Source organism: Astyanax mexicanus, chromosome 2, assembly GCF_023375975.1.
Source record: "Astyanax mexicanus isolate ESR-SI-001 chromosome 2, AstMex3_surface, whole genome shotgun sequence".
Lineage (NCBI taxonomy): Eukaryota > Metazoa > Chordata > Actinopteri > Characiformes > Acestrorhamphidae > Astyanax > Astyanax mexicanus.
This window is the reverse complement of record NC_064409.1, coordinates 37084528-37652235: the sequence shown is the minus strand read 5'-3', so window position 1 is coordinate 37652235 and position 567708 is coordinate 37084528. Positions and strand designations below refer to the sequence as shown.

The following is a 567708-nucleotide window of genomic DNA, read 5'->3' as shown; positions in this document are numbered from 1 at the left end:
ATTATCATCAACTAAATATGGCTCAAAAACTTGATGATACAAAATTGTCTGGCTTTCAAATAAAAAATGTGCAATTTAAATATATATTGTTTATTAGTACAGTGATGCAGAATACTGAATGTACCCTTTGGCTGGTTAAATGGTACAAATTTGTACTTATTGCTGTTAGAAATGACTTTGTACTTCAGAGGGAACAAATCTGACCCTGTAAAGACCAATATTGTACCTTTGAGGGTACAATTATAAAGAGTGTACCTTCGAGTACAAAAAAGTACTCATATCGTACCTCTGTTTTTTAGAGTGTGATCTACTATCTAATATGTGTGTTTTCTCTGGTTCTACCCCTTATTAAATCAGAGTATCTGCACGGAAACATGAAACCGTAGATGTCGATCGGTGAGTTAATTACAAGGCACAAAAGTGTAAAAGTATTCACATTCATCACTCAGGTAAAATATAGATACTAGGGTTGTAAATGATAAGTAATATAGGGGGGGGGGATATAGTTGTAGTATTTTAAGGGGAGATTCAGTTCTAACTGCTTGGGCTGCAGTTTAAGGGAAAGGAGCATCATTACCTGTAATAGGGCTGCTGTGAGTACCATCAGTTATCTACATGTATAACCTGCTGATCATTAATGCTTTGTTGTTACAGTTAGATATTAAGTGTCCATATTTTTCTGTGGTGGCGTCCCAGTAGCCAAGCCTTTGGCTCCTCCTCCGCGAATAGCTGGATAAAAATATTAACAAAAATAATAACTATATACTAATCCTCTGTTTCTCTCCTTACAACTGACATCTGATCATTCTCCATCTCCATCAGTAATGTACATCTCTCTCTCTCTCTCTCTCTCTCTCTCTCTCTCTCTCTCTCTCTCTCGGTCTGTAAGTTTCCGCTATCATATTAAATATTGACTAATGCATATTTGCCCTGCCAGTCAATAAGGCATATTTGTTTAAGGGCTCTCTGAATCTCTGTTCGGATTGGATTTGTCTATCAGGGGTCGTCTGTAATCAAAACTTCACACGTCTGCTCAGTGATCTGGAATGGCAATAAAATCACCACAAGAACAGACAAGATATTCTAATGGCCAAATATGCATCACATGATCACATGACCACATCTTATACAGAAAATTAGCTTGTGTTACATCAACACTATTAATGCAAGTATTTTAATTTAACTCTCACAGTGTTAATTTCATACTAAAAGTGCTGAATTGACACAATTTACAAATTTTATACATAAAGATGCTGACTCTTACTGAATTTCAGTTTAGGGCAAAGAGAAGTTCCAACAAGACTTTTACTTTGGTTTTGTGATTAGGAAAGGCTTTATTTTAGAATATTCCTTTGAGATCTTAATACATACAATCTGTGGCACCTAACTTCCAATGTGAGATCTGCCCAGAAAAATGCAGAAATGTTTATCCGGACAAGACTAAAATAAATTTGAATGTATTTCTGTCCTAATAGGTTTTATGTGTGCATGTGTGTGCACAGTGAATCTTCATGATAAATGGGCTAATATTAATGCTTTAAAATAAAATAAAATAATTTACATTTTTAATTTAATTCTAAGTGAAGAATGTATTTTCTTCTCTTGTGAAGGTGTCCTTTTTGCTATTTCTTTAGCAGCAATTATGTCATTTTTATGTATAAATTATGTACTACATAATGAAAAGAAAATTCATTCATTTTCATTTCCCTCATTCTTTTGCACCACCACTCTCTCTTCTGAGCTCTAATGGCTCATTATTAATGCTAACTGGCTCTAGTATTTGAGTATATGGTTGTTTTCACACCAGCTGGTTAATTTGTACCCTTGGTGCAGATTTATAAGATAATTAGGATAGCTGTTAAAAAAGGCATCTCTGTGGCGGCTAAATGAAAAAATTGCACAGAAATATGTGCCTAATCCAGAACACATGAACTTCTCCTTCTTCCTGTAGTTATTTTTCTGCTCCTGCCCCAGACAGCTCTGACCAATAAGCATCCTCACGTTGTTCGTTGCGACACAATTTGGTGTACTTGCTGTTTTCCTTGTGTGAAATTAAACCAATAAAAAAAGCCCTAAGTTGTGAACCAGCTATATGCTACATTTCCAAAAACCATTAGATGAGCTCCTCTGTCGGGTGACACCAGACAGCCTCTGCCATGCAGAGGATGTTGAACATTGTCCACGATGTTCAGTATTATTTAGAATGGGCTTACATAATACTATTACACCATTTTACAGTTAAACTAACTTTTTATTATTAAGAACAGACTCTGGGCTTCCAAGATAAAAATATTTTAATATCGTAAATAACTAAAACAAATAAAGTACAATCACCCTGGGACTCTGTGGGTTCTGAGAAAACGGCACTAAATATTAAACAGACCTTTAAAAAAAAAAAAAAAAAAAAAAAAGTTACAACAAATAGATTAAAGTAACATTTACATTAATTATTATGTTTTTTAACTCTGTATATAACACAAAGGCACTTTGTGTTATAAAAAAAAGATTCTTTTTTCTGATCATATATGTATACGCTGTAAAAGACACATTAGCTCAAAAACACATGTGTCCATGTGCAGGCCTGAGCTCTTGCTATAAATGTATTTTTTATTGTAACTGTCAGAGAAATTCAGAGCAAGGAACACCAGCATGTTTAACGTGTAAAGCTTGAGGCAGGAACAATATTCATATTCAATATTCAGCTTGGAAAATAGGGCTGGATGGTTGTGCTTTAAATGAGACCTCAGCTTCGTTCCACTGTTTTGAAACAAAGTCAACATACTGGCTCGTTCACGTTGATGGTTCTTCTCGCTCATTTGGCTTAAAGCCAAAATACTCCAACACAGAAGCAGCTTCGCTGTAAAGGGTGAAGCCGAAACCCCCCCTCACATGAAGAGAAACATGAGAAGAGAATAAAATTAAAGAAGGAGGAAGATGGGGAGGAGGTGGGTGCAAGGTTTGTTCAATGAGCAGGTAGAGAGGAAGTGACGGTTTAATTAGGGAAGGAAGTGGGAGGAGTGAGGGCGTGGATCAACTCCCAAACTTAGATACATAACTCCACTTAATGCGACCGGCCTAATGACACTGTTATATGATTGTCTATAAGGAAATTGACTGGTTTTCTTTGCTAAAATTCTCAGTACTGGTCTGTGCTTTTCACATCCATGTGAATTCACACGATCACACTGATGGAGGACGTGTCCATAGATCATGGTTCTGTCAAAGCTTGTTCAATGTAGGTCGTGGCTGGGTTCTTAGATAAGGAGAACAAAAGGAGGAGTCTTTTCATTGTATATGTGTGTGTGTGTGGGTGTGTGGCTCTGTGCATTGAGGCAGAATTACATTAGGACCCCATATTGATCCTGAGGATGACATCAGTGTCTCCTGTGTGCGTTTCCCATGCATGACCTTTTGGGAACGGTGAGGTGTGTGTGTGTGTGTATGTGTGTTGTACTGGCTGGTGACCATTTAGGGATTCTCTTTCAGTCTGGAGCTTTACTATAGGTTTGGGTTTCATCTAGTCGGCCTGGAGAAAGGCGCCAATCGAACCTCCTGCATTAGAGGGAGCGGCGGAAGCAGGGCTTTATTCAGGAGGATGACATCATTACACTGCTTTTCTCAACGCCGCTCCATTGAGATCAGGTTTAATAGAATATTAGCGGACTTGCGGCGGCGAGAGCACTGAGGGCTACTGATGAGCCATTTGACTTCTTAGCGCTGTTAGCCTGATTTAAATGGACGGACGGAACTGGCCTTAGATCATCAGTCTTACTGTAAGCAACTTAACATTGATTGTAAACATGATCTTCATATCTGCTGAAGGAATTACCACTCCATCGTGCCAGCAGTGTGAGCACTGTAGCTGAATGAAGCTTTTAGATAGAGTATGATGATCAATGACCAGTGATAAATGCCAGTATATATGTGTGTGTGTGTGTGTGATATGATGGAGTTGGCCCAAATTAGTAGTAGGCCACAGAGAAGTAGGAGGACATTTTTATTCCATTACCACATGTGCTCTTGTAATTTGATTTGTTTATCAAATGTGTGTGTGTGTGTGTGTGTGAACCCACAATTTCACTGAAATTACATTCTTGGAAAAGTGAGAGGATTCTGCAGAGACAGCATATGCCAGGTATAACATCATACTTTCTGTGAGCGTTTGTATACGCGCGCGCGTGTGTGTGTGTGTGTGAATGTGTGTGTGTGTGTGTGTGTGTGTGCATTTGTGAGATTTATGTGCGTTTTGTTGAGCCTGGTAATTGATTTGTTCTGCACTTAGGGAGAGTAAACATGATTATCGGGAACACTGTGTTCTCTCTCTCACTGAGGAAAATGACCAAAAGCGAGCGGTCAGTGTGGAGGCTTGTGGGTCTGTGGACAGTAGGGGTGGACGATATAGCTCTAAAATAATATCATGATATTTCAGGGTATTTTTGCGATAACTATATTCTTGGCGATATAATAAAACGTTTTTTTTTTCTATTTTTTTTACAGTTTTACATTATTTAAATTTCATTATTCTTCCACAGAAATAGACCAATAGTAATGCTGCAAAATTACTTATATTATTATTCTTTTTTTACAATTTTATTTTAATTTGTTCCCATTTTCCTCCCAATTTACACGGCCAATTACCCAACCCACTTATTAGCCACCGCTATCACTAATAATGCCCCAACACACCAGGAGGGTGAAGACTAACACATGCTTCCTCCGATACATGTGAAATCAGCCACCGCTTCTTTTCGAGCTGCTGCTGATGCAGCATTGCCGAGTAGCCAGCACGCTTGGAGGAAAGCGCAGCGGCTCGGTTCTGATACATCAGTTCACAGATGCCCTGTGCTGCAAACATGTGATTTGGGAAGAGAGCGCCATCTACCCACCCGGAGGGAGCAGGGCCAATTTTGCTCCCTCTGAGCGCCGGCAGCTTGATGGCAAAGCTGCATGAGCCGGGGTTTGAACCTGGGAGCTCCTGCTCATAGTGGGAGTGCTTTAGACCGCTGGACCACTCGGCGCCCTACACTGATATTATTTTTAAAATTAAGTTATATCACCATTTTGGGAATAGAATGTGTTTGGGTGGCATAATCTTTATATAAGCCTATAAACTTAACACACAGAAACAGACAAATGTTGTCCCAACAAAACATTTTTTCTCAAGAATGTTTTACTACTATAACATAAACATGAACGTTTTATTCATTTATTACTTATATATTATATATTGAATATAATAAGAGTATCATACATGACCAAAGAAACAAACAAAAATGTTTGTTGTTAACATTTTATAAACAATAATCTAACAAGACCCGGATTTTGTATAAAATAAAAAATACAACACAAATAAAATAAGATAGCAACAAAAATCTACCACAAAACTGAAGTGCAGCATATTTTGTGCATGCATATAAACTACAAATATTTAAAAGCAAGTACAGTAAATATTCTTGTTTTAATAATGTTAGAATTTTGGGCAATATTATTGCAATATGATAAAACATGGCACACCCCTAGGAATCATCTAGTAACTTAAAAGTGTTAAATAAACCAAAATATTCTGTGAAGTATTTAGATGCTCTGATCTGGGTGCTGTTAACTTGTGGTTTTTAAGGCTGTTAACTTATCTTATGCAACAGAGGTAACTCTTGCTCTTCCTTTCCTGGGCCGGTCCTGATGAGAGCCAGTTTCATCATGATATTTTTGATGGCGTTTGTGACTGCGTTAGAGGAGACTTTCAAAAATTGACTCACCTTCATTTTATAGAGATTGTTTCTATTTAGTTGAGTAATTCTTGCCATAATATGGGTCAAAGCATTACTCAAATAGGGCAAAAACAGTAAGTGGAGTTATGTACATAACCTTTTTTGGGAGTTTTGGGAGATTGATCAACGCCCTTACTTCTCCCACTCTCCATCCTATAAACCATCTCTTCCTCTCCACCTTCGCACCCACCTCCTCCTCATCTTCTGCCTTCTTTCCTTCTCCATTTTCTCCTCTTCCCTCTTCTTGTGTGGGGGGCTTCAGCTTCACGCTTTTTTCCTGCCTGAAATCCAATGAGTTTGCCCCCTCCCTTTTCCTTCTTATTCCAGTCCAAGGGCGTGGGAAATACTGGACATTTTTTTCTTGGTTTCAATCATATTGTGATTTCATAATATAGAGTTTTTTTATTGTGTTAGAATTTTTGGTGATGTTTTTGTGTACGATGCAATATGGTCCACCTCTACTGCACAAACAAGGAGAAAAAGACCTTTAACTACCCCATCAGCCCCCTGCAGCTGTGCCAGAGCAGCGTCAATAATAAGGATGCTAACAGATTACACACTCTTTCTGTAATGAGAGAGATTGGGGTGGGGTGTGGTGGGGCTGTCTGTGGGCCTATTGAATTGCAGGACAGTTCAGCATTAGATTAATGCCTTTCTCTCAGAGCCTTCATTGAGACAAATAGTGATCAGACACAGATTAGATAGAGTTTATGTTTACTGCACCATCACATGTCACAGCACTGAGAGAGAGAGAGAGAGAGAGAGAGAGAGAGGGGAGCTAAAGGTGAAGATAAAGCTGTGCTTCCTAAACGAGTAGTTTATCATCAGGAGTTTATACTATATGAAGAGCAGGCAGGATCTCCCCTGACACTGCAGTAACTCTCACAGTCTGCCCTACATACTGAGAGAAAAGAGCAGGATGATCACACACACACACACAGTAATCACTACCAATAACACTGAAATTAAATGCCAATAATGCACAGATTAATAAACTAAGAAAAAGAGAAAATAAAGAGAGGGGGGTATACAGAGTTAGTAAAACAAAGACTTAGCAGGTGATCACTATGTCTGATACTTGATAATCAGTTGCACTACTTACATTTTTATATTCACTTTGTTTACTTTTGTATTATAATTAGTATAAAGTATTATTATTATTATTTTTGTTGCATGTCCATATTTATTGTATGCTTATGATATTTATACCTTATATAAAAACATTCTCATTGAATGCTTTCCTTTAAATGAATACTAAAGTCAACACATTAGGAATCATGTAGTAACTTAAAAATGTTAAACAAACCAATCTGTGAAGCTTTTATACGAGTTCTTATCTGGGGTGCTGTTAACTTCTGGTTTCTGAGGCTGGTAACTCTGATAAACTTCCTGGGTCAATCCTGATGAGCGTTTTTGATGGTCTTTGTGACTGCACTTGAGGATACTTTTTTACATTTCTTAAAGTCATTTTTATTTAGTTAGTTAAGTGGTTCTTGCCATGATTGACTGTATACCAAATCTACCTCTTCACAAAACAACTGATAAAGTTCAGCACAGCTGTTAACTAAAAGCCATTCATAAAGCTGACTGAGAAAATCCAGCCAAAGGTGCAAAACTGTCATCTAAACAAGAGGGACTGATTTGAAGAATGTTAAATATAAAATAGATTATACATCACCTGCTACAATGTATAAAATATTTAAATAATGAAGAACTACTGAATTTAAGGTGTGTCAAAACTTTTGGGTGGTACTGTATTTGTTTTTTATCGTTATGGAACTTTTTGTTTTATTGTTAAAAATGTCTTTGGTAGAACTCAGTACAACATGCAGTATATAGTTTTGGCAACATAGGCCTCATATCCCGTCATACCATTAAAGCATATTTGCAGTTAGAGTGGATTTAGAAGAGATTGTGTGAAAAAGGATCAGAGAGGAATAAGAGACAGTGATAGAGACAGCAAGAGAGAGACAAAGTAAAAGACAGCAGGAGAGAGAGGTGAGACAGAGTGAGATAAAACTAAAAGACAGCAAGAGAGACAGAGAGAGAGACAAAGTAAAAGACAGCAGGAGAGAGAGGTGAGATAGAGTGAGATACAACTAAAAGACAGCAAGAGAGACAGAGAGAGAGACAAAATAAAAGACAGCAGGAGAGAGAGGTGAGACAGAGTGAGATAAAACTAAAAAAAGACAGCAAGAGAGACAGAGAGAGACAAACTAAAAGACAGCAGGAGAGAGAGGTGAGACAGAGTGAGATAAAACTAAAAAAGACAGCAAGAGAGACAGAGAGAGACAAACTAAAAGACAGCAGAGAGAGACAGAGATAGACAAAGTAAAATACAGCAGAGAGAGACAGAGAAAGGCAAAGTAAAAGACAGCAGGAGAGAGAGGTGAGACAGAGTGAGATAAAACTAAAAAAGACAGCAAGAGAGACAGAGAGAGACAAACTAAAAGACAGCAGAGAGAGACAGAGATAGACAAAGTAAAATACAGCAGAGAGAGACAGAGATAGACAAAGTAAAATACAGCAGAGAGAGACAGAGAAAGGCAAAGTAAAAGACAGCAGGAGAGAGAGGTGAGACAGAGTGAGATAAAACTAAAAAAGACAGCAAGAGAGACAGAGAGAGACAAACTAAAAGACAGCAGAGAGAGACAGAGATAGACAAAGTAAAATACAGCAGAGAGAGACAGAGATAGACAAAGTAAAATACAGCAGAGAGAGACAGAGAAAGGCAAAGTAAAAGACAGTAGGAGAGAGAGGTGAGACAGAGCGAGACAAACTAAAAGACAGCAAGAGAGACAGAGAGAGAAAGTAAAAGACAGCAGGAGAGAGAGAGAGAGAGAGAGAAACTAAAAGACAGCAAGAGAGCGGTGAGACAGAGCGAGACAAACTAAAAGACAGCAGAGAGAGACAGAGAGAGGCAAAGTAAAAGACAGCAGGAGAGAGCGAGAGAGAGAGAGAGAGACAAACTAAAAGACAGCAGAGAGAGACAGAGAGAGAGACATTAAAAGACAGCAGAGAGAGAGAGAGAGAGAGAGAGAGAGAGAGTTAAATGCTTGTTTGCTGGTTTAGTAAGTAGAATCTCAGGTATGTTTGTGAGGGGTATAGCAGAGGGTGTGAAATTATTATTGATCTTTTCTTCTTTCTTCTGTATTTTCTGGCTGATTTACGTGTGGAATTAAACTCTACAGTCAAAGTAGGGCAGAACCCCTCTGTACTCCACACGCCTCTCCTCTAATCCCCTCTGAAAGAGCACGCTGTCTACCCACTGCCACACTTATCACACACACACACACACACACACACACACATACACACACAGAGAAAGAGAGAAAGTCGGTGGCGGCAGGTCACGAGGCTCTGATTGGGGGGTAAATTTGATTGATTTCATTAATGGTTCAGTACACAGAGCGACAGCACAGACACATTAATAAATAAATAAATGGGAGAATGACTATAACACAATTAATGACTCACCTTCATAAAGCGCTGATGGAGCTCCACAGAGAGCGCTGTTAGTGGAATAGAATGTGTTGCAGCGTCCCTGAGGATGAGCTGCAGGATTGGGTCTAATGCAGTGTGATTTACTGTGTGGTACACACGCTGATATAATGACCTCATGTCCCGTAACTGTGGGATTCTATGGAAATATGGATCATTTCATGCAAACACTACAAACTACAAACTGCCCGTAATACTGTGGGTTCACTTAACACTGTAGCTCTTGTGAGTATGTGTCTGTTTTTCCACAATCTCAAAGAAGTGATTTAAAATCTAGCTGCATATTTCATTAAAAAGTCCATAATTAGTCATAATTAGTGTTTTTTGGATAAAAAACAAAATCAGTGTATAATAACTTAGGATAAAAAACAATACAGTATTATGTTTTGCTTATTCCTGCAAAAAAAAAAAAAAAAAAACCTAAGTTGTTTTTTCTTTTAAGTCTACAAGCATAATGAATCTGATCAAGCTAGATAACCAGCATGACCAAGCTTGACCATACTGGTTGACCAATATGTTTATGCAAGTGGACCAGCATAATTAAACTTAGCATATGTTATGTTTTCACCTGGATAAGCAGCTAAGAATCTAAAAGCTATTGATAATAATCTTTTACAGCAGTTATAGTATTTTTTTATGGTTGTTGTTTTTTTTTTTGGCTTTTTTTAATCATAAAGGACCATTAAGGATTATATTTTCTGTAGTAACTCATAACATGATCAGGATGTATCATCAGATATTAAGGAAACATGCTGAGTTTAATCACTGGCAGCTCTTGTCAGCAGAATTTCAGCCAGTATGTTTTTAATCTAACTGTGTGGTAAGTCACAGAAGCCTCCGTAGCCTCCGAATATGCCCACTGCCATTCCCCCAGTCCCATTTCCACACTCAGGTTTGCCAGGTAACAGTGTGCTGCAGCCATAGAAACAGGGGAGCTGGCTATTCTTCTGCTGAACAAGTTTTCATTGAGCTTCAGTAAGGTTGCTTACCATAAAAAAATGTAGAAAATGTATCACCGCCATTAGCATAGTGGACATTGCAAACGTGTGTTCACTGATTAGCTACAGAGTGAGACTACAGAGACGTTGCTTGTCACTGTGTGTCAATCTGGCAACCCACATGAGTGTTTGGACATTGGTCTCCTGTAGCCATTTTACTCACTTGCTCACATTTATTAATGATTGTTCCTTTAATTTACAGTATCAAACATAAGATACATGTCATGTAAGTAATATTATATTATTGCTATATTACTCACCTGACAAGTAGTATCACTGAAAATCATGAATGATCATGAATGAGTTGCCTACAAATAGTTTTTAGACACCAACATGCTCTCATCATGTCTGAATCATCTTTAAGCCTTTTGGCAGAACACACCACAGCTCATCTCACTGTCAGTTAATTTTTTGTTTATTTTCTTTTTGCCTTTGATGAGTAACATTGCCTCGAAACCACCCTGCCACTATTGCATCCTTATAGATGACAGAAAACACAGAGGCTCCTTGTTGTTTATACAGTACTCTGATGTGAACTTCACAAATTGTCAGTTTTCCACAACCTTTAGAAATGTATAAAAGCCTTTATATAACACTATAAAAGATATTCATAACTTATGGAACCTTGGCAGTGCTAAAGTTGTTGTTTAGAGAAGCTTTTTTATAAACTTAAATTATAAGACGTAACTTGTGTATTATAATCAGGTACTATATTCATAAATGTTCATATTCATAAAGTTTTAAGAGTTCATAAATCAATATTTGGTTGAAAAACCCTGGTTTTTAATCACAGTTTTCATGCATCTTGACATGTTCTCCTCCACCAGTCTTACACACTGCTTTTGGATAACTTTATGTCACTCTCGGTAGTTCAGCTTGGTTTGATGGCTTGTGATCATCCATCTTCCTCTTGATTATGTATTAGGTTTTACTTTTTTTTTATTGGTATTGCTTTAAGGATTTGATTGCACTCAGAGACAAGAGTGTTACTGAGGCTCATCAGACCACCTCATCCCAAATTCCTCAACTCATCCAAAAAGTGCTGGATGGAGCATTATCGTTCCAGATAACCTTCCTAGTTCCACAGCTCCATATTGGGGGGCTTTAGACCCCTCCATGGCTGTGGGCTACAGATTGCGTTATGATTCAGTGTTATATCCTGTATAGCGAAGAAGCCTATAGTAGTTCTGTCAGTGTTTTATATCATCAACAACTAAAAGACAAAACAAATTACACTATTATACTATTAAGGCCTGTCATTATAATTACATTATCAACTCATCATACAAAAATGGAATCACCTTCAATAATTTAACTTATCGAGTCTATTAATGTGAATCTCTATGTCAACTTTTTTTCAAAATGATATATTTATTCTATTTGGTTTCATTTATATTAGATTTAGGCCTGCCTGCCATGATAATTACATGAATGACAAACCGTACAATAAATGGAGAAACTTGGCCAGAATATAAGCTTTGTTTAAAAACAGCAGTTTTATTTGATTTAATATTATTACTGTTAGTATGTTGTTTAAATATAGTATTCAGTTGTGCATCATCTAAATTAGCCTTTCTCGCTTTATTCTCCGACTGCAACTTTTGTGTGCTTCGTCTGTGTGATCTGATTGGCAGAGGACAGCGCTTGGTGATTTTACAACACGTGTGATTGGACTGTGAGTTTACTGCGCCGCAAAGCACAAGAAACATCCCGCCGCTTTAAACAAAGACTGTCAGAATTAAATCCTTTTCTGTAGTTTATCGATTTGGGCTCACATCGGACAACGTCTGGGTCCGGACCCGGACCACGGTCCGCCTATTAGTGACCTCTGCTGTACCATCAGGACAATCTGGTGAGCGCTTAGACAGCTGTGCCACTTTGAAGTCCCCTTTTTCCCACATTCTAAAATTGGATGTGATCGGAAGTTGTAGGATGGAGCCTGTGTTGCCTTTGATTGACTAATTAGATGAGTGTATCAATGAGTTGATGTACAGGTGTTCCTTATATTTTGTGAGGGTACTACAATTACACACGTAAATATGACTTGAACATTGTTGTGTATGCATGTGTGTGGAGTGTGTGTGTGTGCCAGAGAGAGAGAGAGAGAAAGATAGAGAGAGGATGAGATGTGGATAAAAGCTTCCCTCTGAATGGAATAACACTCCATAATTGTTCTTTTATCAAAGGCTGAGTTTTTGTCTCTCAGTGCTCTGCTATTTTTGCCTGGTGAGTCAAGTTAGCCCATGAATAAATTATGGATTATGGATGACATTTCAGGGACTGAATTCTTGGGCAGGCTCCAATGCGTCCGGCAGACAAAAAAATCTGTAAGGCTCTTGTGTGGAAAGCCCATATGGAGCTGGATGGAACGTCTTCCACCCTTTTCTACAACAATAGCTGCTAGCATGGCACAAAGCAGGGCCTGTGTTTCATGGGAATAGCTGAAGTGAGCTGTGCATTTCAATGAGATGTGATTATTGCTGGTATTAAATGTTATCTGGGGGATTCTGCTTGTGTTCTGCCATGTGAATGAGGCTTTATGGCGTTCTGATTGCTGCTCCACTGAGACTCTGGAGCATTGTGAAGAACTCTGAAAGGCTTTGCCTTTTTTTCCATTAGCCCCTATTTTACTGGGCACCATTTCCCCGCACAAAAAGGAAAAACAATCTCCTGAACTCTCAGCTCCTTCGTAATGTAATCCTCCCGTTTCGTAAGAATATTTCGACACAGATTTCCGAGTACTGAAAAGCTTTTTTTTGTGATGTGATAGGGCCATGAAGTGACAATATTTGGGTCCATTTCAGGGCTTGGCTTGCTAATAAGCAGCTGCTGACACCGTATGATTACACACAGAGGACAGAATGTGAACATAACTCAACGATTAGCTGAATCCAGTCTCATCCAGTGATTAAAGCACTTCTAATTGTCAGAGAGCAGCTTGGTTTCATGTTCAGAAAGAGCGTTTTCACAGACCACTTTGCAAAAGTCTGTGTTTTTACTGCCCACGTCACAAGGCCCCCTGTGTAGAGGAAGCTCATGAATTAAACAACTGTGAACTCTGCATGGACAAGGAGCTTTGTTCATGCTGGATGAACAGCTCTGAGATTAAGGGGGTGGTTATTTGCATGAGGTAACTTTTTAACAGCTTGGCATGGTTTGCACTGTTGCTAATTTATTCTGTACACAGAGATTATGTATAAGAAAATGACAGGGTGACACGGACTTGGGGATAGTTAATTATTTACATTTCTTGGGCAAAAATCTAATTTGCAATTTTAACTAGAGCGGCTGATAATGTTCTTTCAGTAATTCATTAAACTACAGAGATAGCAGATGGTTCTGAGCCAAATACAGCCCAGGTACTGCACAGACCACTCTGCTGTCTACACTACACCAATAAAAACTGCACATATACTGCCCACGCTGTCCATATACTGATCATACAGCCCATATACTATGTATACTGCCTATATACTATACTATGTACACTGCCTGTATACTGCCCAAACTGCCCATATACTGCCCACACTGCCCACATACTGACCATATACTGACCAGATATTGCCTACATACTGCCCACACTCCCCATATATTGCACATATACTGCCCACACTGTGCATACTGCCCATATATTGCCCATACTGCGAATATGTCCATACTATCTATCTACAGGTGCAATGGAATGATGAAAGATAATCTGTGACTGAAGCGAAATGTCTCAACTAACAATCTTTAATACAGTATATTTGTATTGTATTAAAATGCATTCCTTGTCAATAGGCACATATGCGGCTGAAACAGAGCATAGTGCATCCCAATTTTTAAATATTAACATTTTAATATAACATTATGGCTTTTAGAAAAAAGTGTTGGGTGGAGGGGGATAGTGAAATATAGGCTCCTGTAGTTCAGCTTAAACTTTTGTCCTTAATCAAATTTGTTCCCATTACTTTTACTTTTACAATTTTACTTGAGTCAAAAACTTGAGTTGATCTCCAACTATCACAGAGTTATTTTAAACCCTAGTATCTGTACTTCTACATGAGTAATGAATGCTAATAATGTCCAGAATTTTTGCTTGGTGGTCATTTGGGGTAAGGGGATCATTGTGTAAATGAGATATGTGACTGAAGCATTATTGTGCGTAAATGGGAAATATATAAATATAAACGTGTGAAGGGTGTGCAGCATGCATGGCATTGATGGCAGACTTACTGCTATGTCTGTTATCTGCATGGGTGTGTTTTTCTAAATGGAATGTTTGATGTGTGTCAAACACACAGCCAACCATGCAGCAGCAGCAGCCTGTTCTGTCTGGGGCTTTAGTGTTCTCAGACCCTCCACTGGGCTTCTGATCAAGGCTGGATCTGATTGGCCTGACGGCTCCCGCAGGTAAATCCACCAACAGCCTGCTCAGCGTCTGGGTGCACTACACTGCTCACACACACACACACACACACACACACACACACACACACACACACACACACACACACATTGTTCCTAGCCAACCCCAGACCCACCCGTTATTCACATTGCTAAGAGAGACAAACAATAGCACAGTGTGATCATTGGTCAGATATTAATGTAAATTAAGGAAACACATGTGGCCATAACAGAAACACGAGCAGAGAGCAGCTGCTGCCACAAACACGCACCCACATATATTTTAACACATCAGTAAGCTCTTTATTTGAGCCCTTCAAAAAAATTACCATATATCAGCCATTTAAATTTTTTTTTCTGAGAAATCATTAATTTTTTTTTACTATGTATATTATTTTTATAGTCTTATTGAATGAAGAAATATAAGTCTAGATAAAGTATATTTTAGTATTTTAATGAAGAAAATTAACAATTTATATACAGTACCACTCAAAGGTTTGGACATCTTTTTTTTCACTGTTTTTATATTTTTATTTTGTCTTATATTTTTTTTATCTGTCTTATTCTCTGTTTTAACAAGTTTCTAAAAGATCTAAATTGTGAACAAATATACAATAACACAAAAGTTCTATAACTGGAAAAATTAATACAATAAATAATATGTAATAATTATGTAATAACACACAATTTCAGTGCTGAATCCTGAGACTAGGTAACATAAAAAGTCTGTTAAAAAGTAACATAAGTTTGAATGACTGTTGTATTTTAGCAAATATATTGTGCAAAAGCTTTAACAGATGTCTTGTTGAGCCAACAAGAAAACATTTGGAGATACAGTTTGTTACCAGGTAAAATACATTACAGTGTACATCTGGAGGCCAAACAGTAAAGATCAGCATAGCTGAGCCAATATTCATATTATGCCTAGATTTAGAGTATATTATATCAAATATATCACAGACAATACTGGAGGTGACTTTCAGTCATGGGGACACAAAATCATTTGCAAGAAAGTTTGAAACATACTCATATCCACTAACATAGTTTTGATCTCTGTTCTCCATCTAATAGATCCGTTTCTCTTTAACCTGGTTTAGTTAGCTTAACTATGTTCTGATGAAAGGCGTCTATCTGCACCACACTGTTTTTGTTAAGGAAGAACATCAGTGAGAAACAGAAAAGAAAGACCTTATTGCAGGTAATGTGTATGTTTTTGTTTTGCCCCCTTTACATCACTTTCTGATAGGACCTTGTCACAAGGTAGAGCTTGGAGGCAGAGACGAGCATAAATGCATGTTATAATGATTAAACACATAAAACTACAGACCAAAAGAAACAAAAAATAGGTACAAAAGAACACAAAGCTAAAATAACTAACAAAAGTAACTAACCAAATAAACACACTACAAGCTAACTAGCCTTGTATAATAACATGGAAACATGCACAAGACCAGACAACGGTAATGAAAGGGCTGGATGCTAATTAGACACAGGTGGGAACACTAATGACAAGGCGGGGCTTGGGCGGAGAAACGACAGACGTCATTAAGAGCAATAAAGAGCAATGACAGAGACAGAGAAGAAAAGAGACAAATCAGGACAAAAACGTGACAGGAAGTAAGAAGTTACATGAACTTTCTTAACTTAAATTTAGGTCATTTTAAATTTGCAGGGAGTTTAGACCTCCCTGACTACAATTGAAAATTGTAAATCTGTGGTGTGATTTAAAGCGAGCTGTTTATGCTCGGTAACCATTAAACCTGACTGAACTGGAGATGTTTTGTAAAGAAGAATGATCCAAAATACCTTCAACCAGAAGCCAGACTCTTATTGAAAGCTCTAGGAAGCGTTTAGAGGCTGTTATTTCTGTAAAAGGAGGATCTAATAAATATTGATGTAATTTCTCTGTTGGGGTGGCCAAATTTATGCACCTGCCTAAATTTGTTTAAAGAATTATTGCACACTTTCTGTAAATCATATAAACTCCATTTCACTTCTCAAATATCACCGTGTTCATCTGCTATATGATATATTTAACTGAAATTGCTGAACAGTCAATGATCTAAAAAGGAAAATTGTGAAAGTTATCAGGAGTGCCCAAAATGTTTCAGTTCACTGTAACTGGCTGCTTATTGGTTGCTCTGTTGCCTGCTAATGTTAATGTTAATGCAGGGTTAAGCAGACTGATACTTACAGAGAGATTTAGTCAGAGTGCCATTACTTAGAGATACTGACACTTATAAAACATCTCTGATCTAATAACATTGTGACTTTGGAACTAACCCTGTATAATATATGATGATGATCTCACTCTCAAACTTGTAGCTACATTTAGTTCATATTAGATTTATTCTGTCTTTACTGAATAAATAAACATTGAAATAACAAGCTTAGATCTGCTATGGATAGGAACAATAATATAAAAAAAGTATTCCAGGATTTATAATTTATGATTATATGAATGGTGATAATAATATCTAGTAATGTAACACTATCTATGATTCTGTCTCTCTCTAAACATGTGTGTCTTTGTGTGTGTGTGTGTGTGTGTGTGTGTGTGTGTGTGTGTGTTTGTGTGTGTGTGTGTATGTGTGTGTATTTTGCCATCAGGCATGGTTTCCAGTCTGGCCTATTGTGTGCTAGCCTACACTTCCTCTTTCAGTGTAGAAAAAACATCCCCCCTCTCCCTCTCTCTCCCTCTCTCTCCCTCTCTCCCTCTCTCCACTCCTCCTCTCCTTCTGTTCTCAGTCTGTCTGTAGCGGCTTTACTCAGACAGGCCTTTGCTCTGCCTGGCACGGCTCTGAGGGCAGGGGGGCAGGGGGGCAGGGGGTGTCTGGGGTCCGGCGCTTTAAGCTTCGCTGCTGCGGTCGGCCCTTTCTTTCCCTCACCACCACACCAAAGTGCCACATCACTCCAACACTGGAGCTGACCTTTGACCCTGTGACAGACTGGTTTGTCTGTAAAGCGTCTCTGGCAGAACAGAGGAGAATTTAGCTGATGCCTGCAAGCCAAGTCTAAACCAGACTGAAGATCCTTGTTCAGCTGTGAACACTTGATCATTTGATCCTCTTACACTCTGTTACATTCTTATAGCTTTGTGTCTGTGCAAAGAGAGCACAAGCCAGAGTCTGTTCATATGCTGATGTGATGATTGTTTTCTTTTAAATTAAAAGCAGTAGGCTACAATTCTTGACATAGGAGGAAAAAACTTTTCTAATTAATGGCATCAGTGTCCTGACATGACCATCTATGAAGAAAATATCTGAAATTATTAAGTAAAAAAAGTGTTAAAACCTGAATAAATTAGATTCTATTAGAAATGACACCTCTTTGCACATCTTGGCTGGATTTTCTCAGTCAGCTTTATGAGGTAGAGTCAGCTGGAATGGTTTCAGTTAACAGCTGTGCTGAACTTATCAAGAGTTAATTACTTACTTCTCGCCTCTTAATGTGTTTGAAAGCATCAGTTGTAAAGTTGTGAAGAGGTAGAGTTCTATTTGAGTAATCTTCTAATTTGTACTATAGCAAGAACTACTCAACTAAGTGAAGTTCAGTTGCAACGAACATCAAATACAATACGATGAAACTGCCTCTCATCAGTATGTTTTAATTGATACTGTATATATTTGTTCTGAAAACAAAGTGTTTTGGTAGGTTTGTTGGATGCAATTGCTCTCTACATTTTGAACAAAATTAACAAATATATAATATATAATAATACTCTTTCACCTGCACTCTGTACTTATCCATTCTCACCAAAGAGGTCCCCAAGTACTGAATTCTCCCAAACTTACAGACTAACTGTCACGTCCTGGCCTGGTCTCTTGTCTCTGTGTGTTATTCCCACGTGACTTGTGCTCCTCTGTGTCTCCTGTCTCAGTAGTTTTCCACCACGTGTGTCTTAATTGTAACTCCGCCCCTCGTTACCTGTCTCCCCAGGTGTTCATTGTTTCCTGTTCTTATAAATAGTCTTCTTGTGCCACTTTGTCTTCGTCGGTCTTTGCACTAACTTCTGTTGTTTGTCTCTCCACGTTTCTCTGTTTACATTGCCTTCATTTTCATAGCCCTAGTCCCTTGTTCTATTTTGATTTATCTTCTTGTTTATTTCTTGTTTTTCCTAGTTCATTTCTTCCTGTTTATTTCCTTGTACATATCCCTGCCCTATTTAGTTTAGTATTTATTCTGTTCTTCATTTATTTTTTGTTTTCACGTTTATAGTCTATTTCCTTGTTTATTTCTAGTTTATTCCCTTGTATATATTCCCTGTTTATTTGTTATCATTATCTCTTGTTGGTTTAGTTTGTGTCCTCTTGTTTCACTGGTTCGTTTTGGTTATTGGTTATTTGTTTATCTTTGTTACGTGTTTACTTGTTCCTTGTTTCTTTGTTTATTTGTTATTTATTTATTAAATATTTATTTACCTGCATTTACGTCCGCCTCCACGTCTTCCCTGCACCTCATCATGACACTGACAGTTTATTTATAATTACTGATCTATCAGATATATCTCTTTATAGCAACAATTCACCCTTCAGTATCCTTACCAGTCACTGGAGAATTTGAGAAATGTTCTAATCATGTTTTTTTCGCACTTAAACTCTATCACTCCACAGGCATATTGTCAAAAAATGTAAAAGGCTGTACAGAACCTGATTCGTCGACTGTTCTATGGCTCTACCTGTACCACAAATGTTGAGCCTTATAGTCTCAGCAGTTATTTTGGGCTATGTACTAATCTCAAAAGCTACTTTAATGAACCTTCACTTATTTGGTGCTGGTGTTTGAAGAATTAATAGTCTGTCATCTCTTAGTCATTACATATATGAGAAAAACATAGATGTGCTTCACCTGTTACATGTTCAGCAAGTCCCAGTTTAACATCTGCAGACCACACTCAGAAGATTAGCTACAGAATTAGATATTTGCTGTTGAATAGAGTTGGTTGGTAACAGCCAGATGACTTTAGATAAAGTCTAAGAAATTTTGGAACTGATACGCCAGAAGTCATTGGACTGGTATCTGTAGACTTTTGCCATGTCCCATAGAAGTGGGTGGAAATACCTCAGAGGACACATATGACGCTGTGGAACAAGGAATGTTAAATGTTAGCACATCTGAGCAAAAGCAATGTCCCATCCATTTGGTTCCCATTATCAAACTCTGATAATTCATTGCCTTGCCATGAGCACAGTGGCCAGTGTTCAGCATCATGTACAAGATAACACTTTATGACTTATAGATAACAATCCTTAATAAATTTACACACTGCTATTTCATTACTTTAGGCATGTCAGTTTAGTTTGATTACTATCAAATTTGACAATCTGACTTTTTAGTGTACATAGATCAATGCAAATTTACATCCTGAGAATGAGAATGGTGAAATTCCCCTCACTCTCTGCTGCTGTTTATCTGGACCATAAAGCAGGGACTTCTTGCCAGAAGATTATGACCCTGTTCTCCCTGGTTATATAGAAATAATTGAATAAATTCTTCAGATTTTAACTGAATTTATGTTTAACCTAAATTGTGTTCTACTTGGGGGGAACAGGCTTCTATAGATTTGTCAATTCTTCTCCTTTTATTTCGGTTTACTTGGAACAGAAGCAGGAATTTTATAAATAGCCACGGCTTCATGCTCCAGGTCTGCGAGGGATAGAGTTTTAGTCCCACTCCCACAGAAAATTGGCATAATTTGTCCCGCTCCTGCCTGCAAACTAAACACCTCGGCACACTCCAGCCCACACAGTCCTGCAGAGGCTTACTGACATCCAATAGCCTGCTTGTCACAGACTGTAACCAAATTCTCATTTTTGTCTTACAGTTAGAATCATAAATCATAAAATCGTAAGTAATAAAGTCCCCAATCAATTTAATCTCCCACAATTCATGTGTAATGTCTAGTGAACACTGTAGATACCTATATCAGTTTAAGATGGACTGAAGTGAATTGTGATTATTGTGTTACTACACAGTGGATGTTTCTGTAATTGAAGCTGCTAAAAAAAAATTATGTAATATTTATTAAATGAATCTTCCACCACTTAACAGCAAGAACAGCCAGATACAACAGCAGCTATGTGAAGTTAAAAACAAAGACCCTCCTCATCCAGTAGAAATTGTTTAAACTACAGCTTAATACAGTAATAGGCCAACAATAAAATGTACAGTCAAGGTCAAAAGGGTTGGCAACCCTGAAATGAAGTATTTCTCTTAGAAAATGATTGCAGTTACATATGTAATTTCTTATACACAGGTTTATTTTATTTTTGTGCGTTGGAACACACAAAAAACAGAGATAAAAGCCTAAATTTATGTTTGGTTGCACACCCTTTGAAAAAAAAAGTTTGCAAACAGCTTTATGTTGGTCATATTTGAAGAGGTTCTTCTCCTGACAGCAAGTTTAAGATCTCTCCACAGGTGTATAATGAGATTAAGATCTGAACTCATTGCTGTACTTTTTTACGCATTCCCAGTTAGCTCACTTTAAAAATGTCCATTTCTTCTGAGAAACTTAAGAACTTAAAGTGGCAGTCTGTCAGTTTTGGGGTTTTTGGGGATTTAGAGACCTTTCTGGTGAGAATTTTTAATTGCACATAGCATGTGGAACATAGCATAGCATGTGTTTCCCACTTTATAAAGTCTTTATGAGTCTTTGTCTTTATAAATTAAACAAACTTCAAATAAGTAAACACTAATGAATATCAAAGTCTTTGTAAAAAAATTAAATGTTAAAGTAATTTTTAAGAAGAGATTTCTCATGAAGGTGAATGTTGGTAAATAAGGCCCATACTCAGATCTCCAATGTGAGAGTGGATTTATTTGTGTACATCAATTTTATGTTGATTCCACATTATGATTTTTTTGTGTATTGTTTGTTTTTCACTTTAATTAAATATGTACATTAAATATGTGTATCTTGTAAGAATTTTTTCTTATGGCTTATACTGTGTTCTTTTAGTGTAGAAAGAAAATGAGCATTTAAATAATAATGCCATTTCTTCTTCTTCTTTTTATTATTATTATTATTATTATTATTATTATTATTATTATTATTATTATCTGAGGGGAGCCCAAGCATGCAAAATCTTAATATGTAAGTTCAATGTCAAAATTTCAACATTAACCAATGCCTATGAGAGTTAAATAAAGATTCTTTAAAGGTTCCAACATCTACATTAAAAGATAGACTGCAACCAAAAAATATGTTTCTTTAATATTGGTTGCTATCAGAGTAATCATTAGGACTGTTTCATTTTTTATTGTCATGTGATTTCATCTGTTTATTTACTCCCAGTGAACCTATAACTAAAATAATTCCACGGCATGTTTATTTTGGTCGACTGTGCACAGCACTGACCATCTTTCTACCAAACATACATACATACATACATACCATCTGGGAAACATACATTCCAAACCACACGTTTCTATATTCATCCAGACCTGTCAGAGCCATTGTAATTCGAATTAATTCAAGGTATTAATACAAAATGTATTTTAGACATGTGTTGTCTGTGAGCGGAGACAATTTAAGCATCCTTTTTGAACCTGCAGTCTCTGTTTCACATTTATGTGTCCTTCAATCACTGCTTAGCAACCGTTGCTATGCAGCTCATCAATCTTTCGGTTTGTAAGGAGGAGCAGGGATTACCCCTGACTTTAATGAATTCGTCCCCCTGTTCTATTGTGTGTTTAGATATTCCTAAACAAAAACACAGCATCTATGTCCAGAGAAAACCATGTCAAACATCTCCAAACCGATGGACGAACAGGAGAAAACAAAAATATTCCTAACCCTGAATGGAAGTCAATGTAAACTAAGAGTTTATTTCAAGTGATTTTTAGAACATATCTTTTGGTCTATATATTCAGAATGTAGAAATTCACACAGAGCTGTTCAGAGCTGCTTTAGTTTGTAAACACAGGAGAGTAATTTGGTACACAACTGAACAAGAGGACACATTAATTAAACTCATTAATAATTTAGCTCTCCTGAAAGAACTAAAAGATTGATCAGCTCGACAGTAACGGTTGCTACGCAGTAACTGAGAACAAAATAAATGGGAAAAACAGTCAGACATGGAGTATGGCGAGTATAGATTTTAATTGAGGCCTTGAAAATGCAAAAATGTAACTGTAAAAGTGTAAAAATGTAAAAGAACAGAAATCTCTTTATTCCCACTTGCTCAGCTTTTATTAAGATTCATACCTCACTCCCAAGGTGATGTCAGTTCAGTACAGGCAGTTTTTAACCTGATGTATTAGAGCTGGGTCGCCCTGCTTTCCTTAGGTCACAACAGAGGTAACTCTTGCTCTTCCTTTCCTAGGGAAGTCCTGATGAGAGCCAGTTTCATCCTAATATTTTTGATGGTCTTTGTGACTTTTCTCTTTACTTAGTTCAGTAGTTCTTGCCACAATTAAGCAATAATACACTCGAGGTTCGTGCTATAACTGTCGTAAATTAGCACAGTAGTGTCAATATTACACGTTATAGCAGGAACCTCAAGTGCGTTATTACGAGTATACTACAGTTCCATTATCGCTGTTTATTGAAAGATTTTAAAGAGTTAAAGTGGACGGTTTGGTTATAAAAACTCTGTTGGCTTGTAAGATCTGCATCGTTGCTAGGTTACCTGTATGTGGCGGAGTAATACACAAAGAGATTCGGTTACAGTGCATTACCGGCTGATAACGTCACTCATAGAACGCCTCTCAGCCAATCATATTGCAGGGTCGGAACTAACTGTCATATAATATGGATTAGAACTTTACTCAAATTGGGCTGCTCACTGTATATCACCAACTCTACCTCTTCACAACTTTACAACTGATGCTCTCAAACACATTAAGAGGCAAGAAATTATTGTAATTAACTTTTGACCTAATAAAGCTGACTGAGAAAATGCTAAAAGTTGCAAGAGTTGCCTGCTTTAAAGAATCTAAAATGTAAAACTTATTCTGTTTTGTTTACTTTTTTGTTTACTAAATAATTCCATAATTTCTTTAATAGTTTGGATGACTTTAATATTAATCTACAGTGCAGATCAAGGTGTGTCCAAACTTTTCTATTTTTTTTTTCCCCTGTATTTTTTATGAGCATTTTTAATCCATCTTTGTTTGAGTGTGAAAGAGAGCAAATATTAGATTAATTCAATGTTTTTATTTCAAATTAGAGTTGGATTTGGGCTCTGCTGTATTTGCCTAATGACTAGGCTGTTATGGTCTAACACTTCCACACAAAAGAGGAAGAGTGAACCCTGCTCCGGCTGTGAGCGGCTGAACCAAATAGCCAATTAACTTTGTTCTGCAGCCGCCGGACTGAGAACAGCGTCCGAACACTGAACAATTTGCAGGTTGAAATCTAATTTCGGGAGAACACACCTTCAGCCTTCTGCTGGATAAAAATCCAATATGAAATAGCGAGCGTGGCTCGGCTCTCCATATCACATTAGACTCCTCCCTCTTTCTCTAATGGCAAGACTTTGGGGGTTCAAACTGGAGGTCAGACTGCAAACCTTCAATTATCTGATGACACTTTCATAGATGAGCTGCTGTATGGCACTCTATCTATTCTCTCTATATGTGTGTATATGTGTGTGTGTGTGTGTTCTGCTCACATACATTAGAAGAATAGTTTTTTTTACAGTTATCTCATTGAATAGCTGGCACTCCTCTTGCCTTTGGCATCATTCTGAAGCGCTGTCTCAGCAGGAATTCCCACATGTAGCATGCTGCAGCTTCAGCTGCTACTCACAATATGAGCCCTAACATAACTCCTGCATGGGCCCGGTTCATAAAACGAATATTTATTGATGTTCTGTCACTTAGAAGCACTTTGTGGGATGAATCTACAATGTGAGGCCATCAGAGAAAGAGAAAGAGAGAGAGAGAGAGAGAGAGAGGAGCAGAAAGGAGATAGTAAATGATTGAAAGAAGTGAGACGGCTTTTTTTAAAGGAATTCTGCAGACATGACTGCCATCTCATCTTACCTTGATACACCCCCTACACACACGCACACACACACGCACACACACACACACACGAACACCATGAGTATGTCCTTGGGGTAATCTTCTAAGTGCTCTGGCAGGGACAGCCATGTTTTCCTCAGGAAAGGTGGGGGTGGGAGCTCATCACACTGATGTAAACTGAACGAATACTCTGGCCTTTTTTTTTTTTCAGCAGAGCTGCTGCTGTCCTCCGCCAGACGTCATCTGACTGGACGCGGGGTGTGTTCCGAGAGCTCAGACAGCTAAATCTTGGTGGAATGCTCGAATCTGCTCTGATCTCTTGGGTTTCTTCCAGCGTCGGTATTTGTAAGATGTAAAACTGAGGTTTAAAGCCCCTCCTCTGCCGTATTGTTGACTCTGAACAAATGAACATTTCTCAATAAAAAGCCACATGTTCATGTACTTCACGTTGTTTATTATTATGCTGAAGGAAGAATGTAAAAGATTTAGGATCTCTAATGTGTTTGGAATTTGTTTCCTTACATTCTGCTCCAAAACCAAAACACAGGTCCTGCAGGAAGCCAGAGAGCAGCTGGGAGTTTCTGATCTCAGGAAACTTTGTGGTGTTAGAAACTCTGATTTAAAGCACAAGTATGTATGTAAAGAGAACTGAAGATCATGAACATGTGTGCCTCACACTGTTACCCAGCTTACAATTTTTGGTTAGTAGAACGTTTTTTGAATATTGCAATTAATGTCCTTAGAAAGTTTAATCTGCCAAGTTTTCTTGATGTTCTTAGAATTTTTTTATTCTGGTAACAGAGCTGCAATGTCACTTGTGTCAATTTTTAAATTTGTTTGTTTTGGGAATTTTACTTTTAACGTTTCCAAAATGTTAGTATTCATTAGGAATGCAACGGTACAGTGTGGCCATGGTTCAGTTCGTATCGCGGTTCTTGAGCCACGATATCGGTTCGGTTTCGATTAATCAATATTAAAGCTTAGATTCTCTGCCTGAACCCGACCCGACCCGAAATTTCCCACCACATTCCTCGGATCGGGCTCCAGGAAATAAACTGTGATATAGGCATCTGTTTTTAATGCTATTTTTTTTTTATATAAAGCTGTGGCATAATCACAATATAGCCAAGTAACCAAGTATTATCATTAACGAAAACAAACGAAATGACGAAAACTGAAAGTAAAAAAACATTTTTGTTAACTGAAACTAATAAAAACGTTAATTAAAAGAAAAAGGTAACTAACTGGAACTGTATTGAGAGTTTATAAAACTAACTAAAACAAACTAAAATTACTGATAGAATTCACTTCGTTTTTGTGTTTGTTAATTTATTTATAAGCGCTGTTTCCACTGCAGCAGTTTTACAGCGGGCGGGGTTGTGCCGATTTTGCTCTTGAGGCAGAGTCAGATTCAGCAGGGAGTCGAATTCGGCGTCAACAGGGAGTCGAGTGTGGCGGCACCTTGCGGTCCGTGGCGTTAGTTCTTATGTATAACGCTTGCGCTAGCACAAAATAACGACAGAAAACCCTGAGGAAGCTGCAGAATGGGATTAGAATATGAGCGCGAGGGAGATAAAAGCAGGAGATACAGTACCTGTTGTGAGTAGCTCAAACACCAGAACACCCCACACGGAGGATAAACTGATGAATCTCTCACTCTCTCTCTCTCGCACTCACTCATAGTTGATAATTTTAATAATGTTTTTTACTGTGAACAGTTAAGTGTGTAGATTATGGACTGATCTCCAAAAGATCTAAAATAAAAAATCCCAGGAGTCATCGTGGGGACAGACTTTTAAACACCTCCATTTCACCTGGATGACATAAGAGGACACCCACACAAACACAAAAAGAACATGCAGACTCCACAGGGAAGGACCCCGGGCAACTCAGCTTCCAATCAAACCAAGGCCTTCATGCTGAGAGGTCTCTGAAGTCTTCACCACACAATAAAACTGATTTTTTTACAGGAACATCTGAACAAGCTTTATGTGCTTTGGAAACAAGTTCTTTAGCATGATGAATATAAAATAGATAAGTTGGTATAAAGTGAATAGCCCTAATAATATCCATATTCTGACAAGAACTACTCAACTAAGTAAGTAAGATCAATCAATCTAAAAAAAATCTCAAGAATTTTGAAAGTATCCTCAAGAGCAGTTGAAAGTAACATCAAAAACAATATGATGGAATTGGCACTCATGAGGACCACCCAAGGAAAGGAAGATCAAGAGTTGCCTCTGTTGCACAGGACAAGTTTTTTTAGAGTTACCAGCCACAGAAACTGCAAGTTAACAGCATCCCTGCATTCCTTATGTAATCCTTCATAGTCTAAACGACTTGTAGGACAAATGGAGGTCTAAAATGTAATAAAAATGTATGAAAAATAATAAAAAAAAACAATAAAATGAGAAGGTGTGTCCAAACCTTTGACTGGAACTGTATGTATTTTACTCCTGTACGGAGGAAGCTAAAAGGTACGATTAAAAAATTGCACTCATCTGTTTTTGTGAGTAAACTTTTCATATTAAAGTGATTATTTATACATGCTCTGTATATACAGAGAGAGTGAGAGGAATTGAGAGAAAGATCAAATCAGACTGCAGGAAATGTGTGTCCCTGTATGACGTCAGTTAGATTTCAGGGTGGAGGCAGCAGAAAGGACCGGTCTCAACTTATCTTTCCATATTCCATCTTCTGTAACCCAGTCCCAGAAGTGATCTGTGAAACATTTGTTTGATGATAAAATCTAATCTGCACAATTTTCCACTTATCGTTTTAGTGTATTTTTTATTATATGTCACATAAACTGGGGTAGGATATATTTGATTATTTTATTGAACTATTGCAATAACTTACTCTCCACTGAGCTACCTAAATATTTGTCAAGCATAATACTTTTTTCCATTGTAAAAACTGAGCTCTGCTCATCTGATACAGACCCGGAGGCCAACTAGAGTTCACCACAGCCTGCCTCTATTATAGCCCTCTGTGCTCGCCTCTCTTTATCTCTCTGCGTGAGTCACAGGTTAAGACACAGGCAGAGAGAGAGAGAGAGAGAGAGCATTTTCAGTAACAGACTAAGAGAAAAAGAGAGAGAGAGACAGAGAGAGGACAAGAGAGAAAAAGAGAGAGAGTGGGTCAAACAGATATCATTAATTACTCTGCCAGAGAACTTTACAATATAAAGTAAAGAAAAATCCCTGTTAATATATTTCACATTTCTAAAATACAGAAAGGTAGCATTCAGTACAAACTTATTTATTATTTTAGAATGCATTTAGAATGCACAGACCATAAGACAACAACTCAACAAACTACTTTTTTTTTTACAAAGACTAAAGCATGAGTAGAGTTTTTTCTCTCCTGTAAATTTGCTGTTTTGGAGATGCTTGTTTTTCGTTGGACAGCGACGATATACTGTCTGTACTTTGTGTCAGATATTACATGTACTGTAAGTATACAGTAGAAGACTATTTATTTAATGATAATTAATGATATCTGAAAATATCTGGAATTGAGAAGTAATAAAGACTACAGGCTCATTTTGGTGAGGAAAGAAATGATCCATTATCCAATCAACCAGTCGTCACAGTGATTTATCAGTCTACTCATGCTTTAGTGAAAAAAAAAGTTGTTTGTTGCTCTCTTATAGTCAGTGCATTCTAAATGCATTGTGCTAACAGTATAATAAATAAGTTTATTCTGAATACTGTTTCTCTGTATTTCAGAAATGTGAAATATATTAACAGGGATTTTTCTTTACTTTATGACGTATTTCTTTAGGCAGAGTAAGCCATGTTGCAGGTGTGACATTTCTTTTTCCAGCCTAAGGTGACTACCCTGGAAATCTGATAAACCTCCCGCCTCATTTAAATGACCCACCATTACAGCTGTTCTTCACTCCTGTCGTTTTTTCCACGATGTTTACTGATTGCACAGCTTGAGTGGAGGGTGCTTACTCAGAGAGGGCTGGGTGTGTGTATGTTTGTGAGTGTGTGTGTATATATATGTGTGTGTGTGTGTTTGCATCTCTATGGCAGCACTAATAAATTCACATTCAAGTGCTTTGTTTTCCTCTTTGATGTAGTTTCAAAAGCACAAAAGCACATTTTTCACAGCGTGATTAGAGCGATTGTGAAAAGATCCGGGCCCAGGTCGACTTCTGGGTATAATCTAAAATAGAATGACGCTATCATGAATGGAGTCTCTGAGGAATAGAGCTGCTTTACATCTGCTTAGTTTTGAGTTTGTCTTCAACCACATTCACAAGGGCACCCTGACTCGTCTGTAGCTATTCACATCCAAAGCCTTTAGGTCTATAAAGGCTTAATAACTGAATCTCTCTCTCTCTTTCTCTCTCTCTGTGCTCACCCCATCCTGTTTGACAACTAAAAGCAACATGTCTCAACAAATGTAAAACGCCCTTCTTCTCCAGAAGTAGAACAAGGATCAGACTATAAATCTTGTAGGTTGCGAATATTGGAAGCATTATGTTGTAATTCATACTTTTTATTAATATAAAATTAATATTTCTCACTCTTTTATAGCTTTTGTGTTTTTGTCATGTTTTGTTCCTTTCCATAATCCAAGAATAGGTCTATGGGCTATACAAAATCACTCTCACATAAAGAGCTCTCTCCAGCTCTATTCTTCTTATCAGTTTCAGTCCCTTTTCAGAATGAGCTGTTTAGAGCAGAAATCCCAAGTTGCAAAAATTAATCAAAATGCCTTTAGCAATCCATTTAGTCCCCTGTGGGCAATCTAAAATCACTATTACAAACTGTACAGCAGGTAAGATTTTCTTTGTTTTTTACTTTTACTAGACATGGATAAACTTTAGAGTAGTCTGAGGTGAAATGAGTTTAGATGAGAGCCATGATGCTCCTTCTCTTACTCACTCAACGCATCCTGTCCAGGAAGGGAAAGAAACACTGGCCGCCCACACTAAAAACTGATTGGCTGACTCTCGGGCCACTCGTTCCAGGACTCCAGGAGATTTTATCTGACTTGCAGGCAGCAGGGAGCCGTTATTGATATGCGGTAGACTCACGCAACTTAAGGCAACTTTCAGGAGACTTGGGAGGTCTGTAAAGGGCTCTGTCCCTTTTATGTAAATAAGCTGTTGCTTACCATGCCATGATTACATTAAGTGTTTACCAGGTTAGTGTTTGCTTGTGCTAAATGGCAAAACACAAATAAGCTAGTTCTTCTTCATGCTTAACCAAAGACATCGCTAGCCATGCGCCCCTAAGATGAGTCCCAGAACCACTAAAGGTGAGAGCAATGGTTAGATTTTTTATACAGACAAAAATTAAAACCTTACAAAGTGTATTATTAAACATATTTTAACAACAAAAATAGAGGGATTTCCCAATCTGGCAAATGGTATGACCCACTTTCTCTATGCTCTCTGAGCTAAACAGGTGCATTATCAGCTCTTCTCATTAGTATTGAACTCAATCACACAGCGTTACTGTTAGCTCGGTGTGGCAGTTTTTCAGCCACCAGGTTAATATTGCAGACTTTCAAACTTTTTCAATATTTCAATAATATTAAAGAATGATAGAAGAGATAATTCAGCATTAGCCACTAACAGCGCTAGCTCTTTTGCTGTTCAGAGGCAAGTATATCAGACTGTAGCCTGCACATTTGCTGTGTTACGTAGGACAAACCGCTAGCTAATATTGCCCAGGCTTAACGGAACACTTAGGTAGCGCCTTATAGTACAAAAATACAGTAGCTTCCTGCTTTTAGGTAGGTACCCAGATAGCAAAGACTATCCAGCGCAAATCATCCAAATGTTCTGGCCCAGTGTCCTTTTGCACGGTGGGCCAGTACAGATCTGTATCTACTCCAGCCTGCATCCATATGCCCACTGGCCTGGATCTGCATCTCCTAAAATGATTAATATTATTAATAAATTATTATAGATAAATTATTATTATATATAATCTTATCACAAACATGACCAGGACTGTATCCGGGCCACATCCACTAAACGGACGCAACTGTTATGCGGATCTTCCGTAGGAAAAACGGATCTGGATCGGAGTCGCCTGCTGTCTGGGAACTGTATATCAAGCCACACAATGGATAATTTTTTTCATAATGAAAAAATGACTGTGCACCCAAACTATTATTACTTTCTCACCTGCAAAAAAGATGTTTAAAATTTAAAGTACTACTTTTTTCCTCAAAGAAAAAATGGTGGGAGCCCATTTTCTGAGTTCTTTGATCCTAAAATCACCCCTGTGCTTAACTGTGACAGAAACACAAAACTCATTATTGAAAGTATCCCCATCACCCTCATCTGCTGACTTGCCACGGACAGTAGATACAGATCCCTCCATCAGACGAAACACGGTGCTCAACCAGCAGACCGAAGGACTGAAGGTTTCTTTACTGTGATGTCACAATAAGGGAGCCATCCAAACCGCTCATAGAAGCATATGATTCCTGACACCAAGCTTTCAGTTGACTCACAAAAACGCTTAATATAATAATATATCCCCTTTAAAATGAGTATTTCCAATTGATCACCATAGGCCCTTTTCTTCCTTTTGTGAGAAATCAGTTATTTTCTTTTGTAAGCTTTAAGTGTTATTTAAGTGTATGTATCTTCATGAATAAAGAAATATTAGTCTAAATAAAATACATTTCAGTTTTTTAAAGTTTTTAAATGTAAAATGGTTAATATATGGCTATTATAACTTCTATCTGTTTGTGTGTCATTAATTTAGTTGTACATACAGTACTGTTCAATTTCTATCTATGGACAGGATAATGGATAATGCATCTTCATTTCAACTGTAACAATGCTAACCTGCAACTGTGCCGTCATTTCAGTTCCTCACGTTCATATTTTGAGGTAAATAAAATACAGCAGAAATCAGAGATGGGGACTAAAACATATATATGGATATATATATGGACAGAATATATATCCATCTAAATGTAATTTAACTAGTTTAACTAGTTACTACAATATAATCATATAACATATAACCACCAGTCATATTTAAATGCTAAAAACACATAAAAACAATTTCAGCAGAGTAAATACACCATTCAGACTTGTCTCAGCTTCCCTATAGTCACAAGAAATCTTTGTAGAATCTCAGTAGCTACACCCACTACTGTAGCAAAGGCAAAATTCCAGAAAGCAGCTGTGGGTCAGAAGGTGAGGTGTGTTTTGGGGGTATTTTAAAAATGTACGATGGTTGCCAAAAAATAAGACAGCAGAAGAACAGTCATTCAAGAGAGAGAGAGACTGAGTGTAGCACAGGAGAGAGAGAGAGACAGAGAGAGATAGAGAGAGACTGGGTGTAGCACAGGAGAGAGAGTAACTGAGAGACCAGGATAGAGACTAAATAAGAGAGAGAAAGAGAGAGAAAGAGAGAGAGTGTGTATGTGGCACAGGACAGAAAGAGAGAAAGACAGACATAGTGTGAGAGAGAGAGTGTGGCACAGGAGAGTGAGTGAGAGAAAAAGAGTGTGTGTGTTTGTGTGTGTGTGACAGACAGACAAAGTGAGACAGAGAGAGAGAGAGAGAGACTGTGTGTGTATGTGGCACTGGACAGCATGTGAGAGAGACAGAAAGAGAGTGAGAGAGAGATTGTGTGTGTGTGTGTGTGTGTGTGTGGGGCACAGGAGAGAGTGAGAGAGAGAGAGAAAGATAGTAAGAGTGTGTGTGTGTGTTTGACAGACAGAGAGAGATAGAGAGACTGTGTGTGTGTGTGTGTGTGTGTGTGTGTGTGTGGGGCACAGGAGAGAGTGAGAGAGAGAGAAAGATAGTAAGAGTGTGTGTGTGTGTTTGACAGACAGAGAGAGATAGAGAGACTGTGTGTGTGTGTGTGTGTGTGTGTGTGTGTGTGTGTGTGTGTGGGGCACAGGAGAGAGTGAGAGAGAGAGAAAGATAGTAAGAGTGTGTGTGTGTGTTTGACAGACAGAGAGAGATAGAGAGACTGTGTGTGTGTGTGGCAACAGGACAGCAAGTAAGTGAGACAGAGAGAGTGAGGGAGAGAGAGTGTGTGTGTGTGTGTGTGTGTATGTGTGTGTTTGTGTGGCACAGGAGAGAGAGTGAGTGAGAAAGATAGAGAGTAAAAAAGTGTGTGTGTGTGTGAGAGCAAGCGAGAGAGACTGAATGAAAAAGAGAGATAGAGATAGTGTCTGCGTGTGAGAGAGAAAGCGAGAGAGAAGCTCAAGGTGAAGTATATTTTACTAGCCTGATGTGAACAGAGACAAATGAGCAAAAATATTTAAGAATTTGCGAAGATTAAAGGAGTAATTTAAGGAGTTAGGTAAAAGGGAGAGGAGGGGTGGGCGGCACTTTTGGTCATTCTGAAAATTGCTGTTTAGACACAGTAATAAGGTATATTGAGGTATTTTATCCAAAACACTTTACAAACATTCCATTAAGACTCAAGACTCTGTTTTTGAACAGGTTTGTGGAAAATGTGTTTATTATGTCACTTTTTTAAAGGAACAATCAGTACTAAATGAGAACAAGTGTGTGAAATGGCTACAGAGTACAATTTCCCAACACTGGTGAAAGCAGTCCGCCCCACATGACCCTGCGAAGACGTGAACTCCAGGTGTGGAATTGAGTAGGTTTGTAGGTTAAAACCCATACAGATTACTGTGACTTACCACAAAGTTCCAATAAGAACATACTACTAACAATAGATGGCAGTGCTTAAACTCAGCATGTTTCCTTAATATCTGATGATACGTCCAGATCATGTTATGAAGTACTATAGAAAATATAACTCTTAATTTGTTCTTTAAGGTTTCTGAAGGTTAGAGATGTTTCAGTTCCTCACCAGTGCAGAATGCTAACGTGTTTGGTCACTAATGATCACAAAACAAAAAAATACTGAAGCGTTTCTTCAGGTGTGGAGAAACAAGGCCAGATCAAACTTTATATTTAGGCCACAAAACGAGCAGAAGCTCTTTAATAAAATGATGACCCACTGGCTGAGACCCTTATCCTCCTTTTAACCCAACACTGGTGGAATAAATGGGAATAATGCTCCACCAGTGTAACTGCCACAACTAAAGTGAACAAACATACAAACACACATTGCCACGTAACCCAACAACAACGTAAACCCATCTAATCACCCCAAACAAAGAAGAAGTGCAGCCTCCGAGCATGCTGGGAGCTCTCCTAAGAGCTGCTATGCCCACCCCCCATGCTCTGTGTCACCACAATACTTTAAATGAGGTGAAATTTTAGACAATGGATTAGACCAGAAACTAAATAGGTTAATCCTGGTGTCTGAAACTATGACCCAGAGCCTCATTTAGCGTTTTAATGCAAAAATAAATAAATAAATAAACAAATCACGCAAGTGCCCAGTTCCGCTGTTTGTGTGACTTCTACAGTGCAGTTGACTTCCTTGCCCGTGTCAGGAGGCACGGCTCCACAGACAGCAGCAGTTGTGCAAGACTCAACACGTCCCTCCTGCCTCATTTAGCCCGGGTGAGTGTGCCCTCGTCCTGCTCTATTTATAGAGAGGCCAGGGGCAGAGTGATTTGAGGAGGGGGAAGAGTGATGGCTCCGCTTCTCCACTTCAGGGACAGAGGCTGATTGTGTGAGTGGCTGGCCTGGTGTTTACTGACTGCAGTCTAACATCCTTTTAACAATCAGGTGCTGCTGCTGCTGCTGCTGCTGCTGTAGAAACCCAGCAGCCAATCACTCAACACACTGCTGATAAGTTGAAGGAGGAGTTTGATTAAAAAGTTTTTAGTTTTTGTCTTAAAGCAAATGTGGTCGACCACTCAGGATAAGTTTGATGTCTGAAGCTCATTTCTTTCTTTTGTACTGATGCTACGTGGCAGGTTATCATGGTAATGGACAATGGCTAATCAGTACAGATTACAGGCCAAAAGTTTGGACACAGCTTTTCATTCAATGCGTTTTTTTATTTTCATGACTGTTTACATTGTAGATTCAAAATAGCATCAAAACTATGAATGAACACATGTGGAGTTTTATATACTTAACAAAAAATGAGCTGTCCTCCACAGTCACCGGACCTGAACCCAGTCCAGATGGTTTGGGGTGAGCTGGACTGCAAAGTGAAGGCAAAGGGGGCAACAAGTGCTAAACACCTGTGGGAACTCCTTTAAGACTCTTGGAAAACCATTTCAGGTGTTTACCTCTTGAAGCTCATTGAGCGAATGATGCCAAGAGTGTGCAAAGCAGTAATCAGAGCAAAGGGTGGCTATTTTGAAGAAACTAGAATATATATATATATTTGTATTTTTGTGTACTTCTTTCACCTTTTTCTGTTCAGTACATAACTCCACATGTGTTCATTCATAGTTTGGTGCCTTCAGTGAGAATATAAAGAAAATGCATTAAAAAAGAGAAGGTGTGTCCAAACTTTTGGCCTGTACTGTATTTCCCACTAAACAGTATAATTTTTTTTAATGTGTTTTTTACATCATTCACTTATCTTATTTGGGTTGGTTTAAATCTAATGCATAGTTAAAAACAGTGCTAAACTTTTAAGGCCTTATGAATTCTTAGAACAAAACAAATCTGTATGTAATCTTTTCTCAATTGAGTGTTTATTTCCTGCAAATTTAAATTTCCCGGTTAAAACGAACTCTGGTCTGTTTGTATCTTTAGTGCGGTTCGATTGAGCAGGTGTGAAAACAGTAATCGCACTCAGGTGTGGATCAAAAGAACAGGACCGAGGCCATCTAGAGGAGGTGGTCTCGGTCCGTTCCCAAACGAACTCTGGAGTGGTTTACTTGTAGTGAAAATGTAATCCGGTCTTGATCTGACCCAGCTATTAAATAATACCCTTTTATTTGTGCTAAACTGCTGATAAAGTGTAGCAGTTCAGCGCTCAGTGTTAAAGCACAGATATACGTGATGAAACACAGAATCTTCTCGCTATATAATTTTTTTTTGTATATTTATATTTACTCCCACGCCAGACAGCTCTGACCAAACAGAGGACACAACCTGCTCACGTGGTTTATTGGTGCGCATTTTTGTGCGTTTAGGTTGATGCCTGTGTGAAACCAAACCAAACAGTGAGAGAAAATGCTCCAAGTAAACAAACTCATCAACTTATTCGGAACAGAGAAATGAACAACAGGTGTGAAAAAACCCTTATTGAAATGCCAAATAGTGGTGCTATTATAAATAATAAATACACCTATAGAAATAGACTCTGATGATTGACTGTTGTCTAGGTTAATTTCAGTCAGTGGCACACCTGTGTTTTCCACCACCAAAATAGTAACATGCTCAAAAATTACCTGAACACACCTCACTTTCTGACCACCACGCCCATCAGTGGTGGTATCAGGGCCTCGTTGGTGAGTATGAGTATGAGTACGTTAGCATGGTATCAGTCCTGATACCAATACCAGTATTGTATACATGCATCCCTACTAATTAGTAATGTTTGAGTGTCCTGACCTGCCTACTTGTCAGCTACATTAAACTCATTAGCATCAAAGCAATACACAAAGAAAAATGAGAAACATTGTTGCTGATGTTCCAAGACCTTTGGTGTCTGCAACAAGTTTGTTGTTGTGGAGTTTATATTTGTTACACAGTACCACTATATCTACATACATCAACTTATAAATCAAAATAAAAGTCAAGATCTATTGATGACCTATTTTTTTCTATTTGTCCTTCTAAATGAATAGGAATATTGGGTGTATTCCCATCTGTTGATTGTTGTTTGTTTCTTGTGATAATGTAGTTAACATGTACTTTAACCCATCCTGATACTGGTAAACAGAAAACGTTCTAGATATACAGTCTTTAATTAGGATATAAAACAGGTGTTGTGAGTCTTGTTGAGGGACTTAGCCCTCAAGATAGTAAAACATGGCGAGACAGTGGGGTTATATGGCCCTGTATAAGGAAAGGCAGTGGTGTGTGTGTGTGTGTGTGTGTGTGTGTGTGTGTGTATGTGAGATGTTAGTGCTTAGACGATGATATTATCCAATAAAGCAGCTGCTCAGCTGCTTGTAGAGTGAGTCAGTGCTGGCAACCTGATAGCCCCGTCATCTTTTTTATACACACACACACACACACACACACACACACACACACACACACACACACACACACACACACACACACACACACACAGCCTTTTAAGTCCCCAGTAGCCGTGTCATCCATTATGCAAACTTAACCTCAGACAGACCGTGTGTGTGAGCAGGAAAGAGGAGCTGTATTGGAGAAAGAAGGGAGCAGCAGGGCTGGTGATGTGATTTTCTCTATGATTAGCTCTTATCCCTCAGCATGATTCTGTGTGTGAGTTTCTGATAAGATCCTGAGAGCAGATAGGCTGAACTAAGGCTGAACAAGTTTATCGCTGCTGACAGGAATGATCTAATCCAACCGAGCAAATCTGTCATGAAGTGACAGTTTAGTTGTGTTCAAAGGTTTGGGTTCTCTGATCAAGTGACATTTTGTTGCTTTTCTAGATAAAATAAATTAAAATCCAAACAAAAAGTAATGTGAGACACTGTGTACATAAATGTAAATAAAAAAATGCAATGATCTGTAAATCTCATAGACCCATATTTTATACAAAATAGAACATAGCAGAGGTAACGAATGATGTTGAAAATGAAAGAGACACATTTTACCATTTCATGAAATTAAAAAACTTAATAAATGTAAAATAAGGAACACTCTACAAAACAGAGGTACGATGTAAGTCCTTTTTTGTACTCATAGGTACACTCTTCATAATTATACCCTCAAAGTTACAATATTGGTCTTTACAGGTTCAGATTTCTTCCCTCTAAAGTACAAATTCTTTCCTAACTGCAAGAAGCACAGATTTGTACCATTTAACCAGCCAAAGGCTACATTCAGTATTCTGTATCACTGTACTAATAAACAATATATATATATTTTAACTGCACATTTTTCATTTGAAAGCCAGACAATTTTGGATCTACAAGTTCTTGACACATATTCATTTAATGATAATGTTTATAATCTTTATAATTTTACTGGCACAAGAAACATGGGTACAAAAAAGGACTTTCACTGAAAGGTACTTTTTTGTACCTCAATACAAGGTACAGCCCCAGCGACAAGCTTTGTACTTTTTAAAGTACAGAACTGTACTTGTTTTTCTTAGCGTGAATGTAAAATGTAACGTAAATTAGCAAAGACTCTGGATATCCCATCATTTATAGTACACAAATACCCATACCATTAACACGATTCAGAAAATCTGGAGAAATTTCTGTTTACACAAGGCCTACGATCAGCATTGCATGCTGGTGATCTTCGGGCCCTCAGGTGATTTAAAAACAGGCATGATTCTGTACTGGAAATGCCTGCATGAGCTTAAAAAAACACTTGTAGATCTTGCTTTCACAACTGAAAACAGTTCACAGTGTAATCCATAAATGCCAATTAAGACTGTATCTAGCAAAGTAGGAGCAAAAGACCAATACCATCCAATATATACTCTTAATACTGCAAACCTTGTCCCAACAATCAGCAGCCATGGGCTCCTCTAAGTGGCTGCATAACTTTTTGTGTGCTCATTTCCTCAGTTAGTTTTAATGCATATGGAGAAGAAAAGGTGCAGAGTTTTACACAAACAACACTTCTCCAACCGTTAAGCACTAGGGTGGATCAATCATGCTTTAGGAATGTGTTACAGCCAGAAATATGAGAATCATTTCACTTGTTGAGGGAAAATAGATTCCTTTCAATACCAGCTAATTCTGGTAGCAAACATCACACCATATGAAAAAATCTAAAGATGAAAAGAGGATGGTGTTTCCAGCAGGATAATGATCCTAAACACACATTAAAATCCACAATGGACTACTTCAAGGAGCGCAAGATGAAAGTTTCCTCACGGCCTCGCAGTTCCCCAATGTAAACAACTTTGAAAATCTGTGGATAGACCTCAAAAGAGCAGTGTGTGGAAGACAGCTCAAGATCCTCACTCAACTGTTTTTTGTTTTGCAAAGAAGGATGAAAAATCCCCCAAACAAGAAATAAAACACTCTTGTCTGGCTACAAAAATCATTTAAAAGCTGTAATATGGGGTTAGAGGGTTGTACTAAGTATTGATCATGCAGGGTGGCTAAAATGAAGGTTCAGGGTCTTTTTCTTTTTTTGTTATTATTTTGAAACTGTACAAAAAGGAAGTTTAAAACTTAAAGGTTAAAGAATTGTTATCTTTTGGAAATCACATAATCTTTACTCATTTAGCTTTAGCTCATAACATATGTTAAAACTAGCTTTGCAAAACTTTTAAATGCCTCTATAACCCTATTTTCTGTTTAATGTATTTAGTACAGTTCATTCAATAAAAAAAAAAAATAATTGGTCCAACTTTACAATGTGTATCTTAAAACTGTATAATATATGACTTTTTATTCTATAAAACATGAATAATCTATGTAATAACAGTGTAACTACTGATTAAGTGCACATAGTTACAGCTTTATAACATTTGTACATGTTATTCAAGTCCATGGGTCAGTTTTGATTTGCGTTTATCAGGGCACATGTAATATTGTGTGTGGAATAAGTGTATAAATTTCTCCAGTAGACCCACCTGGCATTTCAGCGATTAATAAACGTTGAATCAACGTTGATTTTGAAAAGTGAATCCACGTTGATATGGCAACGTTGTTTCAACGTCATATGTTCAACCTTTAATAAACCTTAGCTCACTAAAATTAGAAAATCCTATGGTTAACAAAATGTTATCAATAAACTTACACCACTGCAGTAAATCTGAGTATAAAGAAAGTCACCCACCACTACCAATCTGATTCAACATCTGATCTCAAAAACACTAAAACAGTAAAACTATTAGAACATGAACATAGGGTTAAATTAAAAAGCAGTTACTGCAAATAGAAGTAAAACACTGTTTCATTTCTCCATCCAACAGTTTTTATAAATGATATGGTGATGAAATGTAAAATGCTGATTCAAAAGGCAGAAGGTTGAGACATTATGTTGATTCAACGTAAGAATTTCAACGTTAGCACAACCATTGAACATTAAATGTTGATTCAACATTGAAACAACAACAGACATTAATTTAGTCATATTTCAACCACATTTCAATGTTGAAGGCCGGTTATGTGCTAGCTGGGGTTGTCTGGTATGTAATTAGGGCCGTGATTGTTTTTGAATACTAGAAATGATTATTCAGATTATTCAGATGTCATTATGGGAAGATGGACAATATATTTTGACATGTCTAACTGGCCTTAATACACATGTGTAATAACATAACCTGGACTGTACTGAACTGTAATTGATGTTTAACACATAAGGAATCATGTAGTAACTTGTTAAAGTGTTAAATAAACTAAAATACTCTGTTAAGCCTTTAGGTTTAGGCTCATATCTGGGGTGATGTTATTAACTCTTAATAAGTTTAGCACAGCTGTTAACTGAACGTCATTCCAGATGACTCTACCTCATAAAGACCAAGATATACAAAGCTGTTCATCTAAGCAAGAGGAATCTAAAATATAAAACATATTCTGATTTGTTTAACACTTCGTAGAAACATACATTTTTCTTCACAGTTTTGTTGACTTTAGTATTAATCTACAATGCAGAAAGTAAAAAGACCCACTGAATCTTAGGCATATCCAAACATTTGACTATATATTAGTCCTTACATGACTGCTTGTAACAAAAACACACTTAACCATGAGTCACGTCCGGATGTGTCTCAGTCGTACAATTATGAAATCAGGCTACAATCTGAAGGAGAGGCCAGAAATCCAGTGATCAGGCTGTAGTGAGTCCATGCATTAATAAAGACACAAAGTTAACATCAGTTAATTCTGAATTAGGCCTCTTAAGTCTATTATGACAATAGTCATGTGTTATCTAAATCTATTTTAACTGCTGATTTCTAGTACTCATTGTCATAATCCGTTGCCACATGTGTGATGAGAAGTCACAACTGTATGTTACAGACAATACAGCTCACACCCAAACACAGACATACACATAAGCTCTGGGGTTGTGACTAACTTTGCATAATAGATGGTTAAGATACTGGGGGCTTAAAAGCAAAGTGTGCTCATTTACATGCAAAAGTTTGGTTGCCTCAAGACAAATGACATACTGACTGTTGATATTTCGAGTGAAACTACTTATAATAAAACACAAAGACTAAAACATTATTCTGTATCACATTTGCTTTGCAGTTTTCTGATATATAGTGGAATCCATTCTTCCTTTATCTACCCAAGTAATGTTTCTTGGGAAACATATATTAATCAATATACCAATGAAATAATCAATATATCAAGGAACTAAGAGCTCCATTTTTTTTACATTAAATTCCCTCACAGTACCTAATCCTGAAATGCCATTGGCTGATGTAAATGTTGTTCTGCTATTTCAGACAATTTGTAATAAGCTTGCAGGTAAGGTTCCCTTCTGGAGGTCCTTCCATGCAGATCATGTTTCTGTAAGAAATGCTGCACAATAGACCAGTGCACCACAACTCCTTGCTTGGCTAAGCTCTCCCACAGCTATTCGCTGTCATGTAAGTGCTGGTTTGCCTGTCTTGTCAGCATATGAACAGTTGTTGTTTCAAAGCTCTTGGGATCTTGATGTTTTATTACTTAATCAAATATAATATATATATATATAATGTTTGTTAATAGTTTTCTGCAGTGATTTGATGTTTGTTTATCTCAACTGGTTTTCATGCAACGATAGACTATATATGCATTAACGTTTATGTGTGTGGGAGTTTTAGGCGTGTTTATGTGTGGATATGAAAAAAATGTAGGTCTAATTAATAATAATGAGACACTGTGTTTAACCAAGCATGGTGATATGGAGATAACTGGTGTGTACTGACCAAAACCTCACCAGTTTTTGTTTTCTGTTTCTTTCTCGCTGTATCAATGACCTAATCCAGAGGTATAATAAAAAAACTGGTCTGAAAATGTGTTAATTAGTTGTACTTAGTGATGGCAACAAAAAAAAACATCATTACAGTAAGATTTTTGTAAGATTCTTTACTGTTTTGACATCCTGCTCAAGTTATTCTTCTTAAATTAAATTTAGTGTTTAATAATAAACATGACTTGATCTCTATGTTTTTGTTTTTTCACATTTTAGATACTTTTAAAAATATTTTTATCTAATATTTTTAGAAAGGGATGCCGTCAGTATTTTGATATGGTTTAATCTGGCCCCCCGGCTGAAAACTGTTTGGACACCCCTGACCTAAACAGTCTATTGGAGCTAGACTTGTCTATAGCTTTAAGCACATTTCCAAAAAACTGGCGGCTCAACGGTTAGAGCTCTGGGTTATTGTTTACAGAGATCAGTAAGCTGCCACAGTTGGGACCTTGAGCAAGACACTTAACCCTCCTAGCTTTGGGGGAGCAGCAGCATAACTGCCCCTGTGCTCTGACCCCAGCTTTCAAAGGAACAGAAGGATTTTGCTGCAGTGTATAAATAAGTATAATAACATGTATACTGGATAAATAGGCAATGCTCCTTTTCCCTCCTTTAGAGTAAAACATTTTAACGTTAAATGAGTTGAAATGAGCAAAATTCTGAAAAATGGGTGGAAAAGTTCTTCATCTGCCAGTATGGAGTTGCCAGTTCTGATGAAGCAACAACAAAAGATGCTCACACAAAAAGAGCACACAACGGAAAAGAATATTCCAGCATAATAACTGCTGGAAATTTAGGAGGCAAAAAAATTTTTAATTGATAGATAGCAGAAATATTTCCAGATTTATTCATATTAATATTAAGAAAATACTTGTAAGACATCATGTTAATCAAAGTGAAATTAGTTTTTTAGAAGCAACAGGAGAAAACCAATTAATGCCTCATGTTCACTATACTGTTCTTCTACTACACTACACAACTTTTGGGACTCTTTTAGTGGTTGATCACAAATGGCACATTTTTCTCACAAAAGAAAAAGATATCCAAGAAAAATTTATTCACCCTACTCTAAAAAATCACAACATTTTTTACACTCCTAGATTTAGAGTTGCCGACAGATCCATATATTTTGCTTCCAGTGACTAGAAGATTTGGGCTAAAATCATGCAGTGTAAACATGGTAACATCTTTACTCTGATTTGTGTGTCTTGGATTAATCGAATAATAAATGGGATTTGGGTAAATGCACTGAACAACAGTACTTGAACTGCATGCTACAGTGATTTTATTTAAATCCTCAAAACTTCACCTCATAATATCATTAGTAACACCATTCACATTTTAGAGAATAAAATACACCACTGGTTATAATCACAAAAAAAAAAAATCTTTCAGTAAGACCCATTTGTTTAGAAGCAGAACTATTGGTATGTAATGCAGACGTTGGTATGTGTGTTGTGGACAGGAGGAGACTATATTTAATGCAAACATGACCTATGTAAATAATAAACTGTCTGCTAAACAGGAAAAGGCCTGATAATACACACACTAAATGGGAACAAATAACACAGCAAACACACACAAATGCTCTCTGTTAAATACAGACAAATGGTTGTACAAAAATGGGGCTGTAAACATTCCCAAACCAGATAGCATAAAGCTGTTTAAATAAACTGCTTTGCACAGCAAAGACAATCAAAGGTACTAATAAATGAATTAGGAAATTAGAATTAGAGGAGCTGAGGAGTAGTGGGTAATCAGCTATACTAGCAAATTAAAAGCTCCTTTATTAATACTCAGTAATGGGCTTTGGATTTAAGTATTTTTTCAGCTATGCACTCTATCAATAAAAGGTAAAGAATAATTCACTTTAATGTTTTTTTCTCCCTCTAATGCTCTGTGACTTTTATTCCCCCTAAGGCAGGGGTCACCAACCCTTCTCCTGCAGAGCTACCATTCAGTAGACTTTAGCTCCAACTACTAATCAATCCCACCATATTCCTCTAATTACTGCCTCCAGGAGTGTGTGATCAGTGGATGTTAGATGGAGGTGGATGCTGCAGGACAGTAGCCCTCCAGGAGCTCAGGGTTGTTGACCCCTGCCCTAAAGATTAGCAATTGGTATCTACATGCAAATCAGTGCAAACTAGCAACTAGCAAGCAATGCCAGTGGGGAAATAAGCAATGAACCACTATTGATCACAAGTTTAAAAGCGTAAAGGTGAAATCTGGTTAAGAAATGGACTTGTGTTGTAGTGAAACATGATAACGAGTACAACCTATATGGTCTAAAAGCCGACGCTCGTTTACCGCCACCATTCCGAAAGACATTGCTTTCATCCAATGCTCCCAACAAAATCCCATGCTGTATTTCAAAATGCTGAGGGTTAATGGGAGTGAGCTATTCAACAAAAGTTTGTACTTATCATTTTTCTCTGCACCCCAAGTCCATTCCTCACTGAATTTCTTCTTTAATAGCTTTAATGGCATTTTAGTGGAGGTATAGGTAGGTAGATACTTTATTGATCCCAGAAGGAAATTCAAGGCATCTAATAGAAGATCCACATTGCACACAGAAGGCATAAAACAATAGAATAGATTTAAAGTAAAATAATAAAATGCAGTGCAGTTAAACAATGTAAACCAGAGGACTGATGTCCGCCACAAAAGTCTACCAAAAGAAAAGTCAAAATATATAACTAGCAGGGCAAATATAAAAAAAAGCATAGTATATTATACCACAGTTAATTCTAACCCTGCAATGTGATTGGCTGAGAGGTGTTCTATGAGTGCCGTTATCAGCTGGTAATGCACTGTTACTGAAGCTCTCCATGTTTTACTCCGCCCCATACAGGTAGCCTAGCAACGATGCAGCTCTTACAAACCAAACAGTGCAGCAACAAACAGAGCAGCAATGGAACTATTTTAACTTGCAGAGTTTTTATCACGAAACAGATTGTATTTTCTTGTCCTCTTTAAATTCAAAATCTTTCAATAAATAAGCAATAATGGAACTGTGGTATAATCACAATAATACAGTCAAGGTTCGTGCTATTAGTGGTTTTATTGGCTCATACCTTCGACTGCAGCATAGCAGTGCCAATATTACAAATTATAGCACTCCCTCTCATGTAGCCCTCTCGTGCTGAGTATAGTATAATATAGTATAGTATAGTATAGTATAGTATAGAGCTTTTTGATTATGAGGCTTGTTTTGTGAATATAGCTTAAAAAAAGAAGTCCACAGCTAAAGTCTATGGGTTAAGTTCAGGGCTTCTTAAAATGGCAGTGTGGTCTGCAACCCCCTAAAGCCAGCAGGTCCTGTAGCAGTGCAGTCCTGCAACTCATGCACAGTAAAAATAAACATGGAGACATGACCCCACTCTAGGACACCCTAGAACTGATATAGATCCATTCACTGTGTGCTTGAGCTAAGAGACCTTAAACAACTAGTCATTAAACAACTTTTTTTCACTTACTTTTATTGATTAATATTTGTTCTGATAGGAACAAAGACTTTAGGAAAGTCTTTGATTTGAGCTGCATGATATAGTTTAGTCCATATTTAGGCCTGTAAATAATAATACACCACACAGAGTAAGACACTTACAGTAACTGCTGTATTAATGCTAAGGGAAAGATGTTTTTTATATTTTTTTAATGCTTTATTCCGGGTTTTGACGTAGTGTGTGAGTAAGACTGGGTTTTTCGGGTTTCTGCTAAGAATGTGCTGCATCATTTAAATGTGAGAGCGAAAGCCAAGATCCACAGTTAAAGGGTTAATTTCCAGCAGCTCTGGGGAGGAAAAAATGAACACAGGAGAAAAGGAGGTGAAGGACAAGGAAGGAGGAAGAAAAGCAAGAAGGCATGACTTATACAATGATTGCAATTTATTATAATGATTTCTGCTGTATTTATGAAGAAGATTACTTCCCTGTCAGGGCGGGGCCTGTTTACGGCCTTTATGCTCTTTCGCTGGCAGGGCTTCTGCTCTACTGTTTTGTTTGTCATCCATTACTGGCTTTGTGTCAACACCTTCACTCTGACCTTTTATGGTTGGATTTGCAATCTCCAGTCAGTGCTAAGATAACCTTTGAACTTTGCTATAAACCCTAGCAACTCAGCTGGGATTGTCTCTGTTCAAACACTGGATGTGTGCTCAGATCTGGCCACACTCAATTTAAGCTAACACTGAGTGATGCCTTTGGAGAAACCGCTTTATTTGATTCTTTAAAAAAAAGTTAATGCTTTTTCAATCAGAGGACACATAACAGGAAGATAACTCATAAATTTACATTTAGTATTTTACTCCAAAAATGACGTAAACAGTTTTGTTCATAGACTGTGTATAGGTGGACAGAGCATCGTCTCTCAAAAGTGGTTTGTTTACAGAAAGCTGTGTAACCCCACCCATCCCCATAGGTTTAAATGGCAAAACAGACAACTTTCAATCACATTTTTCCCAATATACTGTAATTCTACCTCTTTTATTAAAATGCAACAACTAGTGTAACCTCTGCTAATATAATACAATTTTTATATCCCAACAGAATTCATTTTTTAAAACGTTATTCAGCTCTATTCAAAAAGGTGTGGTTATTGTAAAAGGGCTGGGTTACACCTAGCAGGGGTGGGACCAATGACTGTATGGGTGGGACCATAGACTGTGTGAGCTCTGTGGAGTTATTTAAATGAGTAGGTTGTCTCTAAACAGTATTTCTCCCTCCTCTGGTCTCTACTGCGGGTAGACTCAGGTTTCAGGATCGCCAACATGGCGGAAGATTTTGGCTTCATCTTCATTGAATGAAACTGGAAACGGCGCCACGGCGTCCATCTTTTTTACAGTCTCTGGTTTTGTTTGTGTAAAAGCATATAACATATCTACTGTCTATGAAATGTTTGTTTTACAGAATTGTTTTTTTTTACAATTTAATTTTGCATTGATTTTGCAAAGAAATGGAAGTTTACAGGAATTAGCAGCCTATAAACTCATTAATTCATGCAGATTTGCATACAGACCTTTTTTATATGTAATTAAAACAAGATTGACCCCATTTTCACCTGGTCACTTAAACTATGTGACCAGAAACTATACTTTGTCCTGACAAGATTTTAACCACAACCTTAATTTTAATTAAATTTGTTAAATCTGATTGTTGTGTGGGACAGAATATGTAGATCTGCTTGTTATGATACATCAGTTGTTTATCTGTTTACATGCAGTTTTGCATTTCTTTAGAGGAAGGCGTCAGCTTTAAAAATTAATGCAAATTACAAAATGTGTGTTTAAAGCTTTTGAGGTGCATTTCCCAAAAGCTTCGTAACATTAGGAGCTTTGTTAACTTTTGCTAAATATTTTTCGTTAATTAAAGAGTGTCTCCCAAACCCTAAAGTTTCTAAAGAACTATGTAAATTCGCTTGCAAATTACAAGGAGTATCCGAGTAATTGTGTGAGCAGCATATAGTGAACATTGGATTTGGTCAGAAAATCCAGTTTGAGAAACTTTCATCTTATGTGTGAACATAGCCTTAGAGAGATGTATATGTTCACACTGCCATATTTTGTGGCATAAATGTGTCTATGAACACCAAGTGGTTTAATGGAATCAGGTTTATATTGGTTTTAAATGTGTATTTTGTGTGTTTACCCTTTTTCACCTTTTTATTTCAGCCAGCTTTAATAAAATGACCAGAAATAAATGGGATCATGGAGTCCTGTTGTAATTAAGTTTTTTAAGACCTGCTTATTGATGTGAACTTATATATATATTTTAAATTTATAATTATCTGCTCTTTTCCAGAGTGACTTATTTATTTCACATTCTTATATCATGTTACATAGGGAGGTAAATGCAGTTTTAAGACTCTTATTGTAGTAGCTGTGAAATTGAAGTCTGCTACGAGGGACCCATTACCCAACTGGCTACACCGATCACTTACACAGCCTAAAGCCCTGAGTTCTCAGTGGAGGACATTTACATCATTGTTTTCCAGACAGATGTTGCTGCTATGCATCGTATTTAGTGTCTGAGCGCACATATCCAAGAGGCACATATTAAACACTTCCTGAATTGTGTTACAAAAAATAACATTATCCTGGGATTGGAACTTTGCCCCCAAACCGAAATAAGAGCCAGTGTCACTGTTGTTAATGTGATCATGTGATATCTGCCCCAAACATTCAGGTTCCAGAAATAAGTTCATCCTCAGGTGATTTTATTGACCTCCGCATGTAAGAGTTTTATTATGTAGGAAACATTTCAAATGTTTATTAAATATGTCCCACTAATAAACAAATCCAATCTGAATGGGCTGTTTTTACACAACTGTAATGTTTAAAAATTTGACTTTAATCCTTTAATATTCTACACAACATATTACAGCTACATTTTTGTCACTTTATTTTATTGAAGAAGCTGATAAACCTATCTCCGTAACAACTGATTATACCATTTCTACCAATCAGCACTAACTTTAAACTGTCACAGATTTAGAGAGGGACAAGAGTGCAGGCATACAGTAGCATACACATTTAGACACACCTTCCTATTCAATGTTTTTTTTTCTAATTTCTTTATTAAATTCATTTTGTACATTCTAGATTAATATTAAAGACAAAAAAACTATTAAGGGACACATATTGAGGTGATTTGGGATGAGCTGGAGCTTCACAGAGTGAAGGAAAAGCAACAACAATTTTTCAGCACCTCCAGGAACTCCTTCATGACGCTGAGAAAACTATTCCAGGTTTTCTCAGAAGACACACTTCTACCAAGAGTGTGCAGATCTGTCATCAAAGTTACTGTAAATGTAGCTACTTAGAAGATTCTAAAGTATAAAACATATTCTAGTTTGTTTAACACTTTTAGTTTACAACATAATTATTTTGCACACCCTTATAATATTAATGTCTTTAATATTAAATTAACAGTGTAAAAATAATAAAAAGAAAAGAAAAAAGGAAAACACATTGAATGAGAAGTGTTGTTTCCCAACTTTTGACTAGTACAAAACAGCATGACATAATGTTCTGTTGGCAATCTTGTGCAAACAGCATTAATATGAAGTACATTGTGCATTATTGCAGACGGTAGTAAGACAGCTGCAAAAAATGTGTTTATATGTGTGTGTGTGTGTGTGTGTGTGTGTGCGTGTGTGCGTAGTTCAGCATAGTTCAAAAGTGATTTTGTGTGTGTGTGTGTGTGTGTGTGTGGGTGGAATGATGGGCAGGGGCAGAGTGCTGAAGGAGTCGTTTACAAGCCTGAAGGCTTGTGGGTAAAAACATTGTGTGATAGGGGTGTATCTTTCCAAAACTGGCGTCTTTAAAATATGTATATATATATATATATATATATATATATATATATATATATATATATATATATATTTCATAGTTTCATAGTTTTATTCCATAAATTTGATGTGGATTTTAAAAGAGTTAAAGAACTATTTTATGAAAACAACATTAGCATGTGTGAAGATCCTTCATATAGTCTAAAGGTTCTTTATAAACTAGCTTATAGTCACTGACTATGTATGTGTGTATAGAGGGTGTGTGTGCGAGAGTGAATTCACACACTCATCCCACCATTAGTCAAGTGAAACTGTTCTGTGTGCTGCTGATCCTGTCTCTCTCACTCTCTCTGAACGGTGAGTCTCGGTGTTGCTCAAGCTATTCATTACGGTCTCCTCACACCTGGATCTGAAAGTGTGTGAATAGTTGCTTATTTACCCTACAGACTCGCAGGCTCTGCAATAACCCATGATGCATCCCGCACATCCTGCCCATCCCTGTCTGAATATAAGAGTGTTCACACCTCCAGGATTAATAATAATGGGCGTTTAGGTTAATAAAAGCTACAGATTTATTTTTTTTCTTTCATTTTGGTTACTGAAGTTAACCAAGGCATTAGAGTTTAGAACATCATTGTTACATGTAATGTAATGTTCTAATAATATTATATCCCATGTTAGAATGTACTACATATTTTCAGTATGTGATATAAATATTCAGTACTGTACATTATTCACATTTATTTCATTTGCTTTGAGTTAGAAACATGTATTAAGCAGAAGACAAATGAGAATCAGGACTTACTTTCAGGTTTTTTAGTGAAATCTACAAGATACTTTTATAGCAGGTAAAAGTGGCCCAAATTGAACTTTCTCATGACGTCAGATTTTTTATGCTGTGTTCATAATATCTTTTAAATATAACCAATATCTGACATTTGTCTAAACAGTTTGTGCAGTTAAAGTAATGCACATCTGTTAAAGAGCAATGCTTCATGTGAAGTTTCGGTTTCATCTTCATCAGGCCATGGTACCATTACAGGAACCTTTCTTTGTGAAAATCGCAGCTGGGATTATCACAGAGAATACATTTAAGCTCACTGTAAAAATGGCATGTTACTCAGCTATGGCCACTTTAGTTGTTTAGGCTGTTTCATTAGAAAAAACACTCAGAGGTTGTGACAATTCCTTCTAATTTACTTTGAAAGAAAACCTGACCCACAATTATTTGTGAGGCCTGTTACCTCATTGTCCTGCCAATAAATCCCTTGTTACTGCTTGTCATTTTTTTCTTCTTCTCACAGCCTTTTTTCCCTTGGGTAAGGGAACTTTTATTCACTTGACAAAAAAGTTATGTTTTAATACCACATACTGTATATTGAAGTAAGCCTGTCCAGGACTGGCTCCGGTTTCCCTGTGACCCGGAATGGATTAAGTGGGTTTGAGGATTAATAAACCAGTGAATGAATGAATATATTGAAGGGGCCTAAATATCATATGCAATGTGCTTTTTTGCTGTTTATCCTGCCACACAAATGACACATTTGTTTCACATATGATGAAAAAGATTGTATCTTTTGGGTTGCTTTCACCTGTTGTGTGAATGAATCATTAAAAATCTAACCTTCCCAACACATTTAATGATGTTTAGATCTGGATTGTGGGGTGGAGAGTTTAATATTCTGAGAGGAGCAGCAGCTTCAGCAGTTTGATTTGATCAGATGATCTGCTTTTTCATAATCACATCCTTATAAGCTCCATATCCTTTTAAGTCCAAAGTCTTAGGTCTTTTCACAGTGGAGCATTAAACAAAAATAAACCTGAGGATTTTTCCTAAATAGCTAGAACTTACGGCCCATTCCATGTTCACTTGTATAAAAACACAGTCGCATGTGTATATATGTGTGCTTGCACGAATGAGTAAGTGTGTGGTAAGCACATGTGTATGAGTTAGAGTGAGTGAGTGAATGTGTGTGTGTGTTTGAGGGATCCTGAATGTGTGTGGGTGTCACCGGGTGTGAGTAATTGGAAAAAGTTTTTTCATAGTCTGGTTTCCTCTTCGCTCACATTCTTTCCTTCTCCCTCGTTCCATGGCTTTCTCACATGCGAGGCAACATAAAAGACTTTTACTGGACCTCCTGGTGACGGACACCCAGCAGGACCAGCTCACTCTTCACTCAGGCTCAGAACAGGCCGAATGGACTGATCTGTTAATCACACATTCAGCCAGGCCTGCTGATGTGTGCTCAGCTCCAGGAAGCTGTACTGCCATTAACACACCTCCCTTCAACACACACGCACACACACACGCACCTTTCAACCTGTTTATTCATGCTCACAACCGCCTCAGGGGAGACGAGCCCTGCGTTGGAACAGCTGATAGCAGAAATATCCCCCCGAGGGAGAGAGTGCGAGAGGAAAGAGATAACACACACATCAAACTGATGTTTTTTACACTAAAAATGGAATAAAATTGTTTTTGTATATGAAGCAAGTAACAGCTTTTACATATGAGTTCATTCACTCTGAACCTCAGTACTTTAAAGAAGTAGTTCATCACAAAAACTAAATAACAAAAAAACAACTCTCTCGTTCTCTGTACTGTGCAAGTAGTAGATCAGCTAAAACTTGTTTTCCTTTCAAAGTTCTGAATTTATAATAAAATAGATCTGACTAAAGTTAGGCTGGAGGTCTGGCTACCAAAATCTCAACAATGTAAATCTGTTATCAAGCTAACATTAGCTAAGAAGGTAACTATCTAAATAGGTGTGACCAAATTTAGGCCAGAAATCTGGCTATCATTTTTTTTTAAAATCAACAATGTAATTCTGGTAGCATGCTAACATTAGCTAAGATGGTAACTAGTTAAATAGGTGTGACCAAATTTAGGCCAGAGGTCTGGCTATCAAAAATGTAACAATTGGGTTCTATTAGCAAGCTAACATTAACTAAACAGGTACATATCTAAATAGGTATGACTATAGTCAGACCTGAAGTCTAGCTATCAAAAAGTCACCGATGTGGTTCTATTAGCAAGCTAACATTAGCTAACCAGGTAACTAGCTAAATAGGTGTGAGTGAAGCTAGATGAAAGTCTCCCTACCAAAAAGTCAACAATGTAATCCTGGTAGCATGCTAACTTTAGATAAGAAGGTAACTAGTTAAATAGGTGTGACCAAATTTAGGCCAGAGGTCTGGTTATCAAACATTTAACAATTGGGTTCTATTAGCATGCTAACATTAGCTAAGAAGGTGACTAGTTAAATAGGTGTGACCAAATATAGGCTGGAGGTCTGGATATTAAAAATTCAACAATTAGCTTCTATTAGCAAGCTAAAATTAGCTAAACAGGTAACTATCTAAATAGGTATGACTATAGTCAGACCTGAAGTCTAGCTATCAAAAAGTCAACGATGTGGTTCTATTAGCAAGCTAACATTAGCTAACCAGGTAACTAGCTAAATAGGTGTGAGTGAAACTAGATGAAAGTCTCCCTACCAAAACATCAACAATGTAATTCTGGTAGCATGCTAACTTTAGCTAAGAAGGTATCTATCTAAATAGGTGTAACCAAAATTAGGCTAGAGGTCTGGCTACAAAAAAACATCAACAATGTGATTTTTCTAGCATGCTAACATTTGCTAACCAGGTAAGTAGCTAAATGGGTGCGACTATAGTTAGACCTGAAGTCTAGCTACGGAAACATCAACAATGTGGTTTTGTTAGCATGCTACATTAGCTAAGAAAGTAACTAGTCAAATAGATGTGACCAAATATAGGCTGGATCTCTGGCTATCAAAAATGTAACAATGTAATTCTGTTAACATGCTAACATTAGCTAACCTGGTAACTAGCTAAATGGATACGACAATAGTTAGACCTGACATCTTGCTACCAAAACATCAACAGTGTGGTTTTGTTAGCATACTACATTAGCTAAGAAGGTAATTAGCTAAATAGGTGTGACCAAATTTAGGCTGGAAGTCTGGCTACAAAAAAAAAACATCAACAATGTGGTTCTTCTAGCATGCTAAACATTAGCTAAACTAGCTAAATAGGTGTGACTGAAGCTAGACAAAAGTCTCGTTACCAAAACTTCAACAATGTAATTCTGGCAACATACTGATAACAAACTTATATATATATATATATATATATATATATATATATATATATATATATATATATATATATATATATATATTAAGGGTATACAGTTTATGTCTATTATTATTATCATCCATAGAAATTGATAAATCTACCCTAAAGCCATCTGTACTTCCTTTCATTTGATGTTTTTTCATTTCACTGTAAAACATGACACATAAGCTCAACTTTTAATTATAGGGCAACATATTGCACAATTAATTGTTGGGTGTACCAGTTTTTTTTTTACTGCATCCCAGTTACGTAGTTATGAGCTTGTTTGAACATGTAACTTGTAACAGAAAATGTAGCAGACATATCTGACATATCAATTTCACTGAACATGGGCAATGGCAGGACTGTAATTGCTGTTATGTTAACTTATGCAACTGGATGATGAATTTTGGTTAAGGCTGTAAAAATGCATTAAAATAAAGGTAAAACTATTACATTATGTTGGTTTATTATGGACTATTTAGTGCTGTTAGGTATGTTAGTCTCGTAACTCAAGTAAAAAAACAAAAGAAGCAAAACTTAATCACTACGCATGCCTTGCCTGATTTAATTTAAGTGTTGTTATGGAAAAACTGTGTAAAATTAATTTTGGCAGAACGTTTCCTGTAATAGCAATGATTACATTGTATGTTTGTGAGTTTCTTCATTACAGTGAGCCAGAATTGTTTGTAATGGTGTGAGCAGAAGCTGTCTTTATTGCTTGATTCAGTTCCTGCCCCCCACCCCTACCAGGCCTTAATGTTAACCATATGAGAGAAGTGTCATAACTGGGCTCAGTCCGTGCCTGCCAGCGTGCTCTCCGTGTGCGAGGGTTGAAACATAGTGATGGCCTGACTCACCAGAATCGACGCCTCCTTGCACTCGCTTTCAGTCGTGCTGAAATGTTTCGCACTGTTTATGAATGGAGACAGCGGCCTACACTGCTCCTATGTGTATTTCTCACTCGTCATACCTGCCCTGAAATAGCTCAAAAACATATTAACTGCCCCTTACAAGCTTAAACAGCAAGGTGAAGTAAACATCATTAATTCTGTTCCTACACAAATTACAGCACAATTAAAAAAAAAAACCTACCTCTCTTATTTTGGTCATGTTTTCATAAAATGAGTTTTAAAAAGGTTTTTGTTTTTGGAGAGATGACAAAGAAGAACCATTTTTTTTTGTTTTTTTTTACAGAACCTTATGGGTGTGGGAGAGTGTTTTTCCAGAAGCGTACATACAAGCCAATAAACATTTAGGGATCTTTATTATTAAAGGTGCTTAAGTATAATATGCTTTTTAATTACCAAAACAAAAATAAAGGTTTTATAAACAAACCAAAAAAAAATCTGTACAAACACTGTCACTGGGGTGAAACCTTCTGAGTACATGTTCAGATCCTGAGCTAAATTGTACTTTGAATGGAATAATTCTATCCAAAATTATATGTTTAATTGCTTAGCCTAGTCGCTTTTAAAAGTCATTTTATGCACAAATTTAGGCTGGGGGTCTGGCTACAAAAAAAAAACATCAACAGTGTGGTTCTTCTATCATGCTAACATTAGTTAAGTAGGTAACTAACATAGGTGTGAATATAGGTAGACCTAAGTCTAGCTACAAAAACTCAACAATGTGCTTCTTTTAGCAAGCTAACATTAGCTAACCAGGTAACTAGTTAAATAGATGTGACTAAAGCTAGACAAAAGTCTCGCTACCAAAATGTCAACAATGTAATTCTGTTAGCATGCTGACATTAGCTAAGAAGGTAACTATCTAAATATGTGTGACCAAATTTAGGCTGGACATCTGACTACAAAAAACATCAACAATGTGGTTCTGTTAGCATGCTAACGTTAGCTATATAGGTAACTAGCTAAATAGGTGTGACCAAATTTAGGCTGGATGTCTGGCTACAAAAAAACATCAACGATGTGGTTTTGTTAGCATGCTAACATTAGCTAAGTAGGTAACTAGCTAAATAGGTGTGACCAAATATAGGTTGGAGGTCTGCCTACAAAAAAAACAATAACAATGTGGTTCTGTTAGCATGCTAACATTAGCTAAAAGATAACTAGCTAAACAGGTATGACTATAGTTAAACTGAAAGTCTGGATTCCAAAAAGTCAACGATGTGGTTCAATTAGCAAGCTAACATATAAGCTCTATAAATATTAGCCCCCCTAAAAAGCTTAAACAGTAAGGTGAAGTAAACATCTTATTTTTGTTCCTACGCAAATTACAGCATAATTAAAAAAAAACGCAACTCTCTAACTTTGGTCATGTTGTCATGGTCTCATTGAAATGAGGGTGTTAAAAAGGTTTTTGTTTTTGGAGAGATGACAAAGAAGAGCCAGTTTTTTGTTTTTTTTTTACAGAACCTTATGGGTGTGGGAGAGTGTTTTTCCAGAAGTGTGCATACAAGCCAATAAACAATTAGGATTTTTTTTATTTTTAAGATGCTTTAGTGTAATATGCGTTTTATTACCAAAGATAGAGGTTTTCTAAAAAAGAATATTGTCATTTTTAAGCCTTTTTGTGTACAAACACTGTCACTGTGGTCTAACCCTCTTGGGTACATGTTTAGTTCCTGAGCTAAATGGTCCTTTGAATGGAACATTTTTATCCAGAATGATGTGTATTATGGCTTAGCCTAGTCCCTTTTTAAAAGTCTTATGAAGCCTTGCAAAAAGTACATTTTACTGAAAATGAGACCATAACACTTGGGAAGGCCTTTTTTGGTGACAGATATTTATTTTGTGCATTAAAATGATTTTTGTCTATTTAAATCTAAGAAACACTTGAAGTGTTTTTATTGTATTTGTCCTTTCAAAAATGTATCTTTCTTCAGAGTTAATTAGTGTAAATTTAAAACTAATTTAGGCTGTGGCCAGACTGCAGGTAAATCAGATTTTTGTCTCCAATCAGATCTGTTATGATGACTGTCCACAATGTTTTTTTTTGTAAATGATTAGATTGGATTTGCTTTATTTGATTGATGGTTTACAAGAATCTGCAACATTTGATGAGGTCATTGTTTGTTGTGTTGGAGTAATCAACATAAAAGACTTGAAATCCGATTGTAACTGTATTTTAAACCACCTCCAAATGTGGACGTGAAATCTGATTTCATGTGCTTTCTGAATGTCCAGATTACTAATACAAACAAACATGCAATCTAAAAACACAGCCTTAGAACCATGTTTGTCCTTAATGCTACATATTTTACACATTTTTACCTCAGTGATTAAAAAATACACAGTTTTTTTTTCCTCACAGTGAAGAGAACCTCACCTGCCGGATTGTTTTTTACACTTTCACTGCCACTTTCTTGCTGACTTTCACGTACTTCCAAAGAAACCTACTTCAGTGTTTGGGTCTTGTTAGAATGAAGCAGGGCAGTAAATGTTATGATTTAGGATCAGGTATAAGGCGAGAGCGAGTGGGGGCAGGTTAGCTTTAGAACACACACACACTGCTTTCTCAGTGATCACTCAGGGCTAAAACAACAACAGAACAGCCGAGTGTATGTCAGAATGTACTTCATCCTGATTGGGTGTCCTAAGACATGCCCCTTAAGTGCAGATACTGCTGACAAAGAAATATTCCTACACAAGAAAAATATGCTTAAAGCCCAGCCTGAAGCAAGATAACTTGTTTAGTTCAGTCAGCTGTGAACATCATGATGAAGACAACAGGTTTTGACTGATAAAAAACATACAAAAAACTAACTGAGGATCATAAAAATGAAGACTTAAAATGCTCATGCTGTTCAGATTTCTCAATGTAAAGTACAAAAATATAAAATGTATCTTCTGAACAACTTAATATATGCTTTAGGATCAGAGTAAATCTGTCTGAGTAAATAATTGATTTAGGATATGAAATGTTAAAAACGTAGCCTTGGGATTTTCTTTAAAGGTTACATCAAAACTCTTCCCTCACTACCAGTATCAGTTTTGCCTCCACTGCTGTTTTCAGCTACTAAAGAAACAACGCTTATGCTATGTGTTTCACTTCTGAGTACAGATGAGTAGTGTAAAGTGTAGTTAGAAGCAAAATAATCTTATCACAGGCCTCTGCTTGGTCATGAAACTAAGTGTGAAAGCTGAGGGATGACCTTTAATGTGATACTGTTAGCTCAGAGCCCAGGATTTCCCCATAAAGGGTGGGTAATTCCAAATGTGGCATTGCAGGTGTTAAAGTTAAATGTACTTTAGTGAAATGGTGTGGTATGATGTCGGTGTTAGACCTGGTTATTATCATTGTCACTTCTTATGTTAGACTTTCTATATATAGGAAAATGGCGAACTGCATACATAGCTCAAAAAAATAGTGAAAAGTGAATAAACTACACAATGTATATTTTGTGTAGATGTCTGTACTCACAAATATAGTAGAATAATTGCATTTTACAAAAGGTTCACAAGTTAATTAAAACATTGCAGCATTGCTTAAGAACGTCAAATTAATTGTATGTGATACTCTTAGCTCAGTGCCCAGGATTTTCCAATAAAGGATGGGTAAGAGATGTGTGATATATGTGATATATACGTATAGGCTACATTAGGCCTGGACAATAATTCGATATCGGTATTTATCGCGATAAGAAATGTTTCAATAACGGTGATATCACTTTTGTGGTATATCGATATGTATTAGAATCACGGACAGGCGTTTTTTACTGGCGTCAGCTCGCCCCAGAGCTCAACACATTCAGCCCCCGTAGCTGGGCTACGTCAGTGCGTGATGACGTAACCACACAGGCACGTAGCCAAATAGGCTAGGCTAGGCAAGGCTAGGTTAAAATGGCTAGGCTCGGGTCCGCTTCGTTACGCAGCAAAAATGTCTCGCGCTGGAGACAAACGGAGCCGGGACGAGCGGATCCAAGGCTAAGGTAGACTCGGTTCGGTCGGCCCCGGATCCTCGAGGCCGGCCACGGGCCCGCTCGCTCGGCCGCGGGTCCTCGAGGCCGGCCGCAGGTCCGCTCCCTTGCCGCTTTGCAAATTTGCAAATTGTGCCGGAGAGTGCAGCCGACCAGCAGCGGTAATGTTAATACATCTAATCTGTTCCACCACTTCAAGCAACTCCACTACAGACAATATTTTTCTTATACTGACTGAAGCACTTTTATAGCTTATGTTGTAACTAAGTTATTCATAGTTGATAAAGCCTGTAGGTTTGTTTATTTGACGGGAAAATCTTGTTGCTTTTACGTATATAAAGGCTTATTGTATTCTATATCCTAGTTGAAACACTTTTGTTTTAATCTGTTAAATTTGTTCACAAAGAATAAGAAGCTCTGCCTCTGTTGTAATTTAAAGTTATTTTTATTGGTAATAGTTATATAGGCTTATGTTTGACAGGGATGTCATGTTATTATTTTGCTATATGCAAATAATATTGAGCATTAATTTATTTTGACTACTTGTATTTCTAAAGTATTAAAGTTTTTGTGAAAGGAGGTTTCAAAGGCTTAAATAAAATTTTCAGACAGTAGTAGGTACAGATTTCCATTAGATAGATAGATAGATAGATAGATAGATAGATAGATAGATAGATAGGTAGATAGGTAGGTAGATAGATAGATAGATAGATAGATAGATAGATAGATAGATAGATAGATAGATAGATAGATAGATGTGCATATAATGAGGGTATCTGATGCCAGCCATACAAAAAGTGCAAATACACAGTTATATAATAATTTAAATTCGCAGTGCTGCAGGGATTGCAGGGCTTCTTAGCAGTTTTCTGAGGCCTTCAAAGTATTTATATTGATATCGAAATTATATCGTATCGACTGAAATTTAAGGAATATATCGTGATATAAATTTTGGCCATATCGTCCAGCACTAGGCTACATATATATAACAGCCTGTCTTGTGAGGCCTAGTTGGGTCTCATGTAATATAAAGGTGCCCACTGCCCTGTAACAGTAAGATGATGTACATATAGTCTCTGCAGTCAGAACCACTGTCTTAATGTCTTAATGTATTTTACTGGTGTTAAAATCAGGTAGCTAAAAATGCCAGGGAACTTAATATTCGGCCACATATTAATGTCAGTGGGCCATTGATTCCTTGGTAATTTTTTTTATCATCTAAATCAGCACATAAAGGCTTGTTTCAGGGCTTTTTAATCACAGTTTTCATTCTGGCATGTCTTGGCATGTTCTCCTCCACCAGTCTTACACACTGCTTTTGGATAACTTTATGCCACTCCTGGTGTAAAATTTTAAGCAATTCAGCTTGGTTTGATGGCTTGTGATCATCCATCTCCCTCTTTATTTTATTTCATAGGTTTTTCAGTTAAATCAAAGAAACTCATATTTTTTTTTCCAGAGCTGTATCTGAAGTAAATCCAATCATCAATTCCTGCTTTAATATGAATAAATGTATGACAGTAGCTCGTTAAGACTGATGTCTACTTCCTCTGTTGTGTTTATAAGCGTGTTTTTTGTATTTACAGCAGCGCTGTGTTTCTAAAGGGTTAAACTCTCCGTCTCTCACGCTCTGTTTATTTCTGGACGTGTGACGCAGCGTCGCCCCTCCCCCTCCGCTCGGGCAGCGCGTATCTGGGCGCTGATTGGTCGGCGGCTGTTGCTGTTGTTTCTGGTGGAGGGGGGCGGTATAAAAACGCGCTGCCCCCGCTCGTCTGCCCCGACTCTGCTGGAGGATCAGTGTGTGAAGAAGCGATACAGCAGTCCGCGCCGTATCCTGCTGGACCCCCAAGTTTACCAGCCTTCCCCCCGCTGTGATAAATAAATGCCCGGCGGTGGAGCCCTGAACCCCGCTCAGCCCGAGGAGGACTCAGACCCGCTACCCGCCCCGTCCAGGACTCAGAGAGCCGAGCTCCAGCTCCCCGCCGCGCCACAGGCCCCCTCGCTTTCTCCATGCTTCGAGCTCGAGCCACGATGAAGCCGGAGATCACCGCCGCCGTGGGCTTTCTGTCCAGGTTCATTCGAGTGAAGGGCCACGTCAACGACCGCCAGCTACAGACCTTCAGCCAGACCCTCCAGGACATTCTGGCAGGTGAGGATCAGAGTGTGGGGGAGGAGGAGAACACGGCGGTTAACGATCATTCGAGCTGTTGAGCTGAAAGACGGAAACATAAACACCTCAGAGGATTTCACACAGTACAGATAGATCTGCTGCTGTAGCTCAGCAGGGCTCTGTTATTACATAGAAAAAAGAGAGAGAAAAACAGAAAGAGAGAGAGAGGGATAGAGCGCTATGAGAGAGTTATGTAACCCTCAGCACAAACTTCAGCAGCCCCAGACCCTGAATCACCACCACATTACTCACACTTACTCACACACAGACAATATGACCGTAGTTTATCGCACATTGTAACACATTGTCTTATCGTATCAACAGTTATACTCTTTTAAACATACCGAGAGTATCTTAACCAAGACTAAAATAACACTGTCCCTACTGCACATCTCAGTACACGATCTATTTATTAGTACTGTTAAACTAGGGTGAAGTAAAGTATATACTGTCAATAAAAACACTACTTAATAAAGTAGAGTAGTTAAATAGCATTTCACTAATTACTGGTTAATTTATATATGAATAATATTTCTCATAGTTCATGTTGTGTATCACAAAAAAATGCGTTTTACCTTATAGAAATTAATGCACGCTAAGGTTTGTAACATTTCAGCTCAAAGTATGCCAATTGGTTGGTTTAAAATGTTTAACAAAATTAACTACATTTAAAACATGTTGTGTATCATAAAAATAGATTTTAATATTCATATATATATATATATATATATATATATATATATATATATATATATATATATTTTTTTTTTTACAAAAATAAGTAATGCACATTTTGGTTATAACCCTAATTAGATTCATCAGCAATGAAACTCTCAAATTAGAAATAAAATCATGTTCATAACACTGTAACAGACATTTGTAACATTTTAGCTAAAACCTAGCAAGCGTGTTAGTTTAAAATGGTTAGCAAAACTAACTACATTTATTACATTTTGTTTATCATAAAGATATAAAATTAAAATATACTATTAAAAAAAATAATAATTAATGCACATTTAGGTTATAACATTGATTAGATTTCTTAACAATAAAACTCAAATTAGACACAAAATGGCTGTCATAACATTATATTTATAACACTGTAACAAAGACATTTGTAACATTTTAGCTTAAAGTATGCCAAGCTTGTTGGTTTAAAATGGTTAACAATATTAACTACATTAAATACGTGTTGTGTATTATAAAAATATATATTTAAATATGGATATCATTTGTTTTATTTTTAATAAACATAATTAATGCACATTTAGTTTATAACAGTGATTAGATTCCTTAACAATAAAACTCACAAATTAGACACCAAAATACTGTTCATAACATTATATTTATAACACTGTAATAAAGACATTTGTAACATTTTAGCTAAAAACATGCCACGTCTCTTGGTTTAAAATGGTTAACAAAATTAACTGCATTTATTGCATGTGTATGTAACAATATATTCAAATATTGATTCTATTTGTTTTGTCTAAAATAATTAATGCGCATTTAGGTTATAACAGTAATTAAGTTCTTAGCAATATAACTCTCAAATTAATAAATAGCACTGTAATAAAAACCTTTGTATCATCGTAGCTAACAGCATCAGCTGAGTGTGTTGGTTAAAAAGGTTAAGTACTTAATTGCTTTAAAATAACATCAGATAAAATGAAATAAGGCTTCATTCATTATTAGATTGAATTTAGAATAAAAAGATACCTTTTACATTATACATTTCATGAGCAACAGTAATGCAGTGTTGTACTTGGCTAATAATATTTTTACGATTTGATCTTTTTTTTTTTTTTTTTACAAAAAAGCTTATATTCAGTTGTTTTATATTAAAAACAGACTAAACAGTATAAACATCTACACTAAAACAAAGACTGAACAGATGCTTTTTATTTGTGATACTACTTATGTTTTAATGGACTACTCTACACAGTTCACCCATGCAGTTTTAGGCAGGTCTCCTGTGTAAATGTGTTTAAATAGTTTTAGGAGGTTTTATTTTTACTTTACTTCCTCCATTTTATTTAATTCTGGACTCAGCAATGGTGAGTGTTTGTAAACAGCTGTACTTGTGGCTGCTCTCAAACAAAATGGCTGCAGATGGGGGAGGGGAGGAGGAGTCTGTGCAAGTTTCAGTCAGGGGGTTGTTGGTGGAGGTGGGGGTAGGTAGATATGTAGGTAAAGCGAGCTAATAAAGACCCAGATGTATGTAAAGGCTGTTTTTAGATACTTGCCGCTCTTTACTTGCTTGTTTCTGTCTCACTGCAGTGGCCAGAGACCTCACAGATACATCACACTATTGGTCTGTGCAAATCTCCTACTGTTTTTTAAAAGTAGGCCAGTTTTCAATCCACACTCCCCACAATCAGAACACAGTGGTACATGTGTGCAGTCTGATCTACATGAAACGTGGTGGTTGCATAACGGCAGTGAGAAGCGTAGAGCTCTGGATTTCTTTGTTTATTGCTGACCTCTTTACATACAGTGGATTTGTGTCGACTTAACCCTGAATAGCAACTGCGACGTGCTTCATAATGTGGGAGGAAATTTCAATATACCAGACTTTCTCACAAAAAATCAAACAATTCTAGCTTTCATTACAGTGTTTTGAAAGCTACCATTATAATGGAGCAGAGTGTCCCACATGAAACACAGCGGGCATTATAAACCCACGTCTACAGGTGGCCTGTGGGGCCTGGCCTATTTTGGGCCTTTCTAAAGCTGTGGCACATCCCGTCCTCATACTCCCTTCCTGAAACTCACTACTGACTGGGGGGAAAAGAGAGCAGCCCAGCCTACCGAAAGAGCTCTACATGATAAATAAGGCTTTTGTAGGGTTGTGGTTTCCACTCACATGATTTACCCAAGTCTCTGCTACATTTTTTTCTACACTTTACACTGGCAACAAATATTTTGTGCCACGTAAACACATTAAAGTGGGAAATGTGACAGATTGTTAGAGGTAAAGCTGTGTATACATGGTCTTATATATATATATATATATATATATATATATATATATATATATATATATATATATATATATATATATATATATATATATGGTGTGGCTCTATTGTAAATGTGTTTTACTCTTTTAAAAGTTTATGAAGCCATACTCTCCTGCTTCTCTGGCATTTTGATGAGCATCTGGTTAAACTTGGCCTCTCTCTCTTTAAGAGCAGAGCTCCACCCCTACAGCTGCTCTGCCAGGGCCTGAACCTTTTGCTCTTGTTGTTCTGCGCCATCAATTGAGGACTTTGTGACGCTCAGGTCAAAAGGGGATTGTGCAATCAAACGGACCTGTCCTTGTTCGTCACGTAGCCCTTGAGACCGTTTATGACTGTTTATCAGTGTTTCGCCTGCAGTTTTTTTCCCACCACAAATAAAAATCTTCTCAGACATTGGCCTTTATTATGCTATAAAAAAACAATATAGGCCAAAGCAAAGTACGGATTTACAGTAATTTTATCAATGTTATGTTGTTGGTTGCTGTTGATCACATTAAGGCAGTTTCCTAGACAAGGGTTAGGCATAGTCTTAAGCATTATGAATGTTTTTTTTCTGTTAAAAGGAAAACATAGGAACACGACTAGGCTTAATCTCTGTCTGGGAAACTACCTCTACCTCTTATAATCTCTTTTAAAGTATCATTTATTGAGTAGTATGTTGTTTTTTAAGTGTCCAAATACTGTATTTGTAATATGTTAACCGCTCTGTATATAATAATTAAATTAAAATAGCTTGATGTTTGGTTAAAGTATATTTTTGTTGGAGTGTTTTGTTTTTGCAGTATTTTTTTTTTTTTTGGTTTGTTTTTTTCAGTATGTCTTATATATTTTGTTTTCAAAGTGAAATGACAGTCTCTTTTCTTTCTCCCCACAGAACAGTATAAACACCACTGGTTCCCTGACAGACCCTGTAAGGGTTCAGGCTACCGCTGCATACGCATCAACCACAAGATGGACCCTCTGGTGGGGCAGGCAGGCCAGCGCATCGGCCTGTCCATCCAGCAGCTCTACCTGCTCTTGCCCAGTGAGCTCACCCTGTGGGTGGACCCCTTTGAGGTGTCCTACCGCATCGGTGAGGACGGCTCTATCTGCGTTCTCTACGAGTCACAGCCCTCTGCTATCACCAACAACAGCGCCTCCACTGGAACCAGCAACAGCTCCCTGGTGGACAGTCATATCAGCTGCAAGGAAGAACTGCTGGTGCTGGGACGAACCAGCCCAGCCAAACCATATATGATGACCGTGTCCAGCTAAAGGAGCTGTGTCCGGTTGGTTTTTAAGATAACCACATGAAATAAGGAGAAAAAAAAATTAAAGAGAGGAGAAAGGAAAAAAAAGCGGAGGATGTGGCCTAGTATGTTCAGATGATGGAAACCTCGTAGGTTAATTTCAAGCGTTTGGTTTGTCTGTTCTGTTTTTGTGTTGGATCTACCAGAGACTCAGACCCTGGGGCAGCTATGAAGACCATTTCCCCTCCTGTTTCCTGGAGCAAATGGCTTCAGACTGGGGGCTTTTATTCTCAACAGTCAATGTTGACTTTGCACTTTTTCTCACGTCATTTATTTCATCTCACTGCCGCAGACCAGCGCCCTCTAAGTCTAGGCTTTCTGAAGTCCAGGCATGCCAGCAGTTGCACCAGTGCTGAGGGGCCGCCTTTAAGAGCCTTTTCTTAAAAAAAAAAAACTAAAAAAAAAAACTGATGTGTTTTTGGACCACAGGGCGCTATTACCCTCCCCTTTTTATCTCAGCGTCTGGTGCATTGCTGTCGACCACATTTGACCTCTTCTCCTGGGCTTCAGTTTGACTGGCACAAACAAAGTTTCAGAAAGCCTAACTTCTTCTCTATGCTACTGCTCTGGAAAGCAAATGTCGCTTCTGTCTGCCATGGCTGTCGTTGTTGACACTGTGACGGAAATGTTCTCATTCTTTATACCTTTAGAATGAATGTCATTTGAAAAAAAAATTAATTTAATTTAAGCCTTTTTGTGTTGTCATGCCAAAAAAATATGTAGCGTAGCCTAGTCCGGGTCTGCTTAGGAAAGGCATTGAATGCACTTTTGACATTTAAATTTGCGTGGGATGTTTTGATAAAAACAGCCACATTCCAACTTTTTGAATGTCCCAGCATCAGATCACACTATTTCTGTTTATTTAGTTTTTCCCCCCAATTTTCTGTTATTTGGTTGGAATTATGGAGCATAATGGATTATGCTGTATTTTATTTTTTGAAAACAAACACAAAAGAAACAAATATGATTTAAACCAAGAAGCCAGTATAACAACATACATACCATAGAACAGCAAATAGATAAGTGTATGACTTAACCTTTGCAAGGCATTTGTGAAGCTGGCCCCAAGTTGATATTTCAGTTATATGACGCAGGTTAAACTTTCCATCCACACACACACACATCACATTGTGCAAGAGTAGCTGTTTTGCTTGTTTTAATTGATTGTTTTTTTAAAGCATCAGGGAGATTGGAGTATGGATAGAGGTCTGGCTGTGATCTGCACTGGCCTGAAAGCACTGTGTGTATGTTGTGGGACGTTTAGGTTTTGTGTGTATGCTGAGTGAGAGGGAAGAGAACCATCCTGTGTTGAATTTTATCCCTAAACTATCTCAAACCTCAGAACCCACAGGGCTGGGCTGTAGTCCATTTCTCCATCTTTGAGAATTGAAGGGAAAGAGAGATTTTTTTTCTCATGTTTTCTCACACAGCACGCTGAAGCACAGGGCTCACATGGCCAGCAGCTTGGAGACAAAAGAGCCAGCCACCCACTACCCCTCAGCTCGGAGCGCACATAGTACCACGTATATACAATATACATATCATGCCTCTCTCACTCCAGGTTCCAGGGGGGAGGAGGGGGGTCACCCACCAGACCAGAGCAGCTAAATTTCACGTTCCTCCGTGACCCCCCTCCGACACTGTGTACACACTCAAGTAAAAAAAAAAAAAACAGCCTCGGAGGAGAGACCAACCAGCACACACACACTTTAGTGCGCTCCAAACCCCACTGAGCCTTACTTGAGGGTGTGTGAGATTAAGTGAGGGAGAGAATGGAGATGGATGGTACCTCCCAGTCTCTGGTCATGGTGCTGCTGATGGATTCATGTTGAATCTGTTTACATGAGATCAGATACGAACTAGTTCGAGTGCACTTGAGTTGGGGAAGGTCAGGTCATTCTGCAGGATGGAATAGTTGGGGATTGTCTGTAAAGGTGTGTGTGTGTGTGTTTGTGTGTGTTCATGTGCGTGTGTGTTGCGGGGTTCTGGCCTTAGCTCTTAAGCTGCTGAGGCAGGGTGCTGATGATCAGTCCTGTATGTGTGCTAATGCCTCTGACCCTAGAGGATCATGGGTAATGAAGCCAGGTTGTTGATGCACTGCCCTCCCTTCTGTCTCGTCCTCTCTCTCTCTACTGTTGCCCTCCATTGGCCAATAAAAGGCAGAGAACCCCGTTTCTGTTACATTGGACAGCAGCACACATCTGTTCATTTTAATCTCCAACATGGGCTGATGCAATTGCGCGTAGCAAGTTAATGAAGCCACGCTTATTCTTTTGATACTATTTTTAGGCCTTCCTAAAAGACGGTCCGTGCTTTCGGACATATCCCACTGTCCTACTTTTCACAAGGCAGTCTTAAACTCGGACAGGCAGCACTCCCCCAAATTCACCCTCCCCCTGATTCTCCAGAGGGTTGTTTTTATTATTCAGAGCATTTTACCACACTCGGGTGATCTTAACCAAATTCGATTGCACATTTTGGATGTCCCTTTTTATTTTTGAAATACCTACGATTTTAAAACAACTTGCCCTCCCCCATCGTCTCTGCGGCAATAACGGCTTCCCCTTTGATTCTGAGCCTCATATGAGTTCTGTTCGCCTTCGCACAAATGGGTTTCAGTGACATTTATACGCAAAGTGTTTTTGTTTTTTGGATCGTCGGAGGAAAGAGCACATAAAATGCACTATGCTAACATTTTTTAAGTTATGTGACATGGAGATGTGAAAGTCTCCACAGGAATGTATTGCCAAACTCAGGCCTCAGACATTCAACCCTTACCGGAGGAGTGCATGTTAAGATGTGTAAAATGGAAGGGAATTGCTCAGTTCGTTTCTTGTCAATCTTGTCAGCAGCGGCTAGAATTATTGTCACTTTCACATTTGGGGTGTTTTGCGTATTTGTAGAATGTACTGTTATTGTACAACCTATGGTAGAACACATCCACAACATTTACACATGGAAAGTGCCAATAATTAATATTCTGAGATGTTTTTGGTGTGTTCCTTTTTGTATTTCATATTTTAACACAGACTGCTCTTTGATAAGTGAAGCCATTTGTGTCAGGAGTGTTGGCGAGGACCAAAGTTGTTTTGGTAAAAAAAGAACATTAGTTTCCATGATCTGTGCTGATAGACTTATCCTTTGTTGTTTTTTTTCTTCTTCTCTTTTTTTTAACGTATAAAAAAAAAAAAAAAAAAATCTGAGCTACCCAAGCAGAAAAGCTGTCTCTATATTGTGATCTCCAGTCTGTACATCTTTTGTTGTGTTTTATTTTTATTTTCCTTGGGTATGTTGTAATGAACTGCTGTAAATTTGTACAGTTCATGTAAATTGATTGTGCGGAAGTTGTACAGATTTCTATATTTTGGAAGAAAAGTTTTTTTCTCTGTAATAAAAGATTTCCTATCTTGGCAATGTTTCCCAGTAGACTTGGTCTTATTATTTTTCCCAGTCACTAATCTCTCCTCCCTTTTTATGTTGCCGTTGTTTCTCAGAAAGCAGCAGAGAAAAAAAGAGGGTCAGGACATTGTTTTAAAATGAAGGAAACCGGTCCATTCTTTTCAGGCTGCTCTCAGGAAAAGGCAAGGCACACAGCAGATGGTGGATGTGAAAACCCACAGGGGAAGTTTAGCTTGACCCGTGCAGTCCTGCCACGGCTTTGTTTTTAGTCAGAGAAAGGTGAGTGTGTGTGTAGGTGTGGTGCAATATCACAGTTCATTTTTACTGTGACATTTATTATGTTTGTCTCCATGACATTCAAGCTCTTGTCCAGAGTGAGCTGCATTTGAATCATGTTGTCGGTCGGTGGTGGGGGAACGTAGTGTTAGGACTGATACTGGTGGACTGTCGTCTGGATTTGGATTGGATTGCTCAAATGAGGAATCAAAAATAGCTAGTCTGCCACGATGAAGATGGTGTTGCCTGCTACACAGACTACAGTATGCTTATTGCAATTACAGATGCAAGAGCTTGGCTAGACCAGCAATCAGTGTGCAGCTATATGCAAAAGATATGGCACAAATCATTATATGGCAAATTTTGTAATTCTGAAGTAAAATGCATATTCATAAAGAGGACACACTGCTACACATCAGCACTGTCTAGTGCAAAATATGACCCCCTAAACAGTAACTTTACAGGAGAGATAATTTTTTTTTGTAAAAAGAGTTTATTTCTAGTTTATTGGTCCATCATGATATATTGACACAATGTAAGGTGCAGTTTGTGTGTCCAAATTACTATGTACTGTACTAGAAATTTACAAAAAATAAGATATTTTTTTTTATTGGACAGCAATGTTTTATTCTAGTATACAGCTATGGAAAACAATAAGAGACCACTTAAAAATTATGAGTTTCTTTGATTTTGCCAAATTGAAAACCTATGGAATATAATCAAGAGGAAGATGATCACAAGGCATTAAACCAAACTGAATTGCTTGAATTTTTGCACCAGGAGTGGCATAAAGACTGGTGTAAGACTGGTGGAGGCCAAGATGCATGAAAACTGTGATTAAAAACCAGCATTATTCCACCAAATATTGATTTTGAACTTGTGTTATTTGCATTATTTGCGGTCTGAATTTCTCATTTTCTGCAAATAAAGGCTCTAAATTTCAATATTTTTATTTGGAATTTGGGAGAAATGTTGTCTGTAGTTTATACAATAAAACATTTATTGTGTTTATTTTATTCAAACATATACCTATAAATAGCAAAATCTCTTATTTTTTTCCGGAGTTGTATATTACATTTGTCACACTGAACAGAAACAATAAAAACATTTGAGAGGACATATACACACGCTATGGGGCAATTGTAAACTCTTATTTTTCTCCCAGTTAATATCAGCAAATTAAAATTAAAATAAATATATAAAATACTAAAATATTTTTGTCCTATAATTTTGAGTGGAGATGGCTTAGGCTCTTTCACTGTTAATACCAGTCTTTTTTATCAGAGTGCAGAAACGTACTGCAGAAACGAAAGCATTAAAAATGCAGGTCTATTTTGTTTTTAGTGGAAACTCTTTCTTTCTTTCTCTTCTTTCTTTCTCTCTCTTCAGCTCTGCTCTCAGAAAAGCAGAGCGGCCTGTCCGCTACATCAAACACAACAACACACAGGCGCGGGAGGCCCGCTCTGAGCATGCGCAATGCAAAGCGCTGAGTCGTGTGAAAAAAGTGGGCGGATTAAACCGAGCTCTGTTTACAGGCTTCTGACTCCCGAGGCTGAATAGGAAACGACTTCACTGAAGCCGAGAGAGAGAGAGAGAGAGAGAGAGAGAGAGAGAGAGAGAGAGAGAGAGAGAGAGAGAGAGAGAGAGAGAGAGAGAGAGAGAGAGAGAGAGAGAGAGAGAGAGAGAGAGAGAGAGAGAGAGAGAGAGAGAGAGAGAGAGAGAGAGAGAGAGAGAGAGAAAGAAAAGAAAGGAAAGTGGGGGATACAAAGCAGCACATGAGAAGAACGGGTTTATTCTGAGGGGAGAAGATGGCTGAGTTTGTGCTCCAGTTGGGAGAAATCCAGGCCAGACTCTGTCTGTCCAAACACCTCCACTGCGCTGTGAGGGAAGACAGATAGTGTGTTTAGTGGAAGCAGAATGTTTCAGACTGCAAGAAGTATCTAAAACACTCTCACTAAAAGTGTTGTTACTTCCTTTCAATTATTAAGTAGCAAGGCCTGCAAAAATCAGTGAGAGTAGGAGAGAAAAAATATCAGTTCTAAAAAAGAAACTCCTCAGAAGTTTCCCCTCAGACCTAAACAGGCATCCAGCATCTTTCTGTTCACAGAACTTACTGAGAATTCAGTCTTATACCATTAAAAACAAGCAGAAAAAAATGTAAAAAGGTAAAAATCCAGTTTATAAGAGCTGTTACTGGGACTGTCCTTATATTTACATTACTGATTTATTGTACAATAAATGTACACAAATGCATTCATTTTAATAAAGAATCAAATAAACTTTATCATTTACATCACGTAGTACATGAGGTGGAACGAAATTGTTAACTCACAGTCTAGTTACAACCAAAAGAGCAATTGTTAAAATAAGATAAATATAAAAAAAGAATAAAATAAAACAGAATAAAATAGATATCAAGATAAGTTCACAAAATAGGGAGAGTAGAGAGTAGTGCTGATATTGTTGTCAATAGTTCCTGCTTTATTGGCCAAACTGTCCTTTATCCTAAAATTGTGATATTGTCCATTGTGTTTGTGTTAAAAAGCACATGTACTTACAAAAAAAATACAGCTCTTTTCGACCAAAAGAACTGGAACTGGTTCTGTTCAGGCTTATACAAACCTTTGTGCTTTTCAGTGAACCAGCCCACATCTGGAACTGAGGATACCTCAGAATACCTCAAGAACTGAGGGATTTGCATAATGGCTCTTTATTTATGCTGAAGAGCCTACTATAACCTACTTTGATCCAACTAGGAGCTATTCGGGTCCTAAATTAGGTGCACATACAGGAAATGAAAAAGCTCATGGTCTTGTGTTATCATTATATTAGTGGCAATGATACATTTAAGTGCAGTAAATTCACAAAAACAATGTTATTGTGACAGGCTGGCTGATACTATTAGAAACTTTTAAATATTTTAGAGTCATTGGCAGGTCCAGATTTTTAACCTGCTAGATTTTTATCTGAGGTTTTGAAGCATTAATGTTCACTTGCCAAGCTACCAATGTGTGTCCTTCAGCAGTTCCCACATAGCAAATGACACAGCGCCGATTTGCCTTGAGGGTTTTGTCAATGATTTCACAAAACAGTTAATAGCTAATTTTGGTCTGTTATCTGCCCCAGAATGGATGACTTTTTGGTGACTAGGTTTCTGTTCCAGTCCCAGCAATGGCCATTTTGGATGGAGATGCAAACTGAAAATGTGTAGTGTACTGTGGACAGATATGTTTCAATAACTGTGGAATAACTGCCTACAGTTTGATACTGTATATAGTATTGTAACATCTCTGTCTGTCAGCAAAGTATTAGGTTCTGTTCACTTTTTTATTAGTATGTTTAGTAACTAAAATGTTACACAAACGGTGAATTAACAGAACAGACTGGAATTTACTAAAAGAGAACTGAGTAAAACATAGGTTCATTTTCTTACAAATATTCCTCAGAAGGCCTGTTTTACCCACCGTTTACCTGCCACTCAGGCCCTGGCAGACGCAACAACCATTTCAGACATTTGAATTTAAACAGCTTTTAGGGGGATTGAGTCAGGAACCTCTCACTAATCTTTTTTCCACTGAGTGCTAAACATGGCAGACATACAGAAAAGCCAGAGGCATTCTGAGAACCATTTAGAGATTTAAAGTGCAGTTGGCTGAAGAGCCACAGACTTTAGACGTAGTATCAAGTCCACGTGGGAACTACCCATTAACCCTTTTTTTCACCACCATATACCACTAGAGTTCTAAAAGATAGAGAACTCCATTTACAATTAAGTACGGGACATCAGATTTTACAAGGAATGGACAAGACTACTCTGCAATGAAAATGATACAGTCAATTTTTTACCATATATGTGATTACATATAATATGAAAAATATGAGAAAGGCTGTGTACTGAAATTTGCTTGTGTGTCACCTACGTGTTTTTATTCAATACTCAATGAAATATAACTGCCTGACTCTTTCTTAATTTTTTATTCAACAAAAAAGTATAAAGTTAAAAAGTAAAGGCCACTCATGGACAGAAATTGATTATAATCTACTTCTAAAAGATCAGTGTGTTTTTTCTTCTGTGGTTGTCCATGAAGCCCAGCAGCGCCTCTACTTCCTGCGGAGACTGAGGAAAGCACATCTCCCACCCCCATCCTCACCATGTTCTACAGAGGCACTGTAGAAAGCATCCTGAGCACCTGCATTACCGTCTGGTTTGGGAATTGCAACACCTCAGACAGCAAGACCTTACAGCGGATAGTGCGGACAGCTGAGAAAATCATCTCTCTTCCCTCCATCACTGAGATCTACACCACACGCTGCATCCGCAAAGCCACCAGCATTGTGGATGACCCCACCCATCCCTCGCACGGACTCTTCGCTCTGATGCCATCCGGCAGAAGATACAGGAGCATCCGAGCCTCCACTACTAGACTCTGCAACAGCTTCATCCACCAGGCAGTCAGACTTCTCAACGCACAGAGACAGAACTGAACCCCCACCCCACCCACCACTCACCCAACACACTCGCACAAAACTAAACTGTACACCCCCCCCCCTTTACACAAAACTAAACTGTACACCCCCCCCTTTACACTCACAAAGAACTGAACTTCACCCACACACACCCAGTCAGCACACAGAGGCTGACATGACTTTATTTGCTGCACTCTTAAAAACTATAAACTCTACCTCAGTAACTGCTGTGATTATATATGTTCTATATGTTACAGTATGTCACACATCTCTGCACCTTATCCCCACTATACACTTTATTATACCGTATCGGTACTGCACTGTCCTGTCTTTAAATTGTCTCGTCTTTTGTATTTATTGTATTTATTGTTATTTAGTGTTATAATTTTATAATTTTATGTTGCACTGTCGTCACTCCTGCACTTTATGTTGTCTATTGCTTGTGGTTCTATGTTGCACCATGGTTCCGGAGGAACGTAATTTCATCACACTGTGTACCTGTACTCAGATGTAATGACAATAAAAGCCTCTTGACTTGACTTGACTTGACTTGATTATGATTCACAGGGTCAGTTTTGTTTGTGCATTCCCTGTCCTCTCTTACCTTGAAAAGCCTTGGATTTATGCACCAAGAAGTCAGTCAGTCAGTTCCCACTCAGTACATAGGACTCTCCCTATAACATATTGTTTCTTGGAATTACTGGAAGTGTGGATGATTGCATGTGGTTCCTTTAAGTCACATGAAAGCAGCAGCTGCATCTTTTTAAATTGCTGTGAACACAACATCACTGAAGTGTTGAACACGCTTGGAGGAGAATAATAACCCCTCTCTGACAATAAGGAGAAGGAGGGATATTTAATTTTAGTGGATTGCAGTGGCTAGTGAAGCTAGCAGTATAAAGATGATTTAGTTTTTTTTGTAGTCTTGCTATTTCAATATCCTTCTAACAAGTAACGAATGTTCTTCTTGGTTACCAGCTAGAGGCTCATGTAGGTACCATGATGATGATGGTAAAGATGATCTTAGGTTGCATCAATGGTTCTAACTAGAGCTACACGCTATATTATTTTAGTATCTGGTGAAAAGTTCAGTATTTTTTCACAGTGAATAGTATAAATCAAACGTTTGGGCACACATTTGCATAAATATTTGTTCTATATTTGTATGATTTACTACATTCTAGATTAATATTAAAGACTTAAAATCTCTAAAGGAACACATTCAGTTAGGTAGTAGACAAAAAAAACATACAAATCCAACCCAGAGTGAAGGAGAAGCAGTTAACAAGAGCTCAGAACCTCTAGAACTCCTTTAAAACAGTTGGAGAACCATTCCAGGTTCTACCTCATGTTTGTGTGTAAGTGTGTGAGATGTGTATGTGATATATAGTATAACAATGGTCCTGTGATGTAGAACTCTGTGTTCTCACTATGTGACTCTTTTTTTTTCTTTTTTTTTTTTGCACCAAAGGTATCAGGAGATCAAAACATGTGTGAACATGTGCTTATATGTGGTAAGGTTCAGGTTCCTGTGTATATGTACACGTGTGTGTGTTCCTGCACATATGTGACACAGTTGCACAAAACAGTCATCTTTCATGTTGGTATGACCCAGTGGCTTTCCTGTGTGTGTTTCTACCTCCCACTTAAGGCTACCCAAGCTGGAGCTGAGAGAATGCAGCTGTGAGAATGAACATCTGCTCTGTAGGATCCAGCCTCCAGTTGGAAATCTTCCCCCCTGCCTTTCCCCCAGGCCTGGGCATGGTGCATGCCTTCCATAAGAGCTTCTAACGCTGCCCTCACATGTTAGCCACATGCTCATTTTACTCATTTGTGAAGTTGTCATTAAGTCTTTTCCTAATTAAGATATATTACTGTAATTATCAGGTCTTTAAACTCATGTGCTTTGTAGTGAGGAACATAGAGGATATCAGGGAATAGTTATGGATGTTAAGAAAGTCAGCAGGCTCTGATGTTGTAGTGTATAAACAAAAGTATGGGTACATATACACATTACACTTACTGGAGTTTTTATTATAGCATTATAACTATTATAACTTCATAGTCATTAGTGTGGAGTCATTCCCCCCTTTTCAGCTCTAATTTAAGATTTGAAGCTTTGTTGTTAGCTGTTGTCAGCAGAATGTTGAGGTCTTTTATGCACTATGCACATTTTAAAAAATGCTCTTTTTACATGACCAAACACTTAATGTCTGAGTTACTAAGTTGCTAAATGCTTCAATTTATCAATAATATCACTCAATGTTGATGGTGAAATATCATCTAGGAGGGAAGCAATTTTACCAACTGATCTGTTGATAAAAATGGCATCCTGTTATATAGTACTGCACTGGATTTCAGTGAGATCTTTAGAATAAGCCATTCTTTCAATACTGTTTTTTTACTGTAGAAAAAGGAAATAATTAAATTCTTGTGATTAATAAGTTGTGTCCCAGTACATGTTTTCATGGTAACATTACTCTCATTTGCAAAAATGACAAATATGAGGGTTTTCTTTAGTTTCTAGTCTTCAAAAGATCTCACACTTATTGGTAATTAATGTAAATGTTTTGTTGTGTAATGTTCAAAACATGTTGTATGTAAGCTATAAAGGTATCATATAATAATGCATGGTATTGCATTTTTATATTTTGGTTGAAAACAAAAAGGTTACATTTTTAAAAAACAGATGAAACTGATCCAAGCATAACAATTTTGTATGTGGTATCTGGGTAGCATTACCATTGGTTAGGATTTAGACAACATAATTAGTAATTAATAGTAGAATAAACCACACACACTATTAGATGCTTAATCTCAAATGTCTAACCTGGATTCAATTAGAAATAAAGTCACAAGTCACTGTTAAACGGATACAACATAGAATGTTTCTTACAAACTTCTGATCTCCACATTTAATGTAAAATGACAAGCAACATGTTTTTGGATAGCTTATTGCTAACATACTTCACTTTTTTCATGTTTGTTGCACATCAAAAAATAATAATAATAGGTTCTGGGATTCGTAATGATCATTCCCAGCTATTCAGCATGAACATAGAGCTGTTGTGCAACGCCTGCTGTTAATGACATATTCTGTGATGCATCATCAGTAATGTTCTTTAAAGCTTGAACAGAACCAGGTCAAGAACCTGTTTTTTTGTTTTGTTTGAAAAGCTCTATGAGTTATACAATAGATGCACATTTGGTCCCAAAAGAACAAGTTCAGTACAAAAGACGTGTTTGTGTAAAGAGCTTTTACATCAAGTAGTAATTCAAAAGTTTTTTTTACATTAAAAAAATAGTTCTCCTGTAACAATACTGAAAGAAACATTTTAATATTTTAGTAGCATCCTTGAAATACAATTTTCTGATAGTTCTAATGGTCACTAATGATTCTCACGTTTATTACTAGTGCTCCTTCAAATGTCAATTGAAATGCAGCCAGTGGTTACAGATCTCAGCAAACGTCCACAGACTAATGGTTGATAACCAGTGGTGAAATATGATGTGCCTTAAAAAGGTCTGACCACAACTTTCACTAAGCCCAGTAACTCATTGCCTAATTACTGATCTTCCATTTAAATCTGTAACATATAGGAGTAATAGAAGCCTAATAAGTAATGCTAATTTTTAAAAATGTAGATTAGTAATAAATAATGCCATTTAAAAATAAATAGAAACCAGCATTAGTGTAATTTGACAATCGACCAGTAAATCAGTGACAAACAATAAAAAAAAATGTTTACACCAGGGTGCAGAGAGGAACAAAGCCTTCCAGTTTCCTAAGCAATGTTGCTTCACAGAGGTGGTGAGAAAGTGAGTGAACTTTTGCAATCGGCATTAAAAGCTTAATTTCCAAACCTAATGGGAATTTGTGTGTTTGTATTGTGTAGGTGTGATGTCTGGCTTTTGTATTGAACTGTTAGAGGTGTGGGAGATTATCGCTTGTGTACACAGTCTGAACCACATATCTTATCGTAAAGGCCGTTTGGAGGAGTGTGTGTGGACTGTTGTGGCCTGTGGAGATGATAGCTTGGTCATGAAGACACTTTTAGCAGTACGTACAGAATACAGACTCTGCCAAGGACATGTGTCTGACCTAGCTAGGAGAGTCTTCCATTTTTAGAGCAGCTGTTTGGCTTTGGGGCTGGGCTTCCCTCTCATATAGGCAGCAGAAACCCTGCAGCATGCCAGAAATGTCCACACTGCGGTTCTTTTCTCGGCACATCTTTTAAGGAACTTGTGGAACGCTCAGGGGAAAATAGCTCTGGAGTTCTTCCTCTGTCTCTCTTGTTCTCTCTCTCTCCCAGTCTAAAGGTCAGTGGCCTGTGGTATCTACGGGACGAATGCTGACTCAGAAAAAAATCCAGCATATGAAAAATACCCAGACAGTTTTGACCAAAAAGAACAACAACAAACATCTCAAACATTCCCCTTCTGTCGTTGTACTGCTGGCAACAATGCTTGAAGATGTCTGTAGACATTCAGGATTGGTACGTTGATTAGAGATTGTTTTATTTGTCAGAATTATTATTATTATTATTTGTTGAATTTGATGAACTTCGGCTTGATTGTAAAAGGGATTTGACTAGAGCCTCAAGAGCCACAAACCTCGAGTGAACAATATTTCTTGCCCTTCAATGGAAAACTGTATTTATCTTGATTTTCAGTAACAAAGAGAGTCTTGTACCAGAGATGACATGCTGTACTATGAAACTCAGACACTGTGGTGTCTTCCTTCAAAATCAAAATCCATATAAATTAAACAAAACTATAAAAAAAAGGACAATTCCAAAACCCCACATCAAACTGTCACATAAAACCATCACTTGTTTTATCAAAGCCCTTCTCTAAATCTGTACTTTGTGAGAAAATGGAAGAGAGGCTAAAAAAGAAAAAAGGCTAATGCTAAATGCTGAGAGAAAAGCTGCTTTTTTAAATGGTTCTAAGGAGGTCAGTCTGTAAAGTTACAGAAATAATGTTCCAGAAACGTTCTGAAAACCTTTTACAACATTTCACACATAACATTCATAGCTAGATGAATACTAACATAATAGAAATTTTAAAATCCATATCCAAAAACTAAAAATTTCAACATTGACGTAAGTGACATTGCAGAAACAATTAATGTTTTAAGAACATTCAGAAAACTTTAGCAGATTAAACGTGCTAAGATAGTAGGTTGTAACATTCAAAAAGATTTCTACTTACCAAAAATTGTTAGCTGGGATATGAAGGTAGTGCTGCTGTCAGTGGCGCAAAAAGGGGGTATGCAGCGTATGCAACGCATAGGGTCGCTGTACTAAAGAAGGCGCCAAATCAATGCTGGAAAAAGATTTCTAGTCGGCATATTCTGTAAGAGCTGTCGCCTGGCCTGGGCTTCCGGGGCTTTAGTCCCGAATAAATTTCCAGTAGGCCCGAATCGTTTCGCTTTCTCTTGACGCGAATCACGGAGCCAGTTCAAAGATAAAGTTCCGCCTTTCAGGGGAAACAGCCAATCAGCTCGCTGGTTTTGCGGAGCAATAGTATGTTTGCATACACCTTAAAAAGTATGTAGTTGCACCCCTGGCTGCTGTAGGTATCCTTATGTCTCTGCATGTACTTTTCTTACTGCAGACTGGAAATCGAGAAAACACTGAGGAAAGAAAAACAACAGTGACAATATCTATAAAAAATCAGAATTTCTTAAAAAAAACATTTACATTGAAAAAAAACCCAGCTGTGGCAGTATTAGCTATGCTATGTGCCTAGTGTAGGTCATCATAATAACATAAACCAACATAGAAAAGCAAAAGAAGCAAAACAACAATGTTGTAAATAGGCCACAACTAGGCTATGTGTATGGCAAAGAAAAGTCATCACTTACATTTAGCATTTACCTATACTATTTAGATGTAATTGCATAATAATCACAATATATACAGCACCAGAGTTACACTAATTTATGTTCTCCATTGTATATTACTACTAACTGCATCAAATAATAAGGTACACATCTAGAATTACGTAGTAAATTTGAAAAAGTGTTAGTCCTCAACAATTTTATAACCTAAACCCAACTAAGATGCTGATTTAGGATGAGCTGGAGCTTCACAGCATGAAGGAAAAGAGCAAATATTGTTCAGCACCTCCAGGAACTCCTTTAGGATGCTGAGAAAACTATACTCTACCTCATGAAGCCAATGAGAAAATAACAAGCTTAATTTTAAACAGTCTAGTTGTGGTCTCTAGCATGAATGAATGCTGTTTGTTTTGTAAAAAAACAAAAAAGTGCTCCGGTGTTTCTTGTCATTTTATACTCATATACGCATCCACACACAAAGAGATTCTGTGGCCAATTTCCTTATTGTATTTTCTTATCATTTCAAATAATCCCTTAGTGTTAGCATGCTGTCTTTAAGTCTTAAAGTCCTGGGTTAGTCTTAAAACATAGTATTCAGTAACTGCTGTAAAACATTTTTGATATGCAAGCTACATACAGTGTGAAAAAGTGAGACAGTGATACAGTGTAGATCTGCACACTGCAGTTGGAAGGCTTAACTTTCTGTAATTTACTGTAATTTGCTAGCTAGATAAATGGTCCAAACTGGCAGTAAAGGAACAGAGAATGGTGTAAGAACTGCGCCGAAGGCAACACGTGGCAGATTTAAAGCCCACTGCTCGTAAACAAAAACACAACCGCACATGCGATTGCAGCGCTGCATGTTTCTGAGAAGTGAGAAAAAGTCAGCGCTTCAGCTGTTTCCTGTTTTCTGCTGAAGAGGACACCACAAACCTGCAGCAAGTGACATACAGAAAGTGTGAGAGAGAGAGAGAGAGAGAGAGAGAGAGAGAGAGAGAGAGAGAGAGAGATAGCATATAAATACAGACTTGGCCACAGTTTTCCTGTGTACTTCTTGAGGTCTTAGAAACGCTGGTAATGGCCTAGTTTAGACATTGTCTCTAAGGCAGAGCATATCACCTAAACACACAGCAGCACCACTCACCATCACACCCTCCATATCACCTCTATTAAGAAACACTCCCACACACTCCTACACAAACCTCCGAACGCAAACACAAAGTGTGTGTGTGCTTGTGTGAGTCACAATAGTACCACGTCCACTCCCAGCTGGTGTTTTTCTTCTTGACTGTGTTGAATCCATCAGCATTATTATCCCTATATGTGTGCCACACGCTCGCCGTTTCATCCGCTAGACGAGCTGAAGGAAGATCCTGTTGACTGACGCTGTATATCCAGGGCCGCTTTTAGGGAACAAGACAGATCAATATTTACTCAGAGTGTGTTCACATCGTTCCCTGTGCTGTCATTCCTTCAGGCATTGCTATAAACCAGACTGTACCTCCTGTTGTAATGCACAGACGGCTTTTTCTTTCTTCATCTGTGATTGTGTAGGCCCTTGGCTGGGTTTCATTCCAAAACAGTGAACTCTGGTTATTCTACAATCCGGCTGGACTCTGCCAGGCTCTGCTGAATGTCACTTCCCTCTGGGTCACAAATATTTGTGAGCAGACAAGCCCCAATCACTCTTATCGAGCGTGCAGATCACGCTTATCAATGGCTAACAAACAGAGCATCAGTTTATGGATCCAATGAGTTACTTATTCATCCAGATTGCTCACAAAACACTATAGAAGTACAGTGGAGTACAATCAGCTTAAACCCGTCCTCAAGGATTGTGTTGTTTATGAAATTGTGAAACCTGACTCAAGTAAAAGCCACTTTCTACTTAACCATTTAAGACACACAGAAAATGTATTTTAAAATGTCAGATTTACTTATATGGACAAATTACAAACCACAAAAGGTCTTTTCTGAAGTGCTTTCTGTGAGACACAAGTGAGCTTGACTATATCACTCTTTTGATTTAATAATGGTATCTAACTGGAGGATTTTCCTTACTTGGGTGCCATACAGGTTTGTGTACAGTACTGTGAAAAAAAAACATTTGTTTCTTTCGTTTCTGTTTTTTTTTTTTATCATACTTACATTTTTTAGATGATCAAAAAGTTGGCAGTGTGTTTTGCCTTGGATCACTCCCATAGATACCCTTTTTGCCCCGTCTTTTTCTTATTATTGAATCATTAACACTGACCTTAACCAAACTTAAGGCATGTGCGCTCTGCAGTTTTTATATGTTGTTCTTGGTTCTTTTGGGACCTCCTGGATGAGTGGTCCATGCCCTTTGGAGTAATTTTGCTAGACGGGTCACTCCTGGGAAGGTTCAGGTTGTTTTCTCTATTTGTAAATATGTAAATAATAGCTTTCACTGTTTTAAAAAGTTTAGAAATTTTGTAACCTGAGAACTTATTTGCAAGACTGATAGATATCAATTACTTTTTTCTTATCTGTTTCTGAATTCAAATTTCCCCCAAAAAAGTTAATCACAGGTGGGAGATGGGAGCAATTACTTTTCTCACATAAGACAAAAAATCAAATAAAAATATCAGGGTTAACTGGGTGAGACCCAGTTTAAAATCTGAAAAAGATACAGTTCTAATATAAATTTCTGTGTGCTACATTTTAACTGTCCCCAGACAGTTACTGATGGGACAAACATAAAATCTGTAAATGTTACCCTTTCCAAGATCTAAAATACTGTGTCCTTACTGAGTAATATTTGGGAAAAAGACACATTTTTCCTTGATATGGTTTAAATTTTAAATGCCACCAGTCAGATGTGATTAAATTATACAGTATTCCAGACAATTCAAGGGTATCTGCGAATTTTAGTTTACCCTGTTGAAATATGAAGGCATTTTACACAGTCCCTCTCACTTCAGTGAATCATAACATTTTGGAAATTATGGGCACATTTTAGGCACATTAAATCTGTCAATGTTTATTACAATGGCTGTTTGAAGTCTGCAATTTATGGACATCACCAAGTACTGAGTATCTTCTCTGGTGATGCTTTGCCAAGCCTCTAATGCAGCCGTCTTCAGCTCTTGACTGTTTTCTCTTCAGCATATGGAAGACATGTGTAATTGGATTTATCTCGGGTGACTAGTTTGGCCATTCAAGAACTTTTTTTCCCCTTTTTTATTTGAAAAACAATGCAACAGTATGTTTGGGATCATTAACTTGAGCAGATGTTTCTTTGCACCTCAGAATTAATTGTGCTACAGTCTTAGCCAGTACCTGTGACAGCCATATGCTTCACAGATGAGGCGGTATCATGGGCAGTTCCTCTTTGTCTTTACATTTTACACTTTACACTTGTGCTATCACTTTGATAAAGGTTAACATTGGACACATCTGTACACATGTTTAATTTTTAATGTTTCTAGAGATTTCTACTTTTTTAAGTGTTCTTTACCATTTGGGGGTTTTGTATAATGTGTTTTAGCCTCTGCATTTCTGTTCATGAAGTCTTCTGTGGATAATATTCTCTGACAAATAAATACCTGCCTTCTGAGAGCTGTTACTGTCAGACACATGGGAGACCGTGGAGGTCTTCCTTTGCCTACCAGTCCTTTTTCCATTAATGATAACACAGTGCTTTCATTTTCCTCATGGTTCCATGCTGTTTATTTTGGTAATCTCAAAGTTTTACTAATGTTTCTTGTTTTTCAGCCTCATAATAGTTTTCATAACTTTCACTTTAGCCCTATCCAGATGGGATTAGTTTCTCAGGGGGTCCTGGGTAATTTTCTCTTTTCAGAGATTTCCAGAGATCCTCTGTGATTTAATTTCTGTATATTACTGTATATGGCTAGCTCCACAGTGAGGGGGTGGATCAAATGCAGAGCAGTACTGACATGGAAATAAAATAACTGCCAATAATAATAATAATAATAATAAATGTTTCAGTAGACTTTCTATTTTAGACCCTGAACTGGCTGAACTAGTTAAATGAAGCTTTGTTATGGCCCCCAGATTCGAACAAAGTCTTCAAAGTCTTTTCACTGTAGTATCTGAACCCAGTGGAAAGTAAAAGCATGGGCCGGGGTACTTTAGCAGAAATGAAAGTATTATAAAAAAATATTCAGGGAAGTATAAATCTATTTTAATGTATATTCATACATGTGAGTAGAAAGAGGAACTAGTTACTCACCTTTAAGTAAATCATGCAATGCTTTTTCAGAGGAACTTAGCATTTCAAATAGTTTCTAATGCAAATGAGAATTCTGTTGAGAATTCTCAACAGATTGTGCTCTTATCATTTTTAAGGTCAATACGAAAAGTACTGTCTGAAAAATGGACTTCATGACAGTTTGACTGATAAGATGGAAGTCAATGTAAAAAGAGTATATTTTATGTATTTTTTGAGAAATTCTATTGGTCCATTCATGAAGAAATGTTGATGCAGTGTAACAAATAGTTTGTGAGTTCAAAAGATAGCTAAAATTGCTAAAAATAAAGATATTTGTTTTTCATTGGACAGCAATGATATACTGTACATCTAAATATCCTCCTAAGATCTAGTGAATAATTGTATGTAGACTGAATTGGGCATAGGTCTGGGATCTATAAATCAAGCAGTATTCAGAAAGTACTACTGTTTTAGTCCTAGTTTACTGTCAAAATGACATCCTGGGCTTTCCAATGTGGCCTCAATTGCGTGGCCAACAGTGTACCAGAATTTTCGTTTCTAAATACTGAAAAAATCAAAGCTTTCCCATTTTATGACAACAAAAGTTTAGTCGTTTACGTTTTTGCAGATATATATATATATATATTTTTTTTCAAAACGATATTTATAACTAAAATTTGTTAAGGTTTCTGTAATGTACAGTCATTTTAACCACAGCATTTCATACCACAGCATTAAACAGGAAGGAACTCCATTTTACCTAGTTTTGTATTTTAGGAAGCAGACAATAATCCACATATAAAAGAAATACAACATCATTACATAACCCCCACATTTTGAGACCATGCAGAACCTGGTATACAGTACAAAGAACATATAATCAAAATTATACAACAGTTAGTTCCGACCTCACAGTCTGATTGCTTGAGAAGTGTTCCAGCCATGCTGATATATGTGATAACATCACGGCCTTCTCACACTAAACTTGTATCACTCCGCCGACGCGTTGCCGAGTAACGGCGTATACACACAGGACACCCGCAGCAGTGTTAGCTTAGCACAGGCTAGCGCTCAGCCACAGCACGCTCGCCAGCAGCGCTGGCTGTCTTTTGTGGAAAAAAGGGAAAGAAAATCGCTCGGTTACTGCCGCCTGAGAGCCAGAACGCTAACCAGCCAGGCTAGGCTAAGCTAAGTTAATACTGAGCTAAAGCAAGCTACGCTAACCTAACCACAGTCCAGCTGGCTAGCTAAAACCAACACCACCCAGCAAAACAGGCAGAAATGCTCAAAAAATGTGCAGCTTGCACCTAAAGACAACTCCACGGAGCAGGAGAGGAGAGTATTAGCGTTATTCTGCGGTCCTAATGTTACCATCTTCGCTTATTCCCAATTTTAATTTCAAGCTAACTTTCGTGGTGTTAGTCTGTATGAACCGTACACCGTTTTGTAATTAAGTTTCAGTTCTGTTACAGTTTTTGTGGAACTACTTTTTGTTCTATTGCTTAAATACACTAAGAGCATCTTTTTCTGAGATGCTGTGTTATTTTTATGCCAGATGTAATAAGACACACTTTCAAAAAGTTCCTTTTGTCGCTTCATTCAACAGAATATTTTCCCAAAGTCTTGGAGATCATCAAGATGTTTTTTGGTAAATGTGAGAAAGACCTTTGTGTGTTTTTGGTCAGCATTGGTTTATTTCTTGGAACTTTCCTGTGGTGTCCATTTTTACCCAGACTCTTTATATTTATTGAATCATTAACAGTGATTTAAACTGACCTCCTGGATGAGTTGTCCATGCTCATGTGTTCGGAGTAATTTTGGTAGGCCTGTCATTCCTGTAAAGGTTGTTCCATATCATCTCCATTTGTGAATGATAGCTCTTACTGTGGTCCACTGGAGTCCCAAAGCATTAGAAATTACTCTTTTCTAGACTGATAGATAATCAAAATTTGTTTTTTCATCTGTTCTTGAATTTCTTCAGATCAGGGCATAATGTCTTGCTTTTGAGATACTTCATTCTGATTTCTTGATTCTTCAGGTCTGGCAGTAATCAGGTTACTCAGATTACTTTTTCACAGCACTGCGTATATATAAACTGTCATCCTGGTATAGAAGAACTCTTCTCATTGAGTGTAACACAGTCCTCGGTTAACCCTGGCTCTAGAGGAGAGAGAAAAATAGCAGCGACAGGTGTTCGCGAAAAGCGTTAAAGCATTTGTGAAGTGATGTACGCATGACGTAATGCCTAAGACAGGATTATCACACAAGTGCGCACAGCTGTTGACGAATCATTTGATATCCCGTTCTTCAGGGTCGCCGCGTCTCAGCAAGCCCTGGAGCCTGTGGTTGGAGTTGCCATGGTTACCACAGCAGCTCTGGCGCTCAACATTGGATTTGTTAGTTAAGAGCCAAAGAGACAGGGGGTTATTTACGAAGCCCCAAGAGATAATGATGAAAGCTCAGGAACATTCATTACATGTTTAAGCTGTGGTCTCATGTTGTGGATTAATGTACACAATCCAGTCAGAATATTATGACCACCTCATTGTTTTTACACCTTCAGCTGCACTAATCATATAGGAGCACGTTTTAGTTCAGGACCCCACAGGCCCACCACAGAGCAGGTATTATTTGGGTGGTGGATGATTCTCAGGACTGCAGTAACAGTGGCATGGTGGTGGTGTGTGTTGTTTTGTTATTTTTGCCAAAAGTTGACTTTTTGCAAGGTGTGTTTTCCTTTATATCTGGTGTAAAAGTGGTCTGTTTTGTTGCTAAGGGACCAGGAAGACTTGCTGTGATGAATGGAACCATAGATTCCGCTGTCTACCAAATAGTCCTGAAGGAGAATATCTGAACTTAGAAACCAACTTGGGTTCTGCAGCACACACCTGAATGTCTGAAGAAAAACAAAGCGAAGACTTTGGAGTGGCCTAGTCAAAGTCCTGACCTAAATGCTATTAAGATGATGACGTGGCATGACCTTAAAAAGGTGAATTCTGTTTGAAAACCCTTTGATGTGAATTACAATAATTCTGCAAAGGAAAGTGAAGAGCACTGTGAATGACCCAAGTTACCAAAAATAAAGGTTGCTCTAACCAGTTATTGGGTTTAGGGAGCAAACACTTTTTCACACAAGGCCATAGGCTTTGCATTTTTTCTCCCTTAATAGTAAAAACCTAAGTGCCGAGTGGTCCAGTGGTCTAAAGTGCTGCCATTATAAGCGGGAGGTTGCAGGTTCGAACCCCAGCTCATGCAGCTTTGCCATCAAGCTTCCGGCGCTCAGAAGGAGCAAAATTGTCTCTGCTCCCTCCAGGTGGGTAGATGGCGCTCTCTCCCCACATCACTCCTCGGGTGATGTCCACAGCTCAGGGCGTCTGTGAGCTAATGTATAAGAAGTAGTTGGAAAAGAGGCGGTGGCTGACCTCACATGTATCAGAGGAAGCATGTGCTAGTCTTCACCTTCTTCACCTAAATTGTGAGAAAATGTAAGAAAATTAAAATTAGAAATAAAATGATATAAAAAAATATATGATAATAATAAAAACCTTAATTTAATTGTGTTGTCTTTGACTAATATCTAAATATGTTTGATGATCTGAGGCATGTAAGAGTGACAATCATGCCAAAACCCTGCATTCAACCAACACACACCAGCTTGAAGCAGCGGCCAACTGCACACAGCATAATCTCAACTGGAAACAACTCTCCACCAAGAGGACTGCGTCAAAAAAAAAAATAGAAACTGTAAAAACAAAAGCAAGTGGCGCAACTGCCTAACTGTTAATTCCATTATCAGAAAAAATTCAAGATGCCACAGCCATCCGTGGTCTAGGGCAACATAATTGGACTAGCTTGTTGTAGTACATTAGATGGCCCTTGCTGTTCTTTGTCTTTTGTCACAATGGTAGCCCCGCAGACATCTGTTAGCCATCATGACACAACCTGCAGGTTGAAAGCTACATTGACAAACACAAGTCAGAGGAAGCATTGAGCTGTAGGGGACCATCAACTAATCTATATTAGCATTGAGTGTTAAAACTGCTTTAAAAACTATGTCCCAAAGGTATCTGTAATCTGCAGTCTTTTAATGTAATGTTTTGATTTCCGTTTATGCTAGCCTCCTGACGCTAGTTAATTTGGTCTTGTTCTAGGTCTGGTGTAGGTCACTTTTTAGTTTTTGACCATTGTTTGAGCCCTGTAGGTGTTTCTGTAGACTGTAAATACTTTTAAATGGATAAATACTTATTTTTCTTTAGCTCACTATTTTGTTGATACATATTTTTTTATTATTATTATTGAGCAGCGAGGAGATTACTAATGCTCATGTGTGAAAGTAGCTGCGCCACAGTCTTGTTCAGCTGGAAATCTGTGCCCATCTTAGATGCATTTTATTGTTTTTTTCTCAAAGTATGTAAAAAATATCATGATTTCTGTTTGGTAGTTATCTCTTTTCGCATGCCTTTACCAGTTGAAATGGAGAGCCCTGTTGGAAATGGAACATAGCGTCTGTGTTTGTGCTCACTTGTGCACGGATGGGCTCACACATGCAGGCATACTCAGCATACCGCTCCTGTCTGGATTCTCTTGGCCTACTTTTGCTTGCCAGCCTAAACGTAACAACCCCCACCTTCACACAAAAGGATTGTTTTTCTTTGTTAATGAGGGTCGTTATTGATTTCTGTGTTACTGTAGTCAAGTAATGCTCTTACCTTATCCATAACCATTCTAACCCTAGACCTAACACGTACCTTTGGGTAGCTGGTTTTGTATGGTTTAAGCTGGTGTTTGATGGTCACAGTGGTTAAAAAAGCTGGTTGTCTAGGTGTAAACCTATAGTATGCTGTAAAGGTAGCTGGTTAAACAGCTCCTGAACCAGCAAAATGTATTTTGCATCTGATTTTGGTTATACTAGTACAGCTTTTGGTAGGACTAGAACAGCTAAATCATCAAACAATTGAAAACATACCTTTTGCTGGTCAAACTCTAAACTACAGTCAACCAGCTTAAACATTACATTACATTACATTGCATTCGGCAGACACTTTTGTTCAAAGCGACTTACAAAAGTGATGTACAAAAAGCAATAGAAGTTCAAGGTAAAAAAAAAAAAAACTTTTTAGACAGGGCCTAAAGGAGTTCAAAGGGAAATAGTGGGGTAGAGGAGGAAAAGAGGGGAAGAAGGAAATGAGGTTAGAAGTAGTTAGTTTGTTGGAGGTGTTTAAAGATGCTTAAGGTGGCCATGCTAGGCCATTCTAACCATAATATTTACCCTAACCATAACTATACATATCCTAAAGCATATCCTAACCATTACACTACTAAACACAATCTCATTTTTAACCTAAACCAAACCTCAGTGTTGAAAATATAGTTCAGTCTTGCTTAAAAAGTTTAATTTGTTCTGGAAATAATTGTTTAGAAAAGAGGACAATAGGCCAATTTTCCATGTTGGACAATGTTCATTGTGAGGACATTTGGTCCTCATAGAGGTAGCAGTACAAGAACATTCACACACGCACAGGTCACCTAGCGTGTATACAAACAAAAGGCAGCAAAGGGCCGAATTTCCTAATCAGCTGACCAGCTGAATTTGTCTGACCACTGGCTGGAGAGAAGGAGAAGAAATATAACCACACCTTTGACCGTGCATGCAGGGCGTACATGCAGTTCTTCAGCTCTGCTCACATTAACAAACACATTTTTGTGTGTGTGTGTGTGTTGGATTATGTTCAACAGTTCACCATTGCGCTGTTGTGAAGCAGGAAGCAGGTTTGTGAAATAGCCGTTGTGACAGAGTTCATCAGCCGGGATTCAGAATTAGAAGGGCATTGTTTCCATGGCAGCAGGTTTTTTCTGTTTCTCAGGTCCGGAACAGCCCGTATTAGCGAGAAGTAAATAAAGTGAGTCGTTTAGAGCTCGCTGTATCCAGTACTTTTCCATCTATCCCTTCAAGATAGTGTTCTGATCATCCACACAGACTGGTTAGTCAAATCTGATTAGCAGCAGCAAAAGCTGCTTTTCTATAGAGCAGCAGTTTTCTGTGGTAATGTAGTACCAAAACATCTCAAGGTAGTGCACCTTAGTAAGTTTCATGCACTATTTTAGTTTAATAATTAACTCGTTGCACCCTGTATGAAAGCCATGACTATATAGGACCTACAATAGAAACCTTTCGTTACCAAGTAATGAACTCTATTAACCCAATTATATCCGGCCCTAACCATCTTAACCCTAAACCTAACCCCATACAGGTTACCTACGTTCATGAAAAACCTGGAAAAGTCATGGAATTTGAAAAAAGCTATTTTCAGTCCTGGATAAGTTTCAGAAAAATAAAAATAAACCAGAAAGTTTTGGAAAAGTCATGGAAATTTGGTCTACAAATCTTTGTGTTTCCGTTTATCGATAGAGAAAATATATTTTGAACTTACAAATACGTCAGCTCTTACGTCAGTTAATTGAGTAATTCAGCCCTACACAATGGAGCTCTCAGGATCTGACACATTTATTTATTATTAAAGATCTCATTCCATCGTTTTTTTCATTTATTTTAAACTAGTCTAGTGGTGGTCTCTAATATGATATATGATGTATGCCATGTTCTTTCAGCTAAACTAATGCCACTAAACTCTTACCTTAGACTCAGTTTTTCGGTGCTTGGGTAGTTTTACCATGTCAAAGCCCCTGAGTCCGCTCTATATAATAAAATCCAACGCGACTGGCACCCACTTTGACTGGTGTTCTGTTGAGTTGTTCTACTTTGTCAAACCGTGCCTCCCTAGTGTTTATTTGAGGTTTCAGTAAAACACAGAATCATTCAGAGATCTGTTTTAAACCTACAGTTCCCTACACAAGATAGCTAACGCTAACTAGCTCTGTAACCAAAAATCTGTAAGCTCTGTCTGTGGGCGGTCCTGAGCCGAGGTGGGAGAGGCCATGAACTTACTGGTTGATACAGACACCAACGTCTCTCTGATCAACCCGTATTTCTGAGGATTTTATTTTACTAGCTACTGCAGACAATGGAGGCTGAAGAACAGTTTTATATACAGCATCATATACACCTCAAAGAGACCTATAGTATTTCACAAAGAACAAGAAAAAGTGGATTTTAGCGGAAGGAGACCCTAAACGTTGCTTAGCCCTAAACCTTTACAATAAGCATGCTATCACTATCATTTACACTGACCATATTTAATTAAAGCCTAGCTCCAAAAAGTTTATACCTGTAATGTTGCCACTTAACCCATTATACCCTTAAACACACAGATCCTACAGTAAAACATAGAGAAACACCACAAGATATGCTAAATAAACAGGTTTCTACATTATGATTAATAACTGAATTATTAACCTATTGTTCAAGGAGATCCCATGCATACAACTTTAGTTCAGTACTTGGTCTCAAACTTTCTGAAGTAGTAGACATACTGCAGTACCACTGATACCACAAATAAAAGACATGTATGCCTTGTGGAGGCCATCTGGCCTGCTTGGTGTGTGTGTGTGTGTGTGTGTGTGTGTGGCACGCGTTCCAATAAAATAACTAGTAGGAGGTACTTTAAAGCTTTATTTTGATTTTGGGTGGAACGTGCTCTAAAATGTTTGAGAACCAGTGTTTGTTTGACTTTTTCAGACCCTTTGTTCCTTGTGGTGATATGCAGAGAGTAGGCGTGGGTGTATGTGTGTATGTGTGTGTGTGTGTGTGTGTGTGTGTGTGTTTGTGTGTTTTAATGAGTTTGATTATTCTCGAAAAAACTTTATGGTTCGCAGTTGGCATAACCATATAGACCCCAGAACAGTGAAACAGGGCCATATTCTATTAAGCAGCTGTAGTACATGAAGTAAAAGATTTAAATGCAAAACAAGCAGTTAAAAAAGTGAGTTAATGGAACAAGATACCTGACAGATTACCACTTACAGAGTTAAAATGACAAAAACAGAAGCCTTTATATCATTTTTAAGGGATTAATTGTCATTTTAACTGAAAGTTTTTTTTGGCAATAAATATTTTGTAGTACATCAGATGCCACATAATAGGAATGTTTAATTATTTAATGATCACAGTGACACAATAAAATACAAATAAAATATGCCACATTTATTGCAATGTGTGATATAGTTTTTTAAACAGTATTGTTTTTTTTGTGAAATCAAATTTCAGAATTTGATCTTACTTAATTATGAGCAATATGAAAGTCAGTGAAAGCTGCTGCATTAAATAAAGAACTTTAAGGACCCCACAGCAAACTTGTGATGGCCTCCAGTTAGGCCTGTGGCAGTAACAGAATCCTTTTTTTATAACAGAAACAGTAATAATAAATCTAGGTTATTGGACCATTTTTTCCAGTTTTGCTTAATGTTTTTTTTTTTTATAAAAATGAGAAATCATGGCATAAACTACAGAGCTAGATGTATGCACTGCTGTCACCTGCAAAAGCACATGGAGCTATATTTTAGCCATCTATAGGCGAGACGTTAATCGTGCACAACAGAGCTGGATATTTGGCGGATTAATATTTTAACGGCACAGAGCTTCTGAACCTTTCTTTTTATTATTCTTTATTTAACCAGGCGAGTCATTAAGTACACCTTCTCATTTACAATAGCTGCCTGGCAAGAGGCAAAAAGACTCTTGAAAAAAAATACAAACATAGTACAACAGACAATGACAAACAATAGACAGTACCAGACCTGTGACAACAGCATTGACTTAGAAATAAAATATCCTGTTTTAATGTTTTTTTGGAGCAAAAAAAGCTTGTTGAAGCCTAAAGAAGTTATTGTGAAGTAAGTTAGTTACTGTCTCTGGAGACGGACCAGTTAAATAAAGGACTGTGTCATTAGCATAAAGATGAATAAATTAATCTTTAACACAGAGTACAAGATTATTTATGTATATGAAGAATAATGTGGGCCCAGGATTTACAGGAACAGCAATGTTATTTGGCATTCTGGTTGTTGTTCATATAAAAGTTGTGTATGTGCACTGCTGCGCTTCCTGAATGTAAAGCTTGTGCTTGCATACCTGTGCTGCCAAGATAGCAATGAATGTCTGATGGTTGACTGTTGTCTAGATTGTATTCAGTCAGTGGCGCACCTGTGTTTTCTGTTGGCAGGATAGTAATAAACCAGAAATTTACCTGAACAGTGCTCTTTTTGAGACCACCACACGCATCCGTGTAGATTTATTCCTATATATTTTGTAGCTAATCTAACAGCGCAGGCAGATAGCGTGAAAATAGACAGTTTGCAAGGTGTAAGATAGCAATGAACATCGCGATGTGCCTTTCACAAGGGGTAAGATTGGGCCCCATTATATCCAATCTTATAACCCACTTAATAAGTTAATAAGTTTATTTATCATGATGATGTTTATTAATTGTTGTTTGATCAGCTGGTGTTTCAGATGATGTATAAGTTTACAGCATTAATAAGTCCACAATCTGCTTTTGGCTACTGAGGTTCAGGTGAGCTCAGCGTGAGTAGAGAAAAGAAAGGAAACCCCCACAAAGAAAGGAATACGTACCTGTGTCTGCATGCGTGTGTGTGTGTGTGTGTGTGTGTGTGTGTACGTGCATGTGAACAATGCCACTAGTTGCTTGGGGGGTGTCCTGACTGATGCCATGCCAAATAAAGGGAGGGCAGTTCCTTTAGAAAGTTCCAGTGGGTGTGGGGTGGGGGATTGGTATGGCTTGCCAGATGGCACATGCACGAGTGTGTGTGTGTGTGTGTGTGTGTGTGTGCGCGTGTTGGGGAAAAAAAAGGGGGGGGCACTTCACATGTAAAAAATCTTTACTCCTTTTACCTTTTCATTTTTGCTTGTTCACTCTTCTGTGGTCCGTTATTACCGTCATCATCACCATCATCATCATGATCATCATCATACACAAGAGAAGAAGCAAGGGAGAGACAGAGAGAGAGAGGGGGGGGGGAGAGCGGTAGGAAAGAATGAAGACCCTTTGTTCCACCAGCTGCAGGTTGCTGAAAGAAAAGCGAAGGATTTTCCATGTTCCATGTTTACCTCTCTTCACCTGCCCTCTTTCTTTCTCTCTCTCATTCGCTAATTATCTCTCTCTCTTACCGCAGCACTCTTTGACACATTCATCAGTGTCTGTAGATGATAACGTAGCATTTAGCTTAATGTAGCACATCAGCTAGTAGTAGGTGTGTGTGTGTGTGTGTGTGTAGATGCTTGTGTGTATAATGTGTGTATTCTGGAGGTATTTCCAATTGGAGGTATTTCCTTCTGCTCAGGCTTGCGGTCAGGTCTATGTTGTTTTTCTATAAGAGCACGCTTTGGAGGTGTGTCCACTGCAACCACCCCATTGGGCCATCCTCCACACACACCCACACACCCTTACACACACACACCCTAACACACACTCCCTCCTACACAGTGTGTTTCTGTGTCCTTCGAGGGTATTTCACTTGGTTTCTGTACAGCACTCAGAAAAACAATGGTTTCTCAGGGACAGTATATGTTCCATACTTGGTTAATCTGCTTCTTCTATATGATGAGATGAAGAAATTATTATAGATGGTTTGTAAAGCTTTAAAAAAAATATTAACGGAAGGAACCATATAGAACCCCTTTTGCCCAATACCGTTATGAAAAAAAGGTTATTGAAGGCTGAAGGCTGTTGGGCATAAAGCCACAGTTCTAAAAATATTTTATTGGTGAAGAACTGGTTATTCACTGAGAGTAAATGTATACAGTTTAACCTTCTTCAAACTTCCCATGTTAAAAATGGTATCTTTAAGGGTTACCAAACGCAGATCATCTATAACAGTGTTTTTAACCAGTGGGCCACAGTGGTGATAACAGGGGATTTTTGTCCCACAATGTTGTTCCTGTATACTGTTTTGCAAATCGAAGATGTGACAGATATTATGTAAATTATTTACAAACAGTAAATATTATATTTAGGTCGAGCTCAATAATTGGTCTTGAATACTACAGTTACAATAATATATTGTACACTGATTGTTGTGCTGACCACAGAGATCTCAGAGAGAAAGCAAGAGAGAGAGAGAGAGAGAGAGAGAGAAAGAGAGAGAGAGAGAGAGAGCACAGAACATGAGGCATGACGCTGCCTCTATAGAAACAGGCCTCAGCCTCATTTCCATGTGTGATAATCAGTCCTGAGGCAAAGTGGGGCTGTATGTGTGCTTGTTTGTGTGTCTATGTGTGTGTGTTTGTGTGTGTGTGCATGGTTTATCAGGTGTTGCAGCAGATATAAGATAAGGCTTGTTGGCTTGTTCTCGTAAACAGCAGCTCTGCCAACAGTGAAAAGAAAGATTGTGAAAGAGTGCGGGAATCGAGAGAGAGAGAAAGAAGAAAAAAAAGAAAGAGCTATGACAAATGATGTTAAATATAAGCCCATATTTATATATATACAGTTTTCATGCATCTTGGCATGTTCTCCTCCACCAGTCTTACACACTGCCTTGAAATAACTTTATGCCACAAAAATTCTAGCAGTTCAGCGTGGTTTGATGGCTATGATCCTCCATCTTCCTATTGACTATATATAATATACACATAACATATATTATAACATTACGTTATGACTACCTCCTTGCTCCTACACCTATGTTCCATACAGGAGCTTGTTGTAGTTCTATAATTAGAGGCTGTAGTCCTTCTGTTACTCTGCATGCTTTATCATTCTCCTTTCACCCTGTTCTTTAATGGTCAGCACCAGGCAGGACCACCACAGAGCAGCTATTATTATGTATGGTGGTGGTGTGTTAGTGTGTGTTGTGCTGATACTTTGGGTCGGACACAGCAGTGCTGCTGGAGTTTTTAAACACTGTCCTGTGGGGTCCTGACTATCGAAGAACGTGCTGAAAGCAGGATCATAAAGTAAGTAGAGAAACAGAAGGACTACAGTCTGTAATTATAGGACTGTGCTCCTATTGGCTCAGTGGAGCTAAAAGAAAGTGGGAATAACGTTACTGTATAACGTGATTGGTCAAAAGTTTGGACACACCTCATTAAACTCTTTAAAGTTATCCAAACTTTAAAAAACATATGTAATTATTTAACAAACAAAAAGTGTAAAGCAAACCAGAATATGTTTTATATTTTATATTCTTCAAACTATATACAGCTATATACAAGCTCAGCTTGATGGTTTTCAGTTAACAGCTGTGCTCAATTTGTAAAGAGTCTACATATACACCAGGAGGACAGAGCAGTATCTAACAATGGATATATAGCAATTGATTTTTTTTTTTAATCAAGTGAAATCAGGTTTATGTCACATCACAATAAAACAAGTGTAAACGTGAGTGAACAACTTAAGTGTATAGATCATCACTGCAGTAAAAACACAACATATGCACATTAACTTACACTGTACACATATTTATGAACTGCTTTAAATATTTAAATATACAGTTTCAGTCAAAAGTTTGGACACACCTTCTCATTCAGTGTTTATCTGTATTTTTGTATTTATTATTTATTGTACAGACATGCCAACTTGCAAAAATTAATTTCAGGCAGGTACCCCCAGACCAGGACTTGGAATCGCCCAGACTTTTGACTGGTACTGTATAAATTATGAAATATAAACACAATAAATGTTTATGTACATGTACTGTTGTACTATTGTGTTAATGTACAATTACATTGTAGTTACTATATAAGACTACTTTCACATAGGAGTGTAGAAAGTATAGTGAAGCTGTAGTTCAGTGTACAGTAGGTGTGTATGGATTAAGGACAGTGACCCTGTCAGACTGAACACGCTCCTGCTCTGATGTGTGTGAAAGTGAGTGGACTCTGAACGTGTTCACTGTTCACTTACCCTGACAGACAGGCAGGCATCCAGCCTGACCAGACATTGACACTGCCAACGGTATTTGGAGAAGAGGAGAGTCTCTCTCTCTCTCTCTCTCTCTCTGGAAGCAGCTGTGTTCTTCACTATCTGGGCCACAGAAATAGTTTCCTCCACACTGTCTCCTATCAGTCAGCCTGCAGCCCTCCGTTCAGCCTTATACGGCCTGAGCTGGAATGCAACTTCCTATCCAACGGACCCTTTTAGGCAGCATGAACTAAAGCAATGTGTGTGTGTGTGTGTGTGTGTGTGTGTGCATGGGTTCAAATTTGATACCTAAAGTGTTTAACTGTCATGAGTACTTGACTCAAAGCCTACACACAGTCCCAAAGTATCTACAGTGTGGTTAATGTAACAAACTCTTACCCATTTTAAATCAAAATCAACATGAATAAGACAACATGGAAAAAGATGGAATACGAATGAATAATAAATATTAGTGCTCACCCAAAGCCATGTTAACTGTACTGATAAAACTTTACTGAGTTTCTATTGATCCACTCATCATGTAAATCCAACACAATGTACAATTCATGTCACATTGGTTTAACCAGTATGTTTGTAGATCTTGCTAACACTGATCTTGATAAGGCCTTTATTTAAAAAGACCAGTTTATTTTATATACTTTGGAGTCCAAGCAGTTTATTAAAGCAAACATTTATTGAAATTCAGTATACAGTACCGTGGAAAAGTATTTGGCCTCTTATAGATTTATTTTGTTTAATTTTATTTGCCACAACCAGGCCTGATTACTGACAGACCTGTAGAATTAATTTATTAATAAATAATTTAAATATAACCTGTATGACAATATAAAGTAGGCTAAAATATCTCAAAAAGTGATCTGAAAAATTCAAGAACAGATGAGAAAATAAAATCATTAACATCTGTCAGTCTGAAAAAAAGACAACAAAGTCATTTTTAAGACTGTGGGACACCAGCAAACCACAGTGGGAGTTATTATTTACAAATGGAGAAAACATGGAATACAGAACAACCTTGCCAGAAGTGGCCAGCCTACTGAAATTACCCCAAAAGGGCATGGACAACTCATCCAGGAGGTCCCAAAAGAACCTAGAACAATATTTAAAGAGCTGCTCTCTACCAGAAAATCTAGTAGAAGTAGAATATCTGGCCAGCAGTTGTGACCTCAAGCTCAGGTGTACTTGGGTTCTGCAACAGGACAACAATCCAAAGCACACCAGCAAGTCCACCTCAGAATGGCTAAAAAAACAAAAAAACAAAATCAATGTTTGGAGTGGCCTAGTCAAAGTCTGATTGAGATGGTGTGGTATAACCTTAAACAGGACATTTATGCTTGAAAACTCTTCAGTGTGGCTGATTTAAAACAGTTCTCTAAAAAAGAGTGGGCCTAAACGCCTCCACAGAGATGTGATAGTCTCATTGTCAGTTATTGCAAATGCTTGACTGCGGTTGTTAACACAAACAAAGGTAACTCAACCAGGTTTTTTTTACTATATTTTTTGTAATTGTGCTTTACTTAATCAGACATTCTTAGACATTGTGAGGCAACTGGTGCTTGAAATGGGTCATTACTCACTGGTACGCAGTACTGGCAGTTCCACTGGTACTCTATTTTACTTTTGGCCGTACTAAGACTTTTCCCTTGCATTCCAGCACTTGCACTTCTCAGAAGCTGCCAGTAGTTTTATCTGCTTTCTCCACATCAGGTTCTGGGGATTCAAAATGTGTATATGGTAAAGATCATTTGATCTATCTATCTATCTATCTATCTATCTATCTATCTATCTATCTATCTATCTATCTATCTATCTATCTATCTATCTATCTATCTATCTATCTATCTATATACATACATACATATATATATACATATATATATATATATGTATATATATGAGCACTGTGTATCAAATCAGTGTTACTCACAACATTAAAGCCTGTCAGACACACCAGGAGGACAGAGCAGTATCTAACAATGGATACATAGCAATTGATGTATATATTTTTAATCAATTGAATTCAGGGTTATTGTCACATCACATTAAACGTGAGTGAAAACTAAGTGCATAGATCATCACTGCAGTAAAAACACAACATATGCACATTAACTTTACACATTAACTTTAACACTGTACATATTTTTATGAACTGCTTTAAATATTTAAATGTACAGTTTCAGTCAAAAGTTTGGACACACCTTCTCATTCAGTGTTTTTCTGTATTTTTGTATTTATTACTAATTTCAGGCAGGTACCCCCGGACCAGGACGTGGAATCGCCCAGACATTTGACTGGTCCTGTATAAATTATGAAATATAAACACAATAAATATTTATGTACATGTACTATTGTACTATTGTGTTAATGTACAATTACATTACATCTAGAACGTGGATATGATGTGTATTTAAAATGTAATGTTACTAAAGGTTAATGAGTTAAAAAATGACAGTTTATTGTGGGTGAGCTGTTGGTTTCAGTTCCAGTAAGTGAGTAAAGTGTAGGGTACAGAGTGCAGACTGTAATTATATTGATATGAAGAAAAAACAACCCAACTCTCCAACAACTCCAAACAACTGGGGCCAACCAGAAGCCAACATGTAAATGAGGTTTCCACTGTGTTTATTTATTTAAATTGAATATTTCATTAAATTAAATAGTTTCGTAGCTTCTAAACACCAGTTATTATCAATTTAATGTCAATAACTTCTACAGTTATGACTGCAGCTGAGAAGATAAGCAGCTGCATTTGATTAAAGAGTCATATGGGTTAATCAGGCCTAAAAGAAGAGAAACAGGATGCAGGATGTTGAGAGTGAGTTGAGTAGTGAAACAGAAACAGCAGAGTGAGCTGGGCTGAGCTGAGGGGGGTTTTCAGGAGATGTGTGTGGCGCATTTCGGCGTGTGGGTTGTTAAAGTGATGTTTCGGGAAAAATGTTTCGTAATGACAGACCAGACATTCAGCAAATCAGGACCGGACCCGATCTAAACATGACGGACAAAACGCTGCCTGTTTACCCCTGAAGGAAGACAGCTAAACACACAGCCTACGCCTCCACTGTAAAGAGAAGATTAGATAGATAGCACTGTGTGTTTGTGTGGGTGGGTGTCTCTGTTGGTGGGAATTTCTGAGAGAGAGAGAGAAAGAAAGAAAGAAAGAAAGAAAGAAAGAAAAACAACCAGGAAGAAAAAGAAAAAAATAATAACCTAGCTGGCCACCTACACCACTAGCTGTTTATTTCAGATTTAATATTGGTCACCACCTCAAATGACAAATATTGTACGTCAGGATAACATCCAATACTGTTATGTGCCTGCCGGGATAAAGAAGTGGAAACAGAATACATTAAAGGTCTCCTTCTGCTAAAATCCTCTTTTTCTTGTTCTTTGTGAAATACTATAGGTCTCTCTGAGTTGTATATTCATGCTGCACATAAAACTCTTCCCCAGCTTTCATTGTCTGCAGTAGCTAGTGAAAGAAAAAGTTTAGAAAAATGACTCGATCAGGAAAAGCATCATGTCTACGTCAACTCGTGAATTAGTGTTCATGGCCATGCCCATCATGGCTTGAGACCGCCCACAGTCAGAGCTGAAGCCAAGCAACCAGGCACGTCTTATCAGATAGGAGCTAACAGCACTAGGAACAACATAGCAGTTCGTTCTTGTGTTGTTTGTGCAAATAACACATTAGTGTTATATGCTTTGCTCAGTGTTATAATTAGAGCTAAACAAATGATTAGAATTTGTCTATGAAACACCGCCAGCTAAGTAAAATTGAGATTTGAGGTTTATATTTTTGAAAAAGTTCTGTTTACACTAGTTAATATTAAAAATCCACTTTGGAGTTTTGTTCCAACTGCCTTGGTGGCTCTGCTGCGGCTCAGCCAACAAAACCCCAGGGTGGATTTTTACTTTCTGGACCTGGACTACCCACCTCTGTGCGTAAGTAACTATAGGTTTACATAGGATCTCCGGTGGATTTCATGTTTTACAGAGACTCTAAGACTAGGTCACTGTCTGAACTGCACTTAGCAGAGCATTACACATGTTGTAAAGTAGCATATGTCTTTATTGTAAAACATTTCTAACTGCAGTGCTGTTAGCCAATCAAAGGCAATTTGTTTGCATGTATGAATATTCATGAGCAAGAGCCAAAATCCTATCGTTTCTCCCCACTCCACTCCTCCACGGGACTAAAGCACCGTTATATCGGATCACTGGATCATACTAGAGACCACAACTAGACATTTCAAAATGAAACAATGATGCAAATGAGACCTTTAAAGACGAAAATATTGTAAAGATGAATAGAGAAGTGAGAAGAAAAAAAGGCACTGACTGAAAGGCAATGAAGGAAAAGAAAAACAAGAAGAAAAAGAAAGAGAGCGATAGAGACAGAATAAATAATGAGAGATAATGAGAGCAATAGAGAAAGTGAGAGGAAGACAAAAGCACATATTTAAGTAACAGAGCGAGAGAGAGACAGAACAGAAAGAGAGAAAGAGAGAGTGTGTGAGAGAGAGAGAGAGAGAGAGACATGCTTGTCCTTCTCCAGTCTCTTCACCTGAGTGCTCCTCGTTCTTTCGCTTTCACTCTGCTGTGATAGGGCTCTCGGGGGAATTCTGCGCTGTGCTGAATTCCTATTCCTATTGGCACTTTAGGAAAGTCCCTGCGTTCCTCACACTGAGGTGTCGTGGCTGATGAAACAGCGTGACAGTGAGCTGAAATCAGGCCCGCTGCTTTAAGCTCATTTTACTGGAACATGTCACATTCAGCTTACCTCTCTCACAAGAGCAGCTCACAGGCTTTTGTTATACAGTAGATGCTGATGAAATGTCCTGTATTAAAGCTTCCCTGATCTACAGTCTCCAGTCCAATTATGATGGGGTTGAAATACACGTGTGTTTGGAAGTTTACATTTGATAACTATCAGTGGCATGCACAGACATTTTGGGGGGCAAGTGCTCAGGGGGGAAAAAGGGCACTTTTTAGCGCATGTGGAACACTTCATTCTAAAAAAAATTACTTCAACATGAATATCAACCTGCCCATTTAATTTTACTGCCCCCTCAAGCAAATCAGTCCAGAACCGGGGCTGTATGTGGTCGTCCTCACGTTATCTATCATTGATTTAGGCTAGAGCGGCTAGTTTATCTGGTGAGCAGTCGGCTAGAGATGCTTAGTAGTTTGGTGCTGTATGAGACATTTTACTGCACAACAAAATGATTTCACGTTGGGCTTAGAGGGCAAACGGTAGGATTTTACTTGATGTGTATGTTACCTGGCTGGTGGGACACAGGGGAGAAGAAGCCTGTTGCCGTGCGTGCTGTGCTGAAGACTCGCTGAACTGAACTGCTGCTGCAGCGCATCTACAGTGTGCCTTGTGCGGGACTGCACGGGGTCACGTGACAGAGGAAGAGAGAGGTCGGGTGTGTGTGAGCTGATTTCAGGGCATTCTGTTTTCACTCGTTTTTAATCGCTCAGGTTTTCAAAAGATCATTTTAAACCGGCCTCGGTAAAATCTTAATAATAATAATATAAAAAAACAAAAAAAAGACGAAGTTTCAAAAGGGCACTTTGGTTGATAAAGGGCAGAGTTGGTGGTGCTTTTGTCTATGTCTGCACCCCTCTGATAACTATAGATATTATTTAATTATTTATAATAAAAGATGTATGTAGTTCTTTACAGCGCCTTGTCCATCATTTAAACTTACGAAGCCCTTAAATGACACATACTGAACATCCTGAGAGCATCATAGGACAGTGTGTGAATGTGTGATCATCGGAATGTAGGTTTGCTGGGTTAATGCTTTAGATCAATCTCCTTTTAAAAGTTTATTTTTAGCTTCTACAGCTTTGCTTCAAAATATTTTATCAATTAAAATGCTTTAAATAAATGTTTTATGCTCCATATAACTTGTTCTGATACCATTTTTAAACAAAATTCTAAAACCCAAGGTATGAAATTGTTGTCTTTGCATTTGTTACATTTTGATTTTAATTTTAAAACCTCTTTTTTTTTACAACAAGAAAAAACACATGAATGAGCTGTTTATGTTTGAATCACTATTCAGAACTGGGTTTTGGCTCTTATGTGTTAAAAAAACATACAGGGTCAAAAATAGACATACACCCAAAAATGTTAATTGAGTGTTGTAAAAAAAATCTTCAAAATGTGAACCTGCCAAGGCCCAGGCCTCTCAACAGCCTGTTGACTACAGCTGATAGCTTTTCAAATGAATGTGATTATATGACAGTAAAAAGTACAATGGAAATGTCCAAACAGCTCAGTGAAGATCTAAAAATGATGATCCTGATTTACAGGTTTCAGGCATTTATTTCTGAGCCACTTCTGAACAACTGTACATTCCATAATTATCATAACCATAATCATCAAACAACTGTATGAGTACGTACAGCTTATGAGAAAATGTAGCCTCTAACAGCTTTTGCCCCTCCAGGATTGCCCCTGTCTTTAGCTCCATTTATCTTCCCATCAACTGTAACCTGCTTTCCTGTCCCTGCTGAAGAAAACCTCCCCCCTAAAGCATGATGCTGCCACCACCACGTTTCACAATGGAGATGGTGTTTAGGGTGATTTTGTTTATGCTGTTTGATCACTAATGTGTTCTAACAAACCTCTGAGGCCGATGCAGAACAGCTGTAGTTATACTAAGAATAAGGTCACAAAAAAAAAATCTGTTTTTTTGAAGTGTAATAGGATGGAGTGCTACAGACTAGTGGCTCCAGAGGGTTGTTGAACCCAATTGCAGAACAGTTGATCTCAAAGCAGGTAAACCCAAGAAGAAAAAAAACACACTGCTCCTCACGCAGGATCGAACCTGTGTCGTCAGGGTCGCGTACAATACTCTACCGCTGCCCCGGCTAGTGAATTGGGACACGGCTGGGGAAAAATGCCCTTTATAAGGAGATAGGGAGCCCAAGAATGGGTGGAAAAACAAGAGCGGGCAGAAACTAAAGTCACACCGAGAAACAGCAACAAGAGAGGATTGTAAACAAAAGCTCATCAGAGAAGCATTTTATTTGTGTTGTTTTTCATTATCGTTCATTATAATTCAAACAACCTCATGGGTCAGATGCGCCGTGACTAGTGATTAGATATCAATCAATCAATCAATCAATCAATCAATCAATCAATCAATCAATCAATCAATCAATCAATCAATCAATCAATCCAACAACCTTTATTTCCATTCAGTAAATACATTGAGCGTAATCCTCATTTTTAATGCAGCCGAGCATACACAACATTAAAGAAATTAAATTAAGTTTAAATTATAAAAATTATAATTATAAAAACAAGCAAACAATGTAAGATTTTTTTATTAAGAAATAATGAAATAATTAAAAATTCAAAGGATATGCGAAGAGGCTAAAATGTAGAGCAATAAAACAAAAATATAAATACGTAGAACAAAAAAATATCAACAGAATTAAAGAAATAAAGGACTAAAATAACCACAATTATAAAAAAGTAAAAATTGGAATTAAGTTTAAAAAAAAATTATAGAAAATAAAAGAAAGAAATAAATGAAATATAAAGGTAAAAGGCCAAATGTAAAAGCAGTAACAAAGCAAATAAAAGTATGAAGTTAATAAAATAAAAGGGCTAAAATGTAAAACATAAAATTAAATAAATAAAAAGACAAAATAATAAGTTAAAAGAAAAACTCAACTAAAACAGTTACAGATTGTTTGAAGGTGGTTAGATATTAAAAGTTTAAAATGATTTATTGACACCAGCGAGCTGAGGTTTGAGGTGTTTCCTGTAGTGAATTTCAGCTTGTTGGTGCATGTGACAGGGTCAGTGAGACTACCCTATCACTAATACTGCACAGAGACATTGAGCACACTTGGTTTAAGATGGTGTATGTATTTTTTTTGAATGTGTATGTAAACTTACCTGAATCCTTTCTTCTATCCTGTTCCTTAGGGAAGTGTGGCGGCCTTCCAGGGCTACCCTTGTACTGGCCGGCAAGCCCACGGCTGTATGTAGAAGGGGGGGAGGCATAGTCCGAGTACCTGTAAGGGGAGGGAGGAGTATGTAAGGTTATGGGGGAAGTTGTGGAATGTGTATGGTGTATTAGGTGTGTAGTTGTAGGATGGCTGTTTATTGTATTGTGTTACATGTTTGTTTGTGTTATGTTAAATTGTAATCCCCACTAGCCCAGTAGTGGTATTGCCAAGGGGCAAATAGGGGGGGGGGGGGGACTCTGGGATGGGGAGTTCATGTTTTTTTTCTTTCCTTTTTCGTAAGAATGGTCGTGTCTAGGTGGCCTTGCGGTCGACGACACTAGCTGGCCGCTGAATTGCCAGAAGAGGCCATTTGGAATTGCTTGAAAAAGCTTTGGCTTAATAATTCCAGTTTTTGATTTATTTATTTTATTTTATTTTATTTACTTATTTTTTCTTTCCAGTTTTTCTTTTCTATTTTTGTCTGGAGAACTCAAAAATAAAAAAAATGCTCGAGTACAACCTACTGCTGGAGTCCTGTTCATCCTTGTGAAGGGGGGAGCCTCCACACACCGACCACATTATCACAGTGCACAAAAGATAAAAGCAGATTTTCCCAGTTCAGTAAAAACTCTAGGACAGGTGATTCAGTCACTAGAGCGGGTCTGATAAAACATAGCTGTTTCTAATATACATGACTGTTGATTTTCTGAAGCAGTAGCCTCTCACTAAACCTGAATACACACTGTTTTGAATTCTTCTTTCAGTGAAATGATGCAGTGATTTCACTTCACCCCAAGGTCCTATCTCGAGAGCCTCCTTGTTTGTAGAGAGCCTCACCTTGAAAGACTTTTCCTAGCCTTTCACTCTATCTTTCCATGGCTCACAGTGCGTGTGTGTGTGTGTGTGTGTGTGCATGAGAAGATGAAAGCTGGAAACCACTCAGAATACATTAAGTCTGGTTATATCATGGCAGGGGACAGAGGGGCAGTGCTTTATCTCTCGGTGGAGCACCATTAGAAGAATGGCTTCATGCATTAGAGCTGTGAATGGACACTGAAAGGTTTCCGCACTGACTACCTTACACTCCCCAGACTCATCTGCTGCTCCGCTGCCTCATTAACTCACACCATAACCTTTGGATGCCACATGTGCAGGAGAGAGATTACAGTACCACATAAACTGTATACTGCACAGTATGCTGTAATCTGAGACAGTGTGGGTGCATCCCTGTTGTGAACTAATACTAAATACTTTTTCATCTCAGCTTGTTTTCATACTCATCATTAAAAAAAAAAAACACTATTCGGACAAATGTCTTCATGCAGATAGGGAGTATTAGATTGTGATTGGATGAGAAGTATAAGCATATACTATTCTCACACCCTACTGGTTTATATGGACCCCTCACATCTGCACATCACGTTACAAGAACATAACAAGGACATAGCAGACGCATAAGGTCAAGTATGAAGATGATCCGAGCAGAGGCTCAAGAGAACTCAAATAAGCTTCTTTAATATATTTACATTGTACTAAAATACATTCATTTTCAATGGGAATATATAAACAGAAACAGGGAGACTCGTGCATCCCACATTTTTAACATTAACATTTTAATATAGAATTGTAGTCATTATGGCCTTCAGAAAAACATTTTTTGGGGTGGGTTAGATGTAAGCCTTTGTACTTAATGTAATTTTCCCCCCTACATTACTTTTCCCTTAATACTATATAATATAATATATAGTATATATAAGTTTTGAAACCAGTACTACTGGAGTAAAAAAGCTTGAGTTGATGCTTCAACTTCAACAGAACACTAGTATCTATACTTCTACATGCATAATGAATGTGAATACTTTTGACAACTTTGCTTATACTAACTACATTTAAATATTAACTATGTAATAGAGTTAAAAAAAATAGTTAAAAGAGAGAAAAAATGTTTTGTTTATAACCTGCAAAAACCCATACTATTAATATTAGTGAAGTCTATCCCTTTTAGTGTTATGGTTAAAGTCTGTTTGCTTTTACATTTTGCATACAGTTTGATATGCTGTGTGGGCGAATCTAATATATTTGAATTCAAATAAAGTGACAAAACAGTCTTGAAGTAGGCAATCATAGTTTTAAGATTTTTGTAATGTTTTTAATCATTCTTTCTCATTTTAATATATTGTTCTGTAAACCTAAATTAACCAGTTTTCAGATTTTCTTTCATGTTTGAAAGATGTTGGTTCTGTGTGTGGTGCTCATACAGTGCTGGGAAAAAAAAGGAGACCACTTAAAAATGATGAGTTTCTTTGATTTTACCAAATTGAAAACCTCTGGAATATAATCAAGGGGAAGATGGATGATCACAAGCCATCAAACCAAACTGAACTGCTTGAATTTTTGCACCAGGAGTAAAGGCATAAAGTTATCCAAAAGCAGTGTGTAAGACTAGTGGAGGAGAACATGCCAAGATGCACGAAAACTTTGATTAAAAACCGTTATTCCACCAAATATTGATTTCTGAACTCTTATCTTTGCATTATTTAATGTTTGAAAGCTCTGCATCTTTTTTGTTAATTCAGCCATTTCTCATTTTCTGAAAATAAATGCTCTAAATGACAATATTTCTATTTAGAATGTGGTAGAAATGTTGTCCGTAGTTTATAGAATAAAACTATGTTCATTTTACTCAAACAAGTGCTCTCTTAATTTTTTTCCAGAGCTGTAAGTGTGTGGTGTAGCAGCCCTCTCCTGTCTGATTGCCTAGGCGCAGCGTGCCGTCCATACTCATTTGCATAAAGCTGAGCTCTGCTTTGGCCATATGATGAGGCCTCTCTCGATGTTGTGCAACCCATCATCTGCTCTGAAATGAACTGAAATGAATAGGATGCACTGAGGCGAAATGGCAAGTGGACACGTAACACTGGTGTGTAGTGTGCAATTGGGATGCAGCCAGAGACAGAGAGAAAGAGAGAGAGAGAAAGACAAAGAGATAGAGAGAGAAAGAGAGAGAGAGAGAGAGAGAGAGAGAGAGAGAGGGAGAGAAAGGACACATAAACAAGAGTAAACTCCCAATGCCTGGCATCTTTTTACTCTGTTACCCTGAGCAACAGCCCAGCAGCCATTCACAATCCAGCCTGGCACAACTCCACTCTACACACCAACACACCTGCCCTATTACCATAGCTACTACTACTATATGCTCTCACTGTGTGTATGTGTGTGTGTGTGTGTGTGTGTGTGTGTGTGTGTGTGTGTGTGTGTGTGTGTGTGTGTGTGTGTGTGTGTGTGTGTGTGTGTGTGTATGTGTGTGTACAGACGGTTGTTGTTTCCAGGGGCTCTGTCTGAGCTGTTGGACCCCAGGGCATCTGGAACACTGCCCGGTCTGGACGCTCACAAGGGCTTCACTCTGCTGCTTGTGTTTTTTACCTCTTTCTGTTTATGCTCTCAGTCCCATAAGCCCAGCACCGTCTCATCCCGTCTGCATCCTCCTGGCAGAACCCAGATATGCCCTGACACACACACAAACACACACACACACACAGTCCTGTGCCAGCCTGATTTTGTAAGATGCTTTTTTTTTTAAATATATTATTTTCTACATTTATTTGTTTATCTCTGTCCTCTGCAAACCTATGTTTAATTTTACATTTTCTATTGTAATTGTGAGTCTGGCATGATTATTCACTTTTACTTCATTGTAGAGGTCAGTATTTGTCTATTGTAGCTTTATGTGATCCCAACACACTTTATTCAGTAATGCAGCTACACTTTGAGTACAAAAATATTCAGACACCCTTTCTAACTAAATAATTCAGCTTCATGCATGATTCTATAGGCATTGGAATCTGTTTTGCTAAAAAAAAAATAGTCCATAGTGTAACAAAATCATTTGTGTGTTGGGGTTCTTCAAATAATAAAAATGTGATTTTTTTCCTCTTAAGAACACTGAAGGTGATTTTGGGCCCCATCTTACACCCTGCACAAGGCCAAGAGTCTATTTTTTATACATTGAACCTGTGTTGTTATAATAGCGACAGATCATATGGATATATCTATGCTGATGGGTGTGGTGGTCTGCAAGTGAGGTGTGTTCAAGTTTTTGACATATTGCTATCTTGACAACGGAAAACACTAGAGCTCTACTGACTGAAAAAAAAGCATCGACAACAGTCAACACTCAGACGTTCGTAACTATCTTAGCTACACAGGTGCACTGCACACGCTCAACGTGCGTACACCCCTGATCTTCACACACACACACAAGAACACACTGAAGTGCACAGGTCCAACTTTTACATAAACAATAAACAGAATAGAAAAGAAAATAACATTGCATTGTGACCTGCTCACATACCTTTAAGTGCTGTGCTGTTAAAATGTCAATCCACCAAAGTCAGAGCGCACCTGGCTCTTAAAGAGAATGGCAAGAGACAAGTTGATTAGTATGAATGGACAACCTTCATAGTATTTTCTTTTTGATGGACTTTTAAAAGCCTAAGCTGTCCCCCAGGCATGGTAAAATAACATTTATTAAAACAATGACCCATTTCCTATGAAAAAGAAAGAATCATTGTTTCATAAAAAAAATACAAGGGTTATTAAAAAGACTTGCAAAACCACATGATAATCACACATTATTGTGGATGTGGAATGTTCTTGGGCTCAAAAAAGGTTCTATATTATATTTCATTTTCTTCGTTATCTTCTTCTTCTTCTTTTTCTTCTTCTTCTTCTTTTTATTATTATTATTATTATTACATAATAATATAATAATAATAAGCCAATATTTATACATCTTGGAACAACTAGCAGCTCAGAAAATGATGCTTGCTCCTACAAACTGCAGCATAGAAGCCAGGAAGTTAATCAAAATATATAATCTACAATTTCTCACTGACATGCCCTTAATTAATAAATTTAGATTTACACCCTATAGATTAATAAAATAGGGTCAATAGAATGAAAAATGCTGTTTATCTTGGCATGAATAGTAAAACCTTAAAAGCTGTTGTCTCTTTGTGTCTTCTATTTAAAAGAAAATCCAACATAACCAAAACAGTCCAAACCCCAACACTGTTACTGCCTTGACTCATTTTTTAAAAACTCATAAAATTGAAATACAGCCAGCCTACTAGCTAAAACCCTGCTGTACCCTGAGTCAAAGTTGTGTTGTGGTAAAACATAACAGCCATTTAGTGAGTTGTTTTGTTTTTGATGATAGGCTGAGTCAGTGCACCAGACTCTAGTTAAAGGAAAATGGGTTGCTGTGTGAACCTCAATGCCTCCTGACCACAACAGTTCCTGTGCTGTTGTCTTTAAAAGGGCTAAATGTGGTGGATGATGAAGCAAAACCTGAGAAAACAAGCAGGTACTCATGCTAAACTCGATCCCTTACTGACAGACTTTTACCATCTCCTCTCTCTAACGTAGATTTCCTCCAAAACAATCTCGACTACCTCAGCTTAGAACTAACACACATCAGAATGGGAACTAAAGCTAATGCTAGCTGACTGGCTACATTTTGTTTATGTAGTTAACTGTATACTGCATCAAGAGGACACAGAGAGGAGAGAAATTTTATCAGGCAACACTAGTTACACAAACCTGGAAAAAATTACAATTAAGACATATTTACAATGTTACAGTGATTTAAAAAAGGCTACGCTATGCTATGCTCTGCTATGCTATGCTACAAGGGTCAGGTCCTGTAAGCAGTGAGCAAAACCTGGCTAAGTTAAATTTTTTCTTAAAATGGTAAGTTGGTAGTTTTTTAATAAATTAAACATTTCAATTATTAATTTAGCTAACTGCCACTTTAAGAAAGTAACCTTTGATATAACTGACATCACAACCTTCACACTATCTTCTTTTTAATGCTTTTGACTTTTGAAAGCGTAATCTGTCCCCCAGTCATGGCAAAATACCCCTTTTATTAAAATAATGACACATTTTCTACAATAAAAGAAAAATCATATATTATTATTATTATTATTATTATTATTATTATTATTATTATTATTATTATTGTTATTATTGTTATTGTTATTAATAATAATAACAATAATAATAATAACAATAATAATAATAATAATAATAATAATAATATATATCTAATATTTATACTTATATAATCTTGGAAAACTAGTAGCTCAGACAATTATGCTTTCTCTTACAGATAGACCACAACTTCGAAGCCAGAGACTTAATTTATATATATAATCTACAGTTTTACGCAAAGTAGTCTGGGGGAATCACTACACACTGATGGTGAGTGTCAGAAACTGGTGGTCACACCCAGTATGCAAATACATAGGGCCAAAAGCCAATAAAAAAGAAGTGGTCAATGACAACAGACTAAACTCTAAAACTAAGTTGATTTAAAACTAGGATTGCTACAAATGTTCCATTAACATCAAATAATTCAATATTGTTTGCAAAAATCCGACTTTATGTAAAACAGACGTATTTATTTAAGGGTCAAAATAATTGTTTGACCTCATGTGTTACACCTCAGCCCATGTCTGTCCTGTGTTTTTCCCTCTTTTGGTTTTCTGTGCTCCTGCCCTGTTTTCCTGTCTTGTGTTTCCAGCTATGTGCTTTTTTGAGCACATGGCATTGTTTTGTTATTGTTCTGTCTCCGCCCTAGCCCCGCCCTAGCCCTGCCCAAGCCAATAGTGTTGTCACCTTGTGTCTCATTTGTAACTCCGCCCCCTCATTACCTCCACAGGTGCCCCTAGTGTGTGCCTGTGTATATATACCTCATGTTATCCTTTGTTCTCTGTCGCGCTTTTTGTTTGACCTTGTCCCGTGTGTTTGTTATTTTGGTCTACAGTTCTGGTTTGTTATCTTTATAGTGTTTTGTTCCTTGCTTCTCAAGACCTAGTTTATCTTTTGTTTTATAGTCTTTAAGTGTTTACTTTAAGTGTTTTCTTTGTCTCAGTTTTTGGTTTGCTTTTTTGTTATGTTTAAAAAAAATATGACTTGCATTTGCATCCGGCCTCCTCCTCCTTGTTACATCATGTTATTATGTTCAGTTATAATACAATCATACAGTAAACTGTTTATTAAATTAAAATCTTTATATTATTTCCATTCCAGTCACAATGTTGTCGTATTGTGTAGGCCCTACACTGAAGATGTGAGCTTCAGTTGTCTGTTGGTTTGGTTTTTACTGCCCAGTGTTTTTCCAGAATAAATCCGAGAGCAGGATTGGGAAACAGTGGTTTGGATGTTCTGCTGCAGATGGGTGGAAAGGACATGCTGGTGGGTTTTCTCTCACACAAACATGCCAGCTCTTCTGATGCCAGTGTGAACTGTGCTGTTGAACTTCTTCCTCCTGTCCAGCACTGACATGTGCAGAGGAGCAGAGAGGAGCTCTTCTGATTGCTGTGTGTTGGTGCTTTTCCATTTTTCATCTTCTAAAGAAACAGATCATTTGACGAGGGCCGTGTTTATGGTTTGGATATGGATCACTGGCTGAAATACTTCAGTAAAACAGTGTTTAAGAGTTTTGCAATAGGAATCAAATGCTTGGTGTTTTTTGCACAAACAATTTATGGAAAGGTCTCATGAGCTCTAACCACACAGTAACCCTGTGTGTTTGCCTTCAAGATAAATCATACACACACACACACACACAAAAACACACACACACACACCAACACAGCCACAGTGTGTGTCTGAATGATTCCCGGACCCTGTGGCGTGTGGATCAGACTAGGCCTAATCTTTCCATTTGGATAATGACTACTCAGACACTTCTCGTACTTAGTAATTCTGTTGATGTCGAGACAGAATAGCCTTGGCACTTAGGTGTGTGTGTGGTTTGTACTTTTTATAATAATTAAGAAAAACAGCCAGACTAACCCAATATATAGAATCTGTTGCATAAAATATGTGGACTTTATTATTATGTATATTTACTCCCTTAAAAACAAAATTTTACAATTTTGATATCTTGTCTGCATTTCGGCCTCCAAACCAAATAAACGTGTAGGTCACACTTTACAATTTACATCATTACTTAGCAGTACTTGTTACAGAATGTCTCAACCAATTATTATTGAAACTATTTAAGATATTATTATTCCTTTATTAAATTATTAACATTATTATTAGTAATGTTTAATATGTCTTAACTAGTGTCAATTAATACTTTGTTGAGACTTTACTAAACCATTTCATTATGTGTAGTAAGTACTGGTGTAAATACTAATATTTGTGACACTTATTGTAAAATGTTACTCAAATACAAAATGCTTTGTGAAATGAATCTGTAATTGCACTACTTGCACAGTACACTACTTAGTAGTGAGTAATTTTCAAAGGAAAAGTATTCCCTATTCATTATTCAGGTAGATGTATCATCAGTAGGGTGTAAAATACTTCTGTAGATGTTAAAGTATTAGTAATTTGGTCAGTAACTGTCTGTAACTTGCTGTAATTAGCTTACATTGGAATGTAAACTAGGTTATGTTTTTCAGTGTAAATCGAGTCCAACATCTCTTTCAGTCCCTTCGGTTGTTTGTTTATTTCACTGGATTTAAAGATTATGTTCACTGTTTGCTTCATGTAACTTCCTTCTGTTCTCTGGGCAAGATTTGATTGTGATTATTGAAATGATCCTGATTATGGCGATTATTTGGCAGCCCTCGGCGCTGTTGACCTAGTTCTGCCTGGCTACACTGTGAGCATGTTAGCAAATTATAAGCGCTAGCATTATTAGCATTGGATAGCAGGCGTGTTTGCTGGAGTGTGCTTGAGGCCTTAGCCTCGCGTTGCGTTAACTTTGTATCTGTCTGTGCTTGCAGTGCCAGCTTGCTCATCTGTGTGTGTGGACTGAGCTTGTATATATTTGAGATGTGTGTGTGTGTGTGTGTGTGTGTGTGTGTGTGTGTGTCAGTGTGTGGTGTAGGCCAAGGCTCAGGATGTGGTGGAAATGGCCTAGAGAAGCTCCAGTGCCTGCTCACACCTCATTCAGGTGGTCAAGGACAACAGCAGGGAAGAGGACACACACACACACACACACACACACACACACACACACACACACACAACACACTCACACACACACACAGGTCATGCTGAATTCCCAGCCAAACCCATCCCACAACTGCACCAGCCAAAATGTCTGTCCGACATATGGGGCCTAGTACACACACACACACACACACACACATCCACACACACACACACCACAAACATGTTCTATACAGATACGAATAGGAAGCTGCTAGTTATTTTGTAACATAAACATTATAACTCCTGGTTATTAACCCTAGAATGCTTTTCATTGTGTTGCTGCTGTCTGAGTTGCATGGGACTTTGGGGAGCTTTAGGTCGCTCATTGATGTCATTAATGTTATGGTTGATTCCCTGCTCCTATCTATCTTTTTATTAGAGGCAACTGTCTAGATGATTTTCATCTGACCTTAATGATAGAGAGAAACATATTTTATGGGTGTAATTTACATTTACACTTACACGTCCCAGGAATAGGTGGAATAGGTGGTATTTTGTTGTTTTGTTGTTACCTGTTAAGGATTACCTGATTTTCCAATCATTTTTATTTTTTTTTATTTTTTTTAGGGTCATTCATGCTACCTTTTTATTTTATGTGAAGTTGTATGTTGTAAAATTAAATAAGGTTTAAAGGTTTCGCAAACTTGTCATATCGTGTATATCCAACGCTAGTAATGGTGTTACTAATTTTAACGTTGGTGTTCTAGGGTTAATCAATAAGAAACAACATTCTTGTGTTTTAAACTTTCTAGTAATCAACTCCAGACATAAGCTCTGCTATGTGTCTGGGGTTAATATATCTGTGTTTTTTTTTACCTATCCGAGTTGGGTTTAGATCATGAAATTGTGGAGACTAACCACTTTTTTAAATTTACTACATATTTCCATATGTGTCCCTTAATTATTTTCATGTCTTTAATGTTACTCTTCAATGTGGAAAATACGCTTAATAAAGAAATAAAGAAAACATTGGATGAGAACTTTACTGGCACTGTAAACATACTAGATGTGTAAGACAAATAATTAAATATTTAAAATATAATCACTCATTTGTTCTTCATCTTCATCTTCTTGTTCTCATATATGCAGAACAACATTCCACTTAAGAGGAAACTTGAGTGTATTTTGGATTCTGTGCTCTGTAAACAGGCATAGAAACTTCAGAAACTCCAGCAGCACATTCTCCATTCTTTTTTTTTTTTAAGCTCCCTTTCAGCTTTTCCTCTCTTTTATTGTATCTAACTGTTTTTTGAGTGACACTAGTACTTGTATTTGAGGTTTCTTCCCTTATTTAAAGGACACATGACATCCTATTTCAGAACTCCACTGACCACAACAAAGAAAACCAAACCAAGCTCTTTCTCCACTCATCCATTTACCCAGCATTATAGTACATTTATATGTTTTATAAATACCACACAGACAGACAGTGTGGGAAAGGAATTCACATTTTGTCATAAGTGACCATTTGTGTGTGTGTGAGTATCAGTGATTCATTCATAAGAAATCAGATATACTGACCAAACGATGTCTGTCCTACTGTGTAGGTGTGTACTTTATGTGTGTGTTTGTGCATTAGTGTGTGAAAAGACACTTAAAAGCTGTGCTGTACTGAATCAATTAATCACATTACTAATGTTAAGGGCAGTTCCAATGGGCCCTTCATTAGGGGCCCCCAGATTCTATTAGTATGAATACTAACATGGCTGCACACTCATGACTCACAGAAAGATCTTATTTCTCAAACTCATGCCCCCCAGCCTGCTTCCTTCACCACGACACACACATGATCCCCTTTCTATTCATAATACACCCATTGTTGCCTTTTTTCTAGCCTCCACAGACTGAAATATGATATTTACATGAACAGAACACGCCACATGGGTCATGAAGAAGGTGCAACAGTGCCTCTTCTGTGTCAGACAGCTGAGGAGGTTTTGTTTGACTCCCACATCCTCAGGATGTTCTACACCTGCACTGTGGAAAGCATTCAATAAATTCAAGTTCACACAGCAGGCAAACGTGGCCCAAATCCATTTTTTTGTCATATGTGACACACAGAGGTGTCAAATAACGAAATACAAATACTTTGTTACCTTACTTAAGTAGAAGTTTGGGTTATCTATACTTTACTGAAGTAATTATTTTTCAGACGACTTTTTACTTTCTACTTCTAACTTCTTACTGTTTTCAGGCAGTGGCTTGGGTGTGTGGAGCAGGAGCAGGAGGTCAGTAGGTACAGAACCTTGAAGACCAGAACCAGTTGGTTTCTGTAACAGCTTCTTCCCTCAGGCCATTGGGCTGCTTAATAGCCAGTAGCACCAGTGGCAATGTACCAGGCCACAGTTCACACCTGCACCCTATAAGAACATAAAATAATGTGATGCGACAATAAACCTGATTTAATGTATTATTTGTTTATATTTGTTTATATATGTATTATTTTTTGTAAAAGTTTACGCATTTCTTATGGCTTATAATATAATGGGTTTAGTTTATGGTATCCATACATTTAGTTGAGAAATATATTGCTGGTGATTTTGTTTCAGATAGACAAGGATCAGCACACACCGTCTTAACTAGATCTGCAAAAAAAATGAAAAACTGAGTGCACTTCACTGCTCATCCTCTAGTAAATATGAAAAAAAAAGCTTCAAAAGGAATGTATTTTTATTGTTGAGGGAACAGAAATGTGGTAATTAAACTTGTATTTTACTTTTATACTGATAGTTCAGTCTTCTGACAGGTACTTGCTGGACATGCTCCACTTTCCTGGAGTTTTTTATGTTAAGTACACCTGATTTTATTTTATGAAGAGCTTCACAGGGGAGGCTGCTCTATATTATTATTGCTGGTGGTTATATGACTCCTTTTAATATTTAATTTCATTATTTATTAAACTTATAGTAGCCAGTATACAGTGGTACAGAGCCATGTCGTAGCAAACGCATTAATATTGGCAAAAATTCTGACACAATAATAACAAAAAAAATCCTTACAGTGATATGGCAATATTCTTGAAAGCAGTTTATTTATGTATTTATTTTGCTATATACTAAATTTACTTTTAATTGTTTGAGGCTTATATGCAGCACTAAATATTCTACACTTTAGTTTTATGGTAGATTTTTATTGTTACATTACTTTATTCTAATCTTTTTACACTATTATTATATGTTTTTGTTATAACTCTTATATTTTTAATATCTATTATTATATCTCTTTAATATTTATTATTATTTTGCAATAGAATATTCTTGAAATTAATTTGAAAAAAAAAAAACAATGTTTTGTCGTAACGCCAAAAATATAATTATTGCAAAAATACACTAAAATATCATTATTATTTTATTTTAGGGCCAGGTCACCCACCCCTATACGCTATGCTGGTTGTCTAGCTCGTTAACCATCACTTGACAGCACTGGGTATGTTTTTTAAGGATGACCAGCTGTTCTTGAGATGGATTTTTTTCAGAGCAGTGTCAGAATAAGTAATTAAATTTTATTTAAAAACTTCAGTGAACCAAGAATAACACACAAGTATTAAGATTTAAGCAAGAGTCTTGTTACAACAATTATAATAAATAAATCATGGTACCTTTATATTTGGTATTAAGAAGAACATTTAAATCAAATGCTTTTGTAGAGATCTAACAATAAGGCTTCTCCTTGTACCTGAGGACTATTTTTCCTTATTTTCTTTCTGTATCTCTACTTTAACACAACTACGTGGTTTGTTTACTTCTTTATTACGTTCACAACTGCCAGTAAATTATAATGAAACACTCACTGCACTCTCTGGGGTCGCGTGTATGGAAAACACCCAACAGTGTAAAAGCACGTGACAGAGCAGTGGAGACAGAAGGCTACTATTGACACTGTAATAAAGAGTAGTACATTAACAAAGTAGTGCAAGACAGAACACACAGGCCTGAATCAACAGATAACACACACACAGACTGTACACACTGTGCTGAATGGACAGGATAATCACACTATTATGTAACAAAATCTGAATGTGATGCTGGTTACAGTTTAAGCATTATGATATCATACAGTTATATATGTGATTTTTTATGTTACATTTACAGTCACAGGTAGCTTCAATGTATTTGTATGTACACAAATCAGCGATAACATTAATACATAATAATATTCACATTATCAGCTGCTTATCTGAGCATACAGGAACACGTTGTAGCTTTATAATCTATATCTATTCTCAGCAGCTCTATAATCTATTCTCGGCACTGCAGTGACACTGGCATGGTGGTGGTGTGTTAGTGGACAAACACCTCAGTGTCACTGCTGGACTAAGAATACTCCACCAACCAATACTACCCAGCAAACAGGGTCATGTGGTCCTCTGACCACGGCTGAAACACTAGAGGATGACCAACAAAAACTGAGCATCTCAACGGTGGATCAGCTTGGTATGAGTATCTAATAGAGCAGAGAGTGAGTGGACACATTGTTCAAAAACACTTATTATTATTTATTTTTAACACACACTCAATGCACAGATGTGATTGGACTAGTAAACTATACAGTGGCAAGAAAAAAGAATGTGAACCCTTTGGAATTTATTGGTTTTCTGGATAAATGTACCTTACATTTACATTTACATTTAAGGTATTCAGCAGACGCCCTTATCCAGAGCGACAAACAACAGTGCTTCATTGTTACTTAAAAAAAAACATCCGTAGCTAGTTTGTAGAGACTAGGATCAAGAGATACATAGAGCTTGATCATGTTTAGAACCCTAGGAGGATTTTTTTTTTTTAAAGATTAGTTTAGGAACTCTTTGAAAAGATGAGTCTTCAGTCGAAGTTTTAAGACCACGAGTGACTCTGCTATTCTGACACCCAGTGGAAATTCGCTCCACCACTTTGGTCTCAGCACAGAGAAGACTCAGTTTGTTTGTTTTTTTTGTGGGTTTTGAGGGATGGTGGGTCGAGCCGAGTCATACTGGAAGCTCTAAGAGCTCTTGATCTAGTACAGATCTGGCTTTGACCATCATTGCCATCAAGTATGAAGGAGCTGGTCCGTTTTTGGCTTTGTAGGCCAGCATCAAGGTTTTGAATCTGATGCGGGCGGCAACAGGAAGACAGTGAAGGGAATGCAGCAAAGGCGTCACATGGCTGAACTTTGGAAGATTGAAGACGAGTCGTGCTGCTGCTGATTCTGAACTAGTTGCAGGGTTTTGGTGGCTCGCAGTGGAAGACCAGCCAGAAGAGAGTTGCAGTAGTCAAGTCTTGAGATGACAAGACAGAGACTGCACAAGCACCTGAGTGGTTTCACCTTAAAATGTGACCTGATCTTCATCCAAGTCAAGGTTGTTGACAAGTATAATGAGTCTAAAATAATAATAATAACACAAAAAATACAGGATCATTGTCTTCATTGAGAACAACCATATTTGTTGATACCCTTGATCACATTTTATGAAATTCCAAAAGTTTCACTTATTTTTCTTGCCACAGTGGTGTCAATTTTACTGTAATAATTGTAATTTTTAAAAATTTGTTATATGCAATGCTCCCCTTCCTCATCAGTGTGTTATGATGCATATTTAGACCACTGGTTTTTGAAGTGTTTACAGTTGTGATGTGTTTACCAAGCATGACTTGACTCTCTGTAGTGCTTTTGTGGTGGGAGCTAATGAATGGTGGCCATGTTGTAGATGTGCTCTTTCCACCCTGCCCCCTGTGTGTGTGTTGGTGTGTGTGCCCAACAGCCAGTAATTATAGCAATTATCCCAATTAAAAGCTGGCGTAACACTGACATCTGGGCCTTTATCCCTAATGAACATACGCGCGCGCACACACAGACGCGCGGGACCGGGTCAGACATTTTTCTCTGCGTCTGATGGCTTTGTGGTTTCTGCTCGTTGCATCAGATCCCACTGCAGAGCCCCCCTGTCCCTCATCTACATACTGAGCCCGTCTCCTTCATTTAAGCTCAGCCACAGCCTCCATGTAGGGACATAGTGGGGAATGCAAATTGTTGTGAGAAGGCAATGAGTGGACTTTAGTGTCATTTATAAGGTCAAAATGGTATTTAGAGCTACTGGACTGTTACTGACTGATTCAGGCTGACTCTACTCTGGCCTAGGGAGAGTGATGGAGAGTGTAAGTGTGTAGGTGTGGGTGCCCTGGTGTTTTATTTTCCTTGAAGTAGGTCTTTGGCCTTTATATTGATCCTTCTGAAGCAGATCTGCCTTATGCCAATTTCTGTTGTACACAGCAGCGCACCACACTAATGATCATGATAGTCACATACAGTATATTTACCTGTTGACCTAGTTTAAAGCGCCACCTCTAACTTTTTGTGCTTTATATCTGCCCATCTGATACACTATACTACTCTATATGCCCAGATGTTTGTAGACATCCCTTCTAATGCACGCATTCAACTACAGTATATTCAGTTGCACCTATTCTTGTCTATGTTCATACATAAGGTGCACTGGATTATAAGACACTAGTAAAAATGCCTATGTCAAAAATTGTAATTCCCCCCAAAAAATGCTGGATGTTAATCCACACAGATTTTTCTCCTAAAAAACAATTTATTTGGGTGAGTAAAGTGCTTCCGTTTATTTACAGTATGCTTACAATTCCAGTAATTTGTCCAAGAATGAGGGCCAGCCACAGTTAGCAGTATAGTCAGCCCTGGTTAGCAGCGATTCCCAGCTCCAGTTAGCATCGCTACCCAGCTGCGGTTAGCAGTGCTAACTCCCTTATACTCTGTTATTCAGCAAAGTGGCTTTACTGCTCCTTACAACCTGACCAATAGAATTCACACATAAGGCACACTGGATTACAAAGTGCACTGACGATTTTTGGGAAATTAAAGGATTTTAGATGCGCCTCATAGTCTGAAAAATAGGGTATGTGATTATTGCATGCTCTCCATTAATGGAGAATCAGTGCGATTCTTTCAAAGGCCTCTGATAAAGGGTTGTGAAAAGGATTGTAATTTTTCAGCCCAAACAAATTACATATTTAATAATAATATCTCATAAAATCTACTATATCCTCAGATTTCAGCCTCTTTTTTATATGTTTGGATCATTTAAAAGGCTTCGAAGATACACTGGCTTTCTCTGCTCTTCAATTCCAGCATTTGGATCTGAACATTTTTTGGCCTCTTTGTTTCTCTGGTTCACAGCTGCTCCCACAATCTGCCACATGTCTCATAAACTGAGGAAACAATGCACCATTTCCCAATAACATAATCTTACTAATTTGACTATAAAGTGAAGACTATAATATTTAGTTACATGTCTAAAATCATTCCATGAAATACAAATTCACCACAAGCTCAATGCTAAGCTTTTAATTTGCAAGCCTGTTCATTACTGAGAGCACTGTGCAGTTTTTAACACCATGTCAAATGACAGTAATTATTACTTATTATTACTTAGTAAGTATTATTAATTGTTGGACACTTTACACATCGTACTTTCTGCTCTTAGACTGAATTTGTTAGGATGTTCTGACCTGACTATTTTTTCTGACTCACATTTGCATCTACACTCTTTTTCTGAAGGCCTCACTCACTTCAGCAATCAATAGCAGTCAAAACTAATGTCTGAAGTTTAAAAAAGACAGCCGCAGATTCTGTGCTTCATCTGTTTCTAATATTAGACAAAATACATTTCCATTACTAATGTCTATTAAATGAGACTATTCTTCAGTTGTATTTGTTTAGATTAAAGTCACCATTACCTTTAAATGGTGTTTTAATGTTTCATCAGATGCTTTCTCAAATGAATCCAACGTTTTAATGGGGTGTCCAAACATTTCCACAGGGTTGTACAAGGGGGCATTTCAGTTGAGTTCCTCATGTGATCACTGTCTGAGTACAGTGTGTGGAGTGTGTGTGTGTGTGTGTGTGTGTGTGTGTGTTCATGTATGTAGTCAGATAGAGTGGTGGGGAGACACAAAGCGCATTACTTATGGCTGGAGAGCAGCTCTGAGCCCTGAGTAATACACACACACACACACACACACACACACACACAAACACACACAAACACTGACACTGACACACAAACACACACTCCAGTAGACAAGCAGACAGGAGTAATCTGTGCTGTCTGAAACTGGCACACTCTGCCCTCCAGTCTTCACACAGCACCTCCCTCACTGTCTCTCTGTCTGTCTGTCTGTTTGTCTGTCTGCTTTTAGAAGTGTTGTCTGTTAAAATATTTATTATTTTCTTTTCTTTTTTGATAAAAATGTGAACGCTTACATGGCAGGCTTTTATTTTCTATTTTTTTTCCCTTGGTCTCACACACACAGAAACACACTCTCTCTCTTTCTCTCTCTTTCTCTCTCTCTCTCTCTCTCTAATCATACATTCAGAAGGTAACTGACGTCAGTCTTTCTCTTTTATTCTCTCTCTTCTCATCTCCTACGCATTGTTGCGCTTTTGAAGTAAAAGGCTGGAGCTCTGTGTTTTGGACCAGACTGTCCTTTATCATATCTGCACACTGGCATGTGGACAAACACAGTGGAAATGCCAGAGAGAGAGAGAGAGAGAGAGAGAGAGAGCGAGAGGGAGGATGAATATTCTCTGAAGCAGAAGCTCCACTCAGCATACGCTCCACTGAACAACCTAAAGATGTCTGAGTGTGTCTGAGTGCGGCACTAATGTGCCTCGGTGAATGTGTGTTTTTTGGTGTTATATTAAGTGTTTATATTTATATATGTATGTGTATGTATATACATACGTGTACAGTAGTCCGTAGAGTAGTTTTGGCTTTGTTTATTTTTGGTATTAAAATAATAATTTAATTTAAAAATTTTGTTTTGTCCTTTCAAAATATCTGTTAATGTTGATGATGGATGTAAATAATAATATTATTGTAACGTTTACATTACGTTAATATTATTGTTAAGTTTTACTTTATATATCAGATTTACATATTTAATATTAGTTTATTTTAGTTTAATACAAACAATACATATAAAACCATGAATACATGGAATTAATGTAAAATCAACACAAAAGCAATGTGCACAAATAATCGATTTTTTTATATACATATATAAAAAATATATATTTTTTATTTCTATTTTTTTTTTTCACATTTTCTCCCCAATTTTACACGACTAATTTCACAACCCACTCACTAGGATTCCCCTATCACTAGTGATGCTCCAACACCAGGAAGGTGAAGACTAGTGCATGCCTCCTCTGATACATGTGATTTCCATCACAGCTTTTTTTCGAACTGCTGTAGCAGTAGCATCACAACGCACTCAGAGGAAAGCACAGCGACTCGGTACATCTGATACATGAATAAATGAACAATCTGAATTGTGGTCTTTTTAAAACTTCAAACAAAACAATGGGTACCACTAAGGGAACCAATAAGGCTCCTTTATAAAGGGTTTATAAATAGTTGATAAAGGAGTTTATTAATAGTTATGAATTAAGTTGTAAATACTTTAAAAACATTAGTAAGCTTTTAAAACACATAATTAGAAAGAACAACAGTTACAATTTGTCAGTGACTTTTTTAACATGTAATAAAATAATAAACACAGTCATTTAATGTTATTATAGTTAAATTTATAAAGTTTTTTAAAATAAATGTTTATTTAATGATGACTGATGGGAAACATAAAGTAAGATAAGCATCCAGAAAGTCACTGTTGCCCTTTCTATTATGTTTTGTAACTGATTATTAATGATTTATTACCTAATTAATAACCATTAATAAACTCATTTATAAACTATTTAGAAACACTTTATAATGGAGAATTTTTTTTAAATGGTACCAAACAATGTAATAGATTATGGGCTTTATGGACATCTGATACTGTTCTGCCAAATTGTACAATATTATAATGCGTTGCATTGTGGGATATATAAAAAATGATGGAACCCCCAAAGTGCTCTACTGTATATAAGGTACTGTTCAGACACAGTTACAAAAATAAAAACAGCCTGTTTTAAGGAAGGGATAAAAAATGGTCATGTAGAAATGAAGTAAGATTGTTTCTTGCACATAAACCCACACAAACATTGGAAGTGCACTTTGGGGAAGGGGAAAATAAATATAAAAGAAAGTCAGTATGTGGGCTTTGTAAGGTGTCTTCATTAAGTTGAATCCCATATCTAATCCTGAAGATCCCTTACGCAGCATATCCGCCCCTGCACACCCATTTTACACTCATGAGAAACGTGCTAATCGTCTAATGAACTGAACCGAAGATCATAGAAAACTGCAGAATGTGCTCAGTACAGCAGTACCTGCAGAGCAGGATTAGGAATAATAGGAAAATGCTGTTGAATAATGAGCAGCAGCCATAAATCCCGCTTCCCGTGTTTTGGCACTGGTGTATTCCAGGGCTTTAAAGTAAGATACACACTTCCATTCTCTACCACACGCTACTGCACTAGCATATTGATTGAGCGCACTGTACTCGTTCTCTGTAGTCCCCTCCCTCCCTCTCTCCGGGCCCGCGGCAATTGGCTCTTTTTCAAAACCCCTTTATATAAAGGCAAGACGCCTTGGGTTTTAATGGAGGGCCTTTTGAATAAATCCATGACACAAAATCAATGGACTCTGAAAAATGCTAGCATTAGCATATGCTAATGCGCGCAACAAGCCACGCTAACCGCGCGCCACTATGGAAACTGAAAAGGGCGTCTGAAGGTCGTGGCTGACCCTGCTGGCGAAGGCCTTGGCAAATTTATGCACTTAACACGCGTTGTTTAAGACCACCTGGAGAGGGGGAGAGAAACAGAGAAAGAGAGAGAGAGAGAGAGAGAAAGAAAGAGAGGACTGAGGAGAGGCAGCAGAAGAGAGAAGAGGGAAAAGAGGGAAAGGGAGAGAGGGACACAGTAAAGACAGAGATAAAGAGCAGGAGAGAAAAAGTGTGTGTGTGAAAGAGAAAGAGATTAAGAGAGAGAGAGAAGGGAGAGAGAGAGGGAGAAAGGCAGATGGATTGTGTATGCTTGTCTGCACTCAGGCATGGAGTCCAGCAGCCACTCTGGATGTCCAGTGAGCAGCAATGAAACAAAGCCCACAGTTCATGGCTAACATACGCACACACACACACACACACACACACACACATTCATACACACAAGAACAACAAACAACACAGCCTGATCTGATCTCTGTCTTTTCCTGGTACACATAAGCCCGGCATCAAATCTCGATTTGTGGCTTGGCTCCTTTTTTGACTGGATATTGAATTCTTTTATGGAGCAGACGTGTGCATATGAAGAAGTGTGTGTGTGTGTGTGTGTGTGCTTGTGTGCTTGCGTGCGTACGTGCGTGCGTGTGTGTTGAGGGTGGGGAGAGAGAGAAAAAGAGTCTGAGAGAGAAAGAAAAAGAGAGAGATGGAGAAAGAGGGGAAGACAGAGATGTGGGAGAAAGTTAGAGGGAGAGAGAAAAAGAATAAGAGTGAAAAAGATAGTAAAAGAGCAAAAAAATGGAGAGAAATAGTAAAAGCCAACAAAAACAATAAAAGAAAGAGAGTAAAAGAAAGTAAAAGACAAACTTAGATATTGTGTAAGAGAGAAAGATAAAAGAGAGGAGCAACAGAAAGAAAGAAATGAAGAGAAAATGAAAATGAGTGACAGTAAGAAAGTAAAAGGAGACAGTAAAAAGAGAGAGGCGAAGAACAGGTGAATTAAACAGAGAAATAGAGATAGAGAGGGACAATTAGACAGACTGTGGGAGAGAGAGGAAGACAGAAAGAGTGTGTAAGAGAGAGAGAGAGAGACTGAGTGAAAACAAGAGAGTAAAAAGAAAAAAGAGAGAGACACAAAAATACAACCAACTACATTAAAAGACAGAGAGTGAGTAAAAGACAAACTCAGAGATTGTGTGAGAGAGAGGGGGAGAGAAATAGAAAGCAAGAAAGAGAGAGACGGATAGAGAAAGAGTAAGTCAAAAAGAAAGTAAAAGAAAGAGAGAGAGTAAAAGACAGACTCAGTGTGGGTAAAGAAGAAGACAGAGAGAGAGATGAAGAGAGTGTGTCCTTTTTCTTAAGCATTAATGTGAATATTGAACAGGAGACAGAGGCAAAGCATGAAGGCCTTAAAGGCTGTGGCACTGCATACATACGCTTAATAAGGATGTGTGTGTGTGTGTGTGTGGGTGTCCACGCACAATATGGTCAGCATCTTCAGGAGACTGTATGTAAGTGTGTGTGTGTGTGTGTGTGTGTGTGTCCTTGACTAGATGGGGGCATATGGGGTAGTATAAATGCAAACAGGATATGCAGCGAGCCACTGCATAAACATCTCCCTTTAACATTCATAGTAGCGCTGGGATTAATCGCTCATGTTAGCTGACCCCTGGGTCCATTAACCTATTACATTTCTTCTGTGTCCTTGGCATACCTATCGAAACACACACACACACACACACACACACACTTATGCTTACATGGCTGACCTCTCCTTTGTAATGAATTAAATATATCTAAACATTTTTAACGTTTTTTTTAGATGACAAGAATTTAGCACAGTGTAGCACAGTGAACACTGTAGAATGAAGTAACAATGTCAGGCCCTAGTCCTGTTTAGCAACTTTATTTAGAAAAGCAGGTAGTGTGAAAGACTGCTAAACAAGCGGTGGTTCTTTCGTGAAATGAAGGTCCTTCAGTGAAAAACCTTGTTCACACTGTAACCCAACACCAAGAGGGTAAAAGAGGTAAAAACTAAACTAAACAAACACATATAACACATAAACACACACAACATAAAATACCTTAATAACCCCAAACCAAGAAGAGGATGCCAGCCACAAAGCATGCTGGGAATGGGTATCTGCATTATGGGTAGCTACCTTTTGTCTAAACCATTCAGTTTCTGCTTCTGTTTGTTGTTCAGTGCTTGCAGTCTTTGATGTTCCTTAATTCATTTCTGTAACTAAATTACTCAACACTGCTGTCCACTGACAGCAAAGCTCACATATGAGAGAAAAAGAAAGAGAGAAAGAAAGAAAAGCGTCAGACTAATAGAAAGAATTAGGCTGTCTGGCAGCTCTGTTTGTGTCTTTCTTCAAGTAAAGAAAGAGCAAGGATTGCTCTTCTAGTTCTCAGTGTCTCATCAGCGCTGCTCAGACTGCAGTGAAGAGCACTGAATGCTGGAGGACTCGGGAGCTTGATTAGTAGAGGAGATGTGTGAGGCATTATGGGAACTGACTTGCTCCACTCTGCACAGGGCACTCATATAGGAGACAGCAGTATTTTAATCAAAACAATCCCTTGTTCTTTAAAACTTTAATTTGACGTTTATTTACCTTTATATAGTCATAATATATTTTGAGGACCAAAACTGCCAAAATTAAAAATAAATAAATAAAAACTCAATAAAAGTCACTCTCTTTAAAGTAATATGGTGATTAAAACGGTAAAGAATAATTATATAATTAATATAAAAATAAATGCGTATACATAAAAATAAATATCTTAATAAATTGTTATTTATGTGTTTCTTTACTAACATTGTTAATTTTTTCTTTTGATTCATTTGTTTATTTATTTACATAACTATTTCTTTCTGCATTCATTTATTTCCCGATGTATATATTTCTGTAATTATATATTTCCTGATGTATTTTTGTCTGCATTTATTTATTTCCCAATTTATTTATTTCTGTATTTCCTTATTCTTATAAGATAATAAATAAAATGATAAAATGTGACCAATTAATCAATTTTCCAGTTCTGTTTTGCTTGACTTTTTTTTAAAGAGGCACACAAACAAATTGCAAATAAATTACATTTGTATCCTTTAGTGACAAGAACACTACCACAGCCTTGTATTTGCCAAAGTCATTTAAAGGCTCAGAGAACCTACAAATCTGAATATTTCTTTTATTTAGGTTATTCTTCATCATGTAGAAGTAAAGCACATGAATATCATTTCAGTAGTCAATAAATATTTCAGAGCCTGTAGAATGTGTCTCAAATAATGCACTAAAAATGTGGTTCTTTAGCTCCTCAACAGGACTATTTTTTCAGGTTTGCAATATGCGATACGTTTTTTAAACAGTGAAATTTCCCACAGCGAGAAATCGTGTGATTTGTGACCCCGTGTAGCCGATCATTACAGCACAACCAGTCGTGTGGTGTAAACAGCACACTAACTGACGACTCAAAAAGTCGTGTAGTGTGAATCTGGCATAAGAGCCCCAGTCTTTGCAAAATCTTAGTCTGTGACTAAAAAGTCTGTCTTAAAATGTGAGAGGGTGTCAGACTTTAGTCTATTAAAAGTCTTTTTAGTGTCTTTTTCGAAATCTTCTAGTGTATAGTTATCATAACTATAAGTCCAGGCACTGTTTACAACCAGATGGAGTGACAGCGGGGACGGCCAATCACACGTTAACAAGAAACGGCAGAGCCGTTGTGGGCGGTCTAGGGGGAAACAGCCTTCAGCTTGAGCGGTTGTTTTCTGCTTTAGAGTGAATGGTGGGATTCCCCATAATATGGTAAGTGTGGTACATATCATTCATTTGTCATGTTGTAAATACTTATGCATACTTTCCCCTCTGTTACGATAGCAAAGACACACTGACGCCCTAAAACAAGCTGCATGGTTGAAGGCTTGCCTACAGTTTGCTAAAATAGAGCCCAGTACGTTTTTGGTGACACTCTATCTGGAGTGTATGGACTGGGGTGTAAAGGTACATTTTGAAATGTTCATGTTTACATACTACATCAACCCTGTTTATGTATATATATATATATATATATATATATATATATATATATATATATATATATATATATAAGCTAGAATAATATGGTAATAAGCCAGGATTGACTCTTGAATGAATTACAATTTATTGAAATGAAAATAATCTTTTTATTAAGGATGTGCACATAATGGCTTAAATAGATGGAACACAGATACAGCCTACTGAGACGTCCCTCCCCCTAAACTTGTCACTTTGCGCTGGTGAACCGATGCTGTTAGTAATGCATGTTTTTCTGCTGTCTGTTCTCAACACCGCCCCCCAAACTCCCAGTACACACAGTAAAACCAGGTCATGGAAAGAACCCATTTTCACTGTCTGGCACCCCTCCGTTTCTGTATCTTGTGTGTGTGTGAGTGAGTGTGTGTGAGGGCATGGCCACAGTATGTGGATGTGTGTTTGCATGTGTGTCCAAAGGTTATTGCCATCAGCATGTGTGCTGTGGTTAGTGGGGGTGCATTTGCTACAGTACTGCACTCCACACACACAATTACAGAATGTTATGCAGCTGCACTGAGTTTAACCTTCTATTTTCTGTGGGAACTGTGTGGGCAATCTTTTATATTTTCCTTTAATCATTACTGACATTATTATGCAGTTGGTGTAGTGTAGTGGATAACAACACCACACTCTTCATAGCAGTCTGGGGTTTGATTCTCTGTATAAACACAGTCCCTGGGCAAGTCGTCTAACTCTTTATCGTCTACCTGAGTAAAAAAGATTTAAAAGTAAATTACTCTGAATAAGAGCTTCAGCCAAATTCCGCATATGTAACTAAGAATACAATAAAATAAATACAAATACAAACAAATCAAATGCATTTTTTTTTTATTATTGTTTCACGTTGTTGGAGCGACATGGACACAGGAAAAATAGTGCAGGACACCCAATATAAAAACTTTTCTTTTTTTAAATATACTTAAATGAACAATCAGTAAAAAAAGTTGCAAGCAAGTGTGTAAAATGGCTCCAGGAGTTTTCTGCATGCTGGTTGCCAGATTGACACAAAGTGGCAAGCGACATTAAGGCTTACTCTGTAGCTGATGAGAGAATACATACATTTGCAATGTCCAAATGGCCTGTCTCTACTACGCTAGTGATAGTGGCCAGCCCATCTGTTTCCATGGCTGAAGCACATTGTTTGAGTGTTGTGTTCTATACCTGGCAAACCTGAGCGTGGAAATGGGACTGGGGGAGAGGTGGCGGGCAGGTTCAGAGGCCAAAAAAAAAAAAATAATAGTGCAGCTTAAGGCTCTGGTGACAAGAGCAGCCAAAAATTAAACTTCTCATGTTTTCTTAATATCTGATGATGCATATCTGATCATGTTATGAGTTACTACAAAAAATATAATCCTTAATGGGCCTTTAAACATAAGAACATTTGAACAATACTGAATAAATGTTCTGAGAAATTTCTTTAAAAAAATAATTGTGAATAGTAAGTGAATAAAAATACAAGTAAAAGTTGCAGCTGCAGATCATTAGTTGTATATGTTTACTTAAAGAACCATTTCTAAATTCTGTGTAACTTATGATCAAATATAAACGTTTTTCATGAGGTGTCCTATTTTTCTCACAGGACTGTTCGTTCAGGTTTGGAAAGTCGTCTGTTTTATAGTTAAACTTTAAGTGGAACACAGTCTCTTATGCACTGCATCATAATGATTCTAAGTAACTGCAGAAAATTGGCTTCACTTTAAAAAAAGACAGTGAAAATGTAGGCTAAATGATGAGTGTGACAGCAGTTTAAATTTTCCACTTCACTTTTCCATTAACATAATCATATTAGGATGAAGTCAATTTTCTTGGCAAATTTAAACAGACAGTTTTTTGGGTGCCACTGGGGTGGGGTTGGTGGTGTGTGTGTGTGGGGGGAAGGCAGTATGTGACAAAGCATAAACTGTATCTTCAGTTTGAATTCATGGTCTTTCAGTTGAGCTTTAAAGAAAATACAATTTATTTCTGTGAAAAAAGTATTTGCCTTCTTTCAGATTTTTTTCATTTCTATAGTGTGGTTCCATGAAACAGTTTCTTTTAAATATTTGCAGAAATGTGAGGGATGTACTGTAGGGCTGCACAATATTGAAAAAAGTTAACATTGCAAATTTTAACATTGCAATTTTTCTGCGACAATATATGGCGCGATATTAAACAATGCAGGGCCCATGACATCACCAGCCCCGCCCCTATCCGCACGGTGTCTCACGTCCGGACTGAGCTGAGTAAGCGCTGAGCTCTCAAAATCAGCCTTTTAATCAGGCATTTAAATTGATTTTTTTGGATACAGTCCAGGTTAGCACCCAAACATCCCTTTCAGACAGCTTCCTCTTGCGTCCACAGTTAATCCTGTTGGATGTGGTTGGTCCTTCTTGGTGGTATGCTGACATTACCCTGGATACCGTGACTCTTGATACATCACAAAGACTTGCTGTCTTGGTCACAGATGCGCCAGCAAGACGTGCACCAACAATTTGTCCTCTTTTGAACTCTGGTATGTCACCCATAATGTTTTGTGCACTGCAATATGCGATACGTTTTTTAAACAGTGAAATTTCCCACAGCAAGAAATCGTGTGATTTGCGACCCCGTGTAGCCGATCATTACAGCACAACCAGTCGTGTGGTGTAAACAGCACACTAACTGACGACTCAAAAAGTCGTGTAGTGTGAATCTGGCATAAGAGCCCCAGTCTTTGCAAAATCTTAGTCTGTGACTAAAAAGTCTGTGTCTTAAAATGTGAGAGGGTGTCAGACTTTAGTCTATTAAAAGTCTTTTTAGTGTCTTTTTCGAAATCTTCTAGTGTATAGTTAGCATAACTATAAGTCCAGGCACTGTTTACAAGCAGATGGAGTGACAGCGGGGACGGCCAATCACACGTTAACAAGAAACGGCAGAGCCATTGTGGGCGGTCTAGGGGGAAACAGCCTTCAGCTTGAGCGGTTGTTTTCTGCTTGGTCCTAATGCTTGACCCGTCTCCATTCAATATTAAGTAACATTATTTTGGATGGTAAAAACTGCAGGAGAACAAAAATTACTATTTGAAAAGTTAAGAGGACATGTCCCCTCTGCCCCCCCAAATTACGCTCATAGTGTTTGCATAAGTTGTTTATTAATTGGGCTTGCTAATCTATCTGATATGTGTGGGTGGGGGTCTGTGATTTCTAATTGTGTAAAATGATTGAAAAGTGACTCATGCTCTAAATGCTCTGCAGTTTCCTCCTCCGTCATGTAGGAAGTTTTCAACTCTCTGTTGACGCAGAACTGGCTACTTATTGCTGTACACCCTGCATGGAGCTGTGTGTATGTGTGTCTGAATGAGTGTCATTCTTTTAGAAAAAGAAGAGAACTCCCTCACTGTCTGTGAGAATCTGCTCAGCTTACATCAGCTGTCTAACTATACTCATCCAGCACTTTATTAAAACACATGTACAGCTGCTCATTCATGTGATTATCTAATCAGCCAATCAGAAAAGCTCCACGTAATTTACACATCAAACATCAGAATGATGGAAAAAATATTACATTTATGATGTATAGTAAGATTTTCGGTGTCAGACAGGCTGGTTTGAATATTTCTACAACTATTCTGATCTTCTGGGATTTTCAGCATAACACACATCAGTCTGTAGTGTTTTCTTGGCATAATGGCATAAAAAAGAAAACACATTCAGTGAACAGTACAGGGGTTGGACAAAGAAACTGAAACATCTGGTTTTAGACCACAATTTATTGTGGCGACGGACAGTTCTGGTGGAAACAGGAGAGTTGAGGTGCACATTGAATTCTGCTGTGATTTGTTCATCCGTGGTTTTATGTTTTTTGGATACAATCCGGGTTAGCACCCGAACATCCCTTTCAGACGGCTTCCTCCTGCGTCCACAGTTAATCCTGTTGGATGTGGTTGGTCCTTCTTGGTGGTATGCTGACATTACCCTGGATACCGTGACTCTTGATACATCACAAAGACTTGCTGTCTTGGTCACAGATGCTCCAGCAAGACGTGCACCAACAGTTTGTACTCTTTTGAACTCTGGTATGTCACACATAATGTTGTGTGCATTGCAATATTTTGAGCAAAACTGTGCTCTTACCCTGCTAATTGAACCTTCACACTCTGCTCTTACTGCTGCAATGTGTAATTAATAAAGATTGGCCACCAGGCTGCTCCAATTTAGCCATGAAACCTCCCACACTAAAATGACAGGTGTTTCAGTTTTATTGTATAACCCATGTAGTTCTGCAGCCTGAAATCCTTTTTATAAAAACATAAATATTTACTGTGGGTTCCACTTCTATCAGCCAAGAACAGAAAGCTGAGGCTGCAATGGACACAGAATCATCATCACAACGCAAAATCATCTTAAACTGGTTTCATGAGCTTCATGACAGTGAGTTCTTCAGTGCTCTGCACAAGAAGGATAGATTTGCATAGATATCCAAAAAGAGCTTTCAAATGATCTTTACCCAAAATTGTAGATTTACATAAAGCTGGAAAAGGTTACAAAGTGATTTCAGAAAGAAATCTGCTTACTAAAAGAATATTGGTGCTTGAAGTTTGCAAAAGAGCAGACTGAAACTAAGATTGAACTAATACACTGTAGGAAACACTGATTTCTGTGTATCGAGTTATATACAACTTGGCAACCAAAGCCCTCTTTTAAACTCTTCAATGTCAACTACATATAAACAAACTAAAGAGGATACAGATAGTACACCTAAACTCTGTACTTATTAAAACACAAATTACTATGTTGGTAATTTTACAGTGCTAAAAACAAAGCCAAGATATGTTATGCTCCACATCTTCTGTAAGCTGTCATATTGACACAAATCAGCCAATCAAAGCAAAGCACATTTTTTTTATCATTTCAGTCCATCACTAATGAAATTCAGCATGTTTCATTTCTTCATTTCAAAGGCAAATTAACAGGGTTAATAATGGGTGTCTAAAGTTTTATACCCATACAAAGATGTCACAAACATTGTCAGTTAAAATTTTGGACACGCCTTCTCTTTTAATGTTTTTTTCTTTATTTAATTTATTTTCTACATATTAGTTTAATATTAAAGATGTTTAATACAATTAAGGGACACATAGTAAACAAAAAAAGTGTCTGGGCTCTACAATCTCCTGATCTAAACCTCATCAACTGAGATGGTGATTTGAGGTGATTTGTGATGAGCTGGAGCTTCACAGCGTGAATAAAAAAGCAGCAACTATTGTTCACCTATAGTAAATTTCCCCATTGTGGGATTAATTAGGATTATCTTATCTCTTATCTTATATTCAGCACCTCCAGAAACTCCATCAAGACCCTTCATTCACTGAAAAACAAAAAAACAACAGTGTGCAAATCTGTCCTCAAAGCTAACTGTGCTACCTATAAGAATCTAAAATCTGAAATATATTTTGGTTTGTTTAAATCTTTTTGTTTACCAAATTTTTCCACGTATTCCTGTATAGCTTTAATGACTTCAATGCTAAATTTACAATGAGAAAAAATTATAAAAAGTAAGAAAATGCATTGGTCCAAACTGACCATGATCATGTATTTGGTTCTTAAAAAGACATTTTTCAAAAAATAAAAAAACAATAAACGACTCACTATAAGTGAATCTCAGACTGTCATGTCGTTTAGGGGCCAATGCAATAGTAATGTAGTGCTCTTCTGAATGAACAAAAAAATAATGAATTAAATCACGCTGACCTTTTGATTAGGCCTTGAAAAGAACGCCCCAGTCTGCACTCGAGAAGCTCTAATGGAGGGGCACCTCAGAGGGTCAGCCATTAAAGTGACCTGTTATGCTGATGACACCCGAGTGCTCTGTGTTCTTCTGGAATGATGTTTTGCTAGATTTGTCCGTTTCAGCCTCTGCTGTTCTCAAGAACAAAACGTCCTCTCTAAATCTTCACTGACTGTTTCAGTGACCCTGCTGTTAAACAGACCTGATGAGGCAGAGCACATATGATGTCATGGAGAGATATGAATGATAAAATTATCTTTAATGTTCTGTAAATACACTGTTCTGTAAACTCACTCTTCATGTAAAATAGTGCCACTGAGGAATTTCTTATTCTCTATTTTATTGTCTTTGATACAGATTTGCTGAAGTCTGATACTGAGAATCGGAGCCACGTGGCAAATCTGCAAAAGCCTTAGCACATTCTGTGCTTTCCTTTTACGACAGCAATCTCCATCATCTCCATCTCCATATTTCCATAGACTTTCATACCAGGCCCAATTAACATGTCCTTATCCAAATACCATTATTTTTGCACCTAAAATCCTTTAATTGTACCCAAAATTGACAGAGCACTTTTTAGTGCGTCTAATGTATGAATTTTACCAGTCAGGTTGTAAGGAGCAGTAAAGCCACTCCACTTAAGTGCAGCGTTATACAGGAGTTTCAGTTCGGTTCTCCAGCACCAGGCTAGTACTGCTGGAGTAGCATTAGCATTACCCACTATTACCCACAATTCAGCCATTCAGTATCCAAGGTATTCCTTAATTAACTTGTTTTAATCATAGTACATCCTTATTTCATTTTTACCTTTCTTACTTTTTGAATAAATAACAAACAAGTTAATTGAGGAATATCTTGCATACTAAATGACTGAATTAATTTATTGGTATTGGGTCACTCAAACAATTTTGTGTTTTCCATGAAAAGTCACACTTATTCACCACCATACGTTGTGAAATGAATAGAAAATAGAGTCAAGACATTGACAAGGTTAGAAATAATGATTTGTATTTGAAATAACATTGTTTTTACATCAAACTTTGCTTTCATCAAAGAATCCTCCATTTGCAGCAATTACAGCATTGCACACCTTTGGCATTCTAGCTGTTAATTTGTTGAGGTAAGCTGGAGAAATTGCACCCCACGCTTCTAGAAGCAGCTCCCACAAGTTGGATTGGTTGGATGGGCACTTCTGGCGTACCATACGGTCAAGCTGCTCCCACAACAGCTCAATGGGGTTCAGATCTGGTGACTGCGCTGGCCACTCCATTACCAATAGAATACCAGCTGCCTGCTTCTGCTGTAAATAGTTCTTGCACAATTTGGAGGTGTGTTTAGGGTCATTGTCCTGTTGTAGGACGAAATTGGCTCCGATCAGGTGCTGTCCACTGGGTATGGCATGGCGTTGCAAAATGGAGTGATAGCCTTCCTTATTCAGAATCCCTTTTACCCTGTACAAATCTCCGACCTTACCAGCACCAAAGCAACCCCAGACCATCACATTACCTCCACCATGCTTAACAGATGGCGTCAGGCATTCTTCCAGCATCTTTTCATTTGTTCTGCGTCTCACAAACGTTCTTCTTTGTGATCCAAACACCTCAAACTTGGATTCATCCGTCCACAACACTTTTTTCCAGTCTTCCTTTGTCCAATGTCTGTGTTCTTTTGACCATCTTAATCTTTTTCTTTTATTAGCCAGTCTCAGATATGGCTTTTTCTTTGCCACTCTGCCCTGAAGCCCAAAATCCCGCAGCCGCCTCTTCACTGTAGATGTTGACACTGGTGTTTTGCGGGTACTATTTAATGAAGATGCCAGTTGGGGACCTGTGATGCGTCTGTTTCTCAAACTAGAGACTCTAATGTACTTATCTTCTTGCTTAGTTGTGCAACGCGGCCTCCCACTTCTTTTTCTACTCTGGTTAGAGCCTGTTTGTGCTGTCCTCTGAAGGGAGTAGTACACACCGTTGTAGGAAATCTTCAATTTCTTAGCAATTTCTCGCATGGAATAGCCTTCATTTCTAAGAACAAGAATAGACTGTCGAGTTTCAGATGAAAGTTCTCTTTTTCTGGCCATTTTGAGCGTTTAATTGACCCCACAAATGTGATGCTCCAGAAACTCAATCTGCTCAAAGGAAGGTCAGTTTTGTAGCTTCTGTAATGAGCTAGACTGTTTTCAGGTGTGTGAACATGATTGCACAAGGGTTTTCTAATCATCAATTAGCCTTCTGAGCCAATGAGCAAACACATTGTACCATTAGAACACTGGAGTGATAGTTGCTGGAAATGGGCCTCTATACACCTATGTAGATATTGCCCCAAAACCAGACATTTGCAGCTAGAATAGTCATTTACCACATTAGCAATGTACAGAGTCTATTTGTTTAAAGTTAGGACTAGTTTAAAGTTATCTTCATTGAAAAGTACAGTGCTTTTCCTTCAAAAATAAGGACGTTTCAATGTGACCCCAAACTTTTGAACGGTAGTGTATATCATAGAAACACTCAGCCATACATGAAGTTACATAGATATTAATGCCCGTCATTTTCGACCAATGTTGCGCATTAGAGGGGTAGTGATACAAAAAGGGATTTTATTCAAAAAAGTAAGAAAGGTAAAAATAAAATTAGGATGTACTATGTTAAAATAACAAGTTACATTATTTTATTGCAAAGATATAGAAAATTAGAACTCTGCCGGGTCACTTTTGACCCATGTTGCGCATCAAAGGGTTAATAATTGGACCTTTTTTTCTACTGATGCCTGTTAGAATCTGATCACAGAAAAACACATAATGTTTACACTATTTAATTGGGTTTAAGCGATCTGATCATAATCCATTTACATTGGACCTGGCTGTTATTTAAGTAAAATCTGAACATGATGCATGCTAATGCTAAGGGTGATGGTGATCACTAGATTTCCTTGCTGGTGTTACTTAATATAACGCAAAGAAAATTTGTTCTATATATTTAGCAACTGAAGTGCATCTATTAAACACAACACAGCATACAATAAATCATTTCTGTTCACCTTTTCATGCCCCCAAAGTGCCCCGGACACAAACTATGTTGGATATCTTTACGTATGCCATAAATTACTGTTTTGCAAAATTTCCTGTCACTCTTCTCACCCAATCCTGCTGTGCCAGCGAGAACATTCTGCTGAAGGTCACACCTGTGGTCTATGTTAAAGAAGTGGAGACATTTAAAAGGTAAATTGAACCCGTGCTACATGCGCAATGACCCAGGGGGGATTTGGGTAATCCAAAGAGGCTGAGTTTGGTAGAGAATGGAATGTGAGGATGGGGGAAGGAGGGTGAGAGAGAGAGTGAAGGAGATAAACAAAGGGAGATGGAGATAGAGGCTGAGAGAGTGAGAGAGCTAGAGCTTGTATAAAAAGATTATTTCTTCATGTTTAAGCTGTTGTGCAGGGACAGAAATTAGCAAGTGCTGATTAGCTGGGAGCTCTCTGAGCTCCTGGAAACTTCCTGTGTCAGCTAGCTCTTCCTCTCTCTATTCCCCAGCGAGCATTGTGTGTGTGTGTGTGTTTTGTGTGTGAGAGAGAGAGAGAGAGAGAGAGATTGACTACAATTCTAACGTGGCCTACAACAATGCGTCTTATCTCCATATAATGGAGCAGCTCTATGTTACTGATTTTCCCCTGAATAAATAGGGCATGAATTGAGTTTCTGAGTGTTAAATACCTGCATAAATCAGGCCCAGTGCTACATTATGAGCAAAAATCTTTGTGAAGCTTAGAGAAACGAATTATGTACTTTTTTGAAAGAAATTAAATAAACCATTCCTGTATCATGCTACTGAACTAATTATAACATTGAGCACTACTGATAATAAAGCACAGTATAGATTTGTGTGGTCTATTAATCAACAAGACTGTGATTAGGGATGGTCTGATATCCAAACTCACCTCAGTGTTGATTAATTTTCATTTACATTTTGTTGAGGTAAAGGAAATGCATAGATGTAGTTTTACAATCTTATTTACAACCCTGTTATTTTGTGTCTTAATGAAATATATTTTTGACATTTTGATTTTATTCACTTGCGGACAGCACATATTAATATGTAGCATAGCATCACATAGCAGTGTTCAAAAGCAGTGTTCAAAAGCAGTATGTAAGACTGGTGGAGGAGAACATGTCAAGATGCATGAAAACTGTTTGTAAAAATCGGAGTTATTCCACACTCTTAAAACTTTATGAATATAAACTTGTTTTCTTTGCATTATTTGAGGTCTGTAAGCTCTGCATCTTTTTTGTTAGTTCAGCCATTTCTCATTTTCTAAATATAATATATAATATAACATTTCATACATATAATATGTCAAAACCAAGAGTGCCCCTTGCCTGGTCCTGGAAATCCACCCATAACATAAAAGAGATCTACTGAATTCTAATGAGAAAAAATAATGATAAAAGAAATATGCAAAAAAAGAATGCAGTGTACAGTGTGATGATGGGTGACTCCAAGCCATCATTATTCAGGTCAGCTGGTAAAATGGACCAGCCAGTAAAGGAAGGGTACCTACATAGGGGCTTCATTACACATTCATAAGCACTGAATAATACATTTATAAAGCAATGCTTTAATATTTATGAATAGCTTATCTCACTACTCTTAACATGAATATATGAAATAAATATTAATCCTGTTTTATAAGTATTCAATGACATAAATAAATTCATCAAAGCTTAATCACTTTAGTGTAAGAGCATCACATTTCTACATGAAACGGAAAAACATACTTCTTAAAAGGCAAGAACTGTACTTACTGTACTGTGCTGTGTTCTTATATATTTACATACATTTAGTATAAACTTAAATATAATATTCTTCACATATGCATGTTATGTCAATACAGCCTTGTTTCATTACAATGTTATGTCATGTTATGAGCACTGATATAAGCTGTTAATACATATTAATGTGTTGCTCTATAAATGCATTATTCAATGCTTTTGAATGTTTTCCCCAGTGAAAAAAAGTAGATTAAAGTATACAAAGCATTATTATGCTATAGTGCACTAAAGTGTTCTTGTAGCCACATTATTAATCAGTATACTTAAAGAGTGCTAAAATGGAACAACATTTTTGTACTTATTATACTGTAATTGTATAAAAATTATACAAAAATCGTACTTAAATTGTGCTAAATGTACTGAACTGCACTAAAATGAAAATATTTTAAAATATAATTAAGTAACATTTAAACATAATAAATCATGTACATAACCCCATATTTTAGAGAATTGATGTTAAAAATATTTACATTAGAGTACAACTATGCTTCTTGTTTCTGTCTTTTTTAGGTAGCACACTTCTAGTATACTTTGTTGGGTATAAAAATATATTTTAATATAATGTACTAGAATTTTTAGCGTGTTACAAAATTAACTTTTTTTATTTTTTATTTTTTTAATTTGACATTTAAATGTGTTATTTAACACTGTATCCTATAGTTTACTTATATTTATATTTTCTTAATTATAATTACAGAGCACTTAAATGCATGTTGACTGTTATATTAAATGTAATACCTAAATATATATTTTAAAGCATTTTTCCAATGTAGTAATTTAAATTACTTTTTAAAAAGTCACATGATACATTGTACTTTAAGTGAACTACTGTAACAGCTGTTTTTAACCCACTTTGCAAAAATGTACAAAAAGTATATTTGGAAAAAGTATATTGAATTACATTAAACTTAAAGTGTACTTTATAGCAGTCTATTTTTTTAAATATACAATATTGTACTTTTATAAAGTATGATCAAAGTTAACTTTCAAATATTTGATGAAAGCATAATATGAATATAGTTTTAATATATTTAGGTAAGCACATAAATCTGTTAGTATATTTACAGTATACTTAGACATTTCTCAATATGTTTTAAGTGCGATTTAGTGTATTTTTTTCACGAGGGTTATAAAGCCACATAATCTAATATTAAACCTTCTATCTCTTTGTTTTTTATTAATGACAAAATGTTTTTTGCACAGATCTTCAAATTATAAACATTTAAACATGCATACATTTAAATGTCTATTTCTGACTGTAATACTCTATGTACAGTATCAGTCAAAAGTTTGGACATACTTCTCATTTAGTGTGTTTTCTTTCTTTTTATGATTTTTTACATTGTAAGTTTAATATTGAATAAATTAAAGCTATATTGAAACACATAAGGAATTTTGTGCAATCAAAAATTGTTAAACAAACCAGAATATGTTTTATGATTTATCTTTGAGGACATATTTGGTATTTTTTTCTCAGTGTTTTAATAAGGTAAAGTCTTGAAGGAGTTTCTGGAGGTGCTGAATAATAGTTGCTGCTTTTCTTTGGGGTTAAGTCAGTAAAATACTTTTCTGTGTCTAAATGTGTATGTGGTCCTTAATTATCTTAATGTTGTTAATATTAATCTACAATTGAAAAACATTGACTGAGACGGTGTGTCCAAACTGTAGACTGGCACTTTAATCAATGTAAGTTACTGACTCAGCAGGCAGTACTGATATAGAAGTTTCACATTGTTTTTGAAGGTCATTGCTCTCTATTTCAGTTCATGATTTGCACAACTTGGAATTTTGCCTATCAGTACATACATTCCACCCCTGTTGGAGACTGTTTCAGAGTCAGTTTTTCCATTAATGGATCATTCAGGCAGTGAACAGACACAGGTCAGGCTGGGAGAGGCACAGCTGCTGATAAGCTGGAACACCTGTCGCAAGGTCATAAACAGCAAACGGTAAGAAGCAAACAGTAGCAGACGCCAGTCTATTTCTGACCCATGCCTCAGGAATGCACATTTAGGAGGTGCGAATGATACGGGCTCCTGCAGTGAAAGGGCTACAGGCCTCATGTTATTTCACAAGACTATAGGCTTCAGGCTGCTGCACAAGGTTTAGGTTACCGGTGCTGAGTAACCAACAGATGTACACATGCAAAGATTACAAAAGGAGCATCATAGAAATATTAAAAATCCTAGAAATATTAAAATTGTAAATAGATATTGAAATAACACTTTTGTACATGATTTCAATGGTCACTCTTTGAACCCTAGTCTATTTTTATGTTTTTTTTTCTCTGTTTTTGTGAGTTCTCCTTTCACTTTTCACTTTATGAGACATCCACATTCTATTATTTTTCTTAATACCAGAAGACATTGAGCTGCTCAAAAATATCATAATTTGATGTAGATGTAAATGTTTCCAGAATTTGTAAATATTCAGGGACTAAATCAAGTTTTTTAGTTGTTTTTGAATTTACAGATTTCAAATCAATTTCACACTAGGGGTGGGCAATATTATATCGTATACAATATATCGTAACACAGAAATATTATGATATTAAAAATCCATATCGTGATAATAGGGCTGTTCTGTTTTAAAATTAGTCTATTATTTACTGTGAAGCTTTAGGTGTATTTACTGTATAATTGTTTTAGTTTGCAGTTGATATGCATGCACTAAATATTCTGCATTATTATTTGCTGCATTATATTATTTTATGCTATATTATTTATTTTGCCACATTATGATTATACTGTTATACTATTATACTATATTCCTGAAATGAATGAATTATTTTAGTTTTCCTATATCGCCAAGTATCTATCTATCGCAAAAATACCCTGAAATATCATGATATTATTTTAGAGCCATATCGCCCACCCATACTTAACACAAGTGTTTTCTTTTCAGTAATAGTTAGATTAGATTGTGTATAAGTTAAATATATATGGATTTTGATGATAGTTCACAGATAGTGACAGATTACACAAGCAGCACCAGGCGGATTTATTTCCCACCTCTCGGATGCAGATTGCTTAGACCTTGACAGTCATAGCAGGCTAAGAGTTGGAGGTAATTTGGGCCAATATGGCCAATATTCCTATCTAGCTGCTTATAATAACAGTAACTATTATAATAAAGAGTTCTTCAACAAAATTACGATACACACAAAATAAAAAACTATATACTAATATGCAACCTTGAAATGTAAAAAAAAATTAATGTGTGAGCGCTGACCGTATCCAAGTTTTGTTTGAGGGCTGGCAGGTTATAAGCTGTTTCTCTCACCACTACTTTTTTTTTTTAAATGTTATTTGATTTTATACCTCATATTAATATTTTAGAAGCACTAGAAGTATATATTATTGACTGAAAAAAAGCATTTTAAAATTTTTATTATTATTTTTTTATTAATAATATTATTATATATATATATATATTTTTTTTTTTTTTTTGATGAATCAGCGCCAGCAATGACATCATGAGATTTACTGCAGACCTCAGAGTGAAATTAACCACGCAAATTATGGTGTTTTGGGACAATAAATGACTCAGGGGAAGAACCAATAGAGTCAATCAGCCAGACAAATAAGAGTAAAAGGAAATTCAGAACAGGAAGAACTTTTAAACCTTTTCTGAAACGGTTCTGACTCTGCAAATAAAGATATCCAAAGCAAACAACAGTGAATTGTTTGAGTTAGGCACAAGTCAAATCTATTTGCTCCAGGACGACTAGCAGTCTAGGACCACTCTGTTATAAATAGACGTCCAATCAAATCAGGCAGTTGTGTCCCAACAACATGTACTTTTCAAAATTTCAGTGAAATGTCATGTGATTGGTTGTATCGCAATGTGCTATTTCACCTGTCCAGAATAGAATGCTGCGTTCTCACTGACACCAACTGTGAGGAGAAGGGATATCACTGTCACTTTACTTCTGACAATATATTGTCAGTGTATTCCTCCAGACCCTTCACTTAACACCTGAAAACTACTAATATAAAAACTACAACATTACTTACTCCAACTATATAAGTGATGGTGACAATAAACAATAGTCTACATTGCTAAAGGAGTTATCAAATAGATCACATATTAAGATAATTTTATTGACCACTTATTTAAGAGTAAGACCTTAGTTCTCACTGCATTTAGAGCCCTGTGTCATACAGGATGGTCTGTTATGGGATATTGATGTATGGCTTGAATAAAACCACCTGATATTGACAATACATATTGGGCTTTTAAATGCAGGCACATCAGAACACAAAAAAATCCTATAATTTCTATTCAAGAATTACCTATAGCACCTTTTCTTTCTCCACATAATATTTCTGAACTACAGTTTTATTCTAAAACAGGGGTGTCCAAACTATGGCCAAAAAAGAAAACAGGCCGCAAATGGCCCGCGGGCCTTAGTTTGGACATTTTAGAAATAGAATGAAAGTTGGCCCGCTGTTAAGCAGGTTTTTATAATGTGAGATTCAAAGTTTGAACCCTAGGTGTCAGAAAAGGGCCAAAGAGTCTAAAAGCGGCAAGAGTGCACATTTGTAGCGCAAAAAAACGGGCCAAAGAGTCTAAAAGCGGAGAGAGTGCACATTTGTAGCGCAAAAAAACGGGGCAAAACAGTCTAAAAGCGGAGAGGGTGCGCATTTCTAGCGCAGAAAACGGGGCAAAAGAGTCTAAAAGCGGAGAGGGTGTGCATTTCTAGCACAGAAAAACGGGCCAAATAGTTTAAAGTGGAGGGAGTGCGCATTTCTAGCTCAGAAAAACGGGCAAAAGAGTCTAAAAGCTGAGAGGGTGCACATTTCTAGCACAGAAAAACGGGCCAAATAGTCTAAAGCGGAGGGAGTGCGCATTTCTAGCTCAGAAAAACGGGCAAAAGAGTCTAAAAGCTGAGAGGGTGCACATTTCTAGCACAGAAAAACGGCCAAAGAGTCTAAAAGCGGAGAGGGTGCGCATTTCTAGCACAGAAAAACGGCCAAAGAGTCTAAAAGCGGAGAGAGTGCACATTTCTAGCACAAAAAACGGCCAAAGAGTCTAAAAGCGGAGAGGGTGCGCAGTTTTAGCGCAGAAAAAGGGCAAATGAGTCTAAAAGTTGCCGTAATTAAGGAGTTTAATATTAAGAGACATCATGAAATGAAACATCAATTTGAAAAATCTTAGTTTACACAACACTGTCAAAGATAAAGATGGTAAGTAAAGTAAAATGGTGTGTAAATGAAAGTAATCAGTAAAAAAGTATTATTTAAAGTGGTATATTTCATTATTTGCTTTAATACAGAGTCTGTGGCCCGTGACTTCAAATATATTTCTCCTTCTGGCCCCCAACAAAAAAAGTTTGGACACCCCTGTACTAAAAGAATAGTACATAGCAAACAAATTAATATTATGTAAAAATGTATAATTAGCTAGCATTGCTATTCATTCTGACCTCAATACTGACCTCAACCTCAAAGTTGGTGAAAGAACACTTTACACATGTAACGATTAAATAAGGAAAAAACTGATGTCAGTGATGATGGTGATTGGAGGATAATTTTGAACAGGAACATCAATGTAAGTCTTAAAAAATACACAAACATTGGGTCCACACTAATTCTCGTTCTAATAATAACTAGTTGACTATGAAGTATGTAGTATAGATAAAACTGTCAAAGTTGAGTACACTCAAATATTTACAATGAATACTCAGAACTGACTGTTATTAAAGTATGGTTATGCTGAACACTATAATGCCACAATGCAATGCAAAATGAAAAGGGAGGAACAATGGAACATCTGGAACAATATTAAAGAATTTACATACAGTGATGCAACAGATAAATGCCATGAGGTGCAGCAGGTGGCTGGAGAACCTCTGTTTTTTTATACAGTATAGTCATTATAGATCTTTTTCAACAGGTTACAATACTAATTAAAATATTAAAATATACTTACAAATCCTTACAAATATTTTTACTTTTTTAGTCAATGTTTTCTACATTATTTTTCAATTCTATTCTGGCGGGTTTTGGTTGAGGGGTAGGCTGATAAGTTATATAAAAGGATTTTTCAATCAAGTAGTAAAAGACATTGTCTGCTGTTGTCAGCTGGATGAATAAAGGACTGAATTGGGCAAAACAAAAACTGTTCAAAAAGAGACAGTCTGTATGTTCCTCTTCAGTACAGGCCTTTTTTCTGGCTCTGACCTCAATAACTCAGGGTCAGTCATGTGTCTGGAATTGAATCTGTCTTAGCCCAGTGCTTTGTTTGCGTTACACAACAGCAAGAGGTGAAAAGAAAGGTAGAACAAGGTAGGTTGAAATAATCTACAACTGAGGTCAGAACACCCCAGGCCAAACTGCAGAAGCCCAGATGTTTTACGTAACATCCAGACACAGTCAGGGTGACATCTGGAGTAGTTAGACCGTTGTGGCTTTCAGTTTTAGTTGGTTAAAGGTGTCATTTCTCTAGAAACCATTTGGTACATGCTCTTTCTAAAATACAACAGGTCACTCCTAGTTGCATTTGCATGCTGCATGTGACACTGTTCCTATAACCCCATTGCCTGTATTAACCAATAATAAAAAAACAGACAGAAAAACTAGTAGGGCTGGGTATCGAAATTTGAAAATAAACTGACTGAAAAGTCTCTGTGCTACACCGAAAGCTATAAATAAATTTGTTGCTTATTTTTGATACTTTGCATGAAACCATGTGGCAAAACGTGGACAGTGCGGAGAGCACGGCAAGGTAAAAGAAAATCGCAACGGTGCCGTGGCACACAGAAACAAGGAAATTGTGATAAACATGTAAAAGTTTGCTGTGTTGATGTCTCTCTCTCTATTTATACACGATTTTTTTAAGTTATTGATACCACTAATATAAATATATTTAAGTTTTGCCAATCTAATGCTGATATTGCTTAAAAAGAACTCATACAAAACTGAACTGCATCCAGCAATATGCTTAGGGGAAAATAGTTGTAGTAATGCTGTTGTTTTTGTTTTTAATAAAGTCTGCTGTTAAATATGGTGTGGGAGAATAATTATCGTTTGTTTTGTATTTCTTAGTTACAATTTAGAAAAAAGCATTGAAAAAAGTGTAGTTTGGGTATTGGTATCTAATTCAAAGTATCGTATTGGTATAGGAAATTTAAAAATAATACCCAGTCCTAAAAATGAGTGAATCAGGAAAAGCTCCCAGACTGATGTCAACCCGTAAATTAAGATTCATGGCCTCGCCTAACTTGGCTTGCAACCACCAAATGCAGAGCCTTGGAGGTGGCATCGCAGTGCTGTTTAGCCAATCAGAGCTATGTCATGAATATTCATGAGCAATAACTGAAAACCTTTCCTTTCGTTGTTCTTTCCTGCCCACTCCTCCACTGAACTAAAACAGTATGAAACAGGAGCACCGGATAAGCACGGTACTTTTTCGCAAACACCTGCTCACAGGACATTCACTCATACTAGAGATCACTGCAAAATAATGAAAAAAATATGAGACCTTTAAAAGCTGCTAATATCTTCATCACTCATGTTGTGTTCTGCTAAAAAAAAAACACACACGTCATCTCCCTGTTGGAGAGAAACACGTCAGTCGGTGAAATCCGGATTCCGCCAACTGAGCAAACCAAATCAACGCTTGTCATATTTGCCCAGCAGCAAGATGCCACCATTGTGTGCATAAGGAAAGCAATCATTGTCAGTGAAAAAACTGTCAGTGGAGACATAAAATCATAATATCCAAGAACATTGGTATTCACTGGCGCAGTCACACCACTGACAGGCATTGTTGTGAACTCATACTCTCCTCCCAGGAACTGGGTGAAGACAATGGCAATAATACACACCATTGTGAAAGTGATGGAGAGGTATTACAAACAGAAGAAACTGAGGTCAGACAGTGTGCTGGCCAATAGTTCACTCTCTCCACGGGGAGTTAAATGATTTTATAAGCTTTACTTACTTTTTAGTCCAAGCGCTCAGAGATAACGTGATCAGAGTTTAACTGAAAGCAGCAGATCTCCGTGTGTCTCAACAACAGGCCTTCTATGTGATTTTATTCGTGTGTAAATAAGGGTGTGTTTTATGTTGCGTTGTCTTAAAGAGCAGATGCTGGTGTGTGTGTGTGTGTGTGTGTGACCTGCTGAGCCGCTCTAAAGAGAGTGGCAGAGTAAGCAAGGCTGCTGTGGCAACGGGTTCATTGCACTTATGCAAGAGTGTGGAAAAGGCGTGGGGTGGCTGAATTTACTGACATTTGGTTTGGTTAGCAAGAGAGGGAAAGAGAGGGAGAAAATAGAAGAGAGAGAGAGAGAAAGAGAGAGAGAGAATATTGTTTTCTTCTTGCCCTGTAAGTTTGATTTGATCTCTAAAGCAGCTCTCAGCCTTTCTGCTAATCCTCAGGAAGTTTGCCGCATTTATTTATTTATATATTTACGCATTTCTGTGTTTTATCTCTCTTGGCTTCACTCTTGGTTCTGAAGAGCACTTTTCCATTCTAGGAGAAGAATGATCACATCATTTATGCCAAAAAAGGAGCTTAAGATTTATTGCTTTGTTGCACAGCTTTAGTTCTCTGACTCTAGTTTCATCCTCTTTCTTAGTATCACCATTACAGAAAAAAAAACAGTGTTGAAATCAAGGGTCATTATTTTACCCTTATCATCGAAGAGTATCGCAAGAGAAATTCAGAGCAAAAAATACAACAAACATCTGAAACAAATCTCAGAACTCAGAATGGTAAATGGTTCAATCATTTCTTTAAGAAACAACATCACTCAGAGGGCTTTAAAACTCAATCAAATCAGAATTGTTTACAATGGTGAGAACAGAAACCGTTCATCTAATGAGTTTGGGAAGCTGAAGCATGAAAAGTTACAAGTAAGATTTCTGAGACACTGTATTACAACAGTTTTAAGGTAAAGAATGACCTAAATATGTATATTTTACAATCTATCAAGGGAGACGTGTGCAGAATCTATTTTAGTCTAATGATTTGTAAATGATTCAATTCTTTAAGGCCATGACATCATAACACAATTCTGGTTAACCTATTAAAGATGTATGTAATGGTGGCACACCGTGCCAGTCAAAAATTTGGACACACCTCTTCTCATTCTCAATAATGTTTTTCTTTCTTTTTGTGATTTTTAAAATGGAAATTTTTATACACACATGCTGAATTATTTTGTAAAATAAATGTATAAAACAAACCAGAAAATGTTTTATACCTTTTCTAAGTAGCCACATTTAGCTTTGATGACAGATTTTCACATGCTTGATATTTTAATTTTAGTCTCAGTGTCTGCTAATATAGCATAAAAACACTAGAAACATGTCCGGAAACTGTGAGGTGCATCTATTGGTGGAAAAACGCTTTGCATTCTAAAAAGGCTTCTGAGTCTTCTCCAGCCCAGGTGTTTTTGATTCTTGTAAAAATGCTGTTAATATCTGTATTTCATACACCATCTAAAATACAAGTACTAATAACAAACAAACAAAAAACATTTATTACTGTAAAAAAATACTGTAAAAACTTAAAAATGAAAGTTTCTTCACATAACTTCAGAGGACCTATGAACTAGTGGCACAAAGTAATTACAAGATTTTACACAAATATGACTCGAGTTAAGTATGTGGTTGTGACAAATGTTTTACTGCTGCCCACTTCTCCAGAGTTACATAGTGCAGTTAGCACCGTGCTGAGCCAAGAGTAGCAGTGACAGAACAGAGATGCTATTCTCTGTATAACGAGTCAGTGGAGCATCACAGTGGTATTGGAGGGGGTATTTTAATTTGGGTAAAATGTTACATGATGCTGCTTTAACAGTACTATGATTTTTCATATATATAAATCACCTGAAATGGAACTAAATTTCTATAGACGTTTCCGCTTGTCTGATTGTTTTGCACTCTCTAATAAACTCACTACAATTACTCCCTCCCAGCTGAGCACAAGTGACCTCAAGTCTTCAGTTACAAAATGTGTTTGACCAGCTCTCATGGTCTCTGGAACATGGAGATAATTTAGGAGCTATTTACGTGCATACACTCACATTTGGTCTTACACAAAGGCACACACACACACACACACACACACACACACACACACACACGCGTTAGAGGTCACCGCACTCTCTGACTGATATGACTGTGCATAGGTTATGTCTGACTGACCTAATTTGACCAGCTGCTCTGAGGCATGCAGACACACACGCCTCTCCCTCCACAAACAGCCCCTCGGATGAGTTGTGTAACAATTTGGCAGAGGGCCTGTCTAACTGACCTGAAGAGAAATGTGTGTGTGTGTGTGAGCAGGATTTGTGAGGCTCAATTAGACTCAATAGACCCATATTGTTTACTTTCAGTTGTTATTTTATTGAGTCTTATTTTATGACCTGCTTAGTGTGCCTTAAAGTAGAAATCTTTTGTAAAATAAAACATGATAACAAGTACAAACTTTTGTCAAATATCCTCCATTCACCCCCAGCATTCCAAAATACAATGCTTTTAGCAGATGCTCACAAAAGGCTTATAATGCTAATAATAGGGGCAAAGCATTGTCCATGCAAAAAACAAATCACTATTTTTACACCATTTACAAACTCAAAGTAGCTCCACACTTCATTGGTAGAATTCTGAGGACCCGAAGGTTTAAAACGAGGCAATGAGAACTTTGAAAGTGCACAGATAGTTTGTTAAAAAACACTGTTTATACACACTACCTTCAGGTAGTTCTCTGGATGCTGCCATCTTGAAATGCATGAATATCATATATATTTTCAGGAATAGCTGGAATTCATTAATTTACACAGAATTACTTTTCCAATATGTTCTCCTATCCTACCTATTCATTTGTGCACATTAGTCGGCTTTTTGTGACTTAATATCAAGATGGCAGCACCTGGAGAACTATCTAAATGTACTGTGTGTGTATAAACTGTTTTAATATTTTTAAAGCTCTTACTGCCTTGTTTTAAATGTCAGGGCCCTCATAATTCTACCAATGAAGTGTGGAACTACTTAGAGTTTGTTAATGGTGTAAAAATAACTATTTCTTAACTTAGCTTATCTTTTGTGTTTTGCTTATCTATTGTAAGTCTGTTGGTAGCATTGACTAAATGTGCTGTATTTCAGAAAAAAAAACCTGAGTATTTTAGCATTTTTGTTTGGGCTGTTCACTTTAAATCCAGACCAGAAAATGAAGAAAAGTGCCACACTATACTTTTGACTGTGCTGACTAGTCCATGCTGGTGGACCAGTATGACCAAAATCAAATGCATAAACTAGCTTAAGGGTTTTTTTTTTGTCTGGATGGCGGTTTTTATAACTACCTTAACTATCAAAGAGCAATGTAGACCATTCAAAACCCGCTCTCAGCAAAACTAGGCATGTAGTACATCATCATAATATACTTACTACAAAACAAAGTAAAGTAGCAGCAATGCAAATGTTTGTTAAAGTGATGTAAATGTTCTGCTAAGAGTTTCTTCTACATCGTGTCAATATGGCAGTGGTTGTTTTTTGGCTACACTGCCCCCACAGGTTGCAGTATTACTGCACTGTTTCAAACCATATCTGTAATGTTAAGAGAATGTGAACACAAAATTACAAAAATGTATGCAAAATGAGCAAATTGCAACAGGGCAAGCAAACCAATCAATTGCCTAGGGCCCAAGCTGGCCTGGGGCCCCCCAGACAACAACTGGTGATGAATTTAATGCAACAACAAACTGTGTGAGCATTAAATTTAAAACCATTTAAATGATGTAGTTTCAGTGAGAAAAAGTCCAATGACAATTTTAACGGAGTCCCCCTTAAGGACAGTAGCCAGCCAGGTTTGTAGCTGGATTCATTCTAAATCTTAAAATTAGAAAAAAATATAAATAATAGTAACTAAGGTTTGGGCTTAAGGGTGGTGGGGTCATTTTGATTGGGGCCCCCCAAACGCCTTGAAACTGTCCTGTTCATACATATCAGTATACATACATACAGAGTCTTTACACTGTATGGAACTGACTAATCGTTGTCACAGTGGATTCAGAGCTTACATGGAATCATTGACCACAAGTCAGGAAGACCCCCCTGGACAGAGCCAATATACTACATTATCAAAGACTTTTAATGTCTTTGGCATGATGCATTTATAAACCAAAATAAAAAAGAAATGAAAATTATAAGCATATAATTTTACCTCCCAGGAATCATTAGGCCTTCTCTAAAATCCCAGATGGTTCTTCTTTATTTGTTGACATTAAATGAGAGCTTTTAGCTCCCATCTCTGCCGACTCCTTCTTTCGCTTGTTTTTACTCCATCTCTGTGAAATTTCAGTCTGTAAAAGTGAACAAGTGTCTGCCTGCCTGCATCGATTATATAACTGCCATTACTGCATTTTATATAACACGGATACATAATACTGCAGCGGCTCGGGTTCCTACCAGGACTGTTTTTGCCATTTAGTTTTTTTTGTGTGTGTTGCTTGTAAACAGAGTTCACACATCCCTCATTGGGGGGGGGGGGGGGGGGACTGCTGTGCTGAGTGTTGATCTCTGGGTGATGGTTTGGGCGATGGGGACAGGCCGGGTTTAAAAGATGCAGCCGTATCAAACACTGACATCAAACACTGCTAAAAGCGTCACGCCATCAATATTCTAGTGAGTGGGCTGCAGGCGGGTGGCTGCTTATGTGAGCAAGGGTATGGAAACGCTTATGAAAGGCTGGGGGACTTATGAAAACACACAGACAGACAGACAGACAATGTGTGCGTGTGGGTCTGTGTGTGTGTGTGTGTGTGTTTGTGAGCATGTGTTTGAGCAAAGGTGGAATTTACAGGTGAAGCTCAAATGGCAGATGGTACACAGGATGTGTATTATAGACACACACACACACACACACCAAGGTTGTGTTTCCTAAAAAAAAATATATATATGATTATGAATGCAGATCCAAGGTCAGGTTGATTTTGTTTGTTTGTTGTTTTGTTTTCTAACAGATCCTAATCTCAGAACCTAAAAGAACAGCCTACACACTCTAATCTTGTTTATTTTCTGTTAAACAGGGTAATGCTATTGGTGAAGGCTTTGCTCCAAAGCCAGGCTGGAATGCTGAGATGAGATTTTGCTGCTGGTCTGATTGGATTGGTGTGTTTAGACCAGCTATCAGCACAGGTTCAGACTTCATGCGATTTCTGATGTTTCTGAAGTTTAAACTTAAAAAAAAGTGTAGAATTAATGCAATGACCTTGTTCTGCAGTGTAATTTGGAAATGTTGGTTGTTGAACACACAGGGCCTTATTTAACAATCTTCAGGCGAGCCGTAAACAATAAACCAAACACCGTGCAGCTTGATTTAGGTTGTCAGTGTCAGTGTGTCATTGCTATCGTAATGACAGGAAAAGTACACCTTGCACAGAGCTAAAGCTAGTGTTATGGGATGTAAACAGTGGTTTTTAATAAGCTTCTTATGCACTTTTTAAGTTATTAATTTCTCGGTGTCTAGCAAGGAGGTGTGGAGCTACTTTGAGCTGGATAGCGGTGAAAAAAAAACGATTTATGGGGGCAAATTATGACCCGTGTCACCCAGTCTAAAGAGTGTTTGGACAAACTGTTAAAATTTCTGGATCTTGAAATGCTGGGGGAGAACGGAGGTGTGCCATTCATCAAAGGTACATACTTTTTATCATGTTTTACTCCTCCAAAAGTCCATTTTACACCAGAGTTATAATTTAAGAGCCAAATGACTCTTGAAATGGATGGTCTAACTTTGTCAAATTACTAATGCAATGGCACAGTGTCCATGTGTGCGTAACAAGCGAGGGTCTGCATTTGTTGGGCACTCGCCTTTGTTGTGAGTTCACTGCCAATATAGCAATGTAAGCCTGACTAGTGACGTCTGCCTAGGTTGTATTCAGTCAGTGACGCACCTGTGTTTTCTGTTGCCAAGATAACAATAGTTCAGGAATTTACCTGAACACACCTCACTTCCAGACCACCACACCCATCAGCATAGATTTAATCATAACCACCGCTGCTATTTAAACAATGTAGACGGAAGGCGTGAAAGTAGACCATTGGCGCGGTGTAATATAGCAATGAGCAGGATGTAAGGTAAAGCCGTTAATCTTATAGAAAGTCCACATACTCCCATGAGTACATTGAGTCATTTTATTAACTGCTCTGCTTTTGTGATATAAAGACTGACATCACTCTACTATGTCAGTCTAAATGATAATTCTACTTTCAGTGATGTTTCTGGATCTCTCAGCTTGTCCAACAATGCATGTGTATAGCATATCCTTAAACAAACTTAAAACAAGAATTTCACGAATGATGTTGCTTCATGTGGGTGAGATTTTAAGTTTTATTGAAATTGAAAAGTATTATTTTAAGCATTAGTGAGAAACAGGGCTGGACTGGAGAGTACATTTAGTACCTGGCTTTTGTCTAGACCAGCCCACAACAATCACATAGTTTCCACTAAGTGTGCCTGTGATAGTGCATTAACACTAAGCTAGCTGTCTGTAGTCTTCATCTTTACACAGAAGGAATTGTTTAGGTTGTCTAACCATCCAACATGCAGGGCTCATACAAGGCTCATATAGGTGTAATGTGGGCTGGGTGGGTTCAGGTAGGCATGAGCACCGCATGGCTTTGTAATTGTGTTGTTTCTGGGACCCAGCTGAGCTTCCCAAATGTTCCCTATTGTAACAGCCTACCTTAATCCCATCCCATCGAGGCCCCAGTTGCAGAATACAACCCAGATGGAGCCCATGCTTAACCCCAGCTAGTCTTAACTCTGATCCTGATTGGGCCCATTCATACAGATAGAGAGGTCAGTGGTTAATATGAATATTAAGCTAGATGTCTGAAAGTGTGATTAGGTTCGATTAAAAATGATTAATATTAATAGAGTTTTTCTTAGCTTTCTATAAAATCGTTTCCAGTCTTGCAACAGTTGCTATATACAGTGGCTTACAAAAGTATTCATACCACTTAAAATTTTCCACATTATGTCACTTTACAACTTAAATGTATTTTATTGAAATTTTAAGTGATAGAAAACACAAAGTATTGAATAAAGGTGAAAGGTTTTATTTTTATCAAATAAAAATCTGAAAAGTATTCAGCCCCCTTTACTCTAAAAGCCCTAAATAAATTTCAGTGCAATCAACTGCCCTCAGAAGTCACTTAATTAGTTAATAGAATTCAGCTGTGTGTAATTTAGTCTCAGTATAAATATAAACACCTGTTCTGTGGAGGCCTCAGTGGTGTAGTGTTACAGAACATCATGAAGACCAAGGAACTCACCAGACAGGTCATAGATAAAGTTGTAGAGAAGTTTAAAACAGAAGTTATGAAAACATTTCCCAAGCTTTGAACATCCTAAGGAACAGTGTTCAATCCATTATACAAAACTAGAAAAAAGTACACTACAATTGCAAACCTACCAAGTCATGGTCGTTCACCCAAACTGACAGATCCAGCAAGGACAGCACTGGTCAGACAAGCAGCAGTCAAGAGGCCCATGGTCACTCTGGAGGAGCTGCAGAAATCCACAGCTCAGGTAAAAGAATCTGTTGACAGGACAACTTTATGGCCTTAATGGAAGAGTGTCAAAATGAAATCCATTGTTAATAGAAACATATGAATTGCTGGTTGCAGTTGAAGCAAACATGTGGATAAAGGTGCTGTGGTCAGATGAGACCAATGTTGAGCTTTCTGGCCTAAATGCAAAGGGCAAACCTGTAAGAAAACCTGTCAAAGGCAACAAAAGACTTGAGACTGGGAAGAAGATTCACCTTCTAGCAAGACGATGACTTTAAACATACAGCCAGAGCTACAGTGGAATGGTTTAGATTAAAGAATATTTATGTGTTAGAATGTTAGAGCATTGAGCTTCTGTGGAAAGACATTGAAAATGCTGTTTACAGACGCTCTCCATCCAAACTGGCTGAGCTTGAGCTGTTTTATAAGGAAGAATAAGCAATATTCTAGATGTGCAAAGCTGGTAGAGACAAACCCCAAAGCACTTAAAGTTGTAATTGCAGAGAATAGTGTCTCTACTAAGTATTGATATGCTGAAAACTTTTGCATGTCACACTTTTCAGATTTCTGTCACTTAAAATCTCAATACAATATATTTAGGTTTGTGGTTGTAAGGTGACAAAATGTGGAAAAGTTCAAGGGGTATAAATACTTTTGCAAGCCACTGTATATGCTATGTATGCTTATATTGGTGGGCAAAGCAGGGACAGAGCGTTTCTCCTTTGTCAATTCATTCTGCACTATTCTGGAACAGTACAAAGGGGAGTAAAAACAGAAGACTGTAAATTAAACAGACGTTGAAGTGGAGCAGTGAGGAAAGCTGTGTGTGCCTGTTTGAAAGAGATAGCGTGTGAGTGAAGATGTGTGTGTGTGTGTGTGTGAGAGAGAGAGAGAGAGAGAGAGAGAGAGGAAGAGAGAGAGAGAGAGAGAGAAAGAAAGTGAGATCCTATAACAAAGACTGACTCTTCTCATTAGCTGCATTGGTTCAGCTCCATTACAGAGTAATTAATCAATTTCTGTGCAGGAAGGATGGTGGGGGTGGGGGTGAGGGTTCATTCGCTTCTTCAAACTTCACTCACACGCAAATATTAAGACCACAAGCATAAATATAAAGCCGACACACACAGACGCACTGAGTCAACATCTCTTTGATGGTACAAATGATGTTCCCCCCCCTTATACACATTTGCTTTCCCCATGTGATGACCATACACAGAGGATCCAGCACTCCGACTCTCCTCCCTCTGCGTCAGGTTGGTTTCCTCATTTCTCCACACTGTTCTGGGCCAATACCGTAGCTGAGATTTAGTTGCTAGGCCACCAGTGGTGTCTCCTCAAGCTCCAGTAATATGCAAGTGAAAGAGTGTATGCATAAAGGTCTTGTGTGAGTGCTCTGTAATGAGTGTATGCATAAAACAAACAAGCAACAAACAAGATTCAATTAGGCCGTATCTTTATTCCAAATCAAAATATTGTCAGAGTAACTGCAAGTGCAATGTGCATGTCAACAAGAGCTCCAGGCAAAGGTTCAGTGAAATAAAATAAAATAAAATAAAGAAACAGAGAACAGCAGCATTTTGCTAGAAACAAGAAAACAACTGAAAACATTCAGCCTGAACTTAAAATTGAAACTTAGAACTTAGACAAAATATGCAGAAACTCCACTGTAACTCAACTGAAACATGGCAAAATTATATTGAACTTGATTAAGTTGTGAACACAAATGTAAGACCAAATTTGGTCTGAACTCAAATGTAACTCAAACAACTTTGGTCTGTACTTAAATGAAAAAAAAAAGTTTTGTCAGAACTCAACTGTAGGTCAATAAAATTCATAAGTAAATCAAATGTGACATGACAACATGACTGCAATTCAAAATTCCATTTCACATATCTCTTAGTCATCAGAATACCGTCAGAACTTTAACTCAATCAAATCCTCTCAAAACTCGACAAAAATCTGTAGGAGCTCATTTGTAACATGACAAAATTCCATTGAACACAACTGTAACTCATCAAAATTTAGTCAAATGTGACAATTCTGTCAGTACACTACTGTAAGTCAGCACAATTTTCAGGTAACTCAACTGTAACATGACAAAATTCCTCAGAATTTTGACTGTAATGTAATGAAAATCTGGTGACCTTGAATGTCATCTGACTAAATTCCACTCAACGCAACTGTCAGAACCCTGTAATTAAATCCTGTTATTACTATTAATAGTAGTACATCTCTAACATTACAAATGTCTGTTGAAAACACCTTTAACTCAATTAAATTATCTCTAACTCAACTGTAACTAAACTGACAAAATTGTGTTTTAACTTGACTGTAATTTGAAGACATTCTGTATGACCTTGGCTGTGTTTTGATAAAAAATACTGTGGCCTACTTTAGTTGTTGTGTTTTCTTTCGTACTTTGGAACTGCACCGACTACGTCATGAAGATCCACCCAACTGAGGATTCATATCAAATCAAGACATCAGGACATATCAAATTCTGCACCTGAAACAATAACACCTCAATCCTTCTTTGTTTTTCACCACCTCTATCCAGAGATAAATAATAGTATCTATGTCTGTTTTATGAAAGGATTATATAAACTCAATGCCTGCACCTCAGACTGTTTATTGTTAGAGCTGCTTTAACACACCCTGATTGAGTTTGCAAGCAAATTCAAAAGTTATTCAAGAGTGGAATCAAATGTGAACAGAGAAAATATTAACTTTAATACATATTAATACATAGCCCTGTATGTGATTATGTAGCTATCCATAACCTTGTGGTCTTATTTAAAGACACTGGGAGCAATATGATTTAGTACCGTATTTTTTGCAATATAAGGCGCACTTAAAATCCTTAAATTTTCCCAAAAATAGTCAGTGAGCCTTATAAACCAGTGCTGTTTATGTATGAATTTTACCAGTCAGGTTGTAAGGAGCAGTAAAGCCACTCTGCTAAAGTGCAGTGTTATAGTTTAGTTTTATAGTTTAGTTCGGCACCGAGACTTGAGACTGGAGCAGTATTAGCATTACCCCCTAACTGCGCTAAGCGCTAACTATTTTGCCGTTCAGCAGTGTGTATTATCGGCCTGTAGCCTACTCCTAACCCTGGAGCAGCATTAGCATTACCCACTAGGCCTGTCACAAAATTACATTATCAATTTATCGTACAGTAAATGAAAATGACCTCAATAATATATGATAATCGTGATCGTCCATTGTGTTTATTTGTATGTTAGTTCACATATAACAGTAAACAGTATTTTAGCCAATCCTGCTTCAAAAACTAAGCAATTCTTTAAACACAGTGTGAACTGCAGAAGGTTAAGAAATAAGTATATCATTACCAAACTATGATTAATTTAATTTTTATTGTCTCTAAAAGCATATTATTGCTTTTTTATGCTATTCTGTGACATTTAAAATGACAAAAATATCGTGTATCGCAATTTCTGGAACAATATATCGTCCGTTTAATTCTTATCGTGACAGACTTATTACCCGCTAAATGCTAGTTAGCCCTTTTGCCATTTAGAGCTGAGTATATCGGACTGTAGCTTTTCTGTTTATCGTGTTAAAACAAGCTATATGGGACAATCCGCTAGCTAATATTGAGTTAATCAGTGTAGCGCTGTCTGGCTAGCCTTAGTTTAAATCTGGAAATCTAAGCTTAAAGTGAACAAACAGAAGCACTTTAGACCATTATAGTGCATTATGAAAGTGACATTTTAGAAAGAAACACACTTTAAAGCAGGGGTCAGCAATAGGCGTGAAACATCTGGCCCGTAAGGTTTTTTGAACAATAAAGAACGATAACAAAAATAATTAAAATGCTTCTCTGGTAAACTTTAGTTTACACGCCTCCCCTGTCTTTCTGTCGCGCTTGGCGTGACTTTAGTTTCTGCTCGTTCTAGTTTTTCCGCCATTCTTGTGCTTTCTATCTGCTTATAAGGCCTTTTTTCTGGCTGTGTCCCAATTTACTTGTCGTTTTTTTTTTTTCTTTCTTTTTGGGTTTACCTACTTCATTTTACAAAAACAGATTTTTTTTGTGGCCCATCACATAATGGCTTGGGAAATATCTGGTCTGCAGCCAAAACTAAATGCCGACCCCTGCTTTAAAGCCATTGCACTGCCATTTAAAACACTGATTTTACACATCCATAGCAATGAACACAAATACTAGTGAACTAAGAATATGAGAACACACACACCAGGTGTGTGGTGAGCTTCCACCGTAATGTGGAGAGCAATTTGGGGTAGGTGCTTTGCTCAATAAATATCTTTCATTACCCTGCTGCCATTTAATGCCAGTCTATAGGACTGAACCAGTGATCTTTCAGTCCTAAACCCTTTACCTAATCTTTTGGCAATGGCTACTGCCTATAAAGACATATTACACACAGCACAAATATCATTTAATCTATAAAAGCGGTCAAATGGTAAAGTGTTTAGTGTTCATCTTATTTGCAGAGCTGATGCTTTATTTGAATTGTGTCTAGTAAAAACTGAAGTGAGATAAAATAATGTAAATGTTTGATATTTTGTAAAAGCATGTGCATCTCATCAGAGAATGAATGGGATTTTTAAGTGGTAGTCAGGGGACTTTTTTGCATTATTATTATTATGGATTAGTGAATTTGTTTGTGCATATTTCTAAGCCTCATCTTCATCTTGTTTTTATTCTATGTGTGTGTGTGTGTGTGTGTGTGTGTGTGTGTGTGTGTGTGTCTGTCTGGCTGTGTAGTGAGAATCTGGGTCAGATGGTAATACTTGGCCCAGCTGATTGTAAGAGGCTAGTGTGTCGGAGCTGTACTGTGTGTGTGTGTGTGTGTGTGTGTGTCTCACTGCGCAGTTGGTAGCCCTGGGCCCAATGCCTCTTCACTGTCTGAAGCTACAAAGCTAAAGCAATGCAACCCCACCCCACCCCCCTCACCCCCGTCGACACAGACGTTCACCCTGTCGCTGCCCTCCCAGCTCTTAAGAAATGGTGGCAAAATCCTTTAAAAACATGTTATCATGCAGCAGATTACCGTGGCGATTCTGTGCTTGAAAACGCTGCGCCTGCTTGCACCATCTGTGGACTAATTGAATTTGTTCCATCAGAAGCAGTCGGCCACTCTGCACATATAGATGATCACACACACACACACGCACACACACACACAATCACACACACATAGATAACCAGCTGTGTGTGGTAGCAGTGACCTCCAAGGACAAAAGATCTAGCCGCCTGTTTTTCAGTCTCTGGTGAGGATTAGCCGAGCGCGAGTCTCATATATATATTGGAGGTTTTCACACCAACCAACCATCTCATAACATCTAGACACCATGTGAGATTAGGGCCTAACTGCATACAGGTATAACACATCTACAAAGCCCGTGCCCACCTAGAATCCACCTCGGCAAATACATGTGAGCCTTACATGACCTTAATCAACTGGAACATTTTGGACAGTAAATCCACCGAATGTTTCAGCCCTGAAGACATGAACAGTAATTCTGAGTATTAGAATTCCTACAAAATAGTTACAATAAACAACTTATTTCCTCATACCTGAATAAGTTCCTTATGAGTGAAGTGAATCATCTATATGAGGGAATTTCAGTACTTTTTCACAGAACAAAAAGAAAACAGGAACGCTCATTGGCTCTGCAGTTTTGGGTTTCGGGGATATTTTGGTAGTTCTGTCGCTGTTAAAGTTCAACCAGGGTGGTGTCACGTTAATCATCCACTCCTACACCATGTTTATTCCCAGAACCTCCTCAGACTGAAACGCTGGGACTTACCAGATTTAGTCTTACAGCATTTATCACAACAGCCTGACTTCTGTACGAGACACACACTGTATTAGTTAATCAATTATTGAAGGATTTTTCACATTGAAGAAGGAAAAAAGGAGAGAGAGAGAGAGGCTGTGCTGTCTTTTGCACTGTTGTTTCCATGCAGAAAACACCATCAGGCTGTGTAAAGAGGGTAGTAATCATGAAAAGGTTTGTCTAAGTGAAGTGTGTGTGTGTGTGTGTGTGTGTGTGTGTGTGTGTGTTTGAGTGATACACAGTGAACAACATAATGCATTTGAACTCAGTGTCCTCACAATGTTCTGTCCAGTGGCTTTACTGCTAATTACAGGATATGCTGCCTGGTCGCATGCACACACACACACACACTCAGAGTGCATGCTACAAACAGTAAGACAGAGATAGATCACATTTAACCTCACAAGTGTAAGCTGTAATTATGGTTCTTTTCTTTTACACAAGTTGAATGAAAGAGAGAGAGATTAAAAGATAGAGAGAAAGAGAGTGCAGGGAAGATTAAGAAGAAAACTGAGAGAGTTAGAGAAAGGAGGTGAGAAAGAAAAAGAGGTCGACAGAGAGCAAGAATGTAAGAGATATTAAAAGAGAGAGAGAACAAGAGAATCAGAAAAGAGAGAAAAATACTGGAAGAGATATTAAGAGATAAAATAACATAGAGTGTGAGAGAGACAGGAAACAAGTAGAGAGTAAACGAAAGAGACAGAAAGAAATGAGCAACAGTTGGTGATTTTCTTGTAACAAAGTAAAGTGTTCTTTTCTCACTTCACAAGTTTTTTTTCACTCCAGATAAGAATGTGTGCGCTCTTTCTTATCTCAAGCTTTTACCAAACACACCAGACTCAAACAACTGTAAAACTTCATAACACTCTCTCTCTCTCTCTTTTACAATAGACAGTTTTTTTTCAGCAGGTAAAGTCTGATTGGTTAAGACAGTGCCAGTGTCAGCCAATCAGAGGCCAGTTGTCAGGCAGCCTTGGCTGTCTTTGGCGACTCCTTTTACCACAGCCACATGCACACACACATCTGTGTCAATGATTACTGTCAGAGCATAATAGCACATCTCACCATCCTGTTCCCCCCTTACTCACCTACACACACACACACACACACACATTGATTCAACCTGACCTCTCTTTCTCTCTCTCTCTCTCTCTCTCTCTCTCTCATCACAATAGACCTCTTACCTTCCTTAAATACTGTAACTTCATTATTGTTTAAAAAGAGCCATAACCCTCATTGTTTAAATAAGCTGTGTTAATATCTTAAGCCACAAGTTTCATATTTAACCTTTTAATTCTGTTAATCAGAGTCATGTGATGGTTTAACTGATTGACTGTGAAATTAGGTGTTGAAACATGCCTCACACACACATGCTCACAAAAGCTCACATATAGAGTGTAGAAGTGCTGTTTTTGTGGCTTATTTGCACTGATTTCTGTGTTACTGTAGCTGCGTGCTTACTGTATCACTACTGCTGAATACTAATTAACCTGAATTAATATGAAATTCATATAACCATATTAGTGGTTAGGGTGCTGGGTTATTGATGTCAGGATTGTGGGTACCAAGTTGCCTTAAACAAGTGGGCCCTTAAACAAGGTTCCTAACCCTTACTGCTCCCTGCTCCAAAAGCATGTCCTCACAATATCACTGTGTTTGTTTGTGTGAGCTTACTGCACAAATAGGTCATATTCCATCTGTGTGCCCAGCACAAGTATAATGCATATGGTTGCCTAAAACTTGTCTTTCTACTTGGGTTTGTCCCCCATTTTTAGCATCAACTATTCCAGCAGCTATGCAGACTTTAACATAAACACAACAATAAACAGAACGCTCAGTTTCCTCTGTTGTGAAGCATTGGACACGTCAGAAGTTGCTGCGTCCTTAAAATAGCAATGTGCAAAATCAGAGCACATCTGGCTTTTAAAGAGAATGGCAAGTGATGTGCTGATTGGTTTATTGCACCTATTGCCAAAAACACACCCATGATTAATCAAGAGAATTAGTACATACCTTTTCCACGGTTCAATCCACAGAAGGCATACTTTTCTCGTCGTTATGATAGCAAAGCAGACTGACAAGCCCTAAAACAACCTGCACATTGCACAGTTGTCTTTAAAAAGAACAAAAAAAAAAAATAGTATAGCTCCAAACAAAAATAATAAAAAAAACTACTTAGTATGATAACAAATTACATTTACTTAGTTTTTGTCCATCACTGTTTACAAACATTAAGCTTCATAATCTGAGGGCTCATGTTTGACAGTCTTACTCTATTGGCTGCATAATATTTCTATGTGGAGTTTATACAAGCTGTGTGTGCTAAATTGAATGCCATGCAGAATTCTGTTTAATAAAAGCACAGATAATGTTTTCAGCCTGCAGATTATCAGAGCTTCTTCCTCTATCATCTTTTTAATAAAAACTGAACGATGGGTTGCCTTTGATCTGATTAAAAATCAACGAAAAAACACACCACTCTCTCACTTCATTGCCTCTTTTCTTTAAAAGTTGATGACCCGCCGTCTCCAGCGTCCAGCTTCACCACATAAATCAATACAGCGGCTGTGTGTACAGGGTGTGAGTGCTTGTATGCTTGGGTGAGCATACCATTGAATAATCCTGAGAGCGCTCCATTAGACAGATTGGCCTCTCCTTACCTCGCTTAGGAACAAATAGCATGCGTTTTAGACAGACAGAGACAAATGGACGTTCACCTGCCATTCTGCTATCTGGTCATGCATATCCATTACAATCTGTATGTCCAGAGAGTCATCAAATCGAGATCGCATCAAATATTTAAAACACCATATGCACTCTCAAGCAGACTTGCTTTTTTCATGAGTGTCCTCTTCGGCCACAGGGAATAATGACCTTGACCCACCCTCTGAACCCCAGACAGCCATGTGACCTTTGAAATGACCTTACGTTACAAAGCAGTGTTTTTAATTTAGGGTGTTTTCACACCTAAATGTCCAAACCAGGATTCATTACATTGTTACATTCAATATGTATAACAAGTCAGTTTTGGTTTCACACTACAGTTTAGTGAGCAGACTGAAGAACTTCTGAAGAGCTGTGTCCCTATACTTGCCATTGATTGGTTTGTAGAATGTTTTTGTTTTTTTGATGAGTTTCTTTTCTAAGTGTCTGCCACCTTGCCAGAACCTGACTCCCCTAGGGGTTAATCTATAGTTACAGTAGATATAGAAATCACCAGCACAATCTGTTGCACCAAAACTATTAAATGATGCACATGCACATAAATGGCAGTCAGATTTAGGCACAACACTGCACCTTTTTCTTCTTCTATAGTTTAATGGCTGACGATAGCCTGCCTCAAATTCCTGTAATATTAACTTTAAAAAAAGTGTTTTCACTCTGCAGACAAACCCGACCATCAGGGGTCGGCAATTAAGTTTGGCCGTGGGCCAGATGTTTTCCAAGTCATTGAAAATCTGTTTTGGGTACCACTTTAAAATAAGACTACCTCTATAAAGGGTTTATAAATGGTTTACAACGAGTTTATTAAGGGTTAATAATTACGTTGTAAATGCCTTAAAAACCATTAATAATCAGTTATAACACATACATAGAAAGGGCAACAATGACATGTTGTTTGCTGGATAGTGAACCCACAGCCATCTATATTGTTGTTATTTCTATGTATGTGTTATAACTGATTATTAATGATTTTTAAGGCATTTACGACCTAATTAGTAACCATTCATAAGCTAATTGTAAACCATTTATAAACCCTTTATAAAGGTAGTCTTATTTTAAAGTAGTACCCTGTTTTAATAGGTGTTACACTCCATCCTAAGTGTAATAGGATGGAGTGCTACAGACTAGTAGCTCTTCAGCCCAGAGGGTTGTTGAACCTATTTGCAGAACAGTTAATCTCAAAGCAGGTAAACCCAAGAAAAAAGGAAAATAAATAAAATAAATAAACACACTGCTCCTCATGCGGGATCGAACCCGTGTCATCAGGGTCGCTTTCCAATACACTACTGCTGCCCTGGCTAGTGAATTTGGGACACAGCTGGGAAAACATGCCCTTATAAGGACATAGGAGCCCAAGAACGGGCAGAAAAACAAGAACGGGCGGAAACTTAAGTCACGCCGAGTGACAGAGAGACAGAGGAGAGATGTTAACAAAAGCTCACCAGAGAAGCATTTTATTATTTTTTTTTTTTTCATTATCATTCATTATAGTTCAAACAACCTCACAGTCCAGATGTTTCATGCTTGTGGGCCACATCTTGCCCATGGGCCACCTTTGCCGACCCCTGGTTTACATGATACATGGTTCAGACTAAAAAGAACAGTACAAGAGTCTGTACTAAACAAGGCAGGTGTGAAAGCTTGAATGTTCTCTTTGCAATTCCTAACTCAACCTCTGGAACTTTCTGTAACTGTGTGATTGTTACTCTTTATGCTTGATTCTATGAAGTACACAGATCAGAAAAAGTACCACAAAAGGGTTTTTTAACATGTGACTATTTAATGACAGAGTGACATTTTTAGGTGACAGTCCCTGTTTTTGTGGTTATCCCCAGCTGGTGTTGTCCCTAGAAATGTTCCTGTTTTTTTTTAACTTCTTGCTTTCTTAAACGTTTGTGAGCTCATAATACACATTATGCACATTTTGAAACGTAAGCATTTTTACTCTTTTAACTGTAAAGTGAAATCTGAAATTTCTACAAGAGATTTGGCAGCAGAGCAGACGAGCAGATGTCTCACACTGGCCTTGTTTTTTGTTCAGCATGATAAAGCTGGATGTGGTTAATCACTAACCACTTCTGCTCCTTACTTGCTAAAATATAGCAAGAGTCAAATGAGTCCCCAGCATCACCATAAAATGTCTTTTCAACTTTTGTTGAAAGAAAGGAAAAAATAAAGGAGTGACAAATATTGAAGAAAAGATGGTAAAGAAAGTGGAAATGTAAAGAGAAGGAAAAGTTATGACAATTTTCCTTGTTTAGTGTTGCGTAGTATAGCCTCACTTAGCACTGTAGCTTTCCAGGTGTTTCTGACAGAATTAAAAAGCTACTTATTTAGTACCCATTTTTATCATTTGGTTTTTACCACCATACAACAGTAACCATGATAAAAAATACATTCAACTGTTATCATGCACACTTTTTTATTTCACAAATAAAAACATTGGATATTTCTTATATCATTTTATTAACCGCCAAACTGGAAATCTGATCAGAGACCTGATCACCGTACAGAATCATCTGAAAATGTTTTTCTTTTCCACCATTTAAGCCTCCAACAGGTTATTTAATTTGCCAAGGTTCTATGTCTAATTACTGCAGGACAGAAAAGGAGTGCCAACCCTTTGTCCTACAACCCCCTGACCAGAGAAGACACAGGGTTAATGTAAGAACTGCATCTTGTCAGTGAGTTCTTCAGATATCCAATGTAACGTACAGACTGTATATCAACACATTTTTTTTGTTGTTGCAAAAAATGTGTGAAATGTTTGTAAGTTTGCAACTAGGCTTAATGTAAGAAGACTGTCCTGAATTATTATGTAGTAACATTATGTAGTATTATTTAGTTTGTACCAGTTTGTGAAAGACACAAAAGATTACATATTTACTCCCTAAATATCAACATATTTTATATGTAAATATCTTTTGGACATTTAAAGGCATTTATATCCCATGTTTTGTCTTTTTAAAATGAAGGAAAAGCAAGGCTCTGGGGGACTACCAAAATAATCATGCTGAGTTTAAAAAGCGAGATAGATGTTCAGTTAAAATGCTTATATTTGATTCATTGGTTTTTAATGCATGTATTATTTTATGAATTTATTTAATTCTGAAACTTTTTCCCCTTATGGTTATAATTTAGGAACAAATCATATAGTTTGCACTGCTTTGAGCATATTTGCCAAATAGTAACCCTTAGAGAAGTGATTTTCAACCTGTGGGCTGCGAACTCATGGTGGACTGAATTGGTGCCACTGGCCTAAATTGTGTTATCTTATTGTAAGGGTTTCACCCTTTATAGGTAACTGGTTAAAACAGCACAATAAAAAAATTATATATATATCCTGAGGTAATTCAAGCCTATCAATCAGTTTAATACTCTTCCTTGATGTTTGTGTCTTGTACTTGTTACATTTTAAAAGGTTGATTAGATTTTTGTGTGAGCCAAGGAACATTATGTGGTGATTTGCAAAGGTTTGGGAACCCCTGGTCTAGGGTATAACAAATGTCATGGAGAATCATGGGTTAATACCAACGTTAGGCTCTAGACAGCTTTTGTATATTCGTACAGAAGGTAAAAAACAAAATCCTACTAGTCCAGATATTTACTATTTTTTATTTACAGTAACATTTTACATAAAGGAGAAAGTAAAATGCATAGCTTATTTTTTAGTTATCTCTTTATGCTCTGTGACTTTTATTACACCATTTGGATTACTATTCGGTTACTGCAATGCAATACAACTGGATGAGTTGCTCCTGAGTCCAAGAAGATTAAGATTTTAAATGGGGTCCAGGTAACCAAGCAACCATTTAATCAGTATATTTCAGTATCCATCCTAAAAATTCTGTTTTTGTACTGTGGACAGCATAAATGTATTTTTTTTTTTTTTTTCATTTCTAAATTGTGTGTACAAGTCACAGAGTTCACTCTTATTATTTTAATCCCACATTTTGAAAAAGGTAAATAACTCACTGTGAGAGCTAATCAGTCTAAATTGCAGCTTTCATACAAAGGGGTTGGTTTAACATCCTGTCCCCCATTTAAATCAAATTGTTTCAGGTTGGAAAGGTAGTTTGCATGAACAGTGTTAAACTGTATTAATTTAAAGGGTCTAGCAATTTACCAAACATTTACTGACTGTAACAACTAGGCCCTTAGTCTGTTAATATATCTCACCTAACCACCATAGTCTGCACAATGACAATGAGGGGGTCACATTTGTTTAGAACTTGTGTTAGAACTGCCAATGTTATCTTGTATATTACAACAACAGTAACAATAACCATGAATGAGTAGTATTTTTATTTAGTTTCAGGGAGTACAGGCAGCAACTGAAAGTGAAAGGAAGAATTTAGCTTGAACAGCAGTGTTAAACACAACACAGATAGATTTAAATGGATCTGTAAAGCTAAAGTTAAAGCATCCACCTGAATGTCTGGTTTTACCATTCTGTGAAGGAGAAACCAACAACAAAACATGGTTTGGTTCTGAATCTTTGGTGAACGAATGCTAGCTGAAGTGCTTAGGTGCATGGGCATGTGTAGCAGGTGAACTTTACAAGCTCTCCCACGCTGCTGTGCTAGTAGATTAGCTCCTCGGCTAGCATTTGTTCATAGCATCCAAAACATCCACTTCCCCAGAGCAACCTAACAAAGTTTTTTTTTTCCACAGAATGGCAAGAGCAGATGTATGGAGGTTTGGATGGATATTTAAAACTAAATCTTACTCTAGCTTACTTACTGACAAATAAAAACACATCAGGAAGAAGTTTAAAGAACCTTATATGTGTGAATTTAATGATGATTAAAGCTGATGTCTGTAAGTTTTATGATTTAGGTCCCTCTCTGGTGAGAATGGCTAATTGCACAGATCATGCGGAAGAATCATTTTAAACTAGGGGGGTGTGATGCGGTCTCCTTTCCCTTCACACTGATACCATTAAACACAATACTCTGTCTCTTCTCCACTCAGAAATGCTTCTGCTTTCAAACTGTACTAGGACTACAGTGCTCTAGTACACTTTTGGGCCATCCCTCACCCTAAAAAAGCCCTAAATGTTTACATGTGAGCATTGTCCTGCTGAAAAATGTGGAGCCCTGCCATGAGAGGCAACACACGTGTCTGCACATATTGATAAGCTGTTACTGGTCATCATATTGCTACTAGCAGTGATCTATTGTCATACGCGATGGCTTCCCTGATTAACCCACCAGTAATAGGGAAGTGTCGAACTGAGCAGAGCAGTCCAAGATTCTTATTCATGACACCAGTGGTAATGAAGTCGTTGGTGGGTGACTGATGGATGGTCTAGATGACAACAATGAAACATCTATACCTGCTTTTCTTAGTGTCCCCTTATAGTCTTTTAAAAGAAATTCCACGATAGCACCCCACTCCCATTCCACCCGTAAACAAATAGTGCCACAATCTATACAACCCCCCAACAAGCAGCGCTCCAATATATATACTTGCGTCCAGGTCTGGCAGAGTATAACCTGCATTCTCTAGTTAACTAAAGTTTGCATTCAAGCTAAAATCAAGGGGAATAAACAACATACACTAATTATGTCATGACTTGGACATTTTTCACCAAACCTCAAGGATACTTGTCCTCCTCACTCTCAAAGCCATGTTCAGGAGATCCAGGACAGCCCAGATGGAGCAGAGCTTTAAGACTGTGAGCAGGCTGGGTGGCTAGAGCAGGTCAGAAAGCTCCTCAGACTCTTCTCAATCTTTAATGGCTCAGAAAGAGGGCTTTTACTCAGCGGACCTGAGCACTTCAGGCTCTGGGCAGCAGCATGGGCACAGGCCGGCCTTAGGCTGAGCTGGGATTAAATATTTACTCTGGCTTTTCTCTCAGACAGACACGAGGCAGACAAATAGTCATGTGCATGCCTAGTGTCATCATATTGCCATACAGTGAAAGGGGGGCATGCTTTTTTTTTTTTTTTTACAGATTTTGGTTCTTCTAGTGAAATGACAGAACAAGAGTAGGATCATGTCTTTGTGTCATCGATCAGCCACACACACACACATGCATATAAACACATACACAGATGCACTTAGACAGTTCTGATGCTGAACCCGGATGCGCCACCAATAAATCAATCACTGTCTGCGACCTCTTGAACTCTCTGAACCCTGACACCCCCAACAGACAGAGACGCAGCAGATGTGTCTGCAGACAGGGGGATGAGCTCCTCTTCCTTTCATTTTCACTCTTGTTTTGGTCTTTCTGCAATCTGAAATCAGGACACATTAAAAGCTCCAGATTTACTGACTACAGATAAAAACTGAGGTAAAAATGAATAAAGTATCAAATCCACAAATGTCGAAACTAGAGCTCAGAGAAATAAATAAAATGTTAGAAGAATGATAATTATGGACCCTTTAAAAGGAAAAAATATTAATAAATGCGAGTGTGTGAAATTGCTACAGGGGTCCAAACACTGGATAGATTTCTGCCACCACCCAAATGAACACACAGTGTCACGATGAGTCTTAAGGCCAATTTATACTTCTGTGTCGAACTTACGCCGTAGCCTATGTGTATCCAATGAGTGTGTGCTACACAGCCAGCACGTTTATACTTCTGCTCTTCAGTTTAAACCGCAAAGGCACTGCATAGTTACATTTCCAGGAAGGTGCCTATCGAGCTACGGCATAGAGTACACGGCGACGCGTAGGCTACAAGGTTTAAAACAGAAGTACAAACTGGCCTTCACTCTGTTGCTAAACAATGAATATATACAATTGCAAAAGTCCAAAATGACCCTCTTTACTATGCCAGTGGTGGTAGTAAATTACCTAATTATGGTTAGTATACCTCAATGAGGCTCTGTGATGACCTGTTCAGCAGAAAAATAGCCAGCTTGGCTGTTTCCATGGCTGAAGTTTCCATGGTTGTGTTCACTTATCTCCATTTTTAACGATTTTTAGTTTACTACATAATTTGAACAGACAACGGTCCCTTGATGAATGGACCAATAGAAACTCTTCAAAATGACCTGAAATAAACACTTTTTACAGTTTACAAGGTTTTGTCTCTCTCCTGTTTTGGAGATAAGTGTTTTTCATCAGACAGCAAAGATATATACAATATCCCAATTGGTAGGACTCCATATTCACACTATAACATGCACTTTTAAAGAGGTGGGCTATTTTAGGATGGTTTACACCTACCTTGTTTGGTCTAAGCCAAAATAGCAGGTGTGAAAGATGCTGGAAACCACAGCTTAGAACAAAGAACCAAAATTTAATCAGACAAAAAGAGGTGAAATAAACAACAACTGAAATAAAGTCCAGTTTGTCTGCAGTGTAAAAGTACTTTTCTAGATGAATTGGATTTTCAGACTATTTACAGCAAGTAGAGGCAGGCTAGCATCAGCCTGTTTACCAATACAGAAAACAAAGGAACCAGTGTTGTGCTGAAATCCGATTCCCCTTTAAGTGCATACATGTCAGGCGGCAGAATGGTTATAGATTAAGCCTTATTAATAAAGTGAAGGAGAGATGAGATGAATTCTGTTTCAGCACAACATCTGGAAAGGAAACTTGCAGAACTTGTTTAGAACATTCTTCAAACCAATCAATGTAAACCACGATGCAGACCACTATGGTGTATGTTTGTAGGAAGTTTTTTTTAAACTTAGTAAATTGCAGCATGAAAGCAAAACTTACCAGCCAAGTGTAGACGATGTAACAACCAGTGCCCTGCTAAAATATCCAGCTGGGGTTCCAGAAAAACATAACATATGCTGGTCAAAACCTAGTTAACGAGCTGTACAACCAGCATGGTATGGTATTTTCTTGATAACCATCTGGTGTTAAACTGGAATTTTTAGCAGAATGTGCGTAATAATCTAGTTGTAAAATCTATCAGCAAAGCAGTACTAGACTCAGTGTTGGTTTAATCTCTAATTGTTTAAAAAATGTGTGCATGTTTCTGTAGGGTGTTTGTTCTCTGTATTGTCACTGGAGTTATTGGGTGATGTTGATGGATAGAGAGTTTACCTGTGTGCTATACTTAGGGAATCACATATGGACACAAACACACACACACACACACACACACACACACACACACTGTTGGATGATGGATTTGTGGAGTATGTGGTCACAGACAGACAGCTGATTAATGTTATGTTGAAATTCTGCACCAGGGCACAATCAAGAAACACTGTTCAACCTACAGACATACACTTATGGAGTCACACCATCATTCAACACATGCCAAACAGAGCATACATTCAGGGTAATTTCTCCTTTAGAACAGTGTGGACAAAGGACAAAACTAATAGAGTAGAGTTTTTTGTTTGTTGATGTATATTAATTAATCAGAAAAAAAAACCCACATAGAACATCTGGAATCTCTGTGATTGATCAAGATGCATACAGCACATATAAAAAAATACTATTTGTTTTAACAATCATGAAGAGGGAGCAGGCCATAACACATAACACAAATGAATACATAAACCTTTGTAACAGCGACAACAAACATTGTTTGTATATGTATTGAAACACTCTAAAAACAAATAACTAATTGTTTAAGAAAAAAAATATTAAAATGTTTATGAAAAGTGTTGGTGTCAAACATTACACTAACTAATAATTATATAAGGAGTTAATTTGCAAAACAGATTCTTAACACTTGCTATTGTTGAAACTCATCTGTTTTTTTGCAAATTAACTTTTGATGTATTTTTTTAATATGTACGTGACCAAAAAGTGGAACAAGTAATGATGAATTGGTGGATAGAAAAGCACTTCGTTACAACTAAGGAAGATGACAAATTACCAAAATTTAGACCACATATACAGATAAAGTGTTTCTTGAGAATATTACCATGAAAATTCACAAATATATACAGCTCTGGAAAAAAATTAAGAGAACACTTCAATTTAAGAAACAGTTTCTCTGATTTTGTTATTGATAGGTATATGTTTAAGTAAATTGTACATTTTCTATAATTTACTATAAATTTGGTAAGTCTTGGTATGTTCTCCTCCACCAGTCTTACACACTGCTTTTGGATAACTTTATGCCACTACTGGTGCAAAAACCTAAACAGTTCAGATTGGTTTGATTGCTTGTGGTCATCCATCTTAATTCTGTTTATATTCCAATGTTTTCAATTTGGTAAAATCAAAGAAACTCATAATTTTCAGTGATATTTTTTTTTCTTATATTACTATGCTATGGAAATATATGAAGGTTGGTGTAGTGTAGTGTAGTGTAGAGTATAACAACACTGTCCTTTATATGGAATGCAGCAAACTATGCTCCTCATGTTAGAATTATTTGGCAAGAACAGGAATTATACATTTCACCTAGTCTTTTTGAAGTATCAGCCAAATATGTAAATTTAAGGTGACCAAAAGCATATCATGCGTCATCATGAACCTGTTTTACTACATACAATAAATTAAAAATACAAAGGGTATAACACAGGTTCTTGTAGACAAAGTTCTTTCACACTCTTAAATTTTTTTTTTCTCTTTTAGACATAGCAGGGCATTGATTTCTTACTGGACTATTCAAGAAGCAACTACTGAAAATGGTGCCTTCACACTTTAATTCCCCTGCCTCAGAGTCCAGGTGTTCATCACACACACTCTGCTCCACTGGGACAGACCTACCCTGAGCATGTAAATGTGAACACTCTGCTGAGGTCTGAGTATGTGCTCAGATAAGTTTTTGCAGTCTCAACAGGCCCACGCATTTCTGTTAAATCTGCAAGATGTCAATGTTGTGTAAACACACACACACACACACACATCCAGGCACCTCCATGCTACCCTGCTGCCATACTCTACAGACTCCGCACTGTTCATTGTCACTTTTCCATCTGGGACAGGGTGCCCTAGTTTCTCTCCTCCACCAAGCTGTGAGCAACATTAACACTCTCATTCACTTTTCACATGTGTGCACCACCGTCACAACACGTACACCCTGCAGAGACCCTTTAAAAGCTTCCACCACGCCTGCATCCACTGCTACTGTACTAGAAATATATATGTCTAAATGATTCCTTGTTCAAACATGAACAAGAAGTTGTTCAGAAATATTTATACAATAAAGAACCTTTATATTATTTGAAGATTATTTAACCCTTTGAGGCACCAATGTGTGTTTTTTTTTTTAATCTCTACATTTTCTGGAAGTGCAGAATGTTTTCTGGGGACAGTTATAAGGTAGCACACAGGAAGTGATGTCAGAACTGTATGTTTCTCCAATCTGGAGCTGTATTTGGAAGAGTTCGCTCATGAACTCCTTTACTATTAACTATATTACATTACATTAGGCAAAGGATTTTGTCCAAAGCGGCTTACAATAATGACGTACATTTAGGAATAGGAGACATAGAAGTTCAAGGTAAAAAGACATTTTTAGACAGGGCCTAAAGGAGGCCAGAGGTAAATAGTGAGATAAAGAATGAAAGAAGGGGAAGAAGGAAATGAGGTTAAAATAGTTTGTATGTTAGAGGTATTACGAGAGTAATTGCTCTTTTTACATAGCATGTGCTACAGAGTGAACTGATTAGAGAATGATCAAACAACAACAGTGTGACAACAATGGGTGAATGAATACTTTTGGCAATAACATGTATCTGATAACATATATAATGTGTACACAATTTCTGTAATAAAAAGTGATTTCGCCTTTGAAAAATCTCCTTATAAAGGGCTAAGAAGCCCTGTCCTTTCCCCTTACCCCTCCAGCCTAACAACAATCAGGACACCTCTACCCCCTGTCGTGCACACACAAACCGGAGGAATAGGGGTAATATAAGTGGTAGGGCCAAGGGGTGAAATGAATTTGGGCCTATGTATCCAAATCAAAATAAAACTAGAAGTCCTGACTTTGTAGTAAAAACAGTTCACTGCTAGACATGAGCACATTCAACATTCAGCTGTGTTGTCATTAGCTGTTAGCATTTCCTCCAATAATGCCTTGCATTTCTGGCACAGCCTCAGAGAAACAACAGAAATGACCTTTGACCCAGCACCAAAAAAAAAATCACTACCCAAATCTACTTTAGTTTGATGGTTTCTAATTTGTCCATATATATTTTGTATTTTGTGTACCTGAATAAAAATAATTTAAACATTTCTTAAAACTATTAGATTGTAAACAAACAGCTCTATAATAGCTTTACCTTCTTTGAGTTATGTTGACCCTCTTCTAATGCAATATTTTCTTACAGTGTTACCAGCTGCAGTCTTTGGCACGTTGCACCAACTATAAGTTCAAAACTGTGCTCAATGACAGGTGGGATATTTATGAGCTACAGAGCTTAAGGCAAAAGCTAATGTTTAAGTGGAGCAACCTGTTCTAGTACACTGTAAATTAAACATTTTTTTACATTATAACTAGCATATGTTTTCCTTATACCTGAGTTATTCTGATATCTGCTGATCAAGTCTTTCTGAACATGAATGTGTAATGCAGGAAAAAAATCTGTTTTTTTTTATATATATATATATATATATATATATATATATATATATATATATATATATATATATATATTTAGTTGCATTACCTGTGAGGAGCTGGGAAACGTAGTATTGTAGCATTCACAGCCTTCATGAATGAAGAAAAACTTGAATGGTCATGTACCGCCACCTGGAGGTCAGTCATGAGTATGTAACTACATTGAGGGATCCCAAACTTGGATTAGGCCTTTCAGGAGATCCAGCCAGTTCATATTTTCTTCTATTCTGCAATAAGGTGGATCTCTAGACACACTGTACAGCTTTTTATCATTGTGAAATATGTTTGTATAGTTTTATTTTGTATTTTGTACTGAAAGGGATTTTTTTTAGGTATATCTTGTGCTAAAGCTACATGTTCCAGCTCATGATCTCATTATTAATAATCAAATTAGGAACAAAGATATTTAGTTGTAGTTATTTTCTGTATTATTCCACTACGCTGCATCGTCTTCTTGTTAAGTAATTTATCATTAATTTATTTGTTGTACCGTATTTACGGAGACCCCGAAAGGACATGAGGGGGGGGGGGGGGGCACTACACTTTAAATTCCTGCTTAAATTACTAGATTTTTTGTAAAATTAGCCGATTTTTTTTTACAATTTATTTATTTATTTTTAGATCTAAGCTATACCTTCTAGCTAGTGAGCTTATTATTAATTATCAAATAAATATATTTATTTTCTGAATTATTCCACTAAGCTGTATCTAGGTATGTTAAGTAACGTAACTTGTTAAGTAATGTATTATTAATTTATTTGTTTTACCCAGAAAGGACATGAGGGAGAAAAATACATTTTACATTTTAAATTCCTGCTTGAAAATGACTAGATTTTTGTGGTAGGGGAAGGAATAGCGAATAGCATGTTGGTTCCATCTACAGGCCAGAGTGGGTACTTACCTGATTTTTCCTTTTTCGTTAATTACTACTCATTTAAAAAAGAAAAAAAAAACACAGATGACCCTCACTTTCCCTTAAAACGCATGAGTCGAGTGATTTTACAAGCAGAATTTTTTCAGCTATGTAAAATCCCATGTCATTTTATCCTCTTATATCCGTTCAGGGTATATCTTCCGTACGTTTTTGCATGCAAGGGTCAGGGACTTTTATTTTGAAAACAATGACGAATGTCAGTGTAGTCACACCATAGCTGTGTTTACAGCAGCCGACTGTGTGCAGTGTGTAGTGCTGTGTGTTAGTTACTCTGTGTAACAGTAAATAATAAAGTGCGCGTGTGTGTGTGTGGGTCTCACGCAGTGTTAGTGTGAGTGGCTGTTCTGTGAGTCTGGAGCTCTGAGAGACTCTGAGAGAGACTGTAAGAGTTGAGTTAAGGATGGAGAGATAGAAACATTTCTCTCTCTCTCTCTGTTTATTATCTGGTTTTAGTTAGTTAGTCTGGTTGGAGTTGGAGGGATGCGCTCTCTGAGTTTTGTTCAGCGGGTGTGTCTGGACTTCACGGGCACTCTGTTCCCGCACGCTATTTGTCTCGGAGACGCGGATAATGACTCGGTGAGTGAGAGAACACACAGCTTACTGAGCCTCTGCTGCTGCTCCTCTCTGTCTCCCAGCAAAGGAGAGATAATAATAATGCTCTGCCTGATATTATAATACTGACTAAATACTCACTCATTTACACTGCCCTCTACAGTATTACAAATGACCCTTACTCATCCTCTGGAGCATTAAAACTGTGTGATACTGGTGTAAATAAACTGTTAATGCTGTGAACAATCTGGCTGTAAAGTTAATTAATGTAAGATTTGATGTATAGTCTTACTATTTTATGCTCCATTCTTAATTTGAGATTCTGAGTAGGCACATGTTTAATTCCAGTTTATTCCACTTTATAACACTTCTTTGACATCCTAACATACAGTGGGGCCCAAACTTTAAACGTATAGTGTCATCATTTAATAAACTACTTGCTATTGTGCGTTATGTAATACTGTCCTGCTGATCTAATTGTCATATACACAATACTACTAATATTTTAACGTCCTACCTTTAATATTAATTATATTAAAGGCTTACTTTTGTTTTGTTTTTGCTATCTGTTAATGTTTTTTTTAGTTTCCTACCATTGCATTAATTATGTACATCAAACCCTTTAATCCTGTCCTTTAGTTGAATGAGCTTGTGGTTGGTGACACTAGTGGGAAGCTCTACATCTATAAGAATGATGAATCCAAGCCCTGGATGACCAGAACCTGTGTGGGAATGGTAAGTATTTCCGTTGATGATGTTAATATTCCTGAACCCTATCAAGATTACTGTAACATTACTGTAAATGCGTGTCCTGACCATCAATAATGAAAGCACAGTACCAAATAGATGTCTAACTGAAGTCTTTTAGTTACAATTAATATGGTTTCCAGTATAGGCATATACATTTCCAGTATATATACATTTTACAAAAAATCTTCAAACCCTATTAAAATCCTTGCCTTTTGTCACATTATACCCTGAAAATGAAAAGATATTATGTCTTTTTTCCAGGTGTATTTGCACATTATAACCCTCTTCCTTAAAATACACAAAGCTGGCCTGTATGGCCAGGTGGCAAGAAAGAACTCCCCAAAAAACAAAGCATTGGCTTAAGGATAATATTGTAAATGTCCTTCAGTCGGAGCCCTGACCAAAATCCAATAGAATTTTTATGAAAGGACTTGAAGAGAACAGTGCGTTGTCAGTTACGACGAAATTTGAACAATTCTACAAGAAACAATGGGCAAATATTCCCCAATCCAGATGTGCAAAGCTGGTAGAATAAATGTTGTAAGGCAAAGTATGTAAATAAAACTGGAGAAACATTTCTTTGTTGTGAGTTTTAATTTCAGGTTTTAAGACTAAAAAAAAAAGTGATTGTTTCAAAGCGGTATGAAGATTTTTTTTTATAGGTACTGTATCAATTCTGTGGACCAATTAATTACTGACTACATGCACTTTAGGAAACTTAAGCACTTTAGTTTGGGTAATTACTGATTTTTCTCTTGAAGTGAATTTTGTCTTTTTTTTTGTAATGAAAGGTCATACTAGCTATTATCACAAGCAATGTTATGACTTTTTTTTTTGTTCTATTTTCTTTCTAGCTAACCTGTGTTGGAGTAGGAGACATCTGCAATAAAGGCAAGGTAAGTTAGTGGGAATTGAGGAAATTGTCCTCTTTTAGTCTTTACCTCAATAATAAGACACAAGCTTATTGTTGTCTTACTCCCATCATGCATAAACTGCTATGTTGTGTGTGGTAGAACCTTGTGGTGGCAGTAGGTGCAGAAGGATGGTTTCACCTTTTCGATATCGCTGCTGCTGCAGCTAAAGCTGATTCCTCCAGTCAGACAGATGTGGATGAGCAGAAACCTTGCTTTACTCAGCACATCCCTGCCAACACCAAAGTCATGCTGATCAGTGATATTGGTAAGGACACGTTCACTACTGTACTCATTACAGTTATTATTTTGAAGTACTTCTATATAGACTGATATGTGAGCTGACTGACCTGTGTGTTTGCCTGGGTGTGTTAGATGGTGATGGACGCAGTGAGCTTGTGGTGGGTTACACAGACCGGGTGGTGCGAGCGTTCCGGTGGGAGGAGTCCACAGATTCCTCTGACCTGAGTGGTGGTCAGTTGGTCTTTCTAAAGAAGTGGCTTCTGGAAGGACAGGTGCAGTTTGGGCATGATTTTTTGTCGCTGTGTAAAAGGTACAGACCTCCAAAACTATCTTTAAAGTGAAATATGAAGCATTCCTTTAAACCCTACAGTTTAAGCAAGATTAGTGTATATTGGGTTTCTCATACAATATATATAGACGAGACCTCCGGTGTGACTGGAGGCACTTAATAGGACATTCAGTGGACAACAGTGTGAATAGCCTAAAAAACGTACATAACTATTTTTAGTTGGTTGTTGTTATTATTATTAGGTATTAGTAAATAATTAAGTGCTCTACTTAAAATGGTGTTATGTAATAATTTCACTACTATTTTATTAATATATTAGTGGACCATAATGGTAATAAAATGACAACAGTATCACTTATTGCAGTTAATATATTGTCCACAAAAAGTAGTTACTACTGTATGGCTGTACATATGGATGCTTAAACTGCCTGGACTTTAAAACATTAACACTGAGCATGTGCCCAGCACCTCCTCACACTCATAACCTAAACCTATGCCTATGTTGTCTATAGCTCCCATTATCTATCTGCACAGTTGTTTTTGTGATATTATTTAACAATAATATGATAAATGAGGGGGATGGGTTCCTCTTACTGAATCTTGGTTCCTCCCAAGGTTTCTTCCTCTTAATGTGAGTTTTTCCTTGCCGGTGTTGCCACCATCACCGTGGTCCCCTCATAATAAGAGGCTTGGACCCATATCTCTGTAAAGCTGCTTTGTGACAACATTTGTCGTAAAAAGCCCTGTATAAATTAGTTTGAATTTTAGTCTTAGGGCTGACTTGGCTTAGCACTATAAAAAATAGAGTAAAAAGTATCTGTAACTGAATGCAAAGCTGAAAGATAACAAATTCTGAAAGGTACAGCCTTATTTTTGCAGGTGGACAGTTTATCAGTAAATCCAGGTCCAGAGGGCCTGCCTGAACTCATGGTGTCACAGCCTGGCTGTGGCTATGCTAACCTGCTCTGCTCTTGGACACAAGAGGGTGCTGCAGGACCGGGAGAGGATGCCTCAGCTGCCTCTTCAAGGTGAGAAAACACAACCTAATTACCTTCTTTTCTGGGGCTTTTTAGTGAAACTTGGGTTAGTGAGAGGGAGAGTGATATTACCTGTTCATTTTTTTTTCTCCACCTGCTGGTGCATGATCATGCAGAAATGCTTAGACTTCTTAGTTTTTTCATGATCACATGAAATACAACCATGCTCCAGAATAGAGGTGTGCCCTATCATATCGTGTGTAAATAATATTGTCAACATTTTTTAATATCGTGAACAATATTATACCCTAAAATATCAGCCATATCACCCATCCCTAATTATCACATCAGGGTACTACTTTTTTGCTTTTTTTTTTTTTTTTAAGCTGTTCCATTATATGCATTTTCCGTTATATGTCTACTAGAGACAGATCATATATGTCCAGTATCATTTATTTTATTTTAAGCCTGGATATATGGAGATATATGGAGTGCATTATTATTATCATGACATTCTAGATCATTGACTTCTGTTTCAAATCTGATAAAATCATCTCAGTTAGGGGTGTGCGCTATATCATATCATATGCAATAATAAAATTAAAATTCATGTTGTTGCAGTAGTGTATTCTTAAAATATATATATATATATATATATATATATATATATATATATATATATATTTTTTTTTTTTTTTTTTTTTTTTTTTTTAATTCAGTGTTTTGTGATATCGCAAAGAGTATCGTTATCGCGAAAATACCATGAACTATCATGATATTATTTTAGGGCCATATCACCAACCTCTGCTCCAGAATATGTGAAACTATAGTTAATGTTGACTGTTTTTATTCATTGTTGCTAGTTTACAGGCTTATGACTTGGGTTGATGCTTCCTAATGCATCTGGAATGTCTTTATCATGACATTTATCATTCATTGAAAGCCTCTGAACCTTGAAACTGTGGTAAAATTAACCTCAGTTTTCAAAATCAGAGAAGGAGAAGGTCTGCGCATAATCTGCACAATAATGAATACAGTAATTGACCATGCTTGAATTAGATATGTAAAGATTAAATGTATCAGTGATTAGATTAAACTTAGGTGTGCATGCACGTCATTGTTTAAGATATAATCTTTTGACTTAAAGTTAGACTCATTGCTTGTTCCCACATGCTTTGTAGGAAGTCTGTATTTTGTTGTTGCTTTTTTAAGAAAGCTTTTTTAGAAGTGTGTGTATGTGTGTGTGTGTGTGTGTGTGTGTGTGTGCATTGCTCCTGTCACAGTGAAGGGCCCTCAAGAGACCTTATTCTTCACTTGACCACCGGCCGCATCCACAACAAGAACGTGTCCACCCATTTGATAGGCAGCATCAGCAGAGGTTACCTACTGCACTTCTGCTCTCTCATACACACACACAACAGATATTTGTCTGGTACACATACACATACAAATAAGCAGTTCATATTTACACACTTGTAATGTAATCTGCAGTTGTATGTGAAAATGGTGAATTTGTGAGCTGATCTGTGCTCTCTGATTCTGCAGGATCGAAGGAAGACGACTCTAAAGGAGGATTATTTGCTCTCTGCACTTTAGATGGTGAGTGGGATTTGTTATCTAGCTAGCTCTCATAAAACCCCCTTTCAAATCAACTCATTTCATGCCATGAGTTTTAACAACTTAATGTCAAGCAGGTTGTGGTACATTTTAGACTGAACTGAGCTCAGTTGAGACTTAGGAAACAAAAAGTAAGAAGCTTTAATTTGCATGTTAGGATAGCTGACATCAGGTAGATGCTGTTAGCAGCTGGTGAGCACAAGGTCATTTATTTGTTGCTAACTAGTAGCCTTTCTGCATTCAGTCACTTTTAGCAACATAAGCATTGTTTGAAAGAGCTCTTACTTTAATAATATGGCTAATGAGCTGTGCAAATGTCCAAACAGATTTTTGGACAGTTTCTTTGCATATTTTAGTTGAATATTAGTACGTTTGTTTGATGTTTTTATATGGGGGGTTAGACTTTTTTTTGCAAGGATAAAAGTTGAAATAAAAACAAAGTAACTTTGTTAATTTTAGGGTAATTTACCAACCTATACCCTGATGATGGAAAACAGGGGTTGCAATGAATGTGATATTTAGTATCCAGAAAAATCATGTAATGCTAATAGCAAAGCTGTAATGCATCTTATTTTAAAACAAGAGACAAACACAACCATGTTCACCATTTATGTTGGACACAGGGAGAATGAGGTGCAGTGCATTGAAATGTGCGCTCAGATAACACACACATACACATCAGTGCACACAGTGATACTCCAGGGCCCAACAGTGGCCGCTTAGTGAACCCAGTTACCCAGTGCTCTAAATATAGAATAATGAAAATAATCAAATATATAAAGAAATATATACTACTACTAGTGATAATAATAATAATAATAATAATAATAATAATAATAATAATAATAATAATAATAATAATAATTGAATTTAATAAATACCATAGCAATTCCCTATCAAGATAAGCAAAGAATTAAAAAAATGTAATAAGCAATTCACGATTCTGTACTAGGAGCCCAGAGACCAGACTCCAGATGTGAGATTTGGACTGTTTTTTTGTTCGTTTGTTTGTTTGTTTTTTACATAATACATAGATTTTTTTTACTGCCAATGTTTTAAATGGCTAGTTTCTAAGTGAGCACTGTTGTTAGCAATCCTATTCAAATTTCACATTAAACCCCTCAAAACTTAAGCTACACTACAGGGCAAATGTTTTAGAACACCCCTCTTTTTAGTAGTCCAGTAGCAGTGCCATTTGGCCCAGTATTGGTAAGCAGTTAACCAATGAATTGTTTGCGTAATTGTTTGCTCTTTTTTAAACAATATAGGATTTTTATAAAAATATAATTTGACATTATACTAATATATATTATTATTTTTTTAAGCTTTAGTTTATTTGTTTTCCATAAAGGCCCGTTGGCAGTTTACTGCAGCATTTTGTACTCAGGAATTTGTATCATTTTCAGTTATTGACTGGACCTGAGGAGTTTAAATGGCAAAAATATAAAACATAAAATCTAGTGATTAAATAACTGAAAGGGAAATTGGTGTATGTTGAAGAAATGCATCACTACTAGTTAAAATTAGGCATTTTATTTCTTCGCCAATATTTAAAAGACAAAATAAAGGCACATTTTCATGAACACTGTTTGTCACAAATTATACACCTCACAGAACATGTGTTAAAACAGACTGGATTACAGTATGAACTGAAAGCTACGGATGAATGCATCTGTAGTTTTGTGTACGTGTGAGTGAAACAAAGTGCACATTGTCCTCCTGCCCGTGCTCTGCCTCTCTCCCGTGTGTTGTGTGATGTGTTGAGTGTAGTCTGGGCTCAGGTGTGTGATGAGACTCACACTGCCTTCTCTGTGCTGAAAGCTGCTTCTCTGAAGCTCCCTCTCCTGAGGGTCAACGAATCAAAGGAAGCGGAGCAAAATAACAGGAGTAACCCCTCCCAAATCCCCTTACATTCTGCTCATAAAGATATACAGGGGTTGGACAATGAAACTGATTTAGATTTAGAAACACCTAGATTTAGAGCATAATAATTTGTTGTCCCGACAGACATTTCAGGTGAAAACTGGAGAGTTGAAGTGCATATTGAATTCTGACGTGATTTGGGCAGCCGTGGTTTTATGTTTTTTTGGATACAATCCGGGTTAGCACCCGAACATCCCTTTCAGACAGCTTCCTCTTACAGCGTCCACAGTTAATCCTGTTGGATGTGGTTGGTCCTTCTTGGTGGTATGCTGACATTACCCTGGATACCGTGGCTCTTGATACATTACAAAGACTTGCTGTCTTGGTCACAGATGCGCCAGCAAGACGTGCACCAACAATTTGTCCTCTTTTGAACTCTGGTATGTCACCCCTATTGTTGTGTGTATTGCAATATTTTGAGCAAAACTGTGCTCTTACACTGCTAATTGAACCTTCACACTCTGCTCTTACTGCAGCAATGTGCAAATAATGAAGATTGGCCACCAGGCTGCTCCAATTTAGCCATGAAACCTCCCACACTAAAATGACAGGTGTTTCAGTTTTATTGTCCAACCCCTGTAACTTCAAGCTCTCACTGGTTTCTACGTGATATCATGTATAATATTTGTTTGTTTGTTTGTTTGTTTTTTGTTGTTTTTGTTTGTTGTTACAGGTACTCTGAAGCTCATGGACAGTTCTGAGCAGCTGCTGTGGTCTGTGCAGGTGGATCACCAGCTATTTGCCCTGCAGAAACTGGATGTAACTGTAAGTAGGCCAGTGTAGTACCTACTTCAGCACTCTAGTTTCTCTCAATATTTAATTATTTCAGTGGCTTTATCTGTTATATTTGAACATGCACAGCTGTTTTTGTAGGTGTTTTAGTAGACTGTGTGTGTGTGTGTGTGTATTTTAGGGTGATGGGAGAGAGGAGGTTGTGGCATGTGCCTGGGATGGCCAGACTTACATCATCGACCATAACCGCATGGTGGTTCGCTTCCAGTTTGATGAGAATGTGAATGCCTTCTGTGCTGGTATGACCTCCTCTATTTCTAACCCACTTCAATGCTGAAACGTTTAGTAAAGAGTTAAAGTGGTAGTTGAGCATCCAAGACATATTTGATGTCTAATGCTTTTAAATGTTTGCACCGGAGCTACATAATTAGAATTGAAAACACACTTTAGACAGGATTAGTTTTACCTGGAGAGGTGTGGTAAAGTCATTTTTCTACAGGACAATAGGATAATTTATGACTTATTCACACAGGAGAAGAGATGTCAGCATAAATTACTGAATTACTGATTCTAATGGATACACAACTTACACTTCACCTCCAAAGCAATGGGCCTCTTTCATGAACTGTGAGCAAAATGAATTAGCAAATAATTAATTCCATAAATATAAACAAAATTGACACCTTCTCCTGACCACACGTAAAACATTAACTAAAGAATTCAATTAAATAATGCATTTTAATTCAGCAAAATTACACTCAGTAGTCAAGCAATGTTTTGGTATTAGTAAACAAACACACATTATCATAACAAATATGACATTTATGCAGTGTTTGTCAATCTGTATATATATATGCAGTGTTTGTGGAAATCTGTAGGGAAGGTCCATTTTTTTTTTTTGATTGTTTGCTTGTGTATGTGGGTCCGCACACATGCACATATACTTCTGCATGGACAGAAGTAGAAGTAAAAGTAGAAGAGGCTTGAATCCGAGTAGCTTTGCCATTTGCCTTTTGCTGCAATTACAGCTGCAAGTGTTTTGAGGTATGTCTGTACCAGATTATTCTTCTTGCCACTATTTCATAAAGGCCAGACTTGTGAACTTGTAGATGTCCTGTGGACAGGTTCTCCCACATGAGCTGTGGATTTCTGCAGCTCCTCCAGTGTGACCATGGGCCTCTTGGCTGCTTCTCTGACCAGTGCTCTTCTTGTTTGATCTGTCAGTTTGGGTGGGCAATAATGTCTTTGTAGGTTTGCAGTTGTACAATACTTTTTTTCACCTTGCACCTTGGGATGCTCAAAATTACACACAGCTGGACTCTTTTTATTAAGGGATTTCTGAAGTAATTCAGTGATTTCTGAAGGCAATTGATTGCACTGGATTTTATTTGGGGGTTTCAGAGTAAAGGAGCTGAATAATGTTTAGATTTTTATTTGATTAAACCATGTATATTTTTATTCCACCTCACAACTATGTGCTACTTCGTGTTTGTCTATCACTTCTCTCAGCTGCCGGTGCTCAGAGGGAGCACAATTGGCCCTGCTCCCTCTGGGTGGGTAGATGGTACTCTCTCCCCACATTAGGGTGATGTCCACAGCACAGGACACCTGTGAGCTGATGTATCGGAACTGGGTTGCTGCGTTTTCCTCCAAGGGCGCTGTGATGCTTCTCGGCAATGCTGCATCATCAGCAGTTCAAAAAGAAGCGATGGCTGGCTTCACATGTATTGTAGGAGGCATGTGCTAGTCTTCACCCTCCTGGTGTGTTGGGGCATCACTAGTGATAGGGGGAGTCCTAATGAGTGGGTTGGGTAATGGCTATGTAAATTGGGGAGAAAATGGGAAAATGTAGAAAAAAAAGCCACTGTGTTTTCTTTTCTGGGCAATGATTTAATTAACCCCACCCCAAACTTTAGGTATACGCATCTAGTTCTTGTTAAACTAGAAACACTGTGGCTGATTATTAGGTTATTAGAAAATAGTTTAAATTAGATTGAGATTCTGTGGGTCACCACTAGATGTCAGTGCAGACAGATTTAAGAGACTAAAAACAATCTTTCCCTACCCTTTATTTCCATCCCCCTGCCTGACTCATACTTACTTTCTATCTCTCCTTCTTTATTTCTCTCTCCCGCTCAGCTCTCCATTCTCTCATCCTATCCATCCAGTACATTATTACACAAGGATGAGTGCACCTTGGAGAGAGATTATATAATTGTTGCTTTAAGAGGATCAAACAAATGACTGTGAGCAAAGGGGGGAAGAAAACCAAGAATATAAACCAGCGCATGGGTTTAGATGTAGGAGCAAATTTCCAGAGGCAGGTTACTGTAATGCTTATTAGAATTCATTATAAGCTCATGTAAAGCCAGAGCTGAGACTTCTTATACCGTTACATTGGTATGTGCAGAGTCGCATTATTATTCAGGCCTCCGGTCTCATGCTGATTGATGTGGGACTCACAGGAGAAGAGTCTGGGCTTTAAAGCACACATCAGTGACTGCCTAATTCCATACTCCGCCATCTAATAAACACTGGCATCCTCACAGCACCAGTCTACTTAAATGTGAATAGATAATTGTAGCTTTGCCTAGAATAAGCAGCATAGAATTTAGTCAGCATGCCATATCTGTATGCGGACACACTTCCCAAGGCGGGCTTAAAACATGGAAGCGCTTATAAATGATGTAGAAGCCCAGCCTTCATCTCAGTTAAAATGAATGTGGCTGTGTGTTGGAGGCTGTTATGTATTTGCATTCACAGTACATCCCTTAACACCCTCTGAGAAAAGTCAGGCTCAGAGCCTGGTTGTTCTGCATGTGTACACAGGAAATGCTGGACTGTGATTAACTTTCTGTGTACTTTTTTTTCATTGGTAAACGGAGGGTAAAAATTGGGGTGCTTTCTACCTGATCCAAAACTGAATGAATAAATTAATACATTAAAAATTCTATTTTTTTCTCCCACTTTGAATCAATCAGACATCTCTTAAAGCAATATTATGTGGGATTTTTTTTTTTTTTTTTTTACATGGGCTCCCCTAGAGGTGGGCAGTGTAATTCACTTTGACGCCACTGTTGTAAATACAAATTACAGCTGTGTACAAGCTGTACACATGCATTTGTTGACAAACTGAGGGATACAGAACCATAAATGAGGCACTTAATCTGATGCAGATGAGTAATATTACAGTTCGCATTACACAGTTCTCACAGAAGGTCTCCTGCTTGCGCCAGTTAAGTTACATAGTGCAGTAGCTGGGCTACAGAGTGTTTTCCTTAATACAAAACAAGTCAAAATACAATCACTTTGAAGTTGCTATTTTGAGAATTATAAATGCTACATAATGTTGCTTTAGGATGTCTACAATCATTTTGTGATCATGAACAAATTAAGAAATATATAAAAAAAATATATATATATATAAAAGAGTTCACTTAAACTAAATTAAAACTGGAGCTAAGATTGTGAAAATTTTATGTTAAATATATATATATATATATATATATATATATTAAATATTGGATACAAAAACAGAAAAAAGTGACACTATTAACACAGAGAACAAAATACACGTTTTCTATTTTGATCCTAATAATTTAATTTCCTGTTCAGCAGTTTCTGATTAACTCCCACTACTACTTTTACTCAATGATGTGCCGTCTGTAACTGCCAGCTGCTGTCTCTGTGACCTATTTCTGCCAGAGTCTTTTACCATCATGCCTGATGTTTTAAATGTTGTGATTAGTGATTGCTGCAAGAGTGTTCCTGGGGGTGGAGATGAAATGCTGGATAAAATGCTAACATGTTTAGAATTAGCTCTAATAAATTCAGTTTCTGTACAGTAAACCCTGGAATTTTATTACAGAAATACACACAAAAGTGTTTTTCTTTTTCTCCACTTAAATATAGGAAGATATGTATTTTAATCCAGGGTTTGTAGCTGATCTGCTCATAGTAGTAATATTTTTTGACTGAGGGGAGTGTTTATCCTTTAAGTCTTGTAACACTGATTAAATTACAAGTTGAGAGGTTCTGTCTGACCCATGATCTGTCTTGCTGTAGGCCAGTATGCCTGTAAGGAGGGCAGGAATAGCCCATGCCTGGTGTACGTGAGCTTCAGCCACAAGATTTACGTGTACTGGCGAGTTGAGCTGGAGCGCATGGAGCCCACCAGCCTGCAGAGAGTGCTGGAGGAAAGACCAGAATACACAGATCTGCTTCACAAACTAGGAGTGGGTGAGTAAACAGCAAACAGCAAATTCATGTGGGTAAAGATTAATTTAATCTCGCACAGTATTGCTGTTGGACATTTTAAACCTCTGCATTTTAGTCAAACAAGTTGCAGTTTTACCTGATTATTCATAGATACACAGAGGAGCTGTAAATCATGTTTCATGATTCAAAGATTTGTTTAATGTTAGTACAGTGGTTTTACGCCCCATTCAAATATATCTTAATATTTTAAAACTGTGACCTTTTCTTTGTTTTGGCCTCCCATCCACAATAAACACTGTGTATGTTTATTCCACTGAAACGAGCGATTTTTGAAAATGCTCTCTATGGTGCAAATTTTTAAGAACTCAATTTTAAACTCAACTTCAGTGTTTTTATGGCAGTCAAATGCAGTTCTCTGAAAACAGCAGTGAACTTTGCAGTGCTACATGCAACTTAATGTGTTATCTAGCAGACCAAGGGTCAACCACACAGCATAAAATAAAAATACTCTTAATGTGCCAAATGTCATGAGACAGCTGTACATTTATGAAAATCTTTATGGTTGACATCAGGCCCACAGTGCTATAAGCTCTTAGATGTTATCTTGTGATGCTGGACACTGGTCAGCATGCTTACAGCAAAGGCATCTTGAATAATCATAGTCTGAATGAGGTCTGATTATAGATGCCAAATGAATGGAAGGGACTACTATAGCTACTATAGCTGTGCAGGAATTTAACATTCCTTGATCCACAGTGTCACATGTGTTCTGGAAATATGTCATAGAAGGCATTACCACCAGACATGTAAAACGTTTTAGAGTGCTGGATTTAAGTAAAAGTACAAGTGCTTTATCAAAAAAGTGACTTGAGTAGAAGTTAAAGTGTCCTTTAAGCTACACATTTTAAGTAGAATTACTGAAGTATAATTTTTTTTGTACTTAAGTATTGCAAGTAATTTATTGTAAAATGTACTACTCTAGTAGTAAAAGTACAGTACTGTGTTCTGTAGTTGTTACAGAAAGTTGTCAGAGCTAAAAGCAGAATGGGAGCAGCGAGGTTTTCTTATAAGATCAGCTTAATCAATTGATTTATTCAGTGATGAGGAGCTTCATCAAACCCGGTGACAGTGCAGAGCATCTACTGCTCTGGATTTAGTGATAATGTGGTGTTGTAATGATTCCTAACTTTTTTATAATTGTAACAAGTAATGATTCAGAACATAAAAAAATGTATCAATATAAGTACAATATTAAATCTTATCAAAAATTATGTAGTGAAGTAAAAGTGGAAGTACATAAAAAATAATCCTCCAGGAGATACAAATACAGCATTTTAGTACATAAGTACAGTAGTAAAATCGTTCTACTACCTTATTATACATCTCTAACTACTGCCTATAGTGGACAGCGTAGTAGTTGGTTATGATCGTGATCCGCTGCGTTTGCCTAAAATTGACCATGCAAACACACAAGAGACAGTGTCACATCCAGATTCAGTGCACAAGGCCTCACACACACAGTCCAGCATTCTTTATCTTTTATGCAACATGTCAAAAGACATAGGATGTAATAGTAGTATTGGCAAATTAGTGTATATTGGAGAACAAAGATACTATAGATGTCTATAAAGATTTAGACAGAATTCCAGAACTTAATGATGGTTGACTATTACACGAAGTGCCACAAGTGATTTCTTTTTATTTAAAAAAAAAAAAAAAAAAAAAGAATTCCTGAAATGATTAACCACAAACACACAAATCTCTAATAATTACAATCAGTTACATCAGTTATATTTCTCAGTATCATAATATAATATAAAAAGATTTTTACCAGCACATGCCTAATAGCTTTACTAACATAGTGTTCCTGACAGTTCCCAACTCCATGATGCACACTATGAGTTTTTGCATTGAGTTGAAGATTTAGCACAAAATATGGTATCATGATTCATTTTCATGAAGCATAATATGAGTCCTTATTTTGACACATAATTGCTGTACTTTGTTCAGTTATCCAGTAGTTGTTATGCTTTAAATAATAAAATATGTTAGTCAGTGTCTTCAAATACAAACAATATCCACAGTATAAGAAAAGCACATTGCTTATCACGATAAAAAAAATGTTTTCATCTATAGTGACCCTCCCTGTCTCTGTTTAGTACTGTTTTTAATGTATCACCAGTCACGTAAAGAGTCATCATTTTTGCTGTTATTTTGTCCATGAAGCAGCATTGGTTTAAGAACAGATAACTTGGGGTCGACCTCAACAGCTATCAGCTATTAATAAATGAGTAACCTTATAATGAACTATAAACTAAACATGGTAACTGAGTCTGACAGAGCTTTTTCATAAGTAAGGAGGTCAGGCTCCAGAAGCATTAGGTTATTGAGGCAAGGATAATACACTGTTTATTAAGAGGGGTTAGCATAGAGCTTTCAGTGCAAGAGACTCAAAAAACAGTCAATCTTTATAAATAAACAGTACTCTACTGTACATTTTTAACCTTTTCATTAGAATTACGTCCAGTCCAAGTAGAGTGATTTTGCTTGTGTATGTTTGTCAGACACATACTGGATGTTTCATGTGCCTCATACTGTTCAGCCACCCCCCACACCCCCTTCTGGTTTGTGCCAGATGGTCTCTACCTGTATGGGGCAGCTTGAGAATTAAAGAGCAGTTTTTTTTGTGGGAGGGAAGGAACTGCGTCGTGTTCTACTCTACACTGTTAATGCAAGTGTGCAGAAAAATGTATAAGATTTGAAGTAATCAGCATCCTTTGTACTGAACGGCTCTGAGTGGGGGGTGAGTGGGTGGGATTTTAACTCAGAAACTGCTGAGATGTAGAGATTTCCTAATGAAAATTCAGAGCTACTTCCTGTGGCTCTTGTTAATAATTCAATCTCCACATGATTGTCAGAGCTTGATTACCTCAGCCTGCCATGGGACGCAGCTGGCCTGAACGCCTGCGGCTGGAGAGAGGGCTGGAGGGAGGAACAGGGACAGAGAACATCTTGTATTTGTTCTGGTTTTGGAATTGAAAGTGGTCGTGCAAGTAAACAGGGCAAGTATGACTTAGAGGGATGTGCTAGTCTGTTTTTCCCTTAATGGTTAACCTTCTATTATTAGACGCAGTTAATCATGTAACTGGTAACTGGTCCATGCCTGGGAAACAGACATGATAAATAGAATCACGTGCCAGCTTTACACTGTCAACCTAAGCGCAATATATCTTTTCTTTCGTTAATAGATAAACATTTTTACTTATTTAATGTATTTTCTCTATTACATTCTTTAGTTTAAGCTCATGTTAGAGTGTTTTTGATTGTTTTTGGGTAATAGTGCTACAATTTATTTTGTAGTCCCAAAAATTACGACACAAAAATAAACAGTAAATAAAAGGATAAGAAAATATACATATTTCGAAACATCTCAGTATTTTGATTTGCAATACTATATCATTTTTCAGAAACACAGTCCACATTTTTTAAATTACCGTATTTTTCACACCTTAAGGCGCACCAGATTATAAGGCGCACTATCAATAAATGTCTATTTTCTGGTCTATTTTCATACAAGCTAAGCTAAGTTAAGTAAACAAAACTTTGATTCTTAAAAAAAAAAAAAAAAAAATTATGTGAGTCAGACAAGTCAAACGAGCAATGGATGTTAATCTATACAGATTTCTTTCCGGTGTGTGTCCATTTATTTTAGTGAGTAAAGCGCTTCAGATTATTTACAGTAAGCTTTACAGATTTCCACTAAAGCTGGAGCATAAGCATAGCGGCAAACTGCTAGCGGTTAGCAGGTAATGCCACCCGACTGTGCTACACTAAGGAACCCTGAGTCTGATATACTCGCCTCTTGACAGCAACAGAGCTAGCACTGTGGTTAGCGACTAATACTAAAAGTGCACCAGCAGTGCTGTCCGGGGTTAGCAGCAGGGTACAGGCCGATATGACCTCTGGACGGCCAAACAGGACGCTTTGCGCGATTAGCACTAATGCTAATGGTTCTCCTGCTAGAGAACTAAACTGAAACTCTTGTATAATGCTGTACTTAAGTGGAGTGGATTTACTGCTCCTTACAACCTGACTAATAAAATTCATACATGAGGTGCACCAGATTAAAAGGCCTTCCATAGACTTGCTAATAATATTTGTTTAATGTGGGGGAAGAAAAGTTTTTAATAGAAAAACAATAAACGCTTCTTTTAGTATATTAGTAAATATATAAGCATTTTGTATGCAGATCCTACATATGCAGTCATATGACTAAATTGGACATTTCATAGGGACACCCCATTAAAACCTCTCGTCTCGTTTAACATATTTAAACAATTAAATTTTTATTTTGTGATCTTTTTTCACTTGCTCTACAGTGCCCATAGAGTTTTATGTGTTTAGTTATAACACCTCAGTTTCTCAGGATCGTTCAAATGAAGGAAAATATTGATATGTTTAAATATGCTGAACAATACAAAGGTTTCTATGGGGTGACTTCATTTTTTCACATGGCCGTACAGTTGGTCTGCTGAAGCTGATGCTTTCATTGATTGCTGAAGACAGCAAATGAAGTGCAGCCATGTAAGAAATTACCAGTGTAATGGTGTCACTTCATCCCATGTCTAAATGAGTTAAAGGAAACAGGATTGGTTTGGTTCTCTGTCTGTGTTAATGTGAATCTGAAAGTGGGGAAAGATTTAATTTGAAAGATGTGTGTGCTTACACCTGAAAATATAACAGTTAATACCTTTTAAAATCCTCACCAAGAAAAAAAAGAAAATATATATTGTATTTGTGCTTTTTTTTTTGGAGGGGGGAGGTTTAAAAATATACGTATGTTGTATAATGTAACATAAGTTATATTAATCAATACCTACTAAACTGTAATATGTGCAAAATGTTATATTTACTATTGAAAATCCCACCAAAAACAATCATTATGTGCTGCGGTTCAATATAAGAAGTTAAAATCTCAGTAATACTAAGAATACAGTTTGTAGAACAATACTTCAGAAATTAGCAGTAAGGCTTAAATGAGACACTACAGGAAAATATAGAGATGGCTATATTACAACCTAAAAAGTTGAACAGTTTTGCTTTATTGCTTAATTTTGTATGAGTTAAATATAGGTCTGATTTTAAATTTGTTTGCTATTCTAGAGTAAACCAGCAAAAATCTACATGCTACTGGCCACTATAGTATAAAATGAATTAATCAGGGCTGGCAAAATAGAAGTTTTAAAAGTTTTTTTTACATTTGAACTGTCAGTTTTTGTGAAAAAAAAAAAAAAAACGACAGGAGTATAATTTTTTGTGCTGTCATGTTGAGGTCATAACCAATTTCCCATTTGCCTGGATGTTCAAGGCAAGAAGTAAAGCCTTCATCCCAGTAAATTACAGTTTAAGGGCTGCATGTACTAATGATGATAATTACAAGTAAATGTATCTCTGGGTGAATGTTCTAGGTTTTAAATATGAAGGGGCTTTAGGTTATTCTTACTCAAAGAGTGCCTGCACATTTATTATACCCCAAAAAGTGCTGTCTGTCTGCTGGCTTCATTTGCACTGAATATTTGCACTTTTAGTAGGAGAAAGATAAGAAATTACAGGCCTTTCTCTTTTGCATCAGTAAACAACCCAAATGATATACTGTATGTTGCTTTGATCATTTAGAAAGGAACATCAATTAATGATTATTATTTTCTTCTCTTTATATTTGATTACTATTTGTTAATATTACTCTAAAGCAATAAAACGTACATCCAGAGCAGCTTACAATGTTATACAATTATATTGTTCTACAGATTGGTAAATGCAGTTTTGCGCTACTAGTATAGTGTGGTGTGCTTGCTCCACACATACCATGGAATCAAACATAGTCTGTCACTGGAAAGACTATATGCTGTTATTCACTATGATGCCTCAATTGCCACAGGCACTAAAATGAGGGTCTGGAGTTTTGATCCTGATGCTGGGCAGTAAAATCTTACTCACCAAAGTTCCCCAAAAGATTTTCTTTATATACCTCACTTTTTCACAGGAGTGTTTTCCTGCTGAAACTACAAATGAGGCTTTTCAGAAACACAGCAGTGTAAGAATGTCCTTGTCTTTTGTTGAATTTTTCTGTTTTAAATTTTCCATTACTGGAACAAAGCAGCCCAAACGTTAAAAGAGCTTTAGACCATTATTCCTCCAATATTTGATTCTGTGCATCCTGGCAGACATGGTTCTTCAGTATTTGGTCACAAAAAAATTGTGTTTGGAGGCTTATGTCAGTTGTTTGGCTGTGAAAACACAATCTTTAAAGTTGTGTGATGCACAGTTTTTTCCTATCACAGTGTCTTGTTAAAAGACACTGAACCCATTAAAATGACCGATTGTACTGTCAGTGTTAGTATATGGATATTGTATGTAAATAGGCATGAACTATTTGGCTAAACCTGCTTTGAGGGCATGTCCACACACTTAGGCCTCATTTTTGGATTTGGATTAATTTTCTCCAGCCTTCGAGTATTCAAGTCACATATTTACCTCCTCAGCTGTGCTCTGCTGCTCATGATTTTACTTCAGCAGGAGGATATACAAGTCACATTTAACACAAAAAGGAAGGAGATAGGAAAAGGCAGTCTTTAGGTACACAAACAAGGCTAAGCTAGTTCAGTGAATGCTGCTATCCTAGCCCTATACAGCTAGTACAGCTATGTTTCAGGAAAACAGCCAGTATGTAACAGATCAGTAAACTGATACCAAGCTGGTTACTGGTTATGTAAATAGTTGATTGAGTTATATGTTCTTTTCAGATTTTCCCGGGGATAAGTGTATGCTCCTTTTGGTTTAGTCTGGATATATAAAGGGTGTAGATGGAACAAATAGGGGCTTGGAAACAAGAGAGGCTAAATGGGTTCTATTGTAACTGCATCATATTTGTAGAGTGAACATACAGCTTGAGGTAGCCTGTTATGCGTTAGGTGCATAATACCTTTACAATCTAACTTAGTGGTAGACATATTTCACTTTTCAGTCTTCCTCATTCTAACGTGTACATATTGTATATATGACATCATTGTTTTTTTTATTTTGTGTGTTCAATTAAAAGAGCACAGACTGGGAAGCTTCATACCTGATATGGATTTGAATCTTTTCCTAACATCCTGCTATTTAAACAAGGCACTTTTTAACCACCCAACCCTCACTACCACAGTGTCCATTATTATTTTCAGTTTTTACATATTATATTTGGCCATTTTTGCTGGAATAATATTGATTGACAAACATTCAGTGCATCTCCATATCTATCACACCTGCCTTAAGTAGCTGTTTGTCATGAATTAACTGTTCATCAAACTGAAATGGGTTTAGTAGAATTCCCAAAATTCTAATAAGAGTAGTCTGAGTTGGTGCAATATGTGAAAGAATAAAAGCTCATTAAACCTTCTGAGCAATTTCTACATTAATATTTAATTCCCAGCATTTAGAAAATGCTCTTATCTACAGTGACTTGTAGAAGTGCTTTGTTGTTTTGGAAATTGGGATGTATTATTCATACACAGAAAGCTTCCTGACCTTGTTTCATTACAGGGATACACATGCACACACAAATATAGACTAAAGCTTAAAGGATAATTACATTCAGTGCCACCTGCTTTCTCCGCATCTCCGTTGTCTGGCAGGGATATGGTGAGAGATCTGCCTGATGACACGTTTTGACAGAAATGAGGTTAAAATGTAGCAGCTCAGGATGTTCCTTTTCATAATGACAGTCAATGTGGAGAAAAAGAATTTGCAAAGAAAAACTGTTAAATCAACGTCTAAATGTCCTGAATATCTCTTAAAAGAAATGCGAAAGAAGTGAGAAAGAAAAAGACATTAAGTTGCAATTTATATGTTACTGATCTGGCACAATATTATGTTGTGGTGGATCATTGTGTGTGTTTATATAATGTGATGTGTGTTTCTCTATCTGCAGACCCCAGTGACACTGATGCTGTTCGGAGGCTCATTGGAGATGTGCTGTACAGAGACTCAGAGAAGGACAAGGCAGATTAACCCCAGACTTTTTTCAGACACCATCATATATACACTGTAGAATAAATGACAAAATTGTATTAATTTACTCTTTGCCTTTGCTTTTAAAATTGCACCTGTTCACAGTTTGTCATTATGAATTTCTTTTCCAACAAATAAGAGAAACAAATATACGTACAATTACTCCATGCACACCCATGCATAAAAATTTGCCTCAACTTGGTACCAAATCATCATCAGCGAAACTGTCAAAATTTACCATATGATTTACACATTATGGATTTAATACCTTGGATCAGCTCCTGAGTAAGGTCCTGCTTCCCGGGCACCACAGCAATTGCTACCCACCGCTCCAGGCATGTGTGCAGCTTGCAATACATAGGGTGTGTTTAATGCACAGATGGAATAAAGGTGGAGTCCAGAGTCTAAAATAGTTACACAAAGCAATATGATCTTGCAGGTCTTGAACACACTCATTCATTGAACCTCAACCAGGCACCTCCTGCAGCTGTGCATCAGACCTGCATGACTTTAATGAGGAATTTTAGCCCATTCTTTTTGGCAAATCTGTTTTAGTTTTGTCCTTTTCCTTTGACACATCAAGTGTATATCTCAATCTCAAAAGTTAATCTGTAGCATCTGAGGTCAGGGCTCTTGGCCACTACAAAAGACAAATTTTGTTTTGCTTAAGCCATTCTGATGTGGATTTGCTCCGGTGTTTTGAGTCATTGTCCTGTTGCATCATTCTACAGAGTTTCAGCTGACATGCAGACACTCTAACATTATCCTGTAAAATTACCATTAATGACGGTAAGCTAGCCAGACCCTGATGCTGAAAAGCAGGCCAAAATCATGATGTTTCCTCCACCATACTTTACAGTGGGGATGATGATTGTACGGACTGTAGACTCATGAACACAGATTATAACCTGTACCAGTGAAACCTTCTCATCTTCGCCTGTCACTTACGATTGTTTCTTTTCCTCATTGATGAGTCTCTTGGGGTAATTTTGACTTCTTGGCAAGGTAGTTACAGTCCCAAATTGTCTCCATTTGTAGATTTGACTTACGTAGTTTGACTTACTTTAGACTGGTAAATTTCTAAAGTCTTTGAAATTACTTTGTAACCCTTTCCAGCTTGTAAATCATCAGTTTTCGATTATAGATCCTCTGAAAGCTCTTTGTGGTGCAGCATGGCTCAAATATGCAAATCCTTCTAGTGTGGAGAAAACTCAAACTCAAAAGGTTTAAGTCATTTTATCAGTGAAATTAGCTCTAGTCAACACCTGCAAAATAGCACGACTCCAGGTGGGCTGACACTTGACTCTTATTAGCTTTTTCAAGGTCATTATTAGGTTCACATTTTTTTCACAAGCTTTCAGTGGTTTCAATGTTTGTTCTCACTAAAGACATGAATAATTATAAATCATACATTTCTGAGTAGTTATGTTATTTTAGGCACAATATATTTGTCAATACCTTCAGATCACATTTTATGAATTTAAACCATGAAAACCCAAATGGTTCACATACTTTTTCTTTGTACTGTACATTACAGTAAAGTACAATGTGTTTAAATGCTTTGTTGAAGTTTAGCTGTCCAGGCTGGGTTCTAGGCTCGTTTTTGGATCAGATAAAACACAAGGATGAGAAAAGTCCAATAACTACTCTTAAAAAATGTGAATGTAAAAAATCTCTCTAAATTTCTTCTCCTTCTTCTCAACACTGATATTAGCATTAGCCTATTAACATAACAGACTCTGTTAGCTTTGAACAATCTGATTTCCTGCCAGCATATAAAACTGCTTCACATTTGCATAAAGTTAAGATAAACTCAACTTTTAATCACTTTCCTCACATTTGCTGTGCTATCACTCTCACAGCTGCTGACTGTCTCTAAAGAAATAAATGAAAGTAATGTCCACAGATTCACAGAGTTTCACAGTGTGACATCGTGTGCTGTAAAAAGGTCTATGAATGTCATACTGTAATATTGCTGCAATATTTTGCCATATTGCCACCCTCAGTCTCTGGTGTGTAAGTGATGGAGCTGTTGAGTGGAGTCGTATAACTGGCAGAACATAAATGTGCCTAGGGGAGTATTCAGTGTCCCTGTTGGTGCCCTGGAGTGCCAGGGCTTCATGAATTATAAAGAGGGGAGTCCTCTGCTGTATGAATGGAAGAAGACACATTGATTATTGCCGGAGTTTCATTGGAGACAGAGCAACAGAGCGAGCGGGTTTGGAGCTCAGGTGACATTGGGTATTAAAGGTGCCTGTGTTTGTTAGAGGGGACTATAATTTAATCCATCAGTGCATTCAGGTGTGTGACTGTGTGTATGGAAATTATTCTCAGGGGTCCCATATTGCAACACCCTCTAATCCCCAGGTGAGTGTGTGCCCTTGATGATGTCTGCATTAGGCAGAGATCTAGCTTCATATAGTTTATACATATAATCTTACTTTTTAAAGGTCATAGCATTGACAACTACTTATTTTTTTAAGAGAATGTCTTAAAAACTTCAAGATGTACACAATAAACTGCATATAAAAACTACAATTCTAACAACTTTTATCTACACTTTGTGTGCTTTATAGATAATAATGTTCCATACAATGTCAGAAACCTTAAAAAAAATAAAAATAAAATAGATTGAGCTAAAGATGGCCCATATGCTTTTCTAATCATTATTTACCCAAGCCACAGAATGTAAATTAAGTTGATATTTGGAGTAAAAATTATTAAGCATGTGGCTTGAGGTGAAAAATGTCAAGATGCAGGTTTACATGCCTGTTTACAACCCTGTTATTTTGCCTCAAAATGAAATGCACATATTTTAAATTTACAAAATATAACAAGGGCTCTAAACAATAGCTTAGTTTTTTTTTTATCACTGACAAAACAGCATTGGGATATTTCTTTCGTAACCTCCCAGACCGTCACATTATGTTGGTAAAACAAAAGGAACCAAGAAAATTCATCTCATTCTATATTGAGACGTATTGCATTTATTATTATATGTTTTTTGTTTTCCTATTTAAATTTAATCGACTGAGCATCTGAAAATCATGTTTAATAAACATTTAAAATACCCTAGTCATACTGGACAGGCTTGCTGTCACCTAAGTGGCTGGCTAGCTAAAGAGATTGTAGCCAGTTAGCATTAGCTTTTATTCTAACACTGTACTCAAGTTCTTCTCCAGAACTGGCTTCCTCACATGACAAAGTACTTTTTACACAGTGGTTTCTTCTAGTCTAAGATAGCTCACTATGTATTCGAGGGAGCCGATATTGGAGAAAAACTGGTTAGCTTTAGCCCAACATGGCTTTAGCCTTCTTACTCACAATGTTTGAGTTACCCTTTATCTAAAAGTTAAGAGGTTAAAAGGTTCATGTAGCAACATACAGCTCTGGGAAAAAATAAGTGACCACTTAAAAATGAGTTCCTTTGACTTTACCAAATTGAAAATATAATCAATATAATCAATCTGGAATATAATCAAGAGGAAGATGGATGATCACAAGCCATCAAACCAAACTGAACTGCTTAAATCTTTGCACCAGGAGGGGCATGAAGTTATCCAAAAGCAGTGTGTCAGACTGGTGGAGGAGAACATGATAAGATACTTTAAGAATTTGATTAATAACCAGGGTTATTCCACCAAATATGGATTTCTGAAATCTTTAAAATTCATGAATATAAACTTGTTTTCTTTGCATTATTTGAGGTCTGAAAGCTCTGCGTCTTTTTTTGTTATTTCAGCCATTTCTCATTTTCTGCTCTAAATAACAGTATTTTTACTTGGAATTTGGTAAAAATGTTGTCCTTAGTTTATAAAATATATAGCAAAATTAGAATAAAAAACTGATTCAGAAACTGAAGTGGTCTCTTCTACGAACACCGGCGTACTCTTCATTTTTTTCCTTTTGTGCTTACTTTTAGTTCAAATGACTTAAAATAAGGTGACAAGTTTAAGTAAGGCTGATTAGGATCATTATTCCTGAAATATCTAAAATAATCTTACACTTACAATGCTTAGTAAGATAAACATTCCCATCAGAGAAAAAAATAAGATTAATTTGCTTGAAATTAGATAGTTTCACTTGCTAAGATTTTACTTATTTATTTATGTATTTATTTATTTATTTATTTATTTATTGCAGTGTTCCATTGCTTGATAGCTAAATTAGCCTATAGAACACCTAAAATGCCTTGGTTGACTGACTACATTTAGTCTAATGTAAATGTGTATGTTTAACTGGTTCATTCACTGCTGTCAAAGATCCTCTAAAGGCAGTGAATAAAAACATTAGAAAAAAGCAATTTGCTGTTACCAGTCTCCCTTCATCCGTCTCTGCTCCTATAATGGAATAGAATAGCCATATCATGTATCAAGTCATGCTAAGCTGACTGCACAGAGGCTAATGCTGTTGTTTTATTGTGACCTTTACAATCGCTTCAAATCAAACTGCCATTTATGCTGAAATTTGCTGGGACCAAAAAGGATGCTGAAGGGCTGGATGTTGTTTGTCCTTATATGTGCAGACCACACTGAGGACAGGAACGCTCAGCATTCCTGCCACGCCTGTCAGAGTCATTTCCTGTGTGACTGTGAATGGTCAGACACGCCACATGCAGGCATAGGCTGGTGTTTTTTAGCTGTAACCAAATGGAAAAACATAAACAAAGAGACAATCTAAAAAACTGTTCCACAATTAACAATATATGTATATTAAATTGTGTTATACCATCTTATTGCAAAAACATAAATATGAATGAAGTGGAAGGACAAACCTGGAAAATACGCTCTGATTGTAAATCGAGTAAAATCCTTGCTCTTCAAGATTCATTTCCCAGACCTGTAATACACACTGGGTTTACAGTATTTTCTTTGTAGAACTACACTTCCTGGATTTAAGTAAGTAAATGATGTGGGGTTGATGCTGCAGTTGTTCAGGTCTAGGTTCATCAACAGTATGTGCTGAAAGAATGAGGTCAGCTGACTACCTGAATATACTGAATATAGAGCAGGTTATTCGATCGATGGATTTTTTCTTCTCTGATGAACACGAACATATTCCAAGATGACAATGTCAGCATTCATGGGTCTGGAATTGTGAAAGAGTGGTTCAGGGAGCCTGAGATCATTATTTTCACAAATTTCAGATTTTACACTATAATCACTATAATCCAACAAAAATATCCAGCCTAAAGTCAGTCTAAAACCCGCCCTTTAGAAGCTTAAACTACCCCAAAATATACACCTCTGTGAAAAAAATTAAAATGATGAGTTTCTTTTATTTTACCAAATTAAAAACCTCTGGAATATAATCAAGAGGAAGATGGATGATCCCAAGCCATCAAACCAACTAAAAGACTACATTTTCAAACAAGCCCAATTTGGTGGAAAAAACGCAATCCTGGCAGCTCTGACTATATTGACAATAATCCTGTCCAGGGTGTATACTGCCTTCCGCCCGAAGCAGGCTGGGATAGGCTCCAACCCCTAAAATTTACCCAACTCATAATAACTCCCTTACTGCAAAAACAAAATATTAGCAAGTGAAATTATCTCATCTCAATGCAAAAAGTTCATAAAATAAACCACTCTATGCCTAATCTTAGGAATTGTGCTATGGGACTGAATACTGCTTTTGATGGATTGTGTTACATAGTTGTGTGGATTTGCTTGGATCTTTTGTTTTGGTTTTACACTATTTTAAATTCAAATTAAAATATTTTGATAGTACTTTTCACATGTTGGCCCAAGCCAGCTTTACAGATTTCCCATTCCAAGCCTCCAATTTGTGGCATTGTAGTCTGGTTACTGTCTCACTTTAAATTATATATAAAGCAATTACATGTTTGTGTCTAAATGTTTTTTCAGGTTTTTCTTATTTAATTGCAAGGAATAATTGGGTGGTTGAAGTAGTGAGGTACTGTGCTATAGAGCTTCAGGGTCCTGAGGGTCTCTGTCTGTGAGGAGTTTAGTGTGTGCTGTTCTCCCTGTGCCCGTTTGGGATTTCTCCAGGTATGCAAATATCCCCCCACCTCACAAAACCACACATGGAAGATAAATTGGCTGTCCTAAATTGACCCTAGGTGTGAGTGGATTGACTTGACTAGTGCTCCATCTTGTGCCCAGTTATTTTGATTATTGGTTATTTTTTTTAGACCCACAGCAGCCCTGACCAGGAAGATGAATGGAATAGAATGGGGATACCTCCTGTTTCCAACCTCTTTTCTTCTGGGAACGCTTTACACTAGATTTACACTCAGACATACAGTAGGAGCATAAGTACTCCCTTTCAACTCATCCCAAAGTATTGTATGGTGCTCTATCAGTGGTGGTTGCTTATTGTGTTTGGAGTGTGTCTTTACTGAAACATCCTGCGCACTCTGTTAAACATGAAAGGCTCCTGTCGGTTCTTTTCATGGAAATTCTGCTCCTTTCCCACCGCATGTGTTTCAGAATGTCGCCATGCTGTGAGTTCACTGAATGCTTTGAGCTGAACTTTGTGCCCCATGTTTCCCCTCATAGCAGGCAGTTTGCCCAGTCAACATGTCTAATATAGAAGAGGGCAGCAGCTGACCCTGGGAAATGATCACCCCAGGGGATAGTTCCCGGCACCGTCTGACAGAGGTTTAGCTCACTCTGTGTGTATGAGGGACGTTCACGGTGAACGAGAGGAAGCTATTGAGCATGTGCGCCAGCGGTCAAAGGTTTGCCTTTCCTTCAGTGTTCAAGTGTTTCTGTATTGCGAGGTTTGCCCTAACGTTTTAGTGAAAAAAATATATGTATAGCAAAAACATTTTACATTTACATAGATTTTTAACTCTTTCAGACCCTGCATCCATTACAATGTACATCGTGTATTTTCTTTATTTTTTAAATGATTTGTTGTACAAAACAATATTTACACTATTTGAGAGCTGTTGTCCATCAGAATAGACCATGGACCAGCCAATGAACAAGTTTATAAACCAATAAAACAGTAGCTTGACCCCCAGGCACCCGCTGCACTGGAAAAACAGTAAAACAATAGTACTAGAGCCATTAGGGCAAACAAATAAAAAATAATAATAATGTAATGTAGAACACTTTTTAATCATGTGGTTTTTGAAAGAAAAAGGTCAAAATAAAAAAATATTATATATATTACAAAAGCATTCCTACATTTTTTTTCCATTACTGGAGATAAATCAGGGAAGAAAAGGGGACTTACCATAGCTCACAAAAGTGAGTACAACCCTCACGTTTTTGTTAATAATATTTAATCATATCTGTTACAGGACAACAGTAAAGATATGACATTTTGATACAATATACAGTAGTCAGTGTGCAGACTGTATAATTTGCTATGCCCTCGAAATATTTCTAAACGGTTGGCAAAATAATGTCTAACTGGCTGGCAACAATAGTAGGTACACCCCTAAGTAAAAATGGCCAAAATTAGCAATTTTTCACTCCCTAGTGTCATGTGACTCGTTAGTGTTACAAGGTCTCAGGTGTGAATGAGGAGTATAACAGGCGTATAAAATTTAGTGTTTTAGGTACAATTCTCTCATGCTGGCCACTGAATATTCAACATGGTACTTTATCACTTCAAGAAAACTGTCTGAGAATGTGAGAAACAACATTATTTCTCTCCAAAAAGATGGCATAGGCTATAAGAAGTTTTCTAACACCCTAAAACTGAGAAACAGCACACTGGCCAAGGTCAGTACAAGCCTCCCCAGGGTCAAACAAAAAAGTTGAAACCACATGTTCAGCATAATATAATAATATTGACTTTAAAAACACCTTCAATATGACAATTGCTATTTTGAGCAATCTAAAGATAAAGGTGATGGATTGGCCAAGTAGGTCCTCAGACCTGAACCCAATTTAGCACCTCTGGGGCATCCTCAAACAGAAGGTGGAGGAGCGCAAAGTCTCTAACATCCATCCTCTCTGTAATATCATCATGGAAGTGTGGAAGAAAATTGCTGTGTCAATATGTGAAGCTCTTGTTAAGGCAGTGCTGGAAAATAATGGTGGTCAATATTGTTTGGTCATTTTCACTTTTACAGAGTTGAATGTGGAAGTTTGGGCACCACTGTTCAAAATTTTGGATATATTATTATGAATAGCTAAGCAGGTTAAAGATGATCTGGAAGAGATTTGGATTTAGTGGATGGTTAGCAACATTTGTAGCTGTTAAGTGTAGGACATGTCATTTTTCTGTATTTAATTGTTAGTGAGGTGTAAAGTACAATATAGGAAAAGGTAGTGGGATGGGCCCTATGTATAAACGCAGTTGTTAGTTGCAGGATTTTTGTGAGTTTCCTGTATTATGTTACTATTTTAGCACAAGGCAGCTATTGTTTTGTTAGCGTTAGAAAGTGTAGTAGTGTGTGTTGTGCTGGTACAAGAGGATCAAACACAGCAGTGCTGCTGGTGTTTTTAAACACTGTGTCTTCTCACTATATATTCCATTAGACACTTCTACCTATCTGCTCCACCTTTCTTATTCTTTATCCAAGACCCTGTTGGCTGGAAATTAATGGTAGGTGGGCTATTCTCAGTTCAACAGTGACACTGAGGTATTTAAAAACTCCATCAGCACTGCTGTGTCTGATCGTCTCATACCAACACAACACACTATAACGTATAATCCAGGTTTGTCCACTGTTGCACAACTGTTGAAGTCTGTGTACAGTGATATAGCAATGAACGTTTTATGACCTTGTTTCTACCATATTTCAATGTTCAAGGTTTCAGTACATAAATATCATGCTTTCTGTAAATACTGTGAATTATAGCAGTGTATAAATCCTAAATGTAGCCTTGGCAGTTCAAGTATTGAGGCTTGTAATCTTGATTGCAGCTTTGATATGTACTTGTACTTGTGTTTTCACAAGTGTGTGTGTGAGAAAGAGTGTGTGTGTGTGTGTGGAGAAAGAGAGAGAAAGAAAGAGAAACACAGACACAGACTCCTCCAGCACTGGCAGACTGTGTGTAAACCAGAGGAGTAATCCACGCTCTTCATCAGGACCGGGGACTATGGCAACTGACAGCTCGAAGCCAAGCCCTCCGGAGGCTATTCAGTCTGTTTACTCACACAACAGGAGCAAACAACAGTGTGCGTGTTTGTGTGTGTGTGAGAGAGAGAGAGAATGTGAAATCTCAAACACACATCAAAAGTCATTTGCAGTATATCAAGGCTAATTTCTTTAGTGCAGGAGCGTCCATTAGTGTTTACAATGAATTTTTTTATTAAATACACATAACATTAGTTTGGGGCGAGAGGGGGGGTTCTGCTCATCATCTCCGGCAAGACCCCTAATTGCCCCTAAACCAGCATGAGTGAATTTAATTGGAAATGCAAATGAGTGGATGAATTTACTAATCCGTCTTCTTGCATCACAGAAGTTCTGTCATTAGCAGGGACAGTGAGAACCCTGGGGATGCTCACATGGTTATGACAAGACAGACATCTTCTCTTTGAAGCTACTGTGTAAGACACCAATTATTCAGTTTCCCCCGTGCTCTAATATACACAAGCACACTTAACCAAGTATGTGAACAACCCTTTTTATTTGTAGGGTTAGCCATTCCTGCCACAGCTGTTGCTAGCAGGTCAAAAGATACAGCAAACATCTGAGCATTTTCCATTTACCATGTTTTGTGTTTGTGTTCCTTTTTAGTAAATATGGACTAAATACCTCAATGAACACCAGAGTTGCAGGATAGTTAAAAGAGGTATAGACACAGACATACAGGTAAGTTAACAAGACACTCCTAGTCTCATCCAGAGATTTGTGACTCAACTCAGGTTAGCACCAAGAGACCTAAGATTCTAGTTTCTCATCTAGAGACTTTAGACTCAACTCAGAATCATATCCCAAATAATGGACGCTACTCAAACAACAGAAACTTGAGAATAGACTCAGACTTGCTATTAGACTTAGAGTCCTATACAGACACTTGAGACCTTACTTGAGAAGCAACATCAGAAGCATTTTTAACGTGTGGTGACAGACTGGAGAAAAACACTGTTGTTGGTCTTGGGGTCCAGGAAGATGGTGGTCAGAGACTTATCAGCTTATATTTAGCTTTGTTTTAAAAAGATTCCAGTAAAGTTTGTAATGTTATAGAAATAATATTCCAGGAAAGTTCTAAAAACAATGGTTTGCATCACAAGTGTATTACAATGTTTCCCCATAACGTTCGCAGCTAGATCAATACTAATGATATGTGTCGATTGGAAATCGCAGGTAGAGCTCAGTGTGGGGGACACAGGTGTGCTTTCAGCACCAGACATGACAATATGTAAAAAGTAATATTCCCAAAACTAAAAATTAAAATATGACACAAGTGATGTTGCAGCAACGTTACCATAATTTAACCACAAAAAAACCAACGTTCTAAGAACATCCACAAAACTTGGCAAATCTAAGAACATTCTAAGAAAATTAAAACACTCTACTAACCAAAAATCGTTAGCTGGGTTGGGACTTGACTCAGTCTCCTATTTATCTCTCTGTCTCTCTTACACACATTTCAGTGACTGTGTAGAAAATACCATAGAAGATAATGGAAAAGTGGAGAGCTCTGTTCACCTTTTTCTGCCACACCCATCTTCAGGAGTTTATTTTCTGCCTCATTGGTCTTAGTATTTACAGTTAGTTTATCTCAAACAGTTTATGATAATTTCTTATTTAAAGTGAATTTATCATGAAGTAGTTACTGCTGTGAACACTGATCATAAATTAGCTAGCTATGCTAACCCATCATTCCAACAGGCAATTTAACCTTATTTACAGCTATTTAGAGCATATGTGAGTACACCACATAGCTAACTATCTAGCTAACTTAGCTATGTCCACTGCCTTCCAGGGAAGACCTTACCCTTTGAAATGTAAAATAATAACTGTGGGTGTAATCTATATCAGTGATCCACTGCTGCACTGGAAAACCCAACACCAAGTAAACAAACAAACAACTGTCACTGTGGTGCAGAATAAGGTGGATAAAAAGACAAAGAGAGAAAAAGGTAGAGAGAGAAAAAAGGAGGTAGTGGAAGAGAAAAACGGAAGAAAGGACAAAGGATAGAAAGGGAAAAAGAACAAAAAGTGAGGGAGGGGAAAAGAGAGAACGAAATCAGATAAAGTATTAGAGCCATAGATCAGGAAGAGAAAAAACATGAGAAAATGCTAGTGAGGGAGAGAAAAAGCAATAAAGAGAGAGTGGGAGGAAAAACTGGAGAAAAAAGAGAAAAAAAAAGAAAAAAGAGGATTGATGAAGTGATAAAAGAGTGAAAAACAAAGAGAACAAAGAAAACAAAACATAAGAAAGAAAAAATTGAAAGAGAAAGGGAATAAAATTAAAAGACAAGAGCTAGTGCTAGAGAGAGAGAGAGAGAGAGAGAGAGAGAGCGGGGTTTCTTCCTGTTCATAATGAGCTCTGTGATGCTCAGTAGGACATGGTTTTGCAGACTGAAGCTGTGTCTGATCTACTGCAGTGTTTCATAAAGTATTCTAACGACTGATACACATACAGCAGCACGAGCAAACACATTAGATTAACACCCCACTGCCTCCATGATGAATGAGCGGGTTTATTAAAACAGCCACTTACGCCTCCATCCTGAGAAGAGTGGTCCAGAACATCATCAGCCAGTGGGGTATTAAGGCCAGCACTGGAGGAGTCAGATATGTCAGTCAGTAAAACAGGATTTTAGCAAATGCCACATATTGGAGTTGGGGAGTAATCTCAAATAGACATTCCGGACCCTGAGGGGGGATTATTCTGACACTTTGATAAGTGTGTATGTACTCTGTCAGTCAAAAGTTCAGGAATATTGAACTTTTCTACATTTTTAATGCAAAAGGTCAAATATTTGCAGTAATTAACTCTATGTTTCTAAACCCTGGTCCTGAAAACACCCTGCCATGCACAGTTTAGAGCATAACCTGCTTCTAATACACCTGATTTAACTAATCAGATCATTATCCATTTCAGGCACACAGAAAATATCATTCAAAAAACCATATTAACTGATATGGCTTAGGTTGTAATTTTGGTGCGTTTTCCTTGCTTGGGTCCCATACAGGTTAGTTTTGTTACATCCTGGTCCTGTTCCGCGTCTGTCTAGTGCCCTCACCTATGTTTCATCTGTAGCGCTGCCCCCTTGTTATCTTTACCCAGGTGTTCCCTGTCTCCTTTCCCACCTTGTGTATTTATAGCCCTGTTTCCTGCTTCCTTTGTAAGCTCTTGTATGTTGTAGCGTCTGATCAGGTTATGTGTATTTTCTTTATTTTCTCTGTGTTTCTTTATTGTTTAAGTTCTTGTTTTATGGTTTGTTTGCTTTTGTTGTTAATAAATATCACTCGCAAATCCCATCCGCTCTTTGCGTCCTCTCCGTGCTCCAACAATGTCATACTAATAAAAATATTACATAAAATATCCACTGTGCTGGTCCAATCATGGTTCAACCTTTCAGAAAATATAGAGTTTTCCTTTTTTTATCCACCATGCCTCAAAGGGTTAACAAGCTCTTACAGAGTTGCAGTGGTTGTGTTCTGCACATGATGTGACCATTCACACAAGTCTAACATTAGAGGGGAAAGGGGCATCCAGAGTAAATAGCAAGATTATGTGGTTTGCTGTAGAGGGTTCTTGATAGCTGAAGATGGGCAAAAAAGAAGAATAAGCTGCAGACACAAACGAGGGCAAAATCTCTCCAGCGCCTCATTGAAGTGCCATCAGCAGCAGCAGACTGGCCTGCTGCCAGCAGCTGTAAATTAAAACTGGAGGAGAGACAGCCATGGCGAACCTTTTGCATTCTCCAATCGCACTGGAGAAGTATATAGAAAAAGGGTGGATTTGTTGGATATGAGTGTGCCACCTTCAAATGCAGTAGAAATCTAGGTGAGGAATATTTTAGTGAAAACAAAAACAACTAATTAATCACACAATTTACGTAATGTTCACAATTTAATTAATGTTCAAACATCAGTTGAAAGGCAAATATGAAAGGCAGGAGTGGAATCAGAAAACTTCACAGAAGCAGCAACAGTATGTGTGTGTGTGTGGTTTTTGTCATATTTCTACATCTTAGTATTCCTCTCACAGTGGTGGGGGGCCTGTGGGAGGTGGAGTTGTATCCCCCGTGTATTTTTCTCTGTAAGATGGGTAGGAATATGTTTTCTCTACACAGACAGAACTGGTCTCTTGTGAGCAACTCCACTGCTGCTGATATGCGACGGGGGACAGTCTGGTCTTGTTGGAGAGGGAGCGAGTGTTTCTTCTTCTCCTCCTTTCAAGGTCTGTTACATCAAGAGCCAAAGCAATGTGTCAATCATAATCCAGCTCCAAACCCCACCTGAGCAGCGTGATGCATCTCATCCCGCCTGTCAAAGTCTCTTCCTCTGCCTGCCATCATCTTCTCAGTACTGCCAGTATAAGCAAATGTAAACAGGGAGCCTCTGTTATATTATGACTGAATGATGATAAGTAACCATGAACTAATACATTCACAGACACACCCTGCAGTTTCTCCAATATGACTAAAACACATTGTAAATTAAAACAAAAGTATACAACAGTACAAAATACTTCTAGTCCTAGGGACCCCTGTATTTTACACCTTACATATAACATGGATTTTAGATGTTCATGTTTATTTTTATTTGTTTTCCATGATTGTTTCCATTATAAAACATTCAGAATATAACCTCTGAAACATCCTTAAAAATAGACCACTATGAATTACACTTTTAGTTGAATGTAATTCAGTATTTTTCTACTTCTATACTATACTTCTAAACTTTTGTTCTTTATAGGTATATGTTTGAGTAAAATGAATATTGTGGTTGTATTCTATAAACTATGGAGTATTCTATAATATATATATATACTTATATTTAGTTGCTTTTAAACTGTTGTTATTTATAGGTATATGTTTGAGTAAAATAAACATTGTGGTTTTATTCTATAAATTATTATAATTATTAACCATTAATAAACTAATGGTACACCATTTATAAACTATAAAACTAACATTTACATAGTACTACTACTACTAATAATAATAATAATAATAATAATAATAATAATAATAATAATAATAATAATAATAATAATTAAAAAGTACTAATACAAAACTATACAAAAAAAAACAATAAAATAAATAAAAATGAAATTAAAAATCTAAGAGAAATAAAACAAAAAATAAACATAAAAGCTTCAGGATCTGATAAGTGGGTTGGTAGGTTGTTAGGTAGGTAGATCCCTTTGGGAAGGTTCTCAATTAAGTATGCAAAAGAGTATGTCAACAATGGATTTCATTTAACATAAACAATTCATTTGTTTATAAAATGTTCTTTTACCTCATATATCACACTGAAACTAATTATTAAAATAAATACGGATGAAGTCAAATTAGTCCTAAGGGGCCTACTCTATTAATAACCTTTAATCAATACTACTTACTTTTGATCAGTCCAGTCCTGATCAGTTCAGTTCATTTCAGTCAATTTTCTCTCTTTCCATCTCAACCATCTGTTCTACCCCTTCTAAATAATAAATTACACCACAATACTTGAGATTTAAACAAATTCTAACAACTAAAAAACTGTCTCTATAGTTGCTCAAAACATAAAATTACAGTAAAAAAAACCTTTGGATTTGTTGGAATCCCTCTTTTTACTCAGGACATGTGGTCTTACAGTGGTGTATAACTGTGATCTATAAATGAACAGAAGTCACATTAGATTAGTGTTTCTCAATCCTGTTCCTGAATATTCTACTGCATATTTCCACTGTTCTGTATACATACTAGAGCTTCCTCTGCTTTAAATTGGTGGTGGTAGTATGTGTTTAATACACTGCTGGATATACATAATGATTGATTTATGGTCCATAGGGGGCTAAGAGATTTTAACAGGTAAACTCAATAAAGGACTGTTTATTAGCTGATCAGTTGGATCAGGTGGAAAATACACAGGTCACAAGCTTTGGGGGGGCGGAGCTACAAACAAGACACAGGTGGAAACTAGGGGTGTCACGATTCTCTAAATCCTCGATTTGATTTTATTCCAGATTTTAGGGTCACGATTCGATTCGATTCAATTGTTGATTTTCTTTTTTCTTTTTTTTTACAGCAGAGAGGCCTCTGCCAGTTTTAGATTAGTCTATGGTCATTCATTGGTTTGATTTAGCAAATTTACAATATCTTATTTCAAAAGGTGGGCTTGATATAAGATAAGTGTTGCAAAGTGATACAAGTGAAGGTTGTATATGAAGGGTTTATAAATGGTTTACAGTTAGTTTATTAAGGGTTACTTTCTAGGTTGTAAATGCCTTAAACATCATTAATAATAAGTTATAACACATACGTAGAAACATTATAGATGGCTGTGGGTTCACTATTTGGCAAAGAACAGGTCATTGTTGCCCTTTCTACGTTTGTGTTATAACTGATTATTAATGATGTTTAAGGCATTTACAACGTAATTATTAACTGTTAATAAACTAATTGTAAACCATTTATAAACCCTTTATAAAGGTAGTCTTATTTTAAAGTGGTACCGAAAAACCCAACCAAATCTCATTCAAGTCTGATTCTGTTTCCCTTCAAGGGCCATTAAAGGTGTAAAACATATTAATGTCCTGTACATTATAATGCACTGTCAGAGGAGACTGTTCAAAATACATATTTTTTGCTTTTAAGCTGTTGTTATTTATAGGTATATGTTTGAGTAAAATGAACATTGTGGTTTTATTCTATAAACGATGGACAACATTCAAACCCTGGTGAAAAAATATAGACTTAATTGTACTTAAAACATATTAAGAAATGTCTAAGTATGCTGTAAATATAATAATAGATTTATGTACTTACATAAAATATAAATTAAAAGTACATTAATATTATGCTTTCATCAAATGTTTAAAAGTAAACATTGATCATACTTTTTAAAAAGTACATTACAGTGTATTTAAACACTACAGGGACGCCCTTCAGCGGCATAAATGCTAGCTAGCATTAACTTACAGTCGCTTGCAAAAGTGTTTATATCCCTTAAACTTCTCTTGTTTAGCCACCTTACAACCAGAAACTTAAATGTATTTTATTGAGATTTTAAGTGATAGACCAACACAAAGTAGCACATCATTTGGTTTCCCAAATTTTAATCAAATAAAAATCTGAAAAGAGTGACATGCAAATGTTTTCAGCCCCCTTTACTCTGAAACCCCTACATATAATCCAGTGCAATCCATTGCCTTCAGAAGAATTCAACTTTGAGTGATTTTTTCATTAGAGAACACTAGTGAACAAACAGCATCATGAAGAGCAAGGAACTCACCAGACAGGTCAGAGATAAAGTTGTGGGGAAGTTAAAAGCAAGGTTTGGTTATAAAAACAAATCCCAATACTTTAGAATACTTTATACTTTTCAAATTTTGAAAAACATGAATAATTTTCATTCCACTTCACAATTATTTGCTACTTTGTGTTGGTCTATCACTTAAACCTCTATGAAAACATTTAAGTTTGTGGTTGATAGGTGACAAAATGTGAAAAAATATCATGTTTTATAAACACTTTTGCAAGTCACCAGCCAAAACGGGCACGTCACCCCACTGCTCATTGAGCTCCATTGGCTACCAGTTGATGCTCGCATCAAATTCAAAGCTCTTACAATCGCCTACAAGGTGATGACAGAACAGCTCCTTCCTACCTGCACTCGCTCCTGAAGGCACCACTGTAACCATCTGGGACGCCATAGCCGCTGTCTTGCAATCACTTAGCAACTTCTTAGCAAGCACCAATTAACATCAAAGAGATCAATAATATAGGTGTCAGCACATACATAGGAGAGACTTTTCTCAGTTAAAATTACATATACTTGTGTCAGAATAAGAGGATGGATCTGACTGATATCTGTAAGCTATTGACAGGCCATGCTCATAGTTCTTTGCTGCATGTAGTAGTAGTGGATTAAGACCACTGGGTGTAGCTTTGACAGGATGTGGCATGTGCAGTGAGTCAGAAGAAAGCGCCACAGGCCTCCTAATGCATTGTGGGACTTAGAACAGCGGTGATGCAGCCAAAGCCATGTCTTTTTTCAGAGCAGGGAAAGAGAGATGTGTTGTCCTTTACTGTGAATCGCTGCTCACAGGGTCCAGATACTGCTGCTAATGTGCTAAAAAACACCAGGGGAAAAATCCATTATTGACTGAATACTTGTGAAGGAGCAGTACTGATACACAGTGACATTTGGCTAACACTCGGGAGCGACATGTTTGGATAGTACATTTTATCTCCCACAGACCCTCAGCAGATGTGAAAAATTGTTAAACTATCTGCTTAAAGTCAATTGATGATCATAGGTTTCATCATCTGAAATGTTATTGTCCATAAACAGTGTTGCTGAATCATTTTACACAAGCAAGTAAATGTAGTGAAATAATTTTTTTTTTTTACAAAAAGGAAACATATTGGTATGTAATTTGTGTGCTGTGTTTGGAATCTTTATTTATGTTTTATGTCACTTTTTTTGAAAACTCTTTAATATATTAATATTAAAATAAAAGTATATACAAAATATCATGACCACTTCCTTGTTTATACACCAATTAGAGCAGATCATTCTACTGTTTATCGAAAACGCAGTGAGACCAAAAAAGAAAAGAACAAAGTACATAAGCTCAAGTGACTGTTTTAAAGGACTCATGAATCTTTATGATTACCAAAGAATTTAGGGTTGCAGTGCTGGGTCCAGTGTGAAAAAGCTAGGTTTGTGTCCAAGGTCATGGGTCTTCCAGCAAGACAATGATCCCACCTGTACTTCAAAAGCACACAGACATGGATAGAAACAAAGAGGTGTAGATTTCTGAAGTGGCTAGCTTGTGGAGGGATTTTAGAATTACTGTTGGGAGAATGAACCCTTTAAATATAAGAGACCTGAAAGAATTAGTAAAAGACGAGTGGTAAAAAGTTAAGTTGAGAGAAATAAGAAGCCAATCAATGATTATAAGATGTGATTGATTGACCTCCTCGTTTCTATACTATACCCGTCATCCATATAGGACCACTTTGTAGTTCTATGATTACTGACTGTAGTCTTTCTGTCTTTTTGTGTACTTGTGCATCCTATTATATTCCATTTACCCTGTTCTTCAATGGTCAGGACCCCTTACAAGACCACCAAAGAGCAGCTATTATATGGGTGTTGGGTCAGCACTGTAGTGACTGCACTGATGTAGTGGTAGTGTATTAGTGTGTGTTGGGCTAATATGAGTGGATCAGACACAGCAGTGCTGCTGGAGTTTTTAAACACTGTGTTTACTCACTGTCCACCCACTCTTTTAGTCACTGCTACATACTGTTATAAAACATTGTAAAACATATGTTATAAAAACATTTAGAAACTTTTTAAAAAGGTTACAGGAAGGTTAGCCTGTAACGCTGCATTAATAATGTTCCAGAAACCTGTGACTGAAATAACTGAAATTGTGTGACATAAAAAGGGTTTGCATCATAACGTTATTAGAACATTTCTCACATTTTTTTCAGCTAGACTAGTACTAACATTATGGAAATGTTAGAAGTTTCCAAATAAAACAAACATTGACAGAAGTAATGTTGCAGCAAATTTACTAGGCCATTTAAAAATGTTACCATATTTTTCGCACTGTAAGGCACACCGGATTATAAGGTGCACTATAAATAAACGTCAATTTTCTGGTCTGTTTTCATACATAAGGCACACCTTATTACAAGGTGCATATTATGCAACACTAGTAACTTGTAACTAGATGTAGGAATAGGGGTGTCGCCATGTTTTCCTTCTAAATTTAGCAGGTCTGGCCATTGAGTGGCCAGACCTGTAAAGCTAAGTTAGGTAAACAAAACTTAAAAAAAAAAAAAATTCAGTCGGGTCAGACAAGTCAAACGAGCACTGGATGTTAATCTACACAGATTTCTCTTCTCAAAACTGTTTATTTGGGTAAGTAAAGCGCTTCCATTTATTTACAGTAAGCTTAGATTTATAGATTTCTAGCGCTAGCGGTTAGCCACTAATGACACCCGACAGCACTACACTGAGAAACCCAGAGTGTTCTGGTAAACCAGAGTGATATTAGCTAGCTTGTTTTAACACTCTAAACGTGCAGGCTACAGTCAGATATACTCACCTCTGAACAGTGAAAGAGCTAACACTGTGGTTAGCAGCTAATGCTAATGCTGCTCCAGCAGTGCTATCTGGGGGTAGCAGCAGGCTACAGGCTGATAATCCTCACCTCTGGACGGCCAAAGTGCTCAGCGCGGTTAGCGGCTAATTCTTATACTGCTCCAGGCTCGGTGTTGGAAATCTAAATTGAAACTCCTGTATAACGCTGTACTTCAGTGGAGTGGCTTTACTGCTTCTTATAACCTGACTGAAAAAAAAATTTATTCATAAGATACAATGAATTATAAGGCGCACTGTCGATTTTTGGGAAAATTTAAACTAGACTGATAATTGTAAAAGTCATTACCTGTAACATTCAGAAAATGTTTTACTAACCGAAAAATGTTATTTGGGACACCACCATCATGTCACTGTCACTGCAGTGCTGAGAATGACCCACCACCCAAATGATAGCTGCTCTGTGGTGGTCCTGTGGGGTCCTGACCATTAAAGAACAGGGTGAAAGGGGGATAACAAAGTATGCAGAGAAACAGAAGGACAGCAGATTGTAATTGTACAATTGTAAATTGCTTGTGACATTCTGGTGCATTTACAACCCTTTCAAATATCAGGAAAATAGAAAACAGAGCTTTTTATATATTTTCATATTTTGGCTTTAGGTTACACACAACTATGTTTACAGTATAATGTAGCAGCTACAACTTCTATAATTTACTTTGGCAGCTTGCTATGTGCTATTGCTTGTGTAATCATATTTCACAAGGGTGAGTCAAGCATAGCAATAAGGACTTAAAACAATATTGTAACAGAACAGGAGGCATTTGTTAATGTTATTAAGCAAACAGATTAATTTTGTTAATGCTTAAATCTATCCTGTTCAAAATATTATCATTTTGAATCATATCAATATTGCCAGCCCTGAAAAAAAAAAGATATGGAATATGATTAAAACCACCTGAATATTACATGCAATTAAAGTTCTTTATATAAACTAAATGTGAGTTAATTACTGTAATTCCTCTTTTATGACAGAACATTAAATTATAAGGCTAGTCAATCTGCATCCATTTGCAATTATATGAAAAGCTAAGCCATGTTTAAAAGTGCTGTAAAATAGGATACTCTGCTTTACTGTTTACTAGCTAAAATCTTTCTTAAGCAAGTTCTCTTCCTACGTATGTTCTCATAAAACTGCAGCAGCTTATTTGTTTCATTCAAACAGGCTAAAATGTGCATTTATTGCTCTATTAGCTGAGTGAATGTTAAAATATACAGAGTTTCATAACAGTAAGGAAACGCCCATGTAAAAAGACAATGGTTTAGCAGATGGTCGTTCAGTTTTAGACACAAGGAAACAAGGCTTAACAAGTTTCCCCCTTCAGCTTCTGGCAAACAGTTTCCATTTTATATGGGCGTTTCTTTACTTTTGAGATGCCTTATAGAAAAGGTGATTAGAGCCAAATATCACGTAAATTGTAAAACACACCAGAAAACATGTTGATGTGACATTACTTGGCCTTTTGGCACATAAACGCCACCACAAACTCGCATTAATCAGTTGAATTTTAATTTTCTTGGAGTTTGAGGCACGTCAATAAAAAATACTAATTTAACAGCAACTGCATTTAAGTATACACTTTTATTTCATCCTTGTTAGAAACCGAAGTAAACTGCAAAAATGACTAAAATAGTTTCATTTGTCTGTCATTAACCAAACTGGAAATACGTTTTGTTGACAGTTGAGACCAAGATAGAGCTTTTTACTATGAGAAACCTTGAGCAGTTAGTGGTAATAAGTTGAGGTAAGTTAATAAACATAAGAAGCCCGTTGAAGGTTTTAGAATGTGACTGATTTCAGTTTTTTCAACCAAATACTAAATTGAGAGTGTCAATAATTTTGTCCAATCCGTTTTTGAAGTTTTGCATGAAATGACAATGAAGGTTTTTTTTGTGTGTTGTTCCAATACACACAAAAGAAAAGTGTATAACAAAACATATGTAGTTGCAATAATGTTCTGAGAGAAATACTTAATTTTTTGGAAAAATTAAGGGGTGCCAACAATGTCAGCCATGACTGTTAATGTTGGATAAGTTAGGTCATAATAATAATATTTCAGTCCAAATATTGTTTTATTTAGCTTCATCATGAACACAGTTCACTAAGCCTTGATTTAAAAGCTTGAATACTTGGTGGCTTTGGTGCTGGGTGATGGACTGGTCCCAGTGGAGGCACTCTGTGTGTCAGATGGGGTCAGTGGAGGCAGGCCTCTTGGCTCATGCTGGCTGTGGGAACATCTGCTTACTCTCCACTGCCACATGAAACGAGACTTTAAATAGCATCTTACCCATCCTGGGTGAGATCACATCACTGGCACACAACCATGAGAACCACCACAGCTGGAGGTGGGAGGTTTGATGAAAAACTTATCTGATTGTGATTTGTGACTTTTCTATTTCTGTTATTTTTTTCTAACTTAACAAAACATCGTTTTTAACAATAAGTTTGTTTTTAGTTTAATGTGACATGAAGTGTTTTAGAGAGACAGCTAACCAAGTCAATGGAAGTGATAAGAGCCAGACATCTAAAGAGTTTAATATCCCTAATAGCCACATAAAGAAACTTTATTACAGGAAGTGGTTAAATATACAGTTCTGAAAAAAATAGTTTGCTATTTATAGGTATATTTTTGAGTAAAATGAACATTGTTGTTTTATTCTATAAAAGTTGTCACAAAGCAGCTTTACAGAGAAAGCTGGTCCATGCCTCTTATGAGCAGCACCACAGAGATGTCAATAATTGTGGTGACAACAGTGGCAAGAAAAAGTCTCTTACATTAAGAGTAAAAAATCTTAGGAGGAACAGAGACTCAAAGGTGGAGGGACAGGCGGCGTGAATTATCAGAGTTAAAGTGAGCCCAAAGACATTACAGGCATTAGGCTGTCCCTTGTGAGTGGTAATGATCATTACCTGCAGTATCTGGCTAAAATAGTCCATTTCACCGACAAACAACTTCTGTTTCCTACAGTATGGAAACATGGTCAAAATGGAAGACAGTAGTTCCTGCTGTTCACTGAATAAATAAAGAGTTTAAAAATTGTTATTTTTAAAATCTTACCAAAATAAAGCCTTGGAGTTCTGGGTTCAATTCCCTATCTGGGTACATTTTTACACTCGTAATTTGTTTTAGAGCATCAGTTGTAAAGTTGTGAAGAGGTAGAGTTGGTGAACACAGTGAATAGTCCCATTTGCGTAATGTTCTAATCCATATTATGACAAGTACTACTCAACTAAGTAATGAAAGAAAATTACTTCGAGAAATGAAGGTCAGTCAATCTAAAAAAATTCTAGAACTATAAAAATAACCTTAAGTGACGTTATGATGAAACTGGCTCTTATGATGGCCAAGAGTTACCTTTGTTGCACAGAATAAGTCCAAAGTCTCAGAAACCACAAGTTAACAGCTTAACCCCAGATAAGAGTATTTTAGTTTGTTTAACACTCCTTAACGCTTTGTGATTTCATTTCATATCAAGTCAGTGGACACCTTTATAGCCAGAATACATATTTTTTTATTAGGCAGATAAAATACAGTTCAGAGAAAAGAAAAAAAAAAACCACCAAAAATAAACTCTCTTGTACATCAATTTTCCTTCCTCCACAGCACACAAAGAACCGCAGTACGTCAGAGGCGACACAAAAGCAGAGCGAATCTAAGCGTGAACGACCTCCGACGAGAGATCCGCTGCAGCGCTGAAAGTGACAGAGGTCAGATGATTTAGCAGATTGAGCATTGTGTGCTGTCCTCTTGGTTACTCACACCATTCAAAGAGGATCAAGGGCAAGTGCTGTGTGGGCAGCGCGCGAGACGCAGGCGCCCTTTCCGTTTGACGTGTTCTCTCCATCACAGAGGCCTGGACTGCAGAAACCAAATGAGCCGCTGTGAAGTCTTAATGTTAGTCATAGCAGGTCTGAGCTACGAGAAGCTGCACCAGGCAGATTTCTGACTGAAACTAACACAAAGCAGGTGCTTTAGGAGTGAACGCAAACTATGTGAGGCCTTGTTCGTGAGTAAAGACTCACATGTTACGGTCCTGCTCACAGAAGTGACGTGAGCAAAGGCAGGCAAGGCTGGAATTTTGTGTTCAACAGGAACTTGGCTTTAGAAGTGGTGGACCAGTTTTAGTCGTAATCCTAACTAACTACAAATGTTTAACACAAATCGTTAGAAAACACAAAAGGCTCCAGAAGATGCTAGCAACACAAGTCCCAAACACTTACCCCAGTTTAGATTTACTTACAAAAGATGATTCTACAAAATAAAAAAGGGATATACATCTACAAAATTTCTCATCTGGAATGTTCTGATACATCTGACATACATACAGAGTCGACAGTCGGCCCAAGGGCTCAATTAACATTTGAGAGAGTGAGCAGACAGACGTTCTGCCTAGCAGTAGGTGCTAATGATGTTCTTCCCTGTGTTGTCCTGTGGGTAAAATGTATTAAGAAAGAGTTTCACTTTTAGATAGTATTTTTTTCATACTTTGCACCAGTGACTGTGGAAAAGCATGGATAACGCAACATCTCTCCCAAGTAAAGCCACCAAAGGCCTAGTGTCTCTGTTTTAAACACAAACCAGCTAACTGTCCATCTAATTTTTCTCCTCTAAACCGGTTTTCCATCTGAATTTTTAAATAATTTAATTTCTATTTTTTATCCCATTTTTTACCCCAGTTTTACAGAGCTCCCCAATTTTTAGGACTCCCCCCATCACTAATGATGCCCCAACACCAGGAGGGTGAAGTCTCTTTCGAACTGCTGCCGATGCAGCATTGCTGAGAAGTCAGCGTGCTCGGAGGAAAGCGCAGCGACTACATCAGTTCACAGACACCTTGTGCTGATCCACATCACCCTTTGGAGCTCCATCTGCTCTCTCAGGGCTCTGTCATCTGATGGCAAACTACATGAACAGGATTCAAACCGGTGATCTCCTGATCATAGTGGCATCCCTTAGCCCGCTGGACCTTTCCATCTTCATTTTAACATTATAGTACTATATTGTAAGAAGGCAGGGTTACACTAAGGTATTAAGTGAAGACCAGGCTGTAGTAGGACCTCTCTGTTCATTACATGGAGTTGTAGTCAATCTCTCATTGCAGTATTTCTGTTAAGAACACTGCAATGGACCTATCTGGACCAAGTTTAAATACTATTTTATTCATTACTGGAACTTGCTCTAGTATTTTAATTTAATGCAAATGTAAATTGTTTCTGAAATAAAATACATAAACCGCACTTGAACTTTTGTTGCATTATACTTACTGGTTAATCGAGGGAAGAGACATATCTGCCTCGGGTCTTTTAGACTGGACTTTGCCTTTGGTTTGCCTTTGACCTTAAATTGCAGACAATTTACTTTATTAACAGACTTTATTTCTATAGAACTAAAGGAAATTAATTTACGACATCCATGCTTTATACAGTCATTGGTTTTAACAAAAAAATTCCAATTTAAGCCAAAGACCTGGGTGTGTCCAATATATATAATAACAGTTTTTGCTTTGGTATTAGCTTAAAAACGCTAGCTCCTTTTTGCTAGCTTTTTCAATATTAATAAGTTAAGGCATTTCTAGTTCTGAGACTCATCATAAGCCTTAATTTCCAAATCAATCATTACTACACCAAATCACAAAGATATATGTGTCATTTTAATATGTTTCTACCCAAATTCCTATATACTTTCATGGCTTAATCATATTAATTATATTTGGTCTGATTATATAAAGAAAGCAATTTAGAGAGAACAACCCATATAAAACCAGCCCTCCCTTATAACCTACATTTGTTCCACAAAATGAAGATTTATGTAATAAATTGGGAGGAGGTGGAGGGTTTGCAATTAGCTATAAATGACAAAAAAACAACACAAAGATGTGGAATAAAAGGGGGGAGAAAAAGAGGAGGCTAAAAGGGAAGGACAGAGTTGTTCTGGCCATGTGTAGACATTGAGTGATGCTGTAGTCCAGTCAAACTTTCTTCATCAAATTCTTCTCCTGTACCTTCCCCTTTGAAGCAGGGGGTTTGGATGTGATAAAGGGGGAAGTCAAAGGTCACAGGTTCTTGTTGTCGTCATGGTGATGGCACTGGCTGCAGGCGGGTGTCTCCAAGAAGGGAAGCTCCTGCCCGGTACTGTGGAACCGGAGCACTCTGGCATTAAGGTCAACACAGCACTGTGGGCAACAAAACACCGTTAAATTAAGTCAGAGAGTAGAGCAGCCTTAAGCTAACCTCCAGCTCACAGATTCAAATACAGTTACATAATCAAGTAGAAGTAAAAGTAGCTCCTATCAACAACCAATCTGAGTAAAAGTAGAAATGTATCAGGTCCACTGAAGTCATAATATCATTCTGTTGCTGACATCATGCTCATATTGGGAACTAAACTGGATTGAGAGAGGCAGATATTAAGATAAGCACACTCTAAAATCACCACTACACACTACACTGGACCTTGTGGTAAACAATGCAGAAGACAAAATGTATCAGATAAGACATAAGACAGATAAGACATATGTAGTGCTGTAATTTTTGAAAAATCATCCATTTCTTTCACACTTTCACAATGTTTAGTCTTGCTATTGTCCTAGAGGAGGCAAATTTACTTACCTATAAGGAGCAACTTATTATAAGGCACACTATCAATTAATGTCTATTTTCTGGTATGTTTTTATACATAAGGCACACCGGATTATAAAGCGCATTTTAGGCGACAAGGAAAGAACACGTTTTTTTTCCATGTTTCCCTTCTAATTTTAGCAAGTCTCGCCACTGGGGGCGCCTCAGTAAACAAAGTTGTAATTCTTTAAAAGACAACATTCTTCTTTTAAAGTCAAATGAGCGATTGATGTAAAACTACACAGATTTCTCTCCTGAAAACTGTTTATTTGGGTGAGTAAAGCGCTTCCATTTATTTACAGTAAGCTTCAACAGTGAGGTTAGCAGCAGCGCTAGCCGTAGCTATTTTTAACTCGGTAAACACACAGGCTACAGTCCGAAACGAAAAGAGGCAAAAGACCTAGTGCTGTGGTTAGCGGCTAACGCTAATACTGCTCCAGCCTGGAGAAACTTTACTAAAACTCCTTTACAGCGCTGGACTTCAGCAGAGTGGCTTTGCATTTTATATTGCAAAAAAATACGGTACTTACTGACTGACTAACACATTTTTTTGAAATACGCATGGACAATGACTGCCTCTTGTAGCCTAGAAGAGACATTTTCCCATACCAGTGGCCTGAGGACTACACCAGACTTTAAGTCTGCTTGCTTGAACAATACAAGTCTAAAAGTAAATTCATGAGTAACAACTATGCTGTATTATGTTCATGATTGTCTTTGACTCTAGAATCAGACACAATGTTTTTGTCTTTTTCAACATTCACTAGGTGTGCTCCTGCAGCCAGCATTTACCATATTAGTCCAGTCCTATCAGCAATGCATTGGCTTCCAGTCAAATTTCGTTTTGACTATATAATTCTCCTATTACCATATACAGCCCTACTATTTTCAGAGACTTTGTATCCAATAAGAATAATATGAAATGCTGTGTGAATGTTAATGTGTTTTACAAAGTGTCAGAAATGTTTGCAATTCAATTTAGCCCCCAGACAGCCATATGTCTCCCCCTCTTCTGGCTTCAGAGCCTTTTGTTCTTGTTTCCTCTGATGATGGTAATACTAATTCTCCTCCAACAACACCTTTTCCCTGTTCTCCCCCTTTTTAAAAGAAGGATATATCTATTTTTGGTCTACTTTGAACATGTTGTTACTATGCTGAAAATGAAAATGAAATTCCCAGTTGAATCACTCAGGCTACACTACCAGCTCCCATCTTAATATGAAAGCAAGAACTCTCTGCTATACTGAAATGGATTTCAAAGCTACTTACAGTGGCTTCCTAAAGTACGTATACCCCTTGAACTTTTTGGTATTTTCTCACCTTACAAACACAAACTTTGAAAATTTGAAAAATGTGACAAGCTAAAGTATTCAGCACCTCTATATCAATACATAATAAAGCCACCTTTCGCCACAATTACAGCTGCAAGCCTTTTGGGGTAAATTTCTACCAGCTTTGCGCATATAGAGACTGAAACTTTTGCCCATTCTTCTTTGCAAAACAGCTTAAGCTCAGCCAGGCTGGATAAAGAGTATCCGTGAACAGCAATTTTCATGTCTTGCCACAGAAGCTTAGGGGTATTTAGGTCAGGACTTTGACTGGATCATTCTAACATATGGATATTTTTTTATTTGAAGCATTCAACTGTAGCTCTGGCTGTATGTCTAGGGTCGTTGTCCTGCTGGAAGGTGAATCTCCTTCCCAGTCTCAAGTCTTTCGCAGCTTCCAGCAGGTTTTCTTTCAGGATTAACCTGTAACCTGTATCCATCCATCCTCCCATCCTTTGTATTTAGATCAAAAAGTTCAACTTCGGCCTAACCTGACCACCGCACCTCCGTTCACATATTTGCTGTGTCGCCTACATGGCCTGTGGCAAAAATTCTTATGTCTTATTCTTTCAACCATGGTTTTCTTCTAGCCACTCCTTCATAAGGACAATATTTTGGAATGCACGACTCATAGTTGTCCAGTGGACAGATACTTCCACTTGAGTTGTGGATTTTTGCTGCTCCTCCAGAGTGACCATGGGCCTCTTGGATGCTTCTATTCCTGGTCAAGTAAATTAGGAAAGCAATCGATTGCACTGGATTTCATTTAGGGGCTTCAGAGTAATGGGGCTGAATACTTTTGCACATCACACTTTGCAGATATTTATTTGATTAAATATTTTTTAATATATAATTTTCATTCCACTTCACAATTATGCACTAGTTTGTGTTGGTCTATCACCTAAATTCTCAATTTAAATACATGTTAACTTTGATTGTAAGAATTTATATACAAAATGTATAAAACAATGGACATAAAACACATACAGCACTGGATAAATATAAGAGACCACTTAAAAATGATGAGTTTCTTTGATTTTACCAAATTAAAAACCTCTGGAATATAATCACAAGCCATCAAACCAAGCTGAACTGCTTGAATATTTTGCACAAGAAGTGGCATAAAGTTATCCAAAGGCAGTGTGTAAGACTGGTGGAGGAAAACATGCCAAAGATGCATAACAACTGTGATTAAAAACAGGGTTATTCCACCAAATATAGATTTCTGAACTCTTTAAAACTTTATGAATATAAACATTTTTTTTGTGCATTATTTGAGGTCTGAAAGCTCTGCGTCTTCTTTATATTAGTCATTTTTCATTTTCTGCAAATAAATGCTCTAAATGACAATATTTTATTGGAATTTGGGAGAAATGTTATAGTTATAGTTTATAGAATAAACCATATAAATAGCAAAATTAGAGAAACTGATTCAGAAACTGAAGTGGTCTGTTCCAGAGCTGTATCTATGCAATATGTTTTGTCTATTTTTTTTAAAGATAACAGTATGCCATACATTATCAGCCAGCAAATGTGTAACTTTTTTAAGTAACCTTTTGTAATACTGCTTGCACATTGCATCATATATTAGTAGTTTCATTATTTGTTAGCTATATTTGCTGCATAGCTATAGTGCAAATCTAAAGAATCACATTTCAGGCACCAAACGCAGAAATGCTCTCTCTGACTGTTTATCAGAGGAGAGGATCAGTTGATGTCTAGGGTTTTAGGAGGAAACATCAGGATTAAATTTCTCCTCCATTGAGAACTCCACTGAATTACCCTGCCTTATCTTGTTTTTCCACTGGCCAAGACTCCAGACAGCCAAATCAGACTTTGGCTTTTTGCTATTGATGTCTATAATCACAGTTTGGATGGATTAAGCCTGATAAGTGCGAAAGCTAGTTTTCCATTTTGCAACAGCAGAGCAATGTAGATACTATCCGATGATTGTTTCCCGGCTTCAAATCACCAAAGCTTTCAAAGGCAGTAAAAGGTTAGCGCTACTTGTAGCCTGTGGTGCTCGCTGCTTATGGGAGATGATGGCTACTGAATATCAGAAAAGAGAAGAAACAAAAAAAAAGGCTTACTTTGAGTTCCTGCAGGGTGTGTAGGCCCAGGCGTATCTCAAATGCTTCGTCATCTGTGAACGGAGAATGAAAGAGACTGAGAGAGAGAAAGAGAACATATTCGACCCCTACAGGTGTAAAATCATCCTCTGTCTCATCAGTGGGCTGCACAGCAGAGCTGGGTCCTAAATGAGTTCATTAGCTGGGTCTTTAGTGCATCTGTATGCCAGGCAAGTCGCAGTGGCTACACGTGCCCTCGTGTTTGAGGCTAATAGCTCCCTCCACGGCCTGATGCTCTTTGTCTCGGCTGCCTCGTGGCTGGAGGAAAATGTCAGCAGCAGGCACAGACTGCTCACAGACCTAACAGCCTCTCTAAAGCTTATGTAACCGGACATTTCTTGTATGTTGGCTAATAAAGACCGGTTATGTTATAGATGATACTGCAAATTGCTTAGTAACCCTGTACTAGAATATTTCAGCATGTGTAGATCAGCTTCCTGCATCTTTTTACAACAGGTCCAACCTAGGCCTGTCTCGTTAAAAAAAATGTGTGGACGATATATCGTCCCAGAAATTATTGCGATACACGATATTATTGTAATTTCAAGACTATAAAATGCCACTGACATAATGATAATAGAATAGCATAAAAAGCAATTATGCAATATTTAAAGACAACAACATTTTAATTAATCATTTATTATAATTAGTTTGGGAATTTTATACTTATTTCTTCACCTGCTTTAGTCCACACTGTGTGTATGGAGTCTCAGTTATTGAAGCATGGAGGGCCAAAATACTGTTCACTGTTATACAAGTTAACGAACATACAAATAAACACAATAGACGATATCACGATTATCAAAATACTGATTACTGAGATTACTGAGGTCATGTTCATTTATTGTATAATGAATCGATATTGCGATTATTGTGACAGGCCTAGTCCAACCTCAACCTTTATTCTCTGCTGGGATTCAGATGTCATGTTTCATTTCCCTTTTGAATCTGAAATAAAATGACATCCTGTAATTTATGACTCACCCTGTATATGAAAATCCCCTTAGAAGTATCACCACTGAAAAACACCAACCTAAAACAACCTGCCCTGAACAGCCTCAAGAACAAGGCATAAAAATGGATGTGTCACACTGTCATGAAAAGTTTAATTGTGGTTTCCATTCTATTCATTTAATATTTCAATTTAAAAATATATTATCTGCATATTTATGCATCACATGGAATAAAAATAATACATAATTTATTTAAGACAAAAATTATCAGCCCCAAAAAACAGGCATGTAGGTACTTTCAGACCACTCTCTCTAAAAATTACTGTTGACCTTTAACCTGTTGCACCAACCAGGTTAGGAAATGATTAGCTTTAGCGCTGACACAGCTTTTACAATAGAGTGGCCAGAATAAGTGTTGGTGGAGTGCTGAAGTCTTACCTACGACCTGAGCAGAACACTGCACTCTCTCTTTTCCCAACTGCAGCTGCAGGGATGTCACAGTGTTCACCCTGGAAACACCGGGAGGTTTACTCTCTGAGCTGGATTTCAGTCTATGAGACACACAAACATACAATAGGTTAGTAGAGAAAGATACTCTACACACTAACCAATACCATTCCAGGAGTGCCAGTAATTATGAAGGGCGCTGTACTTGGGTTTAAAAATATGTGCCCATTGAAAATGAATGCATTTTAGTACAACGCAAATATATTAAAGAAGCTTAGTTGAGACATTTTAATCAATTTCTCTTAAGTCTCTCCACAGATCATCTTCATACTAGAGTACATACGTCTGCTATGTTCGAGCTGGAGTGTGGCGTGAGGTGTGCAGATGTGATGGATTGCGTAAAAATCAATAAGGTGTCAGGAGAGTATATGTTTATATTTTTACAATTAAAATTAAAACAAGCAGAAAGGCAGCATAGGCAAGAATAAGGCAATGTGTTTTGTAAGGCAATGTGTTTTTGCAATGTGGTTTATCATGATTAGGACTTATTTTGTCAAAATAATCACTTAATTTGTCAGGACTGACATTTATTTATTTTCTATAATAATTACATTTGAATTGTTGTTTTAAAATTATTTATCTATCAAAAGTATCAGAAAGTCTATTTTTTTTCAAAATAATGTCTTTTCTCAGAAGTGTGTTGTGCTTATCTTGAGGTTTTAAGCTGCCCAGAGATACTGTAAAGAAGATTTTGTTGGTCACTGATGGCAAAAGAAGGAACAGAGTTGTGGATATAATGGTTTTATTTTTGTATTTTTTGTATGCATTTCTTAGCCTTTTCCTTATTTTCTCTTGCTTGTTCACTTACACTTGTAAACTAAAACAGAAAAACATTTGACGTGATGTGCAGATGTGATGGATTGCGTAGAAATCAATAGGGTGTCAGGATGATATAGGTTTACAATTCTCATCTTTTTTTTGCAATTAAAATGAAAACAAGCTGAAATGAAATGAATAGAGGAAAGTACAGACAATTGAAAATGTAAGGGGTTTAAGTAAAACATTTGAAATTGAAATACTCCACTAATGTATACATTTCTACAAAATTTCTACTTTGTGTCTTCACAACTCTGATCGCCTATGCATTAGTTGGGATGAATCAGGTTTAAACGCTGCAACTGGAGAGTTGGCAGAAATTGCACGGGTCAATTTTCATTTTATACTCGGCAACTGGAGTGTTTGGCAGAAGTGGCATGGGCCAATTCCCATATTATACTGTGCAACTGGAGTGTTGACACATGCATCTTGGGCAAACTGTCATATTATACTCAGCAATAAGGGTACTGACACATGCAATGTGTTATAGCTTAGATTCTCTGCCTGAACCAGACATGAGGCCCGTCCCAAACTCTGGCCGGGTCGGGCGGAGATTTTTAACCACTTTCCTCAGGCCAGGTCAGGTCGGGCTTAAGAAAATAGGCCATGATATAGGTGTCTGTTTTTTTTATGCTATTTTATATAAAGCTATGATGCCATAATTGGTCTATGCTTCTTCAGTGTTGCAATGATAATTAACATCATTAGGAACAGATTTCGCTCATTCAAACAGCCCGAAAATGATTTTAAAAAGTTCGCTTTTAACTCCCTACTTATTAAAAAAATGCAAGGTTTAAATTGGACTCAGGTTCATAATAATAGTTTATGGGGTGGGCCGGGCTCGGGCAGAACTAGTTCTAGCTATGATATGCTAGTGTTTGTTTTTTCAATGTATAGTAACATGCAATAAGAGGAAATACGTAAGTGTGCGGAGCTGTGACTCACCCCAGTCTTCTGCAGCATGTGCTGGAGATGTGGTTGTGCTGACAGCCTGTGTTGATGGACACCTTCACCTCAGCATCACCGCACTGCAACACAAACACACACCCACTGATCACACACAAGTGTCTCGCTCACGCTCTCACACAATGCAAACCTCACGTATGCAGGAGGTGAGGGGCAGTACATTCACTGAGCACCCTGTAAACTGGGTAAAATGTTTCAAATACAAAAATGGCATCTATTGATAATGTGATAAATACCTCCCTTTAGTACAGACCTTAAACCATGTACTGACTGACACACATACAGGTTGCATCTAAAAGTCTAACGTATAAAAAACCTATAATGCTACTCACTCTAGCTAGAACCCTAATTTGAATTCCAGTCATCCTGTTTAGAGTCAGAAAAACAGATTAGTCAGATAACTGAATTCGGATTACTGAAATCTGAATTACTCAGATTACTGTCCCAGCACATGAACTGTCTTGGTGGTGTGTTACACATACATATGTGCTGTACTTAAATGGACAATACAAAATACTACTATTAAAACAGATACTAATGCAATTTAAGTACTAAATCACCATGGTAGGTAAAACACGTGCTAACACACATTGACTCACAATCACATTAAAGCTGTATCACCAGTATTGGTATTTGCAACAAAATTGGACTATTTGAAGTACATTATTACACCTGAACTTAGACAAAAGCATTTGCATGCCCATATTTTTAACTAAGTAAAAAATGCATTTCCAACAGAAATAAATAGGGCAGCATGCGTTTAATAAAATTCTCCAATAAAAAATAATCGATTTTAGAATCTTACTATAATATTTTGAATTTTTTATTACGTTATAATAGCTGCATTTATCTTGACATTTTGTTGTATGTAATAAGGATGATTCCTATTCTTTGTTACCTTTTTATTTACTTATTTTTAGAAACGAGCAATAACATTCAGAAAGACAGCATAGAGAAGTATAAGGTAATGATTTTTCTCAGAATTAGGACTTATTTTGTCAAAATAATCACTTAATTTGTCAGGATTGACATGTATTTATTTAAATTTAACCTATTGTTTAAAACATTTTTATTTATCTATCAGAAGTTGGTATAATTTGTTCAAATCAATGTCTTTTCTCAGAAGTGTGACTTGATTATCTCGAAGTTTTGAGCTGCCCAGAGATACTGGAAAGAAGATATTGTTGGTCACTGATGGCAAATAAGCAGCAGAGCTGTGGATATAATGGTTTTATATCACATATAATTTATAGTATTTTTTGTATGCATTTCCTTAAATTAACTGATTCACTCTTGCTTGTGTACTTACACTTGTAAACTAAAACAGAAAATACAACATTACATATATACATTTGTCAAAAAAACAACATAAATTTTATAGTAAGACAATATTTTAGGGAATTTAATTATTATTTTAAGATCCAAATCCAGGTTCTGACAAACTTCTACCAGAAACTAAAGGGACAAAAAAAATCGGACTAAAAAACAAATCTGGGACCCCAACAAACTCTCTTCACTATTAATCAAAATCATGCACCCATACTTTATGAGTATGGGTATCGTTCCTGTCCAATTATTCACCTATTTGAGACACAGGGTGGGTTTTATTTTAAAATAGCTTTATTTAAACCTATGTGTCACATATTTAACTATGTATTACCAAAATAACAGCAGCACAACAAGAACAGCTAGTCGTTAGCTACGTTTAAGAACCATATTACAGAAAAAGTTACATAGAGGGTCAAAAATCTGCACCCCAGACCCTTAAATAGTCTTTATCATTCAGCTATTACATGATCCAGTGTGTGTGAGTTCACTGATAGGTCACTATTTTGCAACCTGTAACTAACGATGCCTGCTTCTAATGAGCTGAACAGGAAGCTATTCTCAGTGACCGTTAGTGTTTCAGTGTTCTGAGTTTTTCATTTTTAGCTTCACCCTTTGGCCTCATGTTCTTGCAAACCCAACAGAAAATCATATTTCCTCTCTAATGATTCAATAGGTCGGAGCATTATTTTCTGTAAATATGTGACTGAGTGGTTAGACAATGGCAAAATCAGCAAAACTTACAGTATTCTTTAACTAATCGACCAATAGAATCAAACAGTTCTGTCAGCATTTTCTGCTTCAAACCATCCAAATCATCCCAAACACATACTATGATGTTGAGGTATGGACTTGTGATCAGGTGATCAGTCTACTGCTCTGGGAAGAGCAGCAGATCACCAGTTTAATTCAATCAAGTTCTTATAGCAAGAACTTCTTCATTATCGTGTATCTAATATTTTCTTATATCTAAATTTCTACACAAATAACTATTAATTTAATAAACATATAAAACTATTAATAAATAAAGGTCAGTTCTGCCTTTTGTACAGTACTGAAAATGCCTAGGTTTCAACAGAATAAAATATATTTGAGTTGTAAAATGATCTGCTGAAACTACTGAAATCTACAATTTGCTCAAGTGGTTTTGAAAAAAATAATGGTCACTTTAAAATCAGGCTCACAGTATATGGCTTATATAATTCAGACGGTTGTAACCTTCACATTTCATAACTTGTTCTTTTTAATTGGGAATATTTTTGTAATTTTGGTTTCCACAGTGCACAACTAAACAGTGACACAATAGGCCCTCTCTTACACCCTGCGCAAGACACGTCAAGATTCTCATTATCTTATCTTACACCCCGCAATTGAAATAGCAACAGAGTTTACAAATATAACATACACTGATGGGTGTGGTAATCTGGAAGTGAGGTGTCTTCAGGGAAATTTCTGGCGTGTTGCTATCTTGGCAGCGGAAGCACAGTTGCGCCACTGACTGATTTGAACCCTGACAACAGTTAACTGGCAAATGTGCATTCCTGTCTTGGCAACACAATAAACAGAATAAAAAATAAAATAACATTGCTGTTACTGTAAATGACCAGCTTGTGCACCTTCACAGTTCTTAAAGGGAATGGCAAGTGAAGGGCTGATTTATTTATTTATTTATTTATTTATTGTATGGTACGCCCAAAATACACCCATTATTAATTAAGAGAATTAATACATGCCAGTTGCAAGTTTTGAACCATACAAGGTGTACTTTTTCTGTCGTTACGATAGCAAAGACACATTAATACGTCTTACATTAAGCTGCGCGGTATGCAGTTGGCGGCTCGTCTATAGATGGCTAAGATAGGGCCCATAGTCACAAATTTTACCAGGATCTTTCACCAGGATAAACCCACAGCGTGCCTGACTTCTGTCTAAAAAACAAATAGGAACTGTCTATCAGCTTTTCAAACATAGTGACTGAGCAAGCACAGAGCAAAAGCCAATTTGAGACTTTTCTGAGGCTATTATCTGCAATTTCCAAAAACACTGAAATCTTGTAGTGTGAAACTGAATACTTGCATAACATGTGATAAGGTAATAGACAAAATACATACAATTTAAATTAGATAAACTCAAATGGTAGAATGTTACATTTTCCATAAACCATGTGGATAAACTGAATGTCTCTTCCTGAGTAGATGAGTGTTAGTTCCACTTCTACCAAGAAAGGACTGTTAACCTTCCTCACTGGGTCAGCCCGCTATAACGGTACAGGGTGTTACAGATTAAAAAAAAAAAAAAACAATGTTGCACCCCACCATAAGTTTCCTGTAGCTTAAAGTAAGCGACACCTCACCTCATAGTCAAGTTTCCTACCACAATAAAGGCAGTTTCCATCACTTGGTTTAACGTTGTTCCAACCATGAGCTTGACTGCTGTTGAGTCTGCCCTAATGATTGTTTCATCTCACTGGTTTCAACAGGAAATACATTCATTTTTGCAGCCCCCCAGAAGCAGAAGTTTTCCAGTCTTTATATACAGTGGCTTGCAAACGTATTTATACCGCTTGAACTTTTAGTCACCTTACAACCACAAACTTAAATGTGTTTTAATTCTCATTTTAAGTGAAAGACCAACAAAATAGCACATAATTGTCAAGTGGAACAAAAATGAGTAATGATTAATGAAATAAAAATCTGAAACATGTGACGTGCAAAAGGGTTTACTCTAAACCCTAAATATAATCCAGTGCAATCAATTGTCTTCTGGAATAACTTAATAAGTTAGAGTGCAGCTGTGTGTAAAATTTAGTCTCAGTATAAATACAGCTGTTCTGTGAAACTGTTCAGTGGTTTGTTAGAGAACACTAGTGAAAAAAAACTGAATCATGAAGACCAAGGAACTCACCAGACAGTTCAGAGATAAAGTTGTGAAGAAGTTTAAAGCAGTGTTAGGTGATAAAAACATAGCTTTGAGCATCCCAAGGAGCACAGTTGAATTCATTACTCTAAAATGTAAAAAGTATTCTACAACTGCAAACCTAACAAGACATGACTGTCCCCCAAACTGACAGATTCAGCAAGTACAGCAGTGGTTAGAGAAGCAGCCAAGAGGCCCATGGTCACTCTGGAGAAGCTGCAGAAATCCACAGCTTATGTGGGAGAATCCACAGGACAAGTATACTGTAAGTCGTGCAATCCACAAATCTGACCTTTACGGAAGAGTGTTAAGAAGAAACCCGTTGTCAAAAGAAACAAGCCATTTAAACAAAGCAAACATGTGGAAGAAGGTGATGTACCAAAAAAAAAACAAAAGGTGGCTCTACTAAGTATTGATATACTTAGTAGTTGAATTCTTTTGCATGTCACACTTTTTTTTATATACAAATTTTGAAAACCATGTATTACTACTTTGTGTTGATCTATCGCTTAAAATCTCAATAAAAGACATTTAAGTTCGTGGCTGTAATGTGACAAAATGTGAAAAAGTTCCACACCGAGCCACTGTATATATGTGAGTGTTGGTAAATGTGTGTAAGTCATTAGAGCGCTAGAATTAAACTCATTTTTTAATATTCTAATCACGACAGCTTACTTCACTCCCTCCATTAAAGCAGAGGCTCCTTTCAGAAGAAGAAACATTAGTGCATTTCTGTGATCACTTGGTTGAAAGCTGTCCCACATACTCATCACCTCATCACTGATGTTCCATTTAAATGCAAATGAATGAGTGCAGAGAGCTGAGGATCCCCATATGGGTTCTAGAGCGTTTGGTTCAGTCAACCAAACGTGTGACAATACAGCAGCAGGCAAACAGTGCTCACTTCTCCTTCTACACCTCTATAATTCTGTTACCTCTGACGCTCCGCATGGTTCTCCGTGCTCTTAAACTGGAGTTGAACTCTCAGTTGACTTGTGGGGGCTGTGAGGAAATGAGCAGCTCTATGCTCACTCCCACCCCTTGGGCTTAATAGGCTTTAATTGAGCCTCTATTTTTACTCCACTCAATCACAGCGTCAATACTGAGCCACCGAGTTGAGCGGCACGAGGCAGTAAGACATGCTTTTTTGGAGGAAGCGTATTCAGATTCAGTTATGGATGTCTCTGTCTCTGAGACCTGCCTCAAATAGAGGGACATTGTTCTTCAAACGTTTGGAGACAGGTTACCTCTCAATTAAGGCTGGGTGCACTCTATAGAATTTTCACAGTCTTAATAGATTTGCAGATTGTAGCACATCTTATACTTAATGCCAGGTCCCCACAGATATATGTGTTGTCCCCAAAGCACACACTACAGTCTAAAAAATCATAACTGATATAAAAAATCACACCTAATGCCAGGTCTTCATTATCCAAATGACACACACATGAAAAAAATTCTCCCACACCTCAAATCTCTCAAATCAGTCCGATCTTGTGCATTTATGGAAATATGGAATGAATAGTTGCATAATTTCCATTATTGCACTTTAACCACACACATTCAGTATCAGTGAAAAGTTTGGACGCACCTTAAATTTAGTGGTTTTCATTATTTTACAAATTCCTGCATTGTAGATTCATACTAAAGCCATCCAAACTATGAACAAAAAAATTGAATTATTGAATTATTTAGTAAACAAAAAGTGTAATACAAACCAGAATGATTAGATTCTTCAAAGTAGCACCTCTTGCTTAAATGAAATGAAATGAGTTTTTCACATCTTGGCTGGATATTCTCATTCAGTTTTATGAGGTAGAGTCACCTGGAATTGAGGCCATCAGTTAACAGCTGTGCTGGATTGTAAAGAGTTTATTTCTTAAATTTCTTCTCCTCTTAATGTGTTTGAGAGCATCAGTTGTAAAGATGCGAAGAGGCAGAGTTGGTAAACAGTGAATAGTCCTATTTAAATAATGTTCTAATCCATATTATGGCAAGAACTGCTCAACTAAGTAAAGAAAAAAAATACTTTAAGAAATGAAGGTAAGTTAATCCAAAACAATATCCAGGTATCCTGGTATCCTCAGGTCCAATTGCAGAGATCAAAAATTATATGATAAAACTGGCTCTCATCAGGTCTGCCCCAAAAAAGAAAGAGCAAGAGTTCCTCTGTTGCACAGAATAAGTTTGTCACAGTTACCAGTCTCAGAAACTGCAAGTTAACAGGACCTCAGATAAGTAAATGCTTCACATAAATGCTTCAGTGTTTTGGTTTGTTTAACACTTAAGTTTATTACATTATTCCTTATCTGTTCCTTCGTTGTCTGAATTATTTCTTTCTTTATTTACAATGTTGGGGAAAATAAGAATAAAAACTTTTAATGGGTTCTGTACGTACGTGTTTTTATTGCATTTATTGTCTGTTGTATTTATTGTCTATTCACCTTGTGTTTTGTCCATTCTGCTCATCACAATTTACTTTGTTTCTTGCTCTAGGCTCCAAACAAATAGCAAACTGAATTTTGCAGACCCTAAACTCTAACATTTCTTATTGTCTAACAACATAACATTTGTTCTTTTCAGTCTCTGAAAAAGCACTTGATAACCCATTTCTTTCAGAGTGCTTTTACACCTCACCTGATTGGTCTGGACAATATAGGGCCCTATCCTACATGTTGCGATGCACATTGCTATGTTACACCCCGCAAGCAGTCTATTTTTGCACCTTTCGTCTGTGTTTTTTCAATAACAATGGTGCTTGTGAATATATCTTCACAGATGGGCGTGGTGTTTTAAAAATGAGGTGTGTTCAGGTAAATTTCTGGTTAATGATCACATTACAATGCCCATGTCTTTTGGATTTTTGGGATATATTTTTAAATATTTGCTGTCAAGTTCTCAGCCCCTACTATGAACACCATGAATTCTATAACCTTTGTAATAAATACTATATCTGGGAGGTAAGGTACTGACTGATAAAACAATAATTCTAATATTGTATGTATGAAATATTGTTTTTGAAAAGCTAGGTGACCCCAAACATGTGAGAGAGAGCGTGCAGTGTCAGGACGGCACTGAATAGTCTGTGCTGGCATGAAACTCGGCTCTTGGATTTCAGCCTTTAATGTCCAAATGGATTTATCATTTGGGCCTCGTTATTCAGTAATGATCTCCTCAGTGGGTGAAAGTAGGGGTGCCCAGGCCAATCACTCTTCTGTAAGAGCACATTAAAGTCCAGCGTTCAGGTCCAATAGCTTTGTCTACAGCTTGGAAATAACTCTCTCCGTGAAGCTTTCCTGGGCATCAGCAGATTTCGGGATCTTAGGGTTACGTACATTTAAAGCCCCGTATGAAAAGACTGCACATCTCTGAGATGATGAATGGAGCCTTGTGAGTCATTAAGGAACAGCTATAAGACCTTGAAAGGGCTCGTCTCATCACAGCATCTTATTATGAGCTCCATTATGAGTGTGTTTTATGTCTGCGGTGAGCGGAGAAAGAGTGAAAGAGTGAAATGAACAGAGTTCGCACAGGAGAAATGAGTTTCGCGGTACTGGTGTGGATGAAAGACCTACTTTCTCATTATTCACTTCATACCTTGCACTGCAGCAGCAGGGCAGACAGGGTGGACGCTCTCACTCTCTCCTCCGTTCTTGCTTGCCCTCTTGCCTTCTCTCTCTGTGTCTCCAATTCTCCTTGTTTTTGCTTGAGCTCTGCTTTCCCCCCAACATCACTGCTGTCTCCATTTTCCTCCTCCTCCTCCTCTTCATCATCTTCATCAGACCTCAGGCTCCTCTCGCTCTCCTCTGGTGATTCCCTCTCCTCTGTGGAGTCGTCCACTGTGCTCTCACTCCTCTCCTCTGTTTCGCCTCCCTCTTTATTGTCGGCAAGGGGCGAGCGAACGCGGGACGGGAGGTCCCGGGCGTCCCCACGCAGCCTAGGGATGTTGCCCTCCAGGAGTCGTCGCTGCACGATACTGTGGGGTTGCTGCAAAAGTGGAAAAGAAGGAGAAAGGGATGTTACTGCAGTCTAAGGGTCTAACATACCTAGCATATATCGCATCTGATGTATATTTGAGCATAAACAGTTGTAAGCAGGGTTATGCACATTTATCTTGTCTATATTTTCCACACAGAATGGCCTCTGGACCACAGGGTACAGAGGGTGTTGGGCCCTAACTTAAACACATCTGTTTTTTCAATCACTAGGCTTGTGGGGCACTTCTTTCCCCTCTCATGCATTGAGTCAGACTGATTTGCATATATTCTATGTATGTGCGTATGTTAATTGTTTCCAGATCTGAGATGTTTTAAAGAATAAAAGGTGGGACTTCAGAAATTCGAACCAGAGAGCAAAACCTGGGTGCTTGTTTTAATGCTGTTTTTGTACTAATTATTCTTTTCTGTAATAAATTTTCTTATATACAAAGAACACTATCATCAAAGACTTATTTCATGCAGCTACATGACATCACAGCTCAAGATACTCTTGATACTCTTTGTTTTTTGTTACACAGGGGGTTCTGCTGGGTCTGGGGGGCCCTTTGCATTTTGGGTATTTTAATTAATTAATTAAATTAATCAAAAAATTTTTTTGTTAAACTACTCAGCAGATTTACTTCATTCCAATTGAAAGTAATATAACAGAATTAAACAGAATTAAATCACATTGGGTACCTTTTCATTTTAGTGCACATTATAGGATACATTTTCTGGGAATCAGGTCCCTTCAGGGTTTGGTAACTTTATACCTAAATCCTCTTAATTTTTTGTATTCACAATTCTGCTCACCTCACCTCTATTCTGCCCGAAGCCTAAGGGTCTAACAAAGGGAGTCCAGCTGAGTCTGGTGGATCCATTGCATTTTGGGGATTTTAACTCAAAATAATCACATTTTTGTTATACTACTCAAAAGATGTTTACTTTATCCCAACTGCAAGTATTGTAAGCAGTATATATATGTATATATATATATATGTGTGTGTGTAAATCAGTTCCCTTTACCTTTGTAAAATTACATTTATAAAAAAGAAAATAATCAGCAAATGTACAAATGAAGCAAGTTTCCAAAATGATAGTGTATTTTTTATTTGAATTTATTTGAACCTTAAGGGTTAAACTAACATTGAAATGCATTGACAACTACCTTCCCACATTAAATAATGAGATAGAATATAAAGATATATAAATCACAAATATAAGACAAATAAACATAAAATTAAAACAAGATATAGAAAGAGGTAATATAACAACATTGAATCAATATTCAAAAATACGGGGTAAAAAGTCATAGGGCATCCTTTATTCCAGAAAAGAAAAGGAAATGAACAAAAGTAAAATAAAAAAAATAACAAAAAGTACAGCACTAATGGATGAGGGGCCCTGTCTTTTAGGCTATGTTCAGAACATGACTGCCTGATTTTAAAAGCTGTCATATTTAGTTACTGAAATAAAAGGGTGTATTTTGCCTCTCTAATAAAGACATGTAAGGAATGAAGTAATGATACACTAAATTAATACAATACAAGGAATGAAACATTTAACAGGTTATGTACAATATTCTATAGAGCTGAATTAACCACAAAACTACAGTGTGCAAACGTGGATGTGCAAAATAGTGCTGCACAACCAAGTGATTTTGTGGTCAGTGCACAAAAGCAAGTCCTGAGAGTGTAGTGTGTTTGTGTGTGTAGAAAGTAGTATAAAGAGTGTTGCACTGATGAACTGTTACCAAAGAGCCTGGGGTCTGGGGGTCTAACAAAATTAAACTCTTACATTGGGTACCTGTTCATTTCAGTGCAAATTATAGAATATGTTTTCTGGTAATCAGGTCCCTTCAGGGTTTGGGATCTTCTTACCAAAATACTCTTCCTTGTTTGTATTCACCTTAACATTCTCTCCATTCTGCTGACCCCAATTTATTTTCTGTTTCTTCCTCTAGGCTCCAAGCAATAGCTAACTAAACTTTGCAGGCCCTAAACTCTAAGATTATTCATAGTTTAACTACATAGCAGTTGTTCTCTTCATTCTGTCAAAAAGCAGTTGATAACTCATCTCTTTTAGAGTGCTTTTACACCAGCCTTGATTAGTCTGGACAAGATAGAACCCTATCTTACATGTTGCAGGGCTCATTGCCATCTCATACCCTGCCAACAGTTTTTTTTTCGCCTTGTGATTGTGTTGTTTAAATAGCATTGGTGCACCCCTGAAATAGCAATATGCCAAAGTTGCATTTGGAAATGGCAGGTGTTTTATGCTAATTGGTTTGTTGCATGTTACACCCAAAACACACCCATGATTATTTAGGATGCCTTCCCCTTGTTACGATACGAAAGACAAACTGACACACCCTACATCAAACTGCACATTATGTACAGTTGACGACTCACCTAAAGATGGCTAAAATTAGCCCAATAGACTTTTTTTAGTTTGCTCCAAAACCAAAACAGCATAAGTGAAAGGTCTTACAAACTTCGATGCAGACTACAAAGGCACACTCAATTCAGATGAACTCAAGCATGGTCTGGTTTGTTTGCAAAGTGAAAGTACTTTTCTACTTATTTTAGACTTTCTGACCAATTACAAGAAATTAAGGCAGGCTATTGTCACCCATTACATAGTATTAAATAGTAGTAGTAGTATAATAGAAGAAAAAAACAAAATTTGTGTTGTTGAAAAATCTGTAGACCAACCCTTATTTAAAAACAGAAATGTAAAAAATCTCAGTGTAACCTGTAATGCTGATTATGCTGCATGACACACAAAGGGAGTCAGATTCAGTACAACACTTGGAAAGGCTGAACTTTCCTATCTGCATTTGTTGGTTTTCACTGATGTGTCTCTCACTGCCTTGTTTACTACATTGGCAGAGCTAGTATGACTAGGATCCACTACCAGATCAGGTAAAATCATGAAAAGTTCAGAGGTAGCAACTACATGCTTAGAAATGATGCACTGTGCACATAGATTAATCAAAGCATTGAATAATGTCGTTATTAATTGCTGTTAGTAATGGGTGCAGCTGAAGTAGCCGAATGTGTTCATTAGAAAATGTGTCCACAAACATTTGGACATATAGGGTAGAATGTTTTTCTACCATTACTGGTATCTTCTCTTTACTTACTGCTGCACTTTAATGCTGGCTAGGTAGCTGGTCTAGTCTATTTATAAAATATGAACTAAATGAAGCAGATAAGACTTCACCTTCACATGTATTAATGGTGATCCAACCATTAAAAAAATAAGCTAGCTATTACACCAGTGCTGTATATTTAGAAATAAATATAAATAGGCAGATCAATCCAAGACACAACAATCACTTAAACTTCACATGTGATCCCTTTAAACAATAAAACAAAGTTATCCAAAAGCAGTGTGCAAGACTGGTGGAGGAGAACATGCCAAGATGCATAAAAACTGTGATTACAAACAAGAGTTATTCCACCAAATATTGATTTCTGAACTCTTTGGAGTTTGGCAGAAATGTTGGTCGTAGTTCATAGAATAAAATAACAATCTTCATATACCCATAAATAGCAAAATCATAATGATGGCATACATAGAGGAGTTATTCGTGTATTCATCTTAAATTTAGCTCAGTTTATTCAGCCAGGAGGATGGACAAGTTATGATGGATAAAAAAAGGAACTACTTTGAAGAGTTGTGTGATGAACACTGTGGAGGTGAATATAAAAACCCTTTCACACTGGGTGCAAGAGGACTGTGGAAACCGCTGATTTAGGCCTCATCTGTTCTCCAGTGGAGCACTAGAAATTTACTTGATGAGGAAAAGGCCAGACCTTTGAAGAGCACAGAGGTCTACCAAGAGCTGAGAGGCCAGATCACTGATGAAGCTAAAGGACGAAGAGACACTTGAGCTTTAAATAAGAGTCTTAGAAAAAAGACACTTCTTTCATGTTGGTAAGTGAAATCTCCTCCCTTGACCTATGGATTTTCATTCCCAATGGGCATCATTAACTTCCAGGTCTTTGTTGTAGGTTTCAGCATGAGATGTGTGAAGCAGAGCAGTTAATAAAGAGTATTTGCAGTAAAGGTGTTGAATAGGATAAGATGAGTCAATACACGTTCACTTCTAACATCCAGAAAAACAGGTCCACCCAGAGAAACATTTAGCTCTGTGTTAGGTGACGAATGATGCAAATGTAAGTGCTATTTACAGTGGTCCCAGGATACACACACACACACACAGTGAAGCTAGGCATTTAACACTGTGGCTGCTGTGTAACTGTGTCTGGTTAATGTGGCTTCAGTGAACCTAATGACTGAAGCTACTAGAGTTCAAAACTTCAATCAGAGATCAACAGTAAAACTCAGTGTTTCAATGTCTGTTACTACAGCCCTTTTTCTGCATGATCAGGCCATCCAAGTGCTACCGACCACTGGTCCACCACACTGGCCTATGACATGTCCTTTTCGTGGCTACAGAAAGATCAGCCTCAGCCACTGTAATAAACAAAGTAAGATTTGTTCAATTGTCCAGTGCCATTTACTGTGAACAAATCCTAAATTTATTGGAATTTAATTTATACGTTTCCAAAAGAAGAATTCTTTTTTTATTTGTATAGAAAATTAAGCAAAATTAAAGACATTATCTATAATTTAACCAACCAACTGTTATCTTAAACATTACGTCAATAATGACAAAATGTATTTCTTATTTTTATTTATAGTAAAAAAAAAAACTGTTTTACCTATACAGTTTTATATACAGGTTAAAATCCATAATATCAGTTTAGATTTTTTTTTAGTAATTTAGGTAATTTTACATTTATGTATTATATACAAACTCTGTAATTCTAAATACAAATCAAATTTTTTTTAAAGAGCACAAAGCAAAACTGTTCTCCAAGTTGAACTGTATATATAAAAAGAAAAAAAATACACAGGAACAAAATGTTCAAATTAATGGTAGTAATTGCTGTGCTGTTATGTTAATAAAGCTCACATAGAGCTTCGTAAGGGTACGTTTCTAGAAACTCTATATATGGGATATTGCTAGTTGTTAAATTTGGCATCACCTAAATTTAATGAGCGGTATCCAAGAGTGTGACGTTTACTAAGTTTCTGTAAGGAAACAGGCATGTCCTAATCAGATCCGACATGCATCTGGACATGTTTTTTTAAAGGTCTCTTCTTGTTCTTTATGCAATAACTAAGCTATTCTGTTCTATTTATATGGATAGTGGATATGGATAAACACACACCCTCTGTGAAAATATTTAATTTTACCTGTAAAACGTTGCACTTTTAAATGTGCATGTCTGTATAAGCTGAGAAATATACAATTGGAATCTAAAGTGAAAGAAACATACATAGTATACAGGATTTTACACAAATATGATTTGAGTATGATTTGCAGCATTATGCTTTACTTGTAAAAGGTTTGTTCACATTTTACTAAAGTTATATAGTGCAGTAGTCAGTGTGCGAGTGTCATGTGCCAATTACACAAAGCCTGTTCTCCTCCCTACAAGTCATTGCATCAGCATGACTCTAAAGCTACTAGTTTAAGGGCAAAAATACTACATTATTTCATTGAACAGTATGTATAAACTCAAGAGGTGGAGGACTAAAACTCAATAATAGCATATTTATCACACTTTAAAATAGCTACTTCACTTTTCAAGACTTTACATTGACTGTTTCAGATCAGTAGTTGACAAAAAAAAATGAAACAAAAAACAAACAAAAAATATTTCATAAGATTAAGCACACTATAAAAAGTTGGTTATCAAACAAAGTAAATCAGTTCAGAAGCAAACAATCGATTGGAACATGCCTAATTACAAAAATTAGGCTTTTTTCATATCAGTCCATGTGGCCTGGCTAATAGAACAGTAATAGTTCAGATGTAAGCAGTGTATAGTTGTTCTATGTTCACACAAATAGCCAGTATATGTTTCCAGCAGAGTGGTGTGGGAGACGCTGCAATTATCTTCTGATTTAATGTCCTGCTCTCCTCCTCTGGCTTAGTCAGCATTAGAGGAATTTAATAAATAAAAAAAAATAAATAAAAAAAAAAAGACGCTGCTATTTTAAAAGGGCAGCTCATTTATTCTCTCCGTGTTCTAGCTTCTGTGCTGACGTAACAATATAACATAAAAAAACTTTTCTTTTTATGTGAGCAATGTTTTTGACAGTCCTCCTAATACATACATTCTGTGAATTTACAATAAACCCATTGTTGACACAGATATGCAAAAACACACACAGCTTGTCTAGTGCCTGTAGTAGTTTAAGAATAGATTCTCTGATGTCTAATGTCAGACATGAGCTAGAAGGGTATAATGCCCCCTCAGCATTGAGCTATGCTGTAGTGGCCAGTAAATGCAATCACATTCTCACAAATCTAATAACTAAAATATCCAAATCTAGTAAAAAAACCTTTCAGAGACAATAGAGAGAGTTATTCCAAATATATATATATATTAATACTTTAGCAAATCATACTATTGGTTAGGTCTTCAGTCTTTGATACAAATACATTAGATATCAGATTTTGTGTCAGTGTGTCAGATGTTTAGTGTTGCAGGGTTTTTACTTAATTTATTAGTAGCACATGGACTACCATATGATGCTGAAAATTATGGAGAAATAACCCAATCACATGTTAAAACAAATAAACTAAAATTCTTTACTGAAAGAGTCAATGCAAAACTGCAGCACAAACTGATAACACAATGACCACCTCCTTGTTTCTTCATTCATAACTGGTTTAGCTTTTATGAGCAAATAGGAGTTCCACATCCATAGGACCACCACAGAGCAGGTATTATTTGTGTGGTGTCTTCTGATAGTGTGAATGAATCAGATCCAGCAGTGCTGCTGGAGTTTTTAAACACTGTCAACTCACTGTCCGCTCCATTAAACTGTCCTACCAAGCTGCTCCACCTTGTAGATGTAAAGTCAGAGACAGAAGCGCATCTGTTGTTACACAGCTTGAGTTAGTCATCCTCTAGTTCTTTATTAGTCATGACAGGACACTGTCAAAATAACGCTGACCACAGGATGCTGCCCTCATGACACTGAGTTTAAAAACTCCAGCAACACTTCTCTACCAAAGAAACACACATTAACACACCACCACATCAATGTTACTGCAGTGCTAAAAATGACTCAAATATCCCAAATAACACCTGATGGTCTTGTGGGATCCACACCATTGAAAAACAGGGTGAAAGGAGGATAATGAGATCAGAATTCTACCAATGAAGCGTGGCGCTACTTTGAGTTTGTTAATGGTGTAAAAATAGTGATTTCTTTGCATGGGTAATGCCCCTATCACTAGCATTGTTAGTCTGTTGGGAGCTTGGGCTAAAAGCGCTGTATTTCAGAGTGCTGGCGATAAATGGAAGTGGACAAAAGTTTGTACTTGTCATCATGTTTCACTACAACTCGAGTCCATTTTACACTGGATTTATCCTTTAACTATGGGGAGGCTTAGAACATAAAACTGTATTTTGGCATTGTTGAATAATGAGTTCAATTTGACAATCAAACCTTAAACACTGCTAAAAAATCCAATCTAAACTAAACAGGTCTAGAGAACAGTATTGGTTTATTGTATTTATGGTCCAAAATTGATGTTTAACCAAAATCCACAAGTGAAACTCCTAGTTTAAGCTGTAAAACAGTAAAATGCAACAACGTTTTCTAACATGTTCCAGTGTTTCAACTATGCTATAATAAGCACAGCTTCTAGTTTTTTTTTTTATGAGGTCCCTATAAGGCAAAGCAGGGTTGTAAATAGGCTTGTTTAATCACAACTAGGCCTTTTTTTTTACCCCAAACCAATGTCACATAATGACATCAAGGGACAGCTAAAAAATAATAAATGCAATATATTGGATTTTTTAAATAAAACGTGATTTACACACAAATCTTCAGTGACATTACCTTATACGATGTATGGACTCTAAGACAAAAATAAAACTTATTCCCATCCATAAACTCTGCAACATCAACCTCACGCTCATTGTAAATTCTACATTTTAATGCAGATTCTTGCGAAAGCCATTTTTCCACGTCCATCAGAATCTTCAGATTGACTTCGTGACACTCAACCACATGACATCTGCTCCAAATCATAGACATCAGAGAGAAACCCTCTGCAGGAAAGCTCATTCGCCCTATGCAGTAATACAATGACCCTCAGAGGAATTGAAGATTCAGTCTGGATCTCTCCCAAAGCATGAAATCAGCAGCCACACAGATAGACTGCAGAGACATTAATGACTTCCACCTGTGTCACATTTTGTTGTTGTTTTTTTTTTAAGATGGGATGATGCATATCTTGTTTTGTGCAATCTTTCATCTGTTGACAGTGATGCAGATGCTGTTATCATGTATTGAGGCCATTCGGTCATGACTCACAGCTGGAGCTGAACAGCTGCACACAGAGGAGGATGAGATTCCAAGCTGTCAAGCATGAGAACGATTATTTCAAGTTAATTAACATGATAATTTATTCTCAGACGGTCATTCTTTATTGAATTGACCTTAATTGTATTGTGGACAGAATTTCCACACAATTAAATGATGCTCTTTTAAGCAAAAATAACTGCATTTTCTTTTTTTAACAGCTTGAATCGTTCAAGTTCATTACACTTCATTTACTAGCGTGTATTAACCTCTTGAGACTCTGCGTCCTCATACAGGGACATTACATTTCTGTTTCACTGCACCATGGTACTTACTTTTTAAAAAGCGCTGACCCTTTGCTCTTATATGGACACACTGCCCATATCACCTGTGATCACATGACAACATTAAACCCAATGATTTGAAAAAAAAAAGATGATGGGTGTGACGGAACCAACAAATTAGTTTCCAGTCCTGTTCTGTCCCTGCTCTGCTAGCTCAGTTCTTACACATTTACCCAGTTAATACAAATCCCCCCACCCTTTAGAAGTTGAACATTTTGCTAGCCTGGGGCATTTATTACAGTTTATAACAGTTAAAGTATGCTACTGGGCTATACATTTTCGTTTTTAATAGCTGAAGGTACAACAATTTATACTTACATGCTCACCTGTGCTCCTGTGTTTCCTTCCTGGTCTGGCAAAAGGCCCAAACTTAGTTTTAGCTGCCCTTAAATAGTGCCTGAGCAAAATGAGGCATGCTCAGTAGGCCCCATTTAGGGCCATACCATTTAAAGTTGAGTTCTTTGGGGTTTAAAGGATTTTAATTATTCTTTTCTTTGCTTTTGTTTATCTTATGTTTATGTACTAGGGTAAAGGCCCATGTTGTGTACAATAACTATTCTGAATATTTTCTTTTTCCATTCTGTATTTATTTGATTTATTGTTTGTTTGTTTGTTTGTTTAGCAGTGTATTCCCCTGCAGAGGAAATATTTAGTTTTTGGCTGGGTTGGGTAGACTATTGGTAGCCTGTTTAACGCAGTCTAGACAGAAACATGCGGCAAGTAAAATTTCTCATCCAATTTTATGTTTGAACTAGTTTATTTTTTTAATATTTGGGTCCATCTGATTCCATGTCATGGATGATTTAATATGTTAAACTAAAAAATGACAGTAAAAATGACTTCCTGTACAAAGACAAATTATAGTTTTTACACTTAGGTTCTAGTAATCCCAAACAACCAGGAGAGATTAAAAAGGGCACACCAAGCAAAAGTCTGGGTCTCAGGAGGTTAAGTTTTTTTTTGTTGTAATTTTACTTTTTGTATACCCATAAAAGCCCATGGTGATGTGTCACAGACCTTTAAAAAAGTTTCTTACAGCATTTTGTCCTTCACTTTAACTCATGAAGTCTCTATGTGATATAAACTGAACATCTCGGCTGCATCACACAACATTTTGTCAATAGCCCTATCAATTAGTTTCTCAGGGGTTCCTGGGGTAAGTTTCTCTTTTATGGGGGTCCTCTGTAATTTTTTACAGTATGGAAAGACAATGTATGTTTTTTTAGACATCCTCTGAGAACATTTTTTGCTGAACTCACATCTCTGAGTTTCATCACCTCGCATTTAATAAAATAGTTATTTGTCTACTGCTACGCACCGTAATTACACTTTGGGCACATGTTTCCATAAACACAACAGCAAGTGGAAATGGAGGAGCTACTGAACCAATTCCTCACATGACAATGCAATGTCATGTGATCGAGAAAGTAAAAAAAAAAAATCACTGATCCTCCTGTTTTTTCAATTACAGTCCGGATACAAGAGTTTTATCACTGTGTAGAAGTGTGAACTATTTTTCACAGACATCCCCCTGAAACTATTCCCGTCCGGATGGGTCTAATGTGTATACATGTGACCCCATTTACAAAATACAAGGGTTCTTAGTTGTTTGAGAAAAAAACAGCTCTTTTCAAAAGTGTCTCAAAAGGGGCTTTTCCAGTTAATCGTTTAAATTCTTTAATAAAATGTCATACATTATGTATAACCAGCTCTGACCCAATTTCTTTAAGAAAATGATGAAAAACACGATGAAACATGATGAAATCAGTTTTTGATGGAATGATGAAATACACGTTTTTTTTTAGACATCTATGTTACATCCAGATTTAAACTGCCTGAAACTGTCATGTGACCTTCTTATCACGCCTTATAATTAGAAAAACTAAACATTAGATGCTTAATAACTTTAAATGATTCAGTTATTTTAAACCATTATTTAAAACCTGGTCTGAGCTCTTACGGGTTAAATCTATTTCTCTATTAAACTATTCTGAGCCATTCTTCCAAAAGTTCATAATTTAATCATGAGAAGTCCCTGCACTGCCCAGTCTATTTATAATCATACTGTACAGCAGGGAATATAATAACATGAACTGAGAGCCAAAAACAAGGACAAAATATAAAATACAAGTGTACACCAAGGAAAAGTATATCCTGGGGGAAAGACAACACAGACATTGTAAGTAAAACACGGTAGTTTTAGGTTCAGTGTGCATATATATAGAAACAGGAATCAATGGCAAAAATGTGTTTTACCAAACAAGGTGAAATTGACCAAACAAATATTTATCAAGTAAATATTAATAAAAACAAGTATTGCAATGCTAGAAATTATTACATTACATTACATTGAATTTAGCGAATGCTTTTACCTAAAGCGACTTACAAATGGTGAGGTACATAAGCAATAGAGGATTTAAAAATCCCAGGCAAAACATTTTGGCCGAGACTGAAGGGTAATATTGATATAAAGCAGCAATAAAGTTTGGCTAGGGCCAGATATTTTTCAAGCAATTATGTGGCGGGCCACAAAAAAAATGTTTTGGAAAATGAATTGTAATGGGATGGAGTGCAACAGACTAGTAGCTCTTCAGCCCAGAGGGTTGTTGAACCTAACTGCAGAACAGTTGAACTCAAAGCAGGTAAACCCAAGGAAAATATAAATAAATAAACACACCACTCCTCACGTGGGATCAAACTCGTGTCATCAGGGTCGCGGTCCAATAGAAAATTGGGACACTGCCGAGGAAAAACAACCCTATAAGGACTATAAGGAGATAGGGAGCCCAAAAATGAGTGGAAAAACGAGAACGGGCATCCGACTAAACTAAATGTAATGTTCCCCATTGCAGTGTAAAAAAAAAAAAAAATCACACTAACTCAAAATAGTTGAATAATGTGGTATGCATCATATATTAGGCCAAAAAAAAGACACCAACAAAAAAAGTCTCTAATATACACTCTAATATTTTGTTGGAGCCTCTTTAGCTTTGATTGCAGCATGCGTTCACTGTGGCATTGTTTCAATAAGCTTCTGCAATGTCACAAGATTTATTTCAATCCAGTGACTTTTATTTTTTTTACCAAGATCTTGCAGCATTGATGATGGTAGAGTCTGACCTTTACACAAAATCTTCTCCAGCACATCCCAAAGATTCTCAATGAGGTTAAGATCTGGACTCTGTGGTGAACAATTCATGTGTGAAAATTATGATGTCAGGCTCCCTGAATCACTCTTTCACAATTCCAGCCTCATGAATCCTGACATTGTGATCTTGGAATATGGCCGTATCATCAGGGAAGAAAAAAATCCATTGATGGAATAACCTGGTCTATATTCAGTATATTCAGGTAGTCAGCTGACCTCATTCTTTCAGCACAGAATGTTGCTGAATCTAAACCTGACCAACTGCAGCAACTCCATATTATTTGCTTAGTTAAATCTATTATGCGACTTTTTTTTTTTGGCCAGGCAGGTTATTTATTAAATGACTATTATTTATACATAATATATTAATAACAACAATAATACATGCAACCACAAATAAGAAAATAAAATTAAATACATGTGTTCTGGTAGACTACCAATTAATTTTAAATTTCTATGGTATAAGGGGTTATAACTGTGTTCTATATGCTTTAGTTTCTTGTGAAACTAGTGTTTTGAGCAATACAATTTTGAATTTGTTTCAAATATGACAAATATATCCAAAGTGAAATTCCTTTTTTTTATAATTAGTTGTAATTAGAGTCGTCAAATGAACTAAAAATAACGAAAAGTTTAATTGTTCAGGTCAAATCACAGTAACATTCTTTTCTGTGCAGAACAGCAGATAAAGCTGAGGCACTTTAAGAGCAGGGTGATTCTCAGGCAGGCAGCACACCTCATCAGTGAACCTGTGGCCTTTCAGAGGCAGAGAGAGAGAGAGCAAACACAGAGACGGTAGGGGTGGGAGGGCGTGTGGTGACTGGAACGGTGAACGCTGTGCCGCTGTTTGGGCTTTGCCCACTTTTAATAATCACGTCACTCTGCGGTGCTGGAGGCTGATTTGCAGTGCCTGGGCAGCGCACTAGGTCCCTACCAATTAGGCACATTCTGAATATGAACAGAACTGGAGGAAAAGAGGGACAGAGAAGAGGAAAAGAGGGAAGGAGTAAATCCCCAAGCTCCTGCTGTTCATCACTGTCAAGGTGATTGTTTGATCATATGCGCTGCCATGACTATACAGCTGGTGCACTCTTACAGCACACACACACACACACACACACACAAATACGTGTCTCTGTATGATTTTTTCTGCTCTGATTGGTATCTGGACCTTCCTATCACGACATTTACATACAATACATAGGTCACCTCCATGTGCATGGCTCACTAATGAAGCGTATCTATGCCACCATCAGTAGAGCAGGGAATGTGGGGCCAGACAGAAATTTCAATATTTAAAAAAAAAGAATACGGAAAAGTTTGTTTTATTTAGACATACATATATTTTGGAAGGCTGCAGCTTACACTTGTTTAATGGCAGTCAGCAACACCACTTTCTCCACAATTTACACGGCCAATTACCCAACCCACTCATTAGGACTCCCCCTATCACTAGTGATGCCCCAACACCAAGAGGGTGAAGACTAGAACATGCCTCCTCCGATACATGTGAAGTCATTGCGTAGAAACAGTGCACTTGGAGGAAATTGCAGTGACTCGGTTCTGATACATCAGCTCACAGATGTGCTGTGCTGAGTGACATCTCCCTTTGGAGTGATGAGGGGAGAGAGAGCGCCATCTACCCACCCAGAGAGTCAAGGCTAAAAGTGCTCTCTCAGGGCTCCGGTAGCTGATGGCAAGCTACATGAACAGGATTCAAACCGGCGATCTCCTGATCATAGTAGCAGCACTTAGACCACTGGACCCCTCGGAGCACCGAACAATTATATTTTCTGTAGTAACTCATAATATGATTAGGATATTAAGGAAATATGATGAGGTTAAACATTAGCAGCTCTTGTCAACAGAGCCTAACTTGTATTTTTTTTATTTGAACTGTGTGGTATGTCACAGTAATCTGTGTGGGATTTAGCCTCTGAATCTTCCCACCGCCATTCCCCCAGTCCCATTTTCACACTCAGGGTTGTCAGGTATAGACCACAGCATGAAAAAGTGTGCTGCAGCCAAGAAAACGGGCATGTTGTCAAGTTGTTCAGCTGAACAGGTGATCACTGAGCTTCAGTAAGGTTACCAATCATAGCTAATAATTTACCACCAACACGAGCATGGTAGAGACTGGCATTTTTGACACTGAAAAATATATTTGGAAATTGGATTTTTCACACAATCGCTTGCATTAATTACTGATTGTAAAAAGGGTGATATCGATCAGCACAAGATGTCTGTGAGCTGATGTATCAGAACCAAGTCGCTGCTCTTTCCTCAGAGTGCGCTGTGATGCTACTCAGCAATGCTGCATCAGCAGAAGCTCAAAAAGAGGCAGTAGCTGACTTCACATGTATCGGAGGAGGCATGTGCTAGTCTTCACCCCCCTGGTGTTGGGGCATCACTAGTGATATTATGAGTCCTAAAGAGTGGATTGGGTAATTGGCCGTGTAAATTGGGGAGAAAATGGGAAAGAATTACATAAAATTGTATATATATATAAAAAAGTCTCCCCCATATAATCCTTTTCTCAAATAAAATGCATCACAATTTTAGTTATAACCGTCTAGCAAATAATCAACCAAATTTTGCTCATCCAGAACAGAGTAAAGGGGAAAAAAAACAAGATGAAAAGCATCTTGTATTTGGTAGAAGGTTCAAAACACTGTAAAGGTAATTAACCTGTAGCTGTCTGGGGCTTAGCACATCATGTAAATATTTAACACCCTTTCACAGCTATTGTATGCTCTGTAGTTGTGAACTTTGTATATTGGCTAATGATTTGCAGTGCAATTAATGTAACCCCTGTCATATCCTGCTGTAGATACTGGAAAGGTCGGCCATTGTTTGCTTTGTCAATTATCTTTTTTTTCACTCAAATCCCGTCACGTTAATCAAACTCTGATGAAAACTGTAATAGGCCTTCTGGGTATAATAAGCCGTGTGTTATGTGAGTTCTGTGTGGGTGTGAGTGGACTAGAGTGCTTAGAAACACACAGTTAATTAAAACCCAACAACAGTGACAGTGTGACTGACTAAAGGAAAGAAAAAGATTTATAAAGAAAAAAAACTCAGCTTTCCTCTTTATCTAATCTCCTGAGGAGCTGCAGCCTGTGACTGTTTGATGTTGGGCGAATGAACCATCTGGGAACTATGATAAAGCAGAGAACATTGATGATGTGGCTAAAACAAAAAGAACGTACACAGAGCTTTTAATGCAGGAACTATAAAATTCATTATCCAGGATTCACGTCTCTACTGGTTGTGCCTAGATGCTGAATAGGAGAGCAGATGGAGTCTCACAGCATGGATCTTCTATCTCTCTCTCTTTCTCTCTCTCTCTTTTCCTCCTCTCTCTCTCTGAAGATCTATGATTATTGCCTCAGTGCCACTATTGAATCGTTTTACTTTAATAGAATCGTGTTGTGCCTAAGTGCTATTACTACAGCAGAAATTCATGGGAAGTAATATTGTGCCACAGCCAAATTAAAACTCGATCATAACACCATATCTTTGCATGAATGTCTGTCTGATCTTGTCTTGTCTGTGACTAAATGTATGCACACAATCAAACACAGATACCTTGTAGGTGTAACATATCTGGTGAAATTCATTTTCAGAAGAATATCTCTGAAAAATATTGCTGAGAAATTAATATTCATCCTTGAAGAATTAAAATCTAAATCAGGCAGCTTTATTGGCCAGTCTGAATAAAAACACATATTATAATAAATAGATACTGTATAAACAGACATAAAGAGGAAGCTTTTTTATTTAAGTGTTTTTTTACTGTATATGTTTTTAATTGGTAGAAAACCAAAGTACAAATTTTATAATGCCTCTACTTAAGATGTGACCTTCAAATTCATCATAAACCCACTCACTTATGTGATATTCAGATATATTCTGAGCAGTAATCAAATAAATCACCTCCCAGACCACAATCGCCTGAGTATTAATTTCACCTGTACATCTCACTATATACACACTTCTGCACTTCACCCTCTCACTGCCGAGTATCTGTTTAGTTCAGTCTGTCATCACAAAGTTTTTCTCTTACCCGTGTATTGTTAAATTTGTTTGCTGACCTTATCAGTGTTTTTGACCTGGACTGTCTCACTCTCCTTGGTATGTTTGTTTCTTACGCTTGTTTTTGACCCTGCCTGTTAAATTATTTTCTAAATAAAAGCCTCTTCATTTTATTTGCACTTGCTCTGACACTCATCCTTGCCTGGCCCTGACACTACACACAAGCTCTCATACACAATAACACACATATTGTGTGTTCACACAAATGTCAATGTGTAAAGGCCTCAGGAAAATTGAACTCAGTAAAAATTTACTTATTAATTCAGTAAAATCCATTTGTACACTGAATAAATGACTTTTATCTATTTGCCTTTTAAGAGTTATCTTCTTTAATAGTTTCCTAAGAGTTCAGATTAATAATGAACATGTTTAAATGATGTAACTTTAAACATGAGAAAATGCAGATCGCTTAAAGGCCTGAAAACATTAACATTTTAAATATGAGCAAACTCAATTGGAGATGAAATCACTTTCGCTCTCTAATGGAAGTGCAGTGATCCATTAGCAGCTTTTAAGAAACGCTCGGTCGTAGATGGCCATTTGCGGCTCATGCAATGGAACACTATTGTGAATTCACAGACTGTCTTTGGATCCATTTAAGCATTTGTCCCCTCTACTCACAGCGGCAAAGAACCTGGAATTCCTTTTTTTACGTGTGCACTGGCCATTCAGATAAGAGCCTCATGAATAATTCATTACTTTGTCACTGCTCATTTGCATTGCGCCTTGAATAGGAAATGTGTTGATGGCAGGGCAGAGGGGACAGTAATTGGCCCTTCCTGCTCTGAATGAAAGAATCTCTCTGTCCTGATCAATCAGGGTGAATACACACTGCTCTGGCAGAAGAGATGTTTGGCCTGCATGAGCAGAGGGAGTGTCAGTCACACAAAGATCAACCGGTTTTACAAATCAAACCCAGTCTTGGAATAAATAGCAAAGTCAATTTTTAGTGATTACTAAATTCACCAGCTGATCCACACCTCTATTATGTACTCTTACAACCAGGTTAAAAATAAATCAATAAATCAACTCCGATACGTCATCAGGAGCGCTAAAGTTCAGTAACCTAGCTGCTGGTTACCTAGTTAACTTTAGGGCTGCATTGTATGTCTTCAGAAAGGGGGCAGGTGGTGCAGAAATAAATGGTTATTGTCCATTGCTTTATTTCTCTGTGAATTTAGCTTTGATTAGCTTTTATTTTATTTTATTTTTCCATTGTGCCTTAAATGCTGCAGCCCCTGCCATCTGTAGCATCATTTAAGGTGGTACAGAAAGAGTTAGCTAGCTAGCGAGGGGTAGGACCAGGGGCTGAAATGGGATTGGGCCATAGACATATAGCTGGCTATGTAGATACCATAATTATATCCAGACAGTAGAGGTGGGCGATACCGGGAATTTTGGTATCGATCCGATACCAAGTAAACACAGGGCCAGTATTGCCGATATCGATACTGATACCGATACTTTTTAATATTTAAGCTTTATAGATCCAAATGATCCAAAAACCTAGGATATAATTTCACCAAACATTGTAAGTGATAACAAAATACTTTAGTATCACAATCAACATTTTTTGTTTAGAAACAATGGAACAGTAACAAAACAAAGTTTAAATATAAAGTAAAAAAATATTAAAAAATAAAATAAAAATTCTCCCCTCACTAGACATCTTTTCTAGTTCTTTGTTTCTTTGTTTCTTTTTTTTAATAGAATTGTCATTTGGAAAAACAATAAAAAATAAGGAATTGTCTTCCTTTCAGTGCAATTCAAATGCAAGTTTTTCTTAAATAAACAGAGTGTAAAAAAATATCACTCAACACTAATCTCCTGAGGTAGAGGCGTGTCGACTCGAGGAGAGCGCTGAGTGGGCGGGGCCAGGCTGAGCCTACCTGCGTGGCGGTTTGGCTGGCTTTGCTGAGCCATGTGACGCATGTGCAACAACAAGAGGCCAGAGAGTAGACTGTGGTGAATCCTTGTGTGCAGCAGTCAGTGCGTGCGGCAGAGAAAAAAGCTTGAATATCGATAATTTTACACGAGTATTGCTCAATACCAATACCAGCGTTGGTATCGATATTATCAATATTTGGATCGATCCGCCCACCTCTACCAGAAACCTGGGAATTAACCTCATGCTAATATTAGATACACTGGATGAATTCATTATTTGGGACACTGTTTTTTAATTTACACACTGTAGTTCACAGACTGTACATGAGGATTCAAACAGTTCAATACAGGACACAATCAATACCCTTGTCTGATTCTCAGTGGTGTACAGTAAATGTGTGTCTGTGAGGGTTGGGAGGTGGGGAGGTGGGGGGTAGGACTGGGGAGGATGGGTGCCCTTTAGCTTGCCCTACACTGATAAAATGGATCGTGATATGATAAACCATGTTCTGTTCCAGTGTTCCAGCTGACCAGCTCCAATCAGCCTAAGGCCGGTCCATCCTCTCCCTCTCTCTCTCTCTCTCTGACTTATTCTCTGACTTATTCTCTCAGCATTTCCATCTCTCTCTCTCTGCCTCTTTGTGAACTTGCAGACTAAAAGCTAATTATCAGATGGCAACAGGCTTGTCTCGCTGGTTCAGGGTCATGTGACCCGGCCTAATGCCGCCTCTCCCCTCCTGATTTCCCTGCCACAGCGCAGACTTCCTGTCACACACAGCATGCTAAACCAGCTGCGCACTCTCTCAACAGTTATATCTCTTCCTCTTGCCCATTTTCATGTCATTAGATGTCTTTTTCTATCCATCTCAAATGAGTGTTAATTGTCTTACTCTGTTTCTGTAGATGATGTTCCCTCACTAATTGTACATAATAAAAACTTGTTGTATTTTTGTCTTAATAAAATTATCCTTAAACCTAACTCAGACATTCCAAGTTGCAATTTTTTTTTATTTTAGTGAGGTACCCCTGGGCCTGAACATGAACTAAAATATATATATACACAGACTCTTTGCAGAGAACAGGCCAATCAGAACCCTCTCTGTTTTGCATGTGCTTCATGAATATGTACAGGAGGGCATGGTCTTTCTCTCCCTCTGCCTTTTCTTCCCAAATGCAATCGGGGGGGAAAAGTCTGTGTCACCTGTGTGCGTGTCTGTATTCACTATTGTGCCACTTGTTCTAGATTCCTGCAGATTTTATTTGACTTGCAGGCATCAGGGAGCCATTAGTGATATGTGGTAGACTTCCGCAACTTCCGGGAGACTTGGGAAGTCTGCTAATTGAGGTCCATAACCATTCAACCTCTAATCATAATGCTATTTATGTTTTTACAGGGACATATGTTTTATAGATTTGCAGTTACAATATTTGTAATGCTGGACAACCATATAGCCCCATTATGTTCACACAGTAAAACTCAAATAAACAAAGTCTGTTTTATGTAAAATTGGATATTTCCATATATTACCCAACTTCTTTAAATTAGGTAAACATTTAAGCATTTTACATATACATTCAAATTGGATTTTGAATTGAATAAATTTATCAACTGAGTCTAGTCTCTTGCCATTGGTATATTCTTTTCTATTGTAAAAGAAAAGATCTTATAATTGCATACCGGGTGTGTCCCTAAGTCACTGACACTCAACGTCAGTGTGTAGTCATTCTCTCCAGGCTACATAAGGTAAAGAGTCTTTGTGCTATACTGTTCACCCTATAGAATTTTCTTTCTCCTTCTCATTTTCTATAACTAACCTAACCATACATTTTAAAGTAAAATTATTGTAAATAATTTCTCAAATTATTTATGTACAGTAAATTCAATTTATCCAGGTTTACAGTAAAGACTGGCTTATATTCCTCTTTACTTTACCTTTTATTTTACAACCATTGAGATTACCATTTGCTCCTGATTTATCGACAATCTAAAAATTGCAAAAATAAAAATCGAGCTGCTGTTGTTTCTGTAAATGCAGCTCCTGATGCTTCCAGGAATACCAGTGCTAATGTATTCAGTAGCAACATCTGATGCACTTACAGACATCCATCCTTCCAATACTAATAAAAGCAACATAAAGCAGACACAGTAGCTTATGACAAAAGAATAAAACATAACAGAACAAACGCTTAGTTCAGTCCTGTAGTGATGTTTTGGTTGTAGTGTATTGTCACCTTTCCTTTGGCCATGAAACTACTGTTTGTTTAGGAATAACAAGGAGGGTATTGTGAATGTCACCTGCAGTTTACTGTCTGAGGCTGATTCGCTTTCCTAGCTTCTTCTCAGAAGCCATTTCACCCAAGGCCATTAGAAACAGGCCATTTCTCCTGATTTACGAGAGCGGAGATATGATTTTACTCGTGTGTTCTTCCCAGGGAGCCGAACCTGTTTATTCTGATGTCTGAAACTATTCTAAACTGTATGCTGTACGATATTTATCCAGTGCAGCTCTACAGATGCATTTCTAGAACAGTCCTGTTTGTTAGGTACCATAAACCTTTATCACACTTTTGTCTTTGTTAATGCGGAGGCATAAATAGCAGTGTTAAGTTTCCGGTCATGTTTGAATCAATGGCTGAAGCTACTGCTCTTTCCTAAGTACACCAATGATTTAGTTTAACACACACAGTTTAAAGTGTTTATACTCAATCATGATTAAAATGCCCAACTCCAGCTGGAAATCTCTGCTTATTATGTGTTATTTTACAAAATAAATAAATAAATAAATAAATAAATATATAAAAGGAGAGTGAAACTACACAGACTGACAAACACCAGCATTCACTCTAGTTCAGTTTAAAATTAAAACAGTGAATGAAAACACTAAAATCAACATATCAGCAATATTTACTCATGTAACATTTTTTCAGACTATTGTCAGTGAGTGTTGGTGGGTAGTTTAATGTAGATTTATCACAATATGACTGAGTGGGGAACCTGACATCGTTTTTCTCCTCCAGAATGAAGCTCAGTGAGCATAATTATATTATTTTGGTGAGAAATTAGAAGATCATAAGGAAACATGCAGCAGAAGGCAGTGCAGAGCTCTGTGCAGCAGTAAACAGCAGCGCTATGGGAGGCATGCAGAATCACACATGGGTCTAAACTTTTAAACTTTAACGTAGCCACTTTGATCAGGAGATCGCTGGTTCGAATCCTGTTCATGTAGCTTTACCGGAGCCCTGAGAGAACACAACTGGCCTTGCTCTCTCCAGGTGGGTAGATGGCACTCTTTCCCCTCATCACTCCTAGGGTGATGTCCACAGCAAAAGGCGTCTGTGAGCTGATGTATCAGAACCGAGTCGCTGCACTTTTCTCCTGCTACTCGACAATGATGCATCAGAAGGTGTTCGAAGAGAGGCGGTGTCTGACTTCACATGTATCGGAGGAGGCATTTGCTAGTCTTCACCCTCCTGGTGTTGTGGCATCACTAGTGATAGAGGGAGTCCTCATGAGTGGTTTGTGTAATTGGCTTTGTAAATTGGGGAGAAAATGGGAAAAAAATAGGAATACATTATTAAAAAAACTTTTGCATGACACTTTACTCCCATAGCGCCTATGAAAAAGGAATTAATGTGATATTTGTGTAAAATATCAATTCGCCTGCCAATTCATATGTAGAAAAGTTTTGAGTGTCTTGCTTTGGTTTAATTGAAACCAACACTGAACACACATATAATGTAACAACAATGCTGTTGGTTCTTTTGGTTTTGTCTGGAGAAAAATGTGGAGTCTCATTATCTCAGGTTGGCAAGTTATTTAGATGCGTGATTAAAAGATTGAGATTCCTACCACTAGCTCCGGGCACACTAAAATAAACAACAGCTTAAAAAAAGACAAATAAATTACTTGAGTAACAATGTGCTTCATTAGTAACGTCCAGGCTTGTGGGGGAAACTGTCTCTGGCTGAAAGCAGACAAATGACCAGCTGTAGGTAAAATCACTGCAATGAAATATGTGCCACTGGACGCTGGTCAAATCCACAGAGACGTGTCAGCCACTGGAACAAGCACATTCATCTTCACTGATAGTATCACCACTATCACACCAGACGCTTACACAGGCTTGCTAAGACCTGATATGAGACAACAGCAAATAAACTAATAATAATTAACATCAGCTTTATCTTTCAATTGGTTTTAATGAATGCAGATTTTACATAGTGAATATTGAAATCACCATGAAAAATATAAATCATTTCAAAAGTACATATCTTAAGAGAAAATATTGTGTTCTTTTGTCATTAAATGTATTGCAATAATAAGGTAAAGGTCTCATTAAGCTAAAATCCATTTTTTCTTCTTCTTTGTGAAATACTATGGGTCTCTTTGAGTTGTATATGATGCTGCATATAAAACTGTTTCTCAGCCTCCACTGTCTGCAGTAGCTAGTAAAAGAAAATCCTCAGAAATACGAGTTGATCAGAGAGATGTAAAATGTCGGCGTCATCCAGTGACTTCATGGCCTCGTCCATCTCGGCTCAGGACCGCCCACAGGCGGAGCTTACAGCTTTTGTTTACAGCAGCTAGTTAGCGTTAGCTATCTTGTATAAATACCTGTAGGTTTAAATTAGCTCTCTGGATGATTCCACGTTTTATAGAGACCTTAAATATGGGAGAGCTGGCACAACTCGACAGAACACTGGTCAAAGTGGGCGCTGTTCATGTCGGATTTTATGATATAAAGCGGATTTTGGGGCTTTGACGTGGTGAAACAGGTAAGAGTTTTGTAGCTTATTATTTAGTAGGGCTAAATAGAAACACCTGAGCGCTTTTTTCACAAAAAACGGCTCACATGGCATTCATTCATACTAGAGATCACAACTAGATTTTAAAATGAATGAAAAAAAAAAAAATATGGAATGAGATCTTTAAAACATCAGCAAGTTCCTCACACACCTTTTGGTCTAAACAATCCTAAAACATTCATATGACATTGATTTTCAGTCCTTCCATGAGGATATCATACAAATTTTGCCAATGCTTGATGTGTTTGCTGCAATTTGTCTTTATTAAACAGGTAAATTACGTCTGTACAGTTCTTCACAGTTAAGCTATGTACAAAGAAAGCTGCCCAGCAAAAATGCTTGTGTTGGACTTCTACTGTTAGCTACTTTAAAGTTGTGTAGTGTGGATTTAGTGTTGCTCTAATCACTTGTGAGTTTCAACCAGTTTCTCAGGTTTTGTTTTTATTGTTTTATGGCAGGAGGGTTTTTGTCATGTCTGTGTCTGCTGCTTAATAAAGTCACTGTTTTTGGCTTGGTTTCACTATAAACGGTTGTATTGACGTTTTGCTGGATGTTCCTCCCCTAAAAATAATGCCATTACAAATTCTGCAACAGGCATTTCTGCTGCTACTCGGTTCAAGCGAGGATTAATTTCTTACAATACTTTATTCAGGCGTCATTTAAAAGCATGACTGTGCGTCAGTAACGACATCTGGGTATTGGTGATCTGTATTCCAGAAACGGTACTGCCTGTAAGTGCCAGTTAGAATTTATATTGTCTGCCCGAGGCTGTCCCAATATCCAGACATAGATTTCCCACCACTTTCCTTGAGTCCTGTAAGGTCAGGCTCAATGATAATGGTCTGTGACGTAGGCCTACATGTTTAATGCTATTTTTCATTTTATATAAAGCTATGGTGTGATAATCACAACATAGCAAAATAAAAAATCTGTGATCACTGTGAAAAGGTAAATTGTTATATTAGGCAGTGCATGCATGCAAGCCTTCCACTTGTTCACATCTGCATCTTTCCATGCGGCTAAAACTGAAAAGCTATGCATGTGGGTCCATCACCAGAACATGAACAGGTTCAGGTAAAATCATGCTGAAAGGGGTTGAACAATGAAACTGAAACACCTGTCATTTTTTTAGTGTGGGAGGTTTCATGGCTAAATTGGAGCAGCCTGGTGAACAATCTTCATTAATTGCACATTGCAGCAGTAAGAGCAGAGTGTAAAGGTTCAATTAGCAGGGTAAGAGCACAGTTTTGCTCAAAATATTGCAATGCACATAACATTATGGGTGACATACCAGAGTTCAAAAGAGAACAAATTGTTGGTGCACGTCTTACTGGCGCATCTGTGACCAAGACAGCGAATCTTTGTGATGTATCAAGAGCCACGGTATCCAGGGTAATGTCAGCATACCACCAAGAAGGTCGAACCACATCCAACAGGATTAACTGTGGAGGCAAGAAGAAGCTGTCTAAAAGGGATGTTCCGGTGCTAACCCGGATTGTATCCAAAAAAAACATAAAACCACGGCTGCCCAAATCACGGCAGAATTCAATATGCACCTAAACTCTCCTGTTTCCACCAGAACTGTCCATCGGGACAATAAATTATTGTGGTCTAAAACCAGGTGTTTCAGTTTCATTGTCCATCCCCTGTGAGCTCTAGTGCCAGAATGCAACACTATTCCTTTCAACTGAATATATTACACAAAATATAATCAACAGTGCTAAAATAACATTAGTTGTATCAGGTTGCAGCAAGGAGACGCAGAGGCAGATGCAGATGCAAATGCGAGGTATTTATTTAACGAAAACAATGAAACAAAACAGAACATAGAAGCTAGAACTGAATGATACAGAAAACAAAGGACATGCAACCTTAACATACAACAAAGGTACAAGAACCGACAAACTAACACTGAAAACACAGGGGCTTAAATACACATGGAGGGAATAGGAAACCGGAAACACCTGGGGACAGGTAACGAGGAGTTACAAATAAACATATCTGGGAGCACGAAAGACATGGGTGGAGACAAGGTGAACACAGAGAGGGCCATGGGCTTAGAAAAAGTAAATAAACAAACAGGAGGGCAGGAAAAACACAGAGACAGACAGGAGAGACAAAGAACAGGCAGAGAAGAGTATACTATATTTAATGTGCTAATAATTGTTAACTATTTTATATACTATTTAGTTTAAAGTTGTGGGCGTAGTTTTAGCCTCAGAGTGTTGTGAAAAAAAGTGATGTTATGTAGTGCTAACTTATATGCATTTTTAATTTAAAGAGCTGTACTTTTACTACAATAACTCTTTTTTTACTAAACTGTCCCAACACTTGAAGGGAAATGCCCCCATCCATCCATCCATCACTTGTCCTACTTTATTGTTTGTTTTCCACACTCAGGTAGTATTTTTAGCCCCTTCTGGTGGTGCGCGTAGCAATGGGGTGGACGTATGGAGGAGAGGGTGAAAAGAGAGGAAAGAACAGGCTCCCAGCAGCTCATCAGCCAGCTCTAATTAGACCCAGTGCTGAGGGCTAATGCACTTCATAGGCTCTGCCAAACGCAGGCCGGGATCAATGCAGCCACGCTGTGCTTAAAGCCACAACACGTTCTTTCATTCCCTCAGGACCTTATTGAGCCTTTCTTCGTGGCCTTTGTACACTTGAGTTTTAGATAAATAATGCTTGATTCCCTCAGCTGAAGATGCTCCTTTGGACTAAGGTTAGCGGGAACACAAGCGAGAGTTCAGTCAATTAACCAGCCTCCTTCAGTGGACTACAGTTAGCTGGATGAGCTGTGATACAGTCCATTCCACTGAGACATATCTGTAAATGTTCTCCTCAGTTCTGCAGGGCTTTCTGTGAGCTAGCTTTGAAACATTAATAAAGCATTTGTGTTAAGCTACCCTAACATGCAACAAATACTGCTTTTATTGTGACTAAAGCCAAATAACCCAAAAGTCTAAATCAAACCCTAACCCTGGCGTTGACTTGGCGCTGGTTTTAAAGGGCCAATGTCTTCCTTATTTATTTTATAATTAACAGTTAATTCATAGTATGATCAGACATGAAAAGACATTACAATGGTAATTTTTCAACATATTCCACCCAGTCCCTAGTTTAAATTAGTGCATTTACATATTTAAGCTGCAAAGGTAGCAAGTTTGCATTAATTTTTATTCCGAATGGTGTTAATTTTTATTTGTAACGTCAGAAAAAACTAAGTATTTACATGTATGTGCCTTCTACATCAGCTTAGTTATCCCCTCAGCTCTGCCCATTAATGCTGAAGTTATAAGAAGTGTTTCAGCCTGGACTGAACTTGGACTTGGACTTTTTGAATAAGTCTACAGGACAGCCAACCATAACTGAGCTCATTTACATATATCTTAAAAGGAAGGTACAGTAGCATACTAGAACATGGGACCAGTCATATCCTATGACTTTTGGCATGTCCCATAGAATGTAAAGAACACTGCAGTGTCCTGTGAGATAACATTGATTGTGGAAGTAATTACTGCCAGATCCAGTGATCACGATTATTACCACATATAACGCAGCTAGCTAGTAAACAGCTAGCTCACAATACAGTGATGAGGAATGTTGTTATAACATTACATTGTTATTGGAGTGAAAGATGTGGCTCAATGACAAATCATTGCGCTGTTTCTGGCTGTCAGTAAATGCAGCCTTCTTAAAGATCCACCCCAAAAAGTGTCTGGAATCTATATTTTTCTAATATATTTCAATAAGATTTTAACAGTTCTGTATACTATTTCAAAATTGGACAAAATATTCAGAATACAGAGTACAAATGCATAGTGATAAAAATCACTGAATAATTTTCTAAAGAATAAAATAATGGGATTATGTGATTTATGAACTTTTAATTATATTTTTGGTGCATCATACAAAACACTGAATATACAATCAATTAATACAATAGAAATAGCCATGCAATGATATTATCCACAATTTTACCTGCTCAAACACTCATTTACATGGAAAGCCAGCAAGTACCAGCTCCCTTTCCAAGATCTTTCAGAGTTGATGCTCTCTGTAACTTGTCTGGCACCTACACTGGGCGCCATGTTGAAGTGTGCAAGAACATGCTTGGTGTGAAGTAGTTCACATGATCCCCTCTCCCATCGACTTTTGCTTTAACAGTAGCTTGAATTTTCTCTTTTCATGCTTATTGCTCAGGTCTCTGAGCACCAGGCCAGAGAGAAAGAGAGATAGAGTGAGAGAGCGAGAGAGCAGTAGCAGACTGCCTCGAGGCTGGAGAGGAGAAATAAAAAAATATATATCTGCCCCTTACATAACTGAACTGCTTCACGTGACGTGCTACGTTAATGGAGGCAGTAATGCAGAATGCATCTGAAGCTCCCGAATGAGTCTGGAGCCACTGTATCGGCATATATGGGCCTGGGAGCCTATGTACACAGTACTCAGCATCCCTCACACTTTAGCACACACAGATAGATATTAGTGAGACCTTTAGATGACAGGCGAGACTATGAGAAATCACGGCTCTATGAAATCAAGTGCTGCCTGTCCTTCCATATTTGACTCTGTGCGTTAGAAGGTGTGTGTGTGCTTGAGTGATTGTATGTGTGTGTGTGTGTGTGTGTGTGTGTGCCTGCTGCGTGTGTTTGATGCTTTAGACTAAGAGTAATCGGTTATGACAGAGAGAGAGGGAGAAGGACGTTGAGAGATGGTGGGAGATAACAATGGCTGCTACTTTGTCTTCAAGGCTGTTCTCTTCTGTTGCTAAATAATGAGCTTCTTCTACTTTCACATTTTTCAATCTGAGCCAGAAAGATACTGCAATGCTCGACTGAGTTGCTGTAACTTGCTTGGTTTCTGTTGAGTTTCAATTTTTTCCTTAGCAACACTGTATCTCACTTATCAAGCCCCTTAAAATGATCCATTAGTAGTGGAGTCACACACTTTTAAAGTAGCGCTCTGGTCCAAATGCAAATTCTTCCACTGCTACCCACCAAGCACAAGACATAATTTTAAATGTTGTTTTTGGGGCTAAATCTGGTCAGTACTTCACAGCATTTACTACACACAAAATTGTTAAACACTGCTGACAAATTGGCTGTGTTAAATCTGTCTGTTTTGGTCTAAATTTAGCCCTTACAAATCTGTTGTAAACATGGCTGCTGACACCTGACAGTGGTGTTACATTATAGTGTCTAACTGAAGATTCACTAGATTAATTTGAGGTAAAAACAACTTCTAATGATATATCTTTAAGGTAGGAGAAGCTTTTGAAAAGCTACAAATAATTTTGGCCAGATACTTGAGGGTAAGCTGCTTGACATCTGTTGTTTTCTAGCTAGCGAGAAGTAGTTTAAATGGCTAGCATTGACGCTAAGAAAGAAAAACCAATTAATCAGGAAAAGCCCTCAGGCTGACGTCAACCCATTAATTAGGATTCATGGCCTAGCCCACCTTGGCGTTTGCATGTCATGAATATTCATAAGTAAGAGTAAGTAATGAAGTGAGACATTTAAAGGACCCTCTGTATACAGTTGAGAAAAGAAAATGATCTCAATGACGCAACTGATGTATCTTTCCTTAGCTAAGGATAAAATCAGCACTAAAACTGAAACAGATACTGAAAACAATAACAGAAATAAAAAAAATGCACTTTTCCCCGCAACAGCAAGAGACAGAACCTTTCTGTTATGTCAATACATTGTAGAATAAAAATTGTGACCTAATAAATTACTAAAAAAGAGTCTTTATAGGACAGTTCTCCTGAGCATTCTCCCTACTTCACCTGCAGCCTAGGCTTTGGATTGTAGCTCACATCTGTATTTAATAGCATCTATATCAGTGGCTATGCTAGCAGTCTGTTTTTTTTGTCATAGGGATTTTCCCAGTGGTTGCATGCTAGATATTGTCGTTTGAGGACACTACTACATGAAAACACAAACAGAAACCCAATTCTGTTAAACTAACAAAGCTGACAGACACACTGGTACAATACAGAATAATAGATGGGGTCACATTTGGCATGTTAAATGTTAGATTTAATAAATTTAATTAAACTCAGAGTCTGATCATCTAATGGTACTGAGCTGAGTTACAGGATTGCAATTTTCACAAAGGATTAAACCGTAGCGGCAATGTGCAGGAGCTTACACCTATTAGAAGACATGAGAGAGCAAAAAGTGTGACGTGAATGTGTGTGTTTACCCAGAGTGTGTCGTAAGCAAAGCACACCAGCTCCAGCTCTTCCCTGCTGAGTGGAGGGCCTGATATAAATACACACTATAATCTCACACACAGCCCATAGCCTGATAGCTCATGCTGCCAACACACACACACATTCTAGAGGTTTCTTGGAATGCATTTCTGGATATTAGCCATCTAAACAAAACAGAAGCCAAGGATGACGACAGGGCAATTGTTAGACCATTATGAAGACAAGGCTCAGAGAGAGAGAAAGACAGATAAAGAGAGAGAGAGAGAGAGAGAGAGAGAGAGATAGAGAGAGATAAGGAGAGAGAGAGATGGAGAGAGAGAGAGAGAGAGAGAGAGAGAGAGAGACATTGAGAGATTTAAATTATGAGTAGAAGGGAAAACAGAGTGTGTAGAGAAACATCCCAACAAGTAATGTTCCCTACTGTATGTGTGTGTGTGTGTGTGTGTGTGTGTGTGTGTGTGTGTGTGTGTGTGTGTGTGTTTCTGTAAACTACTGTATCAATATGGTACATGTGGGAATACATTTGTGACTGTAAACTAAGGCTGGCCGATATTAAACAAAAATAGAATATCACAATACTTCAGTAGAGTTGAATAATACGCAATAAGTCAATTTTTTGTCAGCTGAGTTTGTCAGTTTTCTTAAAGTACCTACAATTTAGCCTGTCACAATAACTTTATAATATATACTATTTTGTCCCAAAAATAACTGCAATAAATGTATTATATTATTATAATTGTATGCCAATTATATAATGGTACTATTACAGCATAATACTGCAATTGTTCATTTTTTTAAAACTTTGTTAAAATGTTAATTTATTATTATTTTTTTATTATTAATAATAATATTCAGACATTTGGGACTGGTATGTACAAAAAACATAAGAAACATAAATAACATAAAACCATATTTTTTTTGTTTTAGTAACTAAGTTGGCGAACCAGCTCATTCATATTTATGAACTTTCTTTGTTAGGTAAATACTAAGGGCAATATTAAAGTCATAGTGAAGTTTTATTGAGGTCATGTCCATATATTGTTCAATAAATCAGATAGGATAATTAATTTTGACAGTCCTGCTAAAAATATCCAAACTATAATAATTAGAAAATCATACTGTGGTTAATTTATTACAATAATAATAAATATAGTCATATAGCCTAGGAGCTAGACTATGACCTTTTTATTTTACCTTCTCACTACTAACTACTACTAATCTCCCCCTGTCATCTCACCACTCATCCCATCAATTTATTCATATTCTATAATCTTATTATCCCTCCATTCTTGTTTACTGTTTGTGAATAATGGACTCTAAAGACACTCACCAAGTCTTTAGAAGTGCCCAGCCTCTTGAGGCCGTCCAGGGGCAGCAGGTCGGCCGAGTCCTTGTGTGTGAACTGCGTGGCCTGTTTCAGCCGCCTCTGCTGGTGCATGATGGCTTTGTCCCTCAGATCCACCTCGCTCTTCTTAGATTCACTCATGGTCAAGCAGTCTTTTACACACCAGGACTGTGGCTGCAGAGCTTTCTATCACCAGTGCTTCCTTCAGCAATGACCCTGGAGCTTAGAGAGGCTTGCACACACTCTCATTCAGACGTGTATTCCAGAGCGCAAGGGTACCACTGTAAAAAACACAGTCTTTCTCCTCTAGAAAAGAGGAAAATGGACAGTAAATTCCTAGACTGGATGAAAAAATATAAGAAAAACAAGTCCTGAAACTTCTGTGGTCCCCAGAGTCTGCTGTTGAAAGATGCTCCTGATGAAATGGTTTCGCTCTCCGTGGTGCTGGAGAGTGTGGTCAGTTGTATGTCACGGTCAGTATGGAGGTCATACTGTATGCTACTGAAGCAGATACCTCACACATCTGATGCTGAGCTTCAACTCTGTGCTGCTCTCGCTCTCTGGCTCTCGCGAACACTCACTGTCCTTGTAAGCTCTGCAGAGAGAGACAAGCTGTGCGCTCTTCTCCCTCCCTCCTCTCTCTCTCTCTCTCTCTCTCTCTCTCTATCTCTCTCTTGCTCTCTCTAGCTTTCTCACTGCCCCCACCTCTCATTCTGTTTTCTCCACTCCCCCTCACTCGCTCACCCTCTTACGTCCTTACACTTTCTGTCACTCTAACCTACTACTTCCCCTTTATCTCTCACCCGCCCTCTCTGTAGCTATATAGGTGTTATTCATTTGCATTGAATGCTGAATACTCATGAGAAATGCATGCCCTTCCAATGACACACATATTACGTATGCAGGTTATACATAAAAGCTTTCGATTTTTAGGCACCTCTTCTAATGAATGCATTCAGCTACTATAAGGTTTACCCATTGCTGACACAGACGTGCCAATTTACACACATACACAGCTTATATAGCCCCTAAAGAAAAAAGTAGTGAAACTGTGTTTTCTGGAATGATGTTGCTCTATCCTATATGTTAGTGATCAGGTGGGGTGGGGATCATCCAACATTCTTACTTCATTATTCCTGTTGTTAGTGAATGCAATCAAATTCTCAAAGCTATGCCACTCAAAATCTAGTATAAAGCATGACAGAACAGTAGAGACAGTTAGCTCGATTTTAGAAGAAACACTTAATTAGTATGTGTCCCAATGCTTTTTCCATATAGAGTTCATATAGTGTATATACAGCTCTGGAAAAAAATGAGAGACCACTTCTGTTTCTGAATCAGTTTCTCTGATTTTGCTATTTAGGTATAGGTATATGGTTGAGTAACATGAACATTGTTGTTTTATTCTAAAAACTACAGACAACATTTCTCCCAAATTCCAAATAAAAATATTGCCATTTAGAGCATTTATTTTCAGAAAATGAAAAAAAAGATGAAATAATGAAAAAGATGCAGAGATTTTAGACCTTATAACAAGCTTATATTCATGAAGTCTAAAGAGTTATATTTAGTGGAATAACCCTGGTTTTTAATCAAATTATTGAAAAAATTTTCATACATCTTGGCATGTTCTCCTCCACCAGTCTTACACACTGCTTTTGGATAACTTTATGCCGATCCTGGTGCAAAAAATCAAGCAGTTTAGCTTGGTTTGATGGCTTGTGATCATCCATCTTCCTCTTGATTATATTCCAGAAAAACAATTTGGTAAAATCAAAGAAACTCATATTTTTTAAGTGGCTCTTATTTTTTCCATACCTGTATACTGTTTTTATGGACATTCACAAATGTTTATTTTTTTATTTGGAATTTGTTCTATTTATAAGGATGTAGTAGCAGAGTTGTGAAAAGTTCTGTGCCTCATGAATAAGATGTAGACTTTCGGTTACAGCTTTTCTTAATCAATTTCTAGGACCTCACTCTAAACCTTAGATTAATATTAAAGATAATTAAAAATGTCCTTTATATATGGAAATATGTGGTACACAATCAAGATCAACAAAACAAAATATATGTATTTTACTTTGCATTTTTCAATGTAGCCACTTATGCTATGATGACAATTGTGCACATGGAATACATATATATTTGTAAAAACACATCAAAACTATTACAGAAGACAAAAAACAGGTTGGCCTCCTCAATTACCGAACATTAGCCAAACTGGAATTGGGTTGGGTATGAGTTGGTATATGAAGAGTTCATTTGCAAAAACAGATAAAGGTATGTTTAAAGAATAGCACCTATCTGTTTTTACAAATTAACTTTTTTACATAGAGAGAAATAAAAGCCAAGCCCTCCCTTACAAAGTTGACTGAGAAAATACCAAGAGTGTGGTAAACTAGAATCAAAGCAAAATGTGGCCACTATGAATAATTTAAAGCATAAAACATAAAGTTGTTTGTTTACTACATAATACCATCCCATTTTTTTTCCCATTATCACTCACCCACATCTACACGTTCTGTGGAAGCTCTGTGGAGCACTAACCCACACAACCATATATAATCACATTTGTCACTCTTGCAAACAGTGCATGTAGTTCCATGCATGCCTTCACATAATGTTTATGCGCTCAGCAAAAATACTGATGCAGGGAGATGAGCATCTACCATTTCTCCCACCTGGGCACCCTGCAGAGCCAGCTGAACGTGGCTTCTGCTGCCGTGTTAAACACGCATCCATCTGTTCACTTACAGCGCAGTCAGATAGCAGTTGTGAACTGTGATGTTTCATTTGTTATGTCAGCTTCACACTGGCTTTGAAGTGAAAGTAAAGCTATAACATTGTAATTCAGACTGTCTAGTTACTTGAGTCCTTTATTTTGTTTTATGCGTAGTACCTAATATGATATACCACCTGATTCAGGTTAACAGGCAGTACTGAGGTCAGCACTATTTACTAAGATCATGGTCAAATATTGGATACCTGTATTACAGACATTATTGGTTTCTGTTTGTTTTTAGAGAGCTTGGTCTGTGGAATGCATACAAATTGGCCTTAACTTGACTAGTTAAGAGAGTTTCTGTAACAGTGTGAAACACAACAGGATTTTGAGGAATTTGGCTGGAACTAAGCATTTAGGAAAAATAAATATTTTGTCCAATAAAACTGCTTTTATAACATATTTTAAAGCACATTAGTGCAGGTAATTATGTTTACACAATATGCATGTTTTTCACACAATACTTAAGGTATTAATCTGAAATTCCTCTTCTAGAAAGGCTTTACCCTAAATATTGGAATGTGATCGCATTTAGGCACAGAAACATTGCTGATATCAAGTACACATGTTAAATGATTAGTTTGGATAATTAATATCATGCCAACTTTTACCAAAACTACAGTACGAAGCCAGATTCTAAGAGGCTTTAAAATATTCCAAATGTCACATGGCATCGGACATGACTAAGGCTTAAATGTGGCTGCTCCAGATCATCCCATTTTATATAGAAAAGAGTGCTTTCCTCTGTTGAGTACAACAGAAAATCTGTGTCAGCAGTGGGTGCTGAATTCATCCATCAGAAGAGGTGTCACAGTGACACACAGTGTGTTTTGACCTTTATTGATTTTGTAGCTACAGGGTTATTTGCTTTCACAAAGCAATAAGCTCTGCAACTCATGCACATTATTTTATAATGACGTTACAGCACCCCTGTGTGGCGAGACAGAAGCAACAACAAGAACAAAAAGTGTTGACTATTTGGCAGTAAGATTTTCAGTAAGATTTATGAGGTAGTCACCTGATATGGTTTTCAGTTAACAGCTGTGCTGAACTTATCAAGAATTCATCATTTGAAATTCTTGCCCTCTTAATGTGTTTTGTAAAAAATACTTTAAGGTCAGTCAATTTGAAAAAAGAGCTTTGAAAGTATCCTCAAGTGAAGTTGCAAAGTGAAGCTGTCATAATGAAACTGGGTCTAATTAGGACCAACCCAGGAAAAAAAGACCAAGAATTGTTGCACAGAATAAGTTCATCAGAGTTACCAACCTAAAAAAAGAGTTAACAGCACCCCAGATAAGAGCCCAGATAAATGCTTCAGAGTATTTTGGTTTGTTTAACATTTTAATGTTTAATTTTTACTACATGATTATTTTGTGTTCCAGAGTCTGAATGACTTTAGTATTAATTTAAAATGTCTGGAAAAACAAGAAAAACATTAAGACTGGTACTGTAGTTATAATGGAAAATTTATATAGGTCTATTAATCATGACATTTCCAAACATCCAGATAAAACAAACCCAGCATGAACTCTATGATCATCTATAATTGTGTAAATTGGTTTACGATTGTCTGGTGCTGTTTTTTTTTCTATCACAGCAGAGTAAAAGACTGCTGGCTTTTTAAGATTATGGAAAAAGGTTTAGAATGCAGTATTTCAGAAGGTTTTATTATGTTAGCGAGGATAAACACTCACATATCTCACCAAAAAAAAAAAGTCGCCCCCCAAAAAAAAGGTCACCGCTCTAATATTTTTTTGGATTACCTTTAGCTTTGATTGCAGCACGCATTCGCTGTGGCATTGTTTCAATAAGCTTCTGCAATGTCACAAGATTTATTTCAATCCAGTGTTGCGTTTATTTTGACCAAGATCTTGCATTGATGATGGTAGAGTCTGACCCCTACACAAAGTCTTCTCCAGCACATCCCAAAGATTCTAAAAGGGGTTATGATCTGGGCTCTGTGGTGAACAATCCATGTGTGAAAATGATGAATCACTCTCTTACAATTCCAGCCCCATGAATCCTGACATAGTCATCTTGGAATATGCCCGTACCATCAGGGAAGAAAATAATCCATTAATGGAATAACCTGGTCTATATTCAGTATATTCAGGTAGTCAGCTGACCTCATTCTTTCAGCACATACTGTTGCTGAATCTAAACCTGAAAAACTGCAGCAACCCTAGATCTTTTTTTTATTATTATTTAGATTGCAAGACAGATATCAATACTAAAATATTAGGAAAATAGAGACCTGCACAACAAAAGAAAGTTTTAAACATTTCATGCAGTCAGCTATATATCATGGCACCATATAACTAAGTTAGCTGTTCTAGGTTAGCATGCGTTAGCTGGGTAAGGTAAACTGAATAAAATATTCGTAATCTTACCTTTAATTATTTCTTTAAATTGGAGTGAAGTCTTTAAGAGCTGGGAGAGTGTTTGCTGGCGAAAGGCTCTTCTACACTGAAGGGGGATATTTCTTTCCTTCACGCTTTTATAAACGAAGTTCTTTAAACATGTCTAATACTGAAGTCTTTTTACTGCATGTCTCAGGGTGGGAACGTAAAGATCCTCCACTGGGGGCGCTGTTACACATTAACCGCTCTATACCCACAGCTCTGCTCTAAACTAGCCCCGTGTGATTCATCACAAACAGAAATAAAAAGTCCCAGCTAAACACAGCAGCAATAAACACTCACTCATTCACAAAAATAAGAACAAACAAGAGTGATCACATCCGAAAAAAATATAACTTTAATATAATTACTTTAAATTTTTTTAGCTGCTGTAATGAATTACATGTAACTGTTAATGAATTACAGTTAACATCCTGATTAGCTTAGCTACATAGCTAGCTAGCTAACGCCATAGCCATATGTATTCCTTTACTACCCAACCCTGTAGCTATTTAAATTCCCTGGCCACTTTATTAGAAACCCCTATGGGAAGCCCCCTCCACACAATTAAACAGTTAAATTTTATCTGTTCTGTATCTGCTGCCATTATTATTGTTCTCTACAGCAGCTCTTTATGAATTCTCAGTTTCTAAAAGCTGCAGAGCTGCTCTTGCTCTGGATTTTAGGGTTTGGGATTTAATGTAAAATAGTCAAATATAAAATGTTCTGCAGTTTAATATCACTACTAAACTGAACATATTAGATTTTAACAGTTTTATTACCATAGATACAAATAAAAACAGCCCCAGGTCAGGCTGTGTTTATTCAAATCATAATCAGACTTCTGAGAAACATGGCTGAGTTTATACCTTTTACTGAGAGATATCTACTGAGGCTGATCTACTACACTGCCTCAGGTCCTTCATCCACAGAATCAGGTTAGTCTCTACGTGTTTATTCTATTTTATAAATCAAAATTACCTGTTTATTTGTTTTCTGTTTTTTTGTTTAACTGAAACTGAGTCCAATAACTTAACTTACAGTGCTGTGAACAGTATTTGTCCCAAAACAGATTTGTATTGTTTTTGCTTTTTTACCATACTTTTTACAGATTAACATTTTTCAGATTAACAAACACATTTTAATATCAGACAAAGATCACCTACATAAACATAAAAAGCTGTTTTATATGACAATTTAATTTACTAAAGAAAAAAAAAATCCTTATCAACCTGGCCCTGTGTGAAACTATTTAGATGATATAATAATTGTGATAAACAATATTTGTCATTTATGCCTCTAATATAATTAAGTTATTTAATTTAGAATTTAAGAGTTGTTTGTTTGTGGAAATTGAACAGCCAGTTCAAGGTTTTAGCAGAAATGCTGTTAAAAAATAAACTATTAGCCACAAGTCTTCACCTGCAGCTATTCTGTGTGTATGAAGACACTATTATTGATGTATTGGTCATTGCACACATTCCAGACCTTTCCTACACAATAGATCTCGGCTTAGAGATTTGAGCCCGGCCTCCTTCAGAGACTTTAAAGAGATCGTATCAATATATTGTACAATATATCAATAATCTAATTACTGTGACAGGTCTTAACACAAAATAATGACTTGTTTTCTATTGCTTTTTTCTTATGTTGCAGGGAAAGAGCAGTGGTATGAAACACACACTGCACTGGTGCGAGTGACAAACACAGGAGACAAGCAACTGTCAAAGTGCAACATAGAGAGTCTGGCCTTGAGCATCCCTGAGCTGAACCATCGAGCGATGGGCTACAGAAATGTCCCCATCCTTCTGTATACAATCCTAATATGGGTGGAGAACATCCCTTTGGACCTCAGCCTACCTCATCGAACCAGAGCACAGTTATCCTCCAATTTATACAGTCAACCCAGGCCCCAGACAGACTGCCAGGCATCAACATCAAGAGCTTCACCACTGCCCCCTCTGCTGGCTCCATCCGAGAGTGACTGCTGTGTCACTGCAGATCACCCAAGTAGTGACAGCTTCTTTACAGCTGGCCTGAACCACAAGGAGTGGACCACAGTAACCTATAGGGACTATGATTTCATCAGGTCCATCTGCCCAGTCTACTCTACAGATGATGAAGTGGACGTTATATGGTGCTGCTCTATCTCTGATTACACTGCTTATGGACAGCTGGTCTTTTCTGTAGACATGGACTTTCTGTGTGAGGCCAAGCAGGTAGATAGTAACCTCAGTTGTGATGGCACACCAGAGGGAATGAACAAAGACCAGAAGATGGCTAATTGCAGGCCAGTTAGCTGTAAAACAAGCTAATCTTTAAAATATATTAAATAATCTTAATATCTGTTAGTTCATAGATTTGATCAAATTTACTTTTTTTTGCCTTCTCATTGTTTGGTGTCTGATGTATGATGTTTTAAAAGATTTTATGTGATGTAGCCTTTTTTTAGTTTTCTGTCGGAAATATGAGTGCAAGCTACGTTTGTGAATCCTTAGTGAACTGTTCTTTTTTAAGTAAACAGCTTTTAATTGAAATAGAATCATGGGTGTGCAGGCTGAGTGGTTTAGCTAATATTAACAATAAGGTAGACCAGTTCAGGTCAACCTATCAAAAAAAAAACATGCATGTAGTCTTAAATAAATATAAATTACACATAAATACATATGCAACATGAAAATTCATTTAAATGCAATCTTGAATCAGATGAAGGCTGGGCCTCAGCATTTCTATCACCAACAATAATCTGTCAGAAAAATGACAGATTCAAATGAAAATGAATCAGACTGTAAATACTGATTTAAAAAGGTTGTGTTCCAAAAAATATTTTAGAAGGCGTTAACAGAGAGACTCATGTTCATTTAAATACATGTTCACTGAAAAAAGTCAAATAAAAAGGCACTATATCTGCATCCCCTGAATATTTTATTGAACATAAAATAAATTCTTTTTCAAGGCATCTGTGGCAATATTTAACACTGTCACCCTTTAGGCTGGAAAAAACTAAAAAAAAAAAAAAACAAGATATTAAGAAACCTTGAAATAATTATAAAACAAAAGTATATATATAGAACTGCATTCAGGAGGGCCACCTATTCTGTATATTTGCCCCTTTTTTGTTGGTTCTTCCACTTTTAGGCCCTCATAACATCATCCATTCAAAACAAGATCACAGCTGTTTTGGTCAAGCTCTTTGTACTTTTTTTTCTCAAAAGGCCTGAAAATTCAAGGCCTATAATAAGGTAAGGTTTTTATAAAGCTTAAGCAGTAGTTATTAAGACTATTTATGCTTCCTTATCACACTCTTAGTGTTCCATCATAATTATGGCCATGTAAAACCAAAGCCTTTTGCTGCCAATCGACTTGTGCGTCAGTAGTACATTTGTAATGTCTGTATTCGGAATACAGATTGTAAGTACATGCATTGCCATTAGTAGTTTTTGTGCAAGTTGAACAAATGTATTGCACAGTGCATTTGCTCCCATAGAAAGTGTTTTAAGTATATTTACACACAGCATAAGCCCTATACTTAATGCAAGTGTACCTCAGCAACATGCTCCTAACATGATGCTCACTGAGGTATGGTGGATAGTTCCTTAGTTATTAGTGTAAACAACAGTCATTGACCTCAATTTTTGGGAAACCTTCAATCAGTCTTTGAGCCCCATTCATCTTAGCAACCTTGGCCGCTGCTTTAGAAGACCAGCTTTCGTGTCGTGCTTTCCGGCTCACAGGACGTTGGGTAGGTAGAGGGAGCACAGCAGCATGTTCTGACCCAGTACAGGGAAGCGCCGGAAGGCCTCCCAGGCATCAGAGAATATGTTGTACTTGAGGAAGACACGGTGCTCCAGGCTGGTGGGCAGGCTCACGTCACGGCTCATTATGTAGATCCCGTCGTTGTGGAGTGTGCAGGTGAGGTTCAGGCCCGACTTGGATGTGTTTTCTTTCAGCTGCAGCCACTCCCCCGTCTGCACGTTGTAGGACTGCACTGTCAGCATATCCTCCGTCTGGCTGGGCCGCCGCTGACCCCTGGCTGTGCACTCCAGCTCGTGTGTGTAGCCACCCACCAGGTAGATAGTGTCCTCCAATGAGAGCATCTGCTGCTTGCGTACGTGTGCTGAGCAGGTACGGAACACTGACCACGTGTCTGAGGTGGGGCAGTAGCGCAGAACGTTGGTGTTCCTGTCTGCAAGAATAAAGAAAGGATATTTTTTTTTAATTCAAACTTGAATTGAAATATATTTGTATTTTTAAGTTTCATATAATAACTACATGATTTCATAATAATATTTTTATACTATTAATAATAATATTATTTATACTGGCAAAAATGTATATGAATTGTATTATAAATCATTTGTCTATTAACACAAGGTATGAATCCTATTTACTTTACTGCAGACAGTATGAGCCCAATATATTTCACATCTGTTCAATTTAATTTCATTACTAATATATACATCTATTCCTGCATTTTAGGCCTGCATCACATTCCAGGCATATTAGGACTTGTGGTAAATGAAACAAATAAATGAATTCAGATTATCATGATTTGAAACAAAAGCGGCATCATGTTTCTCAATAAAATATAGGAGAACAAGAACCAGCAGTCAATAATACATAATAGAAGGGCAAGGAATAACCATCATTACAACAATAATTACAACAGAGAGTTGCATTCATAAACAGCATTTTACTGTGCAAAACAGAACATTTATGGTAACCATATCCAGAGGTAGAGTCAAATTCTTTGGAATCAACTGAATCTTGTATGAACTATCACACAGCGAAAACATACTAAATGATTGTGCACACATTAACTTGAGTCAATGCATGCGTTTTAACATGATGTTGGCCCACCCTTTACAGCTTTAGTACCCTAATCTTTGTTGGGAAAGCTTGTTTTCCTGTTTTTAAATATGTGACACGCAGTATTCAACATTGCTGATGACTAACATTGCTGATGACTAAGTGACTAATCCAAGCAACTCAGCACAAAACATCAACAGGACTGCACCATTCCAGAAAAGTTCTTTCCCAAAGTTCTTCTCAAACCACTATACTTTGATTTGCAGTGACTCATTGATATCGCAAAGCAAGCTCCTGTTTATGTGAGCAGCCTCTTTCTAGAAAGACCGTGTACGCACCTCTGGCTGTGTAGCCTCCCATGACGTAGATCATTCCTTGGCATTCGCAGGCAGAGAACTCAGCCAGAGGGTCAGGCATGGAGGAAACACAGTTCCACCAATCCTGCTCAGGACTGTAGCACTCCACTGTACCTAAACAATGTCCGCCCACTGCATACAGCTTCCCACTCACAGCCACCAGCTTAAAGTTTGCCCTAAATACAAACATAACACTGGTCAAGAAGAAGAGCCCTTTTTGAACAGAGAAATTTCAATAATTAACAAAATTGCATGATTAAGATGGTTTGGAATGGTTTGTTTGTTCAAGAGCACGGGTGTCCAATCTTATACACAAAGTGATGGTGCAGCAGCAGGTTTTTTAATCCAGCGAAATAGAATCACATTTTATTAGTATTTAAAAACTGATTAATTGATAAAAATTGGAATCCTGGTTTATGCTACCCAGTGATGGTCCACACTGGCATCTGTTAGGTGATCAGAGTATCTGCACTTTCCTGCAGTGGTTGGCTACACATGTGTCTGATGAGGTGAGTGCTTGTCCTCATTCTCCTAGTGTTGGGGGAATTACTAGTGACAAGGGGAGTCCTAATGAGTGAATGTGTTGTTTAATTTGCCTTCTAAATTGGGGAGAAAAATAATAATATATAATATAATACTATAATAATAATAGAATGAAAACCTGCAGTCGAACCTACCCCTTGCAGATAGAATTGGAGACCCCTGTTCTACAGAATCGCAGAAGCTTATCCACAAAAACTGATTACTCGAAATGGTCATGAATACACTGACCCTGTCTAAAACAGATTTCACCACTGGAAAGAAATATGATTTCTCTACAGTAAACCATGTCACTGTATAGACTTTTTATCCAGTACTTTCTCCTTTGTGCCTGACAGAACGATGCAGATACCTTTTTTGGTTCAGGGGTGCTATATGCTGCCATTCGTTTTTGCAGGGATTGTAGCAGTGGGCGGCAGAGATCTCCTGACTCGTCATTCTGTAGCCGCCGACGATGAACAGGTAGTTGTCCAGCACCGCGGACCCGTAGCCTCGGACGTTGACCATGTCTGGGGGCAGGTTGTTAGCGAGCGGCTTCCAGCGCTGCTCCACCTCCCCGTACCTCAGCATGGACCACGGCTCGTCCTGGTCGGCGAGGTCCAGGCAGGTGCCCATGAAGTCTCCTATGGCCACCAGCGTGGCAGTGCCCCTCATGCGCATTTGCCTGACCTGCTCCCTCAGCGAGGCGGGCAGGAGCTGGAACTCGGGTCTGCGCAGCATGGGGTGAAAGTGGCAGCACATGAACTTCAGGCAGGCTGTCCGCAGGTCGTGGGTCCCGTAGACCTCGGAGAGCTTGAAGAGTTCCACACAGTTCTCCAGACGGATCTCGGACAGGAGCAGCTTCAGGATGGGCGTCACCTGGAGGAAGGAGGCTGTCTCGATCAGGTCCTCCAGGGTCTCGTTGGCGACCTGCACTTTGGAGGTGTTGATGAACTCCAGGACCAGCTCCAGGCCGGGCCCGCTCAGGCCCTGCAGCTGCACCGAGTCCTCCCCGGACTCCCTCATCCCGGAGCTGTACAGCGCGCGGAAGTAGTCGCTCTTCTCGATCAGCTTGCTCTTACTCACGTTGTACGTCCTGTCGTCCATCACGATCTCGATGATCTGCTCTGCAGCGGACATGGTCACGGTGTTTGTGGCATGTGACGAAGGCAAAGGGCACTTGTTGGTGGGCGAGATCAGGTTTACATCTCCAGCAGCTTTTCCTGGTGCTCCTGCTTCTACTGCTGAGTCCCGTCTCTTCTGAAGCCGAGCTATATAACTATATATGGAAATGTTTGGGCCCGGAGCTTAAGGGCTGACTCTGCTTCCAGACTCGACTCGTGTTCGCTAGCTGCTGACTAAGTTGTGGACTAAGAGGGAGAAATAATAAGACGGGCGAGTGTGAAATCCTGTGGTTGTGCTCCATATCGGCTCGGGCAGAGCTGAACACAGAGCGCTGAACACAGAGCTAACGCTCGTTACCGTTAGCATTATTATTATCTTCTCCTTTAATCAGCTCCAGACAGAGAGCAGCCCTGCACCAGAGACCTGCTCCCCTCCACTGCCTGTGAGCGCCCCTCCTGTGAACACATGTCGAGAGATAATGTTAATATTACACAGTGAAAACTATACAGCTAGCTAACCCAGCGTGTTTACCTCCTCATACCTTTTAGCCAGTCCATTTAAACCAGTTCCTGTTTTGGTCTCGGGATGTTCCTACGTCACACTCAGTCTGTGTCTCAAACCCATAAACAACACTGCTCACTCGTTGCTTTGCTGCCTACGCTGCCTCACTGTGTTTTTAGAAGGCAATGTAGTGATTAAAGGGTCTCTGTATCTGATTCAAAAGGGAAATGTGTATTGGCGTTACCTCGGTATGGAGAGTTCAGCACTAGCAGTGAGTGCTTATTTGTGTTTTCTTCATTGGTTATTAGCTAGTGGCGGTTCTAGACCATTTTTAACAGTGGTTATGTTAGAGGAGCAGCTTATAGTGCTCTGCATGCATTATGAAAAAAAAAGTCTGCATTCAATATCATTCAACATTTCATACATTTATACAGTTTTTAGTTACAAATTCACAATTTCTATAATCTTATATTTCTCACTTTACAATGTTATTGTCTAAGTAGTAGTAGGTAGCATGTACTTGGTTTTGGACACAGCCAGCTGCTCTCCTGCCGTTTTTGCGCATTTCTTTTTTTAGTCGATATTTGAAACCTGATATCCAACTTACACACTAGCACGATTTCTAGAACGTTTAATTTGATTAATTTTGTATAAAATAAAAATGCTTTAACATGTACAACAAAATATCAAGCTGCTCATTTTAACAAGTATAAGCACATTGTGCGTTTAAAGCGCGCATGATTGATACGGAAGAAACACTAAATGTTAATGTTGGTTCAGCAGGATAACTCTCTCGGGTGGAACCTTTTAGGGGTTGAACAGTTTTCTGTGTTAATTTCTGCAGTAAATATCTCCGCTCTCTCGGCTGATTTATACGGTTATTAATGTGTATCGAGGCCTTGTGTTTAGGTATTATTATAGGTTACTGTATTTAGCCGAAGCGCGTCTCTGCTGTAACTCTGAGCCGCGAGCCGGTCAGGATGTTTCCCCGGTGTGGAGTAGGGCTGTATTTTGTGAGCGGACCCTGAAAGCGTTTCAAAATCAGAAGAGAAACAGCTTCACTTCAGCAGCTCGAGGGAAACTGGTAACTTAGTTTATCAGGAGAAGGGAGGTGATCAGAGCTCCAGCGCCGCGCTGTGTGTGTGTCGGGATGGGGGAGAAGCCTCTGAGAGTGTGAGAGAGAGTTCACTGTGTTCACTACTGTATTTACACTAGTCCGAGTCAGTCCACAGCTGAGAACACGCGCTGCTGTTTCTGTTCTTATGAACGTTTATTGTTGATTTCACAGCGCAATTCACTTTAATATGTTCTTTATTTAAAGTATTTTTTAATTGTGCACCTTAGCTTTAGTTCGAGTTAATTGATTTTTATTACAGGGTTTTAAAGAATAGCGTTAGCTAGCTAGCGTTTACGTTACATACCATTTCAAAATAAAAGTCAGCCTAGTTTAAAATGGTAATTATATGTCGTTTTTTCTTCTTTTTTTATAATTTCGTTTTTGATAAATGTAGTCAGTATAAAATCCAGTGCTGAGATATGAAAATAATAAAAATGCAAATAATAGAAATTAAGTTATAATATACTTTTTTTTTACAAGATTAATCCACTATAGTTTGTACTCAAGTCTAGCTTTCATTAAAGAAAAAAAATCTAATAAAGACGTTACTTTTTTGTGATATATTACACCCTTGTTTGATGTTCATAAAGTTGTCTCGAATTATAGTAATTTTATAGGTGTTTTTCTTTTTCTTAAATAATATATTTTGCTCTTCTCTAATTTTGGTTTGTGTTTCTTTAGGCTTGCCTGTGGAGACGTCGAAGGCAAAATCACTGCTTTGTTTAACCGAGTAAACACAATCCAAAAAAAGAGCGGGCAGTTTGATGTAAGTCTGTTTTGGACAGTGTCTGGTTAAATAAGGAAGTTGATGCACCTATTACAGTCTCTCTTTTATTTTAATTTGTATTTCTTTAACAGTTATTATTATGCGTTGGTGAATTCTTTGGTACCTCTCCAGAGGCTGAAACAGAATGGGAGGCGTACAAGTCTGGAGCTAAAAAAGGTATTTTACTCATTGTCTGTTGAACCTGAATTTACATAACTGAAATCAGCCTTCAGTTCTTTTATTAAAAATGGAGAAATGTTTTGCTTCAGCTCCCATCCACACATACGTTCTGGGGGCTGCAAGTCAGGAGACTGTGAAGTATTTCTCCAGCTCTGATGGTTGTGAATTGGCTGAAAATATCATCTACTTGGGTAAGAGGCTTGTCTTATTTTTATTTACGTTTGTTTCTTATTTGTTTTATATATATATATATATATATATATGTATATATGTATGTATATGTAGAGAGAGAGAGAGAGAGAGAAAGAAAGAAAGAAAGTCGTGCAGACTGTTTGTTGACTCCTGTACATCATGTTTTGAATTTTAGGGCGCAGAGGAATTTTCACAGGAGCTTCAGGTCTTCAGATTGCATATGTGAGTGGCAGAGAGGCTCAACATGAGCCTGCACCTGCTCACTGCTTTACTGCAAAGGATCTCATAGCTCTGGTCACTCCCCTGGTGTCCAACTCGAAGTTTAAAGGAGTTGACATTCTCCTGACCTCTCAGTGGCCTAGAGGAGTGTGGCAGTTTGGCAACAATCCTGTAAGTACTTTGTAGTAGAAAAAGTTGATAAAGTTATTAGTGGGCAATGTTTATAGACCTGTCTAAATTTTATACTTATTGTTGTTCTTTTAGGAAATTGACACAAAGTTCTGTGGAGTTTCCTCCATTGCAAATCTTGCAGAAAAGCTGAAACCTCGCTACCACTTTGCTGCACTGGAAGGTGTTCACTATGAACGACTGCCATACAGGTTAGCTACACTTTCAACCTTTTCTGAAAATTTTAATGTGTGACAAAATGACTGTTTTAAATGTCAAAACTAGAACTTGTATCATGATATTTAACATTATTAAGATTACAACTTTATGTAATCTTGTCATTTTTGTTTGTATGTTCTATTTGTACTTTTTTGTTAAACAGAAACCATTTGGTTCTTCAAGAAAATGCACAGCATGTCAGTCGATTCATTGCACTGGCGACAGTTAACAATTCTGCTAAGAAAAAGGTAGAACATTTTCCCTTTGCCCACATACTGTGAATGAAGATTGAGTTACGGGATGATATGACTGAAATTTTTTTTGTTTTGTGGCTGTTTCTCTTAGTACTTGTATGCTTTTAACATTGTCCCGATGAAAAATATGGATGCTGCAGAATTAGTCAAACAGCCTCAGGATGTGACAGAGACCCCTTACAGGAAATCTCTAAAAGAAGGCAAGATGGAAAAGCCTCCTCCATCTGTACTCGATGAGGTTTGTATATGTTACTGTTGGATATTTTTTAAATTTCAAGCTAGCACAGTTTTGAATTAACTTTTAGGTGGCAGTCATTTTTTAATTATATCCTGAAGAATTTCCTGCCAAAGACATGATGAATACACCTAGGTATGGAGTAACTGACAGTCTCTGTAAGCCTTAAATATAACAATTTTTAATTTGTCTGTTATAATAATAACAATAACAATAATAATATTAAGTATGGTGGTACTGTAAGGCTTGTTGGTAACATTTTACTGTCATTATTTTAATTTTGTTTATAATTATTTACTGTTCTTTTCTGGAGTATGTCTCGTTGAATGTATAATGTTTGCATTTAATATAAAAAGCCAATAGAAATATTTGAATAAAACTAAATTACCATCACTTAAAATCTAAAATAAAATAAAAATAAATAGAATGAACTCTTAAAACATTACAGAGTTGTTTCCCAGACAGGGATTAAGCCTAGTATTGGACTACACTGAGTTTTAAATAAAGATTTCCTATTGAAAGGGAATGCCATTGGGCATTTTTTGCTTTTTTGCTTTTGTTCATGTACATTTGTTCTGCATCTTGTTTTAAAGTATCACTGCCTGTGTGGATTAAAGACTGTGGGTAAACTTCTCTGTTGTGCAGGAGGAGCCTGCTTCTCAGTTCTTCTTTGATCTGGGCCAGAAGAAGCAGCAGCACCACCGGCACCAGCACAACCAGGGTGGAGGCCGGAAGCGGCATTCAGAGGACGACAGATCTGGTCAACCTAGGCAGCACCGCAAACCCCGTGAGTTGAACACACCTATCGTAAACTAATTATTAATTATGCTGAATTTGCATTTCAATAAATATGTGTGAATATTTTTGTCATTGGCATACATTTGCTATTGTTTGCATGATTTTTGCTATTGTTTGCATAATTGTCCCGTAAAGGATTGACTGTTAAAAACAAATCGGTGCAACCTGATTTACCTTCTTTTCTTTATTTCACATAACTGACATTATTTCACATGTTGGTTAATAATAATAGTCTCCTCTAACACTCAGCTCAGCCTACTGGACCCTGTTGGTTCTGTTTAGCCAGCCCTGAGGTGGAGAAGCACTTGGTCATCAGTATTGGGACACATGTAAGTTATCCCCCAGTAATCCTCACAGACATTGACTCCAGCTCCAGTTTTAATAACAGGATGATTAAACAAGAGTGTCTTGATTCCACAGTGTTACATGGCAATGGCTAAGGGCTTCCTCACCCCTGACCATGTGCTGCTGTTGCCCATCGGACACTACCAGTCTGTGGTGGATATGCCATCAGATGCTGTAGATGAACTGGAGAAATACAAGAGTGCTGTCAGGAAATTCCATAAGAGCCGTGGTCAGCGCTGCGTTCTGTTCGAGAGGAACTACCGCAGCCAACATCTTCAGTTACAGGTGCTTCCCTCCTTGTACTGGGGTCCTATATAGTCCTATATTGTCTCTGTGTTTGGCTCTATTGAGGAATACTGGGTGAATGTAGCTAGGGTTGCAGCGGTAAATGGTTTCACAGTATACCATGGTATAAAAATGCACGGTTATTATATCATGGATGTTTGATTGACCAGTGTTTTTGAGAACAGAAAATGTTCATGCATAACACCTTTCCACCTTAGCCATCACTTAATCTCAGCAACTGGTAGAAAAAAGAAGAGAAATGAAACTGATTTGATCTTCATCCCTATGAACAAAACAAGAAAAACAAAATTAGCAGCAAGTGGTCATAATTTGGTCATCCCCAAAATGAATATGGGTTTCCTCATCATTGATAACAACAGTAAGCAAGTAATCCAGTGCAGAAAACAGTTAGCATGTAACATACTCCCAGCCTGCTGAAGCTGAAATCATTGTGCCTTTAACCAGTTGAGACTAGCTGTTAGCATTGCGGATAACTTGCTACTATATGTTAAATAGCATATGTTCCAAATAACCTACAGTCAAGATAAACATATCTTTGTGATCAGAAAGTGTTACCCTGTCTAAAAAGCCATTGGCCTGTAAACAGCTATCAGCTAAGATCCAGCTCAGCTAATTTTTTAGTTGGGCTGCAACTAATGATTATTTTAGTAGATCACTATCTGATGATTATTTGTTCGATTAGTCAGTGATTGATTTTTTTTCTGCCGTGTCTTCCAGATTTAAAAGGCATTTAAATGTCTAAATGTTGTTTAAATGTGGAAAGTACTGATGTTTAGTGATTAAATATGTAATCTGTTGTGTTTGGGCACTTTTGGAGACACAAACTGAGTTCAGTGTAAACTGTGTGAGTGAGGCATTTACCTATCTCCCATTGTGCTTCCGTCCCCAGCGCTTTGCGCAATGCAGGACTGTTACAAGTTAACGTTTAGTCGACAATGAAATTTGTAGTCGACCAATGTAATAATCAACAGTGTTGAATATAACGACTAATTGTTGCAGCCCTACTGTTCAGTTATTGGTTTAGGTTAACAATGAAATGCTTGCGGATTGTGATATTGTGATGTTTTCTGAGACAGTAATCATACAGTGAAAATCACATCTCATACCGTTGCAACCCTAGGAGTAGCCTGCATTTGTGGTTGCTGCCCAAACGGGCGGCCTCTTGAGACCCAGGGTCAGTCCAGCAGCACCACATAAATTATGATTTTGGGCCTGGCAGAACTTATCTGCAGTATGAGGGAGATTTTAAAAGGCTCTATTCTTCCCCATGTGAAGGCTCACATACATTCAATCATCAGTTTAAGTCTGAGCAGACAAGCAGTCTGTCCTGATGAGCAATCCAGTCTGAGGGACTCCAAGCTCCCAATGATGACCATCATCATCATCATCATCAGATTTAACATAGTATTATGAGTAGAAATAATGATTAGCCTGAACAGGATTTACAAAGCCTATTATTCTGTAGCTAAGCCCCATGTTTTCCAAAGTGCCTGTCTTTTAATCTTAGCATGTGTTTACTTTAGAAACACAATAGTCGACTATAGTCTGAAAGTTTACCAAGTGTACCAACTGTAATTCCCACCCATGTCACCCTCTGGATGGTAGGTGGTGCCTGTGCCGATGGAGAAGTGCAGTACGGAGGACATTAAGGAAGCCTTCGTGGTGCAGGCTCAGGAGCAGCAGATGGAACTGATGGAAATTCCAGAGCACACAGACCTCAAACAGGTACATTTAGCCACTTACTTACAGAAAAGTGAGGAGTAAAGGTCATTTAAGAATAATTTTATTGCCTTTTCCATAATTTCCTAACATGTATTCCAAGGTTTTCTGAAACTTAAGTTGAATCAGGGTTCACACTAGTGCTGGGTGGTATACTGGTTCATCTGTTATACCAGAGGGGAAATTAAAACCGGTATGCATTTTTAATATACCGCCATACCACAAGAGGCGCTGTGGAGTGCTGTGTAAAACAGTACAGCCAAAAAAGCACACTGGCACAGCTCGCTAACTAACGTTAGCCAGTTAGCATAACAAGCTTATACACTGGAGTAATGTGGAGCCAAACGCTACGTCCTGCCTGGAGAAAAATGCAAACAGCACTTTATCAGAGGAGTTACTGATGCTGTTTCGTAATGTATGAGTGTTTTTATTTGAGTAAAATACAAAACCAATAGCAATTATTAATTCAGAAAAAAGACAATTGGAATAACTCAATCGATCCACAGCTTGGCGAAAAGTTCCTCTTGTCCCCCAGATGAGCCCAGAATCGGTCCTGGGTACAGAGTCATTCGTTTAGTACAAGTGACAAAACTCTCTAAAACCCTGGATACGAGGTGTAAAAAAAACTCAAGAGCAGTAACTATAGCCCTTTAAATGTATACATACTGTAGCTTGAATGATAGTTTTAATGCTTTTTTATGTATAGGGCAAAGCATTTGTGAAACCCAAACCCTTCCAGTCCTCTCACTTTAATTAAAACATTCTCTGCTCATTAGCTCTTGGAAAAGTAATAAAAAAAGAAATTTATTAACAAACAAGCCACATTTCATTAGTATCAATGCAGAATTTCAGCATTTGAGAAGGGCAAGTATAAACATGCTGTATCCTGTTTTGTATTGGTCTTGGTTGTTAGTATTAAGTCAGGCTAAAATAATGATCAAAAGAAATTTTGAATAATGAGTAAAAGTGTTACATTTGTTTTTATTAATTTTTGGAAGTAAAAAGTTTAAATCTGGCTTTTTTCCTTGCTCTGTTTTAAAGATTGCTCCACCAGGAACTCCTTACTTCTATGTGGAACTGGACACAGGAGAGAAACTGTTTTACCGAATCAAGAAGAACTTTCCATTGCAGTTTGGCAGGTAAACAATCCAATTTGAAAGAGTCTTTGTACACAAATAAACCTCGCACATTAATTTTTGAGCAAAGCGAGTTTATGAATATGTGCTATATTTACACCAGGGAAGTGTTGGCAAGCGAGGCAGTGATGAACATTCCGACGCGGTCAGACTGGAGAGATTGTAAAAGCAGCAAGGAAGAGGAAGAGGCTCTGGCAAAAAAGGTCCGCTCTGGTTTTGAGGCTTTTGACTTCACCATGGATGACTGAGAATCTTGCCAGTAACCAACACATTTCTCAATGCACACAAACACACTTGAAAATGACCCATTTGGTCTGATTTTTTTTTCCAAACACAGATGCAGAATTTCAGTACATATTTTCATTTTTTTATGTTTTTAAACTGATGTCATCCCAGCATTTTGCTCTTAATATTTGAACTGACCAGAGATGGATTCTGTTGAAAATATTACAGAAAGAAGTTTTTCTTGACTATTGTTTTTAAAGGAATTTGTGGAAGAACCTGTTCATAGTCATTGTATAGTCAAGAATATCCTCTTTTTACCAAGTGTTTGTTTATTAAAATACTTTTTGAACAGTGGACACTGAGTTTGATGTTTGCTTGGAATCTGTGTTTTTAGAAATACTTCTTAAAGAATTGAGTCATCAGGATGTTGTGAATGTTTTGTACAACACGCTCAACATCAGCAAATGACATTTAGAACAAAACAAATATAAAAAGGCAAGATGTCCCAGGTGATCATAGTATTCTGTCTCAGGCACACCTTAGACATGCTAAAGAGCATCGCATGATTAAAGGTGAAACACAATCTGGAAAAAATTGCCATTCTATAGTCATCAGTAAACACTAGTCTAGACAACCACTAGATTTGTGACTTTTATGGCTAGCAAATGCGACTTAAACCGGTTTCTGATTTATGCATCTCATTGTAAAACATAATTCAAACCAAATCTGTGCCAAATAACGGACTGTTTATTAAAGTACATACACATACCTGGAATGAACTTCACTTATGAAGCAACTTATAGCCAAATATTAAGCGATGGAAAGATAGAAAGAGAGAAACAGAGGGAAATCCTCCCAATGTTACTTACAATCAGCCATTTAGCTTTCGCAGTTTTAAAAAGGCTTGGCCGAGACTCACCTATGTGCAATATCTCTCTCTTTACCTGTTCCTTGCTGCTCCAACATGAGCTTTCGCTGTTTACTCACTGGCTCCATCATGATAAACCTACATGTCTACAGCTATCGGCATTAGAAGTGCCAAGTAATGAAATACAAATACTTTGTTACCTTACTTAAGTAGAAATATTGGTTATCTATACTTTACTGGAGTAATTTGTTTTTTTTTTTTCAGACAACTATTTACTTCTACTCCTTATATTTAAAAAAAGCCTCATTACTCCTATTTTCTTTTAGCTTGTTTTCATTCTGGCTTCTCCTTGTTTAAAAAAAACTCTGTCCAGATAAATCTCTCCATCCATACAGAGTGAATTTGATTATGGTTGGATGAGAAGTATAAACATATAACCTTCCGACACCCTATCGGATTATATGTGATCCATCACCACTGCACACGTCACACTCCAGCAAGAACATAACAGACGTATGTAGCCTAATATGAAGAGGATCTCTGGCAGCGGCTCAAGAGAACTTGAGCGAAATGTTTGTGACACTGTCGGTTCTAGGGGCATTGGCCCCAGGTAAAAAAAAAACTGATTGGCCCCCAGAAGGGCCCCTGTCCTGTCACTCATCTGTCCATTGATCAAGAGGGCCAATCAAATATTAGTGGATGCATTTCAATGTCCAAACACTAGAGGCGCCAATTAGTCTAATAAGAATGTCCAGTGTAATACAAGCTTATATAGAAGAGACGTTTTAATGTTTGGACCTGACAGTATTTGTTCAAAAGTAAAAAGAATTAAAAAAAGAATAAAATGGGTTTGATCATATGCTTTGTGTATGAGAATATTTTCTCTATATACAAAAAAATGCATGTAAAATATTAAAAAATGCAGCTCATTTTGTGCCAGAAGTTTCACCCAAAAATATAAAATTTGCGATCAAATTTGCAAAATATATGCATTTAGAAGCAAGAAACAATAACTGCAAAGAAGATAAAGCAACCACGTATATATAAAAATATATATTTGGTATATATTTTTCTGTTTTGAATGAGCAACATAAACATTTTCCTGTTAATTCTTAAATTCCTTTTGATGATGAAAATCCGTCTCAAAAGCAGCTGGCTATCCAGAAAAAAACATACCTTATGCTGGTTAATAGAATAACAAGCTAACTTCCCATCTTAGAATATTTTATCACTGGATGGTTAGTATTTTTAGAAGGCATTTTGATGGCAGATTTTGATATTTATTTTATCTTATTTTATTGCGCAAAATGAACACTGAACATTTTACTGTTTAAACTTACATAAAGTGCGTTCAAGTGTTTGAACATGGCGTGACTGGTGAAATAGTACTTGTCCCCTCCGTGAATATTGTGACCCCCTTGCTCAGGAAAATCCTAGATTTGGTTTGAGAAAACGCTTCCAACAGGCCTGTAAACCAGGACTCTTAATTTGGAGTGGAGCTCTCTGCAGGCGGAAGTGTCGCGGGTCATACTAAAGTCACATGAGAGACTTGAGGAACGATGGTTTCAGAATACTGAACTGCAGAGCGGAATTTATACCGGCTTAAGATCATTTATATTAGCTTTATAAAACAGTACAAGATCAGATTAATATGGACGAGGACGGGTTACCTATAGTGGGCTCGGGAGTGGATCTGACCAAGGTGAGGAGGGTCTGTGTGTCTGCGCTGTTACAGCTGGAGCTGCGGGCTTGTTTACTCTCTGAGTAGCAGATCAGAGAGCTGTCATTTCAGTCTCTCTGCTGAAACCTGTGTGTGTCTATGTGTTTGTGTGTGTGTTCAGGTTCCTGCAATTCAGCAAAGAAGAATCGTCGCTTTCCTCAATCAGTTTATTGTTCACACGGTTCGGTTCCTCAACCGGTTCTCATCTGTCTGTGAAGAGGTGGGTTAACATTCTGAAATAGCTGGTTACGTTACCCTATTTCCATATTTTGCATTTACTTTTTTTTTATTCAATTGCTTTACGATGTGTTGATAATTTAGCAAAATCCCCCAAAAGAAAAGGACCCAGACCCAGACCGTTTACAGTAATGATCTCCTAAAAACGTTAATCTAGACCTGTCTCTCTCAGTGCCCTGGTCTTGGAGGCTCCCTGCCCTGCACATTTTAGTGTGTTTACTTCTTTAATTCACCCCTACAATGCTGAAAGGGCGGTAAATAAGCTTAGCTAAATCAGGTATGTTAAGAAAAAGGTGCAGGGTAGAGGTTTGTGGAACACTCCCACATAAGTATAACATTTTCTTGATAATTTTGGGAAGATATAGGCTGTTCATGTCTTGGTAAGAGGTGTTGTAGAAAAGAAAATGAAAGGTGGGCTACTCCCACCTCTCGTCCGGGGTACAACTCCCCTGCGTGTTCGTTTGATAGAGAGAGTCAGACAGATGGAGTGAAGTTGAAAGCAAACCAGGTATTTATTACAAAGTACTGAATATCCAGGAGAACCCACACATGAAAGACCGTCTAACAGCCGTCCCAGCATAAGTTCTGACCCCCCTTCTGATCTGACTCCACGTTTATACCCCAAAATGACGTAAAGCCTGTTGATGAGGCGTTGTTAAAATCATCTCATGTTAGCATGCACGTGTTAGCACTGAAGTTTCCCAGGTTTGATCACACCACCAGTGTTTGACCTTGACTGTCTCCAATCGGACAGTGTGGCATTGTCTTCATGACTGGACCGAGTCCGGTAAAAACAGTGTGGTATTGTTTTAATAATTACAAAGTGTCGTCCTCCCCATGTGCGTGCTCCCATCCCGCTTTGGGAGATGAAAAACAACGCACACACAGAGTGTAAGGCTGCACTGTTCGTACCCGAGTCTCTTTTGTATCAATTCAGTTCGTACAAAGTGCACTTGGCTGATGATTGATTGTCAGTCAGAAACATGCAGTAAACTAAATGCTTCAGGCATAAGCTGTATGTGCCCAACAATTGGTTCTATATGTTATTTGTTACTGTGTTAGCAGCGTGTGGTTAGTCCGCCATATAATAGATCCTATGTGTTAATATACGCCTTATATATCATGTTGGTTAATTTGTCATAATAAGGTCTGTGTTAGTCACATGCCTGATCAAACAATGTTTTACTATATGTGTAAAGGATATATTGTGATTATTGATTAATCTTTTATATAAATGCGTGTAAAATATACTGTGAGTGATAAAATGATCAAATATGGTGTAAGTATTGGTTAATGCATATAAAATACAAGGTTTCACACGATGATTATGTAATTTTAGATACCAAGATAAGTAATCATGATTGTGAGATGTTTGTCAATACATTCAAGGTAAAACAGGGTTTCTTCGTAAGATTTCCCACAGAGGTAAACTTCCAAAATAAGCTTCTAATTTGTCTAATATTGTGGCAAATGAGATGAGAAGTGAATTTGTCAGATCATCTTACTAACTAGTGTGTATTTTTTATTGTAGAAACTCTCAACAATATCATTACGGATTCAGCAGATTGAAACAACACTCAGCATTTTGGAAGCAAAGGTAAAACATTTCTAAAATATTTTGTAACTCAGACAATTGCATACAGATTCTGCAGGCGATTATATGTGACATTTCGCACTTTTTTACAAGTTAACTCAGTTCTCTTAGCACTAACATCACTCTTCTCATTATGTCTAAACAGTCTGTTGAGAAAGTTTAAGTGCTTGTTCCTTTTAATGTAAATGAAAAACTGTTGATGCCTTTTCATTACTCTTGTCTACAACATCTACACATTTTTAGAATTTTAAACTTCACCTTGTTCACCTTGAGCTAGAGATAGACTTGCTGTTAACTACGCATTTGTGTGTGAACTGCATGTAGGGGATACAGATATAATACAGATATTATAATACAGTGTCTGCAATAACTTATATCTGTATTAGAGGTGGTAACCACAGGGCATCTCACAATATTAGCACGATACCTTTAATGATAATATGATGATAATATTATGATACTGTGATTCTGAGATACTCAATATATACCAAGACAAATCTCTACGATACTTCTCAGCACCTGTGCTACTGTAGACGATAAGCAATAGCAGAAATAAATTATATATAGATGTCAGTTTCACAGACTTTAACAACCAGTATTCATCATTGCAAGTTTACCTTATTTATTTTATTAGAACCATCATGTGGATTAATGAAGCAGTAAATTTAATAAGTAAGTCAAATTGGGGGCTGAGTCCAGGGAGTTCAGAGTGCCTATGTTTTAGTAAATATATTGATATTTGATCCCAAATACAGATACTGTCTCACAAACGAAAACAATACAGTATATTGCTATATTGATATTTTGTCTGACTCCTAATCTATTTGTTGTTTTGCGACTGCACAAAGGAAAAATAATACTCATCTAAACAGGTGCTGAGAGATCAGGATTATTTAAAAAAAAAAAAACTGCAACAGACTGTTATGTCTCTGCCTTTTTAGGCTTTGTTCTCTGGTCTGCCCTCTAGTGGAAGTCTGTAGTACATAGACAAGTATGTAAACATGAGGCATTCATTAAGCATTCTTTGAATACATGGCCCAACAACAAGTATATCTCTAGCTTTAAACTCTCTCCACATCTCTCCCTCTTTCTAGCCCTCTTAGGTGGCCCACAAAACTCACAGTCTTGTTTCTGAGATTGTGGTTTAGTAGGCATTCTAAATTTACACGTGCAGAATCCCTTTACAAAAATTAGTGAACTGTTCATAATATGCACTTTCTAAATTATAAGTTATTGTACTTCCACATGCAATATGACTCTTTATAATAATGGGCTATTATTTTACAGCTGTCTTCAATTCCTGGCTTGGAGGATGTGACGGTGGATGGAGTAGGTCAGAGACCTTCTACAGAGACTAATGGGCCATCAGTGGGATCCAGTAGTGCTGCAGCTTCAACTCTTCCTCCTTCTCCCCCTGAGGTAGGACTTCAGGCAGAGCTCCACCAGAACAATATGTTCAATCTCTTTTATCCCTGGCAAATTATTATTAGCAAGGCTGAACTGATAGAGAGCTGTTTCAAAAGTACTTTAAAATTGTAAAAATTGAAATGGAATGCGTTGAAAGAGGTCAATAAATGTTATGTACCTAAAATATGTACGTTTGTTAGGAAGTACCTGAATCATTGCAGTATTAAATAATACAGCTTCAACCAATAAGAGCCCAGACCCATTTCTGAATATTGATACCAAATTGAAAAAAGGAATCAGATAAATTCAATGAGCAGGCCATTCATGTTTTTTCTTCCTAAGGGGCACATTGTTCATTTATGATTTGCAGGTTCCTACACAAGTTCAGGAAGACCCACAGGAGCAGAAAAAGGAGGCAGTGGCCGACAATGTGATGACTGTGGCCAAAGACCCACGATATGCCAGATATCTCAAAATGGTGCAAGTGGTAGGTCACTGTTGCTTTTGTTTAACTGAGAAATTGCAGCAGTTATTGTTTATTATTATTATTTATAACATAATTAGCTGCTGAAAGCTAATTGGTGATCCATGCATTAAATCTGCTGTAAAATTTCCAACGTGCACACACCAGATGAATTCTGTATTAAAGCTATTAAAATGGCCGCTGCTAAAAATACTCAAGTAAAAGCCAGTTTTAAAGTATTTGTATTTAAACCATTTTACCATGATTGATGAGTTTTATGCATGAGGTGAAGCATTCAGCAAACTTAAGACTACTGTTAACAACACAGTTGGGCGTTGTAGCTTGGCAGGGAGATACGTTCTTCCCGCTATCCAGTGTGAACGCAGGGTAAGGGGCTTGTACTGTCTCTTTCTTTCTGTCTTTCTCTCTCGCTCGCTCTTTCTCACTCGACCCGTTTCTATCTATCTCTGTCTCTGTCTGGCTGTCTCTCCCTCACTTTCTCTCTCTCTTTCTCTCAGATTATCATAATAAAGTGAAAAATAATCTTGTCTGCCAGATCTAAACCACACCACACTATTATTGCTGTCTCCTCACAATAATACTGGGAAATTCCAGCATTAAAAATAAGAATCGTGATTAACTATTATAATATAATTTTGACAATCTAATGCCGATATTTCTTCAGAACTTTCAGAACTCAAACACTGAAATGCATCTAGTAATATGCTTAGTCTGTATTTGTAGTTTAATCAGTTAAAGTGCCTTTGTAAAGTTGTACTTAAAAAGCGCCACAATCAGGCTCATTGTTTTTTCCAACAAGATCCAAAAGATGGGGCCTCTTATGAGGACAGTAGGAGAGAACCCTGGTTTCAAACATTTAATAAAAGTGCTCGAGCCCCGTTACAACAAAACATGGTTATAATGAAGTTCCATTGTTATTATGAAGTTAATAAAAGGTGAGGCTGTACAGAATCCCAGCCAACCGTTTCCACCAACCGTACATAAAACATACCAAACTGTGGGGTTTATACCAAGGTGTGAACCAAACCGTGAATTTTCTGTACCGCTTCACCCTTAATTTTATTACATTTTATTCAGTTCTGTCAAGCTATGTAGGGCCCTATGTTTTTACGATGATTTGACATCAGAACTTTATGCATGGCCTCAATTCGAAAGCCAGGCTCAGTATCTGTTTTGCAATATTTGTGTCAAAGGTAATGGGAACACCTTTCTTGCAGGTAAATCTAATAGCTTAATCTATTTCTTCTTTACTTTAAGGGTGTCCCAGTCATGGCAATAAAAAACAAAATGATCCTTGAAGGATTGGACCCCAATCTTTTAGAGTAAGTACAACGGTTTCAGCACAATTTCTTGTTGTTCTTTTGCATATGAACCTCACATTTGCATGTTTCCCTTATATACTTTTTATATATATACTATTTTTTATTGACTGGGATCTTTTATTTTATGCTCAGTTCACCAGATGCCCCTGTTCCAGACTCTGCAAAAAAGATGACAGAAGAAAAGGATGATGACAGTTCCGGCAGTGAATCATCTTTCAGCGACTAACATAGCCTGCTGCTGCTGCGGCTGCTGCTGGAGCCGGTTGTGAACTTTATACTGTCATTAACCCTGTTCAGCTCTGCACAATGTGAATGTGCTAACAGTACATGCCTGTACTGTGGACAGATAAGGAAATGTCTGTTGGACTAAGTGTGTGCTACTAATAGCATATGGGTGGCTTAAATGTGCCTTAGATGTGGCAGAGGCAGACTTATGGAGGAAAGAAAATCTTATAAAATGCTTAAAAAAAACACTTGTCGGATTGACAACAACAAAAGAGAAGAAAACTGCAGTAGCAGCCTGATATGGCTCATATTTGTTCAATAATTTAGACATTTTAGTTTCAGTTGTGTATTATTTCATCTCATTTAAATGACATGTACTGTCACTTTTGTCTGTACATATTCAGATAAAATAATCATTAGTTTGTGTATTTTTGCAGTACAGTTCTATTGGTTCTTTTGTGTGTTGTCATTCTCTAGAGATCATAGCAGAAGTGAACCTTCTGCTTCAGACATGGTCCTAGTTTATGGTTTATGGTTTTTCGTAAACTGCCAGTACATCCTACACACAGACTTGACCAGTAATGACGGCATCATGTGTTTTGTTTCTCAATACATGAGTCATACACTACACAGGCTAATCACATGACTTATTTTATTGCTGGTGATCAGGACGGCATTTGCATTACATGGACTAAAGTGCAGTAGTTGTTAGCGATACAACAAGTCCTTGTTAGGATGTGCTCAGTTCTTTGTTCATACTTTTGTCATTAAAAACCATAGGTATAAAAAATTACAGATTATGGATATGATGAACACTTTAAACGGTTACAAAGTTTATACAAAAATATAAATTTGATTAAAAACAATACAAACTGGAATAATCTCACACAAACATCATTATCTCACACTCTCAGTGTAACAGTGCTGTCATGTAAACTCTTGCAGGTCAACATGCACCTTCAGGGTGAACTGCTGTGGGGGACAAAAAGAAGAAGATTCAGTCACATGCTGTCACAACCTTATTTTAAGATCAAAGCAACCCAAAACCTTTACAAAAAGTGGAACTAGACTAGAAAACATATTGCCCAAATGTATTTGGACATTTGTGCTGTACTTGAAACAATATTATGTTCATTGTGAGGATGGGACCTGTCAAACCAAGTAAAAAAAAAGACCAGTTCAAGACTGTTATTTCCTTTTTTGCAAAGTATTTTTTTTAAGATTATTGTTTTATTTTTGATAATTTTTTTCAAGGTTAACTTCCAATGATCCTGTGTACACCTTCATTCTTGGCCCAAGGGAACACATGTCTGTTGTTATCAGCCATTAAAATTTCCACCTTTGTGGGGTCCCAAAGGACAGGTTTAAATAATTAAATATGGTTTTAAATACGTTCTTTAAAATGTTATTCAATTTTCTCCCTAATTTGGAATGTCAACTACCCATCTCATTAGGCTCTCTTTATCATTAACAATGTCTCCAACACTAGGAGGGCGATAGCACATGCCTTGTACCGACCCACCAAGGGAGAACATAGCTGATTGTGCTCTCTCAGACTCCGTCTGCTGATGGCAAACAGCATGACCTGTCATTTGAAAAGGTAATCCTCAGATCATAGTGGCAGCACCTTAATCTGCTGGACCATTTAGAGCCCCACGAGAAGCACTGGTTTACTGTATCATCAGTCTGCAATACTTGTAGTTTGAATTTTCGGCAGGTACAAAGGCGGTTTGATCTGTCTGATTTGCTAAATCAGAAACCTTCTCTGAATTACAATATATAGGGTTTATAAAGTTTTTAAAGGGTTAGAAATGTCCAAATACTCTTGTAGCTGCAGTATAGATGTGATAGATGTGATCTGGTTTTCTGAACTTACCTTGAACTCCCGTATGTATGTGTAGAAGAAGAAGACGAAACTGAAGGCGCCCAACCACTCGCTCACAGCACTCACCAAATGAAGTGTGTAGTCCTAAAGACCAGAGTGACAAACATCAGATATCTCACACACACCCAAATTTGCATTCTTTTTTACTCTAAATTTACTCTTCATGTATATACAAATTCTCTCTATCCAAAGGTGCTAAAGTGAGTATACTCCACCTCGTCTTCTCTCTGCCAGTGTAGTTTGGTTGATTTTACAAGTAATGCACAAACAATAGCTTGAGGAACATTAAGGAAAATGTTTTGGCCAAAAGAAACATCTGAACTGAATAAAACATAGCTTCAACATGAATTATCATTAATTTATATAATTGTCACAGAAATGTAATTTGGCAGATACTCAAGATGAAGATGAAGACTTTGTTCCATATTATAGGTGAGTGACTGCACCATTAGAACTCTTGCTGGAGGTTGTGCCAACCAGGGCACTGAAATTCAGGAACCTCCCTCTGTCACATACAGGGCAGCACTGTTACCACTACAGGGTTATAACAAGACAGCATTTAAAACAATCTCTCATAACTAACTGTTACTTGTTTTAAAGCAGTAGTAGAGTCATAATTAAAAGGATACTTGGAAATACTGCCACAATGGACACACAGGCAAAGCAGGTGCGTATACAACACACAGTCTTTGAAGCTCCAAAGGGATGAGCCTTGTGAGAGATTATGGTCTGAAGGATGATGTAAATTACTCCAAAAAGGAAGAAAAGTAAAGCGCCGATGTCATGAACAACCCTCTGTGACGTCTCCTAAATGAAATATAAAATGAAAATATTAGAGTAAACGAACACATTACCGGAATGCGTAGATGTGCATGTATTAAAGGTTTAGAGATTTGCTTTAACCCTCCCGTTTTAAAGTTTAAAGATCTAAGAAAAATAGTTAAAAGATTTTTTTTAGTGTGAAACCTTTTCTGCTTGCCTTAATAATTAGTGCAATCAACATATAATATGAAAATGGTTCAGCTCACATATTTGCAACCACCCCCTTCAAAAAATAAAATAAAATTGTAATTTCAGTTTCAGTGAACATAACATGTTATTTGATGTTATGTAAAACTATTGTTTGTATTATTTGTTGGTCTTTCAAAAGTATAAAAGTAGTGAAACATTAGAAAAAAGTGTGAAAAAAACAAGTGAATGTTGATAGTATTATTAGTAATGAAGTTAGTATTGAAATATTCACACTGCTTGTTGGGATTTTTTTGGTTTCTTTTGGATAATTAGCCATAATATAGCATGAATGTCAGACGTCAGGGGAGCAAACAGGTGACACGAGAACACTATTGCTGTTCCTGATAAATGAACATAACAGGAGGGTTCATAAATGAAATGAAAGAGTACTTTTTATAATATAGCCGAAATAACTTAATTTTGAGTTTACATACATTCACAAGCCCACAAACTTTTTTATTTTATTTGTTAAACTTTCAGCAGAAAAGAAACAGGGGAAACTGATTTACTGTATATTCTATTCAGGGTAACAAAAATATGTATTTAAACCACATACAGAGGTTGGTTACATTTTCTACTCCTGTAATTAAGAGAAGCTTTATTTCTACATTGTTTTTTTAGGATGGTTTGTTAACTAAAATTTTACAGTTAGTGGACGTGTACTTACCTGAAATGTAGCGACAATACACATGCCCAAACAAGAAACCAAGGCACAGACGAAAGCAGCAATGTTCAGAGCACGAGGAACTCCACCTGTTTTCTCATTCAGTCTCTCCACAAATTTATATCTGGCATATGTGGTGGCACACCCTAAGGAAATTAAGTGGGGAAAAAACGGTTATAAGCAATAATTAACAACAAATTAATCAATATACATAATGTTCACTTAACACATCATCCACCTAACAACATGCCTTATCTAGGGTGAAAGCACTAAAATGCATGTCAACAAACACAGACTTAATATAACAGAGTAACCCCCCCCCCCTCCATAAACTGTTTCTTTGACTATACTGTTATGTATATACATTACTCCATATCTTGTGAAGTTGTACAAGTAGCAAATTGTAGCAACTTCATAGACAAAGGAAAAAAAGCTTTAATTTTCAATGGAAGTATAAACTTTGAGTAGCACACCAAAAATCATATCTGTAGTTATAATCTTTATCTGTAGCTGCTCAAGAGAATGGGCTAGCTTTATCAGCACGGTAGGGATTACTAAATCTGTTTATACAGCTGCGTGTACAGTTTATTTGTGTAATGCACAAGTATTTCCCTAAACTGATGATATTGATGGATGCGCTGGCGCACAAAAGCATGTTATTTATGTTATGCTTTGTTATGAATGTTATTTATGTTATGCTTTGTTATTAATTTCATTTACCATGTCAAATACACATTTTAGAGACCTTTTTTTGCTGCTTAATACAAAATGGAAAATTCATACTGTTCCAATTAACCATACCAGATCTACCATTATATCTGCTCAATGTTGTTTATTTTACTCCAGAGATACACAGAGTGTATTTTCAATATTATTACACTGTGCATTTTAGAGCACTGACTGTTGGTGTAACAATTTTATTACTTACTATTACAATACATATCGCAGTAAAGAAACTATGCAAGGTCAATTTTCTAATATCTACTCACTGACCACATTATGAAATATGTTTTTAACTGTAGCCTTTCTTTGTCAGGAAACATTCAACATGTAACTCTTGACTTTTCTAATTTCTGCAGTCATTTTCCATGACAAATGTTGATTATAACTGATTATTTTGATGGTGCATTACTCTTAGCTCAGCAGTGAGACAATAGTGGTCCTAGGGATTGACTGGCCACAAGGATGATCTGGACAATTCCCGGTGGACTGCCCTGTATGTGGGCCAGTGAACAAGTTAAAACAGAACTTGATTCAAGTATCATAATATTGAATTGTGAATCTAAAGTGCATGGCCAATAGCCAATCATGGACACACAACCTCCCCAGCATAAAACATAATTACAACTACTATGAACAGTAAAAAATGAAATAATGCTTAGTAAATTAGTAATGAGTGCAAAATGGAGAAAGAGCCTAAAAATCAAAAAGGAGGGCCTTAAGATGCAAAAAAATAAATATACAGCTCTGGAAAAAAATAAGAGACCACTTCAGTTCTGAATCAGTTTGTCTGATTTTGATATTTATAGGTTTATGTTTGAGTAAAATGAACATTGTTGTTTTATTCTATAAATTACGGACAACATTTAATAACATAAATCAATATTTGGTGGAATAACCCTGTTTTTTAATCACAGTTTTCATGCATCTTGGCATGTTCTCCTCCACCAGTCTTACACACTGTTTTTGGATAACTTTATGCCACTCTTGGTGCAAAAATTCAAGCAGTTCAGCTTGGTTTGATGGATTGTGATCATCCATCTTCCTCTTGATTATATTCCAGAGGTTTTCAATTTGGTAAAATCAAAGTAAAATCTTATTTTTTTCAGAGCTGTATGTACTACAGAAAGACGAAAAAAAAACCCTGAAACTGAATTTGGATTCAGTTAAAGAACAGTATGGCCCAAATACAGAAAAGGTAACCTAGTGTTTAGAGAGTGTTAGTTTCGTTAGCTAGCTTGCTACGTACCCCTGTTCATTTAGATTGTCGACCTAGTCTCAAACGATCCATGTTCCCTACTTAGTGCACTACTTTAAAATGAGCAAACATTTCATTATCAGTCATTGGATGTTTAATAAGAAGTTATCTAATCTATTCCTGAATATAAATGGCCTCAGAACAGACGTACTGTGAACATTTCAATTGGGCGAATATAAATCTGTGGGGGCTAATGAGGGAGCTCAGTGTTTCTACTTTACAGTTGCTGTGATTGTAGTGGGCTGGGGTAGATATAAGTCCAGGGCTGAATTTAGTTCCAGTTCAGCCCTGTGTGGTGCTGTAGATTATATGAGTTTACCAGGCATTTGGGGGTTTTCACACATGCCTGTGACACTGATAAACAGCAAGTTAACCAGCCACCCAAAAATATCAAGCAGCTCTGTGGTCGGAAACTGAGCACTGATGAAGGGCAAGAGGATGGTTAACACAAACAGTGCAAAAAACAACAGATCTCCACAGTCTCCTCCTCAGCACGCAGGCATGTGATTTCAGTAGTAAAGTTCTAGAACTGAAACACTGTACGTACCCCCGATGGGAAATAAAATGTGCATGTATTACAGAAAGGCATTCAGTGGTTTAACTTTCGATTCAACTAGAGGTTGAGGTTTTTTTTCCTAGCTCTGCAGGTCTAAGCTTGATTTTCAACTTTCTGAATTCCAGCTGGGTCACAAAGAGCAGATTTAGTTTCATTTTCTGAAGAAAGAGAAGTGTGACTGCAACACCACTGAGGCAGAAATTCCATACTTACTTAAAAGAGCCCCTCCAACACAAGGAGTTTTGAGAAATAACAAGATGAAAACAAATAAGATGTGTTGTAATACGAAATTTCCCAGCTCCCATGTGAGATCAGGTGATGGAAAGTGGTTTCTTTAGCTTGCCAGATGTTTCTCCTTCTGATTATGCAATGTATGTTTTTGTGAAGTAAATCAGTGCAAAATCAATAGTTGTTTAAAAACATATGTTTTTTTAAATAAAAAAGATTATCTATGTATAGACTAAAATCCCAGCTTTCTTAACAGCACTGATCTTGTTAACTAGTGAAAAAAGGTTAATTATATTATATTGTTACTGATAACGAAATCATGCTAAATGTGCTTCATAACAGTTATAAAACAGTTTTCTTTCAATTAATTTAAAAACAGAAATCAACATTATATAATAATACATATTTTTACAAATTATTTTTTCCCGTGCTGTCCACTTGTGTATCTGTCACTGTATATCTGGGAATGTCACGATGACAATGCAAGTTAGCTGTGGTTTATATCTACAGAAAATCCAATGTAAATACTGACATCCAAAGGTTTAAACAGCCAATCAGTAACATTATTTACTATTTATTTACAGTATTTACAGAACTACACTGTCTCCTTTCGTTAACTGTTTTCACACATGGACTTAAGGACATATACTAATGCTGATAAATTAAAAAAAATATTTGGTATGATGATAATATTGTTTGTGAAAAACAAAAACACATATATTGTATTACAAAATGAACATCGCCACTGTCCAATAAAAAACAAGTATCTCCAAAACAAGAGAGAGAACTATCAATGGAAGTCAGTGTAAAAAGAGTTTATTCCAGGTCAATTTTAAGTATTTCTATTGGTCTGTTCATTAAGACATTTTGATACAGTGTAAATGACAGTTTGTCTGTTCAAATTATGTATTAAACTAAAAATATACAAAAATGGTTTTGGACAGCGACAAAATGTTCTATTAAATTACAAATAAATGCAAAAATTGGTAGCATTTTCAGACTTTTGGACCCCACAATGTCTTTACGTGAAGGTCTGATATATATTTCAGACTATAACTGAACTGTCAGTTCTTGTAGTCGAGAGGATGTGAAAACATTGTGTGACCTAAATGTGACTTTGAAAAGGGCAACATTGGCATGGGCAGCAGAGACAGTTACGCCAACAAAAGCAGGATAAACTCTGTTTAATGCCCTTAATATCAGTACAAACAATACATATGCAGGTGTCGCAATACTTTTGTCCATATAGGTTTTTTTTTTTCATTAAAATACTAAAACTATGATTAAAGTCATAGGTGGAAGTTGGAAGTAAAAAAGTGGAAACCCACAGCTCTAAATAAATGTATATATATATAAACTTCCTCCAGGACAGCTGTAACTTTTTATAACAAAAGTTAAAAAGGCATTTTCAGTTCTTGACATCACAGTGACCCGGCTGCAGGAAATCAAGCCTCTGTTTGTGATCTAGAAGTAAACTGTTCTTGTAAACACTGCTGAACAGGGTGGAAGTGTTTTTGAGATTTTAACAGATGTGAAGTATTGCTTTGTTCTTTTTTTTTTTTTTTTTTTTTTTGCTTTGCATTGCTTCAATTGCAGAAGCCAATGGTCAAGAAGCCGCCAATGGCAACAAAATAAACTTAATTATTATAAGCTGATTTAACTCAAAGATTCCATTTGAATGTATATGTGGCTACAAATGTTAGTTACTTAAGTTAATTAACAGTACATATTATGTTTACATTATATATGTTCAAACAAACTTGGGGTTTTCAGTGTACTAAGAACCTTTGCATACCACTGATGTGTTATATTGAACCTATAGAGTCATGGTGGGCAACCCTGAATTATTCAACATTATTGCAATTACACAGGTTTTGTTTTACACTAAAATTCATTTCCTTTGTGTGTATTAAAACAACAAATAGGAAACAGAGAAACAAAGGCATATTTGACATCATTTCATATTTTTTTTTAACTCCAAATATCAAAAAATAAAAACTCTTGATTGATAAAATAGATGAAAGGTTGCAATGCAGGATAGTCTGGATGGTGAATAAGGAGCCCTAATCAAGTTCCAAAGAAATTTAAGCCTAGAAAAAATTAACACAGTACATACAGTCAATCATATATGCTGTAGGTTCAAAATTGTTTTAGGGTTGTTATGTAGCCTCTGGCACTGGATGTCTTGACTGGGTGCAAGGCAGGGTTACAGTGCAGGGCCCAGTGTTAGAAAGCTTTGCATCCTAGTTCATGGGTCTTCCAGCAGGACAATGACCCAAAACATACATCAAAAAGCACCCAGATATGGATGGAAACAACGTGCTGGAGAATTCTGTGGTCAGCAATGAGTCTGGCTCTAAATCCCTCTGAACACCTGTGTAGTGATCCAAAAATTGTTGTGGATTTTGTCCAACCCATTTAATTTCAGTTCTGCATGAAATTATATAATGTTTAAGCATTTTTGATGCTTTTTTGTGTTATTCCAGTACACACAAAGGAAATAAATGTGTATAACAATGTGTAATACAATCATTATCTGGAAGAAATACTTAATTTTCTGGGCAAAAAAAGGGTGCCAACACTTTTGTTCATGACTGTATATTATGTTATAGTATGATAAAGCTTTTAATAGAATATGTAAGTACTATTAATTTAGCTAAGTATCATTCATCTGTGCATGGTTAATTGTGTGTGATGGGTGTTTTTTTGTGTGCAGTAACGATCACTATTAAAAACATGCATGGTATGAAACAGCAGAACTCCCTCCTACCTGCAAAGGCTGTGATTGTTGACATAAAGCCAAAAATGCAGCTCTCCGGAGGCTTGTCCCCAGTATCACTGAAAAAGAACACAGCAAGTTCACACCAGCTGAAATACCACTGATCACAGTCAGACAAACAGCAGACACATCTGTTAAAATATTTCTTTCAAGTGGATCAGGGGTGATTTTAGGACCAGAAGATGAAACCCAGCCACACTGCCCCCCTAAAAAAACTGTAAATGAAATTGAGGCGTTCCCAGAAGGGATGAGTGAGTCATATCAGAAGAAATATATAATTGTTTAGATCTATATCAGACACACAAACTATTATGGGACAGATGAGTTATTACTTTCATTTAAGATATTTTCAGCAGATAAGAAGATAAAACTAGTTTAACCTATAGTGTCTAATTATTATCCAGAAGCATTAGCTTACTACATTTAAAAAAGCATCAAACAACAAATGCATAAAGAGTTTTGTTAAATTTAATTTGTGTGAGGCAGCAAAGAGAGAAAGTGATTCTATATCCGCATTGCAATATCTTCCTTCTTAAAAAATCTGAAATCATATACTTTCTTATATTTTAATTTGAACCCTTTGAGACCTGAATTAAGTTCCGGTGATGAAAGAAAATGCTGTTTCTGTCTATAATGCACTCAAACAAGATTTAGAAAGTAAATTACTAAAATAATGAATAAATAAACGCCACTTGGATTTAACTAATGATTTAAGTAAATTTAAGTAAGTGTTGCTGCAGTTGTTCAGGTCTAGGTTCAGCAACAGTATGTGCTGAAAGAATGAGGTCAGCTGACTACCTGAATATACTGAATATAGGCCAGGTTATTCCATCAATGGATTATTTCTTCCCTGATGGCACAAAAATAATTCCAAGATGACAATGTCAGGATTCATGGTGCTGGAATTGTGAAAGAGTGATTCAGGGAGCATGAGATCATCATTTTCACACATGGATTGTTCACCACCAGACCTTAACCTCATTGAGAATCTTTGGAATGTGGTGGAGAAGACTTTGTGCAGTGGTCAGACTTTACCATCATCGATGCTGCAAGATCTTAATGAAAAATTATTGAAATAATCTTGTGACATTATTAGCTTAGTGAACCACTGCCACAGCAAAAAAAAACATGCCACAATCAAAGCTACTGTCTGTCCAAAAATATATATGTGTGACCTTTTTTTGTGGTGATTCGCAGTGTAACTTTTATTTCACAAATCAGCTTTATGCAGTAAAAACAAATACATACTAGGAAAAAAAATATTTATTTCAGTGTGCAGATTAAAATTTGTCCAGAGCAGTGGGCAGGGTTGATATGCTGTTTGATTGCTGATACATGTCTATTCTGATGCTTAGCAGATTTGCTCTCCTGATTTAGTGCAAGAATTCACAGTAATGAAGAAAACACACAATGTACATTTTAATCTTAATAGTAAAAAAACACAACTTTATGGTTTAGGGTATTGGGTGCTTGAGCATTCCTAAAAAAGGGAAAGGGCCTATAAGGACAAATCTGATGTGGACCTAGTCCTGTTTCTGGAATCTTCATTTCCTTTCTGGGAAGGTTTGATAGCCCCTCAACTGGCATTTCAACGCTGAATCGGCGTTGATGTTATGATTGATTTAAGGTTGGATTTTGAAAAGTGAATCAATGTTGATATGGCAATGCTGTTTAACGTTGTTCGTTCAACCTTTAATAAACCATACAGCTGACTAAAACTAAAAAATCCTATTTTTAGTGTAAACAATAAACTTACATCACTGTAGTAAAGCTGAGTATAAAGAATTTTTACCAGCACTACAAATCTGATTCAATATCTGATCTCAAAATCACCAAAACAGAAAAAACAAACAGAACATGAACATTCCCCCAGATATGGTGAAGAATTGGTGCCAAATTAAAAAGCAATTACAGGTACTGCAAATTGAATGAAACCACTTTTTCATCTATCCATCCAACCGTTTTTTTTATTGTGTGGTGATGAAATGTAAAATGCTAATTTAATAGGCAGAAGATTGAGGATATTATGTTAATGTTTTACATTTGCACAACCATTTTACATTAAATGTTGTTTCAACGTTAAAAACAACAACCGACATTACTTCAATTAAGTTATACTTCAACCTCATTTCAACATTAAAGGTCGGTTGTGTGCCAGCTGGGATTTAACATTAAATTTTGTTTTAACGTTGCTTCAAGGTTGGAAACAAAGTTAAACGCGCAACGGTCGCTTGTGTGCCAGTTGGGACTTTAACAACATTAAATGTTGTTTAATCGTTGTTTCAACGTTGAAAAAACAACATACATTACTTCTTCAATCATATTTCAACCACATTTTAACGTTGAACGTCGGTTCTGTGCCAGCTGGGCTCCTATACACAGCAACTTTCACGTGTCCTAAAATACTTTTAATACTTTTTTTTTGATTATCAGATTGGACTGTTTGGGTTATGTCCTCACATTGAACTGACCCATTTAAAACATTTCTGAAGCTTAAATTCCTTCTGTAATAATAAATAAACAGTGGGTTCTCATCAGTGGGTGTCCTCCCCCGCACTCTACAGCTCTGAAGCTACAGGCTACAGCGAGTCTTCAGGCTAAAACGAAACTAAAGGATCAGACAATAAAACGAGTCCTGTTCGCTCGCAGAATGAACTCTACTGTACTGTAGCTGTACAGTAGTTCTGCTGAGAGCAGGTCACATGTCTAGAAGAAGCAGTCACTCCGTTTTTTATTGCATTAATTGGTCTCATTCAGCTCTAGCGGATCAGTTTCCTCTGTGAAGAGTTTGAAGAAGTCACTCACCTTATGTAGGGGAAGATCAGGTCGATGTCTCCGCGGTACAGCGCGATCACATAGTTCACTATAAAAGTGCTCGAAGACCAAACTACCAGAAAAGCTGGTAGAGCGCAGAGTCCTTCCCTAAACCCGAGCATTGTGCTGTAGCTGTGTCTGCATGCCCCTTCCACAGAGCAGTAGAGATGATAAAAGAAGATGCTTATATTGTCCGAGCTGCCATTGTCTCTGATCGTCTCTCTCTCTGACTGAATGCGCGCTCTCTAACCTGATCTTAAAGTTCCTCAGTCACGTGCTCACTGTGGGCTTCAACTTTGAGTCTCTTCCTCATTGTGTTTTCCAGCAGATCATTACCGTTAGCCCGCCCGCGCTCATCTCTGCGCCCTGATTATTTAGTGTTCAGGGCAGTGATAGTTCATACACTTCCAAGGGGGTCGCGAGCCTTTTTTAGGAAGGCTCAAGCACCATCGGTGCCATTTCTGTCCCCGGGAAATTACATGTATAAATGTGCACGCAAAAAAACTTTAAAATACATTTCATTATTAAGCATAGTGTCATGTACATTGACCTAATTGCAAATGTAAGATTTGTAGTTTAAAAAAACTATTTAGAACACTGAAAAAAAGCATTTGTTACCTCTCCCCACTCTATATCTATAAACTTTACCATGGAATATAATTATTGAAGTCCTTCAGAGATGTGTTTTGTTTGCATTGTTGTTTTCCCATAATCAATCCATAATATTAAGTAAGTTAAATTTCACATTTTAGCTGTGTCTGGGTTTCACTCATCCTGTTACTGTAAAACATTACATCATCTGAAACATCTGGAGCATTCTACAAGTCACACCTACAACAGGAAGTTACATTAGATGGTTCTTCTGAAGACCTTGAGAAGACCAAAATTAAGTTCATTCATTTGTTTGTATATTTGATCTGATTGAAACTATGACACCTATGACAGAGGAGGTCAATCTCAACGCTCATTCCTGTTACCTAAATTAATTCTTAGATCGTATTTGTTTATTTTTAAACCAACCTTTATATTTTTAAATACACATTTTGAGAAAATCACTAGAATGTGCTCAATGTCTCCATGCTATTAGCTTGGCCGCATTTAGCTATTTTTAATGTTTTTGCTAGTTCTATGCTAAAAACAAAAAAAAAATTGTTACTTTCATTCTTGTTACTCAAAACATAAAAAGTAGCATGAAGGAGTGTCAGTAACAGGAGTTCCAGGAACAGGAATGAGTGTCATTAACAAGAGTGATTTTTTGGTCATAAATATCTATTATTTAAACACATTTAATTTCTTTAAAATAAAGTCTTTCTTGAAAGAAAATCAAAGGAATGATCAGACTTGCTTTTAAACATACTTTTTAAACATCACATGAGTTTTGTAACCATTTTCAGCTTAGAAACCTTGTAAAAAATTAAGTAAAACAAAATAAGTAAAGCTGCCTGAGTTTAAACAGTACATGTTTTGCATATTTTAATTTATGTGTTATTAGATTCAGAGTTGAAAAAATATTTTAAAAAATAAGTTTAATTTGGAAGAATTACACACATTTTCTGAAAGCATGCCTAATACTCTCAGAACTACACGCACAAATCAAACAAACACACACACACACACACACATACAATGGGCAAAACCCATTTATTCTCCTGCAAAATGAAACTTTGCATTCAAATCAGTGTTATCTCTTCTCAACATGGTGCTTTTTGTTCAAATGACACACACAAACCATCAACTGAATAAACATTTATAAGAACCAGTTTAACACTGATTAGCTCAAAGTAAAAAGTCCATTCATTCATCATATAACAACTTAGTCCGTTTTATGGCCAGTGTTGCACTTACTACAGACAGTACATACATAATTGTTTTAAAATATTTTAGAATATTGTTTTTGTACTCAGAACACACAGATACACAGTAAAAAAAATATTTTACTATCCCTCCCTCCAACAAAAAAAAACAGCAATGTAGAGAGTGTACATAGAAGAATTTACTGTATACAGTTACAGTAAAAAAATAAAAATAAAAAAACCTTTGCTGCATCTGTTTCAATCTGGCCACAACACCTCAATCACATGATAAGCACTGTTTTTCCTGACCAAGCAACAGGGAAATATTCCCTAGCATGGCGAATCTAGCCATGAAAAGACTGAAACAACTGTACAAATAGATAAATACTGTAAATACTGTGTAGGAACACAAAGTATGAATACATTTCCCAAATAAATGAAACATGCTTTATTTTTACAGTCCTACAAAACAGTCCACAGTCTCACTGATACTGGATTGATATGCAGCACTGCAGTTTTCTAGTGAGAATAGGTTTCTTAGGCAGGAAACCCTAAAACATATTATTTTCATTAATAGCTGAAAGTGCTAAAGGTGAGGATGACACTCACAATATGCACATCAATCAATATATCAATCACTTATACTAAAAAACAGTGTGTGATGGTGGGAATGATAGAAAACTTTAAGCAACTAAGCTAGCTTAGGCGTAGCTTAGCAAGCTCTGACTGCAGCAGTTGGGTCATTGGTAAAGTCTTGACTAACATCACACCTCAATTTCAGACCACAACACCCATCAGTGTAGATTTATGTGGTGGGGAGTTGCTATTTAGGAAACAAGTCATTGGTTAACAGCTTGTAATGGAAATAAACATAACTTTTAAAATAGATGCAAGAAAATAACAATTTACAAACCCTTTGTCTGCAGTTAAGTAGAGTTGGGACAGATTGTGTTACTGCACTCCCTGCTGCAGCTTTGACACAACACTGTACATTTAGAGTTACATCATAATAAGCACAGAGAAAGACAGAGCAACACTGCAAACTTTGTAACTATTAAAAGCATTTGTAAGTCTTTTCTTCACAGACAAGAAAGATGTGTGGCTGATCCACATGGCAACAACTTTATCTCAGCATAATATTAGACGAAGTCTCAGTTTTAGTAGTGAAGAAAAGAATTAGAGGTCTGAGTTAAAGTGCAATAGTAAAGTTATTGCTAAAATAAGAAAATAAAAAGCAGCTTGTCTGGGCCAGGCAGAACTGCCACCAGACTACTAAAGAATAGGGTTATTAAAAAAAAATATATATATATATATATATATATATATTTTTTTTTTTTATTTATTTAAGAAGAAGGGTAAAACATTTTTTTAAATGTATAAATAAATATAATTAAATAAACATAAAAATATGATTGACAGCAATTTACAAATAGTGTTTTTCTTTTTGTGGTGGGCACCTATAGGGCACCACATTACATTACTACATTACACCCATTGGTGGGGCACTTACTGATTAGAGAGGCACCTAAATTGGCATCATTCGACAAAGTGTCTAGCTAGGTTGGCATAGAAGGCGCATAACTTTCGTGTTCAGATGAGTCAGAGACTACTATAAAATACAGGTTCATAGGGTCCATGGCTAGGGTAGAGAATACTTCAGAAAGTACATAAAAGCCCCATAGTATTCTGAGACAGCATTTTATGAGCATGTGACCATTGACCTGAATGATGGGAAGAGGGAAGGGCTACTTATGATCCAATACTACTTTATTCATGAAGCAGAGGAAGTAGCACCATGGCTGTGGTAAGCATGGTTTCCTCTGTGACTGGTTTATTTGTCTTCACTGGTACTTTGACTGACAGCAGACTTTGCACATCAAACCCACCAGAAACATCCTGCTGCAACAGTTTTTTGAAGACAAAGCCACCTGACATGAACACCAGTTTCACATACTGAAAATAATACAGAAAGCAAACAAGAATGCTCAACAAAAGCAGGTAATAACCGTGATGAAGCCTTTACAGGCTTAATGGAGCATCACTAGAGAAGATAACCTTAGCATCTGGTAATCCTAAGGTCTGCTATTGTAACTGGCTGTACAAAGCAGTATTACATATATATATAATACTAATGTATAGTAGTGGTGCTGAGTTAGGGAGGATGTAGGAACTCCTAATGAGCTCCAAGCATGCTCAGTGGCCTCCCTCTTTCTGTTGTTGGTATTCATTTGTGTTTTTTAAATTTACTTGTAGCAGTTCTACTAAGAATATATCTGTTTCTAATCTAATTTAAAGAAGTTTATAAAAAGGGAAAGATGTGGATGTTAATGTTATTCCATCTGGAGAAAAATATATATAACTGATAAAACAGCGCCTCCTTCTGGTAAAAGAGTCTGTTTGTTTGAATAGGGTCTGTAATTTCTGGTTTTGTCCACTAGGAGGAATTACAGACTGAGATTTAACATTATAGAACAGGTTAACAGACAGTGGTAAGATTAAACAGAGTTTCTGCTTCATAAATTGTGTTTTATTTAAATATTTTGATGGTAAAAATGGTAAAGACGGGTGATTAAATGTATTGTGTGAGAATTGTTGAGGAGAAAAAGTGTGTGTGGTTGGTTTAATTAATGTGTGTTTTATAGAGTGGAGATGGAGATGGAGGTGTGTAGAAGATGGTGTAATGTAAAGAATGTATATTTGATGAGTTTATTGTAATATAAAGAGAAAGCTGGAGATGAATGTGGTGGAGGTGTGTAGAATATGGTGTAATGTAAAGAATGTATATTTGATGAGTTTATTGTAATATAAAGAGAAAGCTGGAGATGAAGGTGGTGGAGGTGTGTGGAATATGGATTAATAATGTAAAGAATGTATATTTGAGGAGTTGATTGTAATATAAAGAGAAAGCTTGAGATGGAGGTGGAGGAGGTGTGTGGTTTAATAATGTAAAGAATGTATATTTGATGATTTGAGAGTGCTGTAAGTAGTAAAAGACTGAGTTCCGCTATCTTGCTCAGGCTGCTCTGCAGCGTCTATTCACAGGCGCGATCCCACTACTGATCGGCACGGGGGCTTTGACCTGCTCCGTCTCCGACCTGGGCCGGTTCACCCCTCCTTAGGCGACCTGGTGGTCCCGAGCTCCCTCAGGAGCACCATATCGATACCGAACTTAGTGCGGACACCCGATCGGCATAGTGCACTGCAGCCCAGAACCCCTGAGCTCAAACGATCCGCCAGCCTCAGCCTCCCAGTAGCCTGGATTACAGGCGCGCGCCACTGCGCCCGGGGAGAGCAGAGCGGATCTGAAGCGCTTTTAATCTTCAGAACTAAACTCCCTATATATACTGACACCTGGAGGAGAGAGGAGGAGTTACACACACTCCATACACACACATCTAGATATTATTTTTAGTCAAGAACATGGGTAAATTGTATAATTAAATATTTTCTTATGTTTCAGTTTTGTATTCTCATCATTTTAAATGTTTAAACAAGCAGTATTAAGCATTTAAGCATGTTCTATTAATTATTTGTAATAGTTACTGTTAGAATTATGTTTCTAGACTTGTTTGATTATTATTAATACACTCTTTTTTAACCTACATTGTGTCTCATTTTTTTTTATTTCCTACACCTGTTTGTAAACATTAGCTACTCAATTGGATGACATGTTATTTCAGCACTGAGACCATATAAACCAGCATTTTCAGTGTCAACAAAAACGTTATGGATGATTTTAATTTGTTTATTATTCTAAACCTCTTAGAAGAAATTCAGGCTGGTGTGCCATGATGCTCAGTCACGCAAGATCAACATTAACCTTTTATATATTAGTAAGAGACCCTGCATCAAACATCACAGGAAGAATGTACATTGCGACAGCTTGTTGCTTTGCGACATATGTTGTGATACAAAATCATATATTCCAAAAATATATTTAAATATTTAAAACGTCATGATATTATTAATATTTTATGCTGTTTTGTCTTGATGTTTGTGTGATGTTTATTTGTGTGGGTTAGGTGTGAAGAACCACAATGGAAATAAGCCTTAGCACTTTATTGTGTTTTAATCCTCAATTACTTGAAGTGCCTAATGCATGTTTAATGTATGTAGTTTTAATTAATTAAACAAATTTCATTTAAATCAGTTTTTCTCAATCCATTAACAACTGTTGAAGCTCTAACTACACCAATCAGACATTTTATTAAATACACTTATTAATACTGGGGTGGTCCTGCTTGTGTTGCTACATTAGTTTTGAGTCATTAATTCAAGAACTCCAGAAGACGTCTTAAAATATCCTGTGATATCTGGCAAAAATCCTTGAACAAGTTCTGTAAGTTGTGAAGTGAAACCCATGTGAACTTCAGTGGCCCTTGGGTGCCCACCCTGTCACCTTGGAGCACTTTTAGGAAATAACCAGTAGATACCAAAAACAAGATCTAACCCATACAAGATTTGGGGTTTAAAGATGCTCTGATATAGTTGTCTAGTCTTCTCAATCTGGCCCTTTAAAATCATTGAAATAATGAGTATTATTCTTATTTTACCTGTCAGTGATTATATAATGGCTTATAGGTGTAGTGCAATGGAAAACAAAGAAGAATACGTGTATCTAATCTAATTTAAAGAAGTTTATAAAAAGGGAAAGCTGTGGATATTAATATTATTCTATCTGGAGATAAATACATAAAACTGATAAAACAGCGCCCTCTTCTGGTGAAATAGTCTGGTTGCTTGAACAGGGCCTGTAATTTCTGATTTTGTCCTCTAGGAGACAGTACATTACAGACTGAGATTGTAACATTACAGAACACGTTAACACACAGCGGTAGGATTAAACAGAGCTTCTGCTTCATAAACTGTGTTTTATTTAAATATTTTGAGAGTAAAAAATTTAAAGACGGGTGATTAAATGTGTTGTGTGAGAATTGTTGAGGAGAAGAAGTGTTTGTGTGATTGGTTTATTAGCGTGTGTTTTATAGAGTGTAATATAAAGAGAAATGGAGATGGAGGTGGTGGAGGTGTGTAGAAAATGGTGCAATGTAAAGAATGTATATTTGATGAGTTGATTGTAATATAATGAGAAAGTTGGAGATGGAGGTGTTGGAGGTGTGTAGAAGATGATTTAATAATGTAAAGAATGTATATTCGATGAGTTGATTGTAATATAATGAGAAAGCTGGAGGTGTGTAGAAGATGGTGTAAATAATGTATATTTGATGATATGAGAGCGCAAAAGACTGAGTTCCGCTATCTTGCTCAGGCTGCTCTGCAGCGTCTATTCACAGGTGCGATCCCACTACTGATCGGCACGGGGGCTTTGACCTGCTCCGTCTCCGACCTGGGCCGATTCACCCCTCCTTAGGAGACCTGGTGGTCCCGAGCTCCCTCAGGAGCACCATATCGATACCGAACTTAGTGCGGACACCCGATCGGCATAGTGCACTGCAGCCCAGAACCCCTGAGCTCAAACGATCCGCCAGCCTCAGCCTCCCAGTAGCCTGGATTACAGGCGCGCGCCACTGCGCCCGGCGAGAGCAGAGCGGATCTGAAGCGCTTTTAACCTTCAGAACTAAACTCCCTATATACTGACACCTGGGGGACACAGCGAGAACTACACACACTCAAAGAGTCATTTCTATAAAGCGCCCTCTGCTGTTCGAACATTTAGTTTTCATTGCTAAAGAGGACTGGGTGTGGCGTCTGAGCAGATAGATGATAAGATAAATGTAAAATTTTATAGAGTTGAAAAGTTAACTTTATATTTGTATAGAGTTCATAAGTTAGCTTTCATTTTTGATAACATTTAATTTATATTTTTAGAGTCCGTAGGTTTTCTTACTATTAATTATTATTAATTAACTATTTATTTGTTAATTAACTGTTTATTTGATTGTTTAACTATATATTTGTTTAATTAGCTTAATTAAGAACAATTATACACCAATGCAAAAGTACTCCAAAGTAGTTTTCAGATATTTAACAGATTTTAAGTTTGTGTTGTATTTTAAATGCACTTTATTAGATTTACAACATAAAAAATATTAGCTTTTTAAAATTTAATAGCATTACATATTTTCCTAATGTTTCAGTTAAGTATTCTCAGATTTTTAAATGTTCAAATAATCAGTATTAAGCATTTAAGCATGTTTTTATAAATTCTTTTTATTAGTTATTGTTAGTATTATTTTATATACTTGTTTGATTATTATTAATAAACTCTTTTTAACCTACATTGTGTCTCATGTTTTTTATTTCCTACACCTGTTTGTAAACATTAGCTACTCAAATGGATGGCTTGTTCTATCAGCACTGATACCAGATATACAGGCAGTTTTAGTGGCAACAAAAACTTTATACATGCACTAAACATTTATGATTTTTATTCATATATGATTCAAAAACCTCTTAGAAGAAATTCAGGCTGGTTTGCCATAATGCTCAGTCCCGCAAGATCAACATTAATCTTTTATATATTAGTGAGAGAACCTGTTTGAAGACTTACCTGACCAAACATCACAGGAAGGATGTACATCTACTGATATTGCGACAGCTTGTTGCTTTGCAACATATGTTGTGATACAAAATCAATTATTTCAGAAATATTTAAATATTCAAAATGTCATGACATAAATTATATTTTAATGCTGTTTTGTCTTGATGTTTGTGTGACGTTATTTGTGTGTGTTAGGTGTGAAGAACCACAATGGAAATAAGCCATAGCACTTTATTGTGTTTCAGTCTTTAATGATTTGAAGTCCCTAATGCCTGTTTAATGTATGTACTTTTTAAATAATTACACAAAATAAATTAAATTCAGCATTTCTCAATCCATGATTGGTGAAGCTCTAACTACACCAATCAGCCATTACAATAAATCTACTTATTAATACTGGAGTGGTCCTGCTTGTGTTGCTACATCAGCTTTGAGTCATTAATTCAAGAACTCCACAAGACGTCTTAAAATATCCTGTGATATCTGGCAAAAATCCTTGAACAAGTTCTGTAAGTTGTGAAGTGAAACCCATGTGAACTTCAGTGGCCCTTGGGTGCCCACCCTGTCACCTTGGAGCACTTTTAGGAAATAACCAGTAGATACCAAAAACAAGATCTAACCCATACAAGATTTGGGGTTTAAAGATGCTCTGATATAGTTGTCTAGTCTTCTAAATCTGGCCCTTTAAAATCACTGAAATAATGAGTATTATTCTTATTTTACCTGTCAGTGATTATATAATGGCTTATAGGTGTAGTGCAATGGAAAACAAAGAAGAATACGTGTATCTAATCTAATTTAAAGAAGTTTATAAAAAGGGAAAGCTGTGGATATTAATAGTATTCTATCTGGAGATAAATACATAAAACTGATAAAACAGCGCCCTCTTCTGGTGAAATAGTCTGGTTGCTTGAACAGGGCCTGTAATTTCTGATTTTGTCCTCTAGGAGACAGTACATTACAGACTGAGATTTTAACATTACAGAACACGTTAACACAGCGGTAGGATTAAACAGAGCTTCTGCTTCATAAACTGTGTTTTATTTAAATATTTTGAGAGTAAAAATATGAAAGACGGGTGATTAAATGTATTGTGTGAGAATTGTTGAGGAGAAGATCGTGTTTGAGATGTTGGTTTAATTAGTGAGTGTAATATAAAAGTGAAAGCTGGAGATGGAGGTGGTGGAGGTGTGTAGAAGATGGTTTAATAATGTAAAGAATGTATATTTGATGAGTTGATTGTAATATAAAGAGAAAGCTTGAGATGGAGGTGGAGGAGGTGTGTGGTTTAATAATGTAAAGAATGTATATTTGATGATTTGAGAGTGCTGTAAGTAGTAAAAGACTGAGTTTCGCTATCTTGCTCAGGCTGCTCTGCAGCGTCTATTCACAGGCGCCATCCCACTACTGATCGGCACGGGGGCTTTGACCTGCTCCGTCTCCGACCTGGGCCGGTTCACCCCTCCTTAGGCGACCTGGTGGTCCCGAGCTCCCTCAGGAGCACCATATCGATACCGAACTTAGTGCGGACACCCGATCGGCATAGTGCACTGCAGCCCAGAACCCCTGAGCTCAAACGATCCGCCAGCCTCAGCCTCCCAGTAGCCTGGATTACAGGCGCGCGCCACTGCGCCCGGCGAGAGCAGAGCGGATCTGAAGCGCTTTTAATCTTCAGAACTAAACTCCCTATATATACTGACACCTGGAGGACACAGCGAGAACTACACACACCCAAAGAGTCTTTTTGATGATTTATTTTCCATTGCTAAAGATATTTTTTAGTAAAAGCTGATATTTTCAGTTATTACACATCTCTCTGGTCTTCATCAGTTAGTGAGTTTTAAGTAAGGGTGATATGTAACTTTAAGTCTAAAACAGCTGAAACACCAACCAGCATATTGTAAAGCAGTCAACACAACAACTGGCACATCTTTAATCACGTGGTAAACAATCCAACAAGCTTAATGGCACGTCTTAAAGATATGCCGGTTGGTGTGCCATCTGGGAGGATATCAATAAGCTATCTGACTAGTAGGGCAGAGCAACACTAATTGTGTTAAATTTTGTGATTATTTATGGAAATTCCAAATAGTGTTGCTGTCCTCTCTATTTGCTGTAAACAAGCTGAAGGAATTGTACAGGTTAGAATTTAGCCTTTTTGGCCACTCCAGTTAATCACTCATGTTAATCTGAGTGGTGTTTGCCAGGGGGCTGGGTATGTCAGTTTAGGAGGCTTACATAAAATGAGTCTATATTTTTACGAAACAGTTTGGGGATTTTGAAATTGGCCTGTTTTACAGCAGTATGGGCACACAACAGTATTGAGCCCAATAACTATGGTGCTTCCATGTTCGTAACTCTTATTTTTAAACTATACCTACCATGAAATATAATTATTAAAATCCTGCAGAGATTGATGTTTTTTTTTGCATTGTTGTGTGACTCCAAATCCTGTCTATGCTTTAAAAAAAAATTCATAAAAAATAGGCAAATTTATTAATTTAGGTTAAAATAGACATCTTAGTTGTGCCCCTGGGTTTCACTCTTTTCTGTTACTATAACATATTACTCCATCTGAAAAATTTGGAACATTCTATAAGTCACATCTAAAACAGGAAGTTACATCAGTTGTTTATTCTGAAGATCATTGGAAGACCAAAATTAAGTTCCCTCATTCGTTTTCTGTATATTTGATTTTATTGTAACTATGAGGAGGTCGATCTCAACACTCCTGTCCTGTTACCCAAATTCATTCCTAGATCTTATTTATTTTTTAAATATTTTGGGAAAATCACTAGAATAAGCTCAGTGTCCTCATGCTATTAGCATAGCCGCCATTTAGTTATGTTTCTTGTTTTTGTTAAATATATGCTAGAAACCTATTCCTATTAGTTTAATTCCCGTTACCCAGAACATAAAAAATAACAGGATAGTGAGTGCCAGCAACAAGAGTGAGTTCCAGTAACAAGAATGAGTGCCAATAACAGGAGTGATTTTTTGTCATAAATATGAATTATTCAAACATGCAGTTAACCATTTCTTTTTCGAAAGAAAATTAAAGGAATTATTAGACTTGCTTTTAAACATGCTTTTTAAATGTCACGATAACCATCTTCGGCTTGTAAACCTTGTTAAAAAATAAGTAAAGCTGCCTGAGTTTGATCAGTACATATTTTGAATAGTTAAATACATGTGTTTTTAGATTCAGAGTTGAAAAAGGTTTCAGATTTCAGAAGAGTTTCAACAAGAAAATGGCACCCATTTGGTGGAATGGCCGATCTAGTTTTAAACCTAAAAACAAACATTAGATTGAGGTTAACAGACAAAAAACTGACTCAAACAAACTGTGGCCTCGTGGCAGGGGCCACCTCATCCTCGGTTATACTCAAACCGAAAGCGGTGAGTAGTGATGGACCTGCAGTGTCGTTCATCCACCGCTGGGGGCGCTGCCGCTCCTCCGGTCCTGTGACTCACGGTGGTGTCGTCAGCAGCAGCAGCAGCAGTGAGGAGGAAGCTGTGCGGGGTGTTTGGGTGGTTGATCGCTCTCCGGTTCTTCAGTGTGAGGATGGTGGTCCCGCTGCCCCCCGGGATCCTGCAGTGACCGCACCTCAGCAGCGGCAGCAGCAGCAGCAGCAGCGGCGCGGGGAGAGATGTGGATGTCGGAGCAGAGCCATGGTGATGATCAGCTCAGTACTGAAAGTGCTGCAGAGGCAGACCTACACCTGCCTGTCCCACAGATACGGACTCTACCTCTGCTTCGGGGGACTCGTCCTCATGATCGTGTCCGCCTTCCAGTTCGGAGAGGTCAGTATAGAGAGAGAGAGAAAAATGGAGAGACAGAGAGAAAGAGGGAGAGAGACAGAGAGACAGGCAGACAGAGAAAGAGTCTTTACTGAGCTGCTGACTTGTAAGTTAGTTCTGATTCGGGGCTCTGTAAGATACTCTGATACTCTGTTATTGCTTATGTGCTTCAATATTACACACTCTGTGCTTTTGTCTGTTTTCTCTTTTGAATCTTCTTGAATTCTGCTTGGTGGCTTAAATATTCCCATATTTGTTTATATTTTGTAACTCCCTCCAGTAACATATGCTAATTACAGTTGCTAGCTAAGCATAGTGAGGTGTGCACCTCCACTGATCTTTGAGTACTGGTATATACTTATTGTTATTGAGATGTAGACTCTCTAAAGGTTTCCACTGCTCTTTGAATGGAGTTGTATACTCCTTGTTATTTGTATGTAGTCTCTAAACACCTAAACACCTTGGGTTGATTTTATTTATTTATTATTGATACATACTCTCTAAGAGCCTCCACTGGTCTTTGATAAGTGTTTTTTACTCTTTGTTATTGGTATATATACATTCTAAAAGCCTCTACTTGCCTTACATTGGTAGTGTATACTCTTTTTCAATGGTTTATGTTTGTACTGGTCTATGATAAGTGGTGTTTATGCCTTGTCATTAATATATACTCTCCAAACACCTACACTGCTTTTTAATTCGTGTTGTATACTTCTTGTTGTTGATATACTCTGTAAAAGCTTCTGCTGGTCTTTGGCTATTTTATACTCCTTGTCATTGGAATATATGCTCTCTAAAAGCCTCTACCGGTCTTCGATTAGTGGTGTTTCTTCCTTGTCATTTGTCTAACCCTCATTTGTTTGGTCTCTGTTTTATACTCCATGTCACTGGAATATATAGTCTCTGAACCCTTTTACTGGTCTTTAATTAGTGTTGTTTAGTCCTTGTTACTGATATATACTTTCTAAACCCCTCTACTGGTCTTTGATTAGTGTTGTTTACTCCTTTACATCAATATACATCATGTATAATATGCAATATATTATATATAATATATTTGATATGTAATATTAAAGCCCCCACAGTTTTTGTTGTTGTTATATACTCATTATTGGTAAGTACCCTTTAAAAACCTTATATGTTAGACGTATATACTCTCAAAATATGTAACCCATACGAGCAGCTTGCTACAATGTATTGTTTTGGAGCCCACAACGTTGTTAGGTAATGGATGATTGAAGATGATAGGAACTTTGGAAAGGTGTCAAAAGGTGGTCCTATGATCAAAAGCCAGTGTTACTTGATAATGAGGTTGTGACATTTTTGTGTGTGTGCTGGTAAACTGGTCTCTGATTGGTATTTCTGACTGTATGGATGTATCTTAAATAACTCTTTATATGGTGCACTAAAGAGGTAATGAAGTAACAGATATGACCAATAACAAACCATGATTGTGCTGTCTCCTGCCAGGTGGTCGTGGAGTGGAGTCGGGATCAGTACCATGTTCTGTTTGATTCCTACAGAGACAATGTGGCTGGGAAGTCCTTCCAGACACGGTTAGTATCTTGTCTGTAGTTTCTTTTTTCTTCACAGTGTTCAGCGTGCAGGGACTGTGTTATACACAAAGGATATCTTGAGGAAATCTTTAGAGTCTGATCTCTGTGAATGTTTAACGACTCATGTAGTTGAGTAACCTTCCTCTTGCTGTCAGGCCATTTAAACCATCATAACCATCACAGTAGGAAGTAGTTGAAGCTTTAGTCACATGGTCACAATTATGTATGAAAAGCATTCTCATGTATATTGCTTTGTTTTATTGGTTCTTGTATTTTAGGCTATGTTTGCCAATGCCCATTGATGTGGTGTACACCTGGGTGAATGGTACAGATATTGACTTACTGAAGGACCTCCATGCAGTGAGGCAACAGTTGGAAGAGGACCAGAGGAAACTGAGGTAACATACTGTGTAACACACTGCTTATGCCATGCAGAGAAGAGCTCACACAATTATTTGCTTTTAGTCATCTTTTATCACCAGTACATTCCCACCATAATTAATCTCATCAATTCACCATAAATGAATAAAAAAACAAAATATAAAACAAATATATCTTATATATAACTCTGCACAGAGGGATTTGTTTGAACACAGTGTTACAGCTAAGAAACAGACCTTATACAATCCATATAAATTCAGTTCATTACATTTTATTATTTAGGGTTTTTGTGTACAGATTCATATGAATCTGCAAACAATATATCAACAAATTATATTTAAATTAAAATATCATGATCTAATTTACACATTCACATCTACCATATCACAATCCTTAATTATAACCCAACATATGGGGTTAGTTGTACCATATAATACTATATGTTGTAGGGGTGGGAATCGTTTACTATCTCACGATTCGATTCGATTCCGATTTTGGGGGCCACGATTCGATTCAAAATCGATTTTTGATTCAAAACGATTTGAATTATAAAAATTTCTGCTTCTGGCTTATGAATCTTATTGAAAAAAAACCCTCCATAATATACACTGGTCCTGGAGCAGGTAATGTGTTACAAAAACAATAAAATGTGCAGGAATGTGGGTCCTCAGTGACAGAGGAATCACTGGGATATCACAATGACGTTAATGAACAATAAATACATAATAAATAACACTGCTTTATTACCAGGCTACTAGCGGTGGTGTGTAGGTGACGCTGCTGGGCTGATGTGATGATAGCAGTGGAGCGCTAAAGTTCAGGAGCAGCTGCTGATTAACTAGTTAATTTAAGGTGGTTGTATTTCTTCAGAAAGGGGGCAGGAGGTGGAGAAATTAATTCATATGGTCCATTCCTTAATTCCTCTGTGATGAGGAGCTGAAATTAGCTTTGATTAGCTTATTGTATTTTTCCGTTCCGCCTTAAATGCTGCAGCCCGCTGCCACCTGTAGCGTTATTTAAGGTGGAACTGGAAAGTTAGCTAGTTAGCTAGCTAACAGTTACTGAAACTAACTACTAGCGATCTTTTTTATGCTTGTTATGAAGCATTCTGCCATAAAACATTGAAACTACACGTTAATCTAATGTAATATAGTGCTTGTTCTGCCATCTTACCGGTGATTCTCAAACACCTACGCTCTGTGTGTGTCTGGAAGATCTCCGTTTGAAAGGACAAGCGCTATCCCCAGGGTTGCCAGGTCCAACAAAAATACCCAGCCCAAAATCAGTCTAAAACCCGCCCCTCAGAATCGATTTTGGGACATTTTAAATCGATTCTGAATCGTAGTAAATGAGAATCAAGATTCTTATGTGAATCGATTTTTTGGCACACCTCTAATATGTTGTGCTATATAATACTATAGTACTATATCATGTTAAATATATTGTTTAAATATTTGGATATAGAATACTTTTGCCTTTTTTAACCAAAAATGTAATATTACTATCAAAATAATTTTATTTTGTGCCAGCTGTCCCATAATATATTTAGTACCACTTTTATGATTTCATTGTCTGTGTATTAAATAATGTGTTTTATTTCTCTTAGGGAGAAGCTGGGGAAGAATGCAAGTGACACGACGGAGGCACCTAAAGGAAGGTGGGGGGAAAAAATAGGAATTTTAGATGTTGTTTCATCGGCCTTTCTGCATTTTGCACAGTGGGGCAAGCCTGAGTCAGTGGGACTGTGGTCTGCGTGTGAATACTTCCTGTTTTAACTGCTCATTTTCCGTCACATTGCTCTTAAGTGTGGGGTTTGAAGTGCAGCGCTACACTTTCAGAACCGTGTTTGTGTGATGAACTGCGTTTTAGTATAACATGCTGATGATTACTACTGTTGTGCAACAAAACAACTATTTGACTGCAGAAGTGAGAATGGCTGGAGTAGTTTTGGGTAATTAATTAAAATGTATTTAATCTAACATCCAGAGCCTCTAACCAGTGTAATCTTGTCCATGTAGATTACTACATGTTTTTACATTCTGTTTAAAATGTTTTCCACTGTGTGTTTTTGTATATAGTGTCCCCATAAAACTACTGCATGTGTTAACACATGACTCCACATGACATGTCATCTGTGACATAAAAGCAGCATGAAGGAGAACTAAAGCACTGAGCTAGCAGAACAACTTGAGCATCTTAAATACAAGAAATTCTGTCCATCGTCCTTTAAAATAATTACTAGTTAATCTTAATCAAGGTCAAATTATACTGTGGATATTGCCCAACACTAGGCAGGAGTTTGAGTTGCATGTTATCTGATGCGCGGTTTCAGCCACTCACTGTCTTTCTGATCAAGCATGATTGTCTTAAGGTATAAGTACCCTGTCTGCGAGTACCATGATAGATTATGCTTTCATCCTCATCATTTAGAGATTAAAGTTTGATCAGTGGTTCTTCTTTAAGATCATATCATGGCATGTAAGAATACCCCCATCAACAGTGGTGCAGTAGTGCAGTGCTTAGTACTTGTGAAATAATTAAGGAAATTGAAAAGTTTGTTGCTGACAATTTGTTTTAGAACTTTTCACAGTTCAAAGCTTTAAAAGAGTAAGATAACTGATCTAGGACTAGTTTCCTTTTTTTAATTTATAGTCATAAAAAGTCAGGGAAAAATTGCACACAGGATTTCTATTCTATACTATTTCTATACTATTCTAAAATGGGAATTAGTGGTTTCTGTAAAATAGAGCTCTCTGGGTTGGAGATATATGATTACTATGGCCATTTATCCCCTTTTTGGATTTTAAATTAAAAACATTTTTTTTGGTTTAAAATAAAATAAAATAAAATTCAACAGTAAAACAAATAATTAATTATGTATGATTTCATAATTATTAATTGAAAGTACCATATTTTGGTGCACTATAAATATGTATAAATTTACCAGTCAGGTTGTAAGGAGCAGTAAAGCCACTCTACTGAAGTACAGTGTTATGCAGGAGTTTCAGTGAAGTTTCTCCAGTATAGAGAGTGGAGTAGCATTAGCCGCTAACCACTATTTCCTCGATCAGAGGTGATTATTATTGGCCTGTTACCTGCTGCTAACCCTGGCTAGCACTGCTGAAGCACCATTAGCATTAGCCGCTAACTGCGCTAGCTCTTTTCCCATTCAGAGGGGAATATATCGGACTGTAGCCTGCACATATATCGTGTTAAAACGAGCTACATGGGACGAACTGCCCTCGTTTATCGGAACACTCAGGGTTCTTTGGTGAAGCGCTGTCGGACAACACTAGCCGCTAACCGCTAGCACTTTACGCTACCGCTTTACTTACCCAACTTTACTACTTTACTACTTTTCAGGAGAAAAATCTGTGTAGATTAACATCCAGTGCTCGTTTAACTTTAAAAGAAAGCCTTTTTTTATTACAGTTTTGTTTACTTAACTCAGCTTTACTAAACTTAATTAGCTACCCCCACCACTCCCCCGCGGCGAGACCTGCTGAATTAGAAGTTACTTATAGTGTCTCTTAAAATGCGCCTAATAATCCAGTGCCCCTTGTGTATGAAAATAGACCAGACAATGGATGTTCATTGACAGTGCACTGTATAATATAATGTGACTTATAGTGCAAAAATTACTGTACTTTAAAAGTAGTCCTGTGCACTGTCAACATTTTTAAATATTAGGTTTTGTCTCCTGCATTTACAGCAGCTATACATGATGGAGTGGAAATAATAGCTATAATAACCAAAATTATAATTAAGTTAGAATTAATAATTTGGTTCTAATTCGAAAACATATAGTACAGTCGCACAACGTTGTTCACCACCACTGTGAACAATTCTGAAATTTATTGGGTTCTGTTGTTATTAACTATTCAATTATGAATTAAGTAGCACATTTAAGTTTAATTCTTTAAGTATAATATTATGAAAAATGATGATACTAATTCTTTGAATAGTATTAGACTGTATGTTTGTAGTGTTATGTGCTGTGTGTGTCTGTGTGTTTTAGGCCTGAATGCCTGTTATCCCACTGCATTATGGCTCCTGTCCTGGTTCTGGACCCAGCCCTTCCACCAAACATCACAGTGAAGGAGCTGCCCTCTCTCTCAGCAGCATTGTCCTCCACCAAGCAACTCCTCCAGGTGGCCAAACCCCTGCATCCCTCAACCAGTGTCTCTGTTCTCTTCTTCCACTCCCAGAGTGAAGGTGCGCTCGTTTACACACATGCTCACATTTTGAGCAACAACATTATTTTTTGTCTTTTCATTTTCTAGGCTCTAGAACACTTTGAAATACATTGAAATATTAAGTCATTAGCAGTTTGAACTGAAACATGTTTCCTATTATTTTAGAAATTAGGATAAAAGCCTTAAACTGTAGAATAAAACCAACAGCAACAGTCTCTAATTGAAAAAATATCTGTAGTGTAAATTTCTATTCACTTTCAAGAGCAGTTTGATTGTAACTTACAGTATCTATATAGAATGTGAGTTTATCAGAAATCACATCCACATGTAATGCAGGAGGCCCCACACACACATCCTGCAGCTCAATGCAGCATTCTTTAGCTTTCATAGGACATGGCAAATGATACTAGTTCTTGTCCCAAGAACCCATGGTGTATTTCTTCTACATTGCATATGAATAGTATTAACTTGCACACTGCAGATGTTGAAATGAATGTATCTTCATAAGAGAGTGAATTTGCCCTTTTTTGTATTAATTTTGTATCATTTTGTGTCTTTAGCGGATACAGCTTATTCAGATGCACTGAAGGACATCCCGAAACACTCAGTCTCCAGAGCCTATCTGGTGAGAATTCCTACGCTGTTCTATTCTGTGAAACTGGTGCAATTTTAATGCTCCAGTGATCCTGTCAGTTCAGCCTGTATAACATTGTTTTGCCTAGAGCTCAGTACAGTAGAAAACAAGCTCTTTTTAGAGCGGCATCTTACAACATCTTCACCAATGTAAATATAACAGTAAAGTAATATGTAAAGTGGTGCTTGAAAGTTTCTAAACCTTTCAGAAAATGTTGTGTTTCCAAATAAATAAGACCTAAAACATCATTAGATTTTCACACGAGTCCTAAAAAGGTAGATATAATAAAATATAATAAAATAAAAATATTATACTTGGTGATTTATTTATTGAGGAAAATGATCCAATATTATATATGTGGCCAAAGATCCGTATTTTTCGCACTATAAGGCTCACCGTGTTATAAGGCACACTATCAATGAACGCCTATTTTTGGTCCATTTTCATACACAAGGAGCCGCTAGCTTTAGCGGCTCACTGCTAGCACTACCCAATTTTATTGCCTTTATATTGCAGAAAATATGGTATTTGACTTTTTGTTAGACTCATGAACATTAACATTAGTCAAAGTGAGAGAGGCCCTTTGTTACACACATTGCTCTTGGAAAACTCTTTTTCTGAGGAGGTTAAAAATGGTCCTGAAGGTCCTTTATTTGTACACAATCTGTCTAAATATGGAATCCAAACCCTTTAAAGATGGTTTTGTAACCTTTTACACCCTGATGAGCATAAACAATTTTTTTCTCGGGTCCTAAGAAAACTCCTTTTTTGTCCTGTGATTGAAAACACTTGACTCTAATTTTACCTTCACCTTCCGTTTATTTTATAGGACTTGTATGAAAATCAGATGATGTGTAAGGTCATATTTAGAAATATATAACATTTTAAAGGATTTACACATTTTAAAACACCACTGTACTAGATGTGCTAAATAAAGCCTATTCTTTTTAACTAGGAAAAACATCCAGCAAGTCTACAGCATTTATTCTTGTTTTAACATCCTGAATCTTATGTGTTGTGTCATGTATTGACTTGTCTGCGTCTATCTTTCTATCTGTGTGTTACCCCCCCATAGACGACAGATAAGGAAGCTCCTAGCCTGGTACGGATTCAGACGCTGGCCTACCTGAGTGGCTTCCCTGCGTCTTTTAAAGAAACAGAGCAGCTGAGAGTCAAGCTGCCATCTGTGGTGACCAGCAAAATCCAACAGGTGGGAACTTCTAAAGAATTAGAGACCAGAAAATGATATTAGGAAAGACCACAAGGTGTCACAAAAGAGCCATTGTAGAACTGACCGGGGTCCAGAATGCTTTTTATAATCAGACAATCTCACTCTTATGCGCAACATTCTCCCTTTCCCTACAATTTTCACAATAATTTTATAAATATGTAAAGATTTGCTTCACTAGTGTTTACGTTAGTGTTTTTGACCATTTCCATTTGGTGGTGCAGTCTCTTTTGTTGCCTTTTGGTTGGCTATGTGTTGAGTTATGTTGAATGCAAAGTTGCACTGTTATACAAGCTGTTCACTGAGTACTTTACCTTGTATCAAAGTGTCATGTCTTCAGTGTTGTCCCATTGAAAGATATAATCAAATATTTACAAAAAATAAGTGTATTCAGAGGTTTCCAAAGGTTTGGGCACTCCTGGCTGGTCAAAATACATGTTAGTATGAATAGCTTAAACCCTGTTTAAGTCAGATGAAATATACAAATTTGAAGATTGAAGATGTTAAAGTCGCACCTCTTACGGTAGTCCATTCTGGATTTTGAGGTTGGTATAAGACAAATCTCATGCTGTAGAAGCCATCTTCTGTTCATTTTGAATCTTTGTTTTGTAGATAATGTCAGTGTTCAAGGATTTGCTAGTGTTTATTCAAATACATTTGAATGTGTTCAGTTATATTTGTACAGGTGTTGCTGCACAGTAGAAGAGTACACCCCTTATTTCTTCTCTGCTAAATCTTCTGCAATGTCTTTTGCAGTCAAACATGGGTTTTAATTTGTGTTTCTTGTAACCCAATGAGCAGTTCTCAGCTTAAGAGTATTTAAAACATAAAATATATACATTTACGTCATCGTCATCTGGCCTTCCCTAACAAAAGCCCATATTTCTCAAGTTTCTCAGAGAGGAAAAATGCTCATCTGGTGTCTGGTAATGTCATTTGCACAACACTGAATTCAGTGAAACAGCTGATGAGAAATGAGAGCCAGTGATCGTGAACAACATCTGTAACAAGCTAATTAAGATATGAGACTTTGGCAAAAGTTGTCTCAGAGCTCAAAACTCTTTTGCGTTGGCCTTTCACATTTTTCTCTCTCTTAAATTGTACAAAACAAAAGTATTGCTCCAATTTTGTAGATCAGTTTATCTCCTACTAAGCGTAACAGAAAGTTTGACCAGGGGTGTTTGTAAACTTCTTAATCTTCTCATCGATTTAGAGTCTATTTCAGGTTTCCTGCTTTAGATTTAATCACACGTTTTGAGATGCAGTTTCCGTATGTCAATGTAATACTGTATTAGTTCATGCTACTTAACAGAAAACACTATTTTAGAGTGTTTTTCTTTGGGTTAAGATTAGTGTGTGTGTGTGTGTCAGCTTGCTGTGTGACTTTAGCTGTTGGAGTGTAACTCTAGCTGAGGGGGGAATGGGAGGATAATCTTATAACACCTGTTTAAAATGGAACAATGCCAGTCTGCACATAAAAAGAGAGTTTAGCTGACCCTCAATCTCTGTTTTTATTTCTTTATTTCACTTTTCTGTTTGCCATTAAGTCCTCATTATTCTTAAAATCAACAATATTATTAAAGAGTTTATCAAGACTTTTCTTCGATTTTGGAGTATTGCTGTGAGGACTGGATTGCATTTAGCAACAAGAGTTTAGTAAGGTCAAGATGTTTGATGATTACCACCAAATCACCTCATCCACAACTCCCAAAACTAATCTTAAAAAGATTGGTATTTGGCATGATGCCAATAGACATATGTGTGTAAATCCTTTATTGGCAGTACTTCCCTACAGAGGGTAGACCAGCTGTACATGTGCTTTTGCACAACAGTGTCAGCAACTGCTGCAACTTAAAGTAGCTGAATGCATTTATTAAAAGAGATGTCCAGATACACATAAGGTGTATAAAGTGTATCTAACACCTATATATCTCTGAATATCTCTCTTTGTATTTACCAGTTTGCTGGTGCTTATATACATGGTATAATTCACTCTATTATTACAGTCATATGAAAAAGTTTGGGCACCCCTATTAATCTAAACCAGTTTTAGTTCTATATATTTGGGTGTTTGCAACAGCCATTTCAGTTTGATATATCTAATAACTAATGTACACAGTAATATTTCAGGATTGAAATGAGGTTTATTGTACTAACAGAAAAAAAAAATCAGAAAGGCAGAGAAGAAGAATGGTGAGAACAGTCAAGGACAGTCCACAGACCACCTCCAAAGAGCTGCAGCATCATCTTGCTGCAGATGGTGTCACTGTGCATCGGTCAACAATACAGCGCACTTCGAACAAGGAGAAGCTGTATGGGAGAGTGATGCAAAAGAAGCCAAGAGTCAGAAGCAAAAGCACACCTCTCTGTTTGTGGCGTGCTTGCAGAAATGGCTTCTTTCGCATCGCTCTCCCTTACAGCTTCTCCTTGTGCAAAGTGCGCTGTATTGTTGTGTTCAAAGCTCAATGAGGTTACCAAACCAATTTTGTGCTTCAGTAAGTCAGTAAAAAGTAGTTAGGAGTATTCAAATCAATGAAATGATAAGGGTGCCCATACTTTTGCACCGGTCAAATTTTGGTTTAATGCATATTGCACATTTTCTGTTAGTACAATAAACCTCATTTCAATCCTGAAATATTACTGTGTTCATCAGTTACTAGATATATCAAACTGAAATGGCTGTTGCAAACACCCAAATATTTAGAACTAAATATGATTAAGATTAATAGGGGTGCCCAGACTTTTTCATATGACTGTATAAATGCTCAGTTTATGATTTAGATTTCTTCCTCTTCTTCATCGTGAGGGTCTTTTTTTCTTAGTCTTTATTTCTTATTTTATTTATTCGTATTCTTTCTTATCTTATTTTAATCTAATCTTATGCTGTTGTTTTTGCAAATCCCACAAGGTGGTGCACTATTATCATTTTTTTTTTGTGTGTGTGGGCCGGGGGGGGCGGGGCGGTCTGTAGTGTTTGGGGGTGATGGATCTCAGCAGTGGCATTTCAGTGTTTGACTTCACTTTCCGTGTGAAACTTTTTTCTTAGCACAACAAGAAAGAGATGGAGGGAGACTGAGAATAAGAAAGGTTAAGCTTGAGAGAGATGTAAATAGAGAAGAGAGAGAGAGATAGAGAAGGTGGAGAGGGGAGTAGGAAGCAGAGGAGAGGAGTGAAGTGTTGAGAGGTGGTGTGTATTTATATCTCCTTTTAGACTCACTGCAATGTTGATGAAAGCTCTCCCTTGACCCCTATCATCCATGTGTGTGGTTTCTGTGTATGTTTGAGAGTGGGATTGAGTGTCTCTGTCTCGCAGTCTGTTTCTCGCAGTCTGTGTCTCTGTTGGTCTGTCTTTTCCGTGGTCTGTCTCACAATCTGTGTCTCCCGGTCTGTGTGTCTCCCAGCCTTTGTATCTTCCGGTCTCTCCCGGGCCTGTGCCTCTCCCGGCCTGTGCCTCTCCCGGTCTGTCTCTCTCCCGGTCTGTCTCTCTCCCGGTCTGTCTCTCTCCCAGCCTTTGTCTCTCCTGGTCAGTCTCTCTCCTGGTCAGTCTCTCTCCTGGTCTGTGTCTCTCCCAGCCTTTGTCTCTCCCGCTCTCTTTCTTCCTATATGTGTCTCTCCCGGGCCTGTGTCTCTCCCGGGCCTGTGTCTCTCCTGGGCCTGTGTCTTATCTTGTCTGCACCTCTCTGTCTCAACTGCTCCTCCCAGTCTCGTCTGTGCATTCCATTTGTCTACTCCTCCATATATGCCTGTATGTATAATGTCTCCACACCAATGTTTCCCATTATCATCTGTACCTGTGAAGTGGGTATACTGCACATCAACATTATATCCTCATTCCAGCTGTAAAGCATGGGGGAGGGAGCATACATCTATTAAAGTGCAGGCTGCATATATAATTAAATTCATGGTTTAACTTATTTTTACCAGCCCATACTGAGGAAATTAGTGTTAGTGATAGGGTTCCATGCAAATGTTAGTACACCACTGGTCCCATGTTTGGCTGCAAAAGACCTTCAGGATGTCTTTGCAGAGAACATTTCAGATATACTCATCAACAGAGACCCCAAGTGCCCAAAAAGCGGGATATAAAATGTTTTTTCCTCCAAAAGATGCACACAAACATCAATAGAAGCCTCTACTGTGTGGTAGTATATGGCTTGGATGTTGATGAGCATGCAAACGTTCCTGGAAACAGAGTTACTGAGTAAAAGCTATTGATAGAGCAGCAGCCTCCTGTGCTCTGTTCTGTCCATGTGGGATTAAAGGAAGCATGTATGGAAGAATGTCAGCCACGGGGGTGCGTTCGCATGTGTGTGTATGTGTGTGTGCGCGCGCTTGTGTGTAAACGGCATTATAAGAGGTGATAAAAGTGTTTAAGAGGGAGAACCTGATCCTGTGAACACACTCATCATTGGAGGACCTTGACTTGGCCCTGGCAGTTACTGGAGTGCGCTAATCTGCCTGAACTATTTCTGGAGAGGCGAGAGGAGGAGAGGAGATAGGGATGAAAGGAGGAGTAACTGCTGTGGATGGACATTAAAGGTAGACAGATGACATGAAGATTGGTTTTAGTGTGTGTGTGTGTATGTCTGCGTGCGCGTGTGTGTGTGTGTTTGTACGTTTGTTCAGTTGATGAAGTCATTTAAGAGTCCAATGCTGGGAGGATAGGACTAAACACACACATACACACACACATGCACAGGTTTTGCTATTCTTGTGAGCACTTCCCCCTAACCTTAGCCTTAAAGCAGCAGTCTATAAGATTGTATCTTTTGCATTGAAAGCAGTATAATTGTTGTGAGGAAAACAAGATATTCTAATTAACATATAACACAACTTCAATGATAATAATAACAATAATAATAATAGTAATACTTAAAGTAAATATTAAGTGTATAATATTATTTTGTAAAGTTATTCCTATTTTACATTACAATAAATTAGGTATATGTTATCTACATTTTAACATTATTTAATGAATAAAACGTTATAAAACAATATACTTAAAATCACACAGCATTTTACTCAGCAGATTATTTACAATTATCTAAATTTAAAGGGATTGTTTGTGTTCTTAGTGCAGTTACACATTCTGACCAGAGAGGTCTCTAAATCCTCAAAATTTAAAGACTGTCACTTTAATCTCAGTAACTAAAACTAAAACATTTTTTTAGATTTTCAAATTAAAGTACCAGTTTTTGTAAAAAAAAAAATATATATATATATATATACATATATATATATATATATATATATATATCTATATATATATATATATATATATATACGTATATATATATATATCTATATATATATACGTATATATATATATATATATATATATATACGTATATATATATATATATATATATATATATATATATATATATATACACTACCGTTCAAAAGTTTGGGGTCACCCAAACAATTTTGTGTTTTCCATGAAAAGTCACACTTATTCACCACCATACGTTGTGAAATGAATAGAAAATAGAGTCAAGACATTGACAAGGTTCGAAATAATGATTTGTATTTGAAATAACATTGTTTTTACATCAAACTTTGCTTTCATCAAAGAATCCTCCATTTGCAGCAATTACAGCATTGCACACCTTTGGCATTCTAGCTGTTAATTTGTTGAGGTAAGCTGGAGAAATTGCACCCCACACTTCTAGAAGCAGCTCCCATAAGTTGGATTGGTTGGATGGGCACTTCTGGCGTACCATACGGTCAAGCTGCTCCCACAACAGCTCAATGGGGTTCAGATCTGGTGACCAGATCTCAAACTAGAGACTCTAATGTACTTATCTTCTTGCTTAGTTGTGCAACGCGGCCTCCCACTTCTTTTTCTACTCTGGTTAGAGCCTGTTTGTGCTGTCCTCTGAAGGGAGTAGTACACACCGTTGTAGGAAATCTTCAATTTCTTAGCAATTTCTCGCATGGAATAGCCTTCATTTCTAAGAACAAGAATAGACTGTCGAGTTTCAGATGAAAGTTCTCTTTTTCTGGCCATTTTGAGCGTTTAATTGACCCCACAAATGTGATGCTCCAGAAACTCAATCTGCTCAAAGGAAGGTCAGTTTTGTAGCTTCTGTAATGAGCTAGACTGTTTTCAGGTGTGTGAACATGATTGCACAAGGGTTTTCTAATCATCAATTAGCCTTCTGAGCCAATGAGCAAACACATTGTACCATTAGAACACTGGAGTGATAGTTGCTGGAAATGGGCCTCTATACACCTATGTAGATATTGCACCAAAACCAGACATTTGCAGCTAGAATAGTCATTTACCACATTAGCAATGTACAGAGTCTATTTGTTTAAAGTTAGGACTAGTTTAAAGTTATCTTCATTGAAAAGTACAGTGCTTTTCCTTCAAAAATAAGGACGTTTCAATGTGACCCCAAACTTTTGAACGGTAGTGTGTATATATATATATATATATATATATATATATATATATATATATATATATATATATATATAAAATACATAAATAAATAAGAAAAACTTTTAAATCTGTCCTCGCAAGACATATCTTTACATATCTAGAAAAATGCACATGAACACACACACACTCACACACACACTTACAGACACACACTCACACAAGCTGTGTGATGCATGGGATTTCCCTGAGACATTGCACGGGATCTTTAGCATGTGTGAAAGCAGCAGCATGGCCACTGATTGGACCAGGAATTTAGCTGGTCATTGGATGTACTGTGGTGAGATCCAGTCGTTACTCAAGTTACTGAAACCATGTCATCATATCCCACATCAAAGGCTTGTTGGGTAGTTGTTGATCATCTTAGAAAGATTAATCAAAGACATGACTAAGCACACAAAGAATGCACATGACCCCATACATTTAGGATTAGCATTCTCATTTATATTTTCATTTATTTACAGCCTTTGTTTACTGTTGTTAATTCTTGGCAGTTGAGTAATAGTTTTTTGGTTTATTTTTAGCTTTGTCTTTATTTCTTCCCCAATATCCTCCGCAATTGGGAGCAATAGGCGGGAGAGGTCTGCTGCTGGTCAGGCAGGCTGATTTTTGGAACCGCGTATCTATTTCAGCTAGTCATGATGCTTTTCATGTGTTTTGTTGACCCCTTAAATACGGGTGATTTAATAATGTCAATGTAATTAAAATATATAATGTAAAAAAAATAATTATTATAATTATTATTGTAAATATTAAAATATTTTCACGAGGGTAAAGAGTGTAAGAGCATCAGTTGTAAAGTTGTGAAGATGTAAAGTTGGTATACAGTGAATAACCCTATCTGAGTAATGTTTTAATCCATATTATAGCAAGAACTACTCAACTAAATGAAGAAATGAAGGTCAGTCGATCCGAAAGATTTTAAGAACTTTAAAAGTATGCTCAAGTTCAGTCAAAAAGACCACCAAAAATATTATGATGAAACTGGCTCTTATCAGGAGGAAGGGAAAACCAAGAGTTATCTCTGTTGAAAAGGAAGTTCATCAGAGTTATCAGTCTTATAAACTCCAAGTTAACAGCACCCCAGATAAGACCCACCTAAATGCTTTACAGAGTATTTTGGTTTGTTTAACACTTTTTATTTTACTACGTGGTTCCTTATGTATTTCCTCATAGTCTGGATGACTTCAGTATTAATTTATAATATAGGAAAATAAATTAAAATGAATAAGAAGGTGTGTCCAAACTTCTACTTGCACTGTACATTTTTGGTGTTTGTAAGATGGAATGTGCACAAGAAGTCTCACAAGAACTGTGGTACAGTTTTTAACTGCATCATATTTGCATAACATTTAAAAATAATATATATATATGTAAATTTTTTTCAACTTCAGATTTTCATTCTGTGTCTCACAACCAAATTTTTAGCTGTCCACAAGAGGCAGTGGGGTAAAAGGGAATTACACTCCCCAACAGTGGTGGACCCTAGTAGCTAAAAATGCTATTTCTTTCATTATACTGCTTTAAGCCAAGACCTGGAAAATATCCAAGACTGAGAATAGGCAACATTTGATACAGAATGATGTTTATGTGGAAAATTTCATTGGTTGTGTGCTAAGGTTTGTGTATGCTTGTTAGTGACTGCATTGCTTGATTTGCATTATAATAAATTCCATGTATTATGGTGCAATATGCATAATAAATGTGCAATATTTCAGAACTTTATGCAATAACTTTCTGATAATAGGTAGCACAACTATCTTTACTTCAGAGGTATCCTTTTTTATTTCAGAATCTTTAAACTTTAGTTGAAGAAGTGTTTGGTATGTTGTGTTACAGTCTGTTAAGTTGCAGTGATAATTCAGGTGTAATATTGTAAATGTTCTAAATGCTCTTCCTCGTCCTGCAGCTGCAGCTTTACTCTGAGGCCAGCATTGCTCTCCTCCACCTGAACACAGCACAGGACTTCACCGATCTCCTCCAGCAGGCCAAAAAGAACCTGACTCTGGACGGCAAAGAGCTCACTGTGAGCCCAGCATATCTGTTCTGGGACCTCAGCGCTGTTGCACAGGTAACAATGCACAGGCACAGTGTACACTAGACTGAGCACTTAGATACCACACTAACTGTGTTAAAATATTACTGAATAAGAATTCAGGGAAGTTAGTTTATATATATTAAAATTGATGGATGATTGACAGCATTGAGAGGATAATACAAAGCTTTATACAAACAAATGCTTTGCCGCTCCAGTCTAAGCAGGATGAGGATGTGTCAGCTAGCCGTTTTGAGGACAACGAGGAGCTTCGCTATTCTCTGCGATCAGTGGAAAGACACGCCCCATGGGTGCGGCACATCTTTATTGTCACCAATGGGCAGATCCCCTCATGGCTAAACCTCGACAACCCCCGTGTTACTGTGGTTTCCCATCAGGTGAGCTCCTTCACATTGTTTTTTTTTTTTTTTAATCCTAACACCATTATCCCATTAAGATTAAAGTTTATTAGTAGTGTTGAAATACTAGTCCATTACCAATAATGAATTACAGTACAGTCTGAATGTACAGTCTAGTTGTAAAGCAGTGTTTTCTGAAAATGCACTGTTGTCTTCCATAACTAAAAAAAATATATATATATAATGTGGAATATTAAAAATATCAGTTCAGAAGAACTTTGAAAGTATTTGTTTGTATCTAGTAAAACACATTGAAACACTTGTATGTTTGCCAAGAATCTGAATAAAACTTAGTCAGAGGGCAGTGCACCATTTATACATTGCTTGAAAAACAATGTTCATAAAAAATGCTCATAAGGACATCTAACCTGTGCACTCCTTACAAACTCATCTTAAATAATTTCCACAAATTAGCAGCAAATTCTGTGTTAATTTGCAATTGCTTTTGAATGACCCTCACTTTTTCCCTAGTCTTTTAACTAGGGATGCACAATGATATTGTAATTATATCCATATAGGCCAAAAATTGCCTTTTTTTATCATCAGCGCCTGCCGTTTTGGTCGATATTTTAAAACAATATTTGCTGATGTATTTATTGTGTGCTGGAAAATGACCAAGCGATGTTGGTTGCACTACAACAATTGGCCAATGCTGCTTATGCTACTATTTAAAAAAGTTTCAACAGATCTATTGTTATATTTAACCTGTTAATTAAAAAAATACTGTGACCAGTCTATGTAAGCAGCAGTTAGCAAATTAGTAAGTAAATGTGAAACCAAAATAAATGTAAAAACTCTGAATGTGAAAATAAATCTCTAAGTAGACTACTTTCATTTTATTGTTCAGATACAGTTCAAAATGTAAGGTAAAAAAGTATTATGTTTGTTTCTAAAGTTATAGAGGAGTGTGTAGTCTCTCTGTAGTTAATAAATATGTATATAAATATGTATATTAATAACGGTATCAGCAGATATATACATGAGTAATATCGATTATTGTAATTGGCCCAGAATTCACACATTGGGACATCTCTCCTTTTGACCTTAACAATGTATAAAATTTGGGACTAAGCTGTGCATGTTTTATGTTATTAAATATGTAGTAATTAGATATTTGGATTTGCAGAAAATATTGTGTTTAATATTTGATTACTTACTACATAATAACAGATCTAAGATATCAATTACAAAGCTGGAAATACTCTTTAGTTGATTGACATTGTCTGTGTGTGTGTGTGTGTCTGTGTGTGTCTGTGTCTGTGTGTGTGTGTTTCCTCCCAGGATATTTTCCAAAATCAGACCCACCTGCCCACATTTAGCTCTCCAGCTATTGAGACCCACATCCATCGAATCCCAGGCCTCTCGCAGAAGTTCATCTACCTCAACGATGATGTGATGTTTGGAAAGGATGTGTGGCCTGATGATTTCTACAGTCATTCAAAGGGCCAAAAGGTTTGAACACAGGTTTTTCAACACTCTATATTGACCTCTTTTCTGGTGTATACTTGTGTTGATATCTCATAAATGTAGCTGGGTAGTAACAGAATTTATGTACCGGTAACAGAGTTAAGTAATTAGGATATTTATTGAATGATTATACACTATGTATCATCCTCGACTGTCTCAAAATATCCTTCTCTCTTCAAGTATCAAGGTCTCAATGTTCTAAGGTAATTGAGTATAATTAGGACCTTAAAGAATATAACCAGAATAAGGATGAACATAACTTTCCCACGTTTATGATGTTCCCCAAATTTAAGCCAAATTCTTCACTTCCTATAGGTGTATCTCACCTGGCCAGTTCCTAACTGTGCTGAGGGCTGCCCAGGGTCGTGGATCAAAGATGGTTACTGTGACAAAGCCTGCAACAACTCTGCCTGTGACTGGGATGGTGGAGACTGCCTGGGTGAGCAGTGTTCTCATCTTTACTGCTTTTGTCTCTTATTTTATAATTGTTTTGTTACTTCTAAAACACACAGGTTTGGTGAAGAACTTAGGTTTTAGCTTAAACTGCAGAACACTAAGGATCACTTCATCTTGTGGATGATTTTACAGGTACAGCAGGAGGAAGTCGTTACGGTGGTGGTGGTCCTGGAGGCTCAGTGGTCGGAGGTGGACAGCCCTGGCAGTTTGCAGGTGGTTTAGGAGGACTGGGAGGTGTTTCGTTCTGCAACCAGGGCTGTGCTAACTCCTGGTTGGCTGACAAGTTCTGTGACCAGGCCTGTAATGTGCTGACTTGCGGCTTTGATGTGGGAGACTGTGGACAAGGTGAGAAACAGAATTAGTGGACAAAAGATTTTAGCTTTAGAATGTTTAATACTACTAGTTTCAGCTCTAAATATATATTTTTTCTGTTGTTATAGATAGCAGTTTGTGATAGGGACTCAAAGGTACAAAAACACATCTACTTCATAAATCTAAGAAGTTAACACAGTTGATTTAGGAGATTTTGTGATTTAGGAGAAGTTACAATGGTACAATGCTTATTGGTGGGATATAAGCTTTTAGTACTTGTTAGCTAAATTAGCCTTATCGTTTCTTAACTCCATGTGGATTAAAATAATTTTTTGCCAAACTGGTAGTTACAACATTAATATCTACTGGATATCTTATGCAGAAGCTCATAATCAAAAAATATAAACAAAGGAATTAAGCTGTGGGTAACTGCAAAAATAATTAATAAATGTTTTTTTTTTATTAGATATTTTTCTGAGAAAAAAAAAAAAAGCAAAAATTATATATTTTTTATATTTTAGATTTCATGTACTTAACATTGTAAAAGTAAAATATCTTAAACTAAAAAATTTTTTGCATAATGGGTAAGCATTTGACCTAGTTTGCTTGTACAATTCCTAAATTATGATTAATTTTATTATGATCTAAATTATGCATGTTTTTTATACCAATTTTTTGCCAACATAAATCAAGTTGTCGCCAGGTTGTCATTAAGTTGAGCTACAGAGATCTGCATGTATGCAGAGTGCTTTCGATACGATATGACGCACTCCTACAGGGGACTACCAGCATTTAGTCTGTTGAAGATGTACATTTGTGCACTTATATTGGTTTATTTTTATTTGTGCTCATCACCATTATAATTCACTTACTTTTCAATTACATTTCAGTCATTTTCAACATTTTCAACATGTAAGAACCTCATTATTTCTACTTGTGTGCCTGTTTACCAGATAACTTCGGCCAGCTTCACCGCGTCGAGCTGCAGAGGAACAAAACGCAGTACACTCTGCCTCAGGGAGAGCTGAGGCCCTACTTCAGCTTCTCTTCTTTTGCTAACCGCGTATCTGAGGCCCACGTGAGCGAAAACCCTGTAGTGCGTCACACTTCTGTCGCGAACAAGTGGAAAACCATCCACCTGCTGCTGCTGCCAGGTTACAACGCCACCCAGATCCACTACAACCTCACCTTTCAGGGTACGAACGACCAGGAGTTCACCATGAGCATCAATGTGGCTTTGGACACCAGAGAGCTTCCTAAGCCTAACATTACAGAATCACTGCAGGACAAAGGGCACGAGGAGCACAAGCCCACTGTAGCCCCCCAGGAAGTAGAGGTTCTGCTCACAGATGTCCCAGTCGAGAAGCAAGCCCCTAAAGTGAAGAAGAAGACTCCTGAACAGGTGCCTGAAGTTGTGGTGGTCCCTGCATTAAACATATCGCTTTTGCCAAAGGAAGTGAGAGATGAGCTGCAGAAGCTGGAGGAGAAACTGCTGCTAGGGGACATCACTATTAAAGGCTACAATTTGACCAAAGCCTCATTGTTAAAGCCTTTCCAAGACCAGGCTGCTTTTAAGATTAATGAAAACAATGGAGAAGTAAGGGATGCACCTAAATCACATGACAAACCGAAACAGATTGATAAAGTTCCTCTCATCCCAGTTAAGATTGACAATAATGAGCCTGCAAATGATCAGGCTCACGCTGACCAGTCTCGACTTGTGGGCACGGACAAGCCTCCATCATCCAGGCTGCTCGGTTCACTGGTGGGAAGCTTGTCTAAGGGCAAGGGTTCAGAGGTCCAGGGTCATGATCAGGAGCCTGAAGCTGATGCTGGAGTGGCTGTGGGTCGTAAGCTCCAGAACTATGCAGGCCCTGAGTGGAGTTTCCTGCCATGGGAAAAGAGCAGATTCTTCCAAGACCTCCTGGAGGTAGGTTAAATATATATATATATATATATATATATATATATATATATATATATATACATATATATATATATATATATATATAAATAGTGACATTTGCAGTATGCAGTATGACCACCCAGACTAGTGCTGGGTAAAACATATATATATATTTATAAATAGCTGATTACAGAGTCTAGAAAATAACTGATCATCAGCACAGTTGTTTATCTGTCTACTCATGCTTTAGTAGAGCTTAGTAACACTGAGATAAATAACTGATCAGCAGCACAGTGATTTATCAGTGTAATCATGATTAAGTAGAGCTCAGTAACACAGATAAATAACTGATCAGCAGCACAGTGATTTATTAGTGTAATCATGATTTAGTAGAGCTCAGTAACACTGAGCTAAATAACTAATCAGCAGCACAGTGATTTAATTTATCAGTCTACTTATGCTTTAGTAGAGTTCATCAGCACTGAGATAAAGAACTGATCAGCAGCACATTGATTTATTTATCAGTCTATTCATCTTTTAGTAAAGCTCAGCAACACTGAGATAAATAACTGATCATCAGCACAGTAATTTATAAGTCTACTCATGCTTTAGTAGAGCTCCGTAACACTGAGATAAATAACTGATCAGCAGCACAGTGATTTATTTATCAGTCTACTCATGCTGTAGTAGAGTTCATCAACACAAGGAAAAGATCTGTTTTAGACAAATACAGAACTATCTTTATCCAGCAAATAAACCACTGTACCTTGACAGGTCAGATACAAGTATATCTTTAAAGCCTCCTGGTTGTATTTTACAGGAACAGGAAAGGCTGGAGAAAGAGCTGGAGTATAGGGCAGACAGCACTGCTACTGGACGGAAGCTGAAAGACACCTTTGCTGATTCGCTCCGCTATGTCAACAAGCTTCTGAACGGCCAGTTTGGCTTCACATCCCGCAAAGTTCCAGCTCACATGCCGCACATGATCGATAGGCTTGTCATGCAGGAGCTACAGGACACGTAAGAATCATCCAAAGGATCAAACACACACATACACACACACTGACACTTATATACCATATATATGATTGTGGTTGGCTGCCTGGAGTTATCTTAACACATGATCAGAAAGCTAAAATTATTCAATAGCAGTTTGTACTAGGGCCACATGCTATTGAAAGCAAAAAGAACCAGAACCAGAAGTCACAAGAAAACACTGATCTAACATGTTACAATTTAAATAATACACTGTGTGTCCAAGATTGGAGTAAAATAAATGATTTTGGGTGGATATGATCTATAGAGCAGGGTATCAAAATTCAATACCAAAAAGGCACCGTCCAAAATGTCTCGGTACTACAGAGTATCCAAACGTTTAAAAAACTTTTAAGAAACTGAAACACTTGTCATTTCAGTGTGGGAGGTTTTATGGCTAAATTGGAGCAGCAGAGTGTGAAGGTTCAATTATCAGGGTAAGAGCACAGTTTTGCTCAAAATATTGCAATGCACACAACATTATGGGTGACATACCAGAGTTCAAAAGAGGACAAATTGTTGGTGCACGTCTTGCTGCTGCATCTGTGACCAAGACAGTAAGTCTTTTTGATGTATCAAGAGCCACGGTATCCAGGGTAATATCAGCATACCATCAAGAAAGACGAACCACATCCAACAGGATTAACTGTGGACACTGTAAGAGGAAGCTGTCTAAAAGGGATGTCCGGGTGCTAACCCGGATCGTATCCAAAAACACAAAACCACGGCTGCCAAAATCACGTCAGAATTCAATGTGCACCTCAACTCTCCTGTTTCTACCAGAACTGTCCGTCAGGACAATAGATTATTGTGGTCTAAAATTTCATTGTCCAACCCCTGCAGGTTGTACTGTTGTCATTTAGTGCTTATTTGGTTGAATTGCTTTAATTATGATTAATCATCACTCATTTAAAATGTTTCTAAAGACATTTTTGACCATAGTACTTCTGGTAGTAGAAGTTTTACACAAAACAAACTAAGTAACTGTTGTCTTTTTTTCTTCTTTTTTTGTTTCTGTTTCTCAGCTTTCCTGAGGAGTTTGATAAGACCTCTTCCCATCGTGTACGACATTCACAGGACATGCAGTTCGCTTTCTCCTACTTCTACTTCCTGATGAGTGCTCTGCAGCAACTCAACGTCTCGCAGGTCTTTGACGAGATTGATACGGATCAATCTGGTGTTCTGTCCGACAGAGAGATTCGCACACTCGCCACACGCATCCATGAGCTGCCACTCAGTCTTCAGGTACTTACTAACAGCTGGTGCTGGGGAGGGGGAATGATAGTGCAAGCCTTGTTAGGAGAATTAAGCATTATTAATGCACTGTATTTGAAATGTTTGGATAAAGCAGTCATATAAATATTGTTTTCCAGTATTTGTTTAGTAACTGTCTATACTGTGTTTCAGAGCATTTACCAAAAACATAAACAAGCTGTAGGGTTGGGTGGCATCCATTTTTTTCATATTGTCATACCGTGTCAAAACATTACCACAGTATAGGGTATTACCAGCAGCAGGAATTTGCATGAGGTGAGCAAGTCCTGTATTTACGTGGCTTCTTTATTTTTTAACTGAAAAATTATCAAATACAAAGTGCAGACTAAATGAACACTGCACACACGTTAAATTCAATGAACATTTAAATATAAGTGATATCAATGCTAGTTAGCTATCTTGTATAATGAACTATAAAGATACACAACGCTATTGCCGGATTTCGCATTTTACAGGGTCCTGTTGTGTTGGGCTCTAAGGTTCCCTTGTTAATCTAGCTTCTGGTATAGATATACAGAGCATCAGACAGCTCAGTACAGCTTTTTTAAACTAACTAACCTGAAAACTAATGATAAAACCTGGCAAAGTGAAGTCCTAGTTTGTTAGCTAGCATTAGATAACGTTAGCTAACCAGCTAAGCATTAACATCACAGATATTTAGAAGATAAAGCTCCAAACCGTCACACACAGTCGAGTGATCTCCGGAGAGTTTTGAGGCACATTGTGTAGACTCCTTTGCCAAAACCTACAACTTGGGTGTAAAAATGTTTTCTCCCATCCATGGCCATCTCTAATGCACATGAATAAATTATATAATTTGGCCCTTTGTGCGAAGCACAAAGCAGAAATTTGTCACGTCAGACATGTCATACCATATTTTTCGCACTATAAGGCGCACTTAAAATCCTTTAATTTTCCCAATAATTGACATTGCACCTTATATTCCATTGTGCGTTACGTATGAATTTTACCAGTCAGGTTGTAAGAAGCAGTAAAGCCACTCTGCCAAATTGCAGCGTTATAAAGGAGTTTCAGTGACGTTTCTGCAGACTGGAGCAGCAGTAGCATTAGCTGCTAACCGCAGTGCTAGCTCTTTTGCCGTTCATAGGTGAGTATATCGGATTATATCCTGTGTTTTAACCATGTTCAAACAAGCTACGTGGGACAAACTGCTAGCTGATAGCACCTTGGCTTACCAGAACACTCAGGGTACCTCAGTGTAGCACTGTCTGGTGGAATTTACTATGGCTAAGCTTTGCTAACTGTGGCTAGCACTGCTGCTAACTGTGGCTAGCACCGCTGCTTACTGTGGTTAGCGCTGCTGCTAACCGCTGCTGCTAACTATGCTAAGATACTAGAAATTTAAGCTTACTGTAAATGGAAGTAAATAGAAGTGCTTTACTCACCCAAATAATCTGTTTTCACCAGAGAAATCTGTGTAGAATAATACCAGCACTCGTTTGACTTTAAAGAAAGATGTTTATTTTAAGTTTTGTTTCTTAGGCGTCCCCAGTGACAAGACCTGCTTAAGTTAGAAGGGAAACATTGCGACACCCCTGTTCCTTACTATTGCCGTTTAAAATGCGCCTTATAAATTTAATGCTCCTTATGTATGAAAACATACCAGAAAATAGTTGTTTGTTGATAGTGCGCCTTACAATACGATGTGCCAATATGTATAATATACTGTGCTTGTTGGAAAATATAATTTTAATGTGTAGTGTATTACCGTTTTACCGCCCAACCCTTAACTGCTGTAAAAACTAGTAATGACCTACAAACCTTAGAGTCTAAGACTGTGCTTTAATAAGTTGTTAAATGCTGTGTTTGTGTGGTTGTGAGCAGGACCTGACAGGTCTGGAGCAGATGCTGATAAACTGCTCCAAGGCTCTCCCTACCAACCAGACTCTGCTCCACATAGTGAATCCCACTCAGGAGGCCTACTACGACCCCAGCATGGTGAGAGAACCATCTTCTGTACTGGCAGCTGTGTATAACAATAGCTGAATTATAGTGACCTTTAAAAGGATGATAATGACCATTCACATTATTCAGATTGTGTGTTCTGTATAGTATACAGGACATTATATACACAAAGTGAGCCATGGATAATAGGTTGTTTTTTCAATGTTTTAGAGCAGGTTCAGGTAAAAGAATAAAGACTAAAATAAGAGACCACTTAAAAAGAAGTTTCTTTGATTTTACCTAATTGAAAATCTCTGGAATATAATCAAGAGGAAGATGGATGATCACAAGCCATCAAACCTGAACATCAGCTGGCATAAAGTTATCCAGAAGCAGCGTGAAAACTGTGATTACAAACCAGGGTTATTCCACCAAATATTGATTTCTGAATTCTTAAAACTTTATAAATATGAATTTGTTTTTTTGCATTATTTGAGGTCTGAAAGCTCTGCATAATTTTTATTTAGCTATTTCTCATTTTCTGCAAATAAATGCTCTAAATGACAATATATTTATTTGGAATTTGGGAGAAATATTGTCTGTAGTTTATAGAATAAAACAACAATGTTCATTTTACTCAAACATAAACCTATAAATAGCAAAATCAGAGGAACTGATTCAGAAACTAAAGTGGTCTCTTAATTAGTTTCAGAGCTGTATATGAGTTTTGAGGAGCTTTCCACCTTTAGCTATTTAAATTAGACCAGATAATGGAGAATATAACAGTGGGTGGTAGTACTTTCTCACCTGTCATTGTGGATGGAGGAAAGGTTAATGCTTGTAGAACTTGGAAATGGAATGTCCTATTTATCTGCCGTCCACTATCAGGATTCACTCTTAGTCAGCCTCACTCACAAGACACTACCTCACAAGTTATACAGGTGTTCCTTAGCTGTCCCCTGAGGTAACACTTAACGATCAATTTACATACTGATATCCCATGACTTTTTTCCCATGTCATTATAAAACTGTATATATTTTATATGCTCTATTGAGGACCAATCAAAAGGTGGAAATTGTGGGAAACAAACAGCAAAAGAAAAAGTGCTGTTGATGATTTATTGCATGTTCTAACTCATTTGACAGCCCTGGTTTTATTACTTCACCAGGCATAGCACAATTAGAAATGCATTGTGATGTTTTGTACATATAGTGCAGCCCTAACCCCACATCTGTGTCCTATGAGATGCTGATGATTAATGCACACCCTATACTTAGACACTGTTGTGCTGTTAAAGAAGGCTTGTGTTTAATACTGGAGCTTTTACTTCTTCTGCAGCCTCCAGTTACCAAAGGTCTGGTTATCCACTGCAAACCGATTGCGGAGAAAATACAGAAAGCCTTCAAAGACCAGAACAAATACAAGTAAGTCTAACACAAAGCACAATACTCACCGTCAATAATATTTGCACTCATTAGGAAGTCTCATATTGCAATGCTGTTCAAAAGGAATGTAAAAGTTAGAGATACACCAATAAGTGGACACGTTTAGACTGATATGGGCAATATTTTTTGAGGTACATATAGAGAAGCAGTGTGTAACACTGGAAGCGAAATGTTTTGCCATGGATTTGTAGAGGTTCCTAATAATGTGCTGCAATAATCCATCCTATGCAGCTCCAATATTCCTGCAGATTCTGCAGAGTGTTGATAATGTGTCCGATACTATTCCACACAATTCCAATCAGGCAAAGTAAAGTATCTGGTATTTGGTATCTGGTAAAGTTATCTTAATTTGATTTGATTAAGGGGAATCTGTAAGGGGTTTATTGCAGTGACTGAGGTTTTACAGTGTTAAAGTGTCACTGTAACCATAAGAATGACACATCAACGAAAATTGCTAACTTTGTAACTTTTTTAAGATGGCTCTAACAGTTTTTAAAGAGAGTATTTAGAATGTAATGAAAACACAACAGTGCTGTTTGCTCCAACATTTTACATTTAGTGTATTCCTACTTCTGAATTGAACATATTTGTGGCACTTTTGCCTAATAAATTAATGATTGTAGGGTATATAGCTCATTAAAATGATAAACTCAACCATATTCTCATTTTTTCAGATATTAAGGTGAGGTTTTGGCTCACTTAAATGTTACCATTTATCCCCTTAACACGGCAGCGTTTATCTACATTCTACTTAAAAATACATGATTAATCTTAAGGATTTCTATTCAAGTATTACATTAAAAGGTTTCATGTTTTATAAGAAATGTGTGTGAAAATCCTAATTGTAATTGTAATAAAAAAAATATATATATATATATATATATATCACTGATCTAAAATTATTAAGTGGAAAAGATAATGGACAGGCAGCCTTTTCAAGTGTCTTGTAGGAATCTCTAAAGCCATGAACGTGTTTAGAATGTAAAAAACATATTTTACTCCAGAGAAAAGGTTTTTTTTATCATCTACATATCTGTATACAAGCCAAGGCCTGTTGAGGGGTTAATAAACTTTATTCAACACTTAACCTTGATTATTTAAAGGAAATTCAATAGTTAAGGGAGCATTTAAGGGTTTATGATGATTTCCCTTAGTATGTTGGTTCTGTCCACCGAGATAAAATCACTTCAGGCTTTCCTATTCACCAAGTTTATTTCCTGTCATTATTATTATTATTATTATTATTTTCGGGGTGCAACTATTTTTTGACAATGAGTGTATACATAATAGCACAATAATGAATTGTGATATGAATTATGTATTGATGTAAATTAATGCTTGATTATTCTCTTCATTAGATTTGAGATCATGGGAGAGGAGGAAATTGCCTTCAAGATGGTACGAACCAACGTCTCACATGTGGTTGGGCAGCTGGATGACATAAGGAAGAACCCAAGGTGTGTTCCTGTAATTCTGAAGGCTTCTGTAGCTTCTGTGCATGTATCTGTATGTAGACATATGAAGCATGCCTTATGAAAGCTTATAACTGTGAACAGGAAAAGCTGTCATCGTTAATTAAGGCTGCAGCCAGTGTTTATCATTTCTCTTTTCCCTGTAGGAAGTTCATCTGTTTGAATGACAACATTGACCACAGCCATAAGGATGCCAGTACAGTGAAAGCTGTCCTGAGGGACTTCTACGAGTCCATGTTTCCACTGCCCTCTCAGTTTGAGCTGCCCAGAGAGTACCGCAACCGCTTCCTCCACATGGGAGAGCTGCAGGAGTGGTGAGAACATTTGTACTGGTGTTAATATTCCAAGCAGGGACCAGAGGAAAGACTGAGAACACTGAATGGAAAGAGTGATGATACCAAGAATGCAGAATGCAAGAATGTTTATTACACCATCACCCAGTGATGGACAGTCAGTGACTTCAAGGCAGAACACAGAAGTCACAGAGATTAGACGTTGTGTGTTATTAATATAATAGTGCAAATAAAAAAAAAAGAATATCATTATAAAGTTTATTTATTTCAGTAATTCAGTAAAAAAAATTAAACTCATATATTATATAGATATATTACACACAGAGTGATCTATTTTAAGTGTTTATTTCCTTTATTGTTGATTATGATGATTATGAATTGATAAAACACAGTGGATCAACAGCTGCACATGACATGTCTCTCCAAACCATCACTGATTGTAGAAACTTCATACTAGACCTCAATCAGCTTGGACTGTGTGTCTCTCCACTCTTTCTCCAGACTCGGCTCTCTTGATTTCTAAATGAAATGTAAAATTTACTGATGGTCAGTGATGGTTTGGAGAGACATGTCATCTGCTGGTGTTCATCCACTGTGTTAAATCAAGTCCAAAATCAGTGCAGTGTTTTCACAGAAATCTTACAGCACTTAATGCTTCCCTCTCCTGCATTTTTATAGAGGTGCGGATTTCATTTTCCAGCACACTGCCCACACTGCCAGAAGTACCAATTGGTCTAATTGTAATATATTATATTGTAATTTTCTGAGACGCAGATTTTGGGTTTTCCTTGGCTGTCAGCCATAATAAACAAAAAAGAATGAAATGTTTCAAATAGATCACCCTTTGTGTAAAACATCAGTATAATTTATGAGTGTCACATTTTAGACTCAATAACTGAGATAAAAGAACTTTTCAATGATAGTCAAATTTTTTGAGAGGCCAATTGTACAATATATGGTCATGACCATAATTACAGTATTTCTGATGCCCCCTGTATTGCTCATCATATTTTTCTTGAAAGAGAAAAAACAATTTACTTTAATGAGCTGTATGTCTAATTTTATTGACAGTGTTTGTACAGTATCAGTCAAAAGTTTGGACACACCTTCTCATGCAATATTTAACTTTTTTTTCATTATTTAATGTAATTTCTACATTGTAGATTAATATTAAAGACATTAATATGAATTAGGAAATTCATATGAAATTACATAGTAAAGAGAAAAGTTTGCCCTCCACAATCCTCTGATCTAAACGCATCTGAGATGTGTGATTTGAGGTGATTTGGGATAAGCTGGAGCTTTACAGCTTAAAAGAAAAGCAGCAACTGTTGAACACATTGGATAAGAAGATGTGTGTCCAAACTTTTGCCTGGTACTGTACATTATTTATTTTTTATTCATTCAAGATATTCAAAATTATATTTTGCATTTCCATTATTCGGAAGAAAAAATAAAGGTTACCGTGAACAATAAATGATGAAGAATTTTAACAGTTACAGACAACTTTTCATTGAATTAAACATACAAATGTTGGGTGAAAAGCATTTGAAGGTCCTAATGGTGTCTTACAATTATCCATTCCATGCAGCGTAAATTGCGCAGCAGAGTGGTCATTCAGAAAAAAGTAGGGCCACAAGCTTTATATTAAATTTAATGTGACATAGGGTTGTCAAAGTCCCTATAATGAAGATTAAAGGTCATCTGGCATTGTTACACATTTAGTCACAATGTTTATTTACATTTATTCTATTCTGAGATACTGTAAATAGCTTTACACTTTATTGTTTTACAGAAGACAGTTGCCCCGTACTGTACTTGAGTGATTATATTTAAATAGTACGACCAAACATCAACACTCCAGATGTCTATGAGTTATAAAAAGATGAAGGACACAGAACAGACAGACTGGAATAGACAATTGTTATTGTTGAGGGTTTTTTTTTTTTTAAGAAAGAGGGTGATGTGCAGGTGCTTACCGCTCACTTCAAACACATGCATTGTAACAGTATCTATATATAATCTATTGTGTAAGCTTAATCATGCTCTGTGTGATTTATAGCTTCTTTGTTTGTCGGTCACTTTGAGTGACAGGGGATTGTTATTCCTTTCATCACAAGGGAACGGATGACCAATTCCTCGTGGTGTCATCACCAAAGGGAATTCTGGGAATGACTGGGTGGTTGCGGCTGTGTTTATGTGTAGATATGTACGCTTGTATTTTTATACTGGTGAGGGTCAAATGTCCTCGGCCGCATGATTGTTCACGGTGGATTTTATGATTAAGATTAAATTTGGGGGTTCAAGTTAGACACAACTGGGGCATATTTAAGCTTTAGGCTTAAATTTAGATTTGGGAACACTATAATAATGATTATGCAATCACAGTTTGTTTGGTGTTGTGTTTTTGTATACATGTGTGCATGCTTGTGTGTGTGTGTCTCTCTGTGGAGACCAGCTGGTTAAGACCTGGAGCTTTTACAATGCGACCCAGGGTTTGGGTGAGCCTGACAGGGCCCTGAAATAGCCGGGGCGTCCTGTGGTGCAGCCGGGCAGATCACATGGTGCTGAGGAGGCTTCGCTGTAACAGAGCCGCCTGGCTTCCCAATTATGAATGGTGAAGTGTAGCGCTCATAGTTTCCAGCCTACACACCTCCACACATCCACACACAGACACACACACACCTACCAGGTGGTGACAGGAGGGTGACGAGCAGGTGGCGGCATTTCAGCGTCTATGATGTCAGCTGGTCGGGTTTTTGCCTCCGCTAGGCTGCAGCATGACATCATGTTCAGGCTGGAGGGAAGGCTGCTGCTGCTGCTGCTGTTGTCAGGCGTGTTGGGCTGAAGTCACTGAATTGAGATGTAGTCCGAGCTACAAGCTAAATCCTGTGCTGAAATGAGGAATACTTGGAATATTTTTTTTCCCTCTTGTATCAACTATACATGTTTGGTATCTGAAGTTCATTTACATTGTTCAGGTATGCACAGGAACTGTTAAGGTTAATAAAATAAAATAAAATAAATAAAAAGTAAGAAAGCAACAATTAAAAAAAAAAGATATAAAAAAAAAAGAAAAGACTGTGATGGGCCAAAGAGAAAAGACATTGGTCACTGATTGCTTCGTTGAATGTGCTGCCATGTTTGAGGTCTTTGGATTAAACAGAAGAATTCTGTTCATTTTGAGGCGTAAGACCAATGAAAAGAGGCATGACCAGTGCTTAATGCCATCTGTCAAGCATGGTGGAGGTAGCATGATAGACGATAGTCTAGGAATGCTCTGAGGTGGTAAAATAAGAGATTTCATACAGAGTGCAAGGGATATTAAAGAAAAAAGGCTACCACAAAATTTTGTAAAGCCATTCCATACCCTGTGGACAGCGCTTGATTGGGGCTAATGTCATCCTACAACAGAATAATGACCCCAAACACTCCTTCAAATTGTGTCTGCAATATTTAAGAAATAAGAAGTCAGACAGAATTCTGACTGTAATGGAATGGCCAGATCTGAACCCTATTGAGCTGTTCTGGGAGCAGCTTGAGCGTATAGGAAAAGAGGAAGACTGCATCAAGCTAATCCATGTTGTGGGAGATGATGCTACAGGACGCATGGGGTAAAATCACATCAGATTACCTCGAACAGTTGACAGCTAGAATGCATACAGTCTGCCAGGCTGTAATTGCTTTAAAAGGTGACTTTTTTGATGAAGGCAAAATTTGAAGTACACAGTCATCATTTTCATTAAAATCTATATTTCTTACTCTTTTAGACTTATTTCTTATCTGCATGTCCTGTTTATTTGCTTCGTTTCATAATCTTAAGTGTGTTTTCATTGAAAACAAGAAAATCTTACTGTGATCCCAAACTTTTAAGCGGTAGGGTAGATATGGACAAAGTCCTCTGTTAGTACACTGCATTCATTACGTCTGTATATAGGAATATCATATGGACATGACAAAGAAGAAACTGTTGCAGAAAAAAAAACTTAGCTCAGAACTACTTTAAACTGCTGGTTACAGCCATTTACACTTCTGCTTCTTTTGTCTTTTTTGTGGTACATTATCGCAACCTCTCTCCTATAAAACATAAGGCACATAAAGATGTACGTGGTTAGTAGCAGCTACATTGTTTATAGTGGCTTTTACTTTTATGGTCACTGCCTGGATCTTGGTATGCTCTCTTTTAGAGTACTGTGGTTTCCTCCAAAGTATTCTAAATATATATATAGACAATGAAATAAAAATGATGTTTATTATAATGTAATGTTAATAACATAGTTTTGTTTCCATATTTTCCAGGCGAATTTACAGGGACAAGCTGAAGTTCTGGACGCACTGTGTGCTGGTGACTCTTGTCGTTTTCACGGTCATCTCCTTCTTTGCTGAACAGGTCAGTGTCATGCTCTTGTTGACCTTCCTCCATATGGATGCTGCTGTTATACATAGTGCTATATGTGATTATACGGCCGTGTGACACAGTTTTATTAATAATGAGGTAACTGTAAACGACTGATGCATGAAGCATGTGGGGTACGGCTGCATTGTGATATGATATTTGGCAGAGGGGTCATGTTCCGTACTTGTTGATCCCGGGAAAGGTTAATTAGCCCACTGACCTTTAAGTGGACTGAACATCTTACTCTGTCTGCTGTGACAAGAGGGGAACTGGAACGCTCACTCTTAATACTAAGCTGGAGATGATTCATTATCACAAGGTCCTCTATAGAGGTTGTGTCTTACTTCCCCCACCCCACCCCTACAAATATATACATACATACACACACAGCACACGCGCATGGCACAGCTTGTGGTGACAGATGTGTTTCTTAATGATCTGACACATTAGCAGCTTCAACTGTAACTCAGTGGCAAAGATTTACAGCACTATAAGATCAATCTATTGGGCATTCCTTGATGTAATGTAGACAGTGTAGCAGGAGCTGAACTAAATAAGCAATTTTGTGGAGAAAACTCAATAATAAACGCTCTTTCAAAGTTTCTGTCACAGTAACTTTCTGTGAATATTTTACTGCTTTATTTTGGTTTTCAGTCACAAACACCCGTTCTGAAATATTATCCAGTGTCTCTGAACTGTATAATACTGTGTCGTCATCACACAGATCTTATAAAAAAAAATCATGAAATATCAGCAGTTTTTAAGTTTAAATGTTACCCAGCTTTTAAATGCCTTAAATGCCTCTCACAGATCAACACAGTTTTTTCTTGAACTTTGATTCAAAACGGGAGTGGGTGTGGGGGCGGGGCTGAGTTTCTGGTTAGGAGCTCACAGCTCACAAGCAAAGTTTACTATCAAAGAAATTCCAAAAACTTGCTTAAATTGAAGAACGAACATAATCACATTGCTTATCTTTTCTGGGTTTTTCTTTTATTATAAATAAAACAATAATAATTTCTGTGTTCAAGCTTCTATTATTCCATTAATTTTCTAAAGTTTTAGGTTTTTGCCATGGTATCATTATAGTATCGATACTGAGAGATTTAGGCAGGTTTTGTATTAAAAGCCAAAAAATAGCTATTGTGACATTACTATGTTCTAAACACCTAATTGTTCACAGTAACAACTTTTACAGGTGGCAGCCAGACAGTTTTGCATGCAGTAGAATAAGTTTATCTAAGTCTGAACCTGTTCTACAAGCTACATAGTTCTTAAAACTCCTGACATATGCTCTTATTACTTTGAACTCTGTTAACATCTATGGGTTTACACTGCATTTATCGTAAACAAGAGCAAACAAGTGACTGATTTCTGTGAGGTTTTGGCTTCGCATTGTCTTAAGCCCTATCTAGCCAGGGTTAGTTTCTCAGCTAACAATATTTCACACTACACTACTCAGTGATAAAACTCTTGCATCCGGACTGCAATTGAAAAAACAGGAGGACCAGTGAGTTTTTTGGCTTTCTTGTTCACGTGACATCACATTCAGTTCAGTAGCTCCTCTATTTCCACTCGCTGTTGTGTTTCTTGTTGTGTAATTACGATGTTTGGCAGTGGACAAAGAGCTATTTTATTAAACATGAGGTGACAAAACTCAAAGAGATTACTGGAGGACCACGGAGTTCAGCAAAAACAGTAGCTAATTCAGTCTGTAAAACGCAGATATGGTCGTTCCGGACAGGAATAAAATCACAAAGGAACCCCCATAAAAGAGTAAATTACCCCAGGACCCCTGAGATTCTAATCCCGATCAGATAGGGCTTTAGGTCTCTCATTTGTACTTTTCAGTTTCAGGTGGTGTGGTCTTGGTCAGCCTAAAAACAATCACTATTTTGTAACTCCCAGTGCTTTGTTCTTTGGGTCACATGACCCCTGGTAAAACCTTCTCACTCCGATGGACCAGTGAACACATCCAGTATTCCTGCTGTGTTTATGTGGTTCCAGAAAACATACTAAATGGTGCTACATCACAGCTTGTAAACTAAGAATGGTGACATGGAGCTTGCCTGGGGTTTTACCACTGACACTTACAACTTTGCACGTTTGCAGCCGTTCAGGCACAGCTGTCTCGGTTGAGCTCGTAAAGTCACAGGTTTATGAGTTTGAGTCTTTTGAGGGCTGTCCAAGTGCTCCGTAATCACAGGATTTAACAGGAGTGATAAAAGCTGAATGGTTTTCCCAGTGTGACGTCATGTTCTTTTCCTCTTCTGCAGCTGATCGTGCTGAAGAGGAGGCTCTTCCCCAGACGCAGGGTCAGTAAGGAGAGCAGCTCGGAGCGAGTATGAGGATGAGAGAGCGTGGACTGTTTGCATGCTCCTACGTTTCTGCCTTTCTTTTCTATCTTGCCTCTTTTTTTGAGGGGCTGGAGGGCAGAAAGGGAGCTGCAGAGGCACAACCACCCCCATGCTTTAACACCATAGACAATAACGGTAATCAGTGGGCCAAAGCACAGAAGGTTTGAACAGTCAGTTTCCTGCTGTATTATTATTTTTTATTTTATTTATGGTGAAAGACTGAAAGGACAGCAGTGGGACCTTGCATGCTTCCTCCACAAGGAGGTGACAGTGAGACACTGCTGTGACCGTGCTGACATTCATCAAACAGACTGCGTGACCGGCTAGTTTCACTGAGCCGCAGAAGAAGCAGAAACACTCCAGCCGGATCTGATTTACTGTCCTGAACTGTGTGAACTCATGGGAGCTTGTGTTGAGAAGTTGTGAACTGAATGTCGTCACACTGCATCTTTATTTGGGATACGATATTATTTTAAATGGAGTAAGGGGTACTAATTATGAAGAGACTGAGCTGCTGTTGATTATGATTGAGTTTGGTCTGTATTTACTTTTACTGTTGCTCTCTGTCCAGGTTTTTCCCCAATACTGCATATCAGTGCCTTGTCTTTTGTACGAGTGAAATTGTTTCACTTTGTTGCACTGCTGGAACTCTGTGTCCTCTACTTCTGACTGAATTTTACCGTCCTGATCTGTCTCTCTCTCTCTGTCTGTTTGTCTGCCTGCCTCTTATAAAACATAAACAATACAATAATACTGTAATAAAACACAAACTATACAAATACAGCACAATGTATGTTAGGAATGTTAGGGAGCAACACTGACTGCTCTTTTTCTGTCTCTTTCTGTTTGTTTGTCCTTTTGCCTTTTTTTGTTTTGTTCCTGTCTTTTCCTTCTGTCTTTGTCTTACTGTCTTTTGTCTTACTTCTTTGCATTATTTTGTCTTTTTTCCTTCATTATATCCGCCTGTCTTTTTTTTTTCGTCGGTAAATCTTCCTGTCCTTTCTGTCTTTGTGCACGTTTTTATTCATTCTTTTTTTCCTTCTTTTGACTTTTTTCTTTCATGCCCTTTTCTTCTGTTGTTCTGTATATCTTTTATTTTTTCATTTGTCCATTTTCTATCCTTCCTTTTTGTCTCTTTTCTTTGTCCTTCTTTGTTTTTCTTTCTGAAAGTCTGTTCTTTAGTATTTTATCTTTTTACTTCCTGTCCCCTCCCTACTGCTCTTCCTTACCTTTCTTTCTTGCTGTCTAAATCTCGCTTTCCTTTTTTCATTCTCTTTACTGCATGGTGATGAGGTTCACGATTGTAGTCTATGATTGTGTGTTTGTGTCAGAACTGAAATTGGGATGTTGTCACTGCATGCCACACACTTAGACACTTGATTCTGTATCTCCGGTTCGGTTTCAGAGCTACATTCACACAGACGTTTTAAGTTTTTTTTTTTTTTTTGCTTGAAGATAAGAAATGGAATGAGGGTCTTTTTGAATGCAGGAATGTGGTTGTGTTTCAGTTCAAGTTTGACTACATTCCTCTGTGTCTGGGGAAATTATGAACCTGCAGATCAGGCCTGATAACTCTATATCGCAACCATTGTTGGCTTTTTCAACTCAGCTCCTTCTGATTAAGCATGAGTGATGATGAAGAATGAATGAACACTTGTTGTGACCTGTGGTCACTCTGTGAAGCCAAGTAAAGCAGAACTGCAGTCTAATGCACATGTAACTCGTATTCAGTAATCTTACAGAGGCCATGCAGAATCGAATGCAGGCTTAACACTTTTTGTTGTTGTTTAAATCAGAAATAATTAAGGAAGGCTTTTGTAGGAAAAAGTACCATGGGTGCATTTTTTGGTTCATCTACAGTACCAGTCAAAAATTTGTGTGTGAGTGTTTCTTTCTTTCTTTTTTTTATAAATTTTATATTGAAGACATTAAAGCTATACAGAAACACATTTACCTTTGATGACAGATTTGCACACTCTTGGTATAAACATTAAATGAGGTGTGTCCAAGCTTTTAACTGGTACTATATAGGAATTTGAAGTGAACTGAATGGGCACACAGCAGAAATATTTTAAGTCCCCTGATCATTCCCTCTGTCCAAGACTCTTCAGCTTTAGATTAATCCGGGTTCACATTACATGATTTTAGACCCGATTTTCCAGGTCAGACTATTTTCGGAAATCACAGAGAAACGTCTAATGCAAATCAGTTTTGCTCAGCACTCGCTTAGTCCCTATGAGTGAATTTCCAAAAGTCACAATTCTGTTGATCAGCAAGTGATCACTGAAGCCTTATAAACCCCTGACAAATATCTAACAGGTTTGATATATGGACCAGTTAGCAACTGTTTGAGCCAATTACAGTGCAGCACAGAGGATGAGGAGAAAATCAGAGGTAGCACCATACACAGGTTTTTATCTTTTTTTCTCATACATACTGTATGTTTTCACTGAAAATCAACCCACAAATAATTGTATTGCTCAATTCGTACAGAAATCCACTGTAAAAGAAAAGCAAACAAATGTCTCATGCATAACAATACATCAATTCTCATGGTGTGTTTGTTACAAAATATAGAATTTTGGAGAAAAGTCAGTCTCGATGTGAATTCCTCCTGGTGAAAGAACATGTAACTGATCCATGACCCTGTGTCGCTGATTATTTGTGCATACGCTTCAGATCACAATGACTTTAAGATTGCCAGATGCCAATACGTTTTGTAGTGTGAACCTAGTATTATCTGAGCTGTGCACTATGTTTGCAGCGTCTACCATGGTTACTGTGGTTATGTGTTCCCTTCCTCTTTTTCTTATTTTGCCTCTTATTTTGAAAATAAAAAAAATTGCAGGTCCATTAAGATATTATTCAGATGTGTATGATTTAAAATTTATGGTTTATGATTTATTGATCTACTTCTCACTCCAGTGTAACTGAAAGATAAAGGCTAATGTGTTGTTTTTATTCTTTTACCTAACAGAAAACTCTCAGTGTAAAATCTCAGTTCCATCTACAGTTTACAGAATAAAGTATTTTTCTGGTCATTGGCTGGAAACCTGTTACGTTTTCTCAGTGTAATCAGGCTGCCATGATGTGCTGATCTGATGGACACATCACTGGACATTTGAAATAAGGAATTATTTTTTGGGATGTGATTAAGAATGTAAGCTGTGTAAAATGTCAATGTAATCTTGCACCATTTGTTTCTGAGCATGTCACAAGAAATGAGATCTGCAAGTTCGGAAAAATTATATACACTGCCATTCATAGGTTTGGAATTCCTTTTTGCAATAAAATAAAAAAAAATGTTTGCAGAAAATTGTCATCCTATTGCAAGTGTGCAACTAAAAATAAGTATAAGACCTTGATAAAAGTTATCTGGCTCTCCTTTCTTTCCATTTTTACGTTAAAGGAGAAATTGTGTGAAATGAACTTGGGGTTTAGTGAAACATGATAAGAATATTCCCAAATACAAAGCAGAGAGGCATAGCATTGTCCATGCAAAGAAATCACTATTTTAACACCTTTAACAAGCTCAAAGTAGCTCTACACTTCATTGGTAGAATTCTGAGGGTCCTGACATTTAAAACAAGGCAGTAAGAACTTGAATGTGCACAGATAATTTCTTAAAAATACTGTTTATACACACACTACCTTCAGATAGTTCTCTGGGTGCCACCATCTAGAAATTAAATCACAATATAATAGACCGACAAATAGAGTGGGCAGGGAAACAAATTGCTAAATTAATTCTGTGGAAATGCATAATTTTGCTGTCCAATGAAAAACAAGTATCTCCAAAACAGCCACTTTAAAGGAGTGAACAAAAAAAAACATCCTAAACTTTTAATGTAAAAAGAGTTTATTTCAAGTCATTTTAAAGTATTTGTATTGTCTATTCCTTAGGAAGTTTTGGCACATTGTTGGCACACGGTTTGTGTGTTCAAATAATGTAGTAAACTAAAAATCAACAAAAATGGACGAGGCTGAAGTTGGTTTGATATTCGCAGCTCCAGATTCGTTTGGCTCGATATTCGCAGCCTCGTATTCCCCGGCTGAAGTTGGTTTGATATTCGCAGCTGCCGCTTCACTGAACCACCGTGAACTAAAGGCAGCGTTCACAAACACCCGCTGTTTATATTAAACACCTCACAGATCAACACTGAAGGAGATAGAATGAAGAAAAGCAGTACATCTGTTTATTAACAATGTAAATATACAATATCGTATTAAATGTAATTTTGTATATTGTAAAATATTTATTTCAATTACTGAATTTATAATTATATATTACAATAAATAATTAAATATATATTTAATAAAATTATATTTTAAAAGCCATTGCGCTCAAAAAATATGAGGCAGACGTTCAAGTGTGATTTTGAAGAACTTTTTCATGTTGGGCCAGACCAAATACACATGATCTGAAGAGTACTAGTCTTCTTCTTTAAGGAAAACCTGGAATTAGCCTGGCCCGAGCTGATTTTATACTTTAAAATGAACTGGCAACATAGCATACCAATCCATAATGCACAATTTTTTTATGTAAAGCTGATGTTCTAGTGTGATTTTGAAGGACTTTTTCATCTTGGGCCAGACCAAATACACATGATCTGAAGAGTACTAGTCTTCTACTTTAACGAAAACCTGGAATTAGCCTGGCCCGAGCTGATTTTATACTTTAAAATGAACTGGCAACATGGTATAACGAACCATAATGCACAATTTTTTTTTTGTGTAAAGCTGATGTTCCAGTGTGATTTTGAAATACTTTTTCATATTGGGCCAGACCAAATACACATGATCTAAAGAGTACTAGTCTTCTACTTTAAGGAAAGCCTGGAAATAGCCTGGCCCAAGCTGATTTTATATTTTAAAATTAACTGGCAACATGGCATACCGATCCATAAGGCACAAAAAAGTTTAATTTAAAGCTGATGTTCTAGTGTGATTTTGAAGGACTTTTTAATCTTGGGCCAGACCAAATACACATGATCTGAAGAGTACTAGTCTTCTACTTTAAGGAAAGCCTGGAAATAGCCTGGCCTGAGCTGATTTTATACTTTAAAATGAACTGGCAACATGGCATACCAATCCATAATGCACAATTTTTTTATGTAAAGCTGATGTTCCAGTGTGATTTTGAAGGACTTTTTCATCTTGGGCCAGACCAAATACACATGATCTGAAGAGTACTAGTCTTCTTCTTTAAGGAAAACCTGGAATTAGCCTGGCCCAAGCTGATTTTATACTTTAAAATTAACTGGCAACATGGTATAACGAACCATAATGCACAATTTTTTTTTTGTGTAAAGCTGATGTTCCAGTGTGATTTTGAAGGACTTTTTAATCTTGGGCCAGAACAAATACACATGATCTGAAGAGTACTAGTCTTCTACTTTAAGGAAAGCCTGGAAATAGCCTGGCCTGAGCTGATTTTATACTTTAAAATTAACTGGCAACATGGAATAACGATCCATAATGCACAAAAAAATTGAATATAAAGCTGATGTTCTAGTGTGATTTTGAAGAACTTTTTCATGTTGGGCCAGACCAAATACACATGATCTGAAGAGTACTAGTCTTCTACTTTAAGGAAAACCTGGAATTAGCCTGGCCCCAGCTGATTTTATACTTTAAAATGAACTGGCAACAGAGCATACCGATCCATAATGCACAGTTTTTTTTAATGTAAAGCTGATGTTCTAGTGTGATTTTGAAAGACTTTTTCATCTTGGGCCAGACCAAATACACATGATCTGAAGAGTACTAGTCTTCTACTTTAAGAAAAACCTGGAATTAGCCTGGCCCAAGCTGATTTCATACTTTAAAATGAACTGGCAACATGGTATAACGAGCCATAATGCACAATTTGTTTTTGTGTAAAGCTGATGTTCCAGTGTGATTTTGAAGGACTTTTTCATGTTGGGCCAGACCAAATACACATGATCTGAAGAGTACTAGTCTTCTACTTTAAGAAAAACCTGGAATTAGCCTGGCCCAAGCTGATTTTATACTTTAAAATGAACTGGCAACATAGCATACCGATCCATAATGCACAAAAAAGTTTAATTTAAAGCTGATGTTCTAGTGTGATTTTGAAGGACTTTTTAATCTTGGGCCAGAGCAAATACACATGATCTGAAGAGTACTAGTCTTCTACTTTAAGAAAAACCTGGAATTAGCTTGGCCCAAGCTGATTCTATACTATAAAATGAACTGGCAACATGGAATACCGATCCATAAAGCACAATTTTTTTATGTAAAGCTGATGTTCCAGTGTGATTTTGAAGGACTTTTTCATCTTGGGCCAGACCAAATACACATGATCTAAAGAGTACTAGTCTTCTACTTTAAGGAAAACCTGGAATTAGCCTGGCCTGAGCTGATTTTATCCTTTAAAATGAATTGGCAACATGACATGAAAGCCATTTTGCACAGAAATAATGAATATAAAGCATTGATTTTGAGAATACCAGAACTCTTCATCTCATGAGTATTTGGTCTGAAAAAAAAGTCCAAAATCATACTGGAATATCAGCTTTAAATTTTTTTTTTTTTTTGTGCTGCCATGTTGCCAATTAATTGTGCAGTCTAAAATCAGCTCGGGCCAGGCTAATTCCAGGTTTTCCTTAAAGTAGAAGACTAGTTCTCCTCAGATCATGTGTATTTGGTCTGGCCCAAGATTAAAAAGTCCTTCAAAATCACACTAGAACATCAGCTTTATATTCAATTTTTTTGTGCATTATGGATCTTTATATCATGTTGCCAGTTCATTTTAAAGTATAAAATCAGCTCGGGCCAGGCTAATTCCAGGTTTTCCTTAAAGAAGAAGACTAGTACTCTTCAGATCATGTGTATTTGGTCTGGCCCAATATGAAAAAGTCCTTCAAAATCACACTGGAACATCAGCTTTACATAAAAAAATTGTGCATTATGGATCGGTATGCTATGTTGCCAGTTCATTTTAAAGTATAAAGTCAGCTTGGGCCAGGCTAATTCCAGGTTTTCCTTAAAGAAGAAGACTAGTACTCTTCAGATCATGTGTATTTGTTCTGGCCCATGATGAAAAAGTCCTTCAAAATCACACTAGAACATCAGCTTTACATAAAAACAATTGTGCATTATGGATCGGTATGCTATGTTGCCAGTTAATTTTAAAGTATAAAATCAGCTCGGGCCAGGCGAATTCCAGGTTTTTCTTAAAGTAGAAGACTAGTACTCTTCAGATCATGTGTATTTGGTCTGGCCCAAGATTAAAAAGTCCTTCAAAATCACACTAGAACATCAGCTTTATATTAAAATTTTTTGTGCATTATGGATCGTTATTCCATGTTGCCAGTTCATTTTAAAGTATAAAATCAGCTCAGGCCAGGCTAATTCCAGGTTTTCCTTAAAGTAGAAGACTAGTACTCTTCAGATCATGTGTATTTGTTCTGGCCCAAGATTAAAAAGTCCTTCAAAATCACACTAGAACATCAGCTTTAAATTAAACTTTTTTGTGCCTTATGGATCGGTATGCCATGTTGCCAGTTCATTTTAAAGTATAAAATCAGCTTGGGCCAGGCTATTTCCAGGCTTTCCTTAAAGAAGAAGACTAGTACTCTTCAGATCATGTGTATTTGTTCTGGCCCAAGATGAAAAAGTCCTTCAAAATCACACTAGAACATCAGCTTTACATAAAAAAAATTGTGCATTATGGATTGGTATGCCATGTTGCCAGTTCATTTTAAAGTATAAAATCAGCTTGGGCCAGGCTACTTCCAGGTTTTCCTTAAAGAAGAAGACTACTCTTCAGATCGTCCTATGTCACAGGTTGGGATGCTTTACCTAATTATGTAATCTTATTTGAATCTAGATTTTCTGCTTTTGGTTTGGGATCCAATAGTTAATAATGTTTGTTGCCATGTCTTTTCCCTCACCTGGAAAGCAGACACTCTACAGAAATCCCATAAAAGTAAGCTTAACAATTAAGAAAATAAAATAAAACTGAAAAGTCTGTAGAAGGCAATTATTTTAGCTGAATTATTGATTTAAACAGATTTTTATGTAACAATGTTACAATTTGCTGTATTTAGGAAGCTGCCATATTTCTGGACACAAAGCATCCCGATCATTACAGAGTTTACAATCTCTCCAGTAAGTTAGATCATGAAAAACCTGGAAAAGTCAAGGAACTTGAAAATAGTCATTTTCAGGCCTGGATAAGTTTTGGAAAAAACAAAAACAAAAAAAAAACAAAGTCAAAGTCAAATTTACTCTTTGTGATCTTTGTGTTTCCATTTATTGACTCTGTTTATCGACTCTGTTTATCGACTCTGTTTATCGACTGAGAAAAGCTATTTAAAAAATAATTTGATAACTTGATTGGAGTTTCAGATGGAATATAACTGTAAATTCACAGAGAAAAATCTAGGTGTTTAGGCTGTAATTAAGCTCTTGCTCTCTTCCACTCTTTGGGAAGCATATTGGTTATATATGCAAGTAAATTACCAGTAATGGTGACAAGAAGGCAACATTTAAACAGATGCATTTAAAAGCTGTTAAAAAAATAAAGAATCTACACAATATAGACACAACCTAAACATATTCCCTGACAGCCAGATATATGCCAAATTAGTTTATTTAAAAATTGATTCTGTTCAAAGTTTTAAACAGAAGATTCTATATCATGTTTGATGAAAGTGTTTACAGGTTAAACATTAGAAATGTTTACCAAATGTTTATGGGCCTGAGCTGATTAATACATCAGTGCAGAGTGAAGTAATTTAGCCCTACATTATGGAGCGCTCAGAATTTGACACATTTTATTATTGAAGATTGTGTCTTAGCATTGCTTAAATAAATGTTTTTTTTTAATTATTTAAATATATTTAATGTAAATATAGGCCTACTATAATCAGTTTTGATATACATTCTTGTCTACTCTGATGTTTTAAACACGCTATGGTCATTAAAATGTGCTGTGAAAGCATAGAAAAGGCACAGAAAATAATTTAAATTTATAGGTTAACACTATTTGTAATCTACATGTGTATACATATTTTACCCTTGTTTTCTTTTTTTCCAGAGGGAATTATAAAATAAGCTAAAGACTTTCATGTTTACTACAACTTAATTATTAATCATGTACCAGTGTTTTATAGCAAATGTAACCAAAAAATGTCCCACATTATATGTCCCAGGTTATAATTTTTTGCATTGTCAGCGATACCAGACGCACATTCACACACACAATGGAAACATGAACAGCTAGACGTGCTAATGAAACGTAAAATACTACTGCTTTTACTACTGTTGATGTTTGGTGCAGCCATCTTGCGTTCTGAACTTGTGGGTTTATTCCAGTTGAAATGTTCTACTTAGAACTTGGAAATTTCCAGTTCTGAATTCCTACTTCAGATGGAATGCAGTATAAGGATTCACATTAGAGCTCGACCCAACCTGCCCCATACACTGTCATTTTGAGCCAAAGCCCGAATTAAACCTGACATTTTTTGAGTAAGTAGAGCATTAAAACTGAGCTTTTAAAAAACATTTTCGTTCTGTTTAGAATGAGTGAAGAATGAATAAGACCTATTATTTAAGAAAAATATTATTAATTATTAGGAACAGATCTCCAAAAGATTATAACATGAACAATGCAAACAATGATCCAAAGGCCTAAACATTAGGCTACAACAATGTCTGAATGACTTTCCTCTAATCTAGTATAATATAACATGGTTTAAGAAAAGAAAATAAATTCTTTTATAATTTTATTTATATTTTTTTCCCATTTTCTCCCCAATTTACACAGCCAACCCACTCGTTAGGACTCCCCCTATCACTAGTAATGCCCCAACACACCAGGAGGATGAAGACTAGCACACTCTTTCTCCGATACATGTGAAGTCAGCCACCGCTTCTTTTCGAGCTGCTGCTGATGCAGCATTGCCAAGCAGCCAGCACATTTGGAGGAAAGCGCAGCGGCAGGTGAAGTGCGTAATATGGACAGTGTGCACTTTGCACTTGTGCAACTTTTTTTTTAAAAACAGTTTGATTTGTTTCTGCTATATTTTGATTCATAGCTTTATATAAAATGAAAATAACTTATAACTATATTATTTTCTTTAGCCCGAGGAACCTGAGGAAAGTGGTGGGAAATCTCGAGCCAGGTCAGACCTTGGGTTGGGTTTGGGCAGAGAACCTAAGCTCTTATTCACATATTGAACTTTGTGTTATTGTGTTCTCAGTGACATGTTGAACTACACTGCCAGTTTGAGGGAATGTCATTGCCATCAAATTCAGAAGGTGAACCACATGACTCCTCAGAGGTGCAGAGCTTCTCTCAGCTTAAGGCAAGTGATTGTGTAGCATAGCCTGTTGCCTACATACAGCTCTGAAAAAAATAGAGACCACTTAAAAATGATCAATTTCTTTGATTTTACCAATTTTTACCAAATTGAATATAATCAAGAGGAAGATGGATGATCACAAGCCATCAAACAACAAACAAAGCTGAACTGCATCTTTTTTTTGGTATTTCAGCTGTTTATAATTTTCTGCAAATAAATGCTCTAAATTAAAATATTTTTATTTGGAATTTGGGAGAAATGTTGTCCATAGTTTATAAAATAAAACAGCAATATTCATTTTACTTAAACATATACCTATAAATTGCAAAATCTGAGAAACTTGATTCAGAAACTAAAGTGGTCTCTTTATTTTTTTCCAGAACTGTTTGTTATGAACATGTTACTGTATTTCTGTATTTATTGTAAGTTGGTTATAATATTCTTATCACATGTTTTTGATGGGGAATGCAATACGTAAAATGATTAGCTGCTCCCACCTGAGTCATTTAAGCAAAGAATACTGTATTTTCCTGATGTCATGAAGAAAAAATGCATTACTCCATAGATAAAGCTAATCGCTTCACAATAGGGTTTATGTTGGGTGTCTGAAGTTTGCTCTGCAGCTTAACTCCGTGGGTGATCCAGCCAAAATCTGCTGGACACTCAATATGCAGTCACTTCTAACTGCAGTTAGTTGTCTCAAATAGATTTGCTTACGAATTGACTTGACTTGAATTGTGTGACCAATATTTTACTCTCCATAAAAGCAGAAAAAGGTTTGTTGCATAGCTACAGTTTGTACTTCTGTACTTTTTATAGAGAAGTGTTACACGGGGGGTCATAAACCTGAAGAAACCTAAAGCAATTCTGTTTGAGAGAGTTGTTTTAGGCAGGTGTGTAAGACTTTAGGTATACAGTTCACACATGACTGTCCTGGTGACTGCAACAATCAGGGGAAACAGTGAGGAAACTAAAACTAGCAAAAGTATTTAATCAAGATTTTGATAAATTTTACTGTCTTTCTGTTTTTATTGTCTCTCCATCTCTGCTACAAATGAAAGGCTTAATCTCTGTTTGGGAAACCAAACCATGGACACAGAACACAGTTAATTAAATGGAATTCAATGTTAAAGATACAGTACTAATAATATTCACTGCTGAAATGGTTCCCACTTCCTGCTAAGGTGCTGCTACATGGCTACTGTGTTGTGTTCCTAGCTGATTTCTGTGCAGTTGTATTCCAGATGGTTGCTAGGGTCTTTAAGGTGGTTGTCGAGTGGTTACTCTGGTAACCCGTTTAACAATGAGCCAAATATATTTTGTACCAAATATAGATGTAGAATGTTGTACAATTTTAAGATCTTTTAATAATCGCATGAGGTTTAGTAAATTTCGACAGTAGACGCTGTATTTTATTTTTCATATTGTACACTGTTTATGCTTATGCCCGGCTGTCCTCTTCTTCTTACGTATGTAGTCTCATAGACGGCAGGGGTGCCAGACTAAAGAAACAAACACACAATGGCTGACCAGCTGAATTTAAGTTAAAAGAAAATGTGTTTGTAATGTAATATTTGATAAGGGCCCTTGAGCATTTCGAATCAAGTCAGCTTGAGAACTGTTTTTTTCTGTTGCAACAGGGCGCACGGGTACGATGGTGTGTACATGGTTGATTGACAGCGTTTAGTTTGAGAGTGCGCAGGTACTGTATTTCTCCTGAGGGTGAGGTGAATGTGTATGTATATATTCAGTGTGTCAGAACTGCTCCTTTAGTTTCTGCTGTGCTCAGTTGAAGACTGAGACCAAGTAGTTAAACATACAGCTCTGGGGAAAAAAATGGTTTTCATGCATCTTTGCATGTTCTCCTCCACCAGTCTTACACACTGCTTTTGGATAAGTTTATGCCATTCCTGGTGCAAAAATTCAAGCAGTTCAGTTTGGTTTGATGGCTTGAGATTATCCATCTTCCTCTTGATTATATTCCAGAGGTTTTCAATGAGATTTTTAAGTGTTTTTTTTTTCCAGAGCTGTATGTCTGCACTCTCCTACAAAAGTATTGAAACACTGAGGCCAATTGATTTTTTTTCTTCTGCTCTAGTGAAAACATTTTGGTGTAACAAAAATATAATTTAAAGATGAATATTGAAGACAAATTGGTAAGTTCGGACAAAAGCTGAATTGTTGACCTTTTGTCTCCTATTCATCTTTTAATGTCAAACCCAATTTGTTTTCAGTCTAAAGCAGAAATAAAGAAATGAGACTGACTTATCAAGTACTTTTGGGGGGCAGTGTATGTTTAGGGGCTGTTTCCTGTGTAGTTCCAATTAAAATCTGCAGTCAGTATGCTCCTTTCAGAGTGACTGCACTGTTATGTATATTGGTTATGTAATTTAATGCTCCTGGGCATTGCTGTGTTTGTTGTGCAGGTGTGGGAAAGGGCAATGGCAGTGATCTGAAGGTGCGGATCATAGTGAAAAGAGAGCAGGTGTTCCAGTGTGTCTGTGCCACGCAGACGAACTGTAGGGTAAGCTAACTTTTAAAGGTTTTCTACAGTATAAAACTGTATTTACTTCCTCATAGTCAAATGACAAGAGTAGTTTCAGTACAAAAAAGTGAAAAACTGTGAACCTTAAACACAGTGGTTTCCTAATTAAAACCAGAGCTATATGGCATATCCAGAACAGACATGTGAAGTGGGCTAATCCCACAACCCCTAAATGATTTAGTAGTTTAGGGTGATTTCACACCTACTTTTTTTATTTGTCAAAATAAACTGTTCATATTTACGTGTAGTGCTGTTTGTTTGGACATGGATGAGTACAGTAATCACAACTGCAATGAGACTGCTGAGAACTGTTGGTCTGAACTCTGATTTGGTTGGTTTGTGATGAGAACATGATCTGACCTTGATCCAACCCATCTGTCAAGCATACTCTGTCAGTTTTAAGATGTGGAGTCAGTCAAATGAACACATGCCACCTCTTCTGTTGTTCCATGTTAAACTGCACAGAAATCGGTTTACTTTCTTGCTCCCAGCCAAGACAGCTCTGACCAACAACCAAAGAGATTACAAAGATTGTTGTGACTCATTTTGGTGAGCTTGAATTGTATCCTCTGTTAAAACAATAAACCATGAGGGAAATGCTCCAAGAGAATCAATTAATTACCTGACTTGGACCAGAGCAAACAAACTATAGTGTGAAAAAACAGCCTTACATACACTATTAAAAGATTTTGTACATACATACACTAGTGAAAGCGTTTGTGAATCGGTATCATCTTAACCCCAAATCATATTTTAAATATGTACTAAAGAACAACTTTTAAATATTCAATAAGCTCATAATATTGAACCTTTAAAGACAGTAGCAGCCCACTAAAAACATAAATCACATTGTAATTGTTGGGAAAGGTCTTTCAGATGTTTGTCTTATGTTCCTTTGTGTTTATTTTACTGTTCGCTCATATACTGTGTTCTCATATTTTACCAGCTGTTCCCAGATACTGAAAACAATGCCGTGGTGATCAGCTTTCAGGAAGGGCCAGTGGTTTGTGGTGATGTTAAGGTCATGTTTGAATCCAGGGCTGTAAGTTCCCAATCTATTGTAACGTAAGAATGATTTTATGGACATCGTTTTTTCCAGTTGTTTGGCAAAATGTTTTTTCTCTATTGTTCTCTATGCCCAGGGTCTTCCAAAGGGGTATGAGGACTATCCTTTCTATTTCTGGTTCAACACTTCATTTGTAGAGAACAACAGGTGAGGTTTTTGCTGTCCATTGTCCTCAGAGGCAGACACTGGCTTTGTTTACCTACCAGACCACTCTGGTTTTAGATTTTATATATAAAAATGCCAGGCCACTTAATTCATTAATTAGAATATTTTGATATTTTGTCTCCTCTCAGTTTAGTAACATTACTGCTTTCAATGTAAAACGAAAAATCATATGGACTGCTGCTTGAATGCAATCTATAATGCTTTGGTCCCAAAACAGGCTCTATCTGTCAAGGGAGGAACTGGACAACCCACGTAAGTCCAAAACCTGGGACATCTACAAGGAGGACTTTGGTGTGACCGTGTCTTTCAGTGACCCTGCACTTATGTAGCAGACGACACTTGCTTGTGTATCTCAACTAAAACCCTTAAGCCCTGCACAAGGTCTAAATCTTTGCTCTAATGTAGGTTTTCACACACTTATAAAAGGTGAGTGATGTTTAGGGATTGGATTCGGGCATATTGTGCCCCTAAAGCTATAGCTATAGCTATATAACCTCAACTTCATGTCCATCCCCCATCTTCACTGTAAGAGCTTTTTACTGAGCCGTGCATACATCACAATATTATGCATTTGTTTGTCAAATGTGTTTTTGTCTTTAAATGAAGACAAATGTTTGTGTCAGTTTAGCATATTAAGCCTCCAAAATGTAAATCTTACTCTTTAAGCTTGAGTGTACATCAAATAAAGCAATCGAGGCTGCCACTGTGAAATGGTCAATGGTTATGTGTGCAGAAACATGTTTTTGTAGTACACATGTATTGAAATAAATACTAATGTCTCTGTAACACTTGTCTGTCTCTTTTTTGAATTAACAACTGATCTGGGTTGCTGAATTTCTGCAATTGTTTTTAAGGATAGATCTGAGTGACTTGTTTTTTTAGAAGTAAAAAGTCTGGTCTTACAGGTGGGCATGCAACTCTAAACTCTTTAGAATCAGCAGTTTTAGAGGTGACCTTTTTCAGAAGCGCTGTCAGTGCCATTCTCATATAAAAGGCTTAAAATCAAATCTCAAATGTGCAGCTTATAATAGTAAATAAAATAATGTACTATGTAATTGTGTAGAACACAAACTGTATAAACACAAAATTTAATTCTAGAATTGATATACACTATCTGCTGCTGTCAGTACAAATGGATGGCTGGATCAAAAATCAGAGGGAAAATATTAAACTGGGGATTCACAAAAATGCTTTTTCTTAAGTTCTTAAGTTTATACTTAACTTAAGAGGTCTGTTTTGGTTATTTTTCTTAATGTTTATTTTGTACCAAAAATGGAATAATAATATATATACCTTTATGATACACTCACATTTCAGTGCTTGGTTTGACTCTGTTTTTTTTATTTTCCTAATGTTTTCTTAAGCCTTCACATCAGTGTATCAGCACTGGCATTCAGAGCCCCTTATTCACCATCGTACTCCATTGGACATTTCAGGGACAACAGCCTTTTTTGCCCAATTATAAACACTCTTCTTGTAAAAGCTATCCAGACATAGGTTAAAAAAAAAACAAAAAAAACAAAACAAAACAGTTGAACTATAAAGTATTGAAAGACTAGGATACTAAAAGCCAGTAATGTTAGCCCTGCTAAGACGTCCCTTTGCTGATCAATAGCTGGTTAACAAGATAGCCTCACAGTATACTGTATGTTTTTTTTTTTTTTACTGCCCTTGAGCTTTTATTTTTTTTTATTTGTACTGCAGTAGAAATGTGTTTTTAGAAACTTGGCTTTATTTGTCTCACTATCTTTATATATCAGTTGCTTTAAACATTATAATGTTAAGCATAATTTTATTTATACATTTAAATATAACAAAACATAAATGTTGTTTTAATAAACGTTAGCAATAAATAATCTCAAAATAACACATCTAAAATACAGCAGACTAATAGTTTAAACCATTAAACCCAGTCTTTCATTGAGCTGAGAGAAAATTAAGTGTGCTGTTCAATTTCCAACGTTAAGAAATGGGTTAGACAAGCTATACTAATGCACCATCCGTCATCTCATCAGCTGTTCAGCTGTGACTTTTGGAAGAAACCAAAGTCAATGGAAAAGTGGGGGGGGGGGGTGTCTGAGATTTAATATAACAATATTATTTTAATATAACTGTTCATAGTTAATTATTATACTTACTCTGAATTACATAAGAGTGCTAGTAAAATATAAAATAAAATAAATAAATAAAAAAAATATATATATAAACATTTCGGGCACCGTAGCCCCCACACCTAGTTTTGAATGGTCGTGTCTCCCCTGATTCAGTCACTAATAACAAGACGGTCGCCCTTTTCTTCAGGATCTTCAGGGAGTTTGCAGGAGGTGTAATTTATGGGGAACAATCATTAATGTTGGGTTAAATAATCTAGTGTTTTTTCACTCTGGTGCTGAAGGTCCGCTGCGCTGCTCTTTACTGTTTCCCCTTTACTCTGTTTTCATTAAAAGCCCCTCAGTCTTAAAACAGCGGCAGTAAAACAGGCGGAGCGGTGGGCCTTCAGCAGCAGTAGTGATGACCCTGCCGGTGTAGAGTGGAGCAGCGCGAAGGGAGCTCTTTCAGTCCCGGTGAGTAATTTAGCTAGCTGGCTCTCGGTGAAGCGCGGTCTTATTATAATACCTAACTACAGCGTGGTGAGACTATTTAAACTGAAGCGTGTTAATGGCGAATAACGCTGTAAGATAGTTATGGTGCAAACCGAGCTACGGTGGAGCTGGCTAAGCTAATTAGCTTAGCCAGCTCCACCGTAGCTCGCTAGCCTTAGCTTCAGTTAGCCCCATTACCTGCAGCAGCTGCTCGTTCAGAAAAAAAAACACAACCAGCGCTGTTTAAGAGCTGCTTTACGAGCTTCTCTCCCAGCATAGGGTGTGTTTTTCTCAATCAGCAGCTGCTTTTAAACCACGCTGTAGTTTAGTATTAAGATCGCGCTTCACCGAGAGCTGAAACAGCCAGTTAAATTACCTAACAGGGCTGAAAGAGCTCCTCTGTTCTCCGGTCTAATTCGGTCTAAATAAACCAAAACACCTTTGGTTTATTTAGATTTAAGTTAGCAGTTTGTTCTCTTTAGACAAAAAACGAAAATAAGAATAAAAAAAATTAAAAAATAAATAAATAATAAATAAAATAATAATAAAATAAGGGGGGCGCAGTCTGCGCATGCGCCAGATTTTGCGGCCGCGCGTGCGCAGTAGACCGATTTTTTGCGGTCTTCTGCGCATGCGCGGCCGCAAAATCTGGCGCATGCGCAATAGACCGATTTTTTTGCGGTCTTCTGCGCATGCGCCAGATTTTGCGGCCGCGCATGCGCAGTGGACCGATTTTTTGCGGTCTTCTGCGCATGCGCCAGATTTTTCGGCCGCGCATGCGCAGAAGACCGCAAAAAAGTCGGTCTACTGCGCACGCGCGGCCGCAAAATCTGGCGCATGCGCAATAGACCGATTTTTTTGCGGTCTTCTGCGCATGCGCGGCCGAAAAATCTGGCGCATGCGCAGAAGACCGCAAAAAAATCGGTCCACTGCGCATGCGCCAGATTTTTCGGACGCGCATGCGCAGTGGACCGATTTTTTTGCTGTCTTCTGCGCATGCGCGGCCGAAAAATCTGGCGCATGCGCAGAAGACCGCAAAAAATTGGTCTATTGCGCATGCGCGTCCGAAAAATCTGGCGCATGCGCAGTGGGCCGATTTTTTTGCGGTCTTCTGCGCATGCGCCAGATTTTTCAGCCGCGCATGCGCAGAAGACCGCAAAAAAAAATCGGTCTACTGCGCACGCGCGGCCGCAAAATCTGGCGCATGCGCAGACTGCGCCCCCCTTATTTTATTATTATTTTATTTATTATTTATTTATTTTTTAATTTTTTTTATTCTTATTTTCGTTTTTTGTCTAAAGAGAACAAACTGCTAACTTAAATCTAAATAAACCAAAGGTGTTTTGGTTTATTTAGACCGAATTAGACCGGAGAACAGAGGAGCTCTTTCAGTCCTGTTAGGTAATTTAACTGGCTGTTTCAGCTCTCGGTGAAGCGCGATCTTAATACTAAACTACAGCGTGGTTTAAAAGCAGCTGCTGATTGAGAAAAACACACCCTATGCTGGGAGAGAAGCTCGTAAAGCAGCTCTTAAACAGCGCTGGTTGTGTGTTTTTTTCTGAACGAGCAGCTGCTGCAGGTAATGGGGCTAACTGAAGCTAAGGCTAGCGAGCTACGGTGGAGCTGGCTAAGCTAATTAGCTTAGCCAGCTCCACCGTAGCTCGGTTTGCACCATAACTATCTTACAGCGTTATTCGCCATTAACACGCTTCAGTTTAAATAGTCTCACCACGCTGTAGTTAGGTATTATAATAAGACCGCGCTTCACCGAGAGCCAGCTAGCTAAATTACTCACCGGGACTGAAAGAGCTCCCTTCGCGCTGCTCCACTCTACACCGGCAGGGTTATCACTACTGCTGCTGAAGGCCCACCGCTCCGCCTGTTTTACTGCCGCTGTTTTAAGACTGAGGGGCTTTTAATGAAAACAGAGTAAAGGGGAAACAGTAAAGAGCAGCGCAGCGGACCTTCAGCACCAGAGTGAAAAAACACTAGATTATTTAACCCAACATTAATGATTGTTCCCCATAAATTACACCTCCTGCAAACTCCCTGAAGATCCTGAAGAAAAGGGCGACCGTCTTGTTCTTACTGACTGAATCAGGGGAGACACGACCATTCAAAACTAGGTGTGGGGGCTACGGTGCCCGAAATGTTTATATATATATATTTTTTATTTATTTATTTTATTTTATATTTTACTAGCACTCTTATGTAATTCAGAGTAAGTATAATAATTAACTATGAACAGTTATATTAAAATAATATTGTTATATTAAATCTCAGACACCCCCCCCCCCTCTTTTCCATTGACTTTGGTTTCTTCCAAAAGTCACAGCTGAACAGCTGATGAGATGATGGATGGTGCATTAGTATAGCTTGTCTAACCCATTTCTTAACGTTGGAAATTGAACAGCACACTTAATTTTCTCTCAGCTCAATGAAAGGCTGGGTTTAATGGTTTAAACTATTAGTCTGCTGTATTTTAGATGTGTTATTTTGAGATTATTTATTGCTAACGTTTATTAAAACAACATTTATGTTTTGTTATATTTAAATTTATAAATAAAATTATGCTTAACATTATAATGTTTAAAGCAACTGATATATAAAGATAGTGAGACAAATAAAGTTTCTAAAAACACATTTCTACTGCAGTACAAATAAAAAAAAATAAAAGCTCAAGGGCAGTAAAAAAAAAAAAACATACAGTATACTGTGAGGCTATCTTGTTAACCAGCTATTGATCAGCAAAGGGACGTCTTAGCAGGGCTAACATTACTGGCTTTTAGTATCCTAGTCTTTCAATACTTTATAGTTCAACTGTTTTTTTTTTTTTTGTTTGTTTTTTTAACCTATGTCTGGATAACTTTTACAAGAAGAGTGTTTATAATTGGGCAAAAAAGGCTGTTGTCCCTGAAATGTCCAATGGAGTACGATGGTGAATAAGGGGCTCTGAATGCCAGTGCTGAGACACTGATGTGAAGGCTTAAGAAAACATTAGGAAAATAAAAAAACAGAGTCAAACCAAGCACTGAAATGTGAGTGTATCATAAAGGTATATATATTATTATTCCATTTTTGGAATTTTTGGTACAAAATAAACATTAAGAAAAATAACCAAAACAGACCTTATATAAGTATATAAGTATAAACTTAAGAACTTAAGAAAAAGCATTTTTGTGAATCCCCAGTTTAATATTTTCCCTCTGATTTTTGATCCAGCCATCCATTTGTACTGACAGCAGCAGATAGTGTATATCAATTCTAGAATTAAAGTTTGTGTTTATACAGTTTGTGTTCTACACAATTACATAGTACATTATTTTATTTACTATTATAAGCTGCACATTTGAGATTTGATTTTAAGCCTTTTATATGAGAATGGCACTGACAGCGCTTCTGAAAAAGGTCACCTCTAAAACTGCTGATTCTAAAGAGTTTAGAGTTGCATGCCCACCTGTAAGACCAGACGTTTTACTTCTAAAAAAACAAGTCACTCAGATCTATCCTTAAAAACAATTGCAGAAATTCAGCAACCCAGATCAGTTGTTAATTCAAAAAAGTGACAGACAAGTGTTACAGAGACATTAGTATTTATTTCAATACATGTGTACTACAAAAACATGTTTCTGCACACATAACCATTGACCATTTCACAGTGGCAGCCTCGATTGCTTTATTTGATGTACACTCAAGCTTAAAGAGTAAGATTTACATTTTGGAGGCTTAATATGCTAAACTGACACAAACATTTGTCTTCATTTAAAGACAAAAACACATTTGACAAACAAATGCATAATATTGTGATGTATGCACGGCTCAGTAAAAAGCTCTTACAGTGAAGGTGGGGGATGGACATGAAGTTGAGGTTATATAGCTATAGCTATAGCTTTAGGGGCACAATATGCCCGAATCCAATCCCTAAACATCACTCACCTTTTATAAGTGTGTGAAAACCTACATTAGAGCAAAGATTTAGACCTTGTGCAGGGCTTAAGGGTTTTAGTTGAGATACACAAGCAAGTGTCGTCTGCTACATAAGTGCAGGGTCACTGAAAGACACGGTCACACCAAAGTCCTCCTTGTAGATGTCCCAGGTTTTGGACTTACGTGGGTTGTCCAGTTCCTCCCTTGACAGATAGAGCCTGTTTTGGGACCAAAGCATTATAGATTGCATTCAAGCAGCAGTCCATATGATTTTTCGTTTTACATTGAAAGCAGTAATGTTACTAAACTGAGAGGGGACAAAATATCAAAATATTCTAATTAATGAATTAAGTGGCCTGGCATTTTTATATATAAAATCTAAAACCAGAGTGGTCTGGTAGGTAAACAAAGCCAGTGTCTGCCTCTGAGGACAATGGACTGCAAAAACCTCACCTGTTGTTCTCTACAAATGAAGTGTTGAACCAGAAATAGAAAGGATAGTCCTCATACCCCTTTGGAAGACCCTGGGCATAGAGAACAATAGAGAAAAAACATTTTGCCAAACAACTGGAAAAAACGATGTCCATAAAATCATTCTTACGTTACAATAGATTGGGAACTTACAGCCCTGGATTCAAACATGACCTTAACATCACCACAAACCACTGGCCCTTCCTGAAAGCTGATCACCACGGCATTGTTTTCAGTATCTGGGAACAGCTGGTAAAATATGAGAACACAGTATATGAGCGAACAGTAAAATAAACACAAAGGAACATAAGACAAACATCTGAAAGACCTTTCCCAACAATTACAATGTGATTTATGTTTTTAGTGGGCTGCTACTGTCTTTAAAGGTTCAATATTATGAGCTTATTGAATATTTAAAAGTTGTTCTTTAGTACATATTTAAAATATGATTTGGGGTTAAGATGATACCGATTCACAAACGCTTTCACTAGTGTATGTATGTACAAAATCTTTTAATAGTGTATGTAAGGCTGTTTTTTCACACTATAGTTTGTTTGCTCTGGTCCAAGTCAGGTAATTAATTGATTCTCTTGGAGCATTTCCCTCATGGTTTGTTGTTTTAACAGAGGATACAATTCAAGCTCACCAAAATGAGTCACAACAATCTTTGTAATCTCTTTGGTTGTTGGTCAGAGCTGTCTTGGCTGGGAGCAAGAAAGTAAACCGATTTCTGTGCAGTTTAACATGGAACAACAGAAGAGGTGGCATGTGTTCATTTGACTGACTCCACATCTTAAAACTGACAGAGTATGCTTGACAGATGGGTTGGATCAAGGTCAGATCATGTTCTCATCACAAACCAACCAAATCAGAGTTCAGACCAACAGTTCTCAGCAGTCTCATTGCAGTTGTGATTACTGTACTCATCCATGTCCAAACAAACAGCACTACACGTAAATATGAACAGTTTATTTTGACAAATAAAAAAAGTAGGTGTGAAATCACCCTAAACTACTAAATCATTTAGGGGTTGTGGGATTAGCCCACTTCACATGTCTGTTCTGGATATGCCATATAGCTCTGGTTTTAATTAGGAAACCACTGTGTTTAAGGTTCACAGTTTTTCACTTTTTTGTACTGAAACTACTCTTGTCATTTGACTATGAGGAAGTAAATACAGTTTTATACTGTAGAAAACCTTTAAAAGTTAGCTTACCCTACAGTTCGTCTGCGTGGCACAGACACACTGGAACACCTGCTCTCTTTTCACTATGATCCGCACCTTCAGATCACTGCCATTGCCCTTTCCCACACCTGCACAACAAACACAGCAATGCCCAGGAGCATTAAATTACATAACCAATACACATAACAGTGCAGTCACTCTGAAAGGAGCATACTGACTGCAGATTTTAATTGGAACTACACAGGAAACAGCCCCTAAACATACACTGTCCCCCAAAAGTACTTGATAAGTCAGTCTCATTTCTTTATTTCTGCTTTAGACTGAAAACAAATTGGGTTTGACATTAAAAGATGAATAGGAGACAAAAGGTCAACAATTCAGCTTTTGTCCGAACTTACCAATTTGTCTTCAATATTCATCTTTAAATTATATTTTTGTTACACCAAAATGTTTTCACTAGAGCAGAAGAAAAAAAATCAATTGGCCTCAGTGTTTCAATACTTTTGTAGGAGAGTGCAGACATACAGCTCTGGAAAAAAAAAAACACTTAAAAATCTCATTGAAAACCTCTGGAATATAATCAAGAGGAAGATGGATAATCTCAAGCCATCAAACCAAACTGAACTGCTTGAATTTTTGCACCAGGAATGGCATAAACTTATCCAAAAGCAGTGTGTAAGACTGGTGGAGGAGAACATGCAAAGATGCATGAAAACCATTTTTTCCCCCAGAGCTGTATGTTTAACTACTTGGTCTCAGTCTTCAACTGAGCACAGCAGAAACTAAAGGAGCAGTTCTGACACACTGAATATATACATACACATTCACCTCACCCTCAGGAGAAATACAGTACCTGCGCACTCTCAAACTAAACGCTGTCAATCAACCATGTACACACCATCGTACCCGTGCGCCCTGTTGCAACAGAAAAAAACAGTTCTCAAGCTGACTTGATTCGAAATGCTCAAGGGCCCTTATCAAATATTACATTACAAACACATTTTCTTTTAACTTAAATTCAGCTGGTCAGCCATTGTGTGTTTGTTTCTTTAGTCTGGCACCCCTGCCGTCTATGAGACTACATACGTAAGAAGAAGAGGACAGCCGGGCATAAGCATAAACAGTGTACAATATGAAAAATAAAATACAGCGTCTACTGTCGAAATTTACTAAACCTCATGCGATTATTAAAAGATCTTAAAATTGTACAACATTCTACATCTATATTTGGTACAAAATATATTTGGCTCATTGTTAAACGGGTTACCAGAGTAACCACTCGACAACCACCTTAAAGACCCTAGCAACCATCTGGAATACAACTGCACAGAAATCAGCTAGGAACACAACACAGTAGCCATGTAGCAGCACCTTAGCAGGAAGTGGGAACCATTTCAGCAGTGAATATTATTAGTACTGTATCTTTAACATTGAATTCCATTTAATTAACTGTGTTCTGTGTCCATGGTTTGGTTTCCCAAACAGAGATTAAGCCTTTCATTTGTAGCAGAGATGGAGAGACAATAAAAACAGAAAGACAGTAAAATTTATCAAAATCTTGATTAAATACTTTTGCTAGTTTTAGTTTCCTCACTGTTTCCCCTGATTGTTGCAGTCACCAGGACAGTCATGTGTGAACTGTATACCTAAAGTCTTACACACCTGCCTAAAACAACTCTCTCAAACAGAATTGCTTTAGGTTTCTTCAGGTTTATGACCCCCCGTGTAACACTTCTCTATAAAAAGTACAGAAGTACAAACTGTAGCTATGCAACAAACCTTTTTCTGCTTTTATGGAGAGTAAAATATTGGTCACACAATTCAAGTCAAGTCAATTCGTAAGCAAATCTATTTGAGACAACTAACTGCAGTTAGAAGTGACTGCATATTGAGTGTCCAGCAGATTTTGGCTGGATCACCCACGGAGTTAAGCTGCAGAGCAAACTTCAGACACCCAACATAAACCCTATTGTGAAGCGATTAGCTTTATCTATGGAGTAATGCATTTTTTCTTCATGACATCAGGAAAATACAGTATTCTTTGCTTAAATGACTCAGGTGGGAGCAGCTAATCATTTTACGTATTGCATTCCCCATCAAAAACATGTGATAAGAATATTATAACCAACTTACAATAAATACAGAAATACAGTAACATGTTCATAACAAACAGTTCTGGAAAAAAATAAAGAGACCACTTTAGTTTCTGAATCAAGTTTCTCAGATTTTGCAATTTATAGGTATATGTTTAAGTAAAATGAATATTGCTGTTTTATTTTATAAACTATGGACAACATTTCTCCCAAATTCCAAATAAAAATATTTTAATTTAGAGCATTTATTTGCAGAAAATTATAAACAGCTGAAATACCAAAAAAAAGATGCAGTTCAGCTTTGTTTGTTGTTTGATGGCTTGTGATCATCCATCTTCCTCTTGATTATATTCAATTTGGTAAAAATTGGTAAAATCAAAGAAATTGATCATTTTTAAGTGGTCTCTATTTTTTTCAGAGCTGTATGTAGGCAACAGGCTATGCTACACAATCACTTGCCTTAAGCTGAGAGAAGCTCTGCACCTCTGAGGAGTCATGTGGTTCACCTTCTGAATTTGATGGCAATGACATTCCCTCAAACTGGCAGTGTAGTTCAACATGTCACTGAGAACACAATAACACAAAGTTCAATATGTGAATAAGAGCTTAGGTTCTCTGCCCAAACCCAACCCAAGGTCTGACCTGGCTCGAGATTTCCCACCACTTTCCTCAGGTTCCTCGGGCTAAAGAAAATAATATAGTTATAAGTTATTTTCATTTTATATAAAGCTATGAATCAAAATATAGCAAACAAATCAAACTGTTTAAAAAAAAAAAGTTGCACAAGTGCAAAGTGCACACTGTCCATATTACGCACTTCACCTGCCGCTGCGCTTTCCTCCAAATGTGCTGGCTGCTTGGCAATGCTGCATCAGCAGCAGCTCGAAAAGAAGCGGTGGCTGACTTCACATGTATCGGAGAAAGAGTGTGCTAGTCTTCATCCTCCTGGTGTGTTGGGGCATTACTAGTGATAGGGGGAGTCCTAACGAGTGGGTTGGCTGTGTAAATTGGGGAGAAAATGGGAAAAAAATATAAATAAAATTATAAAAGAATTTATTTTCTTTTCTTAAACCATGTTATATTATACTAGATTAGAGGAAAGTCATTCAGACATTGTTGTAGCCTAATGTTTAGGCCTTTGGATCATTGTTTGCATTGTTCATGTTATAATCTTTTGGAGATCTGTTCCTAATAATTAATAATATTTTTCTTAAATAATAGGTCTTATTCATTCTTCACTCATTCTAAACAGAACGAAAATGTTTTTTAAAAGCTCAGTTTTAATGCTCTACTTACTCAAAAAATGTCAGGTTTAATTCGGGCTTTGGCTCAAAATGACAGTGTATGGGGCAGGTTGGGTCGAGCTCTAATGTGAATCCTTATACTGCATTCCATCTGAAGTAGGAATTCAGAACTGGAAATTTCCAAGTTCTAAGTAGAACATTTCAACTGGAATAAACCCACAAGTTCAGAACGCAAGATGGCTGCACCAAACATCAACAGTAGTAAAAGCAGTAGTATTTTACGTTTCATTAGCACGTCTAGCTGTTCATGTTTCCATTGTGTGTGTGAATGTGCGTCTGGTATCGCTGACAATGCAAAAAATTATAACCTGGGACATATAATGTGGGACATTTTTTGGTTACATTTGCTATAAAACACTGGTACATGATTAATAATTAAGTTGTAGTAAACATGAAAGTCTTTAGCTTATTTTATAATTCCCTCTGGAAAAAAAGAAAACAAGGGTAAAATATGTATACACATGTAGATTACAAATAGTGTTAACCTATAAATTTAAATTATTTTCTGTGCCTTTTCTATGCTTTCACAGCACATTTTAATGACCATAGCGTGTTTAAAACATCAGAGTAGACAAGAATGTATATCAAAACTGATTATAGTAGGCCTATATTTACATTAAATATATTTAAATAATTAAAAAAAAACATTTATTTAAGCAATGCTAAGACACAATCTTCAATAATAAAATGTGTCAAATTCTGAGCGCTCCATAATGTAGGGCTAAATTACTTCACTCTGCACTGATGTATTAATCAGCTCAGGCCCATAAACATTTGGTAAACATTTCTAATGTTTAACCTGTAAACACTTTCATCAAACATGATATAGAATCTTCTGTTTAAAACTTTGAACAGAATCAATTTTTAAATAAACTAATTTGGCATATATCTGGCTGTCAGGGAATATGTTTAGGTTGTGTCTATATTGTGTAGATTCTTTATTTTTTTAACAGCTTTTAAATGCATCTGTTTAAATGTTGCCTTCTTGTCACCATTACTGGTAATTTACTTGCATATATAACCAATATGCTTCCCAAAGAGTGGAAGAGAGCAAGAGCTTAATTACAGCCTAAACACCTAGATTTTTCTCTGTGAATTTACAGTTATATTCCATCTGAAACTCCAATCAAGTTATCAAATTATTTTTTAAATAGCTTTTCTCAGTCGATAAACAGAGTCGATAAACGGAGTCGATAAACAGAGTCGATAAACAGAAACACAAAGATCACAAAGAGTAAATTTGACTTTGACTTTGTTTTTTGTTTTTGTTTTTTTCCAAAACTTATCCAGGCCTGAAAATGACTATTTTCAAGTTCCTTGACTTTTCCAGGTTATTCATGATCTAACTTACTGGAGAGATTGTAAACTCTGTAATGATCGGGATGCTTTGTGTCCAGAAATATGGCAGTTTCCTAAATACAGCAAATTGTAACATTGTTACATAAAAATCTGTTTAAATCAATAATTCAGCTAAAATAATTGCCTTCTACAGACTTTTCAGTTTTATTTTATTTTCTTAATTGTTAAGCTTACTTTTATGGGATTTCTGTAGAGTGCCTGCTTTCCAGGTGAGGGAAAAGACATGGCAACAAACATTATTAACTATTGGATCCCAAACCAAAAGCAGAAAATCTAGATTCAAATAAGATTACATAATTAGGTAAAGCATCCCAACCTGTGACATAGGACGATCTGAAGAGTAGTCTTCTTCTTTAAGGAAAACCTGGAAGTAGCCTGGCCCAAGCTGATTTTATACTTTAAAATGAACTGGCAACATGGCATACCAATCCATAATGCACAATTTTTTTTATGTAAAGCTGATGTTCTAGTGTGATTTTGAAGGACTTTTTCATCTTGGGCCAGACCAAATACACATGATCTGAAGAGTACTAGTCTTCTACCTTAAGGAAAACCTGGAATTACCCTGGCCCAAGCTGATTTTATACTTTAAAATGAACTGGCAACATGGCATACCGATCCATAAGGCACAAAAAAGTTTAATTTAAAGCTGATGTTCTAGTGTGATTTTGAAAGACTTTTTCATATTGGGCCAGACCAAATACACATGATCTAAAGAGTACTAGTCTTCTACTTTAAGGAAAGCCTGGAATTAGCCTGGCCCAAGCTGATTTTATACTTTAAAATGAACTGGCAACATGGAATACCGATCCATAAAGCACAATTTTTTTTATGTAAAGCTGATGTTCCAGTGTGATTTTGAAGAACTTTTTCATATTGGGCCAGACCAAATACACATGATCTGAAGAGTACTAGTCTTCTTCTTTAAGGAAAGCCTGGAAATAGCCTGGCCCAAGCTGATTTTATACTTTAAAATTAACTGGCAACATGGCATACCGATCCATAAGGCACAAAAAAGTTTAATTTAAAGCTGATGTTCTAGTGTGATTTTGAAAGACTTTTTCATATTGGGCCAGACCAAATACACATGATCTAAAGAGTACTAGTCTTCTACTTTAAGGAAAGCCTGGAAATAGCCTGGCCCGAGCTGATTTTATACTTTAAAATGAACTGGCAACATGGAATACCGATCCATAAAGCACAATTTTTTTTATGTAAAGCTGATGTTCCAGTGTGATTTTGAAGGACTTTTTCATCTTGGGCCAGACCAAATACACATGATCTGAAGAGTACTAGTCTTCTACCTTAAGGAAAACCTGGAATTACCCTGGCCCAAGCTGATTTTATACTTTAAAATGAACTGGCAACATGGCATACCGATCCATAAGGCACAAAAAAGTTTAATTTAAAGCTGATGTTCTAGTGTGATTTTGAAAGACTTTTTCATATTGGGCCAGACCAAATACACATGATCTAAAGAGTACTAGTCTTCTACTTTAAGGAAAGCCTGGAATTAGCCTGGCCCAAGCTGATTTTATACTTTAAAATGAACTGGCAACATGGAATACCGATCCATAAAGCACAATTTTTTTTATGTAAAGCTGATGTTCCAGTGTGATTTTGAAGGACTTTTTCATATTGGGCCAGACCAAATACACATGATCTGAAGAGTACTAGCCTTCTTCTTTAAGGAAAACCTGGAATTAGCCTGGCCCGAGCTGATTTTATACTTTAAAATGAACTGGCAACATGGTATAACGATCCATAATGCACAAAAAAATTGAATATAAAGCTGATGTTCTAGTGTGATTTTGAAGGACTTTTTAATCTTGGGCCAGACCAAATACACATGATCTGAAGAGAACTAGTCTTCTACTTTAAGGAAAACCTGGAATTAGCCTGGCCCGAGCTGATTTTAGACTGCACAATTAATTGGCAACATGGCAGCACAAAAAAAATATTATTTAAAGCTGATATTCCAGTATGATTTTGGACTTTTTTTCAGACCAAATACTCATGAGATGAAGAGTTCTGGTATTCTCAAAATCAATGCTTTATATTCATTATTTCTGTGCAAAATGGCTTTCATGTCATGTTGCCAATTCATTTTAAAGGATAAAATCAGCTCAGGCCAGGCTAATTCCAGGTTTTCCTTAAAGTAGAAGACGAGTTCTCTTCAGATCATGTGTATTTGGTCTGGCCCAAGATGAAAAAGTCTTTCAAAATCACACTAGAACATCAGCTTTACATAAAAAAAACTGTGCATTATGGATCGGTATGCTATGTTGCCAGTTCATTTTAAAGTATAAAATCAGCTTGGGCCAGGCTAATTCCAGGTTTTCCTTAAAGTAGAAGACTAGTACTCTTTAGATCATGTGTATTTGGTCTGGCCCAAGATGAAAAATTCCTTCAAAATCACACTGGAACATCAGCTTTACATAAAAAAATTGTGCATTATGGATCGGTATGCTATGTTGCCAGTTCATTTTAAAGTATAAAATCAGCTCGGGCCAGGCTAATTCCAGGTTTTCCTTAAAGAAGAAGACTAGTACTCTTCAGACCATGTGTATTTGGTCTGGCCCAAGATTAAAAAGTCCTTCAAAATCACACTAGAACATCAGCTTTAAATTAAACTTTTTTGTGCCTTATGGATCGGTATTCCATGTTGCCAGTTAATTTTAAAGTATAAAATCAGCTTGGGCCAGGCTAATTCCAGGTTTTCCTTAAAGAAGAAGACTAGTACTCTTCAGATCATGTGTATTTGGTCTGGCCCAAGATGAAAAATTCCTTCAAAATCACACTAGAACATCAGCTTTACATAAAAAAATTGTGCATTATGGATCGGTATTCCATGTTGCCAGTTAATTTTAAAGTATAAAATCAGCTTGGGCCAGGCTAATTCCAGGTTTTCCTTAAAGAAGAAGACTAGTACTCTTCAGATCATGTGTATTTGGTCTGGCCCAAGATGAAAAAGTCCTTCAAAATCACACTGGAACATCAGCTTTACATAAAAAAATTGTGCATTATGGATTGGTATGCTATGTTGCCAGTTCATTTTAAACTATAAAATCAGCTTGGGCCAGGCTAATTCCGGGTTTTCCTCAAAGTGGGAGAGTAGTTCTCTTCATCTGATGTGTATGTGTTCTGGCCCAAGATGAAAAAGTCTTTCAAAATTTGCCAGTTCATTTTAAAGTATAAAATCAGCTTGGGCCAGGTTAATTCCAGGTTTTCCTTAAAGAAGAAGACTAGTACTCTTCAGATCATGTGTATTTGGTCTGGCCCAATATGAAAAAGTTCTTCAAAATCACACTTGAACGTCTGCCTCATATTTTTTGAGCGCAATGGCTTTTAAAATATAATTTTATTAAATATATATTTAATTATTTATTGTAATATATAATTATAAATTCAGTAATTAAAATAAATATTTTTTGTATGTTTGATATTTAATTACTCCAAAATGGTACAGTAAAATCACTTGATATATATGTTATTAATAGTATAGAATGTGTTTTCCAAGACTTTGTTAGTGCCATTGGATAACAATTTGATTTGCTGGTTTTATAGGACTCTGAAATGTGGTTTATGCACAACCGAATAGACATTTTTCCAAGTTTGGTATCCAATTAATCCAAAATGATACAGTAATATCACTTGTTACTCATGTCATTAATAGAATGGAATGTTTTCTTCAAGACTTTCTTGGTTTCATTGGATAACAATTTGATTTTAAGGTTTTATAGGACACCGAAATCTGGTTTATGCACAACCGAATATACATTTTTCCTAAGTTTGGTATTCATTTACTCCAAAATGATACTGTACAATCAGTATACATGCATGACATTAATAGTATGGAAGGTATTATTTAAGGAGTTCATGTTCTGATTTAAGAAGAATTAGATTTTTTTGGTTTTATAGCACTCCAAAATCCCTTTTATACAAAACCGAATAGATAGTTTTGGTATTCAATTACTCAAAAACGATACAGTAATATCACTTCAAACATATATCTGGGATACATGAGAATAAGATCTTTAAGAATTTAGGGCTGTGATTTTATAACAATTTGATTTGCTTATTTAATAACACTCCAAACCTTTTCAAAACGTTACACTGTTCTACAGATAAGAAGTGGTCTTTCTGGTGTATATTTGTGGATTAGACCTCGTTAAATCATGTTTATTTAGGTGTAAAACTCGTTTCTGTTCCATTTTAAGTCTCTGCACGAGAAGCGCCAGTCTCCGCTCCTCCGGGTGCGCTGTGCACGCTGCTACAGTAAAACACGGTTTAGACGCGCACTCCAGTTTTCGGTGTGGATAGCGCGACCGAGCGTTTTCTAAGTGCAGATGGCGTGACCGCGGTGGCTAGCGGTATTAGCATTAGCCGCTAACCACATTAGCTCTTTAACAAATCTGAGGTAAGTATTATCGGCTTGTAGCCTGACGCTAACCCCGGCTAGCACTGCCAGCATTAGCATTAGTGTCTTACCACGCTACGCGCTAGCGCTTTCACTATTCAGAGGTGAGTATATTGGAATGTAGTCTGCGTGTTTATCATGTTAAAACAAGCTATATTGGACAAACTGTTGGCTAATATTTCCCTGGCTCACAGGGACACTCAGGGTTCCTCTGTGTAGTGCTGTCGGGCAGCATTTACTAGCAGTTAGCTGTTAATGCTAATACTGTTCCACCCAATCTTATCTTAAAATATGGAAATCCAAACTTACTGTAAATAAATGGAAGCGCTTTACTCACCCAAATAAACAGTTTTCAGGAGAGTATCTCTGTAGATTAACATCCAGTGCTCGTTTGAAAAGAATTTTATTTTTTAATTAGTTTTGTTTACTTATCTTAGCTTTTAGTCACCACCACCCAGCAGCGAGACTCTATCTATTGCATCTTATAATCCAGTGCGCCTTCTGAATGAAAATAGGACAGAAAATGGGCATTCATGGATGATCATGATTACCTGTATAAAAATAAAATTTTAATGTTATTTCATCGGTCACTATTTTAAAGCAACCCAATCAGACAACGTTGTTACGTTAAATTTACGTTTAAAAAGAAATGTAAATCTTTCATTGTAACTGTAACATAACAGGTGTGAATTATCTTATCCTGATTATGTAAACCTGAAGAGGAGTGTGTGTGTGTATAACTAGGCCTGTCACTATAAGATATATCATCCCAGAAATGATTAATAATTAAAGATTTTAAGATTTTTTTTGGAAGATGATTGAGGATTCTTTTGTCATCAGCAGTGGAGACCTTTCTTGGCCTACCAGTCTGTTTGCTATTAATAAGATCACCTCATGCATTCTTTATTTTAAATGCTCTTCCACATTGAAGTAATTCATTTGATTATATTAAGGTTTAACCAATGTTTCTAATGAATGTATTCTAGAGATTAAATGTTTCTTTGACTACTACAACTCCTGTCCTCATGTTGGACAGTGGCAACCAAAGACTGCACAGGGTTTATAAAAACTTAGAGGCAAGCTTGAGTATCTGACACCTGTATTAATGAAGCAGTGAAAAACACAATAAACCACTACTGTATTTTAAGTCTCTAAGGCGCACCGGATTATAAGGTGCAATTAAGTGCAATTAAACCTGAAGAGGAGTGTGTGTGTATAACTAGGCCTGTCACAATAAGATATATCATCCCAGAAATGATTAATAATTAATAAATAATATAATTTTAGGAGCATTAATTGCCACTGATAATGATAATAGCATAGCATAACAAAGCAATTATACCTTTTTAAAGACAAATAAAATGTAATTTATCATAGTGGACTTTTTTCTTAACCTACTTGCAGTCCACATTGTGTGTATTAAATTGCAGTTATTGAACCATTAGTCTGGTATTGCATGACTGGCTAAAGTACTGTTCACTGTAATATATGTGAACAAACGTACAAATAATCACAACAGAAGATATCATGATTATCAAATATTACTGAGGTCATGTCCCTTTAATGTTAGATGAGTCAATAATGTACTTATTGTGACAGGTTTATGCATCACTATCTTCAAATGTTCACTGCAAAAAACAGTTTAATTCACACAAAAAACACAACACAACAGAAGGTTCAATTACACATAAAATCACATAAAATTTATTTTGTAGATTAGCCCTTTGGGAGGAGATATTGAAAGCAGGCAGTGTTGTGAGAGTTAGTGCATCATCAAACAGGCACAGGAGCACCCTGAATGTTCTTCGTCCATCCCTCCAGCTCTTCAAAGCAGAACTCGGCGCCCTGCTCCTCTGAACTCTGAAGAGTTCAGCGCGTAAGGAACTGGAGATACGAACAGCACATACAAACATTTCGGATGGTAAGGAAGGGTGTTCCTCAAAACGAGGGTCCTCACTGTTTTTTGTTTAGCACAAACACACAATCCTGGTGCCATTTCCCACAGTCCCTGACAATTACAACCAAAAATGACTCTTTTGTCCAAGACCTGACTCAATTACACACCAAATCCAGACAAATTGTTAGAATACGTAAATACAAACGCTGTAATCACTCACTGGAATCAGATGAATTTCTTTTTTTTTTTCCTCAAAGCTACTGTTGCTTTTGAGAGGGACGTAGATTCTAGAGAACTAATCAATTCTGGAAGTACAAAATGGACAGCACCACTGCTACAGAATGTTAGAAAACCTTCTATTTTCTCTTATGCCGTTTGGGTATAAAATGCATACAAATGCTGCATTAAAGAAAATATGCGTGTAAGACAATGATGGAAACACTACAAAATATAGCAAATGTAGTGGCAGGTAGGGTGTTTTACACCAGGCACCTTATGATATCCACCCAAATGCAACAGTAGCTTTTTTCACCCTCATGACTACTGTGATCTTTACATTATAAAATTGGAGCTTTAAAACACTTTGGACTTTTTAGCTTAATCGCAATACCATGCTCTAGAAATCAACACTGTTATACAACAGGTGGAAAAAATGGCATCATGTTAATAATGAGTGTTTGTTAGCTCGTCGTTTTTAAAATTACCCTTAAAATTCTTTCTAAAACGTATTTTTCAAATTCAAATTCTGAGAGATTGTTCGATTAAAAAAAAATGCTAAGCATTAAAACACCTTAGTAAGATCACGTTTTATAATATCCAGTTATGTAAGTGTTTTTAGTTCTTTTCCAGTGTGACAGAGGCGAGTCCACTTAAAGCTGATCGAGTGTAACTAGGATTCAGTTCAGGTCATTCAGTCTATGGTCTTCACACCGTCAAGGCTGCTGTGGTTTTGGCTCTCCTGCTCTGGTTCCAGAAGTGGGGTAACATCTTCAGATGGTCCCTCTTCCTCCTCCCGCCGGGCAAATTGTCAGTCTTTATGAGCGTGGCCCTGCTGGGTGATGCTGAAGACCCGGATGCGCAGGTGGGAGGCAATCTGTAGGCACACACCTGTGCAGTACCGCGTCAGGTCCAATAGTGACAGGACCTGTTACAACACACACACAAAAGCAGCCAATTAGATCAGACTGATAAAACTACAAACTTTGATCTATTGCACTAAAAAAGATGGATAATCACAGCCATCAAAACTTTTTTGCATTATTTGAGGTCTGGAAGATCTTTTTTGTTATTTCAGCCATTCTCATTTTCTGCCAATAAATGCTCTAAATGACAATATTTTTATTTGGAATTTGGGAGAAATGTCTGTAGTTCATAGAATAAAACATAAATGTTAATTTTACTCAAACTGAAGTGGTCTCTTAATTTTACCACAACCTAAAGGTACAGCATTGTACGGTATTCTATATCATATCACACTGAAAACATTGTATCTCCAATACAGCAACTTTGCTGAAGAATAAAAAACCTTTCCATTAAAGTCTAAATAAAAAGATCACTTTTTGGAGAATCTCTGCTTGTTAATTCATCATATAATTTCATATACTATATGATGTAAAGAAAAAACAGCAACAATGAGGACTGACGCACAACTTTTCTGCATTGTCTGAATGTAACATACTATTAAACATTGGTACAAACATATTTTAAGCAAATCTTAACTATGAACTACACATTTTTATATGTATTTTTCAATGAACCTGCCATGTGTCCAGGGGTTCCAGCTGTTTTGTGTAAAATGGTGTAAAAGCAGAAGCTGCAGGATTATGAACAAAAAGTCACACTGAAAACTGCTGGTGGTTTTAGATAACAAGACTGAAAACCTGGCAGGCCTGACTCCCTGCAGCTGCCTGCAGTCAACCACAAGCCACAGATGTTGGTTTGATATTGATTGTGTGGCTAAAAGTTCAATACAACACTGATTAGAGACGCTGACATAGACGCTGTCTAAAGAAACGATCAATGTTAATGTTACTTCTAACACTCTGGAATTACAGCCACTGGTCCTCAATCAATCAATCAATCAATCAATCAATCAATCACTCAATACTGTATATAACGTGGAGAGTATATAAACATCACTGATGGGCTTTTCAGACGACTGCAAAATACAACCGCTTTGGTTCAGCTAACAATATTTAAAAAAAACGGTGGGGTGGGGCCCTAAAATAATATCACGTATATCAGGGTATTTTTGCAATTCTATTTTCTTGATGATATGACAAAACATATACTCTCCTGCAACAAAACAAATATTACAGTTATTCAGTAGAAATATAACAGCAGCAACAAATATATAAACTGTTGTCTATTCTGTAAACTGTAACTTTCCAAAGACACTGATTTTGTCTAAAATATTAATGCAACAAAATTAAAATATCTAAAATTAAGTAATTTAAAAACAGTAATCTACCAAAAAAACTAAAGTGTAGAATATCTAGTTAATTAGGGGTGTCACGATTCTCTAAATCCTCGATTCGATTTTATTTCCGATTTTCTTTTTTATTATATATTTACATTTTATTATTTTATGCCTCATAAAATTTAAATAATATATTATTTATTATTATTATTATTATTATTATTTATTAATATATATATGGTAATGCCATCTAGTGACTTTTTTGGTAGCAACAGTGTGCACTATTAAAACTGCAACGTGCAAAATAAAATAAAAAAAATAAAAAAATAGGAACAATTAAAGCCTTAACAAACTGAACTCTATCCTACTATAACAGTTAAACATGAAAAATAAGACTCGGTCCCTGAGAATTACAAGTTTTTTTCTTTAAGAAAGATATATTATTAACTTTATCTGAGAGAAAGTTGTTTTTTTAATTCAATGGAAAGCAACAGGTGTAGTCAATCATAAGTTTAAGATTTTTAATCCACCTGACTTTGATCTATAGTCAGTGTTCTCAAGTCACACTGACACACGCATTTCAGCGAGTTCACACGCTCTCACCTGCGCGCACCCACCCCTCCGTTAGATACAGATACAAAACCTGCCCGCCCAACCCCCGCCCCCCTCCCCCGTTGCACAGATAAAAAAACAGTGATCACACTCCCGCCGACACTCAAAACTTGAGAGCCCTTTCTTTAATTCTATAAGTCCGTTTTCAGTTTCTCCTCCGTGGCTGAAAGGCAGCTGTTCTCTGCCTCTCACACAGCAGAACTGAGGGCGGGCTCTCTCTATTTACATGAATAGGATGCGCTGTGTTGGTGCTGCCCCATTTGCGTAGCGCGCTGCGCCATTTGCGTAGCGCGCTGCGCCATTTGCGTAGCGCGCTGCGCCATTTGCGTAGCGCGCGCGGGAGGGATCGTCGATTCTCGTTTTGACTTCGATACTCGAGACCATGACCTCATTTCGATCGATTTCGATAAAATATCGAGATCGTGACACCCCTATAGTTAATGTAAATGCAAACAAACAATTAATAGTAAATACAGAAAAAGCTAAATAAATACAAATACATATTAACAATATTTTGATACCACAATATGAAGATACATTTTATTGTTTCAGAATTCTTGGTCATATTATTGTGTAGAACACAATATGGCACATCCCTATTAGGTAAACACATTTTATGGGCACCCAGGACTTAAGTGCAGTGCCCCTCTACCGAGCCGACATACTGCTGACTTTAATTTAAGGTAATATAATTTAATTTTTAAAGGCTATATCTAAACTGTCAGAAAGAGATTTTTTTGGAAGATGATTGAGGATTCTTTTGTCATCAGCAGTGGAGACCTCTCTTGGCCTACCAGTCTGTTTGCTATTAATAAGATCACCTCATGCATTCTTTATTTTAAATGCTCTTCCACATTGAAGTAATTCATTTGATTATATTAAGGTTTAACCAATGGTTCTAATGAATGTATTCTAGAGATTAAATGTTTCTTTGACTACTACAACTCCTGTCCTCATGTTGGACAGTGGCAACCAAAGACTGCACAGGGTTTATGAAAACTTATAGGCAAGCTTGAGTATCTGACACCTGTATTAATGAAGCAGTGAAAAACACAATAAACCACTACTGTATTTTAACAGTCTCTAAGGCGCACCGGATTATAAGGTGCAATTAAGTCACAATAGTAAGGAACAAGGGTGTCACCACTAAACAATGAAAGCTGGATGTTATTCTACACAGATTTCTCTTCTGAAAATGTTTATTTGGGTGAGTAAAGTGCTTCTGTTTATTTCCAGTATTTTAGCGTGGTTAGCAGCAGCACTAGCCGCGGTTAGCAGCACCACTAATAAATGCCGCCCGATAGCGATATACTGAGGAACTTGAGTGTTCTGGTAACCCAGGGCGCCAGGCACGGTGTTGGACAAACTTCACCAAATCTCCTTTATAACGCTGTAAGGAACACTGTCGATTTTTGGGGAAAATTAAAGGATTTTAAGTGTACGGTATACAGTAATCAAAAATGTATGCTAACATTATGGTGCACAGGAATCACAGAGGTAAATTGTGGCAATTTCAACATGGCTAAAGCGAAACGAAATCTGAATAGTAATTGTACATGTAACGTGATGCAGAGGAGCTTTTTGAAGTATCTCTCGATTAATTTGATTTGACTAATAAACAGTTCGTATAATGCAATTTATACTGCAGTTAGTCCAAATTAACATTCTTTTACTAAGCAGTCTGTGTTCTTGGATAAATCACTCAAAAACAATCAGTCAGTCAAGGAACCAGAGCTGGCTTACCTTGCCCTGTCACATACATAAAAAATTTAAACTTGAAACCAGAGAGCACCAATTTTTTGTACGCCAAATTCTGATTCCTTAACTGACTGTCAGAACATTGTGAGAACTCTGAATCATGACTCCAGTACTGTAACAATGCCATCATAAAACACATCAACTGACTACAGCGACTCACCAATGCAATCCAGAGGACAACATGTTCATTAATAAAGCTGTTGCAGTACTGATTGAGGAAGAGCAGTCCAGGACCAATGAAGGCTGTGTCATGCAGCTGAAGTTCACTCTTGGTCATGTGGGCCACCTACAGAGAGGGTATATAATACTGTTAGCATGCTGTTAATGGTTAGCTTAAAGCAGCTCTTTATGCAGCTCGCTAAACAGAACTGCTTTTATATTACTCTGACTTGTTTAGGACAAGTTGCAAGTTGCCTAATTAGAATCTATATCAAGATTTATATAAAAATGCTATCTGATACGAGGATAACAGGGTTAAAAAAATTCATTTAATTTGAACAAACAGTTGTGAATGTAACAGTTTGGGGTGGGACAAAATATCAATATTGCGATAGATAGAAGTTTTGGTTTGCGAGACATTACCGATAAGTGGGGTCGAAAATCAGTATGTTTATTGGAACACAGGTACCCCAAACTTCCTAAGACTCATCCTCCAGTTACACTTAATACAATTACTGCTTTATCAAGCCACATGGTGGCGCTAATCAGATGAATAGGGTAAATCCATTATTCCTTATTAAGTTTTATTCTCGTCAGTAACAGATGCTGTGAAGTATTGTAGAGAATTGTTTTGTGATATATTGAGTATCACATATTCACAATATTGTAATATCATCGCTATTGTGGAAAACATTTTGTAATAATATCAAACTGCGGGATGTCCTATACACACATTGTGTTGTATAATGACCCTATGAGGTACTTAATACAGCCTGTCTCGTCAATAAAGCAGTAAAGTTTAAACATTAGCATGTTTAATGGCAATCCACCATGATTTAATGAGCTGAAATATGATTTTAACCTCCTAGGGTCTGGCGTCCACATGTGGGTTGTCTAGACAACAACACAAAATTTTGCTCTACAAGGGCCTGGTGTCCTCTTATGAGGCCATTATACTGTCACCTAATGGTGGCAGAAAAGTTGAACACGTAACAGTTTAAATTATTTCCTGTTTTTTTTTTTTCGTGTTGAAGCAGTACTTCAAATAAGCTACATTGTTCAAAGGGGCACAATTGTTGTTTCTACTTTTGTTGTGCACTCAGGCAAAATAATTGCTGCTGTGTTCAGCCACAAAATAAATGTTTTACACATCATTACCAATTGCAACTTAATTGGACTTCATATAGTCCTAATATGTGGACATAATTTGTCTCAGAAACTGCATCATCTACAAAGATAATTCTTTATTTGTACACGAATCAGGTGCCAAATAGCAAAAGGAAATAAAAAATGCATGCCATGCAAGAGTTTGGGTCAAAGAAAGTTAAAGCCAGAATATCACTAAAATACTTCTTTATTTTAGTCGTTTTTAACAGAAACATGAGAAAATGTAGACATAAATAATGAAGAGAGATAAAAAAAAGAGTCAAAATGGGGGTTGCTAACAAGAACAAAATGAACTTAAATACTCAAACCACACACAGTTCCCATAATACCATGCCAATACAACAGCTTATAGGCACATGAGTTTGTAAATTACTAAATAATTATGTTTTCTGTGCAACTGCAGGTACTGTTTGCATTAAATTCTTTAACTGGGTTCACCCAATAACCCTGTAGTATAAATTTCTAATTAATTAAATTATATTATAATTTCAGGTGGATATCTGAACTAAGAACCAAAATACAAACTAGCTACAAGAAAAAAACAGACAGAAAGGGCTTTAGAGAACCTCAGCAAGGATGGAGACAGTAGCACTCACCACCAACTTGTTGGAGATCTTGGCAATGACTATGCCGAAGGTGAGGATGTAGAGGCATGGGTGGTGCTCAAACAGCTGGCTTGAGGACTTCTTAAATATCATGAAGGCCAACGTGAGGATAAGGCCAATGTGTAGACCAGGTGACAACACACTGGTGCCCTACAGGAGATCAGATCAGAGTACAAAAACGAATCAATACTGTATACTGAAAATTTAATTTAAATTAAAAAAATAAAATAAAATAAAAGAGTTCTATCTTGTGTTTATGACATCTGGTTGACTATATCTCCGAAAACAAATATTAGATCTCAATAATTTTACACTGGATTGCATTGCATGCAATTACATCAGATGCTCCATAGAAGCACAAGATATCTAAGGACCACTTACTGCCACAGTGGAGCCGTTTTTGCCCACTCCACCGCTCAGGATGACAGAGAAGTAGTTGAAGGTTGAAAGCAGGAATCCTCCGATGATGCCCAGAATTGGCAAGGTCTGCATCTTTATGCCGAGCACAGGCAACTACAATCAAATAATAATAATAAAAAAAAATATATATATATATTAAAATTACATTTTAAAACACCTCTTTTTCTAGTATTTTTTCAAGTGTTTCCATTATCATCCAGTTGATCACACAGATACTTTTCAATCGCACCATTGACCAAATTGGTTGCACTGTATAGCCCTGGACCTACTGCAGATGTACAATGTACCTAAGTGACCTTTATTGCTATATTTGTGCAATGCTTTTGCTATTTTTGGAAACATTATGTTTTATTTTTTTGTTTGCTTTCTACATGAGGGCATATTCAGCATTTCTTTCCAATACCAGCATTAAAATATGTATGTATATATAGAAAATGTGGCTCATGTCATGCTTAAACATTGTGTTAATGAAGAACTTGTTTACAGGCACTTTCTGATTCAACTAATCAGCTCATACACAATCTCTTTTTTTGAGTTATAGGGGTGTGTTAATGCAGGGAATCCTTAAAAATGTGCAGGACAGGGAAGTGCCAGGACAAAGATTGAGGAGTGTGTGTGTGTGTGTGTGTGTGTGTGTGTGTGTGTGCATACCGTGGTCTGCCAAAGACTCACTCCTCCAAAGGCTGTCATCACATACATGATTATAATGGCAATCTGGACCTCCGTCACATCAACACTGAGTAAAAAATAAAAAAATAAAAAAAATAAGAAAACAGACTAAATAATTAAATGTAGGTTATGTGGGTTATATTACAATGATCATGCAGTATAGCATGAGTCAAATGTAAGTTGCTCTGAATAAGAGCATGACATACTAGCAGGAAGTACTGTATTTAGTGTTGTGTCTAATAAACAAGATAAACACTGAGTACTGGATTTCTGGGGCATCTTATCTACTCACATGCCAAAGCGTAGTGTTCCAGACACATACGTCTGCCAGTGGGCACAGAAGAACATGAACATGCCCACAAAGCCGCAAAAGAACATCCAGTTTGGGTGTTCACCAATTCCTGCGCATATACATGTTCCTACAGCAACAAACACTGCAGAGAGGACAAGGATACAGAAAAGATCAAGGAATGAGAACATTACTAAAATAGAGCAAATATTTACATAAAAAATTTACTAAATATATTATTTTGGAACAACTTATGGCAACATAATAATATTTAAGTTGTAATTAAGCTATATTTAAACACAACATAAAATAATTAAATTGTGCTTTTAAGTGTTTTTTTTTGTACAACTTCTTTGAACTTGTAGATTTAAGTATGTTTTTTTAAACACATTTTAATACACTTGAAGTATATTGTAAATATACTACTTTGCATATTGATGCTCATATTGTGTACACCTTAATGCTACTGAGAAAAAAAATATTGTGCACTTTAAGCAGTACTTAATTTAACACAACATATATTTTCTATCAACACAATGTATAATTTAAAGTATACTGCCCTAAATACATTTTATAAAAATACAGAGAAAGTACATTTAATATGTATTTTCATTAAGTATATTAAATTTAAAAAAGGCTCTTCTACTATTCTTTACGTAATTAGAACATTACTTTAATGCTCTTAATTATACTTCCTTTTCACAAGGGAATGTCTGAGCCTGAGAGAGAAAAAGAAAGAGAATGAAAGTAAGAGATAGACAGAGAGAGAGAGAGAGAGAGAGAGAGAGAGAGAGAGAGAGAAAGTAAAAGTGTGTGTTGTACCTGTAGAAACAGCATCACAGCCATGGTCGAAGAGCTCTCCCAGTGCAGAGCTGCTGTTGGTTCTCCGGGCTTGTTTCCCATCGATGGCATCCAGTGATTGATAGATGAAGAGGCCTAAGGCGCTGAGAATAAAGGCCCATGCTGGAGCCTAGAGAGATAAAGAGACACATGGAAAGAATTCACTACAGACAGGAAGATAGAGAGAAAGAGAGAGTGATAGATATAAAGAGGTCAACTGGCAAAGTACATTAAATGAGAAGAAGTGATAAACAGTGCCTGAAATTACAAAACTGCAACAAACAATGCAGGAAGAATAGTGTGTTAACAACTGGCTATAGTCATCAAACCATTTAATAATACAAGATTCAGTTCAGTTATGTGGTCATATGTGCATGCATGCATGCATGCATGTGTGTATTGTGCTCTGTACTTTAATAAGTACATATAAGTTTGACATAATGACATTCAGATAATAAGAGTTTTTTTTTATTAACTATTTAATCCACTTTATAAACAGCTTTTTATGCAATGTAAAACACCACAAGCACACACAGACAAATACAAATACACAAGAGTTTGACTCATAAAAGGCTTTATAAGAACTCAGTTAATTTTTGGCTGTTAACAGTGTTCAGTGCAGTGTGATAAAAACAGAAGCAGGCTAAGCACTGCGTAGAGACAGGGTCGCTGTAGTAGAGTACTGAGGCAAAGCCTGGCACAACATAAACACACAACGCTTTTAATGAAAAACAGCTGACTTGTTTACCACGCCATGCTGATGTAACCAAGCCAAATCAAATATGAGCACAAAAACACTCTCTCTGTACAGGTCAAACCACACAACCAGTTATCAAATCAAAATAATGATGAATCTGTGAAAACACATTCTGATTTATACAACAATGTTAAAACACTTTATTCTTTTAAACTGACAGCTGCTGGTTAGGGGTGTAATGGTATACAAGGGTCACAGCTCAGTTAACACAGGGGTAAGACCTCCCGATTTAGTATGCATTAGATACAGTGAATAGACAGTTGTGAGCTACAGTTTGTTCCATTATGCTGTAAAGTTCCCCCCCGAGTGTGGTAATTAAACAGTAAACTATAAATGTTCAGTGAGTTTCCATACACACCTCACAACTACAGTTCCCATTAGGGCTGCACAATAAATGTCTCCCACGATAACTATTGGTCAGTATTATTGTCTCTGCTGAAATAGTGATTTAACACTATAATAATACAATTACGCAGTTTTAAAAAATAATTGACTTTAAATATTTAAATTGAAATACTTTATTTTTAATATCCTAGTAGTTATTACATTAAATTAAATTAAACTACTGTTTTTAAACAAAGCTGACATTCTGGCCATCCATGTCCATACATGGCATAATAAGTTAATAATGCAATTTTGGTGTCCTGTAGGCCAATATTTTATATAAATAAAAGCAAATAGAATAAAAATAGCATTTGAACCCAAGTAGACATACAGATTCATTCTCATTAATGGACTCACCTCAATAAATACAATTATCCATTTATTGAAGGAATGCCGGAACTGAATATGGAATTATCGTGACAGGCCTACCACAATGTATCTTTCAAGCAATGTCATTGCAAAGTACACATTAGTTATAGATACATCACAGGAAGTGCAATATTAAATTAAGGCAAATTATATCATAGAAATCATGCTACAACTCGACTAATACAAATAGAAAATCTGTAATTTTTCATGACATATCTATCGAAAGGCAGATCATATCAAATCAAGAGAGATTATTTTTGAAGAAATCTGCTGCATTTTCATACCACAATACACAGCTCTGGAAAAAAAAATAAAAAGCCACTTAAAAATTATGAGTTTCTATGATTTTACCAAATTGAAATCCTCTGGAATCAAGAGGAAGATGGATGCTCACAAGCCATCAAACCAAACTGAACTGTTTGAATTTTTGCACCAGTAGTGGCATAAAGTTATCAAAAAGCAGTGTGTAAGACTGGTGGAGGAGAACATGCCAAGATGCATAAAAATTGTGATTAAAAAACAGGATTATTCCACCAAATATTGATTTCTAAACTCAAATAAATGCTCTAAATGACAATATTTTTATCTGGAATATGGGAAAATTGTTGTTCGTAGTTTATAGATTTAAACAACAATGATCATTTCACTCAAACATACCTATAAATAGCAAAATCAGAGATACTGATTCAGAAACTGCACTGAAAATATCACTCTAGAGATATATATCGCAGAACAACAAAATGTGCATAGTTTTATAATACTATCCATTCAACAGCTTACAGCTTAAGCTTTCTGGTTGATGTGTGCATGATATTGCAATATTTAAAATGTGTATTCTCCTTGAGACTGGACTGTGACATACACATATACATACTGTTGCAACCCTGCTGTGTTGATGTATTTACTGAACTCCAGATGAGCAAAATGTTCCAGTGAAACTGGGCTACTGCACTAAAATGTATATATGTTATAAATGTACTGTTTGTAAATCCCTACAGAAATAAATGATATATCTCGGTGAGACTGACCTACTAATCCAGGTAGATTTAATCTACATTTCTACATGTTTATGGATCAGCATCTGCAGGTATATACATGAACACTATCAGATAATGGAATCAGACTACAGACTACCAGGCTGGAACAGGCTCCATGCTGGTTTGCGTCTGCTCAGAGAATTTCTACCAAAATAACAACAAAAAAAAAGGTTCTGGAACTGAAAAGTTTATTTCCAGCTGTAGCCAAAGAATAGACGATTTTTCAGTACAAACTGTGACACATCTTTGAGCAAGTAATCACAGAATCTCAACCAAAGGTCCAAAATAAACAAGTTCATACAGAGCAATTGAGCAAAATCTAATTCTGAAAATGTTTAATAACTGTTTTATGAAAATTATCATTTTCTCAATTTTTTAAAATACTTTATTGTAAAATGACCTACTGAAGTACTGAAAGTTAAAAATCCAGTACTGTGTTTTGTAGTTATAACAGAAAGCAGTGGAAAGGCAGAATGGGAGCAGCAAGGTCTTCTTTAAAATAATGTCTAACATTTTTATAATTGTAACAAATAACGATGCAGCACAAAAGAATGTATAGCACATACGAAAAGTATTAAACTCAGTAAAAAAATATGTAGTGAAGTAAAAGCTGAGTAAAAGTAAAAGTAGGAGAAAAAATAATACTCCAGTAGACACAGATACAGCTTTTTAATACTTATGTACAGTAGTGAAGTAATTCTACTTCATTACTATACGTCTCTGACCATCAGTTCACATTAGCAGTACCTGCTAGCATATTTATTGTAAAAAAATAAAATAATATATATATATATATATATATATATATATATATATATATATATATATAATTTATATAGTTTACATTCCATATAATCTTTTCTCTATTTTTTTTTATCTTTATTAACATGTTTTATTGATTTTGAATAAAACTAATAATGAAGAAAAAGACATGTTTATAGAGGGACAATTACCACATTTCAAATGTCTTTATTTAGCAAAATACTTTATTCTCCTTTCCAAAATTAAGGGATATCCTGGCCAATCCTGGGCATTTTTCTCAATTCCACCAATACTGGTGCAAACATGGGCCAGTTCACTGAAAACACCAAGGTTTTTATGAGCCTGAACAGAACCAGTTCAAGAGCCAGTTATTTTGGTAGAAAAGCTCTCTCAGTGTCCTGTAATGCCTCTGTGTTAGAGAGTGAAAAACAGAAGTCATTGAGAAGACTAGATATGCATTGTAAAGGATTTTACACATATAAAGAATCTGTGCATGCTTGCAGAGTTATCAGAGTTCATGAAACAGCTACTAATTATCTACCGTCCTTTCACTTTTGTTTTCTGTTTTGTTCTTTGGGGACTTTTTTAAAGACACTCTTTTAGCAATGTAACTGCTGTTAATGTGATTTTAAACCATTTTATCCATTTTTTTGTACAAATGGACTACAGTATTTAAAAAGCACTACAGAATGGAAAATGACTGAGGCACTTTGCAACAGCAAAAACAAGTTTGACAGGTTGACAATTTAGCCTTTGTCCTTTTTCCTCAGAGTTCCTGTGTATGTGCTGAACTGCCACTTTTTACATGAGGTTAAGCCTTGGCTAAGATAAGACTAGTCCTCAGTGTCTGTAGTTGAAGTCTGTTTTCTGGCTTAAATTATATATTGGACGATAAACTTTTTAGCTCCGATCTGATCCCGATATAACAATGATACAAAACTGCCGATACCGATACAAATACTGATAAAAGGGCTCTTTTAGTTTATTATTAGTCCCATGAATAAGTTTACATAATGAGGCTGAAACAGACCACACAGTCCTTTGAAGAGTATACACAAGTGCATTTAATGTATATGCATTCCAATGTCAGTTTTCTTTTAAATTAAATATTTACATTTTTATTAAATATTTTTAAAAAAGTTAAATGTTAAAAATGTTAAATATTAAATACAGGGCAGATTCATTTTTGCACTGGTTTGCGCATTTAGCTGGTTTTGGATTAGCGGGTAACCAGCAACGCTAACTGTGTTTCTGAGTTGAATTAATCTGTGGGTAGGTGGGTAGTGGGTAGGACCTGTGTTTTGATATTCGATGTGGATTATGGCTGTAGGTTACCTGAGTTAGTTACCTATTTCACAATGCAGGAATGCAGCTGTCGATTCAATACTAGCTAGGCTAACAGACTGCAGATCTTAATGGAGAACGGCTAACTGGCGATGCTAACTGTATTTCCAAACAAAAGCAATTGCTGTTTTACCATCAGATGGGTGTGTTTGTGCTGGTTAGTGCTGGTAGATCCTGTGGTTTTATAGGATATGTGGTTTATGACTATAGTTTACTCCAGTCTGTAGTTAATACTTTTACAACACCAGAATGCAGCTGCTGTTAGTTCAGAGCTAGCTAGGCTAACAGACTACTGGTGTTAATCTATTCATGTAGCTGTTCTGCTGTTCAGTGTTTCCAAAGTGAAAACTCTGCAGATAATTGACATTTTTTTGTAGAGAAACAGCTAAAATTTACTCAGTCAGCCGCAGACTAAAGCTGCTGGGGGTTCAGGATAAACTGTTAAACTGGAATCCGGATCAGTGATGTGTTTCGTGTTAAAGTTACGGCGGGTTTATTGTCCATCTTAAGCTGCGATCTGTAATATGGATCGGCCACAGTCACCCGATATCTGATACGTTTAATTTACGTCAGTCGGCGCCGATACAGATACTGTATCAGATTTGTCCCATCTCTAATTGTAATCAATGCAATCAGTGTGGTCTGGTGGTGTTAGCTGTGTGTCTCTTCTTGTGGGGTAGTCGAGTGTTGTTATGATGATTAGTTTAAGAATGATATTCCACTTTCAGATGCTTTTCTTAAATTAAGTATATACTTTACATCACTGCAGTTTTTTTCTGCCCAGTTATTTCAGATCTCATCCTCTAGTTATTACTGCCTTATTATTAGATGTTACCAGTGCTTATTTTTCGTCTTTGAAATCCAGTGAACGCAGGACCAAAAGACAGGTTAACATGCTTTGAGGAGAGCACTAACTACTAGTTCTGTTATATACAGACACCCACAGAGGAAAGGAGAGAAAGAGCATTTTAACATGGATCGTGACTCTTTACCAATAACTTATTATCAGTTGTGGATGGAGGATGGGCCCTGCCTTTGTGAGTCTTGGTTCCTCTCAAAGTGTCTTCCTTCAGCTCTGAGGGAGTTTTTCCTTGCTACTAAGTGGCTCTTTCTGTAAAGCTGCTTTCTGACATCAGTTGTACAAGCGCTTTATTAATAAATTTGACTTGATTTGATTTTAATAAGCAAATGGGTGTTTTTGAATAAATCAGAATGTTATTATACCATGTACATTCACCAGTGCAGAATGTAAATTTAGTGCTAGGAGATTAAACAAAATATTATTATTAGATTATACACCTTTATATAATTATAGAAACTGTCAGAGGGAATTTCAGTAACTATACTTGTGCTTCTGTCAGAAACATGTTTTATTTTTTTTATATTGTGCAATTTTCCTTAACTGCAATATAAGGAGGTTATTTGTACCTTGTTTAATATAAAAGCTGTGTGTAAGGATGAAGAACACTGCTTTTTTTTCACTGATTTTTTTTTATATTAATAGCTGAATAAAATGTTTATCTTTATACATTTATACATTTTATTTTGCTTCTGCAATAGTTTTTATATTTGGTAACACATAACAAAATGTAATTAAACTGTCTATTGTTGTGTAAGAACTAAAAAACTAAATCAATCAAAAATAAATAAAATATAATATCACACAGTCTTAGATAAGTAACGTGTATAGCATAAATTAGGTGTATATATTATATTTATTTTATGTTGTATATAATTCTGCATACTAAGTGGGATCAGTTTTTCACTCACCAGTGCACCTGTACTGTGACGTGACAATAAACGTGATATGATTTGATTAGAGTCTGTTGGATCATCAGTAGTATCTGTAATCACTCATTAATGATCTGAAAGAACTGTCCAAAGTGCAACTCCAGGTCAGTACAGAGTATTCGCATTTTCACAAACATCAATAAAACCCTTCCAGTCCACACAGCTAATCTGAGCAGAGTGTTGTGTAATCACCATTTTCACTTCACTTCAGGGAAACCCGCCATTGCATTCTTATCTACTATAGGCTACTTAGAAAGAGACCATATATTATTTAGCAGTAACTTTGCCAAGGATGGCAATACATATGAATACTCTTACAAATGAACTAATGCTTATAATCAACATTTGCATGTAAAAAAAAAATTGGACGCCTTGCTATCTAGTCCCATGCATGAATAAAATTAATTGAAAAGTACAAATATAATTTCTATTTTCTAATGATCAAATAATTCTCATACAGAACAGGTGTTAAATACTGTCTGGTCACATAATTTGCTTTATTTTATTATCCCTCAAATGATTCAATTGTTAGTAATATATACATACTTAATATTTTACTATGCTGTGCAGATCATGTGTGCTCAAGCACCCAATGTATTCAGTGACCACCTCACCTCATAGCAGAGCTATTGTTAGTTAGACAAGAGCTGACCTCATTCCTTTGTTCTGGTACAGAATTCCACAAACCTTTCGCCAACAGGGACAAAGGTGAGGCTTTATCTTACACTGCTCCACTGCAGTAACAGGTGGGCTCAATTCTGATAGGAACTCGCTGATCTCGGTTGCCATAAACTAGGAGTAGCAGAATCCGGACTTTGCCTCGAGGCTTCAGGGTTATGTCTACACACTCTCGCTGCTAACTAACCTGGGTTAGACTGAACCCAGGTCACTGTGTGTGGAAGAAAGTCAAAGGTCAGGGGACAGATAAAGAAGCAGGACAGATAAAACATGTTTATGATAACTGATTTGTGCTGGACAGTGAGTACAGTACAGAGGCTATTTTACAGAACTCAGATCATTAATGTAAGCTCTAATTAATGTAACGTGTGTAATGCAGATATTTAATGTTCAATGTTCATGTGAGAAATGATGACAGGCCATTTACGAACAGGTTTCAAGAAGTGATGACAAGTGTAATGTTTTTCCACATCCCAAGTGACACCAGTGCGTCTACCATATTATCTGTTTATACACTAGCAGGCACAATGAGGCTAGATGAATTGCTAAAATACAGGGATGAGAGGTTAATTTCATCAATTTGAGTAACTGAATTGCTGTTTTAATGCAATTTTAAAAGTGGGAAAATGTAAATCTATACATATAGAAGTTTCCAGAGAGAATTCTTTTGCTACACTATAATACTGAAATACAAGGAGGTTATGTTTGCAGCGTGTTTATTATAAATGTATGCTGCATGTAAGGTTAAAGGAGGCTGCTTACTGTTTCTTTGTTTTCTGGGGCTGTCTGTTTACAAATAAAAAAAAACTGAAGTTGTAATGTCTAAGATTACAAAAAAAGGTCTAAAACTGTAATCAAGAATTGCTCATATATTTAAAATATGGAGCTTCTTTACAATATTGGTCAGCCCTACTATCAGTACCGAGTTGGTGCTTCTCTGGCCTCCTCATGCCCCACTACTTTGGCACTTTACAATTTTTTTCATTGCATTTAGTTAAACACTGACCATGTTTTTTTAATTGCCAATTCCAATTTTATACAAGCAAATCAGACGACGGTAGAGCTGGGTGATATATATACATACATACATATATATATATATATATATATATATATATATATATATATATATATATATATATATATATATTGATAATTTATATTATTGTAATACATTTTCTAACGTATCGACAGGATCGACTTTGATAATCATATCGAGAATATAATCATTGCAAGTATAAAAGTCAATGTTACCATAAATTGTGTATTGTGTAAAAATCAATGTTATTTTACAGTTATGTTACAACTGCTTGAATTGTGTGTTGTGAAAATGTCTACATTTTCTAATGTAATACTATTTTTTACCTTACACCCAGCTCTGTCAGTGCCTGATTGCATATACTACAGACGGTGGCTTTTATACTGTTCATATCAATATTTGAATTATATCATATCAATCTTTTTCGTTAACATTATGATATACATTTTGGCCATATCGTCTAGCACTGGTAATGGTTGATTTAAAAAGGGCTGATAAAAAAGGGCTTTTTTGTCCATAATTCCGTTTTAAATTTTAAATTCAAAAAAGGGAATTACTTACTTGTATGCCATGAACGCAAAGCGTTATAGTGTAAAAAAGAGGCAAAAACAATCTGCTAACATCAACATAATGTGATTGAAGCAAAAACAAAGGCCTGTGGAGGACTGAGGGCCAAATAGACATAACAGTTAGCAACTGCTTATCATAATATTTTCACACATGGAACAGATTATGTCCCAAAAGTTTTGGGACACCTGCTTACTTGTTATTTTTTCTAAAATATAAAGGCTATATAAAGAATTTATTCTGCTTTTGACTGAATAACTCTCTACTTTCAAGGAAGATTTTAATTTGGTGGAAGAATTCGGAGCATTGCTGTGAGGATTTGATTGTACTCAGCACAGGTGTTTGTGAAGTCAGCATGTTGGACGATCTCCAGCCCACCTCTATACCAGCTCAACTCAAAATATTGGATAGAGCACTACCATTCAAGTAAACACAGTTCCACTGAATCACAGCCCTCTAGTCAATAGCTTCATGTTAATTTGCTCCAGAGCGTTCAGTTCAACTCGCAGGGCTTGTCTACAGGACTAGACAAGATGTTTGCGAATCTGTTTCAGTAACTGATGCAACTGAAAGTAACTGAATACATTCACACTTTGTCCCACAGGCCACACGTACTTCAATGCAGTCCCTGAAGTGCATGTTAGAGTGGGTGGACTTTTCTTCTACACACTGAATATTTCTCAATACAACCCTACCGGTTCTCAGTGCTGCTTAAATCAGGTGATTGTTTTACTCAAGACTTTATCTTTCCTCTCCTTACCTCTATACCTGATGACCGCTGTGGCTTTCTGTGCTATTTTATTGGCAGATCAAATTCAAATATAGTTTGTGCAATCATTCAGGAAACACCTGCACATCTCATTTAAGGGATGATCTGCTGTGAGATGATCATTTGTATGAATGTCTAGTGTGATGTGTATTTTAAAGTTTGCTTTAGTAAGAACACACTACATTTGCTACAATGCCACAGCTAATGTCTGTTTATATGCTGACTGCATAAAAGGGCTAAATTAAGTAATATTTTATAGCAAGCTATACAGCAATAGTTTTCTCAGCGTCTTAAAGGAGTTCCTGGAGGTGCTGGACAACAGTTGCTGCTTTTCCTTCTCGCTGTAAAGCTCCAGCTCATCCAAAAACACAATCCCAGTTAATCAGACTTAGATCAGCGGACTACATAATTCCATATGTGTAACTTAATTGTTTCCATGTATTTAATATTAATCTACCATGTAGAAAATAATGAAATAAAGCAAAATATTGAATGTGATGGTGTGTCCAAAATGATGACCGGTACTGTAGATTGAAATATTACAAAATATATGAATTTTCACACGTTGTCAGAGCTGAACTGCTTGAAATTTTCACCAGGAGTGGCATAAAGTTATCCAAAAGCAGTGTGTAAGACTGATGGAAGAGAACATACCAAGATTACTGATTAAAAACCAGGATTATTCCACCAAATATTTATTTTCTGAAACTTTATGAATATGAACTTGTTTTCTTTGCATTATTTGAGGTCTGTAAGCTCTGAATCTTCTTTGTTATTTCAGCTATCTCATTTTGTGCAAATAAATGCTAGTTTATTGAACAAAACAACAATATTCATTTTACTCAAACATATAAATATAAAAAGCTAAATCAGAGAAACTGATTCAGAAACTGAAGTAGTCTCTTAATTTTTTTTCCAGAGCTGTATATATGCAATAGCATGTCCTGTGCTGTGATTATTGCATGCACAGACATTGTGATTACAGTGTTAAAGCAAGATATTGTGCAGTCCTAGACTAGTCCATGATATTTCTAATGAGATGTAATGAGTGTGAGTGAGATTCCATAATGGTTTTACTATTAAACTCAGGTGTTTATTGAGTGTAGTTTTCTGAACAGCACACAGACACTATCTAGCTGTGAGAAACAGACCCCACCGCTTGTTTACTGCTGCAGCCTGTCAGCGCTTCTGCTGTGTGGAGATAACAGGCCACAGAAAGCCCAGGCTGGAGCTCCAGCAGCGAGGCTGTGTTTATAACTACAGCCCGGCAGAGTTCCGCGCAGGCCGAGCCGGAGAGCCGGAGAGCCGGGCAGCGGGTCCGCTGCTCTTACCTCCTCGGTGCCGGTGGGGCAGTAGTACACCAGGATCACCGTCGTGATGATGTTGATGACGAGTCCGGTGATGGTGAGCGTGTTGGGCGCCACCCACAGGGGCACCTGCTGGACCAGCCAGTTCCAGTAGATCTGGCAGGGCGGCTCGAACAGAGAGCGGCCGGCCGCGCTGTACTTGTGCTCCTCCAGCCGCCGGAGCTGCGCGGCGGACAGCGGCTCCGGCCACGGCCACCGCGGCATGGCGCCCGGAGCGCAGCGCTGCGCGCGCACCCAGCCGAAACCGCGCGGGGTCTGGGGTCTCTACGAGGGTCCGCTGAGTACAGGGGGCTGCGCGACGGCGGCTACGGGAGCGCGGACATGCCGGAGAGAAGCGGCGGCGGCGCTTTCCCCTCCTGCAGGGAGCTAGCGAGACGAGCCACAGGAGCAGGAAGCTGCGGCCCGGAAGTGGACGCGGCCGGGGCTGTGCTCCAATTACAGGAGTGGAGCTGTGTGCACTAGAAAGACAGCTAGCGTAGCCTCCACCACCTCCACAGTCACTGATACCCTCAGAATACACTGAGTAGACCACTTCATAAGAGCCCTAGCTAGCTATCCTGCTAGCAGACTGCATTGTTAGTTAAGGGTAATGCCTAGTTCACTTTAATAACGAATATAGTATACTTTAATAGCTCATAACATCAGAAAACAGCTCACATTTTACATTTTTAGCAAAAACATTAGTATAGTTTAATATTAACACCAGCTAGCAGACTGCATTTTAGTAAGGGCAATGCCAAGTTCATCTCACTAAACAATGTAGTATACTTTAATAGCTAATAACATCAGGAAACATTAATACATTCTACATTTTAATAAGAACATTAGTATATTTTAATATTAACACCAGCTAGCAGACTACATTATACATTTTAGCTAAAACATTAGTATATTTTAATATAACACCAGCTACCAGAGTACATTTGAGTTATGGCAATGCCTAGTTTACTTTAATAAACAATGTAGTAGACTTTAATAGCTATTAACACCAGAAAACAGCCTACATTCGACATTTTAATAAAAACATTAGTATATTTTAATATAATACCAGCTAACAGAGTACACTTTAGTTAGGGCAATGCCTAGTTTACTTTAATAAACAATGTAGTAGACTTTAATAGCTAATAACATCAGATAACAGCCTACATTTTACATTTTAATAAAAACATTTGTATATTTTAACAAATACATCAGCTAGCAGACTCAGCTACTTAGACTTTTTAGTAACACATTTGTACACGTTAATAATAACACAAACTTGCAGGCAACATGACAATGTCTAGGTGGATTTTAGTCAAATATTACTACATTAATAATAATGACACCAGTCTGCAGATTTAGTTTTAGAAAAAAAAAACAATACAATTTACTACTGTAGTAGTACAGTAGTACTGTAGAAGCAAATATTATTTTTTGGGGAAAAAAATGTTCATAATAACTGTATTAAAAAGACAATAAGAGAAGTTATTAAGTTTGTAATAATATTTACCCATTTTATTTAAACACTAGTAAGAACATAGTAAGAACACAAGCTAAGGTATAATAGTAATTGATTTAAAACTTATGTACATTAATTAAGTACAATCTTTAATTGGTGTTTCAATTGTCAATAGAATACTAAATACATTTATGTAGTTGTAAGTACGGTTTAACTGTTAGAACAGTACAAAAAACAGATTATAACTAGTTTATGACAACAGCAAGGTTTACTTTCATTACTGGATAATACAAAATCAAGATGATAAATCTGAAGAAGATACAATATTATTATTGGTTACAGTTTCACCTTAATCTGTAATTTTGCATAAATATCTGCTACACAGATTAAAATATAATTTCTAATGTAATGCAAACTGTAAATAAATCAATCCACAAGGCATAGTTAATATACTGTGACATTTATTCAGATCAACCATGCTAAATGAAACAATGTATCTAGTTTAACACATTATATGAATAGTTTCATATTTTGCACCGGTTTATTTAGAAACACAGGCTATACACTTGAAATCTCTAACACACTGATGGTCAGAGTTATGCTGCTACTACAATGCATAGAGAAGTTTCTTCATTCATCAATTCATCAAATAAACTGCAATAAACTAGGGGAAGGAAAAGAGATCAGGGGAAAAATAAAACAGAACAGAATTTTATCAAATCCTATTTAGTGGAAACTACTGTGCTGAAAACCTAACCCCAGAAGAAAATTAAATCTTTACCACTTTCATACTACAACGTGTTACACATTCTGAAATTAACTGCCCAGTTCAAATGTAGACATGCATGTGAGCTTCAGTGGGGCTTTGAAAAAAACAGTCTTTCATGAAAGCAGGGTAAGCAGATACAACTGGTCATGAACAGACTTGACTACAGATCCATGTCTGAACACTACATGCCATGCCAAAAACTGGACGCACACATCGTCGGTGGGGACTTGGGAATTACTGGGGTGAATCATCCATCAGTCAGATCCCTTCTTCTCAGACTCTGAGGACTTTGTCTCGTTCATGTACTTATCAATAAGATGCAAGGGAACGCCACGCTTCATCAGCTCAAAGAACGTAAAGCCTCCTGAGGGAGAAAGACAAACGAAGTGAAGGTAGTATAGTATAGTATGCATATATATGCATTACAGTATAGTATATGCAGTATACAGAAGGCCGGATGCGTAGTGCTCAAACAGTCTCCCATATGTCAAGGGAGTAGCTTCATTAGGAGTAGCTAGAGAAAGACAGAAAGACATAAAGACAGAGAAAGGGAGCAGGAGCAACAAACAAGGCCAAGAAGTCGTCAGTAGTGGGCAGGCGCTGCATCAACACTGAAGCTGTGAGTATAAAAATATCTACCATATCACACCTCAAATCTCTTATCAGGAAACTACTCTTAAAGAACCCTACTTTCATGCTCATTACAGACACATAAATAAGATTTTAAATGTTACTTCCATATTTTCAAGTGGCAGATACATTACCTGGTCAAAAAAGGGCCAACACCTGGATTTAACTAAGCAAATAGGTAAAAGCTTCCTATTGGATAATTACTGCATGTGTGATTATGTTTCAACTTGAAACATTAAATGACATTAACATTAAACTCAATTTTAGCAGCTCAGCACTTAAGTATCAGCTGATATTAGCTGATTAAAGCTTTTTATGCTTTCTTATGCTTTAAGCTAGAAGTTATGAGACGATTACAGGCTTCAGGCTAGTATCACACTTAGGCAGTTGTACATCTCAGCAGCTGAAATGGACCCTAGTTGTAAAGTTTTCTCCATGTGCTCCTTTTATTAATGAGTTGCTATCACAGCCTTCAATTTGTATTTCTTCTAGTAATGTAATTTTGATTTTGTCTGCCTTTTATGAAGCAACCTTGAACAAAGTGAGCTGTGTAAGCTGTGTGTGACAGACAAAACAATTATGAAGCTAAAGCTGGTTTATGTTCTACCAAAATGTATGGGGGCTGAGGGCCATTTTGGACTTTTGGCACGGCACTGGTTACTTTGAATGTGATACCCTCTGATGTGCCACTTCACCCAAACTGATGCCATCATGTTAATTCTGAGCCACCAAAATAGCAAATGGCTCCAATATGTGATAAAAATACACCTGTGTCCAACCAAATTAGTAATACCACAGCATGTACTAATAGACTACCCTGTGCCAGCATTAAAACAGGGCCCTCAGTGTCATTCAGCTACACGCTAAACTAAAGCTCACTGAATGCCATCGGACTGTGAACATGGAAAAATTAAGAGACCACTTTTCTGTGATTTTGCTATTTATAGGAATATGTTTGAGTATATGTTTTCTATAAACTACGCACATTTCTCCCACATTTTGAATACAAAATTGTCATTTACAGCATTTATTTGCAGAAAATGAGAAATGGCTGTAATAAAAAAAGCAGAGCTTTCAGACCTCAAATAATGCAAATAAAACAAGTTCATATTCATAGTATTCACATATTCAAGTTCATAGTGTTCAGAAATCAATATTAGTTTAAAAACCATGTTTTTAATCAGAGTTGGCATTTTCTTGCCAGGTTCTCCTCCACCATTTTACACACTGCTTTTGGATAACTTTATGCCACTCCTGGTGCAAAAATTCAAGCAGTTCAGCTTGGTTTGATGGCTTGTGATCATCCATCTTCCTCTTGATTATATTCTAGTGGTTTTCAATTTGGTAAAATCAAAGAAATGTATCATTTTTAAGTGGTCTCTTATTTTTTTCCAGAGCTGTATTTGACAAAAAAAAAATCACAAAAGATGTTTGACCACAGATCCCAGTTTTCACTCTCAACGGAGTCAGGCTGTTGAATCTAGTCAGGACAGGGCTACTCACCCTCTTTATGGGTGGGTTATTGAGGCAACAGGCATAGTTACTTTAGAAACAGGGATCACAAAAGCAGTAGATTGTCCTCTGAGACAGTAGCTGAGACACCCTGGTCTCTCCAGATGATTAGAGAAAGGGGATATAGGTCTTCAGATGCACACATCAGCCTACAGCTGTCAGAGCTTTGCTTTATCAGCATGCAGGAACACTGAAAGCACACATAAATATTCCAGAGCTACATTCTAACCACAACTACCTATTAATGGAAGTAATTCAAATATACTATAATAATCTGAACTCACTAATGAAAAGTTAGAACTTCATGGCATAATTAATGGCATAATTATTGTACTTCAACAAAAGAGCAAAAAGCGGGATTATTGAGAGGGGCAGAATGAATGACATAAATAAGCTTCATATGCTCGAAACCATATGAAAGCTTACCTTGGATGAGAATAACACATTCACTATTCCTGAGTGGTGACTGGGGGAGAGAAGAGAAGAGGGGTTAAACCCAGAGTTTACATGAGGGAGTTATGTGTGTGTCCAGCCAACTGGCTTAGTCATTACAGATTTAACATGAAGGATTAAAGCACAGACTGCAGGGAACATCTCCATCTGCTGGTGATGAGAAAATGTATGACAATGGCAATACATAAGATAACAGAATTTATATGATTCAGATGTAAAAGAAACATTTAAAAACCATCTAAACAGCTAAATCAAGAATTTAGATACATAAAAAAAATTGGCTACGTTCCAACTGCATACTAGTACACACTAATACTGTACAGTATAATCTAAAATATATACAATGAAGTATAGATTTTACAAATTTACAGGAAGTGATGAACCACTGCTATATCACATGCTTAGCTTTGAAACTTTTATCCATACTACTTGAGCCATACTCAAAAATGAGTATTAGTAATAAGTAGGCAATTGGGACACAGCCGTTTTATCTGTTAAAACAGCAATTACTGGCTTTTAGGCAATGGTGTCCAAATAATTTTATAATTTTTAGCCTTTCCTAGAATAAGTCTTTCAGTATCATTTGTACATTCATCATATTCAATTATCAGCTTACTAAAGCTTTACATGCTTTCTGTTTTTTAAGCTGAAACATATATAAAAGACTGCAGGGCTTATAATGCTGATTAACAATCCATATTCTGGATGTTCTTTCTTCTTCTGTACTGCACTTCTTATTTATCTGTTGACAGTACTTAAGACCACTCTGTACTTACTGTCTCAATTTGTGATTCTTTACTGCTGCACTTAGCACTTTACTGAGAATATACAATTCGGCACATGTTAAGTTTACAGGTGTGTCTGTGTGTGTATGTGAGTGTACGTGTGTAGTATTTCTATCACTGTGAAAGGTTATCATTTATCATACACTGTGAGCTACTGTAACCAAACATAAATTCCATGTACTATGTGTGTGAGCATACTTCCATTATAGTCTGATTCTGATTATTTTGAATTCAAATCTTCTGATGCGTCTTTAGAGTGATTGCCAGCTGTTGTCATCTATTGCTTTTCTGTGGAAAGTTACGAGTAATTTAATGGCAAAATATTTACTGGTGGGCTATAGTGCTTGGAGAAACTAAGCAGTGCAAAAGCTGTTGAACACTGATGTGTTCAGTGGTCTTAGCCTTCTTAATTCAACCAACAAAGGCTACATGTTACTTAGCTAATGCATTGAATTGTGAATTGTTTCAGAAAATGCTATTCTTAGGTCTATGATGGTTCATCAAATGATCTTAACTGAACTCATGAAGGCTTCATGAAGGTTTTTACTGACAAAATGCTAATCTCAGCTGTAAAATAAAGCTCTCAGGTGTAGATGACACTAATAATGAAATTGTCATTGATTGGTTACAACACAAAAATGTTTGCAAACCCAACAAAACATCAAATGGAAAATGAATGAGGATCATGATGCGGTGATGTTGGTAATGGTGGTTTGCACAAAACCCTGTAAGATGTAACTGATGATTTATAATATCTTTAGACACATGAATAGTACAAACTGAGCAATAACCTAATATAGAATTGTTGAATTCTGCCAAAATCACATGTGTTTGGTACAGTGGTATCCACCAGTGTATTTCTATTTCCTAACAAGATAATTGTTTTTCAACAGATGTACATAATCTCATACTTAATCTATGTTTTCCAAAATTACAGTGCATCGTGTAATTGCACTGTCACATTGACTGACCTTTCACCTCCAGTTTGCAGTCCACCTGTGCCTCACCAAGTTCGTTGATGGCCTTGCAAGTGTACACACCTCCATCAAATGGGCTCGGCTTCCGGATTTCCAGAGTGCACACACCCTGGTTACTGAACATGCGATAACGTGGGTCGTCTAGGATGGTAATCTTATTCTTCATCCAAATCACTTTTGGCTAGTAGAGCAATGTCAAAAGAAAACAAACAAGACAAAGCACACTTCTTAGAATAATGTAAGAAAAAGTACAGGTGTCATGAGTAATTCTGAATGTGTGCTGGGCAACCTTTTAAGATCCAACTAACTCCACCTAACTAATAGTGACAATTAAGTCACATCTAACCATCAAATGACAAAAAAAGACAGATGCTAATGTGCAGATCTTTAGACAACAGATGGTAGTTGAAGCTTGTAACTGTCTGTTTAATTATAAGGAATAACAAAATCTGGAAATTAGATGCATACAAATTCATAATGACCAATTTTGGAACATAAAGCCACAAAAACAACGAAAGAGAATACAAGAAAATGTGTGATATGGGTTATTTATATGTCATATGTTTATACTTGTCAATGTAGAGACAAGGTTTTGATCCAAAAATATATTTTTTTGGATCAAAACCTTGTCTCTACATTTAGCTGGTTTTGACTTTGACAAAATGCAAATCTGATAGTTTACAGAGTAATAGTTTACAATACATTTAGTTCATATTTCATGATGTAGCTGTCAATAGAAATACTGATCCTGTACAGCTGGTATACAAATTTTTATGCGTGACAGTAATGATGCTTTCTTTGTAATTCAACATGGAATGTAGCAGTTTTGTATATGAACTGACAAAAGAAACAAAATACTCATAACAGTGATATACTATGATTTACAATAAATATCATACGGCTGGTGACCATTGCTGTAAATTATTTGTTTGTACTCTTTAAAGAACAACTACATTTAGCTTCAAAACGGTAACATGCTAACTTAATGTACATGTTTCAATAAATATTTTACACTTTCTAATGTTTTACACCTAATACTATTTGGGTCAATGAACTAAAAAAGGGGAGGAGAGTCCTAATGAGCAAATTGAGTTATTGGACTTCCAAATTGGGGAGAAATGGGATCAATTTTTAAATAAATTAGAATTTAAAATTAAAACTTTAACATAATAGTTTGCTTACCCGTGGGTTTGCACGGACACTGCAGTTAAGGGAGGCGTTGTAGCCGGCGATGGCAAAGGTGTTGATAAGAGGCTGGGTGAACTTGGGAGCCTCTGTGAAATCGTAGTCAATGTACTCTGGGTTCTTCAGGTACATGCCTGAATGAAAGCGAGAGGAGGCAGAGAAGGAAGAGGAGGAGGAAGAGGAGGAGGAGGAGGAATAGGGAGGAAAGGGAGAGCGGGACTGTGCATGATACGGGCCAAACGCTGTATCATGGGGGAAATTCCCTTATGTGATGAGGAAGAGACAACACCGTTTTCATTTATCATCTGCCTTGAAAGTCATATGTGTAGTATTATCATTTTATATACGCATCATAACATCTATATTTACACTTATAACCTTATCTGGAAATACTGCACAGCTCAGGGCCTGAGTTACAGCTGTACAGTACTTGTTTACCACAAGTACCACTAGTCGCTGGTTAGTTGACTGTAATGAAGCAGAACATGGAGAAAGCGGAAATACTGTTAATTCAAGCTTGGGGAAAAATAAACTAACTATACAGCATCCTTGATGAACCTTTCTTCTTCATTCAAGGTAACAAACCAACTGGACATCTGTTAAGCTCAGGATTTAAACAGATAACCATTTGCAAAGCCGTTTAAACCAAGTTTAAACCAACAATTAACTCACAGAGTCTGCAAAGCACAGCACCAGTAAGCTGCCCAAACTCAGAGTCAGGACTTACCTTCCTTCACAATGACTGCGCTGTCTTTAGTGGTGGTGGCACTCTCACTTAAGCCCACCATGTTCTCAGAGAAGATCCTGAAGAAGTATTCGTTGCCTACAACCAGCTCACCAATAGTGATACAGGTGCGGTGGTAGTGCTCCACGCAGGTGTACCACTCCTGTTCCGAGCAAGCACACGCATATTAAATTGATAAATTATGTAAGAAAATATCAAACCAGAAAAATTTATCTTATTTATGTTTACCATTGTCTTTTTGTCTGCCTTCTGGATAGTGTATCCTGTTATGGGGGCATTGCCATTGTCCTTTGGGGGCGTCCAGTCTAGAGCTACGTTCTCCCCCCAGACCTCCTCAATTCTAACACACTGAGGAGGACCAGGAAGGTCTGATCGACAGATTGTTAAAAAAAAAAATAGATGGTTAGCATTCATTAGGCTACTATACAGCTATTAGACATTAGACAATGATAGCTAAAATATCATTATGTCTGATCGTAGAGAACATAAGTATTAAGAATAGTAGGTCTTAATTTATGTCTAAGTTCTACCAACCTCAAAGGCTTATTAAAAAGCCAGACTGGGTAACTCACCTACTATCTGGATGTCCACAACAGCTGTATCCACATGATTCTCCACCTGAACGGTCATGTGATATTTCCCAGAGTGCTTGCGCTCAGCCTTGCGGATGAAGATAATGCTGTCGCAGTCTGAGTTGCGAATACTGACTTGCTTTGGTTCAACAGGCTGGTCGTCTTTCAGCCAGGTGACCTTTGGCCTGGGTTTGCCCTGTAAACCAGCCAGGTACAGTGGAGTTATACAGGTTTGCAGGAGGAATGTTTGAAGCAAATGTTATATATTCTAATGCATTTTGATTAAGATAATTTGAATAAAAAAAAATATACTGTATTTTTCACACTATAAGGTACATTTAAAATTCTTTAGTTTTCCCAAAAAATCGTCAGTGCACCTTATAATGCATTATAGAGTTTCAGTAAAGTTTCTCCAGTACTGAGACTGGAGCAGTATCAACATTACCTGCTAACTGCGCTAAGTGCTCCATTCAGAGGTGAGTATTATTGGCATGTAGCCTGCTGCTAACCTGGCTTGCTATCGCACTGGCTTACCGGAACACTCAGGGTTCCTCATTGTAGCGCTGTCATGCAGCATTTAGTAGCGTAGCTAAGCTTACAGTAAGCTTAGATTTCCAGACTTACACTAAGGCTGGGTGCAGCAGTATTAGCGATTGGTGGAAATCTGAAAATCTAAGCTTAATGTAAATAAAAGGAAGCGCTTTACTCACCCAAATAAACAGTTTTCAGTAGGGAAATCTGTGTAGATTAACATCCAGCGCTCGTTTGACTTTAAAAGAGAATGTTTCTTTTTTAAGAATTACAGTTTTGTTAGTTTAACTTTATTGGTCTGGCCACCCAGTGACGAGACCTGCTGAATTGGAATGAAAACATGGCTACACCCCTGTGCATTACTAGTGTCCCATAATGCACCTTATAGTCCGGTGCACCTTATGTATAAAAATATAGACCACAAAAATAAACGTTTAATCCAGTGCGACATATAGTGCAAAAAATATATGTGATTTTTCATCAAGGTTTAACAACAGTTGTCTTACCACAAACGGCACAACAAGGTTGACAACTTCTCCGACCATGCGTGTGTATGTCTGCTTCAGATGGCGAGGTATGCGAATCTTAGGAGGCTCTAAAAGATATAAGCTTCATGTCAGCAAATATCCATTTTTTCCTATAATTATTTTATTATAAAGAATAAAATGTACCAAAATATCAGAAATCTTCTTAAAAATCATATCATCATTTTGAACCGTGTCCTATTGTAGCATATACAGTATTGATATGGAATTACTCTCTAGCTCCAAATGAGTGGCTTACCAATAACCTCTTTGACCAGGATGGAGTGCTGTGTGGTGCGGGGTTGGCTGGCTCCAGCAGCGTTAATAGCCTTCACTCGCACTAGGATCTTGCCTTCAGGAGGCAGGTCTGTTATGGTGAACTTGGTTTTCTCAATCAATTCCTTATTGGCAACTACCCAGTCATCCGCTGTGAAGAAAACAGTTCAGATTTTTTATTTCTTATATTTTACCATTCATATCACAATTGACGTGAGACACTTTTCTTCAATATGTGGTAAAAGTGGTATTATTTAGTGAAGCAAAAATCTTGAACTGTTCAAACCTTGATGTAAAAATACCTAAATGTATTACTAATGTGACAATTTACACATGAAAGCACTTCGAGAAATGGCTAATGTAGGCATGACAGACACAGCAAAGATGCACAGAACTCTTACTTCCTTCAATGCAGTACTCTATTTGGTACCCATCCAAACCAGCAGCACCGATAGTTTCTGGGGGACGCCACTTCATTGTTACAGTTGTGTCTGTGACATCATCAACTATCAGCATTGTGGGTTCACTGGTGACAGCTTAAAGAGGAGACAAAGAGAAGTATGAACAAAACAAAACACAAAATTAGCTTTCAATATATAGCAAACAAACATGCATCAAACAAAAACATGACAAATACATGATGAATAAACAGTACCAAGTGAAAATAAAGAAATTACAATTGCAATTAAATTAAATTTAAATAAAAATTTTAGTTATGTGCAACAGATTTCAAATAATTAAAGAGAAGGTAATGTAAAATTCATTTATTAGAATGGTCAAATAAGACAATTTATTGTGGGCTGTTTAGACAGAACCAGAAACACAGAGAGAGAGAGAGACAGAGAGAGAGAGAGAGAGAGAGAGAGAGAGAGAGCAAAAGCAGCTAATGAGGATCCAAATTAAACAAATAAACACAGAGAGAGAAAGAAAAAGAGAGCAAGTGTGTGTTTGTTTGTTAAACAATCTGAATGTGGTAAACTGTTAAAAAAAATAAAATTTAAATGTGTCCAGAATGAAAATTCTAAAAACTGTACATTATCAACAATTACGCTATGATTTAATTTCAGACAACTTGACAATAGAATATTATAAAATGGTAAGTAGATAAAACATTCTTTGACATTACTTTCACTTTTTATTCGTAGAATTCTTCAAACACTAAAGTAAACTTTAGGAAATAAATTGTGTAAAAATATAAAAGTATTACAAACCTCTGAATGCTAGTGTATCTTGGATAATTAAAAAGATAATGATATAGAAAAAATGAAATGACAGCTGTGTCTCTGAATAACAAGTACAATGACTAATAATGACCACACAGATATCCTTACTCTCATACAAATGCTCACACATGCACGTGTGAGGGGATCCTTCATTTATCTCTCTGGCATCTTCTGTAGATCTCATTATGTTATTTTTCTCTATTCTTTCGCTGTTCATCATGCCCACAGTGTGACTGGAACCAGGAGAGAAGCTCATCTCCTAAACCTATAATCCTCAGATGATTTGGCAGCCATCATAAAGACATATTTAATATCTTCTTAATCTCAGGCTTGGTCTGTGGAGGTCACAGTCAGAATACTTTGGATGCTGGAGTCTGCAGAGCAACAGCTGCAAAAGGGGAGACCCAAGGGCAAGCTCAGATATGGCGACTGTGTAATGTTGTATCTATAGTGTCGCCATCTCCCTTGATGTGATCTGCTGGGTTATGTACATTTATCTTACACAATGGGACAAAGGAGTTGACATAACTAATCAAAGGGTGCTGTTGACAGAGTTGGCCGTGGAACATCCAGAGGCAACAGGACACAGCATGAGGCAGAGGTGTAAGAGAGTTACTCACCAAGGGGAACAAAAGCCTTGGAGGGTTCACTGGGTTTGGACACACCGATGGCATTAACAGCGAAGACTCGCACCTCGTACGGCACTCCTTCAATCATCTTTTTAGGCTCGAATGTGGTTTCTTTGCAGAGGTCAAAGTTTAGTCTCATCCATCTAGAGCTCTGTTTCTTCTTCCTCTCAATGAAGTATCCTGAGAGACAGAGCAGCGTAAGTACAGAAATTAATTTACACTGCAGATTGTGTTTAGAAGATGCTGACCCAATATGTATTAAGCATTTTCTCTCATAATGGTTCAGTTTATCAAAATTAAAATGTGAGCTAGACTTGTAGAGAGCATACAGCTCTGAAAAAAAAGAGTTTCTTTGATTTTACCAAATTGAAAACCTCTGGAATATAATCAAGAGGAAGATAAATGATCAGAACCATTAAAACAAGCTGAACTGCTTGAATTTTTGTACCAGGAGTGGCATAAATTATCCAAAAGCAGTGTGTAAGACTGGTGGAGGATAACATGCCAAGCTGCATGAAAACTGTGATTAAAAACCAGGGTTATTCCACCAAATATTGATTTCTGAAATTTATGAATATGAACTTGTTTTCTTTGCATTATTTAAGGTCTGAAAGCTCTGCATCTTTTTTGTTATTTCACTTATTTCTCATTTTCTCCAAATAAATGCTCTAAATAACAATATTTTTATTTGGAATTTGGGAGAAATGTTGTTCGTGGTTTATAAAATAAAACATCAATGTTCACTTTACTCAAACATATACCTATAAATAGTACAAACAGAGAAACTGAAGTGCTCTTATTTTTTCAGAGCTGTATACTTAGAACACCTTATCAAATAAACCAAAATGTAGATATTTTCTATTTTGGTAAATCTTCTATAGAACTGCAGACATTTTGTTTATTTATTCTTTCCTTTTGTTCACAGGATTCCTAAAATAAAAAAGACCATATAAAATTCTATGTAACTTGTCACTTTATACAAAAATGTTAGACCATTGTAATTGATACAACATTTTAAATGCCTTGACAAATAACCAAACAATATGTGCATGCTTCTAGTGTGTGCTTACCTAGGATTGGAGATCCACCATCATAATAGGGAGGATCCCATGTCATTGAACACCAGTCCCCACCAACTACAGGAACCAAGGGAGCCCCAGGGGCATCAGGAATATCTAGAGATTAAAGAACAGTAATTTATTTTTAAAAACATGCATGAATTTTCAAAAAGAGTAATAACCATTTAAACTTGTCATTAACTTAGTAGATAATTTCATAAACATCAAAAATCTAAACACATGATTGTCAACCAAACATTTACAACTTATAATAACATTATTGCTTTCCCTGTGGCAGACAGACAGGGCTTGATTCCCTGGTTGGAGAATAAGTGTTCCTGAGCAAATTTCAAATTTAAGTTTGCTGTAGATTCAGAGTTTCATCCAAATTCCTCAAAGTAATTTACTGCTATTATTACTCAAGTTAACAAAACATGATCAGCTTCATATTAATATTCTGAGATCCAATTCTGATTGCGAATTAATCATTTGTCAACCTTACCCACAACCTTGACCTTAACACTGGCTGTGTCTTCTCCTGCTTCGTTCTGCAGCACAATCTTGTAGTTGCCACTGTCTTCTCTCTCAGTTACATCAATGGTGAGGCATGTGTGGTCAGGAAACGTCTCGGCACGGACTCGACTCCCTGTGTCAAGAATGACCTAACACAACACACATACATTTACATCTATTAATTTATACAATATTATATACAATATCAGAGAGTTACCCTGTTTTTTGATTCCTGAAAAAAAAAACAAATGCATGGATGGAATGCAATAGAATAGAGATTGTACCAGTACTTTTCTTCACCTATTCCAGTTCTACTCACCCTCTCTCCTTTCATCCACACCACTCTGGGAGCAGGCTCTCCACTGATGGGGATCTCCAAGCGCAGTTTGTTTCCAGCCACTATGGTAACAGTGTTGTCTGGAGCATTCAGAGCCTCCAAATGCACTCTAGGGGGATCTAAAATAACATTTTAATATCTTTATTCATTTACGAAATTAAACACATTAAAATGGGGAACTTGTAGCCCTACCCTTTGTTTCAAGTGTTTCAAAGGAGACCATAGTTACAAGGAGATATGGGTGGAATCCTCCCCCTAAGAATTGGGACAACCCTTCAAGAACCTGTAGGCGACCCTGCCAGGCTGATGTGATAGCTGTGCAGCGATAAAGTTCAGCAACCCAGCTGCTGGTTAACTAGTTAATGTTAGATCCTCATAAGTCCTTAATTCCTCTGTGATAGGGAGCTGATATTTGTTTTAATTTTATTTTAAAAGCTGTAGCCTCTGCCGTCTGTTGCATCATTGAAGATGGAACAGGAATGTTTGCTTGTTAGCTACTTTGACAAACTTCTAGTTATTTTTTATGCTTGTTATGAAGAAAATGTCCATAAAACATTGAACACATTAAACTATGGTAATATAGTGTTTATTGTACTTTTTAACAAGGAAAACACTTTCATTTATTTATTTTTTTTTATTGCTTGTGCTGTCATCTTGACAGTGATTCTCATAGCCCTCTGTTTTAGACCACGTAGCTCTAACACTTCCCCCTACCCCTAGATGTAAACATGGAAACAGAGTGGTAGGGATAAGTGGTAGGGTCTAGTGAAATGGGATTGGCCCTTGCAATCAACAAAATGACTTTAGGCTCAGGTATGTATTGGTAGACTTTCCACCTAGATATTGTTCTTACCTATGATGTGAACCTTGGCACTGAGGCTCTGTGAATAACCTTCAGGCACAAATGTGTAATCTCCAGCATCATGAAGAGTGCAGCTCTCAACCTCCAACCTGTGGGTCCTGTCAAAACCAAAAGGTAAAAAAGATTTGTTTTTAAAGAAGACGAAATTTGGAAAATTGGTAAAACATTTTCATGATACACAATACACTATGTATTCTTATAGATTTACAGCATGGTACTATAATAGGATGGCGCCATAACAAAAAGATATGAAAGATGCTGGGTGACTCTACTTGGCTCTGTGCAGAATGGTAAGACGTTCACTGGGCTGGATGAGCTGACCATTCCTGTACCAGCGTCCAGGAACATTTACAGGTAAGATCTCACAGTGCAACTTCATTGGCTGGCCCAATTTTATTGTTATATCCTGTAGATCCTGCAGAATCTTCAGAGGCTTCACTTAACCGGTCAACAACATGGGACACAAAGAAAGGAGAAAAACAAAGTGACAGGGAGATAAAAGTGAGCAAAAAAAATGAGAATGAAAGAGAAATGTATCACTTATAACTGTAAAACGATGCACATTTTGATGGGTCATGAAGCTTGTCAAAGCAGATACAGTACTTTAGTACTAAGTACTGTGATCACGGATCACCTTTCCTTTATTTAATTCAGGTCAAAACAGCAACAGCTCTTCCTTTTTATTAGATATTTTTAGGACGGTGTGAAGAAATTTAGAGTCAGTAAGATAAGGGACCCTAACTTACACCCTGCACAAGACAGGTCGCAATGCTCATTGCTATTTTACACCCTGTGAACATTCTATTTTCACACCTATGTTGTTTAAATAGCAAAGACGCTAGTGAATATATTTACAATAATGGGCATAATTGATTCCAAGTGGTGTGTTTAGGTACATTTCTAGCGTATTCTTTTTTTTGGCAAAAGAAAACACAGATGCAACACTGACTGAAACTAACCTAGATGGTCAGATGTTTATTGCTATCTTGGCAGTGAATTGACATCATACGCATCTCCAATGTGTGTAAACCCCCACTTTTTACGCCCACATGGACATGCAACAGTGTACAAAACCCATGAACAAGCATGAATGAGCAGCTCAGCGTCCTATGCTGAGAGGCATTGTACATGTCCCAGTAGCTGCACCATTGAAATAGCAATGTGCCAAAGTCATAACACACCTGGCTCTTAAAGGAAATGGCAAGTGACACGCTGATTTATTTATTTCATGTTGTGTTTGTTTTGACTTGAAATAAATAAAGAACTGCATTTTTGCACAGTACTGAAGTTCTAAATACTGTAAACTGAAGTCAGGTAATCTGAACCAGTGTTTGCAAAAAGTTAATGGTACACACAGTCAACTTGGACGCGGGCCTCAGTGGTGCCTCCAGTAGCCATGAGGGAATATGTGGCTGTGTCTTCTTTTATAGCATCATCTATAATCAGCCAGTGCTTGGTTCCTTCACATTTTACGCGATACCTTGAGCGCACTCCTGTTGGTACCTCCACCCCATTCTTCATCCTATCACAGTCAAATACAAAAGCAGTGCTTTATACCCATCACAGTTTTTTTTCCACGTCAGGCTTCAGATGACTACAAAGTATTTCTTATTCTCTGTATCTCTCTTATACACACATACCATTTAACCTTTGCTCCTTCCTCTGACACTTCACACTCCAACTCGATCCGTTCATTAACTGTAGTCTTCACAGGTTCCAGCTCTTTAACAATCTTTATGGGCAACTCTGCAGAAAGATTTTATTATAAACACTGTTTTTATGTACATCAAAGCAAATTTAATCTTAAATAGACTTTTATTTACTTTACTAGCTATCAACAACAATAAAATACACACAACACAAAATACATGTTTCTAATTTATGGTACACATTTAAATAAATATGGTTATTAAAAAAACTGCATGAAAAATGTCATTGCTAATTTTAAAGTCTAGATTGATGTTTATGGTAGATACACATACCCTTCACAAACAGCTCTGTAGTAGACTTTTCCTCTCCTGCAGTCACTGAATACGCAGCATCATCGTTTATTTGACAGTTGTTGATGACCAGGATCCGCTGTGTACCCTTGTGCTCAAAGATATACCTGCCCAATTAATACATTATTTCAGATACTGAAAACTTGGTAGCCCATTCAGTGCTTTTATCATGTGTCAAGTCTCTAAAATGTGGTGTTACCTCACTTTTCCCTTATTTGTATACACTAGAGATGGGAAGATCGATCAGATATGTATTGGCATTGGCCAATTTTCAGCCAAAATATGCGGTCAGTGGTAAGGGTTAAGCAGTTGCGCAGCACTGTGTGTGGATCACTGAAACTACAGTTCCTGGTCAGCAGCCAATCAGAGCTACAGCTCAGCTCATTCTGGAGTTTTTACAGTTTCTGCAGTTTATATGTTGTTGAAAGATTTAATGATTTTAAAGATTTTAACTCCACTACCCGGATAATACTGCTCTCTTTTGGCCCAATCAGTGAGTAGCAGAGCTAGCAAGCTAATGCAGCTTCTTTCAAAATTTAAAGCTCTCCACGTCATCAATCACAACACGGCAAACCTCAGACTTTCTCTTAAAATGTGGGGGTACTGGGGGTACAGACGCAGCCGCCAGGCAAAACAGTGGAAACTTTTGGGGGCACAAATCAGTACAGACCCCTTAGTTATGCCCCACAAGTGAGTATATGCTTGTCTCCATTGCAGAGAATGCGCAGGTTTATGCTTCTCCCATATTGCACTCTTTATTAACTTCATTCTGAACAAATTTCGCTTATTCAAACAACACAGAATTAAACTTAAAAGGCAGTTTATTGCAGTTTATTGTTGGGTTTAAATCAGGGCTCATAATGACATTTAATGGAGCTGGCCAGAACACAGAACACAACATAGGCTTGGTTAGAGTTAGATTGGATTTTTTGGGCCTGATCTCTCTGACTCAGGTGGTCGATGTTGAGATATCTTATCCTGTGTTATTGGCATTTGAGTAAACAAAAACTTACACATAAATCTCTCATTTCAGATTTCCAGTGTTTGTTTAGAGGTGGCCGTAATTAGGTAAATCTGTACCAAGTTTGCTTGGTATCTATGTGGCATTTGGCCCCTCCCACGATCGGTATCTGTGATTGGCCGATCGAGCTGAAAGACAGTCGGCGATCTAAGTTGACCCAAAAAAATATGAACGCTCCATCTCTAGTATACACAAATAGCAACAAAACAGACAATCACCCGCAATAAATACCACTAAAACAGTGGTATTGTTTTCAAACATGTTTTCACACATGCAATAATCAACATATTATGTAAAGACACTCAATCTGCTGACTACTATTTTATTATGTAGTGTGTCTAGACAAGTGTGTCAACTAAAGTTGAGAGTTTAAAATTTCAGAAATTACATTTTAATACTAATTATCTTAAGTAGGTATTTAAGAATGTGTTTAGAAAGATAGAATGAAAAACAGACATAGATTAAATGAAGATGCACATTCTAAACGCTTTTATAATTTAGAAGAAAGTCATCAGCTCATAACAAGTTTTTGTTACATTTGATATCATGTTCATATTGTTTGATCATGAATATTCACATTTATTTATAGTTATTTCATCACAGTGTTTTTTTTCCACAATTATCTGACCTATTACACCACAGAACTACATATTCCAGCATGCTTTAACTTCACTCCACAACCAATGATGTCAAAGTACACAAGTGGTTAAATGTCACAAATATTTAAAAATTTAATGACATGCAGACTTACTTCCTATTACTTAAGGCCACAAGAAGAGCCAGAATGGAACCAGAGCGCAGGATGGAAGAGGTTGAGGTTATGGTGCACAGATGAAAGCACCACGGCACAACAGGCATAATTGGACAGGACAGAAGGACAGAAAGACATCATGCCTAGAATGACTCAGGCTTTAAGAGCCATTGTTATAGAGAGGTTACACAGATGTATAAATAGACAGATGAATAGAGAGGTAATCCTCAATAACAAACAATTCTGAGACAACAGCACAACATCGGAGTAAAGGGTAAGAAAGATACAGTAACCACCCAGATGGCTTTAGCATAGTATGGCTTTGAATAACAATGTATTTGTGTTTGATTAAATAGGAGAATCCATTTGTGATACATATACAACTCATATTTGGGGGTTGTAACACTGATAGAACTGTTAATAATCTGTTAATTGCCAGGTGTGCCACTGACTTAAAAGACCCTAGACACAGGTATCAGTCAGGACGTGCTGCAGTCCACAAACCCTACTTTTACACCATCAATAAATAGATTAAAGAATAAAATAACATTGCTAAACGTGCAGGTCAGTTTCCTCTGCTGAGAAGTGCAGAATTGCTGCATCATTTAAATGCCAATCTGTCAAAATCAGAGCACACCTGGCTCTTAAAAGGAATGACAAGTGACACGCTGACTGGTAATTGCAGATTACGCCTAAACACACCCTTGATAGGTCATATTTTTTGATTATTGTTTTTTTTTGTGTGAGTGTGCCTTATTGCTGCAGGTTGCTGCCTCACATGCTCTTTGCACGTTTCACGTTGCACAGTTGACAGCCCGACTATAGATCACAAAAATAGGGCCCTATATGTGTTTGTTATTGCAAAGCCAGACTCTAGTAAAGTCCTGTAAAGGAGGTAGTGCATTTTTCCGCAGAATGAAAGACCTGTAGTTAATAACAAAGATTCATTATTCTTATGATATTTCAAATTCAAATGTAGCTCAGGACCCACACAAAACCTAAAAATGCAAAACACATTTGACTTGTATTTGTAACAATACTTTATGTCTGCTGTATGTAATGGTTCACTGCAAGGGAGTATGGAGTCTAATAAAAGCTGAAATGCATCTTTTTTAGAGACTTTTTATAGAGTATGAGACCAACTAACTCACATGAGCCATTACATCTGGGTCCTTTAGCAGCACAAGATACGAATAAACAACCTCAGCACAACCATTTCACAAATCAAACGCATTTTATGGGATATTCCCAAAAATGCCTTTCATTTGTGCAAACAAAGAAGGAAATTAACGGAATGGCAGAACAGAACTTCAGTAAAAAAAGGTAACCTACTTAGGAGTGGGACGAATTTCCTGACCATTCTTGTACCATTTCAGGTCAACAGTTGGGTCAGCCATGTCCACTATTAATCGTATCTTCCCACCTTTGTCCACCTGATATGCAGGGTCTAGCTTCTTGGCAAAAGCTACAGGGAACAGTAAGTACCTTAAAGAAGCTGCGAAGTATCAATTAAACTGAACACAAAGAAACTAAATTCTGTATGAATTGAATTTCACTTTCTGAAATTGCAAATGAAGCATGTTTAGCACCTTCACTCTTCTTCTCCTCCTTCTTTGTCTTCTTCAACCTCTTTAACAGTCCACGGAGGTCAGTGATGCCATAGGTGAAGGCGATCTTTTCATACTCATCTGGCCGGGCATTTTTCAGGATCTCCCAGACATCAACCTCTGGTGCCTCCTCCTGCTTTGGTTCTCTGATGCCACGGAGTGAAATAGTGTCAGTAGCAGCTACAAGCAGGTGCTCGCAACATGTGCTGAGGAACCAGGGTTTCACATAACCGAGATGCTAAATTGGATGCTTTCTCTTTCTGTCTTTAGATTGATTTGGACAGGATTAAATAGGACATAGGTTAAATAGGTCATGTATTGTCCTAACTGTGCTTTAATCTGTTATCATGCATATTAACAGTATACTCTTGAAAACACTGAAAACTGGGGAAGAGCCTCTGAACCACTGATCTGGGTGAATGTACTTTATTTCCAATCTCTCTACACTAAGAGACCATTAGCAGAATGGTCAGTCAAAAAAGAAAGATCCTGCAGGCTCATTAAAAAACAACAAGTACGACAAAACAACAAAAACGACTCGTACTGTGGTAGTTTCACTGCTGAAAAAACATCTATGTGTGTTTTTAATTAACTATTACTATTATAACTACTATACTATTATAACTATTACTTTAATTAAGTCTACATGATCTGAAAACCCTGGTTTGACTATCTCTTCATCTCTGGGTCCTCTGCACATGTCACACAAAGAGATGGGCAAAATAAATTTCTGATCTTCTTTATACTATTGTTCTTTAGTTCTATGTATGTCATTGATTAAATGTTATATAAGAGAAATGACAGATCTCTAGGGTTTTGTGATGCTGGTCAGGGTAAACCTATCATGAAAAGAATATGGGGTGTTTAAACAATGACATGGGCAGGGATTTGTTACGAGTCTTTTATAGTAAATATCTGCTAGCATTTAGCATTAGATTCAATTCTAAAGTATAATGTCAAAGGAATTTGTTAGGTGGAATAAATAATTAAATAGAAAATAGTAAATAGGAGGATTATCTGAACATTTAGAAGCAGATTAATAACTGCTGTCAATCTGCTGCAAAGGCTACACGTCAATTGTGATGAAGAAATGAAGCCAGTGAAGAAAGAATGAGAGGTAAGATGATCTTCAGTTGATGGACAGCTGTCATATTTATTGTACTTCACAGACTAATAAGGCCCATCCCTTTGCAAAGTTCCTATTTGAGTAAATTCAGAAGGAACATACTCCTTAGGATTAGAGGTGAGGGTTTATTAATAGGTGTTAAAACGTGGTTATTGAGCATGTTTTTCAGAATGAGGTAAGTTCAGTTAGTTGTCAGCTGTCGATGTCAATCAGGCCTTTTATTCACAGACATTGTCCTTAATGCCTGGAAGGTTTGAGGCAAACAGCATGAAATTATTATTTACATTTCCTCTAATGTGTGTTTGAGATCTGCATGTACTCAGGCAGGTATTAAGAACACTATAGATTACACTTGCAACTGAGTTTATATTTGTATTTTAATTAATAGTAATACATTAATATGTAGCGATAACACTATTTTGCAGCTTCATTTAGAGTTCATCCAACAACTACTCAAAAATTACTGGAAAACTGTGTCCTTTGTTCCAGTGTTATTTAACTGATTACATTCTTATATATTCTGATTATATATTATATCTAAGAGCAACCAAATGGTTTGGCAGGCCCATTTTAATAGAACAAAAACTAAAAAAATCTATTTTATCAATTCTGTCCTTAGCATAGTATTTGGTTTCTTAAGAAATGGCAAATGTCAGTATGGAAATCCATTTGTTTCTTTCCTTAATTCACTGCCTAATTTAGAGTAAAGTAAAATTATATAGAAGCTGTATTTAAATGAAATGTGGGTTTTAAATGTGGGTTCTGTATCAAACATTCTACATTTAAACACATTCAAGCATATAAAATGAATAATATTTTACCAAAAAATAAAAAATTGTCAGAAAAAATGTTACACTAGGCATGAGCTGATCAGTCCACATTCCCAAAGTAGTGTCTTGTAAAAAGAAATACAAAGAAGAAATGCTTTAAATCTGAAGCACAAAGGGCAATTTCCATGATTTCTGAGTGTTTCTGGAGCTTTCATGAATGCTGCTTGAAAATGAAGTGTTACCGAACTACAGTAGGCCAACACTCTTGCTTTTCCAGTTCTGATAGCTACAATCCATGCTTGGTAAGCTACAGGATTATGGTACTTACCGAGAGTAAGGACTAACTTAATTACCTATTTTCTGTACTAACCTGGTATTTCTGAATATGTGGGAAAGAAGAAGAAACAAGCCAAAATAAATGTGGAATTTAGTCTCTATGAATGGATTTTGTTTCCTATGTGCTGTTCACCAAACAGAACAGAACATAAAGGCACAACCCCAAGAACAAAAAGGTTTGTGGGGAAAAAATAAAAAATACAAAAATGGATCAAAGAAGTGATTTTCACAGTGTTTGATGTTCACTGGTTAATGTACAGCATCTAACAACAATTTATCAAGTTATCATTAGAATGCATAAAAATACATTAAAAAATGACTGACATTTGGAATTATAAAAAATAATATTTAAATTTTCCCTTTTCTGTGTGGCAAATTTGAAATAAAAGAGTTGAGAAGAGGACACTAAAATCAGGGCTTTAAAAATGCAAGAAAAAGAAAAAAAAAAACTTGGTCCCCTGAGGGGCAGACTGTGGTTCTCACCTATGTTTGAGAAGCCCACTAAAGTCAAGCTCCCCTGCATCCTCCTGGCCTTCACTGCTGTTGTTAACAAGAAGAGATTAATGGAGATTCCATTAGACAGACAGTCACAAACACTACAGTAAAAACAACGCATCCAGGGCCTCTGCCTGCAATCTATGCATTAGCGCCAAGCAAGCGCATGATTGATTGAGGGATACACAAAAGCCTTTCGCTCAGCAGCCTGCAGCATCTCTGCAGCTTTGAACGAAGTGGTTTGTGCATGGCCTATGAAGTGTAGTCTCAAGAGACCCATGACAGCGTTCTCACATCAATGTTGCAATGTTGCCTTGCAGGCATTTTGTGAGAACACTATGAGCCAGGAGAGTGTGCGTTGCTTTCTAACACATGACTGGGAAGGAGTTTTCAAATGCAATGTTGGCCTCGAACAGTTCAACACGCTGGTTTGGATGTTTTGTTGTGTGGTTGGAAGGATCTTCTAAAGCATTATCTTTTGTTTGGAAAGGTTATTTGTGAACATGGCAATCCTAAACTTCAAACCATGGTTCATCACTGGTTTGTAGAGGATTACAGATTTTTAACTTTAAATTAATATGCACAATCAGCTTCTTAAATGAGACAACAGCTTAGGTGTGTCCAGTCTTATTTGCACAGGGCCAATGTGGTTGCAGGTGTTCATTTAAAACAACCAGCCACACATCGGGTTGCTTAATCAATTGCTCAGTCTGGCTAAGAAAATGAAAACCTGCAGCCACTCTGGACTTTCGGAGATCATTTACATGCACTCGATAACCAGGGCCCAGTTTTCCAAAAGCATCTTAGCATGAAGAACATCTTAACATGGCGAGAGAGTGCTTTGTGTGAAACTTGCTTGACCATTTAAGAATCATCTTAGTGCTAAGAACCTTTTGGGAAACCCACCCCAGATCAACTGGATTTCTGCATTTATCTGATTATTTAAATATTTGATTTATATTGGTCGAATATACTGATTAAATTTTATTAAGTGCATGTAAACACTTTACAATGTTTGAAAAAGGGACTGACAAAGAATGAATGATAGAGTTGACAAAATGATAAAGTTCAGGTGTAGGGTCTCTCGTTACCTTCTTTTAAAGGCTGAACGAATATCAATACTCTGAGACACCTCTGGAATATCTGTGAAAACAGTGCAAATGCAAAAAAAACAAAAAACTTAATAACCTTAATCCCTGTACATGTCTCAGTTGAAATTGTGAACTGATGTGTAGGTGAACACACACCTTTCACCTCCAGGTCAAAAGAGCAGCTGTCAAACTTATCCTTATAGGTGACCTCACATCTGTAGTTTCCAGCATAATTCTCCTTAGCCTTGATGATATGCATCTCAAATGTGTGAATCTGCAGTGGCAAAAAAGTGAAAAGTCTGTAGAAGTGGGAGGCATCTTGCCTGATTACCGAAAATATGTTAATTTTAACTTTTGAACCAACAGCAGATGTGAAAACTGATACCTTGGTAAAGCGATCAAAACTCTCCTTCAACTGCAGGTGCTTGCCTGTCTTGCTGGCCAGATCCATCCATTTCCCCTTGAACCATTTGATAGTTGGTTTACGGAGCAGGTCCTTGGCCTCAACCTTTGCAATGAAGGTAATGTCTCCACCTTTGAAACATATGAACTGGTTTGATTTTAATTTTTTTAAATGTCCAGAAAATGTATGTCATTGTGGCCTTTTGCATTTTGGATTTGGATGTATTTTCAGTGACACAGATTTTATTTAATTACATGAAAAGCCAGATGTAAACAGATAATGTTAATTTAGAGCACTGCATATGTGTTTCCAGAAGCCCATGGCTGCTGATTGTTGAAAAAAATGTTTGAAATGTTTTAAATTCTTTGATACTTGATGACCTGACCTTTCCTAATTATGACTATAAACAAGCTAGTACCAACAACCTAATTTACATTTAGTTATCTAAAAGCTCAAAGCTCTTGGAGCACACTAACTTTTGCATGGTGATCTTTTATATTTTTTTCCAAAATTATACACAACAAAAATGTACATTAATCTTGAATAAAAATCTTTCACATTTAAGTTTTAGGGATATTTTTCTCATTTAACTGTTTACAATATTAATGTAAAAGTGCCCCCACTTTTGCATACCACTATATAATAGGTAATTAAAAATATGTATTTATGAGGAAATTAATTCTTAAGAGATAAAAACGAGTTTACCAACCTACAGTGATGGAACCACCCTGAGGCTTTTCAATCAGTAAAGTGGAAAGAGGAGGAGTTTCTATCTGCTTATCAATGTCCTCAGGCGGCTGTCCGTCCCCCAAAGACCACACTACACGAAGAGTGGAATATTATCACATCATCATCACCAACAGAAATATTTTGCAATAGACAGACATACAGTACACATAAAGACACAACAAAAACATATAACATAAAGACATTACTCATTCAAACAAACAGTTTATCACACACAGATATACTCAATCATACACACATACAGCTGCCAGCTGAGAACACAGCATTTAGCAACACAGAAAGCATACAGATACTATGAGCAAACATAAATCATTAACCTGTAAAAGGGGAAAGAGAGGGAAATTATTAACATTTTTAAAAAGATACTATGAAACCTGCGTATACAAGCTTCCTTTAATCCCACTTTTTGATCTGTAAAGCGTTCAGGTGATCTCCCTTCAAAGGAATCCCTACTTTCACCACAAAGAGTGCGCTAACTCACCTTGACACTTAAAGTTTGCATATTCCACCTTTCTTTTCTAGCTGTTCATTTTCCCATAGCTTATGAAAAAGCAGAGATTATCCAAAAGACCCATAGCTTCCTACAAGCAAGGGTGGGGTCACGCACTATGGTGTTTTAGGAGACCTCTCTTTTCCATAAAATATGCTGCTTTTGGCCAAATGAACCTGGTGCATTAGAGTGCATTAGTCCGGTTCCATTAAACTGGCCAAAGTGGGAAATGAATGTATATACAGTATTGTGCAAATGTGTTAGGGACCTGTGGGAATTTCAGTAAAGAAAAAGCTTATCTGTGAAGTAAGTGTTTATTAGCTCAGTAAACCACTAGCATTACAATAAATACAAACAGCAATTTTACAAAAAGCTGTGCTTTTACAGCACTGTTTTCCTTAAAACATCTGCTAATCTCTCCTCGTCTGAGTTTAATAGAGTTATTTATAGTTCTCATCATATCAACATCTGGTTTGATAAATTGGTAAATTTGGTAAATCAGGTGAGCTGCAGACAACTGCTGGTTCTTTAGCTTGGCTCACAGGATATAACATACTTCGTTAAAAATTAGAAATCCTTGTTGCATTTTACTGTATGTATGTTTATCTGCATTTTTCGGGTAAAAACACTCATATTGCAGAGATAAATGGATTAGTGTAATTTGTTTTGGTGCCTAAAACTTGCCCAGTACTGTATAATCTGGACTAGAATTCAGTCATTTCACTGAATCCACAGTGTATTTCCATTGGTTCATAAAGATTTTATTTATAAGACTTCTGCTGCTTTCATGACTTAAGTATTACCTGAGTCTTTTCTCCCCATGGCTGACTCAGGGACACTATCATCTAAACAGAGACAGAGAGACATTTTTACAGCACATCATGGTTACTGTGAAATCCAGTGCGGCAGACACACGGTAAAACATGCTCACACTCACACACTGCATGCTGTCAGGGAAATACGCAGATGTCTTTGTCAGTTTTCTTGATCCATAAAAACGTTTGGAGACATATGTTTGGGATCTCCTATTCATAGAAAAATGCAAATGTTTCTTGAAGGCAGAACTGCAATCACATTCACACACAAGTGTGGCGGGAAATTTACATACACCCACATGGACATGTTTTTTTGGGGGGTTGTAATGAGTGCACAACATACACCTTTATCAGAAATATAATAAAAAAATGATGCACTTTTTCATTTTTGTTTTTCTAAAATCACGACAAGGTGAAAATTATACATACCCCAAATGAGGTTTTAACTTTTAAGAGTAGTGCAAAATGACTTTTAATTGATTAAATCATCAAATCAAATCAAATTTATTTGTATAGCGCTTTTTACAACTGGTGTTGGCACAAAGCAGCTTTACAGAAACATGATAACAGCTGGTAGTTTCTTTGTGTCCAATAAAAAGTTAGTTTGACAGCGCTCATTGGACTGACCAGCACACATTACAATGGGAAAGTCCAAGGAGCTCAGAGCAGATCTGAATAAGATTTAAGAAAGCTGATGGAAACTGATGGAAGGCCAGTTTCATTGTGTATTTTACTATTAAAAAGTTGACTAACGTTTGAAGCTGACTGCATAGACTAACAAAAAGCCTTGATGAGAAAAATGTTATGTCAGGTGAGACAAAGACCCAGTATGAAAAAAGTATGTAAAATATTTTAAGGAATAAAGGAATTATGCAAATTTTCAGCATGGGCGTGATAGCATCATGCTCTGAAACTATATTTCTGGCAGTTTAACTGGAAGATTGCACAATCTTGTGCATGCTGTTCACTCATACAACCAAAAAAATAGAACAGTTAAAAATAACTGTACGCCCAATATTGATGTTGACATTTACATCCATGTCCATGATAAATGCATGCAAAGATAAATGTAAATTTATTGGTCGGAGGAGGCTGCAGAAATATTCAGGACAACACAGGTTGAAACAGACTCTTTATAGTTGGTATGACTTTCAATATAGTGTTAAGCTACACTATGTATTAGAAATAATGGTAACTGTTAAAACACCATATCTATAAGAAACTACGAACACATCCCTAACACATTATAATGCAATCATAAGAAATTATAAACAGTAATATAAACATGTATACATATACATTACACTTTAAACGCATATGCAATATGAATTAATGATTCAACGCATTAGAAGTAGTGTGACTAATAAACTTAACACAATAAAAACAGAACTAGGCTGGATATAAAGCAGTTCTAAACTTTATTCTGATTTAATAACACTTTCATTCATATTCATGTTTAACACCTTATGACTGCATTATAATATGGTGTAAATAACTTTGGCACTATTAATGTAAGTAATGAAATACAGCCCTTGAAAAAAATGAGGAGATCACTTAAAAATGATAAGTTTCTTTGATTTTACCAAATTGAAAACCTCTGGAATATAATCAAGAGGAAGATGGAAACCAAGATGAACTGCTTAAATTTTTGCACCAGGAGTGGCATAAAGTTATCCAAAAGCAGTGTGTAAGACTGGTGGAGGAGAACATGCCAAGATGCATGAAAACTGTGATTTAAAATCAGGGTTATTCCACTAAATATTGATTTCTAAACTCTTAAAACTTTATGAATATGAATTTGCTTTCTTTGCATTATTTGAGATCTGAAAGTTTTGCACCTTTTTGTTATTTTATTTATTTTGTTATTTCTCATTTTCTGCAAATAAATGCTATAAAAATTACAATATGTTTATTTGGAATTCGGGAGAAATGTTGTCTGTAGTTTATAGAATAAAATAAAAATGTTCACTTTGCTCAAACATATACCTATAAATAGCAAAATCAGAGAAAGAAAGAGTCAAAAACTAAAGCGGTCTCCTATTTTTTTTCAGATCTGTATGTTGTAAATATTATTTATGTGTTATAATGTTATGTTCCACTTTTAAAAATAAATAATGGATAATACATGTGGTTGTACAATATGTATACATAATGTACATACTGAATTACACTTTACAATATTGAGACCCATTTTATGACTGGCTTTTACCACCTTTTGGATGTATTCATAGTTCCTTATGGACATTTAAAGAAATTGCTACCCAAATAATCTCACCTACTTTTCAATCAAACTTTATTAAGAACCACACATAACCTTGTACATCTCTGATGATTTGCATTTCCAAGCATTGCTTTTAATAAAGGAAAGAGTCTTATTGTTTAAAATGTCAGATGTTAAGTGATGAGAGAATTCTTACTAGGAAGATCAACAGAAAGTTTCTTGTATGTACTGCCATCCTCTGGAAAGAAAACACAGTGTTGTTATTTGGCATCTGCTTCTGTTTTCATAGATCATTAATTCCAATGCTTTTTTTTCTCAATTACTTTGCTTGACTACTATTAAACTGTGACAAAGACCCAAAATGAGAGGAAACACTGAGGGTGATCTATGGTGATAAAATACACATACATATACCACTTATATATGTGTGTACAATTACACATACATAACTTCACAAAACATTCATACACTATGAATATTTTGATAAGTGTATACTGTATGTGTTAGCAACATATATGATTATGTATGATGTTTTCCACATCTGGAACTTTATATATATATAAAAGCATATATATACATAAAGGTAGTGCTTGTAGGAATTTCTGGTAACATGTATAAAATGACAAACATATACAGAATGTATGACTGAATAGCAAAATAGCCTTTAAATAGCCTGAATTTGTAAGCTGCTTTTCCTTCATCAGAGTCTCATGATCTCCTTCTCTTCTTCTAGTCTATTGCATAAACGGAGGCCTGTTACTGATGCTCTCTGTGAAACCAGATACATCGTAGCTGCACTACTGTTTCCATGATGAAACTCTCATCAAAGAGGAAGTGATGTGAAGCAGATGACTTGTCATGGTTACCAACCTGATGGGGGAGGAGGAGATGGAGTGCTGGCAGTGATATCATCATCTTTATCTGCAATAAAGGTGTAATTGACACACAGACCCACCTGTCATTGAGTTCTATGTTCACCGGTACACCAAAACAGCATGCAAATGCAGACAAAATGACAGACAAGACTTCTACAGGCAGGACCCCATCTGGCAGGGTGGAGTCATACTGTGGCACTGTAGCAGCAACTTTGACAAAAGAAATAGCACTTGCCAACACTTTGCTATGACACAATTGTGTGCATTTACTATAGAAGTGTCAATTCCTGTCAAGTAGAGGAGATAACATATTACTTAGGCTTTTTTTTAGAAACAGTAGATTATATTAGCACTTTTTCTTTACATTTTAGAAAGCACTTATTAAAAAAGAATTGTTTAAGATACTGAATCACATTTTATTATACAAAATAAATACTAAATAAAAATATACTAAACAAAACTTTTGAAAAAAACTAAATTTTGACAAGGTTAGGAAAAAAAATGTTCTAAAAAGGTACTATTAAAATAATACAGCATTTCAAGACACTAAAACAAAATTCAGATAATTATTTTGAGGTATTAAGTAAAACAATAAAAGCAGGTTATTTTGAGTTATCAAAAACATAAAAACATTTTGAGCAGGTTTTTGATAATTCAGAAAAAAAAATCAAGATGCTACATCTACAGCTCTTTGATAATATTTTCTCAAAGTAAGATTATTAATTATTTTAATATGCTGATAATAGAATAATAGAGAAGAATACTGTTTTTTTCGCACTATAAGGTGGACTTAAAATTCTTAAATTTTCCCAAAATTAGTCAGTGCACCTTTTAATCCGGTGTGCCTTATGTATGAATTTTACCAGTCAGGTTGTGAGGAGCAGTAAAGCCACTCTGCTTTAGTGTACAGTGTTATTATATAGTTTATTTCTATAGTTTAGTTCTCCAGCACCAAGACTCAAGACTAAAGCAGTTAGCCTTAGTTGCTAGCCGCGCTGTTCAGAGGTGAGTATTATCGGACTGTAGCCTGCTGCTAACTGTGGCTAGCACTGCCATACTAAGCGCTAGTTAGCTCTTTCTCTGTTCAGAGGTGAGACTATCAGCTTGTAGCCTTCCAGTTTACCCTGTTACCCGTCTTACTGTAGATAAACGGAAGTGCTTTACTCACCCAAATGTATTGTTTTCAGAGAGAAATCTGTGTAGATTAACACCCAGCGCCTTATAATCCAGTGCGCCTTGTGTATGAAAAAAGACCAGAAAATAGACGTTTATTATCTGGTGTGACTTATAGTGCGAAAAATACGGCAAACCACTGTGTTGCAAACCACTGCCAGAATCACAGAATAAAGAAACTACCAGGCAGGAATTGGCTTCAATAGACAGACACACTTATGATGGATGGAACAGAAATGTGAGCTTCATATATGAATCTGCAGTCTTAAATGTATGAAATGGGGTGATGTGAAGCTGAAGCACTATGTTTACACATGCTTGTCTAAAGGCCAAGCAGGCCAAAAAGCAAACCATGTGTTTTTGCAAATGATGAAATAAATGGATGAAGATGCATTTGCTGTCTATGAACAAACTACTAAGAATAATAATAGCTATGAAATAAAACAGAGCACAGCCACACACATTTGAATGGCTTCACACACACATAAACAGCTCTTGAATGGTGCCACACACACATACGCAGCTCTTGAATGGTCTGCCATATTCGATGACACAAATAAAAAGAGGACCTTCCATAACAAAATAGAATGTATAAAAGCACAAACATAGGCTAAACCAAAACTGGCTAACCTTGCGGCCATGTGATCAATCCACACAGACAAAAGTGCATATATGCAAATATGGTGATACACTCTGACATAAGCAAACATAATTATACACAAGTGCACACAGAGTGACTATAGGCAGACAGGTATACTTTACGCAGGGTCAGACCTTTGAGGATGGGGGTAGGAGGGGGAACCACCATGACTATCGGGATTGTACCAGCAGCCTTCACCGCATCATTCATAGGTGGGGCTGATTGGGACAAGGCTAGTGGATGTTAGTATTGTCTGTCTCTTTCTCATGCTCTCATACACACATACAACAGTCCCAACATCATCTTTTTTCTTCACATCATCCTCAAATTTCCTTACTACTATTTTTTCATCAACCTTATCATCATTAAGGTGTGAGTTCAACTAATAAATCTGATCTGGAATTCAAACTCCACACTAGACCAAACAGATATGAGACAGTGGAGGAAATGGTACTCAGTGTAATCAGAAAATATTTGAGAAGACTACAAACAATACACTTCGTCTCCATAGGAAAGTCCAAAACATCAATAAAAGATGGCAACAAAAAGGTATCTGTAACAACCATGCAATATCTTAACTTAAAGATTTATATTTAAGAAAACAAACTTCAAACTTCATTCTAGCTTCAGGTCAGGATTTTTTGTCAATCCTTCCAATTTGAAAAGATAATTGAACACTGTGGCTCTAAAATGATGTGGAGCTGCTAAAGCTGCTGCTCTTCCATTTAGATCTCAATATTATTGAATTATTATTGAATTATAAGTTTTTTTTTCTCTGACAACTAATTAACTATTATTTGAAAATGAAATAAACAAAATTCTAGGAGTTTTGCAAAGTACTGTATACAAGTAAATGTAATGAGTGATTTTAAACTGCAAATTTTTGATGTTAGACAAAAATATTAAATGAATATATTTATTATAACTGTAATTTTAAAACAGTAAGGTAAATAAAATCTACATATAACAATAAACCAGTTCATATCAATTGAGAATTCATTTTGCACAAAAAATCTCTATGAAAAACCTTTTTTTCAGATAAACACCCAGGTTACAGTATGTGTGCATGCCTGGGCAGATAATCTATGTTAAAATAGACTTCCAATGGTTTTAATTAAGGGATAAATAATGCATAATTAAAGCATTCTTAGCTGCAAGCAAAGCATAAGGCAATGCTTAATATTTCCATTGTTAGTCCCAGAAATCTGGGCCATACAAGACCCACCAGTTAGATAAATATGCTTTCCAGCATTATAGCATCAAAGAAAACATGTATGTAATACATAATCACCCAGAAAACTGCCAGGATAAAACATAGAACTCTCCAACAGGCAAGTTCTAGAGATCACAAAGGACACAATACAGAGTATGGCTATAAAAGAACTAAAGCTACTGTGCTACTGAGAGGGGTTAAATATGAAAGGAAAGATAGAAAGATTTCACAAGATCTATATCTGCATTGTATCGAATGCTGTGTCACAGACTAACAAATGCAAAAAGTATTTGTGGCATTATAGCCAAATTACAACAGGAACATTCAAACTATTGAATTAATATGTTAAGAAAGTATTTGTCCTTACTCTTTGCTATTAAATGATTCTACCCCTTGTATAATCTTAACAGTCCATATACCGTACTACACATATATTAAGGATGAGAAATAAACCCAAGACAATATACATATCCTGATGGTGCAGCTTTCATAGAAGTAAAAACAAAAAGAGCTAATGTGTGACTCAAGAATGACAATTGTGGCTCTGATCTACACATGCTGAAATATGCACATTTTCAAGTAAGCATGAATGTCTGAGTTACAAGAAAAGGCCATATCATTGCTGTCATTGTATACATATATACAATATCTGCTCATTAGAAATTTGAGTGCTAATAAATGAATTAAGTACAAAACTGTACATAATACAAAAACTGCACCTTTTCCAAGTTGAGATAATGAAAGATTTTTTGACAGCAATGTTATGAATCATGCTTTGAAAGTGTTAAGATCAGAGACTAAACAATACTCACCTGGAGACAGAATGGTAGTTTCCTCCTTAAATTCACACACTTGTACCATCACAACATCTTGTGTGGGTTCTGGCTCTGCCTGTCCATGCTCTACAGGCTCTGTCACTATTGGCTGCGACTCTGTGACCTCTGCCACTACTGGTTGTGGCTCGATAATCTCAGTTATTATTGGCTGTGGCTCTAGGACCTCAGGTGCTACTGGTTCTTGTTCTGGTACAGTCACTATGGGCTCTGGGTCTTTGACCTCCGCTGCAGCCTCTGTACAAACACAGCCAACTACAGCAGCAAGCCTACAGCCCGACTGCATGCACACACACACATACAGTTCTGCACAAAGGTCTACACAGGCAACTGTGAAATCTGTTTAGGAACATACTGGTCTTATCTGTGAGTCCTGTTCATAATTGTAAGACACTATATTACATTAGAAACAATTTGTTTTGCTTAGTTTTACAAGCAGCTCACCTGATTTTCTTTGTTGAAAGTGGGTTTTGAACCAATACTTGATCATTTTCTCAGATGCAAAGACCTTTGCACAGCATACTAAGGCCTGACTTATATGATGGTTAGCCATTTGGCAACAAAATACAAATTGTAAACAGTATTAGAAAATAGAGCAACGTTGTAAACTTCTATATATGATGTTAATAATCAGGATGCTTCAAATGATGTCAGAAGAACCACTTTTGGCTCTCCAAAGAAACTTTTTTAAGGTTTCTAAAGCTTATATATGATGAAATATTTATTTATTTATTTTTACCAATTTAAATGTATTCAGATTCCACATCTTTATTACAAATATGGTTCTTGGCCATAAAATGTTCATATTGGTCAGGAACTGCGACTACAAACATACACAAAGAAACACCTGCAACTGCTGTCAATGCAGATGTAAACAACATGCTATAGATGCAAAGTGACTTGATTTACAATGTTTTCATATCAAAAAGTATAAAGTTATGCTCTATAAGTGCTCATTTGTCCATTTTGTGTATTTTTACATTTTGGGATTAGTGCTCATCTAAATGTTTACAGCAGATAAAGTCACTGTGCATCTATGAAACATCAATTTCCATATAAGCAAAACACCACAAACTCATCCTGCATCCTCAATGTGCATTCTGAAGAGCCAAAATCGAAGCATATTTCATTGTTATCAATTGTGCACAAGAATGATAGTCTTTTAAGGTGGTAATCCCCAGTGCTTGAAGTACTCTTGTACTCTTCCATGTTTTTAAATGTGGACCCACTCTCTTAATGTGACCATTGATATTTTGACTGGTTCTGACTCTGAGTTTGTCTCACTGTTTTTTCCCACTCCTAACTAAAACAGATATTCTGATTTGTTCTGTTGTGGAGTTTGATCATCCCATATTGTGTGGCAAGAAGCAGTAGAAAGTGAAAAGGACTTAAACAGATGTATTTAATCTTTGACATATGACCTATTATTTTATGTATCAGTGGCTTATGTCTAGTCCCAGTACTTAAGAAATAGTCATGATGCTCCAAAGAGTCAAATATAGAAGTGCTGGTATGGCATACTAAGACATACAAGCCAACTTCTAGCACTGGATATCCCAAACATTTTTAATGATCCATCAGTTTTTTTTTTATGCACATACACAGGCTGGCTGTCTGAGTTTGGTAGATTGGGCCTTATTCATCAACAGTTCTTTAGACACAATTTATTCCTAAGACAAATTTACACAGGTTTTAAACCTGCAAACAAATCTGCAGTTGATGAGCACATCGTGAATCTGATGTAGAATTTTTATTAGGTCAAATTTAAGAAAATTCTTAGGAAGATCTTGGTGAATGAAGCCCAAAGTTCTTACAGGTTCATACTTTACCTTTCATTTGCTGTCATTTTTCATTCTCCATTCTGTGCACATACTGTACATTACCACTGTGTCCAAGGCAGACAAAGTTAGCAGATGTAAGGTCAGCTTGCCATCCATGAAGCAAAGCAAGCATAAGCGTGTGGAGCTCAGGTGGGGATTAGGGCTAACACGGTAAAAAGCCTTTGTGCATGTGTGCCTGTTTGTGTGTAAGTGAGGGTTTATATGGTTGTACTTTTTTCAGTCAGTTGTGGTGAACACGCAGTGTGAAGAAACAAAGTGGAACCCAAATACACCCTTTTGCACACGTGAAGGAAAAGTGCTGCGGGTGAACATTAAAGTGAGCTGGAAAAAGGTGGAGAGAAAGAGAGAACAGAGAAAGAGGGAGACCTACCTGGTGGAGACACCTCAAGAGAAATCTCGGCTGGGGGCAGGGCCTCCCCAGTGCCTGGTGCAACATTCTCTGAGTGTGTGACAAACACAGCGGGAATGCAAGCGCCACTTTCACAGCATGAAGCATCAGTACACACACATACACACAAACGGGACACAAGACGCACACTGACACTTATAAACACACATACAGACAAACAGGACACAATATAATACACATACATAGATATACAAGACACAACATTATTCAAAACAGAAAACACACACACACACCTACACACCATCAGTAAAGGACAGGAATTATGAGTAATGTCAAACATAAAGGCCATTTAACCTTTACCAGCATCTTTTTCTCCTTGGGAGATGAGGGAGGAGAAAAAGATGTGATCTCTGAGGAATGGGGTTGACATGAGCATAAAGATCGTGATGGAAAAGAAAGATCACATGGGAAAATATCTCTAAGTTCAATGGATTGACAGCCTGTCTGAATAAAAATGCTAGTGACCTGTAGCTGTTTAAATTTAAACAAACACACACACACACACACACTCACACACACACTCCTTTAAACTTCTTTAATGGCAACACCTTCAGAACAGGCCCTTCACAATGGACACTCACAAGTGCCTCACAAGCTGAGATGGGATTTCCAAAAGCATTTTGCTACAACTTATATACCACTGAACAAAAATCTGGAATCACTACACATTTACTGAAAATAAAGGTTTCTAATTATCCAAGTGTGATACTTCTCTGCAACAAAACAGAAATTCATACTGTATTTGAAATTATAACCAGTAGATTATTCAAGCTTATTAATTACTTAATACAATTAACTATCCAACTGCATTGTGTTTAAGATGTGACTATCTTATTCTTATTCTGTACAAATAAAACAGGTTAAAGAAGGCCTATCCTACACAGGGGGGTAAAATTGTCACGTTTGGTCCTGATTTTGCCTTGTGTTGTGTTTGCTTCTGTTCTTTTCCTGTGTTAACATTTTCTACTAGAATGCTGCCTCCAAGTTTGAGTTGTTACATTAATCATATCTGCAAAGGGCCAGCGTGGCTGTAGGTTATCCAGCCAAGCAGAAGTACGTGTGGTCATTTGATAAAGACTGATTCATAGATTAAACTAGTGGAATGAAAACACTCTTTGTTCTATTTTACTGTTGTCCCTGATGTCCACTTCTAACATGTGTATGATTTTATATGCCAGAAAATGCAGCTATTTATTTTTATATGATTAGGCTGTGTTTGCTACTGCATATTTACATAGTCCCTATAGCACGAAAGAGTTTGTGTCTCCAAAATAGCCACTTTACAGAAGAAGGAACTGGTCTCCAGATTATAATATTTAAATGTACACTCTAAACATTATTGCTGAAGAAAATAACCCCATTTATTAATATAACCTGTTTTAATGGCAGTGTGAACATGGCGTAAAATAGTGCTAGACTGAGCTTGGTCACATGGGCTCAGAGTGTCAGCTGAATCAACAAGCCACAATGCAAAGTAATGGGAATCATGATTAGCCATTCAGTGTGAACAGGGATTGACCTGGCTGACTGCTATCGAAGGTGAACTAGCTGCTCAAGTTAGATAAACACAGTGTCTATCCAGAGACATGCATAGTGTATTCTTAGAAAGAGAGGGTTCAGTTCTACCATCCTAAAGTGGATGTGGCAACATTTTGCACATAAGAATATTAGGCAGCCCAAGAAAATATAAATAATACTTTGCACTTTTGGAAGACCACAGACATGTCAAAAATGTTTATGACTGGAAAATCTGTTTAGGTCAACAATGTCAGTCAGAGGAAATAAAATGTATGTCTCATTTTATTGTCAACACAATGTGTATGCAAGAAAGGTTCTCTGAATATTCATATGATGTAGAGTTGCACGGTGTACCGAAGGTTCGATTCTTTTTCGATACTACGTCATCACAAACGATTCGGTTCTTTAGCGTTCGATGCTTTCGATACTGTATATAGCCCAGTCACTAGCTTCAAATGAGTCAAATTAGTAGGCGCGATTTGATTCAGTTCATAAGAAAACTGATTCACGCCGCAGCAGTCGGTGTGGCAGGATTCAGATAAACTTAGTGTTCTGAACAAATGAATCGATTCACGCGCAGAGCAGCAGCGAGTGTAGAATGGCGACGGCTAAAATAACAGATGTCTCTCGTCCGCGACTTGTGAACAAAACGGGCGCGAGGAGTGAAGTGTGGGAAAATAGTCTGAGATGTAGGCATCTGTTTTTTATTTATATTTTTATTTTTAAATAAAATAACGAAAACTGAAAGTGAAACTAAACTACTTTATTTATTAGCGCTGTTTTCACTCCCGCAGTTGTACAGCGGGGGGTGTTGTGCCGATTCTGTCCGCGAAGCGGGAGTCGGATTCAGTAGCGGATTCGGCACAAGCGCGGCGGCACCTCGCGGTCCGCTGTGTTAGTTGTAAGCGCTCGCGCTAGCCGCAAAATACGACAGAAAACACTGAGGGAGCTGCAGACTTATGTGTGGGACTAGAATATGAGCACGAGGAGATAAAAGAGAACCTTTACCTGAGAGTAGCTCAAATCAGAACACGCAAATCTCTCTCACTCTCACTCTCGCTGTGTCTCTTTCTCTCTGTCTCTCTCTCTCTCGCACGTGAACGCCTCCGCGTTTGACCTGCAGCACTGTGTTTAGCTGTTCTTAAAAATCATTTTAATTAAATAATAGTTCTATGCTTCTATGTTAGTGTTATTTAACATAATTCTGATCATATTTCGCTCATTCATTTAGCAGACAAGCACCCTGATCTCTACAAAGAGCTGTGAAGTCCACAGGTTAGTGGAGTTAGTCAAGATACACTCTGTCTGTAGCTTTACTAAGATTTACTAGCGACTGCTAGTAAATCACGTTAACACGGAGAGGAGTGTGCAGGAGTTTTGTTTTGGACCCGTGGTTTTCTCTATTTCTCCATTATCCCATTGGCTGTGAAACATGAACTCAAGATGTTCACGTTTTCGCGTTTCCATCGCAAATCTGTGGTCAGGCACGTAGCCTGCTTGATCGTTACACTGAACATGGGCTTATTAAAAACGGTAAACGGTTGATTAATAAAACGGAGCAGTGAGTGTTAAAATGAACATAACATTGTAATGTTCTTCTGTCTCTTTATTTTCCTTATTCAGAACTTAACTTCTGCCCGCCCGTCAGGTTCACATAGTCAGGCTACCATTACCTCTGGTTTTAGTTTTAGTTTTTAGGAAGTGTTTAGATAATTATTTTATAGTTAAGGTTATAATGACAAAACTTGTTTTTTGTTCAAATGTTTCATTTTAGAATAAAAACGTTTGCACCGATTGTTCAGTGTTCAATCCAGTTCAGTCAAAAATAAACATTTTATGTTCAGATATTTTTATTGTTTTTTTTTCTTCCAAGTATCGTTTTGGTATCGAGAATCGTGATACTACAGTTGGTATCGGTATCGAAGTCAAAATTTTGGTATCGTGACAACCCTAATATGATGTACTTGGTTGTTCATCAGACAGATAGAGAGCATAGGAGATCATTGCCATCTACAGTGGATTTAACTCTTAATTGCAGTGGAAATTATAATTAGTGGTTTCTTTCTGCTGATTTAATGATATTTTCATAAAAAAAACCTCTAAAATATGTAAATATAGCTACCGTTATTTACTCAATTTTTTTAGGTTAAATGTTTTGTTCATACAGCAATTATACATATCTACAGTGATTTCTCATAACATTATCATCAACTCCTTGTTTCTACCCACATGTTTAGGCTGATATACAGCTCTGGAAAAAAATAAGAGAACACTTAAAAATTATAAGTTTCTTTAATTTTACCTAATTAAAATACTCAAGAGAATTATAATCAAGAGGAAGGACGATCACAAGCCAGTTATTCAAAAGTAGTGTGTAAGACTGGTGGAGGAGAGCATGCTAAGATGCATGAAAACTGTGATTAAAATAACAGGGTTATTCCACCAAATATAGATTTCTGAACTCCTAAAACTTTATGAATATGAACTTGTTTTTTTTTTTTTTTTTTGCATTATTTAGGGTCTGAAAGCCCTGCATCTTTTTAGTTATTTCAGCCATTTCTCATTTTCTGCAAAAAATGCTCTAAATGACAACATTTTGTTTGGAATTTGGGAGAAATGTTGTCTGTAGTTTATAGAATAAAAGAACATTGTTTATTTTACTCAAATATAACATTATACCTATACATAGCAAAATCAGAGAAACTGATTCAGAAACTGAAGTCGTCTCTTTTTTTATTTTAGAGTTGTACAGGTGAGATAAGGGGTGAAGTGGCGCGAGCGGGCAAATAAAACTGTAGCTCGCTAGCATAGCTAATGCTGACAAATGTACCTCAGACTTACCGAGAGACACAGGCGGAGTTATGTGTTTGAGCAGCTCTTCAGTCCGTTTCCAGAATATTCACTTCAGTTCGGTGTTTATTTTGTTAAGTTTATATCCGTCTCATTGATCTTAGTTGTGGAATTAAAGCAATTCTTCGCTGAGATATTAGTAAATATGAAGAATAAACATATTTACATATATTTACAGACTGTAAAAATGTGTGTATTAACTACACATTTCAGCTTGTAACGGTCGTGTTTCAAACGCAGTGAGAGAGCGCGCGCTGTAAAACTAACCAATCAGAACAGAGGTCAGGTTGATACAGTCCCGCCCATGCTGAGTTTTCATTGGTATTTTCAAATCTGTCACTCAAATGTTTTTTTTTTTGTTTTTTTTTTTTTGTTTTTTGTTTTTTTGCTTACATTTGTTTAACTTCTACTGAATTACTGAAACTTGAAAATGCACTAGGGGTTTTCTGAATACGTATTTCATAAAATGGTTTAACAAATTAAACCCTATAAGCAAAGCTTAGATATGAAAAAAACATTATTTCTTTTCATTATTAATCTTAATACTATTTTTAGTGTTTCCATCTTTGTACCAAACACATTATATCTGCAAGGTGCCACAAATATAAAATATACAGCACAAGTCAAAAGTTTATGCACACCTTAAATTCAGTGGTTTATCACTATTTAAAGATTTATGCATTATATATTAATTCTTAAGTCCTAAAACTATGAAGAAAAACATGGAATTATTTAGTAAACAAGTGTTAAATAAACCAGAATGTGTTTTATGTTTTAAAATTTGCTCAAATAAAGACAGCTTTGTACATCTTAGCATTTTCTTAGTTAGCTTTATGGGGTAGAGTCACCTGGAAAGGTTTCAGTTACCTGTGTTAAACTTTTTAAATTTAATTACTTGAATTTCTCACCTCTCAGTTGTGTTGTGAGGAGGTTGAGTTGGTATACAGTGAATGGCCCTATTTGAGTAATGTTTTAACCCATATTATGGCAAGAACTACTTGACTAGGTAAAGTAAAAAAAAAAAAGAAAATTTTCAAGAAAATATCTAGAATATGACTAGAATATGAGCACGAGGAGAAAAAAGAGAACCTTTACCTGAGAGTAGCTCAAATCAGAACACGCAAATCTCTCTCACTCTCACTCTCGCTGTGTCTCTTTCTCTCTGTCTCTCTCTCTCTCGCACGTGAACGCCTCCGCGTTTGACCTGCAGCACTGTGTTTAGCTGTTCTTAAAAATCATTTTAATTAAATAATAGTTCTATGCTTCTATGTTAGTGTTATTTAACATAATTCTGATCATATTTCGCTCATTCATTTAGCAGACAAGCACCCTGATCTCTACAAAGAGCTGTGAAGTCCACAGGTTAGTGGAGTTAGTCAAGATACACTCTGTCTGTAGCTTTACTAAGATTTACTAGCGACTGCTAGTAAATCACGTTAACACGGAGAGGAGTGTGCAGGAGTTTTGTTTTGGACCCGTGGTTTTCTCTATTTCTCCATTATCCCATTGGCTGTGAAACATGAACTCAAGATGTTCACGTTTTCGCGTTTCCATCGCAAATCTGTGGTCAGGCACGTAGCCTGCTTGATCGTTACACTGAACATGGGCTTATTAAAAACGGTAAACGGTTGATTAATAAAACGGAGCAGTGAGTGTTAAAATGAACATAACATTGTAATGTTCTTCTGTCTCTTTATTTTCCTTATTCAGAACTTAACTTCTGCCCGCCCGTCAGGTTCACATAGTCAGGCTACCATTACCTCTGGTTTTAGTTTTAGTTTTTAGGAAGTGTTTAGATAATTATTTTATAGTTAAGGTTATAATGACAAAACTTGTTTTTTGTTCAAATGTTTCATTTTAGAATAAAAACGTTTGCACCGATTGTTCAGTGTTCAATCCAGTTCAGTCAAAAATAAACATTTTATGTTCAGATATTTTTATTGTTTTTTTTTCTTCCAAGTATCGTTTTGGTATCGAGAATCGTGATACTACAGTTGGTATCGGTATCGAAGTCAAAATTTTGGTATCGTGACAACCCTAATATGATGTACTTGGTTGTTCATCAGACAGATAGAGAGCATAGGAGATCATTGCCATCTACAGTGGATTTAACTCTTAATTGCAGTGGAAATTATAATTAGTGGTTTCTTTCTGCTGATTTAGTCAAATGTGCCAAAGATTTACAGCAGGTAAACTTACAATATTAGTTACGCTAATAAAAATACAGAAAAGCTAAAGAAAAAATTACATTTTAATTAATGATTTTACTTACCATGTCAGTATGCAAAAATGCATGTACAAATGTCAATTTCAAAAAGTACATTCTTGTTTTTTTTTCTTCTGCTGCGTACGTAACTGTGGTTTTTGGTGAGTATAGCAGTTTTGAGGGACCAGGGTACTGATAAACCATAAGGGAATAAGCAGAGCAGCAGCTGATTTGCTCTCTTAAACCTCTTCCCTTTCTTTTATTTACATTCTTAGATTCACTCATTTACATAATGTCAATGAAAGTATGTGTTGAAAACACTCTATTACTCACCTTCAGGTTGACCATCATCTGTAAAAAAAAAAAAAAAAAAGTATAAATATGACATTATTAGGATATTTTGATCATTTGTTCATTACTGATGCATGATGAATGGCTATATTGCTATAAATCTGGTTTAAATATTAACAATCTGGAAAAGTGAGTCTGTTTATTCTCTATTACTCAAAGGCAACAACGTCCATGTCAAATTACCATATCAAATACCTGAAAATAAAACACAAATTCTTTAGGCAACAGTAAATCTTGATTACATTCAGATCCATATGTATCTGGACGGTAACAACAACTTTACTACAGAACACTGTAAACTAGTCATGTTTTCGTCACATTTATTTAAATGTTGAAAATGAGTGGTGCATCACTTTACAGATAATAGCTTCCAATACACCAGAAAAGAAATGCAATGTGATAACATTAAAAATGACATTATATTCAAATTGCATTACCTGCAAGCAGCAACAGAGGGAGCGCTTTACACTGCAGACTCTACTAAATATTTCTAACAACTTCAGTCAAACAGTCAATTTAAATAAACAATGTAATGAACATAAAATGAATATAACATCACTACCTTTGAACTGAGCTATATACTGACATGTCAAAAGTCATATTATAGAAACAAATATCATGTCCCTTGACTGTTGTCATGTCCCATGGAAGCTAAAGAAGCGCTGACCTCTGGCATATTCGTGTGTAGTCTCCTGCACTGACTGTGGAAAGGTTTCTTCTAAGTTTTTGCCTGTTTGCAGCTTTAACCAACCATACACATCCTGTCCTAATCACTACCACCCACTGCCCTATCCACTGAGCGTGGTAATACTGTCTATGACAAAAACCCAGTACACTTGTGACACTATGGATCAAGGAAAATTAAATTAAATCACCTCAGCACTGTTGTCAAATATTTACTAGCCTAGTAAATATTTAATGATATTTTCATAAAAAAAACCTCTAAAATATGTAAATATAGCTACCGTTATTTACTCATTTTTTTTAGGTTAAATGTTTTGTTCATACAGCAATTATACATATCTACAGTGATTTCTCATAACATTATCATCAACTCCTTGTTTCTACCCACATGTTTAGGCTGATATACAGCTCTGGAAAAAAATAAGAGAACACTTAAAAATTATAAGTTTCTTTAATTTTACCTAATTAAAATACTCAAGAGAATTATAATCAAGAGGAAGGACGATCACAAGCCAGTTATTCAAAAGTAGTGTGTAAGACTGGTGGAGGAGAGCATGCTAAGATGCATGAAAACTGTGATTAAAATAACAGGGTTATTCCACCAAATATAGATTTCTGAACTCCTAAAACTTTATGAATATGAACTTGTTTTTTTTTTTTTTTTGCATTATTTAGGGTCTGAAAGCCCTGCATCTTTTTAGTTATTTCAGCCATTTCTCATTTTCTGCAAAAAATGCTCTAAATGACAACATTTTGTTTGGAATTTGGGAGAAATGTTGTCTGTAGTTTATAGAATAAAAGAACATTGTTTATTTTACTCAAATATAACGTTATACCTATACATAGCAAAATCAGAGAAACTGATTCAGAAACTGAAGTCGTCTCTTTTTTATTTTAGAGTTGTACAGGTGAGATAAAGGGTGAAGTGGCGCGAGCGGGCAAATAAAACTGTAGCTCGCTAGCATAGCTAATGCTGACAAATGTACCTCAGACTTACCGAGAGACACAGGCGGAGTTATGTGTTTGAGCAGCTCTTCAGTCCGTTTCCAGAATATTCACTTCAGTTCGGTGTTTATTTTGTTAAGTTTATATCCGTCTCATTGATCTTAGTTGTGGAATTAAAGCAATTCTTCGCTGAGATATTAGTAAATATGAAGAATAAACATATTTACATATATTTACAGACTGTAAAAATGTGTGTATTAACTACACATTTCAGCTTGTAACGGTCGTGTTTCAAACGCAGTGCGCTGTAAAACTAACCAATCAGAACAGAGGTCAGGTTGATACAGTCCCGCCCATGCTGAGTTTTCATTGGTATTTTCAAATCTGTCACTCAAATGTTTTTTTTTTTGTTTGTTTTTTTTTTTTGTTTGTTTTTTTGCTTACATTTGTTTAACTTCTACTGAATTACTGAAACTTGAAAATGCACTAGGGGTTTTCTGAATACGTATTTCATAAAATGGTTTAACAAATTAAACCCTATAAGCAAAGCTTAGATATGAAAAAAACATTATTTCTTTTCATTATTAATCTTAATACTATTTTTAGTGTTTCCATCTTTGTACCAAACACATTATATCTGCAAGGTGCCACAAATATAAAATATACAGCACAAGTCAAAAGTTTATGCACACCTTAAATTCAGTGGTTTATCACTATTTAAAGATTTCTGCAGTATATATTAATTCTTAAGTCCTAAAACTATGAAGAAAAACATGGAATTATTTAGTAAACAAGTGTTAAATAAACCAGAATGTGTTTTATGTTTTAAATTTTTGCTTAAATAAAGACAGCTTTGTACATCTTAGCATTTTCTTAGTTAGCTTTATGGGGTAGAGTCACCTGGAAAGGTTTCAGTTACCTGTGTTAAACTTTTTAAATTTAATTACTTGAATTTCTCACCTCTCAGTTGTGTTGTGAGGAGGTTGAGTTGGTATACAGTGAATAGCCCTATTTGAGTAATGTTTTAACCCATATTATGGCAAGAACTACTTGACTAGGTAAAGTAAAAAAAAAAAATGAAAATTTTCAAGAAAATATCTTCAAGTGCAGTCCCAAAGACCATCAAAACGGTACGATCAAACTGGCTCTCATCAGGATCGCCCCAGGAAATAAAAAGTTTATCACAGTTACCAGTCTTGGAAACCACAAGTTAACAGCTATTATGTAGCCTGCCCAGAGGCAAGGTGTGCATATGCGGGGAAATTTACAATAATAGCACTTTTTTCGTTTTACAGCTAAAAAAAAACAGTTCTGAATTAATTATGGCAGGCAAAGATCACAGTATCTTCAGTAATACATTCTACAAATTGTATAATAACTTCATTTTGTCTATACATTACAGAATTATACTACAATGCACAACAGTGTAACTGCGGTTAAGTTGGTGAAAACTGCAGTTATTTTTGTTAGAGTGGTGGACCCCTTGAACTACAGCATCTTTTAAAGCACCTAGTCATTGCTCAGCCCTGCAGAATTAGTCTCCATCAGAGCATGAGTCTAGACACCCAATAAATCTAAATTGTCAACAGAGGCTCTTGTTGACACACCATTATACTGAAGAATGCAGAGGGCATTGAGATGAAAGAACAGATCTGGCTTCCACACAACCCCGAAACGATTAGAGGACTTAGACACTGGCCCTTCTGGATCAATGAGACCCTGCATCACTGATATGGTCAAGCCTGGAGGGTTTAAAATAAAAGTGCTGTGTTATTTTTATGTCTGCAGAGCATGGACACGTGAGGGTGCACCTGACTCTTCCTACTGAGGACAAAGACGACTGATCTTCACACCTATAAATCCATGGTTTTATAACGGTGAGTGGTTCTCTTCACACCCTACATCAAACCTTCAAGATCCATTAAAATACTAGGCATCTAATTCGGCTTAGGTAATCTAGTTTTGGAAAGACCGTTCTATTAAGCTACATAAGTTCGTGACACGTGCATCCTTGCAGGGAACCGGTATTCAGCACAACACCATCAATGTGACAAAACAACACTATATAACAGCAACATGTGTAAACGTAGCAAAGAGCATATGTAATATGAACCTTGCCAAATACACCCTTGAAAAAAACTTTTTTAGAACTAAAGCAGTGATTCCACATAGGTTCTCATAGTTTTAGGTCCTGATTTGGCAACAAATAGGAATAAAACCAAAATATAGACCATCTGGGGGTCCCTTAAAGAAACACTATTGTGTCATTTAGATCATTTTAAAGCATTCTATATATTTTAGAACATTAATCATCTAACCACCAGACAGCCGAGAGGATGCAACCCTGAGACAAACAGGAGTTTGCTTGTGTGCAAAACACATATCATAGACGTGTGAAACACATATTACATGGTGTCACTATTGACTGTACTCCCAACATCATGTGGTTCCCATTCACTTCGCCCACTCACTGGCCCGGTCTCCTGTGAATTCTGGGAGGGCGCCAGGCGAGGGAAGCGCCAAGCACGGCAGCTCTTTTGTCAAGCGCCTGTAGAAACACAGAGCCTGACTGTTGCATTTCTGTCCTCTTGCCTGAAAGACCATGTGAAGGCAGCAACTGAGAGAGAGCCAGGAGAGACACCTGTGCTCCACTACTCCTTTAGTCATGAGATATTTTTGACTTCTCTCAAGTTTCATGTCTCTTGTCTCTTGTCGGCCATTTATCTCTGGGGACTATTCAACTTTTTGTATTTCACACAGACAAACTGTCTTCCAACAAAACTATCAGTAGAGATTGAAATCGTAAACTGTTCAGATGTTAAATTTAATTCAGTGTTTTTTACTATAATGCAGTGGTCTTTATACTAAACCACCAACCACAGCAATGCTATGTATTCTAGCGGCCAGCAAGAGAAAGCACAACACATAATGCTAATAAAAGTCTTTGGTGCCTACCAGTGTGACAAATGTGAGGCGCTATGGATAAGAGTTTAATGAACATGAACCCAAAGAAGTACCATATATTTATACCCACCCCCTTCAAAAGAGGAGGATTTGTGGCTCTGGTTAAAGCTTTTCCTGTTTTGAGGAGGAGAAACCACCCCTTAAACCCAGGGAACCCAGAAACCATCCTTACCCAAAGAAATGGTTTGGCTTTGTAGCTCCAGTAAAGCAGATGGTTCAGAAGCTTGTGAAGTTTTTAGGTTTGCTGTTTTTAGGTTTTACCCGACAGTCTGACTAAAACCCAATATGTTCACTTCTCCAGAGCTATATAACTGTTTCCCCTCTACAAAATGGTAGGAGCAAATGTATGGACATGTGGGTTTCCCTCTTCTTTGGAATGCAGAGCATCTAAGACAAATATCAAATCAAATCAAATTTATTTTTATAACGCTTTTCACAAATGATGTTGTAAGAGAAATGTGGTAGGAGCACAGAAAATCAGAAAAAAACATTATACATGCAGCATAGAACCTCCAGTGAGCGACAGAGGTAATGTAGTATCAAATGTACTACCAAGGCTAATATATAAAGGGGGACCCATCCTCCTCTGGTCAGACAACTTATAAATGAATGTTGAAATGTCATTATTCATCCTCATGGGTCTAAAATTCACACGGGTGAATGCAAGCAGTTAGACAATTCCTTTTTAGAATTCATGATGATTGTGTCATAGGGTGCCACACAACACTGATATTTTTAAGTTGTGTTCAGTAGCTAGTTAGCTATGCTCTAAATAGCTCCAATAATTATTAAAAAGCCTGTTGGAAAGTTGGGCTAGCTTAGCTAGCTACATTTAGATTAGAATATACAGAACAGAAGGTTTCTTCAGATGGCATTTACTTTCAATTCTTTCACTATGTTTTGCCTACATGCTTCAAAATTGTGATATATTTTAGCCACTAAGTGTGTTAATTATGTTATGTAGACACTTAATAACTCTGCCTAAATACTGCCAAAATTCATAGATGATCAAACTAATACTAATTGGACCTGTTGTCAATGAGGTTTAATTCCCCTTCTGGGCAAGCATCTTCTAGCTGTACGAAAAAAAAGCCTTTTGCAAAAACCCCTAACATTGTGTTCACCTATCAGTGTAACATGATTTAAACTGTGAGTCATTCTGGATAAGATTTCCTGCTAAACATCATTCATGCTTAAGATGTTTCCTAACCTGAGACAGATGGATGTAAGACCTTGAAGAACACCACAATGCAAGGGCAAGGGTACTTGTGGAGCCTATTTTATCTCCAGCCTCCCTGGGTTGTAAATATCTATGGGTAACATTATGAGATAAGCGTTGGATTGATAGAGATGGCTGCCATCTCCCTAGCCCCCCCACCCCTGCCTTCCTTTCAAGGCCCAATGGAGTGATGACACCAAAATGTGACTCATCCCTTTGGAAGCTGCATGTGAGATTTGGTTGTGATATGGATCCTTCCACCATCAAAGTGCCATTTATGTTGTTGTCAGTTCAGAGTGCTCTGTGGTGGCGAGCTGCCCAGGCCGCCTCTATCCCTTCCCAGTAATAATGCGAGCGGAGAAAAGTATTGTTTTACATCCCCGTGGAGCTGGGCCGCCCGCAGGTATGCTCAGCTGTCACTGCCGCTGCTGTGAGGACAGACAGGCTCTTATTGACTCCACTCTGAGCCAAACTGCTGCCTGCCCATGCATCGCCATCTTAATATAGACCTTTTAATGCAGACCCTCACTTAATAAAGAGCATTTTCAGCCACATGTGATTGTCATTCCAGATCAAACTAATACTGATTAAGTTTTTTGATGCTGCAGCTCTTTACTTGTCAAATACTTCACCTGAATGACATAATATGAGGCAGGAAAAAGTAGAGAACTCAAAGAAAGATGATTTGAGGATTTTGAAAGAATGCTAATTTGGGAGTCTACACAATATACCAGTGAAAAGACTAAGGAACCACCTGCTGGCTTACAGAGAAGTGAGGATACAAAGAAGCCTGGCAGAGGAGCTACATGGGCAGAAGTGTTGAAGTGTTGTTTACAAGTGAGAGTGATTGCTGGCTGTAAATCGATAGAGGTGCAGACATGGGCTTTCCTCAATCTGTGACCCTAGCATGAAAAGAGAGAGTGGTCTCAGAGGTTAGTCAATGGTCAAGTGGTGATGAATTTCACTAAAAACTATGGCTTGGTTCACTATTTTGATTTGTTTTTCTGGCTTCTGGCAGGTAGTTGTAAGTAGTTGTTCATCACTGATTCAGACATGAAATCTGTCACCCATCCTACGAACACCACAAGAGTCAGAGTTCAAACAAACAAGAGCACAAAATTCTCAGCGCTGAGTAACTGGAGGAGAGCAAAATAGCTTGGGACAAACAGTGAGACAGAGCGAGAGAGAGTGATAAAGAGAGAGACAGAAGAGAGGAATGGGGATTAAAAGTCTGCTCATTCTGAACTATTTCCGGGTACAGGAATTCAGTTCCCCAGAGCTCGATGCTAAACTCATCATCATCCTGCCTTTTAAAGCCCGGCCTTTGCAATCTAAGGCCACTTAAACCTCCTCACTTTCACAACCCCATACATGCGCTAGGAAAAAAAAATATCTTGTGCAACAAAAAACTGTTTTAACTTAAAACTTGTTTATTTGACTTTTGTTAAGACTTTTTTTAATCCACTTGAAAAATTGTCATTCATTCAAAGTTTTGTAAGTAACATTTTACCAAACAGCCATAGCCATTAGGATTCCCTCTCATTGTCCATGTAAGTTATTTATAGAAGATGGTTTTGAGTAGGGGCATCTACAGCAGTACCTGTCTTCAGGGTTGCTCTCCTTTCAAACATAGTGCCCCTTTTCTCTGAACAACTAATAGTAATTGGGCATAAAATCATAGGTTTTGTGACTATGATTTTGTATAATTTTAATTTGTAATATGTATTATTTTACAGCATCTAAAAAGCATCAGTCCTTATGATAATACCATGAGCTCGACAGCTGTGCTGCCCGTCATTGTCTCCGACACCAACTCCCAGCTTGCCGGCCAAACATGTACTGAAATGGACCTTGCATGCTGCCCTGGTTTTGGCCATGTTTGTGAGCATCATCAAAATAACCGACTGCCATGCAGTCCTGCAAATCCCCCTCATACCACCAATAATCCCCATTGTCCCGAGATGGAGCAAGCTCGAGATTTGTTACCACCACTGGAAGGTATTATGAGCAGAAGGGGAGTAAGTATTAACTATGTGCTTTGGAGGGGAGACAGCATGTCTCTAAATAAAACTTTTGAGATCACTGATTCCTCTCACTGATGAATAATGTATGGAATCTGGGAATGACCCCATCTCTCAAGGATAAAATATTAAAAAATAGGTAAACAATGATCAGCTAAAAGTAGTATAGACACGACACTGGGAATAGCATGTAAACATTGTTTTCTTTGGTCTGCATGTTTTCTTCAACTTTACATGAAGGGCAAATCTAAAGAACCAGTACTAGGAACCACTGGCCAGTTCTACTACCTATTACTTCTCTGTCCATCAGTCATCACCAGCTGAGGCCACCTGACCTACCCATCATCACTCCTGACAGATCCATCCCATCCTAAGCACACACTCATCCCTGCAGTCTCATGCCAGGTCACCAGCATTGCATCATCAATCACAAATGGCCCAGGTAGCCCAGCAAAGCTGAGCACCGTGCCTCTTCTCACAGGTCCGAGTCTCAGCACCATTCCTTCCTCAGGCGGCACACATTGCTCTGCTGCCTCCACGCTCCTAATCACCTTGACTGCACCCTATCCATCAAGCCGGCACCCACAACAATAGCAGCTTTTTATAAAGCTCTCTGTGGATCTCCTCTCTCGTCTGTCCCCCCAAAAGGCCAGCACTGGGTAATACAATACCAATGCCAAAGTCACTTTCTGAATTCCAAAGCTCTAGATGGCGTTAAGATCACTTTGTCCATATTATTTCCACGGGGCCACAGCAAACAGGTTCAGAAAATTAACTACAAATATAATCAAATGACAGTTTTTTTTTTCCTGTGGATGTCCCTTATTTTATAGCCCTACTCCTAGAATTTAAAATTACCTAATTTATAACATCAACAAGTCATATTATGTTCTATCATGTATAATGTCTTAATAATAAGTCATCAAACAGGCAGCTCACAGTATCACATTTTACACAAACAAAAAAAACTTGATTTCTCCCTATCATGTTTTACAGCTGTGTCATTAAAAAAAAACATTACATTTACTGTGTGCCACTCATACCTTTCTTTGTGGGCTCAGGCATCTTGAGCTGTGCTCCACCAGAGATGTCACCAGACGAGGGGTACAGGCACAAGTCGGGGCCCCTTTGCCCTGAGTTAGCGTAAAGATTTAGAGCCGGCGCTCTGGTCAGTCAGCCTGTGGATTGTGGAAGAATGGAGGGGAAGAATGTAGAGGAGAAGGACGCTGTAAAGAAGAGCAAAGCCAGTGATGATGAGATGAGATGTGATGATGGCTGTCTGTGGCAGTCCCTAGAAAAGAGGACAGTGACTGGCAAAGTGACAGAACTGGGGAAGATGAAGTTAGCTGGTTTATATAGCGCTGGTCCAGGGCCACTCCTCCGTTTGGTCACGGCGCCCTAAAGCATCCCTGTCCCCTCGCTCTCCCCCCTGCACAGCGCAAGGGGATTAGGGGTGTCTCTCTATCCTGTCTCCCCCATGCCGCTGTGGAGGGACAGCCAGGGGAGGACAAGGGCCTGGCAGAGGAGGGGCTTGGATTCAATGTGCTATACTGAGCAGAGATGAAGGATCTGAATACCCCAAAACAGTTCAGTTGGTTCAAGACAGTTCAAATAGTTTTAGTGACATAAAAACATTTGGTTTAAAGGTAGCATAGGGTATATTTTCTCTGTATTTTTAGTACATGTTTATATAAGTATTTAAAAAAATATATTTTACAGGTTGCTGCAACAAATGCCATGCTGTGATTATAGTTGCCCATTAAAACCGTGTTATTTTGCAAATAAATGAAGAAAAGCATATCATAACACAGAATAGCATAGGATATTAGGGGTCCTTAGGTGATGCACCTTCAGCTTTATCTTACCATACCATAGAACAATTTATAATTTTATTGCTAGCCAGTTAGTAGGGTGCTTAGAGCACCACTACAGCCTGTGGATTCAAAGCTCAGGTTTGATAAGCTGCCGCTGTTGGGATCTTAAGCAAGTTCCTTAATCCTTACTGCTTCCTGGACATTGTAACGATGGCTGCCCACCGTTCCGGGCATGTGTGCTCACTAGTATGAACGTGTGTGTGTGTGTTTACTGCATAGTTGTGTTAAATTCAGAGGCCAGAGGCATTTTATTTGAGCTTTAAGCACAAGTAGTGCTTGGTGAGCAAGGTTAGAATAGCTAAAGCAAATTCAACCAGCTAATGTAGCTTCTAGCCTAGCACAGTATCTGTTCACTTCTCTGCTTTCGAGTTCCCCTTTTCATGTTTAGTAAACTGTAGTGGCTAGTGTTAGCTTTTAACCGAGCACAGTATATGCACACCTCCACAGCTTTAGCTTCCTTTCTGGCTCTGGCACTGGCAAAGGGCAAGCTGCAGTCACAAGGTCTGGTTCAAGTAGCAACCTATGTCAGAAACTGTTTTAACAATGACTTAAAGACTAATGGGCTAGGTATAGATTAGATTCTAGAGGTGATTTATTAATTAGATAACAGTTCGGGGATCAATAGTGTTTGGGGTTTACAGTACAGAACTTTAATTATTCAGTTATACCAAGTTAACAGGTTTCCATTTCAGGCTTGGCTCTACTGTTCTTTCTAAATAGAATGCCTAAGACACATACAGCAATGCAGAGGTGTTGGGCATCTGTAGAAATTGTGTTCCTCTTTATAAAGCAAGAATAAGTTTATTGGATTCTCTATTCACAATCCAAATGTTTGCTGATTATTTTTAAGCCTACAAAACTAAAACTGCCTATGAAACATCCATCACTATTTACTTAATTAGAAAGGAAGGTCCACATTAAGCGTCATGTCACCATTGTAGGAAGAAGAGACAAAGGAAGAAAAGGCAGTGAATGACACTTAAATATGAAAATCATTGGTTAAGGTCATTCTTTAGGGTTACCAAAGCTGAAACTCCACCACTAGAAGGTTAATTGATTTTTTTTTGTAAACTTATGAGTGAAAACGGAAAGCTTTTCTCTACCTTCCTGCCAAGAGTCAAAGATCAGTTTAATCCCAGTTGGGTGCAAACCAAGAGTGGTTAACTAAACAATTCAGCCTGTAAACTGTGATGAGATGCCTGGGCAATGTTTTTATAGTCTATACATAGAAAGTCATGATAAACCTTCACATTTGATATATCTGGAAACATGATAACATGGAAACAGTTTTTGATGGTTGGTGTGGCTGCCACACTAATTAAGCTGTCAACACCCTGCTTCTACACGTAATCAGCCACATAGAGAGAGTGAAGATTCACTCACCAAGGCTTAAAGCTGTGAGGCCTACAGAACTTAGGCAGCAAAGGATTCTTTTATAGCCACTGTAAGATGTCTTAAAGTGGCAGTTTGGAAACAAGCAATGGACAAGCACAGTACATGCTGGTACATGTATAAACCACAAGGATAAATGGAATATAGGGGTTCGTATCATAGGGCTCTGGGAAGTAGGATGCCCTTATTGGCATATTATGCCATACCGCCTGTGGGCTTACCATAGCATGTTGTTGCCAGCAGTTGATAAAAGAAGGAAGGCATCAGTGACATGAGGGATCTGTTAGGCCTACACAAAACACGATGGGGGATTGTTCGTCATGTGTGGAAGTAATCCAACAGCCATGATTGCGGGCATTCTGTGAGCAGTGATGCTTTCCACGAGTCATCTTGTTAGTGCCAGCACTATTGGCAGATGGATACATGACGCAGGACTACTTGTATGCGTACCATTTCAATTTCTCTGAATTTTTCATGGGAAAACTGTCATGGGGTGACTCAGAATGACACGAGTCGTCTTCAGTGAACCCCACTTTTTGTCGTGATGAGGTTAACCCACAAATCTGGGAGTAAAGGCATTGTGGTCAGCACCAAGACATTTTTTTTCCCCTGTGTCACATGTCCAGAGGAACTAGTGTCATGGATTGGGGTGCAATATTGTTTGATTGCAGATCCCCTTTGCTCTTCATTACAGGCACTTTGACCTAACATTACAGGAAAGGGGACATATTATACCTGTTTTTACACAAGTTACAATAGGTCTATGAGCTAAATAAAACATGTTTATGAAGTTATTTGTACAAAATCACTCTCATAAGAGCTCTATTCTTAGAATTCAGTCCCTTTCAGAATGAGCTGTTTACGGACTCTGTCACTTTTATGTAAATAAGCTTTTGCTGGCCACATCATGTTTATTCTGTGCGTTTAACACACGTTAGTGTTATCTTGTACTAAATGGCAAAACACGAACAAGCTTGTTCATGCTTAACTGCGATAAAAGCACAAAGTACTTGCATCTCCCTCATCTTGCCATGGACAGTAGGTACAGATCCCTCGGTCAGACGAAGTCTTCTGGCTAATCCTGCTGTGTACTGTCCAAAATTAAGTTACTTCAACTGATCTAGTGGGTGGGTGATCTAGTGGTGTTTCATTATTGTCATGTCACAATAATCCAAATGGCTTATAGAAGCACATGATTATTGACACAAAACTCATCAAATTTAACTGACTCACAGAAAATGAATTGATAGATTTTTTTTCATGCTTGGAGTGTTTATAGGGGCAGTCGAGAGCCAAGTGGAAATACAAAAGGAGAGTTTTGCATACCATGCCCTCCATGCCCTTTAATAAAAATAATGTAGCATAATAAAAAAGATGAGGCTCTTTTTATTTGAAGCAGGTAAGTTGACTGCACATCTTTATTATCCTCTTTTAGCTGGGTCATTTAACAGCTCAAGTTATGTGATGGCCTATTGACCTATACAGGGTGGTGATTTTAGTCTTCAGCGCATTACATCGGGCACTTCCCCTAAGCAATTAGAGACTTATCTTTAGGTCTTGTGGGAATCAAATAGGTATTTAAGCCAAATGGTAAGTGTCATTCTATCCTGAGCCACATTTCTACATTTGGCAATAATGGATGCTATATAAAGCATGGGAGACTGGAATGAGGATGGTAAAGCCAATAAATGGACCACCAGTTATCTCAATTGGCTTAATTGCTGCATTATAAGATACTACCTCATTGACAGGAGCATATTTTACTGGGATGATACATGAATTGCTGACAGACTAACATTCAATGAACCCTTCTGCTGCAGTGTTGGGTGACTGGACGAGTTGAAAGTATGTGGCCTTTATTGGTGACAGGCACTCCTGTTAGCTGGCCCATTTATAACCCTGAGTAGGCTCCAGTGGTAAATGCTGGGCTTATGTGCTGTATCATGTGGGTCTGTTACAAAGAGCAAACAAAACCATTTGGGGTGGCCTGGGCTGGGCAAGGGTTCACATCTCTCTAGGGGTTTAGCTATGAGGTCACTGGTCTACAGCTAGAAAAGAATGGGAACCAGCAGCCACAGTGCTATCTGCTTGCATGTTTGAGCATGTTCTCATACACGTAGGCGTAAAAAGACCTAGCAGAACATAATCTCTGCAAGCTTAAAATGTTTGGCTTGTTGTGGAATATCAGTGGTTTTTCTCTGAAGGATTCTGAAGGTATGAGTAAAAATTAGAGTATAAATAGAAAACTCTATGGGCCCTTTTGTACACCCTGCGCAAAGACACGTTGTGGTGCTTGTTGCTATCTTACACCCCGTCAACAGTCTATTTTCACGCCTTGCGCCCGTGCTGTTAGAGTTAGCACCGGGGGGATAGTTGGGATATCAGAAATAGGTGGATTTGTCCCTCCAAAAAAATAAAACTGCAGAAAAAGCAGAAATTGTTTTAAAATAAACGTTTATTTAAAAATAAATAGCGTCTTAAGCCGGTGTTTCTAATTAAAGTTAGTTAAAGTAATTATATCCGCTTTTATCAAGAAGACGTGGGTGCACACTCTCTCTAGGAGGTGCTTTTCCCAGCGGGGGTGCTGAACACGGACTTAACACACGAGGTCAGTGATGATGAGAGCAATGAATCACAACAATGACAATATACTGCAATAAAAACCGCTTCTGGATAGCGTCTTGTTCTGCTAACAGACTGGGAGGGTTTGGGTTATGTAACGTTCATATTAACTGCTGCCAAAAATCTCTATAAAACATAAAGTTACATTCTTTTAATAAAAGGACACCATCGTAAATAGTGCTTTCAGTAAAAAAATTAAAGCCACAGGACCCAACACTACTGAGTTTATTTTTTTTAAGAATGTAGTAAAGTATACAACCTAATTTACATGTTAATACATAATAATAATAATAATAATAATAATAATAATAATAATAATAATAATAATAATAATAGTAATAAGAATAATAATAATAATAATAAACAAATCTGTTATATATATATATTATTTTAAATACTTAATAAATACTAAATATGTTAGATACTGATCAGTGTTTGTCATATGTATATAATTCAGACAGGGAATGGCAAGTGACACACTGATTAGTTTATTTTTTATTAAAAATAAACTAATCAAAACACACCAATGAATAATTAAAAGAATTAGTATACGCCTTCCTGCGTTTTGACCCACTCAAGGGTTATTTTTTTGGGCCCTCATGATTCCAAAAACACACCAACATGCCCAAAATCCAGCTGCGCAATCCGTAATTGAATGGTGCGATATAGATCGCTAAAATAGGACTCTATATCTGTGAAAATAAGAATGGAAAAGTTTCTCAGAGCGCTTGCTTTTGGATCTCAGCAGGGTATAACAGGTATCAGGAGGAACCTTTTGTCTGAGAGACAACAGTGTCCATCAATGTGCAAAAAAAAAAGGAAAATGCGAGAGACTGTAGCCATACAATCTAACTACATGCTCTTCAGGATCTAATCCTGGAGCAGCTGTGGAGCTGTTTATAGAGCACTTACATCACAGTGTGCAGCATCTCTAATGGAATGAATTTCAATATGTTCAAACTAATAGTTTATTTCCAGATATTTTTGTTGTTAGAAAGGAGTACAAAAAATTGTTAATTGTCAACTTACAGATGCATACACCATAAATGGCCAAGTGATAAAATGTACCCTTTTTTAAATGGCAAAAACATCTATAGCAAAAAAAAAAAAATCACTGTGGGAAAAAATTGCACTAATACACAGTGATGTATACAAACAATATATACATTATATAATTATGTTAATTATGTTAATTAAACACAAACACACCTACACTGAAAAAAGAAAAAAATGGATTGTTCTTACTATTACAAATCTTGTAGCAACATTGCCACCTAGAGGGCATCTCTATTACAGCCAATTGTACTGTACTAACAGTGCAAATGTACCATCAGTGGTACCCAGAGGTTTCAAGTAACTAAATACAACTACTTTACTAAATTACCTTACTTAGGTAGAAATGTTGGTAATCTATACTTTACTTGCGCAATTATTTTATCAGACAACTTTTTACTTCCACTCCTTATATATTTACACAGTTATCTGAACTGTCCATTCCTTACATTTTAAAAATAGCCTTGTTAAAAAAAACCCTATACTGATAAATCTCTCCATTCACAGTGAATTTGACTGTGGTTGGATGAGAAGTATAAACATATACCATTCTGACACCCTATTGGTTTGTACACAATCCATCAAACCTGCACGTCACACTCCAGCAAGATCATAGCAGACATATATAGTTTAGTATGAAGATGATGAACTCAAGCTACATGTCCCAACTAAGCTTCTTTAATATATTTACATTGTACTAAAATACATTAATTTTTTCAATGGGCTCATATGCAGCTAAAACAGGGAGCCTAGTGCATCCCACATTTATCAAAATTAACATTTTAATACAACCCCTGGCAAAAAGTATGGAATCACCAGTCTTGGATGAGCACTCCTTCAGACATTTCATTCTGTAAAACAAACTCTGATCAAAAACATGATACAATAATAAGGTCATTCCAAAGTGCAACTTGTTGGCTTTCAGGAACACTCAAAGAAATGAAGAAAAAACATTGTGGAAGTCAGTGAATGTTACTTTTACTGACCAACCACAGGGAAAAAAATATGGAATCACTCAATTCTAAGGAAAAAAGTATGGAATCACTCAAATTGAAGGTAGAAAATAAGGACACACCCAGTCAATTTCCTTTCCCTAAATGGACACCTGCCTCAGATTAGAGGGCTGCTGGACGAATTAGAGTGGCAAGAACCATGGCTCCAACAAGAGAAATGTCTCTTGAAACAAAAGAGAGGATTGTGAAACTTCTTGAAGAAGGTAACTCTTCACGCATGGTTGCTAAAGATGTGGGCTGTTCACAGTCAGCTGTATCCAAGATATGGACCAAATACAAACAGCATGGAATGGTTGTTAAAGCCAAACGTACTGGTAGACCGAGAAAGACATCAAAGCGTCAAGACAAGCAACTTAAGGCCATTTGTCTTGAAAACCGAAAAAGTACAACTAAACAGATGAAGCATAAATGGGAAGAAGCTGGAGCCAATGTATGTGACCGAAACGTAAGAAATCGCCTAAAGGAAATGGGATTTCAATACAGGAAAGCTAAAAGAAAACCATCATTGACACCTAAACATAAAAGAACAAGACTGCAGTGGGCTAAGGAGAGGCAATCATGGACTATGGATGACTGAATGAAAGTTATCTTCAGTGATGAGTCAAGAATCTGCATTGGACAAGGTGATGATGCTGGAACTTTTGTTTGGTGCCATTCCAGTGAGATTTATGAAGAGGCCTGCCTGAAGAAAACAACCAAATTTCCACAGTCCTTGATGATATGGGGCTGCATGTCAGGCAAAGGCACTGGGGAGATGACTGTGGTTAATTCTTCTATCAATGCACAAGTTTACATTGACATTTTGGACAGTTGTCTCATCCCTTCAATTGAACAGATGTTTGGAGATAATGAAATAATTTTCCAAGATGACAATGCATCGTGCCATAGGGCAAACACAGTGAAGGCATTCCTTGGAGAAAGACACATTCAGTCGATGTCATGGCCTGCAAATAGTCCAGATCTCAACCCAATTGAAAACCTGTGGTGGAAATTGAAAAAAATGGTCCACAAGAAGGCTCTGACCTGCAAAGCTGATCTGGCAACTGCTATCAAAGAGAGTTGGCACCAAATTGATGCAGAATACTGTTTGTCACTCATCAAGTCCATGCCTCAGAGACTGAAAGCCGTTATAAAAGCCAAAGGTGGTGCAACTAAATACTAGTGATGTATTTTGAATCATCTTTTGTTTATCTGTTTTTCATGATTCCATACTTTTTTCCTCAGAATTGAGTGATTCCATATTTTTTTCCCTGTGGTTGGTCAATAAAAGTAACATTCACTGACTTCCACAATGTTTTTTCCTTCATTTCTTTGAGTGTTCCTGAAAGCCAACAAGTTGCACTTTGGAATGACCTTATTATTGTATCATGTTTTTGATCAGAGTTTGTTTTACAGAATGAAATGTCTGAAGGAGTGCTCATCCAAGACTGGTGATTCCATACTTTTTGCCAGGGGTTGTATAACATTATAGTCATTATGACATTAAGAAAAATGAAAAAAAGGGGGGATAGTGCACTATAGGCAATTGTTCTTTTTACTAGCATTTTTACCATTACATTGTTTTTTTTTACATTTATACTAAGTAGTTCTGAAACCAGCACTTTTACACTTTTACCTGAGTAAATGTTGTTTTTTTAATATCTAGATATTGTGTGAATAAACACTTGTATAACTAGATATAACACTTGTATATCTAGATTCTATTTCCAGAAATATTGAATAGAGAGCATCATCCATTTACTCAAGATGCAAAATGATAAATAAAAGATGAAATGGATGGCTCATATTATTGTTACTATGTTTTTCTTCATATGAATATCCATACAGATATCAGTAATTCTAGGTGCCAATTATTTCTGATAATATATACAAACTTGGTTGCATAATATCACCTGTTTTAGGTATAAAATACTTAAAGGTTTCCAAGAAGGAAAAACTTTTTTTATTTGGAATATAGTTGAAAAATGAGACTTCAGTACATGAAAATGACATACTATGAATATCAAATAGTTAATAATCAAATAGTCTCTTTATTAACAGAAAATACTCTAAAACTAAAACAGAACAGTAAAATAGGCTAATTCTCAAAGCCTTAAACTGTTATAGCATGGTCCTAACTCATTTTGTGGTAACATCTTAAACATCTTGCATGGTTACTTGGCTATCTGGCTAACTCCACACTCCACAAAATACCACATTGAAGTAACATCCCTTACGTAGTTGAGTATGATGCAAGAGTATGATATTAAGTTGGGGGTGGGGTATGTATTTATTGGTGGTGCTGGCTGCATGTGTTGTGTTTTGTATGTGGACTTAATAACATGTGTTTCTCCCAACTCTAACCTGTTATAAGTGTTGCATTTTAATCATTTTATGCATAATTTTGCAGATTTTGTTTAAGACTGTTTAGCCACACTTACAATCTTACATCAGAAAGACACTATCAGATTCTCTTCCATTTAGCAAATTACGAAAGCTTTTCAGCATCTCTATTTTTGCCACTTTGGGTTGGGCCCACTGGCTGTTGCATTATGAATCTTAAGAAGGACAATGCTGCAGCAAATTTTGGAAAGAATAAGAGAAGAGTAGCATTTCTTTACTTTTAATATCAACAAAAATGTAACAAACATTGAATAAATGGGTAACTGAACAAAAGCCTATTTTTACACACACACAGATAATACATAGAAAAAACTGTAGTAGTGAGCATCTGACACTAAAGGCCATTACTTCAACTATCTATAAGCTAAAGGTTGCTTCTTATTCTTATATTCTTTATGTTCCATCTCAAATAATGCAGCAGTTGCATTCAGGCTGCTGTACAAAAAGAAGTATACAAAGCAATGTAATATATGCAACATTTAATGTGAAACAAAAATGTAAATAAGAAGCCATCCTCATCATGATCTATGGTAGCAGAGATGTTACAAATGACTACTGGTTGAAATACTGTATGAATGGGTGTTCTAAATGTAAGGACTGTTTTTGATTAAACTCCCATCCTTGAACAAAAAGGGCCATGAAAAGTGGAAGGTTACCGATATTGTGGTGTTCGTCTTTATAGAGATCTACACAAATGCATTAGCTAGAATAAGATGAAATTTTTGTGCATGACTGAACTGAACGCTACAAACTAGGGGTGAACAATTACAAGTAATTTGAGTTACTCGATTAAAAAAATTGATCGATTAATTTTTTTTCTGTGCCTCGAGGATCTGAGTAGTGAACAACATAAAAAAAAAAAAATAAAAAAAAACATTGTTGTCCAACAAGGAGAATCCACTGACCTAAATGCAGTGAGCTAATCCAACACTGGCAGAACTGGCATCTCTGCTGTTGAGAAGCTAAGATGCACAACATGAAGCCAATGTTTATGCCTTTATTATTGATAATTGCCCTATATTTAATATTTACAAGAAATCGTAAGTAAAAAATTGTAACTTAATTCATTAAATTATTAATTATTAAATTATTACTTGTAGTATTTATGTCTATTTTGTGTTTTATTAATTTGTTTGCAGTGTGGAAATGTATGTTGTAAATTTAAAAATTAAACCAATTGGTCATTCATTATTGAGTGAAATTTCTTATTTTATGAAATCTCTTATTTTATGTTTTATCCGATTACTCAATTAATCGAATCAATTTTTCAGTAGAGTACTTGATTACTAAAATAATCGATAGCTGCAGCCCTACTACAAACTATTTATAAGGTCGGCAGAATTTATCAGTGATTTAAAATTTGTTTTTGAAATATTATTATGACATTCAGTTTCAAGCATTTTAGCTTTTTAGTCTCTCCCCATTCGTAGAGATGAAAGCCTGGTCTTTTGGGACCGCAAAAAACAGCCTGGCTGCTGAGTAAACAAACCTCCCTATAAAAACTTTGGACCCTACTGTACACCCAAGGTGCGTTGCATGCTCATTGATATGTTACACCCCATCAGCAGTATTTTCACGCCCAGCACCCACACAGTTAAATAGCATCAGAGTTTAGGAATAAATCTACGCTGATGGGTGTGGTAGTCTGGAAGTGAGGTGAGTTCAGGTAAATTTCAATTGTATTGCTGTCTTGGTGGTGGGAAACAAAGGTGCCACTGACTGATTAAAACACTGACAACAGTCAGCAGTCACCCACCCAATCCTATCTAACCATGTACACCACCGCTTATTTCACACACAAATAAACGCACTGCAGCATGCAAATCCAGCTTTTACCTCAACAATAAACAGAATGAAGATTAAATTACATTGCTGTTCCCTTAAATGAGCTGCTGGTGTACCTTCACAGCCTGAATGCACAGGTCAGTATCCTCTGCTCAGACGCACAAAAACATATAAAGATGCAAATGTGCCAAAGTCAGAGAGCACCTGCCACATAAAGGTAATGACGACTGGCACACTAAATTGGTTTATTTCATGTTACGCCCAAAACACACCCATGAATTAAAATAATTAGTTCATGTCATTTGTGCCTTTAGAGTCACGCAAAGCAGATTTTTTGGTATTCACGATAACAAACACACACCAACTCACCCTAAATCCAGCTGCGGGATACACAATTGACCAGTGCTCTACAGATTGCTAAAATAGGGCCCTTAGACATTATACTTAATTACACTAATTCATAGTTAAAATATTAAATAAAAAAATGTCAGTTCTGATTAATATTCTTAAAATGTGTAATGTAAAAACTCACATATCAGCTAAAGTAATTTTAGCACTGTTACATTGTGACAAACACTGTATAAGAAGAACAATAATAGTTGAGAGAAATGAAAATAGAAATCCTGAAAGAACATACAATGTGCACCAATGATCAGTAGTATTATCCTGGAAATATATTAATATAAAAGAGACAGAACAAAGTATATTTATAATGAATTTTGTATAGGCATGTATCTGATAGCTTGTGTAGGCCTGCTTTGTGTAGGCCTATGCAGTTTCACAATAATGGACTTTCACAATAACCATGCTATGAATTTATTGTACAATAAATGGAGATTTCCTCATTAATTTTAGCTGACCTTAATAATGGCCATTAGGTTTTTCTTAGGGAGATTCCATTATTGTGAAATAGCCTGTGTCAACGTAGTTTAAAAACAGTGGTTTAACTTTACTTAGGATTTATTTATTTGGGTATTTTATATATTTAAGTTTTTTAGATTCCAATACCAATTTCTGATTGTTCTTGTAAATTAAAAGTGTGCTGCGCTTTAAAATTGCATCATGTTATTATATTATTAATATTTCAGTGGCTTAAAATGAATAGTCTTAAAAAGACATTAATGTGGTTTATTGCTATTGTTGCTGGGATAATACAGCTCTTGAAAAAAATAAGAGACAACTAAAGTTTCTGAATCAGTTTCTCTGATTTTGCTATTTATAGGTATATGTTTGAGTAAAATGAACATTGTTATTTTATTCTATAAACTACAAACATTTCTCCCAAATTCCTAATAAAAATATTGTCATTTAGAGCATTTATTTGCAGACAATGAGAAATGGCTAAAATAACAAAAAAGATGCAGAGCTTTCAGATCTCAAAGAATGAAAAGAAAACAAGTTTATATTCATAAAGTTTTAAGAGTTCAGAAATCAATATTTGCTGGAATAACCCTGTTTTTAATCACAGTTTTTATGCATCTTGGCCTGTTCTAATCCACCAGTCTTATACGCTGCTTTTAGACACATTTATGCCACTCCTGATACAAAAAAAAAGCAGTTCATTTTGGTTTGATGGCAGTTTGGTAAAATCAAAGAAACTCACAATTTTTAAGTGCCGTCTCTTTTTTCCAGATCTGTATAACATCCAAACAAAAATAGGTATCACGACATGAATACATCTCACTAAAAATTAGACTGTATGAGAAGTGGTAATCTGATCACCGATTACAATGGTTGCAGTCCAAGCAGGACTTCATAAAATCCACAGATGTTTACTAATAAAGATATAGAACCCAATACAGGGAACTTTTTCTTGTGTTATTACAGAACTTTACAGAATCTTTCCTTCTCAGTGTAGGGCGTTCTTGACAGGCTGCTGACTCCTTAATGTAGTGAGGGTGGCTCTGCTGAACTGGTATGTCAGTTTTTTTCTCACTTTGATGATTTCTCCTGAGCGGGTGTAGTTTCTCAGGGCGCGGGACATCTTCTGGTAGGTCATGGGTCTTCTGTTGCCTTTGCGCTGCCCCCAGAGTTCTGCCACGCGTTCCTTGTGTGTGGAGGAGAAGCAGAAAACCCCAGCTGATGAAGGAACCCATGACACACAGTGAGCCATTCCCGGGTCCTCTAGCATTTCAAACAGAAAGTGGAAAAGGCGCACCTTTTTTCCTGCAATCACAGAGAGTAGAGTGTATATTAGGGTTCACATCTGGCAAAAGTTAACAAAATAGTTATAAATCAACATACTTTTTTTTACATGAAATTAATGTAATACCTTTTGTTTTATTAATATATAAAAATATATATATTATGCTTTTATTAGCACTATATCATATTATGATCATAGGACCACTTATAAATATGTAAATTTCTGTGTTAAAAATAGAAAACATCTACTGCAAACTAATACATTTGTAAGCAAACTTTGAGTTGTGTTACTTATTCTTCCATCTGAAGAATCTGACTGTTAATGGTTATATGTAGAATCATTGTTTTTACGAAACCTTCAAAGCACCCTTCTAACGAATAACCAAATATTAACAAAGTTAATTTGCCCCGTACAGATTTAATTTGTTTTTTCATTTTTTATCATACTTAAACTTTTCAGTTTAACAAGCAATATATATATTAAATAATATATATTTTAAATAATTAATTTTATTTATTAAGAGAAAAAAATCCAACCAGGCCCTGTGAAAAAGTGTTTGCTACCTAAACCTGATAACTTGGTTTTGACACTTTTGGCAGCAACAACTGCAATCAAGTTTTCCGATAACTGTGAAAGAATTGTGGTTCACTCTTTTTTTTTGCAGAATTGTTTTAATTCAGTCACAATGGAGGGTTTTGGAGCATGAACCACCTGTTTAAGATCATGCGGCAGCATCTCAATCAGACTTTGACTAGGTTAATAATATTTTTTTTTCCATTCAGAGACTTGTTTGTGTGTTTTGGATCATTGTCCTGCTGCAGAACCCAAGTACAACTTTTAAATTTACAAAACTAAAATATGCTTTCTTCAATGGTCATAAATGGAATAAAGAAAATAAAAGATTCCTCCCAAAGGAAATGATTGATTTCAGATTATTATAGGTCTATAGATTTCAAATATTACAAATGTACAACACTGAAACTACATTGCGACATTGATTGTGATTTATGTTTCAAAACCATAACATTCAGCATTGATTCAGATTCAGATTCATTTATTATTGACCACACAACAAGTTGGTGGAATTTACTTCCAGTACAGCATAACATAACATGCTCACACCTCTGTGTCAAAACAATAGACAATGAATAGGCAACTACAAACAAAAAATTCAGTTAATGACCTGGTTTAGTCAAGCAGGTAGATTTAACCTTTAAAATGCTGCTGATTCACCAATGAACCTATAGTTAGATGTAGACTACATTGCTATACAAATATAGATAAAAATCGTATTAAATTCTGCAACAAATCTAGTCATAAACACTCTGTATCTGTGTGTTTCTTCCTGCATAAACAAACCATAAGTTTAGTTAAACAGATAAATTCACACTTGGTACTGGAAAGGAAAATCCAATATCATACATCTCTAATAAAGAAGGTGTGTCCTTTCTTGGCAAAGCCTGAGCATTTCTCCTAAAATACAGCAAATGAAAGGGGTCTTTCTGGAAAATTGATTAAGATAAAGATCCTACACACACCACATTATAGTAAATCATAACAATTTTGTGGCAACGAGACACAGATGATAGATAAGAGAGAATAGTAGATTGTGTGTTGGCAGTTATGGGCAGGCCTGGCCACTCCTCACCTATTGTTCCACAGGGCAATACTTAGCTGCTCAGATATTATCTATCAAACCACAAAAGCAGAACTTACCTCTGCCTGCAGGTGTAGAGCTGGGCAATGATTCAGCGTTCCAACTCCGCTCAGCTTTTACACGTGGAGTTAAAGGCCTCTCTGGACCAGCCAGGGGGTTTAAAGCTGGCTCAGTGCAAACACCCTGGATTACTGATTCCCTCATCCCAAACTCCACACCTGGATCAAATCCATTCATCTTCATCTGCTGTCCTGCATCCTTTAGAGTGCAAAAAACTATTACATTTTAACTGAGAAGCATTTAAAGTAATAAAACTGTCCTGAACATGTTGAAATTAAAGCTGAGACATGGGGAGCTTGCTTTACCTGTTGAGCTTTTGAAGAAGAAATCAGCTGGAGAGAATCCAAGTGATTTGCTGCAGCACTACAACCCTGTCCAACAGTTTGAGAATTCTCAAGGGAATCAGCTGTTGGTAAAGTACAGTAATATTAGGGTGTCACACAATTTCATGATCTTTTTCTCTATCTGTATCTGTTTAGTGCTCAAAATATATGTACTTGTAATTGGATTACAAACAGAAGTTGGCAAGGTCTAGAATTTCACAGTTTTTATAAAGCTCAGTTTTATTTTGCGTATATATGATCTAACATTAGAATTGATACAAAAATCACGAAAAACATGGGTGCTGAATGTTTATATATTTAAAATATATTTTAAATATGTTTATAAATTGGATTGCGCTACCCTGTGAACATTTAAAATATATTTTAAACTTAAATCATATTTCATTTAGTCAATATGTGTTTTTGTTGCATAATATTATATATTCATTTTCTGGTCAGTTTTTATCGAAGTTTTGGATTATTTTGGAGTAAAACACTAGCAGTATTTAAGACACGCCATTAGAAAAGCACAACAAAGAAGCTTCACACTGTTTGTATCTCCATTGTATTCATTAATTTCAGTATAGAGTACCACTCAAAAGTTTGGAAAGTGAAGCATTTAGGTGCTTTTATATGTAGTGCTGATAAGTTGTGGTTTCTGAGGCTGGTAACTCTGATAAACTTATCCCTGTAGGAAAGTCTTGGTCTTCCTTTCCTCGGATGGTTCATCATAATGTTTGATGGTTTTTGGGACTGCACTTAATTTTTTCAGAATAACTGACCTTTATTTCTAAAAGTATTTACTTTATTTAGTTGAGTAGTTCTTGATAAAATATGGATTAGAACATTACTCAAACAGGGCTATTTACTGTTTAGCAACTTTACCTCTTTACAACTTTACAACTGATGCGCTTAAACACATTAAGAGGCAAGATATTCAAGTGATTAACTCTTAATGAGGTACAGCTGTTAACTAAAAGCCATTCCAGGTGACATAAAGCTAACTGAGAAAATATAGCCTAGATGTGCAAAGCTGTCATCTAAGCAAAAGGTGCTACATTGAAGAATGTAAAATATGAAATATCTTCTAGTTTGTTTGATACTTTTTTGTTTACTAAATAATTCCATGTGTTTTTCTTCATAGTTTATATTACATTGATTAAAATGAGCTAGAAAATGTTTTAAGGAATATTAAATGTGATGGTAGGTTTAGACCATAAGTCAAAAGCCATGAGCTGCAGATTAAGCAAAATATAAGAAAACAAATGGTTAAGTAGTATCAAAAATATATTTGGAAGCAGCCAAAATGCATATGAGCAAATGAAATGATTGTTGAATTTCTCTGCAAAACAGAAAAGAGCACTTCCTTTTCATATTGTGTATTCTTACTGTGTTCTTGCTATCAGATTTTTTTTAAATACCAATAGAAATGTTTTGAAATGTGTATTTGCTAAGAATGTATTAAATGTAAATTATAAGAACTTTCTAGTTCTTTCTGAATATTAAAAGTTTTTTTTCACACTCACATATCTCAAATTTACAGAAATATTTTTTCTAAGAAATATCCAAATTGCGATTAGAGTTTTGGGAGCTTTTGTGAACCTGCTAAATTGTTAGGCCATAAAATCTTTTAAACAAAAAGTGATGTATTGAAACTTTAATGTGCAGATCATTGAATGTAAAGATCATTTCCACAAATTGTAATAATTAAAATAAGTCAATTAAAAGATAAAACTGTATATACACAATACAATAATAATACACATTACGGTGCAACAGTCTTTTAAAAAGCCATTACTCACTGCTTTCCCATAAGTCCCCTCTTCTAGACTCTTGCCTCCAGTGCTCTTCAAGAAACTCCAAGATGACTTCCAAATCTGTCTGACAGGACTGTGAGCAGCTCTGATCAAGAAAACACAGTGTTATCTCTTAGACATGGACAAATTTTCTGTCATAATGATATTAATATTATTTTAAGTATTTACCATACTGTCCTAGCTGTTCTAGACAATGAACAGTCACTTGACGTCAGGCGGCGTAGTTACGCGGCTCTTCTAATTTAAAAATCACTGTTTATTCAAAATCTTAAAATTGCTTAATAAAATGATGTAGACTGGGAAAGCTTGTTGTAACTCAGTGCTAATGAGCCATGGTGCTTCTGTCTGGCTCTTAATAATCCCTCTGCAGGGGGTGGACAGGCCTCCCTACCATGATCTATGACCTGTATGACAGGAATGGTCTCTCAGAGATCCAGAAACACTCACATGTATGCAACTCTCACAAAAACCCACAACGACCGAACCCAGCAGCAGCAGCTCCTGATCTCCCCTACACACACCTCTCTGGCTTTGTAAACATTATGTACTGCCTTGACCACATCCTCCTCCTAACTGAGCAAGATAAGGAGAACTCAGCCACAGTAGCACCGTAACTTCATATCCAGTGTAGAAAAACCTTTTTTACGTGCTGCCATGCAATTAAAGATAAAAGGCTTGTGTGTAGGAAAGAAATGATTTATCATTGTAGTGTCACATTTTGTTTATCTCCAATAAGGCAACATTGCTTTTCACAGCACTGTATTTATTAATTGATGATCACTTAAAAGATCTGTTGCCCTGTGTTCAACAGAGAATGAAAGAAAAGTTTAATTTTAAACTGAAATTTTATTTATTTAATTTAGTAAATATGTGTTTTTATTGCACAACATTTGCAAACAATTGCTTTGCGTTTTCTGGCCAGTTTTTTTACTATATATTTATATATATATATATATATATATATATATATATATATATATATATATATATATATATATATAGCTTTGGAAAAAATAAGAGACCACTTAAAAATGATGAGTTTCTTTGATTTTGCCAAATTAAAAACCTCATTCCTGTTATTCCTGAACTCTTTAAACTTTTTGAAAAATAACTTTTTTGCATTGTTTGAGGTCTATAAGCTCTGCATCTTTTTTCTTAATTCAGCCATTTCTCATTTTCTGCAAATAGAAATAATTAAATTGAGCTTGACCTTTTGTTTTAAATATTAAATGTGAAGGTTTTGGTCACATGTCAAAAGCCATGATCTAAAGGTCAAGCAGAATATAAGAAAAAGAAATAGTTAAGTAGTGTCAATATAATATATGGAAGCAACCAAAATGCATGAAACAACTGCCATATTAATATTATATCAAAATTATATCAAAAATATATATTATGTCACAAGGTTTTTGTTTGACTGCAACACTCTGTACTTAATCTCCCTCAAACTAGGATTTAAAATGCCAAAATAAAGTTAATATTTGATGCTACTATTTAATATGTTTGGCACACAAAGCAGACACAGCTTGAAAATGACATTAGATATTGTTTCAAAGACAAAAAAAATAATAAAAGACTGCCTAGAAAGAAGCCTGAGCCTACTAAGAACATTAAAGCACAAAGTGAGCCTATCAACACTACATAGTACACAAACATAGGACTACCGGTACTTATTCTTTAAAAAATATATATTAATATAAACTGAAAGATGAAGGGATGGATCTTTGATTCCTCAGATGGCACTGCATCAAGTCAACTGCAGCTGATAGAAATTTTGGCCAAACTTTGTCACGCACTTAACTCAAGAGTTACATACTGTACACAAATGCCATTAAAACTTTACTGTGCAAAACAGAAAGAGAGAGACAGAGAGAGAGAGAGAGAGAGAGACAGAGAGAGAGAGAGAGAATTTGACTCTGACTCTAGAGAAAACATGTTTAGGGAACTACCAATTAAAAGGGCACACACACAGAAGTAAAGTTGAACAGGAAACTTTATTGGCTCATTCTATACAAAAATTACATCACTTCACAAAAAAGAGCATATTCTGAATATATACATCACTTAATTTACATAAGTTTTCAGTCAGTGGCCCCACAGGAGTTCACATACTACTGTATATAATAGAGGACTTTGTATTGCTGGATTATTAACTCACAGGAGTTAACAGATCACTGTGTTAGAAGATGACATAAGGTAAAAGTATTTAGTCTACTTCATTAGAGTAGTTCACATGTTCATATGTTCACACATTTTTGTACATGTTTTCTTCATAACATGAACTGTTCCACAGGCGTTTGCATATAGCAGATTCATATTCAAATCACTCTGATGGAACATGTGTTTTCAGGCTGTCTGGTGATGTTAGTGCAGCAGTGAGGTCATACTCCCCTTGGTACGGGTACTGCCCGTACCAGCTGTGCCAGTCAGGTCCAGCTGAGCAGTAATAACCCTGCTCAGAAGGGACTTGCTGATGAGGGAGCAACTCTTGGACTGAGGGCCCAGAGCTGGACACTCCCATGGTGCCCAGCCTCTGCAGGATCAGTGGGTTGAACTGGTAGGTGAGTTTGCGCCGCACCTTGATGATCTCGCCAGTGCGGCTGTAGTTGCGAAGAGCTCGTGCCATTTTCTGGTAGGTCATTGCCTTGCGGTTGCCCTTGCGTTGGCCCCAGCACTCGGCCAGCTTCTCTTTGTTCTTGGAGATGAAGTGGAAGGTGCCGCTCCCGCGGTCTGTCCACTGGATGGAGTCGCCCATGGCGGCATCGTGGAGTGCTTCATGCAGGTATTCATAGAGACGCAGCTTCTTACGGACTGGAGAGGATAAAAAAAGGACATGACTGAGCTTGCTTGAACACAAAAGCTAGTACAATACTGTATAAATGCAAAAATGTATATTCTGTATAGTACATAAATATGTTTAGAATGCTTTGGTCATACACTGCTTTGTAAAAAAACAACTTATACAACCTAAGAAAAGTAAATATACAATTTTTTTGTTCCAAGGCCACAAATATTAGAATAAATACATTAACAAATACGCCCAATTATAAGACAATACAAGACAAGATGCTAGCACTTGATTGATCCCGAAGGAAATTGAAGTGTCACAGTACTGTACATAATGCACACGTGATCGAACATACATTAAAAGAATAAACACAACAAAAGTTAAAGAGCTATCAACACACAGTATAGTATATATGAAGTATATACAGGAGCAGCATATGTATTATTGCAGTTGGACAGATAATAAATGTTATTATAAATGTAAATGTATGTTAAAAAACAAACCTCTGCTGAAGAAAACCCAAAACGTACAGATATGTACAGGTACCAGTTCAAACTGGTAATCCAATACATTTTCTCACCTTGCTCACCTTTTCTGAGGCGTTCTGGAAGGACTGGATACAGAGCCGGGGGCTCAGGCGTGCCCCAGGGAGACGCCTCTGGCACAACATGAGACCATGGCTGAAACAAAATAAAGAAGAGAGAGGCTTAATCATCTAACAGGACTGAAAACAGCCCAAAAACAGAAAGTATCTATTGAGCAAATTTAAAATAAAAGCACTTGTGTACTTACTGATGCCTCACCCCACTCGCATGGGGTTCCTGGGGTCCCACTGTGGGGGGTGTAACAGGAATGGTAGCAGGAAGGAGAGTATGTCATTGAAGAGTCATGACTCCGCAGCGTCTCGTAATATTTAATGTCTAAATGAAAGAATAGATTTTAAAAAATGATAATAAACATAGTCTGTTAATAAACATAGTACAATTAATTTTCCTTTTTAATAGTAAATGAACAGAACGATTATTATATGCTTCAACAATTGACACCTTTCCTCAAATAACCACATATTAACCATTTCTCTCTTTTGGAAGGAATCTGCTATATTATTAACAATCATAAGTTTATGATTGAATAAATTAATTAAGTATAAGTAAGACACATTTATTTTTGTTTATTTAAACATAATAAAAAGGGAGAAATGGTTGATGTGTGTTAGCTGGAAGGCCTCAATTATAGTAGCAATTTTGCATTTGTTGCTTTTTTCTAGTGCATACCACTATTTATTTTCATTCATTTTAATTATATACATTTATTAATGTGTGTATTATTTAATGTTTCTTAAATGTGTTTGTATATCATCGCTGTGCTATGGAAAAAATGTATCTCCAAAACAGCAACTTTAAAAGAGAGAGATTAATTTTCAATGTAAGTCAGTTTAGAAAGAGTATTTTGGAAAATTTCTTTTGGTCTATTCATTAAAAACTTTTGACACAGTCTAAACAAACAGCTTGTCTTCAAATTTTATAGTAAACAAAAAAATGTCAAAAATATAGATACTTGTTTTTCATTAGACTGCAACGATATTAAAATAAAATTTCTGAAAAAAATAACTCTGTAAGCAATAAAAAAAATAGTGTAAACTTAAAAAAATTGCTTACCTGTGTCATAGCACAGTATTTCTGAGTGCCGTTGCATCACATCAATGGCATCCTGGAAGTCTTGGTTGATGTCATTATCTAGAGATCCCTGCAAAAGATACAAAATAATTTACAATAATAATTTAAAATGATATATTTGTAGATGAAATACTATAGATTTTTAAAATTCCTATTATTGCCAAAACTCAAAACACTAAGCATTAGAACTTTATATAATTATTTAATAAACTCATGCTTTAACTCTCACAACTTACTTCATTAATGGTACTACATTTCTAAAACTCACCATATTGGCTGTTGACGGCATGTCTCTGGGTGAGTGTTAGATCCAGGTGTGGTCCAGCAGATAATTTTCAAACAGGTGTACCAGAGATTTCAGAACAGCAGCTGATTTTATAGACTACCATAACAAATGGCGTGCCACAGACATGGGTCCATTTAAATGTAGGCCCATTTAAATACAACGTCAGGCCTCTCCACGTGCAGCTCATTCTCTATGGTACTTCTCTTTTTGGAAATGTAGACCGAGCAGGACGACCACAATTGCTCTACCACATTATCTCTAAATCTCCATCGATAAAAAAAAAAAAGCAAAGCTTCCAAGCCATTAGTTTGTTCAGGAATCATATTTGCATTTCTGGTTAGATGCTTTAGGGCACTTGTGTTTATCACTACTGTAAAATGCTGCGTGAGCTGTCGAGCAACAACTGCTGTGATTACCTGTTCCAGTACAATATCATCAACTGTTAAAATTTTATAGTGTACGCAACACACTGTACATCTAATTACAGTACCTATAAAATACTGCATTTTTTAATTATCTTACTAAATGTTGCCAGTTTGATGATTATACGCTAACTAGCTAAGAAACGTCCCTTCTGAAAAGGAAGTATACTTAAGAGCATCAAAAGCATGTTTAAAATTACGTAAAGAATACTAAAAGTGCATTTTCAATTTATGAAACTTTTTGAAAATACACACAAACTTTTTCTGTATTTCCACAAAATGTATTTTTAAACAAAATGCTTTAAAAATCTATATAATGGCATTAAATACAGCTTAAGATGCACGTTAGTGTATTTTCTTTTCCAGTAGCATTAAGGTGTACACAATATGTGCATCAATACACAAAGTAATACATTTACAATATACTTCAAGTATATTAAAAAAGGTTTTTAAAAAACACATACTTAAATCTACATACTTAAAGTTCGCAGAAGTTGTTCGAAAAAAGCACTCAAAAGCACAATTTAATGTTTTTATGTTGTGTTTAAATATAGCTTAATTACAACTGAAATACAAGTTGCATGAGATGTTACAAAATAGCACATTTTGTATGTATTGAAGCACATACTTTAATTTTAATAAAAGTATGTATGTATTTTCCATGTTAAGTATACTTTTTTATATACTTTCTTTTTACAAGGGGTGTGCCTCTCTGAGTGCAGAGTAGCTAGTGTTAGCTATGTTGCTAGCAGAGCATTACAATATAATGGCTTTAGGGAGCCAGTAAACACCAAGTTCAGGTTCCCCCAAACTTACAAATCTTTTCTAAAGGCACAAAGGTAAACATAACATTTTGTCAAGTTAGTTTGTTAGTTTTGTACTATTTCAGAGTAAAAAAAAAATAAAGAGAAATCTTGCAACATTTTGGGCACCCCAGAAGATTTGAGCTCCAGATAAATTGGATCAAGGTCAATGCTTATGGCTTTTTTTACAATTGGAAAAGTCCAGATTTAAAGTTTTATAAAGATTCTGACTCCTCAAACCTTTAGGGCAACAGCCATTGGGTCCTCTAATCAGTGCTGCTGGAAAACTGTCAAATCAAAAACTGCATTTGACTGAAAAACACCCTGAGGAAGATAAACTAAACTGAACACTAAAGAAAATGTGTGTGAAGCTAGTAAATGGCTGTAGTAAAATTTACAGTCTACACGCAGCACACTGTACATCTAATTACAGTACCTATAAAATACTGTAGTTTTTAATTATCTAAATAAATGATGCCAGACTTATAATTATATGCTTACAAGCAAAGAAGTGCCCTCTGTTTCTCTCTGAGTGCAGTGTAGCAAGTGTTAGCTAGATATGTAGCTAGCAGATCAGTACAATAAAATGGCATCAGGGAGCCAATAAACACCAAGTTGAAGTTCATTATTACACATTACTCAAATTAACTGAAGGGCAAAAAGCTTTAAATACCTAAAGCTTTTACATACACAGACTGCCTGCTTACCACCTAAAAGATAGCGGCTAAAAAAGGCTTATCCTTAGGAAGCTGAGGTAACCGACCACTAGTATAAAGCAAATGCATATATTAAGATACATGTCTGGCTGCCTTTCAATGTACATTTCAGCTATGGAGGATATGAAGACGTTCTTCTGTCTGCATCATAATACAAACTATTTTAACTAAATTGAAAATAATGGTAAATGTACTATTAGAAAAGATGACTAATTGTAGTTTAAAGAAACCAGCTCTAAAAAACTATACTGTGATCGAAGGTGTCAAGTGAGGAAGTACAAATATTTTGTTACCTTACTTACTTATCTACAGTATACATTATTTTAGTGTACTGTCTATTCCTTATATTTAAAAATAAATAGCTGAAATTTCATTTCAGCTTGTTTTCATTCTGGCTTCTCATCACTTCACTCTCCAGCAAGAACATAGCAGCTGTATGTAGTCTAGTATGAAGATAATCTGTGGCAGAAACTCAAGAAAACTCAAGCCAAATGTCCCAACTAAGCTTCTTTAATATATTTACATTGTACTAAAATACATTAATTTCAATCAATCAATGGGTTAATATGCAGCTGAAACAGATAGCCTAGTACATCCTAATTTTTTTAGAAAAATGTGTTGGGGTATATTTGGGGATAAAAAGACTACAAATAATAAAGTAAAATTGTAAAACTTAACAACATAATCAGCACTAGACATAAATCACAATAACCATTTTATGAATGAAATAATTGTGGTAAACATTTTTTATTCCACACATTTGACAACCATCATTTCAGACACTTTCATTTGATGTTTCTGATGTAATGATAATTTAAAAGCATAATAACGCATTGACCCATTTTTTTTTCACAATTATTAATTATTTCTAATATTCAGATATTTCAGTTACAATATAAAAATACTAGAAAATCATACTGTCAAAAAAATTAAATAAAACCACAAAAAACCCCAACAAAACCAACAGTCAACATATCATGTTAATGGGCTCTTCTTACAAAGTAAACACAATGGGCAAAATTGGCCGATATGAGATAAAATTAAATTAAATGTTAAATGAATTGGATTTCTCATTGTCTTACTGTAATAAAAATGACACGACTGTTAATATTTCAGGGTTAAAATCCAGGTGTAAGATAAATGGCACAATAATAATTTTAATTTGGTACAATTTGTATTTTTGTAAAAACTGTAGACACAAAATAAACACTTTTAAAATAAGCATAGTTTTATCTCCAGTACAACCCCAACACACCTACATTCTGTTAATAAACTCACACACAAATTCACACACTGTCCTGTAGTGATGCTCTCTGGATGTTCAGTATATGTCACTTAGGGATGTCATGAGTTACAGTAATATAAAGTAATATACAAAGTAATATTGATGTACTTTTACAATCTAAGGATTGAGAGATTTGAAACTTGATTATCGTTAATCAAGTAACATTAATAATTCCCTGGGAAAGAAGGGGAAGGGCTTTTCACTTTTACTATTTACCGTACATGATGAACATTATTTTAATGGATTGACCACCAGGCAGGCTTCCACTGCTTCCAATAAAAGAATAGCAATCATTTCTGTTAATGCGTGACTGACTGAGAGGCTGATTGTTTATCCTATGTAATCTAACACTTTAAGAAGATACGGGTCAGTTTATTTCAAGCTATCAACACACCAGTTTTAAATATCAACCGACTGACAGGGGAAGTTCCCCTTTCAGGTTTGCAGAGTGTTAAAGAGTAGATGAGCCGCGATAAAAGGGGCAGAGTGAGATTAGAGAAGCACGCTGAGATTACTGGCATTAAGCACTGTGACTGACAGGAACTCACAATGGACAACAGTCAATAAGAGCCTGCATTCTGTCAGACAAAACAAACTCTATACTGTATGTCATAACACTGTATGGTACTGCTGTGAGTCACAAAACAAAGCATATGTGTCTATTCACATTCATTACTCAGGTAGAAGTATAGATACTAGGGCTTAAAATACTTCTGTAGAAGTTGAAGTATCATATTAAGCTTTTTTTGAGTAAAAAAGTAAAAGTACTGGGTTCAAAAATACTTTTAAAAATACTTAAGTATAAAAGTACAAGTAATGTAAGGGGACAATGTCATTAAGAACAAAAGCAAAAGCTATAGTACACCCCCCTCCTCAAAACACATTTTTCTAAAACCCATAATGACCCTAATGTTACAACGAAATGGACATTTTGAAAAACATTAACACTGCTTCAGCTGCATATATACCCATTAAAATGAATTAATTTTAGTATGTATGTAATGTAAATTTATTAAAGAAGCTCAGTTGGAACAATTCACTTAAGTCTACTTCAGTCTCTGAATGGATAATTTTCATACTAGACTACATACATCAGCTATGTTCTTGCTAGAGTAAGACATTACATGCATCCAGATGAAGAGATTTATCTGGATAGGGTTTTATTGCAAGATGACAAGCCGGAATGAAAACAAGCTGAAATGAAATAGGAATAACAAGGCTATTTTTAAAATGTAAAAAAGAAGTAGAAAGTTTAGATAATTGCATCAAAATGTAGTAGAAGTAAAGTAAGTAGAGTAGAAGTAAACATTTGTCTAAAAAATAATTACTCCAGTACAGTATAGATAAGCAAAATTTCTACTTAAGTAATATAACAAAGTGTTTGTACTTCGTTTCTTGACACCTCTGGTGTGTGTGTGTGTGTGTATGTGTGTGCGACACTGGTATTGTTTCCTGCCTGCGCTCTCTGATAAAATGTGGGGTTTGTGGGGCATTGTAAAACTTTCCGTCTCCTCACTGTGTGTTCCCTCATTATCAGAAGAAGCTATAAATCAAACAGTGTAGCTTAACCCGCAACATCATTCAGTGTCGGCCAGATTGCTTCAGGGCCATTAATAAAAAAAGTAAACAATGTTCAAATTTACATTATAAATTATATTTCTAAAAAGTCTAAAAAATACTGTACTATGTTCAATGTAAAAAAAAAAATACATCATGAATTCCACAGTGTTTTTTTTCACAAGTGATATAACAGCTATGCACTTCTGTGATCCTTGTGTCTACTTGTAAACCAAACACAAAATTTTATACAGGTGTTAATACTACTTGCCACATTTTAATAAAATACAATTCACATGTAATCACAAAGTTCAGAAAAAGCCATGTATACAATTTAGAAGATGTTGGTAGTAACGTGTGATGTTTGTTGGTGAAACTCTCCAATTTCCTGAAGCTTGAATAACTATGCTTGGGGCTTTTTAACCTGTTGTCTATTTCTGCTAGGGTTGGGGATCTCCCTGTGTGGGTCCCTCACACTTTGGTAGTTTTATTGCTTAAACTCCTGTGACCTCAGCAGTTAATTGCTTTGAAAAAAACAAAAAAACAAAGCAGGTAAAACACCAAAACATCCTAATTTTATATATACTGTTGAGCCACAAAAAAAACGACAAAAAACTACAACCCACCTTGGCATGAAATGTGCTCGTGCATCCGACAGATGCATGTTAGCAAGATTTGGAGGACAGGGAACACCTTTGAACTTTTTTGTCCTGTTTGTCAAACTTTTTAAGGCAGTGTTTAAGGTGAGTGCATTATCCTGCTGTAAGAGGTCACTGCTGTTGGAAAAAAATCTGGTCCAGAACAATGTTTAGATGGGTGGTATGTGTCAAGCTGACATCTAAATAAATGTCATGGTTTTCTAGTCCTTAACCAGTTTAACTGTGCAACGCCTTTTTAGGGTTCAACATATTTTGCGATCGACTAGCACTTTAGGGAGCGTAGGTAAAAAAAAATTAACAAAATAAGTAAGGAATAACTCTATTCTCAAAATATGATTTTGTGACGTCAAACCAACAGTACAATACAAAAATTGCACATTATATATATATATATATATATATATATATATATATATATATATATATATATATATATATATATATATTACTGTTGTTGTGACATCACATGGTCACATTTTGCAAAATGTAATAGATTTATTCACTAATCATTTTGTCCTGTATTTTTCCAATAGTCCCAAATGTGCCACTTGGTGTGACGGGATTGTGCCTCAATCTTGGTCAAATATAATCATATACAAGTTAAATTTAGTCAATTAAAAGATGGTGATTATAGTTTGTTGTTTATTATAGTTTTCACTGCACTCTGATGAGCTTTGATAGTTCCAGTCACATACACAGTGTAGCATCACCCTCCCAACCTCCTGGAGACAGTGTCAGGACCTTTGACCTATAGCATTACACTCGCTACATTCGCTGTCTTGCCTTCTTCCCATAATGCATCCCAGTGGTGGACACAGGATATCTGAAAGGCATACATGAAGCATGTATTTTCTAGAAGGGTGTGACTAAAACTGAAAACATAAGTTAATGCAAAATGGATGGAAATTGCAGAATGGGAATTATAGGGCACCAGATCACATTTAATCCATGGGTGGTGCACTTCCTCATTAGAGGAATACCTTATCAGGCAATTCATCATCTCCTACCTGCTGGAGAATCAAATTCAGACCAATTTTCTGTAGTGGAAATGGCAATCCTTGGGACACTGTCTAGTGGCACATTAGAGGGGAATTTAGCAACACTATTTGCACTATGGGTGCTTTCATTGCCCTAGTGCATGAATGAGCCTCAACAAAATACCCAACAGTTGGTTGCCAGTTAGTGGTTTGTTCTTGTGGTAGGTACCCACCACCGCTGACTGGAAACACCATAAAATGTCTTAATGCTCAAACCCAGCTGTGTAGCTGCAATGATAAAGTAAATCTGGTCTTTCAATATGTCCCACCAATAAGCACAATAAGAACTTACTGTTTAATAATATACACTTATCTCCAAATGTTTGTGGACATCACTTTAAGTGAATGCATTCAGCTATTTAAAGTTACAATCTACACAGAAAACAGCTTCTGTAAAAACAGCCCGGTGGACAAGTACTGCTAATAAAATAGTATTTTTTGGAATAGATAAACATTAACCTATTGGCTCCATGCTTTGTGTTCTCTAGAATAAAAGGGCTCTATCCAAGCTTTTCTGGATGTGCTGGTGGATTGGACAGTTGAGATGAGGTATGGTGATGATCCAACATCCTGACCTAATTAATGCACTTGTGAGCATAAGATTCACACATCAAAGCTCTAAAATCTAGTAGAAAGCCTTGTCTGGGCAGCAGAAACTGTAAATCCAACAAAATCAGGACTTTCTCTTTTTAAACATTTGGTTTCAGAAGAAACATTAAATGAGCAGATATCTCAATGCTTTTGTCAATATAATGTACAGCGGTGGTTAAAACTTTTTTAAACCTTTACTATTTTCTATATTTCTGCATAAATACAACCTAAAACATCAGCAGAATGTCCTAAACGTAGATAAAAAGCAGCAAGTTAAGCAGATTAGAAATATATATTATACATTATCTGTTGCTACAGGTCTTTCTACAACATTTTAATTAAATTAAGGTAAGGACTTTCACTTATCCATTCCAAAACATTAACGTCTTGAACTATTCTTTGGTAGAATGACTTGTGTGCTTATGGTTTTTGTCAGTTCATGGACAGAAGTCCTGACTTTTTCTTTTAGAATTCTCTGATATAATTCAGAACTCATTGTACCATCACAGATGGGATAACGTTTATATGTTGGATTGCAGTGTTTTTCTTTCTCCAAACATACTGCTTTTCTTTTTACCCAAAATTATATTTTGGCCACATCTGTCTTCAAAACATTCTTCCAATAGCCTTCTGGCTTATCCATGTGATCTTTAGCAAACTACAGACAAGCAACAGTGTTCTTTTTTGGAGAGCAGTGGCTTTCTCCTTACAACCCTGCCAGGCACACCATTGTTGTTTAGTGTTCTCCTGATGGTGGACTTATTAACATTAGTATTAGCCAATGTAAGAGGCCTTCAGTTGCTTAGAAGTTACTCTGGGGTCCTTTGAGACCTCACAGAGTATTACACCCCTTGCTCTGGAAGTGATCTTTGTTGGTCGATCACTTCTGGGGAGGATAACAGCCTGATAAGCATTAAGAATTATTTTTGCAATAAAGGTATTTTACCTTTTATTGTCATTAAAAGTACAATCTCCAAGCACAGGTACAGGTACAACAACAGCCATCAATTATCCACATTTTCAGCCAACAATTTGCATTAAGTAAATTTTCACAGAAACTGTCTTTGTTTATGTATGTGTGTATGTTTTTGGTATGTCAGTGTTTATGTGCACATTTGTGTGTATGTGTGTGTGTGTGTGTGCTTGTGGCTTTCATTCTGCCAGTGTATTTACATTTTCCAGGCCAGGCTGGAGTGAGCATTTTATCTGCTCAAACAAAGAACCGCTTTCCTTCCCTTTCTTTGCGAGCTCTATTCAAAAGGCCTATTAATACCAAAGCCAATGTGGGAAGGTCTGTGTAACCACAATACACCCCCATGTTCAACTTCTTTATTTACTGCTGCTCAGTGAAAATACAAGAAGTTGCCAAAGTGCCCAGCACACAGGCTTTGGCATTGGCAGTAAAGATTGAAAAAAAGATTTGCTTCTTAGAGAATTTTATTTTATTTTTGCTTCTTTGTCATACTTACTTTTTTTTTAGATTATTAAACATTTTAATATTAGACAAATATAACCTGAGAAAATACAAAAAGCAGTTTTTAAATAATGATTTCATTTGTATGGTAAAAAGCTATCCAAACCAACCTGGCCCTATGTAAAATTGAAATTAACTGTGATTAACCACATTTGACCTGTAGAATCAAGAAATCACTTAAATAGACCATGTCTGACAACATGGAGCAGCTAAAATATCCCAAAATGCAAAATAGTATGCCCCTATCTGAAAAAATTAAAGAACAGATGCGAAAACAAAGTCACTGACATCTCAAAGCCATTTCTAAGAATTTGGGATTATTCACAAATGGAGAAAACATGGAACACTCTTGAAATCTTCCCAGGAGTGACCAGCATACTGAAATTATAAATAAAGGGCATGTACAACTTATCCAGGAGGTCCCATAATAACCCAGAACAAATCTAACGAACCGCAGATCTCCCTTGCCTCAATTAAAAGACAGTGTTAATGATCCAATAATAAGAATAAGACTGGACAAAAACTGTATCCATGAGTGAGTTTCAAGGCAAAACCCACTGCTGACCAAAAATAACCCAAAAGTCTATCTCACATTTGCCACAAACATCTTGTTGATTCCCAGGAAAAGAGAGAAAATATTCTGTAGCACACCAGCAAGTCCACCTCTAAGTGGCTGAAAAAAACAAAAAACAACTCAAAGTTGCCTTAAACAGTATACCCTCTAGGCTCTACTTAAAAACAACAGGATGTTAGGCCCCTAAGGGTTATCAATGCCTGAGAGCAAGAAAGGCTAACCCATCTGATTCTGATGATTCACATTCTCTTATAAATCACGTGGTTGGGGTCGTCTGTGTCTGCCCCTACACTGAGGACGTGATAGGCCTGGTATACACTATAAGAAAGCACACCGCTGATGGATAGTGTTTGCTGGAAAAACATGGGTCTAAGCATTCATGCGGATATCAATTTTATGTGCCACCTACCTATACATGGTTGTGAAGCAGCTACAAACCATAAAGTCAATGGTTTTCTCAGATGGCAGGAGAAATTTCCACCTCACAGGACTTGCAGTACTCGTGGCCTTGTGGAGAATTGATATTTCTTGCTCCTGAGCTCCCTCTAGAGTCACAAAGTGGAACTTGCTCTTTGAGACACCCCTAAAGGCCTTAACACATGCATTTCTGGACTAGGTGAGTCGCTGAAAGTTAAAAACAATAAAGTGCATACAAAATAATGCACTGAGAGGGGTAGAGTAATATTACAGGATTTTACATGAAGTCTGTCGAGTATTTTTTCAGGAAACTTCACAAATGACAGAGATAGAGATGCTATTTTTTTCTTTTACAGTTGGCAAAGCTGTTAATTTAAGGTAAACGTGCTACATATTGCTGCTGTAGGATAATGGACCACAGCATGACTTGGTAAATTAAAACCTCCAGTCCTACTGAATGATGCAAAATGCCATTGAGTTGAAGTATATAATTTAAAATATATTAAATTAACGAAAAGCAATGCGAGGGGTTGAGGACCCTTGGACTTCTCATGTAAATCTCATGTAAATCAATAGGATCCAGTACAATTGGATAAAATCTATTAATATGACTATGTCAGCAGTTAGGAAAGTATTATATTTCCTTATAAATGTATAAAATAATTAAGAAAAAAAGTGTGAGGGTGTAATCTTATCACACCCTTTTCTATTTTAAAAAATCTGCTGCCAATATTTTCTCAGCCGCTTGTTGACAGAGACAACATGAAACCCCATTCCTCAGTTGACTGGAACAAAAGCATTTTAGGTAAGTAGTTACAATGTTTTGGCTCATCAGTGAGCAGACTTTTTTTTTTTCAAATTTAATTTAAAAATATATAATAATTAGAATAATAATTTAATTGTGAACTGTAAACAGTGAACCCGTGTAGTTTCTAAGTTACCCAGTGTGACTTTGACCAGGAAAAAAATTCTTAGACATTTCTTTTAAAGAATATATTTAATAAAACTAACTGTTGATTTAACTGTTGATGGTATGAATATTTCAATAATAGTACATATAAACATAAACTAAAATGTTTTAAGAAATGTCCTTTCTAATTACCATGGCATTCAGCAATGTTTTTTGTATATGTGCTTTATGTTTGAATGTACTGAAAGAACACAGCAATACAGTCTTAAAACCATTGTATGCAGGGCATATTTAATGGCATCAAAGCAACAAAAGAAGAGCATTTGATCAATACACACAATCATAAATTATCATCATGTATTTTGGACAGCACATAGAAAAATAAAACAAAAACAAACAAACATAAGAAAGAAGCACATAAAGTGCTAGTTATAATATTGCACATTATTCTGTATGTCATCAAAGCTATGACATGAGGTAACAGTTGGTAAAGCAAGAAAGAAAGAGACGAGGGAAATCCTGTGTGAAAAACTGTCATTGTCTATTGCAGCTATAAATCAAAGGCATCATCACAATTCATGCGGCGGCCAACACAAACCCGTTTAATCATTCTTAAAAGGAATGACAGATCCTCAATTTATATTTTTTTATTATGTGGCATGAAAAAAAACAGATCATAGTAAACTACATTAGGCAACGTATCTTTCACCTCTCACTGAATGCAAATACAGTACTTGTCCAAAATTCCATGGAAGTTGCTGTTAGGCCTGAGGGTCTGAAAAGGTTGTATATATTACTGATGTTATTGAACAGGATTCCCAGACAGAAAAAAGGGTACAGGTTCCCCCTAAGAGCATGAATGCTGAGAATTATAAGGAATAAAGGTTGATAATGGCTCAAGCAGGCAGGAGCTAGAGCTCCACCCTGGAAAAAACTGGAACATAAAGGAGACTGTTTCAATTTCAAGTGCAATAGGCCAATGCAGGCTTGATGGGTGCATACTTTTGAAAGTACCTCCACAGATCTGTGCCTAAGCCATTGAGTATCTCGTTAAAAAGCATATATGGTATGGCTGAATACCACAAACAGTCATTTTTCTTTATCTAGAAACAATGTTGACTCAAATCAGACATGCCCACCGATTGACTTCTATTATAGGTGTGTTTTGAGTCAACAAGATTTCAGGTCTCTTGTAAGCAGAGTACAACACAGCCAGTGTGGTAATCAACCATATGTAATCAATGTGGCGGATACAGGTTGGGTGGAAAAATGCCAAAGTACTCCTTTACCTCCAGTGATATTTAAACAGGACCAGCATGTCTCCTTCAGAAGTGAGATGAGAACTGACTGGTCACAGACCCTGCTGTGTAAGGGAAAAAAAGAAAGATAGAAAGATACAGGAACTGACATATCTATTGGACAGATGGCTGTAAACAAGTTCCTCTTTTTTTAAGGCTGTGCAACACACAACAAAACAATAAAAACACACAATGTTTAACTGAACAGTTTGAGTTCTGACTGGTTAAATCTAACCAAGAACGCACTTACCACACATCCCAACACACTCCAAATATTTATGATTATTATTGATACATTATTATCTTGGTATCATGGCAGCATTAGCTTATTAAACCCACCTAAAAGCGGTATTACTTCACCAGGCTTTTTGCATATGGAAGCAACAATATTAAGCCATGCATAAAAGCCCACTTTTATTTCATGTGGCTTATTTATTACTTTTATTCACGATAAAAGTAAAAGATCCAAACTATTCCTTTCACCCTGTACTTAAATCAGATTTTGCTTTTAACAGCGCATGCTTTGTTCTGGCATGGCATAACTCTGTATTATGCTTTCAAAAATGATACCAATACTGTTTGAAATCCAGAAGCAAGAAATTAAATTAACATTAAATCAAAGGTTGTTAAAGGGGAATTCCTCCAATTTTTCTAAAATGTTGTTTTTAAGATGTAAAATTGAAAGTCATTTTTCCCAAAAATGGTAAGTGAAACATTAAGTCTAAAGAGTGTAATGCTTCTAAAAGCTACACCACAGAAACATAATATATGGATAAATGATTAATACACTGACTTATGCCAGATATTACAATAGTTGTAAAATATGCTTTTGCTTTGTTTTTTTTATCTATGCAAAATGTTGAGATGCAAAATAATACCCCAAAAAGATTAATTTTCAGATTTAGGCCATTTGTTTTGTATATTTAACAGTTTCAATCCACGCTAATAAGCTTCTCTATACTGCACCATTTCATATTAAACCCCTCTGAATAACCTTGTTTAAAAAATAAATAAATAATTGGTGGAATTCCCCTAGTCAAGACTATCTGAGTTTAGATCAGGAGCACTCTGTGTATGTGGTCACCATGTTTCCCCTGCGCTGAGTGACTGTCCTGCAGTGCTGCTGTCTGGTAGAACCCTGAAAGCCATTGCCAGTACTGCCTGAGTGTCCATCAAAAGAGAACATATCTGCAAACATGTCGTCAAACATGCCACCGCCGAAAGAACTCTGAAAGTGCCTATTTTGTCTTGTGTGTGCCTCCTTGTGGGACTGAAAGTGGCTTTCAAAGTGCCTCTTATGCTGGGAGTGTGCTGACTGTCCAAAAACATCGAAGTCTCTGAAAATGTCCTCAAAGTCAAAGCTGAATGGTTGATGGAAGTGGTTGCCGCCTGCTCTTGTGCTCTCTCTGTGCTCTCTGAAAGGACTACTCCTCATCTGATCATACTCTTTCCTCCTTTTGGCGTCAGACAGTGTTTCATATGCTGAGGAACAAAAAAGATAAAAAAGAGATATTAAAATAATCTTACAAATAAATCCTGTACATTCCTATAGTTGATATGTTCTTTTCAAGTCCAAACAATTGGCTTTAGCTACTGAAGGATGTGCTCATCAGCTGAAGATGTGCCTCAAAAAGCAGCATAAGTTAAACTAAAGATTCAACAAAATATACATTTTTGGCCAAAATGGAACAAAAATTTCATAACCGTTTCATACAATTTAAAAATATTTTTTCAACAATAAACAACCCAGCAGATATACCAACAAATCTCAGTATCTCTTAAATAATAATAAATAAATTAGTCATTGTTTTTGCTGAAACACTGAACATGCTTTTTTGACATATTCAGCAAATATTTAGGGCACCCCTAGATTAAGCTTGGTTTAATGATCAGTAAACATAAAACAATTTGGAATATTCAGATTTACACCACACATCTTATTCAAAACACAAGGCAACATGGTGATCTAACTAAGTGAACTGATGCCACTGATGTCTATCTGGTCTTGACAAGACCTTAGCTGAGGAGCTAAAGCAAAGGGGCCTGCCCTAGTTCAGTTTAGATATATATACACAGTTTAGATATAAAATATACACAAGTTTTAATAAGTAGGTTGGGTAAGTGAAGTGTGCACTAAAAAACAGTGAGAGTCTTATGCTTGTAGAGTTCGCAGAGACATGACAACACCCAGTTAGAGGCCCCTTAAAAAATCTTTATCTAGGCCCTTTGAGTGCAGGTGGACTGCAACTGCAGTTTTTTTGGAAAAAACTGAACTGTAAACAACACAAACAGCTTATCTATGAAGCAGACAGTCTTGAATAACTTATGGTTAGGAATGTGTTCTTTGTGATGAGTCACTTTAAAGGTTTGTGCTGCTCATGTAACCACCTGTAATGCCAGCAGGGCAGTGAACATACCTTCAGCAATCTCCCTGAACTTTGCCTCTGCATCTGGGCTCTTGTTCTTGTCTGGGTGGTACTTCATGGCTAGTTTGTGGAAGGCCTTCTTGATTTGATGCTCAGAGGCGTCTTTGGTCACACCCAGGACCTCATAGTAGTCTTCCTCAGCCAGGATGAGCTCTGAGATCATGAGAATGCAGACAGCTACAGTAAACACGGAGTGGGCTGTGGCCATGGCTGCAGTCAGACCTGTAAACAGGAAGGAAACAGAGGCTGTGAGCTATAGCTTTACCATTTTGTGTTTCACACGTTATCACTCACTCAGTCTCTCAGTGTTTGGACAGTTGCTTTGCGTAGAGTTGACAGGTTCGCGCGAAAGAAATCACAATGTTATCAGAAATCACCAGGTGATGAAAAAAATGTTAAAGAAGAGAGAAGGGAGTTCAGGAGGGGCAAGAACAGAAATGAGTCAGCAAAAGTATTTTTTTGGCTAATAATGTTACTATTAAATATTCTTGACTGGGATATAAAACTGTTACAAAATAACACAATAAAACATTAAAGTTACAATATTATTATTGACGGACAATAAATCCCTTATAAACAATATACTAAGTCGTACACTCATAGTTGTTTTGCCATTTGCTTCAAACGTGTGACAGACAGATATTTTGGGCTAGTTTAAGATTCTGAAGGGCGGGTTTTAGATTGACTTTGGGTTAGATATTTGTGTTGGATCTGGCAACCCTGGCTCTGCGGCGTTTGCTCGGACATTTTGACAGTTTGTTTCTAGATACTTCTCACATAGCTATCTAGTTATCTAGTGCTGCTTTCACAAACAGAGACCGCCAGCTAAAGCAGCTGTCAGCGAGCCAACAGCTGCAGTGTTTCTAAAATGTTTGTAGCTAAAAACGTTAGCTAGTTAACTTTTAGACAGTAAGCCTAAAAGAAGAAACCGTAGTTCGTATCTTAGCGCGAGATAGGTTAGCTAGCTTTAGCTAACTATATTATAACATTAAGAGATATACAAAAAGTGAAAAGATACGTCAGGCGTCGGCAGGGTAGCTATAGCTAAGAAAAAGTAACGTTATATTTAATCTGACGGCACAGCTTCTATTACATTAAGACAACTAGTTACCAACTCTATACAGTAAAGGCGTTTCCCATTTTAATTAAGGAGTACTAAATATTAAAATCAGTCATAATATTTAACCTACCAGAGAGTGTTGGCGGTGTTTCTTCTCCGGCTGCATCTGACGGCTGACAGAACAGCTGTTTTTTGGACAGACCGCACGCTATGTGTGACGCTGCGAAACTTCTGTACCACGACGCGCAATCCTATTGGTCGAGTTTTCAGAAGAGGTGACTAGCTGCTCTGTGATTGGATGAGGCCGTGAGCGCGTCTGTGCTTTTCGCGCCGCCGAGAAACAGAAATGGTTGTGTCCCAAATCGAACAATATTTTTAAATAAATAAGGGGGTAGAAGTTGATTGGACATTTTACTTTGAAGGTACCACATGGGATTTAATACCACCAATTGATAAATTAATAGACTTTTTATATGTTCACACGTTTATATTTAAATAACTAGCAATAAAATATATTGTTCATAAATACGTAAAAGGAATAGCACATATCGCAATTTAATTGCACATATGTTTTATTTACTAACTAAAACAGTGTTGTTTCAGTTGTTGCCTCAGTGCAACAATATACAGTTAGATCAGTCAATATACAGTTATATAATGATATTAACGCAGTGGTGGATATCATTTTCCTCCAATTATATATACATATTTTTTATCAAACTATATATATATATATATGTGTGTGTTTGTGTGTGTGTGTGTGTGTGTGTGTGTGTGTGTGAACATGCTATAGAGGGTTAAAACAGACAAACTTGATAACTGTACACAGCAAGAACAGGGTATTTGCTGTTCGGCTTAGTTCACTACATAGGGAACAAGAGGTGGATTTGAGACAGATCCGTTCCTCCTTCCTTCAGTGTCGCCGATTAAAAATAATAACAGCATTAATGACCCGAAACTGTGGTCCAAATAAATGCAATAGAGAGGAAATACATTCCAATTACGGATTAAAATAACTAATCTTTCATTCATGAGTGGTTGCTAAATTACTTAGAAACCCTGGTTTTACTATATTATAAATAATGCAGGTTTTTAGCATCACATAATCACATAAGCAAGACTTATCACTGACCCCAATACAAACAGCTGAGCTTATACATGCTTAATTATAGGATAATTTTGCTAGTTAACAAACTTAGACTTGTCCAAACATGTCAAAGACAGTATTATTATTCATATGTAAAGATGTATGTGGACAGGAGTGGTGGACAGTTTTTGCCCTCTTGCCCACTAATGGTATTAACTCTCATATACTTTTTTGGAAAATACATTGACATGGAACATGTCATGGGACAGGAATTCATATTGTGTGCCACAATGGAAGCTGATGGCTGAGGCAACATTTAATTATCAATGTACAGACTGACTTTTGGCATGTCAGTGAATGACTCTGCTGTGCTGGGAGAAGGTGAAGGTAATAGGAAGAATAGATCTTCCTGACTGTCAATTAGTACAATTATTTACAAACCATTACGAAGCCTAAAGGCTCACAAAGTAGACAGTAGTATGTGAAGAAACACTTTTTCAGTAACTTGAACTGTAATTTGTTCACTCTAACAGAGGTTTTAAAGCACATTTAGTGAGAGCAAATATCACCATAATTTAATTATATGCATTTATTCGTATTTTAGTTAGCATTATTTCATTATGTAAAAATTTGGCCTGTATACTACATTAAGTGAATATGCAGTTATACATTATGAATTTGTTATTCTTGCCTTGTCAGCAATTTACAAGTATGTCCACATGATGGAACAAAGATTTGAAGTAAAATCATAATTTAGGCCATAACCTTAACAGTAGTCCTGGCCAAAAAATGTACTTTTATCGAGTGAAGGAAGTCTAAACAACTGTTGACTAACTCAAACATTACAGTATATTTATTTCCTGTAATTTATTGCAATATAATAGCTTAATAGTTAGGTTACTCAGGTAAATAATTAATATAAACACACATACAGCTTTGGAAAAAATAAGAGACCACTTCAGTTTCTGAATTAGTTTTTCTGATTTTGCTATTTATATGTATATATTTGAGAAAAATTAACATTGGTGTTTTATTCTATAAACTACGGACCACATTTCTCCCAAATTCCAAATACAAATATTGTATTTAGAGCATTTATTTGCAGAAATGGCTGAAATAACAAAAATAATGCAGAGCTTTCAGACCTCAAATAATGCAAAGAAAACAAGTTCATATTCATAAAGTTTTAGGAGTTCAGAAATCAATATTTGGTGGAATAACCCTGGTGTTTAATCACAGTTTTTATCATCTTGGCATGTTCTTCTTCACCAGTCTTACACACTGCTTTTGGATAACTGGATTATGTTCCAGAGGTTTACATTTTGGTAAAATCAAAGAAACATCATTTTTAAGTGGTCCCTTATTTTATTTCCAGAGCTGTATGTATAACACGCATAATAATGTATTAAAAGTCAGCACAATGTATAAAAATAAGTAATAACACAATCCATGTGTTCTCTGCCTAGTTACTGTACAACAGTGTGAGTGACCTCATCCAGACACGTGACTCCAGCGCGCGTTTCTATTGGTCGGTTTGCGCCGGGGAAGTTGTTTTTGTTGAGAACAAGGAAACCCTCAGTGTGAAAAAGTAGGTGTGGAGTAAATATCCGCCGGTTTATCTGATTTAATTCAGGTGTCTTAGCAGAGCGTCGCACTAAATAAAGCGTTCTTTAGTGGAGGACTGATGCTGTAGAACTTCCGACGCCTGTGTGAGTATGTGTCTGTTGTTACTGCGCGCTGTGTGGTAGTTAGTTAGTTAGGTTTGTTAGGTGAAGGTGTTGAGTGTAGCTTTCAGACTGACTGAACTCTTTAAATACCTGAGTCAGAGTCATTATAGTGAACAGCTAGACCTTATCTCACATTCAGTTTTACTTACTCCACCTTTACACTACTGGGATTACTCGAGACTTATAGAAAACTGCCTTACTCATGAGTTTCACCAACAAAATTGACGTTTAAATGCTTAAAACTCTATAGCTGTTTGATTAGCTGATTAATTCATTCATTTGCGGTAAATCTGAGCAAGTAAAACTGGGGCATGACCGCCCTGATGATGTAAACAGTGAAAACAGTAACTTGGTTAGGTTGGTTAAGTTCCTCTTGTAACGTTACTGATTTATAAAGGAAACCTTATGAGCTAGGTTTGCTAGCGAGGTAAACTAAACACGTTAGTTTATAGGTAGTATAGCTAACGTTACATTGGTATTATATACTGCCATAATATGACATTGTTAAGACACACACACACACACAAAACATTATCAGATTTTGACTAAATATTTAATTTTAGACAGGATACTCAAACGTTGACTTCCATAAACGTGTGGTATTACTGTTCTTAATAGAAAATGATATCATTACTTACTAACTAAACATTGTAAACACTAAAAGTTATATACAGCTCTAAAAAAAATTGAGTTTCTTTAATTTTTGATGGACAATCACAAGCCAAGTTGAACTGCTTAAATTTTAGTGTTTTTTGTGTGTAAGACTGGTGAAGGAGAACATGCCAAGATGCTAGGGGTGTCACGATCTCGATATTTTATCGAAATCGAATCGAAATGAGGTCACGATCTCGAGTATCGAAGTCAAAAAGAGGATCGACGATCCCTCCCGCGCGCGCTACGCAAATAGCGCGGCACCAACACAGCGCATCCTATTCATTTAAATAGAGATAGCCACTGCATGAGCGCAGTCGGCGGGAGTGTGATCACTGTTTTTATCTGTCCAACGGGGGAGGGGGGGCGGGGGTTGGGCGCGCAGGTTTTGTATCTGTATCTAACGGAGGGGTGGGTGCGCGCAGGTGAGAGCGTGTGAACTCGCTGAAATGCGTGTGTCAGTGTGACTTGAGAACACTGACTATAGATCACAGTGAGGTGGATTAAAAATCTTAAACTTATAATTGACTACACCTGTTGCTTTCCATTGAATTAAAAAAACATCTTTCTCTCAGATAAAGTAAACACAAGCGTGTTTCTGACTAAAATAAAAGCTTTTCAGGAGAGATATAAGTTATGTGTAAATATTTATAAGACAATACCCACATCACTTATCTAACCAGCCTGTACTGATTTCTGCCCCCCAATAATGCTTTCAATAACCTCTTGTAACCCCTGGGAGCCAGGGGTTACACTCTAATAGCCTTTAATAGTCTTCAGTAGCCTTTAAAAGACTTACCTGGCGGCCGTGGTGTGTCCACTAAACTCCGTAGTTATAAACATCCTGAGGTTAGCAGCGCGCTAACTGACCTGTTTATGATGTAATCCGAGCAGTGACTCCGTGTCGGCTGTTCTAACCTGCTGCTGTTAGCTGCTTGGGCTGAAAGATGAACTGTAGTGAGCTGTATTATCCGGTTAGTGGGGTTAAAACCTTTATTTGTTTACAGAAACAGTAAAAACGGACTGGCTGAGCTCTGTAGCCCGTGGCTGGGCTGTACTGAAGTAGTGACTGAGTGAAGAGAGCGGGGCTTGTGCTGCTGCTGCTAGTGGTTGGATGAAGAACTGCAGCTTCATGTAATGAGCAGTTTCACCAGCCATCCACACACAGCTCTGATAAACTGCTTGTTTTAATAGTGCACACTGTTGCTACCAAAAAAAGTCACTAGATGGCATTACCATATATATCTTAATAAATAATAATAATAATATTTATAATAATAATAATAATAATAATAATAATAATAATAAATATATTATTTAAATTTTATGAGGCATAAAATAATAACAAGAAAATAAAACAAGAAAATCGAGAATCGAATCGAATCGTGACCCTCAAATCGAAAATGAAATCGAATCGAGGATTTAGAGAATCGTGACACCCCTACAAGATGCGTAGAAACTGTGGATTAAAACCAGGGTTATTTAACCAAATATTGGTTTTTGAACTCTATGAACTTTATGAATATGAGCTTGATTTCTTTGCATCATTTGAGGTCTGAAAGCTCTGCATCTTTTTTGTTATTTTAGCCATTTCTCATCTTATGCAAATAAATGCTCTAAATAACAATATTTTTATTTGGAATTTGGGAGAAATGTTGTCTGTAGTTTATAGAATAAAAAAACAATGTTCATTTTACTCAAACATATACCTATAAATAGCTAAATGAGAGAAACATGTTTCAGAAACTGAAGTGGACTCTCTTTCAGAGCTGTAGATCTAGTGGAATTTCTGTATTTCTTCATAAATGTGACTTAAAACATCATAACATTTCCTAAAAGTAAATGAAGATAAAAAATATATTTAAAATATTATACTTGATTTAGTGCTGGACGATATGGCCAAAATTTATATCACGATATATTCCTTAAATTTCGGTCGATACGATATAATTTCGATATCGATAAATACTTTGAAGGCCTCAGAAAAAGAATCCCTGCAATCTCTGCAGCTTGCACTGCAAATTTAAATTATTATTTAACTGTGTATTTGCACTTTTTGTATCAATCTATCCAATGGAAATCTGTACCTACTACTGTATGAAAATGTTTTAAGTCTTTGAAACCTCGTTTCACAAAAACTTTAATACTTTAGAAATAAAAGTAGTCAAAATAAATCAATGCTCAATTTTATTTGCATATAGCAAAATAATAACATGACATCCCTGCCAAACATAAGCCTATATAACTATTACAAATAAAAATAACTTTAAATGACAACAGAGGCAGAGCTTCTTATTCATTGTAAACAAATTTAACAGATTAAAACAAAAGTGTTTTAACTAGGATATATAATACAAGAAGCCTTTATATACATAAAAGCAACAAAATTTTCCCGTCAAATAAACAAACCTATAGGATTTTTCAACTATAAATAACTTAGTGACAACATAATCTATTAAAGTGCTTCAGCCAGAATACAAGAGGTATTCAACATGATATCAACGGCAAATAAACAAACCTAAAGGATTCATAAACTTTAAATAACTTAGTTTCAACATAATCTATTAAAGTGCTTCAGTCAGAATACAAGAGGTATTCAACATGATATCCACGTCAAATAAACAAACCTAAAGGATTCATAAACTTTAAATAACTTAGTTTCAACATAATCTATTAAAGTGCTTCAGTCAGTATAAGGAAAATATTGTATGTAGTGAAGATGCTTGAGGTGGTAGAACAGATTAGATGTATTAACGTTACGCTGCTTGTCGGCTCCACTCACCGGCACAATTTGCAGCAAAGCGGCAAGCGAGCGGAGCCGCGGATGAGCGAGCGGAGGCGCGGATGAGCGAGCGGACCCGCGGCTGGGCGAGCGGAGCCGCGGCTGGGCGAGCGGAGCCGCGGATGAGCGAGCGGAGGCGCGGATGAGCGAGCGGAGGCGCGGATGAGCGAGCGGACCCGCGGCTGGGCGAGCGGAGCCGCGGATGAGCGAGCGGAGGCGCGGATGAGCGAGCGGACCCGCGGCTGGGCCAGCGGAGCCGCGGATGAGCGAGCGGACGCGCGAGCGGAGCCGCGGATGAGCGAGCGGACGCGCGAATGGGCGAGCGAAACAGCGGCTGACCGAACCGAGTCTACCCTAGCCTTGGATCCGCTCGTCCCGGCTCCGTTTCGAGACATTTTAGATGCGTAGCGGAGCGGACCTGAACCTAACCTAGCCTAGCCTAGCCATTTTAACCTAGCCTAGCCTAGCCTATCTGGCTACGTGCCTGTGTGATTGCGTCATCACGCACTGAGGTAGCACAGCTATGGGGGCTGAATGTGTTTGGCTCTGCGGCGAGCTGACGCCAGTAAAAAACGCCTGTCCGTGACAGATTCTGTACATAATACATATCGATATACCACAAAAGTGATATCACCGTTATTGAAACATTTCTTATCGCGATAAATACCGATATCGAATTATTGTCCAGGCCTAACTTGATTATTTATTCATTGAGGAAAATGATTCAATATTATGTATTTATAAGTGGCAAAAATATGTAAACCTCTAGGATTAGCAGTTGGTTTGAAGGTGAAATTTAGAATCAGCTGTTTTCAATCAATGGGATGACAATCAGGTGTGAGTGGGCAGAACCTGTTTTATTTAATGAACAGGGATCCATCAAAGTATGCTTAAACCATGAATGAAATAAGTAAATTCGAAAGAAAAATGGAAGGATATCTATCCATGAACTGACTCTCAAGAGAAGGTGCGTGGGTCATGCAGCAAGTAAATAACCCTAAGCACACAAATCGTTCCACCAAAGAATGGGTAAAGAAGAAAAAAATAATTAAAATGACAAACTTTTAAGCACCACTGTATATGAAGGTAAAAGAGTGATAACAATATTATCGATTTTACAGCATAACACAATCAATGCACTAGTGGCATATATAAAGAGCCTACATCCTATTTCTTTTGGTTTGATGTTTTCTTTGATGTTTTGAATCAGAAATATTTTTACACTGTCATTTTCCAACCTCATACTTTGATATAGCAATAGCATGTAGGCTAATTTTGTTACTTTGTCGTTAAGACTGGTATATGTAAATTAACTCTGACTGGATTTGCAACCCTGTGTTGTGCCCCATAAAAAAGTAGTCCTGGCTGAAAATGTATTTTAATGTCTTAAGTGAAGTTTAATGAACTGTTGACTTTATACTAAACATTGCAATATATGTATTTCCTGTAATATATTGCAATATTAAAGTATTATTAAAGTATTTATAATGATTAAAATTATGGTCGAAAGTGTTGGCAGCCTCAAAGTTTTTCTCCCAGAAAATCATTGCAATTACACGTAATGTTATATACATGTTTATTTCTATTGTGTGCATTGGAAAAACACAAAAACACACAGAAAAGGCAAAATTTGAGAAAATTTCACGCAAAACACCCAAAATTGGATGGACAGAATTATTGCACACTTTTTGGAGAGAAATATCTGTCCCTGTAACAATGGATAAGATGCACCTGAGCCTACAGGTCAGCTTGAAGTTCTTTAGAACTTCATGGGGCTCCTTATCCAACATTTGAACTATCTGGAGTTGCAACCTTTTATCAGTTTTTCTCATCCGTTTATGTCCAAGGAGATTAGCTACAGTGCCATAGATTGTAAAGTGTTGTGCACCATGGACAAAGAAACATCAAGATATCTGGAAATGGACTTGTAACCTTGAGATACATTGAGATGCATGATATTTGTCCACAATTTTGGTTCTCAGTCGTCAGACAGTTCTCTTATCCTCTTTCTGTTCTGCAAAGATTAAATTAATTTCTCTCCTTTTTCTGTGGTTTCAGGTGTTATTTTTGTATTGCCCACACCTGTTCCTTGCTACTGGTGATTTTAAACCAGTTAAAACCTGTTAAAAATGTGCTTACATACTACCCATCAAACTCTTATATTTAAAAAATATATATATATTATTTACAATATGGCCTTCACAAAATAATAATTTACTATTTTCTTTAATAATTTGATTTTGTTTTTATGTGCTTTACCATGTTTAGAATAATGTTACACATACCATATGTTGTTGAGTAAGATTGGTATGCATATGTTGAATACTGCATCAATAGTGGACAGTTCGTATGTTGCTGATTGCTCAGATTGAAATAATTAAGAAAACTTTTATTTAAGGTCTGGGTTGTTTTTTAGGTTTACGTTCTTTCAAAGTAAACAATCAATTGTCAAACTTCCCTGGTCCTCTTTTTTTATTCTTAAATGCAATTTTTCTTAATTTTAAATAAATCAGAAATACAATTACAGACCCTATATTTTGGCTTTAAATAAACGTTCTTACCTCTATCTGAAATAATCCTAGGATCAACAGAACAAGAACAAGAACAAGCTACCTTGAGATGATTATACTTGTCCATCTTTATTGTGTCTGCAGGAAACATTGTGTGTGTGTGTGTGTGTGTGTGTGTGTGTGTGTGTGTGTGTGTGTGTGTGTGTGTGTGTGTGTGTGTGTGTGTGGGTGTGGGTGTGTGTGTGTGTGTGTGTGTGGGTGGGTGTGTGTGTGTGTGTGTGGGTGGGTGTGCGTGGGTGGGTGTGTGTGGAGATGGAGGAGAGGGCTCGCAGCTGTTTGCTGCGCTCCAAAGACACTCTGGAGCAAGATATAAAGGCCTCCTACCTCATGGACCACATGATCAGTGACGGGGTCTTGACAACAGATGAAGAGGACAGGGTACTCAGCAAGGTATAGCAAATAGACCCAGATACAGGTTAACAACCAGCCACTGGTCAAAAGTTATATGGCACATACTTAAACTTGTTTTTTATTACATTTAAACTGTGCTTTATAATATCAATATTTGTACAGTGTGCAGTTGGTAACACCATTTCTCCCATATCCCAGACTTAGGTTAAATTCCCTGTCTGAGGAAGAGCACCACAGTATAACAATACATTTTCCTAATGTCTGTAATGTGATTAAACTTTTTGCCACTGGGTAAGTTTCAAAATAATACCCCAAATTAAGCATGAATAAAAAAAATAATAGTATTAGATTTAGTATTAATAAGGTCATATATATATATATATATATATATATATATATATATATATATATATATATATATATATATATATATATATATATATATAAAATATGTATGTATGTATGTATATATATATATATATATATATATATATATATATATATATATATATATATATATATATATATATATATATATATATATATATATATACATATACACTGATTCTCTTAAGTAATCATGCATCAAACCAATTAGTGTGTCACTTCCCAATCACTTTAACAGCCAGGTGCACTCTTGTGTTCTCATTTATGAGAACAGCAATGTTATTTTATTTTGTTTTCTATTTTAATGTAAAGTTGGGTTTGTGCACTGCCTCTGGTCCATGTGTGTGTAACAAGTGGGCGTGTATGTACATTGAGCACATGAGGCATGCCTGCATTGCCAAGAGACCAGTAAACTGACTGATGACTGTTGTCAGGGTTTTAATCAGCCACTGGCGCACCTTTTTTCCATTGCCAAGATCGCAATACACCTCACTTCCAGACCACCATACCCCTTGGCTTAGATACTGTATGTCTGTGAACATCTTTGCTATTTAAACGATGCAGACTCAAAGTGTGAAAATAGACTATAGATGGGATGTAAGATAACAGTGAATATTGCGATGAGCCTTGTGAAGGGTGTAAGATATGGTTAATATGAAGTAAAAAAAGAAGGTTTAAAAGCTGTTACAGAGATGATGTAGCATGTGAGGTTCCTCTTTATGACATTGTTGCTTCACTTTTGCTCTCTTTTATTTTATAGCCCACCAGAAGAGAGCAGGCAGCAGCATTGCTGGAGGTCCTCCTGCGGAAAGACAACAGAGCCTACATCTCCTTCTACAATGCCCTGGTTAGAGAGAGCTATGGAGACCTGGCCAACCTGCTGCATAATGACCTGCCACAACTCAGCCCTGAGGGTGAAAAGAGCTTTTCCAATGGGGTCTCTTCCTTAGGTAAACATTAAACTGCCTCCTTCTTACTAAAATGATTTCACTAATGATTTTACTAATAGTCTGTAGTACGTTGTGGTGAAATTGTCGAAGGGAGAGGAAAAAGTTCTAAATTCAGTGTGCCTCGTCCACATTGACCATGAACCAACTGGGACAGCCACCAACCCATAGGACACAGAATTACATGTCATTAAGTAACCCCAGAAACTCACAGTTAACTCTTTTACACAAGGAACATGCTCTTCCACAAGCCTCAGTGGCTAAATAAGACTAATCTAACTCTAGTTAATGAGAGTAACACACCAACCGTTCTGTAAAAAAAGTATTTTTTTGTTTTTGCCTTTTTTAGGATTAGGTTATATCTGATCTCTCTCTGCTCTAATTATTTCAGTTCAGCTTATTCTGAGTGAAGGCGGAGTTCCCCAAAGGCCTATGGTTTTTGTGAACCGGCCTGCTCTGCTTAACCAGGTCCGGGAGAAGCTGTACCAACTGCAGAAAGTGGTGGGCTGGGTCACAGTGTTTGGAATGGCTGGCTCAGGGAAGTCTGTGCTGGCTGCAGAGGCAGTGAGAGACCATTCATTAATCAAAGGTACTGTTTTTTTTTCTACATAAATATTTTAGTTTTTCAATGGTTAGTTTTTGACTAATGTAGAGTAACTTGCAAATGGCATATTTCTTAAAAAGAATTTTAGCAAGGTTATTATTATTTTTTCCCATTTCAGTTCATTACAGTATGCTAAATACCCTTACATGCCAGTAGTCATAGTTCAGCAGTATGTAATTTGATCATGAAATGTTCTCTTGGTTATATTGTGAGTGAGGTTCTGAATTTCTGCCAGAATTCAGTGAGAAAATGGACTGGTAGTGGATTTGGGTTGTAGTGAAACATGGTAACGTGTACAGACTTTTGTGGAATTCTCTAATCCCCCCAAAGGTACTCTGTGTATAAGCAGTCACAAGGTACTGTGTGTATAAACAGTGTTTTTTATTAAACTGGAGTTTTCAGTGTCTCATTTTAAATGTCAGGGCCCTTGCCGTTTCGAATCCTGTTTATATAGCTTGCCATTGGCTACCAGAGCCCCAAGAGCACATAATTGGCCTTGTTCTCTCTGGGTGGGTAGATGGCGCTCTCTCCAAAGGCTGATGTCTGCAGCACAAGGCATCTGTGAGCTGATGTATCGGAACGAGTCGCTGCGCTTTTCTCCGTGCGAGCTGTGATGCTACTCAGCAATTCTGCATCATCAGCAGTTCAAAAAGAGACGGTGGATGACTTCACATGTATCGGAGGAGGCATGTGCTAGTCTTCACCCCCCTGATGTTGGGGCATTGCTAGTGATGGGGAGTCCTGATGAGTGGGTTGGGTAATTGACCGTGTAAATTGGTCATTAGGCATAACAAAATTTAGCTTCTATGAAGATCATATTTGTGCTTTATACATATTATATTTATGTGTGATCATAAGTTTTGCTGCACAGTAGATTAGTACACCATCATGGTCTTTGTTGGTCAAACAAGGGTTTGCTTTGCTCTTTTTAGCACTTGTGAAAGCACTTCTCTATGAAACTTGGTCTTGCAGACCTCAGCTTGACCTACGCTTTTTACTTTCATTTCAGAATTTGAGTTTGACTTAAGTAACAGTCACAGTTTCAGAAAATTTACCCATGGTGTCCAAACCTTTTCATGTTCCATAGATTCATAGATTATTTATATGCTTGGCAGTAACTTATTAATCACAAGCTCTCTCTCTCTCTCTCTCTCTCTCTCTCTCTCTTTCTCTCGTCTTCATATCTAAAGAGTGTTTTCCTGACGGTGTTCACTGGCTGTCTGTTGGACAGTGTGAGAGAGCAGAGCTGCTGGTGAGGATGCAGTCTCTGTGTTTTAGGTTGGAACAGAATCAAACTGTGGATTCACCTCCAAGACCCCCTAATTCTATTGAGGAAGCCAAAGAGCGACTGCGCTTCCTTATGCTCCGCAAGTTTCCCAGGTAACCTGACTCAGGTCTTTGCAAGAGCCAAAACATTAAGACCTACAAGTAATCTGACTAAATAAATTAGCCATCGTCAGTTTTGCTATGGTATTAAACAACTGACAATGAAAATGGTGATGGGTTAGCTATTAATTAACATTATTTTCTTCATAAATTGTTAAATAGGATGATGGAACACTTGAAAAGTATATATTTATAAAATAATATCTATTTAGTAATTTAGTAATTAGTTCTCAAATCCTATAAATACACCATATATTTATCAATAACTGCCTTAAAATATTTTTTTCATATGTAGGCAATAGTGTTGTCACGATACCAAAATTATGACTGTAAATACAATACCTGCCTAAATATCTCAATACCGATACTAAAACGATACCTCTGCAAAAAATAGAACATCAGGAAAAGTAATGGAATAACAGATAACCGAACTTAAAGTTAATAGTTTTTTTCATTAATAAACAAAAACACCAGCAATGTGATATTTATTCAGTGTTTGCTATGTCTTGAGCACAGCCTTACACCAGGAAAACAATTTTAACTTAATTAATCAAAATAAATAAATTGCATTGAATTATGTCACTGAACATATCAGCACAAAAATATATAATTCTCTGTTGCAGCAGCTGAGCTTTATGGCCATGTTATAAAAAATAAACATATCCTCATTTTTCTTACTTATTTCTGACTTATTTTCTGGACAGGTCTTTGGCCACTTTAAACACATCTAAACAAAAATAAAATAATTACCTGTTACAGCAGCTGAGCTTTATGGCCAAGTTATGAGGGAAAAAAAAACTTTTGTTCTCTTTTTCTTGCTGACTTATTTTCTGGACAGTTCTTTGGTCACCTTTGTTCCAGACCAGGAACACGAGCTTGCGAATGTGCTCTTCAGTCAGTCTACTGCATCTAGGACTGCAGATAATGCTTATTATTATTTAAGTAAATCTGCAGGTCTGTCAGAAAGATGCTTTGCTAAGTTGCAGGTGTTGGCTCCTTTGGTCTGTACAGGTTTAAAGCATGGTTTGCAGACCAGTTTTGATGTGTCCACGGGGTTGACCTGACTGTCGGATGTGTATTCAAAATAATGCCATATTTCGATTTGCGCGTGTAGTTTATCTACAAGCTAAGGACAGTCCGCAAAATTGCTCGTATTAGCAGCCATGCTACACGCTCTCCTCTGACTGAGAGAGGAGGCAAGCGCTGGAGTGCTGCGCGCGCACACTGCCCCCTTGTGGCACTCTTTGGAAATACCGCTCTTATTGTAAAACACTCATTTGTTTAGCACCGGTACTAAATAAATAAAGTATCATACCGGTTTTAATGACGAGGTATCAAGCTTCTTTTTTAGTATCGGTATATCGTGCAACACTAGTAGGCAATTGCTAAAGCTGATGTCTGTAAATTTTGGGATTTGAATATAGGGCCCTCTCTGATGAAAATAGGTAATTGCACCGAGCATGTGGAGGAATCATTTTAAACTGAGCGGGTGTGCTCCATTGCTCCACCATCCACTCACGTTTAGTAAAACTAAGCCAGATCCTCTTTTAGAGGCTGTACATGTGACATAAGTATGTAAAGACGCGTGACGTGGCCAGAAGAACTCCCGCAAAAAGTTACCTGACACCCCAGTTTTTAGAATGAACATATAAGGCTTAGCAGGAATGGTCGTTCCAGCAAATTGGTACCATTAAACACAATCTTTTATACCTTCTCCACTCAGAAATGCTTCTGCTTTCTTTCCGAAACAAAATAATACGGACTGCCACTTTAATGTCAAGTTAGACACAGATTGCAAGTAATTTTGCAGTATTATGCCTAAACAGACCTTTTGGTTTTAGAATAATTGTAATGTTTGTCATATACACTGTTATATACACATAAATTATTATATCAAAATATATAGTACCACTGTTTTCCATACTCTGAGAACTGTATTTATTCCATAACCCCTGCACCATGCACACATTTTTTTCTTTAGTAATGATAATAAGCATTGAACAGAAGAAGAACTGTACAAATTAGGAATGAGTTCAGATGTAGAGAAATAAAAGATGAAGGAAACTGAGATTTTGTTTAGATGTAGTTTGTGCTGGAGTGCTTTATTTGGTTGTTTTAAGAAATTCCCAGTTGTTCTAAAGGTGACCCATTTGTTTTTATTAAGTTTCCTCAAAGATGATAAAAAGAAACCAAACTCTAGTTTAGTTTACTGATATGCAAAACACTGTGGGGTTATATTAAATCCCATATGGAAATTTCTCTTCATTTTATCTTTAGGCTTTCAGCAGTTCTGAAAGTAATAAATACTGCAGTTTGAGGCAGATGAAAGATTAGTTCTTAGTGTATAAACTGTGTAAATCGCTGCAGCAGTAAAGATGCATAGAAATCAAAAAGAAAACATATTTTTTTCTGTCTGTCCTGGACTTAGTCTCCCTGCCAACATGTTTCTTCTTGTGTGTCAGAGCTCTGCTGATTCTGGATGACGTGTGGGACAGCTCCTCTCTCAGGGCTTTTGATATCCAGTGTCGGGTCCTTCTGACCACTAGGAACCGGAGTCTGACAGACTCTGTTAGTGGTGGGTATCTCCCTTTTCTATTGCCTTTAAACTGTCTGTAACATTAAAAAACATATTATGTCTAAAGAGAGTAGGCATTAATAAAATATTAAATAATAGTAGTCACACAGAGAGGTGACATTGAAGCAATTAAGTGGAGGAAATATAACAGAAAATAGAAGAAAATGTGAGCGTAGGATGTGATCAGACTGTGTGTCAGCTAGGGATATTATAGTTGTGCATAAAGCAGCGCATAAACCTGCCATTACAAAGGTGAAACGCATGGATGAAAGACCATGCTCTTCTTTGGATAGTAGAAGCAATAAATCTAACAAAAGCATGATAAACACTTTTTTAATATACTAATAGTATCCATAAAGTGTACTTCTGTTAAAGTGTTATACCTGTATATGTGAATGTGTTTGTGTTTTTGTTTGTACAGGTCAGAAGGAGAGTGTGCCTGTTGAGAGTGGTCTGGATGAAGAGAAGGCCTTGGAGATTCTTGCTCTGTATGTAAACGCACAGCTCCACAGTCTCCCAGAGCAGGCCCACTGCATTGTAAAAGAATGCAAAGGTGCGACACAAAAAATTAATGCTCCTTGATTTAGGTAGAATAAAAAAGACATTAAGCCACACTGTTGCATTATCTGTAAATTAGATAAAAAAAATGATTTGAATGCTTGAAAAGCGTCTTAAACATGATGATTTGTTGGACACTGTCAGTCCCTGAACACTGAAATGCCAAATATCATGGGACAGAAAATAGTGTGTCTCATGACTCATGACTATGTCCCATTAAAGCTGAAGAACGCTGCACTGAACTGTGGGATATTCCTGTGGGTACCCTGCATTGAGCGCAAATGTGATTTCTTGCAGAGTTGATTTTCTTTTTGCTTGGACAATCCTAGCCAAACACAGCTGGTCACAATAATTACCACTAGTTGCCCACCACATATGGCCCTAAAATTCTATCACAATATTTAATGGTATTTTCATCATGATAAATTTTGGCGGCTCATTCACTTCTCAGTGCTGCTGGGGTCTTCGGTTCAAGTCACTATCTGGGCAGAGTTTCCATGTACTCCACGTGTGTGCATGGGTTTCATCCCACAGTCCAAATAAAGCGAGATCAGGTTGAATTGGTTAGTCTACCTTACCCTGGAGTGTCTAAGTGAGTGTGTAGGTACAGTATGTGTGCCCAGATTTCCCCTAGTGGCTAATGTACCTTATTCTTTTAGACAATGATTTCTACTGTTTGAGGGTAGGATGTTGGAAAGATGCTATATATTTACTCTGTTCTCATCAGCAGTGTTCAGTCTCTCTCACAAAATAACACCTCACAACTGGTGCTCGACAATTTTCACGATTAATTGGATTAATTCGAATGACAGTTTTAATGTGGTTTTTAAAATGGAGTAATCGTGATTTTACATACAGACTTTTTAATCTAAAATATCCAAAAACGCTACTCATTTCTGAAGTGTTTATCCGTCTTACCTTGGTTACCGGCGCCTCCCACAGACCAAAGCGTGCATATTTTCTAAACAATCCTCTGAGGATGAAGCTTCTACCGAAAAAAGTTCCAGCACTGTTCCAGCGCTTTCAAAACACACACACCCAGTGGGATAAAGCTTATATTTATCTAGAAATAAATTCTGCCGTTTCTAAAACCTGCAGCTTCATTGCTTTCTGGTGAGGATTTATGATTAATTGTGGAAAACAATAATAATCTCTCCTTTAAAGTTTCTTCTGTGATTCGTTTAGTGCTTTATTTCTCAATTCTGAAGTGTAATCCAGTGTCCATCAGTGCGTGAGTTTCTCTGCGGCTGTGTAGATATGAGGTCAGCGCATGACAGGAATGTATGGACTTGTAAACACTGTTTTAAATCTGAAGCATTTGAACACCAAACACCTTTTTTTTTTAAAAGTAAACCTAGTTTTGAACAAATTCTTTGTCATCTATACTTCGATTTTTAGTAGGGAGGGGGGAACAGATTTTTTGTAAAACAATAAAAAAGATCATTTTTATTTGGCCACAATCGCCCAGCACTACTCACAACTTATACAGATGTAGGTGTTCCCATGCCATTCCCTAATGTAACATACTGCTAATGTATGCTAGCTCATGATTTTGGCATGTCTGTGTATAGCTACATAAAGCAAAATCCAGTAGGAGGTTGAAGGAAGTTGCTTATTATGGTGTTGGTCTGTGTTTGTCTTTCTCTCTCAGGCTCTCCTCTGGTGGTATCTCTGATTGGGGCACTGCTGAGAGAGTTTCCTGACCGCTGGGGCTATTACCTGCGGCAGCTGCAGAGAAAGCAGTTCCAGCGCATTCGCAAGTCTTCCTCTTACGACTACGAGGCTCTCGATCAGGCCATGGACGCCAGTCTGCAGGTCCTGAACGAAGAGCATCGTGAGCTCTACAAAGACCTGAGTGTGCTGGAGAAAGACGTTAAAGTGCCTGCCAAGGTCAAGCAATGCGAAATTCATTCAGCTCTGTTCATTATCCCACTTATTCTGTTCTTCTCTTTAGAGGAGATCTTTTTTTAGCTGAAAGAACAGTGTCACCCTTCGTTCCTGAGGAGCAGTGAGGAGTGAAAGACATTTAAAATAACTTACAAAAATATTTGAACTTTTTCACATTTTGTCACCTAACGACCACAACCCTGAATGTATTTTATTGGGATTTTAAGTGAAGAAGCACATAATTGTGGAGTGGAACAAAAATTATACATTGTTTTCAAAATGTTAATCTTTTGGGGTATGTCTCTATCAGCTTTTCCCATCTACAGACTGAGATTGTTGCCCATTCTTCTTTGTAAAATAGCTCAAGATTAGGCAGGTTGGATGAAGAGCATCTAGATTTAGGTTAGGACGTTGTAACACGTGAATATTCTTTGATTGAACCCATTTTGCTGTAGCTCTGACTGTATTTTTAGGGTCATTGTCTTGCTGAAAGATAAATCTCCTTCCCAGGCTCAAGTCTTTTGCAGCCTCCATCAGGTTTTCTTCCAGGATTTCCCTTTATTTATCTCCATCCATTTTCCAGCAACTCTAACCAGCTTTCCTGTCCCTGCTGAAGAAAAGCATCTCCAAAGCATAAGGCTGCTGCCACCACCATTGTTTCATAGTTGGTGCGGTGTGTTCAAAATGATGAGCATTTCTGCATTACTGTAATTCATCCAGACAGACTATGGGCCTCTTGGCTGCTTCTCTGATTAGCGCTCTCCTTGCTTAATATGTCAATTTGGTTGGACGGCCATGTCTTTTGAAGGCAATTGACTATACTGGATTTTATTTATGGGTTTCAGAGTAAAGTGGGATGAATACTTTTGCACGTCACACTTTGCAGATTTTTATGCGGCTAAAAATGTATAATCACGTATGCATATTTTCGTTCCAATTCACCATTTTGTGCAGCTTTGTGTTGGTCTATCTCTTAAAATCTTAATAAAATACAAATTTAGATTTGTTAGGTGACGAAAAAATAAAAAAGTTCAAGGGGTGTGAATACTTTTGCAAGCCACTATATATTCAAGTTAAAAAGACTTAGCATATTTTGTCAGTGTAGCTACTGTATAGAACTTTGGAATCAGTGTTATTGCTGATAAATGAGTAAAATGCTGTAAACTGACGTGTATATGTGATTATTCGTGCTTGTGTCTGCAGGTGTTGTCTGTGCTGTGGGACTTGGAGCTGGAGGAGGTGGAGGATGTCCTGCAGGAGTTTGTCAATAAGTCTCTGCTGTTTCGGGACTGTAATCAGCGGCCGTACATGTACTTTCTCCACGACCTACAGCTCGACTTCCTCACAGAGCAAAATCGCAGTCAGCTAGCGGTGAGTGTCCTGCACCCTCATACTCTTTAACAGCCCTGTGTACATATTAGGTTTTTGGTTTTATGGTTTAAGTTGCTGTTGTCAGACTGTAACTATTATTAAACTAAAATGTTCTTTATACAATCATTGCAATCTTTGCCTGATTAACGGCTTCTTCACACTGACAAAAATCCTTTTGTAGGTAGTTTTTTTTTATTAGTGTGTTTCAGTAATACAATATGGAAGAACTATGGTTGTAGTAAATTATAGTGCTGTCAATTGGTTAAAACATTTTATCCAATTAATCACAACAATAATAATTATTTTAAAGAAATGGTTGACTGAATGTTCAAATATTTGATTGTTATGTCAAAAAAGCACTCAGTCCTGTTACTGGAACTCACAAATGTATAGTTAGAGAGTGGGGAGAGGCAACAAAACCTATTTTTTTTTTTAAATGTTCTAGGTAGTTTTTGTGATTTTTGTTATTACATATCTTACTTTTTGCACTTAGGTCGAAGTACAAGACACTATGCTTAATAATAAAATGTATTTTAAAGTTATTTTGTGCGCACATTTATACATGAAATTTGCTTGGGACAATAATAATTGCATCGATTAGGTGAAGTGGCCCTTCTGATGTTTTAACAATTGTCAAAATAAGTCCTTCTTTATAGTACTTTCATAGAACATTTTTGGTTTAGAGTGTGTGTATCTGTAATTAAATATTAAAGAATTTTGGTTTTAGTTAATAATTAAATAAAGTGTAACTGACAGTTTAATAAGTGGAAGCCAGTATTAGTTTTAAAAGGTCTTTGAGTATTACAATTGCCACTTGAAGACTTATGATCCTATACTAGTGGAAACACTGGAATATGACTTAAAATAAACAAGATGATGTTCTGTATAGCTCTAAATAATGTTGGAATGCTGGGTTAGCGTATATATAGCAACTCTATGATCAGTGTTCACAGCAGTAGCTACTTCAGACGGCATCTACTATAAATACGATACTACTGTAAAACATCTAATATGAACAGACCGGATGTTCTAACACAAATGCGGATGCGCAAATGGTTGATCTTCTCTGGTTTGTTCAAGGTCCTATTGTTTTGCTGTTTGGGGATATGGGTTAGAGCCTCTTTATTTGTATACACTCGTCCTAAATTAGCATTAAACCCATCAATACTGGATCACATCAGAGCTGAGTTGAGTGCAGTGTGAGATAGAGATGTGCTGCAGGCAGTCTGCTCTCTATTGTGTGGCGTGACGTGCAGCAATGTTGCTTTTCCTCTTCAGAGATAACCTTATGACTTACTGTATACTTACTGTATCTCATTTTAATAGATTTTGAACAGAAAGGTGTTTTTCCTCACAGCTGTAATGTGTCTCAGCTTGTTCTTTATGGCAGTCTGTGTCTTTGTTTTGCTTTATTAAATTTCCTGCAGGAGCTGCATGGTAAAGTGGTCCGTCAGTATCAGCAGGCATACGCAAAGGGACCACCCACTTCAGCAGATGTGGAGGGCTTGTACTGGTACAGGTTTCTTCCTGTACACATGGCCCGTGCTGGTCTATCCAAGGTAGCATTTTTAAGCACTTTATGTTTATCAAACACATGCACTGCCTGCCGAAAATAATTTGGTTTAATTGTTTTATTTATTAACACATTCTGTGCATTCTGTGACTGTAAAACATTACCTTTTTCTGTGTCTGAATTCTTTCCCATCCTCTTCTAGGAGCTGTACTCTTTAATGTTTTCACTGGACTGGGTAAAAAACAAGGCTCAGATTATGGGATCTGCCCACTTAATCAATGATTATGTGGAGCATGGTGCAATTCTTGACCAAGAGGTATACCACATCTTATATGTATTTGTTTTCATGCTTACTGTAAAGTTTTAAAGGTATATAAGAGTAACTACTAAATGTTTGTAACATTTTTGTCAATTAAAAATGTATCATTTATTTTGGTGCTTTAGTATATTCCTGAAAAAATATATATATTTTGTTATATCAGTTATAAAACTTAGAAATTATGATAAAATTTCAGGGATATATCACCGACCCCTAGCAATCATACATCTTAATAAAATCAAAACATTATAAAGCTAGGCCCATGATATATAAATGCAGTTATTACACTTTTTCTTATTTTTAGTACTATAGGTATAAACATCTCTCTGACTTGCTTTAGTCAAACCAATCAACAAGTCCAATTTTATTTTTGTAATTACTACAACAGTGTATTTAAACCAGATGATTTAAGTTCTGCAGCATTGTACCATGTATAGTGATGTTAATTATTAGTTTTAACCAGAATAACTGCTTTAAGGGCCATTTCTTTCTACTCCCCTCTCTAGAACAGTGAGGTGAGGCTGCAGTTTCAGGAGTTTCTGTCACTGAATGGTCATCAGCTGGAACAGAGGCCATTCCCTGATCTGGTTCAGCTGGCACTGTCTCAGCCCCACTGCTCAGAGGTGTACAGACAGGCACTGCTGCAGGCGAAGGAGAGGGCCAGCAGAGGGCAGCTCTACCTGGACTGGGTGTAAGTCATCAATGCTCAGTCTGTCATGTTCTGTCTCAGATCTCTTTGTGTGTATAAGTTGGCAGAGCTGCAGTTATTAAGGGGCCATCGATGGGGCACAATATATTTAAGAAGGGGCAAAATAAAGTATTATTTCAACAGTCACATTATGTTCAAACACTTGAATGTAATTTGAATCACATCTAAGCCTAAATTTTAAAATCTTACACAGTAAAATCTATAGAGTTTGTTTTTTGCCAAAAGTTTTACAAAAAAGAAAATACATCTGCAATCAAAATTTTAAGAATCAAAACAAAAAAAGTGTATGTTGCAAAGTCAGAATATATATATATAAATATATATATATATATATATAATATTATATAATATTGTATGTTCTAGCACAAAATTAACATGCCAAAAAATGTGTTACAGAACAGGGGCACTTCAGAGCTAATCAGAATTCAGCCCCACACCTAGAACTTTTATCTGTCATCCATAATATTAGTGACTTTATAGATCTTATTTAAATGTATTATTTGTTTATATTACACTGATGTGTTAGTAATTCTTCTATTCACAATGCATTTTACATCGAATTGTTCATGAAATTATATAATGTAATTTAATTTTTGGAAAATATTGGATTATATTGGATTATATGAACTGTTAGATCATTTAAGTGGAATCAAAAGAACTCTTTGACTTTTCAAAATATACGCTTTGATTAATTTCGAAATAAACAAGTTAACCTTTGTATGTTCATATAAGTTATATTTTTATGAAATTTAATTGCATGAATGCTTGTACATTTTCTGTAAGACAGTGCATTTTATGGTCTCAGGAATAAGAGTGATGTGGAGAGTCTGTCACGGCTGGTGCTGCACCCTCACCAGAACTCGCTCTACTACTCCTGCTTCTCCAGAGACGGGAGTAAGATCGCCTCCTGTGGGGCCAGCAAAACACTGCGGGTGATGATTTACTTTGATTAACACTTATCTGTTACACTGACTTCTTATTGTGAGTTCTCTTTTCTGTTTTTGCTTTTTCTTCTTTTTTGTCTTACTTTTTATTTTATTCTTATTTTGTCTCTTCTCATTTCATGTCATCCTTTTTTGTTGTCTTATCTGTTCCCTACTGTTATTATCTTCCTTTCTCTTTATGTCTCTTCTTTACTTTTCTCTCTAATGCTTGTCTACTCCTGTTTTCTTTTACTTCTGTTGTGTTCCTTTCTCTAAAACTTGACTCTTTTGTTTTTGTCTTTTTCTGGTCTTTTCTAACCTGTTCTGCTCTCATATCCCATTTCTCCTTTCTTGTGATTTTCTATCCTACAATGTCTTCTATTCATGTTTCTTTATATCCATCCATTTGATCTCTTCTCTTCTTGTTTTGTTTTATTGGTTCTTTCCTCATATAATCTCTTATTTCCACGCCCCATCACGCACTCTCTCTCTCTCTCTCTCTCTCTCTCTCTCTCTCTCTCTCTCTCTCTCTCTCTCTCTCTCTCTCTCTCTCTCTCTCTCTCTCTCTCTCTCTCTCTCTCTTTCTGCTTTAGGTGTTTAAGAGTAACTCTGGAGAGAAGCTCCAGGAGATTCCGGCTCATGATGACGAGGTTCTGTGTTGTGCCTTCTCCCCGGATGATCGTCACATTGCAACCTGCTCCAGTGACAGGAAGGTTAAGGTCAGTCTGCCCCCAAGGCTCTTAGTCTGTCTTTTTATACCCCTTCATGTCTGTTCATGTCTCTTTTTTTCCATTCACCATCTGTCTCTGAACCCATCTGTTTTCAACTCTAGAAAAAAAAAAATTCTTCTGGTGCTCCTAGAGTATGTATTTTAAAACAAAAAAAGTTTAGATATATATTTTATTAACAAACAATTTATTAAATCTATCTATGTATCTATATGTGTTCTGTAGGTGTGGAATGTAGAGAAAGGCACGTTATTGCGAGTGCTTGAAGATGAACATGAGGAGCAGATCAACCATTGCCAGTTCACCAATACAAACCGGCGTGTCTTGCTGGCTACCTGCTCTAATGATACATTCATGAATGCTAAGGTAAGCAATACTAATGATTATTTTTTCTGTGTTGTGTTTAAGAACCTTTCCGCAGGTTTGTTCTTTGTGAAAGTGTTACAGCTTAGTACATCCATGGTACATCAAATCAAACCTTTTATTCCAAGGAAACAGGTCCTTTCTTGGAGACCTGCACATGGTGCAGGAAGCTGTGGAATTTAGGCTTGTCAGAAATAGTGAAAACTAGAGGTGTGATGAGATCTAGTGCCAATAGATGGATTGGAGTCTCACACGATTTAAATCAGTATTTCTCGTCAGGTTGTAAATATGTCTTGTAAGACTAATACAAAGGTATCCAAAACAAATGTTTGATCACCTGCCTATTCCATTAATTTGTGTTCCCACCCACACATTCCCACAGAATTACGGACATTGCAGAGGCAATGCATAAAAATTTGGTCATAGGTTGCCAGGACAGTATAGAACCCTCAAGGGGGATTTCCAGTTACATACAGAAGCTTCACTGGGGGATTCTGACAGTAGCTCTGAAGTTTCTGAAGAGATGCATGTGAGATCATACAGGAGCGAAGTTTTTGGGTTTATCTTAAAATCAGCTGCAGTACTTGCATTACTGTTCTGTCTTTTACTGCATATGATAAATCATACATAATTCAAAATCAGAGTAAAACTTGAATGACATCCATTACGATGCATTAAGATGATTAGTTACTATATATTCAAAAACATCACCTGCAGTTTTGCCTTATGTGCATTTTAACTAAAATATATTAATTAATATATTTTAACCTTAAAATTAAAATGATTAATATATTGTTAAAATCTCATCTCTTCTGGTTCTCATAAACTCAATATCATGTCTTGTCTTGTGAGATGAGTGTCTAGTCACACCCCTAGTAGAAACTGACTCTTGGTATGTGGGTATAACCCTGTGTATTTAAAAAAAAAAAAAAAAGAAGAAGCATTTTTTTCAGCTTAAAGTGTCTGTTACTGTACATATAAAAAAAAGATAGCTGTGATTAACAATCATGATACAATATGTTTGCCATATTATGACAAAATGATAAACAGTATGCATGGATCACAATATTTTGATTGATCACGTATTTTTCACACTATAAGGCGCATCTACAATCCTTTAATTTCCCCCAAAATCGTCAGTGGACCTTATAATCGGTGCACCTTATGTATGAATTGTTCCAGTCAGGTTGTAAGAAGCAGTAAAGCCACTCTGCTGAAGTACAGCATTATACAAGAGTTTCAATGAAGGTTCTCCAGCACCGAGACTAGAGTAATATTAGCATTAGCCGCTAACCGCGCTAAGCAATAGCTGTTTCGCTATTCAGAGGTGAGTATTATCGACCTGTAGCCTGCTACTAATTTGGCTAGCACTGCTGGAGCAGCATTAGCATTAGCTACTAACTTCGCTAAGCACTAGCTCTTTCGCTGTTCAGAGGCGAGTATATGGGACTATGGGATTATTATTATTATTACTATTATTATTACATTATAAAGAAAGATCATTGTGGCTGTGATTTTTGCAGGCATCAGTCAAAGATTGGTGCAACAGACAATAATGCACTTGATTGTTCCATTGCCTTTTTATACCTTAGATATTAAAATCTGGGGTATATATTTTGGATATATTGGACCTCAGAGTTACATATTGTCCCCCACAAAATACCTGCCTCCCTTCATACTACATCTCCTGTTATCTCTTAAATTCTGCTTTATCTCCTCCTTATCTCCCCCTGCAGCTGTGGAATCTGAACAAGCGAGGCTCTCAAAACACCATGTTCGGACACCTGCAACCCGTCAACCACTGCTGTTTCTCTCCTGATGATACCTACATTGCAACATCATCCAATGATGGGTCTATGAAGGTGTGTCTTTCTCTTCGCTTCATATTGCTCTTAATCTTTTCTGTTTCGTGGTCTTATGCTGGTTATATATGTGTGTTTTTTCAGCTTTTTGAAGTGCTGTCTGCAAACGAGTACAAGTCGTTCGACATCAGCAGCCTTTTTTCTGAGAACGATAATAATGACGATGATAAAACGGGTGTCATTGTAAAGTGCAGCACGTGGTCATCAGATGGCTCTCGGATCTTTTGTGCTGCGAAAAATACTGTTTTTGTAAGTATTTGCTTGTACAAACACCAACAAAAACTAGACAGACACAGATTGTCTTTATTTGCTCTTGTGTGTATCTTGTTATTTAGATTTATCATTAGATTTTAAGAAAGTAAAACACATATTTTACAATTGACTGAAACAAAAAACATTATATTATAATTATATTCACATTCTAATACTTCTAAAAGCCTAAACTGACATGTTTTTTCCTCAGAATTTGTTTCCACAAAGTTTTAATGTGTATGAAACTCAATATCACAGAGAAAAAGTAGTCCTGATTAGACAGTTTTTTTCAGGGTGAATTAAATTGGAATTTTATCCAAAATAAAATCCGATCAACAATGAAGTAAAACTAGCACTGTCATAAAACTGCATAATTAAAAGGATCAAACAGACACACATATTTGAACTCACAAAAATCACTAGGTCCTCTTTGAAGGTACTGATGGCTCTAACTGTAATATAACTAATAAACTGTTCAGGAATTTGGTATTACTATGAATCTACAGTCTCACATGGTCTGATTTATTTCTGTTTGCTTCCTAGATGTTTAATGTAGCATCTGAGGACATGTTGCTGGAGATCCGAACCAGTCGTATGAGTACAGTGCAATACTGCCATGCCTGTCCGAACAGCCAGCTGATAGCTCTAGCACTCTCTCACTACACAGTTGAGGTAAGACCACGTTCAGACTTTTCTAACATTTCAGACGCTTTCTACATCTCCTCTTGTACAGCAGTGATTATTCTTACTCGAAATGACACAATTGGTGATGTAATACGTCAGTGAAAATTTTCGGTTGACTGTTCACAATCTATGATTCTTCTCTACCGATATATACGCTCTGAGCTATGGATACTACTGCTATCCAGTAACACTGCAGCCCAAACCCAGCTAACAATGTTTAGTTATTAGAGCGCGGATGCGTGTGTGTGTTGGTTTTTAGCTGTGGGACTTTGAGGCTAATAAGAAGATGGCTGAATGCAGCGGTCACCTGAGCTGGATTCCATGTGTGCAGTTCTCTCCCAATGGCTCCCTCCTCCTCTCCTGTTCCGATGACCAGACCATCAGAGTAAGCATTTAACTCTCCGCTCTTTACCATCCATGTTTAGTACATTTCTTGCATTTCTTGCTTGACATGTTGTAAGGAGCAGTAAAGCCATGCTGCTGAAGTATAGGAGTTTCCTGTTAGTGAAGGAATTACCCCAGGAACACATGTAAATTCAATTCTGTGCATATAGGGCTAGTTGTTTTACAATGGTAAACTAATAGATCCAGAGGTCACAACGGTGTAAATGCAGTTACTGTCATTTTTTTGCCATCATATTGTAATAATTTTTTAACGAATTACTAATGTTTTAGGTCACTCTATAAAAATATAGAACTATTAAAAACAGTATTTCATTATACATATTTGTAATTATGTAATATAATGACGTTTTGTAAAGGAACTCCTAGCCTGTTACCACTTTGAAAAGTTTCTCCAGAACTGAGCATTTCACACCGAACCAAATCTGATCTATTACTGCTCTCTAAATGATTTGATAAAAATCATTAGGACATTTTGGAAAAGTAATGGAATTCCCCTTTAGGAGTATAATTTTGTTTCTAGTTCAGGGTACTTCTATGCTAGTTTTCAAAATTCATTAATATTTTTATCAAATAAGATTAATCTAATTCACTTAATTAAAATTAAGCCTAAATGAAGCTGTTAACTTGGAAAATAATTTTACTCTGTAAAACCATTTATGTCCAGTCCATGCCTTAGTATGTGTGTGTGTGTGTGTGTGTGGTGTTGCAGCTGTGGGAGACGGAGCGTGTGCACACATCTTCAGCTGTCGCTTTAAAGAGGGACTTTGACGTTGACTTCAGTCAGGATGGTATCACGGTGGTGGCAGCTGACAGCAAGAACAGGTTACAGGTACCCAGAACAAACCTGACTCTGTGTCTACTGATCTCTTATGTTCCTCACCGCCTGTTGACATACATGTCGACATATCTTAAAATAGCTTAAAATAGCGAACCTCAATATAGTTTATAAATAATCATCCCCATCACCAATTACTATTGTTGATTTTGTGTATTAAAGCAAATGGCATTTTCAGTAAATAAAATATTACCTGGAAGTGAGCTTTATATGTAAGAAGTTTCAGTGCAGAAGCGTTAAAGTTTTTTAATACTTATTAGAGAAAAAGTTTAGCTTTTTCTATTTTGCTTTTGGGGTTTAGGAAGTAGTGTGTTTTACAACTTTGTTTTGGTTTTGTAGGATTTTCTTTTCAGTTAAGTGAGATGGTATTGTTTTAGGTAGATCTGCACAATATATCAATATTTTATAGTATCGTGATACAGTTTCTTATTGTATCGACAATATGCTTATTAAGGATGTCATCATTAGTTAAAGAACACTGACTTAACTGTACATTTAATTGCAGAGAGTGTAAAAAATCCTGTTAATGGATGATGTGCAGCAAAGTTTGTCAAGTAACAAAATAAAAATAGTTTTTATGAACCTACAAATCTTCAAATACTACAAACAAAATGTTTTCAAATGCTACAAATAAAGTTTTTAAGGATCTACACATCTTTAAATCCTACAAATTAAGTTTTTAAGAGTCTACAAATCTTCAAAAACTAGAAATTAATTTTTTAAGAACCTACAAATCTTCATCTATCATCCAGTAGTAGTTTGAGGGTCACGTAATCAGGGGCGCAGATGGAAATTTTGAACTGGGGGGGACTAAGCTGTAAAATCATATATATATATATATATATATACACTGCTCAAAAAAATAAAGGGAACACTCAAATAACACATCCTAGATCTGAATGAATGAAATATTCTCATTGAATACTTTGTTCTGTACAAAGTTGTGGGCATGCTCCTGATGAGGTGGCGGATGGTCTCCTGAGGGATCTCCTCCCAGACCTGGACTAAAGCATCCGCCAACTCCTGGACAGTCTGTGGTGCAACGTGACGTTGGTGGATGGAGCGAGACATGATGTCCCAGATGTGCTCAATCGGATTCAGGTCTGGGGAACGGGCGGGCCAGTCCATAGCTTCAATGCCTTCATCTTGCAGGAACTGCTGACACACTCCAGCCACATGAGGTCTAGCATTGTCCTGCATTAGGAGGAACCCAGGGCCAACCGCACCAGCATATGGTCTCACAAGGGGTCTGAGGATCTCATCTCGGTACCTAATGGCAGTCAGGCTACCTCTGGTGAGCACATGGAGGGCTGTGCGGCCCTCCAAAGAAATGCCACCCCACACCATTACTGACCCACTGCCAAACCGGTCATGCTGAAGGATGTTGCAGGCAGCAGACCGCTCTCCACGGCATCTCCAGACTCTGTCACGTCTGTCATGTGCTCAGTGTGAACCTGCTTTCATCTGTGAAGAGCACAAGGCGCCAGTGGCGAATTTGCCAATCCTGGTGTTCTCTGGCAAATGCCAAGTGTCCTGCACGGTGTTGGGCTGTGAGCACAACCCCCATCTGTGGACGTCGGGCCCTCATACCATCCTCATGGAGTCGGTTTCTAACCGTTTGTGCAGACACATGCACATTTGTGGCCTGCTGGAGGTCATTTTGCAGGGCTCTGGCAGTGCTCCTCCTGTTCCTTCTTGCACAAAGGCGGAGGTAGCGGTCCTGCTGCTGGGTTGTTGCCCTCCTACGGCCTCCTCCACGTCTCCTGGTGTACTGGCCTGTCCCCTGGTAGCGCCTCCAGCCTCTGGACACTACGCTGACAGACACAGCAAACCTTCTTGCCACAGCTTGCATTGATGTGCCATCCTGGATGAGCTGCACTACCTGAGCCACTTGTGTGGGTTGTAGAGTCCGTCTCATGCTACCACAAGTGTGAAAGCACCACCAACATTCAAAACTGACCAAAACATCAGCCAGACAGCATAGGTTCTGAGAAGTGGTCTGTGGTCCCCACCTGCAGAACCACTCCTTTATTGAGTGTGTCTTGCTAATTGCCAATAATTTCCACCTGTTGTCTGTTCCATTTGCACAACAGCAGGTGAAATTGATTGTCAATCAGTGTTGCTTCCTAAGTGGACAGTTTAATTTCACAGAAGTTTGATTTACTTGGAGTTATATTGTGTTATTTGAGTGTTCCCTTTATTTTTTTGAGCAGTGTATATATATATATATATATATATATATATATATATATATAAATAAACTTTAGAATATTGTTATTGTTATATGTTATTGTTTTTTGTTTCTTCATTGCTACAGCCTAGGCAAGACCAGGAAGACATTGTTAACATTTTACATCTTATAATTTCAGTTAACAGCGACTGCTTACTAAAAAAACATCATAATAACATCATACATAAAATCAATGGAGAGAGCCGCTGCATGCCTCGGTGCATGCCGGGTTGCGTTGCGTTTAATGCAGCTCCGCCCTCCGGCTCAACTTTATTATTATTATTATTATTATTATTATTTAAAAGCAGGCTGCGTCCAGCCAATGAGGGAAGAGCAGGCTGCGTCTTCACACACACACAAGCCTCTTACACACACACACAGAACAGGCGCCTTTCAACCACAAAAGAGAAGCTGAAAGCGGCAGAATATGGATTTATAGAGCTATAGGTTACAGTGAGGTTGGTAAAAAAAAAAAAATACAAATATTAAACTTATGACTGTCTACTTCTGTTGCTTCAGTTTAATTCAAAAACGAGCAAGGAGAGCCAGCGCAGCGGATTGCGTTGAAAAAAAGTGCCAGTGGACACGTACCGTAAGGAGCTGGTAACTGCCTGTGTCTGTAGTCTACAGGCAGTTACCAGCTCCTTAGAACCCCGGACTTGAGAAGGTGCGTTAAATTTACATTGGAACTGGAACACGGAGCTCCGAACAATATAACCTCTGAACTGAACGCTTCCTAGTTTAAAAATGAGGGCATTGTGGAACACAGAATTCCACAAACGTACAGTTAATTAAATTAAAACCCCAACGTTTATGCTTGTAGATGCTAGATTTCGGATGAGGTCACTATAAATCTGGGGGGGACATGTCCCCCCCGCCCCCAGTGCCATCTGTGCCCATGCACGTAATATGTCACAGTCCTGTATTTAACTTTACCTACATTACATAACATTGATCACTATCATTTGTAATCCCTAAGGTCATGTCCATTAAATTCTTTATTCTATGCGAGTGAATTTGTAATTGTTAATGTCAGATGGAAGTGTGTGGAGAGATCTGTATCTTGTGTATGTTCTGCATTCAGTAAGTTGTTTTGCTGTTTGTGTGTAAGGTGCGCTCTGGACTAGCAGGGACTCCGGTTTTTGAGTCTGAGAAGCAGAAGTCGAGGATTCGCTGCACGTGTATTTGCAGACAGGCTTCGGCTGTGGCGCTGGGGATGGAGGACGGCGCGGTGCAGGTAACACACGCCTTGTTTCTGGATTGCCATATGCGCTGTGCTTCCTCAGAGGGAGGCGTCTTTATTTTTGCCTGCCTGAGAGCCTCCATATGCCTGTGTGTGTAAAAATTCCTCTCACCTTGCTTCAGGATGTCACTTTTCACTTTCTGTAATGAGATCTGACGCGGCTGTTGACCTTCTGCACCTACCCCATATCTCTCTACCTCACACACACACTAGTTTACTTTCACATTCTCTCTCTTGTGCTCTCTGTCTTGTTCCTTGTTCTCTTTTGCTCTCTTTCTCTCTCTCTCTCTCTCTCTCTCTCTGACCCATGTGAAGAGTCGAGGGAAAAGCCAGCAGTAGCTGCTGCTGCCAGATGGACGGAGTTTGTCTCTGCTGGAGCTGCTCCTCCTCTTCACATTTATTAAAGGCCCTTTAGCCTCGGCCAACAGCAGCATTCCTTCATTTTAATTATGCCTCTCCATCTTTGCCTAAGCTTCAGCCCCGTCCTGCCTCAACACGCTCTCTTCTTCCCAGGCTCAGAGAGGTGAAGAGAAGGATAGGCAGTGATAGAGAGATCTGGGCAAAAGCTGATGTTGTGTCAAAGTTGAACATATGTTGATTTTCTGGTGTAGCTGTGGAGTTCAGAACAAATGTTGAGGCACATTCACAGTCATCTTTCACAGTAAGATCATAAGGCCTTTGTGACTGCTACCCACATTTTTCATGTTGTTTTATCAATATCTTTTCAACAGATTTCTATGCTGTTAAGTTTAAACACAGTTTTCAAAGAAAATAGATTTTATATTGTTCAATAAACATTTTTTTTTTAACTAGAGCATGCAGTGTCACTGATACAAAGCACCAATTTTCTTGCTCTATAAGGCGCAATTGGAATCCTTTAATTTCCCGTATGTATGAATTTTACTAATCAGGTTGTAAGGAGCAGTAAAGCCACACCGCTGAAGTACAGTGTTATACAGAATTTTTAATTTAGTTCCTCTAGCACCGGGGTTGGAATAGCATTAATATTAGCCGCTAACCGATATTTCCCTATTAAGAGGTGAGTATTATCAGTCTGTAGCCTGCTGCTAACCCCAGCTAACACTGCTGGAGCATCAGAATTACCCGCTAACCGCTAGCTCTTTAGCCGTTTAGAAGTGAGTATATCGGCCTTTAGCTTGTGCGTTTTAAAAAAAACTACGTAAGACAAACTGGAGCTAATGTTGCCCTGGGTTACCGGAACACTCAGGGTACTTCAGTGTAGCATTGTCTGGTGGTTAGCTGCTAATGCTAATGCTCCAACTTTAGTGTTGGAGAAATTTGTGAATCTAAGCTTAGTGTAAATAAATGTGTATGCTTTATTTACACAAATAAAGAGGACATTTCAGGAGAGAACATTTAAAAGGTTTATAACTAGTTTAAACCATTAAACATAATGTTTGTGGTACTGAAACATTTGGTATTGTTGTGTTGAGGACATAAATACATATCTCTGTATAAAAATTATCAGGTGTTTATAAACTCTGATTTCACTCAGTTGCTTTATATGTTCCATATATATATTGTACTCACTTTACATGGGTATTCTCCTGTTTTGAGATTTTCTGGCATGGCATCGCTAGTTCTCGTGTGTTTAGTTATGGCCTGTTCTTTTGACGAAGTTTTTTGGTGTGTAGTGTAGTGTGAACAGCACAGTGACTTACGACTCAAATGACAGACAGACAGACAGACAGACATACTTTATTTATCCCGAAGGAAATTTAGGAAAGACTAAAAAAAGTTCACTTGAGCCGGAACTACCCTCTAGTTAAGCATGTATAAACTACAGCGCTGGAACTACCCTCTAGTTAAGCATGTATAAAATTTATACCAATAGCATCATAGAGGAGATAAAAATGAACCATATTGTCTATGCATGCAGTACCTTCTGTCTCCAACAGAGGGAGGCTTATCTTCATTCGCTGTAAACTACACAGCTTCTCAGCAGAAATTAGGAAGAGTTGTCCCATTTATGGCCTTGCATGGCTTTATTTTACAGCTTTGCATTGTGTTTAAAATGTGTAGCATGATTTATTTGAGCAGAAAACAGAAGTGTGAGGCTGTATGTGTGTGTTATACTTCATCACAGGCAGGAAGGATAGTCCTAAGTGCTAGGCAGGTCCTGAAGAAGATTGGTTGGAAAGCTCTGCAGCTGCTGAAGCTACAGCAGACGTCACTGATGGCACTAGGGTTAGAGCTAGGCACAGTTCAGGTACAGTAGGTTGTGTTAGTGTCTGTCTGTCTGTGTGTATGTGTGTGTGTGTGTGTGTGTGTGTGTGTGTCTGTATGTGTGTTTATTAAACAGGAACATTGCTGAAGATTTATAATAGTTAATCTTGAACTTCAATAGATTGTTAAAGGATGGGTAACGTCTGGTCTTGAGGGCTGGGTTATTTTTCTGCTTTGAACAGATTTTGTAGGTTTTTGAACAAGGGGAAGAAAACTTTGCTAAATTAAGTAAAGGTAAGCTTAGCAATAAAAAAAAAAACTGTAAAAAAATTGTTTTTTAAATTAAATTAGTGCTGAATGTTAATCTACACAGATTTTCTTCTGAAAATGGTTTATTTGGGTGAGTAAAGCACTTCTGTTTATTTACAGTAAGCTTACAGATGTCCAACTTTACACTAAGGCTGGGTGCCGCAGCATTCACAATTAGCAGCATTAATGTGCAGGCTACAGTCTGATATACTCGCCTCTGAACGGCAAAAGAGCTAGTGTTTATCGTGATTAGCAGGTAATGCTAATGCTGCTCCAGCAGTGCTAGCCAAGGTTAGCAGCAGGCTACAGGACGATAATACTCACCTCTGAACAGTGAAAGAACTAGCGCTTAGCGCGTTGCTAGTAGCTAATGCTAAAGCTACTCCAGTCTCGATGCTGTACAACTGAACTGAAACTCCTGTATAACGCTGCACTTCAGCAGAGTGGCTTTACTAATTCTTACAACCTGACTGGTAAAATTCATACATAATGCGAAAAATTGAAGGATTTTTAAATGCGTCTTATAGTTAAAAAAAATCATTACTCTGTGAAGCATTTAGGCAGCTCTTATCTGGAGTGCTGGTTACTCTGAATAACTTTTCTTGTGCAATAGAGGTACCTCTGGAATGGTCATGATGAGAGCCTTTCTTAATTTCTTAAATAATTTTATTTCTTTACTTAGTTGAGTATTTCTTTCCATTTTGATGCTCTCAAAAACATTAAGAGGCAAGAAATTTAAGGAATTAACTCTTAACAAGTTGAGCACAGCTGTTAACTAAAAGCTATTCCAGGTGACTCTACGTCATAAAGCTGACTTTGACCAGATTTGCTAAGCTCTCATCTAAGAGGTGTTACTTTAAAGAATCTAAAATATAAAACATATTCTGGTTTATTTAATTTTTGTTTACTAAACAATTCCATAGGGTTTTCTTCATAGTTTAAAGGACTTTAATGTTAATATAGAATGTGGAACGTTTAAAATGAAAAAAAAAAAAAACTGAATTTAAGGTATGTCCAAATTTTTGACTGGTACTGTAAATGATAATCAGGGTGATATATTGATTGAGGTTCAATTTTAAACATCTCTAAATTTTACTGACTTTTTAAACGCTCACTAAAGGGCACTGCAAACCAGGCACTTGCAAAATCATTGTTTTTAATGAAAGTTCTCACATCACTACTGACACAAAACCTCAGCTAATGGCAGTGCTCTCTTTTAGCAGAAGAGTACCACTCAGCATCTTACTGTTACTGCATTAATTAACCTCAGTGTAAGATCATTTGTTCTCAGTTAGGGTTATTAACCTGATCACACTTCACATCTTACTTCTCCTCATATCTTGGTTTGCCATTTCATTATTGCAAAAATCTTGGTTCTAAAGTCTTCGTTTTGGCTTTGAGTGACATTAAAACTCTTAGAAATATCTTAAATTAAAATTCCCCATACCTGCAGACGCCCTGTTTAAACCCTTTTATGCATGGAATATGACAACAATAATATTTTTGCACCAAACAGTTTTATTCTTCTTTCAGACTGATTAATATATATGTATATAAGGAAAAAATTAAGAGACCACTTCAGTTTCTGAATCAGTTTCTCAGATTTTACTATTTATAGGTATATGTTTGAGCAAAATGAACATTGTTGTTTTATTCTATAAACTACGGACAACATTTCCCAAATTCCAAATAAAAATATTGTAATTTAGAGCATTTATTTGCATAAAATGAAAAATGGCTGAAATAACAAAAAAGATGCAGAGCTTTCAGACCTAAAACAATGCAAAACAAAACAAGATCATATCCATAAAGTTTTAGGAGTTATTAAAAAAAATTAATATTTGGTGTAATAACCCTGGTTTTTAATCCCAGATTTCATGCAGCCTGACATGTTTTTCTCCACCAGTCTTACACACTGCTTTTGGTTAACATTATGCCACTCCTGGTGCAAAAAAATCAAGGAGTTCAGCTTGGTTTGATGGCTTGGGATATATTCCAGAGGTTTTCAATTTAGTAAAATCAAGGAAAAACATCATCCTTAAGCCACATGGTGGCTTCATCATTAATTGGCCACATGGTGGCGTTATGCAGGGTTGTTTGTTAACATCCTCTTAAAAGACAGTCGTGCATCAATAGCAATAAAACTGATGCATTAAGAAAATATTAGTTTGTAAAAGCTGTCCACTGTAGTGAAGACCATGTGTGAAGGGTTAAAACTAGCAAAAACATACATTGAACTGCAGTAGCAACAGCATTCTTTCTTCCAACCACAGTTTTCATGTTCAGACGGCCTGAGGCTGTTTTTGAAGCTGTAAATATTGCATGCAGTTTAAGTCACATCCTTCTGTTTTACTGATGTGAAAAGGCTTCCTATACATGCAGAAACACACCTTACTGACTGTGGGCAGAGCTGCTCTGGGATCAGTGGGAAACGTTAGGTTTCAGCACTGCTTTGCTCAGTAGGGTGTGTTTTTTGGGGTGTGTTTAGCTTGTGGTGTGGCAGGTTATTGTATTGCACTGTCTGTTCCAGTTTACAGAGACGCTTTACAGGACAAGACAGTCAGAGATGCTCACCTGTCAGTTTTACTTAAAAATGAAGATGCTACAAATAGTTTTTTGAACACTGCCATAGAATATCTACAGAAAGTACTAAAATGTTACTTCACATCGTATAAGTTGTGAGTTGATCTCTGGCCAGCTTGCTCATGAATGGATGGAATGGGATAATCCATTAATATTTTATTACCCACAGTGTTACATGTGTCCTAAAAGTGCATTACCATCCACAGTGGACAGTGAGTTTAACGATTGTGACTGGTGGTGTTGAGCTGGAATTGTCTGGTGAAATCACATACACATTCAATGCAGGAGACCCCATACGCATATCCAACAGGTTAGTGTAGTATTCCTTAGTTTCCATGAAACATGGGACACAACACTAAACACATGGCATGCCAGTGTGTGTGTGTAAAGAGAATTTACCTAAATTGGTGAAGAATCATTTCACTGACTTTTTTACAATTAAAATGTTCTTAATTCATAAATCTCTTTAAAGTGGTTCTTCTGTGGCATCACTCCAGGGAACCTTTTAATTTAGAACCTTTAATATTAATAGTGTAGGGAAAGACAGTAAAATGAGTCAAAAAAGGCACTGTTACTATGGAAATGATTCACATCACTTAGATATCTGTTAGCTGTGGTATCAGAGCTGGGTCACTGTGCCAGATTAGTGGCATGCTAAAAATAGGAGGAGTAGTTTGGGATGGGCACTGAGTGATGAATGGGTTTAGGGGCGGGGCAGAAGGGAGAGCTGATTATATATTTATATATATATATATATATATATATATATATATATATATATATATATATATATATATATATATATATATTTATATATATATATATATATATGTGTGTGTGTGTGTGTGTTCGAACTCCCACTCATGCAGCCTGGCCATCAAGCTGCCGGAGCTCAGAGGGAGCACAATTGGCCCTGCTCCCTCCGGGTGGGTAGATGGCGCTCTCTCTCCACATCACTCCTATGGTGATGTCCACAGCACAGGGCATCTGTGAGCTGATGTACCGGAAACCGAAAAATTATTTAATTAATTAATTGAAAAATAAAAATAAATTAATTAATATGTTTATTTATTTATTATTATTTTTTTATTTGCTGGTATGGATGCTAAACTGGGCTGGTAAACTAGGCTTTAGTTAAAGCCCAAAAAGAGGCTCCACAGATGCTACAAAGAATAACCTTCATAAGTCAGTGTGAGCTGGATCTGAATGTACCATCCACCCCTCCGATGTGCTAAAAGTTCTATAAGACTAATTTGAGGGCAGTTCTTCGTTTGAATATTGATCATATCATTTGCATTGAATGTCAGAATTGGCTTAGTTAACTGTTGTTTTGTGATAAAAGAGGGGAGCCTGATGGAAGTCCTTTGAGTCGTAAGGGGATTTTTGTTGTATTTTTTTTCTTCTCGTGGTTCTCTGGGAGATTTTGGGTGGATGGCAGATGCTCACAGAGCTGTCAGTCCTGATCTGTCAGACAGGCCTGATTAATCTCACACAGAGTTGGTCTGTGTTTGATGTGCCTTATCGCTGTCAGCCTTTCACACCATGCCGTCTATTCAGCTTTTCTACACTCTCTTTCTCCCTCTCTCTGTCTCTCTCCATCTCGTTCTTTCTCCTTCCATCCCATCAGTTGTCTTTCCTTGACTCTTTCTCTGCTAAGCGGCTGACACTTTTCATCTTCAGTTTTGAGGGTTCTTCAGAGAGCTGCTTATCATGGATAGTTATTTTTTTGGGCTTCATGTTTTGGGACCTTTGTGCCACTTATCAAGCTTTCCTTCACTTCGTCACAGTTTCTGCTTTTTAAAATGAATTGGTTTCTTTTAAACCCAGTCTGTTAATAACTGATTTCTTTTCACCCTCTGCTTTTCTGTTTTGTTGTAATTGTTACTTAACACTATTGTGTTGATTCTTAGATGTATCTTGATTTGGATGTGGACGATTGTTAATTGATTCATAAATGACAAAAATCTATTCAAACCTGCAAACATGTAACAACGAATTTTGAGTAACGGGTGCATTTTGACCTCCTAGTTCGCTTGCACGATTCTGTGTTCTAAAGTATAAAAGTATGACGTTTGATATCACAAGTTTGTCTGTGTGAGTGTGTTTGTGGCCGCTCACAGTGTTTGTGATTAGCACCAACAAGAACCCAGCAAACTACCTATCGAGCCATTTACTTTGTTTTCCTCCAAACTGTTGAAACAGCACCTCTCAGGCATGTTCTCTCTCTCACAATACAACTTACAAGCATCAAAAGTGTCCGACATTTTATAATACAGTAAAATAAAACATTATATTCTTTACATCATACTCATAATATTTAAAAACAGATCAAACATAGGTCACCCACAACATTATTAAAAAATTGTGTTCCTAGTAGCTGGTTTATTATCACAGCTTTAATCCTAGATTTTTGTATTAATCATTTAATTAATCGCTTGTATATGCGTATATATGTTTATAATATGCTTTTGTTCAAGTATACATAAATAGTGTCAAAAAGCCTATTAAATATCAGGATTCATTATGGGTCATTACAGATACACTGCCTGGCCAAATTATTTCAATCCAGTGTTGCATTTATTTTTCACCAAGATCTTGCAGCATTGATGATGGTAGAATCTGACCGCTGCACAAAGTCCTCTCCAGCACATCTCAAAGATCCTCAAGGAGGTTAAGATCTGGACTCTGTGGTGAACAATCCATGTGTGAAAATGATGATGTCATGCTCCCTGAATCACTCTTTCACAATTCCAGCCCCATGAATCCTGATATTGTCATCTTGGAATATGCCTGTGTCATCAGGGAAGAAAAAAAAATCCATTGATGAAATAACCTGGTCTATATTCAGTATATTCAGGTAGTCAGCTGACCTCATTCCTTCAGCACATACTGTTACTTGTCCACCTGACCAACTGCAGCATCAACCCCACATAATTTACTTTTTTTTTTGGCCAGTAAGTACCAAGTAGGAAAAACATAGCCTGTACAGAAGAGAAAGATGCATCAAGAAGCATCAATAATCATTTTATAATTGCGTCACAGAGCTCTGAATCCTAATCGAATTGAAATAAATCGAAAGGTGTCTTGAAATTCCCTCTCCTAATGTATGTGAAACACAATTAAAAATTGATCATGCAAAAATTTGAACTGTATGAATTTGATTGCGGCAAAAAAAATTCTCACATCTTTTTTTCCATTGTTTTGTTTGCAGGTGCTGGAAGTTCCTTCTGGTAATACTTTAGCTACACTTCTTGGTCACACTAAAACTGTCCATCACTGTCTCTTCACTGCTGATGGACAAACACTGATCACATCCTCGGAGGATACTACAATCCGGGTAATTACTCTATATATTACTGCATTTACCCAGTTCCCATTACATGATGTAATACACAGTACATGCTTGTTTTAGAATGGTTGCTCTTTATATGTAACATCTGTATTAGTTGCTGTAAATGTCTGATCTTCAGTGGCTTTAAGACTTTTAAAAATGCTCAATTTTAATCTACAATGTAGAACATTTATACATAAAAAGGCACAATGAATGAAAAGCTGTGTGTCTGGATTGGTACTGTACACAATTAATGATGGCTACTAAAACTGCTTTATCTAGGCAACGTACTGTAATTTTTATATCATGTTTGTTGCATAGATAAAACAGTAGCAGTTTTAGTAGATATCTTCATTTGTGTATCAATAAAAATATATTTGTGTCCATTAACCTTATAGACTAAGTGCAAAACTACAATACAAACCCTCTCATCCTGACTAGTTAACACAAAATAGTGAGAAAAGTATGTAAACCTTTTGTAAAATTTTTATCAACCATTCCTTGAAAACTCCAGTAAAGAAGAGTTATTGAGTAACACTGCTGTTTCACAGTACTGCTTCTCTCAGAATAAAAGCTGTGTTATATACACTGATTTAAGATGTGCTTCAGCTTACTTGTGCCTACATCTTTATTTTAGCGTTATAAAACGTCATTTCAAGCCAGCATATAAAAGCACAGTTTCTATAACCCTGCATCACTCCAGCGGGACTTAACTGACTTTTAAAGGCTCTCCCTCCTGCAGGTGTGGAGGTGGAGGACAGAAGAGTGTTTGATTCTTGCCGGTCATAAAGAGCCCGTCAGGAAGTTTCATCTTCTTGGTTCATCTTCTTCCTCACCTGCACTCTTGTCCTGGTCGTTTGATGGCACAGCCAAGGTAATTACTAAAAACACATCATTACCTAAACATTATCATTATCAGTGTGTGATTTTCTGTGTACAATGTAACTGTGTGTAGTGGGGAGTTTTGCTGGCATCTGCTTATGAATTCTTGTTGTAAATATTTACTGTGCTCTCTTATTCTTTACCAAACATATTTGCCCCCTTACAGATTTCTTTTGTTTTGACTTTTTTTGTAATACTTGTGTAATGTTTCAGATTAAACACATTTTTAATATCAGACAAAGATAACCACATTTTTTTAAAAGTTCAATTTCACTAACCACAGCCACGCCTGATTACTGCCTGATCTGTAGAATCAATAAATCACTGTCTGACAACATGAAGAATCTTAAAGATCTCATAAAGCAACACATTATGCCCTGATCTGAAGAAATTCAAAAACAGATGGGAAAACCAACATTATTAATATTGATCAATATCAGTTTCTGACTGGAATATTGATCGGTAAGTGGATCGGCCGCAGTCACCTGATATCCGATACTTTAAATTACGTATCGGATATCGGACATACTGTATCGAATCTAGATTTAAGTGCATTATCCAGGAGAAGCAACCACCTTATATATCTGAAGATTACATAATTGATTCCTTGCGTAGGAAAGAAATTAAAGAAGGGCTAAACTTTCAGATCAAATTCCCTGACAGAATTTATCTATATCCTATTTTAAACCACTAAACAATACGGCAAAATAAAGTGTAAAAAAGTGTGCACAAATTCAGACAGAGATTAACATTTTCTCACAGCACTCTGTATAAAATGCTTGTGTGCGTCTGTCTGTCAGGTGTGGGACCTGAGCTGTGGAAAGAAGCTGCAGGATCTTGAGTGTCATAAAGGTGCTGTCCTCTCAGGTGACGTTTCTACTGATGGAAGCCTCTTCTCCACGGCTTCAGCAGACAAAACAGCTAAGGTGAGAGGCAAAGCCACTTTAACACATCTTTTATTCAAGAATTAATGGTAATTGAACAAAAAAGAGCAAAATGTGAATTTAAGTCAGAATCAGTATCCTAGAAAGATAAGTGTAGAAATACACCTTCATGAAATGCAGTAAAATTCTCTGTAAAATTGTACCAGAAGCGATAATTTGTGAGAATTAGTAGTGTAGTAGTAGTTTAGTAGTGTTTTTAGATCTGAGCTTTTAGTGTTCACATCAAGAATCATAAGTGTGTCTTAAGCCTATTCTGGATGGAATTAGTTTCTCAGGGGGACGTCTGTGAAAAATAGTTCACACTTCTTCTCAGTAAAATAAAACCTCTTGCATCCAGACAGCAATTGAAAAAACAGGAGGACCAGTGAGTTTTTTGGCTTTCTTGGTCACATGATATTGCGTTCAGTAGCTCCTCTATTTCCACTTCCTGTTGTGTTTACGTGGATCTCTGTGGAAACGTGCGCCCAAAGTTTAATTACGGTGTGTAATACTGGACAAATAGCAATTTTATTAAACACAAGGTGATGAAACTCAGAGATGTGCGTCCGGATAGGACTAAAATTACCGGGGGACCACGGAGTTCAGTGAAAAACAGTAGATAATACATGGTCGTTCTGGACAAAAAATAAAATCACAGAGGACCCCCATAAAAGAGAAAATTACCCCAGGACCCTCTGATAAACTTATCCCTTTCATATAGGGCTTAACACTGATTATATGTGCGCATATGTGCTCTGTTTGATTTCATTTGCGTTGTTAATTTTAGTTTGTTTCAATTAAATAAAAAATGCCTGAAAGATATTGTTTCCTTTAATACATATAGTAAGCAAATATTATCCATTAAGAAGTACAGGGTAATTCAATACTAGACATTTACAAACACATATTTGTGATAAAATTATATATTTAGATACCATTTTAATAATAATTATCAACTTGGAAGTGTCCTTTTTTTATTTTATTTTTTTTACATTTAAAAGAATCACATTGGGACTCTGTATTGGCAGATACTCAAAATCAAATGACTCGGGAGCAGAAAAATATAATTGGGACATCCCTAATCAAAATAAGTTAACCGACACAATCCATTGTCAGGACCCCCCTAAACAGGTATCGGTCAAGACCTAAACAAAGTGAACCCGTAACAATGACTTATCTACCTTTTATTCTGAACTTAAAACAAACCAGGTTGTCAGGAGTTGAGAGAAACTTTCTGAAGTGATGTGAGCTGAGTGTAAAAGAACAGTGTCTTCCAGCAGAAGGAAGGTGTTGAGAGAGAAAGCCTGCTTGAGCAGAGGAAGCTGAGGTGGGTTCCCACTGGAACACACTTCTCTGAGTTTTCTCACTGTATGGCTGGCCTCAGGGCTCAGGCTGTGCACACACCTGTTCCTGTTACAGAAGCGCTTCTTTGCATTCTGTCTGACGGAAAGAGAGAGAGACAGAGACACTACAGTGCAGTGTGTGGGAAATGCAGCACAGGACTGTTTTGGATATGTTCATGCCATCGCTGCTGGTGTGCTCATTAACGGTGCAGCTGCAGTCCAGCATTGCTTAATTAGCGCTGCAGGCCTTTACCCCGGACACACACAAAGACATGCACGCATACAATCTTTCTCTCTGTTGTCTCGGAGGTCATATTAAAGTCTGCTCGTCTGAATGTGTGTGAGAATGAGGGGATAATGAGTTGAATCAGCGTTTTGTTCTCTAGTTTTCTGAGTGCTGATGAGCTTTCTAATGAGATGCTGTGTTCATCACTGTCTGACAGTCAGCAGCTGAACAGACACAGATCATTCAGAACCCTGAGATTCCTAATTTGATTACAAACAGAAGTAGGGTCTACAAATCATAGTTTGTTTTGCTACACAGTAAAATCAACAGGGTTAAATTTATAATAAATTATTTTGACTTCCAGGGAGTTATCCTGTAACCTTCAGGGCCCTATTATAAACCCTGAACCAGGTGTTTAATGCTATTTTACACCTATGCCATTTAAATAGCAACAGAGTTTACAAATATGTCTATGCCGATGAGTGTGGTTGTCTGGAAGTGAGGAATGTTCAGGTTAAGTACTGGTGTATTGTTATCTTGGCAGCGAAAAACACTGGTGCGCCACTGACTGAAAAAAGCCCAGACAATAATCAAACGTCAAGGCATTCATTGCAATTTTAGCAATGCAGGTGTGCCATAAGCACTCCATGCGTTTACACCCCAAGTTTAACACATGCAGGATCCTCAGCAGTGCACAAACCCAAGTTTTACGTCAACAATAAAGAGAAAACACAATAAAATATCATTGCTGTTTCCTTAAATGACCTGCTTACACACCTTCACAGTGTGAATGGGCAGGTCAGTTCTCCACAAAAATCAGAGCTCACCTGGGTCTTAAAGGGAATGGCAAGTGAAATGCCAATTGATTTATTTCACATAACGCCCAAAACACACCCGTGATTAATTAAGAGAATTAGTACGTGCCTTTTGTGCGTTTCCTATATTTGCTTCACTCAAAGCTCATTTTCTTTGAGATTTGTTTGTTTCAACTGCTGTGTCTTTTGGTCATGCTCTTTTATTTTAAGGGTCAAGAACATGCATTGTTATGTTTTAGCATATAATTAGTGTGTTTATTTTTGTTTCTAAATGTATTGTGCCAGTGATAAGTATGGGGGGGGGGGAGAGTTGAGCTCTGCTGGGAAATCCCAGCATGCCCTGTGCCCGCTCTTCTTCTTTGTTTGGACTTATTATTTTTTTTTTTTATATTATTTGTGTTGGTTACATTTTTCAGTTTTTTTTTGTTAAGATAAATAGGATTCAGTTGTGCCTGTTCCACTGGTGGAGCATTATTTGCCATCTTGGTGTTGGGTTAGATTGTGGATAAGGGTCTCAGCCAGTAAACCACCATTGTATTAGTCATTTACACGCTCTACTGTTTTAAATAAAGTTACTTAATGGGACAATGGCTTGACCTCGTTAATCCACTCCTGGTGATGCCACAGTATTAGAACTATGGAGTAATTTACAGTACATTAAAACTAAAACTAAATAGTAACACTAAAAACTCCTTACAGTGTTGAATTAACTCTAAAATATTAACTCTCTAGTTTTTACACTGTAAATTGTAAGACCATGCCTTATTTAGGACAGTGTTATTTTATTTAAGAGTTAATTTATCACTTTCTTGTTAATGCTTTTCTTGTACTGCCTCAGTGGTTTGTTATCCTACACTATGGCAATGTTTAACACGACAGTTCTTTAAATTGCTGATCACAGACAAACATGGTCGTCCTATAAATGACCTCTGTGCCCTCAGGTGTGGAGCTGTGCCTCATGGGAGATGGTGTTCTCCTTGAAAGGTCACAAAGCCTGTGTCCGCAGCTGCCGCTTCTCCTGGGATGGCAAGCGGCTTGCTACTGGTGACGACAACGGAGAGATCAGGGTAAGTGATGCAGGATCAATGGGAGAGCGGGACAGTTGATTGGTAAGAGAATCTAATTTGCAATTTAACATTTATCGCATTTGGCCGACACTCTTATTTAGAGTGGCAAAGGTCCTGACCAAGCATTATTAATGTATAGTGTGCTGTGCTTTCCTGGACAAGGAATAGAGGGAAAGTCTATAAACATCCTCAATAAATGTTCCTTTAGGCTACAGTAGGAGATATTCGTCCTTAACGTATTATGTTCATTTGTTAGGAACAGCTGTAATGTCTTGAATCTTGATCTTGAATCTTAACGTATTATGTTCATTTGTTAGGAACAGCTGTAATGTTCCTGGGTCAGTCTGACCCAGTGCATGTTTAATTATCCAAAAGATGTCTGAAACAAAAAAAAAATTCTAACCAGCAGTGTTAATATTTTTTTTACTAACTCTATTGCTAATTATTCTATCAAGATTTGGTGCAATGGTGTTCCTTACCTCTAACAGGTTATGCTTCATTTAGGATAATTCACTTGTTTATTCATTAACAAAATCTAACTTTTTATGTTTCACTACTTTATTACTTTTGAAAGACCAACATAGAAAACACAATAGTTTTACATAACATTTAAACATGAAATTGCAATTTTGTTTTAGTTTTAGTTTTTGCAGGGGGGTTTCAAATATGGAAGATAAACCATTTTCATTTTATATGTCAATTACAATAGTTAATTAAAGCAAGCAGAAGAAGTTTCATACTGAAAAAAATACTTTCAACTATTTTTCCCAGATCTTCAAACTTCAACACGGGTCAATTTGACCCGTAACATAACAGGAGGGTTAAACAATTCTAATTAACACTCTTATAAAATAAAGTAGGAGATATTAGACTCCAGAATAGTATATATTAGTCTGTAAGCAACCTTTATAAACACTCATACACTAGAAAAGAAGGTTTTAGTCTGAAAACAACCTCTATAAAAACTCTTGTACACTAGAAAATTAGATATTAGTCTGTCAACAACCTCTATAAACACTCATACAAAAGAAAAGGAGATACTAGTCTGTAAACAACCTCTGTAAACACTCCTATACTCTAGAAAATGAAATATTAGTCTGTAAAAAAACTCTGTAAACACTCTTATACACAAGAAAAGGAGATAATAGTCTGTAAACAGCCTCTGTAAACACTCCTATACTCTAGAAAATGATATATTTGTCTGTAAACAACCTCTGTAAACACTCTTATACACAAGAAAAAGAGATATTAGTCTGTGAACAACCTCTATAAACACTTTAAACCATAGAAAATGAGATATTAGCCTGTAAACAACCTCTGTAAACACTTTAAACCCTAGAAAATGAGATATTAGCCTGTAAACAACCTCTGTAAACACTTCTATACACAAGAAAATGAGATATTAGGACCTCTGCAAAATCTCTTATACATTAGAATAATTTGTATTAGCCTCTTAAAACAACCTTAGTAAACATACATACACAATGAAATAAGATATGTTGGTCCATAAACAATCTGATTTAACTCACTTATACACTAGAATAGGAGCTATTAGTCCATAAACAACAATTATCATTCCTGTACATGAGATATTATCCTCTCATGCACAAAATAGAAGATATTGGACCACATACAACCTCAATAAGCAATCATCTACTATAATAGGATATACTGGTCTAGTAACTACTTCTGTAAGTACCTTAGTACATTAGTTTGGGTATTTGTGCATATAAACAATCTCCATAAACAGCCTTATACACCAGAATAGAAGATATTCATAAACAACCACAGAATAGGCTTCTACCTTCTACCTGCTTTGGGACTGAAAATAATGATGCAATGAAATGATAGCCAAGATGCCCAAGGAAGACGTGCTTATCTCACCAATTGGCCATTCTAATGCTACACATGTGTTCCCAGGGATCACTGACTTCTTTGTGATATAATAACAATATATTGCATACTTTAATTGTTATTAATATGAATGCATTCCCCATTCCCCACAGCTGGACTCCTATTAACTAATCAAGTGCCTTCTGAAGGCCATTGATTACAGTGTGTTCTCTATAGGGCTTTCAGAGTACAGTGGGCTGAATACATTTGCAGGTCACACCTTTTCAGATTTTTATCACGTAAAATCTAAAAAAAAAAAAGAAAATAAATAAGTTTGTGCTTGTAAGGTGGCAAAATGTGAAAAAATCTAAAGGGTATAAATACTTTTGTAAGCCACTGTATTCCTATAAAAAATACACACTGACAATATGTAATTTTCAAGAGGGTGGCTATGGTTGTTGTGTAGATGTGTAATATTTGTTTGTTCAAGGTTTCTTTACTTGTTAGCTGTTTTAGCCCGTTAGCTTCATTGCATATCTAAAGAAGGACACTTGCTGATCGACTACATTTGAGACGAATGGGGAAAGTGCAATGATTCGATTTTTTTTTTTGTTCGCTCAACTATCACTTTAAACTTAAGAGTTAATGGGGTTTGAATCCCAGCTGTGCTCTGCGCTGTCTGTGCCTGTGAGCTGTCAAGAACGCAACAGCTAGTCTTCTAATTAGGACAGCATGGCGGCGGGGGTCCACTGTGCCTGCTGCTAAACGATGCACCACCAAGTCAGAACACAGGTTACAGAAAGCAAGAACGACGCTTTCACCCATTCATTCAGCCTACACTCATCGTCTTCTACGTTTCTTTCCTCTGTATCACACCTGTCTCTTCTGCCAAACTGTCGGCCTCTCTCTCCCTCAGTGTCTCTCTCTCTCTCTGTCTGTCTGTCTGTCTCTCCCTCTCTCTCTCTGTCGCTGTCTGTCTCCGACTGTGAGGGACCAGCCGTGGTGTTCAGTTGTGTAAACCACAGACGCTGTGCCTTATCCATTAAACATGCTGCTCGGAGAGAAAGCGTGGCCCGCAGCACTAACACACCACACTCTGATGTGTGTAATTCAAGCCCTCCGGTGCCACTTTGCTCAAACTCGCCATTATTTATACACTCTTTTACTGCTTTGGCAAGGACACGGAAGAGGAGGTGCTCCCACGTTTGGTTACCATGGAAACATTGAGCGTATTATGCTTTCCGTGTGCCTTATTGTGAAATCCAGTCAAATGTATAGTTCGATTTAGCAGCACGTCCTTCTGAAGTGTTTTTAGAGAAGTGCGAATAAGAGAGAAAGAATAAGAGTAGAACATGTCCTTCCTCAGCTGGTATCTGCATTCAGCAGCCCCGCATTGTGTCATGCATTATTGTTATTACCAGTTTTTTTAAATATATTGTGATTATAATGATGATAAAATAACGTTGGTGTTGTTTACAGCTGTGGAGCATGCAGAACGGACACCTGCTTAAGATCTGTTCCTGTGAGCGAAAGGACTCTATGGACTCTTTCCATGGTGGCTGGGTGACTGACCTGCACTTCTCCCCTGATAACAAAGTGCTTGTGTCTACTGGAGGATATATCAAGGTACACACAAACACACACACACCATCTCTCACACACAGAGGTCTTACACTGGGTTTGTGTGGGTTTCTAAGGTTCAGTCTTTAGGGTTAAGGTTTAGATTTAGGGTATTTTCATATTAGACATTTTTTTCCGAACCTGAAAGTCCTTGTTGATACATAGTGTGAAAGCTGTTTAGAAGTCTAGGATTCGCATGTAGGCCTGTTGTCAATTTTCTAGGGCCCTGAGCTGGCCTAAGGCCCCTAGACAACAACTGGTTATGATTTAAATGCAATGACAAACTGTGTAAACAGGCTTTAAAATTCCAATGACACTGCTATGTGAATCCCCCCAAATTGTTGATTGCTGTAGCCAGCCAGACATGTTCATAATTCCTGCAGCCGACAAAATATGAAACAATCATAACGCCAGAAAAGAAAGCAGAGAGAGAGGAAAAGGAAGAAAAGAAAAAAAAAACAACAGTAAGCAGTAAGGTGTAAGTCCAAAATCAGAGCTCGCCTTGTTCTTATAGGAAATGGCAAGTAACACGCTGATGGATTTATTTCACATTACACCCACAACACACCAATGAATTAAAAAAAAATTACATTCCTTTAACTCAAGCTGTACTTTTCCCGTCGTTATGATAGCAAAGAAACACTGACTCCCCAAATCAAGCTGCTTGGTGCATGGTTGACTGCTCGCCTGAGGATTGCTAAAATATGACCCACAGAATTGATTCATGGTTCAGATGGAGTTCTTGTGTGTAAAAACAAACCAAAACTGGCTGTGAAAACATCCATAAAAATGTTAATGTTTCATGGATAAAGGAAAAAACAATGAATACGCAGGTGTCCCAATACTTTTGTCCATGCAGAGTATGCAGGCTTTAAAAAAACACACAGCAGAACTAAAGACGTAATGTTCCAATTGATAAGATGACCACAAGCATTAGGCATGGCTCTTAATCAAATACATTTCTTTTACCCATGTTTTAAATGACAAAATGAATTGGACTAATTTGCCCTGTTGCAGTTCGGGCAAGACAAGCCCTCTACAGCACTTCTACTTTCTACTTTGTTCTTTCTGAAGACAAAACAATTCCTGATAAGGAATTAAGTTTTTTTTCTACATTCAAATTTGTGTCTGATTTTCTTCACACAGTTTTAGCACTTCATCTAGCTGTTTCACCCCAATCAAGGGGGGGTCCTATGATTGGCTGGTATCAGCTGCAGTTGTATATAGTGTGTGAGTAGTGTGGTGGTGATTTAATTAAATCAGTGTGTGAGTGGCACAGCTGGCACAGCTGGATTTGCAGAGGTGGCACTTTCCTTGCATATTGAGGATTGCATTCATGAATATTGATTTGGTGTTTATGAGCTTTGCTTTAATTCATGTTTTTTAAGACTCACCTTTATTTCTGCTATAAGACTGGAGAGGTTCAAACAACAGTCATTGTATAAGAATTGTATAAAAGTGATGACAGAGACTGGGCTATTTTTTTTTTATAATAACAACATTTTACGTTTGATCCAAATTTTCTGAAGTATGTATTTTTTCTTTTTTAGAAACCAAAAATTAGTTTGTAATGCTGAATGTGGGTATGATTGTTGTAGACTGCAGTACATTGCAAACAAGGAGTGCTGACGTTAAAACAGCCATTCCATTTGCAACCGCTAACAGCACTGCACGTCAGCGGGACAGGCAACAGTTAAAATAAATAATTTTTTACAACAGTCTTTTTAATGTCATAAAGTACTACTAAAGATACAACATGTGTAATGCCCTGCTAGATACATACATAGATACATTTTTACTTTAAACTAGTGTAAACAGAGCTGTTCTACAAATACACCTACCTATCTCAATTGTACTTTGCTGGTGGTGTTCAAAAGATAAATTCTAACCATTTATTTCTTAGCTTTGAATTTCTGGGTAACACTGATATACATATAACACTGATGTGTTGTTTGCACAAATAACACAGGAAGGAACTGCCATGTTGTTCCTAGTGCTGTTAGCTTCTATCTGACAAGATGTGCCTGGTTGCTTGGCTTCAGCGCTGCCTGTGGGCGGTCACGAGCCAAGGTGGGGGAGGCCATGAATTCTAATTTACTGGTTGACATAGACACGAGTGCTTTTTCTGATCAACTCGTATTTCTGAAGCTTTTCTTTTACCATCTACTGCAGACAATGGAGACTGAGCATCCATATGCAACTCGGAGAGACATATAGTATTTTACAAAGAACAAGAAAAGGTGTATTTTAGCGGAAGGAGACCTTTAAATACATTTTTAGTCTTAATCATATACAATTCTCCACCCCTACCCCAAGCTCGTTCTGTAAAAGAACAACAGTAAAAGCAGCCTTAAATCAATGTAACAATCCAGCTGCAGCCAGCACCGTTTCAGCGTTTGATGTGATGAATGAGCGTAAAGGACGATGATGAGTGGTGATTGATCATGCACTCGTCTCCTGCAGGACACTGCTCCATGTTATAGGAGATGATAGATTAATCAGCGCAGCAGCTAGCGTGATTTTTCCAGCCATCACTCACCATTAGGCTCCCTGGCTAGTGCAAATGTGGTGTCATTTTTGTTAACTGAAGAATATCTGTATAGTTTATGTTACACAAATTAAATATCTGTGAAAAACAGTGTCTGTAAAATGATACGGACCCTTTAATTATTTCCATCTAATTGTTTTATCAAGCTAAACTTCTTCATGTTGAAAAACCTGTATTTGAACTCTTAGCTATTAAATATTATTTACATGTATCCTAGCAGGTTTTGTGGAGCCCATGGTAGTCCTATTGTTTATTTTGTGTTTTTTCTGCTATTACACCTCTATGCCATTTAGCTGACACTCAGGGGTGTAGCAACAAATTCAGGGCCCGCTACCCTCTCAAAGTTAGTGGGCCTCTATCCATGCCAGTACACAAGGAACGTGAGCGAAAAAATAAAAATCTGGATTTTCATGGGCCCCTCTCCCTACTCGGGCCCTGGGTAGTCAGGTCCACTTTTCCCCCCACTACCACGCCCATGCTGACACTGTGTGTAATTTTATCGACAGGTCATTGCTGTAGCAGGTTCTGAATTATTTCTGAAACTCTCTGTTGAGCTTTCGCTGTTGTTAAAGCATGTGCTGCTACAAGAAAGAAGGCAATCATATCTGAAATGCCTGATCTAATTCAACAAGACAGCTTCTGCCATTATATGCCTGTGTGCATGAGCGTGAGTGAGCATAGTGGTTTCATGTCTGATTGTGCTAAACTTTTCTCTTTGATATCTATCTACTATTGCTTGTCAGTGACCTGTTTAAAAGCGTAAGTGACAGACTGACAGTTACATGTGGAAATATTACATAACTGAGTCCATCAAAGAACCGAACAACTTCAGTAATAATTTCAGTATCATTTAGCTTGGACACTTTGAATTTATTAGCACAACGTAGTTTAATTGGGCACTATTTATATACAATTCTGACAAAAAATTAAGAGACCACTTCAGTTTCTGAAACAGTTTTTTTTTTTTTTTTGCTATTTATAGGTAAATGTTTGAGTAAAATGAACATTGTTGTTTTATTCTACAAACTACGGAAAATATTTTTTTTTTTAGAATTTGTGAGAAATGTCATTTAGAGCATTTATTTGCAGGAAATGAGAAATGGCTGAAATAACAAACAAGATGCTGAACTTTCAGACCTCAATTAATGTGAAGAAAACAAGTTCATATATTTATAAAGTTTTAAGAGTTCAGAAATCAATATTTGGTGGAAGAACTCTGGAGTTATTCACAGTTTTCATGCATCTTGGCAAGTTCTCCTCCACCAGTCTTACACACTGCTTTTGGATAACTTTATGCCACTCCTGGTGAAAAAAATCAAGCAGTTCAGCTTGGTATGATGGCTTGTGATCATCCATCTTCCTCTTAATTATATTTCAGAGGTTTTCAATTTGGTCAAATCAAAGAAACTTAGATTTTTTAAGTGGTCTCTTATTTGTTCCCAAAGCTATGTGTACAGTATTGTGTTTTACATGTTAAACATAAAAATAAATGCAAATATGACAACATAAAAGCAGTAAGAATTGAGCAGTATTTTAGCAGTTGCAATCCAACTTCTTCTTTCGGTTGAAGAATGAGTGTACAACACGTAACTGCTGACTGAAACTGCTTGTTTAAAAATTTGTTGTAGTTCATAAGGCCAGTGTTAGATCGATAAGAGCAACAAAATTCAGTCTGTGTAGTGAATACAAAATATTTTTTTCAGCTTCATTCTCTTTTAGTTCAGCTGTTGCTATGACAGTTGTAAAATCTGCCAGAGGCTGGAAGTTGAGTAGCATGGGGCTGATTTTAGTGAGATCTACATCTTCGGTTCGGTAAAGAGCCTTCTCTTTCACAGCCTGATTTGATGGTAATGTGTTTAGTGCTGCCTGAAATATTGCACTTCTATGTCAAAACTTTAAATCTTTTAAGGTGTTATTTTTCTAGAATCCTTTAGTACTTGCTCTTTTTAAAATAGAATAGGCCACTCTGAGTTGCATATGCATGATACATAAGCCAATAAAAGAAAGACAGAAAAATGATTGCGTCAAGAAAAAAAAAAAAACTGACGTCAATCATAAATTATGATTCATGACCTCGCCCACCTTGCCTTGAGACCGCCCACTGCAGAGACGTGGAGGGAGCGCTATAGGGCTGTAAGCCAATCAGCTGCGAGACTCTTGCTTGTCATGAATATTCAATAGTAAAAGCTGAAAACCTGTTATTTCTCCCCGTCCACTCCTCAGCCAATCTACAACAACCTGAATAAAAACATCTTGTTTTATTTTAAAACATGAAGTGCTAAAATAAAATACATTGTAATTTAATCATAATAATCACTTTTGTTTATGTGTAGAGATTAATTTTTAACCAAATTGTTCCTTTTGGGCATTTTAGAGGGTTATTACACATACAGATATGTATTTATTAGCTATTTAATGCAATAGTGCATTAAATTACAGTGTTACACAGTTCTAACTGTCTTCCTAAACAAAGTTATGTGCAAAATAACGCTGTGTAGAGTCTTGGGTAGTAGTGATTCTTTTCTGTCTATAACCAGCCAGTGGAGCATCACACAGTACATTTTTTGAGCAGTAATTATTATTAATAATCTCACACATTTTCATTGCTAATGAACAAGTGGAGCTGTAAATTGTTGTCTTGAAAATTAATTAAAGGTGTTTCTGTGGGAATGGATCATTATTGGGAAGGTTGTGACTTTTTTCCTGGGAAGTTGTGTCTTTTATGGGATTTTAGAGTGAAATAAATAATAGAGAAAACACTTTTATGATCCTCCTCTCCTCTCTTCTTCTCTAATTTCTTCTTATATCTCATGTTTCTTTTCCTTTCTTTCTCCACTCATTTCTGCTTTCCTTTTTACATTTGTTTTCTGCTGGTGTGTTTTACTGCAGTATATGTTGGTTGCTCTTTCATTCCTCATGTTTTTCTGCCCGTTTGTTTTATTTTTTTATCTAAACCAACCATCAAGTACTGCCTCTCTGCACACATACACCCACACACTCACACACCCACACATGCACACTGCAAGTCCATGCTTTTTCACCTTTAAATGTCTTCCAATATTTGGATCGTTATCTAATTCTCATTCAGAACTTTCGAAATAACAATGAAAATGTTACATATAGCATAGGCTAGTGGTGGGCAATATGGCCCTTAAATAATATCACGATATTTCATGTTATTTTTGTCATAACGATACTCTTGACGATATGACAAAACACTGAATTTAAAAAAATGTTTCAAGTATACACTACTGCAACAAAATAAAAATAAAATGTTATTATTGCATATGATATAATATGACACATCCGTAACTGAGATATTAAAAAATACAATAATTTTTATCAGATAACAGAAGTCAATGATCCAGAACGTCATGATACTGATAACGCACTAAACTTTGTCTCCATATATCCAGAATTAAAGTAAAATAAATTATACTGGACAGATATAATCTGTCTCTAGTAGATATATAATATATATTGTTCACAATATTAAAAAATGTTGGCGATATTATTGTGTATGATATGATATGGCACACCCCTACTATGGGCCTCAATTTAGTGATCTTGAGGCGAGCTGGCAACCGTTCACTGTGCAGCTTGTTTTAGTGTGTCACTGTCTTTGCTATCATATCGACAGTAAAAGTATGCCTTTCACCTCTCAAAATGCACAAAGGGCATGTACTAATTATCTTAACTATTTGTTGTGTTTTGGGCTTAAAGTGCATTAAACCAACCGGTGCATTACTTGCCATTTCCTTTAAAATCCAGGTGCTCTCTGACTTTGGCACATTGCTGTTTTAGGGGCTCAGCTACCTGGATGTGTCAAACACTTCTTAGCAGAGGAAAGCGTCCTGCTTATTCATTCTGCGTATTGTTGTTGAAAAAGTTTGCATAGCTGCAGCAACAGGCATGAACTATTTTTTTTTTGTGCTACCGCATGTCTATGTGTGCGTATTGCATGTTATGGATGCACCTGTTGACAATTTAGTGCCAAGATAGCAATGAACATCTGACTGTTGACGTCTGCATAGGTTGTATTTAATCAGTAGAGCACCTGTGTTTTCCATTGCCGAAATATCAATGCGGCAGGAATTTACCTGAACACACCTCACTTCCAAATCGCCATATCCATCGGTGTAGATATATTTATTATAATAATACAATGAATATGGCTTTTAGATATGTTGTGGTGAAGTTGAAGAGCACTATAGGACTTTGTGGCATGGCCTGAGCGTATGTCCCTGATGGCATTTTCTCCATCTTACATTTCTTTTATTTTTATACTGTAAGGAGTTTTGAAACCAGTACTTTTACACTTTTACTTGACTGAAAAGCTTGAGTTGATCACTCAACTTCTACAGAAGCATTTTAAAACCCAAGTATCAATAATTCTACCTAAGTAATGAATGTCAATTTCCTAGGCTCTAGCACACCCTTGATTTTGGGAGAAACAGTAAATCAGCAGATATATAAACTTTTGTTCATATAGTGCAGGTTTTATTCTAAAGATAAAATGAAATATGTTTGTAAAATATGATTCAACATGCTAATAAAATATGTTATCTTTTAATCTGTGTTGATGATGTGGTTGTGTAGATTATACAAGGTGCAGTTTATGTGACCTTTTTGCCATTTGAAACTATCCTCGATCACAAATGCCATTTTAATGTCAAACGTGCTGTTTAACCTTTTCGTTCATTCTGTGCTCTTATAAAATACCACCACTGTCAGAGCATCCTGTCCGAGTGTGTATGGCGATGATTTATGACCGCAGTGTATGGCAATATCTGTCTTTGTGCTGTTTTGCTTTCACTCATAAATGACAAATAGCTCTTGCTTGTGCCGCCGTGTGTGTGTCCTGCGAGACTGAGTGTAATATAGTGTGTGAATGACAGAGATTACCTGGAGGAGTGAAGAGAGAGAGAGAGAGAGATGTGTAGGTCAGACAGGATATTACAGCTCCACTGGGGAAGAGGCGTTACTTCAACTAAACACACACTCAACAAACACACACACACACACACACACACACGTCTCCACCAGTGTTCGCTGCCCAGCGATTTGGTGGCCCATAATAATTCACACTCCTCATCCCAGCGGCCTCCAAATCTTCCCCTTCATCATTACATACACGTACAACACAATGACACATTAGTTGATCTCACAGCAAAACAACAATACACACACACACACACACACACACTAAATAAAAAATGACCATTGTTCTCCTTTAGTCTCGGTGGGAGGAGTAAAGAAAGGGGGGTTTATGCAGATCTGTGGCTTAGGGTCTTTCTAGCTGTTTGTTTTGCGTATTTTTGTTCTGTTGTTCAGGATCCGTTGTTAGGGCTCTGCTAGGTTGTAACACCCTTAAGGCTCATTTATGCTCTACGTTAAATATGGATATGGATATAGATGGTGTCATCTCTTTATACTCTTACGTGTTTGTGCACATTCACAATCTGAAAGCTTACAGATGCAGCAGAGGAGAGTAGACAGTGTAGGAAATGATGTAGTTCAAGTAAATCCATATGAACTAGTGCTGGACGATATGGCCAAAATTCATATCACGATATATTCCTTAATTTCGGTCGATACGATATAATTCCGATATCGATATAAATACTTAGAAGGCCTCAGAAAACTGCTAAGAATCCCTGCAATGGAAATACGTACCTACTAGGGGTGGGCGATATGGCCCTAAAATAATATCACAATATTTCATGGTATTATCGCGATAACGATACTCTTGGCGATATGACAAAAAAACAAAAATATTTTTTATTATTGTATACGATATGATATTGCACACCTTTAAGATATTTAAAAAAAACAATAATTTTAGCAGATTTATAACAGAAGTCAATAATTGAGAATTACATGATACTAATAATAATAATGCACTCCAAATATCTCCATATATCCAGTATTAAAGTAAAATAAATGACACTTTACAGATATAATCTGTCTCTAATAGATATTTAATAGGAAATTAGAAATGTGTGAGTTTTTCTTTTGCTTAAAACAGCAAAAAAAAATAGTACCCTGATGTGATAATTAGGGGTGAGTGATGTGGCACGATATTTCAGAGTATAATATCGTGATATATGATATGGCACACCCCTAGTACCTACTACTGTCTACTTAATTTAAGTCTTTGAAACCTCCTTTCACGAAAACATTATAATACTTAAGAAATAAACAATAGTCAAGATAAATCAATGCTCAATTTTATTTGCATATAGCAAAATAAAAACATGACATCCCTGTCAAACATAAGCCAATATAACTGTTACCAATAAAAAATAACTTAAAATTAGGATAGAAGCAGAGCTTCTTAGTCTTTTGTAAACAAATTTAACAGATCAAAACAAAAGTGTTCCAACTAGGATAAAGAACACAAGAAGCCTTTATACACATAAAAGCAACAAGATTTCCCCGTCAAATAAACAAACCTATAGGCTTTATCAACTATAAATAACTTAGTTACAATATAAGCTACAAAAGTGCTTCAGCCAAAATACAACTCTTTAACATACAACATAAAAGGAACATGATATCCCCGTCAAATAAACAAACCTAAAGGATTCATAAACTTTAAATAACTTAAATAACTTACAACATAAGCTATAAAAGTGCTTCAGCCAGTATAAGGAAAATATTGTATGTAGTGGAACTGATTGAGGTGGTGGTACAGATTAAATGTTTTAACGTTACCGCTGCTGGTCGGCTCCACTCTCCGGCACAATTAGCAGCAAACTGAAGTTTAGCAGACCTTCGAGAGTCGAACCAAATCCTCACCACTGAATTAGACCTCCATACTTCAATTAATCACTTGTGGAAGCGGCAGGGGCATTCATTTTGCATCAAAAATGTCCCGCGCTGGGAGCCAAGAGGACCCGCGGCTGACCGAGAGGACCCGCGACTGACCACTGACCGAGCGGACCCGTGGGCGGACCGAGCGGACCCATAGGCGGACCGAGCGGACCCATAGGCGGACCGAGCGGACCCGTGGGCGGACCCGAGGCTAGGCTAGGCTCGGTTCCGTTCCGTTCCACTCCAGCGCGGAACATTTCAGATGCAAACCGAGCCTACCTTAACCTTGGATCCGCTCGTGCCGGCTCCGTTTGGCTCCAGCGCGAGGCATTATAGATGCGTAGCGAACCCGAGCCTAGCCTAGCCTAGCCAAATCTAGCCTAGCCTAGCCTAGCCTATCTGGCTACGTGCCTATGTGATTACGTCATCACGCACAGAGATAGTCCAGCTACGGAAGCTGATTGTGTTCAGCTGTGCGGCGAGCTGACGCCAGTAAAACGCATGTCCGTGACAGATTCTGTAAATAATACATATCGATATACCACAAAAATGATATCACCGTTATTGAAACATTTCTTATCGCGATAAATACCGATATCGAATTATTGTCCAGGCCTAATATGAACATTATAAAAAAGAACTCTGGCAGAAATAAAAGTTAACAGCAGAGCTTTTTGCAGAGTTTACACCACCATTTACACCACCGTTTACACCATTGCTGTTTTGTCTTTTTTGAAGCGGTGTAGTGGTGAATACATTATCACCACCACCACCACTGGTGATTAATCACACATTTTTTCATCTCAAGTCTAAGAGCCCTATCTTTCATCCTGCACAAGATGTTTTGTGATGCTCATTGCTGTCTTGCACCCCACCAGCTGGAAGTAAGGTGTGTTCAGGTCAATTTCTGGCGTATTGCTATCTTGGGGGTGGACAATATAGGTGCGCAACTGACTGATTAAAACCCTCACGACATTCAACTGTCAGGTGTTCATTGCTATCTTATCAGTATCTTTAAATGTAAATAAAGAATCAATAATAAAGTGTTAGATTGGCAAAATACAATTAGATTTATCAGTTAAATTATCAGCTAAATATTGATTACAATATTTATCGGTTATCCATGATTAAAATCATGTTTAAAAATGTTAAATACTGTTAGGAGCAAAAATAATTAAGCTCTATATTCCACCTTCAACAACATGGAAAGGAAACATGCCGGCAGACAATTTAGAGTAACCAATTTCTGAGCAATTTATAGAATTCAATTCTCATGATCTCTATGTTTTTGGGCCATGGGAGAAACCCAGGCAGACAGACAAGACTCCACCCAGATAGGGACTCGAACCCAGGACCCCAGCACAAATAAAATGTAGTAAAGGCACTAAAACAAATAATTAGAGCATTATATTGTTGCTGATTTGTTGTGGATGGTGTTTTTGTAGTGATACATCATTGCTAGATTATGTAAGTTTTGGTGTAATACAGTACTCTATGAGCATTGTGCAATATTGGCTTCCCTAGAACATCTGCAGGATAGTTTGGTTAAACTAGATCAGACTAGAAATCTGTTGTGTTTTCTTTGTTGGAACGTTGACTTTACAGTTAATTTGTACAAAAACGTGAGCGACTAGAAGAATAATGCAGAAAGGCATCACTGAAGAGTTAATGTCTTTTTACAGCAGCTCTTATGCTGACCTTTACCAGAGAGAGACAGGGAGATGATCCTCCATGAATACTGCGACTCACATAATGAAAGCCACTGTTTAGAATATCTCTCTTTCTCTCACTTGTGCTCTGTCTCTCTCTCCCTCTCTTTCTCTCTCTGGCATACACACTCACCGCCTGTCTCATTTGGAGTCCTTTAGGCACAGTGGATCAAACAGTGTTCCATTTAGCTCTTCCCTCCAGAGAGGGGCCTGAGGAGATGTAGGGAGCAGCTTGACTTTGAGAAAAATGCCCAAGTTAGATATCTGACATTTTGACTAAAAGATCTTCAGATGGTGCTGCATTACTAAAAACACACAGTCGGTCTTCTGTATACTGGTCAGAATAAAAAATGTTGAAGAATTCAACCTTTGGACCACTTAACTCACAACAAAACATTCTGCGACAAAAAAATAGAAATAATCAGTTTAAAATCTGGGGAATTATAACCCAATAATCAATGTTTCATATCGTATATTAATCGATATGCTGAAATTGCCTCAGGATGTTGTTGTTGTGAAAGACTGTTCTTAACCATTTATCTACAAGGGGTGACTGTACTATACCAAATTAGTTTACAAGCTCAACTTAAATTTCATGTTTGATTTTTGCAAATAATATCTTTCACATCTATCAAAAAATAAGAACTGCCATTATTTCCTATGGGAGGATGTGATTTGTACAGATATTTATAATGTACTAGAGACCCAGACTTCAGTAAAAGTACTTTATCAAGATAGTGTCTCAAATAGAAGTTGAAGTGCTGTTTAATGTATTATAATGTAATATATTACAAGTAGTTTATTGTAAAATGTACTACTGAAGTATTGAAAGTAAAAGTACAGTACTGTGTTCTGTAGTTATTACTGAAAACAGTGGAAAAAGTGCGAGCAGCGTGGTCTTCTTATAAGATCAGCATGATTTCTTGATTCACTCAATGATGAAGAGCTTAGTTTGGAATAATTCCTAACATTTTAAGATTTTGATTAGTAATGAAGCAGCACATAAATAAAAGTTTATCAGAGTAAAAGTATTAAACTCACTGAAAATATGTAGTGAAGAAAAATTAAAGTAGTATTAGTCCAGTTGATATAGATACAACATTTTGGTACCTAACTACAGTAGTAAAGAAGTTCTACTTAGATTACCTTAGTCAGCGAGCAGCAAGCGATACACCATCAGCATCACAAGCAAGTGTTTTTCTGCAGTGTTTTTTTTATGCAGTGAAGCGACATTCTAAACTGATCCTCTGACCAATCACAGACACGGGGCAGAGGTCCCCAGCTTTTGCTCTGTGATCTTTTGATTCTTACTGTACCTCATTTATATAACCAGCAATGTGGTTCTAAACATGGAGAGACTTACAGCAGCAGATTTTTTTATTGTATGTTTTATGTGATAAATCATTGCATAAAGTTTGAAGCATGGATAAAAGTAGCGTGGAAGGAACAATGTGCCACTGTGCCAAACCTATGCATAAATAAACGCAAACGTGTGACAGTAGTTCATGAAGCTCACGGCTTGCCAGTGTGAAACCAGGGTTAGCAGTACTACAGCAGCCCTACTGTTCTACATGATAAGAAAACCAATGCTTCACCCAGTGAAAAACAAAGTAGTCTAAGGTTTGCTTCTTTAGTTTACATGGAACAGCTGTTCATAAGCTGACATTGCTTGTAAGCTACATTAGCCTTGTAGTGCAAATCTAAAGAAGCAGCCTTCAGACTCCAATCACAGAGCAATAGCTGTAACATTAAACAGCCTGTGGACTGTGGTTTAGGAGCGGAGCTGTTGTGAGCTCTGATGGTGAGGAGAATTACAGTGCCCAGGATTTTCTGCTGCTCTGAATAATACCTGGACTGTTTGATTTAGAGCGGAAGACACACACACACACACACACACACACACACACACAAACACACACACACACACACACATATATATTTAAAGCTGCTTTGGCTCAGTGAAGTGGAGTAATGACAAATCTGTCAGAATGTCAACATGTGTGCAAAACAGGAGTGACCCTGCAGCAGTGTGACAGAACCACACACACACACACACACAGCGCACACATACAGGTGTACAAATTGAGAGCTATGGGTGAGTAGACTGACCCTGAGGATAAAACAAGAGTGAAAGAGAGTGTGAAAGAAATAGTGATAGAGACAGGGTGTAAAGAAGAAGGAAGAAAGGTGAGAGAGAGAGAGAGAGAGAGAGAGAGAGAGAGAAAGACAGACAGTAAGAAATAATGACACAAAGAGAAGGCATAAGTTTGTGAAAGAGTGAGTGAGAGAGAGAGAGAGAGGGAGAGAAAGACTACAGAGAGAAATACAGACACAAAGAGAAGGCATGAGTTTGTGAAAGAGTGAGTGTCTGTATTTCTCTCTGTAGCCTTTCTCTCCCCCCCTTTCTCTCTCAAAGAGAAGGCATGAGTTTGTGAAAGACTGAGTGAGAAAGAAAGAGAGACAGAGAGAGAGAGGGAGGGAGAGAAAGACTACAGAGAGAAATACAGACACAAAGAGAAGGCATGAGTTTGTGAAATAGTGATACAGAGGGACAGAGAGAGAGAGGGATAGAGAAGAGAGGGGTTTTTTAACCAAACGTTATTCACTCATTCAGGTCAATCAGGTAAAAAAACATTAGTCTAAAAATAAGAAATAAAACAAACATTTTTTTCCTCATTTTAAAAGGTCAGCAAATGTTAAACTGTCAGAAGTTATATTGCAAATAGTTTCCTCATAATCCCACACCTTCTCAAAAGCATCATAAAGCATTTAATCCACCTTGATTCTGGTCAGCCTTTTAAACAGCAAACAAATCTTACAGTCATGACCTAAGTTCATTTTTTCTTTCCTGCCTAAATACATTACCATGTTAGCTTGAACCAAAATAAAATTAGGTAAGTAAATTACCTTTTTTTTCTTTAACAACATGGAAAACCCAAAATAAAAAACACAAATGTTATTAAAATATAGAGGTTAAAACCTTAAAGTGTTTTTGCTTAGGACTCCAATGCCTACTGGTGAAGCTCGCTCCCTGTTATTCAATAATACACTGGAGGGAGTGCTGTGCTGTTTGGCTGGTTAGCGCTGCATTGTTGCTAGGTTACCTGTATGTGTAATACATGGAGAGCTTCGGTTACAGTGCATTACCGGCTGATAACGGCACTAATAGAACGCCTCTTAGCCAATCACATTGCAGGGTCAGAACTAACTGTGGTATAATTATTCATATTTACTACTATTAGTATTAGTAATTATCTCTTTTGTTTTGCTTTGAGACAACTGTGCATTTCTTAATACAACAGCTTTCTAATTCTGCTAATGTTGCTCATGTTTAAATGGGCTTGGTGGGTAAACTGCTGGATTTTTCTTCTTCAGATTGAAACTCTGTAAGGTTTCTTCTCGTAGGTTTCTTTATTCTGTCCATTCAGAGATGTGATGTGGTGTTGAAAGAAAAGTTCCTGTGTAAAAATTGTCACAGGTTGACGCCTAAGTCTGCTGCTGCACTGACCGTGCTAAGCTCCACCAGAATGAAAATCCACATCGGCAAATTTGTACAGTCGCCATTGTAGATTATGTCAGCTAAGCGTTACAGCCCTGTTTTCAGTTTCACGTTTAGCGCTTTTTGAAAATACCTCTGGTTCTTGAACCGGTTCTATCCAGGCTTTATAAGAACCTCAGTGCTTTTCAGCAAACCAGCCCACACCTGCACTAGTTTTAGTGAAACCAAGGATATGTCAAAAAAATGCACCAACAATAGAGGAAGTTGCATGGCTCTCTGTTTGTGCTGAAGAAGTTGCAGTTTTTCGGTTCCAACTGAGCTGAGCTTTTCAGGCTCCAGGACCTGTTTTTGTTTGTGGAAATGAACCAAACTGTTTAAACTTAGATGCGCGAACTGGATAAGATCCAATTCCACACTGGTGAAAAGGGCTAACTGTGTAAAACAATGATAAACACTCCCTCAACTCTGAGGTCTTAGCAGAGTTAAAACAGACAAAAATGCATTAACTGCATCTATACCAAGTCTCCAGTTACCACGGCATTTTTGTCTCACTCTTAATGCGCTCTCCAGGGTATGTTTACAATGCCAGCCAAACTAGCCCGATTAAGCAAGAGTAAGTGGGTGTGAGTGTGTGTTAGAAAAAGAGAGAGAGACTGATAAATATAGACACAAACCAGTACGGCAAATAGAAAGACAGCAGAAGAATATAATTGTCTATACAGGAGTATTTCAGTTGTAGAGGGTTGCAATCTGTGTCTCTGCTCATGTTCACCTCTCATACCTGTGAATTCTGGGGGGTCTCTGAGTCTCTGTCTACATTATCTCAAGTTTTTTTTTCTTTTTTCATCTTTCTTACACATCATTCTTCTATCCTTTGTCTGGAGTTCTCTGTGGCTTAACCATGGGCTTTATATATCTGTGTACTGAAATGTAAAAAATATAAAAAATTAAACTAAAAAAACAAATTAAAAACTAAAAAACACACACCCAGATACACACACATTCTGCATACACACTTTTAGAGAGATACCAAGGTTTAACATTACCCTTATGTAATCCTTGCTGCTGAGCTGCTGGCCTGAGGTAAAGGGAAAAGCCACTGCAGATCATAACGCCAAAAAAAGATAGATGTCACAACCAGTTTCACCCTTCACTGATGAACAAACACACACATACCCACACATCAGTAAGTGTGGTCTCCAGTGTGGTACAATGTGCTATCCTTTTTTGTATTTTTAAAGAAGATGAAGTTCAGAGCTGTAACCAGTTCATTGAGAAGAACAGCCTTCCTCTATAATCTCATTAACCCAGCCACCAATCTCACATGGAGCTCACATGGGTGGACAGTGGGCTAGGTGTGTTCCCAGACTAATTCCAATAGGAATGCTGCACAATGACTTTCATTTTGAAATTCATAACATTTTGAGAAAAAAATGTTGTTTATCTGTCAGTGACAAAATGTCATTGTCTCCAATGAAACCAGGCAAATTCTTAAGACCTGGGGATTTGGACATCCCAGGTACTTAGGTGCATATGCTTGTATAATATTTTGTGTTTGAGAGCATTTATTTGGTGGTGTACCACCAGTGAACAAGAACCACTGGTCTAGGAAGTTACTGGTATTGATGTAAACCGTAGTAGTGGTAGAATAGTGTCATGGTGATAACTCTCCATCGTGTCAAGAATCAAACAGCCATTATTAAATTTCTCCCTTTATCACTACATTTATATACAATTTTTCCCTTTCAATACCAATGCAGAGTACAGATAACAGTACCATCTTGTCTTTTTTTTTTGTGTATATGTCCTGGTAGCGTTCTGTTTAGGCAGTTTTGCTTGACAGCAAACCACTGGCTGTGTTGGTTGTTATTTACTGTTCTTTGGTTTTAGCTGAGAACAGTTTTTCAGGTTCCAGAACCTATTTTTGTTTGGGAAATGCACCAAACTGTTGAAACTTAGGTGTGCAAACCAGAACAGATCTAATTCCACGCTGGTGAAAAAGGGCTACCCACCAAGTTTCATCATTTTATACTTTCAGGGCACAACAATTTCTTCACAATATGTTAAGGGTGTGGTAAGATCTCTCAGAAGGAAAAAAGGCAGTTTAGTATAAACTATTTAAGGGGGATCTGGCAACCCAGTAGCAATGGCGGCGAGTGTTGGGTTTAGTTGTCGGAGCAATTATCAGCAGAAGAAGAAAATTTGGGCATTCGCATAGAAGAGGCCCCCACTTTTTTTTTAAGTCATATGTCTTTTTTTTTTTTTGTCAAAAAATGAAAAATGACTTGAAATATAGTTTTCTTTAAAATATTTTTAAAGTCTCCTCTTGTCCTCGTGATACCAGTATCGCGTCTCGTTTCGTGTGTCATCACACCCCTACAATATGTGTATAACAACATGTCACTGTTGGTAAAATTCCCAACAAAAATTACTGTGTGTGCGAACCATATGAATTTTCTTATTTCCCAATATATGGAACAGTAATTTAGGGGCTATTTTGAACACTGCACTTGTCTTTGACTTTCAGACTTACCTAGTGACCGTCCTCCTTTTTCTCCTCCCTTTTTTTTCCACACTTGGTCTCTTTACGCGCCCAGGAGCTGCCCTGGGCTCAGCTTTCATAAAGCCAGTCTCTCACGGCGCCTCATTTTTTAACCAGTTCTCAGAACACACTGTGATTTTCTGTGCTTTCTCTTCCTGGAGCTCGGAGCCTTTATGGCTTTCTCTCACCTTCAGCTCTCACCATTTTGCCATTGAGTCTCGCTGTTAAGACGCTGCGCCACATTACGCTGATTGGATGGCGTGATTGATGTGTACGCGGGAGCAAGGTCACTCGTTCTTCTCTCTGTGCTTTTCTCCCAAAGGAATGTGCTCTCCTGTGTGCGTGCCATAGCGCGTAATGGAGCCTGAGCACACTCATGGCCACACACTCCTACTGCCAGTCTCTCAGCTCCGCCACCGACTGCATTCACACCTCAGATCAGCGCCGCCATGCTTCATTTTATAACCTCTAATAAGACTGATCATAGCTGATAAGAAAATGATAGAGGCTAAAAAGAAAATCAGGAGCATCGTATAGAACAGAATATGAGATTTAAGTAAACAACATTTAATGCCTTTAAGGTACACATTTCCTTATCATTTTCTTCTGACATAAAATCTAATTCATTGTCAGCTTCATACAGTGACATAGTTTGTTCATTATCAGCTTCTGTCACTGTAAAGTAGTTCACTGCCTATAGTGTTACTTAGCAACAGGTAGTCAAATGGTGGAATATTAAAGGTACACTGGTGTGCAACATTTTCAGCAACAAAAAAAATGGTAAATAGTTGAATAGTTAAGAGCACAAAATTCAAATAATTAACCGATCTAGAAATTCACTTTGGACTACATTACCAGTGAGTAGAATGTTCTAAATTTCTGCATAAATATGACCTAAAACATCACCTAAAAGTACTAAAAGTAGATAAAAAAAACACAATTGAACAAATGAGACAGAAATATTATGCTTAGTCATTTAGTAATTGAGAAAAATGGTCCAAAAGTATGTAAAACTATAGGATAAGCAGTTAATATAAATGGGAAATTAGATTCGAGTTTTTTCAATCAATGGGATTAAAAATCAGGGCTGAGTAGACATCCTGATTTACTTAAAGATTGGGGAACTATCAAAGTCTGCTTTTCACAACACATGTTTGTGGAAGTTTATCATGGCACAAACAAAGCAGATCTTCGAGAACCTCAGAAAAAGAGTTGTTGATGCTCTTCAGGCAGGAAACGGGTTACGATTCCACCAATCCACAGTCAGATGTATTGTGTACAAATTGAGGAAATTTAAGACCATTTTTACACTCCCCAGGAGTGGTTGACCAACAAAGATCACTCCAAGAAAGAGGTGTGTAATAGTCTGCGAGGTCACAAAGGACCATAGGGAAACTTCTTAGCAACTGAAGGCCTCTCACATATTGGCTAATATTAATGTACATGAGTGTACCACAGTGTACATGACAGTGTTGAACATTGCTGCTTGTCTGCAGTTTGCTAAAGATCACGTGGACTAGCCGGAATGCTATTGGAAGAATGTTTTGTGGACCAATGAGATCAAAATTTAGCTTTTTGGTTTTAATGAAAAGTGTTATATTTGAAAAAAGGAAAACACTGCATTCCAGCAAAAGAAACCATGGTAGTGGTAGTTTCATGGTTTGGGCCTGTTTTGCTGCATGTGGGCCAGGACAGCTTGCATTAATTTAAGAAACTATGAATTCGGAATTATATGAGAGAATCCTAAAGAAAAATGTCTGTCTGTGAACTAAATCTCAAGATAAGGTGGGTCATGCAGCAAGACAATGACCCTAAGTCATTCTACCAGAGAATGGTTCACGAAAAATTTTGCCCAAGCTGGTGTGCAGAACTGATCAACAGTTACCGTTAATCATATCTATTTTTAGAATGTGTGAAAATCTGATGATGTTTTAGGTGTGTGAGGTTGTTTGAACTGTGATGAACGATACTGAAAAAATTAAAGCTTCTCTGGTGAGATTTTGTTCACATTTCTCCCCTGTCTCTCTGTCACACTCAACATGACTTTAGTTTCCGCCCGTTCTCGTTTTTTTTTTTTTTTTTTCATTCTTGTTTTTCCGCCCATTCTTCGGCTCCCTATCTCCTTATAAGGGCATAAGGTGTATTGTACCGCAACACTTATGACACGGGTTGATCCTGCGTGAGGAGCTGTGTGTTCATTTTCTTTCTTTCTTCTTGGGTTTACCTGCTTTGAGATCAACTGTTCTGCAATTGGGTTCAACAACCATCTGGGCTGGAGAGCTACTAGTCTGTAGCACTCCATCCCATTACACTTCATTTTCCAAAACAGAATTATTTTTTGTGGCCTGCCACGTAATGGCTTGGAAAATATCTGGTCTGCGGCCAAATTTAATTGCCGAGCCTTGTTTTAGGTCATATTTATGCATAAATAAAAAATTCTAAATGGTTTACAAACTTTTAAGCACCACTGTTGGGGCAGTGTTGACTACTTTGCTACTACTAAGCTGGTAACCCAACAACACAGCTACCAGCTGCTCTACAGCCGCACACAGAATCACAGACAGAAGACACACACACACACACACGCAGGCTGGAGAGAAAGTGATGGTAGATTGGAGAAGATTTCATAGGCTGCCTTTCATAGATTAAATAAATGAATGTTTTTCTTTCATGTTGCGCAAGACCACCTCTCAGCTCTCAGCCATTCACGCTGCCCATACCCCCATGTTATGCTGCATGATTGTAAATCACGTCTGCATTAATCACGCTGGGGTGTGCTTGCTTTGCGCTCTGCTGTTTATTGCAGCAATAACGGTTCAGCTCCTCTCGTCTCCGCTGAGGCGTGGTGGGGACGCAGGGGCAGACGGCCATTCTGTGACTGTCCTCACAGTGCTGGAGTTGAAGGCGGCAGCTGGCTGTTTCTCATATGAGCTTTCTACACAGCAGACCATGATCCATTACTCATTTCATTCCTGCCACCATCTGTGTGTCTGTGCACAACTGGCTGACCTTTATAGGCTGCAGTGGAGCAGGTTCAGCAAGTGCGTCTCAGCTCTGAAAGCTGTCCTGAAATACATTTTTCTCATTAAAAACAACAGTTTCATTCTTTGAATGGCTCGCCATCAGCAGCCAGAGCCTGAGAGAGCACAGCTGGCCATGTTTTCTCTGGGTGAGTATGTAGATTGTGCTGTTCCCCCTTATCATTATGAAGCTGACCTTCACAGCTGCCTGTTGGCTGATGTGATTTGTTGCTTTCCTCTAAAGAAGTTTTTTTTTCATACTAGATAAAAATGTTTAAAAGTAGAACCAGTTGCAGACCTGCATTTAAAACTTAGTCTGGTTTGCTCCTGTTTGTTGAAGTGAGTGGATCACCATGGCCAGATCCAATGAGCTCTTTTAGTGCGACTGCACTCAAACATATAGATGCATGTGAGTAATGCGATGAGGAAAAAGATTTAAAAAGATCTTAGAATAATTTCAAAATAGTAGCCATTCCACTGTCCAAAAAATCAAAGATCTAAATCTGAAAATCTGTATTCATGAGCAAAACAACTGCCAATATGGTCAGGTCAGGCCATCCTAGCAAGATCAGCCCAAGAGCAGACCACAAAATGTGTGAAGAACTCGCCAACAATGCTTAAACATCCTCACAGGACCTACAGGTAGCTCTTGCCTCATGATAAAGTATGATACTCTACCATCAGGGCAAAATATACAGTGTCATGAAAAAGTATTTGCCCCCCTTACAGATTTCTTTTGTTTTTGCTTTTTTAATCCTACCCCCCACCAAGTTAAGTTTGGGACCACAGTGAGAGCCAGTATTCACAAATTGAGAAAACATGGAACAGTATTAAACCTTTCCAGGAGTGACCGACCTCCTGAAATTACTTTAAAAGGGCACGGGCAACTCATCCAGGAGGTCACAAAAGAACCCAGAACAACAACTTAAGAACTGCAGGTCTCTCTTGCTCCATTTAAGGTGGATGATTTAATAATTTAATAATAATTTATTAAATCAACCACCATGTTATTAATTTAATAATAAGAAAGAAAAGAAACCACTGCTGAGCAAAAAGAAAACATGGTACTGTAGAGTGGAGACTGCGAGCCATGCCTTCTCTAACCTAACAAATGTGCTTCTGGAAAAAAAATAGAATGGTCAAAAATTTCCTATAAACATAATCCTAAACCTTGAAGAAAGCCTTCCCAGAAGATTTGAAGTTGCTATAGGTGCAAAGGGTGGGGCGACATCATTTTAAACCCTATGGATTAAGAATGGGATGTCACTCAATTCATATGTGCGAAGGCAGAGGAGGGAATACTTGACGCAGTACAGTGAAAATTTATCATGCTTTTTTGTTTCAGTATAATATAATTTACAGCATTTACTGCATTGTTACTTTCTTATGAATAAAAATATACAGTACATCTGAATTGTAGTTAGTGTGGTTCTTTTTTAGGTGCGTTTTTTTTAGGCCATGTACTGTGGCACATTTAACAGATCCGAGCAGGTAACAGATGAGCAGTGGTGTGCTCTTCCTGCAGCAGCTGGTGTGTGTTGAGATGTAGAAGTGTGTGGGTGTGTGAGAGTACTATGCCATCTTCACTGGAGCTTTTACTGGAGATATTGCAGATGGTCCTGCCGTTTAAACCGTCTCACACTGCAGCACTGCGCTCTGGCCACTGAGCTGCTTAAATGCAAATGAGACACATTTATTCTCGCAAAGCAGTGTATGATTAATGAATCTGTTAGATGTGTGTGGCGGTGGTGGTGGCAAGAAAACAAACATGCGGTTAAATGCACGGGATCTCGCCGCTCGTGCTTTAGCTGTTAAGTGTTCAGTGGCCTGCTTTTCCTCAAAGTGCCGAGATTTTCATAAACTGCTTAAGAGCGGAGGCTCAGACTGTGCTGCTCCCCACCTGCTGGACTGGACTGTGGCGTTATTTTCTGTGTGGAATTGATGGTTCTATTAACACATTCGTTTTTTATTTATTTCTTTTAACAAATAAGCCCGAGAGAGTTGAGCCGAGATCCTTTTGTTCGAGTCTTCAGCTCGGGTGCCAGATGGTTTGATATAAGCAGTTCTTCTTCCTCCGTGGACAGGTGGGGAAGGTAGTGCAGCCAACAGTGACGTAACAGTCTGGCACCCAGTCCAAAAATAATTCTTTCTTGACAACAAACCTCAAGTGTTATTACTCGTGAAACTGCCATATTAAGACTTTCCCCTGAGGAGTGTTCCTCTGTGTGTATTCCTGCACTCCACTCCCTGCTTTATGGCTAATGGCTTTGTAAGACCTGTCACTATCAATTATATTAAGAGTAGGCCAATCTATCGATCCCTTTGTCACATAATTGAGCCATCAGAAACAGCCTGAATATGAAATATGGACTGAAACCAGTGATGGCAGACAGGAGGACAGCATAGCTCTCAGACGTTCCAAATATAGATTATTGGAGATTATTCCATTACAAATATAAAAGCACTGTGGTTATCTGCAAAAGTCAGTGTGCAGAGACCATGCATTTTATATCAGAAATATATAGTAACAAAGTACTTCTACTTCTAATTTAAGTACTGTAGTACTTAAATACTAAAAGTACTAGTACGTAAGTGCTGTATCTGTATCTACTTTTACTCCGATACATTTTTTTATGTGCTGCATCATTACTTGTTACAATTATAAAACTGTTAAGAAACGTTCAAACTTTCCACTGCTTTCTGTAATAACTACACAACATCGTATTGTACTTTTACTTGTAGTACTTGGGTACTAAATTTTAGAATAAACTACTTGATATACCTGTGTACGATAAATGTTAAATACTTTAGTACTTCTACCATAATATAGGGCTTAAAAAAACTTCAGCTTCTACTCAAGTCACTTTTTTGATAGATCACTCGTACTTGGTTCTCTATAACTTCATACATCTCTGTTTAATATATGGCTAGTGCTTAGCAGGTAATGCTAATACTGCTTAAGCAGTGCTAGCCGGGGTTTAAAGCAGGCTACAGGCTGATAATACTCACCTCTGAACGGCCAAATGGCTAGCGCTTAGCGAGTAATGCTAATACTGCTGGAGAACTAAACTGAAACTCCTGTATAACACTGTACTTCAGTGGAGTGGCTTTACCGCTCCTTACAACCTGACTGGTAAAATTCATACATAAGGCACACCGGATTATAAGGTGCACTGACAATTTTGGGGAAAGTGTTTTAAGTGTGCCTTATAATGCAAAAAATATGGTATTTAACTCTCATACTAAAGTATAATCCTGTATTGTTTGCATGGCTTAAACCAAGTAATGTTCATATATTATCCATCTGTAAGTTTATGTAACCATCTCCACACAATAATGTGATACAGATCTGTGTACATTAACCCACTGGACCCAATCACATTAGGCAAACAGTCAGTCTTCAGTGTTGATTCATTGAGAAGGATGCTTTAAATGATTTCTTCAAACTTCAGTAACTAATGACTTGTGGTTTGCTGTGTCCTCCTTTTCTCTGCTACAGTGGTGGAGTGTGGACAGAGGAGAAGCACTGCAGACCTTCTACACCACAGGAGCCAATCTGAAGCGCATCCACGTCTCGCCCGACTTCAGAACGTTCGTCACCATCGACAACATCGGAATCCTGTACGTTCTGAAGCAGGTGGAGGGAGGACAGATCTAGAGCCGACTGAACTTCACCATTCCTAATTCCTATAATTGTTTTCTACACTAATTGTTAATGCAAAGCCTTTCTATCAGCGGTCTCTACTTTCTGGGGAACAGGATGGTTCCTCTTCGTTAAGGCTCTGTGTTGTGTCTCTGTGTTGGTGCTAATTAATGGAAAGTTTTCTACGTTTCCTTTACTTTCAGATACTACCTTAATGTTGATTTACCTGCCTTAACCACATTCTGCTGCCTTGACTGCCTTGAGGAAGTGAATCATTGCTTTTCTAGGACAATCGCTTTCTTTGCTGTTCAGATTTGAAATGTGCACGCTATGACCCACATTAACAAAAGCCTCCTTGGCATATTTTTATCTTTCTTTTTTTTTTTTTGGAGGCAGTAAGAAGCTCTTCTTGGCTCCTCTGTGGCAGAGCTTTTGAAGTGAAGCCTTAAAATCTCCAAAAATATACTACTGTGAAGAGCATTGCCTCTTTTCTTTGAAGTGGCAGGAACAATATAAGAATAGCTAATATATTAATAACACAAAACTAATACGCTGTATTTGATCAGGGTGCTGTGAAATGGGGGTGGACATTATAATAATATGAGCTTTAGCTTTAAAATCTAAATATTTAGCCAGGCTTTATTTGGGTAGGTTCGCACTATGACTGTATTTACCAGCATTATGTGTAGGGCTGGGGCGATGCGTCGACATAATCGACGTCATCGATTACAAAAATACATCGATTTGCATAACGTGCGTCGGCGCGTCGTAAACATGGCGGCGCCTGTGGAGAGCATTAGAGGTTAGATCGGGCCCAAAAATTCCAACTGGCTGTTTTCGGGCTGTTTTAATGAGCGAAATATGATCAGAATTATGTTAATTAACACGGTAACATAGAAGCATAGAACTATTATTTAATTAAAATGATTTTTAAGAACAGCTTCTGCAAGTCAAACGCGGAGGAGTTCACGTGCGAGAGACACAGAGAGAGAGAGAGAGAGAGAGAGAGACACAGAGAGAGAGAGAGAGAGATTTGCTTGTTCTGGTGAGAGCTACTCACAGGTGAAGGTTCTCTTTGATCTCCTCCTGC

General features: G+C 37.1%; 15 protein-coding genes and 5 long non-coding RNA genes across 40 annotated transcripts; 9 read left to right on the top strand and 11 right to left on the bottom strand.

The window, feature by feature from the left end:
• The first annotated feature begins 59623 nt into the window (after positions 1-59623).
• Positions 59624-67764, top strand: btg1 (B-cell translocation gene 1, anti-proliferative). The gene is made up of 2 exons (XM_007233689.4): positions 59624-60013; positions 63932-67764. The coding sequence occupies exons 1-2, from the start codon at positions 59875-59877 to the stop codon at positions 64309-64311; spliced, it is 519 nt and encodes a 172-aa protein (XP_007233751.1). The 5' UTR covers positions 59624-59874; the 3' UTR covers positions 64312-67764.
• Positions 67765-174365: 106601 nt separating this feature from the next.
• Positions 174366-194496, top strand: itfg2 (integrin alpha FG-GAP repeat containing 2). The gene is made up of 12 exons (XM_022671700.2): positions 174366-174744; positions 175360-175455; positions 176325-176366; positions 176484-176649; positions 176757-176896; positions 177793-177941; positions 179174-179268; positions 179436-179489; positions 182104-182195; positions 182344-182461; positions 186228-186401; positions 194350-194496. Exons 1-12 carry the CDS (start codon positions 174649-174651, stop codon positions 194427-194429), a joined length of 1302 nt encoding a protein of 433 aa, XP_022527421.1. The 5' UTR covers positions 174366-174648; the 3' UTR covers positions 194430-194496.
• A 22644-nt stretch (positions 194497-217140) lies between these two features.
• nrip2 (nuclear receptor interacting protein 2) lies at positions 217141-266083 on the bottom strand. Its single transcript, XM_007233693.4, has 6 exons — positions 265419-266083; positions 234809-235198; positions 226949-227031; positions 225119-225231; positions 223689-223741; positions 217141-219825 (listed from the first exon to the last, which is right to left on the bottom strand). The coding sequence occupies exons 1-6, from the start codon at positions 265572-265574 to the stop codon at positions 219706-219708; spliced, it is 915 nt and encodes a 304-aa protein (XP_007233755.2). The 5' UTR covers positions 265575-266083; the 3' UTR covers positions 217141-219705.
• Positions 266084-271087: 5004 nt separating this feature from the next.
• LOC111193017 (uncharacterized) lies at positions 271088-273640 on the top strand. The gene is made up of 2 exons (XM_022671699.2): positions 271088-271555; positions 272274-273640. Exons 1-2 carry the CDS (start codon positions 271471-271473, stop codon positions 272930-272932), a joined length of 744 nt encoding a protein of 247 aa, XP_022527420.2. The 5' UTR covers positions 271088-271470; the 3' UTR covers positions 272933-273640.
• klhl42 (kelch-like family, member 42) lies at positions 273524-277775 on the bottom strand. The gene is made up of 3 exons (XM_015601411.3): positions 276675-277775; positions 275765-275958; positions 273524-274803 (listed from the first exon to the last, which is right to left on the bottom strand). Exons 1-3 carry the CDS (start codon positions 277439-277441, stop codon positions 274346-274348), a joined length of 1419 nt encoding a protein of 472 aa, XP_015456897.1. The 5' UTR covers positions 277442-277775; the 3' UTR covers positions 273524-274345.
• Positions 277776-277786: 11 nt separating this feature from the next.
• Positions 277787-286160, top strand: cwf19l1 (CWF19 like cell cycle control factor 1). Of its 2 annotated transcripts, none has more exons than XM_015601410.3 (14): positions 277787-277868; positions 279726-279810; positions 279903-279987; positions 280080-280181; positions 280358-280572; positions 280666-280781; positions 280952-281036; positions 281134-281280; positions 281923-282064; positions 282325-282404; positions 282496-282705; positions 284332-284451; positions 285487-285584; positions 285685-286160. In XM_015601410.3, the coding sequence occupies exons 8-14, from the start codon at positions 281161-281163 to the stop codon at positions 285827-285829; spliced, it is 915 nt and encodes a 304-aa protein (XP_015456896.3). In that variant the 5' UTR covers positions 277787-277868; positions 279726-279810; positions 279903-279987; positions 280080-280181; positions 280358-280572; positions 280666-280781; positions 280952-281036; positions 281134-281160; the 3' UTR covers positions 285830-286160. The 2 variants fall into 2 exon arrangements, with proteins under 2 accessions (XP_015456896.3, XP_007233752.3); XM_007233690.4 differs by lacking the exon at positions 277787-277868 and adding an exon at positions 278834-279100.
• Positions 286161-288187: 2027 nt separating this feature from the next.
• On the top strand, positions 288188-293912 carry washc3 (WASH complex subunit 3). Its single transcript, XM_007233695.4, has 7 exons — positions 288188-288376; positions 288516-288614; positions 290163-290228; positions 291513-291644; positions 292003-292119; positions 293374-293438; positions 293571-293912. The coding sequence occupies exons 1-7, from the start codon at positions 288326-288328 to the stop codon at positions 293662-293664; spliced, it is 624 nt and encodes a 207-aa protein (XP_007233757.3). The 5' UTR covers positions 288188-288325; the 3' UTR covers positions 293665-293912.
• A 386-nt stretch (positions 293913-294298) lies between these two features.
• On the bottom strand, positions 294299-305882 carry dram1 (DNA-damage regulated autophagy modulator 1). Its single transcript, XM_007233694.4, has 7 exons — positions 305570-305882; positions 302756-302823; positions 297227-297369; positions 296178-296355; positions 295764-295822; positions 295540-295632; positions 294299-294635 (listed from the first exon to the last, which is right to left on the bottom strand). The coding sequence occupies exons 1-7, from the start codon at positions 305698-305700 to the stop codon at positions 294591-294593; spliced, it is 717 nt and encodes a 238-aa protein (XP_007233756.2). The 5' UTR covers positions 305701-305882; the 3' UTR covers positions 294299-294590.
• Positions 305883-310358: 4476 nt separating this feature from the next.
• LOC125799204 (uncharacterized) lies at positions 310359-312909 on the bottom strand. The gene is made up of 2 exons (XR_007438033.1): positions 312719-312909; positions 310359-310466 (listed from the first exon to the last, which is right to left on the bottom strand). It is a non-coding gene; the product is annotated as an uncharacterized LOC125799204 (long non-coding RNA).
• A 4444-nt stretch (positions 312910-317353) lies between these two features.
• Positions 317354-355926, top strand: gnptab (N-acetylglucosamine-1-phosphate transferase subunits alpha and beta). The gene is made up of 21 exons (XM_022671698.2): positions 317354-317677; positions 319145-319230; positions 319509-319628; positions 321218-321268; positions 323630-323826; positions 324368-324432; positions 325517-325651; positions 334024-334185; positions 334368-334547; positions 335850-336020; positions 336351-336474; positions 336624-336836; positions 337757-338733; positions 339530-339729; positions 340770-340989; positions 342865-342978; positions 344264-344349; positions 345729-345827; positions 345989-346156; positions 350435-350525; positions 352805-355926. The coding sequence occupies exons 1-21, from the start codon at positions 317546-317548 to the stop codon at positions 352874-352876; spliced, it is 3663 nt and encodes a 1220-aa protein (XP_022527419.2). The 5' UTR covers positions 317354-317545; the 3' UTR covers positions 352877-355926.
• A 5647-nt stretch (positions 355927-361573) lies between these two features.
• LOC125798976 (uncharacterized) lies at positions 361574-363221 on the top strand. Of its 2 annotated transcripts, none has more exons than XR_007437767.1 (3): positions 361574-362857; positions 362999-363039; positions 363118-363221. It is a non-coding gene; the product is annotated as an uncharacterized LOC125798976 (long non-coding RNA). The 2 variants fall into 2 exon arrangements; XR_007437768.1 differs by having other exon boundaries at positions 361574-362862.
• A 1059-nt stretch (positions 363222-364280) lies between these two features.
• Positions 364281-367781, top strand: LOC125798975 (uncharacterized). The gene is made up of 5 exons (XR_007437766.1): positions 364281-364921; positions 365646-365743; positions 366711-366806; positions 366907-366977; positions 367213-367781. It is a non-coding gene; the product is annotated as an uncharacterized LOC125798975 (long non-coding RNA).
• Positions 367782-373153: 5372 nt separating this feature from the next.
• On the bottom strand, positions 373154-376655 carry LOC125798973 (uncharacterized). The gene is made up of 5 exons (XR_007437763.1): positions 376015-376655; positions 375192-375289; positions 374129-374224; positions 373958-374028; positions 373154-373722 (listed from the first exon to the last, which is right to left on the bottom strand). It is a non-coding gene; the product is annotated as an uncharacterized LOC125798973 (long non-coding RNA).
• A 1059-nt stretch (positions 376656-377714) lies between these two features.
• Positions 377715-379360, bottom strand: LOC125798974 (uncharacterized). 2 transcript variants are annotated; one of them, XR_007437765.1, is made up of 3 exons: positions 378072-379360; positions 377897-377937; positions 377715-377818 (listed from the first exon to the last, which is right to left on the bottom strand). It is a non-coding gene; the product is annotated as an uncharacterized LOC125798974 (long non-coding RNA). The 2 variants fall into 2 exon arrangements; XR_007437764.1 differs by having other exon boundaries at positions 378077-379360.
• Positions 379361-386013: 6653 nt separating this feature from the next.
• Positions 386014-406435, bottom strand: chpt1 (choline phosphotransferase 1). The gene is made up of 8 exons (XM_007244973.4): positions 406001-406435; positions 395155-395302; positions 394336-394477; positions 394026-394110; positions 393336-393467; positions 392946-393104; positions 391184-391309; positions 386014-387378 (listed from the first exon to the last, which is right to left on the bottom strand). The coding sequence occupies exons 1-8, from the start codon at positions 406238-406240 to the stop codon at positions 387262-387264; spliced, it is 1149 nt and encodes a 382-aa protein (XP_007245035.2). The 5' UTR covers positions 406241-406435; the 3' UTR covers positions 386014-387261.
• Positions 406436-407918: 1483 nt separating this feature from the next.
• mybpc1 (myosin binding protein C1) lies at positions 407919-458007 on the bottom strand. 15 transcript variants are annotated; one of them, XM_049474307.1, is made up of 35 exons: positions 457714-458007; positions 448820-448837; positions 441874-441942; positions 439642-439899; positions 437751-437834; positions 435799-435849; positions 435125-435166; positions 432696-432737; positions 431365-431475; positions 430638-430786; positions 430409-430526; positions 430253-430304; positions 429150-429206; positions 426417-426580; positions 426160-426292; positions 424828-424836; positions 423038-423162; positions 422696-422801; positions 422411-422577; positions 421328-421493; positions 421047-421153; positions 420176-420312; positions 419846-420005; positions 419356-419460; positions 418277-418465; positions 416835-416969; positions 416417-416584; positions 416140-416228; positions 415103-415298; positions 414759-414898; positions 414513-414672; positions 413783-413919; positions 412595-412781; positions 410812-410851; positions 408470-408607 (listed from the first exon to the last, which is right to left on the bottom strand). In XM_049474307.1, exons 1-34 carry the CDS (start codon positions 457733-457735, stop codon positions 410835-410837), a joined length of 3870 nt encoding a protein of 1289 aa, XP_049330264.1. In that variant the 5' UTR covers positions 457736-458007; the 3' UTR covers positions 408470-408607; positions 410812-410834. The 15 variants fall into 15 exon arrangements, with proteins under 15 accessions (XP_022527402.1, XP_049330260.1, XP_022527404.1 ...); XM_022671681.2 differs by lacking the exon at positions 410812-410851 and having other exon boundaries at positions 407919-408607; XM_049474303.1 differs by lacking the exons at positions 410812-410851; positions 424828-424836 and having other exon boundaries at positions 407919-408607.
• A 10127-nt stretch (positions 458008-468134) lies between these two features.
• Positions 468135-477057, bottom strand: spi2 (Spi-2 proto-oncogene). Its single transcript, XM_049475053.1, has 5 exons — positions 477046-477057; positions 474780-474879; positions 472960-473060; positions 472654-472852; positions 468135-470957 (listed from the first exon to the last, which is right to left on the bottom strand). Exons 1-5 carry the CDS (start codon positions 477055-477057, stop codon positions 470641-470643), a joined length of 729 nt encoding a protein of 242 aa, XP_049331010.1. The 3' UTR covers positions 468135-470640.
• On the bottom strand, positions 476770-489180 carry spic (Spi-C transcription factor (Spi-1/PU.1 related)). Of its 3 annotated transcripts, none has more exons than XM_022671679.2 (5): positions 489072-489180; positions 479241-479328; positions 478375-478502; positions 478163-478262; positions 476770-477605 (listed from the first exon to the last, which is right to left on the bottom strand). In XM_022671679.2, the coding sequence occupies exons 2-5, from the start codon at positions 479275-479277 to the stop codon at positions 477118-477120; spliced, it is 753 nt and encodes a 250-aa protein (XP_022527400.1). In that variant the 5' UTR covers positions 479278-479328; positions 489072-489180; the 3' UTR covers positions 476770-477117. The 3 variants fall into 3 exon arrangements, with proteins under 3 accessions (XP_022527400.1, XP_015460214.2, XP_007245036.2); XM_015604728.3 differs by lacking the exon at positions 489072-489180 and adding an exon at positions 479527-480138; XM_007244974.4 differs by lacking the exon at positions 489072-489180 and adding an exon at positions 479527-480138 and having other exon boundaries at positions 478172-478262.
• A 1074-nt stretch (positions 489181-490254) lies between these two features.
• On the bottom strand, positions 490255-495002 carry dnajb9b (DnaJ heat shock protein family (Hsp40) member B9b). Its single transcript, XM_007244976.4, has 3 exons — positions 494904-495002; positions 493705-493935; positions 490255-492769 (listed from the first exon to the last, which is right to left on the bottom strand). The coding sequence occupies exons 2-3, from the start codon at positions 493919-493921 to the stop codon at positions 492345-492347; spliced, it is 642 nt and encodes a 213-aa protein (XP_007245038.3). The 5' UTR covers positions 493922-493935; positions 494904-495002; the 3' UTR covers positions 490255-492344.
• Positions 495003-503680: 8678 nt separating this feature from the next.
• On the top strand, positions 503681-567006 carry apaf1 (apoptotic peptidase activating factor 1). Of its 2 annotated transcripts, XM_049474294.1 has the most exons (27): positions 503681-503980; positions 505089-505278; positions 505667-505864; positions 507070-507259; positions 509728-509840; positions 510262-510393; positions 512050-512288; positions 513489-513656; positions 515084-515215; positions 515372-515485; positions 515995-516179; positions 517003-517129; positions 517714-517839; positions 518074-518214; positions 519948-520073; positions 520158-520322; positions 520869-520997; positions 521269-521394; positions 522124-522243; positions 525591-525716; positions 527830-527952; positions 534013-534138; positions 534875-535006; positions 535815-535940; positions 539263-539388; positions 542701-542847; positions 566475-567006. In XM_049474294.1, the coding sequence occupies exons 1-27, from the start codon at positions 503843-503845 to the stop codon at positions 566631-566633; spliced, it is 3924 nt and encodes a 1307-aa protein (XP_049330251.1). In that variant the 5' UTR covers positions 503681-503842; the 3' UTR covers positions 566634-567006. The 2 variants fall into 2 exon arrangements, with proteins under 2 accessions (XP_049330251.1, XP_007245039.3); XM_007244977.4 differs by lacking the exon at positions 527830-527952 and having other exon boundaries at positions 503784-503980.
• The last annotated feature ends 702 nt before the right edge of the window (positions 567007-567708 follow it).

Bases quoted from the DNA above. Each gene is read 5' to 3' on its own strand.
- dram1 (XM_007233694.4), bottom strand. From the start codon at position 305,700: ATGCTCGGGTTTAGGGAAGGACTCTGCGCTCTACCAGCTTTTCTGGTA. The intron at 302,824-305,569 runs GTGAGTGACTTC...GTTCTTTTTCAG, and splicing joins CTGATCTTCCCCTACATAAG to TGATACTGGGGACAAGCCTC. The intron at 294,636-295,539 runs GTAAGTTCAGAA...TGTCCCCCACAG, and splicing joins CATACATACGGGAGTTCAAG to CAGTTCACCCTGAAGGTGCA.
- gnptab (XM_022671698.2), top strand. From the start codon at position 317,546: ATGGTGATGATCAGCTCAGTACTGAAAGTGCTGCAGAGGCAGACCTAC. The intron at 334,186-334,367 runs GTAACAATGCAC...TTGCCGCTCCAG, and splicing joins ACCTCAGCGCTGTTGCACAG to TCTAAGCAGGATGAGGATGT. The intron at 336,475-336,623 runs GTGAGCAGTGTT...ATGATTTTACAG, and splicing joins GGATGGTGGAGACTGCCTGG to GTACAGCAGGAGGAAGTCGT.
- LOC111193017 (XM_022671699.2), top strand. From the start codon at position 271,471: ATGGCTGAGTTTATACCTTTTACTGAGAGATATCTACTGAGGCTGATC. The intron at 271,556-272,273 runs GTTAGTCTCTAC...CTTATGTTGCAG, and splicing joins TCCTTCATCCACAGAATCAG to GGAAAGAGCAGTGGTATGAA.
- mybpc1 (XM_022671681.2), bottom strand. From the start codon at position 457,735: ATGCCTGAGCCCACAAAGAAAG. The intron at 421,494-422,410 runs GTGTGTACCATT...TGACCGGTTAAG, and splicing joins GGCCCGCGTCCAAGTTGACT to TGAAGCCTCTGAAGATTCTG. The intron at 420,006-420,175 runs GTGAGTAGAACT...GTGTTGTGTTAG, and splicing joins TGTGGATGAAAGGAGAGAGG to GTCATTCTTGACACAGGGAG.
- nrip2 (XM_007233693.4), bottom strand. From the start codon at position 265,574: ATGAGTGAATCTAAGAAGAGCGAGGTGGATCTGAGGGACAAAGCCATC. The intron at 227,032-234,808 runs GTATGAAGTGAA...TTTGTGTTGCAG, and splicing joins CCCTGCTGCTGCAGTGCAAG to TGCGGTGATGCTGAGGTGAA. The intron at 223,742-225,118 runs GTAAGACTTCAG...CTCCGTTCACAG, and splicing joins GTGTTCTGCTCAGGTCGTAG to ATGACGAAGCATTTGAGATA.
- itfg2 (XM_022671700.2), top strand. From the start codon at position 174,649: ATGCGCTCTCTGAGTTTTGTTCAGCGGGTGTGTCTGGACTTCACGGGC. The intron at 174,745-175,359 runs GTGAGTGAGAGA...CCTGTCCTTTAG, and splicing joins GAGACGCGGATAATGACTCG to TTGAATGAGCTTGTGGTTGG. The intron at 175,456-176,324 runs GTAAGTATTTCC...TTTTCTTTCTAG, and splicing joins CCAGAACCTGTGTGGGAATG to CTAACCTGTGTTGGAGTAGG.
- washc3 (XM_007233695.4), top strand. From the start codon at position 288,326: ATGGACGAGGACGGGTTACCTATAGTGGGCTCGGGAGTGGATCTGACC. The intron at 288,377-288,515 runs GTGAGGAGGGTC...GTGTGTGTTCAG, and splicing joins CGGGAGTGGATCTGACCAAG to GTTCCTGCAATTCAGCAAAG. The intron at 292,120-293,373 runs GTAGGTCACTGT...CTTTACTTTAAG, and splicing joins ATCTCAAAATGGTGCAAGTG to GGTGTCCCAGTCATGGCAAT.
- klhl42 (XM_015601411.3), bottom strand. From the start codon at position 277,441: ATGTCCGCTGCAGAGCAGATCATCGAGATCGTGATGGACGACAGGACG. The intron at 275,959-276,674 runs GTATCTGCATCG...GTTTGTATTTAG, and splicing joins GCACCCCTGAACCAAAAAAG to GGCAAACTTTAAGCTGGTGG. The intron at 274,804-275,764 runs GTGCGTACACGG...TTATTCTTGCAG, and splicing joins GGGAGGCTACACAGCCAGAG to ACAGGAACACCAACGTTCTG.
- btg1 (XM_007233689.4), top strand. From the start codon at position 59,875: ATGCTTCGAGCTCGAGCCACGATGAAGCCGGAGATCACCGCCGCCGTG. The intron at 60,014-63,931 runs GTGAGGATCAGA...TTCTCCCCACAG, and splicing joins CCTCCAGGACATTCTGGCAG to AACAGTATAAACACCACTGG.
- dnajb9b (XM_007244976.4), bottom strand. From the start codon at position 493,921: ATGGCCACAGCCCACTCCGTGTTTACTGTAGCTGTCTGCATTCTCATG. The intron at 492,770-493,704 runs GTATGTTCACTG...TTTGTTCCTCAG, and splicing joins GTTCAGGGAGATTGCTGAAG to CATATGAAACACTGTCTGAC.
- chpt1 (XM_007244973.4), bottom strand. From the start codon at position 406,240: ATGCCGCGGTGGCCGTGGCCGGAGCCGCTGTCCGCCGCGCAGCTCCGG. The intron at 394,478-395,154 runs GTACAACACACA...TCCTCTCTGCAG, and splicing joins CTGTGATGCTGTTTCTACAG to TGTTTGTTGCTGTAGGAACA. The intron at 394,111-394,335 runs GTGAGTAGATAA...TTTTTTACTCAG, and splicing joins GGAACACTACGCTTTGGCAT to TGTTGATGTGACGGAGGTCC.
- spi2 (XM_049475053.1), bottom strand. The intron at 473,061-474,779 runs GTGAGTAATGGC...CTTTACCAACAG, and splicing joins AGGGGACTTATGGGAAAGCA to CTGATTCCCTTGAGAATTCT. The intron at 472,853-472,959 runs GTAAAGCAAGCT...TGCACTCTAAAG, and splicing joins CTTCTTCAAAAGCTCAACAG to GATGCAGGACAGCAGATGAA.
- apaf1 (XM_049474294.1), top strand. From the start codon at position 503,843: ATGGAGGAGAGGGCTCGCAGCTGTTTGCTGCGCTCCAAAGACACTCTG. The intron at 503,981-505,088 runs GTATAGCAAATA...TTTATTTTATAG, and splicing joins AGGACAGGGTACTCAGCAAG to CCCACCAGAAGAGAGCAGGC. The intron at 535,941-539,262 runs GTGAGAGGCAAA...CTGTGCCCTCAG, and splicing joins CAGCAGACAAAACAGCTAAG to GTGTGGAGCTGTGCCTCATG.
- spic (XM_015604728.3), bottom strand. From the start codon at position 479,547: ATGCCGTCAACAGCCAATATG. The intron at 479,329-479,526 runs GTGAGTTTTAGA...TATCTTTTGCAG, and splicing joins TGCCGTCAACAGCCAATATG to GGATCTCTAGATAATGACAT. The intron at 477,606-478,162 runs GTGAGAAAATGT...TATCCTCTCCAG, and splicing joins CCTCAGAAAAGGTGAGCAAG to TCCGTAAGAAGCTGCGTCTC.
- cwf19l1 (XM_007233690.4), top strand. From the start codon at position 279,078: ATGGGGGAGAAGCCTCTGAGAGT. The intron at 280,182-280,357 runs GTAAGAGGCTTG...TTTGAATTTTAG, and splicing joins TGAAAATATCATCTACTTGG to GGCGCAGAGGAATTTTCACA. The intron at 282,405-282,495 runs GTAAGTTATCCC...TTGATTCCACAG, and splicing joins TCATCAGTATTGGGACACAT to TGTTACATGGCAATGGCTAA.